General features: G+C 38.9%; 10 protein-coding genes and 1 long non-coding RNA gene across 24 annotated transcripts; 8 read left to right on the top strand and 3 right to left on the bottom strand.

Annotated features, from left to right (window-relative positions):
- Positions 1-24646: 24646 nt before the first annotated feature.
- LOC125386005 lies at positions 24647-35942 on the bottom strand. The gene is made up of 3 exons (XR_007225809.1): positions 35714-35942; positions 30009-35300; positions 24647-29768 (listed from the first exon to the last, which is right to left on the bottom strand). It is a non-coding gene; the product is annotated as an uncharacterized LOC125386005 (long non-coding RNA).
- Positions 35943-36129: 187 nt separating this feature from the next.
- LOC100646476 (LIM/homeobox protein Lhx9) lies at positions 36130-56863 on the top strand. The gene is made up of 7 exons (XM_020865459.2): positions 36130-36419; positions 37113-37287; positions 39401-39711; positions 45033-45206; positions 46300-46532; positions 52956-53191; positions 53856-56863. The coding sequence occupies exons 3-7, from the start codon at positions 39434-39436 to the stop codon at positions 54108-54110; spliced, it is 1176 nt and encodes a 391-aa protein (XP_020721118.1). The 5' UTR covers positions 36130-36419; positions 37113-37287; positions 39401-39433; the 3' UTR covers positions 54111-56863.
- Positions 56864-85737: 28874 nt separating this feature from the next.
- LOC100646595 (otoferlin-like) lies at positions 85738-101683 on the top strand. The gene is given in 27 exon segments (XM_048409953.1): positions 85738-85902; positions 85976-86117; positions 86237-86390; positions 87085-87253; positions 87468-87657; positions 88296-88501; positions 89495-89663; positions 89848-90041; positions 90428-90742; positions 91625-91954; positions 92989-93105; positions 93415-93549; positions 93785-93946; positions 94473-94742; positions 94893-95129; positions 95795-95834; positions 95903-96132; positions 96297-96473; positions 96784-96928; positions 97004-97133; positions 97537-97882; positions 97956-98084; positions 98482-98669; positions 98767-99002; positions 99252-99424; positions 99724-99824; positions 101346-101683. Coding segments are annotated over 27 exon segments (5031 nt in total). The 3' UTR covers positions 101527-101683.
- Positions 101684-107776: 6093 nt separating this feature from the next.
- Positions 107777-353026, top strand: LOC100646717 (small conductance calcium-activated potassium channel protein). Of its 8 annotated transcripts, none has more exons than XM_048410394.1 (12): positions 107777-108257; positions 176487-176986; positions 185036-185306; positions 197765-197875; positions 271909-272325; positions 306106-306201; positions 326077-326498; positions 331674-331809; positions 336128-336238; positions 338779-338906; positions 339016-339085; positions 339903-353026. In XM_048410394.1, exons 2-12 carry the CDS (start codon positions 176529-176531, stop codon positions 340485-340487), a joined length of 2805 nt encoding a protein of 934 aa, XP_048266351.1. In that variant the 5' UTR covers positions 107777-108257; positions 176487-176528; the 3' UTR covers positions 340488-353026. The 8 variants fall into 8 exon arrangements, with proteins under 8 accessions (XP_048266351.1, XP_048266350.1, XP_012169033.1 ...); XM_048410393.1 differs by having other exon boundaries at positions 197654-197875; XM_012313643.3 differs by lacking the exon at positions 197765-197875 and having other exon boundaries at positions 107778-108257.
- A 186-nt stretch (positions 353027-353212) lies between these two features.
- LOC100646955 (A-kinase anchor protein 17A) lies at positions 353213-357504 on the bottom strand. 5 transcript variants are annotated; one of them, XM_048410399.1, is made up of 8 exons: positions 356905-357504; positions 356633-356825; positions 355643-356271; positions 355401-355549; positions 355118-355325; positions 354854-355045; positions 354637-354769; positions 353213-354565 (listed from the first exon to the last, which is right to left on the bottom strand). In XM_048410399.1, exons 2-8 carry the CDS (start codon positions 356802-356804, stop codon positions 353619-353621), a joined length of 2430 nt encoding a protein of 809 aa, XP_048266356.1. In that variant the 5' UTR covers positions 356805-356825; positions 356905-357504; the 3' UTR covers positions 353213-353618. The 5 variants fall into 5 exon arrangements, with proteins under 5 accessions (XP_048266356.1, XP_048266357.1, XP_048266358.1 ...); XM_048410400.1 differs by lacking the exon at positions 356633-356825 and having other exon boundaries at positions 356905-357503; XM_048410401.1 differs by lacking the exon at positions 356905-357504 and having other exon boundaries at positions 355643-356312; positions 356633-356774.
- Positions 357505-357611: 107 nt separating this feature from the next.
- On the top strand, positions 357612-362903 carry LOC100647071 (G-protein-signaling modulator 2). 2 transcript variants are annotated; one of them, XM_048410404.1, is made up of 9 exons: positions 357612-357992; positions 358569-358934; positions 359004-359146; positions 359217-359456; positions 359532-360003; positions 360090-360307; positions 360382-360526; positions 360602-360839; positions 361723-362903. In XM_048410404.1, exons 1-8 carry the CDS (start codon positions 357948-357950, stop codon positions 360803-360805), a joined length of 1833 nt encoding a protein of 610 aa, XP_048266361.1. In that variant the 5' UTR covers positions 357612-357947; the 3' UTR covers positions 360806-360839; positions 361723-362903. The 2 variants fall into 2 exon arrangements, with proteins under 2 accessions (XP_048266361.1, XP_003398929.1); XM_003398881.4 differs by having other exon boundaries at positions 360602-362903.
- A 2600-nt stretch (positions 362904-365503) lies between these two features.
- Positions 365504-369848, top strand: LOC105666273 (androglobin). Its single transcript, XM_012314106.2, has 2 exons — positions 365504-368259; positions 368528-369848. The coding sequence occupies exons 1-2, from the start codon at positions 365848-365850 to the stop codon at positions 369155-369157; spliced, it is 3042 nt and encodes a 1013-aa protein (XP_012169496.2). The 5' UTR covers positions 365504-365847; the 3' UTR covers positions 369158-369848.
- A 5310-nt stretch (positions 369849-375158) lies between these two features.
- Positions 375159-406603, top strand: LOC100643855 (fibrillin-2). The gene is made up of 42 exons (XM_003399179.4): positions 375159-375616; positions 377738-378322; positions 389185-389267; positions 389884-389991; positions 390144-390278; positions 390368-390470; positions 390547-390731; positions 391334-391582; positions 391831-391986; positions 392148-392432; positions 392702-392824; positions 392915-393163; positions 393243-393362; positions 393443-393658; positions 393990-394189; positions 394294-394474; positions 394823-395128; positions 395287-395628; positions 395889-396014; positions 396140-396473; positions 396697-396863; positions 396938-397266; positions 397629-398055; positions 398328-398681; positions 398764-398877; positions 398953-399111; positions 399268-399482; positions 400160-400517; positions 400592-400737; positions 400842-400950; positions 401023-401307; positions 401450-401875; positions 402123-402371; positions 402442-402645; positions 402728-402853; positions 403055-403294; positions 403362-403534; positions 403907-404101; positions 404177-404281; positions 404496-404648; positions 404736-404939; positions 405175-406603. The coding sequence occupies exons 2-42, from the start codon at positions 378168-378170 to the stop codon at positions 405394-405396; spliced, it is 8616 nt and encodes a 2871-aa protein (XP_003399227.3). The 5' UTR covers positions 375159-375616; positions 377738-378167; the 3' UTR covers positions 405397-406603.
- A 418-nt stretch (positions 406604-407021) lies between these two features.
- LOC100643979 (galactose mutarotase) lies at positions 407022-428397 on the bottom strand. 2 transcript variants are annotated; one of them, XM_048410603.1, is made up of 4 exons: positions 408839-409121; positions 408601-408774; positions 407792-408033; positions 407022-407144 (listed from the first exon to the last, which is right to left on the bottom strand). In XM_048410603.1, exons 1-4 carry the CDS (start codon positions 408962-408964, stop codon positions 407132-407134), a joined length of 555 nt encoding a protein of 184 aa, XP_048266560.1. In that variant the 5' UTR covers positions 408965-409121; the 3' UTR covers positions 407022-407131. The 2 variants fall into 2 exon arrangements, 1 of the variants encoding a protein (XP_048266560.1); XR_007225874.1 differs by lacking the exons at positions 407022-407144; positions 408601-408774; positions 408839-409121 and adding exons at positions 427434-427518; positions 428175-428397 and having other exon boundaries at positions 407923-408033.
- Positions 417222-421045, top strand: LOC100644098 (transcription factor Sox-21-A-like). The gene is made up of 2 exons (XM_048410602.1): positions 417222-418812; positions 419303-421045. Exon 1 carries the CDS (start codon positions 417691-417693, stop codon positions 418624-418626), a length of 936 nt encoding a protein of 311 aa, XP_048266559.1. The 5' UTR covers positions 417222-417690; the 3' UTR covers positions 418627-418812; positions 419303-421045.
- Positions 428398-428411: 14 nt separating the features above from the next.
- LOC100647190 (transcription factor Sox-19b) lies at positions 428412-561645 on the top strand. Its single transcript, XM_012313648.3, has 7 exons — positions 428412-428692; positions 491735-491793; positions 526011-526809; positions 530542-530807; positions 545623-545817; positions 553144-553301; positions 558134-561645. The coding sequence occupies exons 3-7, from the start codon at positions 526805-526807 to the stop codon at positions 558665-558667; spliced, it is 1158 nt and encodes a 385-aa protein (XP_012169038.1). The 5' UTR covers positions 428412-428692; positions 491735-491793; positions 526011-526804; the 3' UTR covers positions 558668-561645.
- Positions 561646-576716: the final 15071 nt, after the last annotated feature.

The following is a 576716-nucleotide window of genomic DNA, read 5'->3' as shown; positions in this document are numbered from 1 at the left end:
GGGTGCAACGAGGGGTGCCAGGCTGGCAGGCTGTGTCGAGTTTCTACGGCTAAAAAGAGACTTTCAGAATAACAAACTGCGAGAAAAATGGAAGGGAAAAGCCTTGAGGGGGTGAGGGCGTTCGCGGGGCCGACAACTTCGGTCGTCGACGATTCGCGAAGGTTTTGCGGGTGGCTCGGCTGGATTATCGGCCGTGGAAAGAATAGATATACGCCTTATTATGTCCCAGCGGGACACCTAACCGCAGGATTTCAAAGGATACGGCCTCTGCGCGCGCAGCGTGGCGCAGGGAAGCGCGTGAGAAACAAACGCCCGTGAATTAACATTTTAGAGAAGAGTTTGTAGAGAAAAAAGGAGGATGAGGTGAAAGGATGAGAATAGTGCTGATCCTTGGGGAGGGTTCGAAGGTGTTCGCAGTCGCAGATCCGATGTTTCAGCATGAGGTATTCTATGGAGATTACCTAAGAAGACGAATACTCACATATTACTTCTATTTAACACTAGAATGATCAAAATGGCAGATATTAGATTTGTTCGTTTTTTTTTTTACAATTACGAAAAATACGTAGATGCCTTCGTAAAATTGTTGTCGGCTGGTATTCATTGTTAGACATAAAACATTTAAATATTCCTATCATTGTAATTATAATATAATTAGAATTTTTTCATCATACTATTGTAATTATAATTATCCACAAATCAAATACTCAGGTGCATATCACAGATTGGACATTCTATTCTCAAGGATGCATAAATAGTAATATAAGTCAATCATTGAATAAAGATCGACTCGAACCGATTTTCAAGAATTCCACTCACTCTTTACCAAACAAAAATTTTCCTACCGAAAAAGTAATACGTTAAAGAATACTTTCAGCTTCGGAGATACACCTTATCCGAAAAATCTCCCATTGTAGAACAAAACCAATCTTTTAAAAATCAACCACACAGAAAATGTTCCTCGTTCGAACGTAATTACATCCCAATAGGTAATAAGTACGTCATTCATCTGCCTTTCGATCTCAAACGATACATAAATGAAAAAGAAGTGTAAAAAAAGGAGGCAGAGAAGCAGCGACTCATCCTTATTCAGAGATCGTCGCGGTTCGTTTGCTGCGCGGTTTCAAAGCCGTACAAAAAAATCAGTCACCGTTATTCGCGAGGTTTATTTAACATAAATGGCGGAAGCGATCGCATTAGGTCCACGTGTTAACCGCTGCAAATCCACGCTCCCCAGGACCAGACGACGAGACGGGTCCAGGATTCAGGTATTACACTGGTTTTGTGTAGCGGGCTATTCACAAAAGGTGTACCGTCGGTTAACGCGGGCCGACGTGTGTTTATAAATAGGCGGTCGAATTCGCCAGAGGGGTCGTGAGAGCGTATTCCGTCACCCGTGACGATTTGCGCCCCGAATCGCTCGCAATTATTGCTCGGTCATCGAGCCGACAGCCGAGTATAAACACGTTGACGTTTCACGAAAACGATGAACTCCCGATGATGAACGATTCCGATGGCTTTACGGATTTTTTTTATTTTAGACGATGATTTTGAGAAAAATTGAAACTTCGAGAATGGTGTTGATTAATGGAGGAATGATACTTTATTGAAATTTTATGTTACGAAATATGAAATGTTTATAGCAAATTTAGATTATATTTTTATTATATTGTAGATTAATAAATATAAGTAGAAATATATTAGATTATATTGTATGTTTTATATACTTTATTTCGATTGGATTATTAAATTAGATTAGTCAAATGTATCTTAATGATTCTAATACAAATCGGAAAGTTCTATCTGATTAAGCTTTTCTTTGATACTGATAATTTCGAGATACTGGAAAATTGAAATACACAGTGTAGATATTCAAAATACTATTTGATGGCGAAGAACGAAACGTTGAAAATACTTATAGGACTTGTTATTAATTTTCAGTCAATACGAAGTTATTTGTACCTCGTATAAAATCTCAAAAGACATATTTCTTTCGCCGATTATGGTATATTTCTAAATATTAGTAAATTTTCTCATTTACGTCGCGAAACTATTTCGCAACAGTTCGGTTGAAGGATCGCGTGGTTTCCGGCGGCAACAGTATCTAAAGTGTTTGCACGATGCTCGAGGTAGCGGTGAAGCGAATCATATGAGGGGTTGTTTATTCGATTGATCGCAAGAGGGTGGCCAGTCAGCGGTAAACTAATGCACGCCGGTGATGTTCGTTGCCCGCGCTAATTGATTGATTACGCGGCCAAATATTATGCTCATTTTCGTAACGGTTGGCTTGGCTAGCCGTGCAAACATTTCACTCCAAAGCGTAAATCGCTAGCGACTTTGTGCAGCCGCTTTGCAGCTTCCGGTGTCAATCAGGAATCACCGTTTTTTGGACTACCAATAGCCATGGTTATTTTATTTTTTCCTTACAGACGAGACGCGCTAATACGATTGCAAACAAGTAGCTCGTTCTGTTGAAGTCGATAACGAACCTTCGTTCTTTTTAGCTGGGATTTTTCGGAGGTTTTCCTAAAAATAAATATGTTTATATTTATAATATTTAGTATATAAATATATGTAATAGAAGGAGAACAACAAAATTTTGTTTATACATTTTACAACAAACGTTCAAATGCTCAAAAAAGATTCATCGTAGTAAATCTGCAGATCTAAAATTTCTATGGAAATGTACGAATCGATCATTTTACTCCACTGGTAATAATATTAAATAGAATATGATCAAGGTGTTCAGACAAATCTTCTCTTACGAAGACTAACAATTTTTCCCATAAGAAATTTCCCAAATATCCTCGAAACATGACAGTGTCAAGCAATTACAAAGGATGGTTTACATCGCGGTATTCGTCGGCCTAACTGTTCCCCTTGTGACCGGTCGGTACGTCTCGTCCCAAACACTCGGTTCCAATTGAAGAGCAAAACGCGAACCAGGAAGTCAGTTCGATCCTCTAGCAGATCTTGGAAACAAGCGTTCCGTCCTGGCGCAGATCGAAGTGGCTCTTCCGCGCCCAGGAGACGCGGATGGTAGAATTGAAAATCCCGTTCACCGAACCGCGCAATCGGTCACGAAGAAGAGGGTCTGGGCTGTTGAAGAGGACGCCAGCTCTGATTTTATCCCAGGTTAGCAGCCGTCGTCGTCGTCGTCGTCGTCGACGTCGTAGTTCCACCCCAATTAGGGAGGAACTTCGCCGACGTTCCCTTCTCTCTTCTTCTCACCCTCTTTCCGCCCTTCTCGCCCATGTGTCTCTCTCTCTCTCTTTTCCCTCCCACGGCATCCTCTGTCCCCGTGTTTCCCTGGATCCTTGTTCCTCCAACGAGACGTTTCTCTCTTTCCGTTTCGAGCGACCGTGACGTAGACGCTCTCGATTTCACCCAAAGCCGACGCTAACGAGCACATGGAAGTCACGTGGAAATACGACATGGATGTAGCCGGAGGGAAAACGGGGGCGAAACGGTTGTATGCAGCTCCTCGCCCGTTGTGAAAAAGTCGTGACGGTCACGTGGATCTGACAGGTGAGCGCCACCGACTTCCACTCCGAGCTTTGTACGTGTACACGTTTCCGGGCTAATAAAGCTCCTCCCAACTGACGATCGATTGCCTGTTTCTTTCTGGAAGATTCTACTTTCGATAGATGTTTCTTGAACTTGGAGTTCGGAGGATTGAGAGATTGAAATTGGCGAACGAAGAGAGTTACAGGATTTGATGGTTGAGACGAGAATATTTGGTGAAGTTTACAAAAATTTTTCAATTTATTTTCGGCAATTCTGAGTAGAATTATAAAGTGGGAAGCTGTTTAGTCCTATCTTGATGTTTATAATAATTATGAATTATAAGCTACCGTAACGAATATTTGTAAATAAACTTCAGAAAAGGAACAAAATTAGTAATGGTTTAATTTTGATGACGCTTATAATGACTCGAGGATTCTTCTATTTTCTTCCACAATGTTCCAAGTAGATCTAAGTAGAATTATGAATCAGGCAACAGTGTGAAGTAACGTTCTCTGTTCCTATTACTATTTCTTACAGAGAAGCCTCAGAAGGCGAACTGTATTACTAATGTAAAAATTTGGAGAAATTTATAATAATTTAAATTGCACAGATTCTGATTATTAGTAGGACTATAAATTAGAAAGTAGCAGGCGGTAGTTGCACAATTTCCTTACCTCTATTGCCACTTCATACAAACAATTCGTAGGAAAGAAATATACTTACCAAAGCTTAGAAATTATTCCTGCCAGCGGAACAAATCTTTTCACGCGATTGAGCGTGAAACCGAGCCTTACAATAGACGATAATTGGCGAAGTCAAGGAGCACAACGCGCGACAGACGGCGTGGTAAAGTCACGCGGGTGAGAAAAAACAGGCAGGGTGGCCGGGTGACAATTGATTGCGGTATACATAAATTCCCTTGATGTCTTCATATGTTGGCGATCAGGAAGGGTTGGGGCACGATAAATTGCTAGGGGTGACGCTGCTGAATTCGAGATTCCACGAATCGATATAGAAATATAAACAAACCTCCTGTCGTGATCCTTCGTGAATTTCCTCGTTGAAAAAGTTTATCGATAACGTTCGTGATCCTGAGATACAAGATTTCTGGATTTGTTAGCGAACTTTTGAATTTACAGAACCGTCGAGTGTTCCGTGAAAATAACGATCGCCGGAAACGAGTTATTCAAAGCGTTCTTCAATTCAGAGAGGAGTCGACTTTTATCCCTAATTAATCTTTAGAAGAAACGATTCTTTAATCGAAATTTCTTAATAATTATATAAATCTATACCATTATCATATTAACTAAACCAACGTTTTCCAGAGTTAAGGGGAATCCGAAATAATTCTAAACCGTCTTTCGCGATACAAATTTCCACCATCCTTCAAATCCATGGAATTCAGCCAAATCTGTCGAGAGTCCCCACGGAATCCGAGTGGAAATCTCGAAAACCCTTGACACCGTTTGCTGCTCACTTGGTCTCCCTACTCGACGCGGAACAGAATTCGACCGTTCGGGGCACGGGACTCGCAACCTTTATTTATCTATTACACAAGGCTCGACATCGAGATCAGGATGAGGATTAGAGCATACACGGGCATAATCGTGGACGGGGAATAGGGACAAACGAGGATAGCCCCGATCGAGGGTAGCATATGTTAGGGGTTTTCTCGTGGACCCTGCTGAGGGTTGCGGGTAGAGTGGGCTACCCCCCCAATTACCAGCTCCCCTCTGGCCTCTTCTTCGACTCTGTTAGGCGGAATCGACCCTCCTGAAAGTACTTCATTACGCAGACAGCCGTGTTGACTTGTATTGTGCTGGTGCTTCGAAACGAGAAGAGAGAAAGAAAAAAAGAAAGACACAGCCCCTTCAAATAATATCTGTGACGAATCGCTTGCGCCTCTGCACCCCAACTATAGCGCTCTGCTCCCTTCGACTTGTTTTTACGCCACTATCATTGCGGAGACCTGGAGTTCTCCTTGGAAGCACACTTTTTCTATACGCGTTTTCCCCGGAGAGATTCCATCCGCGAGCTGTTTCTCTTTTTCCGTGCCGGTCGCCTGAAAGGTGTCGTTTCCTCGAGCTTGGAACGAGGACGATTCGGATACACGACAGGGAACACCTGCTGCGAAGCGTCATGTCGGGGCGTCGTTAACGACCAACGCCGACGGAGTGTTGATTTGAGGAATAACAAGACTTTTCGACGATGGAAGGCATCTTGGGAAGAACGGCAGCTGATATTCCTTGAAACGTAAATTTTATACTTTTTTGTATTTATAAGACCTATTTAATTTAATATGACACAGAGGATCTTGTAATGATTTGGAAGATAAGATATTGTATTTTAGAAATATTTAAATGGTTTAAGAAGCTACATTTATTACGAGAAACTTTTGTAAAGTAAGCACACGTAGAAAAAATTTCAGTTAAATGCATAGACTAACGGAAACTAAGATTTAAAAATTATCTTTTAAAAAATAAATCATCTATGCTTATAAACAAAGTAACGGGTTCCCTAAGAATGTGAACGTAAGTTTCAGATTCAAATAAATTTCGGCGATTTGACTCTTGCATTTCCCTTTGTCGCGTCGGCGAATTAAATTAAACGCGATTCACAAAGCGGAACACAACCGATGCAGTTTACGATTTCTCATTGATAAATCGGACCATGGGGAACGAGATCGACGAGCGATATACGCGCGCTACAAGCATGGAAAACAACTCTACGACTACTCGGGCGCGACTAAGTATTTGGCCAAACACATTTTAATCCGTCCTGCAAACACGCTACGTAGAAGGGTGGCTTGTTTAAGAAGCGGACGCGAGTAATCGAGATAATCGTCGGAACGGGAGCAGTCGACCGATGCTGGCAAGGTGTCGACCACGTCGAGTTATAACGCTCGCGATACTTAACGCACAGGTTGTGATCAGGTGTGCTCGATAGTTAGCTGCTACGTGCACGGGTACGATCTAAGCGGTAGTTACCGTGTTAATTATTGTCGATCACACTACCTCTTAACAGAATCCAATCCAATCCGTGTTATGTGAATGATGTGTTTATTTAAACATTTGATAGTTGCCGAGAAGTTTGTATTTAGATAATAAATAGATGAGATTAGTTTTAATGGAAATCTGGTGTTCAATTCGTTGCTGTCTTACATTGACTTAGATTTGATTTATTATTTCATTAGATTCTTTCTAACGTTAACGTATATAAAATTTATTTTGTTACAAATTAATTTAATATAGTAATTAATTTAAATAATAATTTAAAATATGTCAACGTTGATGGAATAAATGTGCCAATTTCATATTTCATATTAGACAGAGATATCATATATCAGTATTTCAAAGATGGAAGAAGAAAAATGATCACCTATATTATGTCATGTTTGAAAATTCTACAATCTTCCACGAGAAGTTTACTGAAATATAAAAACGTAAAGCAGCATAGGTTTTGAAAGTAGCTTACTAAATATGACTCACGTACTTAATGCCACATACCACGCGTCTAATATTTAACCCACTTTACTTCACTATCAACTTGCAAAAAACTTCTATGCAAAATTCTTGGCGATCCTCGTGCGACGGACCCGTAACGAAAAATGGCGCAACTGTATCGTGCAGTGGGCCGTTTCGACAGCGGCAGGGTCCAGCGTGCAGGTGAGGAAGCGAAAGACGAGAGTAACCCCGCTGATTAATGATGCGCAATCAAAGTCAGCGTCAGAGGATCAGCAGCAGGTCATAAAGGCAGCGTTTAACATCGCGCAATGCCTCATCATTCCTTTGCTATAAATCAGTCTAAGCGGATCTCAGCTAGAGAGAGGAACGATTTCTTTTCCATCGGTACGCGGCTACCTTGCTCCACGTCCATCCTATGGCTTTCATACCGGCCGAACCTTTTTCGGATTACGTCACGCCCTTCTCACGTAGTTGAATAATAATATTGTTGTTACGGCCGCGTCGTCGCCTTCATGAACGGCTAATTAACGATTCCGTCGTCGTTGTGTCTCGAGGCGACCGATCGTTACCCGTCAATTGCCCAATTTCCACTCGTTATACCGTTTCAACGTTTACGCTCGCCGGTGTCGATATTCTGAAACCGTTGATAATGTAATGTAATTTATTACAGTGACAATCGCGTTAACGCTTACGGTGAAATAATGAGCTGGCACGAACGATAATAAATCGTCGAGTTATCATACAGAACTAGCGAGGGTCTATATGCTTGATGCATGCGATTGGTTTAACGAGGCTTTACGATTTTATGAATTCGTCAGTTGGTCGATTGAAATCGAAAGACAGACGTACGTATGTAGAGATGGACAGGTGGACAAAGGAATCGATAGACGGATATAGATGGAGTAGATAAATAGCATGGGGTATAAGGGGTTGCAGGCAGAGAGGATGGAGGATACGTTAATCGTTTGATCAAGCAGGAAAACTGTATTCCCCCTTTGAAAAATTCAACCATTCCTTTGGAATAATTCCTAAAACAGAGTACAAAGGGACAAGAGTTACGGAAAGAATATACCGGATTCCTATGACTTTCAAAGAAAGCTTGCTCCGTTTCTTTTCTTTGCTTGCGTTAAAGAAGAATCCTCCCTTTCATCATTCTTACTTTCGTAATTCTTTCATACACTTGAGATTTCGTATTCTCTTTTAAGAAACTTTGCTACAGGCACGTTAAACATTCTGGTCAAAGAACCTCGACAATCTTAATTTTCCGATAGTAGCTCATATTTTTCCTAGAATGTTTCAGATGGCTTTCATTCAGAGATACGGAAACCTTATTTCGAACCAAAAACCCTTGCAACAAGAACACCTCAAAAATTTATTTATCAGCAAACTAACATTTGCATGTTTAATCTGGAACAGGAATAAGTTTCCTTCGATATTAGGAAATAGCCGCATATACAATTCTTAATTATTTCGTCCCACCCCGCTGACTACTATTATACCATCGAAACGAACAGAAGATGCACGTTGATTTTCTTCGTGTCAAGCTGCGTTCGTCCCGTTGCGCCTCCTTTGTAATTCCTTTCTCTTCTGGGTCCGACATCGACTGGTGAAAACAACTCACACCGTCTGTACGATCTGTTGTACGCACCACCTGCTGGTTCACGTTGCGCAATCGACCGCGATGAACTTCGTAGAACCGATTCGCCGCGATAATAACGGACAGCAGCGTGTGTTCAACTCGCGCGAGCTAGTCTCTTCTTCGCACCGCGTAATCACACAGCATTGAGGGGTACGCGATCGCACAATGGCGGCTGCCTCCGCGCCGGAAGAATCGTCGGCGTCCCGAAATGATTAATGTTACTGCGGCGGATCCGCTCACGTCTTAATTCCGCGACATAATGGCCTTAACGATTCCGTGCCACGAGTACACGGTATACCAGGGTGCGCAGTGTTGGTTCCAGCAAGCTAAGGAAGCGGAGGCGTGTCGTTCGTTAGACACCTTTTGTCGATCAGGTCCAAGGGTTGCGCTGGATTTCGGCGCTGTTGCTTTGCTGTTCACCGACTACCGTTGCACTCTCTTGCTTCTTATTTTGCTCATGGCTCGGGCTTCGATTGTGCGTCTGCTTGGTCAAGATTCGGTCTCGAACAGCATGATTGCACGTTCGTTGAATTCATCCAATTTTATTCCAGCTGTTCCTTTTTAGGGATGGAATCAGTTGTTACATTGTGAGAGATTATCTTTAATTTCTTCAAGGTTTTGTACAACGTATCTAACAAAATTATAGGTACTCCACATTATACGGCACATTCATTACATTGACACACGTTATATCCACTACATTCTCATTTCATCAAATTAAAATACTACGATGAGTAAATATTCTTGCAGAAGCAAATTCTTAAAATACCACGACAAAGGAACAGTTCTGAAGAGGAGGATGATTATTCTCTAAACCAAAAACGTATCTCCATGCAACACACAATTGCATTCAGTTGATCTATTTCAATGCAGAGGCGGGATGGTTGGAATCAACGATTCTCGAACAATCGTGCAATACCGACAGTCTACTCGCGGCGTGGAAACTCAGCGTTTTCTCTGCAGCAAACGTTTCGAGGCAGTATATTCCACTCGTCAGCCATGTTCTCGCGCGTGACAGCGTCACGTACTCGTCCCTATAAGCGTCTAGTGACCGCTCTAAATACCGTGCAATTTCACAGGAGCGACAAAAGAACGGAAAAAGGGAACGAGCCTCTCCTGACGTGCGCGATTTCGAATGAATCAGCGCGGCTCTAAGGAAACTAGACCACTGAGAAATCATGATAATCACGATGCATGGAGCGAACGCGAACGGCATCCGTGATCGATCGTCGGGGGCCAATATCCGGTGGACGAGCGGCGATAGGACGACGCGACAAGCTCGGTCGAATCGCGTACAGAGAGGTGGTGCTCCGTTTGAAAGGTAATCACATTGTTGGACGGTGAGAGGAACGCGACCCGATTTGCCGCTCCATGGACCCGATCAGCCTTTAACGAGGATTGTGTCGCGCGATGTCACTTTCGTCTTGCCTGGCTGTACGCTTTCGGTGCACGATGATTACTCACCGAATATGGACCATGGCGTTTCAGTATGGGTTTGTTGGTAATCGCTGACTGTCACGTTGAAAATAAAACGGAGCCTCAAGAGGCTGCAATAGGAGTTAGATCGGAGGTTAGGCTTCGGACTCCTTTGGGGAAGGAAGTTTCTTTATTGGATGTGATGTGCTGTTTTTTAGAATGGAAATCGTATGTGATGCATAAATAGGAAATGAAAGAATATAATTTCCTGATCCGATATATTATTAATCCGTTTGGGTACAAATTTATTAACACATAACAAAGGGAATTAGTCAGCTTTTTTTTAAAATAATTAATTTGTAAAATAAATACGAATACGCTTAGGAATGAAAAGCTAGCGGAGATATGAATCATTTCCGCAATTTTACTGATTCACTAATTCTAAGCTGCCTTCTACCATGAGTTCTATGCAACATGTAGTGATCGAATATCAAAGTCAACATAATCACACTCTTTGTACCCTTTGAATTTCTGTTTAAATTAAAAACATCATACTGTACACTGAACTTACAATTAGATTTAGCACCATCAAGTATCTAACGATTGAATGAAACTAACTCGTATATATAAAAATTAAACTGAAGTAGAGATTCCAATTGTTAAATCATCGCCTTAAAACCGCCTATTTCCAGGTTCCTTTCCACTCAAACCTAACCCACAATTACAACGAATAGAAATACAAAGGAACAAGATTTATCCTAGACAGTCTGAAAGATCGTGATCGCTGTTTGTCTTCTCTGTGTTCGATCAGAAAGCTGTTCACGGTGGTCGCAACAAAGAACAATGGCGCACGGTGGCCAGCATGGATAGTCCGTCATTGTACCGTGGCAGGGGGTTCGTTCCAGGTCCACCCAGGACGTTTTGACCCCGCAGCGAGATAAGAACGGTCGGCTCCCTTTGATTTCACCGTGGAGAAAGGGGTACTCGATGTGGATCATCGGACAGAGGGGCCGAAGACGATCCGGCCGAGTTACAAATGGACCTTTCGATTCGGTCATTTACCAGCGCATGGACACTCACTTGCTGGCATTGAGATCGATTTAAATTGGCGATAGTTGGTTCTTCAAGTCGAGCCGAATCTTTCATATCTCTTGGATCTTCTTACGATATACTGAAGTAATAGTTTTACGACTTTACTACTCTTCATCGTTACCAATATGTTCTATTTCACTGTAGAATAATCGATTTCGGTGAGAATTCATAGGAATGACAGACGAATTTTGTGTTAACTTGAAATGAAAGAAGAAAAGAGTAATTGTAATTTTGGAGTTCATTTATAAAGAAATGAATTGTTAGATGATTAAGTAATCATAAACTTGTATACCTACATATTTTTCACCTTATGTATAGGTATATAATTCAATACATTTGTAATTAACAATTCGTCCAACGATTTTCAATCTTATTCTCCAAATACCTAGACGTATTCATAAAACATACTCTTCGAGCTTCAATTTAATCCAAGCACACATCGTCACGCGGTGCAACATCACCAAGGAACCGTTCAAAAAGAAAGGATCGCGATGTGGGGGGAATCCAGAAAAGCATTTATCCCATCACCGGGCAAACATAAATTATTACCCTACCCTCGTTCGACCGTGGCCAAAGAGTCGTCGCGTCCAACGAAAAGGAAGAAACGAGGCGAGACGAAAAGGCTCGACCTTCGATAAGACCCTCGCTTCAAATCTCCGCTCTTTGGAGCGGCCAAAAATCGGCAATCGGTGCTTCCGTACGTAGGATTCCACTCTCACGACGCGTTTTGCCTGGCTGGAATCGACGTAGTCATCGTACGGGTCCCGGCTGCGGCCACGGGAGTGACTAGCATATCCTGCGAGGATGTCAACGAGTACCGTACAGGTCCTCCTCCTCTTCTCTTCGTTTCTGTTGCGTCTCCGTGTTGGACGTCTCTCTCCACGATGATAAAAGAACGAATATCCACGCCGATGGCAGAAGCGTCATGAGTCATCTTCCAGTCATTCTTAAACTGCCTTTTAATATCTCCACTCGAATCCGTGGTGACACGAAAGGAGGTGAGAGGGCACACACGGCGATTGTGGCCGCGACTACCTGCTCGGTTGGCGCTTCGTGGCAACGACATGGTCCTCTCCATCGCCATGGGTTCCTGTTCGTGTGTGAAAGAAAAGGACGAAGCTGTGGTGGTTGGGGGGACAGGGCGGTCGGAGAAAAGTCGACGGTAACCGGGCAGTTTAATAGTCGGAGGCTCGAAGCTATTACTCGGCAAATTCCTTCCTCTGGCCGCAGGTTCCTAGCCGCGGACCGGCAATCGGTCACCAGTCATCGGTATGTCCTACCGTCCTGCCACCGTCGTGGCTACTCTGATGAAATCCTTCGTTGACATTTGGTATTCGACGATGCTATTCGTGTTATTAAAATTTTCGGACTGGATTCGTTAGAAGGGGATATGGAAAGCTGATCGATTTGTGGTTGATGATCGATACTAATCAATCTTTAATAAAATTAATAAAAGCTACTAAGTTATATAGAAAATTGACAGTTAGATTATTGATGTTGATTCACGCTCTCGTGAATGCAAGTACAGCAATGGAATGCAAATAAAGATTTGCCTTATTCTCTAGATGTTGCAACGAATGCTTTAGATATTTTGTTTTTGTATATCACGGCGTCGTAAATGCATAAAATACTTGTAGTCTATAATTTCAAACATGGTAACCACCTTGACCCTTTCGATATTGAATATATATTCCAAGATAAAAGATACTCAGTGCTAAATAAATCTTACAAGCAATTGATTATACGCTACGCGAAATCCTCAAATGTTCGGGTTCAGCACATCGAGCGCGCATTTTACAGAATGTATTATTACGGTTTCAACAATGAAGGGTTACCATTTATATTTTACACGCTTCTAATCACCTCGGTAGATAAGTATCGAAGACTTCTCTATTCACTGGAATTCAATTTGAACTTCATTCAGAGTCCTAGGAACTTCACGTAGAAAGACCAGGAGTCTAGAAATCACGCGTTTACCCTAGTCAAGATCGTGCAACGCGTATACCACAGCGACACATTAGACGCGCACACGCGATGCACCGCACTGTAATTGAACGTATCGGCGTGTATCATTATCGGGCGACTGCTTTTTCCCCTTCTCCGTTGCCACGGCGCCCCGTCAATTATCAATCGCGTATTCTGGGAAACTGCATGGCGACCTGGAGGAACGGACCTACAGCCGGCAAAGGATTTTCGGGAAACAGGGCCACCATTTTGTTTCAGAAGCACGCAACGACGATTTTCGAACGAGGCACGGCTTGCTTCGGGGGCTCTGCACCGCTACGATAGATAAACAAACCAACATAAGACGTAGGATGGTTGATGCTTCGGGGATATTTTTTCGAGGCGAAATAAGTCACGTAGAGAAGCAGATTGTAACAATGTCGGCGGGATAACAATAGGGTGCGGCTGTGAAATTGACGACACTGAATTGCCACCATTGTCCAAGTCCTTTGTAGGCTTCTGGCTGGGCATTTTGTAATATGGGTCACGGTTTCTTTTGTCGTTTAAAAATGCCTCCTGCGCTTCTCGGATCGAGCGTTTCCGGAATTCGCGTGATTCGTGACTCGCGACATGGGTTTGTTAACTTGATTAGTATAATATCGGCGGGATTTTGATCATGTCACCACAAATCTTGAAGCATTTAAATGCGTTTCAAATATCTTAGTATGATATTATTAAATCGTTCGATTAGTTCGTGTTATGTCGATTTTTGGGGATGATCAAAATCTCGTTCTTATACATCTTCCAAAAAAATCCACGAAATGAGAATACATTTTCAATAATGCCACTTTCGTTTTTTAACCAATTGAAGATAGCATATGGATCCACCGGATACTTTCAAATACTTGGAGCATCTGTTTGATAAAGAATGAATGAATATTCGCGAACGTAACCCTGCGATAGGTTACTTCACTTTTTTGAGGGACATTTCTAATTCATCCACATGTAATCTAAGAATTAGACGGATTTCCATGCTACGGTTCGATCGACAGACGCTACTCTGGTAGCCGCGACAAGCTCGGAGCAACGTCGTAGCCGCCGCACGAAATCCCGATCAGAATTACCACGGGGAACATAAATAATCGCCTACGAGGCCCAACAGGTTATTTACCATGCCGATTCTTCTCTGGATCGTTTAACCGTGCCCGTTCCCGCGTCCCGCCATCAATATTAACCGTCGAACACTCGAAGCTAGTCCGTACATTCGTACCGTTTCTATACGACTATTCCCCGCGAACCAAAAGGGCTACACACGTATACCGGTACATCGCTATCGTGTACACAGAGTAGAAACGGTGTGCACGTAGCCGCGTACACGCTGAACCCCTGTCAGCATCATCGCGAGCAGGAATATTTAGTGATAGTCGCCCGGAGCAAGAGCAACGGACGTTAACTAATACACGAAGCCGACTGTGGGACATAGTGACGTATGGGCCTCGGTAAATAAACTATTAATATTATGGTAACGTCACGCATTCCTATCCATATTGGCTGGCTCGCCCTGCTTGCTCGTTGGCGCCTCCAACCCTGCTGGCGAACCAGGAGGACAGAAGGAACGGGATTGGAACGAAGAAGGGGAAACGGCCGTGAGTCAAGAGGTAGAAGAAGATTTACAAGCCGAAGAACAAATACGTAAATTACGGGCCGGGGCTAATGGCCACGAGTACTGAACCGCCCGATCCAGTTAAACGCGCCGCACCGGCGAATGGGCAAATGCAGCCCGAGGAATCGAACACAGAAAAGAGTTCTTGACGAACGAACCTGATCATGGTTACAGGTGTCTTCTACTCTACAATCGTTATGTTCGTTCGTTCGTTGATTCTGGCTGTAGTCGCTTGTGAATCGCGGTCAGATTTCAATTTGCAACCGGTGATTCCCCTGGGTTCTGGTTTGGCTATGCTTGGGTTAGATTCCTCGGAGCAACATGCTTGGATCACGTCAATGCGCTAATTTATGGAATGAGCTCATTTGCAAAGGTTCAACGGTCGTATTATCCTTTCGTGTGTTAAGGGATTCCGTGACTTTGTCGCTTAAGAGGTGATTGATTTTTAAGGATGGGAGAGATCATGGCTGTAATTTTTATAGTGATTTGATGGAAACCAAGTTTGCCAGAATGTGTTTGTACAAAATGCAAATCCGTTACAGAATGTGCTTGTACGAAAGTATAGTTAGACAAGTACATTCGAGAATTAAATTTCCAATACTCAATAGTCACCGACACTAAATTCTGTCGTACGTTAAGAACCTTAACCCCGTAAACGCTTCTTTTTCGAGATCTTAGTGGGCAACTCGTGGCCGACATCGTCGTAAAAGTAGCACTGGGACGACTAAATAGGAATCGTCGGGGCAACGTGGAAGTTTCGAACGTGATGAGATGCGAGGCAATCAATGCGCCATCAACTCACCTCGATTTACGGCTACATCGTCGCGAGGTCTATTCGGAGCCAGAGCTACGGAATCGTTTTCCTCTGTGGAGAGAGAGTGAGCTGGCTCAACACGTTCGCCAGCCAAGCCGGACCGATTCCACTTCGCCTGGCCGACGGCTATTCTCTTCGGCCGAGAATTATTTCAATTTACTATCCTACCCCGTGTCCCGGCGGCCCTCTTGGTCCCACTACATCTGGGCCCTCCTTTTTCCTCCTTTTTCATCCGTTTTCGGACCCGTCGAAAGGGAGAGACACCCGTGATTTATGAAGATGCGTCTATTACCACAGCCCCGCGCGATACATCGTGCTGAATGCTTTATCGCCCGCCTTTCGATGCTTCGCTATCGCGACTGTCACTCCAGTCGCGCGCGACCAATCTCTTTTGAACGAGACTGAAGCGATACGCTGGAGTTTGGGATTCTGGTTGACTCTTTTCTGATCTTTGATTGCCAAGTAAAGTAGAAGCGCGTATTTCAGTTATTAGTAGACTGCGGATTTTTATGCAAATCCATATTTTTTTAAATACCAAATATAGTATTACAACAAATACTATATTTTGGATATTTTATATATTTTTTCACATTAGGTGTATTCCGTGCAATTTTGTACTTTCCTTGTGAACGTATAAGAAATCCGCTGTAAAGATATATAAAAAGATATTTCTATACATTCAGTGAGTTCGATTGACTTTCTCCGGTGCTCCTAAGCTGTTGGCTACTAAGCAAGATAACGTTACGTGCTTGAATCGTTAGTAGATTGTGAGTGTACCAAAAATTTAAGCGCAACTTCGTATCCTTTTTAACAAAACTCCACTTCCATTCCTCCCAATCAATTCACACAATTAAAACAACAGCCTCTTCCAACACCTGCAATACTTCATAAATTATAGCAAAACGAAAAAAACCGTACACTCGTTGACAAGAAGCGACGAGAATTCACTGAACTCAAAAAACAACCCCTGGTATGAAACAAAAGGTGTAACGATCAGGAAGATTCCAACTGGTCGGTAAGTGTTGTCGGGCTTTCTCGCGGCGTGAAGACAGAGGATAAGGGTTGAACGAGAGACAAGGACCGCTTAGAAATTCGTAGCCACGCATTAGAGACGTACGGTCTGGTTCGAATAACTTGTAGCGGTGGCGCCTTGACGCATGAATAACTAACCTCTGGCCCTTCCACTTGCGGTGTGGGTGGCGTTGAGATTTTTTTACATGACTGCTCGACGGCATCGGGCCTGGAAACTGTGAGCCCAGTAGTAATTATTGCTCTGCCCCTCCTCTTCCTTCTACTCTTTTTTCCTTCCGCTGCCTCTCCTTCCTCGCGCCTCGCCACCCCCTTCACCGCCTCTGCCTTTCTGTCTTCCTGCTTCTTTTCTATTTTCTTTCCTTTCTTTTTATCTTCTTTCTTCTTTTCTTTCTTTCTTTTATGCGCCACTATAGCGCCCTCTTTCTTCCCCTCGCGGGCTCGGGTCGTTTAATTAAAGGGCGAGAACTCGCTAGGGAAACGCGTCTGCATCAGCCGCTGATTTCTCTCTTTCTCTTTTTTTCTTCTTCCACGTGAGAGAGCTGGAGAATCGATTTCTCGATGACATTGCGAACTGGATCTTTACGATTGATTTGTCATTTGGTCTGAATTCATTGATCGTACTTTTAACCCAGATATACATTTTTCGCCATCTTTCTCGTCATAACGTTATATTTTCTTTATTTCGATTATATTTGACGACTTGCCGTAGTCTTTCTCCTGTTAAACTGTGAAAGAGTTAAGCAAATTGCAACTCGAATAAGTAGCGTCTTGAGAGTGCTTCAGGCGATCGATACGCGAGTACATTATCAATATTTCAGACTTTTCAACATTATTGTACGCGTATTAACAATATATGGATAAATTGATCGTCTGACAATCCCTTTACACGTACGACAACGTTGACAACAGAAATATTGACGATATAGAAGTATCGATCGTCCGGATGCTTCCTTATAAATCATATTAATCATCGACAAATCAATTACACAATGACATAGCAACCTTAGTAATGGATGAGAAACTATGAATTCGGAAAAAGAAAAAGAAAATACATACATACATCGCGTGATCGATTGAACGAGGAAGCACGATTCTCACGAAATTTCCACGTGAAAAACGCTTCCCACGAACCTCGTTTCTCTTCCTCTCTACATCTCTGTCTCTCTCGAGGGGAACAGCTTTTTAATAAGCTGTCGTTTCTATCGGGAACACCTGACAAGCTCTCCCGAGGGCGGATGCTGGCGGATACTTAATTCACCGTGCACGTAGCCTTTGGAAAGTCTGCTACATGGCTGCCGCTGTCAAATAAAAATGCTCGTCCCGAACCTGCGTTCGAGAAACGAGATGATTTATCGTATCGTCGAGACGCATCCGTAAGAAATCGACGAGAGACCGCGACGAGAGTTCCGCAGAGTGGGGCCAGGGAAAAAAGACGACTCGCCGAACGAGATTATCGACGGTGCACTTCTCTGCGTTATTGGAAATCTGTCCAGGCCAACCGGCCAAGTATTTCGCTAAACTTTTATTTCTACGTGGAACGAATTATCCTCGGCGTTTAACTAGAAATCGTCCGGTTCTACGACGGACATATGTACGTCGATCCGCGTCGTTAAAGAATTTCAAATATCTATGACTCGAACCACGATCCTGGCTTATCCATTGGGGACATTTTTTTGTTCGTAGAATTATAATTGTATTTTACGGTATACGAGCGTTCTACGTTGGTAGAAAACAGAAGGGATTACGGAAAGATAAGCATTGTTATGCCACGCAACACTTTTTCCCGCCACGCTTCCCAATTAGGTGGGAAATACGAGACGCTTCTGTTATGCGGTTTATCCGGTTTCCTGCAGCTCCTCCGGAGTTTTCTGTCACATTGCCCTCCTCCTCGAAGGGTTTCTTTGTGCGAGGTATCGATCGTTTGATATCCAGGGATGTAGGAATTTTGCTAATTCTTCCCTGGTTCTTCCAACGTGGTTTAAAAAATAGAAAAGATGATTTTGTCTCTCGACGTTAATACTAGGATCGCCAACCTGATTGTTCATTATTTTATAAGAAAAACATATTATATAAAAAAGACACGATGCAAGAGAAAAGGCGAATTTTACCTATATCCTTTACTAAAAGCAAAGATCTTCGAATTTATCATCTTGTTCATCAATCAATTACAAATTTCTCAAATTCTTAGCACCAGAAGACTAAACCAAAGCTTTCACCATCTTTCAAAGAGCATCATATCCTTACGTTAGAAACGAATATTCAACAGAATCGTCGACAACGTTGATATCCGCCAGCCAGGATTCGCCAGCCAGACGAGCCTAAATCGATGGTACGGAAAGGGAGAATTAAATAAGCAATAAATTGTATCGTAAAGTCTGGGGATACAGTAGCAAAAAATCGGTCGCGCACGCACGTCGTTAAGGCTTTATAACTCGGCTGAATGCATTTTAATTATTGGCCTCAACGAAACGGCCAACCCTCTTGGAAGCTTTACTGCGCGCACACACGGTTCCACGCGCGCCTGTAGTCCAACTTTAACTTGCTTTCGAAACGATCACGCTTCTCGCCAACCAACATGGATGCATCCACCCCTCTTTGCACGCTACTAGTTGCCACTTTTCGTCCTCGATGCGTGTCGAGTCGAGTGACGGTCAAGCTTTGAAAAAAAAAAAGAAAAAGTATTTGCAGATGCGCGTTTCAATTTCGAGGATGAAACGAGCGGAAAAGGAAGCCGCTGGTTTTCTCTTTCTTCGTTCCTGCCTCTTTGTCGCTGCTCCATCGGTGAGGTATACGAATTTTTCAGTCGCTTCAACTTTCCAGCCACCTTTTTCCGTGGCGCTTTTGAAACTCGTCTGTACGCGGCATCAAACGGTGCAGCGAAACACGTTGCTTTCAACGCGGACACACGGCAAGTGCAGTATTTCTGTTCGCCGCGTTTTGTTTTCTGATACTTCAGTCGACGATGAGTAAGAGCGATTGAGAAAAAACGCGAAATATGCTCCGTTCTATTTTTTAGTTTCTCCTGCTTTCTTTTTTTTTTTTAACTTGACAATCGGTGAAAATTGACTTTTTGAAGCATTTGGAGTTGTAACCTCTGCTTACAAGAGGATTGTCTTTCAATGGAGAGTATTCGAGAAAACTTCGAACCTGTGTTACTGATTTGCATTTTTCAACGTTTTTTCGGTTCAAGATCACGCTAAAAAAGGTATATCTCCCGTTCCTCTTGGAAAAACGGTCTCGAACACCAAATTTATAAAATTCCTATGAAAAATTCTAAACTAGTCACTTTTTCCAATTCTTTTATCAGATGATTCAAATATCAGAAGATTAAAACTGGAATCAAAGGAAAATCACGAAGTCGACTTGTTCTATCTCTGCGCTCTTCAATTGCAATAAAAATTTGATATTTGCCTGAATACACAAAATAAATTACTAAATAAACTATATAGTAATACAATAACTATTAAGATAGTAATTGAAATATTTGTTAAATTGTTGAGTACGATTATAGAATTTTTGTAACTATTTCGAATAAAACCAACCAGTATGATTTAATTTGATATACTCCCAAGAGTAACATAAAACGTGGAGTAGTAGAGAATCAGACAAAATAGGAATTTAACTCCGTCGAAAGAGGATCTGCAGGGAATGTAAATTCTGCCTGTGCAACAGACTCCTGTGAGTCTGGAATCCCGTGTAAGTATAACGGCGAGGACAACGCCACATATGGTTTCGTATGTGGCATGAATGGGTCGTGGCGCTAGCGAGCTTTTTGCGAACACGAAAGAAGCAGAGCTATTTATCAGTGGCCCCGCCTCGAGCATACTAAGCGGCCTTTTAATCAGCCCTGTGATTTTTCCCGTTCCATACAAAGGAAGGAAAAGGAAAAGCAGTCCTGAACCCGGTACGTCAACGGGGTCCGGGGCTAGAACGCAAGAAATCATCGTATTATCGTTTAAACGTCTTCATTGAAAATCCATTCGCTGAAGTTACTTTTGTGCATCGAATTACATGCATAGGTTTGTGTAGAAGCATTAAAAATATTACGACAAAGAATAATAAAACGCAATGAAAGTTTAACTTTGCGATCAACAGGTTTCTGACAAACTGTAGGTGAGAACGTAATTTGACGATGAAAGTATGTGTAACGACTGAAGTTTGGAGAATATTTCTCCAAGAAATATTAGGAAACTTAATAAACAGGTATCTCGACTCATCTCAAGAGAGACGTAGTCTCTTACTTAAATTCCATCTAAAATTTATAAACCTTCTTAATCTTCCACTCATCATAGCAGAAATTAAAAATTATAGTTGATGATCTATAATCTGTGATTTAAAGATACGTACTCTTAAACAGAATCACAGAATTCTAGAATAATTAACCCTAGTCTGGATATCTGAATAACCTGTTACTCCTTGCTATTTCCTCCAAGCATATTATTAATTTTTTAATTAAAATATTACAAAATTCTCGAATACTGATTCTTTGCATATTTCGTCGAAATTCACGCAAGATTAGTATTTCACTTGTTAAATAACCACAATACTTTTGTTATCTATATAGATAAAGGATTAAAGATGAATTATTTCTTTCTCAAAAATCTTTTAGCCAGTAAAAAAAAGAAAAAAGAAAATGGAAGAAAAAATTATTCAACGTAACAATTCGAATCAATCCTAGACGCTTCGACAATCTGCCTAACGTTAGCCAAACAGTGAACGTCACTAGCGAATTGCGTCCGCGCGAAAACGTTGAAAATCTTCCACTGTTTCCCTGTTTCGTCGAGGAAAATGGAAATGCAGACAAAAAAAGTGGCGTACTTTAATCTTGCTTGCGCTTATCTCCTTAGCCTGCTCCATCGCTAGGAGACTCGGAGGTTAGAACCTGAAAGGGTCGACATCCCGCGGCGACGCCATAACGACGATGATAAAGATGAAGTTGATACTTGCGGTTAGAGCAGGAATCAAGACGGTGAACGCTAGGAACGCGGACTTTCCGGCGTTATGTATAACCGGGCAAGATCTTATCTGTTACAGCCCCGGCTACAGTCGGGACCTTGTGAGAAATTCGGTAAATCCTCGTGTATCTGTCGTGTGAAAATGCTGCAACCGAAACTTTCGAGCTTCTTTCATTAGTGAAGTTGTAATCCGAATGCTACCTTGTAGAGTTTGGAATTTTTTACGGCATATTGATGTCCAGGTGATAACATTACTTTAACGTCGTAAATTTTGAGAAAATCATTCATGAATTTTATCTTAACATACGTCGCACCAGTCGAGTAAAAATATGTTTCTTCTATGTTACCGTGTAATTATCAAATACTCCTATTTTCTCGCTATATCTGATAGCGATGATTTTTTAGATTACAAGAATAGGTCATACTACATTATGACGTAAGTGAATGATTTTAGAAATTCGTTTAATTCAATTGTAGACATTTTTGACAAATTTATTATCGCATACTTTGACATATTTGAAAATCCAGCAGTCAACATATTGATACTTAGCACATCATCCTCGAACGATCGACACTAAATCCAAACGATTTAGGAAAGGTTCGATTGAAAAGAATAAAAATTCAAGAAGCTGGAAAATATCTGTCGCTCGTATCTTTCGAAACAAGTAAAAGTTCCACGTTCGATGTTTTATACGATGATTCCAGAGTTAAGAGGGACATTACTGGTCGGTCAGAGAATCATCTGGCAGCTCTTGGCCGATCGTGATAAGAAAAAAATCATCGAGCCGGTTCGGAGAGAAAATTCGAAGCTGACGCGGCCTGCCATGGCAATACAGAGACAGGGACATTACCATAAAGCCGAGAATTTTACGAGAATTATGTCCGACGTCCGAATCGCGGGTAGCGCCGCGGGATACCCCGTGGCGTTCCCTGTCGTTATCAAAATTCCGTCACAATGGCCACACATCAACTCCCAGCACGCCGCGTTTTCTCTGTGGTCTACGCCTCTCGCGCGCAGGGCCCTTCTGTTGTCTCTCTATAGGGTGTACTGCCGTCGTCTTCAGGTTCCTCCTCCGATACGCGCGTCGAATCGCGATTAAGATTTCCCTTTACTGGAGAAGAGCATTCGTGGACGATTGGAAATCGAATTAGTCTGTGTTTCGTTCTTTGATTCTCTGATCGAAAGTTTGCGAATTTAAAAATTGAAAGGAAATTTAAACTAACGTATAAGGTTGTTCAGAAAATTCTTAGACAAATTTAAATCAAATTTGAGAAAGGTATATTTCCACAGAATTTATATTCTGTCGAATAAAATATAGGAATATCGTTTCTTTCAAATAAGAGCAGAATTCTAACAAATTTAACCGAGGAAGAAGGAGCAAAGAGTTGATTATTTGATAAAATTAATAATAAGCTACCCTCTTCCAATCTTACAAAAATTTCCTTTTCCTCCTCTTAGAAAATTTAAACCGCTCTGCATAACAAATATAAAAAGAACAATAAGAAGCAAAAAGAACAACAAAAAGATCATGATAAAAAATATTAACTAGTGATTTTATGAAATATTTTATGCTTAAAGGTAAGTGGTGCGCTGGAAGAGATTTAAATACTGTAATAAATGTGTCTGTAATCGAAGATAAGTTTAAAACGAACGCACAAGGCAAGGAGAATTAATGAGGATAAACACGATGAATGTAGTACCTAGATATTTCACGCTGCGTTAATTATTTGTACAAATTTTTATCCGCCTTATAGAGATACTAAAAATGCATTTAAAGGCACGCAGAAGTATCGTGAAACTAAATCGCAAAATAACAGTATGTACTGGTACCATAATATCGGGTTCAGTAAGAGAGAGGAAACGATTGGATCATTGGATAGGCGGAGGACTTCGTTTTAGGAATGAGAAACGGCGAAGTTCGGCTTGATTCATGGCTACACCTGACGGTGAAGTTCACAGTTTATTTCTGAAATGTTTCTCCGCTATTTCTGCGCTACGTTAACAGTCAGTTCACGCAATCAAGGAGGGATTCCATGGAAAGCCTCTAGATACAGCAAATTCCCTTACAGTAACCATCTCTATCTTTAGCGAAATAACAAATGGATTAGCCCAAAGAGAAATTTATCGGCTAATGCAGTTCAAAAATAAGAGTAATATGAAGTATAATTACTATAAATTTACCACATTAACTGAATAAATTAGACATACTATTTTAAGAAAGCAGTAAGAAAATATTATTTAAAAAGAAATCTATCTATTTTACATTATGCAATAATGTCTTCTTTACGCAAACATCAGGAAAGATAATGTTTTATTATTAACGATAAAATAAAAAAGAAATTTTGCTGCATTCGATTTTAAAGATTAACTGAACAAGGAAGAAAAAACAAGCCGAATAATATCGAGAAAGTAATCGACACGAACAAACAAAATTAACTAAACGAACAGAAACAGAATTCAATAAACCAACAGTTCTGTACCATATCAAATCTGATTTTCCAAATAATAAAACACCGAAATTGAAAAATTCTTGAAGTGGCAGAACTGAGCACGAACTGTTGTCGAAAAATGAAAAACGAAACGAATTACTTCTTACTTTAAAATGTCAAATATTTCAATTCACAACGCGTCACCCGTTAGATGAAAGAAAGCTCTCGCTGGGAGCAAGCGTTCAGGTAGCAAAACCGGCGTGGCTGCTGCGTTTTGTCGTCCTTCGTGAGTCGTCCTCGTTCTCCTCCTCGTCATCGTCTTCCTCCGCCTCCCTGTTCCTCTTCCTTCCAGCCCCGTTGTCTTCCACAAAGTGAACCCGTCAGCGAATCGTACGTCGAATAACCATAAAGTCGTCGCTTTATGCTGGAATCGTATTCCCAGCGTTCCCGTGGACACTCGTCCGGGATTAAAGTCGTCGGTTCTTTAATCGTGCCGAAGGATATGACGCTCCGGAACCATTCTACGGTCACGATTATGTACGAGGACCCAGCCAACCGATACACACAAAGGTAAAACCTTGGATTTGCGACCGCGAAACGGTCAAGCCATCGATGATGCGATGCACCAGTGATAAACGTGAATGGGATGAAGACTGTTCGCCATTGGTAATGTGGAATGTTTCCCTGGAATAATATTTGAATATTTGAAGCATATGAAAATTGTTAGAAGAGCATAAATAAGGCTAGTCGTTATACAAAATTTATGATAAACGTTCGTATCTATAAATAATAGAATTTTGATTTTTAGTAGGAATTAATAGAAAGAATTTACGTTCGATTTAAATCCCAAATAGTATATGACGTAGTGTCGAAGAATATCATAAAAGAAATTCCCGAATATTTGAGTTAATCAAACGAATATCGATGTTTTGGTACTAATTAGATATTTCTAAATATAATTTTCGTGACATTTGCCGAATAATTAATTAGAACATTGTTAGCATCAGTCACTTATTGCATTATCTTTGAAATTTAAAGTTTACTTGAACAACGAAGAATTAAAATGAATAGAAAGGTTGGTTGGTAATTAAATACGCTGTTTAATATTATTATTATAAACTTATCAAATCCTCTTACATTAGAAGAACAAATGAAGTTCATGAAAGTGTATCAAACGCCGGGAAACATTGAATCATCGGAGCTGAAGCTTACGGTCCGCCTGTGACAGTAGATTCGTCGAGACGCACGTAATTTCTCATTAGAATAAATTACGACAGATGCAAAACTGACGTTTAAAACAAATTGCATAAACTCTTTCGCGAAAGTTTAATAAAATCATTACGTACGTAGACGGTTACTTTTTAATTGCACTCCAGCCCTTATCGCAAACCCTTGCAATTAAACCGTAATTGCAAGACAATCGCCAGGGAAGTAGAACCAATAGAGGAAGCCGCGGAACGATTTCCCCCTCGTCGCAAAAATAACACGAACCCCGATTGGAACAACCAAAAATACAAGCGACGATATTGTTTGGCTAGACATTAGAGGGAAGCCGCTTCTCGCGCTGGCTCGCGTCAACTTTCAACCACACGACATTCTCGTTTGTCCTCTTTGACAACCCGCCGAATGGGGCAGCCGTCGACTTGTTTATCCAAGCCTTCCTCGTCGATTCCTGTCGTTGAGAAACGTTCGATCCATCCGTTTCACGCCGTTAACGACGGTTATCGCTCGGCTTACACCGGAGCCAGTCCAGGTGAACTAAACAGCGGGCAGAAACGACGAGGGCCGATAGAGGATGTCGCTGATAGCTTCCGACACCGATGGAATTATTTATGCGAACGCTTTAATAAGATAATAATGCAAAAGAGGCGGAATGGTTGTAAGAAGTGTGTAAATACAAGGTTGAAATTGATCCACTTTGATTTGGGTTGGTATGAAGCTCTTGGAGAATGGGGTTTTTACAAAAGAATTAATATTTTTGTGCAAAGAAAGACAACAGCAGGAAGATTACATTTAAATTGCCACTTAAGAATTACATACTCTATTACAAATTTTTGTATTCTTATCATTGAAACGTTTTCAAAATACTATTGTACGTACGTGTTCTCGAAACACTTTATTACTTTAAATCAAGCCTGATACGGTATATTAAATTATTTAACTTGGTCTCGCTGTATTTCTACAATATAATTGTGCAAAAGAAATAGTCAAATGATATAACTGAAAAATGAAAGTAATTTCTAACATACACTGAAGTCTAAAGGTTAAAGCGTATGAGCAGCCGTGAAAGTGTTAACAAACAATTTAGCTTGCCGCAAAATCAACGAGTCACTATTGGAAAGTTTCGTGGAGGAGGTATCGTATAGTTTGTAAATCACACTTGTAAGACAATTCTATTCTCCTTCTTCCAACTAGGACGAGCCAAAGAAACACGAATTACGTATGGCGGGGCGATAACAGAACGGCGTTCCCATTTCAGGGTAGTCGGTTACATTTTCGCGGGACGAGCTTACATAAATAACGAAGGCGCGGGTGCAGCAAGCCAGAAACACTGTTACAATCACAGTTCGCGGAATAGCTCGATTCCCCGCGAGTACCATAACTCACTTTATCATCGAGCCTCTTAATGAGTCTTCGCGTTTATTCTCTTTTCGTTTTTTCTCTCTTCCTATATCCCTCTCTCTCCCTCTATCACCCTGTGCCTATTTCTCCCTACTCTTCCTCGCGTTCATCCAACATTTGCCAGCGGTTTTCGCGCGCAATATAATAGGATATGGGATCCACGAGCGAAGGAAGCCAGCCAACGCGAAGTGGTTATGGTCTATATCCTCTTTCACCCGTGGTGATCCTGGCCAACGATAAAGACGGAAGCTCAAATAAATCGCGCCGCCGCCGGATGCTAGACACCGAACGTACCGGCCGCGAAGAATAACGAGGATTTCATTCCTTCGGGGTTACCCCGCCTAGCTGCTGGATCGCGTCGTTTCAGCGTCATAAATATGGCGGAAAGCTGCCGGATGGAAAAAACTAGGAAGAACGCGTATTTATGGCCGATGGAAAGCTTCACGTGTCACTTCGTTCGTATTTCTTCTTTGTGTCTCTTCTATTTTTTTTTTATTCGTCTTTGTCTGCATTTCTATGGAATAATGTTATGGAACAGTAGCATTTGGATGAGTTGAGTTCCGATTGAGTTCCATTTTCATCTTCATCTTCGCTCCTTTTATTTTCTTCGCCTTCCAGTTCCTGTATTTCCACATTTGTTATTGGGGGAAAACGTTCGTTTGGGTGGGGCAGAGAGCAAGAAAGAAAGAGAGAAAGAGAGAAAAAGAAAAAACGCAAGAGCGAGGGTTGGTCGATTTCCTTACACGGGGCAGTAGGAAATGCGTATCGTGTTGCCCGTGATAAATGGCCGCCAGTTAACGGCATAGAAACATTGTTATATCGTAGGGAAAAAACATCACGCCTCTTATGGAACTTTTATAATTTCATTTGCCGGTCTGCTTCCGGTTTGACGACGGTTCCGCCGTTGTTACGACGCCACAGTGTTATCCAATGATTTTGCGTTTCTCTTCTCTTCCTGTGGAGGGGAGTAATTGGAGTGGACCTTTGCGATCAGATGCCCGATTTGATAGCGCGGTACATCGGTCGATGGGGGATTTATTCGTTTCTCCAGTCGCCACGATGGGATTGAAAATTTCATGATTATTTCCAATAAGTATTGTATATTTTGAATCGAGCAAGGTCCATTTCAAAATGGGAGATTTGGCCAGCTTAATTGATCGCGAGAGAGAAATATTAGATCATTAGATGCTTCAGCGAGTGGAATTTTCGCGGAATTAATTGTACACGTTCGATTTTGCAGCGTGATCATTAATCTACCGAAATTTCCTGGAATTTCTATCGTGAATAACGAGCGACGAAGAAATCAGGGCCAAATACTGCCCCGGTATTTTCGAAAATTTTAATAAAATAACTATTTATCAAGGTAGTAAGCTTGAAAGGATTTTCATGAAAATGTTTTACGCATAAATGTTTCAAACAAATTATTCGATGTTTCAAATAAATCGCTATTTTGGCAATTAGAGATAAGGAGAGGTACTTCTTTATTTATGGCAAAACTATAGATTCAAATAACGATATGAAATATTAAAAATATCATATATAATCGTATATCGTATATCATATATATCGTATAAGACAAGTTATTCGATATACATGTATTATATGTGCAATGTTAATGATTCCTGTAACCAGAGACGGCCACTATTTCGTCTCATTTTTCCGCTTATCGTTTAAATTTATTTTTCACGTGTACTCTTTTCTTCTCTCCCCTTGGAACGCCTCATTTTTGCTCCAACTCAACATGCTCACGAACTGTAACTCTGGTATCGGTCGAGAATAATCCATATTTATGCGATAGGAGAACGCGGCTCGTTCGAAGCGCGGATTTATGTATCTAGAATCTAGATATTCCATTTCTCTGATGTGCATGCGTGTTCTTTAAAACCTTCCTTAGATTCTCTGATGCATTGTTGCTTTTAATTTCAAATTTGCTTTGCTAGGATATGACTCGAGAATAATATATTTATCTACTTTTTCACTGTTGGTTACCTATCAAAATATTATTTTTTATTGCATTAATTTGGCTAGAATCCACAAGAAGACCAATTAATGTACACAAAATGCAACATCTAATTTAAAGTTTAGCCGAACAAATTCATTTTCTGAACATTTCCTGATTCTAGCATCACAATGTGTCGGAGTATGTGATTAACTTTTAATTACTCGACATTTAGACAATTAAGATATCTACTGTGTCTACACAGAATCTAACACGTATTTCATACAAGTCGAATATTTTTTAGTGCTATTAACACTTAACAATTATATTACGGATCTATTCACCGATATCGCAAAGGATTAAATACAAATTAAAATTTTGCGATGTCTACATATATTGAAAATATGCGTCCGAATGTTGGTAATTGACAATAGTTAACGTTAAGATCATAAAAAAAGACGGTGAAATATAGATCGAAATAATCCGGAGAAAGATCCGGCGCATCGATGCTGGATTCTTAAACGCGTCCAAGCAGGTGGGACGATGCTAACCGAGATATCGCCGGCGCGAACACGCAGCTCGCTCTCGCCACGAGGGGAACTATGCTTTTCTTATAGAGTGTGAGATGCATTTTTTCAGCTTCCATTTGCAGACAATCGACGCGGTAATCACGGGTTGGGCGCCGGAAGCCGAGAAGATATTCGCGCGCTCGCGATCAGATAACCCTCTACTGCCTTTGCCTGACCTGCCTTGCTTTCTTATTCCTCCTACCCGTCCTCCACCTCCTGTTTCGCCGTCATCCACTACCTTTTCCCTCCCTTCCTTCTCTGTCTATGTGGGTTCGTTGCCAAGCATTCGGCCTCCGTTTCGCCTGACAGGCCGGCCAGAACAATGAGACGAACTTAACAGGATTCGTAAAAGCGGGAGAAACCGAACGCGAAACGCTACGCGGATGATCGTTATCTTCGCCAGATCTGATTCACCGCCCACGTAAGCTTGCACGCGGGCTTGATCGTGTTTATGAAGTGGCTGGCCGTTGCCTGAATGGCGGACGGATTAATTAGATTTCGAACGCCGCCACGGTGAAAGCTTCCCGCGTTTCTGCCTCGACCCGTGTCGAGTTGAATGAAACTCGAGCTACTCCCAGCTCCAGGCTTCTTCTTGTGTCGGTCTTAACGGTGTGCGTTGTGGCACGCATCGAAACGCGCTTCCTTGCGTTCCTGGCTTCTCATTGTGACTTAAGGTTTGGCTCTATGTGAAAGAACACAGGTAAAATGCAGGATAAGTATATTTTTATCGATTTTTCTTTTTAAGGAAAAAAGAAATATTTTAATATAAAATGATTTAATCTAAATATAAGAAGACTTTGATAAGTACAAAGATACTGTCGATGAAATTTTGTAGAAGTTAAAAGCATAGCTGTTAGGATAACGATATTTTAATATTATGCGAAATAATATTGTAAAATCGGTGGAAGAATATTGTTCGTACGTTGCTACATGGAAGACGATCAGAAAAACCACTATGATCTCAGGACTCGGTCTCCCACGAGCTTTTAGACACTATCGTCGAGTTGTTCCGTTATTAACAATTCAATCTGAGCATCGAGCGAACCTCCCAACGACGACCAGGCGGTACCAGCGTGATTGTCGAAGGTTGGTGACATTCACGGTGGCAATCGAGGGGCTGTGACGACGAGTATCAAGGCGGTGCGCTTCCTGGAGTTTCTGTGGCACTCCGATCGGCCGTTGTACGGCGAGTCCAGGGCCCGGAAGATCACCGGGTATACGTCTCCCGCGGGGAAACATACCATTTATCCACGTCAACCTCATTCACCAACACCGGCATGTCCCAGGCCGCAATCTACGATCCTTCCCCACGTGACGGTGCCGCACATAAATATACTTGATGCACGCGCACACGCACCGAGAGCGTTTGCCCTCTTCCCTCCCGTGTCCTCGTTCCGAACACCACCACCACCAACGCCGCCGCCCCCTTTTTCCTTCTCTGTCTGCTCTTCTCAGCTCGTGTCCGCGCGTTCTGGCTGCAACGTCCTCGTTCAACGCGAGATGCAAGCCCGAGCAACGTAGCGAGCGCACGGTAACACGCGAGACCGCGTGGAACACACGTTCCGTGATCAGAGAGACCCAAAGGTGGACAGGTGTGCATGTACACCGTGAATATTGTAGGCTCTACAACATAGAGAATGTCCGTGTGTGAAGGTATGGCCATTGTGCGTGTCTGGCCGTGTGCGAGCGTTAAGGTAGACACACGTGAAACAGGCGACCGCGGCAGATTCACACTGAAAAGAGTCGGCATCCTGCTGCTTGGGCGGCTCGCTGTGGATAGACGTCGCGATAAAACGCGGTTAACACGGAAATTAACCGTTATATCTTTGCACTTATTTACTCTTACACAAGCCAGATAACGTAGCGAGCGAAACACCGTATTTTACATAATGCAATCGGCCCCCGAGCTTAGACGATGCACCGCTGCTTGAATCAAGGGCCCGAACCGAGCATCCCGGATCCGTTACCGATTTTACCGATTCTTTGCCTCTTCAAGCTTACCTTAGGATACCGTGAAGCATGAAACGTCTCAAGATATGCTGAATTTAGAGTAGACTGGTTATATTACTTGAATAGATTCTTTGATGTCATGTTGGAAAGAGTGGAAGATCAGATCTCGAAGATTTATCGGTTGTTTATTTTTGATAGGTTTTGATAGGTGTAGAGATTACAAATTGCTATAATGTATGACAGATAGTATCAACCAAACATTTGCAGCCGTTTCTTTACTTGTACCTATACTGGATGTTCTACTAATTTCGGTAATTTTCTTTATCTCGATGGATTTTTGACTACAGAATTTGCCAAGATAAAAGAATCGTAAGTCGGAGATTTGTTTTAGCGATGGATTGACGACGATTACTTTGTTACATTTCTGCTGTAATTCTAAACTTTCAGCAGATAACATGCGTATGTAATGAATCAAAGAACAGCAGAAGTTCGATGTAACTTTACTTTTAATCATTTACAATTTTGAAAAAACTGTAGTTAGATATTTAGGTTGAAAAATCATTTAATCGTAGTTAGACGAAGAATAAAGTATTTTGTTAAATATCTAGAAATTTCTTTGCTATTAATATTTTACTATTATTATGTTTCTTCAAAGATACGTTTAATCTTCAAAGCTAACGGATGAAGTAAATCTTCGTTAATCTTAGATTACCTTGAAATTGGATGATACGATGTTGGGAAGTGGATAAGGATTGCTAATAACTCTGCAGTTACTTATGCACGACGTCGAGATACATGTATTTCGAGATTAGCATAAAGAAAGTGTTAACGAAGCCTTCAAATTACACTCGGGTTCAATTACGCTAATTAATTTCTCTTTCTCACGATTGATGGAACCAGTCGGGACACGAGTTTCGGAGCGACTCAAACCTAGCTTGAAATATTGCCAATTTACAAAATTTAGAATACGTCTCTACCGCAATATCAGCATGTCGATCAAGGTCCCTTACTTGAGAACTTGTCATCACTTGAACCGTACTATTTCCCTTGAATTTCCAGAAGCAAACCTAATTAAAGAGACAGAGGATAGTCTCAAAGCAAATATATCAAACTATTATTCCTCGACTCTTCACCGATATTTCCATTTGCTGCCGCAAAATCTTTATAATCTCTTTTTGAAAAATCGAGAGATTTCAATCAGTAAACGATGTAAATAACGAAAACAAAAAAATGCTGAATGCAATCTTAAACGTTGTATGTGCTACGATAAATAAAACTCGAATTATAAATATCATATTTAAAACGATATTTCTTATTTATTATACAAATTCTTGCTTATACCACTTCAACTTCGCGATTATTTTAAACGCATTAAAAAATGACGAATTTAAAAAAGAAATAATCAGGGACATGTTATGCCTCGTCAAACTACTTTGTCTATACTAACTACAAGCTAAGACAATTTTTCACCCCTGAAGAACCCAAATTTCGATCCTCGACCCAATTCGATGCTCTAGGATACTCTAGGTCCGTTCGCTCGAACTCCGTGGCAATTTCCTTGGAATCCTCGTGGAGACGTAAGTAGAATCAGCCGTCGAAAACGGCCTCCAGCGGCATTCGCCAGATGACTCTCGTTCTCGGCACGGAGAATCCCCAGGTCCGTGGATGCTGGTGGGACCAGTTCCATCTCCACGCGGCTCGGTGGCTCGCCCGTTTCCCATCAGCACAGTGTCAGTCTGAATAGCACGTCGACCAATCGGACGACTGCTTTATCTTCGTACGTTCCTCCCATTGGCTGGAACCGGTCGGGTTTCTATCGAGCGGGCGTCAGAAGGCCGCGCCTAGCAGAGAGAGGTTGCTGCTTCGGATCTGGGGTTAGTGTACCTTCGTTTTCCCCTCCAGCAGATCGGACAAGGACACCAGAGTACCGGCAAGAGAGAATGAGAGAGAAGAGAGAGGGAGAGGGAGAGAAAGAGAAGAAGTGGTTGTAGAGGGGTGGAAGAGGAGATAGACCTAGTGCTCGTCTTCTTCTTCGTTAATATTGCTTTCAGCCTTCCCTCTGCTAGGCCGTTCCGAAAGTCCCTGATCGATATGACGTCGCATCCCCGGAGTCTTGGAGCGGGACAGACCTCGTGCACCCTTCCTTCGCGTCATGGGGGTTACTTCAAGCCGTCTTACGTTTCTCTCTGTGCTCGTAATCTCCAAAGATTGCGAGACGGAGAAGCTTCCGTTGATTGAGAGTACTCGGATCGGTGGGACTTTTCCTTTCCTTCTTTTTTTGCTCTCTTTCGTAGATGCTCATTGGAGGGAAACGGGGTTGCGACCTCTGTCGCGTCTTCTCGTTCGAGTGGATTGAATTTTCGAGTCGACTCGGGACATCTGGGATGAGGGTGGCTGCGATCGCGACTCGAGAGCGCCGTGTTTCCAAAGTAGGTTGATATCTCGTCTCGTTCTCTGGCGAACGAATTTTAGGGCGAATCTGATCGTTAACGATATTTATTCCATGTACCAATTCCGTACGAGGTTAACCTATGAATCTCGTTAAGTACGATCCACTCCCTTTCTCTTCGGCATAGACGTATACGATATTACTGGAGGATCGAAAGTGGCGTCGGCCTGCAGGCCGATTGCAATCAATCACAGTAGAAACAGCCGTCGATCAGACTCGTGTCGTTGGTTCTCTATTGTTCCGCCTTCCGTAAACGGACTCCGCGACGAATTCGAGGAAAGTCATCGAACGTAATTGCCGTGAAACGCGGCTCAAAAACTCGAAACGCGAGAAGAAGCTGTCGATCGGTGGTAACGGCGCATAAAATCGGCGAGGCTCGATTCGTGGGGACCGTGTACGATTGTGCCTCGGTTAACGAACTTAATGGGATATATCTGCTTGGCGGTGGAGAGAGAAAGAGAGGAAAAAGGGGAAGGGAAAAAGAGAGCATACGGCACTCTAGAGACACGATTCCGTCGCGTACGGTGAGCGATGAATTTCCGTCGTGTTCAGTCGAATACGCGTGCGGCCACCGGTTTCGTGGCCAAATATAGTCGGCCGTTTTCAGGCCAACGAATCCAGAACTGGCCGCCGAGGACAATACGTCTAACTGTCACCGTGATTCGATTACAATTAAACCGTGTAAGAGAAAATCTAGCGTTGACGAAACAGGTGCACGCGCTCACGTCTCGTGCAACATTACCCGTTCGCTATTTCGATTCGTTTTGTCCTATTTAGTGGAATTGTTTGGCTTTCTTGCGATTCGAAGTTAAGAGGTACGACTTTTTCTACTTCGATTTTACGAAGTATGAGGTTTTTATGAGATTGTTTCAAACAGATACTTGAAGATTGTGGGCTGAGTGGAAAGAAGTGAAGAAGGGTTTGAGGATAAGCCCCGTCTTTCTTACGTTGTCATTGTTTGTAATCTTCACCAATCGTCGGATCTCATTTAGAATCGTTAACTACCGTATCGTAATAAGATATCTGAAGTTTCTCATTTAAAGAAATTTCACAATTCTAATATCAATCACTTTCCCGCGCGGAAATAAGGTAATGAGTATTTTCGTCAAAACTCAAAAAGCTTTAACACCGTGTTTCGACATTCGCCGTGATTAATCTCGCGAGGACGCGGTAGAAGCGCGCGTGGCTGGTCGGTCGATTTAACATTCGGAAAATCCCTTGGCTTTCGCGGGATTATCGTACAAAATCCGCGTGTGTTGGGCAGCGCGTTTCTAAGCGGGTTCTGCGGCGGGCCGGCACGGCATTCATTATTCATGATTAGCGCCTCTAGCTCCTGTCGACGTCGTTTTCAAAGCGTTTACCGGTGCGTTCGCGTTTCACTCTCAATTAATTTGTAATCGTGCCAGGTGGGGGCGAGAGGTTAGGAGGAGCAGAGGGTGCAGGAGGAGGTGGGACCGTATTGAATGGGAAGAGCGCGGTTCCACTACTATCAAAGAGAAATGACGTGACACGCGAATGGTTAGTCACGCGTCACTCACGCATACAGCTACAAATTGCGTTTGCTCCGAACGGGCCAGCAGCAATGTTCCAGTTCGCCGCTGCCGGACGAAAAACGTGTTCCTGCGACGATTTTAATATCGCTGACCGTTTGTCACGCGGCCTGCGACGAGATACTCTGGAACGTACGCGCGCCGGTCTCGTGTGCCTGCCGCTCGCTCGAGTACTCCGCCGCCTCTCGTCGTTCGATGTTCTTCTCGTCACCGACCATTTGTTTCCCCATCCGCATTTTAAACTTGAACTTCGTTTTTCATTTATCTGTAGGAAATGGAATATCGATATCGTATTTGCGGAATTAAATGGGATTCTTCTTTGTTTAGCGGATCAAGATACTTTCAGAGAGAAGAAGATGGAATGTACTATTTATTAAAATTCTGGGATTTCAAGGTTCTTTTCACATGCACGTAAATATATTTGAAAGGCTGAGAATACATTTCACGTAGAATTAAAGACATTCGAAAGGCAAAAGATGGTTTTAAAGATTTCCAATATCGTTTCCAGAATTGGATCAAGGAGACTAAGTTCCTTGAAAGTCACTTTGATTCTCCAAAATCTACAAAAACTAAGTTCGATTACTTTTAACTCAGAAGCTCACGTATTACACCTATCCGATACAGAAACCATTCTTTTGCCACACCGGGATCTGCACAGTGAAACTCTTCCAAACCTACCGCTCCAAAACCCAATGCACCTAAGGAGCACCCATCCTTCTCAACTACCCAAAGCAGAGCACCCAAGAACCTTCGACATCCCACAAACCCGATGACATAATTGACGCCCGCGAAGCGAGTTGTTCGAAGTGATTCTTGTCATCCGGCACGGAGGTCGACTAGATGCCGGCTACGTCGACGCGTCGTAGACGAGGACGCCATACACGGTCGGATATAACGTAAACGAAGACAGAGAGAGATCGCGGGAACGCGCAAACGCCAGGCGTCCCGACGCCTCTACCCCGTCGGGGTAGCCACCGAAAACCCCACCCCGTGGCTGCGACATCGGTGCACGCGGGGGCCAGCCCCTCTATTCTGCCATGCCGACGTCCGCCCCTGGCCCTGGCTGGCCAGCCCCAGGATCGTACTATTACGCCGACGGGGAACAGCTTCCCTCGCGGCCAACTCGACTGCCGACCTTATCCGCGACGCGCACGATTTTCCCTCGCCGGGCAAAAAGAGGAGCGGCGTCTCTCGGTCGGACGGGAAAGTGGCGTCTTCCGGCTCGGTTCCGTCGCCGAAACGAAACGGCGAGACACGCGAGAACGTGGCTGCGACACGAGTCCCGACCCCTGGTGATGATCTGCGGGCAAAGGTGATAGAGCAAGTTCTCGAGTGCGAGAGGAGAGGATCGACGAGAGGAACGAGACTGAATACGGGGAAGCAGGTAGAGGAATCCAAGGGTTGAGGTGGTTGATGGCGGTTGAGCAACGGGGAAGTTGGACGATTGAAACAAGATCAGAAATATTGGATGTTGTATGGAATTATAGTGGTCCTCGTGGTTTCGTTCGTGGATTTGTTCGTGGAATCGTGTGAATGTTAGGATAATTTCGTGGACGCGTTGGGTATAAGTAGTGACATCACGACGTGAGTGATGTCTTGGATGATGTGCGAAGTTTAAAAGTATCATGTTTGAATAGTAATCACGTTGCCACAAGAAATATGTAATTTTGGTAAATTTTTAAATGCTTTGGTACTAATATAATAAACTGGACTTTTAGTGTCCTTTACTGGCATAACAATTTGATTTAGTTCTATCGCTAGAACCTAAGGAATTGTTCGATAGATTATAATTCGACTTCAATAGATTCCAATTCCATTTCTATGAATTCCGACGCGAATACCATTTTTGAAGCAGGAAAATTAAATAATAAGTAATTAATCGATTCGAAAGAATTGCATGACACCTATTTCACGCTATTCGGCTTTCCAACGCAGCATTTTCAATCGTCCAACGCTCTGCCTCGACTTTCTCACCTCACGACTGCCGCGACCGCTTCCGACGGATCTCGAAAACGTCGACATTCGACTCTCGATCATCGACACTGAACCTGGAAAACCTTCCTACTCGTGATTCAAGGTCGACGCTGCCATTCAGATGGAAATAGCCAGGTTCGTGGAATAAATTCAGCGTTGTGGGAACGCTGGGACAGGAAGCGACGGCAGACAACGAGCAGACAGAGGAAACGTCAAAGACGTCGGTAGCGTCGGTGGATTTCACCGTCGTGTTTACAGCTGGTTAAACTAACAATCATGTAAGTATGGATTCAAGATGAATTGGAGCATAGAAACAGAATTTTAAGCGAGGTTAGAACGAAGGCTGGTGTTGATTTAATGACTGAGATTGGCAGGATAATTGAGATGATCTTTATTGCAATTTAAGACCTTTCTATCTACTTGACGGTAATATAGGGATCATAGATAATACGTTTCACTGTGTGCTAAATTAGCGTTACTGTGTAGATGTACAATGATTGAACAAAACGGATGAGATTATGTCTTTAATATAAGATAACTGTTGTTAAGTACTTTTCATTCGTATTAAAGCTTTTTAACCCTTTTAATATAGACCTTTTTTTTGCTACAGGAAAAGATATTTCCTTCATCAATTATTAATAGTAGAAGAATAGTTTCTTTAGTGAAATATATTCCTCTTTATAACGAAGATATAATGTATTGAAATTAGAACTACTTTTATGGAAAATAAATTCCAATGCCGTTCAGCGCTGATTAGTAACTTGTTAAAGCATAACCTTGCGTATATGCATCATCAAATGAGAATTTTTCTAAGAGTATATCTAGAAAGCGCATTTCATTCTATCTTATCATCAACCAAAATTACCCAACCTACTCCCCAACGCCCATATACATGTGCGATCGTTCTGCAATCAAACGAAACACCCGAACTCCACGACAAATAATAAAGCAAAATCCGAATCGGAATATGAAAGTCAAAGAAGCAGAAACACAATTAAAGGAAAGAACAAAAGAATAAGAGGAGCGCGAGTAGAATAGTTGTAAATCAAGGAGCACACGTTCGGTCTAATACGTCGGTGACAAGCGGCAGCAAAACGGCGTCACCTTGTGTAGGAACGAGGTGTACGGTGATTCCAGGCGACGTCACCTTCCATTTAACTTACGGAAATCACGTGCGGCCCGCGCTCGTAAAGGACGTTGAGTTATTGTGGCGATCCGCAAGCTTCTACTAATTAGCTCGCGGCCGATTCGAAACCGAGAGAGCCACTGCCCCGGGAGTCATTCATTAACGGGACAGCAGTCACGAATTGTTTTCATTCATCGGTTCTTGCGTGCGCCGCCGCCGAGAAGTGTCCTGAATGAATGCGGGGCCGCCTCTCCATCTTCCTCCTCCGCCTGCCTCCTCCTCCTCCTCCTCCGCCGCCTCCAAGAGGAGGAGGAGGAGGCTCCGAGTCCTTCGGCCACGGTGCTCTTTCTCGTCATCGTGATGACGACGTGGAAAAAAGTTCCGGTTCGTGTCGCCTGTGAATTTTCACCCGCGTGAAATCGAGGACGAGTGGCTCGACCAGCCTCGAGTGTCAGCCCGCCAAATACAATTGTGGTGGCAGAAGCTACCAGAGGAAAATTCATGGGCCAGTGGCCGGTACGCGATTAAAGTGTAAACGTTTTTATTTATCGATGTTCCATTGTATCGTTGTTCATTTTATGATGGCTGGAAATTGTACGTGGAGGTTGCGTGAAAATTGGAAATCGTTTTGAAAGTTGTTTTATGAACGGTGGGGAAACGAGCTTTGAAAATAGAATCTGTAACTAATGGTAATTTCATACGAGTATATGCTATCCTCAAATGCGAATTTTCTAAGCAATTTAATAATATTAATCAACGTTAGAGAATATATATATGTACATTGTTATGAAATCGAAAGTGTTACCCGGAGAGCTCCTTAGATAACACGTTATTTATATGAGGGGTAATGAAATCAAAGAAGAATTTTGTTATTAAACTGTTAAATGATCGTGGTAATTAAGTCAGGTATCAACAGTATAAAAAATAATAGCATAACATTACTCGACAATAGTAGTAAAGTATTAATACAAGCTGATGAATCGTTCATCTCAAGAAGCTTTACGATACATATATATACACACACAAGTATTACTATGTATGAGTATTATCTATAAGCATTATATGTAATATAAAAGTATTATTTAAAATATTATATCAAGTATCATAAACAGAACACAATTATATAGATAGATTCAGTCTACTTAAGATCAACCCAACAGATATTAAGTTCAGTTTCATTCTATTGAATAAAATCGAATGTTACTTATCGATATACCTGAAACTGCAATAATTCCGAACTGAAGAAGCAACTACGTTTGTCCCAGAATGCGCCGGTGGTCGCGGCGATTCTCCTCGAGATGCTGAAGGAAGTGGGCTGTGGGAGCAGCACACCCCCGCCAGGGGATGGTGCCATCAGCAATCGGCAGATCGGTACCGGTGAGAACAACAACACCGATGGTGGCCTCGGTTGCGGGGGTTGCGGCAGAGAGATAGCCGAACGATGGTACCTAAAGGCTGCGGATCGCGCGTGGCACTGCGGCTGCCTTCGTTGCTGCCATTGCCGTGTGCCTCTCGCCGCCGAGTTGACGTGCTTCGCCAGGGACGGCAACATCTACTGCAAAGAGGATTATTATAGGTTGGTAGAAGTAGTTGTAAGAGGATTAGGGTCGGGCGACGCTGAAGAGAATCTTAGAACGTGATCCGGTCCGCGAATCTGCGCCAGCTACCCCCATCCTAGGGAATTTTATTTGTGGATTGTACCACTCAGTTGTTTCAAGCAATGTCCAAGCTGGTTCTTTTATGACTGACGTTTTCATTAGTTTAGTGGACAAAGTGGCTTGTATTTGTATCGAATGCATTAAGTTTGAAATATTCTAATTTTGTAAGATATTGGAAATATTGGATATTATGACAGACATCCTTTAACGTGTAGATACTTGAATATCATACTTGTATTTAAGTAAGTATGGTACGATAAAAGTAAAGATTATCATATTTCAATCTCGATAAAAGGATAAACTCTCGATAAACAATCCCTTATTGTTGCAAGTTCTTCAATTTTTTGATTATTAGATACGATTCAACTATCTATAAAATTAGCTTGAATTAGCTACCTCCTATTTCTACCAATTTTGTATCATGTGGAATTGCTTTTACCTTTAAAATTTATATCTCTTATTATTTATAGAATTATTTCTTCAAAAAAGAATGGAAATTAGTTTGTTGTATTCTTCCGTTAAATCGAAGTAATAATTGTAAATGTTCTTCGTGTTCGGTTCTCTCCTTTTTCGATATTTCACCATACGTTTTACGACACAAAGCGGATCCAACCATTCATCGTGGTATTTTACGTCGAATTACCGGGATGACGCGCGAAATTAATGCAAGATCCCCGAGCGTTGGTTGCCCGGGGCCGGCTTCCCGTTTCAGTATTTATTGGGGTATTCGCGAATTTGCATAGGAGCGTCCACCCCGCTCAAAACTTCGCCTGGACCACACAAAATGTCTACTAATGGCCAGCTCTAAACCGTGCTTGTCCTAGGTAGGCCTAACCTGGTCCTGAAATTCCGTTGTTGTGATACGTTCACCGCGATAAAAACACGCGGTCACGATTTCCAGCGAACAACCTCTTTCCGCCATCGAATGACACTTCGTTTTTCTTCGCGTAGGTACGCCACTGTGCAGTTTTGATCGATCAAACGCATGTTGAATTATTGGCTTTGGTCTTTTGAACGAGTACCGCACACACATACACATCCCTCCGTTTTAAATTCTGGCACAAGAATTTAGAAATTTGTTGATTTTATCTTTTAATTTTCATTGAAATTTTATTAATTTTATAGAAAGCCCTTCTATGGAAACTGTAACTTTTTTCACAAATTTAACAGTGCATTTTGGGGTATTAGAATAATTTTTTGTAAAATATATGAATGAAAGCTTATTTTTCAATCTAATAAAAGTCGTGGACAATTTTGCCAAAACCATCTGCGTATCTTTAGTAATTGTAAGAAAATGAAATTGAAGTAATTCTTCATATAAATAAAGACGATTAGTAAACCCTATATTTGGTAGCTTTTAATAGTCCGTTTAGCAGGTATATATATTTATTTTATTAGGTATACTATTTATATTTATTATATATATAATGTAATGTTTTATTCTAAATGCGCATTACTTGGCGCGCCGATTAACAATATAAAAATTTCAATAGCATGTTTCATCGTTCTGTAAGCACGCATTTGAACGCGGAAGCTCGTCAGGGCGGTGCAGATTAAGATATTAAAATGCAAAGTCTCGATGAATGAAATTAATTACACTAAACGTGGTTATTGTGGAGATGGTAATTAGATGCTGGGAATCTGTTATTGTGTTTTTGCCTATGAAAACGGGTGTTCTCGTTGAAATTCCGAGTGCAGTTAACGGACGGCGACGGAGAAGCACGCGTTGCATAATTCCTGTAGTTCTGGAAAGCGTGAGAATCGTTTCGTCTCTTTTTCGTTTCGGGGTTTTCCCCTTCCTCAGCCACTGTTCGTTCTTTCCTTTTGGCGTTAAGCGGATTGAAACTGTTAAATTGACGAGAGCTTCGACGAGAAACCAGCGTTAAATATTCAATCCCCTATGAATTATTCACTGCTAAAGTATTCTTGACCAACGAATAATATCAGTGGAACTTCCTCAATGCTTCGTTCTATGCATGAATTAATTAACAAAGCCAAAGATTGCTCTTAGAAAAGAATAAAGAATTTACATGATTTCCCAATACGTATCTTTTTTCAGCGATCTTAGAGGCGAGGGAGAAGTATCGTTAAGCGAACGAACAAAAATTCTGTGCAGAATCACAGAATCCAATGTTCTTTTCTATACTGTCTTATGCATGAATAAATTAATGAACAAAGCTACAAGTTTGTGGTTAGAAAAATAAAATATTTACATTGATGATCATTTTAGATTTTTTTATTAATCGATATTAAGGGAAATGGAGGGGGAAATATTGTGAAAAGAACAAAACATAAGAATCATAAGATTCAATGATATTTTCTATATTATTATCTTCAAGCATCGTTTCCTTGTTATTTTTGTAATGAGAGAAAAGGGTGATTATGTTACAAGCTTCCCCATTTCGGTCCTGTAATCATTGTCTAATCAGTGATACGTAGGCCGCACAAGTCCCGGTGAAACGGAATAATTAAAGGGAACAAAACGAGTTCAGGTCTGACGAGGAAGATTTTTCAACGAACACGTTGTTACAGCCAGAAAACTGAAACGTTTCTTTGCTGAGCTAAAGACAGTCGGAATAACGAATGCAACATTTTGCTGTGGCTTTAGCCGTAAGCTTCTCTTTACGAGGCTTTTTCCAGTGAAATATGATATTCCGCAAGCAAAACGACTCGTCAAAGAATCTACCCTCTTTCGGAGATGAGAATCGTATTTTTAAAGAACCTCTCTAGATATTAGAGTATTGGCAAATCAGTCATGATGTATACTATAAAAAAGATATGATGTTATTTAACATATTATGAATGGATGACGAAATATCTCGCGTTTTATATTTGTAATATTGGCATTAGAATAACGTCATTAGATAAGTATTAATATTTAATTCTCAATAACGATAAATTCTTAGATAAATTTAAAAAGCAGTGTTAGCTCAAAACTATTGCAATTTAAAATAGTTACGAACGATTATAATCGATAACCATTGCATGCTAGACATATTTTATTCAAAAGAATACCACCTGATTTGTAATTATACATCTAATCAGCAATGTCTCAAAATATCACACGTTCGAAGAAAAATACTCAAGCGAACTGTTAAAACGCAATTCCTCGTATAACCTGCTCACACCCATAAGCCACATCCTTTATCCTTGCCATCACAGCGATCCTCGAGTTTCAGAGATTCCAGACGAGGGTGGAACACGCCGTAGGCCGGTGTTCCTGCAGGCTGGAACTCCATGCTGCCGGTTCGTTAGAGAAGAATACAGCCGGCTCCCATGCAATATGCAACGATCCATATCCAGGCCAACCCCTTTGTCTCTATTTGGTTTTCGCGCTTCGAAAACTGTAACTTCGCCTCGATCGTCGACAACCGATATGAGAGCCTTGGCGAGGAAACCCCCACCTTCCTACTCTGTCTTCACTCCACCCTCTCTAACTCCCCTCTGGCTGCCTCCCTTTGCAGACGTTATGGTGTATTAGTGGAAGAAAAACGTAACCAGAGGGGGAACTGCATTGTTCTCCGATTTTGGTTCGAGCCGATAGTCACGAACAACGGGAGGTCACGTGCGCGCGCGAACGGGGAACAGTGGCAAGGATCGATGAATTCGAGCGACGATCGGGATCGTTGATTTTGTAATTAGGGGATTCTACGAAGAACGCGTGATCGAGAGCTCGAGGCTGTTCGAAGGAACCCGGAACGACGGCGACGCTCTTAGAAAGCCGGTTGCTGCCGGTGAATCGAAACGGTTCCGTCGTATTAAGAGGGTTGATTGGTAGACAGATACCGGTAGGATATAGTTGAGTCATTGTGTTCGTGGCTGGATATGGGATAGCTAAGGGGATCTTGCAGGATTTTCATCGCAGAGGAATATTCTTGTAGCTTCTGTTCGTGCCTCTATGCCAGTGTTTGTAGGTTTATTAAAAGTGAAATAGAGGTTTTGTCGAATAAATGTTGAGTTTAGTTAATATCCAATGGATAATTAGCCTATGTAGCTTGTGCACTTTTGCACGCAAGAATTAGTTGAGTTTTCTGATGAAGCGCAATTTTGGAAAATTTGATGTATACAAAATTTGCTTACAAAAATATTTGGCTTGTAAAAATCTTCTGTCCGTAATGATACTCGTATCGTTACAGTGTTATAAACTTCCAGAAAGTTTCGTATAATGTACATAATACAGACATGTAATCGTAAACAATTTCTATGGTAAGTATTCAGATATTTTCAGGAAACAGTGTGATTGAAATTTAAAAATAATGATGAATTATTTGTGTATTGTTGCATAACAATTAATAGTATTGACGTAGCACATGTAACACTTAAACTTATCGCAACAATATTCACGAGCAGACATTCTTGAGATAATATCAACTAGCGGCTGACCAGGCACGGGCATTACTCTACTTCGACGCGGATGAAAATGTAATCCACGTTAGAATTTCTCCGATCGAACAAAACGGAAAATGTTGCAATCGTAAATTGCATTAACGAATGCAACAACGTTATTGTACTGAAACTCATTCAATTATAAAAATTTGTAGTGAAAACGGCGTGCTCAATGACCTGATTTATTTGTTTGTATATTTACAGTGGATTACATTCGTTGCCTACGAAAATGACGCGATATCGGTAGCAACATCGAAGCCAGATACAGTAAGATACAGTACATGTTATACTTGGATGGTAGATCTTTTATTTTCAGAAACACTTTATCCCAACAAAATAACAAAATTAAACTTTGGTCGGAAACTTCTTGCAGCCACTGTAGTAGTTAACAGCAATCACGTTGTACTCCTTTTCCTTATTACTTTCTCTATGAAGCAGTATAAAACGAGGATGATACCCATTATTAGAAAGTGGATGTTGGTGCAATTTCATATTTTTATAAACTCAACTAAAGAAGCGTAACATAAATAGAATTAATTCAACAGTATTTTTATATCACCACTATTTACTATACTTCACTTTAAATATTTTACATATTTTCATATCTTATACGTATCCTGTATCCTTCTGTACCTCCAAAAAAAAAAAATTGTCTTTGAAGTCAGGTGGCACCACCATGGTGGTGACAAATATTTATTGCTTCGACTATTGTCAAATTAATGATGCTACCAAAAAAATATGCCATGCGCGAAGGATTAGGTTTCATGCGAATGCATAAACGTCTGATCGTTATAATAATAATTATCTATAAAAGAATACGTCAATCGAAAAGATTTGTAATTTTAATCCGTAGGTTGTTCGCCGTTTCGAGATGTTCGCGATGTCGAGCGGGCATCTTCGCGACGGAGCTGGTGATGCGCGCGAGGGACTTGGTGTACCACGTGGCTTGTTTTACATGCGCCTCGTGCGGCACCCCGCTGAACAAGGGCGATCATTTCGGGCAGAGGGATGGCCTGGTCTACTGTAGGTGAGAAATACGAGCCCGAATTACCATCCTCCAAAGGCCGTCTCTTTGTTATCAACGAGTTTGATGACGAGAGTGACAGAAACACGAGGCGCGTCGACGTAGGACACTTATTATCGTTCGCTGCTCGCCTAATGACAGCCCTCCGGCGCGGGTGAATCCGGTTTTTTCTATTCTCAGAAACAGGATCGAAAGAGAGATATAAACGGAGAGAGACAGAGAGTCGAGCTCGACGCGCGCTCTCGTAAAGAGAAAGACGTCGCGGTGCCGCTTGCCGCTCCGCGAGATCGATTCGACCGCCACTCTCGCCGGCTTATCAACGCTGCTCGTGCGTATTGCGCATCGATCCGCGTTCACGATACATCAGCAAGGGTTTCACGCGAATAATCGTCAGTAGGAAGCTCAGGGAAGAGAAGTTTAGTACAGGACCTATGATTGACAGAGTGATCTCTCAAGATGACTGTTTATGTCTAAGGAAAGAGGTATCGAGTAGATGTAACGCGCAACGCGCGGTAGTCGATTGTTTTGTAAAGAGTGAGGCTGGAAGGGGAATTGAGAAATTTAGAAACTAGCTTTGTTGTTAGGAAATTTAAAGTTCCATACAAAAAAGATTTTGACGCGAGAGTCAATAGCACGTACATTTTATTTACCTGAAAGTTGTTTTACTTTATGTCTGTGGAAAACGCTAAATGGGGATGTATTTGCATATTTCTCGTGCGAAGGGTAGGAATGAAAGAGCGGTTAAAAACTGTAGAAGTAGATGATTTCCTCTGGTACAAAGTTTGAAAAATTTCGAAAGGAAAGTTACTCGTCGAAAAAACAAAAGAAAGAACGACGTAAGTTTGAAAATCGCGCGATCTATTTAAACAAAATTACGGATTAACGGAATGGAGGGTTGCAAAAGGATCTATGATAAAACGCTGGATTCGCCGATCCATCGATTCGATTGTGGGCGGGAAGCGGCCTTGCCGTTCGTCTATCTCCTCTCGCGAGCGTGATCGCGTTCGCGCGTTCATCGAACTCGGAGGATAACGCAGGGTCGCCACTGAAATACTCGACAGCAAGGTTCACGAATGACGAGCTGGTCGGTCCCAAGACCTCACTACGAGTTGCTGTGCTGCGCGGGGGATTACGGGAGCGCAGCCAGCAATATCGAGGACATCGGCTCGCCGGGAGTGTCGCCGCTTCCGGCTTATTACAGCGCCGCGGAGCAGAGCCCGATCACCTCATCCGGTACCGTGCAGAAGGGTCGCCCCAGAAAGAGGAAGTTGTCGGAAGTCACCGGATCCGAGTTACCTGTCACGATGAGGCTGGCCGCTGGAGCCCTTGGTGAGTTACATTTTACTCTTCTTTTCAATTATTTGTTATTTTCTGATTATTGTTTCTCCGTTATGTATTTTCCTTTCGTCGAATTTTTGAAGATTGTTTGACTGATTCTCAATTGACGTTGTGTGGACCAAATCGACGATAGAATATTTTTACAATGCAAGACCAGGCGTTAGGCAAGATTTTTAATGCAAAGTATTCTTGCGATTATAATTAAAGAAATACGGAGAATTTAAATACAGACTTGTTTTGTTCCTGTATTGTGTGCCTATATTTTTGCATGTTATATGCAGCCTGTATATTATCACACATTAAGATTCCCCATAAATTCATAAATATTCCCAGTGTATTTGTTGCTTATTTATCACTGAATCATATCAGCTGACCATATATTCAATATATGAATTTATTTAACGACAGTAACATTTTCTCCTTAGATAGAAATGATTTAATTAAACGTAAGAACGGCAGAGGAATATTACTTGAACTGGAGAACGAGTTCCAAAAAATATACAGTTTCATCATTGAGAAAGCAATGGGAAATACATGAGAAATATCGATCTCTGGGTTCGATCGGAAGGACGCGACGTCTGCACCATCGTACCGCGGATCGATTAATCGCGCGGGCGACAGAGGGCAAAGAGAAATAGGCGAGGGACGAAGAAAAACGTCGGCCCCGGGGCCCTTTGTTCCTCCCGTCGTATAGTCGAAACAATAAAGAATTCACAAGAATCCAGTCTCGGCTGGGCTGGCTGCCTGAGGACGCAAATACGTGTAATTGGCAGTGGTGAAACAACGCGAGAACGTAAAAGAGGGATGGAAGGGGTTGCCAGAGGGATAATTGGGCCGGATGGTAAACGGGGGTGTGCTTTCAAACGTAGGTCTTAAAACCATGGGAACACGTGGTACTCTCGTTCGTGATCTCGTTTTCTTTCATCTCTCTTTTTCTCTCCGTTCAATATGTGCACGCGCGAAACTCTTTTCCTCTTTCTCTCTTTCGAAACCACCTAGTAGTACCAGTTTTCTGTTTCTCTGCTCTCCATCCCTCGAATCGAGCAAGTGAGTCGGGGGAGTTGCATTATTTGCCGAGCAATGAGTATAATGGCTGGTTCCTTCGGTGTGCAAACATTTGCCCGTGCTTTCGAGGATCGCGGACCGCGAATCGGCCGGAGATTGTTCTCGCTCGCCTCGTTAGGCGTTCCCTCATCGACATACAAGCGGAATTCTTCGACGGAATTTTCACCGGCTGTCTAATTGATCCATGATCCAAGTGTGCGAGTGCACGAGACACGACACGGCCGAAGCGCACTCTTTGTTTCGCGTGTCGGACATGTGCCAGCCGGTCGAACGGTTTTCCTTTTCGAGAACCAATCGAACAAACGGCCAGCCACTCGTTCGCCAATGTGTCCACGCATTTGGTCGTCGCGGCTGCTTCCAATTGGACTCGATGCTTAAATTGGCTTGCTCGATACGCCGGAAAACGTTTCGCTGGCCCCTTTACCGATGAGAACGAAGAAACGAAGGATCGAAAGAAAGATGAAAGAGTAGACCGTTTGTGAAGATTTGTGGATGCTAAACGGCTGTTCTCATTTTATATCATTCTGACATTTATTACGAGTAACGTAATAAATCCTTAAATTCGTATGCAGGCTGTTTCTGATAACAAGAAGCTAAGCATATCACAGCAATCTCGCTTGGTTTCAAGAATAAATTTCAAGTTTCAAACATTATTATACACAAGGAAATCAAAATTTATTGTCCATGAACAAATACGTTCGAAGAAATACGAATACGTGTTCGCCGCGTTTGATATTAAAAGTGCAATAAATTTCGACGACAAAGAAACAATTATTCTCTGAACCTTTCATTTTGAATTCTTCTCCGTTTTATTATGCCATGCAAGGGTTAATTCACCGAGACATTTACTACCCCCGGAAGCAAGATCGCACGGCGCGATCCCCCAAAAATCACCACCGCGGTAAATTCGTTTAATGCCCTCGTGGAACAGGCTCGTTTGTCGGTGCGACAACGTTTTCGTTCGCGATATCCCCGCGTCTCGTTTGTTTCACGATGTTTACGACGTTTCGAGGCCTCGCTCGCCATCGTCCCCGGTTATTTTATAATCGACGCGCGATCACAGAGAATCACTTTCGGGCTACCGGGGTCGGAATTTACGATCAACAGCCATAAAATCGGCCATGAAGAGTCCAGTTTGAGCGACGCGCAGCCTTGGTCGGGGTGGGAACCGACCGACTGGTTCGCGTTTTATTGTCTTTATATATAATTGGGACACTTTTTGCCGGACGATCCACCGGATCCCTCGAACTATTCCGTCTGGACGTCGGCAGGCGCGTTCGATGAATCGCTGGAATTGCGACCACGATAAGGCCGTCGTTTCTCCGCCACCGAAAATACCTTTGTCCACCGCGGTTACGGTTCTTGCGGCGCTGAAAAATTAGCTCCCTTCAGAGACTTCGTTTCTGTTTGTCCAACAGGCAGAGCGGTCATTTCGCGAAGTATATTTTCTACAGGTTCCGTGCGTTTTTGTTGGAAGATCGTCCTTAAGAGGTTTATTTAAAGCAATTTAGTAATCGTTTTGGAGAAAGTTGAAGGAGTAAAGTTCGTGTTGTACGTAAACTGTGAACGTTTACGCATTTATGGAGAATTTAATTGTACAGAATATACATAACACGCGAGAAAATATGAGATACCCACAGTTTCAATAGAACGATATAGAAGATAACAAAATATAATAAACAGTATATCCAAGTTTCTTATAAAGAAAGGTGTGTAATAACAATAAATAGCCCTCTTTTTTTACTAACAACATTGTTAACTTAATTTTTTACTTTTCATCTCAAATGACGTACATTATCTAATGATACAACACAGTTCAAATCGATTGTCATGATTCTTCCCGGATTTCATCCTCCGATAATACCTTTTCCCACCAAACTAACCATAAAGGGACTCTCAAACCTCACTGAAAATTTCCCCAAATACCGGAAGAAGAGTTAACACGGGCGTTGGTACGGTCGATTTCACCGTTCGTCGGGGGATTCGAACTCGAGGCACGCCGGTCGCGCGAACGGAGAAAAGGCTAGGCTCCGCGGACAGTGACAGATGGGTATCGGTGGCGAGATGCATCGATTGGCCGATCTGGCAGGAAAAGAATGCTGCCGTGGCCAATACGTGGCCGCAGCCAGCAGAATGGCCGGCGGAACACTATAATGCCGCCTGCGTGAGTTTCTTGCCGACTCGAAGACGGCCCTCGTCGTCGACCATCCGTGCCATCCGCGTGATTTCGGCCTCTAGCCCGGACCTGACAAATTGTAATCTCATTCTTGAACCACGAAAACCGTCCTCGATACCCCATCTCCTCTATTCCCCTACCTCTAACTGCCGTTTACCCCTCGTCCTCCCGCCACGCAGGGAGACTCAGCTTGGGAACCAGGCCAGTTCGATGAAAAAACTTGCGTATTCCTTTTGCAGGGCCGTTCGCTCGAGTTTATTGATAGAGTTGGTTCTAGGGAAAGCGATCCGTTTGGGAATTGAACGGAGTCACCGAGAGCCACAATTTTCTTTAACCTTTTTTGTGGATAATGGAACGAAAGATTGGAGGAAAAATGGGTTCTTTGGGCTGGGTGTGATTTAACGTAACGAGTCAGAGTGTAGGATATTTCATTAAGTTTAACGTGAAATTGTTGAGAAATAAGCGATGCTTCCGTAGATTGCAATGGTAGTTTGTTGCGTCATTTCATTTTTTGAAATGATGTTTTTTATTATCGTTCCATCTGTTCTTCGCAGATCATGTCAAGTTTATTCAAATATCAAGATATATCAAGTTTATTCGAAATAAACCTATCTGGATCAAAAACACAAAGAATCGTTACTTCGTGTTCGCTCAACCCATAGAAAATTCACCAATGAGAAAGTATTTCATCAACATCAACCCTTAGTATGTCCTATTCCAGTTTCTTGCAATACTTCAGTGAACTATCTCTATATCTTACTACCGAATCGGGCCTATTTCTCGATTAACACTAAAAAGCCAAGCCATACGAAGAACGCAAGAAATTATTGCTTCATCAGCAACAAATACCGCATACTAAATCAACAAAATCAACTTTATAATCAATCCATCAGCACTCAGTTACGGACTCTCAACCTCTCCCTAGCAAGAAATTCCCCAAAGTATTATACAATCCCTATCGAATCACGACTTTTCCAAACACGATGCCAACTTATATAGAAACAAAAATCGATGTCGTTCACCCCGGCGAACAAAACAAATTCCACTGGCGGTGTGGCCGTCCGCGAGAGCGGTTCTTCTCTTTTCTGGATCGCGAGCCAGAACGCGGAGAACAGCTCGTCGCGTCCGTAGGGAATGGAAGTTCGGGACAATAAACAGTAATGGCGGATACGTGCTCGGGGATTTACTTCTGGTCGGGTGTTCCCCCCGTCGCCCCATCCCCCTTGCGCGCGCTCGCCTGTCCACGAACGTCGCCTGGAACCCGTTCTTTCTCTCCGATTGAATTCAATGGTTACCCTCGTCGTCTTATTTATTGGATGCGTTCCTTCGCTCCGCCGGCGCGCAACAACTGCAACTTGCAACGGCACTGAACGGTTGCACACCGATGTCGTCCCTCTTTCGATACTCTCGCGCTGCTTTTATCCACGGGCACGACGACGCTGCTGTTGCCCGAGCTGCAACAGCGCTTACGTGCGCGGAAATTCGTTTCGCGTGCACACAGATGTACCGCCGGCTTTCCGTGGACAGGGGTTGGAGGAAGAGAAGAGAACGAAGATCGATCGGTCGATCTTGTGGAAAGATTTAGATGGTTCGCGAACATGCTGACGCTGAAGAATCGGTGGCCAGAGTTTTGGCTAGCTTTGAGATAAGACGAGCGGGGGTTGGATTATAGATGGAACGAGTAAAGTTGGGATTGAATCTTGAGCGATTGTTCTTGATATGTCCGGTTCGCTTTCTTCATGGCAGAATGTCGTATATAGCGTCGATAAGATGGAAAACTATGAAATAAACGATCTTTGAATAACATTAAATTGCATGTGAAATATCTTGTTGTATCATCACGATTGAAAGAAATGACTAAGTGGTCATCTTTGGATAATTCTGTTTAACAACGTGTGATTTTTTTCCTAATTATAGGGAAAAATTCAGTCGAAATTTTCTTTGTTTTTAATGAATTATTTTAGTTTGAGGAAAATATAAAAGAATTATTTAAACAAGCCGGACTTTAAAGAAGCGGACTGCCTTGTAATTCGTAAGAAAAACGATAGAGATATTATCTAAAAGAATTATTCTTGATATAATGTTATTTCTCGTTTCAATCTGATATATAAAGATTTGATTAGAACGTTAAAAGTACTTTTGTAAAAAATCAAGAATTTCAAAAAGAGATGAAGATAAGTGATGAAGATAAGTCATATCTAATTTGTTGATCTGTTTCTAAACTTTCTTCACCAATGGTGATCAACCATCTTCTATCGTCCGGAAAAAAATATGATCCTTTTTGAAGATCGTTGTTTGACGATTGTCGCCAAACAGAAGAACAAATCGTTCGATAGATAGGTCAGATAGTCGCCTAGTACCGATTGATGGATCACGAGCGTTCTGTAACGATCAGACTGGAATCTTCTCATTTAGCATCGGCCGTTCTGTGTCGTCCGATCGTCGTCTGCTTTTTTCTCCAGCTTTGCTGTCCAATCTTTTTACATCAAACATGACTGAACTTCTTTCGCGTATCCGATAAGCCGACAGGACTAAAAAATCTTTGTAACAGATGCTCGACACTCTTGAACTCTATACTCGTGTGTACGACCATTTAGTTTCGTTTGATGATTTATTAGCGCAGTACACCCATCGGTCGTTAATTTTCTTGAGAAAGTTAAAATTCAACCACTGTTTATTCCGCATTAAATCTCTTCAATGCACCAAACATTACGTATGATACATAAACTTTTATCTTGACACTATAGATATTGCATAAATATAAAAAATACTATCGACTAATTTAGTTGGAAAAGTTAGAATTCAAGCGTCTTTTATTCTACGTTAGATTTCTTCTATTCTATAAAAAATGATCTTCACATCGAATATGCTCTTTAGATCTTCGTATTGGTATTTTAATCATCGCAAAAACACAGAGAAAAACATTTGAACTGAGAGTGAGACTTTTTGTTGGTTTGTTAAGCTCTTAAATAGATCATGGCCTATTTTCATTTTATCTTATATTGTACGATAGCTTTTTCATATGCAGCAGTGAATCGAATAAATCAAGCTTTCGAAGAAATATCAAGGAATTTAATATTTCCTAAATTCCAAGCCGTCCAATTAAATATCCAACAGTATAAACCGGAGGAAGGGATTGAAATATCGAATAAAGGAAGGTAATTTGGTTGCAGAGCTGCTTCACCCAACCGAACTGTCCTCGTCCATGGAATCTTTGGCGGCGTACGAAGCGTCTGTCGGTTCTCCCGGGCCGGTGCATCAGAGCCAGCGAACGAAGCGGATGAGAACGAGCTTCAAGCACCATCAGTTGCGGACGATGAAGAATTATTTTGCTATAAATCAGAACCCCGACGCGAAGGACCTCAAGCAACTGGCGCAGAAGACGGGGCTCTCGAAGAGGGTGCTTCAGGTAGGAAATAAATTTCAGCCTTGGTTTCCTTCGTCTCGAATCCAATTTTAAATCGATGTCGTGTTGAAACTCCTATGCGAAAAATAATTAGCGATATGATATCCTTTTTCGTTTTATTAGATGCATATAACTCTAGAGAGCATCGTTTTTATATTTAATAAGATGTTAACAGGTTGAGTATCTTTTGGTAACGTATAATAGAAATGAGTTTGATAATTAATTTAAAAAGAGTATGCAATAATTTAATTTTTCTTCAATATTGCATTTTCTTCGTTAGCTATATTCATATACAGTCATTTTTAATTATATTTAAGTATATTCAGATAGAGAAATTCAATATCATGGAGGAAAACTTGAGATAATCGGCACGATACAGCAAAGGAAATTAGCACAGTAACTTTAATTGCATAATATATGCAATAATTGAATTTTTATTCGATATTATATATTCTCATCATCTATATTCGCGTAGGATCATTCCTAATTTCAAAAGATCGACACATATTTTCCAAACTTAAATTATTATCACACAATATCCATTAGCTACTTCTATCATCTTTGTACCATTCTTTTTCATCATACTATATTCAATAGAAAAACTGTCTAAGAATATGCTCGAAACGAAGGAATAACGAATTCTGAGTAAGGTTCTCGGTTCGTGCAGGTTTGGTTCCAAAATGCTCGCGCGAAATGGCGACGGAACATGATGAGGCAGGAGGGCAACACGACGACGAGCAACGTGGGGTGTCCAGGTACGCCTGTGCCGTCGAACACGGCCGGCTCGCCGAACGTAGGACCGGCAGCCAGCATCCTAGGGGACAGCAACAGCATGCCGTCGACCTCGATGGAGGAGCTCCACGCTCTTCATCACCTACATTCCGGCGTTTCCTCTCAGGTCTCGTTCTCCGATCTTTACTGACGACGGCTTGAGATGGAGGAAGACAGCTACAGCAGCCTTTCCAGCCATCTTGGATGAAGGATCGCCGCGTCTTTCTTTTGGGATCGATTTTCGCCGCGTTCAATTTCAGAGGGAAAACGTGCTCCTCCGGAATCGATTCGATTTTCATCTCCATTTCTGCTCGAGATTTTCGACGTTGATCGTTGACCAACGGACGAACCACATTCTGGTTCCATAAAGATGCATAGAAGGATGCGTTTCTGTTAGCGTTTCACGCGATTCCTCCTCTGAATGGCGGAAGAATCGAATTCTGGGCGATGAGATTTATCGCTGAACCTTTGACGAATTTCCTGGTGAGTAATAAATCCCAATGTTTTCCAGTTGGTAAGCTTAGATTTATTTGTATACTAAAGACACTGATCTGTTTAACGACCCCGATTAAACTTGCTTGTTAGAAAGCCAACGTTTCTTAATTAATAAGCGACACGTGGTGAATGAAGACGTTTACAATCGCTAATGGGTTGCGAACAGTTTCTGCCTACGAGCTTGTCAAATCCCCGCAATTATCGCATTCGTTCAAGCAAAACCGACTATTAAACGCCTTTCAACGATTATACTTGAACAATCTGCAAACGTCAATTACACGTAACAAGAACAAACGGTCGTTCATCGATCACCAGCCTCAATTTACGTGGCGAGCCACACGCTAAAAACGATCTATCGATTCATCAACTGCCCATAGATCGCTTCATAAACGAATCGAATCAAACAATTTTTGGATCTATCTAAAAACATACAATCGGCTCACCATTGCTCACCAAGAAATGGTCAAGGTTCGCGATAAAAGGCAGATAAAGTTACGCCAACAGCGTTTTAGCTGAAACGGATTATGTTTAAGTAATCAGTGATAATAATCATAGTTCCATGCACATCCGAATTACCAAAGGTACTAGGCGATAGTTTGTCTCGCTAGCGAAAGCGTGAATCGGGTTTGGGTGCTGAAGGTTGAGGTACCATCGAAGGATTCGTCGAAATAGGGGGAAGAAACGGCCTTGTTCCACAGCGATAAAACTGTCCCATGGCGTTCTTTGGATCGAAAGGCTAAGGAGGGTTCCGACAGAATGGGCGTAGCTCTCCTCCAGCGTGTAATTATATTATACCGCAGGATTATTTCATTTGTTCCAACTGGTTCGGCTTTGAGTCTTTAAATGGCCATTTCGTGCAATTGATTCTTGGAGCGGTTTCACACTAACGATTTCTATTTTATTTAATTGTTATTTCGCCGCGCGGTATATCGGTTTAAAGAAACGGCGACATATCTGGCATTTCTTACCTTTAATTTGTTATTACTTTGCAGAATGCATTGATTAATTAAATCGTGAAACAAAATCTTGCTCATACAGCATCTTGCGTTTTAGTTTTGTACTCGATGGTTCGAAAATGTGAAACGATCGTGATGGATCGATATAGCCCAAATTGTATCGATATCTCGATAATGTCCCTCTTCTGTGGCATCCTGATCCGACTTTGCGCGCTGCTTCACTCCTCCTTTTTAGCCAAAAACCGTGTCACGAAGACACTTTTTGATAACGGCGATTTACGGGCTAGAGAATCGCGAACGACAGGTGTGGTAAAACGGCGTTCCTCTCCTCGTGCCAAAAACGTACGTACATACGAGTAGCTAAGATACGAGTTCTTTTTGTACGGTGTCAAGCGAATCCAAGGTAATTGCAAGATTTTTCAAATAAAATTATTATTTTTCTTTTCCAATTAATCTCGAATAAGCGTGATGTCTTCGTATTTTACAATTGATCGCTTATCATTGCGAAAAATGAAGAAGTTATGAAAAGAGGGAAGGATCGTAGAAACGAAGGGATTCTTCATCTAGTCAAATGGATCTACGATCTTTGGATTCGATCGACACGAAATACACTCATTCGACCACTGACGACACGGTATGTATATTATAGATAATGAAAATTAGCGAACAGATCGCAAAGTCTTTAGCCAGGCGTAAGCAACATAGTAAAACGCTTGGGATTATCGAGTATCCTAAGTGCGATCATCAACGTGTAGCAAAGTGATGGACGTTGAGAACCGAGAAAGAAGAGAACCAGAGTAAAAAGAAAAAAAAAAGAAAGAAACGAATTATCGATGCGGACTTTCATCGCGTGACACACGCGTGCGTCACATTTTCGACATGACGTTAAAAAAGGACAGAAAAGAAAAAAAAAGATAGAAACGAGGATTCCTATGATGAGAAGAAGAAATTTATTTGTAACAATCGAGAACTTATAATTTTTATATATATACGTCGTAATTAGAAAATGATATTTATCGACTGCAAGCGACAAGACGTTTCGATGATAAATGATCGTTCTGATGGAATTCTAAATCCCGTGATTCCTTTTACCGAAATGAAAATTTCCTTCCTTGCCCCGCGGACAACATCTCGTCAATTATCGCGATGGACCGCCGACCACAGCGGTTTTTCTAACATCTTTCCACATTTTGCGACACAACACCCGTCGAGTCGGGAATAGTCTGCATAGTCGGCAAAGTGGCGGCAGTCGCATGTTAGGCATGTGTAGCATAGCGATGATTTAATGTACGTCAGCGTCTTAAAATCGAAACAAGAAAAATAAAACAGACACACACACATACGCATATGGGTGAACCAATTATGTAAAACTGTATAGATGAAATTAATGTGCAGCATTCGAGTGCGACTATTATCGTATAATAAATAGTTACGTACATCTGGACTTTAAAAATGCTGTTGCTCATTTCCCGTTTTATATTATCCATAATTTCCTCCGCTTTCCTCAATTTATTATATTTTCTTTATCCAGTTCAGCTGATCGGAAAATAATGTTAATTTTGTGAATGCGAAATATATTATTTTTTCTACTTCTATTTTTAATTTCCTCTTACAGCCTATTTGTCTTACTTACTTTTAAACGATGGTAATTCAAAAACTCTCTATCTTCGCATAGACAAGAGTCAACGCTATTTTCTCACTAATTCAAGACAAAGTAAATAAAAGAAACCATCAGAAATTGGAAAAAGAAGAACCCGGGAGAAAAACGAAGTTACCAAAATCACCCCCAATCGGAGGAGCAAAGGATCCCACGAGTCTCGTTCCGTTCTTAATTGAATAGCAAATTAAGCCCCTATCCCTGGCCAAAAAGAGACGTCGAGGTCCGAAGCTGGAGACGCGGCCTCCAAAAAGTTACTCTTCGAACGTACGGATAATATCCAGACACGGTATCATGAAACGTGAATTTTATTCATCTTGCGCTATGCATCTTCCGTGTCTCGGTCCTCGGCCAAAAGGATCCCGCTTAAATTCCCAGTCTTGATAATCATGTTCCTGCGAAATATCAATAACCACTTTGCGAGATATTCTCCATGACCCGTCTTCATACGGTTTGTCTGCCCGTATTTCCGCCACACGCGAGCCGGTCGCGGCGAGATCTGGCCGTGGAGAACAAGTGCGAGTTCTAATTAGCATCAAATTAGGTATTTAAGGATTTCACGTTCGTGCGTGAACGAATTACGGAGAGGGGAAGAGTGTGTAAGTAGTGGGAGAAGGTTGAAAGCAGAGGAGAAAAGGGATTCGACGTTCAAAGAAGAAGGAGATGAAGAAGAAGAAGAAGAAGGTGAAGCAGAAGAAGAAGAAGACGAGGAAGAGGAACGGCAGAGGAGAAAGAGGAGGAAGAGGAGGAAGGTCGAGAGGCGGAAGAAAAAGAAGACGAAGGTCTCCTACTTAGGGGTTATACCAACATAGGGACCTCTCGTGTAAATTGTAGGCCCCAGAGTCGTATAAGTGCAGCGCGTTGTACGGCGTATACATATATTTCGTCGGCGCTCATATAAGTTAATTTTCAATCTATATGCGGGTTCTCGGATGGCGCGCGGCGACTCATCAACGAAATGAAGAAATTGAGACTCTCGTTAATATTTAATGAGCGCGAGGAGGATACAATGGCCAGACCCATCCGCGGGGACTTGGAAATATCACCTTCGCGGGCGAACGCAGAGCGCGCACGATGCCGTGTGTTTACGGGCGTGTTAACGCGACTACGATCCTGAATGGACCAAGGATCTTTTTATTCAAACATGTAGAAATATGATTTTGCGGATATCGAAATTATTCCAAGTTATTTATGTACTTTTATTGGTTTCGTTCTTATTATTAAATTCGGAGCAATTTTTGAGTAAAATTCAAACGAGTTAAATTCATCTCGTTGATACCAAGAGAAATACGTTTCAATATGTTTGAACGCATGTAAGGCTTGTGTTCAAATGCATTTTCTATATGTTACTTAATTTATGATACCTATCTATATAATCTCCGTACACATTGTATCATAATATACATTTCCCGTATAATTTTCGCATCATTTAATCAGACACATTTACATACATATGACACAAAATTTTTATTTCGTTAAACATACCAGATTCGTACATTTCTGCTAAATAATTATATAGCATTTAAATATACATGCGTATATCTGTTCGATATTAGGAAAAACTGCTACGGTCTGTACAACAAAAGTACTTCCAATTTTGTGAATGCTACAGAGAAACATTGTTTCAAGAATTTAACAAAATCAACCATCCTGATCCAACCATTAACAGTGTTCGTTCTGTTTACCGTTCGAAAGATCAAACGATGATCGCACCTTTCAAAAGGATCCAATTTGTGGCCCTTTTGTTGGCTGGCCTATTTACAACTAATTTACGAGCCGGTCCATCGACAGGGGAGGCATATGTATAAACTTTTAACGAGAAGGGACACGTCGATGCAAGAAGCCTTGGAAACATCGGAGATACGTGCGCATCCATGAATTCCGTGTATTTTCTGGGTTGTCGAAAAGCAGTCGTCGTTGCTCGCTACCTTTTACAGCGGCGACAGCTGCGTCCAAAATCTGGTCCTCCCCTTTTATTGGCGATCGCGAATCGTGACCGTCTGCCTTGTGCCCTTTATCTCCCGCGACACGCTGTTCGAATACGGCCGCTCAATACGTTTCGATCCGTGCCTCTTTTTCGCTGATTAACCTGATTCTCTGGGCACGAGACGCGACAAAGTGCTTCTCTGTCGAATCGAGACCGAGAAGAAATGTCTCTGAATCGTTAACAGCAATGTTTCCGAATGTCGCCCATAAGCGTCTCAGATATGTTCGATGTACATTTTCTGTACGTTTTAAACATCTTTCTGGCGATTCATTATTGAATTTATGGTAATTTTATTTATGTAATGTACTCTGACACGATTAAAATAAATAAGTTTCGATTTCAGTAAAAATCAACATTAATTCTGTTGGAAGCACTTGCATATTCTTAGTAATTTCTGAAATTTGTCATTTTGAGTTTTGATCGAAGGAACACGCGAATGTATGAAATATATGTAATATACAAAGATATATAAAACACACGATATGAAATATTAGTTATAATATTTACTAAATGAAATCAATTTCTGTTCATAGCCATATTTGAACGCAACGAATACTCTAAATCATCTCTTTCAAGTTTCATTTCATTCCAGTATTATAACGATTGCGTTAAAAGGAAAACCTTTTGTTGGAAGATTTAAGAATAATTTGTCCTTCTCACGCATCCTGTGTTCACCTGTTCCGTCTCATCGTATCTCTTTGGCTAAATGTTCTTACTTCTATTCATTAAACGTCGTATCAAGAGTAAAAAGATTGCCGCTAATTAGGTCAGGCTCCCTTAATACTCTCGCATTATCTTCGCATAATTTTTCCGTATCGCGTAATTACACAGTATGTTACAGCCACACGATTATCGGCAATCTGCACGAAACGGAAGCTCGCAAATTACTTCAACGAGATCGATTTACAACTCGTAATAACAAGACGGTTCGGCTCCTCGTTGCCGCAAGTGTCATACGCTCGCGAAATCGCTTGCACACCTTCCTCTTTTTATCGCGATCCCACGGCCCACCCGTTCGACCGCCTTTGAAAATCGGCCACCAATACCACACGAGGAAAATTTATGTTTCCGTACGCGTGGACTTGTTCGCAAGGTGATCGGACAGTAGGCGACGATGAGTCGCGAGAACAGCGGAGGGTCGTGCACGATTAATTTACAGATTGCGTAATCTGTTGGGCTCCAATGTTAATGAGTAGCACGACATCACTGTGTTGTTGAAACGGTAATGCTGCGCATTTTTACTTTAATCCACGTAGAAAAGTATCGAAGTAAAATAATCCCAAAATGGTTATTTCACGAGATATTTTAATTCTTCGGCCGCCGGCGATTTCCATATTTTTCTGTACAAAATCTCGAATGATTTTCATATTTTTCTGTACAAAATCACGAACGATATTCGTATTTTCTGTACAAAATTGCGGACAAAGTTTATATCCCGCATAGATTTATTATAAGAAGACTTTTAATGAGATATAAAACGTAAGTATACTTATTAACAGAATAAGTAGCGGTGATTTCGACGTTGCCCGCGGTTGGAGAGTTAAACGAATATCTTTATTGTAGAAGATGTTGAAACACTCATCCGTTACATTCTATCGCTATATTTCATATAATACTTTTTAAATACAATAGACGAACAAACAACAACAGATTTAACGTAGATACAACTGAGAAAGTAATTCCAACTTTTTACACAACGTACGTACACAATTGTCACACATCTGGTGACAAGCGATATTTCGTCTTTACATATGCATTACCTGCTGCCTGTTCGGCAACGGTGCGAAAACGCGCGAGAAAGAATCGCTCGTCTGCATCGAGCCTTACAGGTGTTTACACGGTCGAGCCAACTTCATTTGTCCGTGGAAATCGGCCGACCTTTAACACCACGCTCTCACACGATTGAATAGAGCTGTGATATTCGTCTCTTTAACGCGGAGGAGCGAGATGGAACGAGGTAACAGGTTGCCTGTGTTCACACATAAGTAGACACTGGCAGCTGGGTGTGTGTAAAGGTGTGACGGGGAGAAAGCAAGAGGGAATGGATCCCCGTGTCCCATGACCGATCGAATTTTACGTTAATTAGTTAAGCATCGTTAAGCTGCACGCGAGGGCGTCCGGGTGTCGCGAGTAACGAAGGAGCTGGTATAATGGAAATTCTCTATGCGTGTGGAATGAATCGTATTTCTATATTGGCTATTGAAGAGTATTCGTGAAACGTCCTTTTGGCTTTGGTTGAAAAGATTATTTATTAGTTAGGACTGCGTTAACTGATCATTGATATTCCTACCAGTTTTTGAAAATAACTGTATGGTACAAGTCTCTGATGTTACATACACGTCAATTCGTAAGCCTAACAGTACTTTTGTTTTATTATAAGAGATATACTGCACCAACTTCATGAATTGAAATATAGAGAAAAATGACGATCATTGATATTGTTTTTAAAGAATCTTTTTTCTATAACATATTGTATATTGATTATACACTCGAACAATGAAATTAAGAACTGCATAAAAAGTGGAGACGAAAAGAAATTGGTCCAGAGAACAGAACAATCTGCTCATTTATACCTAATATACCGTACAGCGAACCAGAAACACTAAAGTCGCTCCCCTATGATTAATTCTCAATCACCCAGTTTCCTACACGTTCTTAGAATTTGGACCGATTTTTTCCACACCCTGTACGAAGAAACCACTAACCAAAACATCGAAGCAGACCTAGAAGAGGCACGGTCCTCCAATTAGTCCCTGCGCAACCTGTATTCCTCTACATTTCAATTGGCCGACGATCATCGAAATGATTTGGCAAAAGGTAAAAAGCGTGAGCACAAGTCCTCCATCGGGAGAAAGAGAGCAAACTGTCTGAAAATCGTCGCATTCTCGGATCGGTAGTCGAGTCGCAACAAGAACGAAAGGACGCCTGTCAAGGAACGGTACAGGCGAGGGATCGTTGGAAAAGATCGACCCGGGGAGATGTCTTGAAGCCTTCGGTAGCTGGTCGGTATCCGGTCGGTGTCGAAGCGGCTGACCAGCTTAAAAAGTGGACCAATTTTCAGTAATTTGTACGCGTTGGAGCCGCGAACGCGCACGTATCCGTTCGTGCTGGCAGCAAGATCGTGGTCTCCTCTTTCGATCCATTCGCGAATACCGTATACTCTCAGCGGAAGACGGTAGCGCACGTACGTACGTGCATGTATGTAAGTACATACGTCCATCTGGAAAGAAGGTGTAAAAGGCAAGATGAAGGACAACGCTGGAGAAGGGGCAGGATGACAGGAGAGTGGGACGGAGAATGGAGTTCCCCAAGAAGGGTGGCTACCAGAAGGATATTTTCGAGGGAAGAGGAAGCCTTCCACGGTGTTCACGAGTTCGGTCGATAGTCTTTTGTTCTGTCAAACGTCGAAACGTGGACCGCGCCCGGTCCCTCCGGCGAGGGAGAACGAAACAGGAGAGGCGGGGAGCCGAGGTAAGGTAGAACAGAAGCCTCTCTTCCCCTGACTTCTTCCCTTGGTTTCCCTTCTCTGTTGGTCGTAGCTGGCTCTTTCACCCGAAGGACAAGGAGAACGTAGCAGAGGAGACAACGAGAGAGGGCCTCGAGAAGCGGAGTTTTTATTGGGGCGGCTGCTCTTGCAGCTAGGGTCCGGCAATCGTCTCTTGCCAACTCGATATATACACGACTGTCTCTTCTCTGTGGCGGGTAGAGAAGTTCGCGAACGTGTGGTGTATAAGTAGTACTTATACATACACAGGAACGTTTCACGACTACACACAGGGATGGATTACATTGGCTGGGCGCAAGAGAGGAGGCCGCGACTCGTTTTCTGACTGCAAGAAGGGCAGCCAGAGAGCCAGCTGCTACCGCCAGCATCTACCGCCATTGCATTGGATGTTACGCTTCCGCCGATAGCCGAGGGGACCCGTCGTCCACCTCGCGTCCTCTCCTCGCTCTCTGTATATCTCTCTGTGTTTCTTCTCTTTCGTTCTTTGCCCGTTTTTCTCCGTGTCCGCGAGTCGCGATAAGCTCCGCTGCCGATTCGATTGCCTTGCCTCCGCTTCGCCGCGCCTCGCTTCGCCGGAAGCTGCCCGGGACACAGCAGATGGCTGCCGACAGGGTGACAGAGGCACGCGTTACCAGTGTATATTGGCCCCGCAAGAAAACCAGTATTCCGGACTGTTCTTCGTTCGCCGATGTCGAGAGATGGACCTACCTGCTGCGGGAGCTTAACCTCCCCCTCCTTGAGTTTCAGCCGTTCCATCCGTTTTATTCTTTCCTCCCCTTCTTCCTCCCCCCATTCTATCGTGGAAATGATAAAAACCAAACAGAGGGACGGAGGCCACTGTGCAAGGCCTCCTTTGATACCGTCGCGCGACGCGTTCCCCACGTGGTCGTATGAGAAATTGCGTTTTAATTAGGAGGAACGAATTACAAAGGGGAAAGAGAAGGAACGCCCGTTGTTGACCAGGTAATTACGGCGAATCATACAAAACGTGACCGACGTTGAGCTTTCACCAGAAGGGCAAAAACATTCCGGGAGGAAGGATGGCGGAACACCTGCTGACGAAACGTTGCGACCGTCTCGCCGAAGGATAGATCGTCGATAAGATCTGTAATACAAAATATACAAGACAGGAAGCATCATCCTTGTTGCACCCATGTCCTAGCTAACCATAGAGCATGCGTTGAATCGGAATGAGCCAACGAAACTCGTTCGGTTGTTTCAGCTTGCCGGTGTATGTCATGTATACGATACATAGAAAACTCGCAACTTTGTTTTAAGTGTATCGTCAAATGTCGAAGACTCACATATATTTATACATCGAGTCAAAGCTACCATAGCAAATCTTAGGAAGACACGGGTAAAGGTAGGAGAAAGAATCTCAGATGATCGGAGTAGAGCATTTCCATAGATTCAGAGAATCGGGAGGGTGGTTGCGTAAGTTGCAGCAAATGAGTATCTCCAAAGTTGGCAGAAGCCGGTCGATTCTATGGGAAACTGACGTTCGAGTCTCCCGATATATTTCACGGTTGGCTACGATGTCAGGCTGCGAGTTTATGATAATGATAGCGAATCGCAAGCTCTGTTGGCGCTATTTTCAGGTGAAACCAGGAGTAGTAGACGAGCCAACGAAAACGACATGGGACGAAGAGAGGAGATGAGAGAGGAGAGAACAGAGAACGGTAGGTCGGTTGTTCCCTTTTCTCCGTTGCGGTGAAGAGGAGCCGATGGGATGGCCGGAGCAACAGCAGATGCTGTTGCATATGGAGAACAGAAAAGGAACGAAAGATGGCCGCGGGTACCCCAGCATTGTCTACCAAAGACTCCGTTGTAAATAATGTCTCTCCATGGCGGCGAACCAGAAGGTTGGAGAGTTGGCAAACTATACAGCCTGGTTGGGCCCTGGCTCTCTTCCTCTATCTTCTTCTTCCACCTCCATCCCCCGCCCACCCTACCCTCCCTCGTTCCTCCCCCTTTCTCCCGGTTTCGGCTTCTTTTTCTCTCTTTCCAGAACCTGTCGCGCATAAACTGATTCGGTCCCGATGTCCCCTCGCACGGGACTCCCATTGGCCACCGCAGTCACGCCGTTTGCTTTGTTTCCTTTGTCGTCTCTGTCCCGATCCCCCTCGCCGTCCACGGCCGCCACTGTTTTCGACCACCCTCTCCATCAGTACGTCGTCGAATATTTCGCAAAAGTTACTGGGCCATCGCTAGGGCAAACCATGGTTTATCAGCCACGTAAATCGTGTGGCCAACACGCGATTGCACACGAGGGTGGACCACGAGACGATGAGTAACTTTTCTCTTCCCCCGAGTAACGAGTCATTCGTACGCTCTGTCGTCATTCCGATTTGCTTCGAGTCTCTGCTGGGCTTTCCAGCTTTTCAGCTTTTGAAGTGTTCCTCGTCATTGCCCGACTGTGAGCCAACCCCTCTTTTACCAGCTGAATCGCGGCCACGATTTTTGTTAAACGTGATTCGAAAGAAGGATCGGAGAAACAACGTGGAACTGGACGTTATGTACGACATATAGGAGATGTATGAAGTATAGAGTATTAAGGGAGGAAAGAAGGTTGAATGTCTCGTCAATGTTTTGTTTCGCTCAAGAATTGTTCCTACCTCTTACTTTAAGATATTTTCAATAACTATTTAAGCGAACATTAGATATTTCTTTAAGTAAAGAGAAGAAGGTACAGTTTTTCGTAATAACAATAAATAATATTAATAATAATAATAAATATGATGGACCGATATCCCTAGTCTTGACACCTTGTTCAATGGAGATATTTCCTGCTGTGTGCACAAAGTACTGGAATAGTCCATATCATTTATATGTAGAAATATCCGATCTGAAATACAGATACAAAATTCAAAGCTAATAACGAACTTCGTTACAAAATGTACTTCCACCGAATTGAAACTATAATATCCAATTCGATATTGCAAGATTAGGGCTACAAACCTTGATGCTACAAACTACCCTTAAACCTTACCAGTCACGAAAACATTCTAATCCATAATATTGATTACTCCGTGAACCAACCCTAATATTAAAATCGCCAATTGCAATACGAAGAATATTTGCAGCTTTCTCCTCTATTAGAAACTTGAAGGAAAGAGTCGCCAGTTCGAGGAAACAAGATGGCCGGCGAGTTTCCAAAAACGCGATACACTTGGATTCACCCTGTACATGTGCACATAAGTCGGTATCGGGACGATCGGAGGGGGCGAGGTGGAGGAAGCGGCGGTATAAGAGGTGGAGGGAGGAAGGGGAGAAGGGGTTGGTTGGTGCAGCACAGTGCGAGTTCACGTTTCGCGGTCTTTTTTCTCGGATTATCCAAGCGGCGCATCGCTTATTCGTGTATCGACCTTTTTCGCCTTTTTGCCCTTTTTCTCCTGGGGGTGCAGGGAGGATTCTTTGTTTGCGACGGTTTCTCCAGGAAGAAGCGGAGAGCCGAGGGAGAAGATAGTGGCCATTGTGGCACGATCCGGACAAAGGTCGCTATAGCGACGGAATTCAAAGGAGCTGAAGAATGGCGGCCGATGCAAATTGAAGGTTTTTTCTCGTACGTGGCTACCGTGCCCACGGACTTTTCACGGATAATAGATACAGCATCTAAGCATTAGATTACATGTCGATGAAAACGTTAACCAAATCCTTGTAATAACATCTCTCTGATATCTCATTTATCCTTTTCTTCTTCAATACTGTATAACTGTCATTGCTTGTGAGAAAAGAAATTCTAGTCGATCATAGTTTTTAGTTTTTCGTTTCATCTAAATAATAGTAGGGACTGTTACTATTATAAATAAATTACTTCGTACCAGTATGGTATATAATGGTATAATAACGCGGTAAAATAATATCTCGTACAACTAGATGGAGATTTAGAAACTATAAGTACATACGATGGCGAGCGTATAAGTAGAGGAAATGCTTACTCGTACATTCAACTAATTATATTATTTTCATTTTCTTCATAATATAGGACTTAAAAGTACATTTCATTGAAGCATCGTACAGAAAAGCTTTCAAATTTCTATTACGCGCAATAATTATAAATTATATTATGTCGAATTTGTCATAAAAACTTTGATTATTTATACGTATGTTCGCCGCTGTAAGTACGTAATCTCACGTGTTGTCAGAATGTAATTAATTGGAAAAATAAAGCTTCATAAAGCGAATAACTTCCTCTTCATCGAACTCCTAATTCGTTTTGTTAACCCATCACCATCTTCAGCGTTTAACACGCATCCCTCCATCTCAACAAGAGATCCGATAGAAGCTCCATCAAAGCGACACGATCATCTACTTCATCCAGGGCAGAGATCTTCGACTCGTCAAACGCACACCTACAAAATTAATCATTCGATCGATGAAGTAAGAAGGAGCAAGAGCCATCGATGGAGAGAACCGAGTATGCGAGCAAAGTCCCGCCTTCGCTGGCTGGTTATCAAGATCATTGATCCCGCACAAGGAGCGAAGCGCAGCTTTTTTGCAGATGGGTGCAGAGGTCGAAAAAACGATCGGCAAAAGGATTTTTCCAAGAAGTAGGTGCATTTTTTTCTTATCGGGGACCATGGCACGCCGGCGAGAAATTTCGTGAATGGAATCTCGTCCTAGGAGGCACCATTTATTCCGGCAGTTAATTCACTATCGTGCCCTGTCGAACGCTCCCTGACAGTGGTCGAGAGATTTACTTCTGATCGGTTGATAACCCGCCAGTGGCCATGTCCGCTGTGTCTACAGTGTGTTTTTCAAGCAAACTTGTATCTGGACTCGAAGCTCGCCGGCCACGAGTGTGCCTCTAGGCCACTTGTGCGTCTCTCTCTGTCTCTCTGTCTCTCTTCTATTTTCTTTCCCTCTCTCCCATGCTTCCAGACGAGCTTGATAAATCTTTCTCATTTTTTAATCGGCCGTTTATTGCCGCGAGAAACGCGAAATAAATCACGGGGGTGTCATTAAACTATACGGCTACGTGACGCCGGATATCTTCCAGCTCATTCTCTGGCCGCCGCTCGAAAATCAGATATCCTCCGCCGATAGAATTCCCGTCCTGCACAACGCGAAACTCCTACTCTCTTTTCCTTCTTTTCTTTTTTTCGGAGCAGACCGCTTGGAACCGATCGAGAACGTGAAAAGAAATCACGTCACGAAATATGCCACGGGAACATGAATGGCTCTTTCAAAGGAGATTCAGAGCAAAGTTCGCGTGCATGGCGAACTTTCATTCATGCCGCTTTACGCTTCCTCGATGATCGGTTTGATCGAAATACGCATCGATGTCCAAAAGCTTCTCGAATATCGTGGAGGTTTTGTTGTAGTTCATTTTGTTAAGTTTGTCTTTTCAGATAAACCCTGTATTTATAAACGTGATTTTACTGCGTTTATACATGCACCTCTAAATATGTATTAATAATGTGCTAAAGAAGCAGGTGTGTGCATAACGTACTTTATATAATAAAATTGACAACTTAAATGACATTTATAGATAACAATCTTCTCCTATTTTTCTTAAACTTCAAAAATTGTTTGGCGATAAAAAAATACGATTTAGTCGAAAATAATTCAACGAACGCAGAAAGGTTGAAAAAATTACGTTGATCTGTATATCAAAAATATCTTTAGTTCCAATAGTATCCTATCAACATAATGAAACAACATTCTGAAGAATAATACAGTAATAGCCTATCGCAGACATTTTAACCAGTTGTTGTTGAAACGAGCCATGTATGGCGGTAGGCCATCAACGAGCAGCTAGCTATTCATCGCTAATTTCATCTCGCCTTCATCGGCTCCTTTCGTGGCACGGTCGAAATTCGTTCAGAATTCGATGCTTCGAGCTCAGGTTGGGCCTTTTTAACGCGCTATAACTCAATCAACCGATGAGCTACGGGCTACGCCCACGTATCGGCTCTCTTTTCCAACGACTTTCGAACTTTCCACGAAGGACGTGTCGGGCCTGGATCATTGAACCCCAGAAACAGGTCGTAAACGAGACCGAACAGAGTCGAACGTCGATTAACATTCAAATTGCTTGCGCTGGTCGCGGTTTGGGACAAAGTGGCGCGTCCCGTTCCAATCTTAATCGTTTTCGATTATTCCATCCTTTTTCTGATAATACGGAATAACGCTGGCTGGTCCGGAGGTCGGTGAATGCTGAGGAATTAATTTCGTTCGCAGGAGGATTCTATTACGCGCGGAGAACCAACTTGGAAGCCGACACACAGCTCGAGGAAGTAATTTATTGGCCGTGGATACCGTTCACTTCTGATTCGGGTTCAGTCTCTTAGATACGGGGTATTAGATACCAAGCTTAATTTAGTGGGGCTATGGGAAATCGAAGAAAAATTATTCTTTCACGGGTATGCGTGCATATTTGTAATTTCTTTCTAATTTTGTCGAAAAAAAGAATTTTGATGTCTTCCATTAAATCATCGATAAATATTACGAGAGAAAATTTATCTCCCGAGCTTGGAGGTACCCTTGGTAGAATACTACGAGGTGCCACTATTATTATCGAAACGAATTAAAGTTTCAAAATATAGTTCCAGAATACATCACTTTGAAATAATTGAGATTAAAAATGTATGTCTTTCAGATTGCTTTCATCCTTATATTTCACGGATTACTAAAAAGAAAATAAAATCACACATCTCCAATTTGTTTCTAATTAATTAGCACTTAATTTATCGTTTATCTTTTCGGCTTGTTCACTTTCCCAGTTTTTTCACCTGCATTTTTAGTGCGGGCTTTTAGTATTTTGTTTGATTTTCTTTCTGTTTACATTTTTAGTTTGTCAATTCAATTCGTCTTCTACAAAAGAAAGTCAACACGACAATTATTACCTAGTTTGTCATTTACCTTTCCGTCTATTTATTTACACTTCAACCTTTTCCATTTCCATTTCCATTCTGTTTGTTTATCGCTCTACTTTACCCTTCTACATCCATACATTTATTTACATTCTCGTCCTCGTTATTTTCAATCCCACTTACCATCAGCGACTGTTCAACGAGGTTCTACATAATTAAAGAAATTATTCAAAATTCTAATCCCGCCACAAACCCGCAAAATACTTCGAACCCTGTCAAACACCGAGTTTCGACTCATCGCTCAAAGAAAGAACTATAAAAAATGCTACGACCATCAGACCTGCTCGAGCGAACCTTTCGATTCGATCGTGCACGGAGCTCGCAAGAACGGCGAAAAAGAGGTAAAAGAGCCTGGTGGAGGAAGGGCGCGTAAAAAGATCACGCGGTCTAATCGGCCGTGGGAAGCGAGACGGAGAAGGCTGTGTGTACGCGCGCTCGCGCGTCGCTCGTCGACGAGAGAGACAGGGGACGGGGTCGCCGATGGAGACTCTGTCGACTTTTTCCATCGGCGCCGAGAGGTTTCGCGCGAGGTCACAGAGTTTACGCCGTGGTCCGTGATATATACCCGTCGCTCGGGCTACGAGGCGGAGGGGGTGGCAACGTCGGAGCCCGAAGAAGGGCAAAAAGGGCGTGCAGTCCAGCTCGCGCGCGGGCGTAGGTTTGTTTTAACAAGGCATTTAAAGCGTACTCGGTAAACATTCGACGAGAAATATTGGTTGTTTATGGCGCGGTGATTTATCACCTCGCGCGCCTCCGCCAGGCCCGCTAGCGAAACGGCCGGGTCGGACACGAACGGAGAAAGATGGTGGAGAGAACAGTGACGAGAGGAGAAGGAAGGATGGTAAAGAAGAAAAGGAAACGAGAAGAGGGGTAATGGGATGGGTCGGGTGGAAATAAGTTCAGCTATGGTTCATCTGGCGCGCGCGCGCGCGGAGGAGAGCGAGGGCAGGCCCTTGGGGCAACAGCGGAGCGGAGGATACGTCGGGTTTTAGCGCCGCTTAGAAGGACGAAGCCAGGCCCCCGTCGGTGATGGCGCATTTACTTCGCGATAACCGCGAATAAATTCCACCATGGGTGTAATTATTGCGCCGGGATTAGCCGAGGTACCTTGCCCCGCGACCACTTATCCGTAGCTCGTTCCTCAGTGAGGAGTAAGTAATGTCTCGTCAGCGTTCAAGACCGTTGTTCCTTCGGGATAAGGTTCTGCGATCTGGCCGACGAAGCCTACCCGCTCGAGCTTGAATTATCGACGTTTTTTAATTGGACCCGTTGCGTGGGCGATGGAGAGAAATTGGCTCGCTCGTTCTCCGTCGACGTATTACGCGGGCCCTTTCACTTTTCCCGTGCGTTCACGCGCGAGCGTCCACGCGACCCGCATGCGAAATTATTGTAGATAATTCGAGGCGTATAAGAGAGGATTTCGTGGGTGTGAATGGGTATATAACGGATCTGACAGACGTCCAGATAGCGTGGTGACAGGAACGTGTGTAATAAACCTATGATTTACTATCGTGGTCGATAGTACTAGTATAGTATAATACTAGTATAGTATAATATTTATACTTATAGTAGGTTCGAAATTTGTATTCTAAGCACGACGCTGGTCTTTTTCTTCGTTTCACATTTTTAGCGTCCTACTTTCCGTGAAGTTTCGTTTCGTTCGATCACGGCAAAATTTTGAAACGAAGGGAAACGTAAGAATAATACAGTGGCCGCGTCGTTGAAACGCAGCCAATCGCGAATATGTAGAATCTCGTGGTGTAAGGATGCTGCGCGTCGTATAAACAGGCTGGATAATGATGCGGTTCTATATAGCCCTCCTTGACGAACGTCGACAAGCATGCTTCTTCGTGTATACGTATATTTATATGTAATCGGGCCTGGCCTCGATAATCCATTGCCTTTCCGCCGCTGATTGGCTCTTTACCATTGAATTGCAAGGGACGCCTGTATTCCAGGTCCGTGCCGTGCTGCGTGCATTTCGCTTGTCACCGAATTCGCTGTGTCTCGAGTAGAAAGAAGAAAAGTGGAGGACCTCCAACTATCTAGATTACTTCAATGAAACTTTAATCACGAATATTTAAAAATCCAATAGTTGAAGAATTTCGGAGAAAAAGTCCACATTTACTAACTTAATATCTTCATAAACAGAACGATGAAATTTACTAATGTGCCAAGCACGAAGTCCCTTTCTTAATCGAAGAGTTAAATTAAGACTTTGGATTAAGAAATATGAACATTTTTATAATTCGATGAAGAATCTATAGCACCGTAGTTGTAGCAGTAGATAGAATGTATCTGCTGGCGAATTTCTTTGAAAAAGGGACAAAAAAGTTAGAGTTCCTTAGGAATTCAACATCCACGCGAAAGTTCTCGAAAATTGAATTATAAAATTCCTCCCGCATACCCGTTCCACGATCGCGGCTATTAAAACGAATCTCCAAACGAGATCCGATAAAATCTATGGCACACATCCGCAGGGGACGCGTTCATTTCGAAGCACATTAATAGATCGACCACCTTTCTGCGGTCAGCTGTCGTTGCTTCCTATATTTCTGACTAGAAGATCCGCCCGTAAATCTTTCTAGTCCTCTCATTAACCGAAAACACCGAGCATTACTCGTGGCAAGGAACGTCCCTATTCGCGCCACCAAATTAGGGTCTTCGTTGGATCCGTGGAATCGTCGCTGAAATATTACAAAACGATCCTGGGGCCATAGTTGCCCTTTTCCACGAAGGGATACGAGGAAGCGCAGAAGAGGAGGACACAGAGAAGTACGGTCGAGAAAAAAAATTCAAGGAGCTATTAAGAGGGAATCCCTCATAGCGCCGCTACCGTGGAAGATGATAATCTCGGTCGGCTACCGTAACCCGGACCGGACCCTCTGGCCCCGATGACGGGGTCCCGTGGTCGATAGATTTTACCTCATAGTCGCTGAAATTTCGCCGTAGGAGGTCCGCCAGCTTGACACTATTAAAACGATAGCCAAAGACAATGGCCGTTTCTGCCAGGAATCGCCGTGATCGTGGCCAAGAGTCCACGAATAGAGGGAGTGAACAAGGGGCCGCAGGATGTTTTCGAAATGAGGCGAACTCCTTTACCAGGGGCATTCTTAATCTTCATTAGTTCGTTTAGAATTTGCATACCAGAGACTCTCGCTCGTTTATCTGATCGTAGCCAGCGACAACAGTTGAAGGACCCGTGAGCTTCCTCCGTTGTCCTTGCCCCGTGTCGCGTATTTTTGCCCTGGCACGAGGTGTCCTTCGACGTTCTTCGTGTCAGCGGAAGGAACTGGCGGCTCGCGTTTGCTAATCGTGTGAATATCTTTGGTGGTTTACGTGGTGGAAGGAATAGGAAATATTATATATAATTTTTCATAGAAGAAGGTTAGGTTAAGTAGTGGTTCTGGGGATGTTTAAAATTGGAACTCTAGAATTTGAAATTCTTCCAATCGAACGTTCGAATATCTAAAAATTACAGATACTGTGATTAGTATGTCTTTCATCGTCAAAATCGGGTATTTAAATATTCATAATTCAAAGAAGAGACTAGTTAAATAGAAATATCAAAATTCGAAATTTAACTGAGCATTCGATAATTTAAAAATGTCGCGTATCGCTATTGGCATGTCTCTTACCAATTATAGATATATATATATAAATCAGAATATTTCTTTAAATATTCTCCACTTAAACCAATACATTTAATCTTATAAATAAGAGAAGATTAACCTATTCATGTGACTTCTCGATGAGAAAAATTCTGCTTACCAAAAGGGAAATCTCCAACACCGGAGCACAACTTGAAAGTTTCTTAACTAAAAATACCTAAAACTTACAGATATCGTAACTAATGTATTTTCTATCGATCAAATCAAATTCCTAAATGCTACTAATCAAAGTCAGTCGTCTGAATCTAAGAAAATAAAGGAAAATTCGTCAATTCCGTTAATTCCGAAGCGTACAAGGCCCGATCCTGTCGAACGTCCGCGCACGTGAAATCATTCTTTTAATCCATCAGAGAGCGACGTTCCCTCGGTGAAAGTTCTGCATACAGCACGGTCCCCGGTTATTAGGCCCACCCAATCAGTGCTTAATCGTGACCTAACCTCCAGCGCGGACCGCTTTGGGAAGCGCACCGAGCGAAGGGGGCCAAGAAGGTCAAGCTTAGCCCTGAGACGCTGAACCTCACCTTATCGCGCTCCCTCGTCCGGGTGGCCTACTCGGCCTTAATTGCGGGCCCATATCACGATCCAATATGGCCGCCCACCGCGAGTATTAGACCCTATGGCGAACGTCAATGTCCGCTTTATGTAAGAAATACGGTATATCGTGCATCGGCCGCACGCGCACTTCATCAAGGACAGCCAGCGCAACCAACGACGGACACAGAAATTATAGTTCTCCCTCGGCTGTCTCGGCTCGAACCGGTACACGTCTCGGAAAGTGGTCTAGAAACGTCTAGAAACGTCTTCGGTGTGCTTTTGTACGAGAAAATGGAACGTACTGTGAGAATTTGAGCGTTGACGACGATCGAGAATCGAGGCTATGTTTATGCTGGAATATCGATAACGAAGGAGAAACGATTCACGATAACCCATGAAAGGTACAATACGATTGAGAAGAAGAGCGTGTGAACTGTGGAAGAATTGAAAGAATCACTTGAGATTCAATGAGAGAATTCAGAATTATTTGAAGAGCTATTGTCATCGTATTACTATTGAATATAATAGTAATTATTATTTTACTTTATATTTAATCAGTAAAATCTTGCCTGCAATCCAGCTTTTCTACAGTACAGAGGCAGAGGACCCTTTCGTACACAATCACCACGTCGCGCAATCAATTTCAAGAGCTTGTCCTCGGCTCGAAATTTACTTCGAAGACACAAATCACTCGAGGTTGTAGCCACGGTCTGGCGTTAATTTATCGGTGTTCCATACGATAGAAGATAGAAGTAATCTCGGAAGCGCGAGAAAAAACGCGACGGGGTTCAATGGGAACAGCAATTCCATTTGCAGTACATCATTCTCGGCTACCCACGATATAATGTAATCTACGCGAAGAGAAGATCGTATTCGAGATAAACGGTGAGCTCGATCCTTACCTCGGTCTCGGTTTCCGGGCAAAAATTCAATGACAACGATTCACGGCTTGTCCGGTCTCTGTTCATTCATTTTTCATATTCACCAATTCCCTCAAGGACATCTCCTGGTTGGAAAATCGGCATCCACAGACTTTGCTGTTCATTTATCATAAAACGTAACTCTTCTCTCCCTTCCGTCGCGCGTTCCCGGTAACACGCCTTTGAAAAATGATTCTTATCTGTTCGGTTTGTGGCCCCTCCGCAGTGCACATGGCTGTTCATTTTACCATTCGTTCTCTATCGACGATCAGGTAGCCGCGAGTGTCTCAATCTGCCTCTCTCTGATCTCCAAGAGAGGAGATCCCTCTCCCTGAAAGAGGAACAAAGAAGTATCCGAGCGCACGACGCCGATCGAAGCCATGGCGTACGCGTGACCCGTCACTTTTCCAGATCGGTAACGCCGATTTCTGACCAACACAAAGTTTCCACTTGTACGTTTCCTTTTCTTTCGTTCAGGTAGCCAACCATTAGTCTCGCATATTCTCGATGGCATGCCGATCTGGCATAACCGTTTCCCTCCGAGGGACGATATAACCGATGCCTCGTGAAAGCAATCCGCGTCTGTCAGCGTTCGACGTTCTTATCGGTGACGTGATTAATTATTTTCACGGTGGAACCGATGCTACTTGCTGACGTTCCCTTTTCCTGTTCGCTTCATCATCTACGGGACGTCCGGCTAGCCGAGCCTTCGATTTTCGTTCAGTATGTTCAGAGTTAGCACGTTCGTAATCTTCGTCGATGATCGTTGATTCGTTCTGATCACGGTTGCGTACAACCATCGCCTGTTCGATTCACCTTCATCGCTTTCGCGATTTGATCTCTTTCGATCTTCACGCGTACTCGATTCGCCGTGTCGAGTAACGAGATACAGTGACTTCCGTGGAATATGTTACGTATACGCTACGTTTCCCAACGTGGACGAGCGGAGTTCTCGCTCAAGATTGTAATATAAGTACATTGATGAGCGCAACATCTTGTTGCAATCGGGACACCGTAACGATCGAATGGTGTAGCGTGAAGCGATAATTACACGTAGTTGCACGCCGATCAGCCAGCGGAATAAATCGAAGGCAGACGAGTATCCTTTGAAAAGTTAATTCGTGGGATTATCTAAGAGTATGAGAGTTAAATCGCGTTGAACGATGTCCAGAATAACGAGTTAGTGCGTCCTGTGACATAATCGTTATCGGTCCTCTCTCTGAACGGACGCACGCAGAGTATTGGTCGAGTCAACAGGACGACCAACCAACAGTGACAGGCGTCACAGCAGTATCATCGTTTCACGCGACGGTTGGTAACAGATATTTCCTCGTTATTTTTTACATTTCCTTTGGGAATTCTCGTAGTCTGTACGTCCTTGGAACATCGTCTACCATCGATTATCGATCACCATAGCCTTTACCATCGGAGCATCCGTTTCCTGATCATCTTCTCTCCGCTTATGCTCCTTTGACTCTCAGACCTTTCGTGACTGTTCGTTCTCAAGCGTAACCAGTTCGAAATTAGTATTCAAGGGTGCCACCGATGTTTCTCGGTGGAAGTGAAATGTCCCCTTTTTCGCACGCTATAGCGAACAAACAGACCTCCTTATCAATGTCAGCGAGTCACGTAACACGGCGATCCAAAAGCGTAAGTACAGATACAATCATCGAGTGTCATCGGGATGTTAAAGTGGTTCGGTTGGACGTAATGAGGCCTAAGTGTTCCATCCGCGCGCGCACATAGTCTCGATCACCTGTGCCGTACCAACTACGATATATTGGCTGCGTAATTTCGATGTAACAAATACCTGGTGTCATCGTTTTTTCCATCGTGTTCCATGATAAGCGGTCATCCTGTGCGAACATCCACCATGACCCGATCGTCACCACTACCACCACCACCACGACTACCACTACTACCACTGCTACCACCACCACCACCACTACCATCAGCGAGCAGCACCGTCGTCGCGTTGAACACGAAGCTCTCCAAGCTTTTCCCTTGACACGCGTGTGTACACCAAGGAATCGGTCACTACGGGAAAAGGTGGACGTGAGACGGGGAAAGGGGGGGTGGCCCCGGTGCAGCTGCAATTTCGCGTGCTACACGCATGTCGAATAGCCAAGAGGGGCGATCAAGGCAAACGCACCCTGGAGGACTGGGCGACGAGAACAAACTAGCCTCCAAGCATTGGTGGCCGTTCCGTTCGCTTCTCGGCGGCCTCTCAGAGAGCCGAAGAGAAGTCGCCCGGTTATGGCTACGCCTGCTACGCCAGAAGAGGCGGTTAACGAGTCTAATTAGCGACGAAAACGAAAACGAGTTTGACCCTTTTTTCTCTCTTTCCCTCTCTCCGCCACGGCTTCGCCTTGTCTCTCTTCCTTAAACTCTCCCTACCCCAACCCCTCCTCACTCTACTCTTTGCTCCCTTTCCTTCTTCGTTCACAGACTCCCAAGCTCTCCACTGATTCTTCTCTCTTTCCTTTTCTTACCCTTCCTTCTCTCTTTAACTCTTCCTCTCTTCCTTCCTTTCTCCGACGTTCCACTCTCTTTTACCCTCTGTCTTCTCTCCTCTCTTTCTCTCTCTCTCTCTCTCTCTCTCCCTTTCTGCCTTCCTTCTACATCCATCTATCCCCCTTTCTCTGCTTTTTCAATCTCTTCACCCTTTTCCACCTTCCTCAGACGACGCGGATGGATCGCGAACCTTACGGAGCCCCGGCGCGGCGGCCCGTGTCGGCTTCCTTTTTTCCTCGAGCAAACGAAATCAGGTCAGTGGGACGCGCGAAGGGAGGTCGAGACTGACAGGAGAGACTTTAATTTGCGTGCTTGCGCTGATTACGCTTAGACCGCTCCGGTCGTCGTGAAATGCGACCTCCGCCGCGGCAAGCGCCATGCTCCGTACAGTGGCACGGAATCAGGTTTTCGACGAGCCTGAGAGATGCGCTCTTGTCGGAACGGCCCCACTTGTTCGTGTCTGTTCTGCGAGCATCCTCGCCACTTCTAATTGCAAGTGCAGGTCTCGGTAATATAAATATGTCTTCTCGTGAGTCAATTGCATTCGTTTCTAAATCTTCGTCCATTATTTGTCTAAGTATAAGCGCCGAGAAAGTCACGTTTGGACAGTTAATTAAAATTCACCGGAATAATTTTTCAAAGAAGGAAGATAGGGTGATGATAAAACTTGTTGGAAAGTTTGATTTATCAAGGCGTGCGCTTGAACGGGAGGAAAAAGGAAAGTAGCGATTGACATCGCGAACGAGGGAAGGAGAAAATAAGGAGAGCGGAAGAAGATGAGAGTGGCCATTAATTAAAAGGAGTATAACGACCTTAAAGATTCGTTTCGTGGGCGGTTTCCTAAGATATTTCGTTTGTCTGGTATGTGGGGACTAAACCAAATTCCTATTTTTCCCCTTTTCTTTCCCCCTTGTTTCTTAGAGAACTTTTAATTCGTCGAAAGAGTTATCGCGCTTGTGCCACGAAAATCGAGCCATGCGTCCGGCTATTCGTTTCTTCCCTGGTGATTCGTAAAACTTGATTATCCGTGAATGAAATCCCATTCGAAGAAATGTCTCAAAAAAGGAAAGAGAAAATTATTCCATTCTGTTCGAATAAAAATACTCTTCTTCTCGAACGATGTTTCAAGTTCTTAGAATTACCGACTTAACTTTTACGCTGCGTAATCAATTTCTCCGACTATTTTCCAGAAGCGCTAATTTTATAAGAAAAAGGGGAAATATTTCAATCTTTAACTCTTCTTTTGCATATTTCGCGCTACTGTTGAAGTTATTCGGTGTATAAAGAGAGAAAAACGCGTGGATAAAGTGTAAGGTACAAAATATATACATTTAATTTAATAGAGAAGTGTAATAATAAGTAGGAATACAATTTGAGCTGGTCCAGATCCGCACGCTAGCAGTGTTACCTTATAACTGAAAAACCCGAAGCCAACGTCGCCTGTCTACTGTTTATGGTCTGCCCTCCTGCTATTCTTTTGTCTATATACTGTCGATGGCTTCAGCGCTTGAGAAAACTAAAAAGACCAGATGTGGAGTTTTCGTAGAAGTGGTGACCACTTCAACAGCTACTAATATGAGTTTTTCAACAACTACGCTGTTAAATTACGCTATACATCGGAAAATAAAAAAATCCAACGATGTTTCGTTGTTTCATTATTTTTCAAAATTCGTTTTGCAATCTCTAGATACCAACGAGTATATAAAGCTTCTGCAACAAGGGCCGAATATTCCATTTTCGACATTTTTAGTTACGTTAGATTCGATTAATTTTTACAAGGTTTCTACAAATAAAATACCATAGAATACCAAATAGAATCTGATAGAATACACATCTGCGATAATGGCAAAAATAGGGATGTCCGGAAGGGTGAAATCTTGTGCCAGCGATGTTTCTAGTTACAAAGAGCGTGTCGCGAGAACGTTTCTCGGAACAGATTTGCTTCGATACACCCTCGCCGAGCACAGGCATCGAAGTCGTCTCGTTTTTAAGATAATCGCTGGAAAAGACAAAGTTGAACGCGCGGCATGCCGCGGCGACCGCCGCCGGTTCCTCTAATCGAGATCGTACCACCGTGGGCATTTTTTCGACTACCGCACGGCTTGATTGAGCTTCGGTGAAAAGCATTCAATTTATACGGGAGATATCTTGATCGAAAGGGCGAGCGAAGAATGTACCTTCATTAAGGCGGGTTCGACGAACACGGTTTCGCTTTCGCCTCGAAACGTCCAATAATAACATTTTTTCGTAGCGGCCCTAGACAGGCCGACCGCGAGTCGGAATACCTTTACCGAAAATTTGTTTAACGACGCCGACCCGTTTGAAATAGCGCGGCCGATCAATAAATAGCTTCCACGGTGAACAATACTTCTGACCCCTGATAGCTTCTTAACGTTTCGTCAACCAATTCTCGGACTTGCCATTTTATGTCGTATTTATAAATTAAGTGTTTCGAAAGCCGAATTGACCCGCAACACTTTGCGTAAATCTTTCAATTTTATTACTCAAATACACGATTAATGTTCGATTCTCAAGAAAACAGGAGACGTGCTTCCAATGCCATCACTTTTCTTTGCTTTCCAATTTCGAAATTGATCAATGAGAAGACTTCGAAGTGGCTTAAATGACGAGGTAGGCGCTGTAAATTATTTAGAGAAGCTTTACGAGGTTGCAATGGTCGATCGTGATTAGTGCGACGAAAGAAGAAGTCACGAATTTCCTCCAAGTCTTTCACACAATCATCCCTCAACTACGATACAGTGGCAATACAGTGGCTATAAAATGTATTTGCACATCATTGCATTTATAGTAGCAATTTACGTATCAATTAATTAGATCCAAGTATATTAAGTATATTCCGTATGATTTAGAAATACCTCGACAAGATTTGAAAAACTTACTACTAGGAAAATGAAATGTACAGATCCTAACAAACAACGAGTTTAATTAAAAGATGAGGGTAAATCATTGTAAAACAATACAATCATCCCTTAACTCGGTTGTTCCAACGAAAACAAAAGTTCCTTTTAAAGAAACACAGGATTAAATCGTCAACGATCCAAAGAAGGGTGAAATCCAACAAAATTCATCGAATCCAAGTCAAAGACCTTTCCCCACCCCGAGAAGCGAAACCGATACAGTCAGGTGTCCCGCGATCGGTTGGTGAGATCCGCGGAAGCGAGGAACAAAACGTGTGCGTCTGGTTTGCTTGGGTGCTCGAATACGATTCGACCGAATCGACGATCTTCCGGCAGAGTCACGAAGCTGTGGAATACTCGGAGAACTGATGCGGCCGGGGCCGATGCAAAGCGTTTCTCCACTGGCAGCGAGGGGCCTGGCAGAAACATTGTCGGCTCGGAGCTGTCGTCGCTGGAGGAGCGGTCCGTTAGTTCGAGAGGCCGTTGTGTCTGGCTAACAAGTCGACCCTCGTGGCCCCTCGAGGGTGGTCGGCCCCGGGAGGTCTTCCGATCACGCGCCTGGTATCGGCTACTCGGACACGCCCGCGGTCCGTCATCCCATCATCCACGCTCGAACCTGGACACGACATCGCGCGTCGTTGTGCACGAGCAGAGAGGATGATGTCCAGCCGCTGGACCGAAGAGCAGGTACACAGGACCGCGCGCGTCCTCCACCGCGGGAGATAGGATAATGTTCCGCTATTTAGACGATGGGCGCTCACTTCGAAATGCCCGCAGCCACCCATGGAGAGCGCCAGCGAATCCCTTCGGATAGAATGGGCAGCTAGCTGAAGGATCGTTCATACGCGCCTGCGACGGTTCAATTACTTCGCAGGTATCGTTGCGATTTAAGTTTGAGATCCATCAGTGTCCACTGTTCCCAAGTTCAAGATTGCGATATCGGAGACAAGATGCGGATTTCGGATAAAACTTGGGAGATCAAGGTCGTCGACGATTTGATGCGAAATATTGGGAAATTATGAAATCATGATATTCAGTTACGTGTTTTGCATCGCGATATCGGACTGTATATAGGCATAACTAGAATTAATGGAGAAGTATATTGACGTTAGAAAAGCTTACTCGACGCATGACTGGTAAAAGGTGAGAAAGAGAGATAAGGAGAGAGTCTAGGAGCCACATCGTTGTCGAAGCGCCGATTTTCTCAAAGATTTCGAAAAGCTGACTTCTCCCACGCGTGCTCGAACACCCCGTCGATATTCACCCTTCTGTCGAGAGAACAGAAACGAAAAGAGGCGGGCGAAGTAAAGAAGGAAGATGAAAAAAGAAAGGAATAAAGCGACGACGTTTTCCCACGTGACCCGGCGAAACGAAAGAGCCGGTTTTCTCTCTTGTGTCGAGTGGTCCGCCGATCGCGAGTGCTCATTGTTTCACGGTACAATAATGGGCCTGCGTTTCGCTCGCACAGCGAGACCAGGACAAGTGTGCGAAAAGCCGAGAGGGCGCCGTTCCAAGCGAAAGAAAACGAAGGCGTGTGTGCTCGCGCTCGCGGGGAGCCCACGAGAGCGGAGGATCGCCACACAAAGAGTGCGCAAAACACACAAACAGCCGGATTGCAATAATGGATGCGTGTTGTACAAATACGATATCGGTTCGAGGGGGATGCAGGCCTAGCCACGTGACCCTTTCAAAAGGACTCGGAATATAACGAACACCCCCAATGGCGCAACCCCCACAAGGGGCACGCTCCGAGCTCGTGTCCTCTACCAGTTACCAGGGTTAACTTACAAGTCCATCGCTAATACGTGCTGGAATACGATTTTTCTTTTTCCCCGCTCCTTCTTTCATTCCCTGTCCGCAACATCACTTTTTTTTTACTTCTTTCTTTTCGTGTTGTCGAATCGTCGCTAGTTACCATGATGGGCAATAATTTCGTGTTATGGTGACGTATAGATTTCCGATCGGTTCACACGATTCTTGGTCGCATGATTATGGATATTAATCCGTGAATAGTTCCTGCATCTTTTGGTACAATGTACATATTTAATGTTAGATAATAAAATCCATTGTATCGAGCGAACTGTCAGAATTTACTCAGAGTGTATACGTACAGTGTTGTTGTAAAAGTTAATTATTTTATACGGTAATTAAACGAGATTTTTACGTTCATGTATAGCATACTTGATATATAAATATAGGTATATAAATAATGTAGCTCGCTTTAAAATTGAATAAACGGTAAATTTGTTGATGTATGACGCATGATGTATGAAAAAAACTCGATAAAATTGATAAAATATATATGTCACGATGAGTATTCTTTCTATAAAAATTATGAAAAAAAAAAAAACTATGAATGCTTTCAATAGTACTGCGATGTAAACTAGTAAATGCATCAAGAAGCATCTGAACGTCACTTGGATACTGCTCATAAGAAAATACAAAATTTACATAGCAGTGAACATGTTAAAGAATTCACGTGTATACCACTTCAATTTTACTGCATATTTCTCATGAGTCCACAAGAATGCTGTCGCTCAAGCTACCTACACTTATAACTAGACTGTGAATGTGTACGCAAACCCATAGCTTTAAAAACGAAACTAAAAGAATCGAACCTAAACACACCTTCCAAACACTTTACAATCGGTCGCATAAAGTAGATAATATATTGTTTTCTCAGGAGACAAAAATATAATAAAATAATACACATTCTTAACTAAATTACTTAAATTCATATTGAGTGAAAATTTTATTCGAATAAAAATGTGGAGCAAAATTTTATTCCCCACTAACGAATGAATATACTATCGAATAAAATTTATTCGGATAAAGTATAGTTCGTGTACGAGTTTATCCGGATCGAAATGAAATCGAACAACTCATTCGTATAAGAATAAGGAATCGTTGCACGAAACAATTCGAATAATGCTAAATAGTGGGCAGAATAGGCCAAGAGTTGGGAGGATCGTGGAAGAAACAGTTTGGTCAGTGTTACAAGCATGACTTTCATTCCGAGAAATACCGATCGCGCTGTTCTCGATAAATCACCGGGACAATTAGTGAAAATGTACGGCGCGATTTGCGGCAACACGTCGGAAGTCTGTACTTAGGATACCGAACGACGGGGATCGGAGGCCGTGTAAAGACACGTGTCGAAATAAACCGCGTGCCTATAATAGCTTCTGAATTGCGCGTGCACGCCCTTTGCTATTCCGACCGTCTGTTTCGTGCACGCCCCATAGAGAACCTAGTCGATGGGGGGCCGAAACTACGTGACGTTTTTATCCTGGCGTGGTATCCACCACGCGTGTCACCGATACCCTAATTTCTAACATCATTAGAGGAAAAATTCATGCGCAGATCAAAATTCGACGACTGAATTATATCCTGTGTCGTTGCAAACGTAGTTATTATACAGAGCGTTTCAGCTTTTTCTCATCATACTTTCTAGTCTGAAGTATTGTCTGAATACCGAAATATATATTACATAAGCATATCACGTATAAACAGATAATCGGATACTTGCAAAAATTTGGCCGAATCGTTATATTCTAACAATTTGTTAGAAACAGAAATTAAACATTGATTTCTAATTTAATGCGGAAGAGGTGCTCATAAATAATGGCTTTACTCGTTGATAGAGATATTCCGAGGCCATAATCGAACAAATATACTATATCTATCGAATCCAATAGAGTTTCACGATTTTATAACATTTTAATGAAATCGATTCATCGGATAATCAATTATCGTTGAATTATTTAAATGGCGAATTTATAACCAAGAATAATATAAGGTAAGATGAAGTAAATATAAGGGTCTGTGGACAGATCGTCGCGAAACTCGTGGACTAATTTCGACAGACTGATCGATAGTCGTTGGTGTGACAATCGGGGAATAAGTTGAAGCACGTCATTCGACAGCATTTTTATTTACACACCGGTACGCAAATTGACGTGTGAAGTACACACTTGTATCCGACAGTTCAGCCTTCGAAGCCAGTGACGCGAAGCAGCGCGTAAAACAAACTCACTGTCGATTGTTCGAAGGAAATCACATATAAATATTACAAATCAGACACATCGCCTCTGGTAGTATTAAATACTTACTACTTGACTAAAGGTAGTTATATATTTGACGAATGCAAATATGCGAAAATATGCATCAACGTGCACAAATGCAAATATGTAGAAGCATGCATAGAAATGTAGTAATATATCAAATGTCAAAAATAAACTATATATTAATACATTTAAACGATACGAATTTCTTTCATACAAATTTTGTTTCTTTATCCGTGCTGCAAAAATGGAATATCTATAGATATTCAAAATTTACTTATAAGATTTATAATTCCACGTTGCATGATATCATTTGTTTTAAATAAAGCGTTGAATACGATGCAGATGTTACAGGAGAACCACCTGTGTAATTTTTGCATGGAGATAGCGGATTGCACAAAAATTGTACAGGTTTGATTTAATTGAATTAATTCGGTCATCTGGCTCAATAAATAGGAAAAATCATTTTCCAGCGTCAGCGTTAAATCCGACAAAGTGAGCACTCCCGGGGCATTGCAATCCTATAGATTTTCGATTACCACGAACGCTTCGGTGAATGATTTTTTAAAACACCCACGAAAACTTACGATAAAAAGACGATGATAATTGAGATAAAAAGTTTCTAGCTGTTTACTAAATCGTTTTTAATGTGTTTCAAGTATAGTTGAGTCCAATGCGAAATTTTATATTCAGTAAATGTGAACGACTAGAAATACTTTGAATGGACTCGGCATTCAATGGTTTCTTTATGTCCCATGTTTTGGGGGTTGCTTACAACCCCCTTGCTGTTTTCGTGTCACATGCGACGTTATCGGTTCAGTGTAGAGAAAGACTACAACGCCAGTGAAGCGGTAGAATATAGAGGGCGTAATAAAACCTCTGAGTGGTCGGTACAACAGAACATGTGACGGGATGTCTCGTAAGATACCAGATGCCAGCACCGATGATATACAGAATAGACGTGACGTTCAATGCTGTTTTGTATCCCACGTTTTGAGAGTCATTTGACCAATCATAGCACTTTTCGAATCGCATGCAACGTTATCGATTCAGTATAGTAGAGGCAACTGGTTTCATATAATTTCAGGCTATAGTCTATACTATAATTTAGTCAATGGTTTTTACCATTATACGTTATGTTTATCATATGTTGGCAAGGAGTAAATACAGAGCTTTACTGCAGATAAAAAGTAACTCCTTCATTATTTAATATCGTAATAGTTATAATTCCAATATTTTATTTTTTTAATAACCCTGAATACATTTTAATCATTTAAAAATCAAAGCTTTAAATGCTTAAAAGCTTTTCCAAAGAATTTATCTTATTCCTCGCCAGTGATATTAATTTAGAAATTTCAATAATGATTAAAGGAGGTAATCAAGTTCATTAAAGACATTCGCTATAAAGAATGTTCGTTAAAATATAATTATTAATTATCATAATAGTTTAAAGCCTATTGTATATTATTATAGTCACCTAAATTCTCTAAAAATTATTTTTTATTAACATTAAAGGAAATAGACATATCTACACATGTGAATTCGCTCATTGCCAAAGGCTAAATAATTAGTTAACTTTCATTAATGGATAAACATCTGTATGAAATTTGCCAATCAAACAGACGATAAATCAAACAGCGTGAAGTATATGAAATACAAAGAATCGAGTGTATCGAAACGTAATGAGCCCCAAGAAAACTCGGTCGAATGTCTATCAGATTTGCATAAAGATTCTGAAAGCGAAACATTTGCCCCAAAATGCAAATCCTATGGTCGTGGTTAAAGTGGGAAATCGGAGGAAAAAAACGGTGGTTCGTGAAAGAACGGACTCACCAATCTATAATGAAGTAAAATTGGAAAATGTCGTTCTCACGAAACTTTTATCGATTCCATCTATTAAACTTTTTAACTATGTTACAGTATTTCGTGTTCGATCTTTTTTGCAACTTAAACGAACTTTTAAGCACTAAAATTACGATAGCTGTATATCTGAAGGGTTATTTACGTCTCAAGTTTCATGGAAGTACGACTTTCGAAGTTGCTCTCGTTTGGGATCAACCAGGTGATATTTAGTTCCTTGAGTTTCTCGATGCATCTTAGTTCCCCGTTATCCTATTTTAATTTTTACTTTATCATATTGGAAAAGAGGCAGTGGCGTAATAAATTTATCGACCTGAACAGATCATAAATATTATCACAAATGGGCAATGCTGACAAATCCAAAGGATGTTTCTGCGGGACCGAAAGGTTACGTCAAATGTAATATCGCGATTAATGTGAAAGGAGAGAAATTGAAAGTACATCCGGATACAGAGGGCGAGGACGACATCGAAGGGTAATTTTCACTCCAAAATACTTCAACACGTAATATCACTTACTAATTGTATGATGTTAAGAATTTCCAAAAAGAAGATCCTTAGACATTTTACGCCTTCAGAATCAAATTGAAAAGTAGCAAACTCCTTTATGATATTAACGTGAAATCGATATTCTACCTGACGGGCGTCTTTAATCTAAATCCATTAAAATACGCTCTGATATCTGCATGGAATTTTTATTTAAACTTGAACATTATAGATCATAAAATTCACAAATTTTAAATATAAGTAGCATCGTTCGATAGGATTTAATTTAATACAAATTTCTTTATCAGTGAATCTATAAAACTCAAAATATCAGCAAAGATTTTGGTCATATTTTTTTCTGTGGTTTCCAAATATTAAGTGTTAATCATATTTATTTCCTATATATCAATAAATCTAAGATATTGTACCACATTTATTCGCAATCTTCGAGCACTTCCCTATAAATTTATACGTGCCAACACCAACAATTTAACCCCTAACTATACATCTGCATACATACTCGTATTGCGTTCTATTGCCCGTACGACAGAGAATAGAGACACATTCCAGTAGCCTTTTTAATGTAATAGGGTATTTGTGCGTGTTCCAAAATCGATTTGGGGTGGATTCGAATTCGGAGCACATTGGCTTGTCAGCCGATTAATGGAAAGCGAATAATTACAGGAACCTCTTGTTGCCTGTCGGTGGCGAATTTCTACCCTATAGGCAACGAGCATGCTACATTTTTACGATTTATCGAGCTGACGGGTTACCAGATATGAGCAGCCTATGCGTAAAAAATGATTTCGAAAATATTAACCCGTTCGTGCAGATATCGTTCGCTGGAATGAAGGTAATTATTAATTGAAATCGCCATCGATAATTCAACTTTCCCTATTCATTAGTTTCAGTCGTTTCAATTCTTACCTTTCCAATTACCAACAGCGTACGCATATGTTTTCAGCCGAGTTACCATTTGATTTTGATCATGGAAATTCGGAATGTAAAATAGGACACGATGACGCTTATAGAATGTCCCGTTTGTTTCATTTCGACAACGTTTTCAGGAAACGACGAGCGAAGCGTGGCAAACCTACAGGCCGCGATTTAATGAAAAGATTACGTTCAGAGAAATGTTCCCATCACTGTGTCAACGTGTCAGGATTGCTATCAAGCATCGTGTTAATAGCTGTCGAACGTGTGTCGTGGCTTCTTACATTCTCAACATGAGCAAAATATCGAATTCTGGGGAGTATGGTAAATTCGTATGAGTATTATATACGCTATTGGAAATTCTTTTCCCCGAGTGTCGAGGATCGCGAAAAAAAGATTTCAAAGGATAATACAGCAGGAATACATATAACATCGAATCGAGATCGATAAATTAAACGACAGAATATCGTACGTAAACGAAATTCAAATAAGCAGTTGCAAACGAAACGTTGATTAACCACCTCTGTTTGTTCTGTTCTATTCGTATTTCAACTTCTTCCATCCTTTTTTTCGTGAACAGCTAACTCGTCTGCATTTAATGTAACCAACGTCGTGTAACGTTAGTTCGATTCGATATAGTACGATATATTCTTTTTCTTTTTTAATTCACATTCGTTCTTCCATTACCAATACCATGCCGATGTTATAAAATGAAAAATGGATTGAAATATATTATAGATCAATTTTTGCTTAAATTTTTGAAACAAAGGAATATCAATACCACAAGTTTTTTGTGTGTGGTCATAATATGTGACTATACACATTTTAATTGTCTAAGCAATAAAATGTAATGAATACCATTCAATCTACAATATGATACGAAATTTTTCTTAATTTGTTTTTTTTTTAAGATCACAAGAGACAAAATAACCTGATACATTGCTAGATGTTATTTTTATTAGGTTTCCTACCGACTTTTGGGCCATCGTTCCTTCACTTTTATGGGTCCGGGACTACAGAAAGGAACAGCTGTTTCGGCAAGTGCTCGATAGCCCTTCCTTTTTATCGCGGTAGAGTTCTTCTCTCCTTAAAAACTGAAATGGATGACTCAGAAACAACAACGGCTGAAATCAGTGCTGAAAGAGAGCTTGCGGTTCCTATTATCGAGGTACATCTGCAGTGATCATTCTCTCTTTTGTACATCAATTTCTATTACTATCTGATTATTTCATAAGAGCAGAATTTCAAATCTCGAAAATTTTAAATCTTTTAATTGGGCGTCGACAAATCTCAAGTTTGTAATGCTCAATGTTATAGCATTGGATTTCAGTCCTTTTAACTATATATAACGAAAAATGGGAAGGAAGGGTTTAAATGTAAAATAATAAAGAGAAACGGTGCGTCTCTGATCAGACACAATTCTACAACGAATTACATATTATATTATATACAACCTCCTGTGCTTATATAAAAGTATGATTCTTTAGACAAAATTTGCGCCATAAATTAATTTTTAAGAATAATTGAAGATCAATAAGTAAGATAAAACGACAGTTTGTGTTGTGGCGGCACTCGATAACAAATACCGTCACTCGACACTAACTAATAACGGACAACGGTAGCGCAGTGGTTTAGCGCCTTAGGGTTACGAACGTTCGGGACCCGGGTTCGAATCCCGGCGCCCGTAGTCCGATTCTTCTTTCACGCAACTAAATTAAAAGAAAAATAGCAGTACCTTAGCAGCGAGATCTACAGCCAGCTGCTACAATTATCACGAACAACACTTACACCTCAGTGTGTTATTAGTAAATATTAATCCATCGTCACGCTTCATTCTGCGTGTAGCAAGAGTGAGCGTGTAAATAATTTATACAATAACCCGACGGTAATATCGTTTCGTTGATTTAACTACCTGTTTATGTGATTCTACATTGGTATGATGGTTGCTTTTGTTATAGCGAATTCATGAACATTTTCTTGTAGGACGATATTTTACGATATTTGCAAGGAGTAGTTTAACAACTTTACAATATCTCAAGTTTTTTATATCTGTTAAATGTTTAAGGATTAGATTAGAAATGTCAATTTCTGTTTGAAATATCTTTTCATCTTTCGTCTAAATTGACAATCACTAACTCTCGGATCGTTTCTTTTTTCAAAGAGAAGCTTGTGGAAGACGGAAGAATATTACCTGGTCACTGTGTTATACGATATAAGTATGATCGATCGGGGAAAATTTTGGACGAAATCGATAAGCTTCGAGGTTAGCCTCGGGAATGCCGGTAACAGACAATTTGCTCGCAGCCAATGCTTTGAGGACAACAACGATGGTATTGGATTCTCGTGTATACTTTCTTCAACCACTCCTTTTGAACGAAAATTGGGGAATATAGGACCCGCCACTCGAACTTCCATAACGAAACTACGTTTCCACTCTCCAATTACTTGTTAATACGATCGACAAGTTACGCTATGTACGGTTGCTCTATGTAAAATATGATCAATTTTCAACAGGAAACCAGATGCCAGACCGTAAACCGGAGTTCGAAAGCGAGACCCTGCCACGATTGACTGGAACATTGGATGGCAAATATAATTACGTGCCTCTTGGCTCGCGAAAGCCCTGCCTCTATGTTAGATCTTGGTGGCCGAATCTCGATTGGCGAATGCACAACAGTAACAGCTTGGCTTTCATCGCTGATTTCCTAGTGAGCTTCGTTTGTTCTTCGATATCAAAAGGAAATTAAGCTGGATAAATTGTAAATGCTCTATTAAATTCGACTTATGCCTTCGATGTAGGTCAAGTTACCTACTTCTAAACTTTTCTAAACACCTGTCATTCTGTCAACGAAACTTTAGCTAAAAACTTTCGCAACCTGGCCATTCGTTCGCATTAATCTCTCAATAAGTCAGTGCACGTGCTAAAATTACAAATCGCGATTAATATGAGAGCGTCGTAACGAAAAGTTCTTTCATTCCAAAGAAATATTTTATATATCCTAGAGTCGAGTTCTCACGATGGTAGCGGGAAACGAGTAAGTTTGTTTCCAAACTAGAACAGCGATACCAGAATAATTTTAATTTGTCACGACAGGAGCAGAAGTTGGAACAACTAGAGGACATGGTCGAGCTCCAACATCCAGACACTTACAAATTCTACAACGAGATGATTCGTACCATGAAGAGCCATTGCATACATTATTTGCATACATTAGACACGAGGCGATACGACGACGAAGGTGGCACCACGAAGCTCGATCGCCATCGCGTGAATCTATGCCGTAAAGAGATTGAGAATATCCTGAAGAGGATCAAGATCAACGGCGAACTTCCCAGTAATCACTACACGAGAATCGCAATGGCACATGCGTATCAGTATCTGGCTAAAGTGAAAAAGCTACGGGAAGACGTGAGTTGTATTTCATGTTTCTCCGTCACGCACATTTTCTATTTCTGGAACAACTGGCAAATCGAATAGCCATTTTTACTTCATTGACAACCGCTTATGTTGTTATGGAAATATCATCGAATTGCTTTCAATTCCAAATTGTAGTTTCAAGTAATTATTTGAAATAACTCATAGTGGTTATGAACGTCCTGGAGACGTATAAAGATGAAACTATCGCTCTAGATATGTTTAATCTACAGAAAGACCTCTCTTCGAAGTACCTAGGTAACCTAGTTACTAATGAAATGTGAATATTTTTGTCGTCGATATAAAGATTAAGAAGGAATTAATCTTGATTCCGACTACATTTGTGATTCTGTAGAGTATTAAGTTCCTACGACATTTTTTACTTTCCTATTTACTTAGAAAATTTTATTAATATTCTCTAGCAAATTCTTTAATCTCCACTTTCCTCCATTCGACATAAACGTTCCCCGTTCTACTTACAAATCTTACCAGGTCTATATGTATTCAATTTACATCTTCGCCGTAGAAAGACGGAAAGAAGAAGTTTTAAACACTTCAATGAGACGGTAAAAGCTTTACGCTGACTTTTTCCCTTTACCAGCTTGTTTCGGATAAACACAAGAAACTAATCCTCGGAGAACAAAGAACAAAGTTGCTTCTAAATTTGCATATCTCTTTTCCTCGTGATCTTGTGTCCCCTCTCTCGCGAAGAATTTCCCATGGAGAACGCAAGATAACGACGCGCTGCCCTTTCTACTCATAGACATTGCAAATCGTCATGAAATATTTAAACACGAGCGTTCTTCTTGTTCCGCGCACCTCCATAGAAAATTCATTTTACCGTGAGCAACACAAGACTTCTTACAAATTTACCAGCCCCAGCATGGCCTGCCTGACGTTTTCATTTGGATGATAGCCGGCTCGAAACGAGTGGCGTACGCGCGATTTCCAGCCGAACGAATTATTTATTCAGAAGAAATGACCGAGAAGGGATCATTATGCGGTCAGAAGGTTGACGTATTTTTGCTACATCCACGGGATGAGGAAGGTGCCGATTACATGGCCTGCAAGCTTGAAATTTTCCTGTGGCTTGGAAACGCCGAGTATATAGGAGCTTGTTGGGCCTCGATTCCACCTGGTTACAAGGTGGACCATGAGAGAAACATTGATTCGTTTCCCAAATATTTGGAGTACACACGTTCCACGGTATGAAAATTTCTCGTTAGTGAGAATTTCAGAGCAAGGTCAAGTTTAGACGCGTCTCGTTTCGTAGCTTGAGCCAGGGGCTTTAATTAATCCCTGGCATTCAAGAAATGCCAGGCAAAAACGAGGGTATATTTTTCTTTGCCAAGAATACCTTCTTTTCCTTCCTTTCTAATTGCCACGTCACGCACTGGGTTACATTCATAATTTCCAATATTAACGACAGTTTATCTACTCTCCTCTTTGATAATTAACATTCCTTTGTTTTATTCCCTTTGTCGACGGTTTTATTTGAGTCAAGGAAGCTTTTTGACGTTGATGTGATGAAATGCAATTTAGTATCGGATACTTTCATTACACTAGAGAAATTTAAACAATCGAAACGGCACGCATTCCTGACAACTACAACGCAAAATTGTAATTTTAACCTTCGCCGCAATGCATTCCCCGAGCGCACACACCTTTTACACGGAATTGAGTATGCGTTAAATTATTATCGCTTGACATCATAAATTCAACGCGTTTGTTCTTAAAAAGTTTTCTTCTCTTAACGAACGAGTTAATCTTTGAATGCATTGTATCCAAATGTAATAAAACATTTCGAAATCATTAATTTACGTGACATAAATCTATAGAGAAATAATTTGAGCGTTCCGATAATATAAATGAATTGAAACAAACAATGTATTAAATGTTGTAGTATATCCGCTACGTTACAAAATATAGTATATTATCAAATACACTATGCATCACTGTGCATTCAACCTACAACAAAAGGTGCCAATATCATCAATCTTTCCATCGAGATTCACATCAATGAACAATTAAAATATCCTGATCCAAGAATCCAGGCTTTAGTAGCTATCATTTTTTTCTTAATTTAAGCATCACCTGAAACGAGATTCAACGACTCAAAAATCAAACTTGACGTTGATCCATTTTAAAGATCTAACTATTCCACAGACGCATTAAAGTAATATCGTTAGAAATATTTCGAACGAAACGATAAAATGAGTTTGTCATCGGTTGCATTGCAGACATTTCAGTTGCGAGCTCACATATTCCAAGGTCGCTTTGATCCCGGCATGGATGCATCCGGTTTATTGGATCCGATCGTGCGTGTCACTTTTCACGGTTACACGGCCTCCACCAGAGTAAGTTTCGTGTCGATAATTCACCCACGCTTCCTGAGGTGACGCGCGAACTCGTCGCGTTATTATTACCGCGGAGATTTCCGCGGTTCCATTCCTCGAAGGTTCCCCGTTATTCGTAAATGGATTTTCACAGAATTTGCTGGCAATCTGTTTCACGAGCAGCGATTTAGATTTCTTTCGATTTTCTATCTCGAACGTCCGTTTAAATATTTCAAGGATTGACACTTTTCAAACTTCGAATCGTAAGCGAAAATTCCTCGGTTTCTGGAAAGGTACTTCAGGGGATTGAAAGTATTCGAAATTTTCCAGATTATTAAGCAGACACTGGATCCGTTCTGGGATCAAACTTTGATACTACCGCCGAAAACTATTCATGGGACGAAGGAGTACATTAAATCAAATCCGCCTAGAGCGATTTTGCAAGTGTACGATGAGGATATATGCGTAAGTGAAATGCTTTTTTAAATTCATAGAAATAGATTTCTAGGCTGTATTTCCCAATGGTACTGAGATAAAATTTGATAGGTGGCACAGGGAGAAGGGGATGGTCCGAAATATCAAATCTTGCAAAGTATATCTGATGTTTAATCATATGCGATCTTCGATATGACAGTGATTTACAAATTGATAGAAGCTCTAAGTGGTTCACCCTGAAATCATGTTGAATCGAAATTTACAGGGCTTCAAGGAGTTCTGCGGGAGATGCACAACTATCCCATTAGTTAAACTGGCGGAGGAAACTTACTCGCCGCCTAATTTCCCTCCGAAACTCGAGTGGTACAAATTTAAATCGCAAAGGGATTTCAGCGGCTCAGTGCTCGCTGCTTTCGAGCTCATAGAGGTAAGAAAGGCAATACTGATCGATATTCGACTCGTGAGAGAGAGAAAGAAAGAGAGAGAGAGAGAGAGAGAGAGAGAAACTTTGCTGCCTTCGCGCTAATGAACTTTTCTTTCATCTTACGCGCGGATTGATTACGAAATTAATATCCGTCTCCCACGTGCGCTATCCATTCTATTCATAAATGCAAACGTAGATCGGAATACAAAGGTTAAATCACAAAAATGACGTGGCCGCATGAATATTAATGAAATTCGACGATTGATAGTTCTTCAGAATATTTAATTACGAACGATGAGATGAACTGGTACAAATCCTATTCTAAGAGTTTTATATGTACAAAATGTTAAACTTTATAATTTTTTCAACAAATATAACGAATATTGCGTCTTGATACTTGTGGTTGGCATGACAGTAGCAACAAACTTGTTAAATCACCTTTAAAGTTAAAGAACAGTTTAACGGTTTATTCTACGTTTAATAGCCCACGAAATATTAATGACACGAGTACAGCTATGTATTATTTCAGACGATGGACGACAAGTCTGTGGACAAAATTATGGACTCCTCAATGCAAGACGTCATTTACAACATACCGGAAGACATCAGACCAAAAATGACGAGTTACAGGCTTGAAGTTATATTTTGGGGCGTACGAGACATGAAGAAGATTAATTGCATGCCGGTGTTAAACCCTCAGATTGTTATAGAGTGTGCCGCCGTTCAAGTCAAGTCAGAAGTGATGCAGAATGCCAAGAAATTCAGTAACTACAAGCAGACGTATGTTGTCGTCGAACTGGTAACGTTTCAAGCATTTTTCATTATCGTCGTACAAGTATTATTTTAACGTTAAAGAAATATCTAATTCGATTCAAATGTATCGACATACTCGTATGTGTATGTACAATGTACGCATTACATATACTATAATATATGAAAATTCTCTAAGGACATGCCAGAGCTCGATATCTATTATCCCTGCATCACAATAAAAGCTTACGACTCACGAGGATTTGGATGCTTCAAATACGTCGGGATTTGCATAATACCCAGCATTTACGTCTTTCTCGAGCAATTAATAACAGAGGAGGATTACGACGCGCGTATACACGGCACCAAATCGATTTTGAAATCTCAATGGACTAAAAGACAATCTGTCACGATTTGTAAGTTCCTTCTTACGAATGTAAAAATGCAAAATATTGTTGAAATAACGTTATAATATAAATAATATAAATATATAACGTCGAGCATGAGCGATTCCTTGTGTGAAATATTAACATCCAATGACGGTATACCTCGTCGTATACCATAGACCATATACCATAGATTCACAGAAAATGTGTGCCAATTTCAGAGGCATTTCAGGTGGTTATTAAATATTTGAACGCGGTCGGTTTCAACGGAAGTTAATAATGCCATGGAAAATGTGGTTCCACACCGCACGCAATAGAAAACTTTGTTAATTAAAGTTCTACGAAATGTTTATACGCTACGAACAAATGTTTTTTACCCCTCGAGGAACATGAGCTCGAGCATTATCCGGCTGGAAATTGAGATTAACTTGCGTTTAGTTATTAGCGAATTTCGTCCCTTATTCAACATGTAGTTTATTAAACCATTCGAAGGTAGAGCTGTACCAGAGAAAGATCCTCAAAAATGAAATTCTTTTATTTATACGTGCGTCTAATATTCATCGATTGATATTATTTCTGAGATCTTACAAGTTCTCTTACACGGCGATAGCAAATTTGATAATGAAATAAATAAAGTGTTCCAAGTGAATATTACAAATTACCAGTCGCTTAATTATCGAAATAAAAATTGAAATAAGAGATACTACTCTACTAGGGTGTTATACCTATGATGAACATAAACGTTATTTCCTATGGTGAATGCTCTTAAGGTTTACAAATCTCATTCTTAAAACTCATTTCATATGATAATGTTATCCTTAAGCACCTTTGCCGATCGATTACGATCCATTGAAAGAAGACGAGAACAAGGAGTTGATACCGTACAAGAAGATGTACAAGAAGAAATCATGGATTAGGAAAATGTTACGGTCCTTAAAGAAGATTTTCGCGCATGTGATACCAAGAAAAAAAAAGAAAAAGAAAATGGATTACTATAAGCCAGAGGAGGATCAGTCTCTCGACTGGTGGAGTAAATACTTCGCTTCGATGGAGGTAGGGCGAAAGAGGGTCGGTCACGCGAGTAACTCGATGTAAATTTCCACGGATCTCTGTTAAGCAAAACATGGCGTTTCCAGGAGGAAAGAAGCAGAGAGCTAGGCAGCTTGTCACCAGGTGATCAGAAGCTCGTGACGACGTTCAAGGTACCTACGCTTTAGCGCATTTTCACCAGCTCAGCTGTCTCATTGGACGGGAAACAGGTATACAACGGAGAACTGGAGATGCAACCGCAATTCGCCGGCTTTCAGGATCGTCTGAGATCGTTCGAACTATGGAAGGGGAAGAAGAGCGAGGATCCCGACTACGATACAGACAATTACGTTGGAAAGTTCAAGGTTTATCTCGAATCTAGCGGTTAAAATATCTCTGCAATCTGCATATACATAGTAAAGCAGGGTTACTTGGATAACTTATACCTCAATCTTAAAATTGAATCTTGAATTTTGCATAAAACAATCAAACTTGTACGTTACAGGATATCGTTTAGTTTTAATGTAATAATGAAAATTGATCATGTAAATCTTACGTAAAAGTAACGATGTTTGACGTTCATTCGAAGAAATATGAACATTGCTATAACCTAATATTAGGATAAAATATCCATTTATAAAACATAATCCATTAATAAAATTATAACATCTACAGGGACGCATTTGTGTATATCACTGGCCGCACCCGAACAACTTGCCCTGCAAAACGAAAAGCGGTAGAAACGCGGCTAATGGTCTGTGTGGCGATTATCCACAATCGGATCCCATCAAATTTCTGGTCAGACTTTACGTCGTGAAAGGTGTGCGAAACACGACGTTTTATGACGTTTACATGGCGTGATAAACTAATGAGAATGAATCGATTTCGCCCATAGGTATCGACTTGCAGCCTAGCGATCCTCTCAGCGGAAAATCTGACCCGTATCTGTGCGTCAAGCTTGGAAAAACGTTTATCAATGATAAAAAGAATTACATACCGAATCAGCTAAATCCAATTTTCGGACGGTACGATGGCATTTTAATTTCGTTCACGCCCTGTTGACCGTTGCATTTTCCACGTCGCATAATTCTTTTATCCACTTTCCACGATAGATTACATGTGATTCGCTTTGAGAGCGCTCGTTCAAAAGCCATTCATTTTTCTAATTTTCAGTCAAAGCAACATTATTGAATCTATCGCGAATAACATTATAGAATTCTATCTTTCTCCCTTTTTTGGGAGAAATATTAAAACGTTGAATAAAGTAATAGATATTAAAATAATTTCAACTTGTTAATTCATTAATACTATTAAATAGTAAATTATTGTGTAAGAGAACTCTGATTATAATACTATATATATGTTTCGTTTCAAGACACCCGATAGAACAGGGAATGCGTAAGGGCGTTAATGTCGAATAATTTATAGGCTCTTCGAGATAGAAGCCACTTTCCCTCAAGATTACATGATGATCATACAAGTATGGGACTACGATGCAACTACGACTGACGATTTAGTAGGACAGACGAAGATCGACTTGGAGAATCGGTTCTATAGCAGACACCGAGCTACTTGCGGTATTTCCAAGACGTACAACGAGGGAGGGTACAATAAGTGGAGAGACCGCGAAAGACCGACGCAAATACTCGAGCAACTTTGCAAAAGGAACAATCTCCCATTGCCGGAGTACCGGAAGCATTACGTGAAAATTGGACGAAAAAGATTTCCATTCGTCAACGAGCAAGCGGAAAACGGTACATTTTAAAAATTAATCGTTTCGATCAGGAGGGAACTGTGTCGTCAGAATGAATTTCACTTTATCGGTGATTGATGATTTCTATTCAGAGAGGCAAGAATGTATGGCACTGAACGTCCTTCATCAATGGCAAGATTTCCCCATTTGTGGCTGCGTCCTGGTACCGGAACACGTTGAAAGACGTCCGCTTTTTAATGCCACCAGACCCGGATTGGAGCAGGTTGTAAAAAAGACGAGTCTGTGCTTTTATCTACGGTAGAACTGTGACTAATATTGAGTCGTTTAAGATAAAACGCGAGTTTGGCTAAACTTTCGACAGCTGGTTGTCTTCTTCGAAGAAAAAGAATCATGAGACGTATACTTGGGGACTCGTTGTTAAAACTTATTATTTCTGATTTATTTTAATGCGAAATTTATGGTATTATATTTCATGGTTGGCATGACAGTAAAATATTTGACAGAAGAGACTGAGACGCACTGTGAAAGAATTAATCTAGAATTGTCGAGAAGACGATATCGTCCGAATGTAACATTCAGAAATTAAACATTTTTTCAACTACCTAAATAATCATTGAGCATTCTAAACGCACAATTTGCATTCTCGAACGATGCTTCAGGGTAAATTGGAACTTTGGATCGACATGTTTCAATCTAGCGAGCTTCCTCCAAAACCAGCAGTGAACATCAGTCCACCTGTACCAGAGGAATATGAAATCCGTGTGATCGTTTGGAACACAGAGGACGTGCCTCTCGTCGACAGCCAATTTCTTACCGGAGAGAAGTGTTCCGATATTTACGTGAAAGGGTGAATTTGAAAATTGCAGATAGCGGTGGCTATTTGAAGAATTTACTAGGAAATAGATGAGCTATTTTTGTATAAATCGCTATGATCAATTTTTTAGCTGGATTGTTTACGACGATTATCAAAGAACTGACATTCATTATAATTCCTTAACCGGAGAGGGCAATTTCAATTGGCGATTTATATTTCGCGTTATGTATTGCAAGGGTGAGCGTGTTATGATCGTACGTAAAAAGACATCCATCTTTGCTATGAGCGAAACCGAGGACAAACTGCCATGTAGATTACACCTGCAAGTTTGGGACAGCGATCATTTCTCTTCGGACGATTTTCTCGGTAAAACAAACATTAGATTAATCGTCATGTTTATCCATTAATCTACTACAGACGAATTTTCAATATTGCTGATGCATACACAAGCAAACATTTGAACACTTATTGTGGGAAACCTGTCTCGTATAACACGTATAGTATATCTATAGTAGTCTATAAATATTCGAATGTATCGTAAGATTTTATGTGTGTGTATCAGAAGGTTTCAAAGGTTCTGGCACAATCGGTATGAATATTTTTATCTACTTTTAGGAGCATTAACGTTGGATTTAGCCAAGATGCCACGGGGAAGTCCAAATTCTAAAAACTGTACTTTAGAGCTACTCAATCCGAATCTACCAACGATCGATATGTTCAAAGTGACACGAATCAAAGCTTGGTGGCCATTGGAGCGTAGCATGAACGCAGCCCAATACGTCCAGGCGGTGCGTATTATAAAAATCTAACGTTCATTAACATTCGAGGAAACAAACATTTACTTTACTCCGTCGCAATTGTAACACTGCCTCCTTTGATAAATCAAATCAATACCAAAGTTCTCATTAAAATGAAAGATTTTAATTTCTTCTAAAATTATTCGCTGGAAATGTGTTCCTTCAATAACGAACATCACGAATATACCTATTTACTTCAACTATTCTTCTTCGTTTATCTTTTTATTTTGAAGTTTATTTAAAAATATTCGTAAAACATCGAAGTAGGCTGACGTAATATATCGATACAGGGTAAAATTGAACTGGAAATATCAATATTGCAAGCGAAGGAGGCTGATGAGCAACCTGCGGGCAAAGGAAGGGATCCACCTCAAAATCTTCCTGCACCAAAGTATGACGATACTTAATTGAAATATACATACGGAACTTCACGTCAGTCGATAAAAAAAAGACACCTGCAAGTAACGATGAAAAATATCTTGTACCTTGCATGAAGGATGACCTACTTTGACAAAAATTTGAGCGAAATATGATTCGACGTTTATACAAGATTGATGTCGAGTTCTAATGAATTTCCAATAGTATTAGTTCTACTGTATTTCCATGTCACTGTACCAAAGAATTTTTATTTATGCATTGATATAAATTTAATCCTTAAATGTATGGTTTTCCGGGATATACTGAAACATGTTAGAATTGTTAATTTATATCATATAAAACTATAGAAAAATTATTTCAAAAATTCATCTCCCGTACCGTTTCTTTGCAAAAAGTTTCTTGCCAAATGACTACATAGTCATTTATTCATATACGTCGATATTCTAATCCTAACAATATAAATATATTCGAATATATTATTAAATGATAACATTATGCATTCAAGGATTACGTGCATATTCATAACAGTATAAAAATAACCGTAAAAATTAGAGGAATATTTAACTATTAACAAGAAACTGACTAGACGTGGTCAATCATTTATTATCCGTATAAAATTAGTAACCTCGGTTACATCGAAATAAAACCATATCATGATGAACGTATCAAAGTTAATTTCACGTTGAACCGCAAATTAAATTAGCGTATATATCACTCGCTATCAAACTTAAATAGATTAATTTTCGATTTTGCCGTCAATCTGTATAACTGCAAGTAGCTGGGTAATCAGATTATTTCGTTAAGTCGGTAGAGTTAATTCGGGCTCGACCAGCACCGGCAATGTATTTCCGAGCAATCTTTAGAAGATCAAGTTATCCACTTAAATTGCGGTTTGTCTACTCCACCCAGAGCATAAAGAAACGTCTAAAGATAAAATTAAACCAAGCTCCATTATACGATTCGTAATACGAGCGTTGATCGTTTGTTCTGTACAAAGTCTATAATCCGTAACTATACATCCACGCAACATTAAACATCTTTAATTCTTCGTAATTTCATCTTTCTCTGTTCTTATTATCATATATTCCACGACTATTTGATGAATCGCAACCTTAATGAGATTTTAAAGCTCGTTGCATTTTACAAAATAAATATGTAGTTCACGGATATTTAAATCATACTTTTCAATTGATTATCTACTTTTTTCGATATAAAAGCGTGAAATTCATCAAAGAAGATATACATAAACACGTCCAGATCACTAAATAATGCGCTAACAACATTAACAGTGAAATGCAAACATTTGTTTGTTAGCTATTCCAATAAAACGATCGACATTCAATGGCGAGTGTAATTAAACCTGATCACATTTCATCGACATTAAAGCGCCATTATATAATTATATGAGTAATAGTAATGACGACGGCCATCAACGGAGGCCGACGTATTTGTTAATTCCATTAGGAATGTTCGCAATCATACTTCACCATGAATCAATCATACAGGAAAACATCTTATTTCCCTTAATTTACAGCCGACCGGATACTTCGTTCTCCTGGTTCCGGAACCCGTGGAAAGCATTTCGTTACGTTGTCTGCCGGTACTATAAATGGAGGATAATAGGCTTCTTCATGTGTGTGTTGATAGTATTGTTGGCAGGCTGTGGAATTTACGCTTTCCCTGGTTATTTTGTGAAGCGCCTCCTTGGTGCTTGAATCGGTTAACGAGGAAAAGAAAACGATGGAATCGGGAACCATTGCAGTTGCTCGGTCGTAAATCATGAATTGTGTCGTAGCATGAAACATCGATTCTGACTACTTCATGATAACACGTTCGTTATTTCGGCACTGTTAATTGTTGGATAACACGATCGACTCAGTTGTTCAACGAGCATTTTATTAATTAAAAACCTGCTATTTATTGTAAAATTTGAATCAATGGATTATTATACTTCCTCAAGTTTCCAAGCAGTAAAGTTCAATGATAGTTACATAAATATTAATAATTATACGTAGTAGGTTTCTAACTGTACGAATGTAGTTTACGAATATAATAAAAAAGATGTTATTCAACTTTTGCATTTAATTTGATTGTATTCTTACTATACTCTTTTCCTAAAGTTATTCAGACAAAAAGAAATCTGACGTTCGACTATTCGCGAGTTAATCAAATTATACAAAAGCTTGTCGCGAGTTTATCACCGTCGTGACCCTGGTTATCTTCTCTCGGCGCGATATCTGGTTTCTGGGCTAAAAATTAGACGGTCCGAAACGGATCGATAGCGTGAAACACGCGACGAATAAAAATGCAGAAATCAAGACGGAATTCGCTTTGACTGTTGATTTCTTCGTGATTCGAGGTACTTTTTAAGGACCATTTGCACGTTGGAAATGCGGTTTCAGTCTGTACGGTTCGATAGACGAGCTGGCAGGTGAAAAAGAGGTAACGTGACGTAACTAGAAGATCAATAACTCAACCGTTTTGTTCGAAAGTTTATTGAACTCGACTTTTCTTAATGGCCGCTGCTCGCTTCAACCACCGACGAATCGTGTCTGTGTCGCTTTTACGACATAGACGAGCAACGCGTAGGGCTCCTTTGTATTTTCCATCCCTTTCATTCTCGTCGTGATAAACCTCTTTACGACTGAACTCGAGGGGACGCCTCTAAGTAATCTAATCTTCTTTTCCGTCGCGACTCGAGCTGCAATTCGCGATTTCCCGATGAACGTGACTAACGTGGCACCCTCGTGAAAAGATAAATTCAGCTGCGTTCCTATTGGATTTATACGGACGTGTCTCTCGTTTAGCTTCCAAACTAAAGTATTATGAATAGTTCCGGTATCGTACAAATGAAATAACGATGAAGTTTTTTATTCTGTTCTTTAAAGGAAAACGAACACAGAATCTAAAGTTTTCTGAGAAATTCTAAAGGGTAAAAGTTTCTTACACTGCGGTGATACTTTAATGCGAACTTTGAATGAACTCTTCTGCGATAGATAGTGGATAATAGAAATAGAGTAGGAAGTTACATCGACTTTCATATTGAGAAAGACATTGTACTTCTTTATAAAGTGTGTATACGAATTTCATATCATATATATTTTCTTTTAGGGAGAAATTTTTATCTTCAATGCAGCTAGTTATTGATATTGAGACTCTTTCAAACCTTGCGACGCGTCCCGTGAACTTTCGTCATGACATACAAGCATATTCCAAACTCCTACTATTTTTGTTCGACATATTCGACGAATCCATCAAGTATGACTGACGCACGGATGCGCGAAATGGATTTGCCATATGTCCATATGAAACGTTTCTCCTCGTCGATGAATATTTCTTGCCCAAACTAAAATATAGAAAAATAAACAGATATAATTATAGTCTTCGTTATTAACATGCGATGACACTGTACGATGATAATTACGCAACAATTTCAACACAGAAACCGCTATCTATTTGATCAAATAACCCATTAATACCCTATTTGAAAATTCTTATAGTGAAATTATCATAAAATTTTCAAATGATGAAAACCATTGCGCGATTGCAGCAGGAGTGTATTAAATCGAAAACACGAGGCAAAGTACTCGGAATAAACACGACGGCGAATCAATGACCGCGGCAGGCGAAAGGGGTGAACACACGCGAACCTGCATGCGGTCCCGCTGGCGAATCCATAGTTCACGACCGCATTCGCGTTGCATGCGGCCGGTCGAAAAAGCGGGTCTCTGGGAAACCGTTAAACGGACTCGAAACAAGCGAGTTTCGCGAGCTGAATGGCCTCGTGCGGCGCGGCGGAAGAGTTTGTTAGCTAAGTTTTCGACCTGAGCGAACGTGAATTCACTTATTACAGGCCAGCAAAGTCACGCGAATGCATATGCACGAGCCAGGAGTACATGCACCGAACTGCGCGCCGCCGCGTCGACTAAATTCGGTCTTAATGCATCGCGTGCCCTATCCGACTAAGTATCTCTCGATTACGGGCCAATGACCCGACCCTATGAAAAGTTTCCGTCATTTTCGCGATAACGTTGAGATTTCACCTGCGACCCTGTCGCGATCTTCTACCGACTCGCGGATTTATGATGGAATTGTTACAATGGAAGCAAGCAATCGTTGATATCTCACCCGAGATTTCTGCAATTTTCTGATACTCATCTTTTTCTTCGATCTTGACCTCTCTACGTGTTCCATGTACATTGGCGGTAGGATTCTTTAACTTTGGTAAGTTTTAGAATTTATTTTTTGAAACGTATTTCATGATATAACAGGTGCAACGCAAAGATGCGCCTCGGTTAAATTAAATCCTCGAAAAATCCCGGGAGTCATAAATAAGACGCTGAGGTAGTTACGTCTTTTCTAACGAGGTATCTCCCGCGCAGTTGCACCGCACAAACTAAAAGGCGAGAAAATAGTTGTGACGACTATTTCGTTAATAGAAAAAAAAGAGGCGAGGCAGAAGATTGTGTTCATAGAAATAAGAGACTTGGTAGTTTCCCGGTAGCTGGTTAATGGCTAGGGAAAAATTTATTCGCTGCATGCGATGAAGGAAGAATAGGTTTCGCGTTTTCAGAATACCGGAGAAAAATAACGCGACTATGTTAATAGTTCAGCAATAGGAAGAATTGCGCGGGAAGAAGCGAAATATCCTGAGCATGTTTGGCGATGTCAGTACTACTGGTTTTCTCGCGTGAAAACCGCACCCGACGCGAAACTAGTTATTAGGCACGCGTAATACGCGTCGAAACGAAGCTCCGCATAATTTCTTCGATCGCGGAATTTCGCAATGAAGCAGAGGCGAGTCGATTGTTGGCCGGTGGCCAATTATCGGATCCCTATTACACCGCGACCATTAATATCGCAATCGTAGACATACGTTCGTGGCTCGAAAATTTAACGCCGTGAGTTCCTGGAACGGAGGCGACGGAATAAATTTCGTTACATTATTTAATGACCATAAATCGTCCCTTCTTCCGTGCTACTTCACGTAAACGAGGACTTCTGCGCCGCCATCGTGCGCGCCACTCTTTGCATTTACTTTACAGCACCTGCCTCATGCTACACGCCAGATAACTATGCAGATCGAGTATAAAACCGTAATAAATATTTCTCCTAACATCGTTCGTTGATAGACGTACCGTGCATAATAGCAGATGATGATGCTGTTTATGAAATCTATATGCTAAAAAATGTATTTTTCATATATTTTCATATTTTTCAACCTTACCAACGATAATATAATTCATATTATCAGCATATAAGTACACTTTCGATTTTGCGTCGTCATGACAACGGATCGTGTTTACTTCGAACAATCGACTGAGGAAACGTGGTATTGCTTGTTACAGGCACATTGCGACGCAACCTGCAAGATCTGTGATATTCCACTAAGCAAGAATCTTTTTATGCAAACTCTAACATCCGGGGTCGTGACGAGACTGCGTCTTGAAAAAGTTTCTTCGTTGCGAGACAAATTTCCAAGCACTCGTACATGCGAGCCACTCTGTCGTCACGAAAGAGGTGTCGTGCATACGTGGTCTGTAAATGAGGTCGTACTAAAGTTTAGGCGAAGTTCTATGAACGACACGCTTGAGGATTGTGTATCGCGATATCGGGAAATCTAAGAGATTTAATAGGAAGCAAATTTCCTAATCAATAACACGATTTTCGTGTACAAAACATGCTAAATATGCTAATTAATCTGATAATATGAATTATTTTATTTCTGTAATAAGATATTAAAATAAGGAGTCTTTTTTCAGCAAATTAGACGTAAGCACAACATGTGAATGTCAAAAAAGTTGATTTTAACATATACTGCAATTTAGCCTTGCCTTATTGTAGTTATTTTATGGCCGTTGCATGATCGCTTTACAGTCACGATTATATCTTAGGAATTTTTTTTTATGTTACTACTTCAGTCAATATCTATCAACATATTCAAACATTTTACTAATTATTGTGGATTGATATGCAAATGTAAGATAATAAAAAGTGTAATACTCTGTTCTTCATGAAGATAGTAATTGTAAAAAGTCTTTAATTATTACTGAAAAAATTTCTGAGATAATAAAAATTTTGAGTGTATCTATAATCGTGCGTTTATGTGTTCGTATTCAAAGAAACGGTAACTTATAATTTGTTTACAGGCGGTTTCATCGATAGTGCTTTGAGTGCTTTTTACGAGAGCTCTTTGACAAGAATGTTGATGTTTCAATGAAACTCGACACGATTCAGAAGGTAAAAGCTTCCTTCAAGACGACACTTTACTTTTAATTATATCCGACGACATCTCGCAGTTACGCGCCCGGGTTCATTTTTACAACAGGATAGATGCAGCCACCGTAAACTATTAGTTTCAATTTCATAGAGAACTGTCCTGCGAGTATAATTTTATACTTTCATTTTATCGTTTGAACTGGCTGTTGGATATACTTATTCCCATTTCTTGACGAAGTATTTAAGACGTGATCATTTTATGAATAATTTCTAAAAAGTTATGTATTTTTGCTTTTTATTAACTATATTATATCCTTACTAGATTTAGTCTTCGCGATTATTATGCATAAATGTTTAAAACTAACAAAAAATTTATTTGCATAATACTTACAGATTATTTTGAGAAGTTTTAGTTTCTCCTTTATTGTAAAGTCATCCTCATAACATTTGTTACATATGATTATTATTCACAAATGTTCAAGTCTCTAGCAGAAACTATTTATCTTATAACATGCTAGAGCATAACCTCAATCAAATTAAACCATGAGAAGATTGGTGAGAATTTTAATTATTCTTACAATAACATGCAATATAATAGACAATATAAGTCGAGGTACGTTACCAATTACATGGTACTTGAAACTTGTAAAGATGCATAATCCGAGTTTGTGTTGCTCCGGAGTCCTGGAGAACCTTATTTCCCTCAAGCGTTGTCTTCAAAGTACATATGCGTCGCGGTCTATCGGGAAATCTTCGATTATCGAGAGGGACCTATTTCACAATGCAATATTATTTATGGGAGTAATTCAAAACAATGGCGTAAAAATATTTCACTGAACATTTCAAATTTTATGAATTTTCGATAACACTGAAACGAACGAATGTCAATCTTATTAGTATTTCTAACGTTAATTAAACATTTCTAATGAATGTTAATATTCGATAACATCACACACTTCGAAATACATTAACTCACTTTTATTAAAAAAGGACGATAAAGAAATGCAAGCTTACATATTCTATCCAAATACTTACACAGCACTCGCATAATGTTAGGTTTGCAAATTATCGATAATAATCGCCGAGTTGTAACGGGCCATTTGTACATACATCGAGTTTTATACATTCTCGAAAATGGCATTTCTACGATAATTCGACTTTACAACAAATATTTCATATTCAATAGCGTATACTTAATCTATTTGTCCTCCTTATCGTAATAGTTATTCTCACAACATAGTCATATTATTATATCTAACATAGAACATTGCTCGTCTCTCAATTCAAACGTTTCATAATTCAAAACAAATATCTAACTGGAAACAGTACCACCATGTTCTTCACAAAACGCGCGAATTCAAAACTCGATAGTATAAACAGCATACGCATATACGTAAACAGTTTGTATGCAAGGTTAGTTCGTACCGTATCAAGAATATAAAGCAGTACCTGTATACATGTATTCAGGCGATTCTTCTGCGTTGCCGGGCACATCGCAGTTATTCGTCTCTTTTGACTGAACTATCCCTTTTTACCGTGAAGTAAAACAAATACATATATGCGGGAGCATCGAGGAGAGATCGTAGCACGTCGCGTCGTTCACCCCTGACACGACCACGTGACCCGAATGGCGTCGACAGCGAGTGCGACGGCCCTGAATGCCGAGCGAGACGGTGGTGCACGAAACATGCCGATGCCGGCCGACTACGCACGAGGGCGTCGCGAAGGCAACCACGTTTTCTACCCTCGGTTTCAGTATGTCGTGGTGTGTCCTGTCGGCCGGCTGGTGCGGTAGTACACGCGCCCTTCTCTCGTTCTCTCCCTCCTCCGTTCGTCACTCTTTCTCTGATCGGTGTTTTCTATCGGTTATATACACTCGCGTGATTTTAATCTGCGCGCGCCAAATTGTCGTTGCTCCCGTGCAACGTTCGCGGCGAGGAGGGAGGTTATTCGATGGAGGCACGGGGTCCAGTGGAAAGCCGGCGAACAGTGTTGTGAGTTCATTTTCATGTGAGCGCGAAGCGTTTACGGTTTCGGCTCGATTTTACCGCGTGCTCCAATCGAGGACCGGATTGACAACGGAAGGATTAGTGACATCGAGAGGACCGTCCAACGGCGCGGATTTCATCGTCTCGTGACCACCGCAACGGACATGCATCCGGAGAAACGCCGTACCACGGACCGATAAACGTGGCTGGCAGTTGACTCGATGCAGAGGGACGCTAAGGTAAGAGTTCAATGTACGACAACGGCACCGTTGGCACGCGAGAAACTTCGCCTCGGAAAAATAAACCTCGTCGGATCAGGTTCGAAATGTATTTCGTTCACTATGATCGGTTGGTACACCATGCCCGCCTATTCTGTCAACCGTTCCCCCTCCCCCCTCACGCGAATCGTCTCGCGCACACTTCGACCGTCGATCCTTCGTGTTTTATACGCGGACGCCGCCTCGTGACACGTTCGTAGCGCGTTACTTTCAACGAAGATTAATTTCCGCGGTATACCACGAGTGTGTTTCTAGATGTCCCCGTTGCTATGCAATTTCGATGCGTTCAATGACACTACATCACGTTCCTATTGTTTTAATTGGCTAAACTGATCGATCGAAACTTTTATAGCTATATGTGTATACGATTCTTTCGTTAGGCGACGAGAGCAAATGCGTCTTATTTGAAATGTCTCGTTTTCAATTAAGTTTCGGGGTAACCTTTAGATAGAAATTATGAAAACATGTAGCTATTAGTAGTGTAACGATCGTCGACGTCGTGTAATATCGTTCGTATACGTTTACGAGGCGAGCCGTAAATATAAACAGAAGTTGAGAATTTCAAAATACGCTTAGATCATTTATTTAATCGTTTCACGCTACACGTGTATCGTAAATTATTTGACAGATATATATGCATTGCAAGTATAGGCGTATATGCAGCTTCTTAATTCGATTTGTAAACAGTTTCATTTAGTTACAGGCGGAAATGATAAGAAATACGTAGTAAAAACAAAATGCGATATCTATTACGATAATCTGCTTGAATGTTATATATGATAATATTTGTTTTCATGTGACATTGTGTTTGGTTTATGTATGTTTTAACTTTCATGTAGGCAATCAAAATGCAACGATTATCCAATATAAGTCATCAGTATCAATCCGGTATAAGTTTTAAGCTTTAATATTCAATATTTAAATCTTTTTCAATTCTTTTCAATGTATGATCTTTCTATTAGAAAACAAAAGGTTCTTAAAAGAAATATAGAGATGATAAAATATGTCCCACTGCAATTACAATAAAAATGAATAATCAGACTTCAATTTGAAATTTAATACTGTCGTTGTAAGCTGCACATCGGACTAGAAATGTATGTTAGTTGAATAAATTAAACCATTCTTTATACATGATCACTTTGAATATAATCACAACCAGTGGTTAATTTCAGTGGTTAATTAAATATCATCAAATTGGGAGTAATGTATTATGACTATGTTAACGCATTTTCGGATTAACCCATTTTAACAGCAGCTCTTTATAATAAAAATTGTATTTAATATTCCCATATGCCAGTAAAATATGTACTTAAGTAGAATAAACTGAACCATCCTGTATACGTGAACATATCCAATGTAAACACGTGTGTTGTAGTTAATTAGGAATCATTAAATTGAGGGCAATTTATCGTTACTATCTAATTTCCGGGTTGACATGCTTTAACAGGCCCGAAAAAAGGGTGGTGTTTATTAATTGGAGCCACGAATAGATAAAAAATGTGTGTGCTACGTATTTAACGAGGAGCTGCGTGTCTTTCTTCGCGCTGGCGTTGAAAAGGGCAAAAATAGCGCTGGAAGCGTGTAATTTATTTGCCTGTATGTACATAGCGATATGGCGAAGAAAACGCAAAGAAAAAACGATGAAAGCGAAGAGCGTAGTCAATGTATCATTGAACAGAGTAAAGAAGAAATTAAAATTTCGCCGTAGGAACTTCTCAATATATATAACTTTCTGTGAAATACGCGGAAAGTTTGAAATCGTTCTTTATTTTCGTGCGAAGATTTCATGATCATTTTTTGTGTAAAACGTATAAAGGTAAATGAAACTCGTGTTTTATTTTGTTTTCTTTATGCGGTAAGGTGAGAGGCTCGAAAAACATTGTTATTATATAGCGCGAACAGACGGGGTGTAAAACAGTGTAGGGATGGATTGTAATAATACAGGGGGATAGATTAAACGGTTCTAGAAGTGGTTTGGTGAAAGTAACACACCAGCATTACTGGGCAAAGAAGGAACGATATAATGGAAGACGAAACGTAATTCAACACGAAGTAACTTTTATGGGATCGTAACGGGCCGAAGAAGAAGATATATTGATAAGTGAAACGAATGAACTTTTTATTCGTCGGATTACGGACCCCTAAAGGAGGGACGTGATAACGATAAAGTGAATGGAATACATTTTTTCAAGAGGTAGTAAAATGTAGTAGGTTGTAGCAGGGTGTGCCGTTCTCTCTGACACCTTAAGAAAACTCATTCTCGGGGTGGAAGATATATCTCTGTATGAAGAGGCAAGTTGTTAAATAACAAAACGGAGAGAGAATTTGTCAAACGGTGAATTATGATTCGTACCAACGGAGTAATAACGTCCAATTCGAATATAATCGTCATACTTTGCGGTTGAAACAAAGGGGAACTTAAAACGTATCTAAATGAAGTTACTCTCATTGTGGTACTTTGCATAAAGCACGAGTAGGCAAGCTTTGAACGAAATTTTCGCATAAATTGTTTTCCAAGGGTTGGTCCGCGCCTGCATAAAGCAGTCTAATTACGTACACTGATAAAATTTAGCGAAGGATAGTCGGGAGATAATAAAGTTGCTTCTGTATCGTGGAAATTTGAAAATCTCATTTGTACCAGCAAAGAACGTTCGATCCTTCGTTGTCCGTTTTATTCACTGTTCTTCCTTGTAACTTGCTTTTTCATCGCCACCCGTTTTGCAAAAGGTCCCCTAAGCATTGATCAAACTTTCAAAGGTTCTGTTCATCCGTTTCTCAAGTTTGTGCTCGCATAGGAGGTCGCTCGTATCAGGGACTGCAGAGAGATTCGTAGGTTAATATGTTCTTTCACGACAAGGTTCGCGTTGAAACAATAAATGCACGAAACGCCGCAATAACAAACTGTCCTTGATGGGGAAATTTAAATATTCCATTTAAAAGAAGTTAATCTCCTTGCAAGAATATTTCCTCGTGGCTCGACTTTGATCACATTCTTGTCCACTTCGTCGACTGCTTCTATTTTTGCACTGAAATATCGTTATTACTCATCCACTGCTCTTCTTTTTTTCTACAAGCTCGTATTGGAAGTTCTCAAAATTGAGCATAAGCGCTCTGTAAACATGCTTCGATGTTTTCATGTTTCGAACGCGGTCGCTGGCAGAACGATGATACCGTTAACACGTTCTCCTCGAATGTTGAAAGCACTGTTTATATTCAGTAAAGGAAACAAAAGCACATTGTAACTGCGTCACGTTAATAGTAATACAGCTGTGATATTCTACTCGTTCTGATATATCGCTTATTCCAAAAATAGGATATTACAAGATAAATTTAAAAAATATACACCCGCAGCGGATTGCTCGATATTAAATTGGTAAATATAGATAGATGAACAAAAATAAATTAAATACACCGTTCAAAGGAATGAAGAAGATACGGCGAATATTAGCTTACCGATGCTTAGGATCTCTTGTTGCGGAATATTTGTGGGCTTGGTGTGATTTATCAATGAATCCACTACTTGCGCGAAAAAACTGTATTTTGTAATTTATTGCGCGATCCGTGAGAGCCGAAGAATTTATCGCAGACTGAGCTGGAAAATTTAAAGTACTTTTAAAAACTGTTATATATATGTCATACGAATGAAGAAAGGTATGTTGCTATTTAGATGATCAAAACTTAATGGTCAATATATAATGATTACGTCGTATGATTGAAATATAGGTACATTTAATACAATGTAGATGAAAGACATTTCTTCTTACGCCGAAGAAATATTTATTGGGACGAAAGAAAAATTGAGCCGGGAAAGATAAAGGATTGTTACCCTACGCATTTTGTATTTCGGAAACGATGCTACAATTTGTCACGTGGGACGATCTTGAGTCTGCTGTGTGGTGTTCTCCATGCAACACAACAGACAAGAATTTATCGAATTCGAATCCGATGATTGATGAGGAACTCGCGTGTTGGAACTATGATCTCTTTTTATCTTGCGAGAAATGGTACAATATAAAGTAAGCGGAGACATAAGTAATCTATACGAAAACGAAGATTGTTTATTGCATGCTATATAAAATGTAAATCATCAATATAATTCTGGATTGCCGGAAGAAAATTTTATGCGGATGTAATCGAGTTTCTGATTGAAGAGCACACGGTGGAACAAAAAGCTGATAATAAGAAATACTTAATACATGCAAGTACCTGTATATACTTAAATTGAGTAGAGTTAAATTTATGAACGCGGCGACACATTTTCAGAAGAACAATTTCACGTAGATCCCATGGGAGAGGTGTAATCTTAGCAAAGATGATAGAAGCGAGAGCCCCGCTTTGGTCGTTCAAAAAGACACGAAGTGAAACAAGAATGTTACTTTTAATCATGTAATGTTGTTGATGTGTTACTGAATCATATATTCCTTCATCGATTAACAATTTATTCACAGGAGAATGTGATACACATTGAAGTGGCAAATGAAATAGATATCTATTAAATAATCATAGGTTATGAAATAAGTATGTAAGGTTAAAATTTAAAATGTAAAATATCCAGTGGTTTTACGAAACTTTAACTAGAAAAAAATTGGTAAAAAATATATAGAAATGACAGCCTACACTAGATTAAAGGTTTGATTTTTAATTCCAAATTTAAAGTTCAAATATAAAGGGCAAAGTGATGATTTTATTACTTGGAAGTCGCCGATAGAAAAAGAATGGGTCAATCGGATTGGTGGGCTGAGATTCCAACCCGAATCTTTCGCAAGTCTGTCCAGTCTTCTAATAATTGAGTTCTCTAAGCCACCGATCAATTCCTTTTTGTTACCTTTGATATTAAAAAATTGATCCTTCTGAGGTCATTCCGGGCGATGTTCAAAATTTAATGTTAAAAAGATTACATGGAACGAGTTGCAAATAACAAGTTATGTCATCTTTTCCTATAATTAATCGGGAGATCACAGAAAATGATAGCGGGACATATAAACTGACAAATACTTCAACGAGAACCGTAAATTTGAAGTGCGCGAGTTTTATACGTCAAATAGAGTTTGCGAGTGGTGATATTTTTTCGTGACGCGAAAGGGTAGAGATCGTGGCATGGAAACGCGCATAAGCGTGACAAGGCATAGATTCAAATTTAACCAAAAAGGACAAAAAATACTTCCCCGGAGCAAACTACGTTTTGCATAACGAGAATCGAACGTTCCTTGTTTACCTATATCTGTTTCAAAACATACGCCTGGTCGAAGCAAATATTTTTAGTATCTGATATTTATGCATATTCACTAGCACTTTACATAATAATTTACACTTTTTATTGAAAAGATGTATTTCGTTATTTAATATTTCATTCTGCGGCGTTTTAAAATCGCAGTTAATTCGCTTCTCAGATTTGGATTTAGAATGAAATTGACAGATTTTATGCCAGAAATCCTTTTACAGAAATTATTAAATGGTTATATTTTAAAGTTTGTCGATGAAGACGAATCTTGAATGAAAGAGCGAAGGATGAGAGGGAAAAAAGAGCAGAAAGAAAGAAAAGGATGGAGAAAATGAGGGCGTATAATGTCTGCTTGATGCAAAAATTTTATATCCTACCACAGCACTACTTAACTCTAAATGTTGTTTTACTATAATTCATTAAAGACCTCTACCACAGCTTTTACCATAAATATTCTTACTTCGCTTGAACTCTTTACAAATTTTTAACCATATATTTCCATAATGCTTAAAATTAAAATAATATCATCGAAAACGTTATATTAGAAAAATTCGAAAGGATTACTGCAGCGGAGTAAGCGATATTTGCGATTAGATTTTCCAGAAGGAACCCGATAGGACCGAGCGCTCTTTTACCTGCTCTTGCGTAAATGGGAGAGGCAAGATTTATAGAAATCCGTCGTTAGAGTTAACTTACTTATCGGACAAGAAATGCAATGAAAATCGTGACAGAGATACCACCATATTAGAGAATAAATTCGAATTTCACAAATTTAACGGTTTATAGAACCTCATACGGAAAAGCTTCCACTTTCCAAATAAGATAAATAAGATTAGGAAGACACGAAACGGAAAGTTGGTAACGAAATGGACCGTGAGCATCAATAGCACCGGAGACCATTGGATAACTCGGTCTCTGGATCGAAAACTAAGATCAAAATATCGTCTTTTCGTCGAGAGAAGAATAGAGCTCGAATCCCATGGTATTTGATTGTTCACGGGAGGACTGACCCGAAGCGGAAGAAGTGGTATATTTCAGAGGCGAGCGTCGTGTCAGCTCGATTGCACCGTCGATTTTTGGCGTGAGATGGAAAATTGAAAAACCCCTGGCCCGCGTCGAACTATGCCATCCATTCAACCAATCGACTTTCAATCCTCTCTTCCTATCTTACGGATAAGAGAAGGAAAGAAGAAAAGAAGAGAATAGAGCAACGCTTTTGTGAAGCGTCTTCTCCCTTCTCTCGAAACAAATTGAATTTTGCTAGAGTCCAAGAGAATGAGGAAAAATGGAGAAAGGGTTGAAGAGAGCGTGTGCTAGAGTGAAATAGAGTCACGATTTATTTTTACCTCGGACGCAGCACCGGAAGGTACTGTTTTTTTACTCGATGTGGAAGGTCTCGGGTATCGCTGAGAGCTTTCCAAGCACAGGAAAGAAACCAGAGGGAAAGGGAAAGGAAGACAGATCTTCGAAAAGATAGAAAGGAAAACTAGAGGCGCCGTGACTCCGGAAGAAAGTTCAAAGTGCACCTCCTCGTCTTATCCTCGAGATGCGTTACGCCGCTTTACCGCATCTAGGGTGTGCCCGTTGTTTTGTACGGAGCTTCTAAAAGTTACGTATGACGAGAGGTTGCCCCTTTGAGCTCGTCAAGCTTCGTGCTCATGAAAATTACAAGCTGCATCGTAACGAGCACGATCTTCAAATACGACTATGAAACTGCCTTTGATGTACGGAAACGTATGTACCGATGAATGCGCTATCTTTCTTTTCGAATTGCCGTTTCACTTTGGATTCTGCAAATCGGGACGACGTAGTTTCGTGTATTGTTCAGAAAGTTTTAATTATGTTCTTCAAAGAGACGCGTGTTTCAGTTATCGATCATTGGTTTTTTAAGTGTATTTTGTTTCTTAAGTTACATTTAATTTTAGTTAGTATAGATTTTTGTTTGACGTAGAATGGATCGAATTCTATTATCCCGTTAAGAAGTAAGAAAGAAAAAAGTAATTGGTTCTAATCATAATCGAGTTAGGGTCAAGCATTGTGAACAAGATTTCACAATTATCTGATTATGAGAAGATCTTGAGAGAGTTCTAACGAGGTACAAAATGATCAAATGCTTGCCGACCTGTAATTTTGTTACTCCCAGAGACTCGTTTGCGGTAGTTGAAGAGCTCTTCGACAAGAACGAGCTTTTTAAGTAATAAGTGACTTAATATATTTTGTCGACATTGATTGTTTGTAATTTTTTATTATACACGAGGAAAGTGGAATTTTCAATGCTAGAAGGGAGCATTAATTATTTCGAACATCCAATTATCATTTAGTCAGTTCAGTTTACTATTGTATCATACGTTAATGTTAATTTAATTCAACGTAATAATGTAATATACGGAGATATGTTATATTAGCAATATCGAAATTAAATTAAATCTTGGTAATTAATGCTTATTTTACCAAAGGATGGTATGAAGCTTAACGCGTCGAATTTCATTATATTATTGTATTTGTATTTGTTTTTAACGCTAGAGCTTTACGGAACCGTGCCCACCTCGAACGAAATACCGAAGAATCTTAATGAACTTGTGACGCGTTAATCGCGCGAATTGAAATTTACGATTGCAAACACGGTGGGTGATTAATCGCGAGTATTATCAGAGACGGTTCGCTGTGAAATATTAACGTAACACGACGTAGGCTTTACATTATGCTAACTGCAGCTTTACCTACTAAAATATTCCCTGTATTATCCATATCGGGATATCTGTATCGTGAATCGTTTGTTTTGTCACGTATTTCGAATCATATTCTATAGATTATTTGTTATGTTGTCCTCTGCTATGGTATTGCCAAATAAACCTAAAACCTAGAAAACCTAAATAAAAACCTAAAAAAACCGGATGGCGAACAGACTTATTACATAACCTAATATCTATCAATCTTTCTAAAATTACGTTTTCGTTACAAAGCAAAATTCCTGTGATTTTTTACTATATCATAGTTCATTTTTTTTTCTTAGAAAATTGATTAAACTTTTGCGATTTTCAAAGACCCTATTGGATCTTTCGAACGAGCTTCAAAGAAAGAAACGTAATCGAAGATTGAATCAGAGGCAAAAAGAACGCTTTAAGCGAAACTGGATGACAATAAAATCACGGAGAAAGTTAGAAATTAAATCTCCGACTGAGTTCACGTAGTTTTTTGTATTTTTATGTATATTTGAATGTATGAAGTAAAGCGATCATAAAGTTTTGGATATTAATCTTTAGGATTCTTATTTTTCGTATCTCTTTCTAAAATAGGAAGATCCTTTTCTACAGTTCACGTATACGGAAATAACCAAAAACGTTGGAAACAGACAGCATAATGTGCTCCTAGTTTAAAGCGGAACATGTAAATCAAGTGGAGCTTTCGTGCGGCGAGGACGATGTTCGTTGTAACGAATTTAATTTAATAAGTTTCTTTGGTCATGAAGTAAACGTGTAAATAAGTCGTGCGAGAATGGCTGGTTATTTGAATTATGTATAAACCTTCTGCTCCTCTTTTCTTTCCGTGTTACTCTATGCGCTCTGAAAGAGATGTAATATTTTATAATTAAAACACATGCAGAGAATAATTTATCATTATATTCAAAGTTTGAAGCAATTAGTGGATAAGTTCGTTGAATATTGAAGTAACCTGCAAAACCTTTAATCTCCGCGTTTTTCCGTTCAATTTTCTGCAGTGTAGCCACCCTGCTTCGTTTTGCAAGAGAAGAAAATCAAGAACACTTTACAAAATACATCCGACTTGCGACAGCGGAAGAAAATATAAAACGAGGAAAAGCATTACTCGCTTGTGTTAGAATGAGTATTTCACGGGCCGTTATGTTCGTTTACCGTTTTCATCTCGTAAATTATTTCTTGGCATCGATCGCTCTAATGGTCACGCTACACTGAAACCTATTAATTTGCAAATTAGATGCAAAATGAATTATTGATCGAGATTCCGTAGCTACGCTGGAAAGGAGATCGCCGTTGATGCGTTTCGCCCGCAACTCGTTAATTTGGTATGTGTAAAGCACGGATTTTCGAAAATCGCCAAGTTTATTATTACCGATGAATCATATATTACGAAACTATAAGTTAATAATTGCTTCAAGAGAAAACCTGTTCCATGTTGATATTGGATCATTCGATGAAGAGAACATTATGGTTCTCGTTTCAAGATGAAAACAGAAGATAAAATTTTTAAATTCATGTTATTTTAAGATATAATCGTCCTTGGTATTGATAACTATTCGTTAGTCGTGGCTAATTTGTTTTAAAATATCTATCAGATATACGTATATCTCATAATCTTCATTTATGCAAATGTTATGCATATAGTATCTTCGCAATAATGTATCTCTTTCAGAAAATGTATTTGAAACAGAATGTATTATAGGTTATATATCATAGTCAGTGCAAAAATTGCATTCGATCAGTTTGTCTGTGTAAAATCCACGTAATATCCTGATATGTCATCGATGTATGAATTAATTATTAATACAAGGTAGAACATATAAATTTATAATTAGCGAGAAACAGATACTAGCGTTATTTATTTCGTTACTGATTATTAGCGTATTCTGGTATTGCGAACTTTTCTACCGCGATAGAATGTATTTTAAGAAGTGGCTATTTTTAAAAATAATACTTGCTTGAAAATTCATAATACGCGATGGAACCTAGTAAGAGATAATAGTCTAGCGGAACGTGTGAAACAGAACGAATATATCATAAAAAGGCATAATATTAAAAACGTAACTGCCAGAGTGGCTCTTTTATCCATTACTTTCCTTCCTTAAATCGCCGTAGATCTGATGTTACTCTTCAATTACCTCGTTTTTCCACAACTTTTCTTCTTTACAAAACCTCTGAAACACCTGGCCTGTTCGTCGCCAAGCAACGTACGTTATTCTTTCCTCGCGCAATTCATCTTTCTTTTACATGCAAGATTCCACGGTATACGTCGAGCTCATAGACTTTTTTTAGTATTTAATAATAATAATAAACATAAGCAGGAATTTCCCCGAAGGCATTTAAAAATGTCCATTTAGGAATGTTTAACTCTCGGAGCTATCGATAAATTTGCATTTCAGAGCATCGAGATTCCAAAAAGACGATAGAGGCGGGGACACCGTAGAACCATTGAGATATTTGAAGCATTAACAGGGCGGCGTATAATCATACGCAGCCTAAAATCACCCTATAACGGTTTAACGATCCTGTCCTGCCGCATTCTTTTTCTCGATTACACGTTCGCATACATTTGCATAGTTACGCCTTGAAATATCGAAATTGCCTTTCACCGAATCTGACGTTTCCGTTCGACGCAACACGTAGACAAGGGTCACATGACACATCGATTTGCGAAACAGGCGATTTACCTTTGTCAGGCTCTGCCCTTACAAGGGATTATGCTTTCGATATCGATAGTTCATCGATGGCTGCGTTAGAATATCAAGAAACGTAGAATAGAACAAGATCGTGTAATAAGTTCGTCGACATTTCTTTAAAAGAGAGTGGAAGATTTTTATTTTTATATTATAAGATCTATTTTATCACTGATATATACATTGTTTTGTTCTATTATCCTTATTGTTATTAATTATTCAGTACATAAATGTGCAAAGTTGGGAAGATTGCACGGATTGTCGTGTGTTGAAACAGTATTGATGTTTTCGAGGTTGCATCGATAATGGTGCGGTTAGTAGCTCTTAGTTAATTCTACTTAGCAAGTAGAGTAGTTTAATGGTTCGTTGTTTGGAAGCATATCATGCGAGCTAAGTCAACGTTCATTTTAATATTCCGCGATATTGCGCTGTTAATAAATGCACAGCGTCAAAATTTGAATTAGATACAAACAACAACAATTTTTATTTAATTAAAATAACTACAAAAAATACTCACACACGATAAACCACAAAATATTCAAAATTCAAGATCGTGTTTGATTAATTGTCCTTCGAATTTCCCATTTTACGCTTTAGTTTTTGTCTTTTCAAAACGCTTCGATCATCTATTATACATGAAACTTGCACACCACAGTCTTTATAAAATTAAATAGACATTCTCAGGACGAATTTAGGCACAATTTATACTTTCAACTAAGAAAGCCTTGCAATCGTTGTCCGTTTAATTTATGTTATGATTCACCTATGAGGTTTCACGACGTTAGGTGAGCACATAACGTATGGATTCGAGCGGCATTAAAATTGGGAAATGAAACGCAGAAATATGCAAGAGGGTGAGAACAGATCGAAATAGCATGTTATAATCGCGGGAGGAGAACGGCTCGCGACTGCAAAGGATTAAAGCAGAAAAAATATTGGCGAGCAGCGCACCAGTTCAACACTCGAGATGTTGCATCGAGAGTCGAGAAAATTATAAATAAACGAACGCTCGTACGGTCGCGGCAGGGGAGGCCTTGGAAGTATAAAAACGGATAAATCGATGTGCAAAAATTGTTCCACGGCGATTTGAAAAGCCATGGCCATGAGATCGTTTGGGTTCAAGATCAATCACACTTTCGATATCGGTCGCGATCGTTGTACAAATCGACGTCGCGATGCCAGTTTCCGCTGCTTTTACGATCGATGCACTAAACGCATCTGCGAGATGATTTGCAAACGAGCTCGTAAAATTTATCGTTTTCCTACTTTTTTGTGACGTTATAGGGAACGTACGAGGGAACTGCGCTCGTTTTCCGATCGTATAAATTATAATTTTGCAGCTTTTCCGAATTATTATTTCTCTCTTGCGATTGCACCATGTGAATGATAGGGAAATACATGTGTTGCACGCGCATTCTCCTGTAACACGTGCAAGTTCGAGTTACCGATCTGTTGATTTGGAAAATTGTAGCGATTTGAGAGTAGTCGATTTTATATATCTACTATTTAGAGTAAAGTGTCTACCCTCTTCCAATTAAATTGATATTATTGATAATGTTTGAACATTTTCATTTATTTGTAATATGGTTTATTATTCCATGAAAATTCTTCAAAATAGATAGCGGTGAGAATTAATAATAGATAATTGTGCGGTAATGTGAAGTAGAAGATATTTCACCGTATTTGGAAATGAATTCATCACCTTTAATTATTATTTCACGTTTCTGTCAACGCTTTACTGCAGTGGCGCGTGTTTTAATAGCGTATCTGCTTTCGTGTTCGCAATTTAACCGCATTTCCTCTAAAAAGGAGAACCGTGTAACGTTCTTTGGTCTTGTTTTACGTAATTCGACGATATTTTCATCGGGACCGAAAAACATTTGTCCTTCCGAAGGGAAACTTTGTTCTTCCGTATTTTACATTTAGTTGGTTTGCTGGATGAGCGAGACGTCTAAAAAATTACACATTAATAAAAAAAAAGAACATTTCATATATTACAACCTAACAATTATTTAGTAATTTTCTATTTCAAAATTTCTACTTTAAACCAAATTTTAGGAGAATTTAATTCTCTTATTTGTCACTCTTTCAACAAACAGACAATATCCTTTTTCATTTATGTCCTCGCTAGAAACATAAAATATTTGGGAACAGCAATGCATTAGACAAAAAATGTGAAAAGGTGTTCTATAAGAGGGTCGATGTTTCTTACCCTTTCTCTTCGAGATATTCCGACATCTCCTTGTGGAATTCTGCTATTTGCCGTCAATCAGAATCACTCAAGTGTCAGATGAGTACACTTTGATCCTGACAGGAATACCTTTTCATGGTATTTCGTACGTCTATTATCGACATTTTCACAACGATTCTCCGTCGGAAAAGAACGTCTTTCTGGTCGAAAAGAAACGTTTTGAGAGAGAGTCTCAAGCACGCTTCTTCGCATTCCTTCTGACGAACGACCTTATTACCGGGCCTTAATAAGCCCTGTCAGCGAGGTCACGTTCACGTGCACACAGGGCCGAGATTTAAGATGTGAACCTTGGAATTTATGTGCAAACGATGCGGCCTGATGTTGAATTATTGGCGCGTTGCCTTCGACAGCTTTTGAGAGACCAAGAAATATGCACGAGCTCCAAGGAATCACCAGTTTCGATAGTTCTCCAGGTTAGATTAGAAAGCACAGATAAAGATAATGCAGTGGAGAAATAAAGGCTAAGATGTTGATGAAATTATAGACTATGAGGACAGGTGGAAAGATTACCAGAATTACCGCTAGGGGTTGCTTTATTTCTTACTGTCATTGCCATTCCGGAAACTTTCCAGTCTGTCTTCGTATTTCATCTCTTCAACGATCTTACTTAAGACTCTGTCGTTTCTTATTCGTACCGTACTGTTAAAGATCTCACGCATAATATAAATACTTGCCACGTGCCATCAAATTCCCACATAGCACTATATATACATCCCAGTTTATTCTTGCATTCTTCGAATTCTTCCTCACTTATTCACATAAATTTTCATTCCAACATTATTTAGCGGTCGACACAAGTCTCCTCGCAGTTTCTTAATATTTTTTCGCTGTGCTCACAAAAGGTATAAATTTTCATAAACATCTACAATCCACAGAGAAGTATTATTGAGAAAACAATATTTTGCAGGATTTATTGGGCATATTTAAATGAGATCGTACATGCAACTGTATTTAATCGATGTTTTCAAAATATCAGCGTATAAATAAAGCTTGTACTACTGGTAAGAATGGAATAACATTCTTTAGAACGGCGAATCTTGAGTAAATAAATCTCGATTCCGTGCAGTATCGTTATAGGAAAGAGTTTCGAAACGAACGAAAGGGGACAAACAACGCAATTGAAAGGATTTCACGATATTAGATATTTCGTGAGCTTCGATGGTTTCGCTAGAATTTTATTTATTCTCTAGGGGGATGACAGCACTTTGAACGACAAAATATCAAACGAGTACGAGAGCCGCTCAATAGCGAAACACAACGAGCATAAACTACGGATTTTTCTGGTCTTTCTATGCCGCAGCGCGAGAAAAGAAAATGCTCCTCTTTAGAAATATGTAGATTTTTCACTTTTTTACGTTCCCTTTTTTTCGATTATGCAGCATAATGAGAATTTGTTTGTGTCTATCGTTCGCACGCGTGCCGGAGTTCTCTTGTCCATTTCTTCAACTATTTTCAAGTTCAAAGGAAAACCTTGGCAGCGAAACTGATTCGTAGATTTAAATTAAAGCGTACCGCGACAAAGATGTACTCGCGTTAAGATTCTGAATGACGTGCAATTATTTTATCACGAGCTGCTTCATTTTATTCCTCCTTAAATATAATATCTAATGACTCGTCAGAAATGTAATGAAATGTATATCTCGTTTAATGTGAACATTTCTATAGTATATTTTATTTCATATTATTATATTATACATTATGTTATTTTATATTATATCTTTGATTTTATACTGGAAAAATTTAATCTAATTCGTCACGAAATTCGTGCTTATAGACGCAATCGGGTTCATATAAAACGCTTAAATTCTGGAACATATGAAACATGCGATTTCACTGAGAAAATTTGTTTTCTCTCGTAGAAATTTATTAAATGGTCACCGACTACTCCACCGAGATTCGAGTAGAAGTTTGAAATTTCAATCTTTATTGGGTAATCGGAATCTCGCCGGATAAAAACATCGTAAAACAGGTGATCTGATAAAAAAAAAAAAAGAAAAAAATAGTTAGAGGTCACGCGCATATGTAGGTCGACATTCGAAAGAAAAAGCGCGGCTATTTGTTTGCGTCTTGTTGCAAGTTGAACAGATTCTTTAGAAATAACTCTTAACGAACGCGTTAGTTAAGAATTCCCAAGGTTTGTGTAACGCGAGGTTTGTACGAAAATGGTATGGAAGTTAATTTGAACCGACAACGGTTGAAGAAACTACATTCCAAAAAGTTGCACGAATGCAATTTCTCTTTGCTAAACTCCTCTAAGCGCGAGATCATTCAAACGTTAGACTTCACCGGGGTCTATTAACCGCTACGGAATTTCCGCTTCGCTCTTAAGAAGCGACCTCCTAATGTGTCTTAAACGACTAGTATACCTTTGTTCGCAAAGATGCGACGTGATGAAGTGGTCCGCCTGGCTTCCTAAGTGCTTCATCTTTGAATGCGAGAGATATTTCTTAGTAATGACAAATGGATAACGATTCTTTCAAAAATCATGGAAGCTCCTCGAAGCCATGTGACAATCATGGTTTTCTCTGCTCTATTATATATATATAATATATATTGCTCTAGTTACTAAATAGTCGAATCGTGTTGAGTAAAAAAATGTTACTTTCATTCAAAAATTTGCATGGAAAATATTATTGACTTATGACTTCCAATCATCGACTGATAGGAATTGCTAACATATTAACACTTTACTGACCGCTAGCGGTTCAACAGCACGTCCGACCGACAGCTCAGGCGCAGATTCTCCCTGGCGCCGGCTCTGTTTTGGTTTAGACTCTCCAATACCATCCTTTTTGTTCATCGCGAACGGTACGTTTTTCAAATTGGTATAAAACTGTGGGAACTTACAAAGCAACGCAATTGACGCAAATGAGCAAATACCTTAGTACCTCAGTACTAAATAACAAAGTGCAGTTCAAATAATGCGGAAGATTATCGGCCACAAAAAGCCGATTAATAGGCTATCGGTCAGTGAGCGTCGGCAACAAAAAACCGATTAATCGGCTATCGGTCGGTAAAGTATTAAAAATACTCTGTGGAGCAACTATGGGAAAATAACTGTGGAAAAGTGTAAAACAAATTTGTTTGTCAGGAAAATTAATATATTCGCGTAGAAAGGCAATAATGTATTTTCTGGTTAACAAGCTGTACAGGTTTATATCAATTTGTAGCTGAGTTGTTTAGAGCGGAATACCATTCTGGCTGTTAAATAGACGAATTGTGTCCCGTAAGAAGATTATACCTTCATTGGGAGGTTTGGTCGAGGTTTGGGCGGTAATTACTGACTTCGGACGCCTCACTCACTAAATAATATATATTTGAACTAGATTTGTCGTTTAAAATTCACGCGTGTGCTCTGTTTCAAACGGAATATTACCAATTTGTTTTCCCAGAATCATACCGAATATTAACATTGATACGGCAATTGATAGTTTCAATTAAATAAGTTTCCTAATATTGCACAGATTCAAATAGACATATCATAAGAGATAGACACAGATAAAATTAGAGACAAGATCGAAATAAGGTTAATATTCAAGGATCTGGAGACTGTTCGACCAACCACTGACGCTCAAAATCTTAATTCTAAAGTTGCTGTCAATCAATGAAAGTTATTTACTTCGTGATGGATCGTTTCCAACTTGTCTATATCCACCCGGCTCATTGTACAACAGTACATGACATTTGCGGTCTTCCATTCTGCAAATGCGAGAAAAGTTTTCAAGTTTATCGGACACAGCATTCTTTCACTCGCTTAATTACGAAACAAAGTTTGTTTTATCGAAACAAAGTTTATTAACGATTTTGCGATCCAGAGAAAATTCGAATATCCAGGTTACTAAAGTAATAAACTCGATTTACTCGGACGGAGAATAATAGGTTTATAAGAGTAATTAAATTGAGTCCCATTGTCTGATATTGCAGATTCGATCAATGTCAGATAAGATTTATTGAGAAGAATCTTGTCGACTAGTCGCTTGGAAGAAATGTATCGCGCAACTTGTCTGTCTCCATTTAGAGATCATGCCCTCTGGTTATCGCGAATCTTATGCGGCTGGTTTATTTCTGGACTTAGCTCTGCATGTCTGAGGAAATTCCAATATGCTTTGACAGAGCGCAACAGCTTACTGAATACCTAACTATGGTAAATAAACTGGACGATGTGTGTTAGTATCTGAAACTTTAGTGAAAGCAGAGCGTAGTCACTTGTAGTTACAGTAGTCCTCGTGGTACAGCGTGCTGTTAAATTAAAGCGTTAAATAGCGATACCGATTGGCACATTGATTGTCACGATGATACCGCGGCATCGAAAAATGTCTATGTTAAAGCAGACAGCACGCGCAATGATTATAGAATTCTAACAAAGCGAAGATAACAAAAAAAAAAAAAAAAAAGAAAAGATAGGAATGGAAAAGCAATATAAACACCAAAAAGGAATTTTATTAAAAGAAAATACAATACAAAGACCAAAGGAAAAAATGACAACTATAAAAAAATGGCCCAAGGGCATCACGAGAAAATGTATGATAAAGCACAAGGAAGAAAGAAAAATGCAAAGCATAAAGAAGAGTGAAGTGAAGTATAACTTCTATAAATGAAAATACGATAGATAGAAAATCCCAGATTCTAGAAAATCTTGTAACGGGTGGAAAATTGTCGATGTGAAAAATTGACATGATATGCAATACGTGAACAACGAGTACCAACGCTTACATATGTAACATTGGAATCGATGCGTTCACTGTCTCGCAAAATTTCTATTTCTGTCTGGCCACTGAATGCTATTTATAGAGCTTCATTTCAAACGACTCAAATTTCGACGACTGTATTTGAAATAAGCGTTCCAACAACGCGAGATTTCCAAAACTTTCGAGTAGATAGAGCGAACGAGAAACGCCCGACAGCCCAAACACATTTAAATGATAAACGTGTCGACGATTAGGAAACACCAAACTATTCACTCGGTCGAATCATTGGTATTCAAATTATGTGGAATTTCCTCGAACGTAGATCCTTTATGTTGCAAACCGCTTTACATTCGCTCTTCGGGTAAAGCTTATTATTGCTGGGATGAGTGGCAGGTCCTATAGAATTGTGTAGAAACACGCAGACGAAACGCAAGTTTAACGTCAAAATCTAGACGTGTCATAGCTTGTAAACTAGCTACCCACCTCAAACTCTTAAAATATTTAAGCCAATGGTAGATAAACCGAAGAATCGTGGTAACGACCAAGCTTGCAAACTCCGATATCGACGACACAGCCACGCTTCCGACCTGTTTACGTGTGGTGGCAACAATCGATACATTTCCTTTGGACTTTTTGCTGTTACCTCCTCGTTCGTTAGCCTCATTCGGCATGAACGCGATAGCTGCGCGAATCGTAAAAAATAGATTTACAGAATTTTGATTGCTTATGAAGCTAACATTTTCGATTTTTCAACACGGTTGATTTATGAAAGATTAGTTTGTTTAAACAAAAGTTTCTAATCAGATACAACAAGTCTAGATACATCGATCGAATTTTGTGCATCTGATTCGTTAAAAAAAATGTTAAAATCGATATCATATGATCGTATATTCATATTTATACGAATCGTGAAAAATGGTTTTGCAGGATTTAAATTATTTATCAAGCTAACACGTTCGATTCATAGAAGAATGAAGCATTAATATTTCATAGACAATCATAAAAGTCTATAAACACTCATTAAATTTTGCTTATCTGACTTATCAAAAGAACGCGAGATATTAACATAATATTATCTATATTAAGTCTTTTGTACTGATCTTCGTACCTTTTGTATGATTTTCGAGATAACAAATGTATATAAATTTTGTGTACCCTTTGCCTCTGCTTAATAAGCATAATAATCTTTTATTTTTTTTTTTTTTTAGTATGTGCCAACATTCAATTAATACGTAAAACATAATATACATACATGAAAAGCTACCACACCTAACGTACTTACGATAATATTTCAAATTTAGAAGAATTTATGTTTAGAGACTTTTATGACGGACTATGGTTGTCTCGGAATTTCTAAATTTATTTACGACCTCTTAAAATAATATCAAAGTAATATATCTACAAATGTTAAATTCGTGTTTTACTTTGTCCATATAATTTCCCACGACGTTTCACGAGACGAAGTTCGTGTCTTCAAAATTTACGTTTTACAGTCACGATCGATTTTTGCCAACGACTGTGGTATTCGCCCGTGAGTTCTTTGCTTGCCAAATCGTCGAACCATTCGTCGTTATATCCGAGGAGCTGTTGCTCTTTCGACGTTCGGTCCCTCGTCCAAGTTTGGGTCGTAGATAAATTCAACGAATATCGTTCAGTCGATATTTATGGTGCACTTGTCAGATTCCGTTTGGGTCGCGTGAGAAATACATGCATTCAAGTTCGAAAATACATCATGCTAAGCGTAGAACGTATCATAAACGTAAAATTTTACGCGCAATAAGGCCGTCGTTTATAGTTTCAGAATTGATCGGACCAAAATCGACGGGGTTGTCGAACACGAACTTTCTATCGAGTATGAACTTACAACCCCGAATAAATATTGTTCGACTTATTTTTATGAATTTGTCAGACACATGGAAAGGAACTTTGGAAGTCAAGTTTCACCGTCGCTTCGCTCCAGAGATAAAATAGCGAAGTTGCTTTCCAAAGCAACTTATACCTTTGCGAGATAAATTATCCTTGAAATATGAAAATTCTCATCAGTCTTTGAAGTTGTAGTTTCGTGACAAATTTAATATTACATCTAGGAAAAGCAACTATTTTATCTCATACCAAAATTGATGTAGCCATAGGTACTATTATATATTCTATATGGTAAGCATGTGAATTGATAGGTCGGCCCGAATCGAGAGTAGCGATTTGATTTTAAAACGTAGAGATTTTATTTCATAATAATTATTAAAATTACAAAACTACCCAAGTTTATGTACGTTACATCGAAATTATAATACTTCAGGTCTTTCAGCTTTCCGGATATGTTTTTAAGCTTCGATTACAAATTTTCAATGTCTGATAGGAAATTCATCGAATCGCTAGTTGCCAATAAAACAACAGTGTTATTTTGTAATTCGACCAGGTTTTCTATCGAGTCTCGAGCACGTACTAAACTTTTCCCCGATGCATGCTTTAAAGCAGTTATTTCACGCACACACCCTTCAGTAACCAAGATGAGAATCGTGTTTACAGAATTACACGGAAACTATGGGATGAGGGAGAGGATAAACGCGTTAAAGCTGCGTCGGCGACGACGCGGATGCAGACGCGGCTCGTCTGCTCGCGTTGTTTAACGTGCGACGAGGAAAACTCGATTTCTCTCCCCTGTTGTATCGTTCTTGCTCGATGTCGCGAAATTATATCGATGCAAACGGCTGCGCTACGATGTAAAGCGAGCCGAGACGGTTCTCCGACGACAAGTTAAATTGAAAATGAAATTAAAGCGACGGATCGAGGCTGGATAGAATTGTTGAAAATAATGTAGTCCAGTTAGTTACTAGGACGAATAACCACGGAAATTCTCGTCACAAACTTGAGATTTCCTGATTTCAGAACGATTTAAGTCGTATCTGAGAATCAAATTCCCGTAATGGGAACAGGAAGATTGCCAGGAAGCTTTTAAAGTCGAACCAGATGATTAGTGGATCCGTTTGTTTCCTCTATTCGATCACGAATCGATTTTCAATTATCCCGTATTTCATAACTTCTTGGTTTTTAAATAACATTATCTTGTGTAATGGGATTCGAATTCCCTTTTTCCGATATATAATTTGTACTTAACTCTCCGCCGACAATATAGTTTTTCACTAAGGCAGTGGACATTATGTTCCTAGTTTGATTTCTTATTCAGATTAAAAGAATGTGAAAAAATTCTGAGGTATTTATCGTAGTCCCTAATTCATTATACAAGTCATACTTTGGCCCAATTTTCAAAACTTTTTTGCAATAAAAATACAAATTTGACGAGAAGTTATGGAAAAATGGGGATTTGCCAGAAGAAACACAATTTTGTAACAAAAATATATCGAAAAATGTTGCCCTAACGTTTTATCCATGAGACTATGATCTTTCAAAAAAATATAAAGAAATTTGTCAGTCTTTATGTGGTCTATTTATTATTAAAAAATATGAGGCACACGTCGGGGAAGAAAGGCTCCGTATCTCATACTTACTAATGTATGAGAAACGTAGGAGTCATACGGGACACTGAAGCGGCCGCCATGAGATTACTATATGTACGAAAATAAAAAAGTTACGGATATAAGAAAATTCGCTTACTTCCTGAAAGTCTGACATAGACGACAATGTGGGTCGCTGAAGGCACAGTGCTCATTTTACCCTCGTGCTATTCAAAACTAAATTGGACGAAGTAAACAGTATTTGGACCGTTAAAGCATTGTAAGTGCTATTTTTGTAGTTAAAGGTTTTTTAATTGTTGGAACCAGAATCTGTCACCTTCAATTAAACAATGAAAATTTTGTCTGGAGCTCGACGACCCATATTGCCGGCGGAGGATTAAATATATAAATAAACGTATGATATACTACACAGATATATGCAGAATCCGCTTATATGAAATTCAGTTTAATGCTGATGCGATTCTAGAATCTTTATATTTCAATCTTGCTCCCATTTTAGAAAACGAAAACAATTTTTAATGTTTTCTATGAAATATGTCATAACAAGATATGGAAGAAATTTTAACATCGTTTCCTCGTGAGTATATTTTTTCCTGATTAACGAAACGATGATTAATAATACGTTGAGAAAATTAGCCTGAATCGAACATTTTATCTAGTTACGTGGATCGCTCTAACGACCTTGAAGTTAGGTTTATGAGCGACTCGTAGAAGGAGGAGCAGCAGCAGAACGTGACTTCGTTATATGAAGAATCAATGAACCGTATCGACGGTGTTACATAGGAAAAACGAGAGCAAATTGGTGATCTGTGCGTTGATATAGTCACCCCTACTATTGTTCATCGAAACAGGTCGGATGTAAAATCCGTGCTGATCGCCTCTGTAAAAATTCTATTCAAAATGCAAAGTTTAATCCTTGAAAAGTCAAGCGACAAAAAATAAAGGAGCGAGAAAAGCTATCTTTTCGTTCAAAAACTGTAAGCTCGAAAGTACACTAAAATTGTATTTTTTCTTTGTTAATTGTCCTGTGCAAAATTTTCGTTAAAGAAAAATCAACATACAAATAGGACACAGCTGCATTATATTGGGTCGCCTGGAAAGTTTGTTCCGATTTTTAAGGAATTTGGTTGACATGAAAGATCTTATTGAAAAGTTTTTCGTCGAAAAACCTGAGAGGTTCTGGAAGAATGGAATATTGAAGTTGCGTGAAAGACGGAGAAAGATTGTGGGACAAAATGGCACCTATATAATTCCATAAATGCATATCGAAGCAAAATGTAAATCGGAACGAACTTTCCGGGCGATTCAATATTTATAAATCACGGAATTTGCTTAGTTGCTTTTTTACACGTAAGTTTCCAATCGATCTATGACACAACCGTTAAACGCGTACTTGGCCACCTGTTCATTAGCAAACCGATAAACGAAGCATATCGATTACAAGCAGCGTAAAAATCCGTGTAACGCGATCAACCATCGTAATGGCGGCTCCGTACACGTTATTATCGTGCCTTGTGTTCCTAGCTGATGTCGTGTCAATTCGAATTGTTCGACTCATGACATTCGTATCGTTCCACGTTCCCGACGCTAATTGTGTCTTGCTCGGCTCAACGTTATATCCCGTTATCCCTTCTCGCATGGTAATCCAGGCTTTCTAATGTTGGTGATATTTATTCTTCTTTCGTTTCGTTTACCTTGTCATATCTTACAAATTCTGCATGTTTGGTCTCGAAATTTTTTCGTTCTTCCAACATTCGAGCATTGCTTGTTTTTGATAAGATGTATCTTGAAATGTATTATTGCTGTCTTTTAATAGATAATTTTTATTCGTACTCTGCTGATACCATAAAAGAAAAACAACAAAAAAATAGCAGGCGCTGTTTCTAATGACAAATTCATCATTGATTTGTACACTTTGGTAAAATTCAAATATTTTTACCACGATTCTAGTTATGAATGGTCTTTTGTTACTACACAATAATATAGCTTCGTACCACCACTTACACGTAGCTATTTTTTCTTTTACTATTTTCACATGTTTTTTTAGAGTTTACATTTACTCCGCTCCCTGACATTTTCCTTTTTATCTGCTACTTTCCACCCTGTCTATGTTCGAACCGGATCTCAGCCACCCCTCGATACTCCAAAACTTTTCTCTCGCCATTTTTCTGACATTTTCGTCCTCTCCTCGAGCTTGTGTATTCGTCGCTATTTGTCTTCCTCTCAGCCTCTGACTCGCTGTCCATCCATCGATGCCCCTTCTCCCTTCGTCTTTGTGTTTTCCCGTCTCTCATCCGACCTGAGCTTTACCGCCTCTAACCCCATTTGTTATCAGCCCTCGTTAATCTCGGCTCCTCTTAGCAACGTCAATCCCGCGGCGCGTAACTTCGGAATGTCGATAGATTTATCGTGACATCGATTGCACGGAATCGCGTGGAAACTTGTCATTGTTGCGTGCTTTATTAAGCTTCTTCGAAGAAAATTCGTGTCGCGATACTTTGTTCGTCGATATTCCAACGGAATTTGGAACGGTCGTTCGCGCTAACAAAGCGCGACGTCGTTTCGCTCAGCAACGCTTCTTCGTATCTATTCATCTTCTATCGAGAGACCACATTCGAGATAAGACGATTTAAAGCCGATGCTCGTGAGTTAAATCACGTTTACGAAGGGAATGGAACAGCTTTGAGAAAAATTTGAAGCTGTAAATTCAATGGTTGAGAAATTTTCTGTCACCGTGGAAATTAATGATGGCACACAACATAAAGTCTAGACTTACGGAACATTATCGTTAGTCTCCCGTTTAAGTGGAAAATGAGGGACAATATTTGCGAACCATTTGTAGATATACACTCCGATTCGTAAGTATTAGGGCACTTGTTAGTTTTATACGAAACTCAGCAATTAATACAAATTTCCAAAGAAACAGTTAGTAAAATGGAATTGTGTATTTATGTAAATTTCGTTATATTTTCTTTTGGATTTGCAATCGAAAATAAAAATATGGTATCGAATTAATTACTTAAAGCAGCCGATAACGCGCAGTTCTGTAAAATTAGAACGACACGAAAACGTATAAATTCGCTAGGGATAAAATTTTGCATCGAACCCGGTCACTCAGCTTTGCATAACGAAATGAGCACACAATGAATTCTTTATTGAATCGTTATCTGTCTTTATGTCATTTTAGGATGACCATTACGATGGACGATACCATGAATATTTCACCCACCGAATCGTATTTTAGGAACATCGATTTTACGGATTAATCATGTAAATTAGTGGCAACTATGACATGCAGAAAAAGAAAAGCGCAAACGAACATTTCGTTTTCCTGTTGTTGTTTCAAGCGAAACAAAATTACTCTATAAATCACAATTACCGACTTACTTGTGTATCTGAACAAACAATTTCGCTGCTGCGAGTCGGTGTTTCTGTTATTCATCGTCGTAACGCAAATTACGATAACTGGTGTTAATTATGAAAGCCAATTTTGCCATTATCGCGTGTCGATGTTTCTTCGTGATAAGTCTCTTTGTTATCTAGTGTATACTCTCCTTTATCGGCTACTTTTTCTTTCACAAATTATTTCGGACTACTAAATATAATTTGACCTTTTCACACAAACACAATTTTTTTAATTTTTTTACCGCGTTTAATTTATACGACAGGAAGGAGACAACGAAGTTTTTTTATTAACTTGACATTGGCATATTCTTGTAATAAGTGTAATGTAATTTAATCATTCTTAACTCATTGTACCTTAATCAATTGTTTAACAAGTACGACAAACATATTGACTTGTCTTCGATAAAATTAGCTCTAAATTGCAGCGAGTTGTAAGTGTTTTACAAAATCAATTAATAAGATACAGTATATTAACACTTAGCAGAAAGATCATTTTTCTCACATGCTAATAGAAATTCGATCTTGAAAGGGATAGAAATTATCTTGAAATTTATGAGCAAAAGAAATCCGGCAAATTATATTTGCATATAATGAACAATAAGATTGACGCAAGATGGACACCAAAGCCCTTTACAAAGCCGGAAAACCAACCGCCTGGAGCGTTCGACGAGAATGGTCACTAGAATAGTTCTACAAATTCGAATCTGTGCCTTCGAGATCCGGTGTCGTGTGTTTGCCTCGCCACTGCAAATATTCCACCGTGTAAATCGTCAAACTCTTCCTTTTCCCTCTCTTTCTTCTCTCCTCTCGACTCTTTTATTATTCATTACGCATCGTCGCGTCCGTATCTTTGAACAACGAAAAAAAAAAAAAAAAATAAAAGAGGAAGCAAAAATAGGAATGAAGAGCGTCGGTGGCCGAAAGAATTACCGTCCATTCTATTGATTGACTCTTTTATCTGGTTTATCGCGCATTACCGGCGCGTCCTTGCGCGATATTATGCGAACAAAGCGATTACCGAGTCGGCTTGTACTTATGTCGAGCTACGCTCGACGTAATTGTCTGCCACTAGAAATAGGAAAGTGAAGTTGTTCGTGCTTTCACGCGTTTTCGTCGCAAGATGAAACATGCATCAGGCAAATTATCCGCCAGTGAAATACATGGAACGAATGGCCACATGTCAACGTTTTCATTTCTTCGTTGTTGATGGATTGTGACGGATGATGATCTTCACCTCGACGTCAAGTTCTTGGGATTGGATTATGGTATGACGGTTCGCTGTTGATTCGAAAGGAATGCTGGAAAAAAAAAGAAGGAAATGGAATAAAGTCATTAAATAGTTTTGTATGGAAAAATAGAGTTAGAATGATCATCGTAGAAAGTATGTTAGATCACAGTTACTCGCAGCGCATATAATATATAGAAATTGTTTTGTAGTCTATAACTATGGTTGATCGTGTCAGTGTTGGTTGATCTGTTCAATGATGGATAAATGGTGTGGTAATAAATAAGTTTTGGGAAGACAATTGCTAACGAGCTATATTTCCACCTGTTCAGTTTAATTTCTCATTTAGTAGATATAATAAGACAGATATTTTTAATACAGGATGTTAAACTGGAAGTTAGTAACATTTTTAGAGCTACTTAACACGATGGTTTATCTTTGCTATTTACTGCCTAATTAGTTTGTATTTATCAGGCGATTGAATTAATATAATATAATTTTATTTGAAAGTGGTTCCATCTTTCTATTTCAATTTATTTATTAACACTAACCTTACCAGATCCGATCAAATGATATTTCAATGTTTCATTTAAAATTGTACATCATTGCTATTTCTTTTGCTTATCTAACTTTATTTAAATTCATATATTATCCGATTAATTAATTTCTTAATTTTCGTTAATATAAAAATTATATTTTAATGTCCTAGTAAGGTTAGTGTTAACATACGTATGTTTTCTTTCAATAAAAAAGTTAATATTCACCTAGCATTCTGTAACACAAAATTTACGATGAAACTTTCGGCTTTATACTTTCGACCTTTGCAGTATCCAATCTTTGATTCCTTTTATACAATTTTTCACAAACATTCTTCGTGTTTCCAACATAAGTCACTTTATAAAATAAACCACTTTTCATTCCAGAACTTGGGTCTCAGTTACACCATCACATCAATTGTTGGCCAAATTTTAATGAAGATAGTAACGATACCATCCAACGTATGCGCGTTTAACATGAAGGCTGTTCTATCGATACTAATACGGCACGTGGTTTAATTAGGGAAAGTGGTTTCATTAAAGGAACGACTTCAGGCGGCTCTTGTTTTTGTTTCTTTCAATTACATTTCGTTCCACGGCTCGTTCTATTTATTCCAATTTGTAATTCGTCCATTTTCCTCGCAAACGAGATCATCGTAGATTTCAATCCATCGTAGATTTTCCACGGTCAGTTCGATTAAAAAGTCACGTTTCCGATCGAATGATTTGCAACGTGATTCATGAAACATCACTGAACTACGCGAGTTAGCCTAAATACGAACGAGCGACCTTTTCCCGTGTGGTATGGTTGCGATCATATGTCTCTCTTTGTTTTCATATGTGTCAGATTTTCAATTTCTACACCGAAAGTGTTTGAAAGGGATATATCAATTGGCACAACCAAATTATTCGAGAGACACGTAGAAACAAATGAAAGGAAATTTTATTCGAGATTATACGAATATTATAGAATGTATAAACTGTTTCGTTTATCCTGAATTCCTTAACTTTAAATTTGTATGTTTCAATCTCGATTTCATTTCAATGAACTATAGGTTTTAATGTTTTTAGAAAATCTTGATACAATATGTTTTACGAAATTAAAGTTAAAGTATCTTTAATGTCCATCGTTTTGAGGCTCAAGTATCCCACTACTATTTTATATATTTTATACTTTTATCTATTTTATTTCAATTGCAAACGAAAGCACGTTTGAACAAGTCTTCGATAGCTTATACTTGAATTTACGAGGGGCATGGATATTTTTTCCTTTTTTTTTTTTTTAAATAACAGTAAGGCATCGTCGCATGATGAAGATATTGGACACAATAAAATTAGCTCGAAGGCGAAGAACAATTTTAGCATGAAACGAGCATACGCTGATCTACGATTAATTTTCTAATTTTAATTATTTTCGCGCAAAAATGATTTTCCTGGTATTTTGAAGTTCCTCTTACGAGTATTTTTTAGAAGATAGTTTTGTTGGCTGTTCCGTAGCAAATACAATGAAAACTAGTCTAAAGAAAGAAGTAACAAGCTATACACTTCTCCGCCCTTCCACCGGTCGATTACATAAATTAATACACTGATCAGTTGACGCTGTTTTTACCTTCGACGTTTTATGAGAGTTGGAGTTGTCACCAATCGATACTTCTGCAACAATGCCACGGTTCGACTTTTGAACTTCATGACTTTGAGATTTACGATAGAACAGACTCTCCTCTGCTTATAATAATCAAACCCAGTTTCTCGGTTTCAATTTCAGATACTAACGCTTACCTGAACATGCTTTGCATAAGAAAAGAAAAGATAGTATTTAGACTTGAATCGAATCCACATTCTTATAAACATAATTCAAGAAATGGAACATAGATAGAGATTCCTTACATTTATCCTTACAGTATCCTCAAGCCAACAGCTTCCTTTGCATATTTTGTACATTTTTCCTTTTAATTTCTTTAAAATGTATAAACTTCAGCAGTCTAATAATATTATATTATATTAACTAGTATTAATAGAATAAATTTTTAATTTCTGAGCGCAAAATAGAATAGATAATCCAACCACGAGTTTAGGATAATCCCAATTCTCCGCTAGAAAAACCGACATATTCAGCTGGCGGTAATTTCGCGTAAAATCTGGCCAGATCTGTGGAGGAAGCTTTATCTTCCGGATGAATTTACGAGAAAATGTCGACTGGTTTAAAATTTCGTCGCCGGACGTCCGGCATTGTTCGCGACTCTCGCCGCTGGTTAACTCGTCATTGAACGTTTCGCGCAATTTGCCTCGCTGATAGTCGAGACTCGGCACATTTCACATCGCCGAGTTTGTAAGCTCCGCTTCCGCATTCACGACGTAAGAAGCGTAGGCGTGATGCCGTGAGTTTGGTGATTTCAACGCGACATTTGTTTCCGTTTTGCGTCGTTTGCCATTTTGGACAGCGGATGTTTTGCAATTCAGTTTTGTTCGCGTTTGACTCTTTCTATTTTGCTCTGACCATATCTTTTGCTTGATTTCACCGTCTAAGTATAGTAGACGGGTATTTGCCTTAAGTATAGCGTCTCTCTAGGTGCTACGACAAATCCAGAAGATTCTTTAACCTCTTACACATTAATGATCGATTCCAGTTTTTAATCTCAATAAATTCATCCTTAAGGAGAGTCAGTGGAAAAAATTGGTGAAAGAGAGCGGTTGAGACGAATAGCGAAAATTATTGAAAACTTTTGGGTTAAATGTAGGATTGCCTTTAAGTATAGAATATACAATTTAGTATGAGCAAGACTAGAGAACGGTCGACAGGTAGATATTGTGGTATATCAGTGTCAAAAGCAGAAGTTAGAAACTCTGGGTCTTTAGTCTGTTGGTCGAGGTCTGAAATTCGACGAAGTTTTACCTATTTGTCCTCTTTATTGAATAGATTTAATCGTTGATCTAAATTACGTAATCTAGGCAAATTGTTATGAGTAGAATTATGAAAATTTATGCATCGAAGAAGAATTTTCTTCCGTATGTTTTCGGCATCCTATGAAATTGATTAACTAGTGGAAAAAGTACTCGATCAACGTCGAACCACGTATAATTGGGTCAACCCAGGCAATGATTCTGAATTATTTATTCCGTTCAGAAAGTATAAGTCTCTTAGACGACGCGAAACGCTCGAGAAATTGCTTCAGTGTCGATTAATTATCGATCGATGATCGATCGATGTTTACATAAACGAAAACGCGGACTATACAAATAAAAAAAAAAACTCAGTAGAAGTTATGCCAATTGATCGCTGTAGTTGAAATATCTTGACTCGGCTTGCGGAATTCCACGACGTTCGAGGAGCACGTTTTTCTACTCAACTTGTCGATCGTTTGTCTGTTTGTGAACTCAGGGAAAGCTGATTTACGACCGTTGAGATATTCATGCAAGTACCTGGTATTGTATGACATTGGGAATCAATAAGATATGTAGTTCGCCGAGATACGGCATTGTTTAAAACTGGACTAATACCTGCATATTTATCATTAGAATTATCGTTAACTTTGGTATAGGTATATATTTAGACTGTATAAATATAAAATATCGAAGAATTTAGAATAAATGATTTAGAAGTTAGTTATGTATTTCTTTATCGTCGAGTTCTTTTTTTGCAATTTTCAAGGCTGAAAATTTGATTTGCTTTGAGTCTATTTATTTCATTTAGCCTTTAGATTAAATTGATACAAAACTAATCTACATATCTTCCCTCTTTTTCTTTTTTTTTTTTATAAAACGAATTTCTTTAGCGAAATAATTTTTATTTCATCGGAATAAAAAAAAAAGAATTAGCAATATTGGGATTTTATGATCAAATTTTGACGCGCGCACTACAATTGGATTTGACTATTAAGCAGCCATAAATCAATATCACGAACAAGCTGCCGCTCAAGATACCGCGAAATACAAACGACAGGCTTGACGCACTGTCATTTCTATCTGTTGCCCTATTCAATAACCGACAAAAGATAATTCACTATTGACAAATCCGACATAAACAAATCGTTTATTCAGAAGTTTCGAATGAAACAGTCCAATCATCAGGTATTAGCTCTTTCGGGCTTATATCGAACGCAAAAGGAAGATAAACGTCAATGACGTGCAACATTGTTAGCCTTCGTGGTCGATAAAAATGAAATCTAAAAAGTGATTAGCAAACATCGTTGGATAAACCATATGTTCACCGATTACGTTACACACATTTCTATCATTCCTATGATCTTATTTATTTTTTGCTAAATATATGAAATATTTTCTAATTCCTATATGCACATACATTTTTTACATGTTATACTTTTTCAGATTGATTTGAAATTTTTCCAATATTACAATTATTACAGTTCCAACGAACTTCCGAAATGTTTTATATAACACACAACATGTACATAAAAATCAAGTAAAACTGCTTTTATATGGCCCCTCTTATAAGAATGCGTATATTTTATTGTTTCGACTAATTATTTAGAACATTAATATTTGCCAGGAAGTTCAGAATTATAGCCATAGTGTCGTCCCTTTCTCTTCCATCCTTCCATTACATTTATCTTCCACTTTTGTTCTCCACTTTTTCTTCTTCGTTTGCATAATTTATAAAAAAGGAGATTTCCTCGGCTTATCGTCGAAAGGGTAGGGAAGTTCGTTCGCTCTTGAGACGAGAGAACAAAATTATAGCGCCGAAGCGTTTAGAATCGATATCAGATCACGTGTTTACTTCCGAGACGAGATCAATTGGACCCAATTAAAAAAGAAGCTTCGATTAGCGATGTGCACTCGTCAGAGAACGACTTCCTCGGCTGACCTACATGAAGCGTCGCCCGATTAAAGTAGGGAATCACTTTTGCCGCAGCAGTTGGGGGAAACGTCGCTTATTAGCGCTTTAAAAGGCCCAAGAGAGAAGAGAGGAAAGATAGGAAAGAGAGAAAGCTGTTACATCTTTTCCTAGATTAACGCAACCCAATATTGTCGAACGAACTTTCCCCAAAAGCACAGTTTGCGCGGTTAACTGAGGTGATTTCGATGTTTTGAACTCGTAATGACGGTTTTCAACGAGACATGCGGATTTTCCTGTTTATCAGACAGTTCCAGCTCCCCTTTAAACGTCCGCTTTTCTCTTCCACCATCGGTTTCACTTTGTTTCTATGATCGGTCACTCCCTGTTTTCGCGTTTGTGTCAGCGCTGTTTAAGCTTCTTTCGTCTCGCGAGGTGTCCGTTTGAAGGCCGAACAACTTGATTCGATGGCTTCCCCTTTGCATCGACGAGGGTTACGCGCTGATATACATATTTTCCTTTCGTCCCAGTTCCCTTTTAGATTCTTTACTTTGATTCACGATCGCTTCTGCCTTTCATTTTGCTTACTTTTGTTATACGCTCGCAGGTTTTTAATTCAACGTGACTGTTCCGACCTGGATTCTTTTACATTTTCTCGCTATGAATTACTCGCGGGGGATACTTACGGTTCGAAAGGAACGTACAACAAGGACTTGGATAAGTTCGTGGAAATTTGCGAATGAAAGAAATCTTGAGCAAATATCCGGTGAAATTTTGCTTCTTGGGAGTTGATGCATCGAGGAATTACATTCCTGGGTAGATTTTCCTTCCTACGAGTTCCGCACCGTGTTTCTTAATGTAATCACATCTTACTTTATGCGCTTTATGCACCTTTCCTGCGCGCACGTTTCTATAATAAGTTCGTAGTTTGTGTACGTTGTTATCTCAGAAAATTGGTGCAGTTAATCTTATAATTTCGAAATAACTAATTAGCGCATTAGTAAAATCGTTAAATTATAATTAAATAGTTTTTTTCAATCACCAAAAAAATTTTGTACGGCTATAGAGAATTTGAATAATTTTCATACAGGTAAATTTATATGACAAATTTTACGTAGATAATTTTTGATATAGGAAACTTCCTATAGAAAGATACAATTATTCCGTTACAGATATCCCATGTCGCCAATTATCGATACCTGGCTCGCGAGTTTTGTATTTAAGGGAAATTTCAACTTGTAGATTGGTACGATTAAAAATGGAAAACTGTTTTTCCACGAATACTTCCAATGTCGTATTTCTATTAATACATGAAGTACTAAATGTGGGTGTTTCAAATAGAAATAGTAGACTAGGATTATGTAAATTCTGTAATATTTCTTTCCTAGTTTGATAAATTGTCCTTGGCATGATCGGAAAACCCCTGCAACAGATGGAATTCGGAAAATACGATCGTGATCGAAGCATATTTTCCGAATTATATATTAGGATCGCGTGTATAGAAAGTAGATTGACCGAGGCTCAAGTTATTTATTCTCGAACAAAGTATACATTTATATGTATATATGTACTATTACCTGGTCACGAAGTTGCACGTACTAGTTTTATCGACTTTCTGTTCACTTTGTTGCAAGATAGAAACGTCTAGTGTCCATTGTCGATGTTTTGTACCTTCAAATGATCACTGCAATATAAAAAGCTGCAATACGATATGAGCTTTTTAATGAAATTATATGTTGTTGTGTAAGTATCATTAGGATCATCTTGTACAATAATTTAGGTATTAAGAGCGTTAGTGAATCGACAAGTTACGAGTTACAGGTTACTGACTTTTCATAATTTTATAATTTTCCATTAGATAAGATAATCAAATATTTTGAAATTTTGAATACAATTCCTATTCCAATAATAGGATTTTTCACGTTATTTGCAAATGGGATTATAGAATGTTACAGTGTGTTTTCCTCTCGAGCAATTACTTTGATGGAAGTTAGGTATTTTTAAAACATGATTTATGATATTAGATTGAATAGCGATTTGAATATTTCAACAACGATAAATAATTGATCGACGTTCGATAGGTAATTTGTGTAATACATTTTTAATAATAGCGGTGATTGATGATACACATGCATTGTATGTTTAAATATTAGCCGAATCATATTTTTCTACATTTTCTACAAATTTCCTCTAAAAATTCGCGATGAAGTATCAATATATAACATTTCATATTTAAACAATTGAAAAGCTTTGCAAGTATTGAAAGAATATTTATTCTTGTTTCAATATTATTTGAAGAACTTGGCAGTAAAAGGTCAGAAGTTATTCGATACAGAAACTCTCTCCATATATTATAGTTTTATTAAAATAGGAACAGAACGATAGCATAAATCAATCAAGCGCTTCATAAAAAATCAATTGTTTCTCCAAATCCTTCAATTTAAAAAATTGGAACGTACAATTCTTTATGTGTATGAACAAACTCGCCCCCCGATTTTTAAAAATAATTCTTCGTAAATGCCATGCACTTTTTGATAACATTCAAATATCATTTCTATGTTCAATAAATTTCCAAAAAAGTACGTTAATCTCTCGAGCTTGCCCTTACTGATTTCCTATTTTAATGACTAACTTCGTCATTAAAACGAAGCTTTAAAGAAAGAAGGTTTAAACAGTCAAAATTGATAAACTCACCAAACTGCGTAATTATCAAATTAGAATGAAAAGCTTTAGAGTTAGACGCATGTAATTTCTTTCCAACCAAATCCACGATATCTTCCATAATGTACTGTATCTTCTTCTTTAATTATTCTCTGGTTACCGGAATTGGATACCGACGTTCTTAATTCGTAGTTTCGTGACGCGATATGTGAAACATTCAGGGGCAGGATGGATTGCCGTGAACCGAGTCGTGTGGTTTTCCTTTTCAATGACCTCGTGTTCTCTTCTTACTTCGGTCCGTGTTATAAAAAATTTCGTTGCACCGTACCGACCCGGGCAAACGAGAATATAAATATTTCAGTCGACCTGGTGAAATTCCACGGTTACAAGGGCCGCCGGTCACCGTGAAAATGCGCTTCCGGCTGGCTTCTTAACGCGAATTTTCCTTACGTTGGCTTAGCAAACCAACATCGGTCGCGACGCCTCAAAGCCTCGTGCTTTGTATACAAAACACGTGTAAGGGAAACTGCGAGGTGGCAGAAAGAGACGTGGAAATCGTAAGGGGTGGCTCGTTTCTTCTTATTCTCGCCACACGAAACGCCTTTGTTCATGCTCGCCGCTCCACGAAGGAGATTCTGTTGGAGTTAGGAATAAAAGTTCCTTGTCAATTCGTTATGCTAGTCGTTTCGTGGGAACCTTCTATGCAATTTTCCGTTCCTTTCTACCCTCTTTCCTTTTTGACGCAGTTCTACTACGGTAGTGTTTGTCCTTCTACTATACTGGAAGGGCAGCAAACAAATGAGGGTTGCTTACAATTATTTTCACGGTTCTACAGTTTCGCTCTGGCAAGTTTCTTAAGGGTAACGCGTGTTTTGATCGGCTAACGAGTGTTGTTTTGTTTTATAAATGCGACAGTGATTAAATCCTTACTCCTTTTACGAGTATAATTAGTTCAACTAGCTGTAGAGACGTTACTAGAACGATTTTTTTATCTAGATTGATTTTTTATGCAAATCATTCCGCGCGACTTGTACCACGGCCTTTGCTATGTTGTTGGATAAACAGTATGCGAAGTTAGACACATCGAATCACGCGTTTTTTTGTTTTCATTGTGTGCACCCTGTCATAGATAAAGAGTATGTGTGAGAGAGAAAGAGAAAGGAAGAAAGAGAGAGACGAAGGCTTGAGAACTGTTCCTGGTAGCGTTCTATTTTCTCCGCTGCTTCGACGAATCTATTGGAAAATGTATTTTCAGAAACCTTTGCGTGAATGATTTTGAATCAAGGTGCGATGAAAGGTTTAGTGGCTTTTATTATATTGTACAATAAACAGGGACGATCAAACCAACGCGAATAAAATAATATTTTATATGAGTAATCGAAAGTCTCTATGAAAACGCATTATTTTGATATACTCTCTGTGAAATTTTCTGAATGGCTACAATGATTTATTTCTACCTTTTGGTATTGCAATTGTGACGTTGAAATGGCATACGTATACACCGCGGATGTCTATGTAAATTCATATTTCACTGCGCACAGTTAAAAAAGTGGTAGATATCTAAGTTTGTCTTATTTTTTAAATATTACGAGAAGTATCTACTTCGTTTTTAACGTTTTCTATATTTTTGCATTTAAATTCGCCGTAAATATATGAACATCTGTCTGATAACGTAAATTTCAGAGATCGGAACGTTAAGTACGATAAACAGAGAATGTATCATGTATGTTTGTTAATTTCGATACTTATATTTACTTTATGCTACATTTATGCTGTAGTCGTAATTTTATTACGATTATTATAATTTTATCGTCCGTAATTTTAATGCCAAGAGCATGCAATTTTAGAGAAACTGCATTTCCATTCTACATTTTAAGATTCCATTGAAACGCATGCAAATTTCTCGTATAAATCACGTTCCAATTTTGAGAACTATCAATCGCAATGAGCGAACATCGATTCGCTAGGCGAAACACGTAAGTTACCGATTGAATTCGCATGCTTCGATGGCTGTTCCTTTCAATGGCTGGGATCTCCATGAAATTTTCAACTAGGTAATTTTCATCGATTTATCGATACATAACCGTCTAGTGTGTATTCTGGTGAAATTAATCGTTCAACGAATATTCTATGCCGCTTCCTTTGTTGACTATCGGACCACCTGCTTGCTACAATAAATTCTTCTGGCGAAAATTTATTATACTAATGCTATTAAGAAAATGGCACAGTGCATTGATCATAGTAGGTTCTTTAGCGAATTATTAATTTATTTCATGTTTTATTCAAACATGAACTAAAGCGGAGATTGCGTTATTGGCGTTAACGTGGAAAATTTTAATAAATATTGAAAGGGGCGAACTTAATTTAACGTTTTTGATAGTAACGAGTCAATATGTTTCGAGATAACTCATATATTATGTCCATACTGTGTATTTTCATAGCTCTAGATTTCTCATAAATGCATAAACATCTACATATAATCTAATAATCGTGATTTTATTTCAATAAAGACTGTCTGATTTTGTTAAAGAATTATGTGCGAGGATAATAATCTTTAAATCCATCTTTTCAGTTCGTGATGTTCGTCATGCTATTTATATTACTTTAAGTTTTAGCAATATAAATAAAATGACGAGTATCACGAAATAAAAAAATGGGTCGGTAAATTGTATCGCGTTATCCACGCAAAACAGTTTGGTCTAGTTTTTCCTGACTGATAGTCGATCGCCACATTAAATTGTGGACATTTGTTTAATGGGACAGGAAAAATTTCGTAATGAAAACTTTGCATTAACTTGCCATCAGCTTGAAGCGTTTCGTCAAAGGAAACTAGATAGCTGGTTCTCATTTTTCCCTGTGAAATTATGACGATACGAAACGGTGTCCATCGAAGCTCGCGCGTTATCGTCAAAAGTAAAAGGTCTCTGCTACGGGAAAGGATTATAATTACATAGTGGATCGTGGTTACTTTGACGTTCGTACGAGCATCGAAGGACTCGAGTTCGGAAAGTTTAATTTACCCGACGTATTCTTTGAATCTTGCAATATTCGACAAAGTTCTGAATATCTTGTACTTCCATAAGTAAATTAACTAGTCCGTTCATTGTTAAAATCAGGAAATTTTTACAAAAACAATCATGAAGCTATCTGAACAATCATGAACAAATAGCAAGAAATTATCAAGAGAAACAATCTGTTACTCAGTAAAATAATCTATTATTTAATGAAATTATAATCTTCCATTACATTACTTATTCGTCGTATTGAACAACGTAATATTTCATTATTTCTCATCGTTAGGCCTTTTAATGCAAATTTATATTTTTGAGAATATAATAAAAAAAGAAAAAAATAGAATCTCTAGGAAACTGTTTTACCTACCACATACCACAGAAAGCTCTATATTCTGAATATTTTATATATTTTTCTATGAACATTCTGTGTAATTTTACATCTTAAAAAATTTCTTACAAATGCATAAAAATCCGTAGTCTACTTATTTCGATAACCAATCATTCACAAAATGATGAAATGATGAAATTACTTCCCAATCATTACCAACAATCGCTCAAATATCCACTTCGGCTCGCGTTTGACCATTCTGAATCGCGTTCTAAACGCCGATCATCGTTCCCTTCCGTTCCTCGTCCACCCTTGGAGAAGCTTTTTCCCGATTGACCGGCAAACAGAACGGTAGAGGGAGTGGTTTGATTGGATTTAGTTCTTGGCGATTGAACCGACTTGCATTAATCCCGTAGAATTCAATCCGACAAACCGGAGCAACTTCTTGAAAAGACTTATTGCCCAGTCCGTTCGAAAGGCGATCCCTCTATTTATTCGCAGACAGATCAAATACGCGCTGGTGTACACGTGCAAAGTGACTTGGCGTGACACGGAATGCTCGACCTCTGTTAACGTAAAAAGGCGATTTGGATAAACGGTTTCAACAAGGAGGAGGCATTTCAGCGTGATCTGATCTAACGTTTCGCTCTCCGCCAACTTTATACTTCGTAGGTTTCTCTGTAGTTTTATCGATGTTCTTTGTAAGGAATAACCGTGGAACTGGATAAGCAAAGTATGTTTGCTTGTAGATAAACGAGAGATTGTGCTATTACCTAGTTGGAAACATGGAATTACTCCACAAAAATGAGATTAATCTTTGAGATTGTATGGTTGGATTTAGCGTTAATTCTACTTATAAGTTGAATTAGAAGGTACATTCTGTTTCATGGGAAAATTGATCGAAGATCTGAACTATAAGGAATAATTATAAAAATTGGTTATTATATATAAGAAAAGAAAAGTTTACTTTATATTCGGTCTAAGAGAAAGGTCTATTTAGCAAAGTGATTTGTAGAAAAGAAATTCAGATAATTTATTCACGACCTGGGTTGATATATATTTTTCCCTGACGTTAATTCGACGACGAATGCATAGCGAATAAATCAGCCTGTAGACATTTAAAGCAATCATAGATTTGAATTGTCGCCGTAAAAAATAAAAAAGAAACGCGACTACAGGCCTGCATTAAACATTTGGCATTATTCCATGGTCTTCTTGTAGCATTCACGCCTTCCGTTCTTCGATAATAATGCCCGAAGCACGATTCGATGCTTTCTTTGAATCGAAGCTCTCTCTCGTTTAAAGACGATTCTCGCCTCGTTCTGTTCGTAACACAAATGTTCGCACAAATGTTTTCTTCAGTGTAGCAGAAGAATAGAGATGCCAATGATCGAAGAAAATGGAAGCAAAGATAACTGATTTAATGGACCTCCAGGTAACGGAACTTTGGCGTCACTTTGGATCCCTATATAGGGTGTTCCCTAGTAACCATGGTATAATCGACAAGGAGCTGTTTTCTACGTGAAAATATACAAAGAGAAAATAAAATAAAACTTTTTCATGCTGCGCTTCGTTTCTGATAAAATTGAATTTAATATACGATTTGCCCAGAAACGAAATACCATACCATACGAAAAAATGTTATTTTATATTTTCGATTTTTCTTTTCACTGTCAATTATACCATAACTGCTGGGGCTCCCTGTATATCTGTTCACCAGCTGTCCGACACGTTTGAAAGAGCAACGGATGGATAGCTGGTTCGAAATCGTTAATTTGAGTACGATTGGATGGTGGCACGCGCTCGTTTTACCGTAAAAACGATCGTCTGGAAATGGTAACGGCGAAGCGGAGCACTATTTTATGTATGTAAATGTATCTTTCACAGACAGGAAACTTGTTTTTCGCTTAATGGACACGTTCAAAAAGGGATACGAATTTAAGTAAAAAGCGAAATTATTAATCTTTTAACAATCACAGCGCTTCAAACTGCGAGATAGTTGCACCTTTCTTCCACTTTACCGTTCTGTGTAATCCTTCTCCAGTCGAGGAGTATCTCACTGTTCTTAAATTATATATCGAGAGGTGATTGTTTTATTGTGTTGGGAAAAGAAGAAGAGAAAATTACGTGTTTCAGAGGATATCGTGACTTTATCTGAAATTATTGTGGTTCTGTGGTTATCGAATAACGTAAGATTGCATTACCGCGTTTCTTCGTTATTGGTGAAGGTGCGGCGAAAATCTATTCCAAAGGTGGAAACAAATGGTAACCTTTTTTTATTTTTACATTTGAGTAATATTCCGCTATTCTTGAATTTTAATCGCAAACGATAGCTTTATTACGTCAAAGGAATAAGGGAAAAAGATGACGCGTTTCAAAGGTAACTTCGCTTTGAATTATTACGATTGTATGGTTATCGAATGGAATAGAAATTGCATTGCCATTTCTCCATATTAAGCGACGAATCTACCTCGAAAGTGGAAAGAGGGCGTGAGAATTCCAGCCACGTGGAAGGGAAATGCAATTGTAAGTTCGGGTAAAACGTTTATACGTAAGTTAGCATGTTTCCGAGCTGGGGTGGAAACTTTCCAGAAAATTTCATCGTGATGTTGAATATCAATTCTAAATTCAAAGTGGTCAACGAAAAGGCGACCGGAAGCTTGAATCGCTTGGACGATGACGCTATATATACTGCATCGCCGTGACAGGTAAACCGCTAAAATGCTACGAAGAAGGAAAACTTTGTCGACGTTCAAACTGTGAAACGATCGTCAATTTCCTCGCTCGTGAGCCAAACGAGCGACTTGTAACCGAGTAAACTTCAAACGGAAGTCACATATTTTACCTCGTCAAAAACTTATGCTACACTTTTATCGTTCTTAACTTAAACTTTTATATTTCTTTTTTCTTATCAACCCTTTGATAAAAATTACGCTGGGACATACATAACTTGACTGCGAACTTTTATATCCCAACTTCGCTCTTGTTTTAGGAAATAAGAACACTTTTAACGTTGTAAGAAAGTTTTAGCATAAAGCCGAGATAAAAATCACGTACATATGAACGGGCTTTTAAAAAAGTAGATAGTGAATAAGCGTTTTTGTTAAATGAGGCTGCATTTATTTGGAGAAAGAATGGTATAAATATTTTTCCATAATAATAGTGATAACTAATGTCCCTTTTGGTATTTATAATATTTTATAAATTTGTCAATTTCATTATACAGACATATTAATTCACATTCGATTCTCAAGAATCAAACAACTTACTTCCGTCAGTTCCTATTTTTAATTTTATTATTTTATTATTTTATTACATTTACAAAGCATAAATTTTAATGTAACTTTAGAAACGTTCGTATTCTTCATCCCTCTTCACTTTTCAATTTATGGGGTTGATCGGTGTGGTTGCTGAACACTTCATGCAGACTTTTCTTTACAACGTTATTTTCTTTACACACAGTTTTTTCGAATGGAATATTTCCACGTTTGTACTTTCCTTCCGAGTCCCTCACACGTTCCCGTTATACTGTCACACCTTTTTCCCAACTCAATCAATTTTTCAACGATGGGAAAACACGAATCGATTGGAAATAATCTAAAGAACGTAAATACACAAAACATAGACATGACATAACGTAAAACGTAAACATAAAAGAACGTAAACATAAAAAAATGTACAAAATTCAATGCCCTTGCAAAAAAATTAATAATTTTGAACAAAATTTCGCACAGGTATTATTTGAGCACAATATATCGAACAATAAATGCATCGGCCTATCTGAATCGAGACCTGGCTTCAATATAAAACATTCGAAAGTTTTTCATACAAGTTCGAAACATTTATGCCGCCCTATTTATCCCTTTAGGCTATGTAACAGGCATCCCACGCAATTCAAGGCACATAAAGCGAGGGTTGAAATTGTAAGTCACGTCGACGCTTCGATGTTCGAAGGATTATCTCGTTTTAATAGCACTCACGAGGGTCACACCAACCTATATACATATGTATACTCAATCGATATTTAAAATTGTCCGAAAAAGTTGAAAAATATGGTCAATCATGTGGAAAAAGAAATGGAAGGGAAATAAAAGGACTTTCACCCAAAAGGCTCGAGGGTGAAAACCTCGTGGGAAGAAATGTAAAGTAGCATACTGGCCAGGGACAGAGAATTCCGGCAACGAGATGTCGCAAGAAGAATTAGAGTCCTGGACGCTTAAAACGTCCCTGGGCGATACCACGTTTCAACGTTGGAAACTCAACCATCGCAAACAAAGGAGAAATAAAAAGTAAGGGAAAAAAATAAAAGAAATAAAAAATATTGAATGGAGGAAAGGAGACAAAAAAACGATGAGAGACAAAAACTGTAAACCCAGAAGACAGACAGAGAAGGAGAAGCTTGACCAATGGCTTGGTAATTCAGATTTCACCGAGCGACCTAGATTCACCCTCGAGACGTTCTTTGATCCATCCAAACCTCGATGAACGTCAACCATACCCTCTTGGGGTATATCGATGAGTCAACGAGATTTACCAGTGGTGCTAAACCGATGAGCGTCTTCGTGAAAAAATGTATGCAATCTCGGCTATACGAACAAGGTTATCGAGCTTTGACCAGCGGACCATCGTTGTTCGTTCAACACAGCTGAGTGCAAACTCGAAATTCGCTTGGTCCCAAGCGAAAGAGAAAATGCAGCGGATGATAAGTTTCGTTCAGAAGCGAACGCGCGTGGTCGTGCTTGAGGGGCCAAGCCATTAATAAAAATTACGCGGGTGAGATATTTGTCTCAAAGCGAATTTTCACGGTATTTATGGGCGAACAGCTCGTTTATAATCCACGTCGGTTTTTCGTACAGATGCCACGGACTCGCTGTCAAACCTGCTGGACATTTCACGAGGGATGAAGCCAACCCCGACTCGCCCTACCCGAGTTGACCTTTCGAGCGTCGACTCGCTCGACAACGAACTCTCCCATCGAGAAGCTTCTTTTGCATATTCTAATTTTAAGATTGAGGAACTGGTTCCCAGGGATATTTTTGCTAAGGATAATGGAAGTTAAAAATGATATAGTATAACTTCATGGTAATTGGAAGTTTGCCATATATTACTGTAATAATAGAAAATTATCCAATTCGTCGAAATAACAAATTTTAAACGGTTTGTTTTTGCAGATGATTTTGACAAATTTAATGTTGACTTTAATAAAAAGAGAATTATGATTCTATATACGGTGGCTGTTGGAAATTTCCGGTCAGAGCGTAATGCTATTTTAGTGTAAATTTTATGTATCAACAACATTTTTGGTAAAAACTTGTACGATATAGCATTTCATAAATACGTGTTACATTTGCGCGACAAATATTTATTCTAAAAAAGCTGTTTAAAAACTTCCATTTAGAAAGAGTATTTTATCTCGGCGATGTAAAATTACACTTTAGCTGTTATCTCAATAAAGTGAAAAAGAGAAATATTAAAGAAAATAAGGACACAAGGTGGAACTTGACTTTCGTTTATCAGGAAAAGTTTTTCCTATCGTGCAAGTAGATTCGAAACGAGAGAAAACGACACCGGTGCAACGCGTATCGCACTCAGCCGCAGTTCCATTGGTAACAGCTACTCTTCTGCTGTGATACGTGTAGCGATTCAACGATGGTAATGCTATTACAGCGTATAAAAGCGCCACGCAGCCGAGAGATTGTCTATTTTTATACGTAAGCCCAGGATCCGGATGATAAAGTATTCTCAGAAATTTCATCCCTATCCCTATTTATAAGCCCAAGAGAAACGTTCAGGATCGTAAAATCAAATGTTCGCGAAAGCCTCCGCGAACCAATGGATATTGCATCGCGAACAGATACATGACGTAAACACCGTTACTTTATGGTGTCTTTCTACTTGACGAGTTGCCAGTGTAAGCGACTCTCAAGCTTAAACGATCCTTTAGAGAATTTGCTCCGCGTTCAATTGTAAATTATCGCTTTCAATTCCATTTTGAAGCATACGAATAATGAGTCTAACAGCGAGTCATAAAGTTAAAGGAGAGTGAAGTTGATCTTGAATGACGATTATAAAGCAAAGGAATTTGCATGCCTGTAGCGCTTATGGGATGGTAATTTCGGAGTCGAACCGCTTCTAAATCATCTTTCATAGAATCCCAGGGTTTTCTCGTTTTGTTTGCGAACTCTACGCAATTGCATGTATTGGCACTTCGAATTTAATTGAGCCTGTATCGCGCTGTTCAGAGTGAAACTTCGCGACTGAAAAACTTCGAATGCCTTTACTGCTATTAATATACGAGTCATTCCGATAAAATATTTTTTGAAAGCAATCGGTGTCTTAATAGCAACAAATATATTAATATGTCGCAAATCTATCTTTCGTTTTTAATTTCAGTGACTATAAACGATCCTTCGCATACATATAATAACATCTAATAATTACTATTTTTCGCAAAAATGCAGGGAGAAATTTTTTCCAAATTCCTTTGAAAAGAATATTCATTTCTTCAATTTCATTACGTTACTTCTCTTGTTATACAAACCATGAAATAATGCGAGAATTGCGCTGAACGTGTAATTGCAACCGCTTTTCGGATAAGCTGTGACGAAACGTTACACATTACAAGGGAATCTCATACATTAATTAGTCAATAAACTTGATGTAGAGATACGACGTGATGAGTTCTATTATCGATTTCTTCACGAAATGCGTGCACGAGCATTAGCTACGCTCCGTTTGTGTAATTCTTCCTACCGATGTTTCTCCATTCGACGAATCGTTTCACAATGAAAAATTACAAAGTTCAAGAACCGCGATCATTTGCGTAGTAGAATCAATAAACCAATTGGATCGTCAGCGACGATACTCGATAAACTTTGAAAAATAACGAGATGAACGAGGTTGAACGCGAGCCAAAACGAACGAGAAAACACTTGATGAAACAATGTTGAGAAATTCGGAAGAATGAATGGACCGGTCGATGGAACACGGTCGTATAATGCCATTCGCGGTTTATAAATATTCGAAGAATGGAAACAATGGTTGAATGGCATCATTTTTGTAGATGACTACAGCATTATCTGAAAAAAAAAAAAAACGAAATAGTACTATACTTTTATTTTACTTTTGTCAGGATAAGGACCTTTGAATACGAAGAAAAATGAAGACAGACAGAAAATTGATACAGTTTCCAAAATTTATTCATAAATCCTGTAAAGCTGATTCATGAGAAAGATATAACGCTTTAGAAGAATAAATAAAAATATAAATAGAATATATGTAAATACAAAAGAGAATAAAGCAGATTTGTATTTATTATTATTTTTCGGTTCCCAGAATTTATTCCTACATTTTATAATACAGTAGCTTAAAAATAATAATACAATAAAAATATAAAAATAGAATGGAGATATACAAAAAGCGAAGGTAGACAGAAAATTCGTTCTTGTTATTATTTCTCAACTGTTAGAGTTAATTTCTAAACTCTACAAAATTGCCTGGTAAGAAATACGATAGTTAAGATACTTTACGCTTAGTTCAGAAGGAATAAGGGTAATTTTGTCTCGTCACGAACGTTTCGAACTTCCTCCACGAGGTTGCAAAGAAACGTATCCCAAAGCTTAACACTTTTCGAATGTCTCGTTCCAACGTGAACGATGGAGGTTTTTAGAGAAAATGGACAAGCAAGTCGAGGCGATAACTTGTTGGAAATTAACCAACGGCTTGGAGGTCGACGGCTGTCGCGAAAATCGTTTCGTCACGTTTAGTTCCGCGGAACGTTTGCTAGTACGTAAACGCGCCACGTGTCATTACACGATGTCAGTTGACTTGCGTCATTTCACTCCGATTGTTATTTAAAGACTTCGCCACGGTACGTTCCCGAAATAACGGTGTATAAGTGACGTCGTGCGAAGAGAACAGAGATCCCCGTGATCCTAGAGTTAACGAATTCGATCATCGATAGCTGTTGATGAAAAGCACGAGGACAACAAGAATCATCTTAACGGATGTTCCCATCGCTTCTTGAAAATGCTTGTCTCGATATTTCAAATAAATTTCCTTCAAACGCTTGTTTTCGTGATTTTATTGTTGGTAAACGCTCGTTTTGATATTTCAAACAAATTGACTTCAAACGCTTGGGATAAGAAGGATAGAAACAAGAATGTAATTCATCTGTGTGTTTGCCTTATTGTACTATACGTAGCATTGCAAACGGTCCTCGAGTTGTCCAATTAATTTTACGTCGTGTATAATGAGATTTCCTAGTGTTTCGGCTAGAGGATGTATTTCATCTTCCAAAGACGTCTGTAGGTTTGCTCGATTTGCATTAAATGCAACGTGCACGCCCGTCGTCAGCACAATGTCTCTTACAGTAAAACGTAAATGAAAATTTGCAGATACATTGTAGGTCAACAGACCAAAGAATTGTACAAAATTACGAAAAGAAGGATTCTTGTAAAATTAGAAAATTGAAATTCCTATATTTCAAATATCGAATTGAGATATTATTCCCTGCTTATATTATCACTATTATTATCGTTATTATTATTCACGAGTATATATGATATTTCATTTCGATATGCAGTTATGAAATAAAATATCAACGACCGATATTATAAAAATTTCTGTCGATTCAGCACGAATTGATTCTCTAATAGACATACCATCCTCTTCCACATTCAGCGATATAGCAGAGACGAAGAACAAAATTGCGCATATCTTTGGGATGGAATTTTTTATTTTCACCGATGCAAATTTGAAACGGAGTCATATAGCGTAAATTTTGGATAAAATCATTTCGAAATTACACGTAATGGCCTTGTGACATGGTCAGCAGTATTTCCAGATTTCATGCAAGTAGATTGCTTTAGTGGAACGCGTTGAAAGGAGACGCTGAGCTTGTTAGCGGACAAATTAAGCATGCATTTCGTAATCCTGACACAGTATCGTGTTGTGCAGCTCTTTGAAACCTAATAGTATCGTGACAGGAATCCAAAAGCGAATCGCCACTCCAGATAACTCGCCCCCGAATGCTTGGAACTATTTGCTCGACATTTAAAACAGCACGCTTTAAATTCTATAGAAAAAAAAGAGAGAGGAGTGTACTTAACCTTGCTTTACCCTTGACGCCTTTATTCACCGATGTTCCCCGGTGAAATTCTAATGACCCTCTCGACCCGTTTCGACCCCCGTACACTTGATTTTTTTCAATCCAATATCCACTATCACCCCAGAAACTCAATATCCATTTCTAGATTAAAGTTACCTATATACCTTGGGAACAGCAAGCGAACTTAAAAACGATCTCGGTATACACCTGAGAGTGCATTAATTGCTTTCATTATTCGCTACTTAAGTGCTTAATATCTCTCCTCTCGAATATAATACTCTGTTGAACGAGATAATTTGTTTCTGTGACTGATACTCGATGTTATTTTTATCTGTTAAAAAGACTAGTTGGAAAATCCTACCGTATTTTTATATGGAAAAATTAAATTCGGATTATTTGAAATTGATTTGTCTACATTAGCTTTTAATTCCGTGGTTGTTGGATATTCTGGTTATCACGCGATTAATTCATTGGTAATCTGCATGCATCGATTGCACGTGATGCATATGTGATTATCAGCAATGACAATAATGAACATAGAAAATACTTTGGGGTTTAGATTTTGATACATTGCAGAAAAGAGAAAATTTTCGAAACTTGTTTATTGTCGTAGAAATTTTCGTTTATAGTTCTATTAATCTGGAATGGTCGATTCGAAAATATTGAAAAAGCTCGACAAAGTTGTTCTATCGCAAATTCAGTAAAGCGATTTTTCAATAAACTCATTTCGTACCATCTGTCATGCTGTCTTTAATATTTCAAATAATTTATTTATATTTCTTCTCTCTTTTTCTCTCCGCGTGTCATTCCAAATCATCATATATATATATACTACAAATATATACTAATTTTTACGAATACTTAAATAAATATACTTTAAATACATATATGTATACAAGGAAAAAGCTACAAACGAGTAGCATCACAAGAGGAATATATAAGATTCGTGTATTGTTTTATATGATACACGCACTATTTTTATAGTAAGTTCAAATACTTTCGTGAGTCGCTGTATGTACGTATATGGAAACTTTAATACAGACCTTGAAGACCTTCGTATTGGCGTGAACACAACCGTGACTAAAATTCAAATTATGCAAAGAGTTCAAACTTAAACGAAGAACGCCGCATGTCGGTATTTTAATTCACGACATTTTCAGTAATAGCGCCGGGACGGTACGTTTAAAGCGAGCTGCCAGATCGGAGACTGGACTTTAAAGCAGAACAACCACGATGCGCGTTTTCATTCGATGAAGTCTCAAACGAACAGTCTCGCCGTGTAAACGCACAATGAGATTATAGAAGCAAAAGAAGTTGCCAACTAATCTAGTTCGATTATTTCCAATTGTCCATCCGGCCTATTGTACGCTACCTGCTAACCAGTTCGTCAAAGATTACACTCGTTATAGATGGCTCGAGCATGTAGAAACGATTCAATTGACCGACAATCGACAACAAACGGCTGCGATATCGATTCGAACGGCGACGATGCGATGGCGATGATTGTGAGAAAGCTACTGGTGAATATCGACGCCGGGGAAAACACTATTGTTTATCCGAGCTGTTTTATTTGCGAGGGAATAATACACTTTCGGGACTGACCGGTGTTTCAGATGTGTACTTCTGAAAGCAATGCCAATCGTTGCGAGGAAATTTGCGATGGAAGAGAAATGTTGATGGAAGAGTATTGAACGTTTGACGTGCATGCGTTGGTTGGAACGTGGACCTGTCGATTTAGTTTAATTGGAAGTAGTTCAGTTTATCGTGTTCTAATCGTAGGAGGTGTAAACCATACGTATGAACTTTGCAAGGTACTTGTGATTTAGGTTGAACTAAAGCGTTGGTGACTAATTTTTGGGTATTTAGTTCTTCGTGTCACACTTAACTTTTAAGTTGCATAGTGATATGCGATGATTTCTTAGAAGTCAGACTAATTAATTCCACTTCCTATCGTTTGAAAAAATTGATATTCGGTTCGAAAGAAACAATTTATTGATCATTCGCAAGAAAATGATACCGAGAATAGTAAATTTAAAGATCCGTGCTTTTTGTACTTTTCGATTTATGGACTTAGCTAATATGAAATTTCCGAAGTAGGAAATCCAAACCAGGTAAGTGCATTGACGTCGCCACAAAAAGATTTTAAGGGTTCGTTGGAACTCTGAGAAAAGTGGCTATTTTGCAGGCGACTTGGTCCTCGAGAAACTTCGACTCGCCAGCCAGTAGTGGCGTGTCGAAGGTTGAGGAGCGACGATCGCAGAGTCGTTTAAAGCCATTAACCTGAAGTCGAAGACTTCCTTCCACCATCGACCTCGACGTTGGAAAAGGGACTGAAACAAGTTCGTGGAAACATTTCAAACCCAACGAAGAAAGTTGTACATGCTTTTTTAATCTACGAGCGTTTATTATGTTGTAAGTCACGCAGACGTCCTGTTGAACTTTCGCTTCTAGTACCTCGTTTATCTTACTTTCTATTCTTTTCAATTCTTCCTTGACACTCTGGACGAAAAGAAATGAAATTCCGCAACGCCCTGTGGTTACCCCGATCGATTATCAACAGAGGCAACGTGCTGCAAACACTTTATCGATCAGTAAACCGCGCCGAGATAGTTTCCGTTCGTTTCTTCCTACTGTAAGAGACAATCGAAACAGAACAAAATTGTACGAGCAGAAGGGCGGTCGAGCGAATAAGTAAAGGAGCTGATCACATGATTTCAGTTCTCCTGCAGTTTGGTAACACGAGGTGAACCTCAAGTATCAATAGAATGTTAAAATTTATACGCACTAAAGCTTCCATATCGGGACAAACGAAATGGTAAAATAAAGAAAGAGGAAACACACGGACGTGAGGATATAGTTCTTGAATTTTCTTATGCCGTTTCATGTTCTTTGACGATTATGTCATGTGAATATTTTCAGGCATTACGAGTAGAATATGCACTATTCCTTCGTTAAAAAGTTAATAGATCGCCCGATATTTACGTATTAGGAGATATCCTTGGCAGGATAATCGAATAGGAAAAATACTCCCCATGTTTCACGTAGCTAAATCCGGGATAATGAAAGATCCGGCTTTTTATCCAGGTTCAGCAATTCGATCAGTAGATCCTTTCCCCAAAATCCTAGTACGACCCTCAAATCTCGGTAAAGACATGAAATTTCTCTCTTTCTCACTCTCTCTCTCTCTCTCTTTTCTGGCATCAATTTAAGATCCTCTTCAATAATTTGAAACGAAGACATTCGTCTAAGTATTTACTTACAGTATGTTCTATGAATCTACGATAAATAAATAGAACTAGCGTTGCCATTATCGTTATCGTATTCTACACTTAACGATATGATTATGAAACCGAAAATTGTTGTCGGACCACGTCGAAATTGCTAGCCCGCAGAGAGGAATTCCTGGCTGGTCTCAACGGGAGTGGCACTCGTGTCTCGACCTTCTTTCGTCGTGGTCTCCTACTTGCACGATCTCTTCGCCTGTTCCCAGCTTTTTCCACTTGCCCTTTTTCACTCTCGACAGGGAGGCTGGCTACAGTCTTCTCGAGAAGTGCGGGTACACATTGTAACCGCTCGTGAGACGAGTGGCCACAGTCTGGCTAGGTTCGTAGCAGGCTTAGAAATCATGTCGGAAACCTCGTCTGAGAAATCGTTGTCTGGAAGGAGAATGAAAAGGAATATTTTAACGAGAATCGTGAAAGACGTTCGATAATTAATAATTCTTTAATGCTCTTTAAGAGAATGAGGTCTTTCGAACTAATTGAGGTGGGTGATTTGATCCAATTTGAAAGAAGGAAAAGATAAAGGTAAGTTGGTATTGGAAAGTGTGATATAGAAAATGAATTATTGGCGATTTAAGAAAGCTTTGGAATAATTTTAAATCCATTAAATATTTTGGTACCATTGATTTGAACTGTTGTTGAAACAGAAACATAATTATACATATAACTATCTATTTATTTACGTCACATATTTTAATTTTATAATCATCTATATTATAATCAAATATTATAATCATTAATTATATATATGTATGTATAATACATTTAAAAATAAAAAAATGAATATTTTTAATGAATAACCGCATTACACAAAATATCAATGTTTCGAGAACACACGTAACTTTTCATATCGATGAAGTACTCCCACGGCTATATTTTGCAATCCTGAACACTGCATACGTACGTCATCAAGCAGGGAAGGAGGTTGTAAGTTATATTCAGTACAACACGCATATACGAACAGGAAGCATTACACAAATTGAAAAAAGCACGGCACTCGAAAATCGTTGCCCCTTGGTACTTCCATTTGTAACAAGCCTTTCACATTTTTCCGCCCAATAATCTTAAAAGAGCCGTCGTACCGAACGCGAAAGATAAAATAAGTAAAACACATATCTGGCCACGAGACGTTTCCATCTCCGTTACAAAAGATGCTTCCGGAGTGCAACGCGTTACGGATGATCGATTCGAGGATCCTAGACTCGATTGGATATCTCGTCTCGATGAAAGCGGCCGAAGGACAAAGAGAAAATCCTGATCCTTTAGAGTTTCTCTTGTGTATAGTACCAGGCAAAGAAGTTTGAAAAACGATAATGAACGCTTCTTCGATGAAAACTTTGCTGGCTCGGGATTCATTGCTTGAAAAATAACAATATCGTTTGATGTCATATGACTGGATGGTTTTCGAGTCGATAGAGTAATACGATAGAAACTGTGATGTTTTACTTATACTAGAATTAAAACTATATCTGAGGAGCTTTCTAGGAAAAACCTGAAATTTTAGTTTTAACTTTTTAATGTTATCTACGTTTGAATTGGTAATTATGACAAAGTGATCCTTAAATAAATTACGATTACAATTATAATACGTTAATTTTTTCGGGTCACAGTTTCTCCAGAAATAAATAAACGGAACTACAGTTCATAATAATAGGAGTTGAGAGGAAAACATGACAGACATATGTTAGTTCATAAAAATTGAATCGTAAGACGAATTTCCACATAAGACCATGTCTGACTATAACCTGGATCATATTGCCTGAATACGCTGCAAGGAAGTAGCTATAACCGCTAGGACCTTAACTTCCGAGCATTCTACACGATTCTACTTGGTCCGACCATAAATTTCATCTTCCATTTGCTCGTTCCTCGAAACTTGTATTGTCACGGTTCAGAAGCTACGTAGCATTTTCGCATCAGGGGAGGTTAAAACAAAAAAAAAAATGCATTTCCTATATTAGATTTTGCACGTGTATCGGGAGAATTCGTAACGGGTTTCGTGACCAAAATCCACTTATTTCAGCTTCTGATGCTGCAAATTCGAATCCTAGGAGAATTAACGTTATGATTAGAGTGGAAACTATTACGCTTTCGGTTATCGTCGAATATTACCGTTCTGCTACACGAACAGAATAGGTTTCCTTTTCGTTCTTTGTTCTTGTATTGTCCTCTAACAGAAAATAGGAAAATGTAAAGGGGAACGAAGAAAGAAAGAGACTATTCGCTTCGTTTAAAAAAGTTTTGTTAATAAAGGCTTTCGTAGAGCATTAGAAACGATAGAACGAAGCTCAAAGCAGACGGAAGCTACGTAATAGGAGAATGCCACGTTTAATTAAAGTCTCTTGGCTCAAAGAGACGATAGGAGGAGAATTGAAAGGAAAGAAAAAAGTATAATACCCGTAGCATAGGGGATAATTAAAATCGCGAACCACTGTGTGTGACCAGTATTTAAAAGAACTGGCGTCTTTTTTCCAAGAGAACTCGATTTCTTCGACGAAATCTACGCAAAATATTTCGGAACACGAGTGAGCCGTGTACGCACTAATGACTGGCTACGTCAGGAGGATAAGCAAGAAATTTCCGGAATTCATGAATAATAACGACACCCTGGATGCAGCTTGGTCGAAATTCAACGTGAGACCAGCACGAGGACAGGGACATACGCTGTTCGTCAGTGTGTTACCGATTAATTGGAAGCACGTCGAGCTGGAGTCGAGCCGTCGAAAACGATCGAACACCAGAGCCAGGTCATTCGGTTCAACGTTGCATTATGCACGGTCGTTCCTCGCCAGACGATCCTCGATTACGCTTGACGGACGTTAATTCGATTAAGATCGTTCGCCGGATGTATTTTCGGCGACACCAGCGACGCTCGCCATCGACGTTCTGATTATTCAATGGAATCCCAAACGAGACTGTCCTTAATAGGAATGGACAGTGATGAAATGGTAGTCTACTCGGTTTTAAATAATTTACTCTTGGAAATGGGAAAATTGAACTGACAGGATGGCTCTAATATTAACGTTTTCGTTTCGTATTTTTAGAAACACAAGTCTTAAAGTCTTAAAAATTTACGAACATATCGAAATACATTGTCTCTGACGCTGGTAAATATGGATACAGCAAATAATCATAAAAATTTTATAGAATGCAAGTGCGAGCCTAAAGAGAAATTTATTGAGATTATGAAAGTGCGTTTCTGAAACCACTAGGACAATTTTATTATTCCTAATTCGTCGTCTCATTTTAAGATGTAAGATATTTCTTCTAAGACGTAAGACTTTCGTGTCTTCTATTATAATAATCCAGAAATGCGAATAAACTCTCCTGTTTTAAAACACAATTTATCAGTCGCAAATGTCTCTAATTGTTTCGTTCCGCGATCTTAACTCTCCACAAAGAAGCAAGAACAAGTAATCAGGTGTGGCTGCGCTCCAGCAAGGGTGATTAACAGGCACAATTAGAAAAGAGAAATTTACAGTACCATTTCAGTGAATTATACGCGCTGCTGAGCTGCCGGCTAAAATCGTTCCTCCACCATTGCTATAAGCATCGATTAAACGAGGAAATTTGTAACAAAGTGGCTAGGACATCACGTTCGTTCACCGCTTTTCAACTTTTCGCAATTTCTTAGCCAACTTATCGATAACGAAGAATCGATGAACCTTTACGAGAGTCGCTAAATTATAGTGCAATCGGTTTTGGAGATTGAGGACACCGACAAGGCTATGTGGTCGGCTCTGCAAAGAAAGCACTAGTGAGAACAGCCTTTGTTCTCTTTCTTATATATCAGTTAATTAAGTTAATGAATATTGATTATAGACACAGGCCAAACCGAGCTCTGTTGACGAGTGCTAGTTTATCTTGATAGCTAGCTATCAATCGTTTCGTGCTTTCGAGATTCTACTTAATTTGAAATTCTCGTGACAAGTTTCTAAGCTCGTATTACGCCGGATTAGCAGAAAGCTCAAGTTCCTTTCCCTCAGTATGTCACTTAAATTTTGTTGCTTAACTAAGCGGCTAAAGGTTAATTAAAGTAGATAGTTGCGAGAAGTGACCATGTCGCAAGTTTGCTCTCGCATAGTAGCATTTGCTCGTCCCGCTATGAGTTTGAATTGCTCGCTTCTGTTAACTGCCTACGTGCTCCTTTTCGTATACTATATCCACACGACAGAAGCATTCTGAAAATGTTGACGGCGCTGCTTGTTGCTGCGAGAATTTGTTTGTTAATCTGATTCATGGTAAACAAGGTTCAAGTTCCATTAGAATCTAATAATACGACTGTACAATTTAATTTACCATTAATTCATAAAAATAGAGCGAACGCATTCATCGTTCGTAGATGTAACCATCTTAGCGACAAGTATCCTAATTTGTCAGTGATTTGCGGTATAAGATCGTATTAATCAAGCCGCTCTTGATACAGATGCTCCTTAATCAGATCAAATTCCAGCAGTCTATATATGCTCGCTAAGTTTGGACATTGGAGATTCCATGTGGTTATAGCGTCGCACAAAAATCGTAATTTGCATGTTACACTAATTATTTCGAGTAAAATTCTGTTCGTTTGTTATGGCCATTGCTACGAATAAATTAAATTTCCAGATAATTCCGATATCGGATACAGTTGAAACTTTTTACCTGCATTTAAACCATCGTCGAATATTCAATCGTATATACAGACTCCAATCGTATTTGCTTCATTTTTTATACACGCGCAACGCTCGTAAATTGAAACCTCAACAAACGGCGGGACGTTTCTCTGCATAAAATGCTCGCTCACTCCGTTGAAAATTCGTGTCGAGGCGAGCTTAAACTCGCGGCAGTTTTCCACGTTTCCACACGCACGATCGTGCAACGCGGTTCCGGCGATCGATCGTACCCGTTGGAAAATAAAAAAGAGACAGAGCGAGGAGGAGGAGAATGGCCACGTGGAAGTAAGGTGCGAAAAAAAGGAACACCTTTGGGAGAGGCGTGCATATAGCCAAGGTAGTCATGGCCTATGCAACTTCTACAATACTTCGAGAAAGCGGAAACTTTTGTTAAAACGTGACCTCGTCGTGAGTTCTCCGCCTGTTTCGACGTCCCTATATTTAATCTCGTACTTAACTTTTCGCCTATACCTATAATGCGTTTCAATCTTTTGCCATGCGCAAACGAACTTTTGCATATACTTTTTAAACTGTAATATAACACTGTATACTTGTAACTCGCATGACAATATAATCTGGTGTAATTAGAAGTTACTGTGGAACCTTCAAGTTAATAGGCAGTCAAAGTTTGTAATGACTTTATACATGTACCTACCCAGTACCTAATTCAAGAAATGATGTTCAAATCTATGTATTTTGCGTAAACTTCAACAAAATCAGATTTATGAATCTTAAATTTTGTTCACAACCGCATCACGATATTTTCAACGCGGTTAGTTCTTTTTTTTTTAGTTATTTATTTTTATTTATTTTTAGTTATTTATTATTAGTTTATTTTTCTTTTTAGTTGCCATAACACCTAGCAATGAGATCTTTTTGTAAAGATATAAATACCAAGAAACAAGGTGATATCTTATAGTCAATTATTACTGTTATCATTCATTTCATCTGTCATTTTCGCCTCAGCGTACTAATTATTGTTCTGAGTTACTATGGACGTGCCTCTATAGAGGAAAGTAAGCATTGTATATTTCGTAGATATCTGTTCGATTTGCTCAATGAAAATTATTCAATCATTTAACAATAGAAACATTATTTCCTTAGAACATGTGGAACATTATTTCCATTAGAATTTACCATTACTCTGTCAAATTATCCACGTAGAAATCTACACAAAGAATACATATAAAAATAATACACACAAAACGTATATAAGAAATATGCAATTAAGATAACAAAGATTGTGCTGTAAAAAATAAATTGTATTTCACCCTGCTGTAAATAACAAACATCTCATTTCATCAACGAAAACTAAAAATAGTTCACATAGTCGGCTACTCCCATTGCCAATGCCCATTGCCATTTATCTCTGGACACAGGCTCTTGAACCTTGAAAAGCGGTGGTTTGCCATGCGGAAAGGTTATCGTTACCAAGCGGATATACAACGAACCAATGATTCTTGACTCATCATCGACGCTGCCCATCGAGCCGCTCTGTTTCGTCGCTCGACTCTCTTTCGAGTGGCCTCACATCTCTGTTCGAGATCCACTCGACGCGACGCGGCTGTATGCATACCCGTGCGTGTAAGACACGTTTCGAGGGATCATCGGTGAACGCAAGTGCAATATGTATTACGTAAACTAGAAATGGCAGCATATCGATCGCAGTCCGCACTATTAGATAGGCCTGTATAAGCATTTCGCGTGTTTCATCAGCGACATTCCGTGCCCCGTGAGGGAGATGCATTTATTCGTTCTAGGAATAGAGAGGTTTCACAGGGAGAAGGATACGTTGAACAATACTCTGGAGCACGGCAGTCAATAGTCGTATTGACTCTGCTGCGTTCTTTGTATCGTTTTAAATCCGATTCCGTTTCTTATCGGTAACAAATTTGTTAAAGGAAGATTTGAAAGAATTGTAGATGCGCATAATTCCTTGTCTTAGGTGCATGCAAATGGCTTTCTTGAAGTATCAACTATCATCTTGTTTAGTAAAACAAGAGTTAGATTAGAACATATACATGCGAAGATTACGGTAGTATTAAGAAGGATTAGGAAAAAGCAAATGTGTAATCGTGGAATTTTAAATTATATATATGCCAATTGTTGCTAGTTATATGATTTTGTTGAAGAATGATATTTGTATATGTAAATATAACAAATATGCTTTTCTACTTACTTTAAAGTACAACAGATATATTTTTCTATTGTTTATTATAGTGAAGAAAACAGGAATAAAACTCGTGGTAAAACATCACTTAGAAGAAGAGAAACTGTGAAACAGGATAGTATACACAGATGCTTATCGCAACAAAACGAGAATCGCTGAACGCCACTAAATACGGGATAGAGGCAGCTTACGAAAACGCAAGCAAGAAGTGAAGATTTTAATTTCACCTCTGATATTGCCACGATTAGCAGAAATTTCAGGTTAAACCTGGCATGTGAAAATATTTGCTCGTCAACCTATCTTATTAGAGAGTTTGCTTTGGTAGAACGTACGATAGGAATGAGAACGGGGTGAAACGCGGTAGATAGATTGAAAAATATTGGAAGTGCGCTTCGATTTCAGCCGTTTCGTTGTTTGTGACAAATGCACGTGCGATCGCGTGTAGTGATTGGAATTTACGTTTGCCTGTAATTCGGTACCGCTATGTCTGTCCAAGTTTCTGGCCCAGAAACTCGAGAACATCCTATTTTATTATCTGTTCCAAAATTGAAAATCGTTGTTGGATCTACGATCGCCCATGAAGGTATTCCAATAGTTACGTAAAGAGAACTTTTATATGTATATTGTATGTGTCATAAAAAAGATTTTGAAATCTCGTTGTGACGTTCGTAAGCGATTATAAATTCGGCTCGTAAATCAAACTTGATCTCTGCTCGTCTATTACAAACTATGTATAAACTTCTGCTGCTAGCAGATTCAGTAGGTACTTTAGTGTTCAAAGTTTTGATATTTACGTATCTGGAAGTTGTATCTCGAGAGTGCTTCGTCCCTTGTATAAATTCATCCGTGTGTAAGCTCTAGCAGGGGAACGATGTCAGTTAATTTGAACATGCTAATTGACAATTTGGTTTTTATTACAAATATGAGAAGGGGAAAGGATAATGTGGTATCCTAACTTTTTTACACACGTAACGTTTATCCTCGGAAGCTCATGAATTTTATCACTTCAATTTCGAATACCTAATTTTAAATAAATATGTCTTTCATTGTTTAATATCTACTAAGCATTGTTCGCAGCTCCATATTGTCTATTTAGAGTAGAAATAAATTTGTATATTTTATTGTTCGATACTTTATGTGACCATTTTCTGGTCCTGGTTCTTTCGCTAAAATACCCATGGCACTAGGTAAAAGGGCTGTAAATAGTTAGTTTTATCCTTCTTGTAACTTGACCTACTTCGAGGAGTAAACTGTTGTAACATCTTAGTAAACCTGTCCAAGCCAATACTACTTTCGACGAACCATTCCTAGAGATATTTGCAAGACTCTATCTGTAAAACTAAATAAATCCTTAAACGAAGTAACCTTCCATCCTTTACATCAAGTAAAATTTTCTCCCTTTTAAACGTTTAATAAATAGAAAATATGCATAGCTGCTGTACTGGTCATGAACGATCTTTAACGTCTCTTTTTCACTCCGCAACTTAAAATTACAAATACACGCACGAAGCAAATCGAGTTTTCACACTGCAAGAGGTGAAAGAGAATTCGAAACGTTGCACTAAAATATTGATCTGGCGGTCGCTCGAGTTCACGAGGATTTATTCGTTAGATCCAAAGACGCTCGAATTTCTAAGCTGCATAACTATTTGGTTTCACCGCAAACTTTAATTAGAACCGCTCTAATTAATCCGCGGTGATCTCCTCGAAGAACAATCGATAAGCACTGACGGCCAAATATTTCGAACCATTCTGCCGGAAACGTCACTCGTCGCAGCTTAGAGCTCGTTAAACGCTCGGTCTGCCGCTTGTCACTCGCGTCACCGACTCATCGAACGTACAAACACGGACAACCGCGGCAAATTGCCACGTAACAACCCGACGAAACCTTAACCGGTACGCTTATGCATTTCCGGTTGCGGTGAACACGTGCTACTAGCATCTTCGACGAAATGTTTCCTCCATCTTCTTAGAATCTTCCCATTTGAAGCCTCGTTTGGAGTAAATTCGAATTTAAATACGTTTAGTTAAGAACTTGCTTAATACACGCGTACTTGATAAATTTTCAAATTTCATCAGAAGCTACGTGACATGAGCATGAAGTAGAAGTCATAATTGAAAATGTAATTGAAAATATATTTGAACACTCGATTCATTGTACTAATGATGAATAATAATTATTTATATTATACAACATATTGTAAATAATTAATTGTACTAATCAATATTTTACAGGACCGGCCTTACCACTAATTATACGTAGGACAACTATTCATATCGCATACTAATTTCTCACGAAGTGTAGGTTTGCAACGAATATTTTGTAATTTCTATATACATTGTCATTTCAAATTTTACCAATATAATGACAACAGTCGTGTCCACTTACAGCGCTGACGAACGAACAAGTTTTTAGTTGTATCCACGTGTTGAGAAATGAGAAATAAGTTTGGGGATAATTGCCGCATCTCTAAAATGTGTGAATATCTAGATATGATCTCCTCGTCTCTACTCAACGTAGATCTTTCTTCAGTAGATTCTCAAGCTGGTAGCGGCAGCCACGAGAATGTGGGCTACACGTACCAACATATTAATACTGGCAGGCTACGTTTAAACTTTCCATGCACCGATACACGTGAGCTGAAAATTTGCAATTTAATTCCGGGCTAATTTAAATTCAAAACGAACCGGGTAATCTCGAGCTCTCGCAAGAATTCCTCGACGAAAGTTTGGTCGAATATAAATCTGTCAGGTGAATCGTTTAACCAAGGGAATCGCTAGTTGTTCAGATTCGTTGGCGCAACGAATATTCAATGGTTCGTCAACCGTCTACTGCAAAACGTAACATTCTCTGTAGATGGGTTGATTCGATTTCGTTCGGAAGCAGAAGGTCACGCGGTATAATCGAGTTTCTTGAACGTATAGATTCCGCCGGTTACATAGTTTACGGCCTTGCGCATACTCCGATCGAATCTGAATAAACTATATGCTCACAATATCTTTCCGAAGTTACATTTATAGCCAAGCGTTTAATCCATTGAAGGGTATCGATTTGTCTGAAACCATGAGATTTGATCTAAATCCGTACTTTGTCATAAGTTCTGTACGTTGCTGCTACTTCGTTCGATTGTAGTGCAAAATACTGTGAGTTTCATAGGATACATAGTTTATAATATATATTATATACATACCAATATTATATACGTGTGATGCTTGAGATGATCATTCATATACTAATTTTTTATTGAGTATACGTGTGTAATAAATATCTTGTAATTTCTATATACATTTCTAGATTGGTTTGAAACTTTACCAATTAATTGTAATCGTTGTGTCTCATTACGATACTAATAAAAAATTTCGAAACGTTTTATATAAAACATACAGTATGGATATAAAATCTTTCTATGATGAACATTCAAATATTTTCATGAGCCAGTGTATGTTACCGTAACAAATATAAATCTTAACAGTTTCTACTTCTTGGAGTGTTCGTACTATATAAAGAAGGAGTTAATCTTCGATATATTCTTTCTTCTTCTATCTATGTTTTTCTTCCAATCATTTTCTCACCAATCACCAATTCGCGATCCAAGCGAGTAACGTTGCAGTGTTATCTAATGACACGGTCTAGGACTGTTTGATGCATTGCCTCAGATAGCAATGGCGAGCGAAACTTTCTGACGAAAACGACACCTATGGCATCACGGCAATTGCACGAAACACGCTATCGGCTGAAATTCCACCGCTTTTCCAGCCAATTCTTCATCTGAGGCTACTTTATGGTCGTGCCCACTGTTATCTACCCTTCTTCTATTGCAGTCACCCCCTGACGTGCTCGTTCTTCCCCTTTATTGGCAGCCGTGCGGCGCTGAGAGGATTTACTTTCGAAACTCCGGGATTTTCTCACCCTGCACGCTGATTTTCCCGTTTCTTGGCTTGTAACTGCCAAGTCTGACGTATCCCTGTGTTCCCCAGCGACCGGAAGTGATTCTAGCAAGTCAACGGAATTAAGTTCTCCGAGGGTGGAATCGACTGGGAAAATGGTCGTTAGAATATTTTAGAAAATCCAGTAAACTCGTTCGGTTTGTACTTGATCCCCAACCAATTCTACGGTTATTGAAATCGTTTAAAGGAATAAGTTGCATATTTATGCGGAACTGTTTGAATAGATCGAATAAAATGGCTGGGATTCGTCCAGAGAAACTGAAATCTTGTCGATTGCTTTGTATTTCTTTATACGGATACAAAGGGGATTCAGTATTTCTTATTCATCAGGATTTTAGCTTTTATTGTTTGTTTTTAGATCTTGTAAACGTTTATATTGTCACTATTTTTTCTATTATACTTATATATTTGGAGTATGTCTTCTCATGCAAATTCATATTTTTACAAGTGCAATTTCAAATTATCAGGTAAATTTTTCTAGTTTGTTCTAATTTTACATTACTTAAAAGGTACTTTTACTTTAATTTCGTTGAATTTACCGTATGAAAGGTAAGGAGAATAAACGCAAAAATATCGCTTTGCGTCGTTATCTAATAATTTTCCCGTTTAGCCCACGTGCTGTATCAGTCTTGTTATAACGCGTGAACTCGTACAGGTAGTCTTCATCGTCAGCATACAAAGTTCCTGCGAAGTTTACTCAAGCCTGATAAGCTCGTCTTAATGTGCCCCAAGAACACCAGCCTCTCCTCGATTCTCATCCCTAACTTAATATGTATCGCTGGTCGAGATACGGCACATATGTCGAGTTATCGAAGCTTTATTCACCAGAGACGCAATACGTCTTTCCAATGATACCCAATTAGGAGCCTTAACGAGCTGCAACTCACTGAAACGTGCTCATTAGTGCTTGCATGATACGCCTGTGTACATCGATGTAAAATTTTTGCGAATTGGGGTCAAGGAATTTTCGAATTTTTGACGTTTCAAAACCCACTTTACTATTTGTTGACTGTTGTCAGATCGAATGTTTATTCATACGTTTTTTCCGATAAAAAAGGAGAAAATAAAAAATTTCATTCAGGATGCAACCTATAACCATTCACTGCATACGACGCAGATTCCAGTTCACGTGTACTTTTAGATTACATGTATGATACCAACTTGACTTGAGACACATAAAACTAAAAGCACAACTAAAAGTCAAAATTGTGGGAAGGTGTCATAATAATTCATATACGAGTATGTAATGTAGAGCTTTGTAATCTGGAGTCAGATGTTGTATGAAAATTACGCATTTGTTAGCAAACAGCACCGTAGTAAATAGAAATCAGATCTGCAGTGTATGTATTCAGAGGGAATTTTTGTATGATAATTCTAAGAGCAACTTTTATAGATTGCTCTTGAGAAGACTACTGATAATATGCATCTAAATTCTTTTCAATTTCATTCATTAATTATTAAACAGTGTACAATTTTTTAAGCTCTTCGTGGTTATAAATATATAATTTAAGATACCAATAAAACCTTCAAAGTAAATTCTGCAGAACATCAAAAATGTCAAAATACTTTGCTAATAATTCGCTACGTAAGATTCTCTAAACTTAACTAGAAATAAACATGGGACCGTGCAAACATGAAAAAAGGCTCGTCAAAGGGGATTGCAATGAGTAGGAAGTGATGATGGACGACGTCGATAAATCAGTTGCGATGAAGAAAGCCGCAGATCAACGTCTCTCGAAGATCCTCGAAACGAAGGTCGTCTTTTAGACTTTCGTCGCGACTCTAATTAATGAACAGAGGCGAGGCAGGCGAACGACGGCTTCAAACACGACATCCAAGTGCGCCGTTGTGCCTGTCCTTCGCGTTTACATGTCCTAATTCCATAATGCCGCGCAGAAGGACCATCCAAGAATACTTAGGCTTCAAGGCGAATTAAAGCGACCTGTTTCAGCGATTAATTTGTCACTCATCCGGCTCATAGGTCGTGAAACGCTCAACAAACGAAGCTACGAAGATTTGGTGGGACGATGCTGAATTCTTGTTACAAAAACAAAGGAAGATTTCAGCAATATCCAAGGAACGTAACGGCAGAGTCGACGAAATGGGGGAAGAACGTCTGAAATGAGGCGGCTGCGTGCCGAGCGCATTCATTTCCTTCTAGCAAATCGCGTGGAGGCTTCTTCTTGAGTTACGAGGTGGTTTAAATTTATTACGTTCTGACGATCGCTCGTGAAGTCGAGCGCATAAAGAATGATGAAGTAAGAATTAATTGGAGGGTGAGATATTTCAAGTTTGTGGTTTGATTGATTAATGAAATTATTGTCGAAAAGGTTACGTTTCGAAATATGTAATTAGAGATAGCTTAAGAATATTTGGCTCAAAAGAGTAGCTTGGCTACTAGTAATAATTAACACGAAAATCTCTGTTCGCAGCACGTTAATTATCTCGAATAGTATTTAAGCACGATATACCATTTCTCCACTTATCGGAATTTTTTCTTGACTGTGTATAAAGCAATGCCGAACGCCAGCTATTCACAATCTTAATCAAAGAACTCGAAACCTTTGACCTTCGAACAGTACAAACTCGTTCTATTGAAAATGTGGAGGGATCAAATTAACCACTGGATGAATAACCAGCCGAATAGTTCGTCAAAGGCAACGTGGATGCGGTGGTGTTCCGCGAGCCATTTATCGAAATCCTGTTCGCAATTCGACAGAAAGGCTCGCGGCTAAACCCCGAACACTTGCGTAAATATACAGAAACCTATTTTCGTGAGGATGTCGTCTACTGGAAGGGAAACTCTCTCTCTCTCTCTCTAGAGAGAGGCAAACAAGCGACACGTTTTCGACGCGATGTCTCGTGCACATGGAATGCACGTTCCATTCCGTTTCTAATGCGTACGGCTTCGTCATGACAATATTATAAACAGTGGGACGTTCTCACGCGGAACTGTTTCCACACGGCTATACACTTCGAAGCCGTGCTCGACGATAAAAGGCGAAGAAATTGTCGTCGGTGAATGCGGGGCTTCTTGCATTCTTTTTTGCCAAGACGTCGCATCGTATAGTGCAACGATAACAGAAGCACGGAAAAAACATAATGGTTTCGTAGGTGGAATTTCTTTTCCCTCTTCTCTCTTTTCTCTTTTACCTTGTTTTCTTCTTTCCCTCTCTTTTCTATAACGCGATTATTTTGGAGTAATGTGCTTCCTGTGAAGATAGCATGGGGATGCCGATGAAAATCTAGAATCTTAGTTAATAATTCAGGAATTTATATCTCAATTGCGAAAAAATATGGAAAGTTAATATTTCGCGAAAAAATCATGCAAATCCCTGAATGTACTGGTGGGAATTTATAAAATTTCTGTAAAGGATTATGAATTTTTCGTTTCGACCATTCTTGTGGATTTCGTCCTGAATTCTTATATCTTTTTTAATACAGGATTTTTATTTACACGAATTTGATTATTTAATAAAAAACTGTTATTTTGTATATTTTTGACGGTCCTAGCGTTAAAGTATTAAACGACAGGTATGAAGATTCCATGTGACTCTTCTTTTCGACAACGAATATTTCATACAAAAGCAATTTTCGAGATGCACACGCGGCGCGTAATAATAGGCTTGTTGTTATGTAGGAAACACGAGCCGTCGTTGCGTGTTATGCAAATTTTTGATGAAAACGGGAATTTAAGGTGACGAAGTTTCTCCACGGAAGTTGAAAAGGCTTGGTGAAAAATTCAACGAATAGTTTCCATTAAAGCTCCAATTATATCTTTGTTCAATATGCAAAATCATTCACGTTGAATTTAGATAAAATTCAAACGTCTTTCAACAGGAACGATCGACCAATTTTATCCTGGCTTATCATAGTGGCTTTTTTTTAAAGAAAGTTTCAATTAGCTACAAAGCGAAATAAATACATTGCTTCACTATCGCGAAAGCTCGTTTCAAAGTTGTGGAAAAATCAGCTTTCTATTCGTACAGCTTTTATGCTTTCGTTGAAACAATGTTCCTTGCTTTCAGGCTCGATCTCGTACTCCTTCGTGTGTAAAGCGCAGGTTTAGCGAGGAAGAAGTTCGAGTAGCTATCCTGTCGTTCGACGTGTCTATATCCTCCAGCTTTAAAGGGATCCATGCAGTTTTATAAAAGAACGCGCTTACATCTCCGTATATATCTGCGTGTACGTGCTCATACGGGTTAGATGAGAGTTCATATTTGGTTGGAAGTTAGTCGAGTGCAAACTATGTGACTGAGAGGTTGAAAACTGTCCTGTAGTCACGTCATACAAAAAAAAAAAAAGAGATTGAGTTCTATTTTGCGTAGGTATTACGTTCTCGTTACTATACGTCTTATGTTTTCCAATTATTTCAATGTTCCTTCGTGTTCTTCGTGCTTCTTTAAACTTGCAAACGTTGCTGCTTCCGCGGTTTTATCGTCGTTCGTTGCTTTTATTAGATTTTAATTTATTATCCAAGAGGAAGGGGATCGTTACTTTAAAAATATCAACGTCGAGAACGGATCTCGCATCGTTTCGAAAACGTTTACTCGTCCGTCTTCGTCGCGTCTGCTTTCTCATCAAGAACGAAAATAACTTCCTTCACCGGTGAAATGGAAATGCGTCGACTTGCCACGCGTCTGTCGGTGCACCGTGCAGCTGCATGTTTTCAGCGGTTCTTTCATTTTTCTTTTTTTTGTCGGGACGATCTTCCGTATAAATTTTTCGAAAAATATACTTGCACGGAATATCTTCCTTTTTTCCTTGTAACAGCGTAACTGCAGAACATCAAAACGTGTGAAAAGTTCGAAGGTGAAACGATTCTTGACATTTGCAAACATGATGAAACGATTCCTGACATTTCAGTGGTTGCAGACCCTTTTAATTATTAGCCTGGATGTGATATACGCGAGTATGGTCGATCTAGATCGGCACTAAATAAAACGCCCCTCCGGTCAAATATGTGAACGTATTCAGGTTCACCGAGGATTTCGCCGACCAAAGCGATGCTATCGTGCAGGTTTGAAATGGTGATGCATTTTCAGAACGCTCGATAAAACGTAGAAAACGAACGAGCCGAATGTAAAACTTCGATTACCAGGATAATGCCAGCAAGTTTTAATATTCAAATTTGGGATAGATTTAGCAAACATGGGACAGTCAATCACGATTTACTGCAAAGACCAAAGAACAGGAAATGTTTATTTATTTGTATGACTGATAAAAAGAATGCTAATGCTACGAATATATAATTATTTCCGAAGGTGAAATACTATACACGAGTGAAATAGTACGGTGGAAGCAGTTAATGTAAATTAATTATGTCGCAAAAACAAAGGCGAACAAAGGATACATAGTAAATTCGTGACGTACGTCCGGTTCTATTGTACGATGGAATTATACATAGTGTTATTAGAGAAATTTTAGATGTTACTGCCTAATTGTCGGAGATAATAGATTTTCTTATGTAACAGCATCTTTGTTAATACAGTCAAAGTGAAATTCTACACGTGAACTTTGTTACAAGCTAACTGGTTGTCTTATTCAATATAAAATCGTAGAAGCTATTTATACAGTCTGTTACTTATAATTTGTAACTTTTCGATTCACTAATATTAAATATCAACCGGTAAATTACGATGTAAGAAGATTTTGATATTAGAACCTGTCCTGTAAGTATCCATCGCAGACTCTACAAGCGTCAGTAAAATATTATACGTCGTCGATCTAAAAGAATTCGTTAGAAAGGAGAAAAATGTAATTTTCATTAGTATTCACGGCAAAGAGGGAATAAAAAGAGGTCAAAGATCGTTCAAGTCCCATTTTCCTCGATTCTATCACGTTCGAATTTGCGTGCGGTCAGCAATCGGCATCCGTACAAATTGCACCATCCTCGCATCTCTCGTCAGCCATTGCGAAATGGCTCGGAGTTTTTCAGGCTGGCAAACGAAAAAAACCGGCTAGCTGCTCTGTTCATCCATTATTCCTCATTTACGTCCGCGAATTGAAGGTAAGGGCGAATTTCATTTCCATGATTCACCCGGTGCACGATATACGTTGACGATCATATTTACTTTATCCTCATCGAGCCCGCCTCTTTCCTGCCTCTGGTATTTTGTATTTCGACTATGAAGCCAAGAATGATAGAAAAGCAAATATATTTGGAAATTACTCTACTATATTCTAAGACTGAAATGTCTTACGAATATATAGCGTTTTCATTGTTTCTGACCATATTGTAGGAACGTAATCAACAAGTAAAAATAAGAAGAATATTATAAATTATATAAAGTTTTGTTGGTAACATTTTAGTGTAAATTTATATAAACAACCAAAAGTTTAGAGATGTGTATGTATGTGTTGTTAATAGTAATATATTCTTCTTGCACGACAAAAGCAAATATATTAATAAAACAAGTGAACTTGAATAAGTAAATTTTTTAGATCACAAGTCAGCTAATTATTGCGTTGCATATAAAAACACATGTGTAAGAAAAACAGTGCGGCTGTGATTGGAAATTTTTAGCTGGTAATACGTAGGCAAATATTGAACGCAGCTTGAAATACGAGCGTAGCAACAGATTCTGTATTATAGGATACTAGAGATTGATCGTGTTTACTTTACCTATAATGCAACTAATCGCGATCGTGCAAAATAAGATCGCTTCGAATGCTTACATTCTCACTTCTGAATATGAAATGCTGATACAAGCTTGATATCTATGTACGTAATATGAAATTTATTATACCTACAAATTTATTGAGGACTTTACCGAATATTAGCAATTGCGTCATTAATCCTTTGCATTACTTCTCCACGCGGAGATAGTATCGATTGTATCGTGTTATCATGAAAATGAAAATAAAATATACACAGTTAATATTTAGTACTTTTATTTCAAGGAACGTTTAATATTTGTTCGTAATTTGGTCGAAATAAAAGCAAACGTCATATGATATTTTTTGTAGACTGCATTTTGGAATTTCCGAGAAGATCGAAAATACTTCGGATATTTATTAGTAATAAAGCTTTTCCTATAACATTTTTTGCGGACTATATCTTGCAACCTAATAAAATACAAAAATTGAAAACGCTGGATATAAATAATAGAATTTTCGAAACGTGACTTGTTCGGCATCGTAATTCTGTTGGTCTGGTTTCTTTGGAGTTTGGAATTTAAATTGCCATATTTAAGGAGAAATCTCGTGGAAAATCGCGCTGAGCCTCGGTCAGGCTTGTGTATTTTAGCGGATACGTGAGGAAACTGCACGACGAAGGCATGACAGGCGGTAAATCTGCAAACGAGTAAACGAGGGAACGAAAACGATAAGTTTCGTGACGAGGCGGCAATCTGGTGGAGTCAAGGACCGTACGTTTGAAGCCAACGACACGTTCAATCGGTTGTCGATATTCCAAAGTTTAGAGCGTGTCTCTACACACGGGCATGTTAGAAGTCAATATTCACGCGTGCATCGGAAACTCAGTAACATTGATTCTTGGATTTCGTGGAATTACCGGGATTCGAGGAACATCGGGTTACGTTAGATCTGCAGACGGAAGTTGAACGAAGAAAAGTTCACTTTTAACGGACAGCAAATCGATTGAAACAAAGACGAACGAGCAATTGAATCAACTCCATTATGTATCTGGCGTATGCAATATATGAATTCATCACGTAATTTCATTATTTTATCATCGATGAATCTTTCAAATCTTCAAAAACACATTGTCGTAAAAATTACTATGAAAAATTGTTATACGAGTCGATCGTTAACATTAGAAATACGAAACCAATAAAAATGACTGCTATCAAACCTTTTGTATTCGCAATTACTATGCACACATATCCATTCGTCTTCGTTATATCGCTTTAAAAATCAAGCAGTATATAGTCTAATTAAATACGCGTAACATATTTATGTACATGTTATAGGTCGCTAGTTGTAGTATTAAAATTATATTTCACGCTTTTCCGAAATACTAGTTATTTTATTGTGAAAGTAACATTCCATGTTTATGTTGCAGGAAATGGCCACGTGACGCGACAGAAAAGAACCTGGCCGCAAGATGAACACGAACGGCAATGTCGGCTCTCAGGAGGGTGGGAACGGTACCGATTACGGCTCGAGCGAGGAGACGGCTGCCCTGCTTAGCAGGGCGCCACCCCCGCCGGTCGTTGTTGCCGCGGCGTCTCAGGGCAAGCCGGTGCTCACGCGACAGGATCGAGCAACCTTTCTGGTTGCCTCGCCACAGTTGTCCGTCTCGGGGCTCGGCGGCTCCGAGGAGAGCGGCACCACCGAGGATCCGGCTACGAGATCGGTACCGGACATCGAGCTGCACTGCAGGCTAGACGGCGAGACTCAGTCACAACTACAGCCGCCACAGCCTCAACCGCAAGTGCAGCAAACGATCATGCCTACCGGTTACAGGACCAGGCAATCTTCCCACCAACACAGGTGTCGCTGCGATCGTAGGGACTCGTTGGCTCCTTCGTCGGCGCTGCATCTGGCCAGAAGTGTGTCTAGGTAAGTCGTGTTCTTTAGCATTTACACTGGATCACCATTTAACTGAACCTGTCAAGAGATACAGTGGCTACAGAAAGTATTTGCAAAGGTTAGTTTCTAATGAAATGTTTTTTTATCAAGTCCTACGTTTCACTTTGATCCAATTAATTAGTACGTTAATGTTTTAGGATACAATGGTGGATACAATAGCATTTTGTAGCCACAGTAAGCAGATTATACTCGTTTGTGAAAATATTCGAGCAGTTATCGTACAAAGTAACTGTTGATTATAACATAATTCTGTATGATTACGCAGAGATAATAACCGCTATGCTGTTTCTGTTGGTTATATCGGTTGATATATAATATGTATAATTTATAGTATATATAAATTTTTAATAGGTAATATTTTAACCAATATAACATTTTCTATGTTTGGATAATCGAAGCACGCAAGCCAAATTGTTCGCTCCCCTATGTATTAACCATGATTAATTTCACACATTTTAGAACGATTCGCTTCTAATTAGTCACACGTTCCAACCCTCATCAGTTACCTCGCGTGCATCACCGAATCGACGATTACCACGTGAATCCTCAATTTAACGTAATTACGAAACAGAGGAACATTCGGGATATCGTCGCAAGAAAGTTTCAGTTTATATAACTAAGGAAGTTTAGAAGTTCCGCTTACAACTCGACGCACGTTGAAGAAGGGTTGCAATGGAACTGAAGATAATCCCTGCAACGTTATGGTCTGTAACGTTTTAGAACTTAACGCTTCTGATCATCTAGGTTACGAAATGAAACCTATTCTGTACCGTTTATCAGATCTCTCCACGACATTTCAGTTTCTAAGTTTACTTCGTACACCACTGAATTCATACGATTTATAACAAAGATCGGTATCAATGAGAGACGGTGCCATTTTGTTAGAAAATTTAGTTGGATGGCAGATCGTCCTCTTTTGTGTTCAACAGGGCAGTTGAACGCCATACTTCCAAAAAGGGTTTCGCTCACGTAGGTTTCCGGTGCAAAGTGTTAAGCTCCGACCTCGTTTCGAAATCCGCCGTGATCTAGCAGCCCCTATTCCCGGTATGGTTTGCCATTTCCTATTTCCAAATTTGTGCCAACCCCTATTTCCTTATATGTACTTCGTAAGGCAACACCACGCTAGCACCCCGCAATACAGGAAGGAACTATATTTCAGGATATTGTGCGTGTAACCGGAGATATTACACGAGCTATATCGGGTGTTCTGGGAAATTTACGCTCGTAACTAACGGAGTCAGATTGTTTTTGTATAAACTGTAACTGTGATATGCCGTGTAGAGAAATTCTCGTATAACTTAGAGCTCGAATAGCGATTTTATAGACGGCAAAGGAAAATTCGACGAACGAACTATGTCATGCGCTGTGTTGAAGAAATGAAGCGACATATACAAAGATAGGATATGTTTCAACAAAGAAATCATTATATTCGTAAGATCGACAAATCGTGTGACGAATTAATTCTTCTTAAATGAATAAGTTAATTAACACATTTCGTATATTTTTCCAACGAACTTGGACACTGATTCTTTGATATGATTTAGATCTGAAACAATCAAAGAGATCCGATTTCTCCTCAACCTAATTGTCCCACTTATAATTAGAAAATTCCTCATCAAATTAACTATGTGCTTTATTTATCCGATATATCAACTATGATAACATTAGCATCTCAACTGTGACTAACGTTTCCCACACAATAGAAAGGATGCATAAAGCGTAGCTAAGATCGTAAAGTAACAGTCTGACCTAAGTGGTCAGTCTATTCGAAGAGCAGAGCGAGCTAACACCGTTTAATCACCAGATGATTTACGATCGGTGATAATCCTGTTCGTTGGCTGAGTCGTTCCAAGCCGATGTATCAGAACGGAGTCGTCGATGTACACGAAATACCCCGTGCTCTATTTCGAAGCAGATTCCTGTGATATACTCGTATCCTACGTAGGCCATCCTACGTATTCGATTGGCTCAGACTCTATTTACAGCGTCGTATCTTTCGAATCCCTCTCATTCGTTCGCTCGTATTATTTTCCGCTTCTCTGTCAGAAAATTGCAATGTTTCCTTTTATCTTCGAACGATAAGAAAACATTCGAACACGCAGAGTTCGGGGAAACGATCCACCATACAGCATCGATACGATGCCATTTCGTTGATTTCTTGCACGAAATATTTCTTTGAGGATTTCTTGAGCGTAAAATTTGTCGGCAGCTCTTACATCTTTGTGATATAACGTGAGATAAAGTACGTGACATATTTGGAAAGGAAGAAATTGTAAAAAGATTTTGGGAGGAATCTCTAGGAAGAAGCATATACTATTGTAGAAATTTTAGTAATTTCCGTGTTTGATTTGCAGTACATCCGGATCAATGTAAGCTTCCGCCTAAAGATAGTAACGCTGTTATTATATTTGTTTCGAAATTAACAGACGCCGAAAAGCATTAAGTTGGAAAATAATTGGGCAAACGGTATTCCTCTGCACGAACTGTCTTTATCATTTTAATGTCTAAAATCACATGTTATAATTACCGCTAATTTTTTAACACTCTGTATAGGATGCCACGATATTAAAAATTTGATTAAAAAATGTACATAATTCAAAGTTTATAATTCATTCATAATTGCAAAATATTACGGTTCGAATGTAAATTAAAGATGTCTTAATAACTTTTGTGTAAGATATAAAGAAAATTCAGATTCTTGAAATGTCATCACAGATACTTTGGCGTTTACCAAAACAACAATTTCCTGGCATGCGTCTAAGAACATGGTCAATTCGAAGAATTTATCTGTTCCATCCCTGAGGAAAGTGCGAAAATTGGCCATCGTATGCTAGGCCAGCAATCAGGCTGAAATCGTGGGCACGATGAAAGCAGCCTAACCTTGGTAATATGTTTCGTCTGTATTTTCTCATTCTTCACTATTAGCACTCACGCGGAAAACGGTCCACCATTTCTTTCCGTCTGCGACTAGAACATGTTGCGGACCAAATGACCCCGCGCGAACTTCCACTTCCGAAACCTTTCTTACGAGGTCAAAGATCGAATCCTAAAAGGTCAGAAGCCTGGATTCTCAGGAACAACGAACTCCTATTTTAAGAGTCCAGAGAATAGGATTGCATTTTTGGACTACCGAGAATCGTCACCGTCTCTTCAACGATGCTGTCATTCTTTGTACATCTATTAAAATTCCATGCTATTTGCGTTATTGAAAGGATATAGAAAAGAGATTGATCCCTGTTTTCGAAGGGGAATTCTAAATACGATATCGCTATTCTGTCCTGATAGTCTGTATCCTGATGGGAACTGTTCCGGATGGGAGCTAGGAGCGGAATCAATTTTGACTGGGAAATGGATTCGTTTTCGAGACGAGAAATTGTAGAGTAACTTCCTTCGGCGAGGAAGTTGCGAACGCTGTCTCTTTTTGACGCACGTTTCAAATTCAAAGTACAGGAGATTATTCAGAAACCAAAAGGTTAAACTCGTTCGAATCATAATTCTTTTCGTTTTGATGGTTTTCATACAAAGGTAAACCGAAACAAAATATATTTTCTGTCGGAATCGAGGCGACAGGAACTTGAAACAGAGGAACTTTGACAAACAGCTTGACATTTCTTTAAAATGTGAAACTTCTTGCTGAAACATTTTGGCAACGGTTGACAAGTACTTTTTATATTCGTAAGAAGTCACATCCTTCTTTTCTCGTACTTCGAAAGCAACATATTTTCGACACACAACCTCGAATTTCTCGAGCAATCCGATACTATGAAAAGACATTGGCTGTCACTAATCTGTTGTCTGGCGGTCTATTATGTATAATACTAATTTTCTTGTCCTCATCCATCTATCTACTGACGTGGCTGTATTCGGTCTAAATTAAGAGCTTCGCAATGTACATACTTTTCCAAAGGAATGAAACTTTGCACATGACACATGAAGCATGACACAACGGACGTCGATAAATTAATCCCATTTAATGGAGTCCCTAGATATTCAGGTGGTACACGGGCATTATTCCCAGCAATGCACGAAGTTGTAGGAAGGAATGGCATGCTAAAGATTTATGGGGAGAGTGTCTGGAAAGGGATCAGTCGAAACGCGGAAGACTAGGACGGGCATGGAATTTTCATTGAGATAACATATGGGCTCGAATATAATATCTAAATGGAGCTGGGCGAAGGCTTTGGAATAACGTTGGTCGGGCAGCGGATATACCTGGCTCTTCGTGGATCTCGTGAAATTCTTCGAACGATACTTTTCCTTAGACCGCCGAGACGTTGAAATAAATTGCTTCACACCTTTCTGTTTGTTGTATGATATTTTTAAAATGTCTAGATGAGATGAAAAGACACACGTTTAACTCGAAAACTACATAAAAAGGCAAGTGTAGTAACACGGAACTTACGAGGCGACAATGTACTGAATTTTAAAATCGTTTCCCTGTAAAAAGCAAGAAATGACAGTTATATCCTTTCTCCGTCGTTTCCAATTTGAATCGCGTGATTTCAGTTAATCGACGTTACTTCACGAGGAAAATTGGAATCAACGCGCGTCATAATGACAGGTTATTAGGTTCGAAGAATACAGAAGCAACGAAACCTCAGGCTTTCTCTCTAATTAGCGCTACTGTTAACGATATTTCAAGATGACGGTTTCTCTTAGCATCGACAACGTTCGAACTAGAGAACACTCACAATCAGCTCACAAAGACGATAGGATAGAGAGGGCTCCTCTGTCTTCACAATGCTCGAGAGCACATTCTGCGGGCAAAATCGAATTAGTTACTCCCGTCGAGAATCACCTTGGCTCCTTTTTCTTCGCTTTTATTACCTCGGCTCTTGTTATTACATGGCGCTTGTACGGTTTTGTTCCTTGTCAGAAAGAAATTGGGGTAACTTGATATGTTTTTAATTGCATATAAAAAGACTCTTCAAGTGAAGTTGTCACACTAACATCGTACATTTAAAAACCACGAGTAGTCTCCTTCTAAATTAGATCCTAGAAGGTTATTCTCCATGCAGATACAAACGAACGTACATACTATAACATGGAAGAATTAATTCTAATTACCACAGTGCTACTGATTAGATAACTCTGGCTTAACAGCATTCGTGTTTGCTAATTTTCTTATTATATTAGTATTACTTACGAGATAATATTTACCGTGTACAGAGGTAAATATTACATTCAATTAATTTGAAGCTATTCGGTTTGCTCGGTATCTCGCGAAACATCCAACTTTTTGTATCATCCACTGAGAATAAACGATCCTCACAACGTTCACGAGTACCAACTAGTTAAAATGTATGAAATTTGATCTTTATCAAATTGGGGAATTATTGATCGAATGGACCGTGTTACGGATCGTCGATGATGTTGAATGATTCGTACGTACACCCTCGTTCACGTGTAACTATCGGAATATATATCGTCGTACTATCTTCAAAATTTTTAAATTTTACCGCTCGCCATAATATTAAAATTCGGAAAGTATCACGATATTGCTTGCCTTGGTAGTTGTACCTTTGCTCTTTGGAAATTCGACAACTTAAAGGCAATATTTAAGATGCTTATAACCTTGGACTTAACAGGTTGTTTTCATTTCTGACTATGTCATGTTAAAGTAATATTTCAATACTTTATATTACCATAAGATAACATTAAAAATTAACAGAATGAAAAAGTTAAGAAGAAAATAACAAAAATGAACTGATTATGTTTTTTCCCTCTAATCTTCGTATTCAGATCGATCGTGTCGAGGATTTTTAAACGTTCGTGTTTTATCTCGGTAAGCAATTTAGCTCTTAAAAGTAATAATTAATCCGACTGTATCATAAATCATGTAATCGAACTCCTTAACAGAATATGGTGCAATAATCACGTATAAGTTGTTCTCGATATAAACGTGGTATTGTGCCGATCCCAATGCTTCACATCGATACTGGACTACTGCGTGTTCTGCGTCTCTGTACCATTGCTCAAATTTGCACACATGCGTACATGCATGTATATAATATATTGTATATATGTGTATAATATATACCAAGCATTGCGAGCAATAGTTCTATTGACATTTGCGTGTTTACCAATTGCATAAGATAATTAACACCCAATACCAATTGACAACGTCGTCTCCTGTTCATCGAATGAAATTTCATTAATGCTCTTGTGTTTGAACGATCGACGTGTTTGCGATAATATTATAACGTTCCCAGGATGATTATACCGTAATATTATACTGGAATTCATAATCAAAACAAAAGCAGTTTTATTGGTGTGTAAAAAGAACAAGTTATGGTGATTTTAAATGAGTGATGATAATGAGATACGCGTGTGCCTTCCATTTTATTAGAGAAAACTTTAGATCCGATTTCGAGTGATCTATATATTCCTTGATGGCTCCTGTTTGAATCATTTTTGCAGGTATTATTGTTACTTTTTTTTATCCAAGTATCTTAGTTGTTCTTATAGCATAAATATTTTGTTATATTTGATAAAAAATTACTCAATGCACATAGTATGTAAAAATGTGAAAAATATTCGAATTCAAATAACAGATACAATATTTGCCAGGAGAAACAATTCTCTACCTAAATTGCATTTCTCTGCTTGTGAAAATTTAAATCTGCATACGCATTTGTATTCTAGTTATATCATTGGTTTCGGAGCTTAACATGAAACATAAATTAATTTTGAAGCGCCATAAATGTGTGATTCTAGTAGTGAACTCGTAAATAATTCGCTACTGGCAAATAAAATTTTAATTTTGCTAAAAGGACACCGAATTAATTTACATACATAATAGAACAAATCTAATTTAACGAGGAGGTTAAATAAATTTTGAGATTTCGATTCGTGCGTTAAAGTGTCCGATTTATTATAGTGGCTAGAAACTGAGAGAGCTATCTGAGGAGAATTTTACAAAAAAATCATGTTACTACCACTTTATCTTCATATTTCCCTGGGTAATATTAATAACGTTTCATTTTCTTTCACCGAGATATTCATCATCCTTTCTTCTCAATTTTCTCATTTCTATGCCACCGTTAATAGAGAACTATACCAAGAAATTCTCACAAAATTAGTAGTATTAGCTCATAAAGAACAAGATTGATCCACCGAGTTTTCGCTGTTGCATTGTCCACGATCTACGGCCCAAATAGAGTAAACTTCCAAACCCAACTTCAAACTTACAAACTCGATACTCCGTTGCTATCGGATTCCCAACAAATATCCATTTTTAATTAAGAGAAATCCAAATAAAACTTTCGAAAGTCTGTTAATTGTTGTGACATCTCGTTTAATTCGCAATGCAACTTCTTTATAGACATAACAGTTCTATGGATAAAATATTTCATGAATCTTTGCATTACGATGCGAGATATCTTGATATATAGGTAGACTGTATTTATTTTATACAGCAAAGTACAGTATCATACCAATATATACCAAACTATAATATCTTCTAGTAATCATAAAGTCAGGGTCTTGCGAATTTCACAGCTGAAATTATCATAATTAACACTGTTATATTTAGCATTGTTGTAGATAACATTGCCGCGTTCAAAACTATTTAAGGTTTACTGGTATAAGCCGTATCCAAGAGGAAAATGTTCTCAACGTTTTCTTAAGATTGCAGCTAGCTTCAACAGAGGACGAAATATCAGTGCGTTCTTCCTGATGAAGCTGACTTTAATCTTAGCGGAACGTTGGGAACTTCTTTCATTTGGACATGCCTTATATCCGGAAGCCTCGGTGTCGTACGTAACAGTATTGTCTGTATCAGTGCTAAGTGTAACAGTTTGTTTGTGATAATCCGAGTCATGGAAGCTTCAAGACTCTATTCATAAAATGAAGCCGTCAATAAGCAATTTCTGTGTCTCGAACTCAATTCGAGTCTTAATATCTATCATGGATGTTAGCCGCGTTTCGAGAAATTTCCGTTTCATCTATCGACGATAGATTATTTATTTATAGAGTTAAACTCACCGTGTCAGTAACACCGATTTACCTGCATTTCAGAGAAAGCGTGAAAAGCGGGCATCACTGTTGCCCTTGCCAGGCGCCGCCACCTCCGGTTCTAGTCACAACGTCGCCGAGTGCACGCATAATACGACAAAGCTCGCAACCGGAAGCGTCCGCGTGTTGCTGTTCCGGATGTTGTTGTCCCCTACACACCGGTACGACACCGAGTGCTGCCTCCCTGCGGCAGTTGCGCGAGCCTGGCGATGGAATTGCCGGCATCGCAGCGGACTCGTTGCGGATCAATGGCGGTATTCGACAATTCCGACAGGTAAGCACCCCAACCTCTAGTCTACGGTTCAAACAAAAAGGTTCTGCAGTGCACCCACCTGCCATCATCCACCTACTTGCACGTAGACGCGCGTTCGCGCATACCACCCAAATGTGTTCACACATTGACCATCTCCTTGGATTGCTCGACACCCGTACCCCATTCACTTTTGTGTACGTTTATCATGCTTTCGCGTCGCGAGAGGGAAAACCTGGATGCCCATTTCTCTTGGGGATTGTTTTAAAGCAGAAAGTATTGTTGTCAGGATTTTCGCTTGGATCTGTTGAATCTGGATTATAGTCTTGGGCTTGGTTGTGAGAAAGGATGTGGATTTTGAAGATAGATTTGTGGAGGGTGGCTTTTAATACTCAAAATAATGAGGATCTTTCTTTTGTAATTTCCTGTTTTACAAATTTGCAATATCGAAACATGATTATATATTGTATATGTATATTATATCTTACGTCTTCCGTGTATTTTATTCTTCTGTATATTATTCTTATATCTTAGTATTATTTTCGTTGCGTCATTTTAATTATGATTATTCGTTTATAACTCGAAAGATCTGATTTGAAGGAACATAAATACGTATATTAATAAAAAATATAACGAAAAGGGATTAAAATCTGTTTTTAACAGATATTTGTTAGTTTTATAATCTGAAAATGAAATAGACGGCATACGGAACTCTTTGTAATACAACAGGGAACGTTATAACGTTCCTTTTTATGGTAATTTCACCTATGACAACATAAAGTAAAATTCTCCACGTGGCATCCAGGTTCCTTTCTACGCGATCGTCCGTGATGTCGCGCGTCTTACGTGCGGCATATGTCAGGGGAGGAAAGCGAGAAACGTTCTGTTGTTAGGCGTCGCTGTGTCGTTGTCTATGCTGCTTGTATCGTTGATGATTCGTCCGATCGGTGTACCAAGGCATATCCAGAGCACGTGTCGTATTTGCGTATGCCACTCAGCTCCGCGTGCACCTACTTTGGTTGTCGCTCTTGTTTTCTTCGCGTGTCTCGATATTTCCTATTCTATGGTCCTCAGGGAATCTTGGCTCCTGCTTCGCACACGTGATTAGTTACTCAAAGTATATACGTTTTCCTTGCCAGTATTTTCTTAACTCTTGCGTTTGAGCCTTCCCCACCCCCGCCCACCCTTAGACTTGTCGAAACTACAAGAAAGAATCACGAGAATTAATTGATTATTCTTTGAGATAGCATTAGGATCGATCTTTTAGAATTGATGGTATTGTATGGTATTTATTTATTTGGGCTAGGAGTTTAGAAAAATTCGTAGGAAAACCAGTAATTTTGTCGATAATTTATTTACTCGTCGTTTTTAAGGTATTTATGAAATGTTAAGAAAGAAATATAAACATTGTAATAGATTTGTACAAAAGGTAATTGCTTCATCTTATTTAATTTATGACTGACGGAGCCTGGGTCATTGTTATCACAAGCGCAAAATGTTTTATTTTTTAATGGTAAAGCAAAGAACCAAACAAAAAGGACTTTTAGATTTGATATGATAATATGATTTATTTGAAATGAAAAATTTGTCAATTTAAAAATAAAATAAAGTTTCAGAATATTCCAAACAAGTTACGAAATTTTAAAAAAAGTGATTGTAAAATTTTATTCTCGAAAAACTACTCAGAAAGCTATTATCGAAATACCACAGACTTCTTGAAATATTTTTCAAACAAGAGCCACAAGATTATTTACGAATACATTCATCCGAAAGATAGAATACGTTGTGTTTAAATTTTCTTCCCTGAGAAATCCTCTTTATCGGTGAAACGGCCGTGCTGCCACCTACCAGAGGGTTGAAACATCTAATGTAGAGCACCCCTAAGCAACAAAAGCTCGATACCGACGGACATGGAAGGAACGGTGAAAGCCGACACGCGATAAGAAGCTTATCGGGGTGGCTAATGAAATGCCTGGTAACATTCCACATCGTAGATGGCACCGTGTACAAAGAATGGCATTCGCTTCCAAAAGGATAAACACCATGGAAACACACACATGAAAGTTCGCAAAGAAGCTCTGTGAATTCGGTAGAAAACTGCCCGTGTGATCGATCGGTTGGGAATACGTAGGGCAGTTGATAGGATATCCGGTGTATTATTAATGTCAATACGTTTTGAAGTAATCGATGAGATGCATAAATACATCATATTTTGTAATTCGATATGAGAATATTTTTACGACACGATATATTTATTTATTTCACTGATATAAAAAAGATTTATTGTGGCAATGGTAGAATTTTTATCGAATTTTGTTAAATCAAGAATATTTGAATTAAAACAGTAGATGTGTATGCAAGGAATTTAGTCTAGAATTTGACGTTAGAGATACATGTATAATGGGAGCGTTTAAATTCAGTGCTTGAGATTATAGCATAAATCGAAATGATGTATGGCTACAGGAAGTTAACTAGATTAATGTACCTGAATGTGTTTATATCTGTATGGGAAATTACAAATAATTATTACAATTTTTCGGGGCCGTCATTATTATTATTAGATAACAATTCAAGTATTATAACTATTATCTTCTTTCATTTTTATTGATAAAAATATTCGATATAAATTAAATCATCATAATATAAATCATTTAGAAGGTGTATCTAAACTCTCAATATATACACTCAATATATACATCAGTTGAAAGCTAGAAGTTACATATGGAAGTGTTCCATAACGTTTAATTTCAAAAAGTAGGCTCAGAATATTTTTGTCTTTCGATACATTTTAATCAAAATCTATCAAAATAGAAAAGATTACTATATCGAAGTATATACCCCTACATCGAAATAAAATATCCGCTGGTGTAAATAAAATAGCGCGTTTAGTATAAAAGAAGACAAAAATCTTCGTGTAGCCAAGTAGGAAACCTACGACGTGGCAAAAACGTCATCTCTGTATCTACATCTCGCGGAAAGACGTACAATTCTGAAGAGCAGGCAATTTGCTTATTGCCGAGAGTCTAATTTTTGACAAGCACGAAACGAATCTCTCGTCGTCATTAAATGAGATCCAGTGCGCAAAAACTAAAAAAAAAAAACCCCGGAAAGGGAAAAGAAGCGTGGAGAGGAAGAGAGCAGCGGGCAAGTGAGATCTCGACATTGTTAGTTTAATTATCTCTCTTCGATGCAACGAAACGTTTCGTATCGCACGGACACTTAGGGCAACCGGGTATAGTAGAAGCAGAAGAGCGGGCTTTGTATGCGATTTTGGCCGGAAGCCAGCGGATTATAATCATGCTCCTGCATGTCGTGCGCCAAGGTTCGCGACGTACAACCGTGACACGAGAGATAATTGAGACCCTTTTTTCCTGTCATGACTAACTCTTCGCATTTTCTATTTTTTCTTCTCTCTCTCTCTCTCTCTCTCTCCTGCCACTTTTTCATTTTGTTGCTTTCTACATTTTTTTGATTGACGGTCGAAAAGGATTTTTCAAGAACAGTACGTTCGAGTTAATGAATCTGGACGAAGTACAGTTCGTTTTATTTTCGGGGAAAAATTGGCTGGGACTGTGGCGTGCATATAGAAGCGAAGCGTCCAGTTGATTGGGGGTGAACAAGATTTATGGCATTTCAGAGCTACATAGCATCCTATATTTGGCGCTCTTTCCTTGTAGAGGGTCGCGCTTATCGCGCTGATACTTAGTTTCCATTTTTGTAGACCGCGGAATTTGCTGACGCGATCGGGTCTGAATTATGGCCGACTTATTCTACTGCGCACGATGATTTTCCGTCGATCCTTAACCGTAATCGCATTTTCTTGTAAAACAGAATGCTAGATACATGTAAATCATCGTTAATACTTTAATAACAATCTACACGTTTATAAAAACATTTATTAAATTATATAATGATATTGATTAATTTGATAAATGATACTTCTACGTTTAGATACTGTAAAAATGAAAACTTCCAAAAAATTGCCATTTTTTGTAGAAAATATCCCCGAACTCGTAAAACACGTGACATATTCGAACATTTGTTCGTAACGTATATGCACCAGAAATATGTCTAATGCTGTTATTATGTTCTTCTCATACGTGACAAAGTTATATTGTACATCAGTATGAAATCGTCAAAGTTTCGATGGAAGGGCAAAATCTGTGGAGTTTCATATCGCGCGGTGATAATGACAGCGGTGAAGTTGTAAATCTGAAACGGTACACGTGTTTCTTGTCGATCCAACTGCGTCCTGGGAAATGAAGGGGATGGAGTCCGGGACTTTAAAAGCAAGGACAGCAGTTTTTACGTTTTTATCGCGTGCAGACGATCTTAAGCACGCCTTGCTTCAGGGACTTCTTTTTCGTGTTCGCTCAAAATCTATCGGGATGCACTTAAGATGATTCCTGGCATCTCTAGTACAAATTTCGGAGAATGCGAAAATAAGAAAGAAAAAGCTGCGAATGTTCCAGTTACATTTAGAAAAATATTTCACGTAAGAGATCTTCATCGAACTGTACACATTTTCAAATTTTGTCACGCTCTTCTTTTAAAATATCAAGAATGCTGCCATGAATATTTTAAAACATTAAGAAAGTTTCGCAACACGAAAGTTTGGTAAAAATGCCACGACATAGCCAAATCTTTTGACGAGGTCATACGACCAACTCCAATTTTCCACCCTCGTAAGTTGCTACTTTGATTTCCTGTACACCCTACCATAACGACCACTACTTACACACCTCGGGATACACTTCGTTAGTAGTTCTCGAGTTTTCAAGGAACTCGAACTTTGGAAAACTTTTGTAAAAACACATTTGCATCCCTTATTCTTCAACTGTGATAATTGTGTTAACATCTCGATGTTTTCTACTTGTTCAACATTTGAATTTATATATTACACGTTACTTGTTAAGAATTTTTATATTTTATTATTATGAGTGTACCCTTTAATTTGATTAATCAAATATCACATACTGTACAATACACCCCTTTTACACCTTTACAAGTAACCATTATTTAAGTAAAAAGTTTTGAAAATAATAATATTAATTTTCTAATTAATTAATAATAATAGCAATATTTAAAAAGCTACTCGTTTAATTAACACTAGAAAGTAACACAAAAATTACAGGTACAGCATTTTCTTAAATTGACAAATTACATTCTTACATTCTTCACAAATTCAAACAATTACAATTGCATCAGACTCAAACGAATTTCCGATTGGATTAGATTCGACGACCGACCGATTTGCTCACGCTTTCCACAGTAAATTTTCCTGAGTAACGCGACCGACTATATAACAAAAGTTCGTGGAGACAACTTCAATCAATTGCCGAGTCCTAATCGTGCACTTTGATCCATGGATCAAATAATCCGACTATTGTTTAGTTTGATGCCTCACCGAAGATACCGTGCTCCTTTTTCTGCTCTATTTCTTCAGATAATGATTATCAGAGAGATGAACGCGATGCGATTCGCACGTGCAGAATATGTGTACGGCAACGTACTCGTATGCATGCAAAACGGTCTGGCAATCGAAATTCACTGCGCCATTCTTCGGGAAAGTTGTCTATTGAACCTAATAATATAGCATCAAAACGATTTAACTTGAATTGATTTAAGAATTTAAATGCTTACTGGGAACAGTTGGGACTTGGAGAATTAGACCGTAAAAGACGGAATAATTACACTTAAACGAATATACAAAACCTTACCTAAGCAATATCCACTAATTGGTGTCGACAATATGAAACCAGATATACGAAACATACAAAAGAAACACTAAAAAATCCCTGTCTCATCATATCGTAAACGGTGGCAATGAAAATCAAACACTGTCATTTTCATAAAATTTCTCCAGATTACTTTTAATAAAAGTGCAAAGAAGAAATGGAATCCGATAGGAAAAGAACTCAATGTAAATTTTTTTCGTGACAATGTTCCCTCTCTCCGTGGAATGGAGGGAAACTGCGGCACATTTTAGTTTCTAGGTAACTGGTTTCTGTTCGAGCAGTTTACGTGATTGGAATGCGTCGCCGTACAAAGGAACAAAATTTTCGACGTGTTCCCGTTCGTGTAATTTGATAACAGAAAACCAGTGTTTCGTTCGTAATGGTTCGTAACTGAGAATAGTTTTTGTCACGCGTTTCGCAGGCCACGCGGTTTGGGGTGGCGGTTCTAGGACGTATGAGGGGCATGGGAAGAATCGGATTAAAATGAACACGAGGACTCGCTACCTCCGAACCACTTTATCACGGACTTAGTCTTTGATCGATATCTTCTTGTTACTTGCGGGATAGAAGTTTGTCTTTTTGTACTCTGTATCTCTATCGTCAGGAAGACGAATGAAATTCTCTGATACTTTCAATATCCTAAAATTTTTCTCTCGTTACTAGACAGATACTTATGCTGAGAAAACTATATTCTAAAAATCTTGTTAGTTGTCTTTAAAAACTTAATTTTAGAATTTTTATTTCCCTTGTTTCAGTTTGAAGCATTGCTTGGTATAATGATAATCGTCAAGAGTACTGTTCTTTCAGTTGCGTTCACAAAAATATAAATTTGTATAAATATCTGTGGTTCAATTATGCGTATAATATGAATAATTAACAATAACCGAGACCTAACACATAAATTTCTGTTTATCAGGAGAGAATTAGAAAGCCGAAAGTCAACAAAAATTACGCTCATTATATTTTTCCATCGTATTGCTTTGACATGAGTTTAAGCGAACTGTTTGATGAAACTTTCTTCGAAGGAAAGTTCAAGTTCTTCGATAGTTACCAAACATCGACGAAAACGTTATCGGACTATAATTTTCAGTTCTATATGAATGAAAAAATATTAATTAAATTAAAATCGATGTATTTGCCAATCGAACAAAATCAATGATTCTGTTCGTAATTGAATTAATAGCGAGAAGAAGAGAACTCTCAGAACTCAGACTAATTGTCACGAAGCACTTGGTCGCCTATAACTTCACCGATTGCAACTGAATTACTATTCAGTCCAGTGAAATCAAAATATAATACGACATGTCTCGCGATGGCAGTGTCAATAATACGTTCGGCCGTGTAGCATCTCGCTTACGTGGACGACCGAGGAAATAATGAACGAGAATTGGCAATTTGCAGAGTCTCTTCGTCGAAGGTCGATATCAATTTCCCTTTCTTCTATTGAAAGCCTCTCATTAAAAGGGATCGGATGAAAACCGTTCGTGAATCAGTCGCCTACGTTCCTCTCTTTCTTCCTCTCTCTCTCTCTCTCTCTCTCTCCTCTATACCTTTTTTTTTTTTACTTTTCCATTACGCGTAGTGAGAGGAAAAAAAGGGATCAAATAGGTCACTCTCGGCATTTAATCGTCGACAGGAAACACTTTAATGAAAGGAACGATCACTTTCACCTTCGTTGTTATAAAAACGAAGTGGAGGAGCTCGGAATGTTTTTGTTGAGCGTTTCCTTTTTATTGTCTCCTTTGATAGAGGTTTTGATTGCCAATGAATGGTATGCGACGTGTCACGGTTCTTTTATCGAGAGCAAGCTTGAGGTTTCAGTTGATCAGGCCTGTTTTCTCGATTCTCTGTGTTTCTGTGCTTTTTCTCTCGGAAAGATTTTTAGATGTTTAGTCGCTTTCGCAAGCATTGTTTAGAACGTTAGCTTCCCTCAGTCTAGTGGTTATGATTAATATATGTTTGAAATAGCGAAAAAAGTACATGAAAGTTTGTTTCGCTCCCTTATTATTAATTACAAGATAGTAATATATTTGTTATTAAAATATATTAAAAACGAATAGTATTAGCTTTTGGTAAAGCTGAGAACGCGATATTAATTATTATTGTGCTTTACTTTCAGCTTTGATGTAGCGTGTTTAGTATATTTTATTACGAATATATCATCGTTTAATTTCCAAGGGTGACTTATTATAAGAATATTATTAGGTTGTATTAGCTTTTAGAAGACAAAATTAATAACGAGAGTGAATGAATAGTACTACCTAATCTTTCGGTAAAGATTATCGCGAAGAACAGATATTTTGTTTACTATGTAAAAACATTAAGACGTTTCACGAGCAAATGACGAGCGCTCTCGTACAAATTTCATTGCGGAAATCATCGACAAACATCCCGGTGCCACAGAACTTCCGGTTTCTCGTCGGTATATTGCACTTTCGGAAGCAGACGAGCAGTTTCAGTTTCAAATATTTAGGATGCAGCGCCGTCAGACGACCCGGTTCCAATAGACGCGGTGGAACATTCTCTTGTGTCTGGAAACTATAGTACGAAAAGTTTGCCATGCATTTGCTAGATATAGCAAACACGTTGTACCATCGTACATTTATGTCTGTCCAGATATAATACGTTTGAGCTTTCTAACTTGTAGAAATGTTTCAATTTTAATATTAAATTTCCTCAGGGGTTAAGATATACCAATAAGTCAGAAATCTTATTAGCGAAAGATTTAAGAATTAAATCAAACATGATTAAATTACTTAGTTTAATTGAAACGTACTGTACATCTTGCTATTTCAAGTCTCGTTGTCAGAAATGGAAACGATCAACTGTAGCTTCGGAAAATTGTATAATTTCGATATTACAGTGTACGATTAAGATCTCATTCGTTGGAGATTGAATAATTAATATTGATGAAGCTGATAGATTCGTAATTGTACGACATTAGCGTGTGAGAAAGGTTAGACCAGAAATACAAAATCTAATAAACATGTACACCGAAGCAATAAAGCCAACAATGTTATACAAGTCACCCCAATTCTCGCCCAAGGAAATGGTCTTACTCGAAGGGAAGCAACCCTCGAATGGGGTTCTATGTTCGTAAAGACTACTTTTCGACTAGTCCTTAGTCATAAAGGCAATGTCACAGGCCGTTAACCTCGATTATCCTCGTAACCTCGATTATTCGGGGTTATAGGCAAAAAAGGTCAACTAATCGCGTCTGGAATATCGTTGGAGCATCCTCGATCGGTCGCGACTCGTCTGAGTGCCAACCACGAAAGAAAAAGTTAAATCGTTGCAACAGCATTGATTCGGTAACTTATGCGCTGTAAGTAGTTCACTGACACGAACTCTCTTAGACGATCCCCTTAGATTCTTTCGATCCTCATCTTGAGGTCTCCATTTGCCAGAAGCTGCGATATTTATCTTTGAGTGCAGCGAGATATAATTGATTCTTAAGGAGGAAATTTTGAGTAGGTACTAGATTCGATTTATCTTTCACTTTTTAATATTTGTAAATTTTTCCGAGCAGTTTTTTATTCTGTACTAATTAGTCATTTTCTCGTAATTAATAGGTTGCTTAATACTTGGTGTTGGTAGACACCATCTCAAAGAGCTTCATACAAAACACATAACACATAAAAGGTTTCTACGAGTTTTCGAATATTTTCTTAAGCTGGTGTACAAATAACAAAATACATAAAAGAGTCGTACAGCTTGGATTAAAAATACAGATACTGCGGTTGGCACGCTTTTCTTCCAAAGATCTATTTCTCGTGATTCGAAACTTTCGCTACTCGTCAGTCTATCAACTCGTCTTTAATTAACGAAACCAAACGGGTTGGCACAAATCTCTTGCAGAAGTCCATTCCTCGCGAAACTTTCCCACCCCTCCATACGGAAACATCTCGATTCGATTACAACGTGGTGCCAGATCGAAGCAACCGCAAAGCCAATCTTTCACCCGATCAAGTCAACTCGATAATGGAGATCGGCGTCTAAAGTGACTCCAATACATTTGAATAGATTTCTCCGTAGAGCGGTAGCGTTCGAAGCAGTTCCACGGAGTCGCTCTCGTAACAGCCACTCCCAGCGAAGTCTGCAGTTTTGCGGATTTCAGCGAAGTAGCCGCGCTATTGGAGACCCGGATTCCCACGGCATCAGCGTAATCTTCGACCGAACTTCGTCGAACCTAATATTTTCCGCAAGTTTACGCGGTCCGGCCTTCTCCTTTCGTAATCACGTTTCCCGTTAACGGTGTAATTTACAGTCAACCGCCCAGCCATAATCTTGTGTCTCGCAAGGTACACGCTAAACTAGTTCCTCAGAAGTTCGATAATTATCTCGCTACAACGAGCCTCTCGATACAGCAGCGTCGCGTTAACTGGTCGAGATTTAATTTTTCCAATTGCCTTCGTAATTATGGACGAGGTATTCCGCGACACGATATCGTTCGTGCGACGTTATGTTTTACGCTTCGAGATCCGTATCGTTAGGATTGTTAAGATACAAGATATTTCGTCTAAATGTTTCGAGCAAGAAATTACTTTGTCAGATATTTCATATTTTTGAGTTATTCCATAGAAATAATAAGCAGAAAATATATTTGCAAAATATTGAAGAAATTAATTTCTGAAATATTTCATCTGGAGATGAATAAAATATTTAACTATGACCAGTTAACGAAGGGCTGTTGTGTAACAAGCTTCTCCGTAAATCTTCCACCATGGCAACATCATTTATTCATCGCAGGATGAACGCAATAATTCATCGATCGAACACATTCGGTAAATCCCTAGCTGGCAAATAGTCGGAGCTTCGTAGTACGAATCGGTCATTAAGCTATCCGGAGACGTGGCTTCCAATCGGCTTAGCTTTCGGATCGAGTTTCGACGCCGGTAGGCTAACAACAAGCGGATGAGATTAGAGGAAACTCCTCAAATCCGTTTCCCTATGATCGGTCAATGAAATTTCACCAACGATACAAAATGTCCACGCGCGACACAGTAGCCCCCCTTCAGCAGCATCGTGCAGCATCTGATGTATTCTCTCTGGTTCGATGACCATCGAATTCTCTTCCATCCAGCTGCTCCTCTTTCTCTCTGTAGTAGACTGATATGCGTTGTTCGCAAGTCATCGCCCACGTGAACGTAAAGTAGATAGCGAACGTAGTTGGCAGACCTTTAAGTAGAACGCGGTAAGAATAACATCATCAATTTTCCGGTGCACCATCTGCTCGCATCATCCATTAGCGTTCTTTTGCATCGCTAAGCCCCCGATTTTGGACCGGGTCACCCGTGGCGCTTGCACGCCCGGAAAAATAACTGCGATCCTGACGAGCTTCTCATTCGATTGTTCGCCAGTGTCCCCCACCAACGTCGCCAGCAGCATCCAACCCCACCACCCATAGAGAGTACACCACCCCCATTCGCAGAGAGATCTGGTCCGGTAGAACTAGTTTCGAAACCGAAATTCCTTTAGTCTAGCGGCAGTAGCGACCGAGTCTAGCGAAAAAAAAAGTAGTGGTCAGCCTTCGTAGATGACGTAGAGGATCATTAAATTTTGTCATTGCTTTTGTACTCGAGTTACATCGTTTCCATTAGTTGCTGCTCGCCCACCTATATCGAAACCTACCTTGCCAACCATTGATCGTGTTCAAAGAGTGAAGAAAGACAGGCCTAGAGAAGGATTGACGAGGGACGAGATGTAGAATCGAGATCAACGTGTTTCAAGATTGTACACTGTACACGCGTCTGCTTTTGTCTCTATGATCGTTTCTCCCACTCTGTCTCTGTCTCTGTCTCTGGCTTTCATACGATGCACCGGGTGATATTCAACCATCAACCGCTCTGGTACACCGCTCGTCGTGCGGGAATAAAGGAGCGAATGAATTACCAAGTTCCGGCTGCGAAACTTTATGAACCGAAGTATTTCTTCCGTTCTTCCTCCATAAACAGTTTCCATGAAAGTTTCACGGTTTACAAGCGTTGAACCGTGTAACTTTTGTTGGAACCATCTTGCAATTCTGGGAATGTCCGGAATGAAGTACTTCGCGTGATGAAGCTTGTTTCGACGATCTGTACATGTATTCTTCTCGCACGACAGACCGTTTACCAGTGGCTTGTCGTCAAGTTGAATGAATCACCCTGTACAAGAATGATTTAAAAGGAGAAATCGATGCTTAGTCGATGATAAGTCGATCACTGTAAGATAGACAGGTTCTAACAAACGTGTCTCTAATTTCAAATAATCATGTTGGCGAGAGTGTTTAGAATCTATAAAAAAATATTTACAAATTTAATTATTATTTATTAAATTTATTTATTAAACATTTTTATGTATACGTAAAAGATATACTTCTTGGAAATATAGAAAAATTTCTGTCTTTGTAGTTATTTTAAATTAAAGACACTTTTAGAAGAACGCTCTGTCTGTCTGACCAAAGCATAGATCATTCTCCTTAAGTCGTCTCGTATCAGAACACTTTGTCTCTTCTCGTGTGATCCATATAGAGCATAGCCTTGTCTATTGTCACTCGTCAACCACTGCACCTGTTTGCCACTCTCTCTACTGTGTCTAAGTATGCTATAAAAGTGCTGTCAGTGTGGAATAACAACGTGTTAAAAACACGCCCAGTTCCCCTGGTGGTGCAAATCGTCGTCGACGACAATGCCGACGACGCCTCCGCCACCCATTGCTGCGGTACCCGGCCCCGGTTCCGGTTCAGGCTCTGGTTCCGGTTCACAGGGTGCCCAGGGCGTCGTACTCTGTCCACGTACGCTGTCGCAGGTCCGACGTTCACGGCTACGAAGGGCCCTCACCGAGGCGACCGCCGAGACCGTCAACTACGTCAAGACGGTGGGCACGATACTTCCGACTAAGCCGTAATGCCTGATCTATCTTAACCACCCGTATTATACACGATTATTTGCAATTTTGATTAGTTACAATTTTGCATCGTACACACGCACGGATCGAGAGTCGAGTCGATTTCGTTCTTTTGGAATGTTAGCTTTTACTTCACTTTTACTTCAATAGTACGTTGCTGCCACTAAGATGGGTTAAGTGGGAATTTTGAAAAATTACTAGGGTTTAATACGAGCACTACTGGCAATTGAAGTATAGAATTTGCGTCAAAGGAGTTAAGTAAAATTTATGTAAAATGTGCTTAGGTTAAGTAGTACGTTCAAATTTGATGGTGATAGCTGGTAATCAATAAGAGATTGGAAGTACATATAAAGACGAAGCTATTCGATTCCAAAAGAACTCGCTTACCGAAGTTAAAAACGATAACGCGTTTAATTTTCTCGGGATTTCCCTGCTCGGATGTTAAAAGACGTCGAAGAGCGGCACGTTACGCCCTTCCATTTTCGACGATAGGAGTAAAAGTTGGATTTGTCTCGGGGATAAAAGGATCACATCTGAACAATTCGATCCTGCGTCGTTAGCATCCTCGCGAGGGGAATCGTATTCCGGTATGTGAAATCGTTCCGATCTAACCTAACCTCGACGCTCGAGGATACGCGCGATATTAATGCAGCATGCATTTTATTGTGCGTACGTGCGATTATGTGTCCGAGCACCGTAGTTAGCGTCACTGACCTATAGAACATGCCTCTCACCCACTATTCACCGTCACGCTATGAAGTATTGCAACCAATTTACGAACCTAGACCTTAGATCTATCTCTCACCCAGCCATGACCTGCATTCTTCGAACCTGATGGCCGATATATCGGAAGAAACGCCAACGAAGAATCCGAAGTGCCGTTTCGTTCCCCCTTTATTAAACTTTCGACGGAAATGAACGAAAGATAAGACGGTTTAATAAGGAACTACATTTTTTCCCGTTATATAATTAAAATTTATTGAAACGTTTTCGAGGAATCAAGAGTTTCTTTCAATTAATCGAGATCGTAGCTATATAAATTCACTAGCGCGCATTTATGAAATAACTTTTATGTACTCGTCGCTGAGGTTACATTATGTACCAACTTCCGCCAGCATAGTTCGCAAACTCTGACTGTGCATCGATCGGAGTCGAGGATGTCTGCTGTTTCCTTGAAACGATATTAGTACGTGATTAATATACATCTACTTTTAACGAAATAATCGAAACATGGAATATTATTCTTTTTTTTTTTTCGAACAGCACGATGGGAATTTTATCGATCTTTTAATAATTTTTGGAAGGTTTTTTGAAAGAATTAGAAAATTAGGTATTTTTTAGTGTTAATAGTATATTATTTAACGAAATTAATCTCGAAGTTAATGAGTAAGAGAGAAACGAAGAAGAGAAGGAAAAAAATAAGGAAAGCAGATGAGGCTGCGAAGTGATGGCAGAGAAGCAATAAAAGAAGAAAAAGTAAAGGAAAGGAAAGGAAAACAAATCTTTACGGAATTAAACAAGCAATTAAACCATTAGTTACCATCTCGAAACCGTCTTATCTTTGCTTCCCCGCGAATTTCTTGCTTCCTGATCTTGCGTAGTACTCAGACTGCTATTTGCCGCCCACGATGTAGCAGCATGCCCTCTCTTTCTCCCTTTTGCCTAAAAGAAATCACAGAATCGCGTATCATGAATACAGTAGCACGAAAACGAAGTTTAATATCGTGCTTGGTGAAATACGTTTTCTTTATGCACTTCCCTTTTTCCGTGCATTCTTTATCGAACTAACTTAGCCCGCCGCATATGCCAGATTTATGATCGTGAATTTCTACTCTGTACACGGGCAGAGACATGTTATAAAGCTTCCAGGCATATAACGGAAAATTAGCGTCTCGCGTCTCACACAAACGTTAAGCCTGATTTCCCCGCCTCTTTCATCTTAGATGCCCTAGAATTGTTAGTGATTGATTCGCCTAGAAAATTAATTAGGAGATGTTACTTAAATTTTATTTTAATTTAAAAGAAATAACAGAAATTATTTTTCTAAGGGTCTTCTAAATCTCATTTAGCCCAAAACCAAAATATAAGGAAACTTACGCTGTATAAAGTTATAAAATATAAAAATACTATTTTCAATTCAATCGAAATTTTTCAATTTCGAACGAAAAAATGACCTGTCAGCACGAATTCATCCATCTACTATCGACAACGATCAAAATTCAGATGGACATTATTGCTTCGCGAACGACGACAATTTGGCTCGTTTGCTACGCGCTTTTCACCGGTTCACCGGTCGGAAACAGTGGCATGAACAAATGGCGCGCTTACGCTTTTGGAAACGGTCGAAACGCGCCTCTGGTAAATTACAACGTGCCTCTCTGAGCGCGAACGATTCCGGAAGGCCCGTTTCGATGTTAGTTTCGCTCGACGAGCGGACAGCCTTCCAGCGTTAAATTTATCTTGGAAAATTTATCCACGCCTCGACTCGCCTTTTACAGCTTCTGCGCGTAGATTAATTCCCGCGACGGCTACGCTCATCGATTCTTGCAGAAAATTCGGAAATTTTACCTGATTTCGATCAAGAAAATATTTGAATTTAAAATAATAATTGTTAGCTAAAGATAAATTTAAGGATATTACTAATATTACATTTTTTCGTACTTTCCTTAAATTTGAGAAATATTCTAACAATAAAATAATAACTAATAATAATAATAATAATTTATAATAATAAAAGAAATTGTGTAAGGGATGAAAATAATTCAAAGGATACTTCCCACGTTCCACGACTATTTCCCAAAATGTAGAAATATTTTAAATATTCTATTTTGTGCATTTAAGATTCAACGTTTGAACAGTCTATATTTAAATTGCGCGTTCGAGACAGTTCGCATTCCATAAATTCTCAAGTATTTCAGTATCAATTTCTACAGCCAACTTAATTATACGTAACCCGAAGTTTGCGAAGCGTATCGAGATCAGCCGAAAGAGCTTTCACGATATTATCATACGAAGTAAAATGAAATTACTAATCGTGGCAGACTCCAGCCAGCTGTGTACCAGTGACACAATCTGCATCGTGATATCGTTACGATACGAGCCGAATACCGCGATCCACGTTGTTATTAAGCGAGTTCTGCTACTGGCATTTAAACGATGTCTTGGATAATTGAACAGGTTGTGAACGTGCTTCTACGATTGGAAGCCTATAGAAAATTCGACGAAACACTGCTGTATCCACAATATTAATAGCCGCACATGAACAGAACAATCGTTTTATTTATTAAACTCCGGAAGTACAACTATTAGATTGAAACATATAAACGAGTTTTACGAGTCACGCTTCACTGAATGGTAACAAATGTGCATTTAGATGCATGATAGTTGAAAAACTAAAAGTGATTTATGAGATATTTTACAAAGCAATAAAAATATTTGTTTAAAAAAAAAACGTTTAGACAGTTGCCACAACGCAGCAGTCCTATCTATGTAAATGTTTTTTTCAAAGAGAACAATAGTAAAATAAAATCTATATGAAAATATATGTTCGCTATGTCTCGCGAAAGTATTCATTTACAGATGAAAAGAGTGAGTTTGATTTAATAATTTCGATAGCTATGCAAAATGATCAATGTAATTTCTTTCAAAGAGAACATTTATAGCAAAATAAAGTCTCTAAGAATATGAAGCAATAGAAATTTCCAGCATAAATTCTGCTCAAACAGAGCAATTATAGTAAAAAGTAAAAGTCCTGACCTACTATATCGATAGATATACATAAATCAACGTAAACACAATTAACTCCCATCTGCGTGCACACCAACATTTTCAGGGGCGGGAAATCACTTCGATGGATCGATGAATAAACGCGATGTAATTGCACGTGACGGTAGCGGTGTACAGAGCAAGTGTACAAGTCGTAGGGGATCAAATTATGTCGTAGACATTAAATCTTCGTAACTGATTGATTCGTCGTATTAATTCGCATGTTTCCGCGTAATGATTGTAATTAATATTCACCCTTTCCCTCTCCCTACGTTCCGCTACGTTACCAGCAGTTTCTATCGGACCTCGTTCATGGATCGTTACGATTTTGCCTCCTAACGACAGCATAGCCGTTAAACAGCGCCGCTTCTGGTCGTAAAATAAATCGCCAAGATCGCGTAATACGACGCATGAATGAGATAAAGGAATTATGATTGCCCTCTGGCAGAATGCCGTTCTAAAAACGAGTTTATCTAGCAATTAACACTTGGGCAAATACACAGGCCAGGAGCGTTTTAAGGTTTAATGGCGCGGTTAATTTTGACTGATCATCGTGCCACGAAATAGTGTTTCTCGTGTCGATATTACGCAATCTGTAGGTAAACGTCGGAAAAACGCGTGTCGCTTGTAGGCTGGTTTCAGGTTTTATTGGATGTACGTATGTTGCAGCACTCTATTGTGCGGAAGATATGGAACATGGATGGCGAAACGAGATCGATAGATAAAAATCTCGTTTAAAATCTGTGACGTGTGCATAAGGGAAATTGGAATATGTAAAGGTATTTCAAAATTAGACTGATTATTCCTAGCGAAGAATGTAATATTAAGTTGATTATACTCTGTTAAGAATATAAAGGAGAAATTCGATATACAGATATATGCAATTGCGATCGATATGTGCAAATATTATTTTGTAATATTACATCGATTATGCTTTGATTGATTTCCTTACGAATACGAAGAAATAATTTTATTATCGAGATCGTATGCAGTTGATTGATGCAGATGAGATAAAGATTGTGCGAAGTCAAGTCAACGATGATCAATAAAAAAATTCCTATTAAATCCGTAGCATCTCATTAACAGGAATTGGTGGAAATACTTATAACTGGAGGTGTAATGCTAACCTAATTATATTTCCATTAATTTTGCTACGAACATGGAATAATTTGGTTATCCAGATCGGGCTTGATATAAGGGGAATTATGTAGAATATGTAAAATATGGCACATGAGAGAATTATAAAGCAAAGCTGATGGTTGTAGATAAAAACCTCTGTGAAACCCGCGACATTTATTTGAGAGAAATTGGAATGCGTGATACAGATTACAAAGCTCGACTGATTCGTAACGAGAGATGTAATATGCAGTCAATTATATTTTGATTTATACGGTCTCTGGTGTAAACCAACACTTCACCTTTACAGAGAGATAATAATTTACATACATTTTGTTAATTTAAAATATTCAAGAGATAATTTATGCGAACTCTAATTTAAAACAGAAGAAGAGAATACGAAATGTTATTTAACTGAATAATCGGGATCCAGTAGAATATTAATTTTTTCTATCATGCAGTAATGACCGCGTTTCACTAATAAATTAATTAAACAGCGCAGAATATGTACGAATAGAACGATGATCATCGATAGGATCATGAAATCGCCATTTAAACTACTCGCAAGCGCCATCCAATCGTAATTAATTGATTCGTTAATCGCTGTCTAGATAAGCAAATGTAATGAATTCCGCTGTTGATTAATCGCGATCGTGGAAATACGAAATTCCGGACAAGCTATACCTGCTAGCTTAATCGCGCTATATGAACTATAGGACAGTTGCAAAATAAATAGTCGTATGACTTTTTCTCTTTCTTTTCTTTTTTTCTTTTTCAATGTCCGCTAATAAACCATAGAACGAGCCTCGTATTTTACTAAAAAATTTGTGGGAACGATTTACAATCTGTTGATTTATCTATTGATTTTATCTATTGATTTATTTATTATCGGTTTTTATTTGGTTTAACGATTTATTTTCTTTCGAAACAAGTGTTTCTATCACGTATCGCCAACCTGGCTGTTTTATTAGTGTTACGTTGGACGTTTAAATCTACGCGGTTTGTGAAATTACGAGCTCACGTAAAGTGCGGATTCACACGGTCGTGGAAGACGAGCCGGGAATCACGACAAATGTTGAAATTCAGATGACACAACTGCAGCTGTTAATCGCGTGATTCGTGGCCGAGCTGTAACTCCCAAGTAAGTTTATACGGAACGTTCTACGACAATCTTCTAACTATCTCGTAACCTAAGGTTCTGTTAACTGGTGAAACGATGATCGCGACTAATGTAATCCCTTCACGCAATACTAATTAATGATATTAAAGTGTTCGCAAGGCTCTTTACTATACATATTTGCTAGTATTACCAGTAATTCGCGTTTCTACATTAAGATCGATCACCCTATTTCTTCTACAACACAACAGTTTCGTTCAGATTTATGACATTTGAGATTATTGAAATATTAGTTATTTAAATATTTGGAACATTCTTTCAGAAGAAAAGGGTATTACAGGAAGAAAGAGACATACAAACGAACCTATTATACAACTAATAAAAATTCGAAACTCTCAGCGATTCTGCAGAGCAAACCTTCGAATACTTAAACGCGCAAAGATTACTAGGAATAATTACATCGACAAATCATGCAAGTTAAAGTTTACATTCGGAATTTATACTGCGAAAATTCACGATTCGCCATAATCTTCTACTTACTCAGCAACCGCGGTACTAGCCAAATTCGGGCTAAAGCCTCCCATGAATCACGAGTACGATAAAAATCTTCGATCTATTCGCAGATTCGCGAGTTTCTGTGCTTCTATCCATTCGTGTAATACCGATCAAGAGCGTAAATCCGATGACTCTTTGGCAAACTGTATCTAGCGATTCACGTTCGATCTTCGCAAAATCCTCTAGTTCTCATCGCTTGAATGACCATGAATCACGACTAGAGTATCGAATATACATAGTACTACGTATTTTGAAGTAAATACTGTATTTAGGTGCTAGCGTTCCAAATTACTTCTCGATGGCATCAACGTAGCGGGTCTATTACCGAAATTGTGCGAAGCATGATTACCGCGCATATTCAATAACTTCCATCATTTTTATATTTATAAATTAGATTATATATATAGATTATAATAAGAGTCATAGAATAAGAGACATTTAATTTGTACATGAAAGGGTATTATTGGCACAAATATCATAAAACTTATACGAAGTATTAATTACTAGTGCATTTTGGAATTCAAATTTGTACTTCTTTTTTCTTAGAATTAAATAATACATTTCGTTTTAAGTGACTGACCAGTCTCAAACACGAATTCATATTCAATGAACTACATTGGAAAATTGTCCATAATATGTATAAATATATACATATACATATCTATAACATCATTTTCTAATCAATAACATATCTACGTTAATAAATATTTCTACTATATTAAGTCGTATAAGAAAAAAATGAGTTCATTAAAATGTTAAAAAATTCAATGAAATCTAATAGAAGATACACAAGACGTTAAGATTATTTTTTCATTATCGCGTGAACAACAGTTCCTTTTGACGTTTAATTTTATTTGACACACATTTGGAAAGTGCCTTGGGGTGGGTTCGCGCGAGGAGGAAGCCTGAAAGTACGGAAGAAAGATGAAACGAAGAGTCACGAGGAGGTGAATATAAAGCAATTTCCACCTTGGCTGAAAAATCCGGCGCTTCATGGTGGTTTAGGGAAGGAATAAAGAACTTTTCAGACACATCCGTGAGCGGATCGAAGTGACAAGAGGTAAAGCTTACGTCGTGGCAATTTAATAAGATTGTTATTCGAAAACGATGTTGGAAATCCACGAATACGCATTGGATGAATCGACGTTTCAATCGGTGTGTTTAAGAAAAAATTTCAACGTGTTCGAATGATAAAAAGACAAGATAAATAGACTGACAGTCGAAGCATTTATGTGTATGTATATACGTATCCCCTGTCGTTATTTCTATTTATAATTTTTATAAAATTTTGCGTGTTTTGGTATCTTCGTTGATACCTGTGTTTTTATCGATTGATATTTGATCTTGATAAGACAGGGAAAAGGTGTGGGCGTGAAACGATGTACTACATTTCTTAAAAGAGGATTTCGTTCTAGAAGGAATCGATTTGAAGCATGCACGACGAACGACTGCACTTGACTGGCAATAAGTCTCGGCTTGGCGAATTCCATGTACATTCCCATCCACCGTGTCAAGGGAACATTGCTTGTACCTTATCTTTTTTTCATTCCTGCAATTTTAGCAACCACGAAATATTTTATTAGCCACGATATATTCATGAAGAATCTGGTTCTTCGAATTACATCATCTTTTATGAAATGGCCTTAGACAACGTTGTTACGTCCGCTACCGCAAAATAATGGACGCGAAATGATATGAAAAATTTAATGCAACTAAAAGCAAAGGAAGAGTTTCATTTTTAAAGATGTTCGCAAACCATTAACTGGATCGATATGTAATACTATCAGTTAGTTATTCATTACATATCAGAAAAATAAATATATAATTATCTAAAGAAATCAAATCATATCAGATCCAGAACGTGTCGTTGCACCATAACTATCAATCCTCCAATGTAACTTTATTTGGCACGACGATCCACTGCTCGATTTTTCTCGTGCCTTTTCTCCTTATACGCTCTGTTATCCCGTCTTGGTCTCTCAGTCTCTTGCCCGCAAACGATCTTCATTTTTTTTCGTTGCGTCGCTGCAGTTCCCCGCCGCGATTATTATCTCGGAGAACGATGCCGCGACGACAAAAGATTTGTTGAAACGGTCTCTCGAGGCATCGCCCTGGCGGAACTCGAAGACTTTATCGAGGACAAAGCGACCGCCACGACTTCGAGTAGCCTATCCACAGAATAAATTCCTCTCCTTTCCCGTCGCTTTTTGGCTAGACGATCCTCCATTTCGGCGTTGAATTAATTGCCTCTTCGCTATCTTGCTGTTTCGCGAATTATTTCCTGATTGATCTTCCGAAAGAATTTGTTACAGCGTTCCTCTCTTCGTTTATCTACGAAAAAATTTTCCATAAAATATACTAAGACTCGTATATTAATTAGAAGGATGAAAAAACACGTGATGGATTAAATTGACAATGGTGTAACAACAAAGATAGTTTTTAATCATCTTCAGGATTTAATCATCTCTGTCAGGAAGACAGAGTAGCAACACGATGAATTCTGACTTGAAATTTTAATACGTCCCTTCCAAAGTATCATAGCCGGGCTTTGTAGTTAAAATCAAAGCGCCCGACGAAAATGAACCTCGAGAAACAACCACGACCTGTTGACATTTACAATTAAAGCATATAATAGATTTAGGAAAACTAATTTCACGTGTAAACGTCCGTAAACTCAAATCCTTGTTCAAACTTCGAAGTATTTATATTTCTGGAAATTCGTTGTACTTCATAACTTTCTATCCTCTAGTCAGTCATAGATACATCTGCTCTATTAACTCATTAAAGATCGATTTTCCATTAAGGCAACGCCACATTTCCAATTTATTTTTTTCAGTCAATTTACATTGTTGACTTCCGCGTTGGAATGCGTAGAAAAAGTTTGTAGGAAAAGTAATAAATTATGAATTGCATTATTGATCTTGCCGTTAAATGTAAGATTAGATATAATAGAATATACTTTTGACGATAAGTGTATACTGTATATTCTGTTTATGATGCGAATGGGTTTATTAAATTTCATGCAATTTCGAAATGTAAACGGCAGAAGAAGACAGTTACAAGTGGCAGCGTGTCGTCGTTAAATGATGATGTTGGAGAAATTGTTAGCCAGTTCGTATAACCGATAGAAAGCCATGCCATGCGTGCGCGGTTGCAGCGCGTTATTATTGTTCCGTTGCTCGTGTCGTTGTTTCACTGATAGCACGAAGGTGCCTGAGTCTGACGCATCACCTGATATACTACTGGCTGACCGGAAAGCGTCGTATCTACTACACTATGCCGCGACACGACAGCGTGTTGCACAGCGCGCGTCGATCACAGCTCATGATCTAATCGTCACTGACTTATTTTACCATAACGTATCAATGAATGTATTTCATATTTGATACTTTGTTTGTGTTAAACCGACGTTTTAAAAGATAAATTTGAATATGAAGCTACAGATTCAATTATATATAATCAAATAATAATAAATTAAATTAAATGATGATACAAATTATACAAAGTAATATATTAATTATGATAAATTCAAAATTGCGAAGTGGAATAGATAATGCAAATTTCTGAAATGGAGTTTCAACGCGTAAATCAAAAATTGAAGCTATAAATTGATAAACACGTTTTGCTCTTCAAGTTTCGAGGGTAAAGCAAAAGTCCGAAGTGAAATAAATAACAAAAGATCATACTGCTTTAGTAGGTAGCTTGTGCAGCTGTTTTTGATAAAGATTAATTGCTATTTTCATTTGCTTAATAGAACGCATTGGGCCAACAATCAATAGGAATATTTACCGAGTAATGGCTAGTATTACAACAACAATGGCTAGTATTAGGTACGACCATTTCACAAATACTGTTTCAAGTAAACTTCCATTACAGACAAATATTGAAATGTCCATTGATTTGATTGAACTTTCGAATCTTGTGTTTTTTAACATATTCGTTGCCACTGATGCATATGTTGCATTAATCCTTATTGCATATTTGTAAGTTTGTATTCTGTATACATTTGTAAGTTTACGCTACGTTTTGACAGACATATTTAAAAGACGAAACAAAGCAATGGACAATATTATTTAAGATATGAATATTTCTTGATATCTTTGCTTAAAAAATGAGAAATATTTTAGTAGTAGAGAATTGAGAGAATATTTAAACTTGTTGTTGAAATTAGACCTAATCGCATCTCTGGAGACATTTATATTGCAGAATGGTACGAGATTAAAAATTGACGTGTTGGTCGCTGAACGATCAGGTTAAAATACACGTAACGAGTTGCTGTTTGGTCAGCGAATAGTACGGTTATGGAGAGAGGACAGAGGAGCACGAATGCAGCGCCATGACTGCATCACGTTCCATTACATGCACGCTTGGAAATACTGGCCTAGCTGTATGTATGCGGCATTCCGAGGCGTACGTGACACTTGTAGTTAAAATACAGCAGGGCGTACTAATCGAATAAATTTTCTGTGTTTGCTGGACGAAGCATGCCCGGCTTTCCTATTTAATAGCGAATTTAACATTCTTACTTTACGATCGATGAGTACGGGCCAATAGAATGATGTTCATGATGCATATTTTAGATTTTTGAACGAGATCGTACTTTGTGAGGTATAGGAATTCTTGCTCGTTTTATACCACAACTGAATAACGTGAAATGAACGTAAAACGCGTTTAAAAGTTACAAAAAAAAAAAAAAAAAAAAAAATGAAGATAAAAAGAAGTACTAGAAATAAATTATTATTTACAGCATAAACTATAAAGGGCTTTGTGTTAAATATATCATCTTCTTAAATTTACCTTGAAAGTCGCGATTATTTATGCCACCTTTTTGCGATGAATAAATTCATGGAAATAATTCCTTTATTTTTTGAGAAGTTGAACGTTATTCACTGATAAATTGATGAACATCGGTGAATAATAAAATTTAAAAAGTTTAGAGAAAGTAAAATTGGTTTGTTTAACTTCTTCGACTTTGACTCAATTTATTGTTTCGTCTCGAGGATGTTCGTCTTTTTCAGGAATCTCTGCGGACACCTTGTCACTGTCTGACTAAACATTGATTTACCTACTGACCATTGTATCTTCTTTTACTGATATTGAAAATTACACCTACATCCGTAACCTATCGCATTAAGGCGCAATGAAAATCTACGGCCATCGGTACATATACCTTAATATACAATGTACACTTACCAATCGCGTTCTATAATATCTATCGATCTCAAACAGTTGACCAACGACGATACAAGTCGCGTTGTCGAGAAATCTCTGTTTAGTTTGAATCATAAAGATTCCAAAGTTTACTGTTCACTGTGATGTCTTTTAAACAATCCGTAGTGGTACTTACAACCAAAAATTTTACTTAGTCAAAAAGAGAAACATACTTCTTCATTTGTTCAATAAAAGGATTTTGGAACGATACATATTGACGTGTACAGTTGAAACTTGCTCGGTAAGATGATTGTTAAAAAATTAATATATCTTGTAAACACTTTATAGCATGAACACAACAGGTTTTATTCATATTATTATCGAAGACAATAAAAATAGCATAGCAAGTGAGGAAAGTTTCTTTAGTTTCCAACATTCTTACCATTCAATTATATATTCTTCAAGAATTGTAATTCTTGAATTAATCAATAAAACTCGATATCTGCTGTGAAGTATCTTCTAATTCCTGAATAGGCATGGCCTTGTATGCTAAAAATTTTCCATTCTAACTATAGCAATCGAGGTTAAATCGTAAAAACGATCCATCGTGAATTATTAAATGGATGCTTCTTAAAATCGTGTTCAGTGTTTCCTCAACTCTGCGGAGGTCGGGGTTGATTTTTCAGATGTGTGTGAAACCTTTACATATATATATTTTAGTAAGCGCTTTGTTTAACAGAGAACATCGTATGAGCCTGAAGACAAATTTATATAGTGTATATTTCTGTATTTTTTGCATTACACCTATAATAACTTGCATAATTGTTTCATTAATTACTTATTATCCGTGTAATTATTTGTATTAGTTTAATTCATTAGCCGTTTTTATTTAACCGTACTAAATAGTATCTATTTTAAGAAAATTAAATATTTTTATATATTTGTACAATGTTTTACGTGGAACACGGAACTGCAGCATAGATTACAATCATTGGTTAATCCAGGTAATTTCTCTTAGATAACCCACGACCTACGTCGGAAGTTCTAGGTTAACAGGGTTAAATACCAACTAACAATAAGCAAGATGACCGATGAGAATTCAGCAAAATTGCTAATATATCCCACGTAAAATATTCAATAAACGATAAAATAAACGAACGTAATGGAAATGTGACCATGACGCTGGAAATTATTCGGAATGATTGATTTCGATTTAATAATACCTTCGTGAAAATCTCCAATCGCATACGAAAACGCTGGATGATTACAATCGGAGAATCCAACGTTTCCTTGTTCTTAATAGAACACTTGGAATCTATATTCATCTGTATAGCCGATAATGAAAGTTCGTCTATCGATCTCTGAGCTGGAAAAGTCCTGCTTCTGATTATGTACATGGCAATGTTTTAGCGCTTTAATTATTGCTAGTATCAGTTTCATGAAAATTGGATATTTTTAAGTAGTTATTTTTCTAATAAATATATTGTAGTATCTCATTCCTCATCCATGGTACTACAATATTTTTAAATCTTTTATGACAGTAAATTTTGTTCAAAAATAGGTTATGGATGTGTTTACGAAAACTCATATTTTCACAGATATCTGTCGATTGAGAAGTAAAACTCGAATGAAGGTATATTTTAATTTCTAAATGTGATAACATGCACATACTTTGCTTTTAATACCTTATATATTTTTACATTTCTTGTACATTTTTCCATATTTATGCTTCTCATTAATATATGAATATCTGCAATGAATTCATAAAATTCATAAAATTTATCTAATATCAAAGATAACACCTCGCCGCACGTTAAAGTATTTCTGTTCAGGTATCGAGTTACGAATTTTAATACCATTTAGTTAAGCCTCCACGATAAAGCTCAATCACGTGATGCGATAAATTGCCACAAACTTCTGAAAACTTTCACAACTTTTCGTCATCATAGATAACATTAATCTTTTCAGAATGAAAGAGTGAACTTCCTTCGTGATAAAAATAAGATATTTTTATCAATAAATAAGAAATAGAATACGTTGACGTGAAAAGGTCAAATTATATCAGGCCTAACTTTTGTATTTACTTTTTCGCGTTTAACCATAATTCGATCGAAAATTTTCCGCCAGAAGGAATGCGATTCGTTGGCGTGGCGATATGTGTTAAACACTTAGCTGGGATGAAAGTTTCGAAACGTCTTCACGTGGCGTTATAATTTCCGACAATCTACTCGATTTGTCGAGCTGTATGGAACGAGTTCGGCAAAGTTACTCCATTAAAAAGTTTCTTCATTGTATGACCGACGAAGGTCGTAGCATCGCCTGGATAACTCGCGGTTCTCAAGGAAACCAATTTCTTTTCCGTTGACTAAGTGATCTTATTGAGACGCGACAACTTATCGCTCGCTGCTGCGTTTCCGCGATAAAAGTTACCTCATTTCCGTAATTAATATTTGCATCCACGTTGAAAGCCTCTTCGAATCGATGCAGCCTGTCGTGGAAAAATATTTCAGTGTAGTTCGTGCGAGGTAAGTGGAGCTTGTATCAAAAGATTTCTGGCTTGCTTCGAAGGTTTGTCGGCTTTTAAAATTTCACCGATATCCGTAACTATACCTCTGGATGAAAACAGGTAATAAATAATTCAAGTTCTTCCTCGCTTCTACCTGATTTACTTCTTCGATGCTGCTTTGAGGGATATTTTATTTAAACACACTTTTCAATTTTACAATATCTTTCATATTGTAATTCAGAACGAAACATCACAGGAAAGAATACCCTTTGTTAACGTGTTTCGTTGTATTTGGAATATTGGATCGATTATATGTACTTGCTTCTATCAATTGTTGTAAATGAAATTCGGTTTTCCTCTCGCAGTTCATATTTTTATCCACTCAATTAAAGGGATGAAAATATAAGCACATAGATTTTATTTTATACAGTAAGCATTGTAACGACTACCTATTGTACTGTTGCAACGTTATATACAGTGTGTCCGAAAATCAGCAAGACAAGGAAAATTTTAGAAATCAAAATAAAAGTAAGATTAAAAATAATAAAACTTTGCTTTTAACATTACATAGTGTGATATACACGTGTAAAAATTACGGTGAAACATCTCATCTTACGTTGCAACAAATTTTCTGCTGTTAGATAACACTGTAACATTAATTCCTCACGTATAAAAGAGAATTAAAAATGGTTTAATCAAACACTATAATTGCTAAAATTTTTTACACGAACTAGTCTTCCTCTCGAAAAATAAGCCAACCAGCGAAATTTTATCATCCTTAATATTCAGTTTTTAATTAAAAGAATATTTATTTTGCATATTACATGGACTCTTCAAATTTTCCGTAAATGCATAACCATCCACTATTTACTCGCGAGTAACAAGCTTCTATAGTTCAACACCTATAGTTAGTATCATAATTAATTTAATAAATTAAAAGGTAAAGTCTGTATAAAATACTATGCGTTAAATCTATTAAACTCGGTATTTGAAATCCTCATCCTCGGTATTTGAGATCCTCTTTGACAAAATATTACCAGTCGTTTCATCCGACGCCCCTGAAGTGTGATATACATGAAAACCAAAAGAAAGAAATAAACTAAGATACATTAGGGCATTCTATCGTGACCCAGTGCGAGATAGTTGTAGGAAGACGACGTGATGGTCATTAATTCTTTCAACGTGTGCTTCTGCCGGTGCGGCGGCATCGGTGTGCAGAGCAAATGTAACAGCGCTGAATCGTTACATTGATGGGCGCTGTCACGCAACGGCCGATGATATATTGCACGAATGCATCATCGTTTCGTGTTGGAGATCCGCGTGCGTCTATCGACTACTGTGTCGGGCCGATCGATCGGTAACCGATGAACCACGCTGGTAAACCGAGCTCGCGCGCCGTCAAGAAAATAATTCGTCCCTCGACGCCGTGATCGAACTTACTCTCAAATCGGTTTCTTTTCCGCTATCAGAATCCCAACTTCGTTGTTCCCAACATGCCCTGTTTTGCTGTTTCCTTTTCTTTCCCCGGAAGTTTCGTGGCACAGGGAATTCAAGTTGAACTTTTGTTTGCCCTTTTGGTTTTTTATATCTTTTCTTTTCTCCTCGCCTTGTTTGAATTTCGCGTGTTTGATAAACATACAGTGGCTTGTGAAGGTATTCAAGTACCTTAACAGAGAAATGTTCCATAAATGTATTATGCGTGTCGTAAAAAAACCTTTTGAAAATTCATTGGAACTGTAATGAGACACGATAACCTGTTCGTTTATTATAGAAAGTCAAGCAACTTGGTTAACATAGATGAGATAATATAGAAACTTGGAAGAATATTTCGAACGATAAAGTGGTTTCAATCGTGGAATCCGATTTTACTTAATATAAAATAAGCGTAATATTCATAGCATAGAGACGAGTACACGTAGCATAAATATAAAATTAGCTGGTTAAGATCCAAAAACAACAGGGATCATATGCTTGATAAACCACAAACAAAAAACTAGCACAAAAAATTAAAACTACAACGAAAATTCGTGTCAACCACTTTAAGCTCTTACTTCATTTGATTAAAAAAATATACGCGTCGCTTGCCAGTAGAGGCAGTGTGTTTTATGAGGGGACTAAAGAGCTCCCTTCATGGGGAAATTTAATTACGTGTTTCGTCGTGCACGCAAAACGACAAGCATTAATTTTCGGTTGCGTTTTGCCAGTGGAGAGACAGAGTCGCAGAGCTCGATTCGATATGAATCAATAATTCATGAACAAACCAATGTATCGGTGTTATTCGAAGGTGCATTCATATAAGCTGAACTGCAGTTGGTCCGGAATCCATATCGGGACGAGAGTCCATGGAGTATCCGTATTCGGTGTCGCGTTCATCGATTTGCATAAGGCGCAGAAGACGGGTAGCGAATCGATAACGAATGGAAGACAGATGAAGATATTTTGTAGAAGCATCTTGTAAGACATCTTTCAGATGGTGTCATCTTTGCTTGTTGACTCGAATAAAGGGAGGATTTTTTTAGTTTTTTAGATAAACGTAGAGTATTTTTAATATTTAATATAAAGGAGGAGAATGCGTTGAATGTTGCCATGGAAACTACTTGCATTAAATTTATAATATTGCAGTATTTTATAATATTTAATTAATTAAAATAATTAATTTTATAATATTGCAGTATTTCGAAGAAATCTTTTGACTTCGAAGTTCTGTTTAAGTAAAATGTACTCCAACTCAATTGACGTAGTAAAGATATATGATTAAAATAAAAAAAAAAGAAAAGAAATTTAATATCGCATATATTCTTTATACTTTCATCAATAAAAGACTAATAGCATCAAATTAAACCCCCTTCTGAATTGTACGGCTTCTATTTGAAGCTGTTAGTAATTTTATATGAAGTGACTCATTGAAGGGAAAAATATTTGAGTTACGTGAGAAAGGATAATACGTTGGAACTTTAAGAAAGTTGAAAACTTTCGAAGCATTCAACTAATACGTTCTACGTGCGCCTTTGTTAAATACAGAAAAGGATACTTTCACCGTATATTATTGATATTTCATAAGCATTTCAAAGTTTGACAACCTAAGACCAACTATAAAGAATCCATTAGATAAAGCTGATAATAGAATTTCACTCACGATAAGTTTTTGCGAGTAAACTTTGGTAAATGAGATCGTATCATCCGATCAATATGGTAAGTGCCTTGATTTAACGTTCTCCGTTTCAACCGATGAATTTGTCGTAACGGCATTCCTATTAGTCACAGATAAATTAATTTTAACAGACCAATTGCAATTACGTGACAAATCCATATTCCTTGCGATTGTTCTATTTGTATAGATGTGAGCCATCTGATATACATTGTGACGGAATTCAAATGGCCAGTTTATCAATACATAGTTTCCTGCGAAACTCCGGCAGGTTATCATTCGCGTTAGAACAGTAATTTTCTTTAAAAAGATATTCCTCTTTGAAGATTGGGCTTTTAAAGAAAAAATGATTAGATAATTAGAGATAGATCGCAGGTGTTTTATTTAAAACAAAGCAACGAATGAATTATACATTGACTCCTATGTAAGTAACAAATTTATAAAAAGTTAATAAAAAATCCTTCACAATTCCCAAAACTAGAATGTCTCCTTAAGCTCAAAATAGAAACAAGGTGAGATGCGATAGAACGATTATATTTCGAGGTCGCAAGAGGGTTCGTCACGTCGAAAAGCTGAGGAAGTTTTATGGCACCACGAAGAGCGATTCAGCAACGGTGTTTCCTTTTTTTTTCCCCGCCTTGTCTCAAGCTTGGTAGTAGGATTAAAAGGGGAGAGAATGGATCTGCTTTCGACTTTCCACCCCCTTCGGTCCTTCAGCTATCGTGCCGTTTGCCAGCCACCGATCGGAACGCTTTTTTGCACGCAATCCATGAGAGAAACGAGAAACTTTATGGAGTGAAGTTCCGCGTTTCAGTGCTGCAGACATCCGTCTCGTCCTTCTCCGTACGTTTCTTGTACAGTCCATCTTTCATCGTATTTTCTGTCGATACGTTCCCTGTGCTTTTGCTGAGTGATCGAGCTTCTGTTAGACGCGGATCGTTACTGTGAATAATTCTTATCTTTTCCGAGCGTGTTTTACAAATCGTCGTTCGTCTATCGTAGTGTTCGTTTTCCGTCTTGGAGTTGCATTCTTTTTTTCCTGTTGATGTTTGAGATTTTCGCGAAATGAACGAATGAAATCGTTTAATTTCTTTTTTTTAATTGTTTGATTTTTATCGAATAAGGTACTTCAATTAAGTAAAGTCTATAGGTTTCTCAAGTAATAATCAATTGATCCTACATGTTTTGATATATGCCAAATAATATTGCAACTGTAGTTGTACAAACCATACGTATGAAGCAATAGTAACATTAGCCATTGCCACACATTGATAATATAATAATAAAATTATTATTAATATACGATTAGTGATTGATTCGGAGACAATAAAGTCAGTTGCCAGCTTTGTTCGCTCGAAATCCTGGTATTTTCACGTCCGATGGCACCAACGTGTTGTCGAGTGCAGGCCAAATGTTAGTGTCCACACCAGGTTGGTGTCACGCGCAGGTCGATCCATTAGGTGAAGTTTACGAACTTGAAACTTTTTACAAAGTGTTTACAAAAAATACTGGTTACTTGTTAAAGTTATCAGTAAATTTATTCGAACCGCAAAGCGCTAATGCGACTGACTCCCACTCGTTCATTTATTTCTTCTCGTTCTCCAATTTTTCCACTTCGCTCAAGAACATTTCCGGTGTATGTACAAGCCAAGTTTTTATGCAAAAATGTTCGAGTGGCTGGGAAGAAGATGAACCGAACGGATTGACAAGGGACGAGAAACAAATTTGCGAATCTTGCTATAGGCAACGATCTCGTCAGAAGATAAATAAGTGAATTAACGGAGAAACAGCAGGTCAACGAGCGTCTCGATTGGGTACAATCGAGTTTTGGGTTTGTTACAACACGTCACGTAGCGGTAACGAACAAAACGCATTTAAACGGCGAACGAGGTTATCGAGAAACAGTGTAACTGCAATTCTCTAGCAAAACTCTCCATTGAGCAGCGATGAATACGGCCCCGACCGGCGTTTGTTACAAGTTTCGGTCAGATATTTCGTACTTCCGCCGGATTACAACGCGAATCAATGCGATACCCGTACGGGATACGCCTGCTGATAATGGCGTATCGCGTTTCGATATTCATCGAAACTGTTCTCCAACCTTATTTCGTTTCTTCGATTCGACACTGTTTTAAAATTCTAGCTGCAGAATAGTCTCGTTCAGATGCGACTGCCTCAGATTGTACGTTGCTGTCCGATAGGTTTAAAAGCGTGAAGACAATCTCTCTTCTCGTGTTTTCAAAGCTTGTTTTCTCTTTGAGAGAGCAATTTATAAAATGGAACAAATAGGCGTTACATTGAAAACGCATTACAGGAATAGTGTAACTAATTTTACAGAAAATCTAAAGATATTTAGAAGTACTTCAAGATTCTCCAATGTCTTGTAAACAGTATTTAAAGTACCTTCATCGAGATTATTTAATTCTCTGAGTCGACATCCAGGTATTCAATGATCATTGAAGATCATTCACGATCACGCGAAAGACGTAAAAATTCATCTGAAGGCCATATAATATTCAAGGCCAATTAACGCTATAACTATCACACCAATCAAATTGACTGGTTTTACAATCTTATTTTAATATTCCTATTCATGTTATATTTTTTCCACAATGATGTAATGATTTTCGCAACGATAACTAAAAGAATAGTATAATGAATTTTATTTTGTTTTTTATGTATTCAAACTTAAAATAATTTTATATCAAGGCTATTTATACAAATACCAGTCAAAATGACCGGTACTTATCAAAGTGTAAAAGGGTCCTGCAATCTGTTTATCAAACCCCAATTAACCAGTTTCCATCGTTTTGTACAACTTCCCACACGTTTTTAAAATTTTTACCGCGTATCATTCGATATGGTGATATCAGTTATCAGGAAAATTCTGGATCGATCGCTAGATACTAACGCTAGAAATACCACACTAGTCAAAATGACTCGTTCTACAATTTTATAGATGTATCAACCCTCATTTAGGGATTATGATCCCAGATGGATTAATAATACCAAAAATGTACTACATAACATGGAATTCCTTCTGTAAGAATTTTCTTTTTATTACTTAATAAACCAATAAATATAAAAATATTCTATTATTACGTATTTTTTAAAGATCAGTCATTTTGACTGGTTTTGGTAGAAATAGCTTCATCTTAATTATCGGTGGTTCTAGTGTTAAAGAACTCTCAATCTCATTTGGAAGATATTTAAAGTTATTTTAGGATCACTTGAAAATAACCAAGAAATAATGAAGAATAATCATGCTAGTAAAATATAGACCGTGATAAGCGCGCCGAAATCTGTTCTAATTATAAAACAAACAGAATAACGCCTCCTCCGCTTGTACAAACTAATTATCAAAGTAATAGGCACTTTTATAATTCAAGTTGCATATTATCTCGGACAAGCTTACTCACATCATCGGATGGAGGAATTCGTACGGGCGGATTCTCATTCTGACAAATTTGATTATTCTTCACTTCGTGCCACTCTTACCGCACCGGTTTCCCCGAAAATCTCTTCGCTATAGCCACGCGTTCAACGTTAACACGTCGAGATGTTAATCTCGCCGACAAAGACATTTCAACCATTTCCCAACCACGACAGAAAGTCATACGGATTCGAATCACGACAGACGGGCGTATTAAACCCATGGGGACGGTCTGTAAGCGAGGAAACCGGCATAAATCCGAGACTGGATATGCTTGAAATTTGAAGATTGGTAGTCATAACTATCCAGCGGGACAAATTTCTCTGTAAAATTGAAAAACAGTGGAAATTCGTGCGCGCCGCACTTGCTTCATTCAATTAACTCTCGTCGAGTTTAGGAGCATCAAGCCAGATTGAGATGGCTGCTTGAACTATAAGCTACGCATAAACAATATAACTACTGTTATTTTATTAAATTTCAATATTAAGTGATTCTTTACAAATACGATACTCTACGTATCGATATGATCGAGCGAATGTTAAATATAAAGCAATGTTCCTCAAACTTTCTAACTTGTGTTCGCTTTTATAATAACCAAATAACCTGTGATGTTTCCCTTTGTATGTAAGAATAATTAATAAATTTATTTGTATTTAATATCACAATATAACCATATTGGAATAATTAACATACGTAGAGCCATATATATAAATTTGATTACACTTGGTAAGAGTGTGTACCGTACAAAGCGATTCTAGCGATCTCTAACTATTCTATTCTATATCTTCTAGTGATATCTAGCGAATAGTTAATTAATTCCAAGGTAGTAATGCCAATCACTAGCTGACGATAACGTCATGCCGGTATATGTGTGATTTGTCATCAAAGGCCGATATCTCCGTATCTATATTTCTGATAAGAGTTAATTATGTGACATATATATGCGGGTATGTGCACACTATGTAACGTATTAAATGCAAACGAGATTATGCGATATGTAGCCTGAGATCAATGACCCCATTTTTGTGTTGCCTAGCGAAGAGAGTCTTTATAGTCATCGTTGTTATCATCTTAATTATCGTTGTTACTATTTTATTTCTAGTTTATCCTTAAACATGGTTTTTTTAATTTTTGTACATTTTACGAGTGGAAACCTACTTCTAATTATTATATTATATTACTTATAACGTCATTGATACGATGCTTTACAGCCCACATTTGAGATTCTTGGTGCGAGTCAAGTTCTCTCAAATGTTCGCTTCCTCATAGGCTTATTTCGTAACGTCTTTAACAGGATGCAGAATATTCAAAGAATTTACGCCGTGATACGGCTCCCTTTATGATAAACTTCCTTTACTGCGCGCTGCAAGATGTTGGACCCTAGGAAGAAAGAACATCGCTCTTGTTGAGATTGTTAATGTTTGACATAGCTCCTTGGAAATTTATGAAATTTACGGTTTCGTATTTATCTGCGAAATAGGAGGTCAATGTGGAATTTTCGGTTTGCTTAACGAGGAGCGAGGGTTATTCATTCATCTGGTCGAAGGAGACAAGAGAACAGTAGCTGCCGTGAGAATTGGTATTTACGAGATTAGGTGGACAGAATAAGATGTCGTATAAAAGCGACAGTATCCAAGCTTTTAGAGAACAGCGTTCTAGAGAAATATAAATCATTCTTATACTATCGTAAATATATTATCGTTTTTGGGTTGAAAAAGTTGCGTTTAAGGTCTAAGATTACTTTTAATAACTTAATTTAACGTGTCATATCTTTCATTTATATGTTATACTTTATCACTTAATATAAGAAATTCTAAATATTGAATTCGATAAACCATTCGCAAGAAATACGATAAAATTCGTGCATCAGGATTTTATGTGAGGAAAGCAGAAAGTTTCGGGCATTTCCTAGGTTTCTGCTCGACGACTATTTCACAATGGTTCCACCGATGCCTAAATTCCTTTTGCGTCTGACAGTCGGACAGCTATTTATGACATAACCGGTTATGTTCTCCATGAGAACTTGCTTAAGTTTCCTCGAGACATTATTAAAGTTTCGGACATTCTCAAAGGAATATCCTTACCATTATCCGGTCTCCGCAATGTTACAGTGACGCATAGCCTCCTACTAAGAAATTGCAATTAAAATTCAGGGAATAGAAGTTCGACGTACTGTCCTCTGTCTGACATTGTGTGAAATATTTTTATACTCTGACTTCTTCAAGATTCTCCCATTGTTTCCTTTTAATTAAGAATAACACTAATTGGCCAAGGACTCGCCATTACGACTAATTAAGTCCAGAATGAATTTGTTAGCCTGTAGGTCAAGTGATATGCATTCTTGAAGGAGAAGCGTACAAATTTGCCACGTGCAACTGCAAACATTGATCCAAATATCGATACCATTTAATCAACGTTCCCCTACGAGAGTAAATGTTCCGAATTAAAAATTGATTTCCATTACATTTTCAGCAGAGGAAACACAGTAGTGATCTAATAGAACGTTGGATCGAAATTCAATCTGAAACTGTATCGGAGTTAGCAAAAATAAAAGAAACTTTCTCCTTGAAAATTGCATGAAAAATGCGCGGAATAATCCTCCGAATGGAAAGTTTTTATATCGTTGGGCGATTCAGCACGCACGATTTAATTCTCTTTGAATCCGAATCCGTGCATTCCCTAAAACAATCTCCCGACGCAGCTTGAAACGTTAAAACTGTGGGATACGTATCGCAACTAGCAACTCCGCGGCTTCCCAAGTAGGTAATTCTATCGGCTCGCATAATTTTGTAGTTTCGGATATCCGACAAAATTAATTTCACCCAAAATCCCGGCTGATCTCTTTTCTTTTCTCGACGCGGTGAACAGACTGCGTTTTATTCCCCCAGAGCGTTGTAACCGGACAAGTGTTTTAACACAAGTGCGCGTATAATTCGCTGTTACACGACGTTATCGCACCGTTCTGCCTCCAAACTTCGGGAAATTATGGATTCTCCAAACACCTGCTGCATGCCAATTAGACTACAGAAAAAATTTTGTTTTGTTATCGAATTGAATTGAAAATCATTTGATTTTGTTTGAAACTATTTAAAAAATATACAAAATTCCGTAAAATATATATATTTGGATTTTCACCATCCACGAAATAATCGAAGAATCAAGTAATTAAGATTAAAGATTAACGATTTATACTTTTTTCTCATGAATAAAGCCTATAGTGGGGATTGTGGCAAGGAGAAAAGTTGAAAAAACAGAGAGACGATTCTCTCGAATTTTTCCGTGGTCGGAATCGATTATTAAGGCATGTCACGAGAGCAAACAGGCAATTATCTTAGCGAAACGTAGCCGCACAAAATGTCGCGGTCTGTTCGTCAGAGGCTGAAAGCACGGAAACACGACACTTTCCAATTTGTTTCACGAAATTGTAGCGCCACGGCCGCCAAATGTTTAAACGAGCCTTGACCCTCGATCACATGTATTGCGTTAGCCATACACGCCGGTCATCCTGCTTGTACCTCGGGCTGATAAAAATACTGATGGCATTTTTATGTTGTATGACGTTTTTAAAATTTCACACGACCCCCTTTCTCTCTCTTCAAACAAGTTTTTTTTCCATTTAATAAACACACAACATTTCACACTTTATTTTCTATATTCAGGTTCGTTAACAAAAAATTCGTAATCAACTTAAAAGAATGGTTTGACATAACAAATTTTAAAAAATCTCTGATGCAATTCTATTCTAATATTTCTTGTTTTAAAAATTCCTAATTATTCTTATTATATAATCAATCGTATAGATGAAGTAATAGAAAAAGTATTATAATTTGTATCATTAATCTATATTAATCTGATTCGGTATAGTCACCGAATAATCCTAATATAATCTACTTTAATCCGATTAAATTCCATTATAACTTATGAAAATGAAAGTGATCATTTTAATTAATTCGCGAATCTTTTGACGTTTTGTGAACAAAAGGACTGTCATAAACAACATTTTCTGCGTTACTACCCGACTCTAGCAACTGAAATATTTCACGTCACGTAACAACTGATTTACATCGACGTTTCGCGGTCGCGATAGGCAAGTTGACAAACCTGTCAGTCCCTATGCCCATTAACATCGTTTCTCCGACTGTCTGTCGTACAAGCAGCCTCAATTACAATTTATCCCTGTCACGAAACGCTATCACCAACCATAGCACATTGTCCCTGAGTTTTCTTATCAATCGGAGAACGACTACCGCTTATCGTTAACCTCGACAGCCGACCACGACATTCAAAGTTCCCGCGGAGATTTACAGATCGACCACAACCAACGAAATTTCTTTTGTTCCCTTTCGATCGGTCGTTTCGTAACCATTCTCGAGCAATTTCTTCGAATATCGAGGAGATGCGATGCGTTTCGCTTGCCATGCAGCGACTAGCCGCTCTCGATTCAATATTTGCGCGAGAAAACGGTGAATCGTCGATAAAGGAAGTAAAGGCGAAAGTGTGAATTGAGATAGCGAATCTGTGAAGAGCGAAAAGGGAGCAACCGCCGATGTTTATGGAGATGTAAGTGAAATTTGAGCTTTTCGAGGAAAACAAGAAGAATTATTGGAAGTAGACTGCGGATGTTTCTGTAAATTTATATTTCTATGAATAGAGCTATAGAAATGGAATTTACATAGAGATTCTTTTCGCTCTCCAGACATTGTATATAAAGAATATTTTATTTCGAATATCTTAGTTGTTTTTACAAGTTATATGTGCTTCGTACATTTCTGCATAAAGTTTTAATTCCCCATAAACGTATCGATATTCGCAGCCTAATTATTATATTTTGTGATGGATTTTCTTTCGTTTTCGTTGCAAGTAATCTGATAGAATGGACTCGCGAATCGGAAAGAAACAACGCTTGTCAAGTGAAATTTTTCAATACTTTAGATGAAGATGCATTTTGAAAGTCAGAAGAGAAAATACGGTGGAGATATGTAGTATCATAAAAAATAATGTATGTTCTGATATATATATCGTCGAATGAAAATTATCTGATTCTACAGAAACTTTCGTCAAAGCTATTTTTCATCAAAAGGCACTTATTAAACGAGTATTATATATATTGAGAGAATCTGGTAATGTCATGTCTCAAAGCAAAGACCAACTTCATAATTTGATTGAATACTGTCCTTTGGCTATATCTTTGCGCATAACATTCGCAGTGATTGTAGTATGATAAATATTTTATGCAATATCACACGTAATATAATATTATAAATTCTTTTTTTTTTTTTAATGATCAGAATCTATGGAACAAAAGTTACATATGCTAAAATATCTTTTTCTCTCTTGGAATAAAATCAATACGGGTCCAAGAGCAGAATTTTTTCTTTTAAGGATCCATTATGTGTAATCCAGTTCTTTTTACGAAAAGATAAATTGGTATCATTTGAATTTCGTAAACGAGATGGGAACAGAGGTGTCTTTGAGGATCAATGGAAAGTACCTATTTAATGAAATTATTAAAAAATGAGGATCGTTTTGGCGAACAATTAATTTTTATTTCTTCAGTTAATTGCCGCTGTCGAATTTTTCTGCAAAAAGTGGAGAGGTGAGTTTCGAAATGCTAAAGGGTCGATTATTATATCGATAACGCGATTAATGTTTTACGTGAGTCAGGAAAGGTGGGGATGAAAACGTTAAAGCGATGCAATATAAAAATAGTAATTACATTTCGACCTTTTTTTACCTTCTTTCTCCTACAGTTACGCCGTACAACATTTTCGAATTACATGTGAATTACTTTGTGCGACAAAATTTTCCGATTCTGTTGAACGCATCTGCTCGTTCCTAAAAGGTTCTATTTCCACGAATTATATCACAAAATTTCTAAATACATCGATACTGCAGAATAATACTAGATCTTTGATTATTTAAACTAATCTCGACATTCTATTCGAAGTATTGTATAGTATAATTATAAAAATAATCGAAGAAATTAAATAAAATATCATACTTTATATATTGGCAATATTTTCTAATAATTGGATAACAATTAATTTAAAAAATAACAGAAATATTTGAAATGTCTAAATCTGTAAATAAATATGTTTGAACTATCTTTATTACGGAGAAAACCGTCCTCTGGAATATTGCACACGTTGATCCTCTTTACGACGAAGCATCATATGGTCAACATATGAGAGGTGGATTAGTCGATGGTCGTATTTTGTGCGATGAAAAAGGACATGATAAACGGTAGGGGTGAATAAACGAGAGCTTAGAATTTGTTGCGTGGAAAGTGGATACTGGGACCACGAATCAGCAATCCATCGTCAGGGATACTGTGGACGCTGCGCAAATACGTTACATTCATATAACCCATGAATTTCCTTTTGAAGAAACATAGTTTTGTGTACCGAACGAGAATTCTTGTTAAAACGAAACGAATAACTGGAATGTACAACGCAAATGAATAATGATTCGTTGACACGAATATTCTGACATAAAATCCTTCGAAACTCTTAACAGAATTTTATTCTTCTTCTATAAAATGGATGGCATAGAAATTATTTCGTGTTAGTTGAATTTTAAAGTAGATATTGTTAAAGGGAGGAATAAATGAGAGAAAATAGCGTTGAGATTGAACCTGAAACAAGGTAGTTAACCTTAAAAAATGTAACGTGTATTTTTTGATAATGGAATGATTTATGGTGGTTGATAAATCGGCCAACCAGGGACGAAGAAAGGGCAATCCCGCGGTGAAAGCTGTGATTCCAACCGGCGATCGCGAAATCTTTTTTCCGGTTTGCTCGCGTGACGTTACCTTAACCGTGAATTACCATTTCACGCGCGAGCCACGACAAGTCGGACTGGAAGATCGATGGAGGGGCAGTGGTAATCCGAAACTTCGCCAAGAACTCGAAATCTCTGACGGTTCGTTGCGTGACTATCTACCGCCCATAAATTGTCATTGTTTAACACCTTTTCCCCTCGTTTGATTAGCTGCCGAGATGCCGAAAAGCTCACGTTATTCCACTATTTAAGTTCCTTTATTTCGGTCAAACAAAATACGATTTTTTTTTTTAGAAATGTACTATACATATAGAATATAAGTAAACGCGCGGATTAAATTCTTGTAGAATATAAGCAACTAGTAGAATTTAATTAAAAGTCTTCTCGTAAAAAAATCATCAAACAGTTAAAAATGTCAAATACTTTCCTTGTTGTATTAAATATTTAAAACTTGAAACACCTCTGTTGAGGTTTATTTCAGGTTTTGTATTAGCAATGAGACATCCCACGGTAGCAACTTTTAGCAACTGTAAACCGTAATTACAACTTTTTCGTAAATTCTTTTACTACTTCTCCCAAAAGTACCCTTACGATAGTTCTACTCTTCAATAAAAATGAAGCGCCATCAGGACTCATGTACAATCGACTCCAACAAACAAACTGGATTAACACGCTTAGAATTCACCGCAAAGCGAACTGCAAATTGAAACATTTCCCTGATCGTACACATCCTATTCGCTATTTCCCGACTGTAATCTGCCCGACTTACCAATTTCCTTTTTCCTCCTCTCCCCTCCCCGAAGAGAAGATTCGCTATAATCATCAAAATAACAGAGACGCCAGACGCATTCGTCATCTCCATCATCGTCTTCCACTTTCTAATTTCATTCCGGCTGTAATTTCGTTGCAGCTTCCACTATTCTCGTCGCTTATTTCCGCTCACGATCTTTCCACACACGTGTATACACACACTCGCACGTGTGCGCGAGCAAGAAAAGGGATTGGTCACAGCGAAAACGTCGACAGAGCAAACATTGTCTCTCTATCGTAAAATTTTCGCCGAGAATAGGTGGCTATTACGATCATTGACGAAGCACCGGGATATCTATCTTCGACGCTGTTGTAAAATATCGCCGATGAAGTCCGCCTCGAACTCTTTTATCATTGCCGAGACGCTCCTTTTTCTCGAGAACGTGGTACACGTTCCGGCAGAAAATCGAGTCAAGTTCCACTATCGAAAGAAACTTCGTGACATCGGATCAGCGCACGTTACATCGTCGATTGTGTCGATGTCATTTATTTCCAACTTCTTCGAAATCGCTGCTTTGCGGCGTGCACTGTGCTTACCGACGCCCAGCAGCCACGTCGTCGCGAGCTTCCTCCCGGATTTCCTGGCAAAAGAATTTACCACTGATCTCTATGCAACGCAAGATATCGAGCTCAGATATCGAGTCTCTCAGTTTTCGAGAGTTTGCGGTATCTTCGAAATAATTTTTAGTTGGGAAAAATTGAAAGAATAAAAAAATAGAGCGAATAGTATCTTTACGAGATGTAGTTACGATTTTTAAAAATTAATTTCACCGTGTCGTATATCCTGTCATGTACAAGTAGAATTGTAACGATTTTAAATTACGATGTCAATTTTGTAATTAAACACTGCATTTACATCGTTTCGTATTAAAAATAGATAAGTTGTTAAATATATAGCTTCGAAATGGCTGTGTAAATTGTGAAACAAATCTTGTAGTCGAATTCTTCAACCGGAAAGAATACAAAAAAACAAAAATGCAAAATCCACTTAGAAGCACCGTGTCGCCGAGTATCGTACGATTCCGTTTAAAAAAGTGATTGATCGATCGGTTACATAAAACACGCCTCGTTGTCGGAACGAAATCAATTCGACATCGTCGATGCGTTGCCTTAGCAAATTTCCATGATCCTCGATTGCCAACAATCTCTTGTAATATCGATCAGCTCTTACGACACAGACTCGCGTTATACCGATCGAATATACGATCTGTGCATCGTACCAATAAGTACAGTTACAGTTAACTTTTAGCGATCTTCGATAAGCAAACTGCGAAATTGAGATACGTAATGGACATACAATCGAAGTGGTGTGCCGGAATTGTATCCAAGCAATCTTCGTGTTTGCAAGCTGAATCTAGTGTTTCGGAAGGCATTTTCGACAGTAAAGAACCCTCGAAGCAAAACCATCGAAAGGGATGGAGAACACGATAAGGAACGAGGAAGTTTAAACCCTAAGTATAGTTGGTGGAAGAGATATAGCGTGGTCGTGAAATCGATCAGATGGTAAAATTGATATATTTGGGAGGTTGAAACATGTGATTTGAACCATTTTTGGAGATGTAAGAATCTATAATCTGTTTCAAACCCGCATGATATCATATTCTTGTTATCTTCTTGTGATAAATAGATTTATAGCAATAAATTCTTTGCTTCTTGCTTTTTCCCTGAAAATATACTAATTATACAATATATCTAGATAATGAAACAGAGAATTTTATATTTATATTATTTCCTTGCGATAAAGAAATTTATAAAAAGTGAAGACAGATGTTTTTTTATAATTTTTACTAGTTTCTCGCCTCTTACAAGTAACAATAAACAAATATTTTAATGTGAATAATAATCGTGCACCTGTACAATAAAATCAAGAAATTTATAAAAAGCAAAGTCGATCACGGTGGCTTCTGAGAAGTTCATATAAGGAAAACGAACGACGACGATATTTTAGACGTTTGAAGTAGTCACAGATATTTTGACGCTATCGATTGGCAAATATAATTACCAAGCGTTTTAATACGTCTCTTAGTCTGTGTGTCGTTAGGCAGGATTGGTCGAGAGTTAAATGGGAGGATGGAAGCTAACTGCTAGCAGAATGAAATAAAGAAAGTATCCTGATTAGAATGTTGATTCCGGCGACGATCGATGCTCCGCTTTTGTCAGTGAATTCCTTCGTGCCTCGGTTACGAGATCCAAGGAAAAGTTTTCAGCCAGGAGAATTTTCGTTTGTTAATTTATGGTGCTCGCGTTGAATCGAATGGAAGATGAGTTGCAAAGAAGGTAGAAAGAGCGACACCGATAAGTCCTCTCTTGAGAGGTTCTGAAGGATAAATGCCTGTCGGAGAGAACGTTGAATACAGCGATATCGTAATTCGATCTTGCCTGTATGCATTGCAAAAAATTTGTAAGAAATTTGGTTTATACAGCAAGAAGTGTCTTGAGATAATTAATTCGCTGTGGCATGAATGGTTGCTACACAAAGCAAGAAGCCGGAGAATGCTACGAGTTGAAGAAATTAAAACGAATAGTTACAGTCGATTAAAAAATTCTTTCAACAGGATTTAATATGCACACAGACAAGTTTACAAGTACGAGAATATTCGCTGATCTTATACAGAATGGTGCAGTTAGAACTTTGTATTTGCACAAGATAATAAGAATGTAAAATACATAGCAGTAGATTGTAGAAATTTGTTAAGCCTTAAAGGAAAATAACGAATTAAAAATTATATATTACGTTGGCTTTCTGTATACAATTTTTTGATCTAGATTTTGCTTGAAGATAAATAGCCTAAAATTTAAATTCAACATTATCTGCAATCTGCGATCTGCAATCGATTACAACATCCGATTGATTGACGACATATAAAACACAATAATAGAAAAATAGAATATCAAATATAAATATAATCTAAGATTTAATAATACACTTGTAACATTAACTTTACTTTCTATTGATTTTCCAATCATCGTGAATTATTTCCTAATAATTTGTCGGCATTAGCCTATTTTTCTATAGACATCCTAAATTTATTAATAAGAGTGTACTCATAACACAAGAGTAAAGAAAATACATTTCCCAGGAAAGTACATAAAATCCACCCTTGCCGAATGAATCTCAAAATGAATATCCGAAGAGGATAAACACGAGTAGGAGGTGGTAGTGTAGCAACTTTCTCAATCTCCATCAAGTACAATCCATCGTCGAACCCTACGGAAGAACATCGTGCAAATTTACACCGGTTATACACAAATTCGACGGTTTCCCTGAAGATCCCCAACCGACATACAATCCCAATCATCTGCAGTCCCTTGAAGCACAGAAACAGCCCTCTGTATTTTCCAGGAAAGAGAGCAGCCGAAGGAAGCAGAACCGAAGGGGATCGTCTCATTAACGAAGTCAGAGTTTCCTCTCCCGTTCTTAATTCCAATATAATCGAGATACCCTGCGGCAGCAAACGTCAACTACGGCTGTAACGTCGAACTGGCACCACACCCTCTCTTCATTTCCTCTGGTTCGACGCGCTGGCTGCGAAAAGCATGAGCGTCGTGCGACATTAGAACCAGACGACGCGACGGAGCTAAAAGAAAGCGTGGGCAATTTCAGGGGCATTTATTAGTCTATTAAAGTGGCGGTATTCAAGTTTTCACTAGCCACTTAAAGCGATAACCAAAATTAGCCGGCACGCAGATCTGTTTACACGCGGACGCTGTCTGACGAGTCGACGTGGAGGGAAAAAGAGAAAAGGAGAAAGGGGACGGAAAGCATACGATGAAAGGAGTAAGAAAAAGCGAGTGAAACGTGGAACGATGCTAGACGAGACAAAGTAGAGAAACATAGCAAAAGATGGTAAAGGATAGAGAAAGGGTGACGGAAGGAGAAGGAGGGTGGGGGTAAAAGCGTGTGCGTGGTATACAGAGGGCAGGAACACAAAGAGGGGTAAAGTCGACGAGGCCGCGCAAGGGGCAAAGCGGTTCACGGGGGTGGGTGTGCGAGGATGGTTGGCTCGGTAGGCGGTGGTGAGGATCGGGAGTGGAAGGGAAAGGAGGAATAAATGGGGACCGACGCAGTCCTGTCGGGAGCGTCACAGCGGGCAGACGCTCACCACCGACGCTTCTCTCGCTCGCCTCGCCTCGCCTCGCTCATTCTCTCTCCCTCCCTCCCCCTTCGCTCTCTTAACCACCATCTCGTCATCTCCATCCAGCAACAGCCGAGTCGCGAGACGGACCATCAGCCTCACCCTATCGGTTGCTCGGATACGCGTGTGGCCCTTGTATTTGCCTGCCGAAGGCGCAATCCCTTGCTCCGTTGTCTCGGTTTTTGCCGCCTCGTGTACGCGGCCGTGTATTGCCTTTGTTTCTTTTTTCTTTTTTAATTATACATTTGTCTGTCTTTCTCTTCTTCTCTCTATCCTTTCTCTTTTTCTCCGTTTCGTATTTCTGTTCCTCCTTTCAATTACGTTTCCTTGGAATCTATTCTTACCGTTGAAATCCACTTGTAAAATCCTGTCGTTTTATTACGTTTCTCGTCGTTGCGATTCTTACCTAAGTTGCCGTAATTCCGAACGAAGCAGCCGAAAATGCGCTCTCGAAACCGCTTTCGGCGGCCGCGTGATTCTCCACGGAGATTATCAGTGAACTTGTGATACCATGGACCAACAGTGTTTGAGAAAAGAGAAGATACCAACCGCTGCCTAATGAAGAGACGATCGCCGCGAGTCCTAGAACACTGGCTATCGACCAGTGATCAAGGCGAAGAGCAACTCGTATTCCCCCGTTGTGTTGTTCCCTCCGTCTCATCCACGACGCCGCTCGAACTGTCACGAATCAGACGCGCGGTTGTCCCATGGTGAATTTCCATTTACCTCGACGAACCGAGTGTACCCGCGATCCAGATATCGTCGATCACTGCCCTGGTGTACGAGGTAGATATAAAGGATCAGTGATCGATCAGTGAGAGAGTTTCGACAGATGGGTTCGAGGGATGGAATAGTGGAAAGGTCTCATAATACTTCGGGGAGTGTATACAGTTCCAAGCACGCGGAACTCGCTCCCCTTAAAACGTGACAACGGTGATCGAGTTTGGGGTAACAGTGTGACGATGTTTGATTCGACGCGTGTCGGGCGCGACCTCGATGAACATTTCTCGATATGCCTGTCATGTATTCGATGTGACACGGCAGGATGATCTCAACGTGACGTTAGGATTTCACGCTCGTTTGGAGTTGCTTGTTGCGATCGCGGACAAAGAAATTCCAAAGGTAATAATGGAATTCGTTATGGAATGGAGTTCGAAGTAGAAGGAAGCGATGATTTTACGCTCGTTATCGAGATTGTAGAAAATGGCTTAAAAGCGCTCGTTACCTTCCGTTATAATAAGATGAAAGTTGCAAAGAGACGAACAAAGATCCTTCGCGCCCGATGATGCTGAATATTGAACGGAATTTTCCGCTTGTTCTCGTGGAGCATCAATTAATGAAATTCGAGGTTTTCGAGTTATTTTAGGGTTGAATTACCACGGGTCACGGTGAAGCTTTGCGATGATTAACAATTCAAACTTAACGGGCTATCTATTGGCGAGTGCAAACGATTTCAGTTGACAATTAAAAGCGCAACTGAAGAAATCGTTGGTTAGGGGTTGTATCAATTATTTCGCAAGGATATCAGTTTTCGATTCGTTTCGATTGGGACCTTGAAATGACACGCTGTCCGTCTGCGGAAATAAACCGGTCGAAAGAAGCTTTATTCTTAGAAGTGACGAGGAAAGTTAAGATCAGTTCCATTCTATTGAATAATTTGTGCGGTTTCCCCACAATGAAATCGATGAATAAGTAATAGTCTTCAATTAGGTGGCATTTCATTGCCACCAGGAGTCGTTGAATAATACCAGCGATGAATAATGCTGTTCTTCGATTATTCATGTTTCCAATCCCTTCGAGAATTTTGTTCAACGTTTAATTGCCATTAAATAATCCGATCAATCTCGGCGTAGATTCCCGTTTTCTTTTAATTCGACGTTAATTCGTTGTCTTTCGATATTCTACCCTTAGATGATAGAACTCAGTTACTTATAATTTATTCGTTTAATGGGTGAGGCTTGAAGTTATTTTTACTGGACAAAGCGTCCTAATGTACCTTGATATCTTCTTTTAATTTAATTATAAAACAGCAGAAAAACCGTAAAAGGGTTGTTAAATGTGTCACAAATAGTATTCGATATATTAAACTTCTATCAAACATGTTGCTGATATACTTCGTGTATTTCCATGAATCTCTGCATATTTTATTTACATAAATATCATATGCTTTTTGTATATTTAAAAACACCCACAGTCTATTTAATAATTTAAAATTTAGAGTGCTCAATTTCCTTCCAAAAATTATCTGCAAGTTATTAAATAATCCTACATTTAACTAGTTTGATTCAAGCGTAATAAAGCTATATTTATGAACGTTCTGCTAAAAGCAATTTTTTTAGAAAGCAGTACACGGATGGAAATGTTTTCCCCGCTCCTTCGAGCAATATCGAATGTTTCGATGCTGTACAGCGTTTAAATAGTCGATCACAACTTTCTGAATATTTTCAATTCTATGAAAATAACCACCTTTAAGATGATTTTTAACCTTCGGGAATAAACGGTTTGTGGCACTATTATCATTTTTTCGACTGTTAACAATTCGTTGACTGATAATGAAGTGACAACTATTAATGAAATAATCAAATAATGAAATATAGGTGCGTTCTTATGATGCAGCATTTTCATGACACGCGATCATTTATTTGGACCCTCTTGTACAATAATTTATCAGATAACAATATTAGTAAATTGGAATGACCTTTCATGATTTTATAATTTTGTATCAAATAGCATACTGACATAACTTGTAATTTCATTTGTTTTTATTGCCAAACTTGTTACTGTTAAGTAGATGATACAACTTTATTATTATTCAGCTTATTAATACTGGTAACTTGCAGCTTACGATTTGCAAAACTTCACTAATGATATTATTTCATGCAAAGCGGCATAATTGCTATGGTGTATTTTATATTATTCTGTACCAAGGAAACCAATTCAGATCAGTTCAGAACGTAACTTAAATATATATCCTAATAAAATATGCAGATCATAATAATTCGTTTGTAACTTGTGTTGATTACCAATCTGAGTTACAAAGAAAGGAGTCTCGTACGTTTTGGATCGGACCACGTACATACCAATTATCCACAAACGTTGGCTTCATCCTGCTGTCATAAGCAGTTCGTATAACACACTGGCAATAAGACCGGTTTCAGGCAAGGATACGCGCATGATATACATTGAGCATACACTCACAGCGTACTCCAATGGAAACGTTCACACGACGATTCTCGTGAGACGCAGTATCGCGATACTCATCTGGTGTATCTTGGCAACGATATATTTCGTATGAAGGTGACAGACAAAACATTAAAACAAACGGCGACATTCGCACGGTACGCTCGCGATATACGTACCGCGATACGCGCATCTCTGTGTGAAACCGGCAAAATACGCGTAGAAAACGACGCAGAGGTCGTTTACCAGGCAACCAATCGCGATATTATTACAGCATGCTCGAAATTCCTATAAAAATGGAAGCAGTGCGGGCCGCTGTTCGCCGACATGGTACAATTGATTTAAAGCGCAATCAAGGTCGGCCGGCCGTTTAAATTCAGCCTCTGGACGACATCCGCCACTCTAAATAAAGGCCTGGAATCGCGATTTACGGTAAATCAAGACGAGCCGCGTCATTGCATTACATAACTTAATTGCAGAACTGTAGTTGGCTTTCGGCGAAATTGCACACCGTCTACGTGCGTCTCTCTGACCGTGTATTAGTGTCCATATTAACAAGCACTGCATGTACGTGTGTGTATGTGTGTGTGTGTGTGTGTGTGTGTGTTTATCCAACGTCGCAACTGGAACGGGTTTTAGTAAAATTACCGTCATTGCTAATGGACCGCGGGACGACGTTGCTTTCCTTTTCCTCGACATATCGATGTATCGAGGGTACATTAACTTTAATGAATCTATGTAAGAGTAACGATTTAAGTTCCTTGTATCTTTGATCGCGTGTCGAGTGGCGATGTGCAATTTTCAAACGTTCTTCCATTCTTTTCTGTCTTCGTTTAACGCCCATAATGGAAAGTGGTCGAGCGGGATCGGGATTGAGTTGAGATTGAATCGTTGATCGCTTTGCCAAGCGGATTAATGTATTTCATTAAGGAGAGCGGCCACGGAAATTTGTCCAGGCTACGATATAATTGCTTACGTAGATCATACGCGCCCCTGGTTTAGGAGTGGTTTATGCTGGATTTCTCTTTGGTAATTGAATTATCTTGATCATGTGAACTACGTCTCCTTAACCATCCTTACGTTATCATACATGGAATACTAACATTCTGGGTTTTTTTTTAAACGTTTAAGCGCGAGTTAAATTAAAACCACGGTAATTATATTCAGGATTTTCTCTGCAGATTTCTTTCTCCTGTTTGGGACATCGTACGAAATGAGAATTTCTATAGTTTATGTTCTACGAGAGAAAGTAATGTAATTAACTCTGGCGTGAATTTTTATGTCTCAATCTTACTGTCATTTTAATAAAAAAAGATTTTGAATATTTCATAAAATTAGCCTACGTATACGATAAGGATATTTCGATTGCTAAGAAAAAATCTAGGGAACAATAGGCAAATATTATTTTTATTATTTTCCATTCTTAGATCTTAAAGTTTCTCTTTAGCAGTTTCATATTCTTTTTCTCTTCGAATTATGCTACTTTCTAGATATAATCGTATCACGGTACAAATTTGTTCGACTTCGTAATAGTTATGCTACCTATACGCTAATAATTAACATTCACATGACTTAGTAGTTGGTTATCGTAAAATTAATAGGATACAGGTGGATTGAAGATAATGTACATAATCAAAAATTAGATATTCCAATGTTATAATGAAGTTTAAGTAGATTAACATCTACCGCGAAATTATAAAAGTACACATCCTAATCAGTGTGACCTAATTTCTTAAAGACAGTCCCAGGATGTCTGGCACCCTCCATTAGTCGCGATGTTTCTATTAGAACAGTGGTTTTTCTTTCATTACTTAACTAGATTACTAGGAAGAAATATGGCTACTAGGCTTTTACCCAGAGTTGGAATACTTGATCGGCTTTTAAACCGTACAGAGAAGGTGTAAGGCAAACGATTTCGTCTTAACTAAGAAAATTCAAAAAACCAGATCTGAAAGCAGACTCTCGTTAGTTTAATAAGCGTCTTCGAGCTTCACTGGGACGATCAGTCTTCAAAACTTGTTTATTTTTCAAATTTTCATTTTTCGTGATATAAATCATAATACAATAAAAATCATAATTTCCTTGTTTAATCCACATATGATGGAAATATTAAAATTCATATTTATTAGGAAATTAACCATTATTAAACATAATGTTTAAAGAAACGTGTAGTTTTAAGTGTTAGTGCGTGTTACGATGGTAAAGTTACCAAAATTAATATTTATTTACAAAAGCGCTTAACAAACGATTAAATTTCGTCAGTATAGAAAAAGTCCAATTTCCAATACAGTTTGGGAGTAATAATTCAGCATAGCGGTACAAAAGAAACATCGACACGTTCTAAAAATAATACAGGTTGCTGATACGACAATGATCCCTAAAGATCCTGAGGAAGAGCTAAAAGGGACACAAGAACTCTTTCCTCCCTTCGTTCCTTTGGGATAAAAACGAGTGACCGTATCTCGGAGTATCCCGTTGGCATCTTTTTCCTCGCAGCCTTCAACGTTTCACCTAATGAAACATTTGCTTCCAGATCTTATGTCGAACCCTTCTATCGATTTCTAACGTATTTATTATAAAAAGATGTATCGTTTTAATTCGTAAAAACGAATGTAATATTACAAGGGCACATATTATCGTACTTTCTAGTTATCTGAAGTTCTCCCGTAGAGAAGTACAGTTTGAACAACATTGATGAAAACCATTGACAAAATAACTGATGAAGGAAATCATCTCCCACAATTCAGAAAACGAGGCCTTCAACGAGACAATGTTACTTTACATTCTTTACTTATTTTTGTACGTAGAGTAGTTTCTAGCTAATCGTCGTATACATATATAGTTGACAAGCTTTTAACCGTTTGTGTCCCAGGGGTCTTTGAAACAACAGAGTCGAAAAATCCGAAACAGCGCGATAGCGCTTGTCTTAATCGATTGCGAAAAGAAACAAGCGACGTGATAGTGCTCGTCGTATTTGTTAATTTTATGAAATACGTCTATATTATTATATATTCGAACTATTAGTTTATAAATATTTCAAGTTTTGTTCAATAAAGATTATTGAGAAGATAACAATGAAATACAAAACACCGTCAGTCGTCCGTAGCGTTCAAATGTACTGGGATTTTTCGACGCAAAATTTAAACAGCACGATCGCGTTGCTTGGAACTCAAACGATTAAACTCGATTTTCTCAAAAAACGAAGCGCCATATGAATCAATTTTATCCCATATGTCCGATTTCTATTTTCACGTAGAATCACCTTGTAGCAAGTTGTACCGCCAGTTACCGGTTACTCTGCATAACGTGGCCGAGGAACAATTTAATTTAACCATCGGAAGGTAACGAAGTAGGCAAGCAGTAGACTATAGGTAGAAAAAATTCCCTCACGTCGTTGTATATACAGAGAAAGGGAAAGTGCACCGTCGTTGAACTCTGACTTTTCCAGCGAGTGCTTTTGTTTTGTTTCGTTGTTCGGCCATCAACTGGGAAGTTCATGCTTCTTAAATACCACGACGAATACGCTTAAAGAATGGGAGACCGGCTACACTAGGTATTCGTAATTCCCAGTTCCTCATCTACTCAGGGTTAAAAGCTTTTTTTAACGGTTCTTACACACCGCCACGCGAAATCGATAAACTCGTTATTGTCGCTTTATTTCCGAAGCTGGGATTACAGGCGCAGGTCTTGCTACTGTAGAAGAGAAAAGAGGAAGGTGAAAAGCGTGGTAGAACGGATTATGGATATCGCTTCGTCGACGCAAAACGAATTTACGAGCGACTCGTCTGCAGCGCAGCGATATCGGCGAGAATAGAGAAAGTTAGAGTGTAAAAAATTCGTATGGAGAATCAAAAATTCAGGCAGATACTCTTTGCAAGCAATCGTGATCGATATTAGTTACTAGCGATAGATACTATGTAGCATGGTTTTTCGAACGACGAGCGAAAAATTAATCGTGCCAGGTGTCATCCATTATTCCACGCCGTGATCTCGTCACGGTGATGAAATATTGTTTGCGGTGAAAAAAACGCCTGGGACAATTTAATCGGGCGACTACTTCTGCGCACAAAGAAACAATAAAGAGAGAATGAAAGAGATATATACCGTGCAAACACGTTGATCGATAGGCGATCGGCGGAGAAAAAGTTCGTCACTCTGTCTTTCCTCTCCTTTTTCTACTTTCCTTCCCTTCGTTGACATGTTCTCGGCGTGATTTATTGCTGGACGTACGGTGTTTGTTGGTGTAGGTACATATTTGATTGATTGACTTCGAAGATGTCGTTTTCCTAATTATGACTAAACCGCGGATGTTTATACACGTTCAAATTTTGATAAACGTAACTGAAGAAATGAAAGGAAAAAAGAAATGCATTTCACTTGCTAATTATTGTGATAATTGCTTTCTGGATATTTCTGTACATCACGTACAATTTACATTTTTAATGGGTAGAAATTACCAAAATTGTAGATATACAGGTAGACATACGAAATTTAATAACAGTACCTTTACACCGAACAGATTGAAATTACAAATAATCAATATTGCAGATAAATATAAATAAAACAAGGAATATCAGATATTTTTAACCACGATACGTAGCAAAAATTCTAGCCAGCCCGTTTCGTTACAGTTTACGACGAAGCAAAATCAAGCTCTTAGCTCCGGCACTCGTAAATTTTTTTTAAATCGCAGCTACAATTTTAAGGTCCTCGCTCCAACTTGTATTTACTTTTATTGCCCCTCGTCGCGTACAATCTTCAAGTTTCTTCAAACATCTGCATTTCTCCGCTTCATTAAACAAAAACGAACATTCGCGAAGGAAAGTGTACTCAGACGGACAAGGAGATCAACGACAATAATTACACGTGTTGTTTCAAAATTTTATTACACTATTTATCGCATTGCATTTTTACGAAATTGTTCCTTTTTCAAGTTGAGCCACGTCAGAAGTTGCTCGTACGCCACGAGATCTTTTATTACTTTCCGAGTAAAAAAGCGACAAAAATGTCAGTTCGAGGGTTTTTGATTGAGTTACATTTGGAAGCGAACGCACGAAGTGGCGCCTGTCATCGAAAGATAATTTCTCGGACGTACAAATAACAATTTCAACGGTGTAAATTTTTCATCGTCTATTGAACGCGTGACCACACATGTTAAAAACGATTCTTATTAATCCGTGGGATCTTCTGAACCGGCCTGTACACAAAGCGAAACAGTTATATGAACGTGTATGCGATAGAAAACGCGCGTTCGACGCGACACGAAACAGAGGAAGAAACGGTGAAAGGCAATTTTTGTTCAAATCACGCAATTTTCCGTTTCACCATTACTACGATAAAAAATATCGGAGAGAAAACTGTTTTTATGTATCGAGAGGAAACAGCGTGGACATCGCGAAACGCAAATCGCTTCACGTTTTATCGATCTATCGCAACCTCTTCATTTTCGTTAAAAAAACCATACTTTTGAAAATTTCTTTATAGTTTCATATATGTAATTAGTAGATAAATACTTTTCTTACTTCTTATAATGTTGCATCTTTTTCTATAAATTGCTTCACTGTAAATGAAATGAGATTTACCAGTGTGCGAAATTTCATCTATCATATTAGAAATAGTTCAAAAATCTTGTACTCTCCCTGTTCGTATTTAATTCAAATTAAGAATTTTAAAAATAAAACGAAGAAAAGAAAAAGTTAAGAAAATTAAAATGTCTACAAGATGCGATAATTTTCCTACAGGCAAAAAATGTCAACCAGTTGTAGCCACAGACTTCCTTTTGTCTCGATTTCGTTTTCAAAGGGTTGTCGCGCTTTTTTCCCAAGTTCTTCGCTTATTTTGCACCGTTTCCGTACAGCATTCTACATGGCTAAAAAACAGCAGACCTCGACTATTCCACCGTTGCAAGTGTTCCACCAAAGACGCAATGTAAGCTCTTTAAACGGACTTCGAAATTAGTTAATTAACTCCATTAAATATTCCCGTGTTTTTCTTTCTTTCGTTGTTATTTTTTAAATGCGTGCCGGGGCTAGGAACACCAGCTGGATTATCAGATTTCATCACTCTAACTTCTAAGTATTCAATTAACTAATTGCTCGGCCACTCAGCCGGATTATTTTCAAGCCTAAACGCAGAATCATCTCTATAAAATCGTATCCTGTAACAATCGAAAGAAACAAAATAAAATTCAAAATGACCTGTAGTATCTTATTGATAGCGATATTAAATTCTTTATGACTTCACGTACAAAATAATGTCGATAGTGTACTGTTTAGAAGGGTGACTTACTTAAAGATATTTTGTTTGTGATAATTTTATTATACTATTTTAAGGATAATATTAGGAATTTAAAATAATACTGTTTTAACCCTTTTCTTTAGTAATAAACAATATTTTATTAAACACCATCAAAATTCGAGGATTATTATACAAGAATTATAACAAATTAATTATTAAAATTGGATCATAAAAGAAAAAGATTCTTACATTATACATTACGATATAAATTGTTCAGTAATTAATAGCTCTCTACTTCTTATTATCTCGATTCATTAAAGAGTAACCAGAGAAATTAACACGTGGAACAAAGCATTATTGAAACTAATCATTATTTTAACAAAACAATCTCATCTTATTAGTAATTTCCACTTTGTCTTTATTCTTAATAAAGTAGTAAGCTTACTACTAAGCATTAGGGGTAGTCTAAACGGTTCACTTTAAAGAAGACATCCTATACAAACGATGCTTAAAGTACGGTTCCTTAAACAGGACCGATAATCCTCTGAAACTTGCTAGCGACAATCGTGCGTCAAACATCGTCAAGTTCTAAACACGGTATTCCAAAGGTGCTTAAGAACAGCGTCGTCCTTCGATGCGCAACAGTCATGTCTTCGAGAAACTTCTGCCCCTATCCCTCGAGCCCCTAGAGAGCTGGCGAAATTTCCTGAAAATTTCGTCAAAGAAGGAAATAACTCGACCAGTTAACGCGTCGTAGTCTGCAGCCGTGCGTTCACGAGGGAATCACCAGTGACATTTCAGAGGGCGAACCATTCCGAAGACCGAGAAAACGAAGACGAGGAAAAGGACGGTGCCGCTCTGGGTTTCCCGCCGTCTCGTCAGGTGTGTGAAATCTCTGCGAGCGATCGCGAGGCGCGGACGCGCGCGTTATATCGTGCGGGTCGATAAAATTCTAAAATATTAACGAGTATCGGCGCGGTCGCGGGACACGTTCTACGCGAATCGAACAGTGGAATCGTGTGCACAGCTGGCATTGAGAGCCAGCGCGATAACGGAGAAGAAAAGAAGGAGAGGTGAACGCGGAGAACGGATCGATATCGTCCGGTGTCGAGAGCGATTCGCGATGCCGGACCGCAGTTAGGAAGCCGGATGAAAATTGAAGCAGGACGAGACGATCGAAACGTACCACCATTGAGGAGGTAAAGAATCGCGTACTTGGAGCGGAAATCGAAGATTGCCGCTCTTCATCAACCGCGACAACCGTCAAGTGATTCCAGCCCATTGGCCTAACATTACTGTGGAGTTGTAAAGAGGCGATAGATACATGATGAATAACGTGGTGAATATTCGCGCGCTTTTAAAGGGGACGTGAATAATCCGTAGTTCGTCTAAGATTCAAGAGGATAACGAAAGTTCCTTTGAGATTCGATGAACCAGCCGTCTTTCCAGCGTTCGTAATCGACGTGTCCCGTTCGATCGAGCGATGAACGGTGAAAACACAGCCTTAAACATGAGTGAAACAGTGAATCTTGCTGACAAACGATTACAAGCCGCGATGCAACCAACGAAACGCGGTACGTTTAGTGAAGTGCATCCTGGCAAACAAACAGAGTTACCGCGTTACAGTGCCAGCGACATCCCGGCCTCGGCGGACCTGACTTGAGGAGCCAGGCGAACAAACGTAGATGTCACTGAGAAGGTCAGTATTAGGACAGTCGAAGAATTTTTCATGAGGGGTTGCATGGATAATTATCCGTTTTATAGACAATGGGAATCGTTTTCTTTAGCAATTAAAGTCACACGCATGGACGATTTAAAAATATGTTTCCATTTCTGGAACGTACTGCTATACAGAGAAGATTATGTCTTATTAAGACTCGATTCAATTCCAATTGTAAATTAATATTTAACTAGCGCCAAAAATGTTTCCAACTTATTTATTTATTTAACAAATCTACCTCATAGATTGAAAATGCGGATTCTAGAGTGTAGAACGATGTTCGCCACGTTTTTTCTCACATTTAGATGCAGGTTTACCCTCACAAATATGGCAGGTCGCTACAGATGTAAATGTTCCCGCGTGCAACTTGCACGTTTCGTTTATTAGTCGCAATTTGTCCTTTTTCCCTCAACGTTTACTGGAAGAATGTAGGTCAGGGAGGAAGAAAGTCCTAGAGAACAGACGCCAAGGGCTTGATTTGTGGCCTCTGTTTGTCGCCAGATTTTGAAACTGGGTGACGAAGGGAAGAATCTTGAAGATTCTGGAAACTGTATGGTACTTGTTCTTGCAACTTGATGTTTAGTTTGAATTGCGAACCAAAAAGCGAAGATCGCTTCAGTTTCACGGAGTTACATTATTCTCGTCCGTCCGTATCTTATACGGATATTAATCTCGTAGAACCAAATGAACTTTGTTTGTACCTTTCGTTGGTTTTCAGAAGTCGAAACGTAGGCGGATAGAATGGGGCAGATAAATAAACAAGACGAAGATAATAAATTCGTAATTGACAATGTTGTTTTCACTTCTGAGAATAGCTGACGCCTGCTTTGTCTTCATACCGAGATTTATTATCCACGTAGGCGTTTTATATCGGATAATAGTACTTATGTAATAAGAATCTATGTAACAGGCAAATACGAAGGACTGATAAAATCTATCTGCACTCGATGTTATGAAAGATCCCATAAGTCAAATTTAGAACTAATTTATTTCAAATTCTTTTATTTTTATTTATATTAGAAAATTGTATAGGAGTTAACGTATTGTTGTTAATTCATTATTTTCCTCTGAAACTCTGGTAAAGTATTTCCACAATTCCTTCTGTGTATGTATTCGTCGGATCGTTACATCTACGAATATATACTGCTAAACGAATTAATTATGCCTCTAGGAATCTAAATCAATTATCCGGATCTTGAGTTAACTAACCAAACCAGCAGACTTAATACTAACAGTCATTCAATTCTGGAATCCCTGCCTATCGTCTCACGGAATCTGTAAAAACAAAATTCTTGGTTTCTTCCATATCATTAATCTTCTATTGTCTCAAACTTTCTATTCGTTCTCCATTAACGACTCGACGTAATACCGGGATAATGTTGATTGCCGCGTGGCAAATATTTGTCCGCCCTTCGTGCTTAGCTTCTTAAGAATTCTGTGAAGGGAACGAATAATGAAACACATTCCAGAATTCGTCGAGTGAAAAATTAGAAACTGAAACGCGTCGGAAAATAAATGTTATGGAATTACATTGAGGGTTCCTGAAGTTAAGGATTAGGGTTCGGGTAATTAAATATTGGGGCGAATACTGAACAATTAACGAGATCCTTTTATATCAATTCGGAGGAGTAGGTAAAAGGTCGAAGTAATTAACCTGACGATAGTGTGATGCTGACGATTATGACACGCTTCAACGTTCTTAAAACTTCTACCTTCATTTTAAATGTACTTTCAACATCCTTAACGGATGTTTATTTTTGTAAAATTAAAATTATAAAAGCAATTTATGTTTAAATTTAATTCGGATGAAATGTATTTGGAAAGAATGAATAATAATGTTATTACGAAGTTTAAATTCTTTTATCGATGAAATTAAATTATTTATGAAACTTTATTCTTTCTTATTATTAATATAAGTAGCTTTATGTCTATTCCCATAGAAAACTTTCTGTTAAGTATTATTTAAAAGAAACCACCTTCACGATTTCATATTATATCAAAAAGTTATACCCAAGAATTTATTAAATTTTCCAAAAGATTGATTGGGATTTATGTGTTATGGCTACTGAGATCATGTTGCATTTTTTTCAACACTCGGTTGTTGAATAAGAAACAAAAAGCCAGACACCAATATTCGTCGCTTGTATCTAATTCGATGGAAGGGAACAATTCTTAAAGAGTTATTCGCGTGACGCCAGGGAGAAATTGCAGCGAATCTCGGTTCCCCCGAGTTTTCATCTATTTACAAAACTCAAAAAAGGTTTCATTAAAAAGGATCCAGTGTCCATGGGAGAAAGAAGCGACATTCGAAATTGCCAGTGCCTGTACATCTCTGCGTTTTCTCTGGGACGTTGTTTACCAAACTTTTCCACTTTTCATTTCAGCTGTCCCACCCCTTGTTTTCCCTAAAAAAAAAACTCGATGATTCCGAAACTCTTCGTTTCGGTGCACTCAGTAATTTTTCAAACTTGCTTATTAGGGAAATCTGACGAAGATAAAAATGAATAAATCTCAGAGGCAAAAATTTATGTAGAATGGTACGAAAGTTTGGGAATAAGAATAATGCAAATTTTCGTTGAAAACAGTTCGACAAGATTCGGAAGTCGAGCTACTCTATAAGAAATTTCGGTTTCCAGGAAGATCATTTTAAATTCCGTCGAGTACACGTGTACTCCAAATATTGATTTTGCAACGTGAACGGACCAACTGGCTTTTCTTATCTCTTACTTTTTTCGATAAGTAACTCCGATTATTAATTCGTTAATATCCATACATCGCTATTGCAAATCGACCAAAGTGTATCCAAATACTTCCAAACTTTAATATACAATTTCGTGAATCATCATCTATGCATGTCGACTAAACCTAGAGAATTCTCAATGAAATAACTAACCGAATGAAAATCAATTATCTTCCATAAAAAAAAATCATATGAATTAAATCAAACGAGTCGCAAAAATATAAGTAGCTTAGTTATTAATATAGTGATTTTAGTTAGAAATAATTCAAAATCAACATTTGTATATTGTTATTGTAACACAAATCACGTTTAACCAATACTATCCTTTCTCATTTATCATCTACATCTAACACACCTACAAATCCATCAGTGAAATAACAAATCGAACGAAAGCCGATTATCATTCGGCTATCAAAAAAGTTACTCCCGCATCAATCAAATCGATTGAGTTATTTGGCGCGTTCGTCATATCTCTTTCTTTCTCTTTCTTTCTCTACTTTCGCTCATTGGTCCAAGCGACAATCAAGCAGATCATCCGGAATTTTCTCCACGTTCGGCTCAACTGCGGCCGAGTGTAGACGAATTGGCTCGCAAACAGAACGAAGAGCAATCGTTCGCGGTGCCAAAGGTTTTTGGTAATTTGCGTCGGCGTCCTACGAATGCGGCGTCCTAAGATCCCAAGTCTAGGCACGTCCGTAGCCTCGGTTAGGCTTCGCGAAACGAAGGAAGTTTCGCGCGAGCCAGTCGAGCGCAAGGCAACTGGGACGTTTTGTCATTTCGCTGCGACACCGGTGCTCAAGATGCGAAAGAGGTCGCGGAAACAATGACCGCGCTTATCAGCCAGCATCTCGCTGACGATAGTTAGGGAGAAGTTCGGTAGCTTCCTTTTCGCTCTTTCTTTCCTCTCTACGACCCTTCGCTGTAGGGAAAAGTCTCATCATCATCAAAAATTGTAATAAAGACGATCGAAGATTTTCGGATAGTCGATTCATGGCGAAAAGGGAAGGGAATTGATTGACGATGGAATTCGATTTGACATGGAGGTGAGTTTTATTTTGTATAAGAAAAAATTATTTGCTCGGCGAGGTTTTCGTTAATACACTTCTCATTCAAAAGTATTAGGACATTTATAAAATTCGAAAGCTTAAGTAAGTTCGAAAAATTATTGTTAAAATATTAACAATAATTATTTCATTTGAAACGTTAAATTATGAACGACTCATGTATTTAATATTATGACAACTTTATTAATTTCATGTAATAAAATAAATTCTCTTCTTGCCTATGTATATCTGTTGCGTCTTTTGATCACTATCTTCATCGATTTTATTACTCATATTATGATTTTATTTCAGTTATTTGGCTTCATGCATGCTGTAGATCACCTTATAAAACTTTTTAGTTTTTGGAATGTTCTATCTGATTCATCTGCGATTCTCTTTATGGAATTTAGATTAAAGAAACTGTTAACGCATGCTTGAGTATAAAATTCTGATCTATTAATCGTTTCTTTGATACCGATGTCCTAATACTTATCAACAGGGTGTTTACAGTTATCCTAGATATTTATTTAGTATACGTTGAACCATAGTGATTTCATTAGTCTGCAGATTCTCATTTTATCGTGAGCCAAAGTTTAAGGAAATAAAGACTCTTGGAATCCCTGGATATTTCCACGACGTTAATATTGAGAATTTCCTCGTGTCTATATCGTACTCAAAGGTAATACTTCATCGAGCACTTCGAAGAATTAGAAAGGGGTTATCCTAAAACTTTCTTATGAGAAAACTTCCGACCGTGCAGTCGAGGCACGTAGGAGATCGCGTTACTCTCCTAGATGTTTGTCGACAACAATTAATACTCTTAAAAATTGGAAATCACATACAAATGAAAAGATTCTCAGCCCTAGTACGATATACAAAGATAAAAATATCCATCGGAGAAAGGGAAGATTTATAGAATCGCTACAAAATAATTGTATCTCAGTAAACTAACACAAACAAATAAATAAATATTATCTGTATAAGAAACTGATAACTATTGCCTTCAGTTATTAATTTTCTGCTACTTTGTCCCAAAAACTTATCTCTAAAATATCAACGTATCTGTCTTCTTTCAACTTGTTAATCTGGATAACGTCAAAGTAGCTTCGGGATTGCTCGGTCAACTCGAGAAACTATCCCCTTGAAACGGCATAGAACGAGCAAAACGAAGAGTGAGGGACGTAGAAAGTGCAATTAAGAGTGTGATCCTTTAGCCGGCGAGCAAGAGTCCGTGGCAAATCGAGGACATCTATGGAGCATAATTCGCCGGCGAACACGTGATGAGAGCCACTTGTCGGTGCAGCAACGGTTGCAGACATCGTTGGCCGTGATAGAGGCAACGAGCTGAAGAGAAAAGATAAAAAAGGGCGCGCACAGGCTTACGTTTATCTTCTTATTTACTTTTTTCGCGGGGCCGATTTGCTTTCAAGGCTAACGGATTTCATTCGTATGCAGATTAGAGGCCTCGCGCTGGTACTCGCACAATATCCGCGTACAATGGTTACGCCGGGACTGGTCTTTGCCGATTGTGCGGCACGCTACCTCGTCTGGAAAAAGTTGGCGCCGGAAAAACGGCCACAAATGGTAATTCCTATTCCCGTGCCGGTGTGTGCACACGCGAGAGAAGAGATTCGCATCCCCTGAAGCCAGAAAGCTCCGGGACAAGCCGCGGATTATTTCGCGCGCGTGCAACATTACCTTCTTTTCGGAGTACACGTTATCGTAATGCGTAATGTGTGGAGCAGAGTCTGTTATTGACAAGAAAAGGAAGGGTGTGAGGTAATTTTCAAGAAGATTTTTAGTGTTGGTGGTACATTGTGAGTGATACAGGAATTGTGAGCTGCAGACATAGTGGCGGACAAGAGAAAGTTTAAAGTTTGTGCTAGATATTAGTTACGTTATATTAATAATAACTTTGTTATACTAAACATTTTTCACCATGTTGATAACACATATATTATATCTATCTATAATTTGGTTGTTCTTATCGATTATAGTTCTGTCTTCTAAAATTGTGGCATTCTTTTGTACTGCTCACCCTTTAAATTTTCTTTTCTCTGCCTTTGCAGTGGCTCACGAAGATATTTAGACATTTAGCATACAACTCGTGTTTAAATATATCTATGTCAGGCGACTTGTAAAGAATTTAGATTAGATTAAAAAATGGAAAATCATTACGTGATTATAAACAATCTTTAAGAATCATTATTTTGAAACAGCAGACTATAAAGGACACATATATTGAGCATTGTAAGAATAATCCTATTAATTTCATGCAACAAAGGATATTTTCTTCCTTATAACATCATACTATGATACGAACGAAAAGAGTCATTTCTAACACAAATGATTTGTTCTATTTACATACAGAGTTTCAGAATTTGTTTAATTCCTGCGATCTTGAACTATTTTCTTCATTTCTCTTTCCTGCTATTTAAACACTCTTCATTTACATATCCTTGATGCAAACACACTTGAATCGCTCAACAAAAATTCACCAGTCACTTCTACGATATAATATATTGGAGTTGAAATAAACAATAACTCATTAAAATAATAGCGTTGCGGATGAAATTGACAATGAAATATCTCCGTTTTGTTTCGACCCCCAGTGTACTTCTTAAAAATAATAATTTATACGTATGCATATTTCGGTTTTAATTTAATTAATCGATACTCACACAGTGGGAGTAATTAAGGATTGTTAATATATACAAATTCTCTTTGTAAGCAGTTATTCATTTTACAAGAGCTAATTGTCAAGGGATAATGAATTTAATAGAGGCGTAACATGTTTTTAACACGATTTTATCCAGCTCTTTTGTCGTTGGTATTAAATTAATTCAAGGGGAACGATGAGTGTACGAATGGCTCTTTCTGTTTAATGAGAAGAAATGGTTGGAAGTTAATGGTAAGAAAGAAAAAATTAAGGAGTTAATAAGAAGAGAAAGTTCCCGTTAATCATAACGAAATAGCTCTCCTCTGCACGCAATTCTTTGTTTTTCTTCTTCGTTATGTGAAAGAATCTGATACCTGTTCATGTGCAATGATATACCGCCATTATTCAAACCGATATTAAAAATTGGAAATGATGGCTGTCATTGTAACGTTGGAAACTGGATAATGTATGCTTGGCAAAATATTTATCACTGCAGTATCGTAAACTATATTATTAACTTTGCTGAATAATAAAAATAATGCTATGAAAAGAAGGAATAAACGAGATGATTCTATATAGTTTCTATAATAATCTTTCTGTGCGCAGTTTAGAAATAATGTCCAGACATTTTTCATTTTAATTATCGTAGAAGAAATAATAAAATAATTTTTAGTAATTTTGTAATTTCTTTAAGAGTCTTCTCGTTACAGTCATTGATTCAAAAGCTAATATTGAAAAATTAGAATTGAAAGTTCCGGCGTAAGTTATTAATTTCTAAAAGGCACTTCGATCTTCCATAAAAAAGAAATTAAAGAACAAAGTGTAGCACAGTAGTTAGGAACGAAAATATTTCTATTTTTATTCTCGCGACTTCTCTTAGAAAAGTTTCCCCTTACTCGTGTCGTTAAGGTTCAGTTCTCACTGCAAGTTTCTTGCTTCCCGCTCGTTACACCACTCACGGGTGGGGCTATGAAATTTAATTAATGTAGAAACGACAGAGCACGCTTTGGAAAGTGTTATCTCGAAACAGGAAAACGAGGAGCGAACTCAGAATATGCCTGATAAAGTTTACTCCTGACGAAAGAGAGATTGCTCGTCTTATCAAGACTACAGTTGCAAACAATCGACTGGCACAGTCACAAGATTACTATACTAATTAAATTTCTTCCTTTGTAGCCGAGGTACGCGTACAAGGATTACCGGCGCTCTTTTCTGCAGGAAGCAACTCGCGAAACTTCGAATCGAACCCCTTCGATGCTCCTCCCTTTAATTTCACAACGAACAAGGCAGTTTCACTTTGCTTTCGAAACAGAAACTTTCTTCTTGCCTTTATACATAATTATTTTTCCCGCTTGTTTCATCTTATTTCTAGCTTTCTTAACTTTGATTAATTATAATCCCCTGAACTATTTCCTTTACCTTTAATTATTTCGTATTTTATTTAAAAAGTGGAAAATTGGAAAAGTGTATAGACTGAAAAGGATCGAAGACGAAGTGTCGTACGACAAAATTTTATTTTATGAGTTCGAATTATCGTTTCGTATATACGTACATTGTCTTCTTGCTTGTATCATTAGTCACTGAATATTCTGTAAAAATATATAAATTACATTTATTAACTTCTGGCATCTTTCCAAGAACAAAGGTTTGTAAAGAAAAATTTCATTTTATATTTTGTTTGATATATACCACCAGTTATTAGATGTCCTATGGGAACCTATAATTATATACTTACGTTACGCTCTCCATATTATATTTAACGAGATTCTGCTCACAAGCAAACGAGACAGAAATACCAGTAAAAGTTTCAAGTTGCAAAATTCAGTCCCATATTTTAACGCAATCCGCGCTAGGGAATAATTCCTGGAACTTTATTTTCTGTAACTTTATCCAGAAATCAGCCCAGAAAAAAATAACGCCATCAAATGGGCAAATTTCGAAGGTAAAATTCTTGAAGCTTTTTATTACGAACGATGTTACAATTATAGCAACAAATGAACAAAGACACCCGAATCCATCGTAGGTGAATCCATCTTCGAGTTCTACGAGGTTCGGTATCTCACTCTACTTACTTTGAAAGTCGCAGAAGACAAAAGCCAGTCAAAAATCTACTCCAAGGGCTTAGGAGGAAAAGCAGTAGCCACTCCTTCACAAAGACGCCCTTTGTATTTTCCCACAGTCTTCTTTCTTGGACCCTTGTCCTCTATTTGAACGACAAACACTCGTAGTCCCACGTCTGTGGGATCTGACGAGAGGTCCGCGCTAGTTCTAATGAAACTTCATACGTTGACATAGAATTGGAAAAACTATTTTCATGCGTGTTGGACATAAAAATCACATTTTATATGGTGCTATATAAAATAACGACATGATAAAGAATCGGTGATAATGTTCTTCGCGCAATGAAATTGAGGATATAAAATTGAGATAAGAAAATGAATAAATAAAAGCAGTGAAAAATATTCGAATTTCTATGAAATAACACATTCTGTCCAGTTTCATTAAGTGCCATGATATTTTATGACTGGCAGTTTGCATATATAGTTTGCTAGTAGATTCTTCCAGTGAAGATTCCTAATAAACCCATACCTTAAGCACGAGAACAGCAGATGTTAGATCAAAGTATCTCTGTCGTATCTATACGAGGGAGATCATCAGGCGAGAGCCTGTGGGAATTCTATATTAACGTGGTTCCGTGTGATGTCATATGTAGGATAACCGTCATACTTGGCAAGATGAATGTGCGAATGTACGTACGTAAAGTACCCTTAATCAAGCAATTCCTCTTAGGAAGTGTTCTATAGCTTTATCGAATGTTCCTTCTTCCCTATCATTGTTATTTGCTATGTTCTCAAAAACTTCTCTACAAATATTCTTTAATTAAATAAAAGATGGTACCTGTTCAGAAAATTTCTTTTGAAAACACTCGTGTTTGCTTTTTCAGTTTATGAAGTTCCATAACTCGTTTCAGTGAAAATAGAGTGTTAAGGCAAAAAATCGAATGCTCGATGTTTGATCATTTTGACGACCGCGGGGAACTCCAAGCAACAGCCTGACGAATCCCTCGGGCTATCTTGAGTTTAATTAGCCGCGGCTAGTTATTAAGACGATTTCCTGGTTTCGCGGATTACCTCGCCCCCGCAGCGCTGAATAAACTTAATTAACCAGCAGGCGGTTTGCTTGCCTATTCGAGAAGAACTGTCTGATCAAATAATCTTTTCCAAGCACGGGATGGAAAAATCCCAAGGAAGGAACCGTCGATCTCGATGTATTTATAGGTTTGATAACATCTATCACGAGGTATTTGCAATTTTGCTAGAACTCTTTCATTCTTACACCTATGGTGTAAGTAAACCGTACACTACAGAGAATTTTTCAATTCTTAAACTTTCAAAACAATCTGTACAATTGTGAAAAAATTACGTACGAGTAACATTGTGTTTGAGAGGACAACACTTCATGACGAAAGATTGGCTGATCACAAGGAATCTCTACTACTTACAATTATATTTTAAATCCTGCAGGAAATCTATTATAAGAGAAAGCTATACAGAAAACTTGTGCCCTAATATCGCTGATAATCGCTGAATAATCATTAATTAAATCTTTAACAAAATAGTTATTCACGTGGTAATTAACGATTAACGATAAGTGGAAATTTAATAAGCAGTATTAGTTGCTCAAGTTTATACTTCGTAAGAAGCGAAAATTTTCATATACACTAGCCTCATTAACCTGTCAACGAATAGAAAATATAATTATAGAAAGTACGATTAAACTACGAAGCGAAGAAACAATTTTCTTGAAACAATAAGCAATAAACAGAATAATTTTCTCCGAATCAATCGTAATAAAGCATGAAAATTCTGCTCTTAATAAAGTAGTTACTTGTTAAATAATAAGTTATCAAGACTTTAGAGAGAGAATGAAGTTTACAGCAGCAGTTGAAGTGGCGCGATAAATCCAGTTACAGTAAAGCTGCATTTACTTAGAAAGCGAAAGCACTAAGATCGCGAAATGATCGTTGTGCTGAGTTATTGGCGTCCGTTGTGTAATTTAAGAATGGGACAGTAGAAGGGTCGAAGAAATTGAATAAATTCGACAAGGATTGAGATAACCGAAGAAACATTCTCGGTCGGAGTTTCCGGATGGAATTTCAATGGCGCCCGATACCGATCAGGCGAAAGTATTTCATGGAAATGGAGAGCAATGAGGAGTAAACGAAATATCGATAGGACAAACGCGATAGACGGTAAAATCTGTCTGGGTATTGTATCCAATTTTCTTTGCTGTTCGAATTCAAAGGAACGAGTTACGATATCCATCGCCTCCATCTCTTTTAATTGAGTTTTTAATTGACGGATTTTTTTCTCCTCTTTGAACATGAATGATCGTACGTGCATCATAAATAATACATACAAATATATCTACGTATAACGCATTTAGCGGAAAATTGAATCGGTGGCATTTGGTAGAGAAAAATAGAAAAACTCCGTCAACAATTTTTCAATATTCGAGAATGAATATTTACAATCTTCTTATCTATCAATGACTAATTGTTCGATAAAGCAGCTTAGATTTTACTGATAAAACGGATAAAAAATTGCTTTTCGACAAAATGAAAAAGTGAGGTAAGAAGTAAATGTTTTCTCTACTTTCGTCTTCATTTTTCATTTCATCTTATTTACAAGTATGTCGCCGTATTCTGTCCCGGTAGAGAAGAAGCTTCGGGATAAATTATTCAGCCGAGATTCTTATCGGCGACCACTTAAGAACGCATTATGCGACGTCATATCCAGTCAGGCCGAGGAAAAACGGACCATTAGGAGCGTGAATCACGCGAAATATCAAGCCTGGAGAACCACACCTCTATTCATCACTGCCTTTACCTTGCAATCGGTGGTGTAACAATAACGTTTCCGTGTTACTTGTTCGTCGGTCACGAACGCTCGGCTCCACCGAATATTTTCTCCTCTTGAAGCGACATAAGGCAATAACAGAACAGAACAAAAGCGAGTAAATACGCGCGGACGAGCTCGGAAAATAAAAAGAAGTTATGCTGAAAATCAGCAGCACGTCCTCGATGAACGTTCGTTAATTCTTTTTTCGTTTTATTCTTTCATTTTATTCTCTTGTCCTTCATTCTTATTCTTCTTTCCCTTTTGTTTTTGTCAACAACAGTGTGAAGGATGGTTGGTCGAGTTGTTTAAATGACGAGATTACCAGATATTGAAACCGTCAAATGTATTTAAAAATAATTAATAAATACAGAGTCAACGGTAGATCGCTCGGTACTAACTGATTCGTTAAAGATCGCTCGAGTAACTGGACGCCTTACGATCGTGATCTATTTATATTGGTCGGGGGAGTACCGGAAGATTTAAATTCGTTTTAGTTTGACGGTTGCATGTAGCGATGACGTTGTTTTTCCCGGAGTTTATATTTTATTACAAACAAAACAACATGATTCAAATTGTCCTCTAGTCCATGTGCCGCTACAACAGTGAAATTTACGTATGGGAAATCGATCTCATAAATTAAGTTCATGTTGATTCGTCAGGTAAAGCACGAACACTGAGAGTGAGATCGTGAAGCGACAGCCTTTGAACTGGCGCGTTTAATCGACTTCTGGCTTGTTTTCTCGTTTTGAACTTCTTATTGAGAAGTGGTGAGAAACGGTAAACGAAACGTTTAATCAACTCTCATTAATAAAGATATAAAGGTACAGAAATGCACAGAATACACCATAAACGCAGAAATATATAAGATAATCAGGGTACAATACGCGTTATAATATTCGGTGAGTAAAACAAATTTCAAGTTACAGAAGCTGATTAGAATACTTGTAGAAACATTTATAAAAGTCGTCAGATAATGAGGATTGAATATCGTGATTGAAACAAATCTGAAAATGTATTTACGTAGAAGCTACGAGTGCAAGAGATTTCGCAGAGAACACAACAATATTTATACAGCAAATTATCCATAATATTAATAAGCCTCGATATCCAATGGGATTTTTATTTTGGCACTTATTACAAAATAATTATTGCTTCTAACAAGTGAAGTATCACTTCCAAAAGAAAGAAGAATAATGCATTAAATAAAAAGTAATAAATTGAATAAAAAGTACCTACTTACCCTAAAATAAATAAAGAAATAAGAGTTTTTGGACCAGAGGATTCACGTTCTAAAGCGTTTTGCAACCGCGACCAAAAGAAATATACAAAACGTGAGAGTAATTCGCGGTTGCGAGCTGGTATTCCACGAGAACCGCAACTTAGTCCGCGAAGAAAACAAAACCGAAACGTGACTCGTAAGAGTGCGATAGCTGGAAAAGCTGGCTCGATGATTGCATCGTACTGTTCTCGGTTCGTAAGCAATATCTCGCGTCTCCGTGCCGGTGACCTAAATTCTCGTAACGGGAGACAGGAAAAAGATGAAAGGATGGAAGATGGACAAAATGTTATACGGTTCGACGAACCGACCAATCTGGCGACTGTAGGCGTTATTAAATTGTCATTGTTTTTTCACGATAACTCGAATTCAATGTCGACGGATTTTTCTTAGCTTTTTCCGAGTCCTGGTTCAACCACAAAGTCGAATATTTTTGTGTTTCTGAATGATCGTATTTTAGATTTTTATAAAATTAGAACAAAAGTTCTAAAGCCTCTTTAACGATGTTGGTCTTATGTTTGCGTCATTATTGTGAGAAAGAGAAACAGAAGAAGTATAAAAAGAGAGATGGAAATGAAGGGGAGAGAAAGCTGCTTTTTGTCCTGAATCTGAAACTAGACTTTATAAGTAAGCTTTCCTAAGGTCCATGGATTAGGCGCGGTAATAATGAAGGTCAGATGGTATACCTGTATGAAAAGAGTACTTTCGAGAATTTTATGTTGCCACTATAGTCGAATGTTAATCTTTTTAGAAAATTATGTATCATTTTAAAGTGAACATTAAAATCAAGGAGACTAAGAACGATCCATACTACTTACAGCAAGAGGCTAACTGCTGCAGTAAAGTAAATTTATTATGAAAGAGAACTATAGAGAATGTTTCATATAATATTGCTGGTATAATAATAATTATTATAAAATGTAATTATAACGATTAGTGAAGTTCCTAGCTAAATAATGTTTCACCGAGAAAAATAATTATTCAGGAAATGAGATTTCTTGTGAGAATCGGAATTACGGCGAAATATAAATAACATATAATTATTCGTATAATATCAGCCTTCTTTCGTATAATATTTCGGATAAATTCGCAATCATATCTTACGCGTTCGATATGAATATTACTTACACATTTTAAAAAATTGCATTTATGAGCGGATTGAATACGAGAAAAAAAATTTAATTTTTTATGAATTTATTATATCACTAATTGTACTATAATTAAATACATTTCACACTTCGATATTATTCGCGTTATACCTTACGTTTTGAGGAATATACTTTCCACTAAATTGGGGGGGGGGGGGACAAAGCATTCTATTTGGTAGGGAAATATTTTGGATAATTGAGAGTAACTCAAACACCACGCAATTAATTGAGCGTAACAAAATGAAAATACAGACAGAAAATAACGAATCTTCCAATTACGAAATATATCATCGGTCAATTTCTCGATTACGAACGAATCGAACTCGAATTTCGGTGTAATCAAATTTAGTCGTTCCCCTAGTTCAGTGATAAGTTATTTTCAGCATCAGCTGTTCGATTACTTGAAGATAATAATTAAAAACTAATAGCCCTTCCCGGTCGAATAAAGACTATAAATTTAATAAGCGGTAGAGGAGACAATATTCTGAAGCTTCGCTCTAAAAGGCTGTCAAAATTCAATGAACGGGAATGTTCGCGGCGTTAAAATGCAAAGAGGCCATCGGGTTATGGAATACATACATAAAATTAGATGGAGATCTCTTAATCCGCGAGAAGATATTCCGAACGTGAATCCCCGCCAGATCCTTTCGTTTATTGATGTCGACCAAACTTAAGAATTGAGCCAAAATTTCAATCGAAATCTTCAAACGCGAAATCTTCAGGAATTTCTAATTTTTTGTTATTAACGTAATTTTAACCTCAGTAAGGAAATTATCCTGCAATTTTTTGCTATTTCTAACAAAATTAAAATTTTTCCCTGTACGAAGAAAACGAATATTTATATAATAATATTTTTATTATTATTATGCTTTATCGAATGATATTATTAATTTCCCACGCCATTAACATTTCGCAATGTTAAATTTTGAATAAAGTTAAATGTTGAATTCGATATTAATCGTTTGGAAATATTAGATTCCATTTATCCGAACCTGATTATTATTATCAAAGTCTTTTGCAATCGATGATAGATGAAACTATATATCAAGATTTGTTTGACTTATTACCAGTAAAATATGTTAAAATTTTTATTATTTTAATGATAAATTATGTATTATCTTTTCAAATGTTATGAAATGTATTCCATATTTAATATTTTGTATGTATTCCATATTAATTATTTTAATAACAAGTTCTGCTGTAGAAAATCCTAAAGCTGAATTTTTAAAACTAAGAAGATATAAAACCGATTAAATATTCAATTATTATAGAATCAGTGCACCTGGCTTCTAATTATTTATTCCAGCAGAACGAAGCTTGACAGATGGCGTTATTAGTATTCTAATTAACAATAATTTAAAACAATAAATGTCGAACGTCAACAAGAGAGTAGCCTGTGGCACTGTATTCAGAAAATTCGACCCAAGAATCGCGATAATTCAAACGGAAAACGACTCGAGTATATCGTGCAATTGTCGCGCACGTATGTTTCAAAACTGTCAAGAATATTTTCCTTCGAACTTAAAAAGTCACGTCGATTGTGAAGAATTTCTTGAACGATCCGTCATCTACCATTTACATATTTCTACTTTTCTAGCCATTATTTTACTGTGGTTGCGTCAATATCTTCGTAAAACATCACGTTCTGCTTCCATTAGCGAGATTATCCTGTGTGAGGGTGGCAAGTTGATGGTCGAAAGGTAGAGCAAAGGAGAGAATCATTGACGCTTGTGTCTATGGGTTCATGGCTTGGAACGCCGGTGTTTCTACACCTTGTTTTATGGCTTTTTTAGTAGCTACTAAGGTGACTGTTAACTGTTTATTGCTGTAATATCGCTATAAGTATACACGCTGAATATAAATATAAAAAAGCAGAATTAAAATATGAATTTCATTAAATGCAAAATAAATATATTAAACATACTCTGCACATAAATACAATTCTACTGTAATGTTAGGAAATCTTAATGTAACTTACATATTATTGTAATGTAATCCTAATACTACATATTTTTAAAAAATATTGTCACGTTGTATTTCATAAAATCATACGGCCACACATTTATACGTTCTTTATTTTTGAGACTGATGTTACTGAAAGAAAATTTAGAATGTCAAATAGTAATACGTTCGGATAATATTTGATATTTGGAATTTTTTCATTAATACAGAGATTAACGGATAGTATTGAAATATTTTGACACAGGAAATATGATTAAATTGATTATAATTGTACATATGTACAGTACACATTTAGTACGTAATGTCTAATAATACATAGTTATGTGTGTAATGAGAAAGTGTTTCGAAATTGTCTTCGTATTTCAATTTAATTCTAGAAATGGGAATGGTAGCGATTATGAGCGACGAGGGGATTCCGACGAATTTATTGTTGATTCGCGTGGAATTCCAGACAATAGAAAGTGATAACCACCGTCTAAATCAGATTACTCTATATATGAAGCGTTGCAATTTGTCGAGACTGTACAGCATATTAAACTGGTAGAAATTTGATTTCAGTATTCCTTAAAATCCTTTGATAAATTCATTAATCCTAAAAAATAACTTTTTAGAACGAAATATCTTCGTATGACTATCCTCTTGGGCTTTCGATTTTTCCTGTGAATTCAAGTACGACTTCAAAAAATACAAAGAACACAGTTATATTCTAGCCATAATAACATCATCTTTGAAGAAGCTTTTAAATAAATATTCCATATTCCAAATATATTAAATCTTTTCATAAATATGTAATCTTCGCACTCAATGGCTGTCTATTTCGTACATAAAAACATAAAATATTTATCTCTTTCGTTTTTAATAAATCCATATGTGAATAAATTTTATGAACAAATGTTTCAGATTATATGAATATAATTTTACCAAAGGATGTTGCTCGTACAATAAATATTATTGTTATTGTTATTAAAAAATTATTCCTTTCTTTCGGAATATATTTCATTCAATTATTGCGTGATTTATTTTGAAATTTGCCTTCTTGTGAATATCGCACATCTTTTACTATGCACACCAATAACATAACGCGATAAATTCTCCGCTGCAGTGGTCGCAACAGCGATACCATAAATTTCACTCAGCCCCTATTATCTTTTCCGTGTGAAGTTAAAAAGACGGCGGAAAATCTACGAGTGGAAGCTCGAACAATCGTGGAATGCTTTAATTCCGCTAAATAACGAATTAGATTAACGGTTCCTCGAAACAGATCGAAAACGGGTTTCTCTGGAAACCTGGAATGCGTTTCCGATTCGACCGCGAAACCACGTTTGGTCCATAGTGAAGTGCGTAATTAACGAAACTCAACGAACCGCGAAACGATTAAGCGAACGAGACTAGGTTCTCGGATCGTGTGTCATGAACCAGTAGAATGAAACCACGTTCGTCGACATTAACTTCAACTGTTTGTTATTTTTTATTGATTTTCATGACTGATAACTTGGTCTGGATGGAAAATATGATTAGTGACTCATTTGGTAAGACTTAAGTGTTAAAAACTAAATTATCGAATTTCAATTGAAATCTTCAATTAAGACGAAGAAATATTTTTGAATGATTTATTATAAGGTATTGATATAAAATAATATCATTCGTATGAAGATAATGAAAGTAGTTAATTGTACATAAATGTATATTGTTAAATGATTATTAACAACCCATAATGCAACAAATTAGTAATAAATCTGCTCACGAATTTTACTTTAGTCCCGTATATCTTTAATAATCTGAACTACATTCATGCTCAAAGGTATACCATTATATGTCTCAAACAAAACTGGATAAATAACATTAACACAACCCTCAAATATTTCCAACCATCAAACGATATTACTTGTACCTGATCGTCGCTACAGGATTTAAGAAAGCAAATTGCAAAGCAATTCACGCAGTTCGAAAATCAATCATTAACAAAGTTCTGTTGATAACAAATCAAACCGCCAATAATTGCTGTTGCCGAAGAACAGAAACGAAATGGAGAATAGGCCGAATTTAATACGACTGACGATTTGACGACATTTCGATATTTGTTACTGAAGTAACAACGTTCCCCTGGACTTCGTCTTTTATTGCCTATGTACATCGAAAGTGGGACGGGAATTTCGGTCAGGGGAAGAAGTTGCGAATCTTCGCGACGAAAGTCGATAAATGACCAGCGTATTTGTAGTCGCGATTGACTTAAATGTCGTTCTCGCGAAATTTACGACTTCCTTTTTGTTGGGGCAAGCATTATACGTTTGGTGACTCTTAGAAGCACATAAAAGATGTTTAACTCGATCTGATAGGGTATGATGTATACCAATATTTTCAAAACTGATGTTTATTAGGGCCAAGGGGTTGATCAACTCGACTGGCCTCGAGCTAATTCTTCGTAGTTATTGCACAATTGAGTGTCGCCTACATTCGAAGGACCATCCAATTTAACTTAATATTGGGGACGTGATTGCTATAAGTTTCCTGATCGAGACTAACTGTAAATATGACTCGAAATATCGACGATGATGTAAACTGGCTTATTTGGCTTGTTACTTGGTTGACTAATTTTTCTTCTGACTTTGACTAGGAATTGTAGTGTCTTGTTGCTCTCGCCCTTTCCTCTTCCGGGTGTCATTTTCTTGGTCGAAAATCCTCAAGGATGCTAACTAGCTTATTTCTTTAAAATAACGACAAATCGGTACCTCCATCAGACCTCAATTCTCAAATCGATCGCGCAATCTTGTATGCCAAACATAGAAACGATTTAACGTTACATGATAGGCCATGAATGTCTCGTAAAAGTAACGAGATAGGTAGCTATAACGATATCCAAGGATGGAGAAAGAATATGAAACTCAACCAGCGAGAAAGTACGTTCGAATGACATTTCACTGTCGTCATTGTCTCCTATGTGAGACGAAAGAGGTTTGGGTTGCTTGAAGAAAGAAAACTGGCTCCATTGAGAGTCATAAGGCGTGAAGCTCGCAAGGGTCAACGATAAAATATAAGGAAGGTGCTTTCGAGGGCCGCTCGAGACTTTTACTCGTCGGCGTAATTTTAAATGAATCCTTCTCGACGAACAAAGCGGTAGTCTTTCTCTGAAAAAAGATAGGAAAGAAAAGACGAAGTTACGACGGGAGATCGTTGGTAAAAATAAAATGTTTGTTAGGAATTTTTATGTCGGGATACGTCGGGATACTGCTCCGTCGAGTTGCACTGACGTGCCTTTCTTTTAGGAATTCTGCAGTAAATGCTGTGCTGTTGCTCACGATCCTGTTACCAGAAGGTATCTTTGGTTTGGATTGGATTTGGTCACCCTTAGGAGTGTTATAGTGTGGAAGGGTTAGACCCTTGGCTAGGCCTTAGCCAAGGCTTAGACCTTAGCCGAGGGTCTAACCCTTCCACACTATTCTAAACAACTACGCCCTTGATACCAGATAGCTACGATGACTCACGAAAATATTCGATCACTTGCGGAAACCTTTCATGAATCCCTAGTGTACCTATTGTAGTCTGATTTAAAAACTTCTTGAAAAATTGTATATCTAATTTGTTCAAGACTTTTTCTGTGACGTTCAGATTAGAGGATTGAGGACATGTAATTCTTGACTCATAATATTCTGTTTATGTCTTACAAGTAGCTTATAAAAAAATTCTTTAATTACTCATTTCTTTGACAATTTAGATCAGTTATTACATCTTGTATAAATCAGTATATACGATAATACATGTGAACGTGGTATACGTGGTATACGCAGTCGTGACGCTAGATTTCATAGCACGAATAGTTGCACGGACATTTTGCATCGATACACAACAAAAGCGGTTGCTGTGCGCTCGACTCAGCAATCTGAAAACGTCGATGTGGACGATCGGATCGATTCCCCTTCCGTACCCCGTATGGTCCCCGAACGCAGCAGCTTCCTTTATTCGCGTTTGAGTGCCGGCTATAGCTCTCCACGAGGATTCGATAACGGGGAGCTGCGATCGGGGAACCGCTCGATAAGCCCCGACAACCTCGAAATACTAATTACCGGACGCGACTTAAAATCAGCCGACGGCCCTCGCGACTGATCTCGTTGCCACGTTCGGCCACGTTCCAGCTGAAATTTAATTAAGCCATTGCATTGCGGCGAATAATCGCCGATCGATCTGAACACCTATGGAATCGTTCCCCTTCTATACCTTGGCGATGTTTCGGACCGTGTACAGAGCGTAGTTATTTCAAATTACGTTTGTACAGTTACGTCTGATCGGTTTATTGGAACGATTAGGCGATTAATTGCAGTCCTATCGATCTACTCGTTGGAATATTTATGTTTTACGATTAAAACGAGTCACGTGAATTTTTCGTTGAAAGTTGGGATGTGTACCGGTTGTATGGGAAGTTCGTAGGATGGAATGAAAAAAAAGGTTGTATTACCTTTTAAATGTTTTTATTTTTAATGTAATACAATTAGTATGCTCGGTGTATTAATAGACAATGGTTCCTATCATTAATACTATTACGCTTGCGAGTGAATGGAAGAGCTGGTCCGTAGCTGTTGCTTTGACCTGAATTTTCATTTAATGCAAATGTAATTTGCGGGTTCTATGGTAGTAGAATGAGCTTGATAATCTAGAATGAGACAGAAGGACCAAAATAGCCAAAACTCGTGACACTGCTACAACTTACAACCCTTAATTGTTCAATTCAAATTCCGTCTGAAATCAAAGTTAATACAATGTGGACGTTGTAATGCAGAACATCTTGGGAATATAAATTATACTCTTGGAAAATACTGTAATAGTTTTTTTTATGAAATTAGCTTCCTAGGGTGTTTCTCCAAGTAAAATCACTCGCAAAAGTATAGCGTGCGAAGGGATGGGAGGATACATATCAGCATATGCGAGAGAGAAAGTTTTTGGAGAAATTGAACGCACCCGTTCCATTACGTAGACTCGTATGACAGCGTTATATCTGTGCACATAGTATAATACTATTAGTCCTCCTCATTTTTTAATATAAGATGTCTAAGACAGTTTTGCATCATGTATTAGCTTTGTGAAAAATTCATGAGACAATTTTCGCTGTAATAAATAAAAAGTCACCTTGACGAAGGCTTGATGTAGGGATTACGTGTTAAATATGAAAACTTCGAGGCTGAATATCTCGACCTCGGTACCACTAGGCTTCCTTAACTTAGCCACATGCACATTGTTTCCTTTTTAACACATAGTTAAAATTTGAAGAAATTCCAGAGAGACTCGTTTTCCCGTAGAAATACCTTAAGAAGAAAAAGCGAATATAAATATTTACTGCATCAAGACTTACTTAGTGAATCGACCTAAATAAAGTGCATACAAAATTCATTTCACTTGAAAGTTGCATTGATTTACTGTGCTTACGAATATTACGTATGAATTGAAATTTCGATGTCACACAAAATTTTGCATAAAGTCTAATCGAATATCTATACTGTGCGAAAGAAACATGGAAATCATTCAGAGAATAATCAGAAATTCAATGTTCCTCAGAAACGGTTATCGTGAAAAATCATAGAAACAACCGGCAATCTAAAGTTGGTGAAACAGCGGGCTTGATTTTCTCTGGAAAGTCATGAAAAAAGCTCGATATTTACTCGCATAACAGACCGACACATTGGCGAAACTTGGCGAACTAGAATGAAATCGCGTTTTCTTACGAAGTACGTAAGTTTTCAAAATTCCAGAAAATCCTGGCCTGGAATTCCCACAATGCCTCTTTTCAAGTCACGGAACGTTAAATAGCGTAACAAACTTCAACTCCATCGAGACCATGTTTTATCCGGTGATCGATAAGGTCTGGGTTACACAGCCGTCGAGCGAACCTCGCACGATTTTCACGAAGTCGCCGGTCGAAAATCGTAGAAATTGTGTTTTAAGGCGCGAACTTCCTCGGGAGGACAAGAGTTTAAGATTACCTTGGCCAATCAAGAGTTGGATTAAGGAAGATGTAGTCTCTCGGGGCGGTTTCCATGACTACCATCCCCATTTCTATATTCTCCTTTCTGTCCTTCCTCAATAACACGACCCATCTTACCTCCACCACTTCGTCTGGCACGAGGAAAGGTCACAGGGTCGGTCTGCCGCGAGATCGTTCGACTCGCATCTTGTAATCGCGAAGTAGAATCATCCGAATCTCGATAGCTGACCGTGCGTCACCTTGCTGCCCATTTTCTCGATGGATTGGCTATTTTGCTGAACTCTAGTGCTCGTAGATTTCAAATAGAGAGAAAATGGAAGACACTTATTCCTTGAATGGGTATCTCTAGTTGATTCGGCAAGGCAATTCAATTAGCGTGAGAATAACCCTATATAGTATAGCATTAGAGGAAACCTTACAGTGTTTCCTTCGAATTTTGAAACTCCGTTTCGAATATCAATGACCCAAGAAGAAGATCAGAATTGTGCATCTTTGGACTATATTTTTACACACCGTGGCGATAAAACTGCATTTTGATCCAAAAAGAAAACGCGAATTCAGTCCACTCGTGGATCTTTGCATATCTTGACGATATATTTACATACATATGCCAAGGATATTCCTGGTGTAAGGTGCATGTCAGAAGCGATAAGCGTGATAAATAATATACTTCAAAAGTAAACGTGTTTCTATGTGGTGTATACATACGAAAATACGTGGGTCCTTACCATAGAAACCTTCTATACACATATCATGTGATATTTGAAATCAATGTAGAATGGTATATGAAAGATACAAAATATTTACTGTCAACTTATATTTCGTAAACAATTATATAAAATTATAGTACACCATATAATCATCTTAAGAATATAATAATTGTTTCAATAATAATTCCATTGAATATGAAGACGTATTCGTACAATGGGTAATTGACTGCTTAAATACTATCGTGATCTTCGCAAAACGTACGTACATATGTTTGCCTCAAACATTCTGTAACTTTGTACGTTTCCAGATTTAGTTCCGAACTTCATCAATGAAATTTCTAAATGTCTCGTATAACACGCGTAATATACCTATTCGTTAAAGATGTATAGAAATGTTCGAATACTTCGGCGAACCAGTACATTTTCCGAGGTGCGACACGAAAGCAGTTGCAAAGAGCTCAAGTATCTCGGACGAGAAAACTCGAGGATTCAAGGAGTCGAGACGGTCGAATTTTGTATTTCTAGCAACGATAAATGTCGGAAGGAAAGGGGATTCAATCTCGTTCTGTACGCGTGATAAAATTGTCATATCGCCGGTGAGAAAAGAAACTTTTGATTTCCACGACGGAAGCTCCAGAAACACGAGCAATTTGCCAAGGTATGCTTGATTTAATAACCGAAGGTAACGCAACGGCTCTGGTTGCGCAAAATTATCTTAATTATGCCTATGAAATTCTGAGATTACTGGCCGATATGACTGCTAGCTTTGCAGTTTGCCTTTGTTGCTCCAGAACAAATTCGAAGAGAACGATGGGGTGCCAATGGAAGATACGTCGTCTTCGTGAGTAAAAATTACGAACTGGAATTAGGCCTAACAATTCACTCGAGAGCTTTCACGTTCGTAGCATAATCGTCTGATTTCAATAAGATGTTTTAAGAATAAAGCGTAGTTGATTTCATATGTTCCCTTATGTCAATATGTTAAACCTAGATTCTTTGATTAAAGACAGGCACCCTTATATACGAACCATTTTTCTGAATCTATTAGTTTCGGAGATAATCCATGAAACGTGTTTATGAACCTCAACTTTGGCGTTTGCCTTTTCAGCATGTCGACACGTGAAAAAAATATGCCACAACTATTTTTGCAAAAACTACAGCATACGTCAATTCCATTGAAATTGGAGATATACATTGTGAATGATCCCTTATTAATATAAACACAAATTGATATCGTAATTATGAAACGAAATTAATACCCGTTGGGTGTATGCATCAGAAGTTAACTAAAACTAAAATGTACTACGTTTTGCAGATTTTATCATGTTCCAAATCGTCAAGTATTCCGAGACTTATGAACGAAAGTATAGGTATATCTTATCAGAAAGCTAAAGCTTTCCGTTTCTTAATTTTTCATAATCTTAACGTACCGTTATATTCCTGTCACACTACAATGTGTTTTATTTACGTCAATTGTCACCTCAAACAAAAGAGAAAGAAGGAAACGCGATAAAAAGTGCTACCAGGAAATTTTCCATCGACGCACGTTAAATTCAGCAGCGGTAATGTCCACCGCATGGATATATGTAACTTCTCGCTGAAAACGTCGACGTTTATGGCAGCAAAAATGATTCCGATTTATCATCACAGCGAACTTGACTGTTGTCGAGTACGAGCGTAATTGAAACCGAGCGGAATTGAAAGAGACAGCTTGATATTCTTGAGATTAAATGAAGTTGCATCGCTGGCGGTAGGGTCGTTGCAGTTGCAGAACTGCATCTACCGTTCATTAGCGAGAAAGAGGCACAGGGGATGATGGACGTAGAAAACAGAGGGAGGGGAGTATTTAAGCGCTTCTGCTGGTTGTACCGCGCTGCTTTTGGAATGAAAATTCATCACCGCGAATTAAGTTTTTAGCTTCGCAAGCCGTACGCATAACTTGGATTACTCGCCTGACATAAGTGTACCATTGTGCGCATTCAAAATCAAAATTGTTGCAGGATTTTTTTATCCATTTATTCTTCCTATTTTTACCCATAATTTTCTTCCACCTTGACGTATCTCTTTTTAATTACGTCCTTAATGAATTTTCCTTCTCCACGTTTGCGAAATTTAATTCGTACGTGCAATGTTTTTCTTGATAACCCTGCAACATTTTACCAGCAGAACATCGTTTTTCATATCCTTCCTCGTGTTCTTTTTCTTTGTATTTTTCCTTTGTTCTTGTATCGTTATCATTGTATGTTACATTTCCCTTAACCAATCCAATAGTTCTCGCTTTCTTTCTGCACGTTCCTTATCTATGTATATATATTCCTCTATATCTCTTTATCTCTGTATCATTCCGAGAATATATTTGTCTTTTATATGGCATATTATATTTTCTTTTTATTCCCGCTTAATCCACTGGATCGTACGTGGCGGTGCATTTTTCTTTTATTTCCTTCCAGCTTGCCATGTACGTATATACGCTTCATCCATGAAGATCCCTCTTTCTCTCTGGACAATACTACATACGTCTTCCCTTCAGCATCCACCACCAGAGACTCGAAATACATTTTTTATCCACTGTATCTTATAAACCTAGCCGAGTACATGCCACACCACTTACTTTCCTCCCATTACTCCAATATTTATACGTGTCTTACAGTAAACTTACCGGATCCGAAAATTCACAAAAAATGAGTATATGAGAAAACATTCGAATTATTTCGAACATATTTTTTTTTAAAGCCTCTTCAAAGTCTTGATAATTCTTGAAGTCAACAAACTTGATAAGTTTGAAAATCTTGAAAGTTTCGATAGATTTTAACAGCTTCGTAAATATTCAATACCATACAAACGCATTTTCTATATGGATATTCTTGTCCAGGCAGTACATTGACATAACGTATGAATGACAGTCTGAAATGTTCGAGTATATTACAAATATTATACATTTGCAGTGATCCACGAAGTATCTGGAAGCTTACCATTCAGAACTTTTACGTATATATTGTATATGTTATACGAACAATTTTCCTGAGAATCGTAGATGGAGTTCAGGGAGTTTCAAGAGTACTGAGCTTCAAAATCATATTTCAGATGATTTGAATCTCCAAATTCTTGAAAAACATCGAATTATTTCGGAGTTGAACTTTGAACGCCTATCACAAGTCACAACTAAGACTCCAACTTTGTCAATGAACCCTAAGGTTGTCAGAGACAAGCATCCTACTCGTTATGCGAAGGAAACACCGAAAGCACCTGCTCTTCCTTCCTCTGATATACCTTCGAGGCACGTTTTCCAGTCACGTGTGCTCTGCACGTAGCTGTACTTCATATTTACCGTGCATCTGCTACTCATGCTTTTAAATCCCATTATTCTCCGTTTGCCATTTATTTTCACGAAATACAATCCATTTCTTTTTTTCGTCGTACATTTCCCGCGCCGCGTTTCTATATCATACACCGTGCTTCGGTAGATGGTATTTCTATTTCCACCTCGCGTTTCTGCTTCCGCTCGCGGCACAGTATCAACCAAATTTTTCCGCCTTGAGGCTTCTGTACCGTTGGTGACATTCTCGGCTCCCTTTCGCGATAGGGAACGAAAAACGTGATAAAAAATCGATTCGGAAAAGGGTTGGACTAAAAGCTCATACGATTAATAATAAAATGATATTGGTTAATGGAGATTGACAATAATGTTTTCAATATCTTACACGATTACACGTGATGCAATATTAGTTACGATTTATCGTACGATGATTATACTCGTAGAGACACGATATATATATTTCTATTGATTTTCAGACCTTAAATGTCACGCATAACAAAGTTTCTATAAGCGTTCAAATATTTTCATAGGCTACTGCATATTTACAGTGACCAATAGATTTCGAAGTATATATCTTGTGTTATGCAAATTGGTCAAATTGATTATCCATTTATAGTAGAATATGAGGGATTCTTCATCTGATCGTATTTACATTAACTTCTGTGTATTCTTAACTATTTCCAAGAAACAGTAAGAGTATGGATAGATTTTCATTTTGACCCGAAATTTAATCCTTCAACACTAGAACTTGCGTACAATTTATGAATTGTATATTGTTCAGAAAAAAATCCAACGTGGACGCGACATTAATATTACGAAGATTGTTTAATAAAATATTAAACTTCGACATTAAACAGCTAATAAATATTATTATCAACACCCTGGTACTATATATAATTAACGCTAATTCAAAGTATATGTATGTGAAGGTTCGTCAATCTCCAACCGCAATACCAATTATCGTTTCAATGTTGATCGTACACGATCAGTAATGTTGTTAATATTTGTACGGCACGATCAATATCATTGATCAACAAGACATCTGTCGGTTAACAACATTATCGATCGTGTTTGATCTTACGGATCAGCAGGCATATATACAAAATGGAGAGTCACGTAATTTCGAAAGGATGAATGCATCCGCGCTATGGTTTCCGTACAGTGTCACTCTTAACGTTCAAATATTCGTTGTTTCGCGCGCATCGGTATTCTTCGTGCGTGGAAATGCAATTTAGCGCACGAAGCAATCTTTGTTGGTCGATTTCGTTGTCTGGAACGGGGACGCGCGTTTCGGCCTACGTTATTGTTCTATGAAAGCGTCTTTGTGCGCACTGTCACGCGCTATTAAAAGCGCAACGATAACTTTCTCGACGCGCGGAATTTTCGTTCGTGTTTTGTCGTATCGTATGTCGGTCGGTGACAAAGGGACGGCTAAACGTCGCTGAATGTCTGGTACGTACGCTTTGTCGTTTCATGGTACAGACAATGGTTACGGAGACGGATGAAAAGGCGGCTAAAAACTCCAAGAAGAAGTTGATGTTTTTTTTTGGTTACCTTTTTTAAGACGAGAACCGGATCTAGGGAAAAATTTTGCGAATATGTTGGAGCAGACGGGTTTATGAGATTAATTCGCGCGGACGGGTCATGAGACGGAAATGGAGAGGAATGCATTTCACGTCGAAGCTTGACTACTTTTTCTACATTGCTTCCGTAATATGACCTCCTTTGTAATTCGTTTTATGGAGGAAATAGGTTGAATTAATTCAAACGTTGCGCGGTCTAATTGCTAATTCTGTAACGCGACACTGTTCTAGTTTTATATAATTTACTATATTATAACATCTGTTGTACGCTTCGTATAATTAGAATTCTGTTGCGCGTGTGACGCGGTAATTAAGGCAAGGAAAGATTAAAGGATAGAGAGAAGGTTAGAATTTTCTACTGGGGTCAATGTAAACTAAACTTACTTCACTGTTTGAATAGACACACCTCATGCCTAAATAGAAGTAATAATTTATATTATTTATACCTGCTTATATTCGTTCTATCAACTATATTTTCGAGGCTTGTGTTTTCCGACGTTCATCCCTCTGGGAGCAGGGATAGAATACTCTTCATATACAGAGCCACTATGTTACGTTATTATGTAGAAAATCTTATTCAATTTTTCATAGGTTGAAAGTGCACTCTAGAAATAAAGCTATTTCCCGTTCGAAGTCGCTGCTTTCCGTTCTGAATACCACTTACCATTTACCAGCATGTACTAAACACGATCGATCTCCGCCAATCGAGATTCCAAGGTTCACGCGGGACGACGCCGATCGTCGTCGATGTCTCCTTGACCGGATTTTCACGCGAACCGAATCGTGCTACGCTCGTAAACGTAGCCTGTCGTCGCTCCGAATTCCAAGCTTTCCACATTCTCTTCCGTTTACTTTTACCGTGTTTATTTCATCAACCGTTTCAACCATGAACATCGCTCTCTTAAGCTTTAGCACCGCCGTTTTATTTCGCTTTTAAGTAAGAATTAACGTCCCGTATGAATCCACACGTAAAACGATTCACCATTATCTTCTTCTTGAATTTCTTGTTTCATACTCGTACTTCGTCCCCGCGTTCTTCCCGATTACGTTTCATATTAAACGCAGAAACGAGAAACAACGACCGATTTATTCGACAACTTGCACGATTTTTATGACCATTTAATATTTTACACTTAACGGGGCAAATTTTGTTTGCCGTTATAAAAAAGCAATAGCAAGGAGTTTGCTCGAATGGAGAAATGTTTTATTGGATAATAAAGACAACGCGAGAATCAAGGAACGAACAATGTTTCCTTCAAACTGATTAGAATTACGTCTGTTAGTTTAATTTTTGAATTATAAGTTGGATCAAAGAGATCCTTCTGAATTGATAGGAAATTTGTCTATATTAATGCAAGCTGTATTATTTTTAATAATAAAAATCTGCGTAGTAGGAAAATGGTAAAAAGTATCATCCTAGTGTCTTATCGTTACAGTTTACGAATTTTATAGAAATAGAGTAACCGCTACTTCTAATTATTCCACAGTTGGATATTAAAATAGTAGACGTTAGTGTAAACGTAGTATAATCTAATTCCATTCTTCCGTGGGATTCGTCCTTTTGCGAGCCTTTATATCTTCGTTAACGGTGGATCATTTCCCTTCGACGTTTCGAACGTTTCTTGCAACGAGGTTTACACTGCAATAAGCATTTTGCCACCATATGTCCGCACATTTCTTCCGAACCATCACTGTTTTATTTCTTCGCTCAGGCAAGTGGCATTAACCTAGAAAAGCTCCGTTTGGTTTGACGGTCTCGAAACACTGGTGCGCTACCTTTCAACTAGACTCCCGTTTCAGAAGCACATTATTTCCGACATTAAGTCGACGTGTTGAACCCTTTTCTTCCAACGATTTTGCTCCATTTGTCAGTTGACTTCAAAGAATTGTCTTTTGTAATAATTTCAGACAAAGGCTTATTATTTTATTCCTTTATATGATCTATTTTATATTCTTATCATACCGCGTTACGGGTTTATTTACAAGGTTAATGCTATACAATTTATGTAGAATTAAAGTAAAGTTAAAAAACACCAGTGAAAAAGTACATCAATAAAAGTCTTCAAATTAATTTGAATTCTAATTCAGAAATAAGTTCGTGGAATATTTCTTCTTTTGAATTAGGTATATTCTTCTAAACCTATAAATTTCCTATCGCATAAAAATCCATGCAATTAGTTTCTAATTTCTATCAAACTCAATCTACGTATTATTCTATATTCTACTCTTCTTATCTTCTTCTATTCTAATTTTCATCACACAACAAAATCTATCCCACTATGTACACCAGTCCATAGCATCGCTATCCTTGATAAGAAGATTGTTAATGACATAGCACAGGGACAAGCCAATTACGTGCTATTCGCCATCGCACGTCATTACACTACACATGTAATCTTATTGTGATAATACGCGTGCTTATCTTAAAGATTGTATCGGATTTATCAGAAGTAATCAATCAGACCCGCATTCCTTTGCCCGGTCATATTCTAATTTCTGCATAATACTGTACAGTACATAGACAATACAACAGAGATAAGCACGCCTATTCACCACAAGCGTTATATATGTAAACATGACAGAATGACAAATATGGTCAGCGATAGAGAGCGGTACTTCTCGTATCTCCGTGCTGTCTTCTAATCACCTCCATTTAATACCTCTTCCTTCAATCAGCTCACTTGAAGCATCCCTATTAAACAGACTGCGGGTGTTTATGCAAATTCATATTTTTATGAATATAAAATAAGAAAAGTGGAATCTAAATAACTTAACTACTAAATATCACAAGAAATATCGTGCTTTAAACGTTTTATATATTTTTGCATGTTCAGCATATTCTACGCGTCTTTGTAGCTTCAGACCAGTAAATGCATAAAAACCTGTAGTCTATTAATAAACTTCCATTCCAACAACATCCTCTTCCACCATTTTTCCTCTTCTCAAAGAACAGCATAGTTCCATCGCCATGATCCAAGTGGTAGGTAGAATTCAGGCTGCTATATTATTGTTGTTAATAGAGTGCCCGTGGTTGTTTCAGTTACGGAAGCCAGTGTCGACACTCTCGATCCCGGGGGCGATGAAGAACAGCGGTGGCGTGGCTGGTGGGGGCGGCGTGGGGGGCGCCGGGGGTGGCGCCGGGGGTGCTGGTTGCGGTAGCGGGGGCGCTACCGGAACCGGCGAGGACGCCGGTATCGCCCTGGTCGGCGTCCACTCGGAGTACCCACGGTACGTGGACGACCGCGTGCTAGCCGGCGGTGGCCAGGTGAAAGGACCATCGGGCAGCATAGGACCGGGCTCAAAGCACAAACCGAACGTTGGCTACCGGCTCGGCAGAAGGAAGGCCCTGTTCGAGAAGCGGAAACGCATCAGCGACTACGCGCTCGTCATGGGCATGTTCGGCATTATCGTGATGGTCATCGAGAACGAACTGTCCAGCGCCGGAGTCTACACCAAGGTGAGTCGATGATCATTCTTCGTTTGCTTTGATTATTGGGGCTCTTCCTGTTGGGTTTGGTGCAGAATGAAAGGTTGGTGTATTTTGAAAGGTCATTAACGTTTGGCCAGGTGTATCGCATTGTGGTAGATGATGTTTAATTATGTTGTAAGTTTTAACGATGATTAAATGGTTTACGGTTATCGAAGTAGACAGATGATGCCTAATTTTCTTGTGAATTTTAACGAAGATTGAATGATTTACGATTAACAAAGTTGATGGATGGTGCTTGATTTTCTTGCGAGTTTTAATGATGTAATGCTGTTTCAATGGTGTGAAATTATCGAAATTGATAAACGATGCCTGAGCTTCTTCTAAATTTCATCGAAGATTAAATGCACTACGGTTATCAAAACTGATAAACGACATCGGATTTTTTAGCGAATTTTAATAAGTATTAAGTAGATCGTATCGAAATTGAGGCTTCTGGATGGAAATTGTGTCATAAAGTATCATGGTTTCATCAAGTACCGAATCATCAATCGACGAGTACGCGTTCCCTAGAAGTTATTTTGTAACCTAACTTCGTTTAAAAAGATGTAATCTCAATTAGCCTGATGGAAGAAACGAAAATCAGATGCAACGATATTCTTAATCGAACTGTGATCATTTGCATAAGAGCCTGTACTTTATCAGCACCACGGAAACTTTAAAAGCGTTCAATTTTCTCGAATGCTTGCTATAATCCTACTATAAAAAACAGAGTCTGCTACGAACAGACCGTTTCCATTTCTGTACTCCAGATTTTTGCGAGTGCAAGAAGACGAGCTCAGGTATGGGTTTTCTTGCCAACTTCTTAATCGATTCAGCCGGCCAACTTCGCGATCAGTTTCTCTCGTTAGTTGAGCGTTGAAAGCTGACGCGTTCCTTATGTAAATCTGCACGAAACTTTTCAAAGTCACGATCTCGTTATGGAATTAACGACTACGGCCATTAAGCGTATAATAAGACGCGCTTACGACTCAATAGCTATATTTTGACGCGACTACTATCTTCATTCTTTAATTTTCCGATATACGATAGTCTCAAATGTGTAATTCTTTGTTGCGAACATGCTTATTTCGTCGCGTCATACACTGTTCAAAACATTGAGAATCGTTTGTTGTATCACATTGATATTCACATTTTGTATCTGCATATTTCACACTTATTTTTATTCGCTTCTTCTTATCTGTATATTCTTTAATCCTTGAAATTTTTCTTTATCCTACTATCGTACGAATAACATGTCAACGTATGAAGCACTGCATTGACATTGAAGTAATCTTATAACGTCACATTTTTGAAGTGACCTTCCTGCAATTTTTATATTTTGCTGCTATAATGCTTACTTTCGCGTACGAAAAACATTTAGTGTAGGAAAAACATTTAGTAAATGACGAGAGATAAGCTGAGAAGGCTTTTGTTTTCTCATTATGCGATTGTTAAATGCGCGTAACGATGAATTTTAATCTTACCTCTGAGTAGCTTATGTATCAGGGGATGTATTAAACGTGTCTACCACTAACGTTTCTAGTCTCTAGAAATCCGATGATCACGTGTTTTCCTAGCGGAACAACATAAGTACCTGTTTCAAGTGCCAAGTCGCTAACTCTGAAGATGTTACTCCATTAAAAACGTAAATGAAGAAACTTCTTTTTGTGTTAAGAATTAATTTCATCTTTTTTTAAAGAAGTAAATCTCCTCCATTTAAATTTCGTATTACAATTCTATAGAAAGAATAGCTGATTGAATATTCCTAGAAATGAAAGCGAACGATTCGTTCGTTTTATGTCACCGACATTACTTTCCTTGGCAACGATGTAGCTTTTTCTTTTAATGGTCTCTTTTAAATGGTTCGATTCGAAGCTCGTCATTTGCCCGCTAATTCAAAGTTGCTCGCGTCTCGTTCAATTAACCTGCATTTTGCCCACCAACGGGCGCGGCGATTCGATAAACTGAATGTCTGCCACTTCGAAAGTGTTGCCAAAGCCGTTTAAGTCACCGTTCCCGCAATTAAATAACAATCTGATATGTTAATTAAATGTTACTAGTGAGCGTCGTTGCAGAGAAGTATTCCATTTATTTTGCTTTATTTCTTATTCAACTTCGCATTAACCGTAAAAATATTTCCTCGATTATGTTTCTTATGTATCGTATCTAAACGCATCGAACAATTTTCCTTAACAAATCAATTAATTACCTAGTAATATCCGATTAAAATCATAATTTCATAGCTTGTTTATAAATTTTGCCATAAATTTTCTCAAGTAAAAATAAATCTCAACCTTTAGAAACTTGCGATATCTTAAGATCTTACCATATAGCCCATTGATTATTTCATTATTTCATTATTAGAAATCAATTTTTAGATATTAGAAAATCCGTATGATACATTTTCCCAACGACCAATAAAAAAATTCATACAACTATTGAAGATTCCTTTTCGCATCCCAAACATTACAATCTTCCAAATAGTCCTCTATTTCGTCTGTATATTCAAAAATGAGATATACCTGGAACGCAATAAATCAGCTGTTCACAGCGACTGAATAAATAGGATAGCGCGAGTCAATCCAATTTGGCATGAGTTATTGTCTTGTTTATTTTCCGAATTCTTTCGATCGCTCGAATCCTTCAGCCGGTTCAACGGAAACGTCAACGATGTCGCTGTTTTTCCAACCACCTACTCCATCCTCTCGCTAATCATCGGCCGTCGGGTTGGTTAAATCTAGTGTGAGCAAAGGAACACGGTTGACGACTGAATTACGCTGTTGACCGTGGCAATCTCTCTAAACTGGCGCCAAGAAGCAACGAATAGATTAACAATATTGGTAATGGAGTGGGAAACTTGACTACAAGTAGGAAGGAAATATTCTGCTCCGTGTGTGTGTCTATGTGTGTCGCAGCTAGCTTGGAAAAGAAGGCCAGGAGGGTGCATTCGATTGCTCCCTTTCTTTCTGGCCTCGAATATTCTGGCGGGATTCTGGGCCAAACCATACATTTTAGGGGAGCTCTGATCGACCGGAATCCCTTATATACGGTGTTCTATAAACTATGAAGCGGATTGCTGGTAGAAGATTTTGATATCGTTTATATAGAAAACGTTTAGAGTATAGTAATTTTGAACGGATCGCAGGAATTAGATAAAGAAGAATGAAAATTAATTCTTTGTTTTACACATAGTAGAAGAATCTGAAAAATCTTTAATTTGTATTCTGAATTAATATTTCACATATATAAAAATTGATAAATTTGTACATTCGGAATTTATATTTTTCTCATATATAAATTTATAAATTTTGTTCGTGCAACATTGCCTCCGTGTAAAATTGTATTATTATAATTTTATTATTTTGCTGTATTCATAAAATCTCATAAATTTTCACGTCACGTTACGTTACGTTACGTTACGTTCGATTGAATGAAAATTTAGTAACCGATAGTGAAATAGTATTCAATAGTTTAGTGAACAAATATTATCTGAAAGGTGTATTAATAATTCAGATCGATCTACGCGATAAAATTGATTTCGAGTAAACGAAGTCGGTAGACCTAAGACGGCTACATTCAATGTAAAGAACGTAAGGTATGCCAGCATTTACCTTTAGTACACCGATAACACACCCCGTATATGCGTTTCGCCTTTCAAGAAACTCACAGAGATATTTACGCTTGTTCGCCCTCGATTATCAGATTCATCTGAAAACGTGCGTAACGCTTGGAAGAGTTCGAAAACTTACAGTAGCACATACGTGCATCGACTTGCAAATACCGCGGATCATTGGAAATCCGCCGAAGAGGAAATTTCGAAAATCGAACAGCCGGCACGAACATTGAGTGTCTCATTTTTTATGCATTGCTCTTCTAGACACGATGGATTCGTGTGAGTATATATGCACATCATATTACTGCGTGTTTCATAAAATCTTTATGAAACTTTATGTTACTTTATAATAATTTCTACTAAAAAATGTATCGGAGTAAAGACAATTATTACAGATGTTTGTAGTATTAATTTCAAATAGATAATGAAATTAGCAGGAAGTTTTATTAGTTCGATATTCTTTTAAAGTGTCATTGCTAAGATATAGTTTCTTAACGTAAAACAAAAATATGAAAGTGTCATTATTGACACGAGAAAGATAAGTGAAAGTGATGTAAGAAGATGTTTCACTTAGGAGAACCGTGAGTAAAACGAAACTGTAAAGAAATCCGTATTATCTTCAAACATTGAAATGTTAGACATCTACACTATCATGAAAAAACCATCGTTACTAGAAGCTAACGCTGTAAATACATTTGAATTTTAACCAATGAATTCCGGTTAGTAAATCGCAACTCACGAGAAGACAAATAAATCGCTATGCGTCATCCTTTTTTCGAGAAGATCCCATGGGTTTGGCGTTCCGGAAATTCGGTTATGCGTCGTTGCTCGCCGATGTTCTGCTCTGGTTACGGCTTTTTCCTTAGTCGAACGTTGGAATCGTGACTGGTTGATTGTCTTCTACAAGTTTCTCGCGGCTGAGCACTGTCACAAAGAATAAATGGTGAACACGTGGCAGAATCCGGAAATGAATATCTAGCCCTTGAAAAGCAGACGAGGAATTGCATTACATATTTCTCTTGTACCGTGGTATTGCGTTGAAATCACGTGGATAATTTGATTTTCGTGAGTTGTGAAATTACTGAGTGAAAGATCTGATTTATTATCAAATCTATTACAGGCAAAGATATTTAATAATACGGATAATGTTACTGGTAATTTCTAATAATTGGCAATTAATGGCTAATGACTTTAAAAACGGATCGAATGGAGAGTTGCTCGTATCATATAATAGTTTCCATGGAATCTGATATTGGTTCAAAGGTACAGATTTATATAATCAAATTCTGGAATTCGATACAAATGTTTCCGATACTATGAAGAGCTCGATAAACCGATACTTACTACGCTAATCGAAAATGTCGATATTCAAATGTTGCGATAATACCTCTTCTTCATCCAAGTGGAATTTATGGTTTTCCAAGGAATACATCGAGCCATTAAACGTACCAATTGCACTCGTACTCGATTCGTGTTAAAGAAGGTATTGATTTTACGGGAAATTGCTTCTATTTCTAACAATACTAAAAAATGTGTCATTCCATAAGTTTTTGAATTTTAAAAAATTCGAAGATATTAGATAGATTTAATAACTGGTATTTATAGAGTAGACGTATAAGTTACATATTCGTCAGAAAATTTTACGTAGAGAACCCAAAGTTTCACTTGGAAGATAATTCTTCCCCATTATATCACATTCTTTAAACTAGTAGGTTCTGGCCCTTAATTCGTTTAAGACCGTCATAATTATGACAGGTGACTAACGTTATTACGAAGCAGTTGACTCGTTCCAAAAGAAGTCTTACAAGATCGAATAGATTAGTTTATTTTAGCCTCGTCTGTCTCCAACTAGAGGAATGCATTCTGAGTTAGACAACGCAATTCGCTAAAACTAAACAACATACGACGAGGCTATGGGCCAATGAAATTTATTAAAGTTGGTCGTTAGTGGTTTCGTCTATATATTATTCTATATTATTTTTTAAAAATTTGCAAAAACTTCCTAATTCCACGTAATTATACCCTCGCAAACTGAAACGCGTCAAATCAGCACAAGTCCCATCTCTTTCAACTCGCTGTGCTTAACATTAACTCTTTTTGCATCAAACTGTCGACTATCATTAATGAAAATTGAAAATGATAGTAAGAAAAAGAATAAGACAAATGTGAAGAACGCTCCGAAAAGGCGAAAGTAATTAGCTAGTTGCTGCAGAATAATCCAACAATAATGAGTCTCTCGTGTGTTTCTTGCGAGCGATTCGCGTGTGACAAACATGGAACAAAATGCTCACTAATTAACAAAGTCAAATAGCTTACACGTTTCATGAAACCTGAAGATTAATGCTTCAAACTGTTTAAACTCTCCTGAAATCCCTACGTTAGGACGAATTTACACTTTTACGCTTTGTGCGTCATGGATATGTTATTCACATTGGAAGATGTAAAGATTACTTTCATTTGTGTTTTATCCAAAGTAAGATCAGTAAACTGCGGATGTTTATGTATTTATAAAAAATTTAAATACAAGCTCAGAAAACTATTTGAACATTTGTAGACATCTTTAATATATTTAACATTCGTTAACTTACGTATTGAGAAATTTTTGGTGCAAAATTGCACGCCACGCGTATAATACGAAAATATGTATAAAATATCTAAACTAGAGTATTTATTATGATATTTGGTACATGAAATCTATATAAATTCCTTAATTTTGTTGGTAAAAATATAAAGGATCAGTATAAAAATCAAAAATCTAATTAATATATCTATCTATTAATATAATCTAATTAAAATGGCTATTTGTATATTATCTTATTCAGAAATCCAAAATAATAATTATTTTTAACATTTTTTAGAAAAAAGTCATCGAGAAAGAAAATAATTTTTATCCAAATGGAAGCTAGTTATCAATAAATCTCAAAGAAAATACTCAAAAACTGAAACGATTAAAGAATATTAACTTTTAATTGATCTGATTATGAATAACGATTATGAATGATTAAAATCTTCGTGTCTACGAGTAATCATCGACGACGAAAATTTAATTTTGGTTACCAATGACCAATATAAATGATCAGAATTTTTTTAGTCCTCATTTATAATGGTTATACGTAATCAAAATTTTCTAATTAAAGATATTAACTTTTATACCATAACTTTTACAATTCGGCTTATAAAGGCTATGATATCTGACATTTTTACAACATCAAGTGTCTAAATTCGCTTTTATTCTCGTCACGGATACCAACTATTCCGATGAAAAGAATGAGCGAATCCGGAAGATTCGAATCCAATAAGTCACGTTGTAGAGTCGAGTATCGAATTATGAGAACGCCTGTGTAAACGTTCGCGATACGCAGTTGCGTCGGAATGTTTGGTTTTCCTATCACGAGCTGCTTAGAGACGGCGCCCTATTTCTTGACAAACCAACTAGGACGAAATGAAGCGGAGTCAATATTCGTCAACGATAAATCCTAGCCGGTTGTTTATACGGTCCGTCGAACAGCATAGTGCTTTATGTACCGGGTATTATGAATCCGCGAGGCGTAGGTGTGCATATCTAACGATGAAACGGAGTGCAACTCGCTGCCGGGAATATTATACCGATAGGAAATGCTATTAACGCAGTTTGTGCATATCGAAAACTATACAAGGATGTACGATTATATTGGAGTACATGGTACGTTAAAGTGGATCGAATATCGATCGAGTCAATGGAATTTCCGAAATTATAGGGCTCTTTGATGTTCTTCCTTTAAAAAAGGATGTTTAATGTATAACACATTTACATTATTGTGTGTAAGTATCCGAGCACTTCCGTTGATTCGTAGAAATTTTATTATCCACACTGAATTTTCTTCTAAAAGTATAATTTGTTTCTGTGGTATAGAAACCATAATCCATGGTATGGTAATCTATGGCATAGACTCTATGCCGTCTGAAGTTATACGATATTATAAAACAAGAGATTGAAACGAACCTGTATAAATGTTTCATTTGTCGTTCAACTTATCAACACTCAGGCAACAATTTTCAAATAGTATCGTAAAACTCCCAACAAACTTAAAATGTAATATATTTAAACTAAAATATTCCAATATTCTCGAAATCATCGTGAAATTCCTTGCCCGCCATCTGTCTATGGTATGTCCGCGTAGTTGCAGGAAATTCAGCTCCAGAGCGGAAAGTTACCGTAACACATATTATTATATGAGATACCGGAGATAACCGCGGTAGATTGGTGGCAGCCACATGCAGCACGTATCATTGGCCAGTCGCCAATGACCAACGGGGTGGAGGTAAATTTAAGTATCTAGTTCATGTTCGTTGGCGTGCATCCCCCTTGAAATATCCCCTCTGGCGCCAAGACCGCACTCGCTGGCTCGCTCCACGTTTTTCTATTAATTTCTATCGTGTCTTACCGATTTTTTTATAAGGGGCCGTTGCAACCTTTACGACAACAGGACAACAATTCACCCTCGTGTCATTTGTCCCTGCGATAAAACTCGCTCCGTTGCTTGTTTGTCCCGCACGTCCGATAGTAATCTTCCTCCCTATCTGTAACTTCATACGGTTCCATCCTTTTTCTTGGTCCTTTCTCGAAAATGGTGAAAACGAATCCGATAAAATGGTTGACATTTTTAGTGTTGTTTGTGTGTTCCAAAATTTCACCATTTACTTTGTCATCTGGTTTACCGAACGATGACGTAATTACAGAGGAAACTGGTTTTAAAACCTTTCATTATGTATTTAACAATTTATTTCATAAATTAATGTTTATATCAAAAAGAACTGAAGACACACTGCCCTAAGATTTATTCATGTGAAAGCACGTGTTATTGAAATTTAATAAAATCTACTAAAATTATGTACATATATTATATATTTATAAAATGCAATTTAAAATGCAATATTTAACTTCGTAAAATTTTAATTTATATCTTAATAATTCAGCCTGTGAAATTCTTGCCGCAATACCGTATACAAGGTGGTCCAGTCAATTAAAGGACATATAAATCTTTATTCAGCGGATAGTGTCTGTAACAGTTTCAAAGACGTGTTCCGTTTCCTGTGTCGCGGCATGTTTCCATAAAATCCAATCAAAATCGCAAAGCGTGACTCGCGAAGTAACAGAATGCATTAGCTTTGATCCTGAATTCTGAGCCGATCCTGTTGAATCTCCCACTATGTTAAGCGCGCGAGCAAACAGCCATAATATGCTAATACTAAAACTTGACCAAGGAATTATTCACGCAGACCCTTGTAAACGTCTTCTGCACGAACAAGTGTGTTAATTTCAACGATTAGAGCTGTTAGTTTTCCATAACTCGTACGACACGGCTCTTTGTGATTTACGAAATCGGTGTTAGTGTTCTAAAGTCACAGGCAATATGGTATATTCCACCATATATGGACATGGGAACTAAGCGTACGTCGCTATGCATATACCATGTGAATGCAGCGTTATGGACGTAGGTGCGCCGCATCCTGACTGGATCATTATAAACACTAATTGTGTACCTTACTGCTTATACATAGTATACGTATATACGTAGTTGATGAAAAGGATTATGATGGAAATAGGTTCGTAGCCCAGTTTTGCATCTTTAGATTTCTATCAACAGTTATTCAACATTAAAATCTATTTTTAAGTGAAAAAGAATGTTTCTCGTTTATTTATATCTATGTCTTCTTCGTGATATCTTTATCACACTCTATGAATATAAGGGGTCTCGGAAAAATTGTGGCATCTTATACTTCCGCTCGTTAAATAAGCTCTAAAAAGCTGGATAAAGTGTGAACCTGATAAAGAGGACGAATCCATCAAACCCAAAGTTTTCAGGTCAGTTATTTTTATGGCTGATGCTCACCATTAGATCCGTGAAATTTTTTATGCCGATCTTTTATTGTTCTACCATCCTCCAATCTGCAAATTCGTCCTCTCCGCTTAATATCGTATTAAACTTAATATTTTAATATCTTTGCATATTATGTGCAATCTAAACATTTCTGCACGTTTAAATTTCTCATAAAATATTTATCGAAAATCATTGGATTTCCAAGTGTATGTAATTTTAACGTTACAATATCTTCTGAAGGAAATTCATCTAAAAAGTTTACAAAGCTTGTATCTTTAATTGAGAGTTTACTCTTCGTTTTCTTATGGCTGATAATTAAACATTTCAACTATTCAATGTACAAAGAATTTTCGCTAGATAAAATCGCAAAAAGTCGATGATAAGGCGACACGATGCACCGGGTCTGTTCTCTAATCCCTATCAGAAAGCCAGGGTAAAAGCACCCGAATTTTTTTTCGACACCATTTGTATCTCACCACTGCCACCAACGCCACGAAATATAGCGATCCTAATCCTCGAATAACATGCAAACCCTGTAGAGCAGACTGTCGTCGAGAAAAGGACTCGTGGCATCCTGAGAGCCTGTATCGGTCGTGGAAATCGAGATATCTGACGCAAGAACGGAATAAGAATGTTGCTTGGTTTCCTTCGTTACGAATCGTATCCAATACCAATAGAAAGAAAGTTTTGTTTAAATATAACTGTCAGTAGCCTAAATTTTAAAACTATTTCCCTGTAAAAAATAAACAATTCGACTTATCATGTTTTCTCCACTATGCTTTTTAAAGAAAAGAAAATTTAGACACGTTGTATACTGAAACAGAGAACATTTTCACCACTCAACAAGATAACAATTTAAAAAAAATATTTTCTACATTAATGTATCATTTAATAATAAAAAAAAAAGAAACTTCTGTACGAGGAATATATTATAACAAACTTTATTTCGCAAATATTTCAGTCTTGTGACTCGAAGATCTCCAGAAATCAGTAACAAAGAGTTTGCAAACAGAACCGTCATTAGTACGTTCTGTGTTTTACGAAACCTCCAATTTAAGAGGTACACGAGGGAAGAAAATGTGAAACTGTCGCAAAGTTGTAAAACAGACCCCTCTTTTCCAGGGATTGTAAAACTGAGCTGACTATTTCAACTGAATCGTTGGTAATTTATTACAGTGATTGATATAAAAAAGACAAGCTTTTTTAAGATTAATTTTCAACATTTCGTATTTAAGAAAGTAATTTCGTTGTTTGATGAAATAATCTCGGACCGCAATTTAAAAATTTTGATTGGATATTGAGTTAATTTAAACATTAATTCTTCCATCAACGATAACACCGAACAACTAATCACCAAGTTTCGAGTTGAATCTAAGCGACCGAATTTCATTTGTCTTGTGTGTGATTCGTTTCACGCGATAGGATAGTTTTAACGAAATTAGAATTATCTAAATTGAAAGAAATTTTATTCGTCGGATTTGTAATATTCATAAAAGTTTAGGATCCCTGGCGCTTTTTGAAGAACGAAAGAAGGGGCTGAAAGTCGTATCAACTACTCGGCTCGTCTATTTCTTATCCTCACCGTCGCTATTTCAGACGAAAGAAAACAAAACTTGAGAATTACAACCGGTCGTTTTTGCATGTGAAACGACTTGCTCGAGGTTCGCTGAACTGCACGAAGATCGTTAACGTTTATTAATGAGGGTAATGAATAAACATAGGGATGAAGGTGTTCCCGAATTTCACGGCGCAAAAACGACCGCGTAACGCTTGCGAAGGGAGTAGAAAATTTCGACGGAACGAGGTTCTCAGTTCATTCCGCGCGATAACAAGAAACTTCGATGGAACTTGATATTCCGACAAGAAGATTAATTTGCTTTTAATCCTTCTAACTAGTGGTCCCTTTTGTTCGCTCTGCCTGTTTGCACCTCGCTGGAAGACAACTCAGAAAGCATGAACAAAGAAGTATTTATTGGGTTTGAAGCTGTGTAACTTGCTTAAACTTCTAATCATCCCACGAACGATTGCAAAGTACATTAAAATGTTATCTTCTTTGTAGTGTCAAATATAAAATATAAACTATTTTCGTCAAAAGTGCTGGCTTTACTTAAAAACAAATTTACTTTAACCGATTATTATGTTATAAAGATTAGTTCAAGTGAAACGCTTTTCAGATTTGGTAAAACTTTTCCTACCAAAAGCATTTTTAAATTAGGTTTCTCCTGAATCTGTTTACGTAAGAGCGTCAAATGTAAAATGCATTTTAATATTTTTATCAAAAATGCTCGTTTCATTCGAAAACAATTTATGTGATTGTTGATGTGTTATTTTTATAAATTGGTTAAATTTATATGCCTGTTATATTCGATGAAATTCGAACTAAATATGCGTATAGAACGCTGTAGAAGATCTAAGTTATGTTTAATCTATAAGGGAATCGGAAAAGGGCAGGAGAACGAAAAAAAGCTGGTTGTTTGAGTTCAAATCCCCTTCTGTCAAATGTGTTATCACCCCTTGGCTCAAAGCACGATTTCGAAGCGAGCTTTGCGAAAAGGTTCGACGCTTTTGTGTTCGTTTGCGATTACTTGGAGTTCTGTTTTGCAATTCAAAACGCGGCGGTCTGGAAGGGTTTGCAGGGCTATCGACAATTTACGATTTTGGATGTGGAGTCTGCTCCGTTTGGTATGGCACGAGGAGGAGGAAAAATAGCGGTGCGAAGGCTAGATAGGCTCCCGTGGTGAAAGTATATTGTCATTTGAGGAATTCAGAAAGCACCGAGCCTCGCTTCCCTTCCCATACAGTTCTGAGTCAAACCATTCGTAATTTAAAATAAGATTTCCATCGATCATTTCACGAATAGTATTTTCCTAGTAAGAATCGGTAGTAATTTGAAACAAAAATATAAGAATTTTATGTAATATAATTGATATTCTTTTATATAGTCTTTCGATATAAATTTTGAAAATATGAAATAATTTCGATATATTTCATATTTATTTATTCTATATAAATAGAAATACATATAAAAGGGATATCTTTACATAATCGTTAGAAAATGTGTTAATACCCAAATCCTATGTGCTAATGTTATATTTGTCAATTATTAAAAATTCGTGTTAAACCCTTAATTTCTAAAACTGAACTTCTTTTTAGACGAAACTTTTAAATTCTCTCTATCTTAAATTAGTAAAACTAGGTCCTTCTGAACTTAATCCTTTTTAACGTAAAAAGTTTTCCAAATCAAATTGTATGAAACAAAAAGTTCAGAACTTATCCTTCGACGTGTCACCGTATCATGATACTAAGTTTTCATAAGTTTCCACAAATCGCGGTACAACCTTCTCACAAATCGTCTATGTCTTCCTTTCGGGTAAACCGTGAAGCGTTAAAGCGATCTTCGAGGGAATCGGCCGGAAGCGCTTCCTTATCGCGCTCGCGAGTTTGACATGTTTTCCGGAGTGCCACTCATTTTAGAGGATTAAGTCTAACAGCTGATAAAACTTTCTACGGTAATAAATTTCAGCAGAAACTGCAGGTTGGCTACAGCATCAACGAAACAGCTCATGCCACGATATTCGCTCGAAATGCACCGTCATTAGACCACTGGTTGATTTAACCATCTGTAATCTTTCCTCGTTTGCTGAGAAGAATAATCGTCCTACTTGTTCCATAACGTTGATTACGAGAATTCATTTTGAAATTAAACGAGTTCGTACAATTTTTGCACGTTATTTCACTGCTTGCTGATTTTTAATGGATGAATGAGACATTAAAAAATTTCGTGACTTTCTACTAAAAACAAAAGAAATTCCCCAACACACATGGGTCGTTGTACATTTTGTATAATAAAATTTCTAAAGGAATTGGTATTTAAAACCCATCAAAGAATTATACCATCGCAGCTGGCTGTTGTAAAAATTGCAAGTGGACAAGAAATTAACCAAATGGAATTCAATTTCATTTGTTTCCCAATTCTTTTTGCGTAGCATTCCTTATTTCCGAGCGAACGAAATTTCTATCTGGAAATTCTTCATACGTTTCGCCTGGTAATCTCGCAGCCTACGTTCACCCTTTCTACGACGTCAAAGAAAGCAAACGAGCAACTGGGCTTCGCTCTTTTTTTCTTCTGCGTGTTTTTGTTTTGCATATATATCCTTTGAAGTATACTCATTCTCTTCCACCCTTTGATGCTTCGGGAATTGTTCCATATATTGTAACTATGAACAAATATCGAACCATTGCATTCCTTCCATAATGAATTAATTCTTCTGCTTTAACACACAAACACGTAATAAATAATTTATATAGATACTCCTCTCTGTCACAGAAAATCATCCTGGAACGTTTTGCTTAAATCCTTTGAATTTCGAATTACTTCATTATTGTTCCTTTACTGCAATTTGTATTCTACATACTTGAGAACTGTTCAGAAATGTATACGCTGGTATCGACAGATCGATCGAAATTATCATTAATCATTCATATTATACCGTAAAATCTGTATACGAAACCTTTTATCTTTGCCAAACAAAATTGACATGTTAGAGGAATTGAACTAGGTAGGGGAAGATAAAATATGATATGTCGCATTTGATTCGAATCGATGTCCCGTGGGAAATTATTTAAATATAACGAAGCCTCTCGCATTGGATGTATCCTCCCACGTCTTATCAGGCCACAATATCATCCCCGTCACGAGGTATTTCCTTACAACAAACAACTAGCGAGCCGTTTCATTTGTCTTTCAGGATGTATACACATGTTTCCGATAATTAATTTCATGGCTGCTGCATACGAGCCTCAATTACATCTCTATCGCAGACCCTCTGAATATTTCCTGGATCAAAGAGAAGCTACTCTAACGCTGTTTCGAATTCCTGCTCGTTATTTCGTGTATTCAGGTTGTATAATAACATTGCTACATGGGATGAACATGATAAGTCACATTTTCTATCTCGTATAGGGAAACTGTTTCAGGACTTGAAAGTTGTCTTTATTATATTCAATTTTAGAACTAAATGTACATTTTTTTCATCCCTTTCAAAATTTCAAGAAATATTGCTTATCATTGGACTGCAGATTTTTATGCGTTTATGAGAAGTTTGAAGATGCAGAAATACGCAGAATGCACATAATGTGAGAAATATATAGTGCTCTCTGTACTATGCAACAATTTGGTGAAACAAATTTATACTTTGTTTATATTTAATAATTTTATACAAGTTAAACCTTTTTAATTATATCTGTGAAAATATGAATTTGCATAAATATCCGCAATATATCAAATATCATGATATTATCTCTTTAATAGGTTAATATTATAGGACAAAATACTATTAAAATATTACCATACCCCTATAAAACGACGTCATAGGATACAACTGATATGCGGTCGATATTAAATAATAGCAACGTGTCCATTTCATGTTATTTCGCGAATCGTGTAGCGAGTATAAATCATCGATCGACAAAATATCGAAATTCAGCAACCTCTGTCCTTCCTGGCGAGGTATTACGTTTCCGATGTAAAACTATTCGCAGCGTTTCCCTCCCGATCATATTTCATCCCATTCGTTTGCCACGACTCGAAAAGAGACTGCGAACGTGTCACCCTTCGCAGGCTTATTTTCCCCTAGCTATCATCCATACTAACGTTTTTGCATCGTGCGAGTTGCGAGAAATAATCTCGTCGAAATATGAGAAATCGGTTTACCGCATTTTCCGAAATGGTCACTCGATACCGTGAAGCGCGATGTAATAATTACTGTGGAAGTTTGATACGATGAAATGTACGGCCAGAAAGGTGCTCATAAAGGTGGATTTTATCATGGTCGATTGCTCGCTTGGCAGGTGTACTGCAACATTCGAGATCGTCGTTTCTTGAAAAAAAGTCGAGAGCAATGGAATATTGAAATGGTACTGAGATAGAAGCAACGCCATTGTTGCATATATTTTATAAAGGGTTTCATACGTTTTTGCATATTTTATTCGTATTTGTGTTTCATTTTTATGTGTATTATAACGCAGGATTTTGAGGTTTATTAATAGAAATAATATATTAATAAAGGATTTAACGAAGCAGCTTTTCTAAAGAGAGAAGTATAGGTGAATTTACAAGGATCTATGGTTTCTGTCGCGTCGATTAAAAAAAGCTTGTCTGGCTACACATCGTCTGTTTCTACTCGTGCTCGCGTAGCTTCTCTCTGCAATATTTCGCTCCTCTTTCATATTTCAGCGAAACGTAACAGCTGAATTATATTATAAATCAGTATGAAATTTCTGATTCAGTTACTGGCCCGAAAGTATAACCAGCGAAAAATTTATTCAAATTAACGACAATTTCGATGTAACATGGTTCGAAGTAATTGTGCGGACGGATTAAAAAATCAGACGTATCGTGTAAACTTCCATTAAAAAATATCTTCGAGGAAACACACTCTCCATCCAACAAATTTCTGAGCCAGAGAGAAAATTGTTTCTTAAACAATCCATCGGAAATTGATGCCGTAACTCCAACAAAATAAATGATCCACTTAGCTCCATAAATTGGAAAATATAGAAAAGTAGTGTTACAAAAATTCTTCCTAAAACTTATCTTGAGATTTATAACTATTCGTTCTAGCTTTTTACGATAAATTTTACAGAAGTGAGTCATTAATTTTCTTCGAAATCGCGCGCTGACCGTGTAATTGATTAATAAGATTGAGAAATATATTGGAGGTGGAGCTTTCAAGAGGTTCGATTGTTTCGTAGCTCGGTCGAATGATTTACGAATTATTTCGTAATCTCAGCGAATAATCCATATTGTTATGCAGCTGAATGAAAAGCAGGCAGACCGATCGAATTAATTATCGCGCCGTTGTTTGTCAAGGCGGTCGCTTCTCATGAACCCTTAAATTAACGAGGAAGAATCGATTAATTATAGAGAGGAAGAGACTCGAGGCGAACGATGCAGCGTCGTGGCAAACAATCGAGATTCGAGGACGCTTGCAGACCGGTCCGATATGTCCAGGCATACGCGTATTCACGTTAATTTTCCAAGGGCGTAACCGAACCACACGGTTTCTCCTTTGGCTCACGGACGAAACCGACATGCGCACGAACGGATCATGTCGTCGCCATAGAAACGTTGTGAATCTTAAGGGTTGCAGCCTGCAGCCTATTAAATGCGTTTATTTATAACGTTCATGATACGTGCAATCCGTTATCGGGCCTGGCCAATCTATTTCCCGTGAATTGCAAATTGCTGCGACTTATGTTACCTATCGGATGTTCCGGACGAAGGTGGAGAACCCGTTCGTGATCTGAAAATTCTGTAACTTTCCTGTAGTACTCAGCTATGAAGAAAAGCAATATAACTGAAAATCTTAGAATAAAGTTTCTTCGTATCTTTGAATAATCGAAACATTGAAAGTAAATGTGGACTAATTGTAATTCATCCTTTCCGGATGTGAGTTTATAATATTATTTCGTTCCTCTAATAATAGCTCTATTAATCACTCAAAAGTGGAAAAACTTAGTTTGAAATTTTAAGCTTAAAGTGTGAATATCTATTGTGATATGTCAATGTCGATGTAGATTTAATTTCAAAATGTTTTGTATAAGATGTATAAAATAACAAGTATTCAGATAGTGTTCTATAAGTCACTACATGTACCTATATGTATAATATAGCTACTGTGTTTATTTCTTCGCTTTTTCTTTAGTTCTTTAAGCGAATTTAAAGAATACAGATATTTTAGCTAAATACTTCAGGTTCTGTAATAGTTATTTCCTATAATAAAAATTCAGTTTCTCTAATACTGGCAAAGACAGGACAGCCTTTTCGGAGAATTTATTCAGTTTTGATATACGATCGCATGATCGAACCAATCTGGTTGTAACTTGCCTTTTCTCCTTTGGAAATCTTTCATTTACGATTGCTCTATACGTTTCCCTGTACATATTCAGCTTACGCATAAATTCTACGCAAGGACCATGAAAATCACGAATCATATAAATTACACGACTAGATGGAATTCCAATAACTCACTCTGCAAATAGCGCTAGCTCGAAATAAACAAGCTTACCGTAACATTCGGTCGAATCCATTGGACTCAAGAACAACTAAGGAATACACATCATTCTTCGAAGGTCGGTCGATTTAATCAGTGCTGCTTCTCTCTAATTCTCATTTATTTATTATTCTTCCTTCCACTTTCTCAGTTTCAGAAAAACGTTTATAGAACGTTTTATACTTTTCAATCATTTTATATTTTTCCTTGATCCGAGGGAACTTACCAGTGAAAAACACAATTGATCATAACCGATACAAACAAGAAACGATACAGCTATAATAAAAAAAAAGCAATAACCAATACATCGAGATCCATTAAAATACTGAAAACCACGAGATTTCCGCCGCAATCCGACCTCGGAAAATCGGGCTGACTTCGAGATACGGTTTCACATTTCGCGTTAGAGTCACCGTAAAACGTGGCGGATTCCGCTATCAACGTTCCCTCCGCCGAATCACAACCGCCACTAGAATTCGATTTCGGCGATGGTATCGCATCGTACAATGGCCATGCCCGAAATCGATACGAGGCTACGCGTATTTCCATGGAACTTTTCTCGAGGCGCAAAGTGTTAAGCATGCTCGAGACTTTAATCTAAAATTTAGGATGCCAAAGGAGCGTGTAAACGTCCGGGTTCGCGCTCTCTCGACGGGTTTGCTGTAAACAGACCGCCTAACGCAGTAAACTTTGTCGAAATTAGGAAAGTTTCCGGGCTAAAACACAGGCAGATTTGGATAGAAGAGAAAATTGACCGCGTTCGAATGAGAACCTGTCGACGAAGCGTCACTCTGTTGGTCGCCTGAATCCGCGATGCGACATATTAGCCAACCGATTATTTGGTTTCGCTCTACTAAACGGAGTAAACTATAAAACGAACAGTGTAGTCAGTTTGTTTGATTGCGATAATGGTGGCAGTTTGCTGGAACAATAGCAGCACCGGTGTTTAATGACGAAACGGTGGGGTTGGATGTTGATAAATGAGTCGGCGATTTGCTGGAATAATTGTTTTGGGTCTTTGAAGGCTGTTGTGGATTTAGAAACATATTGGGCATTAAACTTTAATTTTGGGTTAATTTTAGGTGAAATGTTTATTGTAAGCGGCGAAGAATGTTTGCGAAAATGTACAGGAAGATTGGGGTTTATGAAATGATACAGAGATCATTTTAATAATATCTTAGACATAATAATTTCCCTATTTAGAAGACAGTCGTAGAGTCGTTAAAATGAATGCAGAGTATCTTGTTTATAGGAAGCTATCGAATATATTATCTTTTGTTTCAATTATCCGAGACCGTAAAGTTTTATTTACTCAAATCTATCTTAGTAGTCGTAAGAATTTTTATCATAAATTTTATGAGATCTGGGAAATTATCATAGAGAGGCAAACGAAGATTTAAGAGATGTCATTATTAGTGAAACGCTAGAATTACAAAACTCCAATATATCAATGGTAAAAAGAAGTAAAGTTTTAAATTCAACGACCTTTAACCTTGAACTTCATGTTAAAATCATTTCAATACAGGATTATTATTATTTTTTTTTTAATTGCATCGAAATTAAATTTTCCATCAGAAGAATAAAAAGTCCGCTAATTTAAAGCGTTGAAAGCGAGTAACAACGTTTCTAGAGTGATGTCACAATGATGCCGCGTGACTGCTCAGCAGTTCATTAAGAATATGCCACAGGCTATGTTAACGAGCAGGTAATTACGTGGAAACGGTTCAACTTCATTTCGACCGAAACCCTTCGGAACAGTTCCTCAACTCTGGCTTCTCTAATTTTTATTAAATTTCGACTTCGATGTTATGCATTTCGTCTGGGTGGCTGAGATTTCCCAATTAAATCGCCATGAAATATCCGTCATGTAAATATCGACGGGTGCACCGTGAATTTCCGGACGTCGAATTAGTCCAATATTTGCGTATCATTTCGCTCGTGGATCGAATAAAACTTTGCAAAATATTTCGTCCGATATTAAATATACGCCGTCAGATTTTCATAGCAAATACAAGGAATATTACGTTGTTCCCGGGTAGTTGAAAGTTTTTTTAAGTTTACGGATCCGTCTTAAATTCTGATATAATAAATCTACTTTCCGGTTTGTAATAACTTACAAACATCCTGAAGTTGGAACTCGTTCCTCGTTTTTATTCTGTCACGGTAGTCGGATTTTTATATCTCGATTTTGCTCTCGTTTTAACAGAGGAAACGATTTCTCGTAATTTTAGAAAAACTTGAGCACAGGATCGGGGCTAATGGTCCAAATTTCCAAAATTAGATAAATATAAGAAACGATACATGGAACCTGTACTTATTTAGCAAACGTTTTTCGATGATAATTACAATCAAGATTTCCATAGAAAGCCCAATATCCATCATAGTCGCGATTTCGCAGTGAGACTATTTGGACGAAACGATCGGCTCTATTAGAACGAGTATAATGATAAGCAACCAGTATACACGGTTCAATTAGCAAAATCCATGAATCATAGGCTATATCGGGTCAATGCAGAGAGAGAGAGAAAGAGAAAGAGAGAGATCGATCGAGGCTTGGAATATTGCGAGAAATTACATAGACGGTCGCGCTCTTTGTTGAAGCTCGCGTTTTTTTTATTTTCTCCATCGCTTGCAAATATCGACAGCTCGATGGAAAAAAGAAAAAAAAGAGCAGAGTGGAGGGATTCAAGATAGAAAATACTTCGTTCGCCTTGGTACAAGGCGAATTTCTTCTCACGATTTCTTTGCTTTGCATGGTGACTACGGTAATGCAAAACATTTTTACGATATAACGTAACATTCTATGTTTGAATTCTTTAATCTTTGCTTTCGACATGAAAATTGACCGTAATCGCGTGCACGATTGAATCTATTAATGCGTCGCGTCCGTGTCGGTTGGCAATATGTTACCGATAATTACGTGATTATTATGTTAGAGTATTTCATTATTGGAGTGGACTATTAATAAAACGAAATTCCACGTTTGTCAAGAGTACATAATGGAATAAACAAAGCGTGGAGCAATTATGCGTAATTACTGCTATTCATTAAATTTGACTCGTCACTTATCTGCATATTGATCCTTCGAAATCAAGATAGAAAAAGTTACTTAGAGAATATCTACCTATGTCGTCGTTATAAATTAGTCGGTAAGATTATCTTAGGATAAGGGAAATAATATTTCTCCGATTCTATAAGATTAAATGAATCACTGAATGAAGGAACCACTCGCGTTATTCTGTGATAGTCGTGGGATTTTAGAGTATTGAAATTTTACAGGTCATTAATAAAGTTGCAAGTTGCAGTAAGTCACTAATACATTTACAAGTTACTATATTAATAGATTCTCTTGCAGAACTGTAATAAGTTTCGTACCTATTCGCCTATAGCTATTTGATGTAAAACTCTTCAGAAACAATTCGCTAACTTTATTATTTAGTAATTAGTAAATAATAATTGTGTAAGACAATTATAATCGCGTTTGAGTTTAAACTTCGTCCGAATTCTCCATACGTCGTGAATAGATCACGAAAGAATATATCCCTTTATTTTATAAAAATGCCAACTCTTCGTTTAAAATTCATTAACGAACGTTAATCAAAGCCGAGCAGGGGGAAAGCAATCAATAATTTCCTTTAGTTTGTCGAGCAATCGTCCGAGAGCTAATATTCCGGAACTAATAATAGCCTTTCGTCTCGCGATCGTTTAACAAACCTAATAACGGCACAATCCGCGTCGGCTGCAAACAATACGTCCAGTTGAAACCATAACTAATCTCGATTCACAGATTCCGATAATTTAAAATCCATGGTAAATTAGTATCGCGTAGTTGCACACGCGGTAAGAAGCAAAGTATGTACCTATATAATAGTATAGTATAGTACCCGAAGCGGATAAACATGGAAAGAGGAAAGCAGCCTGCAACGCGTGCTCTCGAATGGTAGACGAGCAAGCAGCGTGAAGTGCGGGCTCGTGAATGTGCAGAGCATAAACGTTCCGCTGCGGGCGATCCCAGTATTAAAATCACTCTAAATTGCTGCTCGAGGCTCCCGGATGCAGGCCTCGTGTCCACTAGGCGTTTTATCCTAACGTTTTGCCAGCGTTGCAGTTAATTTCCACGTAGGGTCGAGTGACATACTGATATTGTTGTGTATATTTGCTAGTTTAAAGTGGTTTGCAGCCCTACAGAGTGCCTTGGCGAGGCATAATCATTTTCATAAGTATCGAGATACATGCTAGTCTCGTATGAAATTTAATAATCCACTTACAGTGGCTAGAAAAAGTATCCTCATATATCCTTATTGTTACGCCGCGCAACACATCTGCATTCCATCCCGCGCGGCGTGACAGCCAACGGTCTACGTGCCGTCCTTCGAACCCTCCACAGGCCTAAGGACCCACCATAAAGTCGAAATTCTAACTGCATTGTTCGCACACATGTTTTACGTCAATCTGTTTGCCAGAAAGGACTTTCTAATTCCAGAAGTGTTTTCAGCTGGTTTTTTAGAAGGGTCCTTGGGTTTATTATGTGCTCTTAAGAATTACGAAGAAAGCGGAGATATACCTAACGAAAAATCTGAGTTTCCCTGTAAACAATGTCGCCTAGGACCCAAGTTGGTAGGAGGTTTCTTCCTCCTCTCTTCCTTCCTAACATTGGTCCCAACCAATCGACATCGCGGATTATTTCCCTCACTTTACTAACTAAAAATGTAAACAACGAAACCGCGTTCTTCGTTCAAAGGGCACACCCATACCAAGCTTTCCTCCGTATTCACATTAGAATAAGCTTCAGAGTTTGATCGTCTCTCACGGTGCCTAGAGTTCCTGCATTTCCTACAACTCTCACCGTTCCTGTATCTTTCTGAGTTCCTTCATCATTCATCAAGGTGCCTACACGGCCTAGAGTCTTCTAAGGCTCTCACTTATCCAGAACTCCGACAGTTCCTATAACTCTCAAGGGCCTAGAGCGCCTAAAGCTCTCCTTCTCTCATTCAAGACTAACCCTTCTCTCGTTATCTGTATCTTAATCAACGGCGTTACTACTTTGTGTGATTGTATAAAGTGTTGGAAATATACATTATTATAACTCTGACTCCCAGTGTTATACCGCATTAACCACCCCGATTATCCTAACCGAAATACGGGGATCGAACTATTCGTGGTGTCGATTATTCTAATCGTAACGGGAATTTACGACTCCCGTTGACGCGTATTCTAACGACCGCGTCTCCCCGCGATAGTACGAACTAAACATGGTCCTTCGAGCCGGATACTGTGTCAAGTGAAAAGTGCACGCCAGTGACACCCACTCTCATACAGTGCCACGTGAATCCAACACAACCAGCAGCGGAAGCGTTACCACCCCAGCGAGGTCAGTAACGTAAAGGGTCGTCACCTTTGAAGAGGTATAATTCGGTGGTTGAAACGCAACCACACAGCCTCCTGCCACAAAGTAGACAATCGCCAACAGAAGTAAGTTCAAACGATTTCCTTATCAATTACATAAAACATAATGGCAACCGAAAACGAACTTGCCGCCTTGCGTCGACGCCAGAGCTACTATATCGCCCAGTTTACACGCCTCGAAAAAAAACTCGACGACATTGAACAATCAGGCTGTCCGAAAGAGATCGACTTGCTTCATATTAAAGATCGTCTAGAAGCCTACGAGAAGGAATTCCGTGCATTACAATACCAAATCGTAACTTTGGACGAGGGAGAGATCGCGCGCGGCAGTGAGCTAGAGGAAGAATACGAAAGACTGCATCTCCGAGTACTCAAACAATTAATCAAGACACGACGAAGTACGCCGTCACAATCGGCAAGCGGCGAATCAACCGTCGGCCGCGAGTCCGCGTCGCTTAAACTCCCGGAAGAACAAACGCGCGGTCTCGAGATCAGAGAACAGTATAACGATAGATGCGATCGGCTAAGACGTAACCAACGTACAGCACGACAACCCCGGTCATCGAGACCGGCACACGATGGATCAGCCACTGGTGTCAAATTGCCGCGAAATGCTTTGAATCAGCCAACCTCTCACGATCCACTGGACCGGAAGGAAGTGAATCCCATCCAGGACAACAAGGATCAACCTCCGCCGACGGAAACCATCGCAGTAACTCGAATGGCGATCCCGTCGCATACCACGCGGAGCTCAGCGCGTGACACTCATAACGTGTCACCCACACGCGATCTGACGACAACCACATTCCCATCGTCAGCATCGCAACCATCTGATTCAACGTCACAAAACATCTTGAATCAGTCCATCACTCGAGATTCTCTGGATCGGACAAAGCTGAATCTCGTCCAAGACGACAACGGTCGTATTTCGCCGACGGAAATCATCGCACCAGCTCAAATGGCGATCCCGTCGCATACCACGCGGAGCTCACCGCGTGATAGTCACAACATGTCAACTGTCTGCGATCTGACGACCACGTTCGCAGCGTCAGCATCGCAATCATCTGATTCGACGTCACACAACGTCTTGAATCAATCAATCACTCAAGATCCTCTGGACCAAAAGGAGCTGATTCTCTTCCAAGACGACAACGGTCGTACTCCTCCGACGGAAGGCACTGCCTCAACTCCAGCGCCGATCCCGTCGCATACCACGCGGAGCTCACCGCGTGATATTAACAACATGTCAACTGTCTGCGATCTGACGACCACGTTCGCAGCGTCAGCATCGCAATCATCTGATTCGACGTTACACAACGTCTTGAATCAATCAATCGCTCGAGACCCTCTGGACCGGAAGGGACCGACTTTCATCCAAGACGACAACGGTCGTATTCCGCCAACGGAAACCATCGCATCCACTCAAACGGCGATTCCGTCGCATATCACACGGAGCTCACCGCATGACACTCGCAACGTGTCAACCATCCGAGATCGGACAACCACGCTCACAGCGTCAGCATCGCAACCATCTGCTTCAACTACACAAAATGTCTCGAATCAGCCGAATGTTCCAGATCTGCAAGACCAGAAGGAACTGAATCACGTCCCGGACAAAAACAGTGATACTCCGCCGGGGAACACCACTTTACATGTTCCACCTGACATGGACATCATATCGGAGAGTCTGTCTCCGCGACCTAACGTGAAGAATTCTCTATCGCCACGACGGCGAGGAGCCACGCCTGCGAGTAACCCAAATCGGGATAATCTCCACGTTATTACCACTATGACTAATCATTTAATTGTCAGTAGTTTTCAGAACGCGCCAGCTGATTTCAACACTTGTCCACTAAGCCCACAGAGCACTACGTGGGACAAATCTCTGATTCTGTCTCTTGCGGATTGTTGGACCACGCCGGTACAACTACCAGCCACCAGAGAGAAGGCGCGATCCGGATGGGTCAACGGGGGGAGCCTCGTCCCTCAATCAACTATGACCTCCTCCACGCTTCCTCAGCCGAAACAGCAACGAGGATGTCCAAATGACATGCAATACTTTCACGAGTCTGATGTTGTAGAGATACCATACAAGAAAGGCGAACCCTGCTCCCGGTCTTACCATGATACAATCCGCGACATGTGGGACAAGATAGCACAATTGGGGCAGATCATCGGGGGGAGCTCAGTCCTCCAATCAAACACACAACTCTGCGACGTGTTTGAACCTATAACATGCATCACCGGAGTTTCATTCAACGACACCTCCTGGGGCAAACTATTCAAGGACACCTCATGGGCCGAGGTGTTCCACGATACTGCATGGGCCGAATTGTTTCACGATACATCCTGGATCGTGAACTTCAACGGCCCCTTAACGCAACGGCGAACCAGACACCAGGACAGACGGGTGTCCTCTACGCAACGGCCTTTCGGTCGTATCATTGAGTTCACCCTGGCGACGACGGCCTCGTCAGGACAACTACGAACATCGAAGAAGGCGGACGAAAAACGCATCTCCATACAGATATTATCTACCTTTGGGAAATCGGCGAGATGTATAACGACACCTCCAGGGCTGAGGTGTTCTACGATACTTCACGAGCCGAGCTCTTCACGACATTTCTTGGTCCGTAGACTTCAGCGGCAACTTTCTTGGCAATGCCAAGAACCACGGCGGTCCAGACTACAAGGCAGTCAACGGTCCTTCGACGCAGCGGCGAAGCAGACTCCAGGACAGATAAATATCCTCAGCGCACCGGCCTTTCGGCCGCATCATCAAATTCCTCCTGGCGACCACTACATCCTCTGGACGGCCACAGTTCACAGGGCAACAACAATCAACAAGGAGGCGGATGGAAGATTTAATCCATTTTATCTCGACAGATTTTTGATCGGTGCCCTCTCAACGGGGGGAGGATGTTACGCCGCGCAACACATCTGCATTCCATCCCGCGCGGCGTGACAGCCAACGGTCTACGTGCCGTCCTTCGAACCCTCCACAGGCCTAAGGACCCACCATAAAGTCGAAATTCTAACTGCATTGTTCGCACACATGTTTTACGTCAATCTGTTTGCCAGAAAGGACTTTCTAATTCCAGAAGTGTTTTCAGCTGGTTTTTTAGAAGGGTCCTTGGGTTTATTATGTGCTCTTAAGAATTACGAAGAAAGCGGAGATATACCTAACGAAAAATCTGAGTTTCCCTGTAAACAATGTCGCCTAGGACCCAAGTTGGTAGGAGGTTTCTTCCTCCTCTCTTCCTTCCTAACATTGGTCCCAACCAATCGACATCGCGGATTATTTCCCTCACTTTACTAACTAAAAATGTAAACAACGAATCCGCGTTCTTCGTTCAAAGGGCACACCCATACCAAGCTTTCCTCCGTATTCACATTAGAATAAGCTTCAGAGTTTGATCGTCTCTCACGGTGCCTAGAGTTCCTGCATTTCCTACAACTCTCACCGTTCCTGTATCTTTCTGAGTTCCTTCATCATTCATCAAGGTGCCTACACGGCCTAGAGTCTTCTAAGGCTCTCACTTATCCAGAACTCCGACAGTTCCTATAACTCTCAAGGGCCTAGAGCGCCTAAAGCTCTCCTTCTCTCATTCAAGACTAACCCTTCTCTCGTTATCTGTATCTTAATCAACGGCGTTACTACTTTGTGTGATTGTATAAAGTGTTGGAAATATACATTATTATAACTCTGACTCCCAGTGTTATACCGCATTAACCACCCCGATTATCCTAACCGAAATACGGGGATCGAACTATTCGTGGTGTCGATTATTCTAATCGTAACGGGAATTTACGACTCCCGTTGACGCGTATTCTAACGACCGCGTCTCCCCGCGATAGTACGAACTAAACACTTATCTTTCAATAAACCGTTTTTCTTATCAAACTCGTTTCATTTGCATAGTGTCGAATTTCTGTAATTGTATGAAGCTACTAAGTATAATATAATACTTGGTAATTAATTGATATGTAATTACTATAATAAATGCGATAGTGTGTCAATACATTTTGTAGCAACTATAGATTGCTAGGAAAATCGTTGGTTAATCAGACTTTTTGGATTCGTGTAAAATAACATAATATCGTTGTCATCAACTATCTGCGAGTAGTAGAAAAAAAGTACTGCACCGTTTAGTTAAAATTTACCATCTACCATTTTATCATTTTTTAAGAAGTGTTTTTTACCTTACCATCTTTCAGACATCTACTTTCCTCTTCTACGTATGGTAATTTGTTGCGAGTGTTTATAGCGAAATACTGATTGTCGAATGTAAAATGTATAACAAAGAATATACTGGAGTACGAGAGAAGAATAAATTGTCTGAGCTAAGGTGTTAGGTGATCAAGGCGGTATGTATATAGCGCCGTTTTCACGCTCTTGTATGTCTTATGTGAGAACGTTGCGTAGGTTGTCTGAATTGAATACAAGTGGTTGTAAAATACAGAAAAACAGAACGTGTGGGTGTAAGTATATATTATGTAAGATCTATGCAAGAGACAGCAGTTGGTAGCAACGGGAGACGAGAGACTCTTTGTGCTGTTGAATCGTATTGTAAAAGATTTTCATATATCTATATTTTTATTTCTGCATTAACTAGAAAAAAAAATAGAATAACACGAGATTTTATACATTTGTGTAGAATCCACATGCAGTTTCATCGTGAACAGAAAATAGAATGTACGTGGCGTTGATGAAACGACTCGAAAGGGATGAAATCGTAGGGGGATTCAAATCCTATTATCGGTTGAACGAATGAAATTTAAGATTGATTTACACGAGGGATGCCGTGTCAGTATGATCGCCGTCCGATTAAGTATTGGTTGATTTTTACCGAATGAATTCGATGCCTTGCGACCGGTATCGCGATATGATTTTATCGATGCTGCGCGTTGTATCTGAGAGATTTTGATTAGTGTGTGTTTCGCGCAAAATTAGTCGTTTATCAAGGCTTTGATAGAAATTAGATACTGTATTTGGTGGTTTGCACGGATCATTTCAGGCGTCACTTCACATTTCATACGTAATTAAGTTCGCGATCGAAGTAAATCGAATTCTAGTTTAATATAAGCGTAGATATTATTTTCGTTCGAGAAACTAACTAAATGGCAAATAATGAAGAAAAATGAACTGTCAAGGAAGTTTCTAACTAATTTTTATACTTTTCAAATATTGTTCCTCCCTTTCTATATCTTATAACTGCTTCTTAGAATAAGTAGATCGAATATTCTTTCTGTTTCTCCGTTCACTCAGCAAATTTTCTTGGAAGGCTTAATTCCTTATAAAAGGCTTAGCCTCTTTTCTCTTATAACGACCAAATAATACAAATCCTGTTTTTACGATGGCCAAAAGATTTAACTCTTTTCCTTTTCCAATGTGCAGATAATACAAACCTCATACACTAAATATTTAGAGAGACCTCACATCTTTTACAAACAATGACCAAATCAAAATCACTTCGGTCAGCGAAAAATAATTTTCTCTTTGGCAATAATTTCTTATACCTTTAACAAACAATGACCAAACCAAAACCTTTTCAATTAGCGAAAAATAATTTCCTCTTCGGCAAGAATATAATGTGGCAAAACAAATTATAAAACGACAAAGGATTCGTCTCACCGGATCAATCGATAATCTGCCTTCGCGGCAATCCACTACAGAAAAGTGCACCGTGACAGATTTCTGCACGTTCCGGATTACGTTTCTCGGCGTTATCGACAAACGAAACGAGCGGAAAGGCGAACGTTTGGTCGCCGTCCAAAAATCGCGGTTCTATTCGTTTTCGTGCAACATGACAACGTAATTCCTCGTTCGTGGATGAATGAGTAAATTTGCTTTAAGGTGAATTTCTATGAGAAACACCTGGAACATCGACAACAATCGTTCCTCGAATGGCAATTCGATGAACCGACTCTCTGATAAATTGGACTGTTAACAGGAGGATGCTGATCATGCGCATCAATCACCGAAACGCGATTCGCAGAAGTTGGCGACTCGATTTCCGATCAGTCGGTAATACTTTAGATTCTTGAACGCTTCTACTCGTTCATGAATGGCTCTAATGAACAGATGCACTTCCGGTCGAAAATCTTAGAGCAGATATCAATATTATATAAAAGCGAAATACAAGCGAATGGCGAAATAATAGCGGAAGCTACGTACAAAGCGAAAAATAGTTAAGGGTTAGTTAAAAAGTTAAAAAAAGTGAAGTCAAGAAAAGTTTAATACTGTATGCGATAAAGAAGCTAGTTGATGTGTTAACAATTTTATTAAAGTCTGTCTTTGTATTTTAAAGTTCTTAGACTACGTTAAATATTGAAATTTTATTAAAAATAAATGTGAAGAGTTTTTAACGGGAATGCACTGCTTAATATAATAAAAATATTTATCTTTAGCTCTCTATAACTGGATTTTTCTTTGCTTATTGAGGATGAAATTATGATTGATTATTACTAGAGACGTTATAGGAGAACTATGTATATGGCAAAGCAGAATATATAGATACAGCCGTTAAATCCATTTTAGTTTTGTTACAGTTGATTCACTGAGACGAACAGGGCCAAAGCGATTTGCCGTGGATGTCGATGATCCAATTGAGGGTTAGCACCTCTTAAAGACAACTGACCGTTCGCCCGATGTCGTGAACGATTTCGATCGATGACCAGAGTGATCGCGATAACAACTTCTGGCTCCATTGTCACCAGGAGAATTTATTGGACCGACCAGGTTCTCTAGTTTCCTAACGATATTAGCGAACCTGTTCGCAAGCGAAAACTGACATTCAATAAAATTTGTTCGACACAAACTTTTATTATTTATCAAATTTTCCTACGCTATTAGAGGCGTGACTTTCTTAGATTTAGTAAATTGCTTTCCTTTTGATGAAGGTACTAATAACTCGAAGAAATTGTTCGAAGGAAGATATTAATTTGAACAAGTTGTTCCATATGTTAAACATAGTATTCTAACAAAGAATTTCGACTACTATGAGAGATAAATAAAAATTTATCAAGTTAAAAAATCAGAAAATTATGAAATTTTAGTTGAAAATAGAATATTTTTACGAAAAGTAACGTACGTATTTTTAAGTATTTCCAAAAATAAAGAATTTTGTACCTGTCATTTTGTAATCACATTTCGAAAAATTGTTTTAATTCTGAATATCACCAGTTTAAAGTATCAAAAGTCAATTTTAATATGAAAGAAAATACAGAACACCATGCAGCGGAGATGAAACTTGGCCCAGTCTTCCTCTCTGATTAAGTTTCATTCAGTGCATGTCAGTTTTCGTTAATTTCAATATCAATATCTTATCAAAGAGTGACGTCTGTATCATCGGACACGGCTAGCGGAAACGTATTTCCGCGCTGCGGCTAATTTATATTCCTCTTATGTGTAACTAACTAATTAACTGACTGCCTATTATTACAGGAGCCACAATATCGCTACCACGAAACCCGAATCTGGCTATTTAGGGCTTCGTGAACCAATTAAATTACATTATTATTGATGATCCTGCATTTTCGAATTATTACGGTTCAAAATTTTAACATTTGCTTATACGAGTCCGTTGATGATCGTTATTTATATCAAATTATTCCAAAATTTATATCCTGATGTTTGAAAGTATTAAAAAGTGTCGCTTTAGTCAGATCGTATTATGAGTTCTCATAAAATAATGAAATGAAAATAATGAAAAATAATGAAATTCGGACAAATACTGCTCTTAGCTGAATATTGGAGAGAATTAAATAGAAACATTCGAGATTCTTCAACAAAATGGGATTCTTTTTTTTAATGAAGCAACGTTAAACCTCATATATCCAAGAAATGTTGAACCTTGGCTGAGATGTGTGCCTCTATCTATCTCATTCATTAAACGTAGTTAAGTAGCTTCTTTATCATACAAAGCATCAAGTTAACTGATATTTCTTCATATTTTTTTCTCATTTCTTAAGCAAATAGTAACTGTCCTAAGACGTTTGAGCGGCAGTGTAGTCATACTCTGTTAAACTTTACAAATCTTCTCCATTTGAACTCACAGTGAGTGATACAAAATGGCCCATTTGAAGCTCACGATTCACAGTAAAAATCGAAGGACGTGGAGGGTCCTAAAACGTAGGAACTACGCGGATCGTAAGGTCTTGAATAAAGAGCTCTCGAGTCACTCGAAGCACTTCAAGCCAAGTATTCTCTCAGTAATTAAATCAAAAATGTAAAGTCGAACTGCGACTGATCTCTGTAGTCGCCGAAAAAATTAACGAGACGTAATTTTGCGTTAAGCAGAGCCACGTGCAACTGATAGAAACCAAATCACTTTTGTATCTTCAAATTTTCTATAAATGCATAAAAATTCGCGGTCTACTAATAAATAATCTGCTTGCTCCAAGTTTAGCAAAAATTGGCCCGCTACGTAATTACTTATAATTGATGCGATAGCGTAAGTACGTAAACACTGAAAATAAATTTTTGGATAATAAAAATATTCAATAATAAAATAACAATAATTAAATAGCAGTGAAATAAGATATAAAAATGGATAGAGCTTAAATTTTCTTCTAGATTTGTATAGATTTTTCGAGTTAATTAAATATATTCGTATTTTCATAAAGAAATCGCATCGTAAAGGCAATATAAACGAAATTTAACTCTGATTTATGAGAAAATTGCTTATTAAATTATTGGAAATGTTCGTAAAACAGATCATACGAAATAATTGTTAAATCTAATTATTTATTTTGTAGGATCTTCCCTCTGTAACGATTACAGGATGAAAGTTCGAAGTTGAAACAAATAAAAGCTGGAAGCAATTGACCTTTGTGAAACATACTGAATCAGTTTCGCCAAGTAATCGAGAATGAAAGTGAACGAATATCTACGTACATATTTATGAGAATGAAACTTTGTATCCGCGTTACCTGCCAGTTGATTATAAAAATAACACGAGACAACGAATTTCATGATTTAAACAACGTAACGCGTACTGGGGATAATCGCATCTATGCAAATGCAATTTTATAAATAGAAGGCACAAATAGCATGCAAATGACACACACGAACTACAATATTATACCGCGGTACGTTGAATGATGTCACGCGTACGTGCTCGGTAACGTACGATAACTTCCTAAACGCGGAAATTTCGCTGAATAATATTCTGATTTATTATTGCGCTGAAATCGTAAAATATGAGATCCATTGGGGCTATAAATGAAGAACAAAGATGTGTTGATCGTAAATACAGAAATTATACATAAACACTATAAAATATTTAATAGAAGGGCGTTCAATTTAAAACAAATAATTTTTTAAAATCACTGTTCTTAAAACGATACAACATACCGGAGACAATCTTCCTTAAAAAGAGAATCATATTTTCCCTTAATATGAGTTAGAAGTGGGAGATTCTGAGAGGAACAAATAGCAGGAGAAAAATATTATTCATGAAATTCCATGCTATGTTAGCATGTCCTTTTTCGTACTACTCGGAAGACGTTTCGGAAAAGATGAACCGGAAGGATGTAATTTTCTTTTTTCACCGTTTTTCTCTCTCTAAATGTCACATGCCTTGCAGTCGGAAGAGTTTAATGTCACCTTTAAAAAAAAACGCAGTCCCTGTTTGACTTTTACGAGCAATAAGCAACTTTACGCAAACGCATAAATATTTCAGTATCCCGTGCTTGAGCGCGTGTTTTCTTTTTCCGGTCGTACGACGAACGTCGGAGCTGCAATTAATTCTTTTGCGAAGAATTTTCTCGTTCGACGTCCCAGGAAATACAGACGATGAGGATTGATCGAACCTGTTGAGATGGAAGTATGGTAATTGGATTGAACTTTACAAAAAATAATATATTTAAATACATTTTGTTTGACGATGTTTTATCTGAAATTAAAATATTTGACATTGACAGTTGTCTTACTTAGGGTCTAGAAATTATGATAATGTAAGTAAAACACCTTTGAGAGAGAAATAACCTAAAGTTGACATTCTACAGAAACTCACTTAAAAGCAATGATTAAAATATAAAATGTAAATAATAGAATAACAGAGGTAAAAAAATATATGTATAAAGGAATTATACTTTAAATTACATTTTTGTCTTGGAACTTTCTCTTTTATTTTATGATTCCTATTTGCAAAATTTATAGCAAACATCACGACACCCAGGAAGACACATACCACGTAGTAGCTATTTCTCTGATCGTCGTGTTATTGACAGCATGAATTTTTTCCAACGACCATTTCGCCTTTTTTCCCCTTATATAATCGCATGAATCTGTGCTTGTACAAAATTTCTGCAAATTATTGGCGGAACATGCGCGCAATGTCAAATAGTCGCGTGTACCGTATCGTTCGCTGTAAAAATTACATTAAAAATTAGTTTTCCTATAGTTTGGTACCTGCCGAACTCGCTCGAAACTTTCCCAACAAAGCGCTTAACTGAACAAATCCAACTTCGTAGCGTATATTACCTTATCCAGTAACGCAGTAGCTAAAATAAATAATTCTTGTTTACGGTGAAGAAATAACGAAATTGAGTCTGTTACGCATAAAACTTGAATATTTATTTATTATTTCTTTCTAAAGAAAATTCTCATATCAGATACTTTTGCGAAAAGAGGAAAGAAGAAAAATTGCTGTAAGAATTACAGTTAATAAAGAAATTAACGTATATGAACCCACGTTTGCAGGTTTCCTACCGAATAATATCCTACTTTTATTAGAAAACATTTAGAGAGGAGGTAGTAGAATAAAGGCGATGTGTATGGTTTAAATGGCAGAACTGAGATTTACGAGGACGACGTTTTATGTTGCAGGCCTCGTTTTACTCGACAGCACTGAAAACCCTGATCTCTGTGTCTACTGTGATACTGATTGGCCTCATATTTGCTTACCATGCCTTAGAAGTTCAGGTGCGTATAAAAAATCCAATAGGCTCGATGTTACGTCCTTGTAGCGTGCATGTAAACAATCTATCCGTGGACGTTGCCTCCACCAAACGAACGTGGAAAAAGGCCATACGATATAAACCCGTGGCGTTTGCACACACCTGTGGGGTTTCATTTCAGAAAGCGGAACGCGTTGACTGTCTTTCAGAGCGGAAGAAATGTCTTGATCTCGTCTCGCTCTATATTGTAGCATTCTACCCTTTACTACACCTTTATCGACGTTTCCTGTGGCACGAATATATGTTTTATTTCTCAAACAAATACCAAGAAGATCGTTTATTTACTGAAGAAATTGTTGCACGTGAGAATTAATCTATTCGAGTAATTCTAATACTTTTGCTTGTCTATTTTCTCAATTAGTATTTAATGTTTAATAAAAGTAAATTTCACGAAAATTAACAGTTGAAAGTTCAAATCGACAATATATATTTATATTTATATATTCAATATATATTTATATTTTCTGCAAATTTTCTAGTAAGTCGTTTCATAAGTTCTGTTGTCTTTTTAGTTTGTCAGTTGTCTATTTTTTAAATTAATATTTCATCTCAAATCGATACAAAATTTCAAGAAGATTAACAGAATTGTCGAATGGAAAGTCACAATCAAGAACGTTTACGACACCCTATGCTTTATAAATTTAATGAAAAGAAGAAAACAAAGTAGCAGTGATGTCTGCCAGCTGAACGGACAAATTAATCGGCCTGGCTTTTCGAATGTAATCAAAGAAGTCACGCAGATGCGTGAAATCGACATGCCTGTTAAGCACGCGTCGTGCAGCAACCCCAAATTACGATTTAACGATGATTAATCGAGCAATTGATACAAAACTAATTTTCCGGTTTCCCGCTTACTTTCCTCCTCCTCCTCCTCTCTTGATTAAATCTGATTAATGACCGTGAAATTCCATCGACACAAAAGTGATACGAGGCGACGATACCACGGTAAAGTATGAATAGTTGATAGTGCGATAATTTGTCGAGTCGGTAAGTAAATGAAACTTCAATGACTGGATGTCGAACGAAATTGAGCTCTCCATCAACTTTCCGACCCTCGTGAAGCAACCCTGATTTTCTGCCTATCTAAATCACTGTCGACATACGGGAAAATTAACTACTTATAGTTCATGACACGTACAGGCATAATAGATATTATTATCGATCTGCTGCTAAACGGGTTGTTCGTTTTAACTACGAAGGATAGACATTGTGTTAACACAACACTTCGTTTATACATTTTTTCAATCTATTTATATCATCGAATTTTTTTTCATTTAATACCTTGATTATGAAAGAGAGAATTCCATAAGTGCGCTTAATATTTTTGTCCATTTAGATTCTATAGTTTAAAAAAATTTCAAATATCTGACGTATTTGTAACATTATGACGAACTATATATTGCTTGCAGCTGAATAGCTTGACCACTTAACCTTATGAATTTAAATTATGTTATATACAGTGTTTATATTATGTTATATACAATATATGTTAAAATACAGTGAATTACAAAATTATTCACAGAGTTCAGAATGTAACAAAAATTTAGACAGTTACTAATACCTTTTTTATTATAGGTACGTAATTAGAGTTCTAAAGTAATTCCGTCGTATTATATTATATTAAATATAATGATTTACGTACAATATATTTATCAGATCGATAATTCCCATATCATGGTGGCTTAAATGGTGGTTGAAATGGTGGCTTAATTCTTACGAATCTTAATATTCTTTCGTTTTCTTCCAATATCATCGTGCTTGCGTATGCACATTTCACTCAGATGCGATGAAAATATTCCAACAACGAATGAATGGTCGGAAACATCTAAAATTTCGTGTATGAAGCAACGAGTCGCGAATCAGCCCCAGTTACTCGATATAATTCGGACATAACTAAAATACGGAAGAACCGTGCGTTTATTGCAAATCCGTATGACAATGGGAGCGACTGGCTCGTTAAAATCGTCGATCGCGTTGACCGACATGAATTTTCATGAAGAACGACTTTATTTTCATCCGCCCCATACCACTCGACGAACCGGGCCAATAAGCCGCGATTTTATGGTTCTTCGAATCGCTAGGTGTCCGACAAATTTCACCGTTATTAACGCAGACCGTGATTATTTGAAACGGATTCTCTCTGTTTCTGTCTAGTCTATGCATATGGCAGCATTGGTGAGATAATATCCGTGGCAATGCCACCGCTTTTATACCGCAGTATTAAAGCAAATCGCTGTGTGCACCACCATCCAACCCGAACACTGTCAACTCGATTGCGAATCGTCAAAATCGTTCCACGCCGTATCGACGCGGTTTAGTACTAAACCGGGCTAGAGTTACCGATTCCGCTTTATGTCTTAATACAACGAGGTCCAAACGCAACAGCATCACTTTCGAAGGTGCAATAACTATGGTTATACTGCTGGCTGGGTTGTACAGTTTGCTGTTCTAGACATTATGGATCGATTCATTTTTTAATAAATATTCGAAGCATGAAGCTTCGTTGTAGGGAGAATTAGCGAAAGAAGTGATAAAAAGTGCAATAGTTTTCCAAAAATGAGTGAATTAATAGAGGGATCAATAACAAAATAAATGAATTTTAAAGGTTCGGTTTTGCTACGAACCCTTCGTTGGTGTTGTAATAGAATACGATTCTACGCCACAAATCTAACCCTAAATCTAATCTAAGGAATGTCGACGTATCCATAAGATCTATCGGATATACGTGAGTCTGTCAGGCGGAAAATTAAGCAGGAAAAAGGCTCGTGAATTTCATGGAACCGTTAATTTTACGTAATAATTGGTAACTTGGTCAGAAACTGGTTGCTATCGCGATTACGAATAGCGTAGTCATGATAACGGCTGCGTTTTACGTGCCTGAATTTCTATCGAGTTACAGGGAATCGCGCGGTTAACTCGATTGCCACTACGCTCGTGAGAAAATTGCAAATTGTTCACGATGACGAACGCATCGGGGCCGGTACTCTAATTGCGTTATCGTGCGCCGGTGCACGCTTTGCCGGCATAATACCGCGAAACGGCACGATTCCAGCGAAACTGCGTCTGTTACGCGGACTGATAAACGAGATCGAGGCCTCGTAAACCACTGCCGGTGAACCGATTCCGCTGATGGGGATGGATCTGCTGGAAAATTGACCGAGAGAAACTTATTGCAAAATGAAGAGAACGTTGAGATTTTTACAAAATATGATACAAGTATATTCCAGAGTAAATGACTAATACTAACCTGTGTAGTGGAAAACAGTGTTAGAGTAACATACAGTGACATACAATAAGCATACAGTGAATTAGCATATAAATTGCATACGAAAATGTCAGAAGGAATACATATCATAGAAAGGCCAAAGGAACGAGTAGATGAGCACTATCCTTGGTCAGACACGTATTTACTGAATAGTAGAAACTTACATAGTAATATATAATATAGTAATATTATATAAACCAAATATTCTCTGTAAAACGATATTCATTTTTATCCATTGTTATCGAATTCATTCTGAAAAATCACTTATTTCTACATAACTCTTCTATTCAACTTTTTATTCAAAATCCCACTACCTTCACACAAAACACACAAAGAAATTTCTGATGGATAACATTCCTTTAGAACAATGTACAATTTCGAAGATTAAGTATCGCCTAATTTATATGCGTGTCGTAAGATTCCTCTGATTTCGAGTATCTGATTCGTCCACTCGAAGGCAGTTTGCTCCTCTTATCGTAAGCCTGATGAATCCTCACCTGTAATTGATGATAGACCGGTTATTACTGATCGCAGAATTCACCCGTAAGTGGTATAAGCCGTCATAAGTCAGACGCGTGGTACGTTGTTGGTCGCGATAACAGGTCGGGTTTCTTCGAATCCCTATCGGGCTAATCTCTCGATCGTATATCATGCAGAATGAATTGCATTACCGCACGAGCTCGTTTAACAGAGAGAGGGACTCGAATATCTCGGTCAACAATCCGTGGTCAAACGGTACCATTTGCGAAGACTTTCAGTGGAGATTCGTGATTTGATTGATCGATTCGGAAACCGTCGTGCGTGGGGAAATGTGAAACTGAGATACAGGGATAGCTTAACGTGTGGTAGAGTATAATGTATCAGGTGCGTCACGTGGAAACGGAGTGAATAATTAATTTAACCCTACTCCTTCTTAATCTTACTCTCGTATTAACAAAGGAGAAATTCTTGGCATTTTTTTCGAATTTAATTAAATTTTTTAAGATTTTAGAAAAAATAATACAACTTATGTGTCTTATCTTGCATATAAAACCAGATTATTTTATCCACAAGAAAATAAGTTAACAGGCTCTATTCTCAACTTTCCAGAAGATACGATTTCCATTTTAAATTATATAACTCGAGGGTGTAAAATATAACACGATAAACGTAACTAACTCAAAATCTCCCATAGAGAATCTCATCTACACTGTGTTCGGTATAAGTATAGTGCTCTCCCTAATGCCTTAATACAGACTAGTTAAGAAGTTCATAACACTTAACTCGAAAGTTTATGGTATTTAATTATGTATACATCAGAGCATCTAAATCCTTCTCTATCTTCTACTCGATGAAAAAATTTCAACATTCATTCAACACTAATTGCACATCACACTTCTTAATTTTCAAACTCAATTCATTTCACGTTCAATCGCAAATTGTAATCATAAAATCACGCGATAAAGTCACGACACCGAATCGATATGGATTTATGGATTTAGTATATTTGCATGTAACGTGATGCACAACCACCTCGGTAGTAAGACGAAGTTTGAAATTAAGAATGGTCTGTTAGCCTGTATAAACACGGTTTCGACAAAGGGTTGAGAAGCAAGTCAAACGATCCAGTCTAACATCTCTCCTTGCTGTCAATATTTATCTTGGCTTTTAAATGTTCGAGCTGAGACTGGCCAAGTGACGTAACACGCACTGACATTGCGATGGCAATGGCGAAAATTTTAATTGTTCGTTTTGAAACTCTCGATTTAAAATTCGTACTATTACCGTGAAATATATGCAGCTGCTCAGAAAAATAAGTGGTTTCTAGTATAAATGATACTTAGTATTAATTTCTGAAGATATTAATATTGTTACATAAATAAATATAGAAATTTCATAAATGTAGAAATATTTATAATTTACATATGATATCTAATACTAATGTTCATTAATTGGATTTAAAAAACGGAAAATGGAAAAAGATGGTAATTAGATCAGAAAGAAACGAACACGTGCCACTGGCGTTTGCTTTACTGGTTCGATGAGTGGAATTGAAGCTGCCATGATGAATCACTCGACATTTTGGCAGATAGACAATCAGTTTAGCTGATAAAACAAAAAGGCCTGATCGGTTCACGGTTGTTTCCTCTTCACTGAAAACGCTGCTCTACTTGGGAATTATAATCGCGTTACAGCATATAAGCTATTTTAGTCATTGCTGCGAATTAATAGTAATTAACGGGCCAATGTGATTTTCTACTATAAACGATAAAACGAACTTTGTTTAACCAACCAACAGAGCGTGTCCTTTAACTAGTTTAACTTTTTACTATAATAATATACCGCTGGGAATAACTTTGATAATTAAAATTTTAAATAATCTCGAGAGGTTCCTTAATTGGTGATTCGTTATAAGTAATATTCATACGTAACTATCGTAATTACTGTTTTGCCATTTTACAAGTTTCGATGACTCTATAAACAATATTTAATACACTGGTACAAATAATAATTAACGAACTTTAATATTGTTTTAAATTAAAACAATGTTGAATATCGAACGTTGCTCCCTGTTAATATATAGCGTAAAATAAAAATTTCATCGATAATATCAAATCAAATTTGTAGACTTGTGAAACCTTCCTGTAATGATGCCAAACTATTTTCCGACTTCAGTTTAATTGGTGATTCGTCAATTAATGTTCATGAAAGACCATTGGAATTACTTTCTTGCCGCTTCGTTAATATTAGCACAGTTGGCAGTTGTCTTAAACTTAAAAATATTCATCATCAAACATTTTTTCTTAATAAAAAGACATTCCTCCCAATGTTCGACAATGGTACTTTATATCATGTGAAATGTAATAATGTCAAAAAGATGTCATGGTTTCTGAAGATAAGCAAACAAAGTGCCAGCGTTAGAATCACAGGGAACGACGAGGACAAAGAATCGATAAAACTTTTTGATATACTTCTCTATTCGTTCCTTGAAACACAGCAGATGTAATAACGCGCATGACAGCCACTCTCGACCAATCGACCATCTTCACGCCTGTCCATGCTTCGCGTTAAATCGACAAAGAGTGCATGCGAGTGATACGCAGCTCGAATCGACAGTGGTTTTCATCTTTCAACCTCTTTTACCTTTGGAATAAGGAAAAGACGAAGTTCCATCAAACCTATATGTATATCAGAAAACTGTCAAAAGCATTTATTAGGTTGTAACAGAAAACGTCCGACTTTATTGAGCCAGTCTTCTAAATCCATCTTCTCTTTCAATGTTTATGTTTGTAAATGTATATCATTTAAAGATTGAGAATTCTCTCTTCTATATACATATGTGATTGCAATTTTGTTTACCTCCTAGAATTCAATGAAATATGGGAAAAAACGCGTGAAAAATTGAATATTCCATATGTTATAACTAGACTGTATCTTTAATAAAAAATATTGTAATATCCAAAGGTGGATAAAATATCGAAAGTACAGTAGTCGTTATAATATTTATTAAGAGAGAGTAAGAAAGAAAGGAATAAAATGAAATAAAAGGAAATCATACAGGAATGAAATATATCACAACGACATAGAACCGCAATTTGAAACTATTAGAACGCACCACGGAGTGAATTCTCCTCTATAAGCATCCCTTAACCCTCTAGAGGTATCCTAGCAATAGCGTATTTTTCCGCAAACCGAGCAACTCTCCCTAAAAGCCTGGAATTCCTTTTCTTAAATCTATGCCGAGAACATTCAGGGTGTAGCAATGCATTATTAAAAATCTAAGAGAATTGGTAGCAATTCCTTCAAGAAGATTGCGTTCCTGTGTTGTTCCAGAAGAAGCCACGAGGAACGTTTTCCCGTTTCGTTTAATCGTGCCATTCGAAATTGCTTATTTTTAATCCTGGTAAAGCAGGTTCGTCCCACGGCGAACAGAGAATTTCATCGCAATCTCGAGAAGTAAGTTGATTTCCGCCGTGGTTCGGAAACGTTTCGCATAAATCCAGTCAGGAAGAAAACATACGTCAGTGCAAGAATTTGCAAAAAAGGTCTGCGAACAATGCAGGCGGAGAATTCATGCCGGAAAATAGGATTTCCTTCGCCTTTAAAAAAATACAGAAGGAGAAGATTACATTTAATTCGGTGTGCCGGGCGTGACATCGAGAAAAAGTTACAGGAGTGCTAACATCGGTATTCAGAAGCTTAGCTCCATTAGGAAGTCCGTTTTTTTTTTTTAGAACAAGTATCTCACAAATTCTTGTGCTCCCCTTCGCGGCAAATTGCTTCATGCAGCTAAGTGAAATTCGGTGTTTCAAGATTTTATGAGAGGAATTTAGAAACTTTCCGATGTAGATCTTTTTTCCAAGTAAGATATATTTAACATTTTACGGGATTGGTCAATATCTTTTTCAATATTACTAGAATTTCAAGGGTGTAACAATTCAATTATCGATAATCGAAATTTTAACAAAAAAAAAGTTGTAAACCTGCTAGAGAAAATAGAATATTGCAAATTGTTTGATCGTGTAATAACACGTCACTTCTCACGATACTTTTTACCAATCAAAATTCAATGTACGTACTTGTTAAGCTTCGAATTTAAATTATAGTTTGAAATAAAAACGTTACAGTTTCGTAAATTTTGATTGATCAATATACGATTGACGAGGACATTTTCAATTCTCTGTAGCTAGAAGAATATTCTAATTAATGAAAAGCCATCGATCATCCGATAAATTTCAAAATATTAATTAAAAATGTGTTTCGAATCTTCTAATCGCGATTTTGTTGGCACAACGAAATAAAAGCAATTCGACAGTCAATTCGAGTTCAAACGTTTACAATAAATTGATCCTACAAAATAAATTTAAGATGGATATCAGTATACGGAGATAAACTATCGGTAACGTAACATTTATTACGGACCTTAATGGGTAGTTTCATTCAATTTGCTCGAGGATTACAAGAAACTTTCCACCATAAGAAGACTCGACAATTGCTACTATTAGAATATTCATGTCGAGTGACGGTGTGCCACCTCGGGACACGGAAAAGAATGTTTTCATCGACGTTTCAAAAGTCGCTCGTGTGAAGAGGAAGCGGAATTTTCTTTTTCCAATAAATTACTTTCGCGATACATCTTCTAGTGCTTTTGATTACATTTACTCACTACTTTACGAATAATTAACAACCGTTTAATAAAAACAATTTTCTCATTCGCTTAGATTAAACTAAATAGACTTTTATACAAAATAGAAATTTTAGATTTAATTTATTCTTACGTCGTAAAAGACGGTATATATGAGATACGATATTGGAACGGAGGTTTTAAATAAATATTTAATAAGAGCATCTAAGATTCAAGCTTAAAGGGAATTCAATGGGATCCCCTTGTATTAAAAGGATATTTAAATCGCTTTACATTAAAGCTTTACGAGACGTTATGAAGGAAAATAGCGTATAAACTACCGCATAAAACCTACAGGGACAAAAGACAAATATTCTACACTGTGAAGGGATATTTTATAGTGTTTATACAGTACAATGTACTATTGTAGTTTACGCCTCATTTGTCCACTCGTTATAATTAGAGGATCGTTATGGGTAGCAATTAATTAATACAAAATTTCATAACAAAATAATTATTCAGGAAATAATCACCATCTTTGTTATACTAATTTGAAAAGAGAACATTCATGATCAGGGATTCAAGTTTTAAGTTTCCAATTTTAAGTTGACAGAGTGTAAGAATATTCGTGTCGATTAGTATTCATTAACGAGTGATTCGTTAGGTTTTCATTATCCCACTTCCCTGCGCGATCATGTAATCCGAGCAAGCTGTTGCGTAAGCAATGTACAAAATACAGTCAGTGACCGAAGTTGATCGTAAATGACGTTTATCGAACGATTCGATAAGTTAGCGGGAACGTTTTAACTATAGCGGAATCGTACCTTCATTTCGACCTATTTTTCCATAGATGAGGCTGCCATTAAATCCCAGCGTAATCGATGGAAATTTATCTTCTCAATTCATGCCTATTTGGCTCGCGATTTCTTTCTCGCCAGTAGAGCGTCAAGTGCACTCCTTAACTTTGTAATAACTACGTCGAAATGGGCCGAGCCACTTCTTCGCCACTCTACCAAACCACTTCGTAAATTGCCGGGCTGTTTTTGTACTTTTGCTCATTAAGGGCCAAAGAGTGAAATAATATCTACAAGCTGATTAAACGTGATATTATTAAAAAGCATAAATAAAGTAATATACATGTTATTTTGTGCGGATAGAGAAATTGTATTAAAATTATTGAGATATGTATAATTTTATGTGCTAGAGTAGGTTAGATGCGTAGTAGTAATACTTGTATGTGAATATCAGTGTGTGGAAGTATGTGTGTGAGCGGCGTCTCGAAAATAGATGAATGTAAATTGTTCAGTCAGTTAACAGTCGGATATGGAAGAAAGTGCTGAGACGCGTGCAAGTGTGTATCGATGAATATCTTTGAAATCGCTTATCAAATAAATATATAACTATTCTAATATGAATTCTAAGTGTAAATTTAGTGTTCTTATATCATTATTTCGGCTATTAAGATCCAAAATTCTCAACAAAAATATTTTATAGAAACTGCACAGACACCAACCAGGCATTGCGCGATTCACTCTCATAATTCAAACTGAAAGATATTTCATGAGAATGCTATAAATATTTCAAGCTTTCTAGACTTCATAAAATTAGGATGTAGGTTCTGAAAATAACTAGCATCCATTTTTATCTTCCTTCTCTTCTTTTCCGTTTCTCTAAAGATAATGCATGATAAATCTTTTCGATGCATTGCTGAAAGCTTTGACTGAATTATCATTGTTTAAAAGTTTGATCAAAATCGTACATTGAAATTATTGGTTCCTTAAATATATTAAAACAATTTGGGAGTATCGATTGCCACTTTGCTGACATAACTTGCTTGGTCTACTTACTTTGAGTAACTGACAATGTTATACCCTTGTAGGTATAATCGTCATCTCGTCGAGGACGACGGTGGTTTGTTACAAAATACGTGCAAAATTACTTATTAAAAATTCCAATATTGCATTAAAATTAAGCGCACATTTAATACCAATCTATATTTCACTAAATTAATGAGAAAATAATTTAACATATTTTACAGGAGTTTAAAGTTGCTGTGTACTTCTTTGCATTTGATCCCTTTGTGCGCTTCGTGAATCCACATCAAAGGGAAGACATTCGAACAGCCCCTAGGCTACCATATTAAGATCCCAACTTCCGTTGAGAGACCGCTATTCAAAACCTCGCAATATATCTTCTTCTTCAGTCTTTATATCGCAGACCTATTTTCTTACTTAGACGGTCGCGCTCAATGAGTCACGTTACCGAAACTTTCATCTATATTCGACCGATGAAAAATATTTCACCAAGAAAGGAAACTCGATCGTGTCGTGAGATTCTCAGAAACTTTTTCTTCCAGGATGTTCGAATTTTTCTTTCAAATCAGTGAAGAAATTTAAGACAGCAAAGAGATCAAGAGAGACAGCAAAAGAGAAGATTCTATTATTAAGAGCGAGAGAGAAATATTGATTTTTCGTCCAACCCAACCGATAGAAAATTCCGCCAAGTCTGGACTTCATGAAAGCGATAAAGACTATCAGTGTAGATAGTGAAATTCCAGTAAAACTGACGCAAACCCATTACACTTGCCGTGAAATGTTTGCAGAAACTTTGCATTCGCCATAAAATTAATTTCGTCGATTTCCTACGCGCGATCGACCCGGCTAACGCTGTTGATGAGAACCGACGCAAACATAAATTGTGTGTCGATATCGGATGCAACGATTTGGTACACTCTCTTCGGTGCAATTAAAATCACGTTTTCCAGCGAGCGATTTCGAAAACGTCGGTAATCAAAGAGCGTGAATACAGATCCTGTGAACCAATTTTTTGAAACGTCGATCTCAACACGAGAAAATCGTCGAACGTTACTGCGTACACACGGTCCATATAATTATTTGCTTTGCTAAACATCGCGTTGTTGATTTCCAGCAACGCTGTGATCGCTTTTTGAGTATCTGCCAACTGTATTTTAACGCTCTGTTAAAACGATACATTCCCACGAGGAGTGTGTCAACATTTTTCATAGCTGACTCTTTTACATGTCTATTACTCGTTATCAGATACTCATTTTTCGTCGTGACGAGGCAACTTATTCATTCCCCTTGGGAGCCATGTTCTCGGTTGAATAGGCGTATCCTGATGCGGTTTCCCGCGTTAACTCTTTGAACTTAGGAAACATTTTAACATCTCTTTCCATCAATTAAAAATAATTAGTAGTAATTAAAAAGCGAACAGGGAAAGGTTAGAATAATTCTGTTCATCTTTGCTATAATTAGGAAATAGTATTAATCATTTATATATTGGTGTATTAATCCTTTAATTTTTAATGTTGCGCTGTTAAAAGAATCGTGTAAATTTATTTACATGTTATTCATCTTTAATTTCATAATTTGTATTTGTAAAAAGATTTTTGTTCATACGAAGTGTTACATTTATTATATTGAAATAAGGAAAACGGAATGAAATAAATATTTCACGACATTTTATCAATATTCTGTCATTCTTCTGAGTAAATATGAAAAGAAGACGAAAATTTTGAATTATTTTATCTTCCCTCGTTTCCAGAAACGTATTTGCCTCGGAGATTCCTCCTCCGCCAACAATCTGTGAAAGGAAAACCAACTCGAGGGAAGTTCCATGTAGAACGAACGAATTCCTGACGATGTTTGATAACCTCAGCCATTTCCATGCGTTTCAAATCGAGCGTTTCACAGGTTTACATAAGGGCCAGTCGTAAACCGATTCGATTCTTGCTACGTAACCGGTTCACGAGCCCCGCCTGTAAGAGTAACTAACTAATCCGAGAGCAACGAGCGTTGTATACTGCAAACGATCCCCGTTATTGCAAATTTTAATGGGTACGCTGCACGCGATTCTTCGAGATCACGATAATCTCGTGGGACGGCTTAACCAAGATACTCCGTTGAAATTTGAATTTAATTCCTTGGATGTCCGAGCGTCACGCCTGGCTTTCTCCACTTTCGCGAATGCTCACTCGATAAGAAGATAATCTATTTTTTCGATGCAATCACATAGGATTTATATCGAAATGTTCGTGTTCGTGTTCGAAATGTTCGTTCGATGCATATATTGGAAATGAAGCGTTCGTATTACGAAGGATTCTCGTGAATTTTCGTCTTTTTTGTAATTACGCAGTTTAGTAACTTTTCCCAATTTTTCCCCAGTTTTTTATCCTAATAAAAATCGAAAAATTTAAGAGAGATTGCTTCTGTTAGAAATACTCTGATTAACATATTTGTTTTGAATAAAAAATTGTACCAAAGAATTTTGATAGAAATCATTCATGTGATACATACAGTTCTGGAAATTATCTCTTGTATAAATTTAAAATTTTGCATAAATTTTAATGTTTGTATAATTATAAAAAAACGCGAAATTCAATTAGCGAAAGCCGATTTTTTCCGTTGCCTTTTTTTGAGCATTTAGGAATTTATTGTTTGTAAGTGTTTTATGGAATTGTGGTTTCACGGATTTAAATACTTTTTATCGAGGCTTCGTCGTTATCCACAGTTAGCGTTTTATCGAGAATGTAATATTCGAATTTTAAAAAACGGACATCAATTTCCCATGGAATGCACAATAGCGAAACCTTGTTTATGAAATATATGGTGGAAATACGCAACGTATCCGATTGAAAATCTTATCTATTGTATTCTGTATAATAGGGATTAGGATATGCATATTGTTTTGAATTTGATTAAAATCGAAGAAAATATCACTAAACCTAGCTGAAATCCAGGAAAATAAATAATAGTTGTAATTTTTTCATTTTGCACTGTATTTCCGTGCTCCGTTGATTATCAATTCACGGTAAGCAAAAAACGGATTAACAGTTTTTATTTTTCAGGCTATTGAATTGTCTGAAATATTATACATGTGCCTGAAACTGTACTCTCTTTTACATTTGGATGCCCATGCATCAACTACATTGACGTATATCAATTAAAATTTGCAAAAAGATATAAATACAAGTTACCAGCATTGATAATATTATCTTGCATAATATTAACAAGTTTGATAATGAAACAAAAGAGATTATACTATTTAACGAAAGGTTATCTATTAATAATAATATACTTATTACACGTATGTAATTGTATAAAAGTATTTGTAATGTTTTTATTAAGCTTGTACGGTATGTTGTTTGTTCTAATCTACCAGAAGAAGACCATTTTATTTTCACGAGTCACGTGTCAGAACGGCTACCAGAGATAACCGTGCGTAGAGTCAATACGCAAATAAACCCTTCGATATTCCACAACAACGTAGAAACGTCAATCACACGTCCAGAGGAAAAACTCGTTCCAATTTTCAAGCGAAATCGACAGAAAAAAAGAGTTAAAAGGCAGTTCGAACGCATAGGCGTAAGCAGTTTCTAACTCATTCGTTTACAAATATAAGCGATTCGAAAACACATTTATTGAACAGTATTTTACGTCATAATTTCCATTTAATAAACCTTTCAATTCATACGTTTCCTGAACTCACGTTAATTATACAGGGGTGAACTTGCCTATAATTTTGTAACGAGTTTCTAGTAAAAGCAATATTTTAATATATTTCGTAATTTTACGCGTGTAACTATTCAATAACCGTAGAAAAGCAACGATTAATATTTTTAATAATACCACTTTGAATCCACGTCTTTTCTTAATTTCCACAAAATCTGCCGCACTTAATAATCGACCTATTCAATATTAAATTTTTAGGAATTTCAGATTTGAATCTAAAAGTAACACATGGCAAAAATCAACAACCGAAACGCATTTTATCAAATATTGTCCAATAAAGAATTCAGAAATATCCCTACTTTCTTTCCGCTCTCTACTTTTCAGTTATTATTATTAATAATCAATCATAAAAAATCCACCCTTCTGTTCATCAGTTGACTGGAAATGATCGAGTTGTTCCAGCAATAAGCGCCACGATGTTAAATCATTCTGTTGACCCTAACAGTATCATGTTCAGGCGTTCATTGTTTAATTAAGCGTAATGCTAGCTGGACGTTCGGATCTACGACGTAATCCTCGGCAAAAGACGGCGGAATGTCGACGGAAGGCATGCATGAAAGCCGATTTACCTGTGGTCGTATAAGCGAGCTCAAGTTGTCCTGAAACGATATACATTCATAAGGGAGATCGGCCAGGAACGCGGTTCATAGTACAATCCTTGCTGTTTCTACTTTCGTGGATTATTTTTAGGGGTCAAGTACGTTTCATGGTTTCCTCGTATCCTCAGTCGTATTTGCGCGTTTAATGGATACATCAAAGAAGTGCAGAAAGAATGTGTTTCCGACTTTACAGTTTCTTGTTAATTGCGACGAAACGTTGCCAATTAGAATTTTGTGGTTAGGAATGTTGCCGATCTAATTCGCTCGGTTTCCTGTTAAGTTGACAGAGATGTACAGATCACGCTACGAAATATACACGGGAAATTAAAATATTATCAAGTTATTGGAAAAGTTTTATTAATTATTAAAGAGATGTGTTTCGATAGACTTTTGTAAATACTCGAACATTAATCTGCCCTTCTTAGTTAAAATATTTTATGTGTCATTCCGAAATTAAAGTTTTATCATTTGGTTTATTCCAAAATGTGTTTCAAAACATAAACTTGCAAAAGTTTTCATAGCATCGCTATACCACCACACTAGAATTTTGTCCAAGTACATCGAATAAGATTCAACAACTATTTCAAGGTAATATTTTGAGTTTTAATAGAAAATATAAACGCAGATTCCAAAGGCGAGCATGGAAACCATGATATTTCCTAAGTTTCCAGTTAACTTGTTCAACAACACGAATATTAACGTCACTCGCAAGAAATAAAAGAAAAATTTGTTATACCACCAAACGAAACAGACCGAATTTCCCGTCCTATGTTTTTATTGAAAAAGAAAGGAATAAGAAGAAAACAATGTTGCCAACGGTCACTCGATATCATACAAAGCTCGTCGACTTGTCCCCGATATTTTCGCTGAAAATTCGGAACGAAACGTCGCACTATGTCATAACTGTGTATCGGGAACGTTGCATCGAATGACAGACAGCGTAATAACTCGGCCGAAAAGAAGGTTTTGGAAAACTGTGAGACGCTCTCCAAGCAAAGAATGAATTTTCTGACGTTTAATATTCGCGTTGAAACGACAGTTCTTGACCGAAGATTCGATCGTCCTGGTATACTTTGATGCAGCGTCACAGTTATGAAGGCAGATTCTTTGTCCCACGGATCAACAATTTAAATATTTCATCAATTGTAACTTCCTCTTTTCGTGTCTTAATAGAAAATGTCACGTGGCAGATATTACTTTTGTTCGCCAAAAATACATCTCTACTCTGTTGCGAATTCTCGACTAAAGAGCAACCGGTCAGGTTAAACCGGTCGGTCGATATCGCGTACCTCGAATGACTTAACGCTCAAGGTGGAGGAGGTTTAATAGATCGAGTGTTAGAGTAATCTAGCACTCTATTTGCACTTGTTGTATAAAGGCAACGTTTGATGTTATGAACACGGCGTTAAGATCTTGTTGAGAGTGAAGTATTTCACCCGCACGGTACGATGTTTGATGATGAACTGTCCCCCTACATTGCTGATTCTCCCTACGAGGTGTTGGGTTTCGTCCTTCCATCATGCCTTTCCGACTGGACATTTTCCGGAGGTTTTACCTAATCTCGAAGTTATTAGGTTTACAGCTTGGGGAGGACATGTAATTCGGAATTTCCTAAAGAAGGGAATGGGCCTGCCCGTGTCATAAACGAACGGCTACTCATAATTCCAAACACACTCTAACAATCACGATTACACCTTCGTAGCCGGTGTACTTTTCTGGTGGCATTACCAAGTGATCGAAGCAACTTTGAGTTAATAAATATTTATCGTGTCACTTGACTTTAAAAGCAAATTTTAAATGCCGCCATTGTGGCGACATACGACTGTAAAAGATTAATGTTTCTTACTTAACGAAGATGCCCTGCAACGTTCGCAAAGCACCAAACTATCAAACAAACATCAGCAACACCGGCTTTACCAGGATGCAACGCGAAACTATTATTGACAGAAGCAAGTCACGTAATAGGACCGAGCACACGTTTCTGTTGAATTACCAGTTCTCAATGAAACGTTTCCCCGTTACAAAGAGAAGTGAGAGGGATAGGGTCCGGGGATAAATAGGGAGGCGGAGAAGCGGTCTAATTTTAAGCGTCGAAGTACGCGCCGCGCCATGTAAACGAATGAGAACGAGGTCCGCATTTCCTAGTGGCGAACGCTTGGATTTGAGCCTAATGGCCCGTTGACCTTTCAGCACCTGTTGATCGCCGTTTATCAACGATTTGCATGCGCAGATTTGCTCGGATCACCTGACTTCGCTCGGCGAAATGAAAAGCTTATCCTCGAGCAGCACGTTGATCGACGTAGACAATCTCTCTGGAAGCGTGATGCGTCGCGATGTCCCATGATTCGTAGCGAAGTTCAAATTTATTGATTTTCGATTCGCTACCGGTGCCTCGCTCTGTCTCGCTCTTCAACCCTTTTCCTCGTCTCTCTATCTTTCTGAATCCCTCACTGCTCGAGTTTCCTCTCGTTATTAGGAAATTGAGATGCTCGATAACTAACAGTTGCCAGAATTCTCATCGATTTTTGATAACGATGAAACGTCCTGTAAACTGAAGACTTTCAATGGAAAACCTCGACGATAGCCTTGAAAAGCATGCAACAAGCCAGAGATGTTAGTTCATGACTAGTAGCCGTCGTTGCATCGCGAATGAAGAGGTCTAAGTGGAATTGGAGAGAAGTTGAGAAGGATTAATGGCTTCATGCTTGATACAGAGAGATTAATGTCTTGCCTTTGATCGGGATTCCAGGTTGACTTATAACGTGTTTCCTTTTCATAGTAAGAATCATTGATTGTAGAAAATTGTAGATTAATTCTTTTTACTTCTTTAACAGAGGCTGTGATCTTGTGTGATGTTTTAAGAAGGCTTCCGTTTCCTTGCTCTTATCTTGTGTCTTCAAGTTCAAAATCCGACGAAGTTGTTACGTTGTTTGAATTCCGCTGCAAGTTCTTCCGGTCGATATTGATTATCGTGAACGTTGGAATATTAAGGATGTCTGCTTGAATACTTTAAGCATGTAATTAGAATGATACGGCTAGATCGAAAGAGAGAAGGAATTATGTAGACAATGCGGAAACAGCCTAGTTGTTTAATGAAATTAAAACTAAAAGCTATTATATGTAACAACATCGATTACTTATGTTCTTTCATGTTTTATAAAATGTTATATTGAAGAATTATATTAATACTTATTATTATTATACACATTATATTGTATTGATATTTTGTCATATTTATGAATAAACTTTCGTGTGACTTCATCTTCTTATTAAAACAGGAGATATTTTACAACTAAACTTTTTACGAATGATTTCGTTCAGTGTACACCGTCTTATATTTTTACAATGAGCAGAGCAATAAACTGCAACTGTTGGTGCTACAAAACGCAGAATGGCTAAAAGTTGAAGTATTCCCTGTGATGATAGTAAGCCGGTATCGTGTTACAAATTGACTGTAAAATGCAGAACACACTTGCCATGCCAAGGGTGGAATCCAGTGACAAGGAGCACTGAAATACGAACGCTCCCTCCATCACCCTGGTGCAACCTCGCTACGATCTCTTCGTAACTGTCGTAATTCGTTTTATCGATACCAACTGGGAAGATTGCTCGGGCGAAGAACAGGATTTCTCGAACCATCGTTATCCCACGAACGAATTATCTCTCGTAAAACACAAGAATCGATGCACTGCAAACATTATCGGCAATATTTCGCAAGCTTTACGACGGTTGTTTTGTCACAACCTTTCTTCGCACCTTTGTCATTCTAGTGAATCTCTCCCTTAACGCGATTTCTTGTAAAGAAATTTCCTTCTTCTAAGAATTTCGATTTTTTTTTTTTTGTTTTTGCTATCTTTAATATTTCTCTATATTTTTAATTTTCTTTTGTAATATGTTTCAATCAAATTAAAAAAACGAAATCTATTTCCTGTATGAAGGAATAAAAGAAGAATTCTGTATAGAAAATTTCTTGGTACCCAGAATTTTTCGATTGATCGTAAACTTTTTTACTCTTTTTAATATTTCTCTTTATCTCAAATTGTTTCGTTCTATCGTGCTATTTTCCAATATCGAATATCGAATAAAAAAGATAAAATCATTTTTTTACATAAAGGTATAAAAACAATTCTGTACAAAAAATGTCTTTACTCCAAGAATTTCAATGTTTTCTAACCGTTCGCGTTGTATTTTTAACTTTCCTGCTTATTTTTACACTTTTTAGCCTGTTTTACCATATCCAGTATCAAACACGCGTTACCATTAACTGGAAAACGAGAAATCTATTTTCTGTGTGAAAGAGTAAAAAGATATGGAAAAATCAATCCAATCGGTTTTTATCTCTTTAACTGAAACCGGTTTGTACATATTTCGCTCTCTTAAAGTAGTAGTCTGCCTTCGATCTTCTCGATGCGCTTAACCTTGAGAGTGAAATATCGTTTGCATTCTCAGCGCCTTTTACCTGGCCACAAATTCCCCTTTGAGCCGAGTTGAAAAGTAACGACAGGATTAAATATTTATCCTATCGAGCGGTTCGGCAAGTCGGTGATATCACGTCGCATGAGGATGGTAAACCAGGGTATAACGTCACCGTAGACTGGCCACGAAAAAACGGAAAGCTCGAGAAACGACATGCCAGCATATAGGAAAATACAATGTAACTTAACTATGCTTTTCATGGCTGTGCATCTTGTCATATTATGATAATCTCATTCGAAAGCGTCAAGTTGCCTGCTAGGCTCCAGTGACGCGTAAATGATTAAATGATGTCTCAAATAACATTATTTGTATCCTGGTTATACAATATCATGCAACGAATCTTATAGTTATAAATAAAAAAAAATGTTAAAAGATGTTAAAAAATGTTACAAAATACATGTTTCTTTTTTAATCCCATTGAAATATATAATTGTTATTGAAAGTAGTAGAAAGGAAACGTTTTTTTTTTTTTAGAGAGAAATAATTTAAAAATTCAATATATGTCAATCAATTTTGTACTGTCATCTCCTCTATTTTTATTTGATTTTAATATTAAATATGTATGTGTATGTACATATATGCTTGACTCTTTGTTGAATATTCCAAAAGTATTGGTTTTTTATTGTTATGAAATTCAAGATTAATAAAAACAGCTGAATTTCGATGAAGCTGGGTTTAATTTAAAATATAAAAATAATATAATTTACTTTTTACAGCAACTAAATAGATAGGTAATTTGTAAGTAAATAATCTGACAGATTTGCAATTCGAATGATCAGTTAATTCGTGTTCGCTAATTAATAGAGAAAAATTATCATTATCTTCATAACCAATTATGACAAAGGGTAATTCTTTTTGTCAACAGTTGTTCATGATCGATAACTGCGCGGACGATTGGCGGATCGCGATGACCTGGCAGAGGATCGCGCAGATTTCACTCGAGTTGTTAATCTGTGCGATCCATCCGATCCCAAGGGAAGATTATTTCCTGTGGACGACCAAGCTGGCAAACAAGGGCGGTAACATCGGTTCGACATGGGTGCCATACGATGTCATCCTATCGTTGCCGATGTTCTTCAGACTCTACCTCATCTGTCGTGTTATGCTGCTGCACTCGAAGCTGTTCACGGACGCCTCGTCGCGCAGCATAGGGGCCTTGAATCGTATTAACTTCAACACCAGATTCGTCCTGAAGACCCTGATGACCATCTGCCCGGGAACCGTGTTGCTAGTCTTCATGGTCTCCTTATGGATCATCGCCTCGTGGACGTTACGCCAGTGCGAGAGGTAAAACAATTAGACTTTATTTTTATTTTTAATTAGTGTTTAATTTCACATCAAGTATACGTAATGTTATTGGCCAGACTTTAGGAAAATATACGTATTACATGCGAAACATCAATATTATAGCAATCAAGAAAAACAAACTATTCGACAATTAGAATTCTTTTCTTTTGAAGTTAATAACTCTCAGATACAGATATTTGTGAGTTCTCATCGTCCTTGTTGTAAACTACACAGTCCTTTATTTTTTTTTTTGAAACCAATATCGCTTTAATTCCATACAATATTTTCCACAATGCTACGTGATTTTACTCCTTCGATCGTTCCTCCAATACTAACCGATAACAAGAACATATAAATCGACTAATGTAATGATAGAAGATTACAGAAGGAAACCAAATCAAATTTGTCGTCCTTTAATTTATACCTTGCTACCAGAAAGATACCCCTTTATATCTTTACCATTTGAAACTTCAAAATATTTTATAAAACACGTATAATATACATATAATGAAAGTATTCAAATACAACTTTCGTGAGCCAGTGTGCATAAATATGTAAATTAAGAAATAGATCCATTGCACATTTCATAATCTATACACAATCTACGAACATTGTGAGACCCTAAATAACGCATACAGGACAAACACGTAGATCCTCGCGATTAACGTTCGAACGTCGAAGAGACTGGAACGTAGGGATCGGTAGTTAAAACGACAATGAAGGATTTACTACAGGGCTCGAGATTGCCGGGCCGCGTATAATTAAATTCTCCTGTAAATAGCGGAGCCGATTTAGGGAATCGTAAAGAGCATCGAAACGATCAATCTTGCGGGCCAATATAAGACTTCGCCAGTCTCTCGCGCGACTAAGCGCCATAGCTTCAGATTTTTTCTCTTTTTCCTTTCCCGTCGTTGCTCTCGATAAAACCTTCGTTCGACTTTTTCCTCTTTCCCTTCCCGATGAATAGATCTCTTCCAGTCTTCTGCCCTTAAATAAGACATCCACCGACTACTATCGTTCTCTCTCTTCCTTATCTCGATGTGTCCGTGCTGGACGAAGGGGAGACGAGTTAAATTTTCGTCCATGTATGTATTGTCGAAGCTATTCTCTCTTTCTATTTCTATTTCATTCACGATCCTCTTTCTGAGGTCGATGCCTGCCTTCGAAGAAAAGAGCTTCTCGATTCTTCAAGTCGGATGCCAATGAAATTTTCTGAGAATTTATAACGCTGCTTCGACAAAGACACGTTCCGGGAAGATCGCAGTAAAAAATTCGTAGAAGGTGATAAGATTCATAAATAAAATCTGTCTGTTTGGTGAAGTGCTTACTAACACGTTCAACGTGGATCTGTTTGGGAAACACTTCGATACATGGTGAGCACTTACTTAATCCCTTAACCTACAACTACGGGCAAACGTAAATATTACGGGCGTAGCCCGTAGTAGATGATCTGACCAAACGTAAATATTACGGGCATAGCCCATAGTACGTACTACACAAGTAGTGCGAATGGCTCGAAGGCTGCGCGAGCTTGTTTACGTTTTCGGCTCAAAATTCTAAATCGTAGGTTAAGGGTTTAATTACGAAAAATGTAATTGATCGGTTTGGCTTCTGAGAGATTCATATTTAATAAGAAATCACGAAATCTATCGATATATCTATTCGTAAAGCTGTCGTTCATATAAAGAGAGAATACATTTTTCTTGTGCTTAGAACTTGCAAAATGTCATTTTCTTCTATTGCTGTCTTTTTCGTGTTACTTTTTCCTTCATTACCCTTCATCTCGTTTTCCCAAAGTCCGAGTTTCCTGCGGAATTAGAATTTTACACACACTATCCAAGGTAGGAACGAACCTTTTTGTTTGTAAAACTCGTTTGTAAAGAGAGCTCTAATGGAAACTCTCTGTATCTTTTTATTTCCATGCATGGAAAGCAAAGATAAAGTCGCGTTACAGTTTTTACTTACATTTTATCATGATCGTTGTTGATACAAAATTCGATGTAATAAGATATCACGACGAAATAGCTACACGATGCACTAGATAGACATTAAATTGTAATATTCTCTTTCTTAAGTAATATGATGATTTATTAAGCAACGTTCATTTTTAAAGATAGCCTTTGCAGATATCTAAGAATTTACGACTTTTCAAGTATATTACTTTCTTAATAAACTGTCAGTATTCTCTACCACTGATGTTCAGTTGCCAATATCGATGGCAGATTTTCGTTTTAAAGCAGTAGACATTATCATCTTCTTTCGGCAGGTAATCTGCTAGATGGTGTGTTTCCTTTCCCGTTTTATGGTCTCAGCCTGTCTTATCTAGTACCCTTAACGCTTTTCGATGCTTTTAACGATGAGAAATGTTACGGCCAATAGCTTGACACTTTTCAAACTTTTAAGATTAGCCGCATTTTTTTTTACTGCTGAATTACACGCCTCTGTTGTCACACTTTTACGATTGATCTTTATGTCCAACAATGATATTTTCTTGCAGATTATTATAAAACATGGTAATAAGATTCGACATATTTAACGAATGAGATTTGATGTTCTATTTAATCCAATTTTATCATTCGTTCGGTTTAATGAATTTCATATAATCATTTTTCATTAACCTAATATTTTATTCTAATATTCAAAATAAATTGGAAAATGAACTTTTCATTATTTTATTTAGAGTTTATTTCAATAATTTCAAACTGAACGACAATTTATTTTAACTATTCGCCAGAAACATTTTGATTCTTATGTCTACCTTCCTCTATCAAATAGGTAGATCATGCAGTCGTAATAGTGCAAGAAGTCTTACGAAAGCAACCACTCAATTACGTTTTCTTCCTCCATCTGTCTCCTATTGAGGCATACAACGTACTACGCTCGATTTCGAAAATCCCACATCTCGTTCCGCCATCTTCGTTCTATCGTTTCAATTATTTCGAGAGGGAACCGTACTTTTGGCGAAAACACCTCCCCGCGTAACCCAATTACGTCCCTTAATACCGACAGCTAATTAAAAAAAGTGCTTCAATTGATAAAGCGAGACGGGTGGAATCACTCTTAATGGCGTTTAAACATGTTACGTCGAATAAATTGGAAACGTCGCAGATAAGGGAACGTTGGCATTAGTATAATTTGAAAATTCTTGAAAAGAAAATTAATAATTTGACAAATTAGTTGGAGGAGAGTTGCAAAGCTGTAATATATTTGGATGCATATTACAAAACGGTAATGCTAATATAAAAAGTATAATATGACTTTTAAGAAAGACACGTTACGTTTATATCGTTTTTATCTTTTGACATTTGTATCTACTGTATCTTTTGTTTAAACACAACAGTACGATTTGCCTTTTTCTTTTTTGCTTTACATACATGAGTATAAAAAGTATTTTTACACGGAATATTCAATCCAATTTCCAATAAACAAAATGTCGAAAAAATATAAATCGATGAAAATATAAGGATAAAATCGAAGAATGGAAACTAAAACGCGATTGGAAACTAAAACAAACCGTGGGATTGTAGGTCTAGCGACATCAGAACCAAAGTACCAAATATCGAGTCGATGAATCTGCTTCGATCTCTCGAGTACAGGGATCGTGCTCCGGACAAGCAGCAAAAGAGATCTCGCCCTAAAAGGAATCTGCTGTAACACTAACTGTCCCATTAGAAGAGTTCGGTTTAACGAGCAGGATTAGTCGAGGCGCGTGTTATTCTCATGTCCCACCCCGGTTAACGATTTCCGATAATGAATTTCGTGGATTCGACCGGTCGAAGAAAAGACCTCGTTTGCTCGTGTACGCATTTTAACAAACGAGATTGAAAGCGGCGGTATTATCATAACAGGCGCCGTTAATCTTTCGGGGCTTTTTGTTCTCGAGCAGCAATTTAACTCGAGTAAATGCATTTGTAATTCGTTTTTTAATTCAGCCTCTTGTCATGCAAATCACGAGCGTATGCATCGCCTAGATGCGGTTTAACGGTTTCGAAAATCGAGCTTCGGCAATTAACTGGTTAGAAGGGTCGCGGAATAATGGTGGTATTGTAAGGATGTGCTATGTTAATATTTCGCGTAGTTTTCAGAAGTATGAGGAAGAACGTCATGAAAAGAAAGTAAGAGTAGAGAGGGATACATAGCATTGGAAAAGTTCTTGCCGATATACGTTCATATCACACAGGCTCATGAAAGTATAGTGGAAATATAATATATAGGGGAAGAAAGGTAAAGAAAAGTACGAACTTTTCCTTGAACAGCTTTAAAGAATAATTTTAGCGTCAGACTTGTTTGAATGTTGTCAGTATTGTCTTTGCGACACAAATAGTTTCTGCGTTGAACTATGGTCTCTCGACTATAGATATTTATATAACTTCATATTTTTATGAAAGTTTTATAAAAACATACTTATTTGTTTATTTCGGTACATGTAAATTTTCTATAAATGTGTAACATCCGCTGTCTAACAATAATTACTTGTTATACCTAATGAATATTTGTAATTATTACATATAAAGAAACAATATTTTTTATGCAATATAGTTAAAATATAGAAAGAAAATGTACAATAAAATGTAACACATCATGCGACTAGGAGAACGGTAGTAGCGTAAGTGAAAGTAGAGTAAGACCATGCGTGGTCAGACTTGTTTTACTGACTCTTAAGACTTTAATAAACGACGATTTTCCATAACGTTTCCTCTTCCTATATTATATTCTTAGCTATCTCAGATTAGCTAAAACTTCAAATATCTTTAAACAATTTTATACAATACTTTTAAGATACCAATTTATTAATACATTCTTTGCTATTAAATTTGCACTGGAAAAATGTATTATTCCATCGGAAGTGTCTTTGTATTAAGCAATTTGTATTAAGCAGAAATTTTATTGTTAAATAACTACACTAGCGCCGGTGGCCAATGGCAATGGTCAATGGCAATAAACGTGTTAACGAAAAGAAAAATTCCAACCTATACGATATAATTTTAAACGATTTTTTCGCATTGAAATCAGAATGAGTAGTCTGCAGTTATCTCTTAACGAAATCTCGCCGCAATTGCGAATGAAATAAAGTATTTAATGAAACATTTAATCGTCGAGTGATGCGATTATTTATCGGAGCCTAATTTAAACGTTGACTAATATTTTATCATGTTTTTCGTTTTACGGCGGCAGGTTTCACGACGAGGAGCACGCGAATCTCCTTAATGCTATGTGGCTCATTGCTATCACATTTCTGAGCGTCGGTTTCGGTGACATCGTGCCCAACACGTACTGCGGTCGAGGTATAGCCGTTTCTACTGGAATAATGGTAAGGCCAAGATCCAAAGTTTAATACAGAAATTCTCGCGAGATTTGCATGCACCTACCGCATTTCTCTAGGGATAGCATGTTAACTAAAATCTTTCATAGATTTTCATAGTAAATATTAGACTGAAACATAGTTGTATTATAATATGGAAATTCTCGCAAGATTTACACATCTATCGCATTACTTTGAGGACGGCACATTGAAAGAGAAATGCTATTGATCGTGTCATAATATTCTATTATATTGTACTATACGTAGAAATGATGACTATAAAGAATAAAATCAATGCAGTTCGTTTTATCCGTAATACTTTAATTAAAACACTTGTCTTGTCAAAAATAAGCAAGTGTCTGAATATTTTTCGCATTTCAAAATGCATCAAATACATTTATTACGTATATTTAATATTAAAATTACTAAGACAATCAAAATGAACGATTCGTTATATTTCATAGGAATTTTATAAATTTACGATAGTATATTTGCTTGCTTCTCTCTTTGCATTGCACATTTCTCATTTTGATTCCTATAAATTTATGTTTTAATCGTTGGCAATTCGTGAAACGTAGATTCAAATCTCGTTCGTACAATTATAACAAGAAGTTGCCGATGAAATCTGTACCGGTTCTCATCAAAAATATTTGATAGAAATTTCAGCATGTTTCGACAGTATAAAGGGAAAGCAAGTGCTATCGATCGCAGCATCGCGCCAAGTGCAGTTACGATGCATTCGAAGCGACACTTTGTGACGATAAACGCGACAGCGTGTTCCAATCTCTCCATTGGGAATGCGCCTGGTTCCTTATTGTCACTGCTCACTGTGACTGATGCTAATTCACGAATTTGGGATCATTCGTGGCTGTGAATCGTTAACCAATTTAATAGTCATGGCCAATTCTCCCTTTTCACTTAACAAACGTGTTCAAATTCTGGATGGTCCAGTAATATTCACGTTTATCGCCTTGATTCTCATTTGATTGTATATCGGATGATCCTCTTAAGGGGAGGCTAAGGTTAATTCGTACAAAAAATAAGGCATGTTTTTGTGAATTATTTGTGACGACACAGTTAAAATCTCTTTATTAAAACCAATAGTACATTAAAGTATGACATTCGAAGAATATTGTATAAAATTTTCACGGAGAAATATTAAAAAATACGGCAATGGCGGTAATTATTCGGACGTGTCTCGGAAAAAAGTAGAATTGCTCATAACCTGGTGCTGGATCATCTGAAATCAAAAAATCAAAGTTCATTCGTTAGGTAACAGTTTTCCCCAAGTAACGCTGGGAGGGTTTTTCGAAATTTCAATTTTTCACTTTTTTGTAACACTTTGAAGGGAAAATTAGCCGCAAGTTTTCGCAAAACCAGCTAATTTTCCCTTGAAAGTGTTCCAAATTTTCACAAAATCGGCTAATTTTCCCTTCAAAGTGTTCCAAGAAAGTGAAAAATTGAAATTTCGAAAAACCCTCCCAGCGTTACCTGGGGAAAACTGTTACCTAACGAATGAACTTTGATTTTTTGATTTCAGATGATCCAGCACCAAGTTATGAGCAATTCTACTTTTTTCCGAGACACGTCCGAATAATTATCGCCATTGGCGTATTTTTTAATATTTCTCCGTGAAAATTTTATACAATATTCTTCGAATGTCATACTTTAATGTACTATTGGTTTTAATAAAGAGATTTTAACTGTGTCGTCACAAATAATTCACAAAAACATGCCTTATTTTTGTACGAATTAACCTTAGCCTTCCCTTAAACTAATCGAGCTCGAAGATAATTTTATGATTTAGATAAATTTATAGGAAGCAGTTACTCCTCATTGTTAGAATAATAAATAGCTTGATTTCACTTTATATTTTAACATTTTACTTTTTAATATACTATATAATTCTTTTTTTATGTATTGCTAAATTGTTGCAATGTACTCGTAACAGGTGTTAATTCCTAGTATTTAGGGCAAAGTAAAAATCTATGATTTATTAAAATTTTTTCTCACGAGCAAGTGAAATTTTAATCACAAATGAACAAACTTCTATTTTCGAACGAGGACATCCTTTTTGTACAGTGGCGAGCGTATAAATGGGGAAGTGCTCATTCGTAAATTCAACCAATTATATTACACCAAATTTTATTTTCATCTTTTTTTCCTTTTTTTTATAATATAGGATTCAAAAATGCAGCATGTCGAACCACTTTGAATACAAAAGGACTTTCAAATCTTTATTTCGAGTAATAATTATTAGATTGCGGATGTTTATACATTTAAGTGAAATATTCAAAGTTTGATAGTCATTATAATGTTTAATGACTGAAACAAATCTCTATTTAGATTCCATTTCCTTATAATATAAGTCTCCACAAACATTTGTAACTCGAATAACAGCGAACTAAATTAAAAAAGTTTAATCTAATATAAAAATTGCCCCTACTTACGACATACTTGAAACATTAGTTCTTCAAAGAATGTTGTTTACGATCTTCGGTAAAGGTTTCCGCTTAAATAAAAAATTCATAACACGACACTCGAGAAGAATCAGCTACTAAATTTTAAAAGAATTATCCTCCACATTGTGATATCGCTAATTCGTGGTCCGAATTCTAGCAGCGAAATAGATTCATACCATGTTCGCGTCCCTCTTGTGTCCAGAAAAACAGATTACACGTATAATGGAATCAAATAAGGGATATTGCTACCGCAAGTGAATATAATTCCACCGACACAGAAAGGAGAAGATTACACCTTTAATCGGGACAAAATACCATGTGTTCGTGATCAGAATTCCTTATTAGTCACGTGGTAACTTTATCAACGAGGGGACAAGAACTTTTATCAACACACAGAAGTCTAAAAACTTTCGAATGATTTTATATAAACGAATAAATCTGAAAATATAAAATGAAATCTTTTCGTGTGATGCTACGTTTTCGAGAAAATCGAGTTTCAAAATTTATCGAATAGATACATATTATGGAACTTGCTTCATTCCAAAGTGGACAGATATGAATAATTAACATGTATGTGAAAGTAAAGTGAAAATGTAAAATAAAATTAAATTTGGAAATTTACGAAATATACGTGCACCAGTTCATCACTAAACATGTTTAAATCTTATTTTTTTTTTTTTTTTTTTTAACAGGGCTTTAAATGAAAAAGTTTCATTTTTTATTTTTTACGTACTTTCGCATACAGTATCGAACAAATTTTCAATGTCGACTTTCTCGAAAACAAAGCGTCATGTGAAAACGTTTGATTCTGTATTTTCGACTTAGCTTTTCACGTAAAATCCCCTTGTCAATTGTGCCATGGTTTTGCCCAGAACCCTCTGTATAGGGTAACTTCAAACGTGAAACACGCGACAACCGATGAACCATGAAATTTTATCCACTTACAGAAAAGTAGAGTTTCTATCCTGAGAAAGTTCCTTTGGCCGAAGAATCAATCAGTTTGGAAAGTTTTTATTCGATAAAAATCCATCGACGGCTACATCGCATTGCTGTTAGTTAGCAAACAGTCGTAAACGGGCAATAATCGAGGAAAAGACTACGAAATTCGTTTTACTTTGAGTCCTTTACTCTCTCGATAAAATTTCGCAGAGAAAACAACGTCAAGACGAAGTAATTTCCTGAGAGAAGTCTTTTACGTAGGAAACATGGCGGCCTCGCAAAATTGCCCCTGTACAAGGAACGAAAGGACGAAATTATATTTTTCGATGTTACGGAAAAAGAAAAATTACGAAAACTTTCATCGAAAATACAGGAATTTTGATATTACTTTAGCGCATTAACGATGGAGCAGACCAATTCAAATGAAATTAATCGAAATGGATACATGACAATGTATAATGTAAATATAAAATACAAATAGTTCAAGTATTGATACGCATCTGAATATTTTTAAATAAATAGTGTAGAAATATATCAGTCAAATCTTCTGTAATTTCCTGTAATCAAAGTTTTGATTACTCACATACAAGCTGCAAATATCTATGCAGTTTATGGAAAATTAAAAGCTGTAGAAACGTAAAACATAATACACATTATAATTGTTAATTTTTAATATACTTAATCATTTAATATTTACACGCGTGTGGTAAAAATGCTTCAGCGCTAAAGTATTAAAAAATATAATCTTTTGTAGCGTTAATAGGACAAACGTTGCATGCATACAGTGCGTTGTGTATTTACAGACAATTTCTTAAAATGATGATGACTGAATTTTTGTTCAATTAACTCATATCTGGCTGAATTGCTAGTTTCGTAATTAAACACAGTGTGAATAGTTTCACAGGTACGTTTGACGGTGTTTTTAGGGCGCCGGATGTACGGCCTTGCTGGTGGCGGTTGTTTCCCGAAAGCTGGAGCTCACCAGGGCGGAGAAGCACGTTCATAACTTTATGATGGATACGCAATTAACGAAAAGGGTAAGACGCACCTGTTCGTACATCTCGCGGAGATTGTTCTTGTCTATAACTATATATATATCTCGGTAATTTTTGTGACATTAAACAACATGTTTCATGCACATTTTCAAAATCCACAGTATTTGTATCGTTTGTGAGGAATGCTTAATAAAATTCGTTTTATTTGAATTTTACTAAACGATACGAGTGAAGAGATCGCTTTGCAAAATAATCGACTATTTGAATACTTTGTATCTATTTTAGTTTCAATATTTTATGTTTCTTCGTTAGCCAATTGTAATGTAAAATAATCTATAAAGGTTTTAATAAAAGAATGGCAAATATAGATGAAGGCTTCGTGTAAAAAACTTTGAGATTCATTTAACCTTTGGTTTACGACGACATTTTCATTTCCTGCAAATTCTATTCGTTGAGAACTTCCCCAATTATGTTCATATTTAACGCTTGTATGATACATCGAACTCTACTTTATGAACTTGTTTTTAGTGTTTTCAAATGTCGTTGTTTATTAATCCGTGTATATTTCACAACGATATCCTCCACATAACTTATGATCACATACTTATCTAGTTTTTAGAAAAAACGATACTTTTAACGAAAAATGCTCTTCTCCGCCAATTCCTTCAATCGTAAACATTTCTCAAAAATACACGTCAGTTAGATACCCTTCTTTAAACATTCAATTTCTACTTTACGATCCAAAAACCACTAAACTCGAGCAAACTCGCACATCAGAGTTTCGATATCTGCATGATATGTATGCCAATGTTGACGTACGAGAATCTTTCGCAACAAGAGAAGCGCCGCTCGTGTTTCCAGGCCGGATGCGAACCAACCAGACCATCTAATGTGTCATTGTCATTTCTACCCGTTCTCGATGGTTCGAGTGTCGCTATCGATCGTCCAGCCTGGAACAAGAGAATCGCATCTTAAAAGGCAAGAACTGCATCGACCTTCTGTCATCCACCGAAGGGGAAGACATGAAAAATGAGGGAAAGAAAAATGGCAAGCTAGAAACCAGACCTCTCTCGATAGTAACCTGAAAAATCGATTCATTTCTCTCCGAAGATCGAGGACGTTTCGTTCCATCTTCGCGATTTCAATCGATGAACCTTCGATATTTTCGAGTCTCAAGGGAACTTCAAGGCCCTTGATAAGCCAATTAACGAATCAGAGTATATTTCAAGCTACTTATGAAGTATTCAGTCTCGTCGCAGCCGACAAGCGGCATATGAACGGCAGCCGTCTCGTTTCTGCCTCTCGATCGAAGACTTTAGTCACAACCAATGAATTAATTAATAGTTGGTGATATCTATAAACCACGGAAATATCAAGGAGTAACAACGATAGCGGTTACATCATAAGTCAGGGAAAGTTCGTGACGTATCCTTCTGAAGGAAAATCGAATGTTTAAAATATTCTGTAAGTGTTAAAATTAGCGGTGGCTTAAGTTTACGGCCTTCAAATGTCGAAACATGTAAATGAAGACATTTTTGAAGAAGTAAGGATCTTGTGTTCCTTTCAAGGCTGTTCGATGTTAATTCATTGACAGAAACGTTTCTTCCTATTTCTTTCAAAAGTATACACCCTAATCTACACATATCGGTGATAGAAATGAGAACTTGTTTCTATTGTTTTCGAGATAATTTCGTCCTAGGTCTATCATCCATCAAGATAAACATCATCTCGATCGCCTCTCGGCAATTATTGGATGTATTTGAAATTACATTGTTCCAATTTGGTTCATCAATACTTTCACATATTTAACTTTTATCCAATTAACCACGAACGAGGAAAACTGCTAGAAAGTAGTATTATATCGTACTTTTTGAAAAGTTCTGTTTGTAATTTTTACAAATACAATTATACGCGTGAAATGTGATTGGTGTTACGTAGTTTGTTTGTTGAGGAATTGTAGTTTGATTTGGTTTCTGTGGATGACATGATTCGTTTAGAGACGGAACGAGATATAAATGCAGAATGTATAAATGATTAAAAGAAAAGAAAAAGAAGACAGAGGTTATCTTAAATCGATAAAATCGATTATTGTAGCATGTTTAGTTCTTACTACAAACATTTGGTATATTGGCGTGCAAAGGAAGTTATAACGTGCCCAGGAGTGTTGTTTCGAAATCTATTTACCTTCCATCCTTAATTTCACTAAAATCAAATATTAAAACTTATTTATTTAACTTTCTTATTTGTTTAAAAATCAAGAAGAGATATATTTTCTGTAAACGATTCCTCCTCCATTTGTTCGAAAATTTATCGATACAGCAGCTACGATTTCGCTAAAATCAAACATCACGACGACAAAATAATGCAATAACTTCATTTATGTAAAATTCAAGAAAAGAGTATTTGTTTGAAAAACGATTCCAATCGTATTTGACTTGTTTCGTTTATTTTATTTATCTCGTACTTTATTCGACCAACATTTCGACTGTAATTCCATCAGAATCGAACATCAGGGGAATAAAAATAAACAGGCAAGGGATCCGTTAGTTAAACGCGGAATAACGAGATCCGTTCTCTTTCAGTTGAAAAACGCCGCGGCGAACGTGTTGCGCGAGACGTGGCTAATTTACAAGCACACTCGGCTGGTGAAGCGTGTCAATCCGGGACGTGTTCGAACACATCAGCGGAAATTCCTGCTGGCTATATACGCGTAAGTCGATGTACAAACACGTGACTAATTTGGCTTTGATTGGCATTGTACAATTCTGCTAGAACGAGAAGCGATTAACATTTCTCATCCACAATATCGAACGTTTCAGACTCAGGAAAGTGAAAATGGATCAGCGAAAATTAATGGACAATGCCAACACCATCACGGATATGGCCAAGGTACCAGCACGCAAGTAACATGGAATCCAATTAAATTTTCTTGGTCATCGCTATGACGATGAATCGTATCGCGTTGATCGATCAGAGCTTCTGTGTCTGTGAACAAGCTCTTCGTTTGGCGACCTATACTCTCCAACGTGATGAAAAAAATATTGTCTCCCGGTAACTCGTAACAACGCTGTCCGTTCGAGTCTGTTGTTCGTTAATCTCCATTCATGAAAGTTTTCAATTGTTCGACACGCCGCGACTCTCATTGTACCACTGCTGATCCACTATGGTCGATGGCTATGATTGTGATTGCTCGAGGTCGTTGAACTGAAGAGCCAATATCTTATTTCTGGATCAAAGTTTGCGTATAATTATATTTCTAAATTATTTCACGTCTAAGACATGTTTCATGGTTTCAAGACGCTTTCGAAGCAGCAGTATGTTGGATAGAAAAGCAGAATTGTCCCAGGAAATTAAGCATTCGCTACTTATATTGTTGCGTTTATACTAATTACAATTTAAGGCCAGTAACTTAAGTTTATCGATTCTTTAAATGAGAAGGGATGTTGTACTGGCGTGAAATTTCACCCATAATAGCATGATAACATGGTCTTTCTTGACAATAGTTTTTAAGGATTAAATTTTAACAAATGAATCGTCCTCGTATGAGCTGTACAGAAGCCAGATTGATTATCTCCATAAATGGAAAAATAAAGAAAAGTGACACAAAATTAACAAACTTGCAAAAGATGGAATTGATCGATTTGGCTTCCGAGAAGTTCATATATGATAAATCCAGACTAACTCCATTTAACGATTTCCAAAATAGACGCAGAACACAGTGTACGAGATCGTGTCACACATGAGCACGCGTCAGGACGGACTTGAAGAACGTCTGGTGAACGTGACGGACCAGTTGGTCGCCCTAGAAGAGAAACTGAGCAGTCTGCAGTCCCAGCTGGATCTGCTGCCAGAGGAGTTGACCAGATGCTTGGCTCAGCATGCCGAGCGTATAGAGCAGAGGCGAAACTTCCTTCACCCGGATACCGCAGTCGCGATGGCGTCGACTGGAGGCGGTGGTAGCGGTATCCCAACCGGAAATAGCTTATCAATGGGCGTCTCCGTGTCCGCTCATCATCCTCTGGCCAATCTGTCAAACTCGCTGCCACACTCCAGGAGCGTCCCAAGCGCGCCTAGCACCACGTCCCTTCACCCTTGGCCGGCCAATTCGATCCTACCGCCAGTTTCCAGTCGTACGCCTCACCTGGTGCCTGAAACTGGAAGGCATCACAGTCTGGCACATTCCACGGTGGCCACGACCACGACCTCGCAGTCGGCTACCAGGTTCGCCTCGCAATCTGGAATGGGAGGACTGGGCAACAGTCAGGGGTCCGATACGTCTCCACACAGCTGAGTCTCGTCTTTGCAGCCGCAGCACTCGTATTAAAATAGGACATGAACGTATGATTCGATGTCCTGAACGACGCTCGCGTATCATTGAGTCCTTTCCCTGCGGACCGATTCTCTAGTCTGTAAATCTACGTCTGTTCTGTCTGTTTGCTAAACTCTTTCGAGGATGGGAAGCTTCTTCAGGCCCATCTTCGAGTGTACTGTGAATTCGTTGACCAGTGTCCGCGAGCCTCACGAATAGTGGTAGGGTCGTGTTTGATTGATGAAAGTTTAACATCGGTTTGGCCGTGAGGCGATATCGATCGTGTCGATATTATGTGTATAAATGTTGTCTAGAGTGTAATGTATTTAATTTATTAATTGGTAGGCAATTACCAAATCGGTTTGCGTATAGCGAACGTTATGTTTAAGATATTCCTTTCTTCAAATTAAGTTTTGTGATTGAGAATTCAGAAGTATATCGATGCGAAGAAATCCTGTGGGCAACCTAAATAAGTGCTCTACTCCTTTGCAAACTACCTGAAGGAATTGATTTCAGATATACTTGGACGTCTCAGTATCTGCATCCGTCGTAGCTAATTCATCCATTTCTTTTAATTACGAATCGAATCGATACACAAAGACAGTATCGAATTCGATATTTCTAACGAGCCAAATAACGAAACTTCGAGACCATCGCTGAATAAACCGACTCGCCTACTTTTATAGCCGCAGATAAAACGAAAGTCTTGCAGTAGCATCAACGACGGGTCCAATCCTCTTCCCGATTGACTGTGTTTTCTTACGTCAAATGATACCAAAAAAAAAGAGATACTAGAGAAGAAAACCGTGCACGTAGGCGAACATACAACACACAACATATGTGTATAACAAGAGGGAAAATCGATCGAAAGTTTCGTGGTGGAGATCCAAAGAGGCGTGCGTGGATGAAAGGGAGGGACTCACGGACGCGAGCGTCTACTTCCAATTGCTGCGAGCTGCTCCCCTGCCCAATTTGCGTGCCTGAAAACTTTTTTCTTAATGTTTAAATATATATTCGACACACACGAACTCCATCTTATCTCTGTATACCTCGTGAATAAAAAAAGAAGAAGGGAAAGAGGAGAAAGAGAAAGAAGAAGAAAAAGGGACGTGGACAGGCACAAGGTGTGTTTAACGTTTTACGTGTAATGTGCGTGGAGAACGTCTCCCCTCGATGAGGACAAGGGTGGCTCTTAAGCTGGACGAGCGCACAGCGAACGTCACATGTTAGAAAGAAAAGTTTCAAACTCGTTTACTAGGGAAATATATATATCGTTTTAAGGAAGGGAATATATACGACATTGTGTTCGTTTACGCGAATTTTTGTTTCACTTAAGATCGCGTGCAAGAAGGTGAAAAGATAGCGTACAGTATTTTACGAATATTTTAAACGATACATGCGTAAATAGGTTTCCAAATAACAGTTTCTTAGTCGTTTCGATTCGAAATAATGAAACGCCTGACATACACTACTTGTCTGACTATCTTCTCCTCTTTGCGAGCTGATCCTTACGTTTTCTGTCAATGGACGAGGAAAATGGAAAACGTAGAATTCTTCTCCGAGCTGTGATTAACGTTACGTCGAAAGCTTATTAAGTACAATCACGTGGTGACGTATCTTGCGTGAATCATAGCTTATATACACAAATACCAAACTTCGAAATTGTGTTATATCTTTCGAGAGAAACAACTTGAAAGAAATATCTAAAAAATTTGTAACAAACCGATTTATTTAAAGAAGAAAAGAACAAACTAAAATTTTGTTACGATTGGCCATTTACCCCCTCCGATATTTTCACCTCTTCCTAATTTTATGTTATCGATAATGAGTAAATTATACCATCTCGTGATTGTACCTCCGTAATATACCTTCCAAAAGACAACCGAACACGAACAGAGGGAAAGAAAATCGAGTCAATCGAGTGAGCGGTGGTTAATCGAGGACAAAGTATATTATCAACGCACTTCCGTGTCGAATCACGCTGGACGAGCTTGAAGGGCCACCGAAGAAGCCACGAAGCAAATGTCCGAAGCTGATGGAAGGAGAACGCAAAGTGATCTTATCCGCTTTAACGTCCGTAGGTTACATAGGATATTATATTGTTAGTGTATACAAAGTGTATGTACATGGCGCATGGGTACAAAGGCTACGTTTCCACCGAAGGGGGAAATTTTTTTTATAAACGGTCTACGCACGCTGGTCTACGCGTGTGTGCACGATGGTCCATCGTAAATATTGATTTTATCGAAAATTGTTACCGACGAAAATGCTGCAGTTCAAAGGGGATGCACCGTGTAACTTGTTTAATCGTCTCAAAGGGATTATTACACCGATTCACAAGGGCAAACAGTATATTTTCAGAAGAACGAGTTTATTTCTCGCGATAGAACATTGTAATAAATTTATTGGCGCGTTAAAAAAAGAAAATGTAACCTGAGATTTACCTTGACCTATCTTCCTACACCTTGACAATTTCTTTCGTGTATCCGAATCTTTTGGACATTTGGACGTTCGTGTGAAAGAAACTGCTTTCAGATGTGTTCAGAAATTCGAAGTCGCGAGATACTTCGAAGTATCCAAAAAGTGTTCCGTTAATTCTTCTCTGATGAAGGAAATGATGTTAGCATATTTCTCGTTAAGGCAGAAATATTTCCACGAAGAAGACGATAAAATCATGGCGACTAATTAGAAATGTTAAAAGTATAATCGACTCTGAATCACGTGTTTATACATATTGAAATTTCTCATGAAATTATTTTGTACGATTTAAACGTCTTTTTAAGATTGTGTCCAGATTTTAAATTACGTAAGTAAATTCCTTTTCTGCAAAGTTTTAAGATGATTTTGAAATTATATCGTAAAACGTAGAACTTTTAATAACAAGTTGAAGGATCTCCTGCGAACTGTATTCTTTTCTTAACAATATTTAAAAAATAAATATTTATAAGATGGTGCAATTTTAACTGGACCAATCCGTGCACTCACATGAAACCGCCGCCAGAGATAAGTTTAATTGAACGAAATAGGACTAGACAAATAGAATGTAATCAATTCGCGAACGAAATCTACGAGACTGCGTGAAACGACACATAAAACAGGAAGTTGTAACATACCCCATAAAACCTCACTACACCCTCATAAATAGCAGAACTTTATATGAACCTATTTGACAAGCAATTCATATACACAAAGAAATCCTCTGGTTCTCCCTGTTATTTATGATTCTTCGTTCGAATAGAAGTTTACATTTACAAAACATTCAATCGATAACAGTTCGTTTAAATAAATGGACTTCACGTAAACGAAGTTCTATCGTATCTTATCCACAAAAAAAGCTTCCGTTTCCGAGAACATCATACTAACGTTTTAATCAAAAGAGTACATACGTTTCTTTTTATTTCAGAGATGAATAAAGTCAAACAAATGCAATTGTTATTATCATATGCAATATTAATACGAAATTCGTATCGGGTGAAATTTCGTTCATTTCGAAAGGCGAATGAGAATTCTTTACTTAGTTTCCATTTCTTTAGTCGTATTCATAACGGTATGAATTCCATAAAAATCCGCCATCACGTATAACACACAATCCTTTACACAGCCAGGATATTCGATTAAATTACCACTTCCTGTTTGAGTGAGGATTTCAGTCAGTCCGGAAAGACAGACGCCCTTCCTCGCCGTGTATGCATTGTGTGCGACCGTGAAAACTGTTGCCGGTTCTGAGCGGAAGTTAACGCGGCCACGGGTCGGTCGACCTTATCGCGGTTAATCCGTCGAGGGTGGCCGAGGTTCCGGTCGCGTGACGTTCGATCGTTGCCGGGCAAGTCTGCGAATGCGATCACACCGATATCTCTCGATACGGAAACGTACCGGACGCGTTACGTTGCCGCTGGCAATTCAAGTTAATTACTTTAATTGATACTAAACGTTGACGTTAACTACGTGATCGGGGGAAGGGAAAACGAGAGTACGTTAACGAGCTGCGTCGACGGAAGTAATCGTGTCACGCGACGCGACGATTAATTTCTTCGACGCGATCACGTATATATACATGTTATATACATACACATATATATATACATATATATTATACACATACGCACGCACACGGACACACATACATGAAAAACAATATAACATACGAGGACATCGTTATACAATGAACGAATACACGAATAATATACATACAGAGAGAAACAGATACCTATTATTGATAACATATTATGATATTCGATGGATTGTTTCGTAATATATTATTAATTTTCGGCGCAGTACTGACGCGTTGTTAAGTTGTCCATGCATTCAACGTGCAGAGATTCGTTCTATCTGACGTGATCAATCCCGATGTTGTTCAGACCTCAGTGAAACGAACATACAGCGACGACGTTATACACGTAGCGAGGATAAAGTGGAGAAAAACGAGGTGAGAGAGCGAAAGGAAAGAAGATAGTAACGATAAGATTGTACGATCAACACGCAGGGAAAAATTCGAGGAACTGCGAAGATCGAGATTTTTGGGGGCAGACGGGATGGAAAGTCTCGAAGGAGAAGGAAACGACGAAGAAGAGATGCAAAGAGCGGATCGATTGGATGAAAGGGAAAAGGGTCACGTAGCTCTCTAGACAGTTACTTCAAGTTGAAGAAAAAAACGCGCACATATTCATTCACACACATATATACACTCGTGAAAGAACAAAAGCTAGTTCCTTAATCAACGATGGAAGAAAAGAAGGCTTATTCTCTGCCCTCAGAAATAGTCGAGCGTTCATTCCCGCGATAAATGTTGGGACCTGGTTTGTCTTGTCCGTCATTGTTTCATTTCGAAAGCGTTGTTTCGCGGCCACTACGAAACGCGAAACGGGACCAAAGAAAAAAAAGACACAATTGTCACAAAACGTTCTCATTCCCCTTCTATCTTCTATCCTCTTCTCTGGCTGCCTCCATTCAATCTCTCTCTGTCTCTCTAACTCCTACGATTCTCTCTTCTTAGCCAATTCTCTGTTATCCATTATAAAAGTATACCCCTCTATCTGTCTCCTACCTCCATATGTCTCCCTTTCTCCTAATTCCGCTCTCCCCCTCCCTCTCTCTCTCTCTCTCTGTCTCTCTGTCTCTCTCTCTATATATACTTCTCTGTCGCGGCTCAACGTACTGGACACGACAACTCCACACGATATTTTTATATAGATTTCTTAAAAGTGCATTATAGTGCCAGGAAGACCACGCCAAGTTAACAAAATAATAAAAAAAAAGTAAAATAAAAAAACACACACGTAACGTGCAGTCTCAATATTGATTCATTAGGCGATAGGAGATTGATTCTATAAGTATTATAATGTATAAATTACGGGCTCTCGTGTAGCTGAATGATCGTCGATGTGATCGACGAAGCGGCGCATTGGTCATGAGGGACACGATCGAGGCGGCTTCATACAAAAAGAGAAAAAAGGGGAATGAAAATTGGAACTGTTAAGAAAGTCAACGCATGCTTAATTATAGCGATTTATATCGCGGTTTTACGAAGCACGGATGTGATTAGAATTTTAACGTTCGACCAAAACGTACACGCCAATCGTTTGTACGACGTTGAGAATTTTCGAGTGTTCCAGGCTGCGTCGTTCGCTGATAACCAAAAACAAGATTATCGACGAATAAAATTAGACTGACGAGCGTAACATCGTTGCTTTGAATCGTAAACTAGTCTCCCACGTAGACAGCGAGCAGCTAGGATCAAGGGAACTTGTCGTTTCCGGTCAACGATCGAGATAAGTTGAAGATTCCGCGAGAGATTTCCGCTGATGAAGGTGAGAAACATCAATGGAAAGATTTATGGCTGGATCGTTTTGAAAGAAACGGTATTCTTTAAATGCAAAGTTAAACAGTGGCAACGATCGTTTTTTAAGAGACAGCTGATAACAGAATAACTGAAATACAAGAGAGGGAAATAAGCTACTTGTTGCTTCGTTCACATTGCAGACGTTGATATCCTTTCGAAAAATAAGTTGCGCCCTTTATCGACGAATAAAACAGTGAATATCGATTACAGAACCCTTCCACGATTTTATTTCAACGAGAAAATACTCTAAAAATCGACCTAACTTCCGAAATAATAACATCGTCGAGTTAGCAGAAGGTTAATAAAAGGAGAACAGAGAGGAAGACGAAAGGAAAATTATGGAAATGAATTTCTTGCCAGAAGCATGTAAACATATCTTCACAGGAAAGGTTTGTTTTCACAGAAAAATGGACGGAAATGGAGGGAAAGGGGGGATCGACTCAATGTGATAACCCGTGAAAAGGACCTTAACCGGCGATCTATATATATATATATATATATTGCCCGAGTGAAATTGTTTCATTAATAACTCTTCCTCACACGTTCATACACACAAATAATTATATCGCGTGTGCATATGGGACGAAGCGCCTTTGTCCACTCGAAATATTCTCGTTATTTTGAACAATGCTGACATAAATATTTCCAACGACTCTATCAAATAAGTACGCAAAGGTTAAAAGAATCTAGTCTTTGTTTCGCTCTAAACGAACAAATTTTTAATCACTACCAAATATACTTTTTATTAAGGTTAATTACAGAGTAACTAATTAATTATATATTATAATTAATTATATAGAGTAATTAACGACTATTTGATCGTATTGGTCAGAATAACAGAAATATTTTCAAAAGACAAAGCTCCTACCCCGTCGCAGATATGCCGAGATTGATTTGTATGTTTATACCTGTACATATGTGTATACTATATTATGTAATATACACGATATTATAGTATATAGTGTATATATATATATATATCGAAACATGTATTATGGCCTTTGTTTCAAGCAGAGTTTATATACGTATGTTTAAGGAGACAATGGAGGACGCTTTTGTGTTCAGGGGCACAAGTTCCGACATACACGCACTTATGATCGCCATACTTTTGCGCCCGTCGAGTGTTTCGTGAATGTTTAAATGTTGTACTTTACATGTGTACATATGTATTTTGTACGTTCGATGAGCTCGAGAATACTGGGCGCAAAGCGTGGTCGAACACCCTGCTGTCGAAAATAAGGGTGGTCTCCCCTTGTTGCGCGACGCACGGCGGTGTACTATGTTGATGTTAATTCGTTCGAGGTCTAAATTTATGGTCGTCGATAGTGAGAATAATACAAACGCTAGTCCCACAAAACACAATGTTATAAATATTAGATATTTCTATATATTAAATAATTATTTATATCTAATATAGAATATCTTCTTTAAAAAAAAAAAAAAAAACAATTGTACCTAATCTCTTGCACCGAACGATATCGAAATAAAATTTTGTAGACTCCTCTTCGCAGAAGATTATCTAAAGAAGAAAAATCTAATTCTTTTACGTTAAGCTCCAATTTCAATTTCAATGTTTATTCGTATGAATGTAGATCTACTCTGTCAAAATTTTAGAATTCAAGAGGAAATTTTCAAATTCGTTGGATATGAATGAACGAACTTTCCAAGGTATGTAAACGTTTGTGTTATTCGAATCGATCGACGTAGCGCTTCGTTTTCTGTATTACCATCAAGATATAAAGATAAAGTATCCGATTCATGTCTAAGTGGATGCGATATGGAAAAAGAACAAGAACGCTGCATAAAAGCATCTTTTGTCCTCATCTAATCAGGCATGCATAATGACGCCACACGTTGATCGGTATTATAACTTACATGTTTACTGTACGAATGTGCATACGTTATTAGATAAGGATACAAGAGACCCTCATGCAGCGTTCTCTTTCTGCTCCTACATCGCTTTCTCAGCTCGCTCATGCACTCTGTTTTCATATCTCTATGCGTGTTACGGAACATGCGATTGTGTCAAGTTTAAAACGCTGCGCACCGTGTTACACAGCGGCACAATGAAGCGCGTTCTTGTGTTTCTCGAGAAGCATGAAAGCGACGTGCTACGTAATATGCACGGGGACCGCGTAACTGCCGCCTTCATTCCATGAATCGTTCGTGCCACCGGTCGTCAGTGCTGTCAGTCATGAGAATGCGTCGTAATTCGAAAAAAAGAAGGTAGAATGAGAAAGAAGGAAAATATAACAGAAGATTATGTTGCAATGAGCAAAGAAAAAACGCACACACGAACACCAGAAACTAGATGAAACACGCGAATCGCGCTGTGAACGAAAGTAGAATAAACGAACGAACGGACGAGCGTAACTGAAACGTAGGCTAAATCGGATTATCTTTGTACATAAACGTAGTTGAACAGAGACACGTTGTTTCCACGTTGATCCTCGTATACTTTCTTCCTTCCTGTTGCGATTAATTAGCGAATTTTTGGATCGACGGGCTGACAAAGCGACTATGCGATACTTGAAGAAGTAAGAGGAGAAAAACGAAGAAAGAAGTTTTTAAAAAAACTTGTATAGGATCGTAGAGGGGTAGTAAGACGTAAAAGATATTTAACACGCGAAAGAGAGTAAAATAACGCGGACGATCGCCTTAAAATGGCGAACGGTTGCGATTGATCGTCTTCGGGCGCGGTTAATCGATGATGATTCGTACGAAAGATGAATGAAAAAAGTAACGAAAAGAAAGAAAACGGGGAAAAAGAGGAAAACGATGGATGGCGAAAAAATATCGAAAAGAACATCGGAGAAAACCGACTTCTCCGAGCGATTTATACAAAAATTACCACGTTATTACTACATATTGGTCATTTATTATTGTTATTATTATTACGGATCATTACTATGATTATTACGGATTATTATGATTATTATGATGAATAACGGTAGTGTTTAAACGGTTTTAACTCTCAAATACTTTATTAAGATCTTTACCAATAATTAACTAGCGGGCTGTCGCCGTCTAACTGTTACGTAAAATGACCAAAAAATTACTAAGTAATGTACTATCTATTAATCTATATAGGGTGATTTAGCGACCACGAGTTAAGGGGAAACAGTCTTTTTTAATGAGCTCTCTCTATCTCCCAATTTCTCCATTTTTCTTACTATTTATCATTGACAGGAGACACACAAGATGAAGCAAGGTAGAATCGCTTGTTGTTATTTCTCGAAATTGTTATTATCATTCTTAACACGTCATCGCGCTCATTTATCATATAATCATCGTGTCGTCGGGTCTTTATACGAATGAATTCAGTCTGGTTGCATCTGTGCCTGATACATGGTTGACTCATACTACTGAAAATTCAGTGCTTGTCTCGTCATGATTGATAAATGAGTCGTATGGAAGTAGTTTTATTTAGTCTAAACGATCAACGTTGATCATCGTTAAGCTCTAACAAATGAACATTATTAATAGATGGTGCGTTGAACGAATGGTGCATTGAAAGAGGTTTATACTATCGCTCAATTGCTTACAACGAATCGATTTTATGAACTAGCTTCACAATAACTTCGTCACTTGTAAACAATTTCAGTCATTTCATTCTATCATCTGTGACTTTATTGAATATTTCTTTACTTATTCTCGTTTTTAACGTAAAATAAAAACAATGGAAGAGTCATCGTGGCTTTCCTAGTCGTTTTGCATTATAAAGATATCAAATAAAATAAAGTTGAAAAATTGTTAATAGAAAGAATATAATACAAAGCGAAGTGAACAAAGTTTAACATATTTAGAAACTTTCTACTTTTCTCCAAGAAAATAATATTAGTATTGCCAGGAAGTTTCGCTTGCTACGTACAATTTATCGAACCATATTGCATAATTTAGAATATTCTTTGGCGTATCTCGTTATTGACGTCTTCAGAAACATCTAAAGTAACTTCGCTCCACAACAGCTGGATCGATGATTTAATAACGACTAGTCAGCGTACAACATTTTTGTTCACGATACGATTCGATTACTTTCATCTACATAAATCCATCGCGAGTGCTGTTGACATTGCAATTGATTACGTAAGTCCAGGGAGTTTTGTTCGCAGACAACCTGCATGGAACATGGAAATTGCTGAAACAAATCGTCGAAAGGGTCTCAGTTTCTGGCGACAGTTGCAAATTCAATCAGATGGCAAACACATAAAGCTACTTTATAAGATTCTACTTGCTAGTAAACTAATCGTGGAATAGTGTATGTAGCTGCAACGCGTACAAATTTCACGATATGATATCGAATAAAAACCTGCAAAGTTTTTCACGTACTTTGGAAAGAATTTTATAAAACTCCAACAACTATTTAGAGGAACTAAAATAATGATACTTTAACATTCTTTTCTCTTTTTTACAGATATTGTAAAAAGCATAAAAACACTGTAATTTATTAAAAAAAAAAAAAATTCAACTTAAGAATAGACAAATTTATATACGAAATTTTTCATGGCACAAATAAGAATTTGTTCATCCAATCTTCCTCGATCATCCTTTTCATGTTCGATAGCACGTGAAGAGATATCGTACATCGCTTTTACGGTTTCCGGTCTCATGAGTGAGGAGGAGCTTTTGAAAGTAGAACTCCTATCGTGAACAGGCTGCATCTTCTGTGTGTCCTTTCAGTGTGACAGCCCATCGAAAGAGGTCTAGATTACGAACGAGTAACCCACAGGGTGCCACGTTAGCACTTGTACATTGCTGAACGATTGTTGGCGATGAAAAAGCACATGATGCTTGCTCAACTGCGAAAAAATTGTAAATCTTTGGGTCGTTCATTTCCCAAACGTTCGGTGTATCCACTGAATTTAGAGGAATTGAGAGAAATCTATATTTCTTGCTAATTTTCTATCGAAAACCGTTCACAAAATACCGTTGTTACTTGAACTATCGATTGTAAAAAAGAAAAAACGAAAAAAAGCGAACAATCGGCAGGAGAATAAAAAGTGAAACTAGATAGAAACTTTTTAGAAGAGAAAATAAATTAGCGACGATACTTGAAAGGGCCAGTGAATTTTTAGCCAAATATAATTATAATATCGAGTTTATCGAGTGAATGAGAGTCGATTAAAAATTAAACAAACAACCGCACCACCTGTACGTTGAACAGAAATCTAGGCTTTCGTTTCGAACTTTGTTTTTTCCACGTTCAATTGCCCTATTGTGTTTCATAGGATTCTTTGTACCTAGTACCATGATTGATCGTGAGTAAACTTTAGAAGCTTTACCATTGGAAAATGGACGATTCACATATAGAATGTAAACACCGTGTTGAATGGAACCATGATTGAACAAAAAAATATGGTACCTCTGTATTCCATAGGCGTGAAGCGTACGATGACGCGAAGTTAATTTCGATAAATATTGGATCGGTAATTCGAGGGCTAATCAGAATCCTGTAGAATTTTGTTCAGTAGAATCGAAACATTTTAATTCAATTTTGCAGTGATTAATGGTAAATGTATTTATGTGATAATATTTAAGTAAAAAAGATTTACCTTGCAATTTTATGATTGGACTGCGAAATTGGATACTCATTCGATTTATTACTGTTCACTGTTTTTATTTTTATATGACTCGATTATTATTCTATTAATTGTTAAATGTATTGTACACTTATCACTTCATGTACAATTCTAGCAAGCTCGTTTCCCTGATCACCGATCCAATGAACACGGATGATAGCGTTCGTTTTACAAAGGGAATCGTGAGCAAGAATAAAGGTAGGAAGAAGGAATTTATAATTTTATCTAACCGAAGGAAATTTGCGATGTGATCGTGAATCTTGTTAACGCGAGAGTGAACGAACGTTATCGTCGTGCAACGAATAAATTTAAAAAAGAAAAAAACAATTCCCACGCAACGAATCTTGAAAGTAGTCAATATCTAATCAATTCCGAAGATACCGTAGCGGTAGACGATTTAAGAAAACAAGAAAAAAAAAAAGCGGAAAAAATGAGAAACCAGTGTAAAAAGAGTAATGCCAATAACGTTGAATGAGTGAAGAAAGGAAAGAGACAAGGCAAAACACGCTTGTAAAGTGAACGATATTCAAGCGAATGATGAAGAATCTTTCGTGAGATTGAATATCATTGTCGAGCATCGATTGTAAAACTAAGAAGGAAAAATAGAACAAACCGGTGTTGTTATTCCGAAACATACGAGTGGCGATGCGAGGTGTATATATATATATGTATTATATATATACATACATATTATTATATAATTAAATATAGCGATGAGAAGACAAACAAACAAAAAATGTAGCACATATTTTTAAAGAGAAAAAGATGAAGAAATGAACAAAAACCGTGTTTTGAGAAAGCGATATGTCGAGCGGATACGCACGTGCGGTGCTAATCACGGCACTAATAAGTTAAAGAATGAAAGAAAATAAAACCGATGAATTTCGATGATCTTTGTTAATCATAGGCGAATTAATTAATATCAAGCGAAGCACCAGTCGATAAATCTCTAATCGTAGCGTGTATCTCCGAAGAACGCTGCTAAGAAAAAAAAGAAAAAACGATCTTCGATCCTTTACGAAAGGATAGGAGTATAATGACTAACAATGTTTATGAACCAATGCATTTTCATGCCGAAAAACAAATAAAATTTGCAAGTCGAATCTCAATGTCTTTTACTTTGATGCATCCTGTATCTTTTCCGAAAAGAAACTAAAGAGATGAAGTCTGGTTTACGTAACAATGAAGACTATTTCAAAATGCACATATATTTGGATCAATAAACAATTTACCAAAATAGACATCAATGTACTACCACACTTGGGATGGTTCAACAGATATTTAATACGTCGATGTCACAAGTTTATTTTTAATCTTGAGATAAAAATGCGTATTTTAGCAATCTTTGTCGATTATATCATTCATAATATATGTACAATACACATTCAAAATTCAAACATCCATAGGATTAGAACGTTAACAATACTTTTCACGTACATGTATAAGTGATGCACTTAAATATCGTCTCTCGTATATATTGCTATACATATGGAATCCTTTAAAACTAGGAAGAGCTAGCACATGAATAAAAATATATATCTTCTTTTATCAAAGAAATACTACAAACTCGAATATACACAATTAGAATTACGCACTCACGGATTTCTTACAGATTTTGTACAAAGAGTTAGCTATACGCTTTTCTTACGCGGGAGCGTCGAAGACACAATGTGGAAGAATGGTCTTCGATTCCTGTCAATCGGAAGTTATATTCTCCAAATGAAAGGTTTGTGGCGCTTGTTTATTTGCAGTTTCTTGCTCCATTCTATTTGTCGATTGAACAGTGTCCGTTTTATTGCTCACAGCTTCTGCCCCTTTTGACCAAGAACAGCTTCTTCTGCCAGGAGATTTAGGCATGGACCAGGTACTACTACGCGATCTTCTTTTAGGCGACGTACTACGAGATTTAGCTCTTGTGATTTTCACCTTCGATACTGATCTTTCTCGTCTGCGCCTATAAGGATGTTTGCTGTTGTTTCGAGAATTAGAGTGACTCTTCGAACGAGATTTCTTCTTAGATCTCGATCGTCGCGATCGAGATCTCATTCTATTGCTGGATTTCGATCTTGATCTTGATCTTCCTCGTCGTCTTTTCGAACGGGATCTACTTCTGCTTTGTCTTCTACTACGAGATCTCGATCCAGACCTCAATTTCGATCTTGAACGTGATTTCGACCTCGATTTGCCGCGTGATTTAGATCTCGATTTCGAGCGAGACCTCGATCTTGACCTCGACCGTGACTTTGATCTCGACCGTGACTTTGACCTCGATCTAGACCTCGATCTAGACCTCGATCTCGATATTGATCTTGATCTCGATCTAGATCTGCTGAACGATCTTTTACGACTACGTGACCGTGAGCTTCTGTAGTCGAAAGGATGATAGTCCTGCCCTACTAAATGAGCAAAGTATTTGTAGTACTGTTCGTTATACAGATGAGGATTAAATGTATGCAACGTGTGAGGATTTCCAGCATTACGCCATGAAAATCCTCTACCCCGTCCTCGTGGAAAACGACCACCTCTGGATATACCTCTGGGTAAACTGGGGTAAATCACAGGCAGAGGCGCATCATAATACCACGGTTGTGGGAAACGTGGATAGAGGGTGGGATAAGAAAGAGGTTCTAAAGTCGACGGTGCTGAAAGAAAAAATACAATTAATTAGTATTTTTGGTGACACGTATTGATTATTGTTATTATTCGTGTTTACCTGTTGACGATGATGGATATGTAACATTTTGATTCAGAACACTTTTTAATTTTTTTGTTTGCTCTTCCGCGCCTGATTCTTCGCTTAGACTTGCAGAATTTTCGGAATCCTTACTACCCTTCTTTCGTTTCTTCTGAAAAAGATTAGATTGCTCAATATAAAAATTAAAAACGAGAAAAGAAGAAAACGATAGAAATATAAAAAATACATTTATTACTTTTTTCTTTTTTTCTTTCTTAGATTTTTTCTTCTTTGATTTTTTTACTTTCTTATCTTTCTTTTCATCCTTAGAATCTTCTTCTGAACTCAATATTTCAATAGTACCATCCACTTTATTACTTCTCTTGTCTTCCCTTTTTGTATCGTTTGAGAATTCGTCTATTTTAATCTCATTGTTTTCTACTTTTATCTTAATATGGAAAATTAATTTTAGTCAATTTTAGTCTTACCAAGATATAATGAAAATTTCACAGAATTTTACCTTTATTCTATCAAATAATTCATCTAACAAACGAATGCTTTCAAGTTGCCTTTGTGCTTTTATTAATTTTTGACCTTCTCTGGCAATCTTCATAGACACTTTATCCTCTTCCTTCTTTCGAAATATAGTTATAGCTTTACGTTTTCGTTTCTCCTCTCTTTTTTTCCGTCTATTTTCTTTAGCTATTGCATCAGCTTCTTCTTTCTTCCTAGAAGAGATAATGTACGAAATGTTACATGGTGTTTTATATACAGTCGTTACTATAAATATTACTACTAATTACTTTAGTTCTTCTCGACGTTTTTCTTCAGCTTCTTCTTTCCTACGAAGTCGTTCTGCTGCTAATGTATCCTGGGCTATAAGACGTTTTCTTTCAAATTCTCTATGTGCAACAGAACTATCGCTCATGTGTTTTGTTTTATCAAAAGTAATCTATATGAAATAAAAAATATAAAAATCAACTATTTTAATTTTATTATTACAGTTGATACAACTGATGTATGTATGCCTACATTGCAAACGTACCTTAATAGAGGCTGTAAATGCTTTTTCTTCTTCTTTTTTAAGAAGTTTCATACCACGTAATGCATCCATAGCTCTAACAAAATCCATATATTCAATATATTGAATATATGCATCAAAAAATATGCCATCTTCATAACTAAACTTATTTATATTTGTGCCAAGACGCATTCTAGACCTATAAGGATCAGCAGCAGGTACATCTATTCTTCTAAGTACTCCCCATTTCTTGAAGATCTTATTGATCAAGGATTCACTAGGCATAGTTGCACCATCTTCAGTGAACCATTTAACAGGCAAACCTGTTATGTGTATAGTATCAGGCCTTTCTCCAGGTTTTAGTTCATTCATATGCTTAGCATCTCTGAAATAAGAATTCCAACTATGTCTCGTTGGAAAATCATCCTTTGTTTCTGCTGCACGGACTTTTAGCACATTGGGGAATCCAGACAAGTTCAAACGCTGGGAATCCAATCTTGCAAGCACACGCTGTAGTCTGCATCTGTCTTGCAAATCTCCTTCCAATCTGATAAATTCCAGTGTACTCTTGGCTACTTTCAGAGATGCAAACTCGTCCGGTAATATAAGGGCACGAATCTTCTCCATTACTTCCCATGTTGATATTGTCTTTCCTATTTATATCGCAGTTAATTTTCTGTAAAAACCTACTATGCTAAAAATATTACATATAATTATAAATATACATAGAATTTGAAACATTAAAGTTGTTTCCTGTCACAAAATTTCAACATAGTTAATCGGCGCATTTATTAAATTCATTTTGTAAACTTACAAGAATCATAATTAAAATATGCACCAATATGTTTCTAATAACATAAATAGTGATTGACATGTGAATAAAAAGTCATTTGATAAAGTTCTCAGTAATAAGAAATGACAAACATAAGTTTAAACAAAAATGTAAATGTGATCTTTCTCAGTAAGTAAAAATGCAGATGAAGATAAAATACATATCATTCAAGACCGTTTTACCTGCTACTTTTAGTTGAGGAAGATTAACAGAAACATTTATCTTTGCGACTGGTTTTAAGTAAAGCGCGCGTTGCGTATACAGAGGCACGATATCACTAAGATCCCTACAGCTTCGAAATTGGTTAACAACCTCAGTACTGGAATTTTCACCTACTTTCTTACCATCGCTCATTATTAATATAATGAATACTTTCTATACAGTAGAAGAACGCGATATGAAGTTACGGAATACAAGGGGAAAAGCTACAATTATTGTTAAATATCTATCTTACGACAAAGTAAACCCAGTGAGATGAAAACCATTCAGTAGAGAGGTTGTGTATCCATTCGAAATTAATAAATCTTCCTCAGACTCAAAAAGATTCTCCTCCTTCACTTCACCGTTTAATATCGTTCCGTTCACCGCGCGACTCGACTCACTTCTCACAGATTTACTTCTCCGTTTACCGACTTAAACATCATTCAACAAAAACAGAATTATATATGAACTCCATGTTCTGTCAAACTCTACCGATCGAACACTGTAAATACGAAGAGAACTTCAGAATACCAAAGATGAGTAGCATGAACGAAAAGATGTACACACGAAACACATCGTGTGCGATTACACATTTGCGGTCGAGTCCAAAATCGGTGCATGTGTGTAAATTCATGTAGGCCTGTAGTGCCCTCTAGCGTGGATATCTTATATGATAATAGGTTAAATTTTAGAGCAGCAAATTCAATTGCATAGTACTTCAGTTGTATGTAGCCGAGTCAACAAACTATATATGCTAAGCTCCAACTAAAGAGTGCAGATCCCTAATTTTATAGGTTCTTGTACATACTAATGTCAATTAAACTCAGCACTTGGCCGCATGGTGCAGCACCGTAATGTACTGTGAAACAACTAGAACTATAGGTGTGAGTATCTCTGATACCATGTGTTGCATTTTAGAGAATTTTGTTTTGTCACCAAATGGAACGCGATTGGACGTTGTACCAGGGACATACATCCAGCGCCATTTGTTTGGACGCTCAATTTTCGGTCAGTTGCATTTGGAAACTGCAGCGAGTGGTTACGGGATTGGAGGGAAAAGTGATGTGCCTTTTACTCGCGAGAAGCACGCGAATGTGATTACTGCAAAGAAATAATAAAATCGCAGTACCAAAAACAGCAATAGCACGATGCGTGAGAAATTGTGCACGTCGAATTACCGTCGTAACCCGAATAATCGCCTACCGCGTACGTAAGACTCGCTGTTATTTACGGTCGTGGAACTTCAAGGATCGATTGTTAATTTACGAGGGGAGAACGAAAACGAAAGGGAGCACAATGTCTCTGAGCGCGAGTGCGGAAAATTTAACATCAGAAGGGCAAGTAAGTGAACCATACTAATTAATACGCTTTTACATGACTCGTGTGACTCATACTGGTCTATCATCGCGTTACTATGCACAATTAATTCGCTTTTATTCGTTTCACTTTTTACTATTTATTAGCAGCATATAATTTCTTGAAGCTTTCTACAAATAACAAAAAATATATCACGCCAAAAATAAAGAAGTGGTGGATATTATGTATAAGTACTTACTCAAGTTGTCATAAATACCTATCAATTAATTAATTAATTATCTTTACGATTATGTAAACATTCCATGAATTTATTATCCGTCTTCAATAACTAATAAGAATAAATTTAAGCTTTCAGTATAAATACTCTATCTCTAATGAATTTATTGCAATTGCATGATCAGCCACTCCCATGATCATTCCAATATTCTTTCCCTTCTTTTCTATTTTTCTTTTTTCACATTGTGATTATGCATTAGAAATTACGTTATTATCCTTCCTGCTAAATTGACATATGTTTCTAATATATTTGAAGTAATGAAAACACAAATTGGAGGAATGATAAACAAGTATATGATGGATGAAATTTTTTACATTTGACAGAATAGTGAAAGGTGGAATATGTGCCTTGAATTGGCGCTTGAGGGTGAACGTCTGTGTAAGGCTGGAGATTGTAAATCTGGGGTAGCATTCTTTCAAGCTGCAATTCAAGCTGGTACAGATGACTTAAGGATCTTAAGTGCAATTTACAGCCAATTAGGAAATGCTTATTTTTACCTTGGAGACTATGTGAAAGCAATGCAATATCATAAATTGGATTTGACACTAGCACGTAACATGGGAGACAAATTAGGAGAAGCAAAGTCTAGTGGAAACTTGGGAAATACATTGAAAGTCATGGGAAAGTTTGATGAGGCTATGATTTGTTGCAAAAGACACTTAGAAATTTCAAGAGAAATTGGAGACAAGGTGTGTATATGATCAAAAAAGTCATATTTGGTTCCTAGTAGTTATTAAAAACAATAATTTCTTACATAGCTAAGCGAAGGAAGAGCGTTATACAATTTGGGGAATGTCTATCATGCTAAAGGTAAACAGGCGGGTAGAGTAGGTCATCAAGATCCTGGGGAATTTTCTGAGGATGTCAGACAATGTTTACAACAAGCTGTACACTATTATGAGTAAGAAAATTGAAGCTCTTAAGCTGGGATATAGACTTATATACATAAATCATATAAATTCCTTTTATAGAGAAAACTTAGAATTGATGAAGGAATTGGAAGATTCTGCTGCTCAAGGTAGAGCTTGTGGAAATTTAGGAAATACATTTTATCTTCTTGGCGATTTTCAACAAGCAATTTATTATCACAATGAAAGATTAAAAATTGCCAGAGAATTCGGTGATAAAGCTGCTGAGAGGAGGGCAAACAGTAATCTCGGAAATTCACATATATTTCTTGGTGAATTTGAGAAAGCTGCACAACATTATAAGTATGTATATAGATTACATTTTTTCTTCAAATCAATAAATCAATATGTAGATAAACATTAATTACTCTACTCTAGGAGGACTCTAGTCCTTGCACAAGAGTTAGGAGATAGAGAAGTAGAAGCGCAGGCATGCTATTCTCTAGGAAATACGTATACTCTATTGCGAGATTATCCAACTGCAATAGAATACCATTTGTGGCACCTTGAAATAGCACAACAGCTTAAAGATCGTGTAGGTGAAGGCCGTGCCTGCTGGTCTTTGGGAAATGCATATGCTGCAATGGGTAACCATGAAAAAGCACTACACTATGCCAATCTACATCTAACCATTTCCAAAGAATTGGAAGATCCAATGGGACAAGCTACTGCACAAATGAATGTCGATGATTTACAAAAGATTCTGGGTTTGGAAAAAGGGCAGCAAGAGAATAATAAAGAAAATATCGCACAAAAACTATCGACCAATACTGGCTCAAATGTTAATATATCTTCACCATGTAGATATAGACTTAGACGACAAAGCATGGATAATCTCGATCTCATTAAGGTAATTTGATTATTTAATGTAATTTTATTTTACAATATTACAGTATTGAGTTGGAGATTTCTAACGAAATTATAATTTTTATTTAGCTCACACCGGACGCAAAACTAAAAGAACAAGCTGAATCTCAAATAGATAAAAGTAATAACACGACACCACAACTTACTCAAAAAGAAGAAGATAGTTTCTTTGATCTTCTATCTCGTTTTCAATCTGGTAGAATGGACGATCAACGTTGTGCATTGAATATAAATCGCAATCCGAAGTTTAGAACGATAACACCTGAGGTGTGCGAGTCGGAAGATAAGTACGTGTCTTTTGCAAAAATCATTATTTTATTTACTAATAATATATATTAAAATACATTAATTTTATTTTCAGGGATGGAGAAGATTTACTAGAACTGATTGCTGGAATGCAAAGTAAAAGAATGGATGAGCAACGAGTGACGCTGCCTTACTTACCTGGCCTAAACAGTAATCAAGATTCCGACGATTCTTTTATCGAAATGTTGGTTAGGTGCCAGGTACGTATCACACACTCATGTACTTTTTTTCTATTAAACTCACCATATCAAATGTTAAATAAATTGCGTATATAGGGTTCGCGTTTAGAAGATCAGCGGAGCCCTTTACCAGCAGCATCAACGGTGCACGATGCTGAAGAGGAACACAACCAAAGATCTAATGGGACTACTCAAGCAGGGTCGACAGTGCCTGAGGAGGATCTTTTCGCTTTAATACAAAGACTTCAGGCCGGACGAATGGAAGATCAAAGAGCCTCTGGTCCTGGCAAAACCTGTTAAAGCATTAATATATATAATTGTGGGAAATCTTATGGTAATGAACCTGCTTGAAATTCTACGATTCGTTCCACACAATTTCTCGTTGTCTTCTTTTATGATTTATGAAACAATCAATGCTTAATTTATGGATTCCGCTCATAGCCTATGAAATCATTGTACAAGTATGATTCAGACTTTAGGAAACTGCAAGGTACTATTATACCGTCCACTGACATTGGTTCTTCACTTTATACGTAGAACGTAACGTAACGATACCGTATTGTTACGATCATAGCATACTGATTTTACTAAGCTGAAAACGACTTTTTTTAACTGCTTGAGTATCCATAGTATGGTGCCAAATTCTGTATATACGAACCTATGTTGTTCGTGTAACCAATCAGGAAATGTTGCACGACATTAAATAGAAAATAACTTCGTATTAATATTTTTGAGATACAAGAGTATTTGTTTTTTTAGCTGCGAGTAGAAAGTGACTAAATAATTCACGATAAAAAAATTAAATTGATAACATTATAAACACTGCCAGGTTGAGTGTTTGAGTCATGCAAACATTTCTTCAAAGAACTTAAAATGTTAGTCATGAGCACGGAACGATGAAGATTTATCAATCCTGGCATTATTTTTTCCATATTCAGTATTGTATAATTAGATATCGATTATTTTCGTGAATTGCGGGGTACTACGTGATAAAATTGGTGCCAAAAAGAATTGATCTGTTGGAATCTGAATATATAGTATAAAAAAGATAGAAGAAATTGTTGGTCTTCGTTGTTTGTCTATTTTTCTGTATTCACTGTTTTCCCTATTATATATTGATAAATGCATGTGAATTAATCGAAGTTTGTAACACGTATAATTATAATAATTTATAACCAATGTTACCACTTCTATTAATTATATGATGTTGTAACCAGCTTCCGTCTTTCATCTATACTCTGCACATTCCAAGTAGATGGAGTGTTAATGGTGTATCTGTGGATAGACTGGATCGACTGTGGAAAGATGATCATCTTTAATTCCAATAGTACCTAACTACAAAACTCTATATGGATATTCCATCTTAGAACCTTCAAACAGACTTAATTATGCATAGGAGAATTCAATTTATAAGGATTCTCAAACTTACAATTTGATACAATCCACTGTATCATCCTGATCTCGTTGTGTTCTAAGAACTTTGAAAAGACAAATACTTGGATAATACAGTTATTAAAAGAGGAACGTATTGAACATTCCATTAAATATTCCATATTATATTTATAACCTTTAAAGATATCTTACCGATAAATAACCTAATGTAAATCCTACGCGTTGTTTGTTTCTGGATATGCGGTAGGAAGATTATTAGAAATAAAACGCTTGAAGGATCTAAAAGAGAAAACAAGAAGGAGATTGGAACAATGCCTTAATAAGTTTATGTAATTCTATCGACCTACTATGCGTGTATGTGTACTTTGAGGCTAAACCGTTTCATGCCTACTTATTATACATGTGTACTAAAATCTAAACTTAACTATGGAAGCGAATATAAAATTAAGCCGAGCCTGGTCAAGCGACTATAAAACTATGTTCGAGTATTGTTGGAGAAAAAAGTTATTAGTGTCATGTAAAAGGAAGGACGAGAACTAATTGTAATTCCTGTATGTATGAATTATAGTATTATTTTTCTTGTTGTTAAGAAAATTGTGTAACTATATGAACTTGAAACGAAAAGTGAGTTAAAGAACAAAAAAAGAAAAAAAAGAAGAATTCGTTCTAATGGTGTAAACGTACAAGCTCATCGTTCATAACTGTCATTGAAAGAATCAAAGTAACTATTGATTCATTATTGAGTTTATATAATAACGAAAGATCAGTAATACTATTTTTTTGCAGATGTTACGTTTGTAGTACATTCAATATCTTTAATACATTTAGTTTCTTAAGGTTCGCGATGGCGTCATAGCGGACTAGGTACTAATGAGATAATATAGTTTCTTTAAATTGTACTATTTTTTTATGGAGTCTGTTTTTGACGTAGATTTACATCTCACCCTCATATAGTTATGTATAATATAGAGATTCAATAAATATATATATATACTTTTTCCACAAATTTTAATATCTAATTATTGTTTGTTCTCAATGAACATTTTTATTTTTCACATAAGGACGATCGTCTTTTACTAAAAGAAAGATGTTTCAAATATGTCTGTAATGTCCAAAAAGCCTTCAGAATCTGTATTTGAAGCTTCTTCCATAGATGATTCAACGTTGTGGCCAGAATGGTCCGATGCAACGTTAAACAAGGAAAATTGGGCTCATCCCAAAAGTAATTAATAAGAAAAATTGTTCTTTCATAATTTTGTTCATTGCAATTTTATATTGATTCTAGATGGACCGGATGGTTTGTTTTTCGACACACAGCTCGTTCAATTACCCCCATCTTTAGTACCTCACAAGTGGATAAGAGCAAAGAATTTAGACAATCTAAATGTATGTATGCTCCCTTAAAAAATTAATTTCTATTCATTTGATTGTCTAAAAAATCAACTTTACTTAACTTATTTACAATTGTATAACTTGAATTTAGGGACAACTGACAGTATTTGTCGCTAATTCAAAGAGTCCGGACTATATCACGAATAACAAACACTTATTACACAGTCAGGTAATCTATATTAATTCAGATATGTCCGCACTTTCTAACAAAATCTTTCAAAGTATTATCATTTTCATCCCTATTTGCGGTTTAAATTGGATGCATGCTAAAATATTTCCAAAAATAATGTATTTTAATTTATCGGATTGATCAGCTTGGTTTCTGAGCGACTTCTCCTCATATCACAGAAATATTAAACAGCAGAAAAGAAAAAATTACTGATTAAAAAGTAAAGTGTCCATTCAGAAAGAGTCGCAAAGCGATCCACGATTGTTCGAGATCGCGTCACAATTGATCGGAGCGTACACACCGATCAAGAAGCGACCTGCTCGCAATTGAACGTGGTTCAATGAAGGGACGACTTTCAGTTCGCACGGTGGTTCATTTCCGCGCTAATAAATCTCCAGTACTGCGGTCGAGATGGATTGGAAATAAGTAGCGAGAGCAGCAACTTTATTTGGAATGGTCGATACCAATCTTGGCAGGGCTGGATGAATGTGTATTCGATGAACAAGGCCGGCAAGGGTATACTACATCGGCCTGTTATAAATCCAAACGGTATCCTCCCAACATTTTATTAATCATCCATTTTTTTATTTCATCTTTTTACATCAGACGCAAATTATCCGCGACGTGAATGTTGCTCGTTCCTTACCTCTCCAAATAAATTAGAGCACTCCAGCGTCTACTATTACCATTTTATCGTCATTAACGAGACAGCTTGTTGGCTTCATTCGTGTATTTCTAACGCGTGATGTTCATTAATGCGTATATCCTGAGTCTGACTAAAGAAGATCTAGAGATCTCTTATTATATATTATATTTCGATAGGCTTAGAGATTTCTTGAAACCTAATTTCTTAGATTTCGCGAATTCGATACTTTGTGCGTTTCGACGGGTTTTTTTAATTTCTTAGGATTTAGTACCCCACTGTATGAAAATTATATTTTTCCTTCGTGAAGAAACTTTATTCCTGTGTATAAAGATTTTTGAAAAATTTGTATTACGTCGAAGGCAAATACGTCGTAAGATTATATTTCTTGGGAGCTTGGCGCCGGATTCTCGTGGATGATATGATACCAGTGAATGAAGAGGAAGTACCACTTTTACCTCGAACTACTAATAATTTTGAATTATGGCCCATGCTTCTTTCAAAGGCCCTATTGAAATTGTGCTCTTTGACCTGGACAGACTATTACGAGATCGTAGATTTCCATCCTGTCACGTGTTTAACAGGTGATGTAATGACTAAACTATTTAATTTATGCACCTATGGTATATTTGGTGTATACACTTATGGAAAATTTGAAAGTGCAGAAATATTCAAAACGCCCATAATATGGAAAAATATGTAAAATATCTATTTAATTAGAGACATAAAAATGTATTTCTCTTCCTCTATCATATATTCTTCAATTAAATGCAGGATGGGTTTGTTTGCGATTAGAGGTGGAGTATCTGTCACCCCAAGATAAATGGGACTTTTTGACACAGTACGCAGACCATTTCGAATGGGAAGCGGAAGTTACGGAGCAGGAAAGTCAGGGTTAGTCGCGTATCTCCCGTATTTATCATTCTTACAATCTGTATATAGTTTTAACGCTTTGTAAATAGAGGCTTCGAGGTCTAAGAAAAGTAAAGAGGAGAGAAAGTCTAAAGAAACGACGAGAACGAAAAAATCCAAGGATACGAATTTTACGAGAAGATCCAACAACACTACTGATACGAAAAAGTCCAAGAAAACCGATCGATCGAGGAAATCGAAAAATAATCAGAAGCTCAGCGCTTTGATTAAGCCACAACCAGTTATTCTGTTTCTCGGTTTGAAAGACATGAATGAAGTATCTTCAGAAATTGTGCCGGAAATAGCACCATGTTGGGGCCATTTTATTTATGTAGCTCAGTCGCGCGATATTCCTTTGGATCCCAAAGATGTATGTTAAATAATTTTTGGAACTTAGTACGACGAATATCGTGTACGCGATCGTGAGTGAAATTTTAACCCATTTGAATTTTATTTTAATATTATCGTGCTGTGTAATATTGTAGCAATGTTATAATTCGTAACCACTGAAAATAATGATTTCTCTGAAAATAATTACTTTTTATGATTGAATAACAATAAGACATTTTATTCCGTTTGTTTAATTGCATTAATTTTTTAATTTAAACCAGATATATTGCGATATGATAGGATATTCGCCCATGATAGGATATCGAAATAAATGACAAAAATAAATGGTATAAATAATAGGTGAAGCCTCCGTTAGCAAGATGGAAATTTTATCGTTGGTTAAAATGGGCGATCAACGAAGGAATAATCGATCCAGTTGAATACTTCGTACCGATTCGATCCCTGAAAATAGTCAGCCCTTTGAGGAAATGCGAGGATAGCGTGATGAACAAATACATTACGACAACTACAGAGGAAGATGTTCAAGACGAAACCGTCAATGATAAGTCGAAAACAGACGAAACAAATCAGAAAGATAGGGCTCGTGAAATGTCGAAGGAAGAGACGAAAATTTCGGCCGATTTTTCAGAGGACATCAGCTTCTGGGCAGATTTTAACAAAATGGAACCCTACGTGAAGGACGTACATTTTTTCTATAAACTAGATTACTTTCAATACAGTATGAAACTGTCAGATCGATTTGCACCGAAACAACCAAACGATGAAAAATCTGAAACTAAAAAAGAGAGTAAGAAGGGTAGCAGGAGAAGTTCACCGTCTAAAACAACGTTCAAAAACTCTGAATTCATCGACACTTATAATTGGCCTCAAAAAATGTCAAAAACCAGAAACGAGCCGCTATATGTCTTCACCGATTCGTTGGAAGAGAAATTCTTTCTCATCGACTTTGCAACGTTCCAAGTTTCCATCGAAATTGTCGAAGACGTTAACGATGAAATTGCAATCCCCAGAACCAAATTAAAGGGAAATAAAGATTGTCTAAGTATAGAAGAGCATTGTTGGTTTCGCAGGCCAGAAAAATCCATCTCCTTGGTCTCCGTTTTAACTGCTGGCACAAAATCAACCGTGATGGAAATAGATCGAGGGAGACACCTTTTACGAGTTTACTGTCACTCAGAATCCAATTGCCTTATATCTATCTCATCGGATACGGTTTTCCACGTGGGGGACAGGCGAAGGATGTATCAACTAATGTGCACAGAATCTGAAACGGTCGATCAGATGGCGAGGCACATCAGCAACTCCGTCTGTAGCGTCTATCAAGCGTTTGGCACTGAAAGATACTCGGAAGCCTTGAAGATTTACTACAAAAGCTACTTGCCACCGGTTGAAGATCGAAAGGTGAGGGACAAGTTGTTCTATAATCAGATACACGACTACTTTATCGAAGAACAGGTACAATTAATTAGAAAAATCATGCCTGAAGACGAGGTTCCAGGTGTTTTACGAGCTCTGAGAATATTTTTTCTGAATCACACTGTTGGCTTAGAATGCTTCAAAGACGCAACGATCGTGTTGAAGAACTTGCTGAACAAAACGAGACGCTTGATTGAGGATAGAAGATACGCTAGTCAGCATCCCACGGAAAAAATTATTGTACAAAATAAGGCTGCAGCTGTTATTCAAGCGTTTTTCAAAACGATTACCATTAGGAGATATTTGAAAATACATAATCCCCGTCACGAGCAGCATAATCAAGTTTTACAGAATCTATTGAAAGTTGCAGAATTGTATAATTATAATAAGCGAGAATCTTTAGCTAATCAGGTATTGAGGAATATATTGAAGCATCATGATAAATTACATGACATTTACTATTGTTCTAAAGACTTCGAGTACACCTTGCAAGCGCAAGAATTGAAAGGGACGTTGACAAATATCACGCCAAACCAATGGCTCCCTATTATAAGACTCGTGGTGAATTCTCAACCCTCAGAGACAGTGTTTGCCAGTATAGATTTATTTGTTAACCTACCAAAGTATAGTGTACGCATGTTTAAAAATGAGACAGGTAAAGAAATACAACGAGTGGTAAACAATGTGGTTCCAACTCGGTACCAACATACGAAACTAGGTTACACTATCTTCTGCTATGGTTGGAGCGAAGATCAGACGTTGAAAGAGTTACCTTGGTCCTTAAATATAATTACAATGAAAGGACAACCTGTGTTCTATTTTCTAATTGACGAAGTATCGTTTCTCACGATTAACATGCCTCCTATATTAGCTATAGAAGAATTATCCAACAGTTATATTCCTAATTCGAGAAATTATATTTCGAAGTGGATCGTTCGAGTGGTGAAATCTAGCTTGGTCTCGTTTAGATTAAGAGTATCGTATGACAAAGTAAGAATGAGATTGAGAGTCACGGATGAGGAAGGTCAAGTGTTGTCGCAAATAAAAGGTACTTGTGTAGTTATTTTGCCGATGGTGTATTTGGAATTTCAAAGAAAATCTACTGAAATTACACTTGAAAAGGATAATTCTGATAACATCGATGAAGAGAATTCTAGCGAAGAGAAAGTTGATAGCAACGAAAGTAGAAGTAAGGATGATGCGATACCTCACACGATTTATCACGTAGAAGCCTCAGTGCTTGAAAACAGCTGGCCATTGACTGAAACAGAATGGAGTCTTGTGTCAGAATTTAAAGTGAAACCGACTGGCTCTGTTATTAAAAAGAAACTACCACCTTTTTCGAATACAGGAAGACTATCAAAGAGTGAGTCGTTAAGGTCGAAGAGAGTTTCGAAGCAGTCTGTTGAAAGTGTTCCGGCTATCGAGTCTCCTTATTGGGTTCTTCAAGTAGTTACTGATACTGGAAGCGAATTAAAGGTATATACCATACTTACACAACGTATATTTTACTCATCTTAAAATTTTACAAACATTTCATATATGTAACTACTGTTTATCTTAATTCTTCAAGATTGATAGCTTAACCTCGGATGAAATAATAATTCCTAAATACTTTAATAACTTCCTAATGATTTTTCAGAATTTAAGTTCTCGTATGTGTGCTAAATTTATGAGAATATATATGTGTATTTCTAATATAGTTACATAATAAATCATCTATGACAATTATACTTCCGATCAATAGATATCCCAAGATAGGACGAAGGAAAGGGAGATAGCGAGGATGAAGGAAGCCTGGGCGAAAGAGAATCCTGACAGCTTGCAGCGTGGTAGAGAACTCCGTGAAGCTTTCATAAAGAAACACGAGATCAAGTCCAAGTGCTCGTTCGAAAAGAAACCTTCGAGTCATTCCGAGAAATCATTGACGAAAAGGGAGAGCCATCGTTTGTCGCACATCGAGACATCCAGGATTTCAATGGCTCATTTGGAGAAGAGGACGTTGAAGCCACCTCCGTCCCTTCGTAGACTTCCACCCTTGGATTTGACTATCTACGAGGTGAAAGAGGACGAGGAGGACGAAGCATGGGTAAAGACGGAGTCAGATGAAGAAATGCTGCGGAATATTCGTATAATGAATATCTTGTATGCTCAAGAAGACTACGCGTATTTTCTCGAAGATCTGAACAAGCTATATAAAAGACAGAGGTACCAGTACGAAACATTGTATGGAAGATATATAGATGCATTTTTTGATAGAAGAGGAATGTTGGAAGACGTGTACGAAGCTCGAAAAGGATATATAGCTAGTACGAAGCCTGTAGCTGCTTCGAGCACCAAGTCTACTAAGAGGAGCAAGAAATCTAAGAAAACTTAGACCAATTAATTGTAGAATAATTTACATTAATTTTAATTCAGTAATCTACTATCACAAGTCAATATTTGGTTAATGTAGTTATGCTAGATTAAATAGTCAAAACAAATCGTGTTGTATTTAATAAGAAGATGAGAATAGGAAGAAGACACTTCACCAGTGTGAACCTGTTATTTACTATACCTGAAATATTCTTCCAAATTTCTAGCTCTCTTCTCATTACATAGTTAAATTACTTGAATTCCAGTAAATGAACTAATCCGAACAAGATTTAAGATGTTTAAACGCTATTTATGTTAAGTTGCATCCTTTAAGTTCTGCCTCTTAAAAACTTAAGAAATACACACGAAGGCCAATATACCTTAACATTTACATATTCACGACACCCGGTTCACAAGAAAAGTATCTTTAATTGCTGCATGAACCTTGTGCTTACTAATCGTTGTAACCGCCAGCGTCATGCATATTCCGGTGCAGCGACATTCCTGGCGCCGCGGATTCCACCAGCTTCGAGTCCTCCTCGAAGCGAATAATCTGCGTATTACGTTCTAAATGATAGCGATCGATGATTCAGCGAGACCCTTTAAACAGCCACGATTTTTCATCACCACTTATCTAGATCGGTGGTCGGTCAGGGACACATTGAACGATACCTACTCACGGTAGGTGGAAGCGATATAGTGAATTTGCAAAATCGGTCATAGATTAAAGATTACAGCTTTTGATGACCGTAACGAGCAATTAGAAACGTAATGGGGTTTATAAGGATCTAGAACTTCGTTCAAGGCTGCACGATATCAACTCGCAAGAAATATAATAAAGTAGAGTTATTTGAGTCACGTAAGCTTCAACATCTTAAAGTTCAATTTTGAACAGAGTAATCAAATCTAAATAATTCTATGGTAGCCTTATTTCAGTCAGCAAGAAGGTATTATATACATATAAGAAGTTTGCAAAAGATCCTGCCATACGATTATTCGTACCATCTTTTTGTTTTTTGTAATATTTTTATGCTGGATGTAAAGCGCATCATATTTTCTCATTCTTTCTCTATTATAGTCGAGACCAGTGGTGTCTCATAACATACAACGACTTTGATTATTTCCTATAAAGATTGAGTTTTCAGATATTGAAGCTTAGGTGACTCGAATAACTCTACCTTACTATGTATACCAGATACGATTCAAAATGTTTCAGATCTCATCGCTACTTAATACGGTGGAGAACGTGCGACATAGGTGGAACTCGAAAAGAAGTCGATGTTTGCATACTGGCGACCGGTAGCCTGCGGTGCATCGCGAAGAGATGACCGTCGACGGGGCACCTTTTAATGACGTGCTCCCCGCTCGCCTCTGGAAAAGAAAAGCACGCTGATCCGTTCCGTTCATTTTTCATCCAGGACCAGTCCCCGTCGTCTAGCAAGATTATTACAAAACTGCGCGGGGAAGAGGTCTAGGTTAAGCGCAAGAACAGGTACAGCGTCAGCGAGCAACGTGCAGAGCTGTTTTATCCTCCGTGTGCTTAATGTGCAGTTCCTTCCTTTTCTATATTTATTTTTTATCCTTTACTATTTCTTTTTTTTTTATGTCATAGCCAGTTGCTTTCGTTTGATCGATTTGTTTTTATTGGAGAAATTGATTGAAAGGAGATATAATGAAGAGGTAAGTTGGAAGTGTTCTGCATGGTTGTATGTAGAGCAGGTTTTTATTGGTAATATAGTAAAAAGGTGGTGGATGATGAATATGTGTATATAGGTTTATTTCTTGTTGACTTGTACTGGTTTATCTAACAAGATAAAGTTTAGATATATGAGCTATCTTCGCTCAGTTAACGCTAGTGGAATTATCGAATTGGTTAAAATAAGAAGTTTTACATCTTTTGCTTTTGCAATTACTAAAACTTGAAATATTTGCAGTGGAGTGCAGGGAAAACGAAGATAATCATTTGATTTATTATCCAGAGAAAATGGGTTACACCATACCAATTAACGCTGGAACTATTAAACTGATCGAAGTGACAAGTTATAGTCGTTTTTCTACTATTTATTCCCATAACGAGATGTTGAGTATCACTAGATAATACTCAATGACGGAGTCAATGAAGAATTTCTATAAATACCGACAATATTAAGAGCACAATCTAATTAATTGAAGTAGTCAAGTGATATGCACTTCACAGTATCACGCGTACAATTCCATTTAAACTTCGATTATAATTCTATTAAGATATCACTTGAGAAATATCAAACGATTCATTAAACTCGGCTCATTGACGGAATACGGCACTTAAGCTACAAAGTTTCATTGAAACATTTACAAAACACGCTGTACATTGCTGCAACATGCGCGTTGATTGCAGGTGCATCCACGTTGCAGGCTATCCGCTGGTGTTCAACATTCGAAGGCAGCAGTGCATCGCCTCGTCGGCAATCCTGTGATCAGTGTCGATCGTGTTTGTTGCTCGATCTCGCGTGTCGCCGAACAAATTAACGATCATGGTGGTACAGTGGCTTCTGCAAACTACGGACGCCGATTCACCTGGCAAATATCCAACTCACGTGCGTACTATAGCTTACATCGCAGCTCTGATGAGATAAGATCGAGATTTATGAACACGAGCTTGATAATTTTAGTTTGTACGTGGATCGACCTAATAACAATATCGGCGAATAATTAACAACATTTATGATTTAATACAAATATTGGCGTGTAATCATTGCCTATGATTTAATAGAAATAGCATTGAAGATAAATTTGAGAGATAGAAATCGATTTTCTCAAGGAAGAATTCAAAGAATTCAATTGAATTTTTCGAAAGTGTACTTATACTTTCTATATGGCAAGGACGAAGAGTAGGTAGAGTTTAGTCGTGGATTATTCCACGTCATCGTGACTTTTAGTTCAGAATCTACTTGTCATTCGCGACCATCGCCAGAGTTTTCATGAATTCCTTCCTTGTCCAAGAATTCCTTATGTAGTGTCTTTAACTTGTAAAGAAATCGTAGTCATTTTAACTTGATTCTACCTTGCGAAGAATTTGTTTCGTATATATCGATTGCTATTAAAAAAACAAACGGCTTCTAGTATAATTGGAAAGATATTTTCGCAAAGATACAAATATGACAATTCCAAAGTGGAAATATGAAATCACAGATATCAATAATAATTCTTCTATTTTATTTACAAGCATAATGAACTATCGAGAACGATTCAAAGAGCGTATAGCAGGATTAAAAGTATTCTTGTCAGTGAATTGCAATCTCAATTTCCTTTTTCACGAAGCTATTAGGACGTTTCCGCTCATAAGACGGAGTATGGTGACGTTAGTTTAACGCTTTCGCAATAAACGTAGCCGCCTTACAATCAGTAAAACTTCCCCGTGTGCGTACGATCGTTCGTTTCTTGTTTTATAGCTGTTAAACGGGCCACTGGCTAGTTAGAAAAGAAAAAGAAAAGGCAAGAGAATGAACGCGGCCGTCGTTAATCATCGTTGATCTCGCTGGAGAGTCGCGATTCGCATTAGGGACGGTCGACAATTTTCACCGTCGTCACTCAAAATCGTGGCCGCCGATCGGAAAATCGCGTTTTACGAGCCGTTGTTATCGGGAATATCTCGCTGGTAGAAGCCGCAAAGGCTCGCCCTGCGTGTTACGCGTCCCCGTTAGCTCTCTGTACCATTTCTCGCCTATTCATTTCCTCACGAACGCGCAGACTACCTTCAACTTTTTACACATTTACAATTTAGGATGGAACATAAAGTTGCGCGATTTTCACTTTGTATTGAATTATACGTAAGTCGTAACATTTGTCTATTGGTTCTGTGTTGCGCGTCAATCTATTGAAATAGACAAAATTTTATGTCAGATCTTACAACGCGCGTTTAACAAAAACATTTTGAAACCTTTTGAACGAAAAGTATATACTTCTAGCTTTTGCTTTCACAAATTTTATTGGGCTTAATTTTTATTAAAATTTAATCAGTATATTATTACATTCTTTTTTCCTTTTTTTCTTTTCTTCTAATATGATTAAAATTGAGAATTTAACGTCTTAAGTAGCTTAAAATCGTAAGTTTGTAATAGAATAATGTTGCAATGACGAAAATAAGGAAGTTATGTTTCATGCGTGAAGTTAACTTTTAACCTCGATGTCAAGGAAACTCGGTGGTTCTGCATCTCATTGTTATTATCGCCACCCGCATATAACTCCACTCGAATGAGGTTACGTAATGACAATAAAAAGAACGGCTGTAAGAACGATGATGTCAGGAAGATTAGATTTTTTTATGTGCTATAGATTAGTTGATAAAAGAATACATTGATAGTTATGTATTGGATTTTTCATTGCATTGCAAGCGATAAATCGTTCTGTAATAAAAATAGCTATTTGACGTGCCCTATTTTATTCTTTTTGTCTTCGTTCGAATATCGCACATCACTCGTCAGCTAACAATGGATGTTTTTAATCGAAGTGGCCGGAAGTGATGGCTTCTTAACACGCTTATTAGTTCAGAACGCAGAGGCCAATGTCGTTGGTATTTCTCAATCGTAGCTCGAGCCTCGCCTGATAACGTCTACACTTTATTGCGAAAGTTCTATTAATTAGAACGTTTCGAACCTTCAATATCCATAATCTTCATTAATGCTCATTATATCATTAAAATGAGATTTTATCTGTATCGATAAAATTGGAAAATAAAATCTTCGTTTAAAAATAAAACGAAGAAAACTTCAAAACTTCTAAAACTTCCTGCTATTCTAAAACTTCATCTACATCTAGTCTTCCTACTTTTATTTCCTCCAGAAATTTAATTTTAAAATATTTCCACGAAAAAATTGTCCACTACATATAACTAAAATATCTGCAAAATTTTCTCCAGTTCGAAGATCATCCTAACTTCTTCTTTCTTCATTTCCCTAAGAAACCTAATTATACTACTTTCGTAAGGTTATTAGAACGAAAGGAAGATCTGAACTTCGTGTTTTAAGATCTTCTTAGCGGAACATATAGAATCCCCCTAAGAATCCAATTGTGAAACACTGTTGCCTCAAAAAAAAGACAGTCAAAGAAACGTTTAACTACTGAAGATCTTCCTACCCTGTTCTCGAACCTTCCTTCAAATTTTCCCTCTCTCTATCCCACACAAAATCCAATTGACACACGATATCCATGTAAGTTCGTCATTCCATCCGAGCCGAAAATAAAAATCGCCCCGTCTCTACGTAATCTTCTCTAGTAGAAAATAGAAAGCAATGGCGAAAGGAAGACACGAATAATCGTCGTATTTTGAAGATAACTTACCTACGTTATTTTGCCTAATGCGTATGAATTGAAACATCTGATTTCGATTAAATCGCACGATCTTTTCGAACGTATTCAATTTTTATTCATTCTATATTATTATTATATATTCGTATATATTATAATATATATTACATATTATTATACATTCAATATATTATCATATCTTATAATTTAACGACCGTGTAAATTCGAATTTTTAAAAATTATAAAGTGCGGCGTTTTTTCTTTACAATCAAATTACACAGGTATAAGTAAACACATTGTTGACCGTAAGTATACCATTTATATGGCAAATGTTTCAATACTTCCGCAAACCTCTGTCTTATAATATAAAATATTAAGTGAAATATAATTTGATATAGAATTTTCGAATAAATGCAATGAGCAGTAGATGTTCTAATATAATACACATATTTACATCTCAGATCTCGATGTACACGCATTTCTCAAACATTTCCCAGTATATTTGGACTCGCTTCACGCGTGTCATGGTATAGCACACATTCGTGAACGTGTTGACAGGGACGAGAAAGAAAAAGACGGGGTGGGACTATCGGTGGTTCTCTTCTTGGTGTTTTCTCCCGGCCGTCAGCTGGACGTGGCCGCGAGCAGGGCGAGGAGGGAAAGGACGCTCGTGGAGGGAACGAGAGACGAGAAGACGAGGGAAGAGAGCCTCTTCTCTCCGGATGAGCCCTCTCTCGGTACGGCTCGTTCACAATCTGCTGCTCCAGTCTCGCGTCGAGTCCCGTCGCCGCATCTTTTCGGGGCTCCTTTCCTTCGTTGCTCCTCTTCGGCTTCCCATTCGCGGAAACGACGTTCAACATCAACGTGAAGTGCAATCGAACTTCTTTTTCTTACTATTTCTCCTATTCTTTGTTAACAAATTTATATCTATCGAAGAATACGTATAAATTCGTGTAATTGGCTAGCGATAACTATCTTTCTTTCACTCGATCAGTCTGGCACTCGAACTCGATTAAGGAAATTCTTAGGGGGGTGAGCTTAAAATTATCGGGGCGAATGCTGGAGAATTGGTGATTGGATATTATTCGAGGAATTATACGAAGCAGATGGTTGACACTAAGCTCGAAGCGTGAGAGTGAATTTATTGGAGGATCGGTTGCTCGTGGTGGAGTAATGTTGATGATTTCGTTGACAGGTATGGCGCGAAGTTGAGACTAATTTCGAGAGTAATAAAATTGTTAGGAAGGTACGTTTATTGTTGTTGGAAGTTTCTTGCATCAATTTCGTGACATTGCTCGTTTCGTACACGATCCAGTTTATCATTATCTTTTGGATTAGTAGTTGAGAACGTAAGATACTTTGAAGCTGTTAAGTCTGAAGCCATTAAGCATGTTAATTTAAGCGCGTTAATTCCGCCGAGAGGTTTGTGAGGATGTTCTTTGATATTCTGATAGTCTTCTATGGAGAAGTTGATCTTCGGTGAAATTTTTCGCAGAAAATAATTGTTCCATTACTGTTAGCTTTAAATAATTCATTAAATATCGATTGCAAACTCTCTCTTACCTTATGCAAACACAGTGATTAACCAAAGAAGAAAACGAATCACAGGATAGGTAGTTTATTTCGATTATTTAAGCTTGTACTCTTAACTTTACGCAACTTAACTTTTCACTGAAAACTTGTAAAACAGACCATCTTCTTGGCTCGTGCAAACACAACGATTAATCACTAAAGATCCACAACACAAAGTGAATTGTTCGTTTCGTTTATTCCATAAATATAGTGACTAATTGCTAGAGAATTCGTCGAAAAAAAGGTTGCCGATATTGACTTGTTATTCCGTTTTCCTCGGGCAAGTAAACGATTAATAGACGCATTTATCAATCCGCTTGCCCCGTTCTCGACATAATAGAACGTGCGAACCAGACTGATCTCTTTTTATGCGAGTTTTGCACGAGCATACCAGGCTTTATGGAACTTTAATGATAGCCTCTGCTCGGTCCGCTTTTACGTTATGATAACGAGTGAAAGCGGGAGTGTGTATCTCGCTACGGCGAATTTCCGAGGAACGTGGCGTCGACTCGAATCGCCTGTTTCCCTTTTTTCCACCAGGAATAGGGTCCTTCCTGGCTAGAACGAGATCTCGATTAATAAATGGACGCTGTAAGCGTGGAATTCCAGCTGGAAATTCTGTAGTTTCCTTTTAAAGATAGGTATAAAGATGATAAATTGTACGACATTCTAAAGTATAATCTTTCTAATGTACGTCTAATGCATAAGAGATTGGTTTCCTAAGAAACGCATAACTTGAAAAGTTCAAACGGTTATTGCAATGAAAAATAATCAGTATGGATAAATAATTTGCTAGCGGGATTCATTTTTATTAGCAAAAATTGTAGAACAAATAGTTTAACTTTTTCCGTTTTAAACCTTTCTACACTCATACATACAATACGTATCGAAGTAATTTTTAGAGATTACTGTTAGATTGCTACAATTAGACAGTGGACGTTTGTGCAATTTGAAAAGTTAAGGTTAACCTATTTTTGTCAGATTTGGATGAATTATATCGTCTGTATCGTCATATTGCTATTACTCTGAAAGAAAAATTCATCCCGAAAAAGTTAAATTATGTTTAGTTGCGTTCGTTTCTAGAATATTGAATGACCTGAAAATGAATTTCGTAGTTCCAGCTCCGTTTTGACGAAGGAACAGCTATTGTGAATATTTATATCAAAAGATAGTTCCATCTATCTCATCGTACTAATTTGGTGCTTCCGGAAAGGCGTCATAGTCAGCGCGGAATCGCGACAATTATCGCACATTGTCTCTTCGCTTGGTTTACGTGGTGAGGTTTTCGCTGTTCTCGCGAGATCGAAAACGAAACATAATTTCCACGAGTGTGACTAGTTTCATTCTGCCCATTAATCTGGGTATCGTTATGATTCTTCCGGAAATATGATTGCAAAATAATTTTATTTCCTCATTTTTGGCAGCACTATTCGCACTATTCATTTCTTCCGGGAAGGTGTCTATATCTTTGAAAAGAACAATACGAAAATTCGTTCGATGTATTAACTTCAAATAGATGAGAAATTACCTTATTTTGAAAAACGATAAAGCCATATATTTTCACAATTCAAGCGACTTCCAACAAACAATAACTCCTTCGCCTCAAAACTTTGCTTATTGGTTAAGTAACCGCGACATTAAATTTGTCAAATATAATCGTCGAAAACTAAGACGAGACTAGAATTCACTTGCATTAATTTTCAAAACATTCGATGTTATTGATATCCCATAATAAATTCCACAGATTTTCAGGAAGAATCTGAAAGAAAATTGCGTGCAGGAGACTTGTTTTCTACCCCAAAGATTCCCAACGAATCGAATCAGAAAATCTCCCCTCTGGAACGGAGACGCGTCTATTACAGAATTCCAAGCGCGTCAGATTACCCAGCATCCAGTCGATCGGGAACCATGATCGTGGAACCGATCGTGGTGTCGATCGCGAGCCAGCGTTGAAATCGTTCGAGCCCTCCAGTGTGAGAAAGAGAGAGAGAAAGAGAGAGAGACAAACAGGCAGACAGACAGACAGACAGACAGACAGATAGACACATAGACAGACAGAGGAGAGAGACTTCATTTCCGCGTGTGATCGTCGATTGATCATGAGACGAGCATACGAATAACACGCAAGACGGATCGTTGAACAGTTTTCTCGTTTCGACGAGACGTGAGAATCGATGACGCCACCCGCCAAAATGCCGAACGTGGCGTTGATCCTTGCTACCTGGTTACTGCTGATCGTTCCTCGAGATGTGTCGAGCACGGGACAACGATATACCACCAGCCCGACCCAAGATCTGGATAACACTTTGCAATCGGTGCCGCCTGTCGGGTGAGTATCCAGTTATAGAGCATCCCTAAAACCATGAAACGCGAACCGGCCAATCTGCGGGCATCGCGATCCGAGATATCGCGGCCGCGAACGATCGATCACAATCGCGGGGCACAGTAATTTTCGTGAAGTGTCTGAGGTGTGATCACTAAGGATATGCCGCGTGTATCTTGAAATTTTGGGGTAGATAATCGAGAAATATTTTTATGGTTTGTTGGCTTTTTTTATTCACTGGTTTGTTCTAGAGCGGAGGGAAGAGAATTTTTGTTGAAATTGTTAATTCTTCTCGGTTCACATTTATGAGCGTTTTATTCAAATTCACGAAATTTTTCTTGCAAATGTGATAGACAATATTTACGTAGATTCATTTTATCTTCTGGACGAATCCAATAAAATTGTAGATGAAAATGTAATTGGGAATTGCAGTCAAAAGTATCGTAATTATGGAAGTAATAGAGAGGGTTCATGACCGAATTTTCAGGCGGCAAGTGATAGACGCTTGACACGTCCCCGAGTTCCAAAGATGACAATGCCAGTGATAAGACTCTTCTCAGCTCGTTTCTATTTTTACTTGCCGCGGTCCAGGAACATAATGAAATAGCTCCAGCAAGGAACTGTACGTTCTAGTTTCTTTTTTCATTCGAATTACGTAATATCGCGCGTCTTCGGCCCAGCATAATATTTATCACGTTTCCCCTGTTTCTTTTTATTCGCATCGAGGACACGATATAGAAACATTCTAAACATTTCTCTGTGAAAAAATGTAGTTCCTCAACATTCGTCTTAGGCATCATATAATAAATTCCACGGCAATAAATATATTTCGTAAATTTGCATAATAGCAATATCGCGAAAATGATTCGTAATGATTTTGTTAAATTAGAAACTTCACCCCGAGATCAAGGAAAGTGCAAAGATCACTCAGTTGGTGCCGAAGAGACCGATTGAAAGAAACCTAGCAAACGATAAAAGACCATTGCGGCTCGTTATCAATCATAAACGCTCGATCTTGATGCAATCTCAAAATATAATGTGGCAAACATGCAATTGTGCAACTAAACACTTGTGACACCGCTATTGTCCTTGGAATTAATTGCTTCAAGCAGAACAGTTGAAAAAAATTTGACTCTAGCAACGATGAAGATTCGTAATCTAAAATCTATGGTAAAAATCGAAAGGAAGTATTACATCAACAGAAACTTAACTATGATAGAAACCTATTTACGATAAAAATTATAAAGAAAACAAAATACTTGACAAAGCTAATAAATAAAACATATATTGGACACGAACTCAGAGTTACGAAATTGAAATTAATATAAACCAATTTACACCTCAAATCCGATTATACGTCGAGAAAATTTGTTACTTCTGATTTCGTGCTTTCAATTTTCAAATAGAAAGTTAAAGCGAATCAGCCACTCTATTAGACCGACGAAAAAATGCCGTATCAAATATAAACGATCAGGGCATAAAATTTACTTTTAGCCGTAAGTTCCAGGGTTAACTCGAAGTCACTTTTATGTCTAAACGACTTCACACGACGCACGGTCATAAAATACGGAATAACGATCGCGATGTAGCGGATCGACCAGGTTTCCTGGATTAACCGGTGAAAAGCCTGACTAATTACACACGACGAATTAAGCTTGTCTACTCGAAGGTCGTGTTCAGCGAGAAGCTGAAGTTAAATCGCCGCGTGACGAAACTCGGTGCAAGATGTATTCTCAGGCGGATCCGTGAAAAGCGTTTCCGGCTTGAAACACTCTATGGTCAATTAGGCCTAATGGATGGATAATAATGGTCCATCATCCGTTTGGATTCGCTTGGAATTGACGCGGAACGCGGGAAATCGCGCGAACGCATGAAACCTTGCCTTGTGATAGTGTGAGCAAGAGGCGAGGGAAAAAACAGAGAGGAAAAATGGGGATTAAACTACGAATGCGTAATGTAATGCGTAGATAACCCAATTAGAAGAGTTATCGCAGGCGGTTCGTCGCGACGCGTCGCTATGCCCAGAACGAGATTCTGGATCTGACAAAATCTGCGATTTCGCAAAATCGTTTGATATACATTGGCTCATGAAAGTGCTCGAACGCTTACCTCAGAAAACTTTTATGTCCATATTGTACGTGTTATGTAAAATATTTTGAAACCATTAATGACGAAGTAAAGTCAATGTTCTTGATGAAAGAGACAATTTGCTTGTGAAAGATGCCCGGTTGATATATTTCGATACGATACTAACGTGTATAATTCCTATTAAAAATATCTCTACAGACATAACGCAAAGGAATAGAACTTAAGTAAAGGTCTGTTACGTTTAAATAATATAACAAGTACTTTTCACCTTTGTAGGCATTTTCTACATCATATACTCGTACATTTTAAGTTGCATTTAAGTTTTCTCTCATCTGATGATCATATTTTTACGTAAATAAAATTCAAGATTGACTTTAACGAAACCACATGGGTATTTTCATCAAGCAAGAAAACGAGGAAACATCTCAATCGTTTTGACAGATTCGATATTTCTAGTGTTAACCAATCTTATTTTGCTTCCACAAAGAAGCAAGAAGAACAGCCGTCAACCGCGATTCTTGCACGTTCTTGAAAAATGGAACGTCTTCCTGATTCCTCGATACACGATTCTATCTAGAAGAAACGAGAGGCACGAAAAAACGAAGGTATTGATCAGTGATCGGAATGCTGGCGCAAATAGATAGAGAAAGAGAGAGAGAGAGAGAGAAAGAGAGAGCCTGTGACGGTTTATTATACAAAAGCTTCCAACTGACGGTATTAGCCAGGCCCCTGCGGAAAAGTATTGGACATTAGCGAGGGTATCGTATAGCTGGCAGCAGAGGAACTAGTTTGTTACGGTAAAAGATTCTTGGCAGCTCATTGCACGCGATAGTGGCACCGCACAGGATCTTTGCCGCGGCGCCGCAGTCGGTGGATCTCGAATGCGAGAAATAAATAAAATCGGAATAACCAGCGAGTCTCGTGATTTCACTTAATACGGGACATTAGCCGAGGCGATAACGTCAATTCAATCGGTGGTTTTACGGACGAGGTTGTTGCCATTCACAGCCGCGAAAAAGTTCCTCTAATTGTCACCGTTTGAATTTCCCGACCATTTAATTCCTTGCGGAAATAAGTATCAACGTTATTTAAGATAATCGAAGAACTTTCTGAAAAAGGACTTACAGATCTATGATAAATATTGGATTGCAAATTCGTTCTGTTTTTATATTGACTAGATAAACAGAGAAATTTAGACAAATATATCGTACATGTATCTTACAAGTGTTACGATTCAAAATCATTCAGAACGATAAATGGATGAAATTTTATAAGAAAACAACGAAACGGTTTAAATATTCGAAATACGTATTTAATCTCATAATCGAACGAAAGAAGGTTTACAGTAGCGTGGAATTAATTATTGAATTTTAAAATTGCTTATCATGTTCTTTGTCTGTGATTTTCACGTGATTACTACCCACAGATGAGGCAAGGCAAGAAACACAGACCTAATGATCGGTCATAAAACATCCTCCACGTCGAATTATTCGACTGAATTCGTCGGGCAAATTCGCGTTTATCAGCGTTGATCGCACGATGATCGACCCTGAGAGGGAAGGCCACCGAAAATCGAGCGAATCGGTTAGCTTAGGCGGCAGAGCGTCACGCTCGAGCAACTTTTTCATTAATAAACACGTATTAGCCGGTATCTTGTCACGGCCAATTAGAAGCATGTTTCACGTGACTCCACCTAACCATTGACGTTCAACTGCGCGATTAATACCGTCACATCAATTATCATTCCTCGTATGAAACATTTCTCGAGCACTCAATTAAGGCGTAAGAAGAAACAGGAATCGCCGATAGGATAACATTCAATATACTTTCGATTTTGATTCTCGTCTTACCTGTTTATCGATCAATTCTTCGTCGAGACGTACGAATTCCTAATAATCTATCCTCTTTCAGAAAACAGGAGAATGAATTGTTTCTCGATACGATGTGATACATGTTTAAGTATATATTTTATATTGTCATATTAATCACATCACATATGAGAATTGTAAATTTCTGTACAAATATGAGTGGCAGCACTATTACGCTAGAACCTCGATTATCAGGTCACCAATTAATGGAACAATCAATTATTAGAACACGAATTAATGGAAATAGATAATAATAATAAATTATAAATAAGTATATAGTACAAAACAAATGACGCATTTGCATATGAAAACGAAGTTACGAGATTACAAGAACAATGCGATTGTCGGAACAATGTATGTCACGACTAGATTATCAAAGTTCTATTGTATTTGAAAATAGCAACCATGATTCTAGCCTTGTAGAAAAATCACGATGAGAATACAGAAGAGGCTGCCTAGTTGGAAGCATCTGTAATCAGTCAAGCTAGATAGATAACTCGTGCCCTACAATCGATGAACTTTGTTATTTATCGGTTGTTCTTCAAACGCGATGATAACAATGTTCTAGAGCGAATTAATAAAGCAGGCCGAGTTACACGTAACATTTCGACAAACTGTTTAACCTCTTTGGTATAGCACTCATCCGCTGTGTAGTGTCACTTAACGGCCGCGAACAAGAACGATTGCGTATATCTATTATTAACTTTAGTCGATGATCGGTCGTGGCCATGCATTTGGTGATTGTTGACTATACTCGACACTCGTACCCAGTAGGTTAAAGGTTGACCCGAATGCCGCCTCTTTTAATCTGCGTTCAATGGATTCGAAGACGATGCTCGACAGTTAATGGGTTGCTTGTGAGTGTATGACATTCGTAATTGGAATTGGACATCGCGAATTCGGATACGAATAATGAATCACGTTAAATTTTAACACGTTCGCCACTACGGAGGATTAGAGTGAAACGTTCGTCACAGATTATGTTTTGTTTCTTATACTTTTGTACGATAGAATGGCTGATGAAAATATTTGAACTTTGAACACTTACCATAAAACACTGTAATGTGTTTGTTGCGTGCGTTATAAAGGACATTTTGCAATTTCATTAACACTATAATGGGACGTGATTGTCATGATTGTATTGGTAATATTTGAGACCAGTCTGAGGTATTTGTTACGGGGATCGAAAGATAAATGTTGACTGATTTTAAGGACGTAAAGAAACATTCGAGTGTTTCAAGAGGCCATGTTTCACTGTGCTCTGGTTTTTTCATGTAACAGACGCTTTATCGATAGCGCTGATACAAACGCTAGTTTTTGTTGCTGCAGTAATTAATTAACAGGAAAGAATGTCGAACGAGTGGAAAACAGATAAAAAATATTATTCTTTCTATAAATAGAAATACGTGAAGAAATTTTTAATGATCTTGAAAGTGGGATGTTATGATAGTTCTGTTTGACAAAAGCTGTTAGAATTATTTAGAGAAAAACGATGGAATGTGTGCGTGTGTTTGGAAATGAAATTAGCTAACGCAAGAAGAAAACGATTCAACGGGTGGCTCACTTTCTTATCGCCTCTCTGCCCACTACGTGGACAACCTTCCTCAGTGACAGATTCATTACTTCATCTCTTTAACATCATTTCCTGTACAATCCTCAGAGAATATAACTACCGATTACTCTTGTCGCACTAAATAAGTATCTTGAATATAAAAAGTTCGTTAGATATTTATCCATTTGCAAAAATGTATGGTAATTGAAATCAGTGAATGAATGTTATTTTGAAATACTCGATATCGTGTAGTATTATGTAAGCCTTCTAAAAAAAGATGTTTAAAAGCAAACACGAAAGTGATCCGAACTTTTGTGTGAGATCACGCATTCCCAGATATCGTACTATTTACATACTTTTAGTTTTAATCTCCTAGAGTTAAGACGGACGAATGCATTTATTAAAGCCAAAAATCATATCTGATTAATTACTAGAGTATTTGTTATTATTTCTTTCTCCTATTGGGGAATTTTCTGATAAATATCTTTTTACAATAAGATTCATTGTATTCTTTGGATCCATATCTTTGAATTAAAGAAACTCCAAATGAACGCACATATATCTATGTATGTACGTACATATATTTCGATATAAAGATATCTTTTAAGACATCTTCTTGTTACTTGAAGAATTTCCCATTGAATAATCTATTCATAGTGATGCCTATTGTAACATTCGGGATAGTCCTTGAATTAAACAAGAATTAAATAAACCTATGCATACGTACGTATTAGTATTCCTCAAGAGATTAATTATCAATTACTAGGATATCTCTTTTTTTATTGAGAATTTTCCCAGTGAATATCTTCTCGTAATAATGTCTATTGTATCTTTTGGAATTATTCTTGAATTAATGAAAAACCAAGTGTACACGTATGTACTTTGTATCAATATCTGATTATCAATTATTCAAGGATATTTCATTTTTTATCCAAGAGCTTCCCAGTGAATCTATCTATACTAATATTCATTTTATCTTATAGAAGTTTAATACTTTGATATAAAAATAAATCTTTAATATAAAAATTACAAGAAAAATACCATTTAATATTAGTCACCATTAATAAACTCTCAACTATGTTTAAGTTCATTCATCTTTTGCACTCACGCATCGATTCAATAAGATTGGCGCGTCTGACTTTATTATTATTAATGAAACTTCTCACGAAACAAATGTCGTTGACTGTTATTCTCACGCCGTATTGGCTTTATTCATCGTGAAGCAACTTTCGAACTGACATCATATCTATCGGTCCATCACGGTTTTATCTGACCGAATTGCGATTTCTCCGAATCCGAGTTACGTCCGACCCCATTCTCCGAACCGATCCTAATTGGCGAACAATTCTCGTCGACGGCGATTTTAACTAAAACGTGTCGGTATGCAACGAAGAGATGCCACTTTTCCTCCCTCCACGGTTCCTCTTTCACTTCCTCCCTCGTGCGTTACGTAAAGGTCCACTTAAGATACAGCTAATCCAGCCAGCCTAACCGTGAATAATTATGTAAGTGATGATCCCATTAGGCGTGAAATAGGTCCTATCCTATTTTCGGCCAAGTCCTGGTGTTCACGGCCTTTCAGAAAAGTCGGTCATCCCTCGTTGTCCTTTTTAAATTGGAAGAATTTGAAGTTTTTAGGTGCTTATAGAGCCATAGTAGCTAATATTTCTTAAGGGTAAATGAATTGTTTCTATATATTCTTACAAGCCTCGAAAATTCGAAAGAAATGGAAGCACGTTTTATGTTGACGAACGTAAGAAATTGGGCGGATGAATGATGATCACACTTATCGATTATATATCTGTATTGGTAATTACAAAATGAAAATCTTGAAATCCAGCTTTGGTAGTTCTAGCGCTAAGCAAGTATCGCTGTAAATATTATTCTATCGCTGTTTATGAAATAACTGCCTGCAATTTCATTTGCGTAATATTAATGTTAATGGCCATTAAAAATCTTTGCAAATTTTTCAAATTCCTCGCCGAGTTCTAAGCGTAATATAAGCATTTCCATAACTTGTATTGCAACATTCTCTCGCTAAATTGCCATATCTTTTATCGAAAGAAGTGTCAATTGCGGCAATTAACAAACGGTCACCGATTCTTCGTCGAAGGAACTCCTTAATCCCCTTCGTAATTATCAGTGGCAGAGGATAATAAGCGGCACGATAAATTTCTATCATAACCCGTTGATATTATCCCCGTTGGTTTCGTAAGACAGGCTGGCCTCAATAGGCTCCTTTAATCTCTCGATGTAGTTTTAAGAGATCGTAAATAATGCTCGATGTTTGCCCTACCTAATTCTCCGTCCACGCGTTTTTACTTCAGCCTCCTATATCCATTTTTATTTCTTCTATCTTAGGACGCGTGTATGTGTGTGAACGAAGCACGACCTTAAACGCAACGCAGTCGCGTTTTGATCGCTTTAATTTTAATGGACTATAATCCATCATCTGGAGAGTCATTCCAGCGGCCGTTTCAGATCCATTAAGCGCACTTTCCAATTGAACTTTTAAGCCCACACCCACCGCTGAAGCTGTTTAGACACGCATCAGGGTTTGTGCAGTTAGTTTATTGGATTATTGCGCGAGCACGCGAACGCGCGCGCCTCGTTACCGCCAACCATTTTGCGAATTAAAGCGATGCCATGGACAACGTTGGAGGTTACGTTGCAACGGGCGCAACATTTTTCCTCCTGGTTTTATTTCTGTGCTCTCTTTGTTCCGTTGATTGGAATGATTGAATGCACTTGTGCCTCGACGAAATGATCGGTATTTTCGAGGCGATTGATCGAAGATCTACGCTTTCAGCTGTTTCCATTTAAAGATTAATTTACTAAAATTTTATGGCCGCTGATTTGATTAATTTAGAAATCCTCTACAAGATAAAATTGCAATACACATGTAATACATAATATTCGTATCTTATAATTTGAATGCTACTTCATACACTATTAATAATAATTGATATATTTATGTCAGTTGATATAAACTACATTTAACCAAATATAGCTCAAAATCATTATAAAACTACCCAGGGAGAGACTTCTTACTTTATCCTTTTCTCATCAACGAGATTTATAGTTAAACGAATATCGAAACGATAAATCATCCAGGTAACTCGATCCTGAGTATCGTGAAAAGAGAAAATCACGAAAGGTGTGGTTATAGCGAGACCGACAATGATTAATTTTTATCGCGTGATTTAATTGGAAAATTACAGTTTACCAGAACTCGTTGGTTCGTTGAGAATTACGCGATGGATGTGAAAATTACTATCGTGAGGATGTTTCAGCCAATCTGTATGCAGATCAGCGACCCTTTCCGAAATCTCTTCATTATCTCGCGAATCAAGCGTATCGATCGTCGCGTACAATTACCTGTGAAGTGTAATATTTAACAGCTGCCCCTAATGATACCCTTCCTTAACGAATTACTGACTGAGATAAATGATCCTAGTTTTTATGTGGATTTCGTGAATTTTTCAAATCTGTTATTTTAAATCCTTGATAAGTTGTTGATGTTAGGCACATTGTCAATGTCATTATTAAATCTCAAATGATCACACTTTTATGGCAAATTCAAGAGAGCAGGAACGTGCAACATTTTGTATGAAAACGCCTTCAAAGAATTACTATTCCTCTTTCACTATTCAAATCACATATAAGTGATCCCTCATTTTCATTACTTTCATATGAAGTTTCTAAAAGGATTCCGGAGGCTTTCGAAAATTATTCGAACAATTATGAACAGTAGTATATATAATAAAAACAATCTCCAAAATTATACTCTTTTTTCACCGCTACAAACGGATAAAAATTATCCCAGCTTCCGTTATTTCCATGCGAAGTACATAAAAGCTTAGCGAGCCCACGCACAGAATCATTCGAACGATTGTTATAATAATGTAGATGATGTAATATATTCATATAATAGGGAAATATCAAACAACCTGAAATATACTCCCTTTTCTCACCGCTAAAATCGTACAAAAATTATTCTTCACTTTCATTTCGTTACTTTCATACGAAGTAGGTATGTAAAACGGTTTCACGGGTCCATTGAAAAAACGAAAATTTCGCCTTGATATCCACGATTCCGGCGATAAAGCGTCGAAACGAGGTCGCGTGACGCTATCAGAAGGCGGAAACGGAATTTTTGCAGGAAACGCGCGAGCTCGCTGACGAAGGAACAAACTCCGGTGAACACGTTGTCGTGGCACGCGTTCGGCTTGCAAGCGACGTCACGGAAAAGAAAAAAATGGGAAGAGAACGCGGTGTGCCACCTCGGAACAAGGCGGCCATTCACATCGAGCCGCCTGTAATTAACGTCAGCTGCTATAGGCGGCCTTTGAGTACTTCCACTTACGCGCTTCGGCGCCGCGGCTCACTTCGCGTCGGCGTATTTACACGCCTGTAAACACGACCCCCTTTTTTTGTCCTTTTTCCATATTTCCATAGGCTAGCTGGTTCGTGGTTTTATTCAATCGTGACGACAGCTTCGATCCATGAGATCATCTTGAGCTCCGACGTAAAGAACCAAGAGGAGGGGGTTCAAAGAGGTTCGAAGTCCGCTTATTGGCAGCCGTGAGATTGATTATTCGAACGTGTCGAGGGTTAATGATTAGTCGACGATTCTGCAGCTATTTTACGGGTTCAAAGGTGGAAAGCGGGATAACACCCCCCTTAATTCGACTTTGTCTCTCGCGTGTTTATTAGAGCCTTGGATAAATTTCGTTTCTGAATGAGAATTGATAAACATTCATCTACAGGCAAGCGATGCAACATCGTTACAATTGCATAGCGATGACGCTGTATACTTAGGAGATTTATATTGTCAGTGATGCAATGTACACGAGTGTTCGATCTTGTTACTGAAAATATAAGATTACTAAATAAATCATGCAACGTCACTTTTAGCGTCTCATAAAATCACTATAATCGTTTACATAATAAAATGTCTACCATAGTATCTACGAGTTAATCCTTGATTGGATAATTAAGTTGCCGGTGACCTACGACAGTTTAAATTATTTAATAATTTTAATACGCTAACAAATTATTTGCTATTTAATAATGCATCGAGTTACTTAATTTTTAAGTATTTCATGTCAGTTTGTGTATTGTGTATTTTATATGGTAAAGACCATCGGTGGAATTGAACATGTGAAATACGAAATATAGAGTTAAGATATAATAATCTAAAATTATGTAATTTAAATCACATCTAATTCAAACCGTTGTAATCGCCAACAATTCAATGATATCAACTGAGAGTAACAAAAAGAAAAAAATCTTCCCAGAGTAGCTATTACCAGCCAGCTTTCACCACCCATTACGCTTATGCTCGTTTAATTTTCCAGGCCGAACGTGTGCAGGTCAAGATACAAGAATTACTGTTGCCCCGGTTGGTCAAAGAAGCCTGAGACCGGCCTCTGCGTAATTCGTAAGTACGGAGACTGTAGCTCGTATCTCGAATCGAGGCTCGATCATAATCGAATCTCTACGTCCCGTAATTGGACGTGATCTCACGAGCTCGAGTACATTCAATTTTAGCGTTCATTATCGAAACCGCCAAGCTGAAAGGAGCATCGCGATCATCGAGAGGCGCGCATTCGCGACGAATAATTGCATCCATTGCGCAACCAGTAAATGAGTGTTCATGCGACACGACCGATCGACTTCTCCAACGAAATTACTTTAATGGCCTGTTACACGCTTCCTGTTGATCGCATTGTCTCCACAATGCTTCTATATAGCATGGTTGCGCGCGAATGCGGTCGCGATACCGATCTCGAGTTCAAATTTCAAATGGCTTCGTGTCTTGAAATGAAATATGTGACTTTCCTCTTTTGATAAGGATTTCTTTGGTATTATAGCATATATAGCAGTGGTGTATTATAGCAGTGTAAAATATTATATAGTTTCTCTTAAACAATTTGTGTTTGAAAATCTGGGCAATTGTATGAAGGAATTTTGTCTACGGAAATTTACTAATGAAATAATATCTCTTAATTTATGAAATTTGGAGCATGGAAAGAAAAATATCGATATCTTTTTAGCTATATGCGTTAGACGATGCGGTCCACTGGGCAGATGCATCAGGCCGAATATTTGCTTGTGCGATGGTGGCACAGTATCTTCGTCTTGCAGCAGCAGTCAAACCAAAGGTGAGGGAATATTTCTTTGGAATTTTAGAAAAATTAAACTGTTCACAGCGACAAATAGACAGCTCCAATATTTAAATTGCATTTATTAAAAGTGAATGAAAGCTACTTATATTGTAATTTTCTAAAAATAATCCATGTGTCTACTCTCGTAGTTACTACACACGAAACTGGCAACGCGTTAGACAGGGGTGAGTCTGGAAGATGCAGGGTGCATTGTATAAATGGCAACTGCGTGGATGGCAAATGTCAGTGTCGTAATGGATATCAGGGCGAATTTTGTAATGAACGTGAGTCATCAAAACTTATCGTTTCGCCTAATTCCTTACAATAATTTATGCTACACACAATTCGTGATTTCATCGTCTATTTAAAATAGCAATTTGTCGAGAGCCATGCTTGAACCAAGGAAGATGTATTGGTCCAGATCGTTGTGCATGTATCTACGGTTATACCGGTAGACGATGTGAAACAGATTATAGGTATGCGACTATTTAAGGCCCTCATATTTCGATTGGTTCGAGAGCAGTGATTTCGTTAATCTTCCTTTCCCTTTAGAACTGGACCGTGTTATACGAAAGTGAAAAATGGACAGTGTTTGGCAAATCTGCAGGGTGTCGTTTGCACGCGACAGTTGTGCTGCGCCACCGTGGGCAAGGGCTGGGGTCACCCCTGCGAGAGGTGTCCCGCCCGACTCGACTGCGAGTTGGGTCACTTGAAGACTAACCAAGGCCAGTGTGTTGGTGAGTGATTACTGGATTGCAATTTTGACAATTTATGGTGTTTTATATTTTCATAAATACGAAGAAAGAATGATAAATAAATACGAAAAATTCTATGCTGTAACGAGTATTTCATTTTTTTCGGTTTTTATACTTATACGTGTGCTTCATTTTTGCATTACGTGGTCCCAAAAGTTTCTTTCGTTTTATAAGGAAATAATAGTTGCGCAACATTTTTTGTATTATATTATTTTATTGAATTATGTGTAATCCATTTTGTAGTAATGGAACAAATTTTATAGCAACAGAACAAAATGAATCATACATAATTCAATAAAATAATATAAAACAATGTAGTGCATCTATTATTTCCTTATGAAACGAAAGAAACTTTTGGAACAATCTAATATATTAACATATAATTGACATAAATGAGTCGAATGATTACAATTATGATATTAACGGAATTTATTTAGAGTTAACGTTATCGAATTGTTCTTGTGATAATTTTTCATTTCGAACAATTTGAAGATAGTACTTGATTTATATATATAAAATTTCAACTTGCGGTATCTGTAGATTTAAGATTCGTTCAGGTTTAATTTTATATCATCATTGATTAGATATCAATGAATGTGAGGCGATACCAGGCTTATGCGAGGGTGGCAAGTGCGTGAACACACCGGGTTCATTTACCTGCGAGTGTCCCGATGGTCAGGCCAGAGATCCCGAGACCAACTCTTGCAAAGATAGAGACGAATGTCAAGAAGAAGGAATCTGCGCAGATGGACGATGCATAAACACGAACGGTGGCTATTATTGCCTTTGTAATCCAGGATTTATCCAGAGCCAAGATCGAAGATTCTGTATCGGTGAGAACTATAAGTGATTGCAAACGAATTACAAACGACTTACTTGTGCGTTCATGAAAATCATCATAGAAAATTAATCGATGAGAATCAATCATGAATATCTTCGTACGCTCTATAACCAGACTATTTTTATATATCTATACCTTTCATAAAAATACGAAAACTTTTGTGAATGACCGTATGTATTGAACAAAATTATCGACAAAAATGATTCGCCAATAACGATATCGCCATTGACAAAATCATAGATGGAAGACAAGGTCTGTGTTACACGTCCGTGAACAGAAACGGGCAATGCAAGAATCGGCTTTCGATGAGGCTGAGCAAGAAGGATTGTTGCTGCGGCAAGAACATGGGACGTGGCTGGGGTGACGAGTGCTACATCTGTCCGAATCACGGAAGTGGTATGTAGAACGGCAAAAATGCTAAACGATACGAAAATAGCAGGCTTACGACAAATAATGAACGTTCAAGTGGAACGAACGAAAATAAAGTCACCCAGAAAGCGCAGATAATGCTGATAGTAATGGCGAGTAACGGGATCCGTGTTATTACTCAATTATAGACGATTACAACAGGCTTTGCTTGCAACAACTGCAGCCGATCATCGCGATAAACGAGTGCGCGCTGAGACCGGACATTTGCGGAAACGGGAAGTGTATAGACACAAAGGACGGATACGAGTGCGCCTGTTATCCTGGATTCACGAAGAAGGCTGGCAGATGCGAGGATGTTGACGAGTGTCTGTTGGGATATTGCCAAGGTGGTACTTGTCAGAATTACGAAGGAAGCTTCACGTGTGAGTGCCCGCCGGGATTCGTCGTTTCTGGTGAAGGCAGATATTGCACGGGTAAGAAATTCGAAGAAAAAAAATAAGAAAAAGAGAGGAATATTATAAATATAAAATAGATTAAAAAGATAGTATCGTCTATGTCTATAAGTAGCTGATACTTTATAAAGTTTATGTAAATTTGTAGAATATCATCAGAAACACACATTTCGATGACCCTAACATCTTGATATCGAACAAATATGCTTAAAGTTAATCAAAATCAGATGTCTCCAGAAGACCAATTATCTCGTATTGAATGAATTTTTGTTTGACTTCTTTTTCTATAGATCACGATGAATGTCAGGACACCGGAATGTGCAATAATGGACATTGCATCAACATGAACGGATCTTTCAAATGCAAGTGCAACGATGGTTACACTTTATCTCCTACAAAAAATACTTGCATCGGTAAACACAGTTTATTTTCCCTTTCCTGTATGGAACTAATAATTCATGATTTTCTTAGATTTAATTAATCAATCAATCGTACATTTGCAGATATCAACGAATGTGCCGACAATCCGAGAATTTGTTTAAACGGTCGATGCGAAAACACACCAGGATCGTATCATTGTATTTGTCAATCTGGATTTACAGCCTCTCGAGATAATACGTTCTGCGTAGACATGGATGAGTGTTCAACAAGTGGAATGTGTGAGAATGGAAAATGCGTGAATATGGAGGGATCCTTCAAATGTGTCTGCGATTCTGGCTTCCGAATTGGACCGGACCAGAGTCACTGCATCGGTGTGTATTCTTATTTCTTCGTAAATGAAATTTTTTCCAACTCTGATATTGGAAAAGTAAAGATTTTATCGTTGACTAGACATCGACGAGTGCTTGAGTGGCCCGTGCCAAAATGGTCGCTGCACCAATACTCCTGGTAGCTTCCGATGTGAGTGTTATTCTGGATTGAATCTGGGACCAGATGGAAGATCTTGTTTAGGTTAGTCTTGATTTATTTTCTAGTTTTTAATTAAAAAAAGTTTTAGCTAATTTACATGGAAATATTCTAACTATTATCAGATACGAGGAGAGACCTATGCTATTCCCAGTACAGAGACGGACAATGCTCGAATCCTACATCGACAGCAGTAACAAAATCAAGTTGCTGCTGTTGTACTGTAATACTAGGACAACCTATGGGCTGGGGAAGCACATGTCAACCCTGTCCACTGCCGGGTACCAGCGAATTCGACGCTTTGTGTCCACATGGCGCAGGAATGACTTACAATGGAGATGGTAATTACCGAAATTAATAAGAAAATAATTCTTCTTCCTGTACTTATGAAAAATTTCTATGTTAAAATATAAATAAGTACAAAGTATAGAAATAAAAATGTATATCTGCAGAAGTATATAAACTAACAAAGGTAAATTACTAGTTACAATATTTGGCAGAAGAGGTAAATTCCTATTTAGATTCCATTTCTTCATATTTATAAGAGTATCAAATTACATAAATACTAATTGTAGATAGAATGTAGACAGCATTGAGATATATCTTCTAAATTAATAGCAATAATTTAATAAATTATGATTAGTCAACCTACTCTCTTGTTCCTTAACATAGATATCAACGAGTGCGCACAGAATCCGAATATCTGTGTGAACGGTGGCTGCGAGAATCTCATGGGAACCTATCGTTGCATCTGCGATAGTGGTTACGAGGTAGATGCTACAGGAAAAGTTTGTAGCGATATCAACGAATGTGAACTGGAGGAGTCATTGTGCAGTGGTGGTCAATGTCGAAACATCCCTGGGAGCTTCCAGGCAAGTAAATACTCGCGTGTTGAACCAATCTTTGAGTAGGTGTAACAATTCGTCGGAAGATACGCTCTGACCAATTGAAACATTTAAGCATGATATTCGAACAGTGTGTTTGTCCGACTGGCACGAGATTCAACACGGGCAACCATATGTGTGAGGACATCGACGAGTGCGAGGAACTTGGACCAGATGTTTGTTTGAACGGAATCTGTGTAAATGTTCCGGGTTCCTACGAGTGCGAGTGTTCTCCTGGATACGTTCTGGATCACACTGGTCATATTTGCATGGGTATAATATTTAACATATATATTGAATAATTAACAAAAAATTGGAAGTATGGAAACTTATTAGTAGATTGATATGTCTATGAGATTTTATGTTTTCATAAAGATAATTGAAGAAGTAAATTCTGAGTACAGATTTTTTATTTTTATTTAGTACTGAAGGGAGTGAGATGGTATTATGTAAAAGTGATATAATATATAGAAACTAAGAGACTGATTGAACTTTAGAAAATACTTTGCAGCCTCTTTGTAAATCAGATCAAACATCTGTTAATTTTTATTTCCTTTAAATAAATTTAATTAAAATTTAATTAAAATAAAAGAACGAAAATATAATTAAAATTTCTCTCAGACAACAGGAGAGGTTCCTGCTGGACCAAGATGATAGATGGTCGATGCGAGTACAATTTGCCCAGACTAGCACTGAAATCTGAGTGCTGTTGCTCGGTGGGTGTAGCCTGGGGAAGCCCGTGCGAACTCTGCGACCGTTCAATCTGCGAATGTTCTAAGGGTTACGCGAAATTCGGCGGGAAAGACTGCGTGGACGTAAACGAATGCGAATTAAACAGTGGTATCTGCAAAGGTGGAGGCACGTGCGTGAACACCGATGGATCTTATCGTTGCGAATGTCCTCCTGGTTTAACTTTAGATGCAACGCGTGAGTTCTGAAAAATAAAATTGAAAGAAATATTCTTGTCTTTTTACTTAGATATGAAAACATGTACTTTTTCTAACATAATATTTATTTTCTAGTTATATATTTATTTTTTTAAATATATTTTTGTACGAGTAAGCGTTGATCTATTTTTTGTACAGATATCACTTGCATAGACACGAGGCAAGAGACTTGTTACTTGGACTATCGCCATGGACAATGCACAAATGCGATAGAAGGACAATTTTCTAAGAGTCTGTGTTGCTGTTCTGTGGGTCGTGCATGGGGTAGCGAAAGATGCGAATCCTGTCCAAAACCAGGTACTCACGCGCATCAAGAACTATGCCCAAGAGGAGACGGTTTTACAGACAAACAGGACATCAACGAATGTATCGAGTTTCCTGGAATGTGTCTAAACGGAAGATGCAAGAACACGGTTGGCAGTTTCAGTTGCAAGTGTAACCAGGGTTTTGCATTGGACGAACATGGAATTAAATGTAACGGTGAGTTAGATATTTATACACTGCTGAAGATATTACACTGCTGAAAGTGATACTATATTTGTTCATTCGTGTGTTTGCAGTTTACTAACTTTCAATCGTGTTACAGAGTTATGATGTATATTATCTTCGTTGAAAATTTAAATTACAGAGTGTTTAAGGCGTTTATCTAAATTTAAATACTGTTTGACTTCTTATATTAACGTTAAATGAAATTGTATAAAAATGTTTTGTATAATGTTTGAATCTCGTTACTTGTACAGACATCGATGAGTGCGAGATCATGCATGGAGTGTGCGGAAACGGGACCTGCAGAAATACGCCTGGCAATTTTCAATGTGATTGCAATCCTGGATATCGCAGCAGCGATATAATGAAAATTTGCATGGGTATGTAACGTGAAATTAATCTCTTAACACACTCTCATACTAAGAAGATAAGAAGATTTCATTTCTCAAACCAAGTGTTCAAAATACGACTCATCGTATTGATCCGCAAACATGACGTATTTCAGATATAAACGAATGCGAGGAGATACCAGGACTGTGTCGAGGAGGAACCTGCATCAACACCGAGGGCAGCTTCAAGTGTCAATGCCCGCCTGGTCACGAGCTGAGTCCTGACAAGCAGTCCTGCAAGGATATCGACGAGTGCTCGAGAACCAGTGGGATCTGTTCGAACGGCGTTTGCGAGAACATGATGGGCACTTATCAGTGCATATGCGACGATGGTTATCAGCAAACTGGATTGAAGTCTCACTGCGAAGACATAAACGAATGCGCTACCAATAACGGTGGCTGCGAGGACATCTGCCTGAACATGCCTGGAAGCTTCTCTTGTTCTTGCAGGTGAATTTTCTTTAATCAGAAATTTCTATCGTTATGGAAATGAGAGTTGGTTAAAATTTTAATTCTTGCGAATGTAAATATAATTCGCTTGTAATAGAAATAGTATGGTGTTTTAAAAAATGGGTGAAATTAGGAATGAAGTTAAATTCTAAAAATTAATTTAGACATCTAAACGAATATGAGCATATTCTAATATATAGTAAACCATCTTTCATTTAAACAGCACTGGATTCGCGTTGAATCTCGATGGTCGATCGTGCGTGGACATCGACGAATGTAAAGAAAACCCGCGAATCTGTAACGGAGGAAAATGCACTAATATAGCTGGCGGCTACATATGTACTTGCACCGATGGATTAATTCCTGGCAAGGATAGTGCCTCTTGCATTGGTAAGTGTAGTCTTGAGATTAGTCAAGTTTCAAAATCTCAAACATTTAATTACCCAGATGTTATAACTGTTCAGATGTCGACGAGTGCACCACACGGCCAAACATTTGTGGCTATGGTGAATGTTACAATACCATTGGTTCTTACAATTGTCGATGCGAAGAAGGATATTCGGTGAAGCCAGACCAAGGTCCAGGATGTACCGACGATGATGAATGTCTCTTAAACGCGTATTCCTGTAGCGAATTCGCGGAATGTCAGAACACACAAGGTTCATATGAGTGCACGTGTCATGAAGGTTTTGTAGGGAATGGAGTTGAGTGCAGAGATATCAATGAGTGTCTAACAAATAACGGAGGATGCGATTCTAATGCGCAGTGTATAAATACCGAGGGATCCTTTAAGGTACACATTATATAAATCAAATAAGATACAGTGGAATGATATTTATCCGAACCTACGCATACACATATATTGGAGAATGAGTAGTTGATATAACTAATAATAATAATATAGAATTTTATCAATTCTTCACACATATATGATTTTTTATTTAAATAATATAAGTTCAAGAATTGGATCAGTCAGTAGAAATTCATTTAATCAAGCAATACGTAACATTTTCAATAAATAGAGTTCAAGCAAATAGAATTCTCGTATTCAATATTATACATACATGTTCGAAACAATTAGAGGATCGCTATTATAATCAATTTTATTGCATAAGCAAATAAAAGAAATTAGAAAAAGATTTCTAATTGTTTTAGTGCGTCTGTGACGCTGGCTTTAGAGGCGATGGCTATGCCTGCAAGGACATCGACGAATGCGCCAATGACAATACTCTCTGTGAAAATGGACACTGTCTCAATTACCCTGGATCATTTCGATGTGAATGTGAAATGGGCTTCATGCATCCTGACGAAAATAACGAGCAAACTTGTGTGGATATAAACGAGTGCGAGATGTTCAGTAATCTCTGTGTATTTGGGCGGTGTGAGAATATATTCGGTATGTTCCGCTGCGAGTGCAACGAAGGCTACAAGTTGGATGGTTCAGGTGGAAATTGTACAGATATCGATGAATGTGAGAATCCACAGTCGTGTCAGTATGGCACGTGCATAAATACTCAGGGGAAATATATTTGCAAGTGTCCGCCTTATTACGAGTTAGTCGAAGCTGGAAACGCCTGTGTAGGTAAGTGACTCTTTTTACATTGATTTTTCTAAGAATTAACTTCTTAAATCAGTGCATTCAGAGCAGCAAAAGAAATGGAAATAAGTGGAAATTTTGGTGATGGAAACTGATATTCGTATAAAATTTATCCATTTGTACTAATTGTAATATTTTACAATATTTAAAAAAAGAATCATCTTTCACTTAAAAAGATAAATATTTTCGTCGTCTGCATCGGATGTCCAAAATTCTGTCAACTTCTACAAATTTTTAAAGTGAATTTAATATTACAGATAGACGAAAATCAACGTGTTTCACCGGCTTCGAACACGGTACCGGAAGACCGCAGTGCATCTTCGACGTAGCTTCTTCAGTTACCAAAGCGACCTGTTGCTGCAGTATTGGCAACGCTTGGGGAAATCGCTGCGAGGAGTGTCCTCGCGCTGGAACCAAAGAATTCGAGGAATTATGTCCCGGTGGTTCCGGGTACAGACCCAATCAGGAGACTGTCATTTTAGAGGACATCAACGAATGCGAGGAACACGAGAATATTTGTCAGAATGGTCATTGTACTAATACTTTTGGTAGCTTTATGTGCTCCTGCAACGAGGGCTTTATTTTAGATGACACTAAAACCAGCTGTATAGGTATCATTGAATTTAATTATTTTAATTATTAAGTACTTTGGATCTGAAGAAACTTATAGCTTAATTATTTGCATCTGTATAGACATAGATGAATGTGCTTTGCATCCACAAATATGCGGAGTAGGTCGCTGTATCAATGATCAAGGAAAATATCATTGCGAATGTCCAGAAGGATATATGGCAATGCCAGGAGGAAGTAAGCAAACATCATTCGTGTTATTATATATGTAACAAAATTTCCGACATTTAATAAACTTGAATATTTTCCCAGAGGAATGTGTCGATATGAGAAAGGAATCGTGTTACCTAAATTACGAGGATGGTCAATGTTTCAATCCCATGATGCAACCACAAACGAAAATGTTGTGCTGCTGTTCCATGGGAGCTGCATGGGGAAGTCCTTGTGAGAAATGTCCAGCTGATAGAACTCGTGAGATCCGAAAAACTTTTTAATAAGATACCCATTAGAGAGTTTAATAAAATATCGATGTCCTGCTTTTTGAATTTCCATCACATCTCGCTTAATAATTATTGTCATATTAATACGAATTAACCTCTAATTATTAAGATTAAATATATCGTTTAGGAGAGCACGACATTCTATGTGGCATGGTACCAGGCCAAATAATGAATCCCATAACGAATCATACGGAAGAAATCGACGAGTGCGCTCTTATGCCAACAATGTGCACTCACGGTCGTTGCATGAATACTCCTGGCAGTTTTGAGTGCCAGTGTGATCGAGGATACGTGTATGATCAGGATTCGCATCAGTGTATCGATGAAAATGAATGTTTGCAGGTAAAACAACGTAATAAAATCTTTTAAATAATTTTCGATCTATAAGTACTATTGCCTTAAATGTAAAAAGTTAGGAATCAAGTGATAACAAAAATTCAATTATATCTTTATTATTATATTATATATGTAGTATCCAAATGGGTCTTAGAGAGAAAGGACAAGTAATGATGTTTTGATTTAATATATATTATTAGGAGCAACGAAATGATTACAATGCTGTTCTACGTTCTATTCTCGCATGCGGCTTTCTGCTTCCCAATTCAAACTCTGCCCACTCCGCACACTCCACACGCTCTCCACACTCTCCACACTCTACACGCTCTTGGCATCCGTTCACTCCGGCATCTCAACTAACACTCTCCCTAACGTCTCTTTACCTTTTTCCGTCCTTCGGAACAGGTATCCCGAAGGCCGTGGTCAAGGTCACGCAGCCTTTTCACGAAAATTGTCCACTTAAAAAGACCTAACAGTACATTGATAATGAACGGTACTTTGTTTATGGTTCGGCCGATACCTTAGGCCTTATGGCCCCGATATTACATATAATATATATCACATTTTAGTTATACGTATATTTTTCAGTGTTGATTGAATAATTTCTTTCGTTGGATGGCTATTTCTATTTAGGTACATTTCTTAAAATATTTTTATTCAACTATTTTATTTTTTCATTCAAGATTCCAAATCCTTGCAGTGGCAACGCGCAATGTATAAACAAGCAAGGTTACTTCGAATGCGTTTGCCCAGCAGGATACAAACTAAGCCTCAGCCAACGAGACTGTGTGGACATCGACGAGTGCTACGAACGACCCGGAATTTGCAACAATGGTGCATGTAACAACTTGCAAGGTAGCTTCCAGTGCGTCTGCCGTCTTGGTTTCGCATTAACGAGAGATAGAGATAACTGCGTGGACATCGACGAGTGTCAACGCAATCCGAATATTTGCAACAATGGAACTTGCGTAAATACACTTGGATCGTACAAATGCATCTGCTATCAAGGATTCAAGCTAAGCCCTAATAATGATTGCGCTGGTAAATTCTATTTTATCCACAGAATTCTTCTGCTCTTATTTCGCAGATTTAAAATGTCTAAACTTTTTGAACAGACATCGACGAGTGTCGAATAATGCCATTCCTATGTCGCAATGGAAGATGTCGAAATACAATTGGCGCTTTCAACTGTGAATGTGCTGATGGCTATGTGTTGGCCCAAGATGGTCAGCACTGTAGAGACATCGACGAGTGTCACGAAGTAAGTTGTTCGTAGGAACAAAACTTTTCACGATTCTATCTAATCCAATACCGTAACTGACTGAAATCTTGTTGAAAATATCACAAAACGAATAATTGCATCAGATTCCTGGACTCTGTCCGTCACCAGGAAAATGTCAGAACTTGATGGGATCGTACATATGCAACTGCCCTCCGGGTTACGAGTTGGATCACACGAGAAAGAAGTGCGTCGGTGAGTAAAGTATTCAGCAGACTACGTAACGTGATTCGAATATTTCAATTATAATTGGAATTTATATGTCAGATGTGGACGAATGCGAGGAGACGCAAGGAATTTGTGAAAATGGTCGCTGCATTAATACAGAAGGAGGAGTGATCTGTGAATGTCCTGTTGGATACAAACTAAGCGACAAACCAAATTCGATGCGGTGCATCGACGTCAGAGAAGAACTCTGTTACGATCGGTATATAAGACACGGTGCACGATGTTCTTCTCCTCGAACAGGCGCGATGACTAAAAAACATTGTTGTTGCACTATGGGAAAAGCGTGGGGAAAATACTGCGAAGAGTGTCCTCCAGAAAACAGCGGTATTTCTTCCATTATAAATAATTTTTTTAAGAATAAAACGATGATCAAAATCATTAATTAAACAATAGAACAAAATACATAGGATGAACTACGATAGATAATTAAATCTAATTAAATTTTTGTGTACATTTTTTTATACAGAGGAATTCAAAAGATTATGTCCGGAGGGACCAGGCAGAGATGACACAGGGATTGACTTGAACGAATGTCTGTTCATGCCAGACGCCTGTGTCGGTGGCGAGTGTATCAACACTGATGGTTCTTTCCGGTGTGAGTGTCCCTCTGGATACGTATTAGATGCAAGTGGCAGGCGTTGCATTGATAATAACGAATGCTTGTCCCAACAAAATATCTGTGGCAATGGAACGTGCACGAATATTGACGGTGGTTTCGAGTGTACCTGTAACGAAGGATTCACTCCTGGAGTAAATCAAGTTTGCGAAGATGTGAACGAGTGTCTGGAAATCGGCAACCAGTGCGCGTTCCGGTGTCACAATGCGCCTGGTTCTTTCAGGTGCATTTGTCCTTATGGTTATACTTTGGCTCCCGATGGACGACATTGTATAGGTATGAATATTATATACGTACAACGTATCATTAAAAAAATTTTTTGGAAAATAAAGCTTGTTTTTCTCTTTGCATTATACATTTTTTCGCATGCATCTTACTTTCATTTCATTGATACTTATATTTTACTCGCGCCTAAGTATGTAGTTATAGTGTTAAAAAATAATACGAGAAATATAGTCACGGTTTTTCTGCGAATTGTGGCAATTAAATCACCGGATTAAACGCTGTACAATTATCTTTCCAGATGTGGACGAGTGCGCAACACCAGCGAACAATTGCAAGTATCAATGCAAGAATCTTATTGGTTCCTTTATGTGCATCTGTCCACCTGGATATCAACAAATCGGTATGGCTGACGAGTGTAAGGATATCGACGAATGTGCAATTAATTCAGGCCTATGTCGAAATGGTCGATGCGTCAATCTAGAGGCTAGTTATCAATGTCTCTGTTATGATGGTTTTGAACAGAGTCCTGATGGAAAATCTTGCATAGGTATTAAAAATTAAAAAAGGGAAACAAGTATTAAACTACTCGATATTAAGTTTCAAAATTGTGTTTTCAGATCGCAGGATAGGTTATTGTTTCTTGCAAACGATCGCTGGCAGATGCACCACTAGAGCTTCCGACGTAAAGACAGTGACAAAAGCAGACTGCTGTTGCACAATGGGCGCAGCTTGGGGCCCGTATTGTGAGATTTGCCCATCCAAAGATTCTGACAATTATAACGAACTCTGTTTGGACAAAGGTTTTTCAATAGACGGTCAAGGTACTTGAATGTTCCTTCAAGTGGAACAATTTTCAATTATAATTCAACTTATATATAATCCGAAAACGAAAATTTCTTTCAGATATCGATGAATGTAAAACGATTCCTGATTTGTGCAGAAACGGGTTGTGTATCAATACGCTTGGTTCTTATAGATGTGTATGTAATAAGGGTTACAAGGCTGATAAATCTGGAACCCAATGCGTTGGTAGGTATTCGTAAGATTAAGGATAATTAGAGATTTGGAAATGCAAAAACTCACACAATGCACATAGCGTTCAATAGAATATACAAAGATATAAGATTCCTTCAAATATACCCAATGACATTGCACATTGCAATATACTCATATTATCATCAACAATTATCTATCAATAAAATTGATTTCACAAAATACGTCCAATTCCAGACATAAACGAGTGCGAGCTAACGCCAAGGCCATGCAAATATAATTGCCAGAACACAGAAGGAAGTTTCATCTGTTCCTGTCCTGCCGGTTTCATCTTAAATCCTGATGGCGTCAGTTGTAGAGATCTGGACGAATGTGCGACTGGAAATCATCTGTGCCAACAGAATTGCATCAACACTCAAGGCAGTTACACTTGTGGCTGCCAGGAAGGTTATACGCAAGATGGAGATGCTTGCCATGGTTCGTAGAAAGTCAAGCAACTTTTAAGTCAGCTTTATTGGAAATTATTTAACTCGATATCTTTTAGATATAAACGAGTGCGACCAGGCGGGAACTTGTCCGAAACCGGGCACTTGTATCAATACTCTTGGCAGTTTCCGTTGTATTTGTCCGAGAGGATTCAAGCTTGATCAATCTGGACGAGTCTGCGTGGATCAGAACGAGTGCGCTGACGATACCGCGTGCGAACACGGTTGTCAGGTAAACGAAATAGAAAAATAATTCTTACTCGTCGTTTGAATATCTAAATACCTACGATAGTCTTCGCTTAAATTCTAATTCTAAGTAACGAGACTGTATCATTTAAGTTTAACACTGAAAAATATCTGAAGTTTGAGAAAAATATAAAAGAATTTCTATTGATACGTATGATTACTCTTTTCGATTTTATATTAAAGATATTTCTTAGAATATTAAGAACCTTTTTGTATTGTTAAAATGAAGGCTACATTGAAATATAAAAATTCCAAGATCATAGTAAGATTACACAACTCTATTGGAATTTTATGAAGTATTGTATACTATATGTTTACTGGGATTAGTAAACTTTTAATTACTTAATCACACTCGTAGAACTTTATGGGAAGCTACCGTTGTGGATGTCCCGAAGGATTCGTTCAACATCTTTACTATAATCAGTGCATCGACGAAAACGAATGTAACACATCCCCATGTGGGGACAACACTTGCATCAACACGATTGGTAGCTATAAATGTGGCTGCCCGGATGGTTACCAGTTCGATAGTAATTTGCAAATATGTGTTCAGGTAAGTGTCTGAGTTCAGGAACAATCACAATTTGAAGTACTATGGATGTTAAAGAAGAGATGCTGGTGGGTTTAGGTTAGCGCCGGGTGCATCGGAAGTCCTTGCGCCTTTGGATGCACTCCCAATGGAGCAAACGGTTTCATATGTGGATGCCCCACTGGATATCAACGAATTGGACAGGTTCGTGTTATTTAAACAAAAATAGATTAAACAAAAGAAGAATTCTGCATTTGTAAAATAATTTAATTGTAATATTTAAACTTCATATTTTAAATTTCAATATTTGAATTTTGCATCTTTAACCTCGTAATCTAATTTTAATACACGGATTTTGCATTTTTTAATTGAAACTACAATTTTATTTGAATTTGGTATTTTTCATTTCGACGACCAGGGTCATTGTCTGTCGACGATAAACCCACTATCGCAAGGACATTACGGCGAAGATATTAGCAACGCGCCCACTTTCGTGATAAATCCAGATCCTTATCACATACCACCTGCGGATGATAAAACTATATCGACAGAAGGTTGCTTCTCTTGCAAGGTATCTCAAAGCTCGATCTTAAAACTGAATCATTTTACTTCGATCGAACGAACAGGTGAAAAGAATCGATCGCTGTTTTTTAAACAGGTCAATGGCAAAGGAAGACACAGAAGAGACTCACGATCGAAATCGATGGACCAAGAATTGAGTGCACGAAGAAACGAAATTATAAAAAGGCGGTTCGCCAGATCAGCGAAAAGGCACCATCATGGCGAGGAACATGTTCTTAAAATCAGTCTGAGACAGACCCGGCACCGAATGAGAATCATTAAATTGCAGCCGGCTGTCAAGGTTCGTCTAAAATTTTTGTATCGTCGATTTGTTAGAAGAGTGGCAAAATTGGGAAAAGCGTATTTTTCGAGAAACCGATTTCAAATAACAAACTTCGTGATTTTTCATTTCGCGAAAATGTATCTTCAACAGAAATACTTTTAAGAATTCTAATTTCTATCAACGTTAACTTCAAAAGCAATTATCTCTAAAATTATTCCTCCCACAATTTATAATTTTCTGTACCTATTTGTAGGACGAAGACATGGAATACACGATAGTTAAAGGAAACAACGACAACCACTTCGAGATCGTGAACGAGCATGGAATATCGGCTCTTCACTTCCGCAATCGATTAAAGGAACCTGGTCAATTCCGATTGGTAATCCATGGACGTCCACGAAACGGCATCAGCGAGGAGAACGAGGTCTGGGAAAGGCCTCTGACCTTTAGAGTACACTTAATAGTAACCGAGTAATTCTTAGGTAAACGTTGCTCGATGTTTCGGTTCTTTTAGTCAATTTTTACGTTGCCACTCAGAATATCGAAACGGAAACTAATCCGAGCGGGAACGAGAGATTGCCGGGCTGAGTATTATACAGGCACGATTCCTTTCTCGAATTAGACGCTTTGAAATTTGTGTTCATTTGCAGCCTGACTCGCGTCGTCTCACTGCCAAATAATTATTCTTATTCTTTCTTTTTACGTTGCTATGTAAAATGATTCTTTAACACTGCCTCTGCTTTTATGTATTTTCGTTCATTTTTATTTTTTACGATAGATATGTTTTTTTTTATCGTTTGAGATTTAACGATTGAAATAATCGAGGATAATCGAGTATATAATCGAGAATGCAAATGTTTTGTAGAAAAATATTAAAAGGAACAGGTTAATGATAAAAAAAACACATGGAAACACGAAACTGCCCTCAGAATCTCTGCCGTATGTTTTAACTGCCCGCAGTAACATGTTACACGTAGAAATAACACTCTAGGGATGTACAAAACGGAAATGAATTTTTCTATTAAACCTAAGTAAATGAAAAAGATGTATACATATACAGACATAGCTTTATATATTTATAAACGTTTATAGTCTACTAGCAGGTAACAAAACGAATTAGCGCGAACTGATGTAGAGATCATAGATTAAATTAACCCCATTGGCAATTCTTTTGATAACTTTTTATTTTCTAGCAAACATCGCTCTGAATTCATTCGATCATTCGATATTTTTACGTCAAAACTTATGCAAAAATTTTAAATAGTAAAACTTCTATATAAATTTATATTCACAGCATTTTGATTGTCTACATATAGGGTTAATCGAGACTATCAACCCACAAATATCGAGATCGGTAATTTTATACCAAAATTGTAGATGGTTCTCGATAAATGTCTATATTTCTCTTATACAGTTGCACAAAGTGCCTTCAGGACAATTAAAAGAGAATTATATAAGGAAGGTAATGTTAATCGACCCGATAATATGTACAATTTAATTAATAGCGATCACTGTGTAATTGTGTCACTTAATTGTGTCATTAAGGCGAACACACTCGATCGTTCTTACGATAAATATGTGAATAATTTTCTGAGACTATGACGGATAATTTTGTACAATCGGCGCGGACAAGGAGATTATTCCAGCCGAGATGGTTCACAAATATATGTATTATAAATCTACGTTCTTTTTACTAATATCCGTTGATATACCTTAAATTTATTCAAGATCAAATAGTGAAATAATTGATCAAAGTTGCGCAAACGCAACATTATCGGTACATGTAGATAAATTAACTCGTTGTACGTATTTGGATATAAAGAAAAACTCCTATAATTCGGATAAAAATACCACCATTGTGGTATAAATATTTCAATTTCTACAAATTAAAATTATTAAATTGTAGTTGATGGGCGGAGCAAGAAATAGTGATTCAGAAAAATATTAATGTTATCATGATGTTGTCATGAGTTGGTTCATACGGTTGAACTTTTTATTAGTAAGTATTCAAGTGGGTATGTCTAAATTTTCTGACAGTAAACCAAACTTATATGTTACATCGTGTGCGTAAACTTGGCCAGGATAAAGTATGCAAGGAGGAAAATTGCTTATATTGACCGCATCGGGGTAGTTTTGTGGTGACAAAATAAACCCACCGTGCCTCTGATATCGTACACCATCCTTCCCCCAAATTTCTTTCTGTTGCTCTTTTATTTTCGGCTCCTGTAATGATTATGTTCAACGTTTCATAGATTTATGATGATTTTGATCATGAACATTCAAAAGTAAGTTATCTAACATTATCCGTGCAATCACAGTAATCCTCAAAATCAGGTGGATAATTACAATCAGGATCTGGCAAATCGTTTCCGGTGGAAAATTGCAGTCCTGGATGATTCGAATATACTTCTAAAGTTCTTCCTGAACCAGGGTGAATTATTCTTTGAGAAAAAAGAGGGAAAAAGGGGAATACATTAATGGAAAGTAACTGAGAGTTAATATAAAGCATCTGTATTATCAAACGTCTGCAAATTTCAAATGTCTATATTTCTATCATACGGGTATATGACTTTAGTAGATTTTGGGGTAGTTTTATATTACGGCTGTGTGATAACGTTGACACGTTAAAAAGCTATAAATTCGTATATCATGAATAAACTATTCTATTGATTTATAATTATAGATTTACAATTATACCTGAAATAATATTATTGGACAATGGTAATAGTATGAAACTGTTAAGTAGCTAGATAGTATAATAAAATTAAAAAAAGAAACAGGTAAATCGCTATAAAAAGAAATTGATCGTAAAACTAAGGGTAAAGTTTACTCCACGACTGTGTATATAAGTTGACTGTTTCTATACTTACCTAGCGTGAAATCGGTAAGACCAACTGCTGGGACTATTTATGCAGAGATTTTGATTGTAACCACCCCCTGGTACGATGTAAAGTCGCCTCTTGGTTAACTGAGTCGGTAAACGTAGGTCGAACACTGTACGATCAACTGGATATATAGCATCTGTCGGCAAATTGTTCCTAATATCCGCAGGTGTCCAGCTATCTGCGTTCAACGAAATTAGATGTTTCTTCAATTCGCGTGAACCAGCAGCCTGTAGCAAAAACAGAAAGAAATAATTTAATTAACAATTGTCCTTTAATAACTGTGATTTTATTTTTTATTATATATATCGGGTCGCTGCAAAAAGTTTGTTCCGATTTTTAAAAAACTTGATCGACATGAAAGACCATACTGAAATGTTTTCCGCCGAAAAACCTGACAGCTTCTGGAAGGATGGAATATTCAAGTTGCCTGAGAGATGGAAAAAAATTATGGAACAAAATGGCACCTATATAATTCGATAAATTATCGAATCGAAATGTAAATCGAAACGAACTTTCAAACGAACGAATCATTTTTACTTTCAAACCAGATTCAGAGAAGCTTTCTGGAAAAAAGGATTCAATAAATAAAATAGTGACTTAAACATGCTAAACATACATTCAGCTCTTACATATTTACCATATACACCTATAGATCCATTTTTCAAAAAAGTTCTTCAATTATAATAAAGCATGAAATTAAAACCATGCTGCATAAGCAGAAAATAGGATAATGTTGTATAAATAGAATTGAACGGATTGTAAAGTATAGTAGGTAATGTTAATAGCAACTTTACATGGCCAGCGAGATTCATCAAACAATTAGAAGCAATATTAACAGGGGTTGGTTGCGTAGCAGTAGCACGAATATTTATAAGAAGTTGATTATCGTCGGTCCAAGAATATTTAATCTGCGTTAACATATCTCCTGGGTATCCTTCGTATTTTGCTGGACTTACGTGAGACATAACCTGTTGCATTAAAAAGATAGGAATAAAAACTGATAACTGAAACGATAATTATGAAAATATTCACCACATGCTTCTTCATTATGCAAGAATTCCAATTAACATTATCAAATCCAACGAATCCACCGTTGAAATGGTCAACACCATTTTCATCATTCGGAGATAAACAGTAAATCTTATTTTCAATCCTCATTTTGGCACAAGAAATGCGATTCACCACTCGTCCGATTATGCTTCCTATGTACCTGTTCTTCAAATAACCTGATTATATTTTTCACGAATGAATTCTCGAAAACGATAATCAAATTGTTTGTTCATTTTTGACACTTAAAGAATTTTTTATGAATTTTTCTTTTACCCTCCATATCGTCGAATCCTAAAACAACATCACCTAAAATTCCTGATTGATTTGGAACTTTAATGGCTTGAATACCAGCGCCCCAAGATATCAACTGCACCGATGCTTTGTGTTTGTTCGTCATTGTGTATCTGGCGGATCAAATAATGGAAGCATAAAGTAGGAAAACAGGAAATATCGAGTGCACTGCCGGAAATAAGTTTTCATATTAGAACGTTTGTTGTCTAGAAAGAAATATTCAGTACAAATTTTCACTTTTTAATTATTTTATACTTTCGTGAACCATAGTGCAACGAGTATAAGAGTCCTCATGGCCGGTAACATATGTATGATTTACCTTCTAACAATTTCGAATGGTTTATTATATTTATTACGATCTGGCCTAGGAACGAGCCCAAAACCATCTTCCTCGATAAATGTTTCCGCTACGGACATGATGCAACGTAAACACGAATTTACTCTCTTTTCCGAACGATTTAATCCTCAACGGACAATTTATCCCGCTTGCATCTCCACTTTTTCAATTTCCCGGTTAAAAAGCCATTCAGCCGGCCAGTTTTCACGGACAATTTTGACCGTCGATCATTCAACGAGGTTACGAAACCGAAATACCTGTTCGAAAGAGCAGCAACTTCGCGTCGAGAAAGAGGAAGAAGAAAATGAGTGTCACTCGTACACAATGATGCATCAAAGAAAGGAATCCGTGATTTATTCTTACGCGAAGACATTTTCCGAAAGGAAATTTCTTCCTCCGAGAAATGCATTTTCAAACATTTAGACGGCGTGTCAGAAACGAAGAGTTCATGAATTCATCAGCGTCGACACCCTCTTTCCGCGATTCTTATAGCTCCTCGCCGGAACTCCTCAAAGGGAAGTGTTTTCTCGAAAGCGCTCCGAGAAGAAACGAGGCGTGTGTATACGCGAACGCCGCACAAAGTGTCATCAGTTCCACAAAAGAATTCGCGATTTTCAGGTGGAATACGAAGAAGAGACAGACGGATAGAAGGCGAAGAGAGGAAGAGAGAGGGAAAAAGGGAGAGAGAGAATCAGAAAGCGACAAACTACGAGCAAAACCCATTACGCGAAATCAGGGTATTATCGTGGTTGCAAGCGAGCGACACAAATCCGACAAGCGCGTCTCGTTTTAACGCTTCGTCACCGCTCTGACGAGTCATCCATCCCTTCAGTTGTCATGAAGGACCGAACGCGTAAGCATTACGGGGGTGGAAGGGAGACAGAGTGTCGAGAGCGGAAAGGCCCCGAGGTGTCGCAGAGAAACAGGGCGCGGGGACGTGAAAAATGGAAGAAGGAAAATGGAGAGCCGCGAAGGCATTCGCATCCCCGAGGAAAGCGCGGATTCTTTCTCGGCGCAGCAGCCGGCTGATCAGTCTCAATTCCCGCGAAGCGTTTCGAGGCTGCGGGAACACTCGGTGGAAATAATTACATTAATGGCGTCGGGCCTGGAGAAAGCTGTTGGATACATCGGTAGATGCCCACCCCTCTTGGCGTTTGGCTCTTCCTCGAGAAACAGAAAGCAGAAACTCGCCTCCTTCTCCAAGCCCCCTCCCCTCTCGTGCTAGTTTCAATGGCGAAACATGGAACTGACGGAATAATGCTCCACCCACGGGCTAAGGTATACCAACGGTATATAAAGATATATAAGGTATAGGAGTGTACCTTCTACCCTTCTGCTCTCCTCTTGCACTACCTCGCACCCCCGTTCACCCTCCTTCTAGCCACGCACTCCCTCACTTTCTTCCTGACAATGCATAATGCCATTCTGCCGCGGTAACGGCAACAATGAACGCGCACGTCCTGCTGGAAAGTAATTATCTTAATGTCGACGAGCCCAGCGCCAACGAATGGAGTACACTCGCAAGCGAACGCTTGCCTTGTGTGAGGAATCTCTTGGCTTGGTTACTCCGCTTGCTTTTGCCCTCCCACCGTGTCACTCCCTTTCCTTTTGCCTTCCATACTTCCTTCCTTCCTTCCTTCCTTCCTTTTCACCTTCCTCTTCCTACCTTACCCATTCGCTCGCCTTGTCTCGTTGTTTCACTCTTGGATGCGGATTGTGCGCGGCACAATATCGATGCCGTGAACCGTTCCCGCGATATCGTGACAAATCGCATCGCAACACGCGCCGGAATTGTCTCGCCGCTTGATGAATACGCTTTGGAAGCAGCCGGGACGCATTACCGGGTTCGTTGGTTCCGGTAAGATGGACTTCGACGTCGTTCAACCCCTTTGAACCGCGGGGGAAGATGTTGGATCATTTACTTCGTTTCATGCATCTCCTACGTGTATATATACGGGATTTCTTTCGCGATTTCCTTGTTTATTTTATTCCTTTTCCTCTTTGACAATAGGCAGCAATTTAATAGAGAAAGTTTACTATGGTAAGGTAGAGTTATTTAAGTCACCTAAGCTTCGACACTTTACAATTCAGTCTTGAACTTTGGTTCATAAATAACGAATAAGAATGAAACAAGTACTTTTAGATTCGGTAAGAAAAAATATGAAAAAACAAGAAAACGATTCGAGTAAGTAATAAGATAAACGACATTAATATTAGTTAATACTCGAACAAATTTTCCTTTTAATAAATAGAAGTTATATCCTCATAGGTAACTATTGCCATCGAGTTGTCAAGTACACGATATACTTGCCTATTTATCGTAGCAGTATCGTACCACGCGAATTACTTAGTTCGTCGCAAATATCTCCTTCTGATTCAAATAATCCCACTTTACCTTATTGTATGCCTAATCGTACGAACAATACGAGCTATACAGAGTAAACGTTATATATCGAGATGAATATTCACTAACCAAAAAACGAGCGGAAGAAATTTATAAATCGGTATACTCGAGATACTTAAGAGCGGGCCGATAAATCGATCGTATTAAAATCGTGACGGAGATCGGGGCTCTGCGAGGTACGCGACAGCGTAGTTCGTAATTCCATTGGTGTGCCTGCAGGCGAGAGATCCTTTGTAATCGACACGAGGGAGAGGAGTGAGGGCCAGAGAAAAGGGAGAAGGGAACGGAAGGATAAAGGAGGAAAGAGAAAGAAAGAAGAGAAAAAAGTGCGTTTTACCGTGACCAGCCAGATCGTATTATTCCCTTCTCTCTTCCAATCTCAATTAGTCATTACGTCTCACGGCGTGGCATAGCTTCGATGCCCTCCTCGAATTTCCCCCAACGTCCGCGGCTGGTTTCTCTGCATTAATTGCGTCTACGTCGGTCTACGCCACCCCCTTGGTTCTCCATTCGTTGCCCCCTCACTCCTATTTCCTTGGCTGGTGCCAGGGGCTGTTTCGACAAGGATTAGTGTCGACGCCACGAACCGCATAATTCGCCCCTCTCCACGAGGAAAATCAGATCTGCGGCCGACTAACACGAGAATCGCTCCCTCCAAGACGTTATTTACGTAGTAAAATCCGCTGTCGCTTTGGCGATATATAATGATTCCCAGTCTAGCGTTATGCCCGATAATTGATCGTTACGAGCCGTTTGTGCGTGAGGCTTCCTCGGAGTAGCTACGAGGCGTCACCGTTAATTTCCATACAGGTTGGGCGCGATCGAATCGCGTATTTGTGTGCGAAAGGTACAATCATACGGTGTCAACTGGATACGATATGTATTTACTAATCTTCGATCTGAACAACCGACGCTAAAACTTATTACGAATAAAACCTGCCTTTATCAAATGGAAATCAGATTGTACCGTTAGTGGTACTCGATGTTATAAAGTAAGGGGTTAAACTGACTCAGACTTCGATAGAATCATTATCGCCTCTTCAAAAGTATCTAACTATAACCCGGTATATGCAATAACATACTCAACGTTAAAACGCTACAATGATACAAAGAACTACCAGAGTGAATCAATGACAAATCATACACTAATAAAAACGATTCTCGAAAAGCTTCACATCTTATACGAAGAACCACCCTGTAGATCGCACGTGTGTTCGCTACTGCTCATGCACGCGGTGGGCTTCAGCCGATCGCCAGTTACTCGAACGCGTTCTCGGGGAGTGCCCCAATCCCGATGCACGGTAACGGTGCGCCCACTTCACCCTCGCCATCCAAGCCGTCCAACAACCCCCTCACCCACCCACAAAACCGGAGAGGCAGTCGCTAATTACGCAACGCGTTCGAGCGTGTACGTCGGGGTGGCGACGTAGCACCGTCATGGGCCCGTGTATCCCTCGTCCTCGCCCCGTCTCCACCTTCCTTTCTTCCGCCCTACGCCTCTCCCCGTATGCCAACCCCTCTTCTCTGTCTTGTTCCCTCTTACCAGCCGCTTTCTGGTACTTTTACGATTGCCTATAATCACCCAAAGTACGCTGCGATTACGTTCCCGTTTTGCCCCACCTGTTTCCAGGACCAACCCCTCTTTACCATCCCTTAGCCATCCTCCGCCACCCTTTGGATCCCCCTTCACGGTGACGAGGTTGCTTCTAACAGCTTGGCCGAGTCGAGCAGTCGACTTAATTTGCAGGATCAACGTTGAAACGTCGCGCGGATAATTCAGCGCATCCGAATTACATGCTCGGCGTCCTGTCTAGATAGGATGAGCACCTGCGGATTTAACGGAGGCGGAGAACGATTACTAATTAGCCGGGATTTCGCTACCTCAGTGAGAACTACCCCCGCTCAATGCACGTGATCTCCGGAAGGATGAAGGTTTGTAGACGTTTCTATTCGATTTGCGAGTAGAGGAGCATTCTTTGAATGGGAATAGTGACGCTTAATACGTTAGCGGATTGCAGTAAATGTGTACCACAGATAGTGGCGTCAATTACCTGTTCAGCCGTTTTTAATGTAAGATTACAAGTTGAAAAATAAGTCTCAATTGATATGTATCAAACTAACACGTAGAACTTGCAAAGTCCTATTTTATGGTTCTGACTATGGAAGGAGGAAGTTTGTCAAAGTTGAGTCAGGGTTGCTCGATCATTTCATAGTAAGCTAATTTCATTGCTTCCCATCATATTCACATTGATTTCATACATCCGACCAATTATTCTAACCATAATTAATCGATCATTCGACTTCGAACTTATACTACATTAAGCGAATAACTTAATCAAAGATGAAATCAATATAATTGTTTTGGTTTCTCCACAGTGAGTGTTCCAGTAACACAATCAAATCGCAGTTAAAGGTAGACCAAACGGGGTAAGAAAGAAGAATAAATGAGTAGATAGAAGAAAGAGTAGGAAAGAGAAATATATCAGTCGCGAGGCGAAATTCATTCGCGAGCTTACACTCTCGAAATCGTAATCTCCGGTGAGACAAAAGCCAGGGATTGTTCGGGTCCCGCGATTCTCGCGGCACTACCATTCAGATCGACCTTGGCAATAGGGTACAAAAACATTAACGCGCAGTCCCCAGACGGATCTTAGACTCATTCGAAATTCACAGCATCCGAAGAAACGAAGAGCCTCTGCTTATCTAACTGAAAAATAGTAGAAAAGAGACAGAGAATGAGGGAGATGAGAAAGAGGAAAGTGGTGTGGGCTGCGAAAAGATTTTGTTCCTAATGGCAATCATTAAACGAGGACAACAGGTTTTCATACGTGCACGCCTAAAGATATGCAGTTTCCTCGAATGGTTGAAGGTGGATGACGTAAAACGATGAAAAGAGTGGGTGACGCGGTTGGGGTGTATTGGGTGGATGAAGAAGAGGGAGGAGGCTATACTTAAATTACCTAGGAAGCATCGCTGGCATTCATACGTGGGATAAGCATTGTCATCCCGGGGGATTGTCTCATAGACACCTCACTGGCACATGCTTTATGTCGTAGAGGGTAGCGGAGAACCGGTGCAGAGGGTGGTGGTTCGGTGAGACAGGGGCCACGAGGTGGAGAAAGAGGAGGATAAGCGGGGGGTGGCAGTCAAACCTTTATTAGGTAGATAACCGAGATGCGAGCTGCGTTATATAGATGCCCATCCACGCTGAGCTGCCTCGTTTTATTCACTTCAATGCTTAATGGAATTGAATTCTTGTAAGCGCTCTCAGCCCCTCCGCTAGTCACCTCGTTCGCCCACCGCCCAACCCGTTGCACCCCTCGGGGGCGGTGGTGGAGGGAATCGAAGGGACAGGCAGAGGCGGAGGACATGAGATAATTGGTATTTTGTCTCGCCAAATCCTTTGTATCTCGAGTTTTAATTGACTTCGAGATTTTTCAATACCAATTTGCACCTAACTGCATAGAGAAAGATAGGACGTGTATTGGTAGCCTGGCCGACTTGTGTGAGTCCACGGGGGACCGTGCACGTATTTCCCAGGATCCGGACCGACGGAATGGCGACCATCCGCCGACGGATTTTTTTCCTCCCCCGGAAGAGTCCGGCTCCTCTCTTTTCCTCGCTCTCCTTCCTCTTTTTTTTTGCGCTATAATCGCTTCCTCCCTCTGTTTACCGTTCTCTTATTGGCGCTACGTCATCCTCCCGTTCCACGTCGCTTCGGCGAGCGCCATCGACGATTTTTTTAAATAGCAGCAGATTTTGATAGCAGTTTTATTCGGCAGATTCTCGCTATTATACGACCAGACAATAGATACGCAGCAATATTCTCTACGGTCGTACGAATAAATTCCGAAAACTCTTTAAAATAATATTCCCTGGAAAACATTCCTAGAAACTTCTCCGCAGATACGTAAATTATATACCGAGAAAAATTGTCCTGTTCGATCTCATTGTTATAACTGGAATAACTCTTGAAGTAATAATCGTTAAGTCGATACGATACTGTTCGGTCGACCGCCACTTCGTTCCAAAATGCCGGAGGAAGCTTAATCGATTATTTGAAAATCGAAGTAAGGAGACACCGCAGCGAGGCGTACGCGCCTCCGCGACACAAAAGCACAAACGACTAATGCAGTTCACCGATAGAGAGAGACGGAAAGGGTGGAAAGGAGAAAGAGGGAGAGAGCACAGGAGCTTTTATTCGTTCGCATTGCTGAATGTCCTTTGGGAGCGGAGGGCGCGGTGAGTCGAGATTGGGAAAGGGGCACCGCTCGCTCCTTTCGCCGCTGTTGCTTTCCATTCTAATCCAAGTGCCTGTCGTCGAGAGATTTTTTTCATTGTTCCTCAGATTTCCCACAGGAAAGGAACCGGCAGATTTCTGCCTTTCATTGTTTCTGCCGGGCGAAAGAAGGACACCAACATACGAATTCTGATTAATTACTCGACAAAACGACGACCCTGAATTAGTCGCCTGGCAAAGAAACGACGCTTCGTCTTCGCAATTATGTTAGACTATTAGCCTTGTAACGCGATTAATTTCATTAGATAGGATGAAAGAGAAGTAATAACGTTTATGACTGTTGATTAAGGAAAATAATTAGCATCATGGATATTTCGTCATTGAAAAATATAGAACAGGAAGAATTTTTAATACCCGCTGCGCAAAATGAAAATTTAAAAAATAGTTTGTGTATGTATCTCCAGAAGAGTAAAAATAATTCTGCTAAAAATCCTCGCTCAAAAAATAAAAAGGTCGGTACCTCCTTGTTACCCCGTTAGATATTACCTACGAACCAGCCATAAGTAAAGCACAAAAATTAAAATTTCAAATAATGAAACAAATGAAACGAAAATGTCAACGTAACAAGATTCCAGACTCTAATCACGACAATCATATAAATGCTGGTCGAGACTCGCTTCTTTCGAGGTCAGATGGAGGAGAATACACGATGATCGAAACGAAAGACCTAATCCACTCGAAAGTGCTCGAGCTCGTTGACCAAGAATACTCCATGTCGCCGTCGTGGTGGGCCGGCAGGGATGAACGGGGGTGGGAATAAGCATAACCAATTATCGCGCGATATCGCGTCGCCGTTGGCGTGCAAAGCAGTACACGAACAGAGGTAGTCAATAACGGGCAGCCTATACGCTATTTGTACTTCATCGTATCGAGGTAATCGATAATAATAATTGCAGCTCGCGGTCTCCGAGGCAGCAGCAGCCCTCCTCGGTTCAGCTACGGCTCAGAGGGGTTGCTGCTGTTCCTCGTTTGGTGTGTCGGTGTCGTTTACTAGGGAGAAAGGGTACAACACGTACGTGTGCACCGAAGCAACTTCGACGAATAGCGTGAAGAGGGTCGGTTTGTGGGCGCGGCGTACGACGCTCTGCGTCGGTTCCGCCCTCGAAATCCAGGTGGATAGAGAAACATCTATCAGAGAAAAGAGAGAGAAACAGAGAGGAAGAATGGATTCCCCCAGCAGATCACAAACCGGTCGCTCGTCAGTCGACGCTCAGTCGACATTGCCAGTTGAAACGCGTACGTTCACCTGTTTAGTTCGTTTACTTACGCTTAGGAGGTTTGTCCTTTCCGTTCTTCGTGTATTTCTTTTCTTTTGCCAGTTGTATACAGTGTTTTTAAACTTACGAAAAACAACAGAAAATTCCGTTAGTGGTTTGGTGTGTAAACAAAGACATTGAGTTTGATGAATATAGCAGTTGTGCGAAGTTAAAGAGACATTCGAAAGGTTCGATTCGAGTTGACAACACATCCATCTATCACGTTTATAATAACGGCTATTGAGTATGATAAGCTCTCACCAACAGCATCCCAGCTATGGGTTTCTTTCCGGCATGGACCTCCATTCCATTCACCATATGGGCCAGGACATAAACCAACAATCATTAACACCGCAGGAGCAACACATCAAGAGGCCTATGAACGCGTTTATGGTATGGTCTCGGATTCAAAGAAAAAAGATTGCATTAGATAACCCTAAGATGCATAATTCAGAAATATCTAAACGACTTGGTGCGGAATGGAAGCTTCTCTCTGATGCGGAAAAACGACCCTTCATTGACGAGGCAAAACGCCTGCGTGCCGTGCATATGAAGCAACATCCAGACTATAAATACCGTCCACGAAGAAAACCAAAGATTGCAGTATCCATTGGTAATGGTAAAACAGTGTCACTAAATTCAAGTAGTTTCGCCAGTTTCCCATTACCGCCTTACTTCGCTGCACCTGCCACCTCGGTTTCTCACCACCACCCACACCCTCTCGATTATCCGCCCCTGCCGCCCTACTTTGGATCCGCCTTCGACGCCGTCCACTTCAGCAAACTGGTAGCTGGTAGTGGGACAGGATCACCATCGACGAACGCGGCAGCAGATGTAGCCAACAATAACGCAGCTTCCGCGGCAGCAGTAGTCAGTAGCTTCTACACGGGACTCTATTCCACACCTACGACACCAACTAAGCCGTATCCGACGACGGCGTCTCATCTGGGACCACTATTTCCAACTGGACACCACAGTGTACCTGCGACTACACCTCACCCACCTTTAATGTTTCAATCTTCGGCGGCAACTGGCCCCGGAAGTATTGTGACAACGACCAGCAGTCCTGGAAGCAGTCCAGGATCTACTCCTATACCATCGTCCCATCAGCATGTCCCTACATCGGCTACATCGACGTTGGATATGGAACAGCTACGTCGACCAGTCCCCGTGATATATTAAACCCACCGATTTAGACAAAAAGGAAGGTTAGAAGGGGCGGAAAACTTGCACACATCCTTGGAGCAAGAAGAGATTAATGAATAAAAAGGAATAAAATTTGAAATGAGAAGAGAAGCAGAAAAACAGATGAAACACAAAATTTGAGATTCGTTCGCGAACTATTATGATGTAACTCTATCAGAATAGGTAGGATCGTGCAAATTTAGTTTTTAAAAATCGTATATCGTGATCACATTCAGTTCATATCATATTTCTGATCGCATTTATGATCTCCTACGCGGGAAAATGGCGTAATATATTTATATCGGTGGCGCTCGAGAGCTGAAACACGAGATACATACTAAAAACATCGATGAACTGAACGCACACAAAGGGACACAACCGTGGGAATCTTTTTACCGATTACGAATTAGTTTACTGATCGTAGGTGGGAGGAGAAATGGAGGCGTGATTTTCAAGGTCGATCGATTCGGGGTTCGGGAAAGGCTTTCCGGCAACCACGCGGATAATTGAATTAGCATATTAATACGATGGAACAAAAGAGCCGTTTAGGCCCGGGATTCATTTTGCTTTATTGAATGTGCTTCATTGTATACTCAAATTGTACTTGAATAGACGGTGCCCTCCTCCCGTGAGATGAACTGTATTGTTTTCAAATAATGTTTTCTAATTGCAGATATACCTTTTACGGTCATCAATACCAAAAGAGATCTTGACCTGCGTGAATGATATCGAGAAAATGCTTTTGAACACCCGCGACGCGGCGCTCTTGAGATCACTTCTGGCGCGCCACCTTTCTCCGAGCTCTAAGCCTTACGATCTATTGTTCTACTCCTTTGATTTCGAACAGGCCTCGACTTACCTACGTCGGTGGAAATGGCTTGGTCCGTCCACGCTTTACGCCCCATTGCTCGTTCTTGACTCTCGAGCGTTACCATATATCATTTCTACGATTGTAAATAACCCGTAAAATACACGAATCGCGTAGGTTAAGTGTACGAGCCGTTTTCGCTTATGGTTTTTAGAAATTAGATATTTCGTAAAACAGCGCGCCCTGTGTATCCGTCAGATCTTATTTTGCTCAATAACTACTCATTCGCATTCGGCTAAGCAAGTAGACAGATTGAAACTTTTTACTCAAGATTCCAAAAAACTCTTCTGTATAAACGTGTACAAGTAAAAATTGTATGAAAGAAACAGGTAATGACTAACGTAGAGTGAGATCTACGGACAGCAGGCTCGTTCTTAGCAAACGACCGTATCACCTACCTTGAAGATCTAAAAATACGAATTCGTGAAAAGCAAGCGATATTTCTATTCTGTTATGGGGTTTAATTTATAATGGTTAATATTCGGGGAATTATACATTAAATTACATATTTACGACTATCCCGGGGAATGGTGTTTCCAATGACAAACGAGAAAAAATTCGAGGATATAATGTATTCTTGTTTTATGCTATTAGCATATATGATCGTATCTTAACTATAATTACTTTTAACGAATTAATCAACCAATTTTTTCGTAAAAGTATATATAGGTACGAGAGTAAGAATATGTATTATTTCCGAGTCGTTTCTTGTTAGTTGTTCGCAACACCATTTTATTAAGCTCATCTTAAAAGCATTTTGACTATGGTCCGGATGTAGATAGACCAGTCGTTAACTGTGATTTTATTGCGAGTTTCCGCGTATACTCGTATTTCTCACCGGTACTTATGATAAATCCACGCGTACGTGTTTTTTCATAATTTTAAATAATTGACGTTTTTGTACTACTTATTCTGACTAAAGCACGCACACGTATGATATTATTGCATCGTAATTGAAGTTATTTAAAGCGGGATAAAAGAGAGATTATGTCTGAAAAATAGATTCGTGTATTAGAATAAATTTTTATTCCTTTAGTCCTTCTCGGTCTATATCTTCATTCTTTTACTCCTAGTTTAAATTTGTTTATGTATGGAATATATGTATAATACTAGCTATATGTTTAATGTTACGTACACACGTTTTAATATTATAGTGTATAAGTACGAGAGCGAAAACCAAAATTGTCGACATGATTAATAAGAGTGTATATATGTACATATATAAGTTCGTCCATTATACGTGTATACATGTGTTAAGTCCAGTTGTACAATTTGTGTTTCGTTATGAATGAATTGTTATTATTTCTTTGAAGCACGGCTGTGTAAAACACATCTAACGTGAATGATGTTCGTTGAGCGATCGATCGAAATTCACACGAGCTGGTTTCATTTTTAACAGTGATTGTCGAACAGAGAGAATTTTATCATCGACAACGGTCAACGACGGGGGTCGATAAAAGGAAGGAACAAAATCTTTTATCATATATGTGGTTTTATTTATTATTACTTAGACATCAAAGTAATAAATGACTCTATGAATTTCAGTAATCAACTTCTTTCTGTTATTTCCACCTTCAATCTGAGCTGGTATCAAACGAGTTGTATTACAATTGAATTAAACAAAAGAATAACCTCAAACAGAATTAAAACTCTTATGAAGAAAAAGATTTCAAGAACTTCGAGAATGACACGAATATTTTCAATTGTTTGAAAACTAGAAATAAAATGCATTGGAATCAATCGAAAAAATCGAGTGCACCAGCGATTGCCCCTAAAAACTCATTTCAACCCCAACCACTGTCAAAGCATTAAGATGGATATTTGATCGAAAAGATTCGAGGTCGTCGAACAGATCGATCGAGTGTCAGGTACTGTACGGATCCAAAGCGATTTGGAATCAAGATCGAAATCCTTGGAACGAAGGTTTCGCACAGCGCAACGCCGCGCCAGCTGCGGGACAATGGCGAGAGTCGTCGAACAAAATTCGTAACCTCAAATTTCCTTGCGACATTGAAGAGGCTGGAGCGGCTATTCAAAGCCACCAGCTAGCCCTAGGGAAAAGAGAATGAAAATATAAAAGCGGGAAGAAAGCAGAGAGACGTCAGGTTCTCGTCAAACGGCACCTCTCGTCGTACTTCCTTTCCTATACACCTATACTTATTATATACACGTATGCATATATATATATATATAATATATATAAAATTTTTTCTCTATACTGGTTCGGTCGGTGCATTGAAAAGTTTCGCCCCGATTCGGTCGAAGGCGGCCACCCTTTGCTTTTATGGGACACAAGTAGGAAAGAGGAAGAAGGAGAATCGGTCGGTTTTCGTCTTCAGTGCCGCCCCAATGGGCATTACGTTTCGCTATAACTACCCTCTGTTTAGAGGTCAATTGTATTGGCACGGGGATCTTTTCACTTCTTTCATCCTAAGAAACCCCGCTGGCTCTGTTGGCCCGTTTCCTCAGTAGGGTGCGCACTTTTCTCTCTCCTTTTTTTTCTTTTTCTCACCGGATTGATCCTGTGTGTACATTATATATACTCTTATGCGTTCTCGCGTATCGATAACGGGGCGCGAGTTCCTTTTTCCCTGCCGCTTGCGGCCAAACTTCTTGACCACCCTTTAGTCACATCTCGCATTTCAAACTTTTTATTCGATACTGTTAATGTGTTTTCCGCACTACGAGAAATTTGAATGACGGCTTTCGTCGTTGATTTTAGGGGTTGTTATTATTGTTAATTCAATTTTTTCGAATGCTTAATGACGTGAAACAGTTATTATAGAAATTATGAATACGAGAGTATGAAAGGGACTAGTGGCACCTTTTGCGAAGTAAACTGTAATTAAATTTTAAAAACAGCTTTTTATATTTCAACTCTTCTGATATAAAGGGCGTACAGTGGCAAGCGCATAAATAGAGAAATGAAAAAAATTCAACTAAACCAAGTGAAGTAAATTCAACTAATTATGTATTATGAAAAATGTTCCTCCTATACTTCTTTTCCTACAGGATTATTAAACATTTTTTAAAAGTTTCTTATAATTTGAAGCACTATAAATATAGGATGGCCTAATTATACTCCTGGATAAATAACATTAAAAAATTTACAAATGTCGAGTTAATCAGTACGACGTTTGACAGACTCATATCTCTCTCCTATTACACAAAAACTGCTTATGTACATCTGTACGTATCTATATCATATTCCTCAAAATTTGAATACTTTTCACGATCATGACAATGCAAACACAAATACACAGACCATGTAGAAAAAACAAATAGAGCGAGAATTACGACGAAATAATCCCGAGAGGTCACAGTTGCAGCGGAACTTCAACCCTCGTCGACCGACATCCGTTGCGAGACCCACTCGGTGCCGAAAAAGTCAAAAGAAGAAACTGACACAGCCTGGAGACTCTACTCACCGCGAAACAAAGGTGTCAACGATCGAGAGAGTAGGGTGAAAAGAGGTTGAAAAGAAAAGCATTATCGGATCCAAAGTGGGCCGGTCAGGCCTCTTTAACGAGATCATTGTCGGCGCTGACTGGTAGGCAAAAGTGTTTCAACGTACAAGCACTCGACTCCTATGCTATTGTTTTCGTCGAACGAATTGAAACAATGTCCACTTTGAATCGAGAACTCTGTCCTACGGATAATATAATGCGCCTAACTGTTTTCGCAATGCCTGGACCCGAGGTGCTCGACGTCGTTGTCATAAATGAAAAAGTGGCATCCTCGAGGATCGAACAGCGTCGAAGAAAAGGCTCCTTCACCGAGAGGGGGTGGAATGAGGAGAATTCGTTTCCTCTTGACTCGGTTGCATTATTAAAGCGTCGTTCTTTGTGCCACCTTGTCGATCCATCTTGAAAGCGCTCGACAATGTTCCTGGACATTTGGTCCGAATGCAAAGCAGTAAAATCGTATTCGAAGCATCGTTGGGATCCACTAGAATCACTGATGGCAACATATGCCACGAGTTATCACAATAACTCATATAATTTAGTTAAAAAATATAAAGAAAGATTGTAACGAATCGAACTGATTCTGGCTTCGTATCGCGTGAATGATTAGTTAATTAAATATAGTTGAAACGATACCGAGTTGGATACGCAATCCGTTCGGGTTATATAGAAAAGCAAGAACGTTTGTAGGGAAAACCGGAAGCCTTTCTGATGCTAGCTGAGGCTGATTGAAAAAGACGATGCCACGTGCTTGCTCTTTCCGCCACCCCTTTTTCACCGCTAATGGATGTATTCAATCTTTCGCAGTGCGCGATAGAACGGAGCAATATTGTGTGACGACTCGATAATCGTAGCAGAAGGAATTTGCAATGTTTGTCGGTAGATTTTTTGCAAAAAAAAAGACGATATTAATTGACCTGACTTCCTGAATAGCGAAGGGCACAAATGATTTAAAGTAAAAAGTTAGCCATCGAAAGTGTGAAGAGCGTGTCGCATCAGATGTCTCTCCGAATAAAGTTTCGAAAGCTCCTTCTTTCCATTCAGAACAAAACTCCCACCGAAGGAACAAGAACTTCCGAACTAAATAATTAAGAAAACCACTTAGGTGGCCCTCTGTGGCGACCCTGATAAAGGGTTGAACATTTATCAAGCAGCAGACCGTTTTGCCATCGACGCGATTGTCTCGCGGCGCGTTCCAACGGAGTCGTCGAATACCGCGCGGAAAGTCTTTCGCTGAACGAGTTTTTGGCCGAGGTCGCCACGAAAAACAAGCCTTTCCCATTTCGAACAATGCCCAGCACCTTATTCGCGAGTGAATTTCGCCCGCTGAACTTCTTCCTCGCCACTGTTCACCAGCTACGACAATTATTTTCGTGCGCCGTGTCACTCGAAACGACAATCGAATTTGCTCCGTGGCAAGAAGTTTTCTTCAGTGAAAAGTCAGAAGGGGACAAACATAGAATAATATCGGGGCAGATTTCTTCTTTCGAAGAACCGCTTCTACCAGCGAAAAACGCGTAAAACACAATCCGAAGAATCGCTTGGATAAACGCAGGTAAATTGCATTCAGCTTGTGTCAATGCAATGCAAGACGCCATTCTTATCGAGGCAACGTTCCAACGGAACCCCGGCCATAAATCCGCGGAAAAAGGGTAACACTCAGAGGCCTGAGACGCGGGAACAATCGTCGAAATTCACCGAGACGTTTCCACCCCAGTTTTTATGGTGCATACAAAATCCCGGGAACAAACGATTAAAGACTTTTTCGTGCTTTTACTCCATAGAAACGAAAATACTATTGTATCGTTTCGATATTTTCACGCTCATTCGTAACATGCCAACATTGTACCAAGGAAATCCTCGAGGTAACAACAGAAACTTCTTATTATAACTTTTTAGCAACTAAGAAGAAAACCATTACGGAAGAATAGGGGAAAAAGCGAACATGTTTAAACGTATATACTACCGTGGAAAGGTATTCGGACATTTTACTTTTGACGTAACGTATTCTATGTATGTATTTTAAAGTTACAGATAAAATATGTTTCAAACTAATTGTTTCCCCAAAATAATTCAAAATATATTTAGTTTTATAGAAAGTAAAGAAGTACATGTAAAAGATATATAGATAGCCTTACTTAAAAAAATACCGACGAGCTGGAAAGCTCGAAAAAAATAGTGAAATTTGAAAAGAAGAAAATTACGTTTCGTAATGTTTGTTGTTCCGAACCATTTAAGATTGTTCTGATACGATTTCCGGTAATTGTAAAAGAAACTATAATATGAAAGTATCCAAAATAAACGAAATTTCCATTATTATAACCGATATAACATCATTCCGAATAACGAATGATCTCCTCGGAGGAACGCACAATTAAAAACATAATACTCGACATGCTGTATACAGTCGTAACACAATGAGACCACCATAATAAACGTACCCCCGCTTGATCGCAGCGGCTTCGTCAAGATTTCGCGAGCGTTTACGCGGCACAGAACGATGTTTTTTCCTTCCTCACTAATTTCTTTCCAGTGCAGGGGAACCCGCCGGCATTCGTCCCTCTCCCGGCAATCCGCTTTTCCCTGCACGAGGGCCCTCGTACGACCATTTACGGGATATCTGCCGCGTATCAAGGAGGGCCTTTCAGCGCGGGATGTCGCAGCGAGGTTGCTGCACGAAAGTCGGGCGATGCAATGGTCGCATCAAGTGCGCCGGATGAATGCACGCCATTCCTACTGCGTTTCCTCCCGACAATCAAACGCAGGATGATAATTTTCAGTGGTGTGTACCGCGATGCATGCGAACGAGCCAGCGGCCAGAACGAGACCGACACACGAGGAAGACGAAGACGCTTCGGGGGGTGAATGAGGGTCGCACGATTGCGGAGAGAAAAAAGAGGACGAAGGGGGAGGAGAACGGAGGAATGGCACTCTCTCTCTGTGGACACTCGCAGCTCTTGCTCTTTCGGGAAACGCATCATCCCTTGACCCTCGACCGCGGGGGCAGAGAAAGGAGGTCGTGAATGTAAACCTTTTAATGGCCTGTGCGCCGGGACCCTTTTGAGAATCCCATTTTTTTTGAGATGAATAACTCGCGACTGAAGCCGCCGGTTACGCATATCCACGTATGTGTCGCGGGTACAGTATAGGAGTTCGACGAAGAGGATGATAGTAAGAGAGAATGTGAATTGTATCACCTTTGAGTTCGGATGGAACATTTTCTGTTTGATATGAATGGAAGATATGTATATTTATCATCAGACAGTTGTTATTTAGAAGTTTTAAAGCATGATTCTTTATCGATCACGTGATAATTTTGAAAAAATACAGAAAATACGCAAGGAGTGTGTTATGAAATTCAATATAGATTCGATAGTCGAATGCAATTAATGCGAGACATATTATGGGAAACGAACGTTCAGCTCGTGAAAGCGGCACCATCGACGAACACCACTGTGCCGAATCGCCCTTTACTCGTATAAAGCTTTGGAAAAACATTCGAGGGTTCGCGCATAAATGTTTCTTTCAGCATTATCGGTGCTCAGTGAAGGAAGGGGAGAGCCGGGAGAGCTTGGTTTCTCGGCACTTGAAAAATATCGTCGCGAGTCAAGATTCTGCCCGGGCTTTGGCATAATATGACCGAGGTTTTCGAGTGGGCCGTGGATTCTTGCCCTCTTTCTCGCTCCTCTTTTCACTCCCCCCTCCCGCCCGACTCCTACCGCCCCTCACCCTCCTCCTTCTTTTCTGATTCCTTCCTCTTTTTCGAACGCCATTATGCCTCGTTCTTACGTTTCGCGATGTCGAGTGCGTGCAGGCATTGACCTTTGGCCCCCACGAATGAAAACGCGAGGGGGTCCTTTTTCTCCTCTCAAGTGGGTCATACTCTATAGAGAGGCACCGTGTTCCATCGCTGTTGATACCACGCTTTTGTCAGTACATCGAACTTTTTTTCCAACGCTAAAAGGAGCCCATGAATTGCGGGGAAACGTTTTCGAACCGGTTTCACGGCGGTTCGCTATTTTGTATCACGATTGCCGAATATAAACTAAATACACCCGCGCTTGGAGGTAAGGTTGCCACAACTTACTTTCGTTAATGAGTCGCTAGTACGAATTATTTTCGTTTTTTCGTCTTTGATTCATATTCAATAATAATCGAAAATTATATGTTTAACATTACGGTTATCAAATCAGTTACAGTCATTGGATTTAGTGTTTTTGCAATTACTAAAAACATACAAGTATTCTTGATAATATTGACGTTTAATTTCATTGAAATGAAAATATGTTTACATTTACTTATTCAGTTTCGTTATACTGGTTTAATTCTAATTAATTATGTACAGTATTTTTGGATGTATATTACAAATCGGTAGTACTAGTGTTAACCACCTTAAGGGAGCATACACATTACATATTACATATTATATATTATATATTAAAAATAGGATAGTATAATCTAGTAACACTTACGTTCATTTTTAGGCAATACACTCTCCCTGCTACAATTTCTTGTTAGTAAATCGCAGATTTTTCTTTTTGTGGCGTTTTAACATTTCTGTACATAAAAACATAAATAAATAACGCATACGTTTAAATGAAATAATATGATCTTATTCATTACATTATATATTATACAAAGAATGAAACAAAAAATTATCAAAGTTGAGATTTTTAAATCTTCTTTTCATACAGAATATTGTAACTCCTCACAATCATTACACGTAGCGCCATTAGAAGTCGAATAACACATCGATGTATATATAGCAGTATGGTTTATGTAACCTCAATTCTGATAATTACGTAATTCTAATATAAAAATCTCAAATCTGTCTTATTTAAAAAAGAAACACTATTTCGAAATTCAATGACGTGTCGATCACATAACATATAAAAAGTATTGGTATAAGCGCGAAACTGAATCACGACGCTTGTGTTGTGATTGTTTTTGTATTGTGGTGTTATGCCGTTGAAGGTCGTCGCTATTCCTTCTTATTGTCTCGAGTGATTCAGACGTGAACATTACAGTGCATTTTACAGTGTAAAGTTCGTGAAATATTATACGTATATGTATATTTATATATATTCTATCGTTATAAATATTATACGCGTAATGGTTGAGAATCATACGAAATTTTTTCTGCTTATTTTCAACCAAAAGGTTAACTACGCGGGTCGTTCGCCATAGAATAATAAGTCAAAATTAACATTAACCTGTCACAGCCAAGCAATCTCTAGCCGTCATTCAGCACCCACAAGCCTTCTTTGTCATACGATCTTCACACGTTTTAATGTTCATACAACCGGACAATTAATCACGCACGCAACAACAATCTAAAATCTAAACGAAAACACTTGCTCGAGAGAGCGCGAATGGACGCTCGAGCAACTTCACTACGGTCGATTCGCCCGTTCGATACTCTCGTTCGATTCGTTAACAAGAAGAAGCATCGCGGCGTTGTTTCCGCCAAGCGATCAGAGTGATTCGCGAAAGTCATTAGTCTGGTGAAAGCGAACACGGAAAGAGTGTTACTTCTCTAACACGAGTGCGGGTGACAATAATGATTAGAAGTGGCTCTCACGGCGGCAGCCTCTCTCTCTCTCTCGAACAATAACGACGGGACGCCAGTGAATAAAGAGGGAACCCCTATGCTCGCAGCACCGATTTATCCATTGCGGTTAAAATCAACGTTCCGCCTCCGAGATTGCGGGAGGGCAATGGACACGTACGGGTAAGTACTATTACACGCATATAATCGTACGTGTATTCTTTCGCACCCGGCGGCATTGTTGCGTGCAACATAACCACCAAAGCTACGCAAACCTACATTTATTTAGCAGCTGCTAGTTCAAACTGCGTCACAATAATAATGTCGCCTGGTGAGAAGGCGCGAACTTTACTATAACTCTTTTGTGGTTTTCGAAACGACAGAGCACGAACGACTTTTGAACGAGTATTCTTTTCTTAAGTTAATATGTGAATGTAATAGAATAATTCGTTGTAAATTCGAGGCATATGAAAGATTGAAATCGATGCAGTATGCTGACATTTTCGCTCGGGGTGGAGGGAAGGGGGGAGTAATCTCTGTTGTACAAATATGGCGTGCCACTTGAAAATATTAAAACAATTCGTTCTAAATTTGACATATACGGAAAATTGAAATCAATGCAATCTTTTTGTTCCCCTTTATAGTTTTTGAAGCGAAACGAAATAACCTAAATAAACACCGCATGATTTGAAAATATTTGAATAATTTCCTAGATAAATCGTTTCTAGACACGATAATATGAGAATGCATCAATTTAATATATGTATAACGAAATGATAGACTATGCAGGATTAAAGTCGACTGAATTCATAGTTTTCGAGTTACTTCCAATAGCATTATGTACTCTCATTTCTATTGACTGTATTTAGACATGTATTTAGACATTTAGTAACTCAAATACTTATATTGAGTAGTAAGAATAGGTATTACAAAGTATGTATCGTCATTGTAACAATGTACAATCTCAAAAATGGGAGTTTCTTTTGTCAGGATAATTACCATTGTGTGATATAATTGTACTCAAAGTGTAAAACCAACGCCATACCTTACGTGCACGACCTACAACCAAATACTCTCTAATTCCCCTCGATTCCAAATTATATAATTTAGATTATTGTTTAACGTCGATCAACCGTTAAAAAAAATTCTCGAAACAAAGAATCCAATCAACGTTTGTATATAGGAAAACGGCGTTCCGAAAATTCGAAGCGGGGAAAGTGGTCGAGCGACGACGCGATTATTAATGGCGCCACGATAGGCGATTAATAAAGCCGGCGGGGAAAAAAAAAGTATTAGGCCGGGAGGAAAAGCGATGGCGAACGGCGGGAAAAACGGCCGGTGTATTTGGCGACTAGTTGTCCATAAGCCTACACAATTTACAATAGCATTGTCCGCGGTCGGCCAGGGCCAGCGATGATTTATCGAAAATCGTCATTCTGTTCTGGCGAAAATTCCTGACCCCCGCTGGTGGGGATGGCTAACAATGAGTTGCTTGTCAACGTCGGACAAATTAATCGAATCAGTGCGCGGATTTACTGCCGTCTACCCCCTGCCCGTACCCCCTCCTCTCTTCCCCCTTTGCGTACGTTCTACCGTGCCCCTTCCCTCCCTCTAACCGCCAAAAAAATGTATATGACAGTGTGTCTCCTCGCTCGTTTGAATGCGAATAAATGGCGCTGTATGATGACGATGGGTATGGTGGTTACGGTGAATGGCTTCGACTAGAATGAGAGTGAGAGAGAAAGAGCGAAGTATACAGGGTTGAGAGGTAGAGGGTAGAGGCAAAGAGAAGGAGGGAAACAGGCGGAGAACGTAAAAGCGTATGTTTTGTCTCCGATTGTGCGGCGATGATTGATGATGCGGTTAATGGTATTTTATTAGAGACACTTTGGAGGGTCAATAGACAACGGGCCGGATGAATAATAACTCTGTTACGGCGTTACTTATTAGGATTACTCGACGACGTTGTTTCTCCCGGCGCGATCATTAGGATGCTCGAGCCACGTCTCGGTTCGCGTCTTTATTTGTTGCCGGATCGGATGGATATTGTTCGTTGTCCCGTCCCGTATGAATAATTAACGCATGTTCCGAGTCGTCGTTGAGTTTACGGTATCGCGGATGTGAGAAAGTTTGCTGTTCTATGGTGATGGTTCGAATAAGTAAATGGAGAATGGTCTATCTTAGATTTAATGGAAATATAGAAGATATCCAACGAAAGAAATTTCGTTTATATTTACGTCATTCTCGATGAAATGTATCCATCGATAACGATTCTTATTTGTTTCGACTAAATTACCAAAAGTATTTATCTAAGATCAAGGGAAAAGTCAACTAATCGTCCATAAAGTACAGTTAAGATTATGATTTGCAGCGATGCGGCCTTTAATATAATGTCCATTTACGGCTGTTTGGCTTATTACAAGCGCGTGCGGTTTATTGGCCATTTCTCCTGAAATGATCGGATTAGTTTGTGCGATTCTCCCCTCGGATTAGCTAGCGAAGAAAGAATGGCACGAATTCTCATAAAATTGTCCGCTTTTATTATTATATTGATAACATTTCAGCTAACTTTTTCTTTAACATGAAAACAAAAAAAGAAATTCTATTTGAATAAGAATATCATTAACTTACATCATTTTTAATTACAAGGAACATATTCAGGCCTAATGAGACAAAATGGAAGGTATTAAACAGGGAATGGAAGGTAAATTTAAGCATTGCTTATACCTAACAGCATAAAAAAATCTCCTACATAGCTGAAACGATAGCCTTGATTGTCATGACAAAGTTAGTTTTCTTCTACGATTAATTCTCATTAGATTCTGTAGGTGTAATGAGCTAATAAAAAAATATTCATTATCAAGTGAATTACAGCAACTGTATCGAATGAGAATCGATACACATCGGAAAAATCGTTCTTTGAGTTCCCTGTTATATGTAGATACTTCACAATATTGGGAAACAGGTAGAAAAGCGTGAAGCAGAAACACTAAAACGGCCAACAGTGTTTCCCCGATGTTTACATTGCCATGTAACTGTTATTTGCGAATAATCTCATTACTCGAAGAATTGTTATACGATCGGGCAATCCATAGTCATATAGCCCTCGAGTTAGTAAAGTTATATGAGAACAAACAATGCCAGTACTGTCCCTTTTTCCTAGTTTGTCAATAAGTTTAAGGAAACGATAAGAATCGTTGAACATTGTCCAGGGTCGGAAGTAAAGACCTGTCTGTCACTAAATTGTTCTTAGCTCTTGACATTACAACGGCTGAAATGGTCATTTGTCAAAGGGTGTCGTTTCTAAAAACCTGTGTCATTGTAAGAAAGTTCCAGAGAATTTATAGCACTGACAATGTCTTGCGTTCGATTTTTTGTACATATATAAAAGAAATTCTGTAGGCGTTAAAAAAAGTGAAGAGTAGAGAAAGGAAGATCGAACAGATAGATAACAAATCTGCGAGTTTCATACGTTATATTTAAAAAATTATATGCAGATATTTAAAACTCATTAACTATTTTATCAGAAGAAGTTAGAACAAACCATCGATAAAAATATTAGGAGATAAAAGTCACAGCGTAGGTCGTAATTAACGAGGAAGACGGTGCTTTCATTGCAAAGATCTTGCTTCTCATAATTACAAGAAATAAATTTATCAAAGAGGAATCATTAAAACGCGAATTTCTCCCAACCGCCCAACCCCTCGTCTCTTTTCCAACTGTGGCCACCATCGTGGCGCTATACAACGGAGACTTTATTTCTCGTAATTACCCCTCCCTTACTGCCCTGAACTCTGACGTATCGTGGATTTTAATCAACGAATTATTCAGCATCCCGGTGGTAACCGATCAAACGTGTCTGCTTCCTGTACAATAAGGACTCCTTGGCTGGAGTCAAATTATTAACGCCCTTGCTCGCGATCGAACGAAACTAAATCGTATGAGATAAATCGTGAAGGGAAATGGGGGGAAAAAAAATTAAAAAAACAAAATCATGTATGCACGCATGCGGTTGCGTAATTTGAGGGAAAAAGAGAGTAGGAAAAGGTAATCGGATGCTTTAAAGTATCAGATAGGGTAACAGATAATCAACTATCAGAGGCTTCCGAGCATGAAAGGACCACTCGAATCACGTCGAGGGAATGATATCGGCAATATTTCAACCGGTGCCACTAATTAGAAAGAGGTCAGTAATTAATGCTAATTGGACGTCGTAATTATCTGCGGATTGTACACGCCAGGTTCGTCTGCCGCAATGGCGGCTTCCACGTTTTATTTCGCGCCGTGGGTACGACTTTCTGCGACAAAGTCGACGTTTGATCCGTGGTTTCAAAGCGGAGGGAGGCGAGAAAGGGCGACGAGGAAAAAACGACTGAGAAGAGAAGGAAAGAGAGAAAACAAGGAAAATAGAGAGAGAGAGAGAGAGAGAGAGAGAGAGATGAAAAGAGAACGACAAAAAATGGCAAAAGCTAACGTAAAATAATGAACGATATCGTTCGGCTAATATGGCGGTCGCGCGTCGGCTCGGAAAATCGCTGCTTTCTACCCTCTCCCGAATTGGCTTTGACGCGCGAATTAATTTAATTAGCTGATTCTGACGACGATTTCCCGACGTTCGCTCCTCGCGTTAATATTTATTTTATGTCCGTTAGTGCTGTTCCCAACTTCAGTTTTCTTTTTCCTCATTTTTTATGGTTTCAGTAAGAGTCATGTTACGATAAATGTAGTTTGCGATAAATCAACGAGAATGGTTCTCAATTTTCCTGTTCAATTGTTACGTATTAATAGATCGACGTTTCAAAAAGGAAGATATATTCGTATTCAGTCCCGCATTCTACACTTTTGATACAATAATAGAGATAATCACAGGACCACATGTTGCAATAATTATCGTATGCCATTATCTACGGTTTTTTCATCATCGGTATTTCCGTCATTGTCAGGATATTTGACGTTTTCATTATATCGAGTAGCGTTGATACCAATATGTATAATGCCCAATATTTGTAAAACAATGCTATTAATACTTGCAACAATTAATCTATACTCTCGGAATGTATGTCTCATTGTAGTGTCCTTCGTATGTTATTTGTTTCGAATTAATTGGATATTATATTGCTCCGAATAATATAATAATATAATAATTGTGATGAGAGAAATAAAATAAACGGTGAAGATTAGGATTCATAAGAGAAAATACATATGGCATTGAAATGATTATCGAAATGGGTACAATGCTGTGTTAGCTGTCTTATCCTTTCATTATTTCAATAAAAATATTTTGTGTTATTATTTTATACGTATACGTATACGTATATACGCATTATTTTCTTCGTCCCACAAAGAACTGTAACAAATTGCTATTATTCTATCACAAAATGTAGGTATTGTTTATTTTTATTCTGTTTCTTCATACTTCTCTTAATAATGTTTAAGATGCATACATAATCCATCGTTTCATCGTTTATATTAAAAAATAAAAGAGAAGAAAAGGGAAAAAAATTCAACTTTCAATTGATAGTTAAAGGTGGGATTGTTACGGATCATCAAAATTCTTTCGAACTGTTTCATTGACATGGGGCTAAGTGTAAATGTAGGTATCTGCCTGTATTTGTTTGCCTAGGCGTTCACCAGTTTGACTGGCATTGTTTGCGCACGCACACGCACATTCTATGGAAAAGCTGTTGGCACAGATGGTGTGTATTTTTTTATTAAAACCAGCACCACAAAGTTTCCTGACAGACGACAAATGTTATCCTCTGCTACCGTTTCTTCGAAAGCAGTTTGTACTTTCTACCAGGAACGAGACGACATAATGTTAACGGGATAAGTGCTTGATAATCAACGTTAACCAATAAAATTTTCACTTTCGATTTACATCGATTTAATCTTTTGTCAATTTGAGGATCGTAAAAATTTTTCTTAAGAAACGAATTGTATTATTTTAACCCTTTTGGAATGGAACTGTCTAAGGCTATGGTTACAACGGATTCATGTTCTGTTCTAACGAATGAGATATTGGAAGGATGAAATACATGCGATGTAGCTAAGAATTTGTGTACCATAAAATCTCGATTATCAATATACGGATTAAGCGATCGATTATGGAAACGAAAACTAATAAAAAATTTTGTAATGAGATGCAAGAAATTATTATAGTTTTATTTAAAAATTCTTGTACTTGTCTAACGTTATATAATATTCATGAAGTTCAAGAAACAAATAATCTTCTCTCATATGAAAACAAAGCATTAAACGTTTTACCGTGAGCAAGTTGATTTTACTCTGCTTGCCTTGACAGTGGTTGACTTGTTGAATGATACGCTGCTAGCATGTTTGCTTTTATTCGCAATCGAATTCGCCACGCGTATTATGTGGTAACATAGTATTAAATTTCGACAACAATCCGTGAGATTAATTTGTTCGACTATATTAAGAAAAGCATAGTTGGCCATTGTACCGGGGAAATAGAGTGACTTCAGAGGGAAATCACGAGGCGTATCGTCGGCAGATTACGGAAACAAACGTTCCAGGGTATTATCCGAGTATAATGGCCCGTATGACATATGTACGGTGTGTAGCTGTTTATGACTTTGGACCTTCGTGTGCTACGAGATTTATAAATCTAAATACTCTTGGATACAAGCTCAATCTCATAAACATTTCTGACATTCAGTTGAAACATACTTAATGTCATTAATACCAAAGTCACTTACTCTCACTCTCTCTCTCTCTCTCTCTCTCTCTCTCTCTCTCTAAAAAAGAAATATTAACTTTGGTATCTGCGATTCACAATACAACGTTTTAATTCTATATATACTAATTAAATAGAATACCATATATGACAGTAACCATATAGTTTTCTAAGAATTTTACTATTTAATCTAAATTCTAAGAATTTAAAGTTTTAAAGTATATACTATAGATAAATAGATAACATCGCGAAAAGAACATCTAAACATTCGTTTCTGTATAACAGTATGTGGAAAAATTTTTCTTTAATTTGTATTTATAAAACCACTATCATAAATAGCCTAAGAGATAGCACAATATTATATTTCTACTTATTCATCGACACAACAAATATGTACATACATATTTTTCAATAAACACAGACTAAAATCTAACGAACAAACGGAATTACTTGTATCGCGAAGATATCTATGGACCATTTTAATATTGACATAATACTTATACCGATGCTATTGTGTTTTATTCCTTAAGCCCGTCAACCGAATGCATGCTTGCGTGAATCATACTGTACCTCGAATGCAAATCGATTTATAACAAATAAAATAACTTATTCTATGGTAACGATCGATACTTTACTCCCGGGACCTGGTTGCACGGCGCTTATCATCGGGCAACGAGATATTACATCCTTACTCGAATGACGAAACGAACGGTCCGCAAAACCTAATGGAACCTGTGTAATTCCAAGCCAGCCGTTTGCCAAAGCGATAAAGCCAAGCCGATGAGGACGCAACCGGGAATGGATAAGCAATCTTCTTAGCTGTCGTTTTGAACAGCCATGACTGTCAGTCTGGCCCACGCTCGGTTGCCTCGTAAAGTATTAACGGACAATGCGTGACTGATTTCCGTGGCGTACTCTTTGTCAGAGACACAAGCCTCATTAAGTCTTTAACAAACCGGCCTGGTAAACTTTTCGCGTGAATCGAGCCGCTTTATATCGCTCGCTAATAGACGATCACTCATCTTTCGTAACAGCGACCTTATCATCCACCGTGTAATTACGGGAAACATTGTTGCGAGTTTCTCTATCGATCGGTGTCTTCGACGAAAAGTAGGTACATAGTTACAAGTACGTAGTAGTACACAGTACAAGTTATGATTGATCGAACGATGCTTGTTAATTCTATGTCTATGTTTCGTTCGAATCGAGTTGAAAGTTTCAAAATTATACAGTTTGTTTCTTAGATTAGGAGTGTTAGAAACTTAAATTCGTGTTGAAGTCTAACTGTTTTCATTGTTCTGAATTTTATGAACACTATATTTAGAGCTCGTGCACTAAATTAAATGAATGCTTAAAATTGTACTAACCATAATTATGCGTATAATATATTTACGTAATTGGGCAAATTTAGGAATAAAAATTCAAGATGGACAATAACCTGCTGTTTTAGGTTCGATTATTAAATAATTCTTCATATCAAATAATTCTACTCATTGATTAATAAAAATTCGAAGTCAATCAAGCATAGACCCTTTCTGTACGAGCGCCAAAACTCGAAGGCGTCCTCTTTGTCTTCGAGCAAACACAAGACAGGAGCTCTTCGCATCCGCCGATCGCTAAGTGGAAGAATCATCGCGGCAAAAAGAAACCTTCTACGCTGCCGGTCAAGACGTTCTAATAGTCATTATCATTTACAAACATCACGGTGTGGCTGGTCCAATAGCACAGAATACGCCACTTGTTTGCATAGGTTGCAAGTGTAGAGGCTCTTCCAATGGTTAGTGCTTTGTAAACCTATCCTAGCTAACTAGACCTGTGTGTACCTAGCGAGTGTTCCTTCAGTGTTGAGAGAGGAACTCGCGTATATTGCGTGTGTTTATTGATTCCTGGCACCTTCCGTTGGTTTTGGTGACAAACACTGTCGATCGTCGATGATCGTTTCGAAAGAAGAAAACTACTAAGGAATCTAAGAAGAAGTTAAGCTTCTTTTCCTATTTCCTTATGGTAGCTGTTTAAGATGAACCAGTAAAACTGCTTCTAGGGACTCAGCGTACGATGTATTAATTTTTATTCGGTAGCGTAGTATTGAAGAGCGTATCGTAACTAAAGAGAGGACGAAATTCTTCGAATTTTTCTATCTATCCGGTTTTTCATGGAGGGGATTCGATGTTTGGTAGTCGGACACACCAGATTCTCAACTCGGTGTCGCTTCGCCGTCGGTATGTGACGAATTTTACACGTTGGTGTGAATTACATTAGAACGAATGACATTTCCCTTCTTGTGGCCACTAAAGGACATTTTTCGGGTAGCGAAAAGAGTAAGCTCGTCGATTCTCCGCGATTGAATCGGCTGTCGCCTCATTGACCATGCTAAAACCAAATTATATCTGTGTGAAAACGTACTTAAGTTTATTGCCACCTTTATTTTCCTTTACACGTTCATTTATTTTAACAAACCAATCCGGTCTATTCTATTGTCAGAGAAGCTACTGCTATTGCGATTTTCCTTTATAATTTCTTTAACCTGAAATACATCCTTTAGAAACGATTTAATAGTTGTACATAAAACGTAGTACAATTCTTCAACAAAATTTAAGACAAATTTCTAAGGAAATAATAATTAAATAATAACAAATAAATAAAAATAACTATAACCGGACTATTTACTACTCTCTAACATACAAATCAGATATTAAATGATTTTTTATTCTAATTCGAGCAATAATAGTTGAAATCAATAAATACTGTAAGACCATGATAAATATATATTTCGTTTGATTAGCTCATCATTAATTTATACATTTCATCAACTGTTTACATTATACCTGGCTTAAAAATTCTAAAGTTCTTGCAACTCGACAAAACCGTAAAATCTATCGTATGTATCGATCGTCTACGAAAATTCATCGTCTTCAGATGCTGTTTACATTTTTCCAATTCCACCAGAAACCACTGAACGATAGAAATCACAGTGGGCGAGCGCGTCCACCGAAATTGAAACGGACTGACCCTAAGAACTTGGAACGATCGCGTTGGCAAAAAAGAAAAGGGGAAACGAGACAGGGAATCGCGGTTTAGGACGTAAACCACGAACGTCTTCTTCGCCATAGGCGGATCAATAGACCCTTAATATGAAATTTCGCGCGGACGTGCGGCAACTAATCCCCACCCTTTTTCCCATCTTCTGGTCGCCCTCGTCCAGCTTCCTCTCTTTCTTCGATGTTTTATTTTCTTTGTCTCTCCTGCTGGCCGGCGCGGAGAGGCCTGAAATATTCGCGAATGCATAAAGACGTGAAATATGGCCGCATGAATCAGCTGGTCTTCCTGCGGAGTGAACGGGTCCACAGGAGGGTTTGACAATATCCTCGCGGCGGCATTCTGCGCGGATTAGCGCCTCCAGGTTTTATGGGCCATTTTGTTTATGCACAGACAGGGCAAGGTTGCCCTTCCATACACCGGCGATGCGGACGCGTGTGTGCTCGTGTCGGTGCGCGCGACCGTCTTTGTGCGGCCACGCACGACACCGAGCTGAATTCTTTTGGAATTGGATAGGTTCGATACTATGTTTGCCACGAGGTGATTTGCCTCGCCGCTCCGGCTCGATGACTTTCGCCTCTACGTTGTTTGAGAGATATTTCTACTAAGGAGTGGAAACTGAGAGTCTCTGCGAGGAAATTATGTATCTAGAATATGACGTATTGTTCGTAATGACAATTTGTTCTTTCAGAGAGAGACCTATGAGATTCAACGTGGACGCCTGACTAGTGCAAATTCCTTTTTCAATATCTGCAATGAAATTTTTAGTTTAATTTAGTTTCATTTAGATTTCACGGTGAGCGCGAGTGGTTTATGATATTTTTAGATCTTTGATAAAAGCTTTGCATAATTCGATTTGTTAAATGAAAATTTAACGCGATTTAAATAATTCTCAATCAGTTACCAGCCCCACTGGGTTCATTTTTACATATGTTAATTCTTTTTAAATGGTATTTTTTTTAAATTATATATCGTATTGCATTGCAATTCTCCCGCTTGAATTTAAAATTTCTCCGTGTATTTCATTTTTATCTGAACAACATAAGATTTCTTTACTCAGTTTGTCTTCACACAAGTGTCTTAAAATTAGATGTTCTTACGTAAGTCTTTTCACTTTTTCATCGAATGCTCGTTGCATTCGATTTAACACACGTCAATTCTACGCACAAATACTACTATTATTACTAATAATTTTTCTGAATTAAATATCCCAAAGTATCCTTCCTACCTGGTCCTAAAATTACTCCAAATATCCTGCCGTTGTTGGAACACAGATACGTATCAAGACAACGTGTATTCATTGTGTTGAATCTTACACATGTTCAACATGTTCAGAATAATTAGAAACCGATCGCACTCCAGCTCGTTGAACAGGGCATTGTATCGCTGTCGAGGAAAAAACCATCGTTCGCTGGACCCCTCCTGTTGGATTTCCAGTCGATTGAATCGCGCTGTCTTATCCCGTCGTTAGGAATCAGCGGGAAATCGCAGGGGGTGCGTTGTCGTGAGTTTACAAAGGGGGGCATGTGTCGCACGGTGCATCCGTACCATTGTGCACAATTCGGAACGATTAGGAGCCACTAAACAGTCCTGGCTGATCCACTCAGTTCGAGACGAGTCGTTCGTTTAGGATCGGGAACACCTCTGGCTAATCCCACGAGCGTGGATGCAGCAGGATAAATGAAAGAGACAGAACGGGCAGGCGAACCAAATGAATAGATCGCCCGATAGATTAAACCTTTGTTTGTCGGAGTTAAAAGGAGCCGAGCAGCTCAAGAATCTTTTTATTGTTGTATCGAGGAATGATTTTTTGTTTGCGCTCACCCATGTGCCTCAAGTATATCATCGTGGAAATGTTAAAAGTGCATGGTCATTTTTAAATTGTTGTTTAGACTGGGAATATAAATTTCGAGAAATTAAAATGAAAAAAGAACTGATGAGACGCTGTAGCTATCCTGATGATCGCTTCGGTATACTTCCCTTATATGATTTATGGTATATTTCTTTCGTCATTTATTTTATTCATTTCCATTTCAACTGCTTTCTTTCAAATTCTCTCAACGTTTGTTAAACTGCAATATTTTCACTAAGAAATAAAATATAGAAGATAAAAAAGTAGATCTGAAATCTTCTAAAAAGAATCTGAAACAGACAGAAATTTCCCGCGGACGAAAAAATTAAACAGAAACAAATAGAAAATACAGCAGGAGGGAAAGAGAAAATGAGTGATACGGAGCCAGATAGGAAACTGGTGTATACGCGCGTAGATGCGTGGCTCAACGCAATGGCGCAGGACTTCGATGTTAGTAGGTGTACACAATCTGCGGATAATGGACGCCGAATGCGGAACAATGAAGTATACAAGCGACGTCACAATGCAGGGATCAGCGAAACAACGAGCGGTCTCACTACGGATTACAGGCAGATGCGCTTCAGTCCGCGCCAAATCCGCGCTCTGCCTACTGCACGCGATCATCCTCGTGTTTTCTCCTCTCGTTCTATCCCTTCGACACGAGGCGCTCGTGAACCGCAGTTACCGTCGGCGATTTCCTGTTTCGTTTCAGAACTTCTCCATTAATCCTCAAAACTAAATTTTTCTCTTGCCATTAAATACATTTTTCCATTGTGTTAATCTTCTTGCTGTCGTACTCTCGGAATTGTAACCATCTTTTATATACAAATGTAAGCAATTTTTATTTAGTAGAAAAATATATACAAAATATATGAATATCTTATGTAATTAATTATAACATCTACGTATGTCTTTAGTTAAACATCATTTGTTAGAGGATTAATTATATTATATATTACTACTAATTCTTTTCGTTCTGCGTCAATCAGTTTCCTGTAAAAGTGCACAAAAACGGAACTTTTATTATCTGGCATTCTAAACGACACTTACTTGATATTTTGATACGCTTTTCGTTATTTAAGATATGGATTAATCACTAGATGCAATATTTCTGTTATTTATTTTCTTTCTGTTTTAATTAATTTTTTATGAAAGTCCAAGGAAATGAAAGATTTTAATTATTTCCAAACAACTTCTATTTCATCTTTTGTAGTTAACGCTAATTCTCTTTCTTCCGTGTTAATCAATCTTCTATAAAAATTCAGCAGAATGTCTTTTTTACGAGCACCTCCCACACTCATAGCAGGTGATCCTCTCGAGCAAACACATTTCTCTCAGCATCCCCAAAACCAACCATCACTCTATCTCTCAGAAAAATCGTAACAATTCGGGACTCACGTTCCTGAATTTTTTTTTCCTTGTCTAGGGATCGCGTTACCAATCATGGTGGCGCACAACAGCGGGACAATGGGTATCCTTCAAATCGGATATAATGTCGAATAAGACGGGCCGACGGCAAACAGCAACCGGACGAAACCGTGCCGAATACTGTAAATACAGCGGGTGGGCGTTATTCCCACTGTATCGAGAGGCGACAATGGGGGACAAACTGCATGCTTGTTCGGTCGGTAATACCTCGTTGGGTCGCCGAACAGACCCACTCCCATTGTCGATGCATCACGAGCGTATATACCCATAGACTTGCGCGCCCGTACATTTCGAGTAGATACACGCGAACAATGGCATTAATCCATGATTGTTGCTGGTGTGGATATTACCGGGCGGAGACCGAGGGCTGGCTCGTTCGTGCTGGTAATGGTGGTAGCACTGGCCAACGTTGGTACTGCTTGCCGATGCTGATTCCGTAGGGAGTACTGGCCACCCGCGATTCCCGATCATATTCTCCTCTACCCCTGTGTCTCTTATTTTTCCTATAGAATCATATATACATATACTTGTACCTTGCACCGAAAACTATTTGCCAACATTTTTACTTCAGAACGTTTCCCTCGTTTTTCCTATTCGAAGGGTGAAAACATTTTGACAAACCATTCGGTTTTCGACAAACCATTCATTCACGTAGCGAGTCTCCTGAGGAAAGGAAATAGATTTCGAAGGAAGACGCGTAAGAACAGGTACGTTCACGTGTTCAGAAACATTGTTCGTGAATAGTGCTCGCAAAATATTCGCAAACATTTTATGGGATACCACTATGAACTGTCGTTCGTTTGTTATCTGTTTGCATATTGTTCGCGAATATGTGCGTGAAACATTGTTCTCGAGCATCTACGGCAAGACTCTTACGTACACGATGATCCTCAAATCGATGAAGCAAGGATCATGGACGAAGAAAATGTATTTGTCGTTGTCGGTAAGATGTCTGATAACTGTTCGTCCACTTAACGTTCACGGTGTTCTTCGATTCTCGCGTTACAAACGTGTTCGTTTGTAAATGAACCATTTGCGAGGACACACCTCACGATAAATCAGGACAATTCGACTAAGCTAAGGCGGATTCGAGCAAAGCGAAATTAAATAGCACTTGGTTAGAACGAAAAGCAGTGCGAATAGAGGGAAGGTACATTTGTACCGGGGGCATAATGACGAGCGTCGGGGATGTCGATTTCAGGCTGTGCGGATCGAATGACTGTACCGCGCAATTTCCCGCGGCTGCTGGCACAGGCAGCCGGATTGTGATCGCCCGTTGAGCAAGAGAGAAACAGGAGAAAAATGCGAGAGTCATCGATAGAATCGGCAGACTGGCGCAGCGATATCGTGCGCTGCTCTCGCATAGGAACAGTGAAAAGAGGACAGATATCATCGTTTCCATAAAAATCCCCAGACGTAGCGGTGACACGTAGGAAATTAAGAGATAGGATTTTAAATTGGAAAAATACAGTGGACGGAGAATGAGGGCCTAGGATACAGCAGAGGGGGTGGTAGAGATAGTAACGAAAAGGGAGAGAATGTACCAGGGTGAGGACGGATGGGTGGTCGGACACAAGCGGGTGGAATAGATGGGTGGAGGCAGTCTCTGTGGTAATTAACGGTTTAAATTGGATCTCAGTTGGCGGCTTATTGCCGATTGTCGGGGCCGAAGACGACGTAGAACAAAATTGAGAACAAAATTGCGCCGGGAGTGGAGAGGACCGATTGTACGCGAGAACGATAGAGACGGATAAGTGGTGGTACGTTATGTCGAAAATAGAGAGGAGAACAGGGAGAAAGAGACGCTACGAGATGGAGCGTACGTGGAAGAGCGTAAGAGGAGCCGAGCCGATGGAAGAGGTAAGGGAGGCGTTACTGTGTCCAGGGAGAGCTCATTGTCGAACTGTCTTGAGGGCTGTCTTTGTGGACAGGACCAACAAAGAACTTCATTTAAAGAGAAAAAGACGGGGCAATGCGAGTACGTCGTACGTTAACAGTCGAGAATATCGATTCTATCGATAAACCTCACGGGAATTTCAGAAAACAATTTTTACAATGTAGCGCTTAGAAACTGGCGACAACCGTGATTCTTGGACATCGTAGTGGTGACTCGTGAATCTTGGTGTAAATCCTTTGTCCAACCATAGCCGATCGTAATTTTTAGATGTTGCATCGCGACGATAATTTAATCAGCGAGGCGAAGTCATTCTTACGTTGCATAAACTTACCTGCGCGACTCTCTCCTTAAAAATGTTGTAATCTTATAGTTAGAGAGGTATATCTGCGTGACGATCGATTGTACTTGAACGTTTCGGAAACACGTAACGTTAAAAAATTGACGCGACACAAAGAGGAAACTTTTCCAACGTTGAAACGTAAAACATTCTTTTTCAAAGGTACAAGATGACCACCCACGACCGCGTTAAACGTCCGAAAAGAGACTGAATGACCGTACTCCTTGCAAACACGAGACAACGGTTTTCTAATTACCAGTTTATCGGGAGCAGTTCGATAGGACCTCCATTGCTTCCATTCCACCCTACCCGAACTCTATCCTCCACCAAGCCTATTCTGTTCTTTCTTCCTTTTGCTCTCCGGGCCACAGTCGACTCCGGTTCCGAGTCCGTTTCGTTCGAGCTTCCGCCAACTCTGGTTTGCGACGATGACGGTGGCGAATACCACCTAGAAGGGGTCGTGGTTGTACGAGAGGCGGAGACAGGGGACGAAAAAGAGGCGAGGGGACGAAAGCGGGATCGGAGGCCGGGCTCTATAGGATGGATGGGTCACAATTAAACTCAATCCTATACAAGTTGTTTTTCTTTTGATTCGCCTCGCTCTCCCTCACATGACAATTCCAATTTAACCCGGACAAGCCTCTGGCCTCTCCTCTCTCGAATCTCGATCTCTCCACTGTCCTACCGGCGGTCTTTTCTCTCTTACCAACGAAACAACAACGGCAACAACAACAACAGGAGGGGAACAAACGGGAAAAGAGAGAGGAGGGCCGAGGGAGGGCTTGGAGGAAGAGGAGAAATGGACTTTTCGACATTTCAATCAGACATGACCGTCGTTCGTACTCCAACCGAACCTGATACCACCCCTGGTCCAGAAGCGGCCGCGGAGTAGTTTGGGATGGGTTTCGGTCCGGTCCGGCTCTCTCGGTTTCAGCCAATTCGTCGGCTCTCTCGAATTCAATGCATGTTTTAATGAAACACTGCTGGCCCGCTGCCCATTGTCAGCTGCATTGTTGCCTAGATGACTGGTCGATCGAAGGCCTCCAAGCTTTTGTAATGCCACCACCCTGTTCCGACTCTTCCACCCTCTTCCTCTCACTGGCCGGCCACCGGCTCGTTTCGAATCTCCGGCATCGTCATCCACGTGCGCCGGACGCGCGGCGAAGGGGCGGCCGAGGCCTATATCAGCATGTTGGAGAACGTCCAAAACAACGTCCAAGAACCAGCGTTCGCTTCTTTCAACGGTGTACACCGGGAGTCGGCTACGCTCACCCCCTCTTTCTGTACCTCGCGTACCTCTCGGCCAGAGAGGCTGCCTCGTTTCACCCGACAAAAGAAACGAGAGCGTTCGTCCTACTCCTCGTTATTCCTGTCGATAGTTTCAGTTTCGAATTTATCGCGACCTAAGCCCAGGCTCGTGGCTTCCGCTCGTGTACGCGTCGATTGTTCCCTGAAATCGCTGTGGGGTCGTCCATGGACCAATGACTGAACCGGGGCTTGAACCTGTTCCCAGTTTTGGTTCCCTTGCTGTCTGTCTCTTGATAATTTACATCACTTCGATGCAAACTTACCGAGCATGCACATTTCTCCAGCGTTCTTTCTGTTTTTGATTACGAACCATTGAAATTCTACGTCGACGTAACGAAATCCGTCAATCAGCACCCTTCGGTCGCTTTCGACCGAGTCAAACGGACGGATGTCGCATCGCTGTCCCCTCCGACCCAGAATCGAACAATATACGCGCGAGATTCGCGAAACCGCGATAATTCGAGAACCCGATCGTGCCATACAATCAGCCAAGTATTTTCAGAAAAATCATCGGCAAATTTTGATCCAGTGTCTCTTCTCCCTTCTTCGCACGCTTTCCTCTTTCCAGCTGGTATTCATGGAACGAACAGAGAATCCGGGAATATCGTGGTACATTTAATTACCCCGGTTTGTCCGCACGTATCCAGCCGTCGTGTCGGATTGTCCGCCGCTTTTTTCCCTTCCTCCTCCCTGCTGCAACCCGATAGAATAGTCGACGCTGAATGCCTTCGTGCGCGGATTGACGACGATAAGATACGTGGCTTTTCAGCCGTGCACGGTTAGCAGCATTCACGTATAGCGGCCGCGACTTTTTTCCGTTTATGAACGCTGCAGCCGTCGCGGCGGCACACCAACGGACAGAGGGGTGGTTAGACGGCAGTCATTGTATGGCATTATCGGCTTCGGCCCTCTCTCCTTCGGTGTGTACAGGACAGGAGAACCATCACGAAAGGGATGCACGCCGCGCGCGGAAAAAGAGGGTGGACGGCCAAGCGGTTGTTTCACCGTCGCTCTGACGTCGGCTACGTCGGTGGTGGCTCGTGTTCTTTTCTGCCGGGGAATTTGTATTCATTGTCCACCGGACACCCGTGTACTACGTGGCATAATAAAAATTCCTGCTACTGGAGTTCGATCCGAGCGGAGAAATATTCTTGCGGCTCACGTGCCTCGCGAAATCGCGCTTGTCGTTGAGATTATTCTCTGCTGTCGCTTCGACGTTTTCCTTCTGTTAGCTCAATATACCTACATATACGCTTGTTCGTAAGTATTTAGGTGAGACGTTTTCTTGCATCCTGTAAGATGTGTTAATTTGTTTAAATTATCGAGCGAATGATTAATCGATGACCTTGTATTCTTGCAAGATAATACTGTAGTTTATAAAAACTAGTTGTACTCGTAAGAGGTATAAGAGGAACGTAATGGATTAAAAATGTGAACATGTTTTATAATTTGGTCAAACATTTTCAATTCCTACATCGGACACCTTTCTATTAAATGTAAGTCAGATTTCAAACTGTTGAGAATTTTGGATCTTAACTGTCGAAATAATGGTATAGGAATACTAAATTTACACTTAGAATTTATATTAGTAAAGTTATATATTTATTTGATAAACTATTTCGAAGATATTCATCGATACACACACACACGCGTCTCACCTTCTTCCATACCAGACTGTTAACCGACTGAACAGTTTACATTGCTTTGTTTTCGAGACGCCGCGCACACACATACTTCCACACACTCATATTCACATACATGTATCACTACTACGCTGTCAATCTAGTCTAGCACATAAATTATACATATCTCAATACAAACAAAGTGACAAATTTTCTTAGTCTTAAAAGTCAATTAACTTTTATACGATAGGAAATTTACATTGTCAAAACAGTAGATAAAGTTGTATATTTTTTTTCGGATAGTCGGACCTTTGGCCCAAACCGTTATATAGCACCATTATTGCATGATTAGAATACAAAAATAGTTGAGTTTTATAGTCTTAAATAATACCAATAGGCGCAAATTCCTCAACTGAGTTTGTATAATAAACTTCGTACTAATGTTTTAACGGGCTTTGTAAATATAATTAAGAGTTATTCTAATTAATTAATTAGTTAATTATTAAGTTAATTATTAATTAATTAGTTAATTAGTTAATTATTCGGTCCTTCGTGGTTATCTTGTATATATATACAATGCATACATATACATAGAATACATATACAATATATAAAAGAATTCCTAACAACAAAATTGTTTAGATTTAGAGTAAATATTTCCTATTCAAAACAACGAACTGATAATTTCAAAGGATAATCTAACAATGTCTCATATTTCTTACAATGTGTTTTGTAAACACATGATAAACTAATGAAACATGAAGCCACTAATGGTCCAAAATCAAACATAGTATTTAACTATTTCAAATATTTCACAGCAACGTCTCGAAAAGTTTCTATTCCCAAAATCTGGCGATTGTCGTACCCCAAAGATACACGTTTATGGATCACTAAGCTTTTATATTCTCCTGATCTGCATTATGCACGCTCATGGTCATCCCAAGGATGTTGGACTAAAGTGGAATTCCTAAGAGTTCGATCATTTCCGGCGAGAATGGTTTTCCACGAGAAAAGGCAAGAATTATCCTCCCGTTCGATGCACGTTCCACGATGGTTCATGGAACAAGGGAGTGAGGTGGAGTTAGAGGAGAAAGAAAAGGTCACCGGTGGATGGATGCTGTCTCGAGGCTCCAGCGAAGTGTCCGCTTACAATGGCGAAACGAGTCCTAGGTCCCGTGAAGGGATAAAGGGACATTATCCCCGGCAATAAAGAAGGTCCAGAAAAGGAGAGTACGCGAGTTGTGCGAAGCCATGTTTTTCATCCATTGTCACCAAATATAATGCCGCGCAGTCTCGGTGGCGGAATCTCTGCCAGGTGCTCTGCTGCTGCCCCTTTCCACTTTTTTCCTCTTCTCTCCTCTCGTCTTCACGTCCTCTTTGTTCTTTTTTCGTTGAAGCAGCAGAGACAGCAACACAGAACGCTATCGTGGCCGATGTCCACTCGCTGCGGGCGTCGAAAACTCCGCTCTGTCGGTATTCGTAATGCATTGTTACGAAGCGACAAACAAACGACCGAGAAAAGACCTAAGCTAACAGATCAATGCGAGGATGTTCTTTGAAGCGGTTCGCAATGGGCCGGTTTAAAAGGGAAACTGAAACTTTCTTACCGAGTCGTTCGAGGGTAGACTTAGAACTAGCTGGTGTCTTCAAGCCGGTTAATTGATCGTTTTACTATACACGTTTCCATTTAAACCAGAAGATTTAAATATCTACCAGCAAATAGATTCCAGGTAGAAAGGATCATGGTGTAAATTGCTATTTATAAACGTGCAGACGTTAAAGTTGAAAAGAATCAGGATTTATATTCAAAGGTACGTGTACCAAATAACGATCCAGGAATAATAAGCATCCCCGTCTTAAAGGCACAAAATAATTTCAACCGTGGTCCACGGAATTGTCCTTCAAACGCAATGGTAGAGCCGTGGCTCACAAAAACGAGAAGCGCCGCGACGCGCATCTTTTCTCGTTCTTTCTTCCCTCCGGCGTTTTTCTCACCCTCTAAACGACAGACGTATATACGGTTTGGCCTCTAATTAAGTAAATGCCTGGCAGCTTGCATACGCTGCGGTGAAGAGACAATGTTTCGCAGTTTCGCGCCACTCCCTCGCCGATGTGGTTGCTCTCGCACCCTACGGTGAGAGACACGTCACGCACACACGCCCGCAGTCATCGTCGTCTTTCTCTCTCTCTCTTTCTCTCTCTCTTTCCCTCTCCCTCCCTTTCTCCCCCGCTCACTCTGCTGCCGCCTATCTTTCTTCGTTATCTCGTTCCTTATTCGACTCTCAGATACGGATTCTCTCCCTTCTCAGTTTTGCGAGGCGTCGTTCTCACCCCCGGGAGCCCAGTTTTCCCTGTTCCATCAGCGCGGGTAGCTCGCTTTAATTAAATGCTTTCAACAGGGCGATTTTAGAGCCCAGCGAGCTGCACGAGGCGAACGAGTGAAAGCTGCGTAAGAATTGCAAGGTGTCAACCTAGAAAGAGAGTTTGAAGCCCAGTGTGCGAGGCATAGCCGGAAAAGAACGAAAAGAAACGAACCGCGCCGACGCTCGCAGAGACACAAGGGACGGTTGCAGGAAGAAAGAGAGAGAGAGAGAGAGAGAGAGAGGGAAAGAGAGAAGATTCATGGAAAAAGATCACAGAGAGAACGCGGATTCCTGACGCGTCTGCCTTTTTTCACCTTCTTTTCTCGTGCTAACCCCTTCCTTTTTATCTTCACGCCTCCGACTCGCTGGTCGACTCTTTTCCGTCACTTCAAGCGGCTGCCTCTGTTTTAAGACGTCAAAAAGCAGGCGAGAACCGTGTAACTCTAATTGTACGCGATCTGCCACTTTGTCGCCTGCCTCCACTACGAGCGACCACCCTCGTCCTTTCTTTTACCAACGCTAGCGAACTCTGTCTTCTTCCTGCTGCGAAACTATCTCGCTTGGCACTATAATACCCGGTCCTGCTTCGTGGAGAAACCACCCTTGCGCATTTAGGCGTGATTATTAATCGGGTAGAATTCGTGGCTCGGCTTAATTATGGTGAGAAGTCGGTCTACTATGAATGGTCCTTTGCCTATGAAATGGTTATTGTAATTCAGAAATGTTACCGCTTTATCAGATAGTTCTCTTCTGATGGAAATTTTGTGTTGTTTGATTTGGAATTATTATATAATTGGAATTGCTTATTGGGCTATGGATGTTTATACAGATTCGTATCTTCATGGACAGTACTACAGGCAAATATATTTCTATACATAATACAACAGCGAGAATCGTATATTTTTTATTATTATATATGTACATTTCCATTTCTGTTCATTCTTATAACTCTTTACATATTAACACTTGTCATAAATGTATAAACACGCGTCATCTGGTTATTAATATTTGAGATGACTTGGGAGAGTGAAAGCTTTTCTTACCTCTTGTGCAAAATACAGGATGCTTTTGTAAGGATACTGGTTGTGGGCAGCTTTCTATTCGTTCTTCCAGCCACTAATGACTAATTTTCGCTCATCCAGAAATCGCCTTAACGCATTAAAAACCTTTTCTCTCCGGATGACCGAAAGCAGAATAAGCCCCTCGTGACTTCCAACGCAATCCAATCATCGAGCCCCGCTTTTAATTCGCCTGCTAAAAACGAAGGGTCGCTAATTTCTCTAATTTGATTGCGGTGGCCGACCCTCGAGCTTGACGCGCGTTGATACGCGAACGCGTTATCAAGGGCCGTGATTTTCGCGATTTGAAACGCGTGAACCCTCTCCTGGCGCGGATTTTTAAATTCCGCCTGGCGTACGTGCGCCGTCGCGTAATCGTGACACCCGGCAACAAAAAAGGAAGGAAAAGAATTGGTGTGCTGGTCGTGCGCGCATGGAGAAGAGTTGAAAACAGGAGCGCCAGACTTCAAAGGGTTCAACGCCAATTACCATGGAGGGAGAAAGAGAGTGGCAGGTCGGAATTTCGCGGCAAACCCTTCTTCGACGAGCCATAAAACCGTTTCGCGCGACCAAAAGGAAGCCTTGACGCGAGCCAGCATTCGCGTTTACTCGCGCGAACGCCTGCGCTTGCGCGATGCGACTTATTAACTTGTTAAACGGTCCTCGTTCTCTCCTGGATCGTTTGTTTCCTGAGAAACACGCTGTACGTGGGAGCGGGTAGGGAATTTTGAAAATACACGGATTTCCTGGTTCCTGTGTTATAGATGGGTCCTTTCGTTCTGATGTATTTGTGTATGTATAAACTTATTTGTATAAACTAAAATTGTTAGAAATCTATTGGGAAATATATAATACAGCTTTTAGTGGAGCCTATCTATCCTTCTTGAAGAATAAGTTTCCATTGATTATCTATTGGTTTATTAGTTCATCTATTGGCTCTAGCTAAAAAGTAATTTATTAGAAAGGATCTATTGATATTTCTGAATGATAATTTACTGCGTTATTCACTTAATCCAATAGGTTCTACTTAAAGAACTGTTCGTTAAAGTGTATATCAATATCACCAATTTACGACTTATATTGTGGGTATTTCTCCCAGGAAACTCCGCAATTAAAATTAAAGTACCGATAATACATCTTTAATGTCTCGAATCAATCAATATAATTAGTTCACTCAGGTCCGCGTATCACTATCTTCTTTCCCTTGTGAAACGTGTGCACCACCTCCATTAAGCGCGTAGAAATTCATCGCGTCACAGCAATCTTTGATGACTGGGTCCCCGCGACCCTAGGTACCGCGGCGTGCACTGATGTTAGAAAGGGCGTGCGTTCACAAGCCAGTCACGAGAGGTTTGCGCGTATGTGAGTTCGTAGCCACCGTTCACCGCCATAATTCGTCGTTATCGCTGAGGAACAAAGTGACGGGTTGTTCTACAGGGCGGAAGTGGCGGTCCTTTCTCTGAATGGCCTTCTGCTGCTTCTCGCCCTTTTACCTTTATTTTTTTTTTCTTTCCCTCCTCTACCTTCCTTCTTCTCTGGGGATTACGCGCAGTCAGACCAATTGGAGCGTAGGCGACGCTAATTGGCATTGAAAAAAGGTGGTGACGATAGCTAAGTACCCGACCAAGGGACGACCCTCTGTAAATACCTGTCCGTTTAACGCGCATGTTCACGCCCACCAACCCTTCGTGCCCTGTTCGCGCGCACTTTCTTCTTCTTCGTGAAGAGAGCGGCTGCTACCGGGTTTCTGAAGGTTTGCGTCGACGATCCGCGCGAGTCAGCATAGACCTCAAAGCACGACAGCAGCGAGAAAGTCTCGCACACAAAACTAGCGAGTAATTAATTAAAACGACCCGGTGGAAGAAGGGCTGAAGTTTCCCGTGCCACGCGGGGTTGACTGCACCAACAGACGCGTTACGCATCGACCGTCACTCGTCGTCCAGTTCAAAGACTCTTGACAAGAAGAATCGTAAATGGGAGGGAAAGACGTGTTTTCCATCTTTAAACACTTCGAGTTTTATAAGATTCACGTGGAATGGTCATCTTTCCTGATAACGTTTACTTTTCGATGTCAATTTCTATATTTTTCTTAAAAATTTTTTATTTTCTGATGAAAATATTCTTTCGATATTTTTTCACCGAATTTATTAGTACATTATGGTTGCCTGGATAAGCGTTAAAATGATTAGAAACAACCTTTAATTTTTTAGCAATGAAGTATTGCGAATATTTTGAGTAACCGTCCCATCGTCCCCTGGATAAATAATTATACTAGCCAAGTCTAAAATTTAGTTAATTTCAGTCATTGTATCCTGTTCGCGATGTGTTATTTCTGAAAACGTAAAATTAGACCAAAGGTATAACGAACTCATTTTATTCGCGCGTCTTTTGTCTCTCGAGATTTTAACAGGAAAATTAAAATATAATTCCATCGTGATGTACAAATAATTACCACGGAAATACGGAGGGGTTCTGAGCGCCGTCAAAGGAATATAAACACCGTGAACGCGAGGGTTGTTTTGTTGCGTGCCGCAATTGCCTACCGGTCTTACGCGAGAGAAACGGTCGAAGCTTGGGTCCTTCGTCTGTTACACCCGAACAACGGACCGTAGCGAAAACACACGGAATTTCTACAACGCCTCAACTAATACCCTCTTTAAGCTCGAGTGGTATAAAACGCTGTAATTAGCGCGAATCAACGGTGACCGGGTTGGAAGGCCTGTCTTTTTACCTCGCCACCCACACCCCTGTACCCTTTCTTCTTCTCGTTCTTTCTCACTGCCTATGCAATCTTTCTTTTTAGTCAGGATTTATACGCATTACCGAGCCATTCGTATTTAATCAGCAAATCTTTCTCCTAAATTTTGTTCTCACTCCTCTCGGCAAAATTTAGGTGTTTATTTAACGTGTTCTCTACTAATCTGATCACTCTTCGTAACATTAGATTGTGAAATATGTACCTAAACTCGTCCTGTTCTTTATGTATTACATATAGACAATTATTAGTTGCAAAATTATTAGGGTTGTCTGAAAATACAAAAAATCCTTGTCTTCGACAGAGTCGGCATACTATCGCCGTTCGAAAAAATGATTCCAGAATAGACGCGCATGCAAACTATGTTATGCAAATAAAAGACGTCTAATGGACCGAACAAAGGCACAAAAGAATTTGAAGAAAACAACAACTTATTGTCCAAATTGTCCCGACCAACCTCAGTTATCTATAGAATGCTTTAAAGTTTTACATTCTAAATAATTTTTTAATAAACTATTTTCGTATTACTTTTATAGCAATTCAACAGTTTTATTATTATGGAATATCTTTTCAAATACCTACGACGATCCTTCGCAAATAGTCAAATAAGCGACACTCGATATGGGTTACGCGGCCCGACCAGAAACTTTGCTGACACCCGAATATAAGTATCGTGGCAGTCAACGTGATATACATTAACCTTTTCACAACGGGAAGCTTCTTCGCCGTGGCACATCCGTTGTGTCAAAACAGTGCACGGTGAGCAAGTAAGATGGTCAGCGGCCGCGTTTACGCCTCACTGCAAACCCAGCTGCTCTGAAGTGTTTTTCGAAGAAAAAAAAACTTTCCTCAAAATGGAGTATTTGTAACTTCTTAATACACTCACTTTTAATTACAATTTAGAAATAGATAACATTACAGAATATGATAATATGATATAATATAATGTAATCGTATGATGCTAATAGATTTTAATAATGATATTGCATGTGGTATTTTTCGAGACATGGTGTTACACATAGGCCAACATCGCAAATCTAGCACTGGAATCGCGATTCGCTGCAGAGTTCCCATTAATCGACAACACACTTCGGATTTTTAATCATTTTTTATGCGCGATAATGACGTTTCGTGTCAACATAGTCTTCATTGTGGAAAGAGGACAACATATACACTGCCCTCTTGTTACACCATTTTATTGTTAATAAAAGGCTTGAGGATGTACGATACTCGTCATATGTAGAATACGCGGCATCTTACGCAGAGCGACTGCAGTCGCAAAAGGATTATACTATATTCTATTTTTAGAATATTTTCAACTTTCTAGAACGTTTTATGTCGTCCGTACTGGATTAACAATTTTGGACAAATCTTAAATTACCTTATTTAAAATATTGCTAATCGGTCGTCACAGTGGAAGTTTCTTAAAAGATCTACCCTGCAAAGAATTACCTTCAAACAAGGTACTTAATTACTGGCAAGAACATTTCATGAGACAAAACTTTAATAATTAATAAAAGTTTTGTCTTAAAACAACATTCCACCGACAAGTCAAGAAGTCAACAAATGAAAATGTTTCCGTTTCAGATATGAAAGGCAGATTTACACGGATTTGTCTATTGCGGAATGTGATGGAGCTAAGATGCTTAGGTACAGGAGAATCATAAGCAGAGCTGGATGTTTAAACATTAAACTGTTGTTTAAACTGATGTTTAAACTGTTAAAACATTATTTACTACCTGAAAATCGTCCAGATTTACTATTTCTTTTTATAACGCAAGCAATTAAAACGAGATGACAGCGTGACCGGAACAATATTTTCATTTTAATTGCGGGAAAAGCGGTAAATGCCCAACTTCCTATCTTCACATTTCCCGTGGTCGTCGATACCATAAATTTACACGACATTTTGCCGCTTTCTCTGTTACCTGCCATTGTTGTCCTTTCTCTTTTGCTTTGTTCTTCGTATCAAGAGGTTGTATTTTCTGTTAATGACGGACCTCGCTTTATTTCTCTTTCCCCGACTTAGTTAAACTGTGAAGAAATATTCTTTTAGGTAATAGCATAGGACGATTTAACTATTATGTAGGAAACCTTAATTACAGCTAAAGTATTATAATTCTGGTAAATAACAGTACAATGGAGTTAGGTTATATTGAGAGGTAAAGCATAAAATTGTATGTTTTTTCATTATTTTGTATCTCCTAAGGCATCTCCTTCACATATTTTATTCAAAATTTATGGTTTAATTTTTGTTACAGGTTTGCGTCATATGCGTTAGTACATTGATACTTCGAAATTTTTATATTTATCCGAAAATACCTTTATATTTATACTTAAGTTATACTAAGTTTATATATTTAAGTCATTTATTATAAACATTGAAATGTCTTAAGAATGATATTGATAAGATGATAATACGTCCATTGACATAGCACGTTCGTTCAATGGTCTAATATACCCGTTATTGAATATAAAAGATAAACAATATAAGGAATATTTCCATAATAACTTAAGTAAACAACTTATCGATAATAACTCGAAGATTAAAGATGCATTCAAATGCCCTTAGAATTTTTTCCATTCTTCAAAAACGCGTGTAACTCGCAGATTATTATCCATGACATGAATCGCATAATCCTGGCTCTTTTATAGCGAACAGTAGCGAACGAATAGAACGACTTAACGGATAAAAGCGATAGGTTCTTCGGTCATCTGGCGGCGAAGCGTTTTCTTTCATCGTTAGAAGACGTTTCCCGAGACAGGTGGTGATACGACTCACGTTAAGATCCATAGGGCACACATCCGGGTATTTGTAGCACGCTGGTGTGCAACATGTAGGCACTTAGATCGTTCCTTTGTCCACCATTGTACGGACCAAATATACGTTTCTTCGAATGTCCATTGTCGCCGCCCATGCCCCCGGTTGGTTATGGACACTTTTCCACGCAGTCATTGTCAAGGCGACTCGCATAGCGGTGGGTGTGCTTTTTAACGGCAGATTTTTGACCCTCGCCCACCCCCTTCTCTTTCGTTTCTCGCCGGCGCTTGAGTTTTGTCTCGGGTGTCGTTGAAACTGATGATATTCCGCACCTTTTGTTGAACGCGTCGACCTGGCAGATACATGCTCGGTGTCGTCGTTTTCAGACGCATCAACGTGCATGCTGCTCCTTTTTACCATTTTCTTTCGTCGACACTACCGCGAATCGTAAATAGAACTCCTTTGTGTTCGATTTTTACAAGGGAAACTATACTTCCTCGGCACATTCGCTGCTTAAGCGTTTTAGATACTCTATACTGTTCTAATTACTAAACCATATAAGGAAATTCGGATGAAGTGCAGAAATTATTAGGAACTTTTTAAAAGCTTTATCTTCGCATGAATATACATTATACAATTCGCACAGGGAATTAAGCGTTAAAATATCTTTCAAAGTATCATTTACTTGTAAGTTCGCCCTTCGCTTGAAAGATGTAAATTTGCGTGCAGCTTTCGGCTCGTAAATTTCCAGTCGCGTCGTGTTGCACGCGAAGGTTCGCGCCATGCCGATCTTCCGTCCAGCGAGTATGTGATCTGGTGGAATTGTCGAGCGGTCGCAAGTCCCATTAATCACCCTCTTCCGGAATTCGAAACGGCGCAATTTCAAGATTGATGAAACGTCTAACTCTTGAGCGCCGCCCAGTATCGAAAGAGCCAGGCCGCCATTGTGCGTGTAACGGTCGCGTAAAAAAGTCAAAAGAAATTTTCCCTATTTCATATTACCAGCTTTCTTTCTCTCCTATTCGTTCTATCTCCCTTTCTCTCGCAGCATCGCGGAGGGGGAGCCGTGAACGAATTGTTTACAACGACGTCAGGTCCTACTCAGGCCGTATTGCTTTCCGTGGGATTGAAGTGCTCGTAAAACAAACCCCCCTTGAAATTAGAGCAGTCCTTGCGGCTCCATAGAGGCGCACACGTACGCGCGTACACGTTCTGCGTGCCCTTCCTCGCGCACGATACAATGTCTCCCCTTCTCCTCCTCCCCCTCCCCGCCGCCATCCGTGAAACTAACACTGTGCATTACCATCACAATGGCTAGATTAAAAAAGAAGAGGAGTGGATACGCACCCCTGATCCCTTCTAGGGGTAAAACGACGTGTCTGACACGTATGGGCGAACGATGGAAACAGAACGTTTTCAGAAGCGGTCGAACCTTTCAGCAGGGTGCACCGTGCCAATCCTTTCCTCTTTCAGGTGAACTGATTGCGCGCGTAATTCGCCCTTGTTACTAGCTACAACGTTAGGAAAACGTTTATCTGTCTTCGTTCGTTTCTCTCGGTACTGCATCGATAGACTTTTGTAAGGAGTATCGATTAATAGCCCTTTGATTAGCTCGAGTCCTTTAAAGTACAATCCGGTTAATATATTTACTTTCGGTTATGGGTTTCTTACCCGACGGATCGAGGGATTGGAGAGAAATGTTAATAATTCTAGATGGATGTATTTTGTGATGGATGTATAAAAGTTGATAAGTGACACGATAATTTAGATAGAGTACAATAATCTAGTCTAAATTGATCATTTTCATGGTTGCAACGTAAAGGTAATGTTAATCTTTCTTTAGAAGTAGTTTAACAAAGGATAATTTTCTTTTAATTCAGGAAAATTCAATCATACGTTTCATAGTTATTAGTATGTACGTTATTTAAACTCTGCTGTAAGGATTTATATTTCTTAGACTCTACCTCAATTTCAAAAGTTGTACTGTGCAGTCACTTTATGACTTGTTATTGCCCTCAACGTGTCTGGTATTTAGGGATTAGGCTATCTCCTTTCTTGAAGTAAACATTCACCAATTGTTTCTTTTATCCAACCTCTCCGTTTCGAGAAAGTGGGAAGTCAGGTAATTTGAGAGTCTATCCTCGGCAAGGTTTCCTAACTACGAGCGTCGTTCCTACCATCAGTCGGCAGCAGAACTTTGTCGAGCAAAGTAACATTTGTTCTGCCAAGTATACGCGTTTACTCCTGGTTTCTTCCAAACTGTCCTCAAGTTTTAACGCGACGCGATTGCAGTTAAGTTGTGCTTCGTGACAGTCGAATGAAAGATATTTCTTCTTTCCTGTGAGATGTCTTTCCAAATACTTACTAACTTGCTTCGTAAATGCTCATTCGAATATGGGCGACGCGGCAGCCAAGAATACGATGGCAACCAGATAAGCTACCTTTGTACACAGTGGCAAACAAGTGCAAACCGATGTGTTGGATTGGGCATCTTAATCCCCTAATGGAAATCCAGTTGAGGATATATGTTCCGTAATAAAATAAAAATTCCGACGAATACGTGTTTTAAAACTGAAAATTCTAGTTTATCTTATTCGGGAAGTATAGAGGTCTCTTTCTGTTTCATACGCCGAGAAGTTGGTCAAGCAATAATCGCTAATGGTGCAGATCAGTAATATTTATTGTTAGACGTACTTGTAGCGGCGCAGGAGTCAAAGGATGACGCGAATCGAGAGCGACTCATGTTGTTGTTTTGCCTCGAGATATTAACAAAGCCATGGCGCATGAAACGTAATGACAAATAAACTCTAGGCAAAACAATGTCATCGCTACGTGCAACCGTCGAATGAAGACGAATTTAAATTTTCCGACCCCCGTTCCCCCCGACCAGTATAAATAAACGGACGCGATCGCGAGCGAGGCGGTACGTACAGTATATACCGAGTTAGCCATCTACGAATTAGCCATCAATATTTATGAGATTGTCCCAGTTATTATCCAGGTTATAATTATCGAGTTATTTGCGATCATACACTATCGTTGCGAATACATTGAACGAGCGTCTTTCGACAGTATTTATACTTATATTTATTTAATTTATTCCATATATATCTGACGGGTTGTAACAGCAACCTCTCGCTCCTGTTATTCCATATTATCGATCCTCATCTAATCCACCACGTGCTTTCTGAGTTCGTTCGGAGAGGCAATTTTAAATTGCGACAGTGGTCATCGAATGATTCACGCGTAGAATCATCGATTATCAGCCCGAGTACAGACGCACACATAACTATCACGTTGGACGAAACAAAAGCCACTTTCGGACTGTATGGAATCGTGCCATCTTACCACGAATCGCGCAATTTCTTGATCCGCTGGGTCTTCTAGGCCCCGTCATAGTAAAGGCCAAGCTCTTTATGCAGCAGCTCTGACAATTGAAAGTCGATTGAAACGAATCGATACGATCGATACTAGTCCCGCTATATACCGAATGGAAATTACTCGAATCGCAATTAACCGTCATTGAATCGATCTATATACCGCGTCGGATCCTTGTGGATAGGCCCATAACAATTCAAACTCACTGTTCCGTATACGCAAACGAAAAGACATACGGCACGTGCCTGTACTTACGCTCCACCAATTGCGCCGGTAATTATGTAATACGCTTAATATGGTTCAGTAGAACATGATTAAGTAAACATTTCTTCTATCAAGTATACTCGCTTATCTCTCGCATTTTCCGAATTATCCTTGAGATTTGTGGCGGCACTCGACAGTAATCATAGTTGGATGAGGGCAGCGCAGTGGTTACTGTCCTGTTTTTATGACCAGGTTTTCAGGACAGAGATAGAAAGAAAAAAATAATATCGTATATAAGCACCGCTCTACAGCGACTTAAATTTATATTACAAATTGTAAACCTAAAAAATGTAATTCCGACATACAAAATATTGTACAGCTATGTCGTACCGTCACGTATCGATACTTTTGCCTGAACTACCCCATATCCGAAATTCGTTGTTTATTATGAAAAACACATACATGTAATACTACCTACTGGTCGATAAAACATTATAAAAAAGAAAAAAAAGCAGCGCAGTGGTTAGTGCCTTAGGTTACGAACGTTCGGGAATCCGGGTTCAAATCACGGCGACCGTAGTCCGATTTTTCTTCCAAAAAAATTTTTCTTTTTTATTTGTTAGAATATTTACAACCAATTCTCGTTGAGAATTTTCAGTAACTTCATTTGGCGTGGTACAATGACATGGTTTATAATAATTTATATTGTTGATTCTAGTTGAATCTAATGTTTCTATTGTTTAAAGGGTATTTTCTTTTTAGTCTGCGGATCTGGTCCGTTGTATCAAGTAGTTGGGTGACTAATGGGTTGTGGTGGTTGTTGACTCTTGTGTTATATCTGCTTTTGAACTAGTATATTTCTTCTTTGACTGTGGGTATCTTGAGGTCGCGGTGGATTGTTTCGTTGGTAACATACCAGGGTGCATTTATTGGGGATCTTAGCCTTTTCGATTGAAAGCGTTGGAATATTTCAATGTTGGAATTATTTCTTCCAAAAATGAGAAGAAAAGCAGCAGTACCCCAGCAGTAGAACCTATTTCGGCCTCTACACCAGCAGTGGCACTATCACCACAACAATCACAACTACTATCTCCACCTTAGATTTGATTAGACTCGATTGCATTAAGTTGCACTTTGAGACAGCCGGGTAAAAGTTCGCGTGAACGATCTCTCCAACTGCAGCATTTGTATAGATACGATGTTTCGTTTAACGAGATTTCGTTGAGATTGAACAAATTGAATTGGTGTGGTATTTTAAAATTATAGACTTGCTCCAAACAAATTTTTTATTGACTCGAATCGTTGAACGATAAGTAGATAATCGAATCATAGGAGTAACCATTTTGGTCAATAGTAAAAATACGTGTGCTTTATTTTTAAGAGCATATCATAGAAGATAGCTTGAATATATTATGTCCACAAATCGGATCTAACCTTTTCCACTAGCCGCTTTCCCAACCACGAACAACAAAGAATAGACATGATAATTTGAAGTAAAAGAATTTGTTTGAGGAACTCATCTTCAATCTTTCATCCCTTCGAAAATACTCTGAAACTAATTCCAAGTGCGATTCGATGAATTCTGAGGTCGAGGAAGGAAACATGGTTCGATCAATTTGTTCAGAAATGTTGTGACTGCCCGGGACCGTTTTATTTAGGGGAAACGACGAGAGAGAAACGCTTGAATGTCGGGCAGGTTGACCCCACAGTCAACAGTTAACGATTTTCAATGGCGATTGGATGTCAGCATCACTCTCCGCCAATCAGAGAGTGATGCTGACATCCGGACAAACGGACAATGGGAAAGCGCTAAATGCTCACGGTGCGCGTTCAATCCGGTGAATACGAGCGGCGTCTATTGGGGGTTCCACCCCGCTATTACAGTCAATGACGGAACATACGAAACACTATTCATCCGTCGCGTTTGTTCCTTACACAGATCGTGTAAGTATAGTGTAGCCCGGCTGGATGGAGCTCACGGTTTTGCTGTGGGGATGCGAATGACGCCTGTCTATGAACTGGAGTAATATTTAATAGCTAAAATAAATATCCATAACAATGCAATGGAGAAAAATAAAAATCGACTATCCTTAAGCTTCGTCTTCTAGTTTTCATCACTACTCAACGTAGTGAGACGTTAAATGTAGATCTCGTCTGGGCAATTCTATTGCGGATTTATTATATCTACATCAATGATTAAAACAAAGAAATTTAGACATTCTCCAATGTCCTCATAGTAAAATTATTAATAAAACTATCTGATCTTTCTCTCATAAAAAATTCATAGAAAATTAAACGAACAGAGCGTCCATCAGAAGTTTAATTACCAAAATCAGAGAATTCGAGCGTCCTCGAAAATGTGAATCTCGTTTCCAGTTGTCGCAAAACTGGCGCTAGGTCCTTCAAGTGAAATCTCCCGGAAATCCCCAAGCAGAGGCAGGAAAGGATTCCTGGGAGATCGCGGCTACCGCTCGGAATTGTCGTGGTCCTGGGCCAGGGAATCAGCGCTGCGTGAAATTCAATTATGTCATTCATTGCTCCTGCTGGCTTTCGTTTCCCCGTCCGTGACCCTAAAAAACCCTCGATGATCCCCATCCATCGGATCATCCGCAGATGCGTAACACACGAATGCTCTCGCGTCGACGTCCTTGCGGTTCATCGTCGATCGTTTCACGAACGCGTATCACCTTTCACAAGGTCACCACGATCACTGTCTCCCCGAATTAGTCCAATCTTCCCTCCGTTCCGCTTCTGCTCACCCATTCTACGACATTTCGAGTGTCTCTGTTCGCTTCGTCGTAGTCGCCTCCTACCACTAACACGATCGTTTGATTCGAGAAGAGGCGATCCTTGCACGCGCCGCTGCGTCGTGGCGACGTCAAAGAACCCGGTGTACCGTCTGTCTCTTCTTTAGAGAATTTATTTGATTCCTTAGACCTTAGGCAGAAGGAGCCTCCTCGTACGCGACGTTTAATTGACCGATTTTACGGATTATTTCGTCGATGGTGAAGTTAAAAGGTAATGGGATGACTACCGGTTCGATTTGAATTGGTATTGTGGAGAAGCGTGTGTTGAGAATGGCAGCCTGATTTGGAATAGTTCTTAAATTAAGGGATAGCTTTTTTAGTTTGTATTTAAGATTTTACAGGGAAGACTCATCGGTGCAGCAATATAAAAATGGAAAGGTATCGAAGTTACGTCTATGATTTGAAGTTTTGCTTAAAAATACATAATTTATGATTTGCAGCTTTAGATACACACATACTTTGATGAAGATTGAAAAGTGATAAGATAGCTGTTAGTTCGATTTCTGTTGAAATTGTGGACAAACATGTCTTGGAGAATTCTGACTTCCATTCTTAGCTATAGATTCTGGTGGATAGAGGAATGATAATACGATGAACATTTGAATCTTGTCAGTGAACTTCATTGATAGAACGAAGCGAATGAAAGAAACATTGAGGCTATTATGTTTATGATTTGAAGTTTTAATTAAAGATACGATTACAGTATTCAATGTACGATATTCCCTTGGGTAGTGTATTTGATCTTTTTCAAAACGGTCTACTCGGTGGATTAAGCGTGAACGACAAACAAGGAAGTCATTGGTAAAAATCTTCGAAAGAGAGAATGGATTGGCAATTAGTCGAAGTGAGTTTGTTTTCCCACGCAATCAGAGACCACGAGGAAGTGTTACTCGTAACGGTACACCATTGATCGCAACAGTATCTGTGAATGGATGACTATTGTGCCATGAATGGACGATAGTTCCGCTTGGGAAGTAGGTGGGTCTGGCCTTGGCGGGTCTGTTGTTCGGCCGTGCGACAGATTCGCACGCTATAATTTGTCACCCTACTCAACTACCTGATTCTTTCTAAAAGTTCAGTACAATCGACGTCAGTTACCTCCTAATAACAGTAATTTTCTTGAAACTGATCCAGTACTGTTAATTAGTAACGCTTTGACATATCCTATTACGTTTTGTTTCTATTATAAATCATGTTGAAAAGTGTAATTTATTATTCCGCACATAAGTAGGTATATTTGTACTTTGTCTTTCACGTACTGGTATAATAAAATTAAGAAATTAGTAAAAAGTGGAGTTGATCATCGTAGACGTTCGTCTTATGCCACGTTTGTACACGTTGTATACGTTATGTGATTAAAAGGATTCTTACATTATTTAGCTTTTGATCAAAGTGATTTGCTCCATCGATTTTTGCTATTTGTCGCGTTAAAAACGTAGAATTTCAATTTTCTACTCGATCGTAAAAGAGTAACGAACGAAGAAATGTTACGTAACAAGGACGTATCAAGCAACGTCCCCGAAATCAAAACGGTTCTCCAGCGGTCCTTTTCCCCGCGTACGGGGCGTGACGCGATAGACGTCGGCGTCCCGAAATTATGGGGCCATTATCGATACCCTTGCTCGTTGCCGCCAGCCTTTTCCTTCCACTTCCCTTTCGATGTAAGGCGCTGCGTGCAGCACCGCGGCGAAGGGTAATTATTCCCTGAGCCGCGACAACCAAGGAAACACATGTTCCGCCGGTGCGAAACCCACCACCACGTGGACCGACGATATAATAAATCCGGACCCTCGTTGTAACGCAATTTCGTCTCATTGTGCCCGCGTGGCCCGGTTATGAAACTCAATTCTCATTGTAAATTTCGGTTCCGCCGCAGACCCCCTCGTTTTTGGCCTTTCGAGTTTCCAAAGGTAACCCATTGGCTTCGCTGGAACGCAGGAAAAAGGAAGGCCAAAGGAAAGAGGGAAAAGAGAAAAAAAAGCAAAGAAGAACCAGAAGGGAAAAGAGGGATGAAACCAGTTTCTCGGTGGTATCTCTGGTAGGAGCGTCCTGGCTTCTCTATCGTAATCTCCATCCCTCTCGAGCTTATCGTCTTTACCCTTTAGTCTGTCTCTCTCGATTTCTCAGGGAGAACGCATCACTTTGTTTCGGTGAATATAACGTGGAGCACCGCAACTTCGGACCCCAACGACAGGGCTTCTGGCCATGAATATTCCTCGGTTGCAGAGCACGAGGACATCTCGGGGTGACCAGGAACAGAGGGCTATGAATGTCATTCGCAAACGTTAATCGACGAAATACAAAACCCATTAGACGCCACCGAGGCCCGACCATGGTTTAAGTGAAGCTCACGCCCATGTCATTTTCGCTATTGTCCAGGTTGCACAATTAGAGGCGACTTGACTTCATGCTTTTCACTGATTGGTACCCATTGTCGGAGACAGAGGATCGTAGCCTGGACAACCTGGATGATCGTCGATCTTGCGATAAAGTCACCACAATGTATTTCCGTGTCTTTTTTGCTTTCTTCTCTTAGGAGTAACTCGCTCTCTTTGATTCTGTGGTTAGTTTTTATGTTTATGCAAAAATTAAATATCATTCGCGATTCTATGGTTACTGTAAATAGAATTTTATTCGTAGATTCTTTTAGCGCACAATGGCTTGTCATTCAATCAGTTATTTAAAGTTAGAATTTATATATAATCTTACCATTTCTCTACTTGTTAATATCTAGAAATAGGAATTAATTTATATTGTTTTTATATGCCATAGAATCAAACAAACACACATTGATTGATAAAGGTAGTATTTCTACTAAATAGAACATAATTCCCGATGAATTTATATTTAATATTTCCATATTTAATATTTCTCTACTAGTAAGTATTACTCAAACGTGAATAGATGGACTCCTTGCTACTCTTGTAACAATTCTAGCTCTCCCCACTTCTCCCATTATATCAACTGACATATCCTACCATACGTCATGATGTACATGACACGCCAGCAATTGATCTAACCACGCTACAAATTTAATAAAATCTTAAATCGCTACGAATTAATATTTCTTCCATAATTCCACGTCGTTTGCGGTATTACGTAATCACATGGTGTAGGGGAAGTGGCAGCATGTCATATTGTCTGCCGACACCTCGGAGACGGTTCAACAAAACGGTCTCGCGCGCCGTGAAACTTTTATTCCGGCGAAATGGATGATGGCCGTGGAGCTTCGCACCGGGTGGCTCGCCCCTGTACCGCTGCTGCTGCTGCTGTTCGCCGCTGAAAAGATCCTATCTAACACGAGGTGGGCGTATGATGCTTCCCGACAGAACAGGCTCTATCTCCCGAAGAGAGGAAGAGAAAGAAAGGTGCACGGAAGGAGCTTTTACCGAATACAAATATGTATATGCCACCTGTGTGAAATAAGGGCTTCGAGAGGCCCCTCTTCGAGAGCTAGATCAAGGAACGAATGGTGTCTCCGAGTTGAGCAATAGATACGATGTAAAACTCGTTTGAAATAGTAGGTATTCTCTTGTTGCTGCATGCTAGGTTCACAGTTTCGTGATTTGTCGAGAAGGCGGAGGCGGCTAGGTAGTTTGAAACGTTTATAATTTACAATAATATTCAACATTGTGCCTTTATACCGATCTTCCCCACTTGCTTTAAGGAACTAGATTTCCAAGCGTTTGTTCTGTTTAAATTATTTATTTAAGCGGTTCTATTTCACATTTACGAAGGAAAGATGAATTACAGAAAAAAAATAGATATTAAAAGAATTACACAGGATTTGCACAATGATAATGAAATATATGTAAATATAGTCGCTACAAGGATCGTACAAATTCCGAATTTGCGATATTTATCTTCGTATTTTTTATCCATCCTTTCCTGTATCTACTTTTGTTAAAAAAAGGTCGAGGAAGAGGCTGGCAAAGATTTTAAAGCACATTTAAATCAACATCGGGACATTGTTACGTCTTCCAACGCGAGATAGTTAAATGACGCGAAGGTATATACGCAAACGTTTGATTTCCTCGTCCAGTGAGGCGCTTCCTCGGCTAAAACGAAGGTGTGTCCTTGACGGTGAATCGCTCACCACCGGTCATTTTAGCATTTTAAAAGCATTCCAGAGGCTGTTGATTTTTTCGCGAGCCGTTCGCCGATCGGTCGATGGAAATCTAGTGGCGCGGTCCCAACGCGAGCCCCTTATCCTACGATCTCGAGAGATGTCTAAAGTGCAACTCTCGCGCCTACTATTTCGACGATGAAACAGATTTAATAATAAAAGGGGACGTGGGGCGATCGATTTCGCGCCCACACTCGATGATCTGCCGCTCGATGAAAGTCCCTTCGATGCACCACAATTTCATCCTTCTGTCATTTTTATTTTTCTCTTCTCCCCCTGTAAGGAAGACCGCACGGAAAATGGCTGACGCGTAATGTTAAAATAAATTCTGCCAAAAATCATGTCTGATTTCCATACAAAGAGTTCTGTGATCCTTTATGACCGGGACTTGTATTTTCTCGTTAGATCCTGCACGCTGTTTCTGATATTGAAATTGTTTATGGTTTGATGCCGCGTCGCTAAACAGTTTGCGGTTGTGTTCTTTATATTTTTACTGAATTTTTACTCGCCAAGCTGAAGAATTCATCCCTTGCGAGACGTTTGATTTTTCTTGCGATTAGAAAGACACGGTCGACTCGGAAAGTGAGAACATGGCAATAATTAGTTCCCTTATCAATTTTTATATATCCCTCGATACACGTAACTATCTACTATTCTCCATCAAACCCTTTCTACGGTATCATTGCATTGGAAAATTAAAATTTAAAATTTTTACCATGCACGATCATTCTTCCTTCCTCGATATGTCAAATATTTCCACCGAAAAGCTTGAGATCAATCGCCCGTAATCAAAGCACCGTGTGGCCGCGACATTTTTAAAGATCGACCCATAAAGAAAATACTGGTCTCTGGTGCTATTTAATTTGCAAATTTCACCGGGGACGCGGCAATAATTAATCCCTTTCCCTTTCACCCGCGCCCGTGTGCTCGTGCACAGCTTTTCCCTTTATTATTGCGCGCTGAAAGTACGACGAGTAGAGCGCGGCTCGAGCCGGCATTCGTGTGCACGTGTGCGCACCTGAAATGCATCTAACTAGACGCGTTGCACCGTGGTGCATACAAGAAGGAGGGGTGCACCTACTTGTTCCGCGGCGGCGGTGCATGAGGTACACGCTCTCTCGCGGTATAATATATAATGAACATATCAGATGGCCGCCAGCGATGTCTGGGATTACATATTTGGATCCTATGTTAATGCCGAGTCGCGCTGCTATACATCACGGCGCTGTTATTGTGATTCAAAGATTGAATGGTTAAGGTACGAAGCCACGATTCTACGAGGCAACGCTACACGGCCAAGCAGTACGAGAGAGACGGAGAGAGAGTGAGAGAGAGAGAGACAGAACAGAAGGGCAAAGGGAGGAGGCGAGAGAAAGGGAGAGAATGAGGGAACGGATCGATGCGCTCTCGCACTTGGAGATAATATTGCAAAATGCAGCCGCAGGATGCGACATCACGTCGGGATGAACCGATAGAATCGCGAGCCGATAGCCGACGTTTGAGATCGGGAATTTTCTAAAATTTTGTTTTGCTCCCCACCGTGTCGGAAATCAGTGCATCTACTCGGATCAAATCGGTCGCGAGCTCGCATCTATACAGTCAGATAGAAATTGAAGAGAAATTTATCTTTATTATCCGTGTAATATAAGGTAGCAACGATGGTATTGAGGTCTGTTCGTCCGACGATGGATCAGATGGTTGGTACATACTGTATCACTTGATTGCTTTCGACGTAGGACTTGTGTTTTTACGTTCTGATAATAGAAGTCCATTGGTATTTAACTTCTTAGCCGAGTCATCAGAATCTTCTACGGCCATAGAATTACAAAAGACAAATTAATTCTGGTTAGATCAGTTAGATATAATGAAATATAATTCAGAAATGAAATAGCGTAACATGATCTTGTCTACCTAGATGAACAGGTTTAGAGAAATAGCAATGGTACCGAAACCATAATCTTCTAAGTAACAAAAAAACAGGCAACATGATCTCGTTGGACGACCTAATGCCTATCAAACTTTCGATTTCATCTTGACTAATGGAACATTCGAGTCTTGATTTCAATCTGAACTCTACCAACGATCAACCCAGGCTTTTATGTACCAATACTCGAATGCCTGAATAAAGATACTCGTCTCAAATAATAATCGGAAACAAAATCGTAGCACAGAGATACGCTCATTTGTTACACCTTACTGATGGTCCACGAAGAATCTCTGCCGCGAAAACTGGTTACCATACCTGTGTAACTGTCTTCAGGCCTGTCGAGGCTTCTTTCGATTATTCTCTTCGTCGTGCATATACACGCGAACGCTGACATTTCTCGTGTGCGAGCATATATCAATCGTGTTTGACAAGAAAGGAGAAGCACACACCGTCACGAAGGATGCGTTCACGTTCTAATGTTCATTAATTGTCCGTGCAGACAACGTAATTATTTTGTCAATCACCCACGAGGAAAAATGATGATCGGGACTCTGTGTCAATTGTCTTCTCGTTATTCTCGCTTGCACAACGGCCACGCCGACCCAGTGGTAGTCCTCGATCATCGTTCTTTATATTCGCACGGCTTATTAGTCGGGTCACGCGGGGTCGTATCCATCAAACACCATCAGCTTCTATTGTTTCGTTTCACCTGTGAAACGCGATAGACTCCATTCATTTTTTTCCGTGCAATCCTCGTCACGCGTTCCTGTATAGACAACTGGGAAAGTTCGTTCGTGCTTCGTCCTGCTCGATGAAGTTTTCATTAGAAATAGTTTCAAGTATATTAATTGATAACTTGGATCTAATTGTTTGATAAAATTTGTTATCGTAAGCTATGGTATTCCTATGATTTTTTGACGTAAATACTTTTCTAACTACTTGTATAATACTGCCCTTATAACAGTATGCTGAATGTGCTTTGTGTGTGAATTTATTTGGACTCAACGTTAAACGAAGCTTGCTTTCATTTCACGAAGACAATGGTTGATTTATCTGCACGGATATCTGTGATATTTAATCCTGCTTTTTGTTCGTTGGACTTTATTTTTTATTGTAATCTGTAGTACTTGTACGACTGTCTACGATGATTTCTTACGCCACTTCATAATACCGTCCATGTCCTTTCGCTGTACTCATCTCGATCACTCCTCCCGTTAATCCTTCAAATATAATCACAAATAATCGACGAGTTGTCCAAATAAAAATCAATTCCTTCCAGAAAAACAGTGTCTATTCACTCAGAGAAAAGCTTCGATAATAATATGCAGACGAGAGTACGACGCGAGACGCGCGGTCAAGCACCATCAACATGTTCATTCGGCGAAAATAAAATTAATGATCCTCTCGTCAGTCTTTGAGCAAGAGGAGGCGAAGGGACGAAAACTCTCGACTGGTCAATTCCGCGGCGGGGAATCGGTGGCGTATCCCGGCAGCCGATTTTTCGTAGCCACGTCGAAAAAGAGAATTCAATTACTCGTCGAATCGGTTGGTCGTAACAGAAATGACGTGCCATTCGGCACAAAGGCTCACCTGCCAAGGTGCATAATACTGGAACAATCCCGTGGGCGTCCGGCCGAGTAATGCTCGCTGCCGTTGTTGTTGTTGCCCTTTTTTCTCGTTTCTTCCTCGGAGGCTGGCCGCCGGTCGCTTTTCTTTTTCTCGGCTCGGCCGCAGCTCGCTCGGCCCACCCGTGGTGAGTCGATCACCGTGCAGCTCGTTCGCCCGACGATTTCGTTGCATTTCTAAGCGACTTCGTTGCCCCAGCCCCAGGACAACCACGCTTTCCATCGCGAGTAATCGCCTCGCGAACCAGCACGAGCTAGCGTAGAGGTGGTAAAGTTGGATCGATGGTTTAGCAACCCGCCGAGAGGTTTTCTATAACATCTCTAGTTTCCTGGTTCCTTTTAATTTAACATTCCTATAGATCTCTAGGATGTGAAAAGATTTTTTCGTTATTTGATATTAATTAGTTTCCTAGTTCCCTAGGCCTTCTCACTCATTCAATTTTGGCTCTGTAATTTAGCGATTTCATTATCTCTGTGATCTACGATTTAACTTCATAACTTCACGATTAGCTTAACTTCTCGTTCTAGGTCTTTCTGAACTCATCGTCATATTTGGTATTTGGATCTTTTCTTACTAGGTCCGAAGTAGTATAGTTTCTCATTCTTTCGTTATTCCATTAAAGACCAAGATTTAATTTGAAGCTTAGGTGACTCGTATATATAACTCTACTTTACTATATTGCAGCAGTTGAATTTTCTTATTCATAGTTTATCGAACATGCTAAAAAGAAGCAAAGAAAATTACACAGGCGAGTAAGTAGCCAGCCGATCTGCATCCGTAGCACGCAAACGATTAACATTTAACGAATATATCTTTTCGAGGCCCCCGCATCCAACACTGACCAGACAATGGCAACGAAATGTCGGACAAAAGGCGTCGGCGGACAATACAGTCCGGTCGACGGTGAATCGATGTAATTTCGAACGTATCGGCAGGAAGTGACTGCGCGCAAATCATTCCGAAAACAAAAATATAGTCCGCGTTCTACACGCAGCCAGTGCCAGAAGAAAAAACAGCCGGTGCTTCTGGCTTCTCTTTTAATTCACACATTGTGGGCCACGTTTGCCCATTACAAAGACGTTCCCACGAGCGGCCAATGAGTTGGCAGATATAACAAAAACATTGGCTCCGACACTATGCTCCTTTCGTTCTTTCCTTTCTTTAATCTCGGCCTTCACCGAATACTTTCGGCCTCCGAATTTACGCTTACTGATGTCGGTAGCGTTGTTGCTTTTCTAGCTTTAGAAAGCGGAATAACCGCGTTGCCTCGATATTTAATAGAATCAACCAGTTGAAATGGTAAATGATGTAAGTAGCCGAAGCGGAGATTTCCAACAGGAAAGAAACGTATTTCGTTAATTTCGATACTTTCGTCATTTATCATAATTTGAACGCCATAGACTTTGATCGTGTACCAGTTTTACAGCTTTAGAAATTTTTAATAGATTCTCCAGAATAATAAATACTCGTGATTACGTTATATTATTACAGCGTATCACGTTAAATTAACGTTCTTGTAAAATTCTGCTAATCGTTTTTTATTTTCTATTTTTCTTTTTCTTCGCCTATATCGTTTATCATTTCAACTTCGTAATTCGTACGATTCAGTCTTTTACAATGTTTCTAGACATTTTTTTATTATATATTTGAAGGGTTATTCTGAAATTGCTATTAAATGTTTTAACACGGGATAAGAGAACATAACGAATTCATTCTTGAATCTTTTAGTTTGAATACTTAAGATTGATTTCGTTTGATATCGTTGATTGAAAAACGATGCGGAAGGAAGCGATTATTCACCTTTAGTAGAACTGTGCCGGCAACAGGGACGTCCGGTAATCGATTTCAATCGAAAACGCTGCAACGACGCGGTTTTGTCTCTAGTGTCCCGTGAACAATCGCACGGCCTCGACCCACCTCATCCGTTCTGTTTTATTAGGTGTGGAATTCCGCGAGCACGAGCCACAACGAACCGTTCCCTCGCCGATCTTCACAATTTCTACGTTTACCAGAATCAACTGCATCGTTTAATCAATCTAAAATCATTACGATGCTTTACATACTATGTGTACTTATTCTTATATCGCATAATACAATTAAGAGAATAGAAACGATGAGTTATGTACATTTAACTCTATTTAAGATATCTTGGATTTTAATTAATCACTGTTCTAACTAGTCTGTTTAATTATTTTCTTAAACCATTCAAAATTTTTATAATTTTTATACAACACTTGTACTGCACGTAATTAATACTAGCACTACTAGTGAAATTATGCAACAAAGAAAGTATAATATCTACACTTTCAACTAACACTAACTCGTTCTCTAGTTACGAATACACATTTCTTGGACGAATCTCTTTCTTACGCGGTAAATTGTAACACAATTTAATTTACGCACACAGAGAATATATTTTCCTAGAAGCTTAAAAAGTAACAACTATACACAGAAACTTATTCCGCGATGTTGAAAGGCGCCAGTGCTGTATGAGCTAAGGATAAAAATACATTACGTTGTGCTAAGCATCATATTTTTTCTTTTATACCGACAGATTTGATTCACGCGACTTTTATTCACGTAAAACGAATCCACGTGGAAACACCGCGTAAATTAAGTGGCGGGTGTACACGGTTCCTAATAAAAAGGCACAATCCTAATTAATCACATTTGCCTTTTCTACTCTCTGAATCCGCAAATAAAAAATCTACTAATAGGCCGTCCATCGTGCAACAAGCGATTCGTACGATCAAAAACGTCACCTGCACACCGATCACATCATATGTCGTGACAAAGTATCGCGCCCTTTCACTTTTGTCCGCTTCCAAAATGCTACATAATCTCGGCCATTGGTGGGAGTCAAAATAACGTTTTGGAACCGCGGTCACGTTTTTAAGCCGAGTCGACCACCGGTCGAATAGAATGAAAGATAGCCGCGCGCCTACTATTCTGGGAAAGCCGAGGAATTCGGCCCGTTCCGAGAATCTTTATGGGACCCCATACCGTAGGGCCCATGGGGCGCTAGCATTGTTCGATGGTGCCAAACAGTCTGGCCGGGCGGACTTTCGCCGCGTGTGCACCGGCTCGCCTCCGCTCCTGCATCGTTTCCAGCCTCACGGTGAATGATTTCACTGTTTCCGGAATTTTAAATTGACCGTATTATTTCGTTATTTATGGAGATTAACGCTTGGTCACTTTTATCATTTTTACGTGGGAATGTATTGTTCGAGAACGCGGGTAATTTATTTTTTTTTAGACGTAGGAGTGAGGAATATGGTTATATATTCTCGTCGAAATCAGAAAGCCGTGATTTACGGACTCCGCTCCTATTAAAATTAAATGGCGAAGACTTCTTCGAGATTGCGAAGGTTGAAAGCGAAATTTCGCGTTCTTCTGAATTTCTATTGATATTATCAAATAGTTAAGAAACGCAATTGGCTATCAAATGATAAAGGAGAAATTAATCCTGATAATCAATTTAATTTTCAATGACAATCCATTTTCATTGTAAAATCATCATCGCTGAAATTTTCCAAAATCGCTATAATACTATAAAGTAATTCAATTTACGATATTCTCTGTTTTTTATTATAAGAATATTTGCCAAAGAATATTTGCCAAGATAACCATAACTCGCCAAAAGAATTTCATTTCCAATTTTTTCAATTCATACTTTATAATTTTCCAAAGTGATCGTAATTCTTCAAAATAAGTTTCCGAGTTTCTCAATTTATCGATGACATTGCGTTTGTCATCGAGCAATTCCTATGCTCCGAATCCTCGAATTTCAAGTTTCAACACTAGAGGTTCCGTCTCTACGAAGCTCACGCACGTGTTTCCTCGAGGAAATAGCTCGCTCTTTTTTCTTCGGCGAGTGTTTCCTATCACGTGTGTGCGTGGGCATCGTGAATCACGTGTCACACTCGATCTCGAATCCATTCGTCGTTTCTAACAATAGCACGATGCTAGTTGATGTTCACTACATAAACGGTGACTGGTCTCTTCGAAGAACGCTAATATGACTCGGTTTCATCGTCGTTTGCTATTCTTCGTTGCACGGTGTCTTCGTTCAAAACGGGCTGCTCGTAAATTTCGATGGAAACCCAGAAGAATGGGGGAGGCTTCCAAGAAGCGCAATTTCGTATAAACACCCCGTTATTTACGAGCAATCTTCTTATATTTCTTTCTTCTCGCACGTCGCATCGAAGACACGCTGGATGGAAGGGTGGACTGAAAGACCAGCTAATTTGCGTCCCATCTTCTCGCGCTTGTGGTCTCGTTAGATTGAACTGCGGTTATGGAAAGTTGGGCAATTTTCAGACGTGGATCGCTGTTTAAAGATGAAACTAAAATTTGATTTATGAAATTATCAGAGGCGGAAAATGAAACGACACTGTATGATTAAACTACAGAATTGGAGAAATCTTTAATCGTATAAATGTTCTAACGATTGCTTTGCTTTGAATATTTGATACTTACATTACTGCACATTAATCTATATATTTATATACATTTAAAATTTTAATAAATACACAAACATTCGCGATGTAAGTGTATAGGACCGGCGAGTATTTGGAAGACTGTTATTTAAAAATTCTTCTTCCATTTAGTACAGTTGAAATATTATAATTAATATGAGAAATAAGGGTTGGAGGAACAATCTACGAGTCGTAAAATATTGCTAAGTCAACTCATATTAAATCATTCTTTATTTTAATATCATATTACATATCTAGTCACAAGACGCAGCAGAAATATTCCCTCTCATTGTCGCGTACTTTCGCCATTGTTTCTTGAACGTGACCAACAGCCCCATAACACGAACGTCGAAACAGAAAAGGTCGATCGACTTGGGATTAAAACCGGGCACAGAAAAATGTTATTAAGATCTTGATCTGAGACGCGAATAGAGTAGAACAAACTCGACTCCTCGTACAATGGCCGAGTTCCTCGGAGAGCCAGGACCGTACAAATGGACAAAGCTGTTCTCGATTTCTATTAACCGAGCCGGAGCGCCTGCTACCACTCGACTTCTCGATCTTACGTTCCTCGTCTCTCCCTCCTCCTCGCCGAATAATGAAATAACGTGCAATATGCTCGATTTCACAGAGCCTTCTCGCGAGTCATTAACGTATTCGGCGCCCTTCTATTTAAATGATATAACAATACCCTTATTTACCGGGACAATGGAGCACACACGTGAAATTTGGCCAGTGAGAAAGGAATAAAGGAAAAGAGCTTCAACGATACTGATCTTTTCGCAGACCTCTTTCATTTTATTCTCACCGTCATAGTAATCAGTGACGAAAGAATCGTAAGAAATAGGTGGTACGATTCGTGGTTTGATAAAATTGTTCTTGAAATTATTCGCTCGTTATTGGAACCTGGTTGACGAATAGAAGCGACGATAAAGCCATTGTAGCTTCACTAGCATCGACTCCACCAGTGTCGGATGAAAGCTTGCTAATTGCATAATGTAGGTCTCGCGAACAAAGTTCACTTTGTACCTTTCAACACCTCAAAACGCTGACTCCATGACAATCGATATTTGTAGATCTATGAACAAAACTCATCTCACGGATCTTGTTAACGTTAGACGAACTTCGGTTTCGAAGGAAGGAGACAGGATGCAGATTAACTATTTACGACGAAATTCTATTAACAATTTTGCATATTTGTAGTACTTATTATATAAAACTTATCTCACTTTTATACGTTGGAAGCTCCGATTTTGTGGCTCATCGTTGAACTGCTGACAATGATAAAAATTGATTTCAACAAACTGACGCAAATACCTATGTGACGTGTATGACCCTAGTTGTGCATAGATCGGTTGGTCATCCTACTTAAGCTTTTGTCAAAAATCGTAAACTTTAGTTACTCGGATTTTATAATCTCGTTATGTATGTGCACATCGTTTCCATCTGTTATACGTGTATTGTACCTGTTATATATGTAAAGGGGTTTAATCAACTTGCTTCCAACCAACTAACAACCGCCCCCTCGTGTCGGAGCTCACGAAACTACGTACAACGAAAGGAATAAAAATGGATCGTAGATGGAACAGTGAGTCTTATCGGGAATCGAAGCGATCGAGCCGAGGATAATTCGCACGGCTGAACAAAAGCTCGCGATATTCGAGCGTGGCATAGGTGAGCGTAATTATATCCTTTGAAATCGGGTACAATGGATCCGGGGGCAGTCATTGAAAGTCGAGTACCTGTGCCTCTTGTGAAGTTCCACCGGTGCGGCCGCCTCTGTGTAAGGCGGCTTCAGGCCAGCCAGCCAGGAAAATAGAGACAGAACGAAACAGACGGGGGTGAAAAAGGGGGTAAGAGAGGACGCGTTTAATGCGTAATTAAATTCTGTTCGACACGGGTTCGCGTAGAATCGAGGATCTTCGTTTTGTTTTCTTCGCGATCGCGGCGTATCGTCGCGCGCGTGTACGCGCCAAGTGTTACGATCCGCTTCTCGTTTTTTGGCGAATGATCGCCAGCTCTTTGGTGAAAAATAGACGGAACAGGGGATGGAACGTAGATCGATCCGGCATCAAGTGAAGTTTTCACGAGCGAACGACCATTCTCGCCTGTCTTCGCTCCGATCGTTCGAGTTTTAATTAAAAGCGTGACTTCAAAATTTTTAATTAACATCACGGCAAGAAACGCGCCCCTGTAGAATCAGATTTTTATAGACGTTTATTTGGCAAGTCGAAAATTGCTTTACCTTCGTGCCAGAATGGCGATGCAAATCGTTGGATTGATTCTTGTGATTAATTAAATTCTACTCACGCATTACTGTGGTAGTTTATGGTCAAAGGATAATTTTATTGTATCGTCAAGATAGGCAGTTTTTAAAGATAAAAATTCGAGATCAAATATGGTAGATACTTAGGTTTATAATACTATATTCGTCGTTCCAATTAATTAAAGAATCGTATCTCGATATAATATATCGTATAATTTGGTAGTTTTTGCGTATATCATCGTTTTAATGTACCTTGTTGCGATGAAAAAATTGGTTTGCAAAATAATCAACGATGGAAAGTCTACAACGAACATTATTCTATGTTCCATCCAAATTCCGACGGAGAAAAAAACACAAGAAAACGATCGATCGCGGTAATACCGGCAGGAAGATGGCGCACAATGCTCTCGAAAATTACCTAACAAGGATCCACGTCTCGTTGCTTACTTGAGATACACAGGCTGCAGTTTACATCCGTCATGTTTGTGAACATCCTGTTTACAGGAGCTCCTCCATACGGGTCGTATACGTTCTTTTGTTGCGAATAAATTATTATTTGCCCTGAATATTCCGCAGAAAGGAAAGGGAGAAGACAGCCGCAGATAGGCAGGGACCTAGAATACCTTACACAGTAATGTTTGCGTGCATTCTTTACGCTCAATTGAGCGGGCATAAGTTTTCGAGAGAGCCACCGCTCTGCAACACACAGGATGAGTCCGATGGAACAAGGGATGGAATATCTGTACGAGGTAAGGCCAACATCTGTCGGCCCTCACAAATCATTCCACTGTCCTTTACAGATCGCAAACTAGGCACGAGCATGGGGTGACCGCCGATTATTTTCAACTAAAAACTCGTCCGATCGGTCAAGCAGGCCTCGTGATCGTGTCCCTCGACACAGAGACAGTTCTTCTCTCTTTCATCTTTCGCTCTCTGTATCTCTTTGTCTCCTCGCGTGTGACCGGTAGGCACGCCGGCCATTAAGTTCGCAAAGTGAGCGCCGTAATAAACGAGGATTCTTTTAATGGGAGTATAAGTGTCGGCTCGAGGGCGCGAACGAGTTCTGTGAAGAAGACTCTAACACAGGACGAGTTCAACCACCGGGAAATCTGGTAGTAATGAATTTCCAAACAGACTACGGTGTCTACGGTGGTCGTTATACACTGTGTTTCGTAGCTACAAAACCACCCTAAAATGTTTCATTCTTATACAAGTAGGAGGTAAACGATATAACACGACAACACGATATTCAAACATGACATATCTCGTTCCTCATGCACATTCTTTTACATCGACCACAACGTGATAACAATTGGGAGGTTCTGGATAGTTTTATAGGTAAGAAACGGAAAGTATAGTGACGTTGTTTAGGCTGGCTGGCTGAGTAAAGAGACCCATCCAGTTTTCTTAGAAACGAAGATATCCTGAGTAAACAGCTCGGCCGATTGGCTATGAGACAGCTTGTCTTCGTGTTTGGAAGTCTTCGACGATTTTTGCGACTAGAGGAAAAGTGATCGATCGTTGGAGTGTGGGAATTTTGTCAGGACGCGAGAGAAGGGATTTTACTTTCTTATAAATATTACTTTATTATAAATTTGTTATTCCACGCGCATTATATGTTTGATATTATGTAATATATAAGATGTTAAATCCTAGTCACTTATGGTCGACGGTGTATATTCGTAGAAGCTAATATCGTTTCAAAATAATTCACAAAAAAAACTGATAAATCAGAGATATTCGTATGCATCGAAACACCTCGCTCTATAATACCAATAATATAACATCCTTTGAGATAACATCGATATAAAATATAAAAAGATAATATCTTGGGAGATAGGATCAGGTATACACGATGGACCGGGTGCTGGATCATTCGAATTCCCAAAGTCCCAGCGCCGCTTCTCGACGCTAGAACCTGTCGTCCCCTTGGAGGCAATAGATTCGAGCAGAAGGTCAACATAATCCTCGTACAAATCTGAAGGCTTGTCAAGGGGTTGTTCGTTGAACGTTCGTAGAAGAACGCGAATGGATAGGGTAGTAGCGTGGAAAGAGAAAAAATAAACTAGAATCGCGGGAAGATGAGCGCAAGGGAAAATAGAGTGAGGTGAAATATAGAGGTGAAAGGAGGGAGAGGAATTGAAGAGGACCATCGTCCAGGCGATGCTGATAAACAACGTCCGTGGTTTAAAGAGAACCTGATCCGGACAGCGGTCGTTCATTGTCCTGGCGCGGGCTGCACGATGTATTTGGACAGTCAGTTGTTAACGGCAATGAAATCCGCCATTGTGGCACCATTCGCCAGGGACAATTGCCCATTATGGCAGTGACTACCTTCCGTGCTTCGTGTACCATAATTACATTACGCGAGTTGCGCCACTGGCCCCTGTGTGTTAACCTATTGTTGCCACGGATGCGTTCATGGGTGTGCCGCCAGTTTCGATCCCGTGTCTTCGTTGGCTTAATCGATAGGCGGTAGTGGATACATATATGTGTCTCTTTCCACGGAATGCCGAAGATTCGAGATGCTCGATTAAATTTAGGTTAAGTTGAAATGTCGAGAGAAATTTCCTTGGGTTGGATTTTCTCCTGAGAAATTTAGCGAAGAGTATTTCGAAAGTTGGGTTCTGTTTGTACAATAGCTTTTACTGCGGCAATTTATGCCGAAGACGCTACTAAAAGTAAGACAATTTTTTTTAATTTGGGTTCTTTTTACGAGTGAAAGCTGGTACGTCGAAAGTTAGGTAGTAGGATATTCGTTGAAAAGTACTACTTCCTGAAAATTCCTTCAGATATTTCACTCGTGAAAGTTAATACTATTAAAATTAATTCCTAAAACAACAAGCCTGAAACAATACACACAGAAGCTCCTAACAGAACGTCGTTAATAATCAATAGATTTAAGAGAAAAGCTAGTCAACAAATATTAAACAAGCAGGAGCATAATGTTCTGCATGAAAGGGTTAATGCTTTTGGCTCCGACCAATTCCCTGGAGACGAGAATCAAGGGGAGTCGACACTTTCACTCTGTATCGCTAGAATGGCGAAAGAGAAGAATATCGAAAAGGATGGCCAGGATGAAAAACTTGAATAGTCTACGCCTATGTAGAATGCTGGTGCCAGTCTGTCTGGTCGAGACAGCCTCCCACTCTTCTCGAAAACGCTTTCCGCTCAAAGAAAAGGAAACGTAACGAAGGCCATCTTAAAAATTCCTGGCACCCCGTCGAGAACGACTCCACCCCCAACACGTCTCAGGGATCCCCTTTATTCCCGCCATTTCCCACCGCTCCGACACCTCGACCAGAACTATCAATGAACACTAGGTTTTTATTTTTCTATTCCTCCTGCATTCCGAAAGGATTGCTTCGATCGCTATCTACGATCTGTTTGAAAACACTTCCTCTAATAGCCTGTAAAACACTTTTTATAATATTTGGTTTTAGAAATACTTTCTATATTTTTTATATTTTCTTATATTTTTATCTATTATATTGTATTATACGAAAACCAGAAACTTTTTTACGCTCATACAGTTGCATCCTCAATTAAAAAAATTTTTCAGAATTATTTACTATACATATTTATTATAGCATAATTGTTTTAGCTTTAATTACCCTCATTATTGATATTTTTGTATGAAGGTATTTGTTTGAAAATGTATGTTGGAATATGAATTTACATATTTATTATAGTATAATTGTTTTAACTTTAATTACCCTCATTATTGGTATTTTTGTTCGAAGGTATTTGTTTGAAAATGTATGTTAGGATTTGAATGTATTTGTAGGAGTAAAAAGATATAAAGAAAAGTTCATTCTTTAGAATTCGTAGATTTTAGATGATGTAGAAATGTAGAGTTTGACAATGTTTCGGAAAATAAGAGAATTCATTGAGAAACTCTTCACGGAAGACGAAATCCAGGAACAGGAAAATCAGGAAGAGTGGTTCGCAAGTTTCCCACAAACGGTGCGTCGTTTGTGAGAAACGCCGCTGGTAACCGTACTTCCTATGCCATTCGTAGGTTTTTCCTTTGTATGACCGCGTGGACAATGGACCAACATTTTCAGTATTCGCAACGCTGAATCGGCCATTGTTCAACGTGGACAGGTCAACGTGAGTCCGGAACAGCTAGAAACTCTCCTATGGCAACTCGAAAGCAACTGGACCTGATCCATCTTCCCAATGGAAACTTATTATACGGAATTTGTCTTAAAAGTAATGTAAAGTAATGAAAAGTATAACTAGAAATACTGAATACTTATAGAAAATTATATTAGACTGTCACATATCGAATAGTCGATTCTATTGTAGCAATTTTCTACATATTTTTTTCGAAAAATATTCTTGTCATTGTATGTTATTTCAAAGCATCTTAGAATTCTCTCTCTATCTCTCTCTCTCTCTCTCTTTCATACATAATTTTAACTCTTTAATAGAATTATAGAGACTCAAACATTTCATATATTACAACCTATTGTTTAAATAACAATGTATATCATATTTCATAACATCCCCAAAAATTTAAATTTCAATTCCCCATTTTATAGGGACATGCTTCCCGTCTCAAACATTCACAGTTATGATAATATGGCTACAAAAGATGCTGTCATCCATTCTTCCATTTGCAGATAGTGGACGTTCGTAAAATAAAAAATTGTGTCATCTGAAATCTCAATTTCAAACGTTAATGATTGTAACAGCGCAGTCACAAAAGATGTGTTCGTCTACTTTTCGAGGTACTATAACCACAACCCTCGGACAAACATTTAAGCCCAACGCATATGTGTCCCCATAAAGTCAAGGGGGTAAGTGCACGCAGCATACGTTCTTATTCACGGTTCGACCGGGCGATTCGCGGTCGGCCAGTTTTCGAAGGGTCCGCAAATTGTTGGTTAGGGCTGAAAGCCAATCGAGGGAGGAGAAAACGAGGTCTCTGGGCGAACCGCGATAAGTGACATTAGTTCGTGATCGTTCGACCAGCGACGAACACGCTGTTTCACCCCTCGTCAGGTCCAGACCGAAAACTTGAAGTATCGATCGTATTTGCTAGTTAAAATATCTTCGTGTCTTCGTGTATAAATTTTGAGATGAAAACTTTCTGTTTGTTATATCCAACGTGATGAATTATATTTCGCAAAATCCTGTACGCGTCCACTCTGTTGACAGATGCCCTAGACAAAAGGAAATAATCATAAATCCTTCACAAATACAAGGTTTAAAGTGAAACTTCTTGCCTCTATGGCTCCTAAATATCAGCTAGTTCCGTTAGATAATACCGGGTACCCTACTCAAGACGTACTGTACCTTCAAGAATAAATATAATAAACAATACCGAAGGATTATTGTTTTTTTCCAAGCAATGACATTTAGTACGTTCTCCTTCGTCGAGGCGAAAAAGTCAATTGTTATAAAGATTCTGTTTTCTTCGCTTCGTTTAAGCATAGCGATTATGAACTCGAAGGAGCAATGTAATAAAATTACACGAACGAGGGTCGAGGTCTTCTACGGCTATTGCCGATAAACAATTCGTGCCTCGTGGGAGGTATACGAGATTCGAGCCCATCGCAACGCCTCTTTCGAAAGCTAGTTTAGACAAACACCCTTTTGCTCGCATTCTGTCTCTCTTTTCGTTCTCGCCGTTTCCATCCTGAGCCACGGTTTACGTATGCTGCCAGCGGGGAGTCCCCCAAGGACATCAGCTCCTGCTCCTTCGGCCAAGAAGGAACCGCAACGATCGTGGTAAACCCGCCAAGCAACAAACGAAACTACGATTTCTCCTGTTACCTCCTCTATACTCGTCGTAGAATGTTTCTGACACCCTTTCCCTGCTCTCCGCGTATATGCACGTGTGTACGAACATAGTTTCGAGAGATGATAAGTTACTCGTGGATGATGAAGGGAACGAGTTCGGACCACGAGGTACTTGAGCCTGACTCTAGGAGAGTAGACTGAACCGAATACTAGTTAGATGGTAGTTTTGTCGAGTGCTGCGAAGGGAAGTTTATTAATCTTTGCGAGGAAAGAAAAAGAGGAGGAATTGTTGAACTCTATTTTGTGACAATGCAAAGTTTCGAGTCTTGCTTTTGGTTGTGTAACTTTTTATCTGTTTCTCCATTTAGGGATAGTACACGTTCATAAAACAGAAAATTGCATCGTCTAAATAATAAAATATATCGCTGCCATAAATTTCAATATCAGTTTTAAATGTTCCACGAATAGTATGGCTATTTTTTGGGAAATGACTAAAAGTAATGCAAAAGTTCAATCTGAAAAGTACCCTAAAAAGAATGCATGCATATTTCGGTTAATTCTCTGACGGAAGAAAAGTATAACTTTAAGAAATACATAATTCTGAAAGTTAGATTTCTGCAATAGAACCCAACAAGAAGCAACAACCTGAACCATTTCTTTTTCTTTCCAACCACATTTTGATCTCGCTTGCAAGTTTGTCAACCAAGAAGAAAACAAAAAAAGGGAAGAAACGAACAGGTGGCCTTAATCGGCTTACCCTTATCCTTCGGATAAGAGGATCGTTTAAAAAGTTATTACATCCGTAGATGGCAGGACATGTTTGCAAAAAAACAGGGACATTAACCGAGCTTGCGGAATTCACGGATGGAGGGCAATTTTGATGCGAGGCGGTGCTTCAACTAGCCTTTCTTCAAGAATTCCCGCAACCAGTCGTTCCACCAATTACTTCATAATGTCGACACCGGAACAGCAAGAATTCGCAAGGAAAAAAAGCACGCGTACTTCGCGAGGTAGCAATACCACGCCCCTATTTTTCCCGCATCCGCCACGAATACGAAGAACGAACCGCTTTCTTCGTTTCGTGCTCGTTCGAGTTTCAAGTTTTTTGACATTTCGACACCTGCCTTCCAGTTGTTTCGGAACGACGCGTGAAATGCTGTTTTTTCTATCCTGGTAAGGATTGGAGTGGATAAAGGGCGCGTTTTGTCCGTGGAATATTCGAATTCTTAAGAAGCCACACACGATCGATTTCATAAATCGAAAAGAAAAGAAAAATAACGATTAGACTATGTTTTCTTTTTTCGTCATTCTTGCATAAAAGAACGAACAAAACGAAATTGCTAAAGTATCTTGATCGATCACTGAATACTATTATCCAATTACGATCAAGCTACACGCACCTTTAGGACGCGTCATGGACGCGTGATCCGACCTAAACGCGTATCAAACGCATTTCACTTCGCGGAGCTGCTTTATTTATATTAAGTCGTCCATTGTGAACGTCGCTTTCATTGAATAAATGCCATTGAATCGTAATCTTGGTAGCGGGCGATACGGAATGGAAATAGAAGGAGGATCGTTCCTAAGCCTCGTGTGGAGCTGTCGAGCAAACAATGCGATCTACGCACAAATCGATCGCCATGGATGAAAGATACATCGATCCTCGGCCGATCTGTCCTTTTCCATTCTCTCAATGGGCCTCCTAGCGTAGCTCAAAGGTCGAAAATAAAAGACTGTCGCGGAACACTTTGAAAAGAAACGCCGCCACATAAATGTATTATATATTTATGCCACGTCCCCGTGGATACCTGGCATTGTGCCTTGACTGTCTCTAACCTTCTCCCTTTATTCTCCTTCTCTCTCTCTCTCTCTCTCTACCTTCTCTCTGAACGATCTCCACCATTCCTGACACCCTGTCGCCCCTTTTGTTTCGTGGATGATTTCACTCGTGTGGGACACCTTCGTAAGATAAGCCAGACAATGGCTGGTTTCTCGTCTAAGGAAGACAGTATCGCGATCTCATCTGATCCGATCGGAGAGTCCAGAAAGAAATCTCCACAACGTTCGTCGCGCTCTAGTCTCTTATTTTTTAGGATTATTCTAACCCAATGAACGTTGAGATCGCTAGTGCGATGATCTAACGTTTCGCGATGATTTTCAAGCCGATCGAAAGTCTCGGGTACTTTGCAGCTGGATCATGTTTCAATTTCTAGAATTCTTATATGAAATTTCAATTAATAATTTTTTTTAACAAGGTCTATATTCGAAACCTTTACAAATTTGCCCTCCTTCCAAAAGATAATTAGGCCAGAATTTTTTACTCTACCCATATAGAATTTTAATTTCCAAACTTCGCGAGGTCTACAATTCAATTTCCATACCATCTATAGAAAATTCCAATTTCCAAAGGCGTGAAAATGGGATATAAGGGTTATATAGCTACGTATGTATTTAAAATCAATCGGTCCCAAATTCAATGACCCCACTCGAAATCTCGCGCAACCACTTGCACATCCCATAAAGTACACCCATTTACGCTCGAACGGAAGAAGCTCCACCATCCAGAAGATACGTGGCTCTCGAGTTCGTTATTAGCTGGTCCCTGGGCCGTTAATCCTTTCGAGCGTCCTACGCTCGCCTAGCAACGCTTTCACGCTCGAGCCGCCGCGCGAGAGTTTCCGAACGGTGCAAACGCTCGAACGACGAAGAAGCGTCCGTGGTGCACGTGAAGAGGACACATCCTCGATGTAACAATCTGTATATGAATACGCCATTTTTTGCCATCGATACATGATACTTTCTTGAATCAGAAGGGCTTCGTAAAAAAAGAGAAGATGAAGAGGAAGAGGCGAGATCGAGGCCAGTGGACCATAGATCCCACGAGAGTGGCAACGCTTGGAAACCAAAGGAGGGCCGCTTGCAACCGCGTATACTTCCTTTTGAAACTGATTGGAATGGAAAAGGACACGGACGAGGGGTTGTTTGGCTCGTTACCAGACTCGAGGAAGGGGTTGGATGTACCCTTCCTACGATCAAAGCCAGATAACATCTACCCGATACATTGTACCGGCTCATCAGCTACCTACGGCGCTTCCATCGCGCCTCCCGAACCTCCTATTTGTGAATCAAACTAGTCCATGAACCTATTAAATATTATACTTCCTCCAGAATATGGCTTCTTATGATATAGTAGAGTTATTTAGGTCAGTTAAGCTTCACCGTCTTACAACTCTATCTTAAAGTTTGCACCGAATGATCAAATTTGTTGTGTTCTATGAGACATTGTTATTTTGTAACGTAACAACGAAAGAACAGGAAAATATCGTGCAGTTTAGGATCCAACAAGAAAAAATATGAAAAACGAGCAAACTTTTCAAACGATCCTGTCCAACTGTAACTCGTAACAACAAATGTAAACTAACAAATGTAGCTCGTATAAAAATTGTTCACAATCGAATGTAGCGAATTAATTCGACTGAGATAATCCTATCATATCCTAGTGGAGGATATTTCGTCCTGGCCACCGTGAGAATTTCGACGTCTAAGATGAAAATAATACCTAATGGCTTCTATGATCTTTGATCGTAGATAGATTTAGGGTACTCGGATGTTGAGTCTTTATCTTGTCAGATTTATGCCTTCTTGCACTTTTTTTGTAATTTTATACTTTTGTATATGAGTTATTGTTAGATCGCCCTAATATTCTTTTAAAAGATCTATATAATATGTATCACCCTAATATTCTTTTAAAAAACTTATATAGTATATATCGCCCTAATATTCTTCTAAGAACGAAAGATGCAAATTTGCTACTCGAGATAGTCCTCGAGTGTATCAAAAAACTCATCGAGTGCCTCAAGTACCTGAAGAGACCCGAGGGGTCACTATAACCGTGGTTCACAATCCAGCAACTGACCCCGAGGATCCACTTGGATCTAGATACATCGGAAAAAAGGAAGAAAGGAGACGGAAGAATAAGAAGATCAGGTTAGATTTTAATTACAAATCCGGCTACAAAGAGATCAGCGTTTTTTGCCGGACAGCGGAGAAAAGCTAGGATTCTTCAGGAGGATAGTTCGCAAGAATATCGCGACTATCGAAGCGTGGTTCCTTCTAGACCAGGAGCCAGATGGCGATCTACGATGGGGCTCACTTTAGGCTTCGCTCACGCGTGATCTTTCGATGTATATACATATCTCGAATCTTCTTTTCTTTTTTCATCCCCCGGGATCATCGAAGTAGACTGGTCCATAGACAAGCGGAGGATCAGAAAGGTAACTTCCCGCTCTCACCCTTCCACGTTATGTTTCCAAAACATCTAATATCTCGCGCTCGAGCAGCTCGCTTGAATACCAAAGATACGGTTCCACTCGCTTTTCTTCTTCTCGGGAGCCGTATAATCGGCGCATCCCTCGTGCAACGATACAGTTTATTTCTTTTCTTTCTCCATCTTTCTTCGTCCTCTTTCTTCGAGTCTCGGTTTAGGATTACGGTTAGGTTCGCGGATGTTACGCGTGCATGCGACTCAAGGCCCATCGGCGAGGCCGATTGGCAGGCGTGAAGAATTCCATACAATGCTACCCCGAAAAATACTGTCGATCGGCTCGCGTCCATAATGGACGACAAACGAGATCCTGCTGAATCAGCCATTAAGCCGCGGCGAATGCGCGGACCCGATTTTTACTGCGCCATTTATGGCCCTGGTCGGCAATTTTTGAAACGTACGCCACGTCCGCCAAATGAAGATGAAAATAGAGTTCCCTCTTGGCCCTCTAAGCTCTGAAACGGTCTGACCCTCGTCCCCATGCGGCTCTCTTCTCTCGTTATTCGCCGACAGACTCTACAGAACTGAATAAAGATCTTCGGCCCAAGGAGCGCTCGATGGGTATTGATATTGCCAATAGTTCTCGCGTTGGCTGATTAAAAATCGTTAGTTCGGATTTGGTTCCACTTTTTTACGTTTTACGATGTATTTAATCCTTTACACCATGAACATTTTTATCATACAATGTTGAAACTTTGCGAAATTATAACTCCGCTTTCGACAAGAAAAAATAATCTTACTGTGTATTAATTTACAAATATCTAAGATTTTTTATTTTCTTGCTTTTTCTTATCGATGAAATCAGCGCAAGAAATAATTATGCCAAATCACAGATTGGTCCGAAATTAATACGATGCGATATACCTTGATTCAAATAATCAAACTCTATCAATTTAACACCCGAGTCCTCGGTAACCCTTCCAAGAAACCGTCGAAAATCCCGCCAAGCGAAAACCCTCAACGCGCCTCGAATCCACTTAGCTGGTCGCCTAATCCCGCGTTCCACTTGTTCGCCCACCATGATCCCAGGCCCAAATACGAATCAATCGCTACCGTTTTGCTTTCGTTACAATCCTCCTCTTTCTCTCATCCGCTATTCACGTCGTATATGACAGAGAAGAGAACGTAAGAAAAAATAATAATATAAAGATACAAAGAGTAAAAAGAAACATTCTGAAGGTGGACCATGGTCGAGCAGGAGGGCGTAAAACACACGCGCGTTCCTACGTGCACCGGTCACAGGGCTGTGCATTCCGATGTCCGAAGTAATATGTAGTTGGACGGGTTCCCGCGTTGGCTTTTCTATTTTTACACCGGCACGCAGACCGTCGACGCTCGTCGAGGTAGGTGCCTCCACTCTCACCTCTCTTCACGATGGGTGTATATGGGTGTCCACGGACACGTGAACGCCCAGAGATGGTTACGGCTGGACCGTGTTTCGAGGCAGACAGCCTGGTGCCTGCGTTCCCCTGCTGGGCCACGGCCACGGAGGGCTGGCCGAGCTCTCGCGGCCCTTCCAACCCTCTGGCTCCCATGCAACCTTGTGTACCGAGTCGTACGCACTGTCGAGCTTGATATCGAGATTGTTTAACCAGCTGGAAAACTCAATTTGGAAAATCCTTGATGAATCCTCGCGATAAGATTCGTTGCCTCACCTATTTCTTTCTTTTTGATTGTGCAGAAGCGATACAGGTATTAAGAGGAGGGTAGCAGGAATATTCTTTTGTTAATTTATAGAGAAGGTTCTTAGTGGAATTTTTGATTAATACGTGAAGTAGGTGTAGTTAAAATAAATGTCGCGGTTAATAGAGAGATAGATGCATACTTGTGTCAAAAATTTGAATTGGATGGATATTGTGGAAGAATGATTCAGATAGTAGACAATTTTTAAGCAAAGCTTGAGTCGATTAATGTAAGGATCAATATAATTGTTGAAAATTTATAGAGAAATTATGAAATTTGTGAAAAAGAATATATAACGAATATTGTGATATAGTGATGGAGCAAAAAATTGTTAAATAAATATTACGATGAACTAGTAACATAACGTACAGGGAAAGTCGAGCCGATTAATGTAAATATTGAAAAAATTTAAAAAATTTAATATAAATGGTGTAGATATATGTATCGAAGCATTAAGGTAAATGCTACAATGAATTAAAGGGATAATATACTCAAAACTTGGGTCTCGTTTCCTGTATATACTACAGTCAACTTGTTCGGATCTATGGTGGGTTAAACCATACAATTCCGACAGTTCGACAGAGGAATCAGTGAGCTACCGGTCACTCTGTTGTTGCTCGTCCCTCTTGATGCCATTATAATAACAGTGTTCCACCCTCGACGGCCGAGAATGGTAAAAGAAAACGATAAAGCGGGACTCGATGTCCTGCGCCAGACTACGTAAACATTCCCTTTCTTCGATCGAACATATACGAAGAATCAGAGGAAAAAGGTATTGAGGTAAGAATGTAACGAGCAGGATCATCGAAGTGGTCGAACCAACTCGTGCAAGCATTTTAAGAAGTCAATAAATGGACAGAAAAATATTTTGTGTCTCCTCTCTTCCTTTTAGTATAAACGTCCTGTGTAACAAGGAAACACACGTGCAGAAACACAGCGGCCTACTTCGTTTATTTATAGATATTTTTTTAAATATATAATATCGAATATCCTATTCAGAGAAACATGAATATCGCGAAACGGTATTATCGACTTAATTCGCTCCAATCTAATTCCTTCTCCATAGATAGATAACGTAGCGCAACCAGTACACAGAAACTCCTATAGAACAATATTCCTATACACAGGAACGGACGTGTAATGCTTTCTGAATGGACTTAAAGATAAGCACCGGCCATTGTGGAATTAATACAAAATAATATCAAAGTACAGCAGCTCGTGAAAGTATCTGGACACTTGTAGACAATTTTATCTATTGCGTGTGTTATATAAAGCATTTTTCATGCATTATAATAACAATTGATCGATATGATCACATTGGTAAAATTTGAAATCGATCCGGAAATGTATATAGGAATTATATTCTTATAGAGATATTTATTGCAAATCTATATTTAGTAAACAATTAGTATACAGTATCAATAACAATCTTAAGCAGATGATAGACGTTATATATGATCTTATTGAATATTAATGCTCGTTGATAATAGATATTTGATTGTTTAAATATCTCTGTGATCTGTTTAGTTTAGTTTCAAAATCTACCGATATGATCACATGACAGTCAAGTGTCATTAGACGTTACAATGAAATTTCAAAACGTTCCGTACAACGGTCATAATATATTCATGAAAGGTGTCAAATGGTACAAACGTCTAAATACTTTTGTGAGCCACTGTACACAAATAAAGTATAAAAATAACTAATCTATCAACTTCTTCAGAAGCGCGACACACAAAGAGAAACGATATTTCTCTATTTCCAAAGAAATTCGTACGATCACCCCTTTCGCGCGGGGGAATCGTTGAAAAGAGACAATAAAGCTCGAAACTCGCACTTTCGAGTGGCACAATGCGTTTCAAACAGATGGTAGCACGGTTTAATTATCGAATCACGCGGTTGGTATCTTGAAGCATTCCCCTCAGGAGCAAAGGTCAGGTACGCGTCCGGCCTCTCTTTACCACGGAAAAGGATCATAGACAATGATAACCGTTCCGATGGCCGGCTATAACGTGCATCCGTATAATAATACGTTAACCGTTAAGCCGACTGTCCTCTCAATTCCGGGGTCTGTGTGGTCCGCCATTGAGTCTTAACTCTTTGATGCATCGTGCGCGCATATTCATTCGCTCTCGCTTCGCACAATACCCATAGTGTCCATACACGGCATTGTATGACCCGTGCGCCGAGCGTTAAACTCTCTGACACACACGTACACAATCGTACAGTACCTACATACACACTTAGAGAAAAGCGTACAGATACGTTTATAGAGAAAGAAAAGTAAAGAGAGACAGAGATACGTGTAAGGGTCTTCGTGCCTTTAGAATGCTTCGAATAATTCATCCTGATTGACTCGGGCTCGTCCGTGAGGGGCCAAAGTTTGTTTAATTTTTTAGGAAATCGGTTTTCTGTGGATAAGGATGGTATGAAAAGCTGGAAGCGCGGTTGGATTTAGTGACAAATGTGTATTTCTTTATTCCTTTTGGTATTCTTAATAATAGATATATTTCACTAGAGAAGCAAGTAATCACGTATACTTCTCTGATGAATAGATATACTTTTTTGGATAATTTATTTTCTTGTTTCGAAAATATGAAAAATATCTTCTTATAATATTTCAACAAATTTTATTTCTCTCCGTTGATAGGATTAAGGATTTAAAAACTAGTCCCACATTCACCATGAAAATTTATCCCGCTACAATTCTGTCAAATATACCAAATACACTTTGCTCTTTTCTTCATATAAATTGACGAAGAATGGTCGGCGACGACTCGATCAAAGGAATCGTAACAGTTTCCGAGGATGCAATTTCACGATGATTGAAAGGCGTTCGGAGACACGTAATAAGCGGCACTATCGATAATGAGATTCCAGCTAGACGGTCGTCGACACTATTCCGTCGACATTATTCCATTCCGCGTAACGTGAATTAACGAGACGTCATTGTCGCCTAGCATTTTCTCGGTCGACGATGAAAAATGAGATGCGTCTTCGGCCACTGAGAGCAACGTAGCTGCTTTCCGAGGTCGACGACGGACCACCGGACATGATTTTCCGGATATTAATGATGCGAGGTTCCGGGCCATCGAGCACCAGCGACGCTCCTGCAAATTGTTCACCCTCCTTGTACACTGCTGTTTCCAATTTGCTGGAACTTAGCCGGATAATGACATGTTTCTACCAGTCATTTCCGTTATGGATGCCGCGTCCCGTGCTTCGTCGACGATGTTCTTTGTACCTCGTTTTTTCCGCCACATTGATGAAACGTTAGTTGAAAGAGAAAATAGAAAATTTACATAGGGGGTATGCTTGTAAGATATTCGTTTAATAGATTCTTTCCTTTTTATTTGAAGGTGTGCGAGATGTTTAGGCAGCTGGTGATGGTTATTGGTTTTAGTGATCGTTCGAAAAATTGAAAAATTAGTTTCTTCTTAATTTTTCGTTTTAAAGTCGATTTGAAAGTTACCTAAATCAATCTTAGCTACTCATCATTGTGACAGTATACCGAAATTTAAATTCACTTTAATATCTGTTACAGGTACAATCTGACTTTGATGAATTCATACCAGGCGTTGATATCGCGTCGACGGCTCAAAGGTAATTTACTTCAAACAACTTTAACTTTAGTCCTAAGTCATTTTATTCAAGTGATTAATTAATCTAAATTGTAACTTTAATTTATATTTATTATCGTTGCTATGAGCACTAGTCCTGGTATAATTATTTTCCGTTGAGAAGAAAAAAATGAAATTTCGTATTTACCGTAAAATTATAGCTCTTTTAAAAATTCTTCTACGTCGTTAACACGTTTGGAAATATATCTTCACATGTTGTCTTTATTATCCACTTTCCATTTCCCTGAGAATTGATTTGTTAGACTAGACGTAAAAGCTGTCTTATCTCCAAAGGCTTCCAGCAGACAGCGCCGCATTAGACGCTTATCTCCTTCGTTAGCTGAAAGCATTTTACAACATGTTTTCAACGTTTTACGACCGAATCGATATTCGAAATTAGTCGCTTCCGTCGATTCACAGAAACCATAAAATCTCCGCCGATTAAATCTCATTTTAGACACGTTAGTTATATTATCAATCCCATTCAGTTGCCTACATCCCATCTCATCCCACAACACCATAAAATTCTCTTTTAAACCTAATAGTAAGAACCCTTTTCATCAGACTAATCACCTTACTACTCAAACGAAATAAAGCGAGAATATTTCTAACGTTAATAGAACAACCAGTGATATTTACATAAAAAACAATGAAATATATTATTGTTATGTTTTCTAATAGATGATCCATATTTATAGCCTGATGATTCCATAGAAGAGTATCTACTAAACTATATTGCTAAGACGCGTGTTGCTAAGTACTAATTTATCGTCAACTTGCACACTTTGACAATACTATATATCGTTACTCTCGAATCTATCAAAATATCCAAATGTCTATGGACGGTGTAAACTGTGGTACACAACAATGGCCACCTGTTCCAACACGAACCTCCGCTTCCTTCTTCCTCCATTCATCGTGAAAGATCAATGCTCGCGAACCAACAAATAATATCATCTTCACTCGTATAATCCTCACTTTACACGTTCGGTTAACCAAGTCGGCAACCGACTTCTTCACCAGGTTGTATCGATGCTGTGGAGTCTTTCGCGAGCACTTGGCCCTGAATAGCAGTTACAGGGAAACAATGTCCTCCGGAGTACCATTACGAAGGGGTTGCGCGATCTTCCCTTCCGAACGAGTAATTTTTCTCTATGGCATAGCACGAGGTGGATCTTAATCCTGACGAAAAGCGTACGAAAGAAAACGAGATTCGTAGAGTGAGGATGGGGGGGGGGGGACTTAAAACTTCAAACCGGACACCGGTGGATGTGTTTCGGACAACACGTACACGGTTTGGCGCGTTCTGAAAGGCGGCGCGTCGCAGCCTCGCGTCCCTTCGCGATTTCACCCCGATTCTAATGCAAATCGGGGTCAGTTATGGCGATACCCCGAAGTCCCCATTGAAATAACATTAATCTACTGTGGCAGCGAACGCGCCGCACGGTTGCCACGTTCGATTATGCCTGGGTCTGACTACCTTCTCTTCTCGTTGCCTTCAGACGAAAGTCTTCGTCAATGGATCGAACCCCTCTCTTTCTCTGTGTATTTTTTTACTTCTTTTTCTTTCTTCCTCTCCTCCGACGTCATTGTCACTTGGGTGCGAGCCCCTAGCATACATTATTTCTTCCGTTCTTCCGTCGCGGAAAATGGACCGACGTTAGACTCTGTTTTTATTCCTTTTTTTCTTTTTTCTTTTTTAGATAGCAGAGGGTTCTATGTAGAGGGTTTAGAGAAGAGGGAGAATGCTCGATGAGAAGTTTAGAAGATGCCTCTGACGAGTTCTACTCTCTTGACGTTCAATGGGGCCTTGCATGGTGAATGACAGGTTTGTGGAGTTATGAAGTTACGTTCAGTGGTGGTAGGAGGTGGGATCGTGCGTGGAATCGTGGAGCGATTCTTCTGTCGCTATGGTGTTCACTATTTTATGCAGACGTGTGCTTTCATTTTGCATAGTTCTTTCATTTTGTCATAGTCTGTGATCCTAATATCATATTGCACGTGAAAAAGGATTCATAACAAGCCACAAACTGATGAAATTAGTAATAACCAACGTTATCGATAAGAACCTACGTTATGTTTCTTCCGCCAAACCTAATAGCTTCCACGTTTTGACACTTTTCCATTATTATCGCGTCTCTTCCGCAACGCTGCGTGTTTCCAAAAATAGGCGCGTGCAAACGCAACTCGTTCGTATCGAACCTCAATCACGTGCCTACTTTCTGCGCGTTCAATAGACGGAATACGTTCAAAGACGATCACCGAATTCGCGGCGCCGCGTTGTCAGGCGCACGCGCGCGCACGTCGAAACACTAACGCGGCAAAAACGGCTAAGTGGAATTTATTGCGGTCTCGACAGGTCGCGGCACTGCCAGTGTTATGTTATGCACGGCCGGACACGTGTAACGTGTATGCGTGTGGTGCAGGTATGTGTCCACGCGCATCCCATACAGACACACGTGGGCGTCGGACGCGGCTTCGTGTTCCCGTGTGATTTACACGGTTTCCGTCGTAACTCTTAGCGGACCATAAAACCGAATTAATCGTTCGAAAACGGCCCGCGGCTACGAGGGCCTCCCGCGAATAAAATCGACCCGAGTGCGCACCATCGTCGCACAATTCCTTTCCACCTTCTTTCGTTCGCTCATTCGCAATTCCCGCTTCACCTCGTGTTCGATCTCCTTTTTCCTCTGCCGTCCGCCTCTCCCCCCTGTCGTCTTCCATCCACGCGAGAATATTTATGCGGGCCCCGTTCACCTTTCCCTCCACGACGTCTCTCATTTTCTGCCTTTTCTCGCGGGTGAATAGCGCGAACGGTTCATTTCTCCGGCTGCGTTCGCTTTTTCTTCCTATTCCTTCCCTTCCCTTCTTGCTCGCTCGAGAACGTGGAGCCACGCACAGAAAAGAATACATTATCGCTCGTGTCGCGTTTTAACGTTCGCCAGGATTCCTTCTGTCAGCCCATTCGACCAAGATCGAGTTAACGAAGCGGGTTTTCTTCGTCGTTTCCAACGACCGAGCTGATTTTGTTTGATCGAAACACTAAAGGGGTTGCGGAAAGAAAAAAAAAAAGAATAACGTGTATCGAGAAGGGTTAGCTAAGCTGAAAGTTTCACACGGATCGGGAAAAAAGGGGTAACGATTTCTTCACCTGCTCCTGGTCTTCGAGTGACCGTTGTTAAGGGGCTTTTCTGCGTGGAAACGAAGGGGTCCCGCGCATGGATCGCGATTCCAAAGGGCTGACGCCACGTCGAACCCTTTAACCCTCGCGAGAATACACGCGTGCGGCCGACCTTCGGCTGGATTTCGTTTCGAAGGAAATTTGGGAAAAGCTTCTGTTAAACGACAGATGCGTACGGGGATTATTGTCGAAACCCGGTTAACGGATACCGAGTTTTTTTTTAGCTACGACGTTCGCGTCGTTCTTTTCGTTGGGTTATAATTGTATATGTGTTTGAATTTTACGCTAACGGTCGCGTTTTCTTGGCTGAAAGATATATCGAAGAATGATCGGAATTTGGATCGAAATAAAAGACTTTTGAAATTTCACGCAACGCGGATTTAAAAATAAAATCGTTCGTGTATTATAGTTTGATAATTCAAAAATATAACTCACGAAGTAATAAATAACTGAGTGAATCGGAATCAATTTAACCTTCGCCGTTCAAGTTTTGAGTTAGATGAAAGGAATTCTAGAAGAATCATCGACCTAAAACATACAACTACGATCGGATGCCTCGAGTTCTCCGGAAGTGAAGACGTGAGAAGTTTGCCACGTTTTCCTCGCGTTCCAAGGCGTATAATACCAGTCACCTTCAACGAAGTCTGGTGTTCTTTCTCAGCCTCTACACGGCCGTAAACCCTCGAACGCGTCGAAAGTTGAAAGTGAAATAGTTTAGTGGCGCGCGAGCCAAAGGGCCCTGACAAAGCAACGTTCCTCTATATTCTATCGGGTGTCCCGGCGAAAAAGCGAGATCACCGACGTGCTGGCTCGTAAACTATGCGCCGGGGTCCCCATTGAAAGCAGTCGAGCCGTGATATTTCAGGCCCACGACGCTTGTCCGCGCGTGTATGTCCCGCGTACGATTCGTATTATGCAAAACAGACGCGGAACGTATCGTCTGTTGCGAATCGCTCACGTCTCCGAGCTCATGCTCGGCTATTTATCCGTGTGGCCGTTCGAAACACATATATTCTCCGTCTAATTGCCGTGGCGTTGGTACCGCCGGCTTTCCTTTCTCCTCGGCCGCTTCGGTTCACCGGGAAAATGTAACGCAGGTAGAAATCATTGCGTGAACTTTATGGTAGACACGTTTGAAAGATCCTCGGTGAAGAAGCGAGAAGAAGCGAGTTGCGTGTGAGTTTAACTGGTAGTGTAAGAATACGTGTTGGACGCGAAAGATGAAAATTCTAAAATAGAATTCAAAAGTCATCCTTTCATACTTTGCTTAAATAAAATACTGCAAAATTTCATTGTAGGAATAACTGTATCTCGCAATTATAACAGATTACGTTGTAATATGTACATTATGTTATATTAAGCAAGATTTATCTATATCCGAATCTGTGTAGATCTTAACCTCTTCTTAACCTCAAACAAGTGTATATAACCTATTCACGTTCATAATTATAATCATAAATATATTATAAAAAAAAAACGAAATAAAAATGAAGCTCTCCGTGATACAGTTAGTTAAATTAGTGACTAAGCAACTTTATATGCTCACCGCTATATCTACATACATCAATTTCAAGCTACTTCCTCCGCATCAATCCGGCAAAAAAGAAAATCTGCCTCAACGCGGCTCAAACTATTTCAAACATCCCCCGATTCGGTTCGCGGAATCGTGCGTACGCACAGTCGTCGAAAAAAATAAGTTATCTGGTCGGAGAGAGCTAGCTCGCGACGGAATAATGGAGCAGCACCCTCGAATCGCGCGGGGCACTACCCGGCCCCTTTGATAAGGAGTACAATCGGGGATTCCATTAGAAGGTATTGGGTACACGGGGAAAAAGATAGAGACAGGGTGCGGGGGTGGGAAATGGAGGAGCGAGAGGAACGATAGAGAGTCCGGAGTATCGGTGAATTCGGACACGGGCTATCCATTACGAATCCACCAACAGAATTCCGTCCTATCAATCTTTGCAAACGCCATGCTCACCCTTGCTGCTCGTCTTTTTCTATCCGCTGCAACCACCCACTCTATCTGCCCTATTCCCTCTCTAGCAGTGGCTATCTATAGGTATTGAGTATTCGTCGGATGTTCGATGTCCGAAGGCACGAATCAGTCCGTTAATGCATACCATCGACGGCCAAGTGCCACTACGAAATTAATAGTCATCCACGTACGCCTTCTTTCTCACGTTTTTCAATCACCACCCCCTTCGGGTTTCCAGATGCCACGAAAAAATAACGTCCGTGGTCGAAATGGACCGATGTGATGTAAGCAGAGGGTGGTGGTGGAAGCTTTTCTTTGGAAATCGAACGCTGTATGGGGAATAGTCACTTTGCATCACGATGCTTGATTCGAGGGTGATAACGAATCGCGCTGGTGCGCTCGTGTTGCCCTGCCGAGTTCTACCAGGGGTGGCTTGGTTGTGGATGTTTCACCGGACGATGATCTTTTAATAATTTTACGTGCGACGTAGTGAAATCTTCGCTAGTGAAGATTTACAACGATGATCTTTACCGTGTGGATAATATCCGTGAGCATAGGGTGGGGAAATTAATGGTCATCCCTATCACCATTTTCGTCATTGCGAGTTTTGTAACGAATTAGATACGTTGGTCGACTAGTGGGAAAGTATCATGTGAATGGAAATTCCGTGGAATGCGAGGAAAATAGAGATGAGATTGCATAATACGTTGGTGGGGTCAATATCGAGTCCTACGGCCCAATGGACAAGGCTTGTCGAGATCAACGATGAAATTACATTGATTTCTAGATAACCCACAAACCCATAAATAGATAGGCCACCTACCAAATCATACAGATATTCCAATATTCCTCTGAAAACTTCTTCGATCCCATCGGATCTTCTTACCAAGTACGTATGTCAAACATTGCTCAAAATAATAGGCATCTAAAATAAAAAAAAAGACATCCACGAGAATATTTTCAAATTTATACGAAGGACACGAAATTTCGGTGCATCGGTTGTCAACGTAGCGATGAATCGTTCGAGACATTCGGTTGGTTTGAAACGAGTAAGAGATCGCATCAACCCTCTCATCGGTGGGAGGAGGGTGAGGTAGACGTAGACGGGCAATAAAGACAGAGACATAAGCTCGCTTGGGTGGGCACACGAGGCGGAGTAAAGGGTGGGAAATAGAAATGGGTTGAAACTTTTGCGAGGAATAGGAAAGATATTCAGGGAGCCGCGGTCTAATTATGAGTTCGCGGGATAAAGCTGGCATTATAAGGGAGCGTTCGTGCAGCAGGCATTCGACGTCAGCGCGAAGCTATACGAGACTGGGTGTGAAAGAGAGCGAGACAGAGCTTGAAACAGACACGAAGCTTTTGCCTGATGCCGCGCATAGAAACCGGCAGACTTGGAATTTCTGCGTATCCAGTCGTATGGATAGACGGGATGCAGGCACGCTCGGATGGATGGTTAGGAAGAGGCGTCGAATATATACGCGGCATTGTATCAGCATATATGAGCGGTTAGGCGCGTTTCTGGCTGTTAGAGAGGCAGCCAGATAGAGGGTGGGCGGTGGTGGGCGGAAAAGAAAAGGTAGCAACGCGCACAAAACCAAAATGTTATTCGTAATATTCATCAGGCAGCCGGCTGCATAGGTGCGAGGATAATATGCCGCGTATATACGTCGTCGCAGCGTTAATACGATAATGCCGGTAATACCCGTATATATCGTAATTATAGCGAAGTCTCCAAGCCGCTATAGGTCGTTCAAACCGTCGAATACCAACCCCGTTCCTTTCTTCGCTCTTCTTCGTTACTCCTCTGTGTCTCTCCCTTCTCTGGCCCCTTTTTCTTTCGCACGTCTCTTTCCTTCTCTATCTTTTTCATTCGCTTTCTCTCTCCATCGGTTGCTTCGTTGCACGTTTGTTCGCTTCTTTCTCGCCCGGTTCACGACTATGCCCTCGCTGCCGCGATCCGACGATACGCTTTGGCTCGCGCGGAACGCGCGTCATCTCTGACGCCACGCCAGACAAAAGCCACAGACTCGCTTGCCGACATAACACCTCTGTCTTCCTCTCGCCAGGTTCCCTGTGTTCCGACCGCGACATCGCGAAACCGCGACTAACGAGAGCAGGGGCGGAGAAAGGCACACGACACCACTGACAGACCAATAGAAACGTTAGATTCGTTTCAATATTTCCTTTGTCCTTTCATTCCGCACCCCTTTCCTTTTCTTCCTTCGTTTGCCGTCTCTCTTTCTTTATTTTGTCCTACCGCGCGTACCACGAAAGAGAAAGAGAGGTTTTCTCTTCTGATTTCTCGCGAATTCTTTCGCAACTCTTCTCCCGCCACCTTTACCTTTCTTTTCCTTTTTACCTCGCTGTAGCTGCACCACTGGCTTGTATGCTAATTTTTCTCGCGTCGAAAGGGCGGTTCGAAGAAGATCCACGCTTCCCTCATTGACGATTTGCGATTATTTATAATAAACGACTGCTTTCACCGCGGCTGTCTGTTGACGATTTTGCCACGGGTTTCATCGTAATTACGGACAATCTCTTTCGCGACGCTTCTGACGCTTGTTTTTTATCACCGCTGAATTTGCAGTGAAAACCGATTCGTGGGTTTTACTCGCTCGTCCTGAATTCACGACACTGTCGCGGAATTAAAGCTGCGACCGGAGAAAGGGGTTGCTCTGTGACATGGTGCGGTTAACGCCAACGTTGCAAGGATTCGTGGAATCTTTTTGATCAGTGGCTGGTTTTCGAGGACAAAGGCGCTTTCGCTGATCCAGACCGAAATTTTACAAATATTATTGTTCGCTCTAGATAGAAATTTACGTATCTATTATATAATTATTTCTCTATAGAGTCTAGAATATGTTTTCAAGGTATTCTTCCAATTGGTTGTTTGTTATTACAGATTGTTAGAACAATTACAACGTGATCTTTAGAAATTTTGTTCTGTCCAAATATATCCTGTAACTTAAATTGCGAGAATTATATCTAGAACATACTATATCTAATATATTCAAGATCGATAAACCAATATGCAGATATTTAATATTAGTTCGATTGAGTTCCTCGATCCTTAGACTAAGAAATCATAACGCAAACCATCAAAGCCAATTTCCTGCGGCGGTAATTAACGCATCAATTCTAAAATCCAAGAATTAACCAAAAAATTAATTCAAGTACAGCAAATCTCAACAACTTCGATATCCTCTGTTGCATAAATCGAAACAAAATTCAACAAACTAATTCCAATATAAAATCGAAAGAAGGACGAAACAATGTAGTCAGTGAAAAGGAAAAACGTCAAGTTCAAAGTAGTGGCAAGGAACAATTTCCAATCACCAGGCAAATAGTGGCGGGTCCGTTCATAAATTACCTGTTCGTTATCGATAACCCGATCCACGGGCAATCGTGATTCCTTCAACGGTGATTACCACTCTGGCCGAACGCGATGACGCGGATCCAAAGGGGCCACACAGAGTCCCGAAGGTGTCGGCTCGACACGTTTCGGAACTGTTGCCACGCTAACGAACGCCCATAAATAATAACGTTCCACGGGGTTCGCGTAGCTACGTGGAAAGGTGCCGGTTGATTTATTGCGCCGAGCACTCGTCCGACGACGTAGCTGATTGGTGCTCGCAGGTGTTGCGAGCCGAGCACACGAACATCTTCTCTCCTCGTGTTGTTGCCGCTCAAACGATGCCAGGCACCGTCACGTCAACCGTGCGCTTTGCCTGTCATCCGAATCATCGATTGCCCCCCGCGATATTTTCTCATTCGGCCGTCCCGAGGCCCGCACAACGCGCCGTTGGCCATCCCTGAATCTCATCTTCCGTGATACGCGAATCAGTTCTCAGGGATATTCTATTCGTGCTCGACCCAAAAACTTTGATCGATGTTGAAATTTTATAAAGATTTTTTTAAATATCGTATACAGAAATTTATTTATACGATTCGTGCAGCTATTTTTCTATACAAAACCCGGAATGTAACTGAACGCACACTGGACTTAAATTTCATTGTGCGTGTACTGTTTATTCCCCTATAATTGATTCCTAAGAATCTTATATTTATATTATTTTAAATATTTCTTAAAATCCAAAGCCTTTTCACTTAACACTACACTAACTTTGTTCGGAACAAAGATTAAAAACTCAGGACAAGTGAAACTTTCTGATCTCAACCCGAAAGGACCTTCCAAATTTTAAATGCCCAACTGTATCTAAATATCCAAAATTGTGATGTATTAGAAATTTCGAAATTTTCAAAATTTTCCTCTCTCCGTTCGACTTTACCATCTATCACTCGACCTTTTTCCTTCCCCGTCCTACCAAGCGTTAGCAACAAAAATCCATCGCCTTTCACTTACCCAACCTGAACCTGCAGGCATCGTTTGAGAAAACCTGCGAAAGTACACAGGATCTCGCGTTCGTTTAGAAGAAATGGTCGAAAAGTCCCGTTGGAAGAGTCGAGTCTCGCGTACACCGTGAGCAGATCCTCTGGCTAAGGTCCGTTCAGGGTCAGTTTGATGGCTCGTCCAACTGTCAGATACGTCAGGATAGTGCCAGATCGGATCTGTGTTGGCGGAGAAACGATAGCTGCTAATGTACGTCGCGGTGAACAAGAGGTGCCACCCAACGTGGCCCGATAGGAAGCGTGTTGCTTTGATCCGGGCACCGGGAGTGCGCGAGCAGAGCGACCGTTTCACGACGATCCACGTCTATCTAGTTAAAGCAACTCGACACGGAGATTTCTGTCCAGCTGTCCGTCCATCGACGAGACGCGAACGACTTCTCCATATAATCACGATGATTAGCAGGACGCAACATCGGGCAACGATGGTTACCCGTGTTTGCATTGTATTTCGAATAGATAACCGACCTGGTCGATCGAGGCAAGGGATAAACGGATTTCTTGGATATGAGAAAGTTGCCGTTTGCTTTCCTCGTCTTGATTAATCAGACGTTGATGTAGGAGTTTGAAGTATAAATGCATAATATCGTATGTATTTTATCAAAGTGTACGAATTATATATACGTTGTATATATAATATATATGTCGAGCCCGCACTAGAGTTAGGAACGTTTAACGAACTTAGTCACTCAATGAATATAACAATAAATTCACAAGGTGATTTATGGCTATTACAGAATTTGACAATTAACCGTGACGATTAGATACTCGAGATGCTAATGACAATAATCTTAGGTTCAATAACGAATACACGGTCAATAGGATAGCAACAACGCTTACTTACTTGTCCAAAGTCCAAGTCAAAACTGAACTCATGTCCTTTTCTATGTACCTCTCTGTATCCCTTGGTCCAACTGTCTTTGGCAAAAAAGTCCATTCCGTGACCATGGCTACATTTAGCGACCAGATGTGTCGCTTCGAACCTAAGTTTACTGTCATAAATCTCGAGTACACATAATACAACTAAATCACAAACAACTACTTCTAAGTTTTATTATTTAAGTACAGCTATAACAAAAAGTCTAGACTGAAGTATTGGAGATTTTCGCAAAAATTCCGAAGGAAAGGTCCCGATGTTCTTCCATCTACGACATCTTGTATACATCGTCTTTTTCTAGAAAGGTGTTGTTCAGTATATTTCGATTATTTTGAAGAAAATATTCATCGTATTACACAATTGGTGTAAGTGTATCTATAATTAATTACATCATAGAAGAACTGCGTTTGATTGAATCTTGAAGTTGCGAAACTTTGATAGAGGTTGCTTTCGAAGAATTAATTGTTACGTTTATACTTTTCACCCGTGATTTTCACCTGTGAAACATCGATCGTCAAATTACGTTAAACTAGAATTACCTATATTTCATTAATTATTTTCCTACTTCTTGCATAAAGTTGCAAAGGAAAACGTCTTTGAGAATCTAATTTCATTCATTGCTATAGGTATATCACTGCACCGCAGAATTCTCACAGTTACATTCCCTCGACCAAGAAGGAAATAAATTATACTAATTTCCCGGAGATCCTCGACTCGAATCTCGAGCGCAGCTTCTCGGTTTATTCTTCTCGCGTCAATTTCGAAAACCGTATCGATTTCCATTCGCTTCGATCCCGTTAATAATTCCAACATCCCTCATATACGATTCGTTGTCGAGTAGCCTGGCCGGATTTCGTCGTATCTAACGATACTCGTGTAACATTTCTTCTTCGCCATCGATCGCGTTCGTCTTTCAACGAGAAGCAACCCCTAGCTCCCGATGTCCTTTTCTTCTGATACGCGTACACGTGATTGAAATAACATCGAATACGATGGGGAACCGGATCGACCTATCGATAACCCAGCCGATCACGACCACCAAGAACGAAGAAAAGGACCATACGAAAGGTTTAGATACGGATTCGCCAATAGGAATTCCATACAATGCTAATTAAGGAAAGGGTTTATTCCCAGCCAAAGAGCACGAATGGGAATTTGTAACACACGTGGATCACAATGAGACAGTTTACGAGACACAATGTCGATCCGTGGAAGGGCTCTTCCTTTCTCGACTTTCTCCCCTTTGGGTTACCTTCTTTTCGATCGTAGATCGTCCACGAGCCGTCGAATTTTACAACCGGAGCAACGTTTCTACTCGACAATACGATTTCTTCGTTGGTTCATTGCTGCCTAGTGATCTCGTCTCGAAGTCGCAACGGATCCCTTTCTCCGCGTGTACAATGCACCTGAGTCGATTTGCTGATTATTAAAAAATATTATTTCTGCATAATCGATCGACGATCGTTGCTAGGACAGATGTCGATGCACGCTTGAAAATCGTGTCCAAAAGGAAAGCTAAGAAAGGGAAGATGTTATGGGAGGGCAACGGTGTTGTGTTACAAACGCGTTTCCCATGAGAACGATAACGAAACTCGATTAGAAATGGCATCGGGAATCGAACGATTCAATTGTTAATTGATATTCATCGTACGATATTCGATTCATATTCATCGATTCGTATCTTAATTGTAATGAGAACGAGAATATTAACGCAGGCTGACTCCAGGTTGATTCGTGTGAACGTTCAAGTATCCTTCCGTAGAGCAAAATATCAAATATCACTTTAGCTATTGACTACTAAGACTACTAGAGGCCCTATGAAGATCGTGCGAAAATTAAAAATTATCCAAGCTTATCCGAAAATTGTACAACGAAATTACAAAAAGTAGTCGAGCCTTATAAAACCTTCAACCAACTTTTCTGATCGTGAAACTTGTCGAACCGAGGATGTCGACTGCTAACGTTTCGAGTATTGTGCGCGATTCGAAGCCGATTTCCAACGATTTCAAGAGAAAAAGAGAGAGATGAACACGTCTGTCAGGGGCATTGGCGTCTCGAAGAAAGCAGGGTGAAAACCACGGTGAAATAAGGGTGTCGAAAGTCTCAGAGCGAAAGTTTCGACCAACCCCCATGCCAATCCTCGCGCGTATATGAGTACGTGGAGCAGGGTACACCACAGTATACAAGTGTCAGGAACACATGTCAGGAGCACGTGGTGCTCCTGTACTCGAGCGCTACTTTAAAGATGTCACTGCATCGAAATTGGTCGAGATACATGCGTCTTATAACCCTGAATGTCCCATTATCAACTCGCCAATCGTGGCTTTCGCAAAAAAGCAGGATAATTTTACAAAACGGAATTATATTTGACTATGGCCATAGATAGACGCAATATACAGGATGTGCTAGCAGGTTCAAGTTAAACTTTAGAAACACGTAGCAGGTATTCATCAAGATAAGTAAAAGAAATTCTTAATAAATATGAATCCAAGTATCGTTAGCTTTTAATTATTCCAGTGAGTAAGGTCTCACATGTTTCTAAAGTTACACGTCAACTTTGTAGAATTCCTGTATGTTATATACTGGAAATGATTACATATTAACGTGGTAAAAAGTATCTGATACAAAAGTTGGTAATATGCTCTCATATAAACAAATACCAATCTTAAACATTCGTTTATCAGTCCCTTCTCTTATCAAACGTCCGTATAACGCTAGCTCGTCATTCGAGCTACACGATAAATCTCAATCTCTGAAACCGCCCTAAACAAATTCTTGTTTCCACCACCACCATTCGTATTACCACCATAATCGCGGTATGATGGTAGAAAATCGAACCCCCACTCTAATTCTCCCTATCTTTGTCGATTGTTCAAGGACAGAAGGTATCGTCGAATCGAATCTTGGAGAAGCAGCAATCTCGATCCAATCCGGTAATCGGTGTCGCGCTCGAGGACACCTCGAAGGTAAATTAAACGTCGAATTTAGGCGATTTACGTCGCGGCAGTCCTCTCGTCGCGTTAAAAAGAAGCGGAAGGAGGCGCCATCAACGAAAGAAGACGAAGAAGAAGCTCGATCCCAATCCTCTTCTTCTTTCTTCGCGCAGGGTTCAATCAATTCGCTATGCAAATTCGCGGTGGCAACGAGCACGTCGAACAATCACGGAAGATGGCGCGAGGGAAAATAAACCGGCATATCGAGGGTGGGTAGAACGACGAAGTCGAGCCACGAATATCTTAATCAATGCCGCGGAGTTTTCCCTTACCCGGTGATCGTTGGTCGATCCAATCCCTCGTCGAATAAAAGTGATCCAAGAGAAAGAGGGTGTAGAGAAGTGGCCGACAAACAGATCACGGGCTGGAAAAACGGATAATTATCCGAGTCGGTTTAGTCGTCTATTTACATATCAGTGGTGTCGACAATGGCAAACGCGGATCGGCCACCGAGCGGGGATCCTAAATTAAAATGTTGTTTGCGCCGATACTTAAATCGTGCGCACACTTTGTCTTTGCTCCATCGCGTTGCTTTCGTTCCATCTCGTTCGCGACGATCGGCGCCAATTCGACGGGACGCTCGAAAGAAACGCGCGGCGGGAAAGATTAAAGAGGATCGGTGGACGTTGAGCAGCCAGAAACGACGAGAGATTTCGAGGTTGGTCGATACGATCGGCTGGATGAATCGTATCGGATCGTAGTTGCGAGTGGTTGTTTCGCAACTTTTATTTCATTAAGAACGTTTGGTGATTAGGAAATGTAACAAGTTGAAACGTTCCGCAAGTTCTATTTAGATTTTAGCGCTTCGAACGTGTTCGTAAAGGTAGGACTTTACGCGAAAGAATGCGCAGTCTACTTAAAACGAATATTTCTATAATGTGATAATTTTTAATTGTATGTAGCAAAGCGTAGCTACGTGCGACGTTCGTTAAAAGCCGCGATGGTCACGCGGTCGAATGTTTCGCGTTAAATTTAACAAACGAATTATAATTCCTAGTTATCGCGTACGACAAAACGAGGTTGACAAACGGGCCGAACAGCCGGGGGAATTTATGATAAAACTCGGTCGAACAGGCATGCAGGGGTGCATAAAACGGGCCGCGGCGAATCCGTCGGGCAAAAGTGCGCGCGATGCGAGCGCTAATTGAAACGTTTGTTTGCCTCGTTTGACGAGCCGCGCTTTTCAGAGAAATTTAATGGCCAGTGACAAAAACAACGTCGCACCGACGCTCGATACACGCCACAATGGCCGCGTCGTCCATGTGCAATTGCATTTTGAAAATTGGAGTTCGGTAACACGCCACAGGTTCCGCCGAGTTAAGGCAGATTGCGCGGGATCGAACAATGAAAGAACCCGGCTACGTTCTGTCCGTTGATGAAGTTAAATAATAAAAAGTATAACGAGCTGTTTTGTCCCTGTGCATAGATGGTACAGCTATATTGTTGCACCATAGAGCGGAACAAAATATGCATTTGATAATTGACGCGTGAACATGGATTTGGATAAATGCCATAAAAATATTTTGTAAAAAAGATTCTTTTTAGCTTGGGGATCAACTGAATTATAGCAGGAAAATTATTTATTCTTTTTTACGTATTCTGATAACAAGAAAATATATTTCGTTTCTAATGTAGATACAAAATAATACAGTCTTCTATCTTTTTAAAAAAGAGATATCTTATCTATGACATGTTTCTACTGTCTTTTGCTAATAACTTTACGTTTCGGTAAAATATTTGCAATATTTTTCTTGCTTAATATTAGAATTATCCATCTGTTATATACCATAATAAAGATATGTTCATTTTACCAGAAACATTTGCATATTTTTCTTCAAAACAAAGTTTCGAAACCTGTTATTTTGACAAGTTGAATAACTTAGAGGCTTAACCAAAAGTACACATATTGCAACGAAAGTATTTTCAAACAGGAGTTTACTGAAATTTAAATTCGAGAATTCGAGTCGAACCGTGTTCGCATCTATTGACACGAAGATTTCGGGAAAATGTAGAAGAAAAATTTGCATGTCGTCGAGCCGTTTATGTGTTATGTTAGAAGCGAGGTTGGACGAAGGTGCGGTGCTTGGTCATCCTTCGAAGGGACGAAAAGCTGGTCTCTCCCATGGGGACGTGTCCTTTAATAAGCTGTCCGCCATTCATCGGCGATCTCCCTTTTTCAATTTTCATTGACACCCGCGTGGAACGTGTCACGGACCATTAGCATCGTAAATCCATTGATAGATTTTCCGTCTTGAAGAAAGAAACAGTGATCATGATCGCACAGCACCTGCGCTTTTCGCATACTATTTATTCGCTTGATTTGAAATTACAACATTTTCATGCAGTGATAGTGATCACTATAAATTTATAGATATGAAAAATTAATTATCTGGCTTGTCATCGACGTATTGTTCTAATCAGGAAAATAGGAAGATTTAAAGATTTAAATTTTTATTTATGTTAGATCTAGGACGCGAATGATCAATATTTTTTCGACGATCGCTATCTTCATTGCAAAACGACTGTTCTATCTCGTATAGCGATTCATAATACAAGCGAATTATTCTCCCTTTTTAGATACTTTCTTAACTAAATGGCATAAATTACTATATTTTCTGTGTAACATATTCTCGCAAACGAGGAATTTAAAAGGAAACTATTTATATGACATTCAAGACGATGCAATAACTTTGAAGAATCTTTCACCTTCTCACGCGTCTCGAAATTCTGACGAAATTTCTCAGATTACTCTCATCGCCTTCAATCTCTATTAACATTATTTACAAAAAATAAAATCTCGATAACGAATCTTCGCTTCCCTGCCGTCCTATAATTCCGAAACTTTTGAACTCTGTAAACTCGCTAACCTACACAATCCCTCATTCTCTTCATTCCATTTCCAACGTAAGACAACCAGTATATATCTTCGACCGATTTGCCCATTCAATTCTCGCCACTCCATAATCCGCGCGCCCTTCGCCCGAATCTCAAGTATTCATAAATTCCCAGCTAAGAGACAAACCCTCCGTAGAATCCGAGAAAGATCTCTGGCCCCTCTGTTCCTCGCTAAGAAGGCAATCTCTTCGTGGCTTCCCGACAAAAACGATATTATGGAGCTTGCCTCGAAAGGACTAAGCAACAGCTCGAAAACGACGAACGGTGAAAAATACGAAATTATTACGTGTCCTGTTCCGATTCTGCCTTTTTCCATTCACCATTTCCCGCCTGTGGCTTCATGAATGGAGGAACCAGAACGATTTTGTCGCCGATGGCCTCTCGTTTTGCCCATTCTTGTCTATTTCGTTCATCTTCCTGTTCGTTCCTTTCTGTCATTCTCTCTCACACACACACACACACACACACGCGCGCGCGCGCGAGCGCGCATTAGAAACGAAGTTACACAGCTCTCCTTCTTTTCTTATCGTGCTCTCGTGACTGTTTAAGGTCGTCGTGGACTTTTCTTCCGGTATTGTCGACTTGGTCGCAACAGGACGCGCGACGATCTTGTCGCTTCTTCAGGCACAATGAGCTTTCGTTTTCGGGAATTCGTCTCGGCCACCATAATGCCGCGCAATGGTACAATGTGTTGAACGACCGACCCGGAGAAACAGCGTTTTGTCACGCGTATACCTCGTTATCCAAGCGAAAAGGGACCGTCAAGGTTTTGCTGGAACGATGGACGTTGGTCGGTTACCGGAAGATTTCGAAAGTCAAGTGGTGGGCGACGTTTTAGGGGTTGGGAAACTGGGAGAAAGTTGTAAGAAAGCCGGGTGTATGGCCGTTGGAATGATTTGGAAACCGGATTTGAAAGAGAAGAATGTTATTTACGATACTGCTGTTGAGCAAAGAACGTTTTTGAATAATTGTAGAATTTTGTTCGTGAAGTATAAACGATAATTGCAGGGTTGATATGTTTTCAGCTATTTCATTCTCGAATTTCATCTCATATATAACGTTAATATCGTCTCAACTAAAGACTTCTAGCCGTTTCTTCTTACTATAGAATAAGTTTCCAATCACCGTAGGGCTCCAGTCTCATCTCAACCGATTCAAATTAAATTTTATTCCCTCTTCATCTAACCGTTCAACGAAAGGAGAAAAAAAACGATCGTCTTTATAACGCATTCGCCTCTCTACCCAAAGTCCCAAATATCAAACTATTTCATATTTTACCATTCTCTAACGCCATTCGTACAACGATCCGAATTTTGCGTCACATTGCTCTCCTAACGTTACAAAGGCCAATTCACAACTACGAAGATAACCGTTCGTTCGTAAGGAAAATTGCTTTCTATTGAGATTCAAAATTCGTTCGCCGTTTGCGCGACTTATTATTGGTGACGAGGCTCGCGCCGTTGGTAAAGGAGAAAGGAGAAAAAGAGGAATTACCATCCGAATTCAGTGGGGCAACGGTAGTAGCTTAGCTCGATGGGCGGCGATCCGACCAAGCGATTTATTAACCGGCGAACGAATGCGAAATCAATCCCCGGCGTCTCGTCGCATCGCGTGTACCACCGATATGTCGGGTTTTTGTGCTGCTTCGCGATCGAGGCGTGGCCCGTAAAACCCGCCTGAGAAACGACCGATCTCTCGAGTCGCCGACGAGGTAATAAACGATTATTTATCGGTAGGCGTGTTTCGCGGCTCGACCGAGGGAGATCGATTGAGTCGTTGCCTTTCGTATCGTTTAACGAACCCTATCCGCGCCTCGACATTCCCCGCGAACCAGATCCCGAGGTTATGAATTTTATATCGCGCTGCTTTATACCCGCGTATGCATCGTCGATCCAGAGAACAGATGTCGCCGAGACGAATACCGATTCTTCTTTTTCACTGTGCCAAAGATATTACGATCGTTCGATTTATCGAGGGGTTGATTCGTTATTATATTTCATTTGGATGGAATTAATTCATGGGGTGCGATTGGATTTGATAGGAGTGTGATGATTTGACTGGCAGGTTTTCGTTAATTGTAAGCATCTAATAATTTCGTTTCGTTCGATATATAGATGTTTGAGGAAGGTTCTTTATAAATTTTAACGTAGAAGAAATATTAATCTTCAAGTTGACAGTTTTATGTATTTTATAACGTAAAGAAGAAACGTGAGTATGTTAAGTGAAAGTTATGTTTGATAATAGAGTGTCGATCGAGTCTTTCCTAAGTCAAATTCTTTTGTTTCCCAATGTAAAAGTCCAGAAAGACGAATTTAGACGACGCACAATTTCAATAGTGAATATAGAAACAAAATACAGGAGTAAATATGTATGTAATTATGCCACGGAATGGAATACTATGAAATGATTCCAGTCAAATAGAAATTCTTTCACCTATTTATATTTTCATCGTTGAATCAGTTCGAATACCAAACCTCTTAACAAGCTAGCAAATGTCCAGAGATAAATACAATTTAAATTAAAATTTCAATCAAGACAATAAAAGAATTGTATCATACAATGACGCTATACGATATGTAACGTAGCCGAACAGATCTTCAAATGCATCTTTCACAACGATTAACCATATGTCCATAACCAGAGGCGGCTAATCGCTAATCCGGGCAGGCGAAAACCAGCAAAGCTCCGCGGCGGCGAACAGTGGCGAACAATGATCCCTGGCCGGGAGTGTAAAATCAGTGCGAAATTGGCGCGGTTCGAGCGATTTGACATCGTCTATTCTAACGATTGGCGCAGCGTGTGCCATTTCGATGTGGCTTACACGGGGCCTGGTCCACTGTCATGCAAAACCGCGACACAAATCTCGAATCCCCGATTCGATTGCCATTCATCGAGAAATGGGGATGGTGACTGTGGCCTGGCGGGACGCGAAATCGAATCGAGTCGAATCGATGTTTCCAGCCGCACTCCTCCGATGCAAATGCATCGATCCAGCCTTTTCTTTCTCTTTTCTTCCTCCCCTTTTTTTATTCTCCATGCCTTCTCACTCGCGCTTTATCTCTTTCTCTGTCGATCATTCGGTTTTTTCTTTTCTAACTACCTTCTCTGTCGGTGAATCCTATCCGTGTCTGTCTACCCATACGCCACTTAGCCTATCCACAGCACAGAAGGTCGTGAAAAGGAAAAAAAAGGGAGGTCGATGTTCGAGCAGGTAACGCGCACGCTTACGACCGATGCCGTACGAGGATCCTGCTGACGGTATGAATAATTTCTAATCGGCCGTTAACGTTCTCCCCCGACGGTAATTCGACACGTATTTTCTGCGTACCGGGGCTGGATCGAACGGTTGTTCGATTCCATTCGGTGACATTTTACCTTTCTACACCACCGTTGCTCTTTTATGGATCGACTGGTGAATTTTGATTATTCGTCGAGTTATCGAGTCTAGACGAAGTTGGAACTATGTTCGATCGAGGTTGGAAAAGCGACGTGTTGCGGAAATAAAATCTACTGGTAGCGTTTGACGTTTTATGGATGTTGTTCGATAAAATAGTTTGTTACGTGTTGCGAATAATTCTATGAACCCGGCAGATGTAGAATTATAGATATAATTGATAGACAATGTAGGATACGAAATTAAAAGCGTTATTAGTAGAAGCATATTATATTTTTTTCTGATTTGAGAAAGGTATGTATGTACGTGAACGTGAAATTGTAGAACACAAATTAAGATTACGTGTGTAGAATTTTACTAGCAGATTTACATATAGATTCGTTAGGCATACGATATTATGCTTGTACTTGTGTATCGTAGCATGTTTATGTATTTTTTAATAAGTGAATATCTTTACTAGGAATACTAGACGTTTTTACGGTTAATCGATACTTTCGCTAAAGTCTTTCTATCCTATTCTATTAGAAGAAATATACCCAATATTTTGCTTAGCTTGATCAAGATTGATGCTAATACTTTTACTACTTATAACTGATACTTATATAGATAATACCCTTTTAAAATTATTACAATTACTCACAGTAGCAAACATATGAATAGGAAACGTTCGTATACTAAATTTAATTAAATTAATCAATTCAGTAAAAGTACACAGAATGCATATAATATACAAAATATGAAAAGTAAAATACCTGTCATTGAAAGAATAAAACAAATCTCTATCTAGGTATTTTCGTAATTCTATTCACGAAAACTCATACATATATCCTGTAACTATAAAGAAACTCCAACTTCTCTTTCAACAACCCCTATCCATAGACCAATGCTCGATATACGTTATATACAATGTACGTTACACCTGCTCTACATTTATCCACAAACAGATCGAGTCCACGTTCACGCAATTAAAATCCGGTTTACCGGACAAAGAGGGTGACGAAAGGAGGAAGGTGTTCCCCATTCGGTTAACAACGAGGCAACGGGGGCGATAAAAACGGGGAACGAAGAAGGAGGACGAAGCTCCGGCAATCGCCTTGGCCGCGCACGAATGGGGCAAGGACGGAGATTTAGTTTCGTCTAACAGGGCAACAATAAATTCGTCGTGCTGTTAATAAATCCCATTGCCGGTGAGACGAGAGATCCCGAAGCCGGTGTACAAAAGCGCGGATGAACGAGAGGATACAGAGGGCGGCCCCTTTGCAGCATTTATTGTAGGAAGCCAGCTTAAGCATTGTTACCTGCTGCTACTGGCATTGTCACTCCCTCTACTATTCCACGTTTTCCTCCTCTAGCGGCTGCACCCTCTGTGTCTCTTTCCTCTTCCTTCGCCATTTTTTCGATTTCGAAATAGTCTGCTCTATTGTCGACGAACTATGTCGAGAAATTTGCTAGGAATAAAGTCACAGGTCGGTTTCGATGGATGCGAGTGTTCGACGTGGCGTGAGAATGTTTAAGATGTTAACTGTATATCGAAGGATGTTGTCGAACGAAAAACAGTATCGATGATTCTTTGATTTTTCAAGCGTTAGTCATTGATCGTGATTGATTCAATGTTTTTAGGATTCTTGCGGTATTTAGGAGTTTCAAGATGTTTGACGGTTTCGGTGGAAATTAATTAATCGTGAAAAATTTGATTTCTATTTCATATGATGATAATTTCAGCGAGAAATCACGATTTATGTATTCTGTTCCTATAAAGTTTTTTTCTTTTTTATTTGGAAGAATTTTACAATCGATTCTCATTGAGAATTATAAGTAAGTTATTCTGGCTTGGTACTATATCGTGCATAATAGGTGATTATAGTACCTTTGATTCTAGCTGCATCTAATGTGTTTCTATAAATTTCAAGGCACTATAAATATAAAAATTATGCAGAATATTTCAACGTTTGGATTTGAATATGGAGATTGGAAATATAAAACAAAAAGGATTAAACAAAAATTTACAGTTAAGACATTCGCAACTGAGAAGTCTACCATAGTTATATAAACTATTTATCCCTCGATACGTTCAAATATATCAACTTCTTTCGTTCTAAAAGGTTCCAACGAAACCTACGACGGTGTCTAAGAATTCCATATCGAACGAGTTTTTTTCAAAATCAAACCAGAAACACTAAGAATTAATCGTTGGAACGCGTTCGGGCGTGGTTTCCATGCGAGGACGCCGTTTCATGGACCGACACCTGCCCTCTCGACGTGACACGAATCGCCTTTTCACTCTGTTCAATTTCTCTGAACTACCTGCGTGCGTAGTCTCACCTTCTCCTCGTCCTTTCTTTCTCGAACATCCCCGAGCCACATGTTTTCCACGCGTTTTCGTCCGAGCAACAAAGAGAGCATAGAAGGTGTCAGGTTTCATTGAGAGTTGTTGTTCGAACGAAACGAGTCTATGGGTCGAAACAGCCTAATGGCCTGAAAATCCAAGTCCACGTGCATTCCGGATGCCATCGGTCAGACCGCTGGGCGCCTTTAAGCTTCTCTCACGTTTTTGGCGGGAACCAACGCCATTCAGTCGACCGAGTCGATTATTAACCTCTCGATGGAGCAGAGGTATTTGTATATTCCACAAAAACGTTAAGAGATTGTAGAAACGAGAATGTTTTTCAGTTTACTCAGGCATTGATATTTATATTAATTATATAAAATTATATAAATTAGTTATGTATTAAGTTGTTCGAAAAGTGTCTTTCCTTTACAGACACGTCTTTTACAACGACGCATCTTTATACAAACATAAAACATAATCTGTCGGACGTTGCGATCTTTATCTTGATAAAACGAAATGGATCATACGTAATTCGATAAAATAATGTAAAACGGAAAATATTGCGCACCCATTATTTCCTTGTAAAACGAAAGAAACTTTTCGGACGACGTAATATTATATTTATATAAAGTTACAAGAGACTGAAAAAAATTATTAAATCGTCGAATTGAATTTTCCATATTTATCGATCGGACATAATTTATATCGAAAATAATTTATTCCGAGAGGAGTTCACCTAATATATAAGGAAAGTTAGAAATACGCGAAAAAAGTATAAGTCTCTGATTATTATAATAGTAGAGATAGACAAGAATTACAGAACTTTTCAAAATATCGAAAGAATGAAATGCCGACAATCTTTTCTATATTTACCCTATCACAAGAAGAGAAGAAACTTAGATATCTCTAACGTTAATTTACGATCTCGCTATATCGGTCTCGTAAAGTACACGCAGCTTTAAATCGACCCATATGACGAGTAAAATTAGCAATCCCACGAGCGAACGAGTCGACCGATCCTCCCAGCAAATAAGATTAGAAAAGCGAAAAAATAGGAGGAAGAGAAAAAAGATCGACGCAGGGGTCGAGGCGGGGAGCCACAAAGAGCCGCTGCAAAAGAGAAGACTTTACCGGGTCGTTGCACGCTTTTCCGCAAGGATCGAAGCAGATAAGAGATCTACGAGAATATAACCTACCCTTTGTGGCGAGTCGAGCGACCGTGCTCCTGCTTATGCTCCCGTCCCACGATTTAAAGTTACACGTACGCGCGAAACGTATGTACGCGCCGGATAATCCGATCGCGAGCCCATTGTTGCGGATCGGCTCGACGCCCACCGTTCTCCGCGCAAAACTTTACCGAGCACGTCTCGCTTTCTCTCTGTCCCAACCATCTCTTTTCTCCTCTTTTCCTCGCGGTTTAATCGGTAGCCATCCGCTCCCGGGGTTAACATTCAAAGTTTTTCGATCGTAATCCCGTTACTTCCGCGGATGTGAGCTCGGTCGATTCGCGATACGTCGTTTCGAACGTTATTCTCGAGGGTAAATTAAGCGTGTATGGTATTTCTCTGCGATGGAATCTCGAAGATTCTGTCCTTTTTTAAAGTTAAAATATCCTATCTATCATTGTAGCTATCATTGAAACTGAAGAAACTGAAATGTTACTTTATTTGTGCCATCTTTGCTTTTCCTCGTTTACAACTTTACGTAAAAGATAGAAGAGTACGCGGAACTTTAGATATTTTGACATATCTTAAAACATGTGAGAAAGTACTAGACATTTTAACTAATGCGGGCAGAGTTTATCATATAAATATAAAAAATATAGAATATAGTATAAAGTATAACTGGACAGAAAGATATAGCAATTATTACGCGATACAATAACCACCCTCTTTTACCAAGCTACTCACGTTCAAACCGAAATAGCTCTCAAAAACCAATCTCCATTTCATCCCAACTACCACAAGAACCTCTCTCAATCTACCCTCTCTTCGGAACACTTCACGAAAAACTTCTTACCAGGACTCTCCTTCAACCAGCCTCCCCATAGCTTCGAATTACTAGAAGAACCAATACATATCCCTATTCCGAAAGAATAATGGATCAGAGTGTACTATGCCCGTATAGAACGTTCCTTTTCCTAAGCGATCTTCCTAATCTGGAAGATGGGCCGATAACGTCAGTCAATTGGCGATCGACTGACTCGGTTTGACTCTCACCCCGCCCTTCTTTCTCGCTCGTGCACAACCCTCGCCGCTTCCTCTTTTGTGGGAAAAAATGTAGCCAAACAATCGGATAGCAGACGGCCTGTTCATTGTGCCGGGACTAAATGACAGTAGAGAAGATCCTTCAGAGCGTAGAGCGCCGCGATGCGGATCTCTCGGTGGCTTCGACTTCCTTTCTTCGGGCGTAATGAGATGTCCCGAGATGCGTCGTGCAACACACACACGTATACGTGGTACAGTATATACGTAAATGCGTTGTACTGCACACACGTTCAAACACACGCATACAACCCACCACATATACATAGTATGGTGTATATGTAAATGCGTCTTGCACTCACGTTCAAACACACACGCGTACGACGCACCACGTATACGTAGCTGTGTTTATGTGCGTGTCTACGTGTGTATAGGCGCGTACGCGTGTATAGAATACAGAGAGACGTTACATAGGTGGGATAGAAATACAGAAGCACCCTCTGAATCGGATTTTCCTCCGATGCAGGGGAAAAAAATAGGAGATGTACGTGGACGGTAAACGCGGTGAAAGCGCCGCCGGGACGTTTTGTTGTCGTGCACCGGTTCGCGTTCTACGGTTTTCCGCGTTCGGCGTCACATCGACTAGGATAGGCCGGGGAAAAGCGCGGAGAAGCAGCCTTGGTCCGAAACACCATTTGCTGCCTGCCATTTGCATTTTCGTTCGCTTCGCCGTAGAAGCGAAATAAGAGGAAGGGAGAGAGAGATATAGTGTACTGGGCTTGGATATTTTCGGAATCGGCATTGTGCGTGGAAAAAAATTGGCATTTTCAATTCGGAGCGCAGCCACTCTTGTTATATTTATTTTTAGCGTTCCCCACTGAAACGCAACCGATTCGTTGCAGCAGATTTTCAGAGCATGTTTTAGCAAGATCGTCCTGTTCCACCGATCATTCAGAAATCTTGTGGGATCTGCTTGATTGCTGGAATTTCTGCGAATTTGGATAAATTAATGAGAACGTGGAAGATTGGCTGGTTAAAGTATTTAGAACGTTATTCGAGTAAAGAAAATGAAGTTTTTATTTATCGAGAGTAAGAATAGGGTGGAAAATGGTAATTTCTAATGTTTAATGGCTCGAAGATATTATTCTTTATTTTTACGAAGACTACAATCAACATATATGTAAATATAAATCACACAATGAAGATACAATAGTTCGTCAATCTATGATCGATCGAATGGAACAAGGAGCTCTGAAATATAATTACGATATAATAAAAAACAATTATAAATGGTCATAGTATGATGGGCTATAAATTGCAATTACATTCCTGTACGTCTGTTGGATCATTTCTTAAGCAAATTACAATTTCATCCGTTTAAATCTTTACGAGATCAGCATCGCTTAAATTTACCTTGATAAAACACCATCGTCGTACTGTATCTAATTTTTCTATAAAACCTAAATCTCTCAAATCGTTTCGAGGAATATCGGTCGCTACATTCGAATACAAAAGAAATTCGCGCTTGAATTTTTCTGTCATTTCCATCTTGTCGCGAAATGAGCATTATCACGATTCTCGAGAGATATCCTCTTCGACTCTAGCAACTGGACAAAGAATACGCGAACAGGAGCAAGGAGCCGCGAGAAACCAGAACGAAAAGGTGGCTAGAAATAGCCGCGACGATTCGATAATATCGTAAGCGGATCTTGTCGGATACGAGCTTAATTTCGCTCGAGAATCCGGATCGTCGAAAGTCTGTAGCCGCACAAAAAGGACGGACACACCACGACCGACGTTTTACGTATTACGTAGTGACCGACGAAGAGAAGCCATCCCACGAGTCCCGAATTCGGCTTATCCGGGATTTCTTTCTTGGTTCGCGCGTGTTCGCCTTTCGACGATACATCTGCACAGGAACAGATGTGAATTTCCCTATCTTCCAGAACTAACGACGCATAGAGTGCTATTATTTGAGGACATTATATCTTTTCTCCTCGGTTGTTTGACAATCAGTTCAAAAGCATGGAGAGCAACCGCAAAGAAGTATTTGCACATACAGTGATAAGGGAAAGTTACAAATTGACACACTATGGATTTTACGAATTTTGTACTAAAACTTGTTTACTATACTCGTATTTATCCTATGGTACATACGTATTATATTTATTCGTTGCTCTTATTAAAATAATTATCTACTTCGTAGAATGAAGATATCTTCTTATATTCTTTATTTTATAATCTTCCTTTCGGCCGCCGCTGTACCCTTATTTTCCTCTGAAGCATTCCTTTTGTCAGATTTTACATTTCGACCTGCTCCAACTAACCATTCGATACAACGGTACAAGTGTATTTCAGCGCACACAGTGAGGTTTTTCGACCGAAAATTCGATGGACTGGGAACTGGATGGATGCCGTATAGCGCGGCATACACAAATGTGGAATTCTTCTCGAGTAGGCAGCACACGTCAGTGCCGTAAGGTGTCACAACTCGTGGAGGTGGGCGCGAAGGGGGTCGAAAGAAAGGAAGCCCGACGACAACGTGAAAAGAGAGAGCGAGAAAGGAGGTTATAAGGAAGGGATGGAGGAAGAATCGAAGAGAAGAGAGACGAGAATTTATCCACGAACGTCGCCTCCGTGCAACCCGCGATTTATTTGCCTGGGCTAAAAGCTTGAGAGCCGTCGTGTATTCCGCGCTGGGAATACCAACCGGCGGTGTATTCTGTATTCGTGTCGTCGTATTCTCATCCATCAATTCCACGTATCACGAAAGAGTGCGGCCGACGACGAGGAAGAAGAGAGGCTACGCTGGCTGGTGCGCGGCTGCAGGGGCGGGAGAGTCGAAGATTTTTTTCCTCATTGTTGGCGTGGTTGTCGTCGTCGTCGCCGCCATTCGTCTGGTTTATTCGCCGTTGCATTGTGTTTCTCGCGGATGCAAGCACGGCCCTTTTCTTCGCGCACCGTGCCGCGAAAATAGGTGAACTTGCCTCCCTCTCTCTCTTCTTTCTTCGTCTTCCCGCCCCTCGGCAAGCTCTTCCTCGACCGCCTCCTGCTTTCACCAAGCTCGTCGAAACGCGACATCGAGGAAAATGGAACCGATAAGAGGAAAGATCCTTGCTTAGACCCAGGCTGTGCTCGTTAACCCGTTAAAAATCAGATTTTTATTTGACTCTCTGATAAATGGAAGTGGTAATGCGTTATTGGCTTATTGGACTGAATTAAAAGGATGCGTGAATTTTTGCAAACTTATAGGTTCTTGAAGATCGGTATTTCAACTTCAAAATGTAATGTAGGATTGAAATAATCTGCACAGTATTCTCTCCGTAGATCACAGAAACCTTTAAATAAACGTCTTTGATACATAATCCATCAGACTAGGCAAACTATACCCGTGCGTTTTCATTGGAAAGGGATGAGACCACACTGTAGCAACCATTGTATCGAACACAAAATAATCGGGCAATAAACAGAAGCAAAAATATACATTGAATCCGCAATGGTCTCGGTAAACAACGATCTCGTTCACCGAAACCACGGAATATTCTCATAACCCTTCGAATTCTTTTCAATACTCCTCAAAACCGGCCAGCTAAATCTCTCTTACCAATTCAACATTCAACATTTTACCTAAACATAACAACGTACTTCTAAACTCTGAAAAGACAGGGTATCATCCCTATCATCCACCCATTTTCAATTCTGTCGCGAAAAAGAAGAGAAAAAGAACCAAAAACGAACCGATGCTCGTTCGTTGGAAAACCAGCAACCATTATGCGGAATTAATCGAACAGACTGCGAAGAATGGCGACAGCTTCTCTTCCGGTTGATCGAGTCGCTTTAACGACGCCTCTTGTCCGATATAATGGCGAAGAAAAACATACGAACCTCCGTCCCTTGACTACCGGGAAGCAGATAGAACCTTTTGTAGGTGCAAATTCGCATGTAAGTAGGTGACAGAACGATCCCAACGGATCCAGGGCTACCGTCGGACGCCCTTTTAAAGGGTTTAAGCGCAAGCATTAGCCGGTCATTAGCCCTCCTGTTCGCCTTTGTTTCAGCTTAATGCGTACATGCCACCGCTTCCGGGATTTGTCGCTTGACTGTTATTAATTATTTGAAGCGGGTCATGATCCCTGGAACACCTGTAGGCCACGAACGAACCGGGCCACACAATCGCCTTTGAAGGGACAATCGAGTGATTTTCGACGAACAATACGACGCGGATGTTACATTGCTGACTTTCGTGTTACATTGCGTCAATGTCCGAGTCCCGTAGCTGAAGACGATCCTGAACGACGTACAGTGAAACTAAGGAAGGTTTCATCATTCAGACTTTAGTCACGTTCCAGCATGAGGTTACTTGAAACTTAAGAGCGAAACTCTTATAAGTTTGCTTAAGAATTTCATGGATCTATAGAAATATCTGTTTAGTTTTGGAAACTCAAATGATATTTTTGTAAAATGTACGAATAATGACATTATTTTTCATTCTGATCGTTTCGATACAAGCTTTACCTGATTTGTTTGTCGGTAGTTCTAGTCTTGAATGACTCGAAAGCCAAACTTGTTAATCCAAGTTTTCAACTGGATCATCACATTAACTCGTGTAATTAGTAAAATGTAGTATTGCTAAAAGAAAAGAAACTGTGAGAATCTCAAGGATCACACAGTAGCCAAAGCCATAGTTCTTAAACATTAACCCCAATTCTCCACTATCCTATTAAACCAATATTTTCATCCTAATTCCAAGCGACAAGATTCCTCGAATCTCGATCATCATTCCCTTCTTCCTACTGTGTTGTCTGTAAAAGGCAGAGAAGCGGCACATTTTTATTAAATCGTCAGAGGCAAGTTATTCATTTGTCGGAAAGGAGCAAAAGGAAGAAACAAGCGAGCCACCGGGCGAGCAATACGGCAAAAAGGACGGCACGCTGCGCGTCGACAATTCACCGTAGCCTTTTGGACGAGCTAAGTTTTACCAGCGGCCGTCTATTGTCACCATTGTGCTTATCTCTCACGTCACCTGCTGTTCCGCCAAAGAGAAAGACAATACCGTAAAAGGCAAGGCCAGCTTCCCAGTACCAGCACCGATCCTAAGATTAGCCGGCGATGAAACCAAAGCTGGAATCTCGTTCCGCGGGTAGTTACTTCCGGTTAGGCAAGCCTAGCAGTCCGTTTCATCTTCTTAACCTCGGTGTTCGAAGCTTCCCTAATGAAATTTCTCTTTTTCGTTAAACATTGCCTCTCCCTCCAACAACCAGTTCTGCTTAAAGAAATGATACGAGGGATCGAAGCCGTGCCTGCTGCAAGGCCTGGTGGCCGTCTTTTGTTCTCGCAGTGAGCTGTCGTTTACAATCCGACTTATCACCGCAAAACTGCAGAATTCGCTCGAGACAATGTGACAGTTGTTCCCACCTACGGATCGTTTCGACAATTGATGGAGCTTTCAAGGGACACGCTCGATGATCCTTGGCTTGGACACGACTGGTGGCTTAAAGATATTGGAGGTATTTTGGCTGGTGGCCTATTGCTTATTCCATGTTCGGAATAAAAAGAATACTTGGCAGTTGTATTGTTGAATGTTCTTGTCTCCGTTCTTAATAAATGGAGTTGACATTGTAGGAAGAAGAGAAAGTTTTACTCGAGTAAACGAGATACAGATGAGCTATGGTATTCTTGGTATTTCTGGGTCTAGTTTTAAGGAAACTGACGCGTTCTAAGTGGGAATAATAGGGGATAATTGATATGTTTGCTCGGAGCAGACAGGTTGCGATTTGTAACAGGTTTGACATCGAACGTAACTTCCTGTGGCTTATAGTGTGAAACGTGTATCTAACGGTTCTTCCATATTTAATAACCACGGTTCGTTTAACGTGTATTTATTGAATAATTTTTGTGCTATCCTTCCTATAGGTCTAAATTTACTTTCTACAATATTCTAAATTAGATATATCCAAAATCATTCATCAATCTTAAAGCGAGGAAAATATCCAATCTTATCCAATCTTCGTCAACGATCTCTCCTCTCCACTAAGAAAAATCTATCTATTTACACATATAATAACGCAGAATCTGTCTATAATTTATTAGGTCGTCCGAAAAGTTTCTTTCGTTTTATAAGGAAATAATGGGTGCACAACATTTTCCGTTTTATATTATTTTATCGAATTACGTATGATTCATTTTGTTCTATCAAAATAAAGATCTCAACGTTCGATAGATTAGCTTTCATGTTTGTATAAAGATGTATTGTTATAAAAGACGTGTCTCTAAAAGAAAGACACTTTTCGCACAACCTAATAATTATAGTATATTTCTAATATACGTTCGTTATGTACAATATAATATACAAATTCATCTCTCGCAAATTTCACATATATATCAATTTTCAAAGATGTTCGTCGACCTTAAGGCAACGAAATCACGTCGATTTTTATTTCCATCGAACACTTTCTCACCAAGAATCCTTATCGTGATTAAATTACGTTCTTCAACCGTACCATTAATAAGATCCATCCTCTGCAATGATCACGAACGATCATCCGTCGACAAGTTGAATTTCAGTGGAGCGCGGACAATTTGGAGAGGCTGCGGTCTGGCGCGATTTGCCCGAAAGTTATTATCGCCTCTCGTCGTATCGGCGTGTACAGCGTGAGATTTACACTTGGGGCGTTATTCAACGATGGTGGATCCCGAAGGGAAAGGTCCCTGATTCACAGCCGAGACCCCTCCGGTTTCTCGAGGGTGGTGGCCCCTCTCGAAACAAAACATATTGTCCGAATTTAATTGTGGATGGGGTGCATTAGATATTCATACGTTACATGTTCCACGACGCGTACAACAATATCGGCGCGACCCTGAACCGTGCACGGGGAGTCAGCACGTGCTACGCCGCAGAGGGGAAATAAATCTTCCTCGTGATAAACACTGGCGCGAATCACCAGTCTCTTCATCCTCGTGATTTTGCCTCGATTGTTTAGCAGGATATTAGGATTTTTTCAATTGATTCCATCCTAAGAGCGGGTAATAGGATGCTTGTTAAAAGGTTTTAAGAGGCGGGTATGTCGCGCGAGAATCATTAATAACTTTTCGTTAATTTTGTAGGAAAATAGTAGGATTTTTTGGATCAGTCATTCGTGATGTGTTGGATAGTAGAGTTGGATTTGAGAAATGTTTATCGAAGTTATTTATACAAAAAGGGATGTAACGAGCATGGGATGTTCATCGTTCTCTTTCGAAATACAAAAGTAAGTATCTTTGAAACGTTTTATTGCATCTTTATATATTAATATGTAACTTTAGTAGTATTTTGCAAGTCGATGAAGAACTATCCTTAAACATAAAAGGATTCTATTTTGTGTTTTCCAACGAAAGAAACATTAGTTCGAAGCAGACACGGTTTAGAATAAAATCATTCGTAGAATATGAGAAAGTTCAATTTTCCAAGAAATTTATCGAACGTTTTCTATACGTGACTCGGTCGTTTCTAAAGAAGAAAAAAAGCAGAAATGAAATTCGCTTGTTCAGCGGGCTCAATTATATTCTCGCATAATGTTGTTCCTAACAACGAACCGTGCAACAATTTTCCACGGAAATTACGGGCAAATTATGTTTTACACGCGAAAAGAGTCGAACGAGCACGCTGTTGCTCCTACAAAACTGTTCATTGGCTGAGTCACGCGACTCATCGCGTTTAATGCGGCGAAATCCGCGATGAACTCGTTCCCGGATCGAATATAATTTCTGTTTACGAGATCGCTCGGATCATCGAGTTGAACGAACGTCGATCGTACAGAAAATGACCAGTGTCGATGAAATTATCAGATTAGCGAGTAGAATGGGGTCTCGAAACACGTTGGTCCCCTCTTTTCGTCGCTTCTCACCCTCTCGCGCCACTTGGGAATAAACAAGAGGCGATCGATGGACGCGAGGGATGGCGGAATCGAGTGTCTATAGAGAAAACGGACGGTCTATAAATTCTTTTGTAATCGACGCCACTTCGCGCCGTCAGTTAGGAACCTTTTCACCGCTATGTGGAAACGATGAAATCGCTTGATTGTGCCTGCCTGTCACGAGGACGATCTGGCCATTCGTTACTTCATTGCGGATCTCGTTTGAGATCCTCGAATTGACCAGCTTTTATTCGAAACCTTCTGTGCTTGTTAAAAATATTATCTTAAATAGCGACCATGGAGTAATTAAATGTATATCGCAAATTATTAGTCGCGTCAATTAATCAATTTTCTTTCTATATCTAATCTGAATGTAAAATCTCGAAACAAACAACCATCCTACATATCATTTCAACGTGAAATCGCGTGTCACATACGTATTCCCAAAATATGTGACGTAATAACAGTTCTCAAGTCTCAGCAAAATTAAACGCACAGGTTTCATTGGTAAGGATGTCGTATCGATGCAAGTAATATTTCTGTCCATATTTCACCTAAATGTTACACACTCTCGAAGCAACCACCCCGAATTTACCGATTTGCGCGCGAAAGCACGTATCTACCCTTCACCACGCGGGTCAAATATTCCTTTGCGACAGAAATAACAGCCACGGAAGAATTAATCGCACGTCGCAGATTCTCGATTCGTAAAGTTGTCGTACAGGTAATTTTCTATTGATACTTCACGTAAGAGCTACAGATTCTGAAAACAATCACCCTAAATGCTATTTTCCCTCGAAACCGCGAGCTCATTCTTCGTAACACGTGCCAAATACCGGAGTTTCCGCGAACTATCGCCACTCGTGGCTCACCTATCGACATCGTCCCGGTGCGCACCGGGGGTGAAGTGCGTGGAAACCCCCCGCTATCCGGCCGTTTAAAAGAGCAAAACGCCATAAGCTACCATTTTGTAGAAGAGTGGGCCGCCTCGTAGATCGAAGTATAATGTCCTCCCCTTTAGTCGAAGCGAGAGAAACACAGCTAAGAGAGGAAAGAGCCACTTATATACAGGGCTGTCGCCAGAACGAGGTCTACCGGGCCAACCAAGGGGGTGGTGGGGCTGGTGTTGCTAAGAGAGGGAGAGAAACACGGTGAGTGGTATCGAAGAGAGAAGTCACCTTCTTATTTCTATTCTCAGCAGCGTTCTTTCGAATTCGACTTGGCAATACCAACGGCCACCATCTCGAAATCGTCCCACCTTCTTCCACGATGTCCCCACCACGCATGGGCTGGATCGGTTGGTACCCGTGGTCGGTGCTCGTGGAGGTGGTGGCGGTAGCTACTTTACCTGACTCCACGTTCTAACTCGCCCCTCGATTTCTCCTCCCTCCCTCCCTCCCTCTCTCTCTCTCTTTTCCAACGTGTCTCGGTCTTCCTACGAGTTTCTTTCTCTGTTTCTTGCAAAGGTTTGACCCACCCATCCCTCAGGACGCTACACGGAGCATTACGCGGTCATAAACAGGTCGGACTCCATTATTACGTAGATCAAAAATTATTGTTGAAACGTTTAGTGCGCGATACTTACAGGTGAGATTTGGTGGAAGATTTTATGCGTTAGGTAGTTTAAACGTTCTTGATACGCGAGTAGCTCCACGTCTTGATGTTTATGTCTATTTTCTTCGATTTGTTTGATTTTTACGAGGGAAGTTAGATAAATACGTAAGATTATTTCCTGAGCTGTGGCGAAATCGAATACGAAGTACATATCGATCTACTCTGAATGTCGTATTCTGAAATAACCCATTGCTACAAATGGAACAAATCTCTGTTTCCTTCTCCTCGTTTCTATAGTTCTATTCGCGAAAGCTAATTCCTTGAACTCCGCTCGTAGAAAAATATCAACTCTCTTAAACATTCGTGCTCTCCTAACAACCCTATCACCTCTAACCGAAAAGCACCAACTTCCCAAACCCCAATTCCCCGGCCTTACCACAAACTTCACCCCTACAAAAAAACATCTACTCCATAGTAGCCAAAATTTTTGTAGAAAAAGACGGGTGACCAGCGGTTTGGGAAAGAAATTTCGCGTGGCTGTTGCGAGGTCCTGGAAAGAAAGGCGAGAAACAAGGAGAACGCGACAGGGTGAGTCGCCGAGGTAAACGAGGAGAGAAAATTGAAGTCGCGGAAGAGGAGTGCGAAGTGGCTGATGGGGGGGGACGATGGATGAACGCAGGACGGTTCGTTATCGACGACCTCGAAGGTTTCGACCAATCGAAGGGCTCAGCGATACCACGATCATCTTTTTTAGACCGCCCATAGTCTCGTGCCATTGGTTACTGCGCTGTTTCGCGTTTGAACCTCGATGGTGGGGAAAGACTGGCGCGCGGAGTTCGTGGATCGTCGGCAAGAGTCGAGACGTGCGTGCACATTCCCAAAACTATCGTCCGCGGAGGCAGATTGAGCGTCGTGCACGTCGTGATCGTCCTCGTGCGTCGTTACCGAACGCGACTAGCCGCCTCTCGAACACGGTTCCCGTGTATTTTACGCGACCGACGCTTGCTCACGCTTGTTTTGTTCGCGAAGAATGTCGTTGGACTGTGTCCAGTGTCGCGACGCGGATATCTGATCGGTAAACGGGAAGGAAAAGTGTTGAACCGTGTAGCATAGTGATATTGAGACTCGAGTGGATGGCCTGACATGACAGTGTAGTGACTTACTTTTGCTTGTTTGTTGTTGATTTCCGTTGCTGATATATTTCCTTTGGAAACTAGACGAGACGAGAGTCTCAACCACGGCAGCAAAATTGAGCTGGACTTGCACCAACGGGCCGCCGGCCACTTTATGAGGTGAGTTCCTTCTTACAAAGTGATTATATCGTACGTTTGACGAGAGTGTAAGAATGATCGGAGCATCGTAAAGGGAGTTTATAAGTTCGTTTGAATTTGAATATTGTGGCATATCGACAGTGATACCGGTTTCAGTCGGAATTACGATTGAAGTGCGGATTGAAAATTTGCGAATAGAAGGAATTTATTAAATACGAGGATAAATGTATAGATGGTTTCTTCTATCGTAACGAATTAATTAATTTTCAATAGGTACTTATTACCAACTGAAGTCTGTGTTTTAAATCCTTATCAAAGATTATTATCAAACCAGATTACAGAATTATTCTAATGTCACAATTACAATATGAATCTTCCCCAATCTTCGTTTAAATATAATTTCCATTGCGTTGACTCAGAACGTTTACTCAAGGTAACATACAAAGCAAACAACATTGATGATCAATATTCGAACACGCAAATACAAGCTGTATCTCTTAACACGCGCGACGAGCTTGAAAAATATCTCCAGCGAAGTGAACGATAAGAACGAACCGAATAAACTGTGCCATGTAAACAATCTGTTTGTCAATAGAATCACCTTTGCCTGCCACATATTCAAATATCCGACGGCTATCGTGGCTCTCAATACGCTCGAAACCATTTTACCCTCCATTAGAATTTAAATCGACTTTTCCACGATAATTTTCACCCGTTTCTATCCCAAGTATCCGCGAGAGGCCACTTCATAAATGCACTTCCGTTTTTACGCGATGAAGACGGAGCCGGCTCGAGGCAATAAATCGCCGCGTGCACACTATCGTTGTCCGTTGCCTAAACATTCAATTAGCACTTCCTAATCCCCCGTCGCAGCTTGTCAACAGCCATTACTTCCAGCATCTTCTCTCTCTTCGTTGAACCACCCCGGAGTACCCTTGGGGCCTCTCTACAGCAGCCACGCTGCTTCGTTTCACCCCCGTTTCTCGCCACACCCCCCTACCGCCGAACGTCTCTCTAACCAACGTATCTATTAATCCGGCCTGAATGACACTCGAGGGTGGCCCCGGACCCGAGGGTGATTCTAACCCTACAAAATCGTAACTACCGCCCCCGGGGTTAACTCCCTCAACCACTACAGGTTTTTTTTTTTTCTTAATGAATGCTCAAGGAGATCCGCGTAATTGTGTTAGTTCGAGAGGAGAGAACACGTTAAGGGAAAATGAGAGAGAGAAAGAGAGATTTTGATGCCGACTGTAAGAGGGTTTTGGTAAGGAAAGAGAGAAAAGGATAAGAGGGAGAACACACACCCTGAACGAAGGGTGACATTTAGGGTAAAAAGACGGGAGGAGAGGCAACAACGCGGCGAGATTGGTTAATGGCTTTGATACGAGAAAAGGATAAGATTAATTTGCTTATGAATCAAAGAGCAAACGAATAAGCAATTACCGGGACCGTGAGGAGTGGCTGCACGAGTGCCCTCGCTTGCTTCTTCTGCGTGTCGCTGGCGCACAATTAAAATCCACGAATACCGTTGGAATCCGTGTACGTAGGGCTTCATGTATGCATGTGTTTGTCTTTGGTGCGGTTGGTTTTACTTTCTGGAGTTGTTATACCTGTAACGAGTGTAAATTCTATTGTGTTTAGGTAATTGTATTAGCTAGTAGTTTATCGGTTTGACCGATCGTGCACTCGTACAATGTAATAGAATAACGAAGAATATAAAAAGTTATTACGAATGGAAGGGTATATCTAGTGGGATGATTGACGATACTTGTGATTACTTTTAATAACTTTCATTTGATATGGACGTAATTATTATTGAGATGTTCCTTAATTGAGATACTTCCTGTATGGAAACCTATTGGTCTGTGGTATATTTTCTAGTGGTATAAGTAGTTGAATCATTATGAAATTTGTTTTGTAAATATAAAAAGTACAGAATTCTTTTACGGCAATTATAATTATCAGATCAATTGTAACTAATATTAAAATCTAATACTAAAGCTTCCGTCGCAATTCATTCAGTTCGTCGTAATTTTATCTAACAGGACCTTCTTCCAAGAAACTCCTCGGTATACATATAATTTCTATTGTTTCTTAAACCTTTTATGCGATGGAACATTGTTTTTCTTTCGCATACTGTTCCTTTTTGGAATTTTTGTTTCACGACCGGTTGTGAAAGGTGGATGTTTGTGAGTTTGGTCAAGTAACTTGTTGCGTCGGGATGAATGAAACGATGATTGATGTAACGAGTCTGTCAATTTGGAAGGTTATTCAGCACTTTCTTAATGAGTTTAATCTCCTTCTGACAGGTTGCGACGTTAGGATTCGCGGCTCCTTAGTGCCGGTAAAAAGAAAATTGTCAGTGAGTCATTTGAAAGATTGTTTGCTACTCTCGTGGCGATACTAATTTCGCTGATAGCTCGTACAATTCGAAATTTATGTCCAACGACGCAAAAAAAGAGAAAAAAGGAAGAATGAGTACAGGGTAGTAAATTGCATCAGAGAAGACTGATATGTTCATCGTTCAAAATTACATTACACGCCGTGTGTTATTCAAATAATTTTACAAACTTCGTAACGTTAGAAAGTTGCACTCAGATTAAATTTAACGCGCAAAAAGGCAGTATTTATGCTTTCTTCGTTACCGTTTTAAAACTACCTCGCGTTTTTAATCATTTCTTCAAAACGAGTTTTGAGTAATCTCTCGACACAAACCACATGAAACGTATTCAAAAGAAATCCTCAAATTTATCCGAATAGCAAAAAGGACAACTTCTCGGTCCTTTTAAACCACGTCCCACTTCAAACCCTTTTATTCATTTCAAAAATACCACCAATTTATTTCAAATTTCAAGCAAGTTTATCGCAAACTTTGTAACATTCAAAAGAAACACTCAAATTACTGTTATTCTATAACATCAAATGTTTTAAAGAAACACTTTCTCCCATTAACTATCAAACGTTTATACGTTCATAAACATCGCTAATTTCAAATCACTTCGACCGAGACATCAGCAATTGTCTTCTCAAACCAAATTTCATCTGACTTTATAAATAACTCATAAACGCCACAACATTCAAATCATCGATGTTTACTAACGTTAAACACTCATACATCCAGGACAACAGCTTCTCTCATTAACCTTTTTCAAAGTCTCATTGACTTCAAACTTCAACTAATCTGCAATTTTATTGTAAATTCCACGACGTCTAACAAATTTCCTAAACTCATTCGAACGTCCAGAGAAACAACTTCACCCGATAAATCTTCTAAACTGCTCCTCATCACTCGTCGTTTGAAACTTTCCTGTAATACTACAAATTTACTCTTGAATCCAAATTCCTAGCAACTATCGCTCTCCATAAACCATACTCATCAAACAAACCATCTCTAGGAACCATCTTCCCACCAAAGATGTGTCCTAAACAACTCAGTGAGAGACTCTAAATGACCGAAATGACGTCGTGCAGATCGTAAATCACCGAGACTAGCCAAGGTTCGTCTCCGACGGTGCACGAGACGGTGCACGGTCCTTTCGAGACAATAGACACGCAGTGTCACGCACTTGTATGTTTCTGTGTGTGTGTGTGTGTGTTTGTGTGTGTACATAGAAACAGAAACGTGGAGGAGTTCCTGGAGGTCTGGTCGGTCAGTCGGACTGTTGGTTGTCGTGGCTGTTTTCGCGTGGGCGTGTCCCCCTATTAACGTGGTCGCTGGGCTTACTAATTGGTGGCTGCGTTTAATTACAGAGCCGGCGGCAACATGTGCGACGGCTCGTTCACTGACACCCTGCGCGGTATGCAGGGCATGTCGAGTACGTCGCCACCCGGTGGAGCGGGGGTCGGCCCCATGGGGGTTGGCCTCGGCAGCCCCCTTGGGCCGACCGCGAAGAAGGCGCAGGTGGAACACATTAAGAGGCCGATGAACGCATTCATGGTATGGTCACGATTACAACGACGGAAGATCGCGCAGGAGAACCCGAAGATGCACAACTCAGAGATATCCAAGAGGCTTGGTGAGTGCAGAAATTTTGTATTCTAATTTTTTCTACGAGTCGTTACGGGTTGTAAAACTTCCGTTCGTGACTGTTAGGACACCTGCTAATTTTATAAGAAATTTAGTATTTTTGATTTGAATTATGTAAGCAATGGTTAATTGATTGGAATTACGTATTCGTTTCGAGTTGAAGAATATATACTTTGAAAGATTTCGGAGAAGAAATGGATAATTTACAAATTAGAAAATTCAGTGAAGTCTGTGAAAGTTTTCGTCTGATTTGTGGAATCGTGTATAGAACACACGACGGGATCAAACAAAGTTCTATCAGATTACAGATATAGCTTTCTTATCAAATATACGAATTTCTCGTTCCAAGAAAAATATTCCTGCGATCTGGTATAATTCGAGCAAATTCGTGTCGACGTAAGCATATATCATGATTCTCATTATGCGAAAACCAACTGCTATATGTATACGAACCCCTTACCTCTGTCTCGCGAATGCAATTAGCGAAACTGATGGTGCCGCTGTGTAAAAAGACATTCAAAAACTACCACCTCTTTTACTCCAAAAAAAAAGAAAAGGAAGAAAAACTTCGAATAAGAACTTGAATAAAAATCGGACAACCAAACAACTGTCTATTATTGCAACATACTCGCATTCTAAAGTCTAAACGATCAAACTATATTGTAATTTCTCCAGGACATATACACACATGTATATATTTACAGTTTTCACCAAACACAAGGCCGCGAGAACGACATCTTCAGCATTCGTTCCTTTGAAAATCGGTTGATCGCGGTCGGTTCGGCGGAGTCTCGACACACGCTCGAATTATTCGTTGCTGACGGTACAGAGAGAAAATGCGAGAGAGGGACAGAGAAGGATAAGCGGAGGATGGAGGGCGGCGAAGCCGTGAGGGAAAAGAAAAGGAGATAAAGACGAACGGGGACGAAGGTATTCCGGTTGGTATTTCCGTTAAATACCCGGGAATCGACAAAGCCTGTTCCCGCAGCTACCCCTCGAAGCTTCTTTATCCGTCATTTTCTTCCTCGCCTTGGATCTTCTACCCCCGGTTTCTCTCCGGCGTTCCCCCGGCGACGACGAATAAGGGAAGTGCCTGCTCCTCGGCAAAAATGATGCGCGCACGCTCGAACCACCTCCCTCTGCCGCGGGATTCCACCCTCTCCGTTTTCTCTACCTCTCTCTTTATCCTCTTCCTCGACCATTTCGAGCCTCCTCTCTCTTTTTCTCCTTCCATCCCTCACTCCCACTCCCCCCTTTTCTCTTCTCCGGCTTACACCCTTTGTCGAAGCGACACTTTTTCGTCGCTCTTTTACCGCCATATCCCTGGCACCGCGCGCATTTCTACTTGATATACAACTCTCTGCTACCCTGTACTCGTCGCCCCTCCACCCGCCAGTTCCTCGTAGCTGGCTTGTCGGAGCATTTGCAAATTTCATCCTACAACCACCCTCTTGTACCCTTCTACCTCCGTTTCCACGACCCTGCGTCTCCTTCTTCGGCCCGGCTTGTCCTCTTTCCACTGTACCATTCACTTTTCCTCCTTCTTCTCTTCGTATGCCGTACTAGAAGTCGACAAAAGATTCGAGGAACCGATGTACTCCGCGGAGGGAAAGGCTGCGGTTCGGTCGCTGGAATCTCGCGTGGAATGTTGCCGTGATCCACTTTCCTTCTCCAGCTTTCTTGCGGTTTCCGGGGAAAATGTTAACTCGCGAGCTGACTCGCTGACGCCTCAGGGGTGCAGTGATTTCGACGATTCATGACGCGAATGTATGTCGCGGATGAGTGGAATTTCGATCGTGCCGCGAAGGAGATTGTTCCCCAGCTAAATTTTTTACCACTTTTGAGAAGATCCGACTGTTTTTAAATTTATCTACCGTCGAGGTTAAACGCAGTTCTCGCCGTTCGATGGTCAGAAATTTGGAACCAGTTTTTACAATTTTATCTGGGTATATTTTTAATTCTGTAGACAGATTTGAGAAACGGAGAAGACATTAATTCTTTCCGCTCGTAAATTTCATAGTGCGTTCTTTGATATTCTCTTAAGGTTCTCTATATGCAGATAGGTTTAATCGAATCATTTATTAATTAATAATGTGGCGTTTGTCCAAGTTTCGAATTTATCAAATTAACAAAATTCTCTACTATAATAAAAATTATTGTAATTTGTAATTACATTGTTTATTTATTGCATGACGAGAACATTTTCCATTTACAAAACACTCTATTCTACGCCACAATTGAGTAAATCGATTGGTGTAATACAAAGCGAAAAATAAGGGATGCAACGAGGAGACGCGCAAAGTGGTCAGTTATTTACTCGTTGCCATAAGCGCGTTCGAACGCGAAAGCTGTGCCGCAGTTGACCAACCGTTTAGGTGGCTGCGGCTTGCAACGGAGTGCAAACTTTTTAGTTGCCCAACTAACTAGTTGAATGCACACGCGGTTTCACACACATACACACACGCGCGCGCGCGCTCTCTCTCTCTCTCTCTCTCTCTCTTTCCCTCTATTCTCGAACCAACTGAACAGTTAACCAACTAAAAGTTGATGGTGTTTGCCAAGCCTGAGCAAACGCGCGTGCTCGTCCAACGCCTGGAAATAGCTTCTAAATGGAAATTTCGATTCGAGATAAAAATCAACTTTCTTGCTCAGCAGCAAGATTCGATATGGGATTTTATCGTTGCGTTAGATTATCGTCAATTTTCTTGTGGATTATAAAATAAGAGTCTTATTACTTGCAACCGTTGCTACAAATATAAGTTGGGAAAGATTAAATTTGTTTGAAAGACGTTTTTGAAAGTTTGTGGATATCGATAGAGACAGCTCTTTGTAAATGTAAGAGACAGCTATATGTAAATGTTGAAACTCGGAATGATGAAACTTATGAATACAAACATGAATTTATGTACAAAGATGCAGAATGTCTATTCGTTAGAACAGCAATGACATCATTTAATAGTACACAAAACACTTTCCCCTAGATCGTTGTTAGTAAATATCTTTTGAATCTAATAATATTTAATAACTAGAATGATTCGTAAATGGTAAATCAAGTAGGAATTTTACGCTAGAACTACCGATAATTAACACGAAGCTATTTTTACTAAAACCAATCAAAATGACTGGTCTTCAAAAAATACGTAATAGAATATTTTTATATTTGTTGATTTCTTACTTTCTTACAGAAGGAATCCCATGTTATGTTATACATTTTTGGTATTATCAATACATCTGCGGTTATGATCCAAACATTTTTGCTGATGTGGTATTTCTAGTGTTAGCATCTAGCGATCTAGCGATCGGTCCGCAATTTTCCTGATAACTGATATCATCACATTGAATGAAAAAAAAAAATTAAAAAATTTGAAAAAATTTTAAAATTAAAAATTTGAAAAACGTGTGGGAAGTTGTACAAAATGAGGAAACTGATTAATCGGGCCCTTTTACACTTTGATAAGTGCCAATCATTTTGACTGGTATTGGTATAAGTAGCTTTGATACGAAATTATTTTAAATTTGAATATATAAAAAACAAAATAAAATTTATTATATTATTCTTTTAGTTATCGTTGTGGAAGGCATTACATCATTGCGGAAGAAAATATAACATGAAGTAGGAATTTTAAAATAAAATTGTAATACCAGTCAATTTGACTGGTGTGGTAGTTCTAATGTTAAAAATGCAAACATATAGAAAATGTATAACGCCGAAACATCGATCTATTCAATTTAATTGAATCTATTCATATTACAATATGCTTCAGCAAACAAAAAATTTAGAATGACAACTTTTCGCTATTTATCATAATAATATCGTCACAGTTATTATTCAATTTCAATTAGAAGAGGACCAAAGTAAAGCAAGATTTAAAACACCAAATAATCGTCCCATAAACGCAGCTTCAAACTATCAACATTCCCCAAACGGACGGATTTAATCAAATCCTAGGACTCGCGACGAAACGCCATCCGCATCTCCGCGAAGAACCAATGAAACGCGACGTTCGTGATTAACGTAACGAACAAGCTGTCGCGTTTTCTCATGCTCGCGCGAAACATTTCGCGCGATGTACACGCAATTACGATCACATCTGCGCAGCGTGTAGACGTTCGATGAAACGTCATCGACAGACAACGTCGGTTTTACGACGTCGATTAGCGGATGAACGTCCGCGTTTATCTTCCAGCCGTTCAACCGGACACGTACTCGCGATTCTCCAGCGAAAACTATGGCGGAAGTGAGATTGAGCCCTGTATCGAACACGTGAATCCAACTGGGAGAAGCTAATCTGGTTATTGGACGTTCCTGTAACCCGCTGTTCCTCCACCAAAACTTTTCCATCCTTTCTCTGTCTGTTCGGACCATGTCCTTTTTCTATTCGATGGGAGATTCTACTTTGGTTCAAGTAAGTTAGAAAGGGATAGCGTGGAAGGGGTTGGTTCTTCGATCGTATTTGTTGAGAGGCGAGTTAGGGTGGATGTTAATTGAATGAGAATCGATTAGACCCACCGGGGATGGCGATGGGAAGTTTCTTAAGGGTTTCGTACTCTGATTAGGGATGGAGTGTGTGGTGTCAAGGAAATTGAAATGGATATTTTGTATCGATTAAATGAACTGAAAAATTTTTTGAAAGTTTTTTTTTTTAAATTTATACCATCAAGAAGCAGTGGCGATGAAAATTTTCTCAAACATTTGGTGTTCTAATATGGCATTAAGAAGATTAAAATGAATATTTTATCTTAGGATATTGAATCAAGATCTTGTCACGTACATTATATCGACAGGGAATAGCGATTCCTCGAGTGTTTCGAGTTTTATTCAGTGACAGAGAATATTAAGAAAATTAAAGTAGATATTGGTTATTCGATTTTAAGATCTTTCAATTCTTACGTAAATTCTTCAGAAAGAAAAGTACAAAACAATCATCATGTAAATTCTATTGCACAAATTCCACGAAACTGTCTACAGTATCGTATCCTGAACGAGTAAAGTAATTCACGGGACGTGATCGTCCCATTCGTAGCAGACTCAATTACTCAGAGGTGATCACCGAGCGAGTCTCCACTCGTGCCTGCATCGATCGTCGTAATTCCCCTTCTCGTCTCCTCCGGTTGTTCCTCTTCTCTTCCTCTCTAAAATACCCCGGTCCGTATTGTCGTTGCATAAAAACGTGACGAGAACGCGCCACGCAACTCGCACAATGCGCGAAACGCATTTTCACGTGCTGGTGCACGTCGAAAACGAAGACGAAGAACTTGGAGGAACGAGATGGTCGGCGAGAGGAAGGTTGGACACAAGGGGAGGGGGCGAGAAGGAAAATTGACAAAGAGGTGGTGGATGTAGATACGTGCAAACACGAAAACAGGGAGATTGTGAAACACATGGTCGGTGAAGATAGAAAGAGAGGGCGAGGAAAGGGGTTGGGAAGAGGAGACTTGAGAAGGCAGGAGCAAAGCTTTCATCGTAATGAAGTATTTCTGCCGGTTCCCGTAGCCTCTATTTTTCTCTTTTGCTATCTACCTAGCTCTCTTATTCTTTTCTCTCTCTCTTTCTCGTTTCTCTTCGTCCTTCGAGTTCTTTGACGTGCGTTAAAGAAACGACTTGGTTTTGCGCACTCATCGACGTTGAAGCGAGCCAAGCAGAAGAGAGGGACAGTCAGAGAGGTAGAATATTCATCCTCTCCCGCGTTTGGCGAAGGACAACCCTATTTAACCCTTGAAGGCCGTGGAACGAGCGTTTTCTACGCTTCCCTCCGGCGAGCGCCGATCCCTTACCCTTCGCCGCCGAGGAATCCACTGACGAGCTCAAATTGCTTCGGCATTTTGCAGCTTATCTGGTTAAACGGGGAAAATGGGGGCTTCTTTACTTTGTTTCATATATTTTTTCGTTTTATCTTCGCAATGTGGATGGTAACTGGAGAAAAATTGAGGTTTGCTTCGGGGGATGAAATCAACGCGCGATAATGAACAGAGTTTGAGAAGAAATTGAGACTCTTTTAATGTTTCTGTCATAAGGTTTTCACAAATAGCTCTGTATTAACTTTATTCGTGTATCTTTGAATCTATTCTAATTTCCTTTTGGAGATGTTCGATATGATTTCGATAATGTTCACTTAACACCGTATTAACGTTTACTTCAGCTGCTAAAAGAAAATCATGAAACAAGGGGTTAAATTCTACTCTGCGTCAACTATTCTGTTACATAATTCCTACTCGTTTTGACTATGAACAATACAACAGACATACAACACGAACTTCCTGTACCTACCTACAATTCCCTTTTACACGAAAATTTACAAGACCTTGGAGAGAGATACGCGTGTATAACGAAAGGGCCACGAAAACTCTATTTCTCAAAGGCGAGGCACCGTAATCCCCAGGAAAGTGGACGTAATCGTGTCTAGGACATACACAGAGATAGAGAGAAAGCTTGTACAGGATTCGCGAAGAAAACAATTCGCGGAGGACCCCGACACTGCGATCCTATAGAATCGTGAGAACAATGCCGCCCTTGCGACAAAGGAGGGAGCACAAAACGCCTGCACACAGGTACACGCGCCGCTACTCTCCCGTTCTTTCCTCCCTCTATCTAGCCCTCCGTCTCCGCGTGATTAAAAATGATCGTCCCCAAGCAAGCTTAAAGCTCTCGAGGCTGAAAGCTCGACTTCTACTCTCTCTATCTCTCTCTCTCTCTCTCTCTCTCTGTCGCTACTCGAACCGAATATACGCATCTTCGCGAATGATTTCGCGTGGATCTTCCGCGTCCGACAAGAATCTTCCTCTTAGCAGTGAGAAATTTTGTGGACGGGTTGTACGTCGATGTGAAATGCAGGTAGTGGGAGATTCGATAGGTAATTTGTAGACTCGGAAATTTGTTTGAAATTCGGTGAAAATTTGATTTTACAAAGACTAGGAATCTGCTTGCAGTAAAGAAAGAATAACTATAGATAAATAAAGATATCAAAGGAAAGAGGAAAGTGCAGAATCCCAAACGAGGAATTTGAAAGTTAAAGGAACCATTTCTAGCGATATCAGAGGAAAGAATTGCACTGATAAAGGAAAGAGACGTGTAAACGAACCAGACCAGAAGCTACAACGATCAAAATGCAACAGAAAAACATCAAAGAAAGAATAGGAACGGGGCTAATGCAGTGAAACTTAAGAAAGTTGTATGCATGATCATTGGGAATAATGAAAAGAGACACGCTATAAAAGAAAAACCGACGGAAGAGTGAAATTTCCAGAAGATGAAGAATGTTCTAAGAACATATGCTATTATTAAGTCGATCTTTGAAAATTTCCAATCTAAAACCATGTCAAGATATATGCGATAATATACATACATGAATTATACGCGAATATTAGTCAAGTAAACTGTTCAATAAAAAAAAAAAAATATCGTAATTCACCTAATAAAAGGGTTTTTCATAAAGTTGCGCTGTCGACGAAAATAATGTGATTACGCTACTCGCACCATGAAAAACCCAGTGAACAATTAAATCTCGTTACATCTGGAATTTCCCTTTCAAATAAGAAATCACATCACCTGGCACAGCTATAATCTGAATTTTTCCCTCGTAAAATACGCAACGTTTGCTTCGCATAATACCGTTCGCGCGTCACACGTCTAGAGTCGCATATTTGCCAACGGAAGACGGGCAATTTGTTGGAATTAGATTCTTTGTACGACGAAAAAGAAGCGCCTTGTTGCACGGATAATAACGCGGCCTATTAATCTACAATGTGTACGGCTCATTAATACGTCCAGCAGTCTTCCACGTCGAATAATAGATCGTTAAGGTCGATAAACAGACCATTGTTTCTCGTCGACAACCACGTGGACCTACCATTGAGATAACGTTGCTCCAGGCGTTAATTTATACGGTGCAACATTTCTGACGTGGATCACGCATAAATTACTTTGACTTCGAAACAGGGAGAGCAGAAGATGATCGTTGAAATAAAGAACAAGGTTGCAAAATACAAATAACGTTTTCTATATTTGTTTTGTTTTTTTCTTTTTTATTTGTATAATTGGTCGATTTTACAGCTGTATTGTTGAGTATCATTAACATGTTAATTGTCAACAGACGTCAATGGAGGCCAATATTGCCGGAATTAATTAAGGTGTTTAAATTAGAGAAAGAACCGTTATTCGTCAAATTTATGTTTACATACTTTTATTGCAGTGATGATGTAAAGTATTGAATTAACTATAAAGCGTTTCAACAATGTTAACAAGACATTATATTTGCAGTCACCCACAAAAGCTTTTGTACGCTGCGTGAAAAGCTTATTTTTCTTCAAGTAGGACGTTGCAAGATTTCACTGAAGATATACAAATGTTTCGAAATATCTTTTCGATTGTAAGAAACATTCTGTTCCAGAAAATTACCGCACGTTCGCGTCTCGATATTTTTTATCGCGAAATAAGTTTGTTCCTCCTAGGCGCGACGTCGCGTCTCCGCGCAGACAGGAAATGCAGGAAACGTTTTCCAATTTCCACGTTTCATCGTCGGGAACAGGCTCCTACGTAGAATGGCTCTGTGGATCGATCGACAATGCAGCAACTGCTCTGCCAACGAGCTTTGCACCCCCTGTTTTTTCACTCGTTGGAGGTACTACTCGTGAGAAATATTCTTTTAAGAGGTCACTGTCTTTTGCGAAAAGATTCGCGACATTTACATCGAGAACGAAAGAGCCGTGTTCCTCTGTGTAGAATTTTCTTTTTCGAAACGTTTTTTCTTCCTTGGAACGTGTGTTCCTTGAAAGACGCGTATGAATAAAATTCTCTTGCAGACATTTTACCAAAGAAATTAGTCTTTCAAACATAGAATTTCTTCGTTTGGTACCCTCTAAGAAATTACGCCTCCCTTGAGCTTTTTCACATAAAAATTCACGTTTCGTGCAAAAGTTCCTCCAATTACTTACGTTTGTCAAATTGGAACAAAATGTAAATTACTATCTACATTTTGCCCTGATACACGGAACTAACGGAGCGACGTCACGACACGAAATCTCCGTAAGAAACTTCCAAATAATCACACAATACGTTATTTCAAACGTTGAAACATTCACAATGCTTATTCTACATTTTCCATTTACAATTCACAAGAAATGCAAACATTCGCCAGGATAAAACACGATAATAAAACAATTTTAACAATACCGCTGCCATTACAACGGATAAGTTCTAGAATATCGTAACCCAGCTAAGAAACGAGCAAGAAGAACGAAGCTGCCTTTTAACGGAGTAATTAATTAACTAAAAAACCGCTGTTCTCCGGCCGATTCACCAACGAACGCGGAAAGGCCAAACAGTATTCGCGCTCGCGCACACAGCACCCTCTGTTCATTGCACAACGAAGACTCGCGAGAGAACAAGGGGAGAGGAACAAAAAGAAGAAAGAAGAGAGAGAAAAAAGAGTACAGAAAAGGGAGAAACAGGAAAAGAATCGGTGGAAAGAAGACACTGAACGAAAGTGGAGGAGAGAGCAAGCGTGGTAGTAGCAGCGGTAGTAGCCTAGTTTTGCCCGTGACAATGAAGATGAGCAAAAGAAGAATGAAAGAAGGGTGAGGGAGTGAAAAAAAGAAGAAAAGTAAGAGGGAGAAAGAAAGAAGAAGAGAAGGACGCGGAGAAGCTGTGCCTTGGTAGCTCTCGCTGGACTAATAGCAGCTGCCTTCAGAAATAGCAATGCCGAGGCAATAGCGCGACGTTGGTGTGGTAAAAGCCGCTCTAGCAATGGCTCCCCGTCGCCATGGATGTCTTCCCCTCGCCCTCCTACGTTCGAGTTCCTCTTCCCTTGGCTTCCACGTCTCTCTTCTTCGACCCCGTCCATTAATTAACAGGCTTTGTACTTTTAAACGATGTTAAATAAACGGTATTGTTCACCAGCGAAAGGACTGAAAAGCAGGCGCCATTGTGCTTTAAACCCGGTCTTCATCGTCGTCGGCGTCGTCGTCGACGACGACGAGAAGGACGAGAACCAGTAGTCGGTGTTCTCTGGTTCGCCGTGGCCCTCTCCGAAAGCACGGAAAGAGGTGGAAGGAGTGGTGGCCGAGAATACCTACCTACTAATACCAACGGGTGCCGAGAACCCTTTGTTCTAAACAAATACGCCGGCCCACCCCCAAGCACAGTCCGTTCGCCACCCCTGTCCTACCCTTCCACCTTGTTCGTCCGTGCCACCTGCCTTTCAGACCGGGCAAACGTGTATCGATTGGTATGGGCTATAATGTAAATAGCGTCGCTGGAAGAAACCATTCTTTTCTGATGGTGCACTTGTCATTGGACATATTTAAACATCGGTCGGGTATCATTGGAGTATTCTTCTTTTTCCTTTAAGATTTCGTGGAAGATTAGGGGTCATGGTTAGCTTTTTGTTTCCAGTATCATTAGTGGCTGCTAATTTTTACTGTGTAACGAAATATATGCTATTTAGTTCTAAATTACGTCACATTGGAATCTCCCAGGTTTGGCGTAATTTAAAAAAAAAGAACGCACAGAAAAATCCGCAAGAATCGTCTAAAATACCTATAGATAGGTGGCTTAAGGTTATACGATTCAAATGTTCGAAAGAAAGTATTCAACGATCCTGAAAGAGGTACATCGAAATCGTGTAGCATCCTTACGAGCAATATTTCAATAAGCTGGAAACAGAGAGCTAAACAGCGGTCCATTGAACTATTATTTCGAAACACTATATTTCCTTTCCCGTTCTCTGAACGCATTCTGGGAACGGGCTATGGAACAAGGATTAAGAATGGCTCGACACCAGTCGAGCTCGGCTCGAATGCGTTATCAGCGCTGCACATTGTGCCGGAAGACAAAAATCTCGTATTCCCCGTTCCGTTTCTCTCTTTCTCGCAACTGTTCCTCGAAGGTTCATTGTGAACCACCACGTGTCCGTATTGTTTAGCCTGCTCTCACTCTCTTTTGCTCTGTCTATCTTTCTTCCATCGTGTGCTCCGCTATACAACAAGCAACTCTTTCCATTGTCGTTGCCTGCTGTCAGCAACAATAACGAGGAGAGTAAAAGATCCATCGGGCAACGTGAATCCCATCCTCTCTTCGCTACCGTATCTGCTCCGGTGCGCCTCGAATTTCCGCCAGTGTATCTCGTCTCTGTATCGAGAACTTTCATCCCCCTTGAGCGATTCGTTGTATGCCCGGCCGGAACGTGCTCGTTCTTGATATTGCTGTCGGAACTCACTGAGCCTCTCTCCTTGGCCCCGTTTCTTCTTCTTGCCTTTTTCTTCTACTTTCAGATTTACGTTTTTCATACCGTTGTCTTTCGTCGATTACATGTCGTTTGAATGCTTTGAGAAAGGAGCAGGTGATTTGGAAGATTTCGTTCTTTCCTTGGATCATGTGCGCTAGGAACGATCTAGGACAAGAATATCTAGGTTGTGATAAAATTTACTACATATCGTGGAGTTCTGGAAGTTTGCTATTTAGAAATAACTCTAATCTTCAGAATCTTTTACCTAATTTCATAACAGAGACTCGATATGGGATTAATTGGAGTACAATAATCTTACTGAATTAGCATTTCATTTTCACTGCAGCAGCTTATTATAGAAAGTTGGAGTTTGAATCTAAGAAGCGAAACTTAGATTGAGTGTTCTTTATTCGTTTATCCATCGCTCATTACGTAAAATAAATTCCAAATACCTGTTAGTGATTATCAGATTAGGCCAAACACTTTCATTCGCACATCTGTCATCTTACTTTATATCCTACGATTTCAACGTTACAAACCATCAACTTTCACTATGATTTCATTAAAATGGTAATAATGATTACCTAATCGCGTTAAAATCTAAGCCAATCCTAGAAATCAAATCACTTCAAACGAAATGAAACATCGCTCGATCTTCATGCAACCTAACAACATCGTAGAAGATCGACGTGGAAAGACGGCGACAGTCTCAGCATCGGCGGCCATTATCGTCACGATACTGGCAGCCTTTGTTTCGCGGGTGGAACCGCGGAGTGCAAACCTCGCGCGACGCCGTGCGTCGTTTTCTCGTTTGAGCATTTTACCTTCGTTTACCAGAACGTCGCGCCGCGCCACGCCGGGGCTTCGCGCTTTGTCTACACAGCAGCAGCCAGCACCCCGACAACAAGTGGTAATTAATTCTCGGCGAAACAATCGGCTCGCTACCGCCGAAGGAACAACCAAAGCGCCAAACAGAGGGCGACAGGACGGAGATGGCGGCTGCTGGAATCGTTTCACCGCGAAAACATCGGTTGTTTCGGGCAAACGACTGCCTGTTCTTTGCCATCGTTCTCCCCGCGAACACGTAAAACAGTCCAAACGCGAAAATCACCCGTTTCAAACGCGCCAACGCCGTTGTTTCACGCCGGCGACAGTGTTGGGTACTTTTGATCGAAACGACAAGCGAATGGGAACAGGGAATGGCGTAGAGTCGAGTTTTTACGGAACGAAAGTGAATTTTACCGTTTACTTAGAATATATTTTAATTGTTTATGTCGAGTAAACCAGGGTTTAATAATATGACGAGAGATTGACATGAACGACTTGCAAATTAATTATTTCTTCATCATTATGATCTTTGATATTTCCAACGTTGGATACGAAAAATACGCACTTTTCGTACTCTTTAAAATTGTGCTCTTTATAACAGGACAGAAAGTTTGAAATTTGTACAGTATTATATTTGAAGATTTGCCATTGTATTTGTTATACTACACTCTGACGAGATAAAGAAGGTAGATATATGAAAAGTGAATAGAAAGATAAATATAACGAACGAGGTTTATAAGAAACGAGTTTCTCGAATTTCCCCTGATGTTGTTCGAAAATGTCTCAGGGAGCAACATTTCGTGTCGAAGTCCAGTTAATTAAATGATATTTACAGACCGAACGGATACTGACATAAGAAATACATGATATTTCAATGTTGGAAACATGCAAGTTCATGCTTCAATGAATCTGTTCGTGGTTTCGCAAAAGGCTATGATAAATTAAGAGTTTCTTTATTTCTGATATTTCATTTAAAGCTACTATTGCTACCATTGCGTGACTTCGACGTTTGAAAAAATTCGCGATAAAAACAACGATACGGTCTATGTCCATTATTTAATCACGAATAGGCTTGTCCTTTCATTCGTCATGTTTGTTCCTAACTACAAATATCACGAAATATCAAGAAATTTTTTGTCAAACGAGCCATTTTGAAACTAATTTCTGAATAATCATTTTTAACTATATCGGAACGCTCTCCTTCTATTATCATTTAAAAAGAAAACAGATCATGAAAAAATATACCACAATAATCAGAAGGAGGAAAAGAAAGAGAGAAAAATAGAAAAATTTTATTGGAAAAAATGAATACGCAATTTTCCACACAAACAATCGCGAACGAGATGAATTTAAATGAGACGCGATTACGAGCTTGTCGATAATTCAGCCATAACGGCTGGTTCTGCCGCTGGTGGCACACAACACGACCGTTTCATCGGGTAAACACAGCGTCCAAATACCTTTTATACTCATTGATCGGACGCGTTATCCAAGTGCCTATCGTTCGTTTACAAACTGCTTTATACGAACCGCAAACAAGCATTCGCGAGAGAGAACCAGCCACGATACAGACTCCCTTCTTTCGAATTATTCGTGACAGATTTATTACTTAAATTTGTACTTTATTTTCCACAGAAAACGTTTAAAGTTAATATTCCACTTCGGAATATATCATATCATAATTGGAATGTCTAGAGTTAATTTACGAATTGTAGGGAATTGATTTACTTCCACAATGATAACTGCCTAACATGAAGTACGAAAACGTTAAGTATTAACTCATAAATATAACGCGCCTTTTTATTTAATAACAAATGTCACGCTTCGTATCAATCTACAATTAAATACATCTTCGTTGGTTCTAGCATACGTGTAGAAACGTTGTAGAAAAATTGAGTGACGTAGAATTTATTACTTGTAAATATTTACTACTTCTTACATAATTAGTTATAGTACATATATTATTTTGGTATATTATATATTTATAGTACATATAAATTAATCCAAAGTGTGTTAGCAAAAGTATGTCATTTGCAAGAATGTAAAATATTCTCGTATTTATCTTGTAGATTTTTGTTTAAACTCTTCATTAGTGAAAGTGTAAATATGTACCCAGTTTTACCGTATCGAACATCGATTAGACATGATTCAATTTGCAAGTGAAATGTTCGCTGAATTATACATTCGTTTTCATTTATTTTATAATCCGGTTTTTTTTTACAATTTTTGTACAAAATCGTCGATGATGTGACTTCTAAGGTAGCAGAGAGGAATTTTACTATGAATCATTGTTTGGTTTCCCTATGGACGAGATATGGAAAAATTAATGTTTACTGACATTTACGAACGAACGAAAGATAGGTCTTCTTAGAACAATATTTTCCAATGACGAACGCGATAATTATTTTTCGTAACGTCGAATGTAATTGCTAGAATTATTAGTTTCTTCTCAATTGTTTGACGCGCGAGAAATTCATTTCGCGATGTTCGTACTTCAATAAGTTTTTAAAAAATCTAAAAAATATTTGAACTTGAAAATTGATTGCAATGTCATTGGGGAACTTATCCAAAGGAAATTTTCTCGCGAAGGTTTAATTTCAACAAGCGTTTTTCGATTGTTTAAATTTTTTTCTCTATGCTCTAGTTATTTTTCCATCGTATTCGATAGAACTTCTTCGAGTATAGGCACTTGAAACAGACGTCGAGACTCGTTAATTCGCCGATTCTAATTATCGAAATGTTACATTGTTTCAGGTGCCGAATGGAAACTCTTAACTGAGGACGAGAAACGACCCTTTATCGATCAGGCGAAAAGGTTACGAGCACAGCACATGAAGGAACATCCCGATTACAAGTACAGACCTAGAAGAAAGCCGAAAACCTTACGAAAGGAAGGTTATCCTTACAGTATTCCGTATCCTAGTGTGCCCATGGATGCGCTCCGAGCTGGTAAGATAATATTTTTGACAAATATATAAAATCTGAATGTAGAAAATATGAATATAAAAATTTCAAAAAATTGAAATACGAAAAGAATTACAATTCGTAAGAGAGAAAAGGGGATTCGCTGGGTCCTGAATGAAAATCTTTTCTCATAGTTAGTAGGTAACTAGTCACATTACTCTAAAACTATAATAGATTCATGGTTTGAATTTTCCTCGGGGTATCCGATTATAAAAACATAAACTTGTGAAACATAGAATTCCTACCGATTTCTCGCGAATCTATCGCTTCGTCAAATATCAAAGCCCTTCTTGATTTAACTTAAAAAGAGAAAAATAAAATAGAAAACATCTTAGAGTAGAAATAATCTCTTCTTAATTTACACGAGAAAATAGAAGAAATGCAACACGGAGCAATAAAAAGAAGCTCCACAATCGCACGCAATTATCCGACTGAAAACGCTTGAGCCTGATAGCGAGGAAACAATGCAATTACGATGGCCAAAAGACAAGAACGAAATCGATTCTCGAAGTAAAAATCTCGCAATTCTCTGGTGTGTTGCGGCGGGCTACAATAGAAAAAAGAACAGTTTCGTCTGTTGGGGCTTTGATATTCTTATCTTTTCGGCTCGCGTTTCAGCCGTATTGTTGCCGGCGATGCCCCCGGGTTCCGTGGTCGGAAGTCTTATAATGGCGATTTTTTAGAGGTTCGACCGACCCTCGTTTCCTTCATGCCATTTTCTCCAGCGTCTCGCTAATGGTTCACACGTTGCCCGCTTTTAGAGCCAGTGAAGTTCATCCCTTCATGGTCATCGGTGTCTGTTATCAACGAATACCAAAGATAAAATTCTAGAAATAACTACAACGTGCTTGACATTCTAGTCCGATCCATTGGTACCGTATCTAGTCACTTTCCTCGTGAAAGTATTATTTTATGATATTTCTATTATTTTCTTTGTCTCCGATACAAATAACGCGGTAGGCGATCGGATGAAATCGCATGGATCGCGTAATTATATCTGGTAAAATGGAAGGAGGTATGGAAACACGGCTGGGTAGACTGGCAGATAAGTTGGAGATAAAAGTAAATTAGCGTAATTAGTAAATTAAGTGGGATTAATTGTGACGATACTGGTGATTAATATATTTTATGTGTAAAATGTAACGAGTGCAAAAATTGATTAATTATGTAAAATACTATATTAAGAGTTAGAACCAGCGAGTCCTTGAACATTTCCTCTTCATCACATTTATGTACATGAAATTTTAAACGCATTATTACTAACCACAGACTTATCCAGCCTTGACAATTTTTATAGCGTATCCTGTTTCTTAACTTCTATATTTCAAAATTTAAAAACTGTCCTAAATTAAATACAAAACTCGCATCCCTTCTCATTACCTAAATTCAACAAACTATGTATAATCAACATATAGTTCTCATTACTCAACACATTACCCCTTTTGCAATAATTTTCAAGCATATTCTACCATCACAATCATACCTCAAACTCTAAACAAACTCCAAAAGAATAGAATTTGGAAGGATCATTCTAAGAATCTCGATAAATTCGTCCAATTTAAAATATTCGGTATCATCGATCCTCGCGTAAACCGTTCATTGTCCAGTCCGACAGTCGAATGAAAATTTAGTGCACCGAATAATTCGTTCACCCTCGTCGGCATTCACGATCATAATTTCACGGTCGATTGTGTCCCGAGGCTGAATCCCGTTTTTTCTTTGACTCGCCGTGGAAAAATTCAAAATTACGTAATCTGCTATGAAGTGGGAAACAATGGGTACAATGGAGACGGTCGGGATGTCAAACAAATCTGTGTAAACCTCGAAGCGAACTGGGGGAAGGCCGCCGTGTGTACGCGAGTCCGATTCATCGAACATCTGTTCCCCGGCGATTTCGCGGGGATGCTTCGTAGTCGGAGATAAGGCAGGAACCGATCGAAATCGACAGATGCCGATCTCGTAATTGAACGCAACCTTCTACCATTGTCGTGGCAACGAAACGAGTGAAAGCACGGCCGAGTTGGATTGTTGCGTTTAGAGGAGCGACGGGTAGACATTCTTGTGAATAAAACGGGGTAGTGTTTGATAGGGGTTGGAAGTAAGAGTTGATGAGCTTGGAGTTAATTATGATTGGTTTAAACTACGTAAACTGATGTTTTCCTCTCTCTACTTAATCTTTTGTGTTTTTTAAACGAAAGTCTTCCTGCATGCAGGTGAAAAGAATATTCATGTTCAATAAATAATTGTAAGGTCTTAGTAATCTAATGCTTCTAACATAATCCGATATAGTTAAATGAAAACGTGTCAAAGGGAACGAATAATGCTATTAATGACACGCTTCAACTTTCTATTTTGAATTTTATCATATTTTGTTAATAGCAAAACGATTGCTGCCTGTTTATCTTATTCACAAAAGATAAATTATTGAAAATTAGCCCTTATAAATATAATCAATGTACAGAAAATGATGTGCGCATACATATTGAATTAAAAGTAATATAGAAACGTACGAAATATATACAAAATATGACTCGTACGTACTGTGCGATTTTTTGTCGACAGGAATGAATGTAGCAAACGGGTTAAAAGCCGTTTCTACTTCACGTAAAAAGCCAATGTTCGGAAAAAAGAAGAAGCAGATAAATAAGTTAAGTAGTCACGCGATGTCCCCCGCGTTTATTTTCCAAAACATGGGTCAAAAGTTAGCACTGGTATCTTGGGGATCTGTGGCTCAAAGGGCATGAAATAAATCGTCGAATAATTCCCTTCGGCGCGGAAGGGCCGTGGTCCGCCCGAACGATTCATTGGCTTTATGCACGCGAGAGCATAAACATGTCGCTGGCTCATTATTTATCGAATTGTTTTAACCCCTGTGCGTACGATTGCGCCTCCAGACGTTTGGCGGAAGCACGTGACTTAGCCAACCGAATTATAAATTCGTTAAGGGATTTCAAAGAAAAAAACACGTGGGGTGATGTGTATAGAGATTTGAGCAATTTACGTGCTTCACCCCATCGCGTTTCTTTAATATTGCTACTTTAAAAAATAGACATTTTTCAATAAATGCAAAATGGTCGCCTCTTCTTTAATTCTTGGCCTATTTTCTTTCTGGTATTTTCTATTTTCGCAATTAAATAATATTTTAAATATAACTCGCAGTTTACCTTGTCAGACGTTCGTCAGAGTAAAATGTTTTAGATCGGCCGATGAGAATGTCGAGTAGAGAACTGCTGAATAATCGAAGGATACGAGTTATACGCAAGATTTATAATGTGTAAAAATCATTTTATTGAATCGAATTGAATACCAATTGTTAATTACTGAAGTAGTAGTTTTATAAAAATTTTAGTAGCTTGATTGGTCAAGCGATAATGGTTGGATTATTCGAATAGCTTTAGAAGATTTAATGCAGGTCGAACGAAAATAGCTCGAGTTAAAGGGAAGAATTTTTACAAAATGGTTATGATTTCCTTTATTTTATGATTAACCCTTATTTTTTAAAAATATATTTTACATTTGAAGAACACCCTCTTACACAGTACAACTTACAAACCCTCTCATTTACCGTAAAGAATATATTACATTGTCAATGATTGTAGAAACATTGTAAAATATCTACGAAAGATGAAATGTGTAATATTATACCCTACAACTAAAAATCTGCATAAAGTGATAAATCGTAGAAACGTTTTTGTTTAGAGGTACGTGAAATAATTTTCTAATTTATCATTTCCAGTAGTAGCTTATAATAAGTGTAATAGCGAGATTTTAAATATTTCGTGACCTCGATAGATAATTTTATTTTCTTCGATATCGTTGGACTGTTAAAAAAATGTAGCGCGAATTTCCGGCTAGAGAGGTCCCCTTAACTTACGGTCTTAAGTCGTTGCTCGCTATCTGCGAACGGAAACCCTGGCCAGAAATTCCAGCCTAAGCCGATAATTTATCCCAGCCACCCACGCACTTGTCTTATACGCGTGCCACTGTACAGGGACGTGTTCGCCAACAGCCGACGGAGGTTAAAAAGAGAAACGAAAAAAAGTAGTTGTGCTATACTAGTGGAAGAAAATGACAGAAAAAAGGGAGCAGGATCGGTAGCTTTTGCCGATATCCTTTACGATCGTGTTTTCTAAGTAGAATCATTTATTTAAATAAACTGCACAGCATTTACATACTACCATTTCGATTTCAGACTTTATTCGAAAGGAATCACAGACTGCCAAAAATCGTATAATGTAATCTTGGTAATTTCAATAATTTCGTAGAAGAAGAAACGAGAAAAGGAGCTATATAAGCAGACCAGACATTTTTATTGATTATTTTTACAGTTTTGCTCTTCACGCAGAATTTAGCAAAATTCGAGAATATTCATCGATATTTCAAATTAAAAATCTAAAGAAAATCACAAAGTTTACGAATATTTAAATATAATCTTTGCGATTCATGCAACGTTGAATCGAAGCAATTGAATCGATTGAATGTAGATAGACAACTTTTACCAATTCGTTCCAATCATTACCAATCGTTCTTTCCAAATAGAATTTTGTATCTTGAGAAACTCGAAAGTATTTATGGTCATTTAATGCTATATCACAGAACATTTAATTCTCACGATTTAGGTAATTTAACATTTCAAGCAACTTTGATATATCGTTATACAAACTGCGAAATGAATTTACAAGCACTTCAATTGCTAAAAATATTTTCGATCATTAAAAGCACTTGAATCACCAATAATCTCGAAGATAGGATACTAAACATGTCGTTTGAAAACCTTTTTCTATTCCAAGAAAATATTAGAAAATATCTGTATATCTCAGGATATCTACTAGTTTCATGTACCTTTCCTCCATTTCTAGAAAATTGATGTGGTAAAGCACCCTGTAACTTAAGGGGAAAAGGTTGGTTCACGAAAGAGGGGGGATGGAAATAAAGGAGGTAAAAAGATAAGAAAAGAGAAGCGTGGTGTACGACCGATAAATCGGGGATTACCGATCGCGTTTCGAAGTCGCGTGGGCGGTGGGATAAATTCCGGCCTTAATCGGTCCGTTGCCATTGCTGGAATTAATAATTTTGTTCGGTTATACTGTAAGATCACGGGAACGTGAATGAAGCAGGGGAATCTCGTTCCTTTGGGTACTGTGGACGCGTTCACAGAAACTTGGGACAAGTTACGACTGTTACGAGTTACCTGGGGCTAGCGATTCGAGAGGAGGTTGTGGAGAATCGCGATAAAATCATGACAATTCTGAGTGTTTATTTTAAAACGATCGACGCGGATTATGATTAGTCGATTGATTAAATCGAATGTTTTAAATGAGCGCAACTACGCTTTAACATCTTTTAATAAAAGGAATTTGTATAACTTGAAAGTTATAGCGTAACTAGCAAATTAAAATACAATCATTGGATATTGTAGAAAAGTTAATATAGTGGGGCCATACGTGTTTAATCTTTTTAAACGACTTGCAAGATGTACGATTATTTTACATTTATTGCAACTTATCAGATTGATAAAAGGGATAGCTGACGGTTAAAGAACTAGAGTGTATACCTACGTGTTAAGCCATTACCCTTTAGCAAATCGTCGTAAGCATATTCGCAAATTAAACTCTTTGTTTATCACAATATTCTTCAACAATTAACCTTACGTTCTCTCTCACCTTTCATATTTTTATCCAATGATTAATGTCACTGTTCATTCCTCGCGTACGTACACGCGTAACTACTCATTCTTCTTAAAAAGTCATAAATCATTATTCAATCAAGATTGTACTTAATTTGCATTGAACTAAATAAGCCGTAATTAAGATTAGAGTGCAATTCTATGCTGTAAGTTTCATTCGTTTATAAAGTGACTAACAAATAAATGAGATGTCAACACTGTAAATATCAAGTAACGACTCATTATCTCATGAAAATACATCTTTCGCAATCTTATCGGCCGTTGACTAAGTATATTGTGTGTCGTTCTTCTATTCCATTGATCAATCAACGATCACCCAACAAATACAGCAACAAAAGACCCACAAAAGTCAAAGTTCATACCATTCCAAAGTAACGAAAATGAATTCCCCATTATCACGATTATTGTGCACACCTTTTTCAGAAAGGCGTTGCAAAAAACCTTCGACGACAAGGTACAGCGTGTTCCAAAGGAAAGACACTGATATTTTTCAACTACCGGTGTCCCGTATTCTTCGACGAAATATTCTATCGGCATCGACGAAGGTCGGCTGGTTACAAAATCGCGATTAATAATCGACTGGCCCGTGAATTCTTCGTTGTCGGCCATAAATCTCGCCGCCAATCATCCCTGCTTCTATCTCGGCTTCTTTCGAGACGTTTCTTCGTCGTCGTGGAGGTTCACGGCACGTCGACAATGAGCCTTCGTTGGCATAGCCATTCTTTCGCCGCGTTTCCGTCGTTCGGCGACGATGATCGATAAGCCCTGAAGCGGGAACGCGAACGGCCTCCCCCCGATATTAATCTCGACGAAAAACTTGCGGGCCTGTTCGGTTAATCATTGGCATTGTCGATCGACGAAAGGCAAGGATCGAAGCCGATCGTCGAGTTCGATTGCCGTATTGTGAATCGTGCACTGCGTTTTGGGAAAAAAGTTTTGTCTCGCGCTAGCTGTACAATGAAGATTCTTTTCGGACGATCGAAACCTAAAAATGAAAATCTGTTCGTATTGATACTTCTTAGGTGTTTTGTTTCGTTCTCGTAATCGTATAAAGGTGAAGATATGTAGGAGGTGTTGGAAATATATTCTATAGATTTTTATAGGTATTTTATAGATATAATTTTATGTTTTTTTTTTTTCGTTATATTACTCTGGTTGGAATTATATGTGTAGAGTATATTAGAGTACGATAGTTACAGTGTTAATACGTGCAATTGTGTAATTAATCTGTCCGAGGGATTGATGAGAGAGAGAGTTAAGATTTTTAAAGAAAGGGTTAATCTGTAACTGGTAATATGGTTGTCACTTTGTCACGTAAATGTCGCATAGCATTCATACAACACGCAGAGAAATATTAAAGAAATAGATAATTAGAAAAGTGGGTAATATGGTAGATTAAACTCTTAATTTATTTAGATGTTAATTAAGTTCCATACTTTAGTCATATATAGTTCTCATGTTGGTAACGAAATGTTGTACGACTCTGCTATTAATTCTTTCAGAACCGAATGTAACGCTCTACTTGCAGCAAATTCCATCTAACATTTATATCGTGGAAAAAGCGCCCGACTTTCGAATTGCTGGATTATCAAGATTTTTCACACACTATAAACTATCTGTTGCAGGAATGGCTGGTGGAATGGGACAGGCAGGAATGGGATCGTATTATGGTCCCGCGGCCGCTTATAGTTCACTCTCTGCAGCCAGCATGGCCGCAGCCGCTGCTGCAGCAGCACAGCAGTCCGCAGCGGCGATGTCTGCGGGTCTAGCAGCACCTGCTCAGGTGAGTCGATGCATCTTGTAAACAAACAATCGTTTCCTGTCTCAAAACCCGTTTATCGTGTTCCCGATGTTGTTTCCGTGTCAAGACACTTATCTTCCTCGTTCAGAACTAATCTATGTCGTTCACCAATCGCAACGTGCGATCCTGAAACAATTCCAACGCTATTTCCGGGTTAATTTTCAGTCTTTGATATAACGATGGTGTGTAATGCTCGGTACAAACGAGCAAATTTATCGTGGTCACACCCAGGTGCGGAACAGCGACGATGTGACGTCTTTGAAACTTTGTACGCATAACACTGCACGATGTGACAGATTTATGTTTCTAATGATATAAGGCACGCGAGTGTGCGATTGTATTATTAGAAATATAATACACATCAAGCTACCGAATTACGGACCAGATCGGAACAAGATCGTAATGACGTCGCATGAATTTTCCCTTTCGTATAGATGCGAGTGATTTAGAGCGATAAGAAACAGTGTTGTAAAAAATTGCAACAGTATAGTTGAGTGGAATCATAATTGCGTATTGATAGGCAGAGGAGACATTGGTCTGAGTTTTGACCAGATTCCATGCACGTTGCTCTTGCTTTCGTGAAAGAAGGTGCGCCTGGTTGTACAATCGTATGGTACCGTTACATTGCGGAAAATGGAATTGCTTCAATATTTGTTGTATTATGAGATAGTAGTAGGCGATGGATTTTATTCAGCAATCTAAGAATCTTAAATTTCTTTTGAATTGATTTGTTGATATATAAATAATAAATTAGATCAAAAGGTCTTGTCGATACTGATGTCTTAATTATAAATTGAAAAATATTAAATCGAATGCTACAAGTTAGGAAGAAGGGGTTTGATTCAGCCGAGAAGGGGAGCATCGACGATTACGATTTGTCAGGGACGAAAAATGCGTAAGACACGGTCGCAGGGACCGAGCGTTATCGAGATGCCGGCGGAAAAGAGCCACCCACGCGGTTATTTCTTGCGCGTCCCTATTCAATGGAATTTGACGTGGAGAGACCCGATCGGGGAATCTTGAGATTTATCGCTGCATTCACGCGCCCCTTTCCTCGCCAAACAAGCGAAATTCTATTAATCGTTGCAAAACGTATATCTTACCTTTCGCTTCGAACAAATCTCCAAATATTCTTCGAGATTGTACCAAATAAGTAAACTTAAGATACGAACAATCTAATTTCAAATACGAGCAATTTACAAATACAACGTGGCAATTACTCGTCATATTGTAGACTATACCATAACGACCAAACTGTTCCTTCGACTGCAAGTTTTGTTAACGAAAAACCTTTAACGAGAAACTGACTTACACTGATTGGTTTCTGGGTCAGCTCATACATCAATTATTAACAAAATTATTCTCAAAAGATCATTTCAACCCCCGCCCAAAACTAGCTCAATCGAGCCACTCGAGACTCGTGCAAATCTCCATGAACCCTTGATCGAACCTCGACTCCCTTAACTGAAAAAGTGAAACAATCGCCGAAGAAGATCGTCGACCAACAATCCACGCGTAACAGAAGGAAACGTCGCGGAAAGGGAGAGATAGATCGCTGATGAGAGAAGGCAGCAGGAGCAACGCGAACATCGTCGAGCGAGAGAGGCCGCAGGAAGAGAAGAAAGAAGAGGAGGTACGAGGCGGAGGATGAGCGTAGTAGGTACGTTTCATTCGTTGTCGCAACAAAGGGGCCCCCGGGTGGCTTCGCAAACAGAAACCGGAGACCGTGGTCTGTGTATGAATTTCCGCAGCTGGGTACGGGAGACAAACAGATAGCTAGTTATTTCTGCATTCAACGGCTGAATGGCCGACGCGTCTGGAACGACGCAGCGGTGCGATACAGACCGACTATTATTGGCGAACCGACGAGCACGAGCGAAGAATTCCAACGCGCGGTCGCGCCGCCGTGTGTTATCGTGCTCGCGGACGAAACGGCACCGTCATCGCCGTCACCGTGCCCGTCATTGCTGGCTTTACCATTTAGGAAGATCTTGCCAGGCCTACGATGCGTCCAATGAACATTTTTTTCAAGTCAGACTTCTTCGCCGCTGCTTCGTCAAAGAAGAAACCTTGGGTTAAGAAAAAATAAGAGGAGTCGAAAGAAGCAGGGTGACGATCATCGGAGGATAATGCGAGGGTTTCTGGTTTGTGGAGAATTAAGGGGGTGGCTTAGTAAATTATGCGAGAAATTCTTAGTCAGAGATGGTTGGTGGAGTAAGATTAGGGGTTGGTAAGGAGAAGACTGTTTATGTGGTATTGTATGGTGGATGATGACTTGAGTGGAGATTTTTTAATTGAAGACTACGCGGTGTTTTGATTTTCTATGGATAAATGAAAATGGAAATGCACTGTTTCATAAGGTAGTATAGATACGAGTAAATATGTTCGTATAGAATGTTATTTTTTCAAAGTACTAGTATTACTATTCTTTCTTTCCAATCTATTCAAAAACGTGTTACTATTACCAATAATTAATAAAAAAAAAACATTTTTCTAGTTAAAAAAGAATTTGATCTTGAAAGGGGCAATAAAGTATTCCTTATAACATTCAGAGGGCCGATATGGCAATGCTAATCAGAAATTTACTTCACAAACTTTCCAACTAGCTCTCAGCAAGATTACACCCCAAGTTTCTTCTAACTATCCTTGATGGTCTACTTCACGTAGAATGTACATAAATCTAAAGAACAGAATCGAGCTTCCGATTGAAAGTCCATTCTCGACGTTGCTCCGAGGTCTCGAATCCACGAGGGCACGATGTGGGTGAAATATCGACGAACCGGCAGCAACAATGCTTCTCGGTTGACTTTCTCGCTTTGGCCAACCTTTCTGACCCGGGAATGGAGAAGAGCCATTTGGAAAATAAAGTGCTCTGCTAGCAAAAGACATTCCACTCTCTTCCTCTGTCTTTATTCTATTCACAAACCGTGTTTGCGTTTCTTTCTCTGTCACTTCTGCGCTCTTCCCTTCGTCGCTTTCCATCCTTGACGACACATGGCAGTGCGGCGAATAAGCGCCTTTGTGAATGAAAACAGAAGAATAACGGTACGACATTGTGTTATACGCTCGAACGGCGACACCATGCTGCTGCACAATAATTAAGTCTTGTCAGAACGACAACTACTGCGACGAAGGTGGCGTCGAGCCCAAGTGGAATTTTATTTGGTCGACGCTTGAGGAGGCGTGCTGTTTTAAATTTTCCACTGTTAACGTTGAAAATTAAATACACTATATCTCATGAGTATATAATCATCAAAAACTTTTCGATTATTACGTACACGAAGATCAGAAGAAGGAAGAAAAACACGATGTGTAAATGATATAACAATAGATGTTTGTTGATTTTGATATCACGTTATGATAAAACAGGGGATTTTTAATATGAAACAAAGACATGTTAGTCACGAAGATTTTCCTCGGACCCCTTAGTCGTTTGATCCTTTTCCACTTCCATCTCTATTATAATAATTTAATGTTATGAAATAAATAAAAGGTATCGAACGTTGCATCATGTTAGTGTCTATTGAAATGTGGTTAAATTCCGCAACATTTGCAGTCCAGTTATAACATATACTTTACTTTCACTTTATTCTGTACATCGTTACACACTGAAAGTTCCGATAAATGCATAAACAACCGTAGTCTACAGGTAGGAAAAATCATTGCGACTCGTCCACGATTCTAACTCGTTATTCGTTGCGAATGGGTTAATTTCCGGAGTCCATGTGATGGAGTCGACGTCGTTTTAACCGATGGAGAACCTCAGGATTCGCAAGGACCATTCGCGAAGGATTTTGAGTCGAGCAAAGAAGAGGAACCGAGCGGTAATCAATTGGACGTAGCTGGGAGAGGAGAGACGAGCGAAGCGGCTAAGACTGGATGTAAATCATCCGGACAAAGCCGCTTAACGATCCGACAAAGGGTCCGGCGTGGTCCTCGTCCACGAATTATAGAATCGGGAATAATCGCGCGCTTCTCCTGGTTCCCTCTATTTCTTTTTCCTTTTTAAGGATCCCGTCGCAGTTTCACGCGGTGGACCATCCACCGCCTCGTGCGGCCGATCTTTTAACCCTTGGAACGGTTATGAAATTTATAGCCATTGGTAGCTTTGTCCTGCGAATAGAACAAATCTCTTTCGAGTCTGTCCGACGTGTCCTCGTCGCGGATCCGGCGATTTCGCGATTTGCACTCGGACCGAGTCGAATGCTGCACCTTGAAACCGTTTCTTTCTTCGTCCGAAGTTTCGGTTAGGAGGGTGGTAGATATTCTTATGGAACGTTCATTTATTTTTTCTTTAGGAGCTTCCAATGCGATTTTGATCCTTTTGTTATGTGGATTTATTGGAATTGATTAGGTTGGGAGGAATACATAATGTCGTTGGTAGCGTTAGTTCAGGTTAAATTTGGAATTCGAGGTGCGGAGATACGATGATCATTTTGATTTTTAATTATTTTATGATGTATATACTTGAGTTGAAGTAATATAAATCAATTATCTTTTTACTTCTGAAATCTATTAAAACTATAAACTTAATACTGAAAACAATACAATTCAAATCATAGAGCCTCGTTTTCTCATAGATGTATCATAGTTTTACGACATTTATTCTTTCTCCTCGTTCATCAATCTTCCTCTCGATAACCACCAAAATTTTTGCTTCTTGGCAAAATTAATTCCTTGAATATAATCCATTTAAGAAGCCATAATCTCAGCAATACCCGGTTAACTTCAAATTTGCTAATTCGTCCATTCAACCCAGACCAGAAGTTACCACAATAACTAACCAATGTTCATTCTTCTCTTCTGTGTTCCAGGTGGTGAGCTCGATGGACGCCATGAAGTACTCGATGGAGGCCGACAAGTACCGAGCTGCATACATGCCGCCGAGCACTCTGGCGATGAGCATGTACTCCGACCCCAAGTACCTGGACTCGAGTCCAAAATCGTACCTGGACCGGAGCTACTTAGGCGTATTCGAACAATCGAAGCTCTACATGGACCAGAAGCCTGCGATCACCGACTACAATCGACCCAGTTACGAGCACAACAAGCTTTACGAAGAATCCAGCCCTGGTAGTATCGTCGGTGGTGGTCCAACAAGGTCACCAGCCGCAGAGTCTCCGGACATGAGCAAACAGCACGAGAGGACCGAGCAAGGTTCGTCTAGCGCGAGTTCTACGTCTACCTCGTCGGCTGCGAGTCCTGGTGCCAGTCTGCCAGCCTATTATCCAGGCTCGGTGCAAACCAGCGGTCTATTAGGACCCCAGATGAGCCAATACAGCGGCTATCAAACAGCTCCAGCGTCTGGAAACGAATCGTTCAGACGACCCCTCACTGTCATCTTCTGACCCGATAGAACGTAGCTCTGATCCATCTTCGAGGAGCAGTTGCCCTGAGTTCGGTCCACCGTTTCCAGAGGTTTATACATGTGACGTAGGTAATGGATAGACTGTGGGTGTTTGTGTATATGGTATACAAATTATAGGAAATATGCAGAGTAAAATTTGCAAAATGTCCAAGTTAAAGTTAATATTTGTTATAGTGCTTGGTAGATGATACAAGTCTCTATTTAGGTTCGTTTCCTTTGATTTTAGTTATCGAAGTACGTCCGAATTTTCATAAACATCCGCAGTCCAGTAATGGATATTGATCTGGCTTCAGAGTGATTTCTTGCTTTTGGAAGCTGGTTCTTCAAGTTTTTAATATAGGAGGAATTATAAAATCACGGAGTTATGTCTTGATGACTGGGATTGTTCCTGTTTTTAGTAAGAAAGAGCAAAGTAGTGGTTTAACATTTTACGCTACTAGGTATCTTTGGCATCCTAATATATTTTTCTTTTGTTTTCGAAATGGTTAACAAAAGAGTTTTATTGAAATTGTTGAATGTAATTAATTGGATGGGTTAGTAATGATCTGAAGCATATAACGATATTTTATTTGAGAATTGAATTTAATTTTTTTGTAACATATGACATACGTCGTTATCTTTATTCTGTTTTAATTTACATATCCGTTATTCTATTGTTATACTTTACTAATATACCATTCTACTTATCTCTCTATAAGAATTTCGAAGAAAGAACAGATACTTTCTATAAAATTATTTTTCTCAGCTATCATTTTTAAACGCGAGAGTTAAAATGAAAATTTATAGAATTTCTGTTTATCTCCTATAACTATATTTAATTTTCCGAAATTTGTTGGAAGGTAGTTAGTTTTAGGAACATTAATTATTGGTTCATCCTCATAATTCTTGTTTTTGGTATACACAATATAAGTTGATACACTAAATTCAAAATAATCGAAATGCAAAACATCTACATCTGGTATAAAGAACAATGATTAAATAATGCAAGCAACATATAGAGAATCGTCTTTTAACACAAAAATTCAGAGACCTGTACAGTAATTTCAATCATCAAAGCAATTGTTGAATCTCAAGATAAAATATCAAATGAACCTCCTAGAGTCATCTTAATTCTCAAGAATGATCTCTGAAGCTGTAAGAAGAGAAAACTCGTCCAAAGGAATATCTAACGTCTTGGACCAACGAATATATTCACGAGGAATATCATAGTGAAATCAGGGCTATCAACGATGCAGATCGTTGAAAGCAACAACGAAGTCGATACTCTCCGTGTTCTAGCCATCCCCAAACGTCAGATTCGACGCGTGACGATTATTTATCGTAAAAATAGGGTTTCCATCCTCGAAATGGAATTATAAAGAGATTGTACATAGTCCCCGTGTAAATAGTGTAGCGAGGATTATTATCGCGCACGACGCTCGAAAACGGTTTTCCTTCACCCCCTGTTCCCAGTGTTTCCTTTTTAATCGACAGAAGCACCTGCATTTTCGTTCAGGTTAATTCGAAAGTTTTGTAGTATAAACCTATCAATTAATATTTTTTCAAGTCTCACATCTTGTCCTTTTTAATCAAGTTATTTGATTTAAAATAGTTTGAAACATTTTATTAATACGAGCCTGTTATATTATTAGACTCGAGATATAATTTTAACTTCTAAACGAATCATCTTTTCAATCGTTCTTTGATTTTCTTTAATATCACTTTCTAATTCTTTTCAGTTGTTCTTTCATTGTTTTTCATATTATTTCCCGTAGAATATCTACTTGAACTGGAACGATTTGAATCCAAATACATAAACTGGACTAATCTGAACGAAGTTTATTTAGCACACATATAAGTATACATGTACGCAGAATCCCAAGGATCTTCCCTTTTCCTTTACATCCTGCTTCGACTATCGAACATCGAACTCCAAAACGGAATCGACATATCCCTTCTAATTACCAGTAGCATTAGGTAATTACCAATTCCACGGTATTTCGTTTCGAACGAACTTACACAGAAACAGAGCAGGATGAGCAGAAAGTTTCGTGCAACGGAACCGTTAAAAGGAGAACGTGATTTTCGTGCGGTCGTTTGATTCGTAATCGCTGTACATAGACCCCTTCGATTTGTTAGAAAAAAAATGCGTCGTCACGTCCTCTTCCTCCATTTTCTTGCTTTTTCCCCATTTTTCAATCGAGAAAAGGCCAAGAAAATTTCCTTCGCCTCTCGTTCGTCGTTTAGTATTAAAAAGATTTACAGATGACGACGTGATAAAAATTTGTTGTTCGTTCCCGAATGAGAACTGATATAACTATCCTTTCGTTTCAATTTTTAGCTATTTATTAATCATCAGAATTCTATTAATAATAATTATTTTTTTACTTAATATGTTGACCATTGAATGAATATGAATCAATTTGTACGTTCAGCGTGCATAATGTTCGATAACCGGTGAAGCAGATGGTTGAAAATCGCCAGAGAATCTGTTAAATATTATCGCTTCTTTCTTGGTTGTTCTCTTTTCTTTTAGTTTTGTGTTTGTTTAATTCTCCAACGAAAATACCTATCTAGTACTTTCTTCAGTTCATTGTTTCCTTGTTTTCTTTCAAACATCCCAGTTGTTTTTAATGTAACCGTTCGGTTGAACGATTTCACGAGAGAAAAAGTGAGAGTGAAAAAGGGAGAGAGAAAGAGAGAGAGAGAGAGAGAGAGAGAGAGAGCTTTTATAGACGTTTCGCGAGCGGAAGAGAATAGAAATGTTAGAGATGATGAAGAAGAAGAATGATAGAATGAGATACGCTTTCGTGAAACGTCCATGACCCGCTGTAATCTTTGTACTTGTATCGTTACGATAAACCTCTTAAACTATACCGATTATTCGAGTATTACGACTTTAAAGCGGCAAAAGTAATCTATAAATATTGTATTGTAAGTGAGAAAAGCAGAAATAAACGTTAAGTATTATCCTTCGAATACAGTCTCGGACTACGTCTTACAATAGTTTGTCCCATCATCTCATTTTCGGCTTAATCCGTCCATTAGAATCCATGTTCTCTCCGATTTATTCCGTTCTTTTGTTCCCTGTTCTTGTTTTGTTCTTATTTTGTTCCCTGGCTTAGATCATTTTTCTGGACTTTCTCCCTTTTCTTTGTCGTTTTTAATATATACCACTCTCTATTTAATATTTTTTATTCCCTTGCTACCTTTATTTACAATAGACAGTTCATTCCTTATGTATTCTCTGAATGGTTACTTTACTTTTAAAGACTTAATATCTTCAAGGACAAGAAACAGGTATTTGATAAAGGGAACTCATAATAGGAAATTGAAGTTCCATACGCTGGAAACCTGAAAAAACAAGAAGCTGTTCTATAAAACGAGTTCATGAAAAATAGTATGAAAGATTGAAAAATTAATAGTCCAAGACAAAAGTCGGGAAAACAAGAAGCCAAGCTTCTTTCTATAAGCAAGAGCGTCAAATTAATTCGAAAAATCTCATTATCTGCCAACAAAGTTTCTGATGGTATCTTCATCAACAAGACGTGGAAATTTTCGCGTAGCAGAATGGGAATCAATTGAATGGATCCAAGAGACCCGGAAGACTCGTCTGGTGTCCGATTCACCGGGGCCCGAACAATGGTATTCGGTCGCGAAATCCAAGGACCGTGTGTCTGAAAAGAGTCCGGGTCTCGAAAATCCTCGAAAACAAAGAACACGTTTCACCGTTCGACCAAGTAGCTCTGCTGTCTATCGAAATCCGACACGCTGCTGGTCGAGGTGCGATGGAAAACGCTGGAAGAAGCTTTCGAGCGGTGGTTTATTGTCGAAGTTCGACAGCTGCGATCGCCATTCGAAGATCCGTGCCATTCATTCGGTTCGCACCTATGCGTCACCCCTGAAATCGTGAAAACACTTCGCTCAACTGTGAACGAGCCAACCTTGCGAGCGTGATTTTGTGGCCGATAAAAGGAACTTCCAGTTCCTGAGAAAGTTTTCCACGAAAAATCGCCTGCACTGGCTGAAACACCGGTCAAGCGAGTTACATGGAATATGGAACAAAAATGAGAAATTTGATGGTAACACTGTCGTTTTAAATGCTGGTTGAAGTTTGATGATGTTTTAACACTCGGAATTTTCAAATAGTTTGTTGCAGCTTGATATGGAATAAAGGATACATTAGATAATTCGTTTTTTTATATATAACGCAGAATGTATTTATTATAAGTTCCAAAGGATCAATGATATTGGTAGATTAATGAATATAAGGTACTGTAATTTAAAATCTTTTATTTGTTTAGAAAAATTGGAATTGTTCGAAGGAATCTCTGTACTAGTAACGTATACTTATTAATATAATAAACGATTCTCCAGAACAGTTATAAGATAAGAAATATATCAAGTTTAAGATACAGCAGTTGAATCTCATTATTTGTCTTCGTCAGCTTCAAACTTCGTCAAACACCGAAAAAAGCAATATATTTTTCCAATGATCTTCCAAAACATTTCCTCATATACAAAAAGTGAAATAAAAATAACAGCAAATTAACCTAAAGATATACTTGTCGAATCTCATCATTATTCTCCATCAGTCTCAAACTCCATCGAACTCCAAAAGAAACAAGATCTCTTAAACAACCCACCAATTGCTCAAGAAAACGTTCTCCCAGCAATCAAGTAATCACGGTCACCCATCATTATAACACCTCATTCTTCTCTCATCACACAGGCAGGTGTCGAAACTGCAGCTCCCGGTGTTTCAGAGATGCCATGATTAAAACAAACTCCAAATATAAAACCAGATAACGAACACTGAAAAGACGGGCTGACCGTATATTTACACGATGAGTGCATCACGACGAAAAAATATCGTGACCAGTAGCTCTTTCTCGTCCAAGCAAGACGATAGCTCAACTAGTCGTGAGAACGGTGATTACCAACTTGCGTATATCTTTTTGCCATGACAAACTGACAATTTTCACCGTCATTATCCTCTCGAATGGCCACCGCCATTGTTTCTGTCTCTCAGGGAGCCATCGCGCGCTCGCGCGCGTAAAGGACACGCGGAGGAGGAACGACAGTTCAGCAAGAGGTGGCTACCTCCTCATTAAATCCATTATAGCGAGTGAACAGCGACGAACTCGAGGCGGGCTGACGGGCCTCTCCTCGGTTAGACAGATCGTTTAGGTGGAATCTAAATCATCCGCAGGGGCCCTGGCTCTTCCAGCGGACGTTCAACCGTTTGGACGCGCACGCTGCACCGTTCCTGGCAACCTCTCACGACTTCATTAGTACCTGCTGACTTTGGAATGCTTAGAGGACCCGTTTTGGTCTTACAAGCGGCCTGATCAAGCGTTGCCCGGTTACGCTCGGTTTCACGCGATGTTTTTTGTGGCTTTCCTGATTCCTCATCTTGGGATCGGTGGCGGAGGATCACCGAGCACCTGATAGGGATTTCATCGAACCCGTTCCGCCGTCTTTTGTTCGCCATGCCTTTTTAAACGGACCGTGTAAGGTGTAGTTAAGAGGGAAGAGAATGCACGAGGTTTTATTTTCATATTTGGTTTTGATAGGTGGCTAGCGTTGGGTTCGAGGTGCGAGATGGTTTCAGGGTTTGACCAGAGTGTGGATCGTTAATAGAGGTCTTCATTTAGTGTAGGGCGTCGTGTGGTTTGGTTTGAGCAGAATGTTAGATGATTTTTATGAAGAGAGGATATACGGAACTTGGATTTGAGAATTTAATGAACGTATAATTCGTTATGTAGGAGCCTGATATTCCTTTAGATGTTATTTTGTTCACATTAGAAATAAATGATAATTGTGTATTTATATCTGTTAGGGCTCAAATGTAACCGAAATTCATTTGTCTTTGCAAGGCTTTTACTCCGCGATCATGCAAGTTTCTGTACGTTCTGTTTGTTATATTTAAAAGACAAGTTTCACTATATGTTAAATAAATAATCTGTTCCTTAAACGATGTTTCACGTTAACGTGTAATTTATTCTCAAACCTGACGTTTAATATTTGGAAATATAATCCATTCTCTTTTCGAGTTAAGAGCCATAAAACACGACATACAATAAAGTACCCGTGTCAAGATTTTTCTAAAAGTCATCAATGATAAAATAAGTCGTTTGATGTCCGATCAACGTCCGTTTGATTATCTAAAATTCGGCTACCATATCCGTGGTTCGACAAATAGATAATTTAATTATTAATTATACGTCCTGTCAGTCGTTGGATCGAAACGAAGCGATAGGAGGTCGCGTTTCCTGCGTCGTTTCAAAAGACGACTACAGACGTTTTCTCATTAAATTTATTATAGAGCGACGAGCAATCTACAGGCTGAACGAGTGGCTTTCGTTGCCTTAAATCACTTAACCGGAATGTAAATCGTTCGCTGGAGCTGCTCGTCCACCACCTCGCGGCTTCATTAGCGTGGCTTCGACGTTGGAATTTCGAGCCTTGATGCCGAAGCTCTCTTCGTGTTCCCTTCAACGTAGCCAAGTCGACGCACGATCTACTTCCGGTCGACGATTTTCCTCGACGCTCGATGTGTCTCAAAAAAAAAACCGACATGCCCGTCGAACGTTTTACATTTCTAAAGAATTAATTACTTTCGAGATCGCGTTCCACTTAAAGGAGAGACGTTTCGTTAGTTACTAAGGTTCGAGTAATATCAAGGTTCACGGAAATCTGTAATCGCAATCGCGTCGGATTGAATTACCTTACCTTCCTATTCTTCCACGTGGAAAATGTAAGAAATATACGAGCGAAGGTAATTAGAGAAATATTTAAATGTATTAAATATTTAATGATATTTTATCTTTTTTTTATTATTATGCACTATTTTCAGTAAGATGTTTGATAACGATTTAAATTGTACAATCGCTTTACCCACTTGCACGAATCTCAATTATAACATTATGAAGAAATTGAATATTTACACTTGATGATGTAATGGATAATTTATTGTTTAAATACTTTCCTGGTCTCTAAAATCCTATATACTTTCTCTAAATGTCATATAGCTTCTGCAAACATTTCCACATCCATTCTAAACTTCGCCGATAAAATGACGATAGTATGGCGTATATAACATATCCATAAAGGATACCTACAAGTGTTGGAATACCTTCATAAGTAACTATACATACATAAACCCATACAAGCGGATCTTTTAACCACCCCCTTTTCATCACGCCATCAGACCAAATCAATCTCCTTGGTAGGAGATCCGAAGGAACCTGACCTACGTCGACGCAGCGTTTCTCGTTGGAGAACAGAGGCTGGCAGCCCATTGGCAAAGTATTTTCAATCACGCTTCAGGAGCAAGGCAGCCCGCGATTAACAAAGCGGCGGGCAAACCGGGCGTCCCCTTTTGCTCGCGTAATTCCTTGATTGGCGCTTCGCGGTGGCTCGAGTGCGCGCGTTTTACACGACCGATCACGATCCCGTGCCGCTATAATTAATCGTTGATCATTGTTCGCGGAAAGACCTGGCGGCAGGCTCGTCGCTCGATTCCGAACCCGACACTCGAGGATCGGCTCGATACCTCGTCTTCCTTCTCCCTCCCCTTTTACCCCTTTCTTTTTCCTCTCTTTTTCCTCGCCGTCTGTTGTGCGCTTGCTCGACTTCTTTCATCGTTCAACGCGACACGCACCGACAGAAATTACATCGACGATATTACAGCTTGAGGAGGCGACGTAAATAAGGTGGAGTAGGTCGGGTTTTTGCATACGTTTTTCCCTTTGCCTCTCTCTCTCTCTCTCTCTCTCTCTCTCTCTTTCTCCTTTTCTCTGCTTTTTGATCGATCGATGTGGTAGGGGAGAGTGTAAGTAGGTGAAATCCTTAATTGGGTGGAGGATTTCTTGTAAGAGAAATCTTAAAAGATTTGCTGGTAATTAAGCGATGTTTCTTAGTATCTGTTAAGAGTTGGAAACGGTGTGCCAGTGTATGAGAAAGTTTCGACGGTTCGAGGATAGAAGCTGATCTTGGAAAATGCAGGTTGGCATTTTCTATAGGTGCTTAGCGTTTGGAGATACGTAGAAAGGATGGAAAAGTTCAAAATATTTATCTTAGAAGAGCTCGTTTTTTATATCACAGGTTGAAGCTTCTTCTTCGCTGTTGGAAGATATCCACCTTTCATGTATTTAAATTTGCACTCGGAGGAAACTTGTTCGTGTTGCCCATTCAGCCTAGTCAAATATCTCTGTCCTTTTACAAACTATATCCCGCGAAATGATATAGCAAACGCTATGTATAGCGAAACATTTAAATTTGTACGTCTTTCGCACAGGAGAGAATGTTTGTCAGAAGAACATTTATCTTGAACTATTCTATAGCTATTATTATTAGACAGAAACAAAACTTTTGAATCAAGATATAACAATGTGCATGAGTAGGGACCTACGTTCTTGCTTCTTGCAGATTTACAAATTCACGATTCTTTTCACTGATCACTGATTCAAAAAGTCATTTCCTTGAAATATCGAACACGCATGTTCTACCTATGTCATTCATTTTCTTCAATTCTATACATGTTACCAGCCTTCTTTATTTTTACTTACTCGTGTATTTCTTCGTTCGATACATTCATAATTAACTGCTCCTTGAACATCCATAATATTACACCGTATTTTGCATGAATGAATAAATCTACATAATGCACGGGAACACAATTAACCTACTTCAAACTAGTACTGTTCATTTCATTTGCTTGTCGGTGCATCTAACCAGTACACCGCGCGTCACCACTTAATTCTGCCAAACAAGCAGACGGCAAACAACGTCATACGGTGTCGCAATAATTCCCTAGGCATACTCAACGAATTATCGCCTAATCTCGGCCAAAGCAAGCCGGCCGGCCGGTTGTTTGCGGTGCAATTATTTCGAGCAGCCAGCACACGATGCTAGCAATCCTTCTCTCCAGTTGTTTATGCGAGTCAATCGTTGCTGTTGCCAGCAACGCCACTGCTACTCGTCGCTGCGCAAACATTTGCCATAAGCGCGGTTCGCTGTCCATATCTGAGGCTAATGCAAAGTATGGAATTCGTAGTTAAAGGTGTTTGTTGGTCTATGGCAGATATTTGTAGGGAAAATTGTTTCTTTAAACGGAATGAGAAAGATCTGCGAGAAATCTTAAATAGTTAAATCAAATACTTGAGTATTAGTGTCTCGAATTTCTCAAGTTATTAAATACAAGAATTTTTAGGTGTCTGAGTTTTTAAGTCTTCTGATATGAGAATTTCTGAATTGTTTTACTTCCGAACATTTCACACTTGCAATTTCTCAATCACCTAATTTTTTAACTTCTCAATTGTTACATTCTCCGTGCTCTTATCGAAGATAAATAAACGATTCTTAGACCCGTGGGTGACGGTTGAAATTCAGCAAGAGGCGTGAATAATCCACGTAAAAGAAAATGTCAATGGCCGCGAGTTTTAACGTTCACCTGATCCAGAAAAAAAACTGGCATTCATCGCTTCAAGGGAACTTTATCCAATCGAAACTCGTTGTCTCATTTACCGTATAATACTTGCTTTTAACAAGGCGCACGTTCTACCTTTTCACAGCTACGCAAAATCCTCACTTTTGTCTCAGTACAAAAAACTATGTCTTCTTTCTTGAATATAACATTCGACACTCCATTAAAATCCTTTCATTAATTCAAGCTAACAATAGAATCAAAAAATCTAAATTAACGAATACCTTAATTTCACGGAAGATTTCATTGATAAGATTAATTTTCACGCACGTATCAGCACATTCATACGTTTCTTAAGTATAATTTGCTGAAAATGAGAGTTTGATACAAGGAGAAGATGTTTTCCGCGGTGCATTCTCATCGAAGCTAACAGGTAGTGAATTTCTTCTTTTCGAAACGGTGAAGATACACCCGCCGGATAAAACGGAGGATCTTTGTTGCCGGGAATTCCAGGTCATCGAAAAGGCTGCACGTCGGTTTAGGTGTATGTAAATTAGCCGGTGGTCTATTCACACCCGTACACCTGGTCGCGGCCTCCTGCCGTACGAATGTTCATACGTGAACGCCTTCCACATCGAGGCCGAGCCTTCCTTAGTTCTCTCGCTTTTCTTTATTACGCGCTACGATTTTCCAACTCGCGAATATGTCTTGCCTTTCTCTTGAAGAACTTCAGAAGACTTTCAACATTTTGTAAATACTTTTAGTGCAAGACTTAGTTACATATAACTTGAAAAAGATCCTTCAAGCGATGATTTTATATATTAACATTCGTTTGAATGTCTAAAATCGATACTTCAAAAATACAAAAATATGTCCCATATGTTCCTTAACGTCCTAAATGTAATTCCAGGATCTTAGCAAGTATATTGAAAAATATTCAATTATCAATTATTAACTGGAAATTATTAAGTGGAATTTATGGTAAATTTACCACGCGGTTTGAAGATTATATCTGAAATAACTGTAGATGTTAACCGTAGATGATAACTGTACCTGGTTTTGAGGTAGCTGTGTCACAAAACATCCAATTAGAGTGAAATTCGATAATAGATATTAGAAAGCGGTATTTTAGACTGACAATAAAGTACTATTGAAAATTCAATAAATTATTGTCAAGAGATTTCGAAGGAATTGTGAATTTTTAATAACTGAAAAGATTGTATGGAAATCAAATGACAGTTAACAACTGATATTATAGAGAACAAAAATTTAATGAAATGAAATTATACGAGAAATTCTGATCATAGAGAATCGACGAGCATCATTCTCGGAGCAACGAGAATTAATTCTATCGATGGTATCATACGAAATCTATCGCCGACTAGGTGGGTCCCACACATGGATCACATTGATACAAATCCAAGATTGTATGCACGTGTCGGTGTAAGGAGCTGTTGCATTGTGGCAGCTGCATTCCATACGAGCGAAGGTCTCTTCGCGTTAGTCTCTATTCTCCTGTTTCCTTTGGTACTTTCGGCCCCCGTGCCACCTCCGTATCTTAATTCGGTGTCCATTTAGATGGAAATTAATGCTTGGAAAAAAAAATTCAGTCGCTGGATTTACGAGCCGATTAGATCCCTTTTCATCGTCGTGGAAGCTGAATCTTGTGTTATTTTAACGGGCGGGTTAACACGTGGAAAATAGGATTAATAAAATAACCAGCGGTGGATCTTCCCCTAATAATTTAATGAGAAAACTTCGAATAGTCGAAACGTCATTTCGTGATCAAAATTTTCTTCTTACTCTCCATATATTTGGATTATCTTAGAAATTAATTAATCTTAAATATACGGATTGGAAAATCTTTAAAATTTCGTTTCAAATTTATTCGCCCGAAATAGCGTATTTTATGCTGTCTTCTGATTGTCTATTATTTCATAGGTAATACGTTAGTGGAACAAATTTTGTTTCATTTTTATTCAAACCGTGTATGCCAATATCAATTTTCCACACTTGATTGCGACAACTGTAAAGTTCGCCCTTTTGTATTTTCTCGTGGAACTTTTTAAAATGTCAAGTCGATTATTGATCGTTGTTCGGTTGTATAAACGATCGATTGTCGAGTCGATTACCGGCGGCAACGGTGAATCGACATCGCGACGCAGTGACTCATCTTCGAAGGATCGGTCACCGGGGGATGAAGGATTGGAAAGAGGGATCGAGATGGCTTGCACGTTGCACCGACCCGACAATGAACTGACTCGATTAATTCAGAGTAATTCGTCACACTGAGATTCCTTCGTAAATTATTTTTCTAAATAAATCTAATGTACAAATTAGCAGACCAGTAATTGGAAAGTTTCTCAAAAACAATGAAAAATACTACAAGAACAAATTTTACAAGCTTCTTTTCTTTCGATCAAGCAGTTCCTTTTACGTAAAGAACATCATATATATTCTCGTTTTGTTCCGTTATATCCGACCACACGTATCGAGCATATCAACAGACTGAGTGCGCAATCTGCGGGATCCAGATAACAGTTATGAATCGCCATTCATTGAATTGCGAGCAAACCTTTTCCTTTATACCTTGAGTCTTATCATCCCTTAACACACGAAAGCTACTATTTTACCGATACAATACCTGATGATTAGTATTTTCCAACGTACCGTAAAAATAAAAAATATATATGAAATTTGATAAGTTACACCTTACCATTTACAAGTGTAATTAAAATAAGACAAGTTAATCGTTCTTGATTATTTTACCGAATGTTAATTTCTTGCGGTGATACGTCGTTACTACACGCGTGATACGCTATTGGCCGTACAGGTGGTCCAGCAGGCCAATTTCGAAGCCGGAATCCTCGACAATCGAGTATCGTTAAACGCTGTATTCGATCGTCATCCTACGAGTTTCGTTTCTTTAGCGCGGCCTCGTTTTGTGCTCTCCCTTCGCCTATAATGACAGCCACCCCCTGTCTTTCTCCGTCCATCTCACTCTTTCTCTCTCCTTCTTTTCTCTACTTCCATCAAGCGTTCCTTTTCTACGTCCGTTCATTTTCTCCGCGCCTTTCCACCAGCCACTTCGAGGCGATCGTGACTCTGCGCTACGATTGTTCGATGTTCGATCGCTCCCAGGTGGCCGACGACTACAAAACGATACGCGTTTACGCGATTACATCGGCCGAAAGAAAGAGACACCGAAACGGAGAAAGTTTCCATTCGTGTTCATTCTGTGCTCCTTCTGTTCTTCACGAGAACCTTTTCCCAGCCGCTAATGGAACGAGGCTACCGAGAAAATGGTGGATGGTGGAACACTTCAAAGTAAGAAACATTTTCTTCGAAGAAACTAATTTGCTGGGTCCTTGGATTTCTTGAACTCTTGCTTTTTTTTTTGTTTCTTGCTGTTTGATTTCATGGCCTTTTGACTACTTGATTACTTGGTTTTTTTAATTCCTTGGTACCTTGGTATCTTGATTCCTTGGTTTCTTGGTTACTTAGTTTCTTAGTCCTACGATTCCATGGTTCCTCGGTTTTTGGCATAGCTATACATTGATTTTTGATCATTGGTTCTGGCAAATAAAAATCGGTAACAAAGCTACCTTCAGAAGCATTTCCAATAAAAAGAATTTACAGCTCCTGAAGATAGAAAATGAAATTTTACTCGCAACGAAGGTGGAAGTTAAACGAGATTCGACAAAAGCTAACGTATCCACTTCCTCCATAAACATTTTCATCAATAAACAAATATGTAGATACTATAAATGCACAAGAACGTGTTATCGCTTTAATCTTTCGATTTGAACATGTCGATCATCTCTTTTGAAAACGATCACGGGTTAAACAATCGTGGATCGTGCTTCCAGCGGCGATCGCTCGTCCGTTCATTTAGCAAATGTTATTCCACAGTTGATCGGCTATCGACGGCAGCGAGCCGATTACGTTTGCCCGTGGACCAGAAACAGAAGCTCATTTTCGCGGGCCGACAAAAGGCCACAGGCAACGTGACCAGCGAGACTTGGTAGAACGATTCGTCTGTGTTTCATCGATCGCCGCCGTCGAATTATCAGGCCCGACGAATTTGATTACGGCTTCTGAAGGTGCCGTGGAGATGGGTGACGCGGCAACAAGCATTGTAGATCGTTTAATAACTCCCAGTGGGTGTCTAGCGAAGGCCACCGGTGTTATTCGGCCAGCCAGGGCTTTCATTTCGCCCGTGGAATCCGAAAATCGACGGCACCGCATCAAAGGATCGACTTTACCGATCGATCAATCGATCGGTCGTTGATTCTATGCTGGTTCGATTTGAGTGGAATTGATGTGCTTGCTTGGTGCGAGGAAGTGTAGCGCCGCTTTCAATCGTAATTAATATTCGTTCTCTTTTTGGTGATTGTTTCGTGAAGGAGGTTTGAGCAATGAAAGAATTCGAAGGACTACGAGCGAAGCGTTGAACGACTCGATGGTTAGAAAGAAATTCGCTGACAGATACTTTAAATTTGTTAATATACCTTTGTAATAGGAACAAGCATCTTAACATTTTTGGAGTATTTAAAGTGGCAAACTTAATGGTTTGTTCAGAGGCAAACGTTATTCCAGTATATTATTTGCAGTTCTATAATCAATTTTATATTTTATTATATTATTTATCTTATCTTATTTATTATATTATTTATTATATTATTTATCAATTATTATATTTTGATTCTTTAACATCTAGTTGCGTAAGGGAATTCCAAAGATTCGTTTAAAATCATCGCTATTTCTCACTATTTTCCATCTGCATTCCACAGTTTTGTGAAGTCTGGACAAATCGAAGTACTTTATTATATAACATAGTAAGAGACTGATTTCACTGCTTGGTTTCTTCAATAAATTAAATCGTCGAGGATTTCGTGATAATGAAGATTTTAAGACAGTTTCGAAACCTCCTTAATTTAATCTATTGACCGCTACATAATCAAAAACTACAATCATCTATTCCAGAACCGTAATTCGAACAACCATAAGCGTCGCTTAACCATTTGAACTCGAAGAAGCACGTCGTCGGACGTCGGACACAAACGGCGCTAATTACAATTAATTCGAGGCCGAGACACACGAGAAAAAGGAGCAAAATATGCAAAAAAAGAAAAAGATAGGAGAGTGGCCGGGCCTCGGCGAAGGACGAAGGATCCAGGACGAAGTCGCATATTATATCAGGTCGATGGGGTACGGCGTGGCGTCGTTTGTCATCCGGCTCGGTGTTGCGGGCCATTCGTGTTTTCTAAGCGCGAGAAAAAGAGAGGAAAAGGAGAGAACCCCGTCCCGCATTGTCGTGGCTCACAAAGCCCACAAAGGAGGACGTGTGAATCAGCAGTAATGGGGATAATGCAAAACTACGGACACGGAGGCAAGGAGAGGGGACATCCAGCCGATTCGCGGAGAACCGTCCAGAGAAGATTGTCCTGCCACTTCTGCGATCGATGAGCGCCCGTCTTCGATCGAGCACACTGCCAGGCCTTGTAACCCTTTTCACCAAGAATAGCATTTTTCTGAAGGATTTTCATCGCGTTCCCGTCTCTTGTTCCAGGCTTTCGTTGAAAAAGCTCGAGTCGAGTTGTTTAATTCTTGTTAGAACTGAAAACTAGAAGGAGATTTCAGATCAAAGTGAAGAAAGTATAGGATAAAAATTAAGGAATATAGAAGAAGAATGAGTAAGAAGAAACGCAAGAAAATAGCATTTCACATTCAATTCTATTTCTAAAGTCTAAAGTTTTTCATATAGAAAAATGCTATAAAATCAGTGGATCTTGGAGTATTTATTTCTCTCTTGCTTCGAATGGTCTTTATCACTTATACACACGGTATTGTGACACCTGAGTATTACACCTAAGTAGACCAGCGGTACGTTAATTTTCATCGTCGATTTTACTTGTCAAAAAATTGTCGAGTCTACAAAAGTCTGTAAAAGTCTTCTAAAAAACATAAACGTTAATTTCTGCCTTGAAAACGACAGAGAGATCCAGGAAAAACTATAATAAAAGAAAGTCTGTAACTTGAAAAATTCGACGTCTCTGTATTCACCGACGGTACGCAGTTAATTTTCATCGTCGATCCCTTCGGCCAGTGTAATCGGCGAGTTTTACGCGTCGACGTGGCGCGCGGATTCCTGCACGGCCTGACGAGTGTTAATGACGTTTATTGGAAATCCGGCGCACAGTCGACGAGCTCGAGGTGCTTCTAGGCGGACTAAGTAGCTGTATAGAGCCCGTTGAACCGAGGCAATCGATATCTCTATGGCACTGGCGGATGCAAAAGGGGCTTTCCTGATTAATGAACGCAGCCAGCAAACCTATTCGCACGCGCTACATCCATCTTCGATTCGTTCGTTCTTCGCGTTCCGCTAAACAATCTTTCGATCGGTTCACCCTGTCCTGCCCTGATCTGAGATCCTCCTCCTCCCTCCTCTATCTCCAACATTCCATTTCTTTTTCTATTTGTTCCTTCCTAATTGTTCCGTGCAACAATGCTAATACCTCGTTCAAACGCTTACGACATTTCTGAATGAGTTTTGAAAATGTTTATTCCGAAACTTAATTCTTAAGAACTTTGAATTGATGACATTTTTGAAGTATTTTGAAGTTTGGTGGTCGTTCACTCGAACGAACACATTATTTAAGGGAACATTGTTCAAACAACAATGGTTTGGAGTTTGATCGTGCAAGATCCTGATAGAAAGTCAATCAGGGAAGATCGTTGGAGTTTATTAGTAAAAGATTAGTAAAAGAATTTTGTTGCTCGTGCTTTTATTTATAGAGATTGATAATGTTAACAGTTATACAAGTGATACTTCCTTTATATCTAGTAGTCGTTTAACGTTTCAAACGCCTGTCGAACGATTCAGTAGAATTGGACGTTCCTGGTCAGCCTGCCGAGAAGAATATGTTCCACCGTTTATTCCCAGCTTAGACGGATTAAATTCTTCCCTTCGTTGGAAAATATTCATTTTTATATGACGATGTTCATATCATCCCCTTTCATCGTGAAATAATTATCTGTATAATGTGTTTTCTTGATTGTGGAAGCGGACGATTGATTGTCGCCGATCCGAAACTGTACCGTTAATTGAACGACGTTATTTATCGTTTCCATTGGACTCCAATCAAACGAATTTCTACAGCACAGTAATAATAAAGTATCTTACATTCTACCAGTCCACGGTCCAAACAACAACATTTATCTTATATCAAACCGAATGATTTCACCGAATTGAATCAATCATGCTATTTACTGGAGTAAAATTCATCGACAGAATTCGATCACGTATGTCGAGCATGTTGTAAGCCAAGTTGCTATAGCTGCTTTTCGCACAAAAGGGAAATAAGTCCCGAAGTGAGCGGAGAGCAGATTGTTTATCTCGAGAATCGGGTTCCCTCGCGCCCCGGAAAGGGTTCTCCAGTGGAAAAGGTGAAAAAAAGAAGGAGAAGGAAATCACATTTCGTCCCCTCTGAACCCCCTGTTTGTCGTTTCTCGAGCTTGATACGTGTATTCAGGGCAATGAATGAGAAAAAAGAAACTCAATCGATCGTGGCCAGGGGGTCCCCGACGTGTTACTGATCGAAACGGAATCATCGAGCGTTTTTCTAGGGTGGCAACAATGAGATTCGACTCACAAAAGAGCACCCAATGCATGCAGGTAGTTTCATATTCGGTTTTCTTGTGGACATGGATACCGGAATCGAAATCTGTTTTCTTTCTTTCGAATTTTGATTCCCTTTTTTAAATGTATAATGACCTTAAACATCTTCAACGCGTTGATAGTTTAGGAAAAAAGGAATTGAGACGATTGTTGGATAGTTTACCGGTATTATTCCATCAAAAAGACGTATTATACCTTTAAAAAAAACTATTCAACTGACTTAGATTACTGAAACAAATTCATCTTTAAATTGGATTGAAATAACGATTGAGAAAGCACTAATTAAAAAAATGTACAAACACAACGAAACACGAAACACCGTTAAAAAATGGCGTGTCTCGTTTTCAGACACTATTTTCCGAACATCACACCTTTACTCCGTTAACAATAAGTTGGAGCTCGAACGCTGCCAAAGCGAAGGATCGATAATTGCTTCAAAGGAACGCGACACGGTGTAATTGCATCGCGTTGTATTTACGATTTACAATTACCTAATTTGCACCTTGAAACTCGCCGACTACCTCTCCCTCCTTCTCTTTCTCTACCCTCCCTCGTCTTTCCCCCTTTTAGCGAAGCGAATGACCGCGAGCGTGTTGACACCTTTGCCGGTGAGTGAAACACCGTGGATTATTTCCCTCTCTGGCACGCTGCCGCCCCTTTAGCCAGCCGGCTCTTTCTCCGTTTCTCACTTATAAACAATTTTCAAGCAGCGAAACGGCGAACATTCAAAGGAAACACGCCGAGTGGAGCGTGCACGAGTTCCCTTAGCTTCGTGCTAATGCACGTGTGACGCGCGATAACGAGCGCAAGCGCGTTATTAGCTGGAAATTCTAGTGAAACCTTGTCGAACACGGGGTTAACAGGCGGAGAAACGGACGGAGGGAGGTGGTGAGACCGGGGGGAGGAATGGAAGGAGAGCTGCCAGGTAAGAATAACGCT

The sequence above is a fragment of the Bombus terrestris genome, chromosome 11, assembly GCF_910591885.1.
Source record: "Bombus terrestris chromosome 11, iyBomTerr1.2, whole genome shotgun sequence".
Classification (NCBI taxonomy): domain Eukaryota; kingdom Metazoa; phylum Arthropoda; class Insecta; order Hymenoptera; family Apidae; genus Bombus; species Bombus terrestris.
Note: the sequence above shows the minus strand (reverse complement) of the source record. Positions and strands in the feature narration are given on the sequence as shown.

Excerpts from the sequence above, each read along its gene's own strand:
- LOC100646476 (XM_020865459.2), top strand. The coding sequence starts at position 39,434 with ATGCTGAAGGAAGTGGGCTGTGGGAGCAGCACACCCCCGCCAGGGGAT. Across the intron at positions 45,207-46,299 it reads GATGGCCTGGTCTACTGTAG|ACCTCACTACGAGTTGCTGT; the intron begins GTGAGAAATACG and ends GTCGGTCCCAAG. Across the intron at positions 46,533-52,955 it reads GCTGGCCGCTGGAGCCCTTG|AGCTGCTTCACCCAACCGAA; the intron begins GTGAGTTACATT and ends ATTTGGTTGCAG.
- LOC100646717 (XM_048410393.1), top strand. The coding sequence starts at position 176,529 with ATGAACACGAACGGCAATGTCGGCTCTCAGGAGGGTGGGAACGGTACC. Across the intron at positions 326,499-331,673 it reads ACGTTACGCCAGTGCGAGAG|GTTTCACGACGAGGAGCACG; the intron begins GTAAAACAATTA and ends TTACGGCGGCAG. Across the intron at positions 331,810-336,127 it reads CCGTTTCTACTGGAATAATG|GGCGCCGGATGTACGGCCTT; the intron begins GTAAGGCCAAGA and ends CGGTGTTTTTAG.
- LOC100646955 (XM_048410399.1), bottom strand. The coding sequence starts at position 356,804 with ATGAGCGATGGTAAGAAAGTAGGTGAAAATTCCAGTACTGAGGTTGTT. Across the intron at positions 355,550-355,642 it reads CATTTACAGCCTCTATTAAG|ATTACTTTTGATAAAACAAA; the intron begins GTACGTTTGCAA and ends TATTTCATATAG. Across the intron at positions 355,046-355,117 it reads AATTATTTGATAGAATAAAG|ATAAAAGTAGAAAACAATGA; the intron begins GTAAAATTCTGT and ends TTCCATATTAAG.
- LOC100647071 (XM_048410404.1), top strand. The coding sequence starts at position 357,948 with ATGTCTCTGAGCGCGAGTGCGGAAAATTTAACATCAGAAGGGCAA. Across the intron at positions 357,993-358,568 it reads ATTTAACATCAGAAGGGCAA|AATAGTGAAAGGTGGAATAT; the intron begins GTAAGTGAACCA and ends TACATTTGACAG. Across the intron at positions 359,147-359,216 it reads CAAGCTGTACACTATTATGA|AGAAAACTTAGAATTGATGA; the intron begins GTAAGAAAATTG and ends TTCCTTTTATAG.
- LOC105666273 (XM_012314106.2), top strand. The coding sequence starts at position 365,848 with ATGAACAAATACATTACGACAACTACAGAGGAAGATGTTCAAGACGAA. Across the intron at positions 368,260-368,527 it reads ATACTGGAAGCGAATTAAAG|ATATCCCAAGATAGGACGAA; the intron begins GTATATACCATA and ends TCCGATCAATAG.
- LOC100643855 (XM_003399179.4), top strand. The coding sequence starts at position 378,168 with ATGACGCCACCCGCCAAAATGCCGAACGTGGCGTTGATCCTTGCTACC. Across the intron at positions 397,267-397,628 it reads ATACCGAGGGATCCTTTAAG|TGCGTCTGTGACGCTGGCTT; the intron begins GTACACATTATA and ends TAATTGTTTTAG. Across the intron at positions 402,372-402,441 it reads TGATGGAAAATCTTGCATAG|ATCGCAGGATAGGTTATTGT; the intron begins GTATTAAAAATT and ends TTGTGTTTTCAG.
- LOC100643979 (XM_048410603.1), bottom strand. The coding sequence starts at position 408,964 with ATGAGGATTGAAAATAAGATTTACTGTTTATCTCCGAATGATGAAAAT. Across the intron at positions 408,775-408,838 it reads GCATAATGAAGAAGCATGTG|GTTATGTCTCACGTAAGTCC; the intron begins GTGAATATTTTC and ends TTAATGCAACAG. Across the intron at positions 408,034-408,600 it reads TGATGAATCTCGCTGGCCAT|GCTGCTGGTTCACGCGAATT; the intron begins GTAAAGTTGCTA and ends TTTTTGCTACAG.
- LOC100644098 (XM_048410602.1), top strand. The coding sequence starts at position 417,691 with ATGATAAGCTCTCACCAACAGCATCCCAGCTATGGGTTTCTTTCCGGC.
- LOC100647190 (XM_012313648.3), top strand. Across the intron at positions 530,808-545,622 it reads AGAGATATCCAAGAGGCTTG|GTGCCGAATGGAAACTCTTA; the intron begins GTGAGTGCAGAA and ends ACATTGTTTCAG. Across the intron at positions 553,302-558,133 it reads GTCTAGCAGCACCTGCTCAG|GTGGTGAGCTCGATGGACGC; the intron begins GTGAGTCGATGC and ends TCTGTGTTCCAG.